At 35.6% G+C, this 502,500-nt stretch overlaps 2 protein-coding genes across 4 annotated transcripts in view; both read left to right on the forward strand.

The window, feature by feature from the left end:
- The first annotated feature begins 87,854 nt into the window (after positions 1-87,854).
- Positions 87,855-346,635, forward strand: LOC145688544 (uncharacterized). The gene is made up of 3 exons (XM_081762929.1): positions 87,855-88,328; positions 322,418-322,942; positions 340,391-346,635. Exons 1-3 carry the CDS (start codon positions 88,259-88,261, stop codon positions 340,567-340,569), a joined length of 774 nt encoding a protein of 257 aa, XP_081619055.1. The 5' UTR covers positions 87,855-88,258; the 3' UTR covers positions 340,570-346,635.
- A 124,807-nt stretch (positions 346,636-471,442) lies between these two features.
- Positions 471,443-502,500, forward strand: part of Su(H) (recombining binding protein suppressor of hairless) — a 697,852-nt gene continuing 666,794 nt past the window's right edge. The window contains exons 1-2 of one of the 3 annotated variants that reach the window (XM_081762936.1): positions 471,443-471,753; positions 500,280-500,334. The gene's annotated coding sequence lies outside the window, so the exon portion shown is untranslated. Of the gene's footprint in view, positions 471,754-471,834; positions 472,058-489,326; positions 489,397-500,279; positions 500,335-502,500 lie in introns of those variants that run through there. The other 2 variants (XM_081762937.1, XM_081762938.1) reach the window with 2 other exon arrangements.

The following is a 502,500-nucleotide window of genomic DNA, read 5'->3' on the forward strand; positions in this document are numbered from 1 at the left end:
AAGTAAAATTGTGATTAGATGACACACGAAATATTTATCCATTCTGAGATCAATCTCTCTGGTTCAGAGCGTGTTGTCCAATGAACATCATAAGTTAATTTCAATATTGTTGTGTATGTAGTGTATTTTTCATTATATACTGTATATTCAAAGATCTAAAAACACTGATCATAAATGAATCAGAAAATGCTTGAAAGTAGCTGAAAATATCAAATCTAGGACAACTATTGGAAATAACTTTGTAAATGATTGCCTCCATTGAGAGACGTTCTCCAATTCTCCTCATTCCAACATCTTCATCTTTCTAGAGGAGAGATCTTGCATGTCACACTGAGTATGTATTTTTAAAATTGAATTTGAAACAGAAACACTTGAAAAAAGTTTCAGTCTAGAGCTTCAATGCGCTATCCACTCACCCACCGCGCCATTTAAACTTCCACCCAGACTAATACGTAGTTAAAGTCGTTTCATGGTAAAATATAAACTAGATACTCAAATATAACAGAAAGAAACAAACATAAACAAAATATAAATAAAAATATAAACAAAAAAATATAAGCAATTTGTGTGTCTTAATGACTCACTCGAGATTTCCTTGTTTAACTCAAAAACAAGTTATATAGACGTTCCTCAATGAGGAAAATATCACGAAACGTTCTTCAAGTTGAGGCTACTCCATCGGGAGAGTCATAACTTATGAGGTACAGGGGGCACCCGCCCTCCTGCAGAGAGAACCTCACCGCGGTTCGAGGGGCCTCATTTTCAGACAAAATTTTCTTACTCCATATACGATAGGAACATGAAATTAGAAATGAAGCATCAAATAGGGTCGCCACATTACATAAACAAAACTGCACACAAAAAGTAAGTAGAACAAAAATGAGTCGTGGATCCATTTCAGTAAAAAATTCCTAATATTAGCGGCTCTAGAAATAATATTTATTCGTATGGCATTGAGATTTATCAATATTGCCTCCTTAATAATTTTGTCATGTACGGAATGGGCCCAGGTAGTAATTAATGGAACCACAGACCTTCTCGTGCGGGAGGGCCCACAGGCTCTGGACCCCCATAAAGATTAAGAGAAAATTGGAAAGAGGGGGCCCAAGAATTAGAAGAACAACTTTTCCTAGGGGGCCCAAATAAGCTTATTAATGCTTACACTCCCAGAAAGAAATCTAAGTAACGGCGCTGGTCATCGGTTGCAGTGATTACCCCGATTTATTTACATTTCGTCTTTACCACAACTTCTAATTTCCAAAGAAGAAAAGACGACAAAATTATTTTCACATTCTTTAAATTGTATCAACACGTGTAGAAATAGACAGTTCTATGTTTATGTTCCATAACTACTAGTTTATTTACTTATGTTCATATGAGGAATTTATGGGGAATTGAGACCACATGATCAAGAGGCTGCTGATCATCAGGCGCAATCCACTAGGGATTCGAATTCCTCTGAAGATCAAGGTCAGCATTTTAATTGTCCTCAGTATTTCTGTGTTCGTGTTCCTGTAGCGTCTGGAATACGTCGAAAGAACATGAGGTGCGAGTGGCGAACAATACTCAGGTTGGGGCGATTTATTTAAAAAAAATTGTGAAAGCAGGAAACTCTTATAGCAGCTACCTGGGTTCAAATCCCGTCGTAGCAGTTATTAATTTTTCTGAATGGGAAGATAATGTTTATGTAATTGCTGTTGTAATTATGTCATTCCTTATTATTATTATTATTATTATTATTATTATTATTATTATTATTATTATTATTATTATTATTATTATTATTACCACAGAAGGAAAGAAACAGTAACATAGTCGATGGTATTCATAGGAACAAAAGATATAGAGTATGTCAGATGTTTCTTAGGTTTACACATGAACGCAATAATATTGTTACGTTTATGGATTTACAGATAGAATTATCATTTTATGACAACAAGAAATGGAATATGAAGATTTGTTAGGTGATAACAGTAATGCATTTTGATTCGCCCTTCTTCTAAAGTAAAAAGGTGAATTGACTTCTTAAATAGGATCATTCCCGTGACTAGCATTGTAAGTTCGATCACAATTTACAGTTTGTGCACAGCTACGAGCAATTCCTTGCAACTCATTTTTGGCCCATACTACAGCAGTAAGAACGTGTTTAGCCCTTATGTAGTCATCAATTCTTGTCCAAACACGTTACTTGCCAGACGGTTACGAATGAAGTTGATACGGATGACGTAATTTTGTGTTGATGGCATTTCAACTGTGAAGGAAGTCATCTCAATTCTTAGACGCAGAGAAATTGAATATTTTTCATGTTACTATACGTCACAAGTATCATTTTTGTAGATTTTAAAAATTTACTGAACAGTCACCACCGGAATCGAACTCGCGTCCCCAACATTATGAAACTAACGTTTAAGCCACTACTCTAAAACATCACTGCTCTGCAAGAAGGGAAAAATGAAGCTGTAGTGAATTCAGTAATTACACACTTTTACGATTTCAGTGTAATAATGCTAAAACTTTCTGATTTGAGACATGATAAAATAGTAAAGTATTATGCAGAAAGAATAGCCCAGAGAAGTCAACTTTAAATTGACAACTCATATGTACGGAGACGCTGCCATATGTTCTCGCCTCGGACCCTGATTTTTCACGGCACGGCATTGAACAGATACTTATATTGATTGGAATCTGGTGTTTCAGGGCACTGGCTTATTTTTTTAAAGTTAATTAATTTAACGAAACCTACTCTCTTATGATCATCAAAATCTTTAGGGTACTTCCCGTAGATATAGAAAGGTGAAATGTAGTATCCAGGCTTCGTGTTGCATGCAATTAAACAAATAAAAAGCAACAGGATGATATTTCCCTTTGCCAAGTCCCCTTCAATTTAGTGTGTTGTTTATTCAACAAAAACACGTGAAATCCAATCAGAAAATTCATAAAATATAAAATATGTAGCCAAGTCTCGACTTTGCAATAATAATAATAATAATAATAATAATAATAATAATAATAATAATAATAATAATAATAATAATATTAATAATAAAGGAATAACAGAATTACAATATCAATTACCTAAACAATACCTTCAAATCAAGAAAAAATAATAAATGCCACAATCTTGATTGAAACCCAAGTGACTGTAATGGCAGTTCTCTGCTCTCACACTTTGCCATCAATTCCTCAGAGAAAGACAAGAAAAAAAATAGTAATTATGTTAGATAACTATAGCACACACTATTTCTAGACGTGTTGATATAGTTCAAAGACTGTGAAAACAATTTATATGGTCTTTTTTTTCTTTGGAAACTAGAAGGTAAAGAAGAATTGTAGGGATGGGCTCGAGCGAGTTCGAGCGAGTTTTTACTCAAACTCTACTCGACTCAAGAAAGACATCTTTGCGCTCGACTCGAGAACTCAACTCCAAAAATTTCCTCCAACCTGACTCGAATTTGACTCGAGTTTCGATTCGTGTCGAGTCAAAACGAAGAAAATCGAGCCAGATGCTGTGTGTAGTTTTAACTACTTTCTTCAAGTATCCTACATAAACAATATAATTATTATCAATTATGCTACTACTACCACCACTTACTCCTTCTTCTTCTTCTTCTTCTTCTTCTTCTTATTATTATTATTATTATTATTATTATTATTATTATTATTACTTTTACTATGGATCCGTATAATAAAACTGCAAGCTTATTTTAATGAAAAATGTGTTATGAAAATTTAAAACATTCTTGGGCAAGGTTTGAACTCACGCCAAAAAGTATTTTCATTACTAGAACGTTGTCCTAGAACATTCAGCCACGAGGGCCGACAGTAGTTTGCCTTAATTTCAACTATATGTAGGTCATGACTCTTGATATCGTATCTGTATCGGCCAATAAGATGAGAAGATACATGAAATTCTTGAAATCTCCCGCACACCAAGGTCTGCGGGGTCGTTAGTTACACCTCTGGGCCCGTTCCACGCACGAAAACTTAAATAAGGAGACCATATTGACAAATCTGACAATAATATACTAATATATATTTCTAGTGCCCCTAATAGTAGACATTTTTTTTTTACTGAAATGGGCCCACGACTCTTTATTCTTTTATTTACCTTTAGTGTGCTGTTCTTTTTATGTAATGTAGTGACCGTGTTTGATGCATCACTTATAATTTCATTTTTGTATCGTATATGGAGTAACACAATTATGTCTTAAAATGGGAACCCCTTGAACGGCGGGAGATTCCCTGGAGATGGGGGCAGTAGCACCCCTGCCCCTACAAGTTACGGCCCGTCGTCGTGCCAATCATTTTTTCTTAATTGGAAGTAGGGATGCGCACGAGTCGAGTCGAGTCGAGATTTAAGCCTGTCTTGACTCGTCTCGAGAAAATGGTGTCTCGACTCGACATGTTCTGTCTCGACTCGACTCGAATTCGAGACAAGACGTCTCGAAATTCGAGTCGAGACAAAATATACGACTTAAAATATACGCACACATCAGTCAGAACATTATGACTATCTACTTAATTGTCAGTATGCCCACCTTTGGCACGGATAACAACGACGACTGTCTTGGCATGCACGCAATGATCTTTGGTAGGTCGCTGGAGAGAGTTGGACCAGATGTGCACACACAGATCACCTAATTCCCGTAAATTCCGGAGATGGGATGATGCGCTCTAACGTCACGTTCAATCACATCCCAGATGCGTTCGATTGGGTTCAGATTCGGCGAGTTGGGGGCCAGCACATCACTATGTTCCTCGAATCACTCCATTACACTCCTGGCCTTGTGACACGGTGCATTGTCTTGTCAAAAAATTCCACTACCATTGAGAAACATGGTCGTCATGAAGGGCTGTATGTAGTCTGCAAGCAGTGTGCGATACACCCCGGCGTCATGGTGCCTTGCTCAAGCTCCACTAGACACATGGATGCTCACGTGAATGTTCCCCAGAGATTAATTAAGCCTCCGCCATCTTGTCTCCGTCCCGCAGTACAGGTGTCAAGGAGTTATTTCCTTGCAACACGACGGATTCGCACCCTTCCATCGTCATGATGAAGAAGGTATCGGGATTCATCAGACAACGCAACGTTCTGCCACTGCGCCAAGGTCCAGTGGCGATGATCGCGTGTTCATTTCAGTCGTAGTTGCCGATGTCGTTTTGTGAACATTCGCACATGGATGGGTCGTCGGTTGCGGAGGCTCATCGTTGCGAGTGTTCGGTGCACTGTGTAATCAGACACACTTGTACTTTGTCCAGCAGTAAAGTCTGATGTTTGTTCCGCCACAGTTCGCTGCCTGTCCTGTTTTACCAGTCTACCCAGCCTACAACGTCCAACTGCTGTAATAAGGTGGGGGGTGCCCAATGATATTTGATACTACTTATTTACCTGTAAAAATTTGAACGGCCCGGTAAGTTTGTGTAGGGTAATTAACAAGCACAGAGCAGTACACACCACGCGTTTAAGGGAACTTTGATAAATAAAGCATTTCTACAGTCCACACAGGATATTTTGGTGTTTAAGAATGGTACTTTGAGTTGAGAAGAGTTTCTTTAGGTTAACTGTCATGAAATAACAGACCAACTTTTCAGTCCGGAGTGAAGTCGCCTACTTAAGCCTTCATAAAACCATAACTTCAAACCAATTTTCTTTAACGCAGCTAAGTTGTGCTTTAATCATGAGAGAGCAGAACATGTGTCTTCTTACATCATACTCCCTTAACATCTTAAAGACAATTTCATTAATCAGAAAGCTGTCTGACCTAAAGTCCTAAACATGGATGGTCTATTTACAGACTCTCCATCAAAAAGGCTAATTCTGTTACTTATAGGATTGAGTTGGTTGAATATAAGAAAATTCCTCTCACCAGAGAAGTGCCTTCAGCAGAGAAATGCCTTCAGAAGCGCCTTCAGCATAATCTTTGTTTGAGGTTAAGTTTCCACAAAAACAGTCGTCAAGTTCTCGCACCGAAAACTGAGTCCAGTATTCTTTAAGTTCGCACTCAGTTGAATGCAGTCAGACTGCAATTAAAAAAGTATGTGAACCTCGTAAACAAGTTCACTCCTTGCTCACGTTTCAAATAAGGCTCTTACTCTAAAATCCCTACGACTTGCTCCATTACTATGGAAACCAGGTATTGCTAGCAATCTTAAATAAACGTGGAAATGTCAATATCCATAAACAGACACTGTCTCCCGTGAAAATGTTAGATGTTCCCTGCTAAGAAATAGCATAAGAGTAATCTATTTATCTATGTGGGGATTGATTTACCTATCCTTAACTACAAACAAGTCGAACTGACTCAAAATAGTTCTTAATTCAAGTCATACACTCAGAAATAACTTATTTCTACAAATGTACTGCCTGCTTAAAAGCTTGTCAAAAACAATACTGCTCCAACTTGAGACTATATATCTGATATATAACAAAGAATCCATCTTTCTCTAAACAAAGCCTTTAAGTCAGGGTTGCTACACTTGAGAGAGGCAATGATGCCATACACGGGTCTGAATTACGATAGATTTTTTTCTAAATTATGCTAGATTCTTTACTTATCTTTCCACACTAAGTTTAAAGATCAGCCATCACTTACTTTCATTAAGAGGGGCTAACTGTATTCATGTACTTGTATTAAAGAACTAACATGTCTCTTACACAAACGATAAAAATGAATTAGTAAATTTCACATCATATGTATGCATTCAATTTTATTTCAAGATATTTGAATGTGACTTAAATTTATATTTGTAAGTTTTTAGTTTATATCTGTATCAAACACCGAGTTTATGATGGATCTCCTGCATAAAGTAGGATCCCAAAAAAGGTCATTGGAATTTGTACCATCCTTCAGTCGAACCAGGAACTGAAGCATAAAAGTGATATTTTCTTTTTAAAGATACTTTAATACGCCGAGCATTGTGAAAATTTATTTTAGTACCTAGGTAGAACTACTAACATTATACAAGCGCAATTCCACAACTTTATGTACACATTACCAAATATTGAACTCCCTTGTGTCCATATGGTTAGCGTACGCGTCTTTGTTGCGGGAGACCCAGGGTTGATTTCCGGTGGGAACTCCTGTGGTTCTGATCCCACGTTAATTTGTAAGTTCGCGTCTCATATAGCTTCGATGCTAAAACGAATACTAAACTCTAATCGAATACTAAATACAAGTATTTAAAGAAAAATGATGACGCACCAAGATGACGTAAATTTGGCTATCAAATCCATCTTGTGTTTTCAGTTATTTTCCAGTAGTATTTTTTCTAGACATCCTTTCAGAAGACAGTGATGCAAATTTTGTAACTGCGAATTCCTGTCCGAAGTCTTGAAATTTTCCGATTAGACGCAAAATTTCCCACCCACTAAGATAGATACCGTAAATTTACAATATCTAGCAATTAATAAATTTGAAAAATATCGCTTTAGAGGGGCTATGACGTACAGTTGAATTCATTCTCGGTGTATGAAAGGCATTATATGTAATTATACATAATAAGATCACAAACAAAATTTAAAAATGTTAGGTGCACTTTCTTTTAACAAACATTATATTTTCTTTTATGATGTAGAAGGGGATATTAAGTTCGGCAAAAATAAAAAATAAAAATATTGGCATTAACACGAATATTGTGTTGGTGTGCACCGCATGTTCCTTACCACAGAAAAGATGCAGTACATTTTGCAATTCATTTACATTAGCCCGGCGGGAGCTCATGTAGTTCGGATTCCACGTTAATCAGTAGGTCCACGTCTCATATAGCCTCGCTGCTGAAAGGGACGCTAAACTACAATCAACTCAATCGAACTCATTTACATTAGCTTAATGTTTCAAGTTTTTGTGTGCTTCTGAAGTTCACTTTTACCACAAAAGAGCTCAATGTTAACAGATCTTACATAGATTTGGTTCGATTCTCTACACGGACTGCAACTACACGCTAAATTGTAGATCCGAAAGCCACCCTGTGTTAAACCTCGCTTATTATCGCTCATCTTAATAATATATATAAGTTCACCGAGAAGCAAATGTTGCATTTCTACCTTTCATCCTAGCACGAAACAAAACTAAACACAGCTGTGACACGAAGGAGCTATTTCGAAAAGAAGTAAGCTATACTTATGTGGAAAACAACTTCATAGAGATGTGCACCAAATGATACAAGTATGAAGTATTGTTACTACGTGGTACCACGCCCAAAACTTGGTCTATTATAATCTTTGCCTCCATCTGTTCGCTCTTTCGTGTCATGTGTATCGGATGGTTTTGATATTTCTTCTGATCATTAAAACATAGCAATGATACCTGTGTGCGGGGAAATACCCAAAAGCACCAGATAACTGTCTTTCCATTTGTTTTGGAAACAACAAACCCATTTCAGAAAAAATGAGCAGAGCGAGAAAATGAGCAGAGCGAGATTCAGGTGTTTAGTCACGGTCAGTTCGCAGCAGGAGTTCATGGTTAAACATTTGGCTCGCTATCTTTTCATATTGATGTGAAAACATACTCGCAAAACCTTACAAATACAAAAGACTGCACTTCAAAGAAAGTTTTAAGACAGAGATGAGTCGGTTCACTGTATTCGAATAAGGGAAAGGGAGAAAGGGTGAATTTATATTTTATAGGGAAGTAACATTGTAAGTAACATAAACAATAAATACCGCTTCCGACACCGTACTGAAGCATTCCTTTCACTAGATCTATCCTGACCCTCATCCCACCTTAAGTTGTAAAGTAAAAAGGGACAGAAGTTTCCAAGATAACTGCGCACTTGAGATTCAGTTCACAATAATAAAACTAGTGGGCAAGTAAACAATCTTTCGTAAGCTAAAGAAAAAGGTGATGTTGAGAATGAATGAAATGGTGGAATGAAGTAAGTGGAAGGAAACTAAAGAACCACAAGGAAGTCTACACACACGTGTTTCTATGCCACAAATCCCACTTGGCACCAACTGGGATCAAATCAGAGTCTTCACACACCAAAGGTGAAAGCTGTGCCACTGAGTCACAGCGGCCCCGGGGCTAGGTCGAGTCCACTTTACCTTTATAGTTTCTTAGTACATACAACTTACGATTATGAAATAGATTTTCCTTAATGGGCTGCATAAAAACAAAAGCCTTCGAAATGCATTAAATAATTAGCGCGATTTGATTGTGAACTTAATAGTTTCTGATTACAAAATGAACCCGTATTTTATTAGGTGAATATAAAATATACTCCCAGCACCAGACAAAACTATTCGGAATTGTCATAAAAAGAAAGAAAGAAAAGCAAATATTGTTGCAAAAAAAAAATAGTAAGTAAGTGAAATACATTTCAGACGTGAATTTCGGAAAAAAAAATACTAAACCCATTTCTCCTTCAGCAGTGCGCAGAATCAATGTCTAGCGAATGAACACCTCCATGATAACAGAGAGAAGTCGGTGTTAAGTCAATAACAAAAGAAAGCTAAATAAATTCATATTAAAAGTTATATCAGTGTGTAAATACGGAGACGCACCAAAGCTCGAAAACTTAATATACCATTACTCTTATGTATCAAGCAATCGTTCATCTGTCATTTGAGAGGATGGAAATCCCAAGCTGCTGAACAACTACGTTACTAGAGTAAAATGAGGAGTGTATTTATCTTACAGTGAACTGCTTTGATGCCAAGTGGCCTAACTCCAAAATTGAAATTTCCCAGGAGTGAAAGTTGAAGTTCAATATCTCATGGACAATCCATGTTTCTTTTATGTTGGGAACCAAAACCGTAACTACTGTATGTAGTTTATTGTTTTATGATTTAGTGTTTGCAAAAATCCTTTTAAATAATAGCTATCTATAGAAGTGAAAGGTACTTATTTCTACTAGTTCTTGGCATCCAAGCAGTCAATTTATTGTAATATACCATGTAAAATGGTCTCGTATCATAATATGTGATGTATACACGACTCCAAAAGTGCATCACCACCTGCAATTCTCCCTTTCCTGCAATAGCAGGCAACCCGAAAAGCTCGGCGGTTGGGTTGGTTCCGAATTCGAAAGGCGGTGGACCAAACCTCAATTTTGTAATAAATATATCAGTGTGGTAAACTGCAAATAAGGGAATAAAACAAATTGTTAAAAACGACAATAATATTATCGTGACGGAAATGGATGGCATCAAAAGTTACAAAATGATCTTACTTAAGCAGTTCAAACAAGATGAATGGCAAGAAACATATATCAGAGGAAAGCATTTCTCTCCTCACCTCCCAAGAAAAGAATCTCATAAAAAAGAAAAACTTACATAAAGTTACGTAAGTTTTAATATAAAAGCCCCACTCTATATTGTGAAAGTTGACACCCGAAACGCAAGAACAAATGAACCAAAGTCAATGAAATTGTGCACAGATATTATAGACGTAAAAGGAGGGAATACGAGTTTCGTATTTTCCTGGAAAAAACGGCTGGGTGGGGCACGGACCCCTCCAAACCTTTGATCACGAAAATATCATAATGCTAATAACAGTATGTCAGAAGTGTGTAAAAGACATGAAGAATTGCAACGGAACTTTTTGTATTGAAAATACGCAAAAACTAAAGGAGTACGGGCTTTTTAAATTTTCTGCGGAAAAACGGATTTAGGGGCAAAAGGTCCCACACAAAATTTTGAAACTTAACGTCCGAAAGGCAACAAGAAGTGAACCGAAGTGAACGAAATTAAGCGCAGATGTTGCAAACGTAACATGAGGATACGAATTTTTGTATTTTCCTCGAAAAAACGGTTGGGTGGGACACGGATCCCTCCAAATATTTGATCACGTAAAATGAAAAGTGATAGTAACAGTATATCAGTCAGATGTGTGTAAAGAACATGAAATATTGAAACGAAACTTCTTGTATGGATAATACACAAAAAATAAAGGAACACAGGATTTTCTCTGTTCTTCGCAAAAGCGGTTTTAGGGAGCAACCTCAAAATTTTGAAATTTGACGCCCGAAAGGTAAGAAGAAGTGAACCGAAGTGTAAGAAATTTTTCACAGGTATTGTAGATATAAAATGTGGGAATATGAGTTTAGTATTTTTCTGGAAGAAACGATTCGGTGGGGCACTAATTCCTTCAAACCTTTGATCACGAAATATCAAAAGTGCTAGTAACCGTAAAGGACATGAAGAATTGCAACGAAACTTTATGTATGGACAGAAAAATAAATGAATATTGTTTTTTTTATTTCCCGCGGAAAAACGGTTTTAGAGGGAAAAAGCTCCCACCCAAAATTTTTGAAGTTGACGCCCGAAAGGCAGAAGAAAAAATGAAATCTTTGAGTTTTACGTCCCACGGTTATGCCGGTTAGACTAAAGGAGACGGTGATGATGAGTAATGAAAGAAATGGTGGAATGAAGAAAGTGGGAGGAAACGGAGAACCCCAAGAAAACACACGCACACGGTGTTTGTTCACCACAAGGTTCACTTGGCGGGGACTGGGATCGAACCCGGGACACCAAGCACCAGAGGTGAACTCTACCACTGAGCCACCGCGGCCCCTGAAAGGCAGAAATAAACCGAAGTGAATAAAAATTTTCACAGATATTGCATACGTAAAATGAGGATACGAGTTACGTATTTCCTTGGAAAAAACGGCCGTGTGGGGCACGGACCCCTCCAAACATTTGACCACGAAAAATAAAAAGTTCTAGTAGCAATATGTCAAATGTGTGTAAAGGACATGAAGAATTGCAACGAAACTTTGTGTATGAACAATACGCAAAAAATAAAAGAATACGTTTTTTAATGTTCTGCAGGAAAACGGTTTTAGGGGGCAAAAGAACCCACCCCAAAAGTTTGAAATTTGACGCCGGAAAAGCAAGAAGAAATGAACCGAAGTGAATGAAATTTTTCACACATATTGTGAAAATAAAATGTGGGAATACTAGTTCCGTATTTCCTAAAAAAAAAAAAAAAAAACTGTTAGGTGGGCACGGACCCTTCCAAACATTTGGTCAGGAAATATCAAAAGTGCTAGTAACAGTATATCAGATTTGTGTAAAGGACATGAAGAATTCCAATGAAACTTTATGTATGGGCAATACGCAAAAAAATGTAGAAGGGTTTTTTTCTGCGGCAAAACGGTTTTAGGGGCAAAAGCTCTCTCACAAAATTATGAAGGTTGGCGCCGAAAAGGCAAAAAGAAGTGAACCGAAGTGAATCAAATTGTGCACGGACATTGTAGACATAAAATGAGGGAATATGAATTTGCTATTTTCCTGGAGAAAAGGGGTGGGTGGGGCACGGCCCCTCCCTAACGTTTGATCACAAAATATCAAAAGTGCTAGTATGTCAGATGTGTGTCAAGGACATGAAGAATTGCAACATAACTTTGTGTATGGACAATACGCAAAAAGTAAACGAATACAGGTTTTTCTAAGTTCTGCGGAAAAACGGTTTTAGGGGCAAAAGCTCACACCCTAAAGCTTGAAACTTGAGCTCGAAAAGCAAAAAGAAGTGAATCGAAGTGAGTGCAAATGTGCACATATATTGTAGGCATAAAATGAGGATACGGGTTTCATATTTTCCTGGAGAAAATGGTCGTGTGGGGCACGGACCCCTCCAAACCTTTGATAACAAAAAAAAATAAAATGCTAATAACAGTATGTAGAAAGTGTATAAAGGACATGAAGAATTGCAATGAAATTTGTGTATGGATAATATGCCAGAAATAAAGCAATACGGGTTCTTTTATGTTCTGCTGAAAAATGGTATTAGGGGGCAAATGCTCCCACACAAAATTTTGAAAATTGACGCCCGAAAGGCAAAAAGAAATGAACCGAAGTGAATGAATTTCTACACAGATATTGTAGACGTAAAATGAGGGAATACGGTTTCCTACTTTCCTGGAAAAAAGGGTTGGGTGCTGCATGGACACCTCAAAACCTGTGATCACGAAATATTAAAAGTGCTACCAACAGTATGTCAGATGTGTGCAAACAACATGAAGAATTCCAACATAACTTTGTGTATTAACAATACGCAAAAAAAAAAAAAAATGTTCTGCGGAAAAGCGGTTTCAGAGGCAAAAGCCACCACCCGAAATTTTGAAAGTTGACGTCCGAAAGGCAAGAAGAAGTGAGCCGAAGTGAATGAAATTGTGCACAGATATTGCAGACGTGAAATGAGAATACGAGTTTTGTACTTTCCTGGAAAAAACAGTAGGGTGGTGCACAGACTCCTCCAAACCTTTTATCACGAAAAATCAAAAATAATAGTAACAGTATGTCAGATGTGTGTAAAGGAAATGAAGAATTGCAACATAACTTTTTGTATGGACAAAAAATAAAGGAATATGTTTTTTTATGTTCTACGGGAAAACGGTTTTTGGGGGGCAAAACCTCCCAAACAAAATTTTGAATGTTGACTCCCGAAAGGCAAAAAGAAGCGAACCGAAGGGAGTGAAATTGTGCACAAATATTGTAGACATAAAGTGAGTGAATACGGGTTTCGTATTTTCCTGGAGAAATCGGTTGGGTGGGGCACCTACCCCTCCAAACCTATGATCACAAAAAATGAAAAATGCTAGTAACAATATGTCAGATGTGTGTAAAAGACATGAAGAATTGCAACAAAACTTTTTGTATGGACAAAAAATAAAGGAATATGTTTTTTCTATTTTGCGGAAAGACGGTTTTAGGGGCAAAAGAACCCAAAACCAAAATTTTGAAAGTTGATCCGCGAAAAGTAAGAAGAAGTTAACTGAAGTGAATGAAATTTGGACAGATATTGTAGACACAAAATTAGGGAATATGGTTTTCGTATTTTCCTGAAAAAAAAAAACTTGTGAGTGAACCGAGGCGTTGAGTTGCGGGAGAAGTGGACCGAAGCGAAAGCAATTGTATGTAGATATTGGATATGTAAAATATGGCCTTCCGTGTTTCACAAGTGTCGTGTCTCCATCCGATTTCTTCAAATTTGGCAGATCAAGTAACAGCAAACACAAACAGTATAGCGTATTTTACAGTATTTCAGGAGGCATCTTTAATCCTTGCAATGTTTTTTCAGCATAAAGAAAAACACGTATCGATTTATTTCCAGTTTGCTATTGATATGCCAAATTTGAAGCAAGACGGATAGGAACACTTGAGAAACACAAGAACCCTTATTTTACATATAATATCTACACACAATTTGATTTGCTTAGGTCCTCTCCTTTCTGAGCTATTACGGTAATATTTTCTTTTTTTCGGATGGGACCTAGGCCGCAACACTCTTTTTCCGCAAAAATTAAAACATGTTTCATATACTGTTTTGCAAATAGTCCCTTTACGAAGTTTTGTTGCAATTCTCCATATTCTTTAGGAACTTTTGCGTATGCTTATTTGCACTTTTGATATTCTGTAATCAACGGTTAGAAGGTCCGTGCCTCACTCAAAGGCTTTTCCCAAGAAAATACGAAACCCAATTATCTCATTTTTTGTCTACAATATCTGCGCACAATTTCATTTAATTCCGTGCACTTCTTCTTGCATTTTGGGCCTCAAATTTCAAAATTTGGGGTGGGGGCTTTTGCCCCCTAAAACCGTTTTTTCCGCAGAAAATAAAAGAAAAACCGTATTCGTTTATTTTTTGCGTATTGTCCCTACACAATCTGTCGTTCCAATTCGTCATGTCCTTCAAACACTTCTGTTATTAGCAGTTTTGATATTTCACGATCAAAGATCTGGAGGTGTGCGTGTGCCACCTAAACGGTTTTCTTTTTTTCTGGAAAATAAGAAAAACGTATTCCCTCATTTTATGTCTACAATATCTGCGCACAATTTCATTCACTGCTGTTCACTTCCTCTGGCCTTCGGGCCTTAACTTTCAAAATTTTGGGAGATAGCTTTTGCGCCCTGAAACCGTTTTTCACCACAAAATAAAAAAACGTGTTCCTTTATTTTTTGGTATGTTGTTCATACACAAAGTTTCGTTGCAATTCTTTGTGTCCTTTACACACATTTGTCATATTGTTATTATCACTTTCAATATTTCGCGATTAAAGTTTTGGAGGGGTCCGATCCCCACCTAACCGTTTTTTCCAGGAAAATACGAAACACGTGTTCCCTCATTTTATGTCTGCAATATGTGTGTAAAATTTCGTTTACTTCGGTTTCCTTGGTTTTTGCCTTTGGGGCGTCAACTTTCAAACTTGTGGGTGGGGTCTTTTGCCCCTTAAAACCGTTTTTCCGCAGAAAATAAGAAACACGTATTCGTTTATTTCATGTGTAGTATCTACCTTCCAAAAGTAGTATCTACCTCCTTTATCAAAATCGGAGTGTTACATTTCAGAAGTGTTGCTTGTTAATAATAATATTTCTTTAAAATTGTATGAACAATTAGAGGGAATTAAAGCGAAAAATTGGGATCAATTGGAACTTTCGGCTCCTACCAACATTGAAAGAAATGACAGCACAAGTATTTGGATGCAAGGTAGACATGCAATTTAAAACAGAGATTTAACTATATTTCTGTCATGATTTTAATGCCCACTGCGATGTTTTTAAATGCTAATTAAGTCAGGATTTCACATCCAAATTAAGTTGGAACATAATAATTCTTGTTAGAAAACCCGAGTCGGCAATGCAGATTTAAGATTAGCCAGTACTTTAGATAGCATGGGAAAAAGGTGAAGACTGTAACCTAAGTGTGCGGCCAAGTGGGTTGCGAGGCGATTTAATAAATTGGATGTCTTCTGCTCGGCAGAGTCCACCTCAACCGTTTCATTTTGTTTTAAAACGAAACATTTTTGTCATGAGTTACATTTAGGGATGCGCACGAGACGAATCGAGACTAGGATTTTCCTGACAAAATTCGAGTCGAGACACGGCACTTCCAATAGAGAAATATACATTTTTCGAGTCGAGACATCACTTTTACAGCACATTTTCGAGACGAGACAGCCACAAATCTTGTCTCGTGCGCATCCCTAGTTACATTAGCACACACTACATGAGTGACAATTTATATTATGATAGAATATACTATGAGCTTTAATAGAAAAAGTGTAGACACTCGATAATTATTTTACATAGTAAGATTTCAATAGATTCAGTGCTTGATCGTGCCGTGTATGAAATTATGAAATATGAATTGGTTTCAACAGGCGCGGATCCAAGAGGAATTTTATAGGGGATAGGGATACAGCCCCCCCCATGACGCTCAGGTACACACTGGATAGAGTGGGTTTCAATCCTACTTTATTTACACTTGGTAAAATTGGAAACTATGGTTTAGTCCATCCCTTGATCATATCCTGGTTCTGCGGTGTTAATATTTGGTCAGAACTTGCTGTTCTAGAAGCCTCAAGTTTATACGCGATAAAATAGTATTTCTGCTTTATGCACCATTTTAAACTATTTTCAATATTTGTATGTATCTTCAGATAAACCCTCCTCGAAAAGTTTAATTTATTGGATACTGTATTTCTGACAATGCTTCCATTATCAAATAGTGTATGTAGTTTTATTTAACATAGAATTGCATATGCCAAAACAGTAGAAAACATTCTCATTGTTATAACTTTTCTTGAGTTGATTTTGAGCTTAACGTCCCTTTCAGCAGCGAAGCTATATGAAACGTGGACCTACTAATTAACGTCAAATCCGAATCACATGAACTCCCACCGGGAATCGAACCTGGGTCTTCCATGTGTTAACTTTACTTGAATTTGGACTCGAGCGCTCTCAAGCGGATTTGAAAAAAAATGAAAAAATGAAATGAAATCTTCGAGTTTTACGTCCCGCGGGTATGTCGGTTAGGCTAAAGGAGACGGTGATGATGAGTGATGAATGAAATGGTGGAATGAAGAAAGTGGGAGGAAACGTAAGAACCCCGAGAAAACCCACGCACACAGTGTTTATCCACCACAAAGTTCATTTGGCGGGGGCTGGGATCGAACCCGGGACCCCAAGCACCAGAGGCGAACGCTCTACCACTGAGCCACCGCGGCCCCTCAAGCGGATTTAAGACGGTTGACTTGCCACCTCTGAGTTTTTCAATGAATGTATTTCTTAGTAATTATTTTAATTTTACTTTTGAAAAGTTGTAAGCATTTTGCTTTTTTTTTAAAAAAAATCCTTGAATTATACGTAGTCAGTGTTGAATACAGGTTTCATTTTTGTATGTGGCAATAGTAACTTCCATGGTCCCCTCTCTTCTACCTCTAGACACAGAAATATTGTTTTTAATAACCTCCAAATTACGATTTTTATCAATAAAGAGGAGCTGTCCTACTAACTCTTGTATCGATTTCCTGCTAAGCAAAGATAAAGTGAATCTGAAAAGGTAGGGGAACGGTAGGTAGTGGCATGACGTCACGCCGTCCCCCATGCCTATCTTTGCCCATTGTAATTTCTTAGGAACTGAGGGGACGCCGTACACATTTTTTGAAGGTGGGGGACGGCGTCCCCTGCATTCCCAAGCACTTTTACCTCTGCTGCTAAGTATTAATTGCTGTAAGGACTAACGAAAAATATTATGTGGTACTACTACTATTACTATTACTACTACTACTACTACTACTAGTAATAATAATAATAATAATAATAATAATAATAATAATAAAGGATCTGAATTATAAATATATTTTTTTAACTTTCTAATACAATCCCTGTGGGCTTTCGCGATTCTGGATGTATTGTTTTTATGAGGAATAAAGAGGCTTCAAACAACAACGATTTGTATAAAAGTGTTATTAGGTGTTTCACACCTAAGGAACTCACAACTGACCTTGTGTCTGTTTTTTTAGCACAATGTTACAAGGCACAGAAGCCTGCGGGCATTTGCTTTTTTCCCCTTTTTTGCCTGAGTGTAGCTTTAGTACTAAAATCAAGACTTTCGTTCTGTCGTTGGCACGTGTCGAATCAGCTTGCTTGCTGTACGATGTTTTGCCTTCAGGCGATCGACTATTTAGCTAGCTAGAAGTCAAGAAAGAAAAATAAACAAAACGATATGCTTGTTTCATGGAGATATGCTTGCTTCTTGGCATTAAGTGTTTGAAAACCAAAACTGTTCTGAGTATCCATTTTGTTATTTCCATAATAAGTATAAAGGGAAATGTTAATTCTCATATATAGGGGGGTAAAACTGAGGGGGAACGCGATGGGAACGTTATATATATATATATATATATATATATATATATATATATATATATATATATATATATATATAATAACATAGCATATTTCTTTCCAAAATTTTATAAAATCTACTTATTTTATAGAGTTCAAAATTCGGCCAAATGTTTATTAGTATTAATATTGCATGATAACTTTTACTTTTCCTTGCTAAGGTAATATTAGAGCGCGCTAATTAAAAAAAATTAACTTTCTTCCATTTAAAAGCTGTTTAAGATATTGGCCGCATTTTGCAACAGTGCAGAACAGCAGATAGGAAGCTAACCAGGTAGATTTCTTTCTTTCTCTGCCCTCGCTAGGTCACGTGCGTGAACTTAGGGTTGTCCGCGGAGAAAAAGAAACCGATGGAATGCACATTGACAGCAGATAAGAGCAAAGTGTGTTTTGTCTCTCTTCATAGATCGTAAAGATTTCCTTGATTCTACGTAAACATCTCCGCGAATAATTACCTGTACATGAACATTGCAGCTAACAAGGTACGACAGTTTCAGAAAATCTGTCTATGTTGTTTTCAAGTGAGGGAAGTCTATTCATCTTATAAAATGAGTTTCGACCTGTAGAGCGTAGAGCAAACTCGCTTATTTGTTGAATCAACTGACAAAAGTTTATATACAGATCAAAGAGAATTCTTAGGAAAAGCGGACGACATACTAAATGCTGGTACTTACTGTCTGTTAGGTATATTTATATCAAAATTGTCTAATAAATCTAGAAATGAGTAAAATAAAGAACGGTCCGTACGATTCTTTTACTATATATATTTCATTTACATATCTGCGTTTTGAATGACATCGAGAACCTTTTTAAAAAATCAAACTTGAGACTACAGGGGCCTACGTTTCAAAACTACTAGCCTTGTAATGCTAGTGAAACTTCTCAAAATCAAATATTTTACACTTGTATATACTGTAAAAAAGCGGCAAATTAAAATTGTCAGCAATAGTACTTAGAAATGAAGTTTACTATTATTCTAGTATTTCTGCGTCATGATATTTGATGGATTCTCAAAAAAACATTACAAGACGAGTAGTTTTGAGAAATAGACCGTTGCTGTGTTAGACACACACACAACTGGCGAGTAAATTTAAATGCATTAATTAATATTTATTTTAGAAAACGAAATGTCAAATGGAGCCGAAAGGCCATTTTATATCGAAACATTAATAACAAAGGCAAAGAAATGTGAAAATCAGGCAGAGCATATGTGGGGAGTACATCATCCTGGGGGCCGCGGTGGCTCAGTGGTAGAGCGTTCACCTCTGGTGCTTCGGGTCCCGGGTTCGATGCCAGCCCCCGCCAAGTGAACTTTGTGGTGGGCAAACACCGTGTGCGTGGGTTTTCTCGGGGTTCTCCCGTTTCCTCCCACTTTCTTCATTCCACCATTTCATTCATTACTCATCATCACCGTCTCCTTTAGCCTAATCGGCATAACCGTGGGACGTAAAACTCAAAGATTTCATTTACATCATCCTGGTGATATTCGCCTGGTGGGACAGAAGAAAATTGTGGGTGAACTTTAATAATAATAAAAAATTGCTTCTTGATATCACTTATTGATTTTGCTCTATGGATCTATGGATTTGATTTTAGTTTGATTTCAGCTTCGAGTACCGTTCAGCAGGGAGGCTATATGAAACATGGACCTACAGCGAGGGAATACGAACCCACCGGAAATCGAACCCGGGTTTCCCGCACCAAAGACGCGTATGCTATCCACATAGGCCTGAGGGAGCTCTATGGAGCTATAGGGATCAATATTGAAACTGGAAGAGTAAAATTGTTATACCATTTCCGGTTTCAGTAGAGAGAAATAGGTGAAGATGGTATTTCTCTTGAGATGCTCAATCGATTTTCGAAAACTGTCGCTATCTACTACCAATTTATTTTTATGGCGATCAATGTTAAAAACGAAAACGGTTTATTCCTACCTTTTCTGATTTCAATGCAGGATTAACGGAAGAAAGAAAACTTATTCTTGAGACGTTGTTTGAATTCTTGAACACTTCTCGACCTCTCTGACAGTTTTTACTCTATGAAACTGAATATTGAAACCGGAAATAGTAGTAAATTTCTACCACTTCCGGTTTTAATAACGAGATAGGGTATAGGTGGTAAATTTTCTTGACGTTTGATCGATTTCCGAAATCCTCTCTCCCTAGTTATTTCCGTCTTTGATTTATGGCCATTAATGTTGAAACTGGTTGTAGTCGATTTTTACCACATACGGTTTAAATATAATGTTGTTGGAGGAGACGGACACGGAATCTATTCTTGGGGTGCTGAATGGATTCCAGAAAACCGCTTCTCGATATATCTTATCGTCTTTGCTCTATGAAAATCAATATTGAAACTGGAAGTAGTAGTAAATTTCTATCAGTTCCGGTTTTGATAGAAAGATAGGGGTAGAAATGGCACATTTTTGAGGGACATTGAATCAATTCCCTAAACTTGCTTGTCGCTAGCTATTATGACCCGCAAATAGTCGATCTCTATCACTTCCGATTTATATAGAAGTATACGGAGGAGATGGAACCTATTCTTATGACGCTAAATCTATTCCGGAAAATCCTTCTCAATATTTTTTTACCGCTTTTGGTCTGATACCTGTCAACAGGCAGAGCCGTTCTATTAGACTTCCAATACTTATGCATAACATCGTTTGGAAGTATAATAAACACAGAAAGAAGAAATATTATTTATTAAATCTATTTTCGTGCAGATTAAGTATATGGGAATTTCAAGAATTCTTTTTGCATCAGTTATTGTGTCGTGAATAATAACGGGGACCATAGTGGCTCAGTGGTAGAGTGCTCACCTCTGGTGTATGAGGCTCCAGGTTCGATTTCAGCTCGCGCCAAGTAAGCTTTGTGGTGGACAAACGCCATGTGTGGGGTTTTCCTGGGGTTCTCACGTTTCTCTCACTTTCTTCATTACAACATTTCGTGTTCATTCTCATCATCAGAGTCTCCTTTAGTGTATCCGGTATAAGAGTGGGATGTAAATCTAAAAGACTTCATTTCATTTCTAAATAAAAACCTAATGCATTCTACAGCATTCTATTCTTGGCTAATAACCAATAATAGCGTACAGATTGATGATATGCTTGGAAATTGATATGCCATAAAATCGACTATTTATGCAAAAAATGCACCAACATCTCCCAGCTAGTCACTACAATCAAGAATGATATCTGCTTCGTTCAGATAATGTTCCTCATGAGACGAGACGAGCAGTAAGATTTTCTCGTCTCGTCTCCTAAGTTTAATAGGTCTAGTCTAGTCTCGATCACTGAAAACATTTTTCGCTCTTGTCTCGAAATTTTATTGCTGAGTTTTGTTAATTTATGTTTAAAAAATGTATGTCTTATTTTTTCTTAATTTCAATTAGGAGTTTTCACAACCGTTCCGCGTCACGATTGTTCCACGAATAGTGTGATATAAGAACATTTAAACCGCATTTATTATTGGAGTAAATTGGGTAATGAATAGGATATTTTAAACGTAGATAAATGCTCTTCATATTGCTTTTATATCATCATTTGTGTTGTACGTATGATGCGAAAACGTAATAATGAAATTATTTCTGTGGGTACTAGCCCGATAGCCCCTAAATACGCCACTGATCAAAAGATTTTTTCATAATTTTTAGTTCATAAATACAAGTTCACTTCATAATTTTATTAAATACGTATGTTCATTGCATTGTTCATATAGAAAAATATCATGGTGATGGAACAAACTTTCTAGTGCTGTATCTCAGTTACATGAGTTACAAGTTATCCGCCTACATAAACAAGTTCTTCGTTTTTGAGTTGACGGGTTTTATCCGTAAATTTTCCAAAACAAGTGGCCACCTAATTCTTGTTCTGTCTCTCTATTTAATTAAATTATTTGGTGAGCGTGAAATGTCAAGATCTATTTTCGACGCAAGTGTTAATAAGCCGGGAAGTAACTACTTATCTATCTTTCTTTTCCTCTTTTAAAAATTAATAAAATCACTTATGTTCTGTCTTGTAGTTTATTTATGATAATTATTATTATTTTCAAAGTGTACAGTGAATATGTTAAATATATATTTTAAACATTCTATACAAAAGAAATCGCCACTGCAAGGTTTGGTCCCGCGAGAGTTTAGATGGCTAAGTTTTATCCCTCGAGGATCTAGCCAGGCTAGATTTCGTCTGGCAAGATTTTCTTTATGTGAGATTTTCGCCAGGCGAGATTCTGGGCCGTGAGATGTTGCTTGCGATGTTTCATTCGCAAATCATCAACAAATTTGGGTGGATATACGGACCAATATAGCTTTAGCTGTATCCAATCCAATATCCAATTTCTGTGGATATATTTTTATTGATTTCATGCAATTTGTGATCATTCCTCTGCGACAAGGCCATTACTTTTCATGTGTCGGCCAAATGTGATTGAGAGTTTGATAAGATTCCTCAGCGGAAAATAATAATTCCAGTTTGCGACCAACCGATAATTGGTTCTTTATGTAAATCAGCAGAGTAGAAGTGATACACATAACAGGTATGTTTCTCTAAAATTACGAAGTGTTATGAACTACATAGGGAAAACAAGAATAAACGTCTCTTTGTTCAAAAGTGACGCAATTGTAGATTCCTAAGAAGTAACGTAACGTTGGTCAGAAAACTGAGTCAAAATACTATAACACACACACACACACACACACACACACACACAAACACACACATATGGGGCCGCGGTGGCTCAGTGGTAGAGCGTTCACCTCTGGTGCTTGGGGTCCCGAGTTCAAACCCTGCTCCCACCAAGTGAACTTTATGGTGGACAAACACCGTGTGCGTGGGTTTTCTCGGGGTTCTCCAGTTTCCTCCCACTTTCTTCATTCCACCATTTCATTCATTTCTCATCATCACCGTCTCCTTTAGCCTAACCGGCATAACCGTGGGACGTAAAACTCAAAGATTTCATTTTACAAACACACACACACACACACACACACATATATATATATATATATATATATATATATATATATACTGTTCCATAATTCGTGTAATTTTCTACAGCACTGGGAGAGGATGAAATTTTCACACCATTAATATAAAATTTGGCACTCTTATTGAGAAATATCTGAATTTTTCGAATTTCTAAAAGAAATAGGAGAAAATTGCTGTTTACCCCCCCCCCCCTTTTGGGGATGTAAACACAAAAGTTCATTTTTCCTTATGGGAGATTCAATATTAAATTTTGGAAGCAGTTTTCTCCAATAATTATTCGTAAAGATTTTGGGGCAAATGAGTTGTATTTGTTACTAAATGCAAAAACACTCATTCACAAAGCTAGTAAAGCCGTCTCAAACATTATTTTTGGAAGCCCCCCTCTTGGGGGGGGCAAGGGGCGTAAAAAGATGGTGGGTAACGTGTTATCAAAATCCCAAAATTTATTTTCGGAGTGTCAGTAAACGTCAGATTAATCACGAATGTTACAGAATCAATGTTCCTTACATGTAAGAGTGACTGGTAATAAGGCTACAGCCTCCTTTCAAAAGTAAGAAAATCACCATAAATATCCTTAGTAGGGACATACGAGAAGAAGTTATTTTTTGTTAACTAATGTGAAATTTGGCGTCATTGTAGCAAAAGGGTATGCATTTTTGAAATCTGGAATGCTATTTTGGTAACGCACCGCCTTAGGGGGCACAGGGGACGAAGGATTAGATGATGTATCTTTATAAAAATTCAAAATTTTGTTCCGGAAATGCCAGTGAGCGTCAGATTTTTCACAAATGTCACAGAATTAATATTCTAATGCTCCTTGCATGTGCCAGTAACTTATGTGGGGCTATAGCCCCCTTTCAAAAATAAAAAAAAATCACCATTTATATCCCTAGTAGAGACATACGAGAAGAATGATTTTTCTCAATTAATGCGAAACTCGGCGTCGGGTTAGCAAAGAGTTATGTATTTATCAAATCTGTAATATTTGTTTTGGTAATGTACCGCCTTAGGGGGCACAGGAGGTGAAGCATAAGTTATTGGATCTTTTTAAAGTTTCAAATTTTATTTTGGAAAATCCAATGTGTGTCAGATTGATCACAAATAATACAAAATTAATATTCCGATGCTCCTTGCATGTGCCAGTGACTGATATTGGGCTACAGCCACCCTTCCAAAAATCACATAATTTACGGTAAATATCCTTAGTAGGAACGTACGGGAAGGAGGTAAATATGCTTTACAATTAATGTGCAATTTATCATTATTGTAGAAAAATGTTTTAATTTCTTTTTAAATTTCGAATCTAGTGTTAATGAATATCGTCTGTCAGTGTAACAGATTGAGGATATAGCTTCGTTTTTTTTTGGCATCACTGGAATATAATCAAAGAATTTTGCGTTTTTAAAAACTAAATTTACCAGCACATTTTTTGCACACTTAAGCAAACCAGCTCGAAATAGAACACAAAATGACAATGGAAAATGCCGCAGGTACCACGAACGAAAAGAGAAGTAATATTTTAAAAATTAAAATATTGTTTTTTTATTCATAGAAAAAGCGTATCTTTTCCCTACTTCTTCCACAATAACTTTATGATCCCACTTTACACGTACTAGCCTACTCGTATACTGCACATGTAAGCACGTCAGGAAATCGTATACTATGGACACATGGTTATAGTAAAAACAAATGTCTCGCGAGGGATAAGGATTAGGTTGAGTCAGGCTATACCTTAAATCCAAGAAAACATATTATCCCTTTCTAAACACAATACTTTTCTTTGGCTCCGTTGTCAACTAAATTGCTTAAATATTTCATTAATCTAAGTGTAAAACAGATAAAATGAACTTACTTTATTCGGCATGCTCTCGTAAACGAGCAAGACATGAATGAATTAATGCGATTTACTAGAGCCACTGTGAACACTTTCTCCAACATATCTGGATGACTACGCTTTGGACAATTCTTTGTTTTATGCTGCCCAATAAGGAGGAATGGAAGTAATAAAATTCCAGACACATGCACCAGACAAAATTCCAGACACAAGCGAAAGAGTGTTATTGTATTTTCTAATTAAAAATGCAAATTTACCTATGTCACACTCCCATTAGGCAAAAGAAATTCTGAGTCCACGCCCCTAAAAGAAATCCACATATGAGTATTATCTTATTGTCACAAACATTTATTTTCTAAAAAATAATGCCAAATTTCACATTGCAAAAAAATGCTTCTGCCAGTAGGTCTTTGCGTAAGAATAATCATATTGAATTTATGATGCTTTTCAAAGATAGCTGTAGTAACATATTAGTCACTGGCACATAAAAGCACTACGGAGTATTAATTCTGCGCATCTTGCAACTAATTTGACACTCATGAGCACTCCCAAAATAAAATTTGGAATTTCTTTCAGCCCCCTTCCTATGATCCCCAAAAGTACCAAATTACCCTCCGTGCCCTGTGCCTCCTATTCCCAAAATAATATCCCAGATTTTTACTAGCACAACGCCTAATTTCACGTTAATTGACAAAATATAGCTTCTTTCGTATGTTCCTGCTAAGGATATTTATTATAAATTTTTAATGTAATTGTTGAAACGGAGGCTGTAGCTCAATATCAGTCACTGGCACATGCAAAGAGCATCGGAATATTAATTTTGCATTATTTACGATCAATCTGACACACGCTGGATTTTCCAAAATAAAATTTGAAACTTTAAAAGATCCAATAGCTTATGCTTTACCCCTGTGCCCCCTAAGCCGGTACATTACCAAAATAATATTCCAGATTTGGTAAACGCATAACTTTTTGCTAATTCGACGCCGAGTTGCACATTAATTGAGAAAAAATCATTCTTCCCGTATGTCAATACTAAGGATATTTATGATTTTTTTTATTTTTGAAAGAGGCTATAGCCCCATATAAGTCACTGGCACATGCAAGGAGCATTAGAATATTAATTCTGTGACATTTGTGAATAATCTGACGCTCACTGGCATTTCCGGAACAAAATTTTGAATTTTTATAAAGATCAATCATCGGATGCTTCGTCCCCTGTGCCCAATAAGGTGGTGGTTACCAAAATAACATTTCAGATATGAAAAATGCACACCTTTTTGCTACAACGACGCCAAATTTCACATTAATTGACTAAAAATACCTTCTTCTCGTATCTCTACTAGGGATATAAATGGTGATATTTTTATTTTTGAAAGGGGGCTATAGCCCCACATAAGTTACTGGCACATGCAAGGAACATTAGAATATTAATTCTGTGACATTTGTGAAAATCTGACGCTCACTGGCATTTCCGGAACAAAATTTTGAATTTTTATAAAGATACATAATCTAATCCTTCGTCCCCTGTGCCCCCCTAAGGCGGTGCGTTACCAAAATAGCATTCCAAATTTCAAAAATGCATACCCTTTTGCTACAATGACGCCAAATTTCACATTAATTAACAAAAAATAACTTCTTCTCGTATGTCCCTACTAAGGATATTTATGGTGATTTTCTTACTTTTGAAAGGGGGCTGTAGCCCCATTATCAGTCACTCTTACATGTAAGGAACATTGATTCTGTAACATTCGTGATTAATCTGACGTTTACTGACACTCCGAAAATAAATTTTGGGATTTTGATAACACGTTACCCACCATCTTTTTACGCCCCTTGCCCCCCGAAAGGGGGACTTCCCAAAATAATGTTTGAGACGGCTTTACTAGCTTTGTGAATGAGTGTTTTTGCATTTCGTAACAAATACAACTCATTTGCCCCAAAATCTTTACGAATAGTTATTGGAGAAAACTGCTTCCAAAATTTAACATTGAATCTCCCATAAGGAAAATGAACTTCTGTGTTTAAACTCCCAAAAGGGGGGCTAAACAGCAATTTTCTCCTATTTTCCTTAAAAATTCGAAAAATTCAGATATTTCTCAATAAGAGTGCCAAATTTTATATTAATGGTGTGAAAACTTCATCTTCACCCAGTGCTGTAGAAAATTACACGAATTATGGAACAGTCTGTATATATATATATATATATATATATATATATATATATATATATATATATATATATATATATATATATATATAATTCAAAATCACGTATTCAGTCAAAAGAAAAAAAAACATTTCATTTGTTTACCGATATATAATCTAAATGATCTAGACCCTCAAAAGTATTGTAATATTTATTTATTTATTTTGTATATTACTGTTACGCACACGCCTAAAATGCCATGATTTGTTCTTTCATTTTAGAAGATATTTCTTTTAAAGTTATGTCTTTTTAAGAAACATTTCGTATTTTAGAATGCAAAATATTGATTATAATGCTTTTACAATAATTTTGTTTTCCTTCTGTCGTATCTTCCTTTCTCACCTCGCAAAAGTCGACGTATGTTCAAAAATGGTTGGAAAATGAAAATAGGGATATTTCACCCTGTTTGAAACGTCTTGTTATAACATACTGAACTTAGGAGGTAAATTCTGTACCACCAGACATGTCAACTCTGACGCGAAATCGTAGCAGTTATAGTAGTATTAACTGTGGTCGTAGTAGTAATAATAGAAGTAGTAGTAATAGAAGTAGTAATATTAGTAGTATTAAAGTACTTTGCAGTCTTGAATAAAGACTCAGTTTCCCAAGCACACTACGATTAACATAGACTGACAGTAAGACCGTACGAACACGGCAAAGGCAGGGGTAGTGGAGGACATTTAAGGAAAAAAATAACAACATTAGTTTCCAACCCGTCTTTGTGTGTACGGGCTGAGCCAGGCCTGCGTGGCTCGGCCCGGAAATACATGCACCCGGTTCGGCCCTATAGCATTTGTGTCCGGGCCGAACAGGACACGCCCAGCCCCTGCAGGGCTCTGATTCATATCCACTGCAAACGCTGTTTTTGTTCTATTTTGACTTTTATTGTAGTACTCAGGCGAGAATTGTGTTCTATGTCTTAATTTTCTGCATTCTTTCGCATATGGAAAGATTTGTTTACGTATCTAAATGTTTCATTACGTATGGAGAGCTAAATGACAAACAAGCATGTGCTGATATTAATATACAAAGTTTCGAAATATTGTATTATTAAGTATTTCAATCAATGTTGCTTTTTTATACAATTATTAACAAGTCTTATTATATTTAAAACAAGAAAAACACATCTGCAAAATTTCTCCCGATTGCAAAGATTGGCTTCGAGGTTCGAACCTGGTTTACTTTTCCCCGAAGATACCCGAAGCTGGACTTAGAAATTTTTTGCCTCAAAATAGCAATAAAGAGTGCCCTCGACCTTTGAGACAACATGGAACTTTCGGGAGTCAACTTTCAAAAGTTTGGGGTGGGTTATTTTGCCCCATAAAACCGCCTTTCCGCACATACTGTTACCTTACATACTGTTACCAGCATTTTTTATATTTCGTGATCAAAGGTTTGGAGGGGTCCCTGCTCCCTAACCGTTTTTCTCAGGAAAATACGAAACCCGTATGCCCTCAATTTAAATCTACAATATCTGTGCAATATTTGATTCACTTCGGTTCACTTCTTCTTACCTTTCGGGCGCCAACTTTCAAACCTTTGGTGTGGGTTCTTTCGCCCCCTAAAACTGGTTTCTGCAGAAAATAAAAAAGTATTCCTTTATTTTTTTGCGTATTTGTCTATACAAAAAGTTTCATTGGAATTCTTCGTGGTCTTTACACACATATGACATACTCTTACCAGCATTTTTTATATTTCGTGATCAAAGGTTTGCAGGGGTCCCTGCCCCCTAACCGTTTTTCTCAGGAAAATACGAAACCCGTATGCCCTCAATTTAAACCTACAATATCTGTGCAATATTTGATTCAATTTGGTTCACTTCTTGCCGTCTTTCGGGCGTCAACTTTCAAAATTTTGGGTGGGTCTCTTGCCGCCTAAAACCGTTTTACCCGCAGACCATAAAAACCCGTATTCCTTTATTTTTTGCATATTGTCCATACAAAAAGTTGTGTTGCAATTCTTCATGTCCTTTACACACATCTGACATACTAGCACTTTTCATATTTCGTGATCAAAGGTTTGGAGGGGTCTGAGCCCCACGCTTCCGTTATCCCCAGGAAAATACGAAACTCGTATTCCCTCATTTTATGTCTACAATATCTGTGCACAATTTAATTCACTTCGGCTCACTTCTTCTTGCCTTTCGGGCATCAACTTTCAAAACTTTGGGTGGGTTCTTTTGCCCCCTACAACTGTTTCTCCGCAGAAAATAAAAAACGTATTCCTTTATTTTTTTGTGTATTGTCCATACAGAAAGTTTCTTTGGAATTCTTGGTGGGCTTCACACACACCTGACAATCTGTTAATAGCACTCTTGATATTTCGTGATCAAAAGTTCAGAAGAGTCCTGGCCCCAACTAACCGATTTTTTTTAGGTAAATACGAAACTCGTATTCCCTTGTTTTATGTCTACAATATTTGTGCAAAATTTCATTCACTTCCGTTTACTTTTTCTTTGTTTTTGGCGTCAAATTTCAAAACTTTGGGATGGGTTCTTTTGCCCCATAAAAACGTTTTTCCGCAAAAAAAAAAAAAAAAAAAAACGTCTTCCTTTGTTTTCAACACATTATTCATACAAAAGTTTCGGTGCAGTTCTTCATGCCCTATACACACATCTGACATACTGTTAGTAGTACTTTTGATTTTTCGTTATCAAACGTTTGGAGGGGTAGGCGCCCCACCCGTCTGTTTTCTCTAGGAAAATACGAAACCCGTATCCTCATTTTACGTCTGCAATATCTGTGCAAATTTCATTCACTTCGGCCCATTTCTTCTTTTCTTTCGGGTGTCAACTTCAAAATTTTGGGTGGGAGATTTTGACCCCTAAAACAGTTTTCCGCAGAAAATAAGAAACCAGTATTCGTTTATTTTTTGGTTATTTTCCATACACAATGTTTCGTTGCAATTCTTCATGTTCTTTACACACATCTGACATACTGTTACTAGCGCATTTGATATTTCGTGATCAAAGGTTTGGAGGGGTCGGCGCCTCACCCAACCTTTTTCTTCAGGAAAATACGAAACTCATATCCTCATTTTACGTCTGTAATATCTGTGCAGAATTTCATTCACTTCGGCTAATGTCTTTTTACCTTTCGGGCGTCAACTTTCAAAATTTTGGATAGGGTCTTTTGTCCCATAAAACCGTTTTTCGCAGAACATTAGAAAGTCATATTTCTTTAATTTTTGCGTATTGTCCATACAAAAAGTTATATTGCAATTCTTCGTGTCCTTTACATACATCTCAAATACTGTTACTAGTACTTTTGATATTTTGTGATCAAAATGTTTGAAGGAGTCCGTGCCTCACCCAAGCCATTTTTCCAGGAAAATACGAAACCCGTATTCCCTCGTTTTAAGCCTTCAATATCTGTGCAATATTTCACTCACTTCGGTTCACTTGTTCTGACCTTTCCAGCTTCAAATTTAAAATTTTGGGGTGGGTTCTTTTGCCACATAAAACAGTCTTTACGCAGAAAAAAACCGTATTCCTTTATTTTTTGCGTATTCTCCATGCAAAAAGATATGTTACAATTCTTCATGTCCTTTACACACATCTCAGATACTGTTACTTGCACTTTTGATATTTGGTGATCAAAGGTTTGGAGGGGTCGGCGCCCCACGCTTCCGTTTTCTCAAGGAAAATACGAAACCCGTATTCCCTCATACAATATATGTGCACAATTTCGTTCACTTCGGCTCAATTCTTCTTACCTTTCGGGCGTGAACTTTCAAAATTTTGGGGTGGGTTCTTTTGCCCGCAAAATAATTTTTCCGCATAAAATGAGAAACAAGTATTCATTTTCTTTTTGCGTATTCTCCATACACAATGTTTCGTTGCAATTCTTCATGTCCTTTACAGACATCTGACATACTGTTACTAGCGCTTATGAAATTTCGTGATCAAAGATTCGGAGGAGTCCGTGCCCCACTTAACCGTTTTTTTTTTTTTTAGGTAAATGCGAAATCCGTATACGCTCATTTTATGTCTACAATATTTGCGCAAAATTTTATTCACTTCGGTTCACTTTTTCTTCCCTTTTGGCGCCAAATTTCAAAATTTTGGGATGGGGTCTTTTGCCCCATAAAACCGTTTTTCAGTAAAAATGAAAAACCCGTATTCCTTTGTTTTCAGCGCATTTCCCATACAAAAAATTTCGTTGAAAGTCTTCATTTCCTTTACACACATCTCACATACTATTAATAGTATTTTTGATTTTTCGTTATCAAACGTTTGCGGGGGTCGGCGCCCCACCCAACTGTTTTCTCTAGGAAAATACGAAACCCGTATCCTCATTTTACGTCTGCAGTACTTATGCAAATTTCATTCACTTCGGCTCATTTCTTCTTGTCTTTCGGGTGTAAACTTTCAAAATTTTGAACAGGAGCTTTTGACCCCTAAAACAGTTTTTCCGCAGGAAATAAGAAACTCGTATTGATTTATTTTATGGTTATTTTCCATACAAAATGTTTCGTTGCAATTCTTCATTTCCTTTACACACACTTCACATACTGTTACTAGTACTTTTGATATTTCGTGATCAAAAGTTTGGAGGGGTCCGTGCCCTTTCCAACAGTTTTTTTCAGGAAAATACGAAACCCGTATTCACTCATTTTACGCCTACAATATGTGTGCACAAGTTCATTCATTTCGATTCACTTGACTTTGCTTTTCGTTCGTCAACTTTCAAAATTTTGGGTGGGTGCTTTTCCCCGTAAAACCATTTTTACGCAGAAAATTAAAAAAAACAGTATTCGTATGTTTTTTGTATATTATCCATACACTAAGTTTCGTTGCAATTCTTCATGTTCTTTAGACAGATCTCACATACTGTTACTAGCACTTTTGGTATTTCGTGATCAAATGTTTGGAGGGGTCCGTGCCCTACCCCGCCGTTTTTTAAAGGAAAATAAGAAACCCGTATTCCCTCATTTTTTGTTTATAACATCTGTGCAGAATTTCATTCAGTTCGGTTCACTTCTTCTTACCTTTCGGGCGTCAAATTTCAAAATTTTTCGTAGGGGCTTTTCCCCCCTAAAACTGTTTTCCGCAGAACAGTAAAAACTCTTATTTCTTTATTTTTTGCGAGTTGTCCATAGAAAAAGTTTCGTTACAATTCTTCATGTCCTTTACACACATCTGACATACTGTTACTAGCATTTTTTATATCTCGTGATCAAGGGTTTGGAGGGGGTGCGTGCCCCACTCTGCCGTTTTTTTTAGGAAAATATGAAGCCTGTATTCCCACATTTTACGTCTGCAATATCTGTGCACAATTTTATTCACTTCGGTTCAGTTATTCTTGCCTTTCGCGTGTCAGTTTTCAAAATTTTGGGTGAGGCTTTTATATTAAACCTTTCCTTTATGTAACTTTTTCTTTTTTTAAATTCTTTTTTTTTTGGGGGGGAGAAGGAGAGAAATGTTTTTTTCTGATATGTGTCTTTTTGCAATTCATTTTTTTTGAAGTGCTTAAGTACGATCATTTTGTAACTTTTGATGTCATCCAACTCCGTCACGATAATAAAATTGTCATTCTTAACAATTTGTTTTATTTCCTTATTTTTCAGTTTGCCACACTGATATATTTTTAACAGAATTGAGGTTTGGTCCAACGCCTTACGAATTCGGAACGAACCCAACCGCCGAGCTTTTTGGGTTGCCTGCTATTGCAGGAAAACGAGAATTGCAGGTGGTAATGCACTTTTGGAGTTGTGTATACAACAAATGTTACATTATATATTATGGACATTACGGAAATTAGAGAAGAAATATTTGGAGAGCTTCGAAATGTGGTGTTGGAGGAAGATGGAGAAGATAAAATGGACAGAGAGAGCAACAAACGGAGATGTTTTAAAACGGATAGGAGAGAAGAGGACACTTCTAGCCACCATTCTTCGTAGAAAGGCCAATTGGATTGGACACATCTTGCGAAGAACTTGTCTTTTAACACGGCCCTAGAAGGAAATATGGAAAGGAAGTGAGGAGTAGGAAGAAGAAGAAGAACACAACTGATCCAAGATTTGAAAGATAGGAGAAAATATTGAGAGTTAAAAGAGGAAGCTGAAGATCGACAAAGGTGGAAGAAACTTTTCCAGGCCAAAATCTAAAATTGAATAAAAAAAATCCTCATTAGTCCTAGGACCTGCCGAAAGCCAGAATACCTAATAATAATAATAATAATAATAATAATAATAATAATAATAATAATAATAATAATAATAATAATAATAATAATAATAATAATATATTATTCGTAACTCGTGATATGCTGCAACTCATTAAAGCCTCAAAATAGTTGGGAAAACAAATAATCCGGAAGTTATGTAGTTCTATTGCGTTCATGGGAACGAAAACAATAATTATAACTATGTTTAATTACTATAGACTGCCAATTGTTCATTCAGAGAATTTTTGAAGTTCACTTTATCGCAATAGTTTATACAAACTACATATAGGCTACGGATAATAATTTTATACAAAGTAGATAATCAATTATTATTATTATATTTGAAGTACAATCAATATCACGACATTAGTTTTAATTAGCTGAATTGAGCTGAAAATTAAATCTTGATCTCGAAAGATTAACTATTAAGTTCATGCGTTCTATAATTTTCTAAAGCAATAAATGTTGCAATTGGTTTCAAGGCTGTTTCTGAGTGAATACATTCTTCAAAATAATATTCAAAAATATAGAATGATTTTCAAGACATTCGAGTCGAGTCGATATTTTACGAGCAGTCTCGACTCGACTCGTGTCTCGACTCGAAAAATCGAGTCGAGAAATACGTTTGTCTCGACTCGTCTCGAACTTTACAAAGTGTGTCTCGACTCGAATTCGAGTCGAGTCGAGTCGAGTTTCGAGACATGTCTCGACTCGAGAGCATCCCTAGTTGGAAGGTATTGTTTACGTAATTTATTTTGTAATTCTGTTATTTCTTTATTATTATTATTATTATTATTATTATTATTATTATTATTATTATTATTATTATTATTATTATTATTATTATTATTATTATTATTGCGAAGTCGAGACTTGGCTACATATTTTATATCTTATGAATTTTCTGATTGGATTTCAAGTCTTTTTGTTGAATAATCAACAGATTAAACTTCAGGGGGTTTGGAGAAGGGAAATTTCATCCTGTTGCTTTTCATTGGTTTACTTGGTTTACATTTCACCTTTTTATATCTACGGAAAGTTCCCTAAAGGTTGTGATGATCTTAAGAGAATAAGTGTGTAAGTGATGAGATTAATGAACTTTGCGTATTAAGAATATTTCAAATATCAGGTTGTCAGAAAAGTCATGACGTATTTCTGTAAAATATGACAAATGATGGTTCGTGGATACACTAGGGTTATTCGGATCATACAATAGTTTGTCATGAATAGCTAAAATGTAGAGCGTTTTGTGTAGTAGTATTGCTCTTTGTTTGGTTTGGCTTTACAGATTTGATCAGAGATGGCGTGGGTCAATGAAAACTTGACCCACCACCCATCGCGACCCACTCTGATCCATGATCCACCACCCAACTTGGCCCTCTCTGACCCACTACCCACCATGGCACACTCCGACCTACCACCCACAATGAAACACTGGCCGACCAAAACACATCGTCATCAACTCTGACACATGATCCACATCCTCTTTTCTACCAACTAAAGAGTTTATACTTGTAATAGAACCAGGTTGTCAAATTCTAACTAATTGGAGTGTGAATTGATACGGTCAATCCCTCAAGCACCGCTCTGTTACAATAATGATGGATCTGACCTTTACGATATAAAATCGTAAAGTGTTTGTCATGGGCACACTTGCAATGAATTTCAATTAAATTATCATGGTCTAATTATTTCCTTGTTGAATTATCGATACTTCTCAGTTTAAAAGCGGGTGAAATTTTAAACTCCCAAATCAAGGTACGTAGACCAACATACAGAAGCTTACATTACAAATTTTATGTCTATTTTTCTCACAATTTTATGGGTTGATTGCCCTCTGCTCTAAGCGCTCCATATAATAAACAAGCTTTTAGCAATTATTATTAAGCGCATGGTAAGCATATATGGATATATGATGCGAAGCACTATACAGGGTGTGATTGAAAAGACCGGACCTTTTTTTAGAACAACAGGTTTATTGAACTTTTTTACAAAAACTGTTAAAATTCTTCAAAATACATTCCATTTGCGTCAATACAACGCCGGTAGCGGTCTTTCCAGTGTTCAAAACAATTTTTGTAGTCGTTTTCCGGAATGGCTGTAAACTCCGCGGTTACACTCTTTTGTATCGCATCAACCGACGCGAAACGCTTTTCCTTCATCTTCCCTTTGATGCGAAGGAACAAAAAAAGTCTGGGGGACACTGATCACACTGTCTAATAACTTCTCGTCGGCTTCCACACAATCCAGCACTTCACGACTCATTTTCACTCGCAGTTCTTTCTGCTCCTCGGTCAACACCTTGGGGACCAGTTTGGCGCACACCTTCCGCATGTTCAATTCTTCAGTCACAATTTTTTGCAATGCATAGTATGTCAAATTAAGTTCTTCGCTGATCTCCCGGAGGGTTGTCCGACGGTCCAGGTTCAGGTATTCGCGAACTCGGTCGACGTTTTCATCGGTTTTCGACGGCCTTCCAGAGCGTGGTTCGTCATCGGCGTCCTCCCGGCCTTCCCTGAAGGCCTTGTGCCACTCAAAGATCCGAGTACGGGACATCACATCTTCCCCAAAGGCTTCCTTGAGCAGGTCCTGGGTCTCGGTGAACGTCTTTTTTAGTTTGACACAAAACTTGATGGCGTAGCGTTGGTCAATCTTTGACTCCATTTTTGGCGTTCAAAAAACGTGACCGACGACCAAAACGACGTACGCGCGGACAGCGATGCTTTCCCAACCGCTACTCGCAGCGCACTGGGCCAAGTTCGGCTTGAAAGAGGAAGATCCCGCGCATATTTCCCCCCACCCCTCACATTTTTCGAACGCCAGGGAGCCGCGCGGCGGGAAAAGTTCCGGTACTTTTCAATCACACCCTGTATTTTTTGTTGAGTTGATTTTGAGTTTAACGTCCCTTTCAGCAGCAAGGCTTTATGAAAATGGACCTACCCTATGCCGTAAACGTCGCCAACACTTAGGGCCCACTTGCGGGTAAACGTCGATCGTCAATATAGAGACGAGAAAGTATCCCATTGCCGGCAGGGTTTCGTCGAGTCGGAACAGATATCTCGCGTCGGCGTGTTGAAGTTACCACCGCGTCGCATCGAGGACTTCGTATTGGTCCGCGCTCCTTCGATTCGTCGCGCAGAATCGCGAAGGGACCAACACGAACTATCGCCAGTCATGTGCATGCGGTTATTATTATATATTATTTTTTCCTGACGAATTGTTCCTAAAGTGAGCTCCGGGGGTCAAGAATAACCACTGCTTCAACATCATGAAGTGAAAAGTCTTGAGTGCGATAATTGTATGAATTTAGACGGCAACTGTCGTCGATCATTAGAAATTGAATATGGGAGAAATAGGAAATAAAGTAAATAGACACGCGTCATTTTGTTATAAAATTAGATGCCGAACACATTTTATCTTATCCCAAACAGTTATCGTCTCATATATACGGTTAAAAGAGCACCCTGATTGACTAGATTAAAACGATCTCAACGATTTATCCCTGTACTAGCAATGTCTCCTTCATCGTCTCCGTGGCGAAGGAGGACAAACACCCGCCCATTAATCATAAGGTTGGTGCTTCGAACATCCTCCGGGGTAATTTTCTGGTACTTTTTTAGTGTTTTTAGACTAACCTTAATGTATTCAAATTACACGTATAGGTGATTTAACATATTTTGGGGGAGTAATTTTGTGGTTCATTGGCGTTTTGTCGCTTCAGAAGATCCTGTCTACAATGCAATGAGCAGAGAGGTTCGTTAAATGAATTAACTTAAAAAATGATCCAGTGCCCTGAAACACCAGATTTCAATCAATATAAGTACATGTCCAATGCCGTGCCGTGAAAAATCAGGGCCCGAGGCGAGAGCATATGGCAGCGCCGCCGTACATATGAGTTGTCAATTTAAAGATGACTTCTCTGAACTATTCTTTCTGCATAATACTTTACTATTTTATCAAGACTGAAATGAGAAAGTTTCAGTATTATTACACTGGAATCGTAAGAGTGTGTAATTACTGAATTCACTACAGCTCCATTTTTTCCTTATCACAGAACAGTGTTCTCTTAGAGTAGTGGTTTGAACGTTAGTTTCATAATGTTGGGGACGCGAGATCGATTGCGGGTGTGACTGTTCAGTAAATTTTTACAATCTACAAAACTGATACTTCTGACGTATACTAACATGGAAAATATTCAATTTCTCTGAGTCTAAGAGTTGAGATAACTTCCTTTACAGGTTAAACGCCAGTAACACAAAATTACGTCATCTGTATCAACTTCATTCGTAACCGTCTGGCAAGTAACGTGTTTTAACAAGAATTGATGAACACATAAGGGCTAAACGCGTCCTTGCTGCTGTAGTATGGGCCAAAAATGAGTTGCAAGGAATTGTTCGTAGCTGTGCACAAACTGCAAATTGTGATCGAACTTACAATGCTAGTCACGGGAATGATCCTATTTAAGAAGTTAATTCACCTTTCTACTTAGAAGAAGGGCGAAACAAAATGCATGACTATCATCAGCTAACAAATCTTTATATTCCATTTGTTGTTATCATAAAATGATAATTCTATCTGTAAATCCGTAAACGTAATAATATTATTGCGTTCATGTATAAACCTAAGAAGCATCTGACATACTCTATATCTTTTTTGTTCCTATGAACACATTCGACTATGTTACTTTTTCTTTCCTTCTGTGGTAATAATAATAATAATAATAATAATAATAATAATAATAATAATAATAATAATAATAATAATAATGATAAAGGAATAACATAATTACAATACCAATTACATAAATATTATCTTCCCATTCAGAAAAAAAAATAATTACCACGACGGGATTTGAACCCAAGGAGCTGCAATGGGAGGTTTCTGCTTTAACAATTTATTTTAAACAAATCGCCCCAACCTGAATGTTCGCCACTGGTACCTCATCTCCTTTCGACGTATCCCAAACACTACAGAAACACGAACACAGAAATACTGAGAACAATTAAAATTCTGACCTTGGTCTTCAGAGGAATTCGAATCCCTAGTGTATTGCGCCTGATGATTAGCAGCCTCATGATCATGTGGCCTCAATTCCCCATAAATTCCTCATATGAATGTAAGAAAATAAACTAGTAGTTATGGAACATACACATAGAACTGTCTATTTCTACACGTGTTGATACAACTTAAAGAATGTGAAAATAATTTTGTCGTCTTTTCTTCTTTGGAAATTAGAAGTTATATTAAAGAAGAAATGTAACGTAAGTCGGGACCACACCTGCAACTGATTACCAGCGCCGTAACTTAGATTATTTTCTGGGGGGGGGCTTTGGCGTGGGAGACCCGGGTTCAATTTCCGGCGGGAGCTCATGTAGTTAGGATTTCACGTTAATCAGTAGGTCCACGTATCATATATCCTCGCTGCTGAACGGGACGTTAAACTCAAAATCAACTCAACTCTTTTCTGGGGGAGCAAGCATTAATAAGCTTATTTGGGCCCTTAGAAAAAGTTGATTTCTAATTATTTGGCCCCTCTCTCCAACTTTCTCTTAATCTTTATGGGCCCACTGAAGTGTGTGGGCCTTCCCGCATGGCAAGGTCTGGGGTTCCGTTAATTACTCCCTGGGCGCATTACATGCATGGCAAAATTATTAAGGGGACAATATTGATAAATCTCAAAGCCATACGAATAAATACTACTCAAATGAGTCCACGACTCATTTTTGTTCTATTTACCTTTTGTGTGCTGTTTCGTTTATGTAATGTAGTGACCCGATTTGATTCTTTTTCTAATTTCATGTTCCTATCGTATATGGAGTAAGTAAATTTTGTCTGAAAATGGGCCCCCTCGAACGGTGGGAGCTTCTCTGGGGGCAGTTGCCCCCCACAAGTTATGGCTCTGCCAATGACGTAGGCTCAACTGAAGAACATTTCGTGATGCTTTCTTCGTTTAGCAACGTGTATATAACTTGTTTATGAGTTAAACAAGGAAATCATTAAGACACTCACGCAAGTTGCTCATATTTTATTTATATTTTTATTTATATTTTGTTTATATATTTTTGTTATATTTGAGTATTTTGTTTATATTTTTCCATGAAACGATTTTAACTAGGTGTCAGTTGGGGTGTAAAATTAAGTGGCGCGGTGGGTGAGTGGTTTGGATTCGCTGACTGGCTGTTGCCGGGAGTAGACGTTGACAGTTAAGCTCCGGGAATGGTGATTTGTATTTGCGAGCTTCGCCTTTCTTTCGACATTACTATAACTGAACAGGGTTTGCAAGTTTTGGTAGTGTTTTGTGTCTCCAGTGTTAGTGATACCATGCAAGAAATTCGTAAGAATAGTGTAAAATTTGGTTTAGACAAAACCACACGCACGATACGCCCTAGCCCGGCTGAATTACATTCCTGGTTATGTGTACATTTTCCCAACATATTTGAGGATATCCAAGCTTTACAGCTCCATAACGAAGAGTATTTCATGTTTGTTCAATTCAAAAATAGTGATAGTTACGAAAAGTTTATGTCTAAGGCTCCAGACAAATTATCTTTTACCCATTTTGATCAATCTGTCAGCGATGTGTATATTATGGACGCACAAGTTAATCTCACGAGAGTTAAAATTATGGACTTGCCATTCGATTTTCCTAATGAACAAGTGTCTCAGGTATTATGTAATTATGGTGAAATTAAAAGTGTGGAGTATGAAGTCTGGAAAACTGTGTTTCCTACACGCCTTTATAATGGTAACAGGATTTTTTCGATGACGTTAAAAAAACATATCCCTACTCGATTACATTTTGACCCTATTAAAGGCAATGTCTCCTATCCAGGATAGTTACAAACTTACCACGCTTGTGGATCACTCGATCACCTGATTTCCACGTGTAAACAGCGGCGACGTCCTGCCTGGTCCACGCGGCTGGACGGGGACACCCCTGTAATGACAGATCTACGTCATGTTACGAAAACTACACGTCATGTACCCGAATGACCTATGCCCTTGACATCCTCTGTTAGTGCTGCAAATTCCGACGCTACGACCCAACAAGTGTCAACACCGCTGTCTACTTCAGAAACTGATTTTCCCCAATTGCCATCAAATGACTCCTCCGCTACCATATTACCAGCTAAGCAACCTTCAGTTCTCACTGATTTAGATGACGGGGTTCCATGCCTCCCCGAGGTTCCCCCAGGTACACCACCATCATCTCTCGCTTCATATGCGACAGTAGTACTTCATGATCCAGCGACAGGTCTTCCTTCTGCTAAGCATGGCACGACCCAGGATATAGTGCTTCGTCCAGCTGTACCTTTGCCCGCTGACGTCTTTAATGATGATACAATCTGTTTTTCGCCTATATTATCAGTAGAACACGTGAAAAACGTAAACCGAATATACGAGAAAGTGTGAGTGACCTCCAAACGCCTGACCTTGTGGAATAGCAACTGTGGTAAGACTTCACTGTTTTTTGTGTTTCGTCTCGTCATCACGAGTTGTATGCTGTTCTGGTGTTTTGCTTCCTGCTTGTGTTACTTGCGTTATGTGGGAAAGCTATGTCAATTTGGATTTTTCCTGCTTGTGTATAGCAAAGCTAATACCCTATTTTCGAGAAGTTCATGGTTTTGTGTTTACAATCCAGTGCTTATTTTTGTGTGTGTGTGGTCAACAATATGTATGGTGTTTCGCAGATTTACCCAGTGTGTGTGCTGTTCTGCGGGCGAGGTACACTTACAGGTATGTGTCCTGGAGATTTTTACGGCCTTGTAAGGTACACATTTATCTTGTGGGTACGCTTTTTGTGTTTTACCTCATGAACGCTGGGGTGAACTCCCGTTCGTATTTAACTTTAAACATTTATTCTATAAGCAGCATATCGAATAAACAGCTATTAGCGCACTTCATAGCGCTTCACGATGCTGATATTTATTGTTTGCAGGAGATAAAGGATCCCGACCTATCCTTTGTGTCTAATTATACTGCTATTGTCAATATTGCGCACCCATAATTGGGCACTGCTTTACTTGTGAAACGAGGCCTCCACGCTACGCATATCCAACTATCCTCGTCAGGGCGGGCATTCGATGTGTTATTGATGGTATATGTATTTTGGCTGTCTACGGCACTCAGGGACAAATCAGCGTATGGCCCGCGAACGTTTTTATCACGAAGTTGTTGACATGCTACCTATTACACGATATCCAATTTTGTTTCTTGGAGACATGAATTGTCACATGTTTCCTCAAGATACGAGCGGTGAATATCACCCATCTCCAGCTTTTCATCGTTTTATTACACAGTTGGGCTTAAAAGACATTTGGCTTCATTTTCATAAGAATCACACTTTTACTTTCAAATCAGCCCAAGTGGGCTCACGCTTGGACCGCTGCTATCTCCCGGCAAGCCTCCTAAGCAGAGTATTTGATATATAGCAATATGCGGCTTGCTTTACAGACCATACAGGTATTAAGCTGGTCTTACGCTTTCCGACGCAACTTCCCAAATTGTACGGTCGTGGTTATTGGAAATTAAACAATCAACTTTTAACCATCGACCACGTCCGGTGTTTATTTCATGCTGGTTGGACACGATGGCTAAGAGCTCGTACGATCTATCCTAATATTAACATGTGGTGGTGTCGCTACATTAAACCCCAAATTCGAACTTTCTTTCAAGGCATGGGGAAATTACATGGCCAAAACTATCGCGAGATGCACGAATTCTTATACAGTGTCCTATGCGAACTGTGGAACCAACCAAATAGCGTTTCCAATATGGCGGCGATCATGCGTGTTAAGCATCAATTGAAACAGCTGCAACATACTCAATCGCTGAGCGTTCACATTGACGACGGAACGGCAGATGGACTTGTTTCTGAACCTTCGTCTTTTGTATCATTATGTTAAACACCTCAATCGCCAACAACATCAGTTTATCTCTCATGTGTCCACTTCGGATGGGCAACAGCTCACTATCAAAGACGCCTTGTACGAGCATTTTCAGGAATATTACACGTCATTGTACGCATTACCCGACGTTAATACAGTACCTCCCCCTTTCCTTAACAAGATCCCATCGTGCCTATCCGAACAAGACTGCGCTTCTTTACTTGCGCCCATCACTCTTTCCGAAATCGAGACAACCCTCTCCCAAGTTAAACGGAGTACATCTCCGGGCAGAGACGGGATCGGGTACCGCTTTTACTTATTTTTTTTTACACTAGTCGGTCCAATACTCTGTGAATTGTTTAATTTTCTGTTGCAAGGTGGACCGGTCTATCAACATGCAGGCGTTATCATTCTACTACCCAAAGGCGACAATCCGACAAGCGTGGCGGACTATCGCCCGATCACACTTCTAAACACTGATTACAAACTTTTTACTAAGTTTTTAGCCACTCGTATTAAGCAAGTTATCCTTCCGTACATCTGCCCCGCTCAAACGGCTTTACACCCCTCCCACAATGTTCATACCGCACTTGCGACCATTCGCGACTTCCTTGCTTATGCCCAATTTCAATCTCTTCCCGTAGGAGTTCTTCCATGCGATTTTCGGAAAGCCTTTGACATCCTAAACCACTCTTATTTGTTTGAAGTCTTACAACAGTATCACTTCCCTCCTCAGATACTTACCGTTCTGCACCAGCTTTATCATAATGCTACTTCCCAGTTACAACTTAATGGCCATCTTATTTCCCCTTTTGGGACTCATAAAGGTGTCAGACAAGGTTGTGCTCTCTCGGGAATATTGTTCTGCCTTGCACTAGATCCTCTCCTTCATCATTTCCAGCACCCCACTACATCGGCTCTTCACATCTTCAAGCAATTGACAGCCATTTCGTATATGGATGATCTAACGTTCCTCTGTGCTACCACTGCTCAACTTGTCTCAGCGTTACGTAAAGTCGAAGACTTTTCCCTAACGAGCGGTTTGCAACTTAACCTACACAAAACAACTCTTCTGACGGTCAATAACTTTCAGACCTTGCTACCCAGGGAAGTCTTATCCTCTCTGACCTGCACGACAGAATCCCTCATTTTAGGCGTCCGATTTCAAGCCGTATGCCACTCGTCTTACGACCATGTTTGGCAGCCATTACTCCAGGTGCTGCGTATGAATTTAGCATTGTGCCGCTCAAGAACTTTCACTCTAGCTCAACGCATTCACTATCTGAATATTTACATTAGTTCCAAACTCTGGTTCCTAGCGCGTCTTTTTCCACTGCTCGATAAATATGCGCGCCAAATTGAGTCATTATTTGGTTGGTTCATATGGAAAGGCTACATGTTCCGCGTGCAACGACGCGTTTTATATCTTCCGACTGCGCGTGGCGGTTTAAATCTCATCAGTGTGCGTCACAAATGTCGAGCTCTTTACATGCTCACCGCCCTACATCATTTGGAACATGCCTCCTCTCACACTGCGCAATGGTTCCAATGCTGGGTAGATCGCCTTTGGCCAGGAAACAATCCTGCCCATGTTCGTCTTCCTGAATCATGTCCAACATACATCTTACAGGTCATCCTGGCCTGGTCGATGGTTCCGACTGACAATCCTTCCAAGTCTTGGACTCCTAAATCTCTCTACATCACACTGTTGCAATGTGAATTGATAAATGTCACCCCCCTATGTAAAGTCAGAGAATCGCACCACAATTGGCCTGCTATTTGGCGTACCATTCAAGCGCCGTATCTTACATCCCCAATGAGAGAAGCCTGGTATCGTTTAGTAAATAACTTGACTGTCACAAAAACCAGACTGTTACAGGTTGGTAGGAGTGCGTCCGACATATGTGACTTTTGTCCGCAGGTGGACACTTTAGAACACCGATATACACAATGCACGGCTACGCGACCTGCGTGGCAAACTCTGTGTTCCTTTCTTGGAATGATTTGTCGCGGTTCAGGGAGATATTTCACCTTTGATCTCCTTTTATTTCCGGAATTTCAGTGGTTCCCGCCCACCAAACAACGAGCAGTTACCTGGCTCATCTGCTCTACTATTTTATTTATAGACAACTACCGACCCTTCTGTGACCGACATCTATACCTGACATACTTGAACCGAGTTCGGAAAAAACAGTTTACTCACCTAGACGAGCAAAGAGTGTTCGCTTGATTTCTCCAGGTGACTCTCGATGTTTAGTCTTAAGCTGTAATGTTGTTTGTTTTGTATATTCTCCTTGCACATATATTTTAGGTGTTCATATTAGTCTTTAGATTTAAGCCTATCCATATAAATATGTCTCTATATATGTCTCTCACGCAACTGTAGCACAGAATGTATTCTATATTGCTCTATATAACTAAAATTAAAAAAAAAGTGGTTAGCGTATTGTACTTCTATTTGGTGGGCCCGAGTTCGAGTCCTGGCCCGGCTGAAGCTTTTTAAAGTTTTCTTGTTTCAATTTCAATTTCAGTGCATACTCAGTGTGATAAGCAATATCTTCTCCCCTCCAAAAAGAAGATGTTAGAATGAGGAGAATTGGAGAACATCTTTCAATGGAGGCAATCATTTACAAAGTTATTTCCAGCAGTTGTTCTAGATGTGATATTTTCAGCTACTTTCAAGCATTTTCTGATTCATATGTGATCAAAATTTCTATTTCTTTGGTTATACAGTATATAATGAAAAAATACATTACATACAGAGCAATGTTGAGATTAATATATGATGTTCACTGGACAGCACACTCTGAACCAGAGAGATTGATCTTAGAATGGAGAACTGTTTGTTAGTCACCTACTTTACAATTTTACCTGCATGAACACCTGGATCAGGGCTACCAACTGCTGTCAGTTCCGAGAGTTACGTGTAAATTGGATTACATCTGTCTAGGCGTTCTAACAACTGCAAATTACCTGGACCACAAGTAATGGAATTAGAGCGCTTAGAGGGGGGAATTAGTTTTGTGGCTGGGTGTACTAAAACCAGAATCGAAAGACAACTATTTGCGATTTCAGTATTGATGCGCATAGAGCAAATTCAAAAATGGAAACCGAGAAATATGTTTTGGTGTTTATAAAATGTTTTAACATTAGGTTCCGTCTTTGTCTCTATCTCTGTATTGAAACCGCATGTAGTAGGAATTGTTTCTCATAATATAGAAGGGTAAGAAATATTGAAAATATATATTTTTTAATGTTTATTCAGAGTGGGGAAAAATGTTTCACTCCATATCATTTGACTGAAATCTGACGTGTTAGAAATCTATTGCCTTTTCCGATTTCGATATTAATCCCCTAGAGCAAGAACGCAACTTGCAAGAAATGGATTAAACGCTCGGAGGAGATATTCCATTTCCTTTTTAATATCACATTTAAACCGGAAGTGGTAGAAATGTACTATCACTTCCAGTTTCAATCTTTCTCCCCAAGGAAAGAAAACGACGAGAGAAATTTTTGGTATGGATTGAGTTCTGCAAAAACATTGTAAATATTTTCCCTTATATCTCTATTGAGATCAAAAGTGACTGAAATCTACCAGAACTTCTGGTTTTAATATTTTTCCCTATAGTAAAAAATGACTATAGATAGCAAGAATCTTTTTATATACATTTAATGTCCTAAGAATATGCTCAATTTCCGCTCTTAACTCCCTTGAAACTTCGTATTTTTCCACATGTTCAAAATTATTTCACATACAGCTAAGATAGTTATGAATAGGAAAAATCGGATTCTTGCTATAGATGCAAAATGAAAACTGATTTTCTCCGGGCTTGTCCGTCTGTTGAAGGTGGAAGTATATATCTGTCATCCCCGATTTCAATATTGGATTGAATATCTATAGCGTCCATTTCAGCAACGAGGCTATATAAGATGTGGATCTACAGCTTATCATGGGCTCCGTTCTACATAAGCTCCCACTGGAAATACAATTGGGACCAAAGACGTGTACATTAACGATATAGCCATGAAAAAACTTTGAATTCGTATAGCTCTCACAGTATAATATAAAACTGCATCCACCACTTTTTTTCACATAAAATCGAATTGCATATGGAATGAATAGGTTTTGCCATACACCTTACTCCAATTCAACCTCAAATTGTTAATTTTTCTCAACCTTGTATCTCTCATGTCTCACAACATTGCTCAACTTAAACCTCACAGCCCCTCAGCACCGTTTAGCATCAAGTCGACTCCACTCTGAAATGTTACGGATCCTGACAATCTCGTACCTGCATCTCATTTTACGTTCTTCAGTCTCAGAATCTGAGTAAAATTGCCCCTGATTACCTCTTAATTGTACTCATTCTGAACTCTGTCGCACTTCACAGGTTGTTATCCTGCTTCACTTACACCCCGGCTATTTGAAGCGATCGCAAAGCGTATTTATTGTTCATGCGTATGCTTGGAATACGCTGACCATGTATTTAAATCTGGGTGGCTAAACATAAACGCGAAAGCAATAAAATCCCTGAGAAAACGTCGGCTCGAGCGTATTTGGTGCGGGTCGGAACAATAGACCGCCTGCTGTTTAAAAGATTTCAAAAGGAAGGACAAAAAGGAAAGACGTGTTGCCAGGCAAGGGGATTGTAGCAAGAAACAGCTGCTTGGAAGACGCTTTGTGCAGAGATTGGAACTCTGCTATTATAAAGTATGTGTGTGTATAACAAAAGAAAATTCACAAAAATAGAAGGAAATTCCGAAAAATTAGCTAATCACAGAAAAATCTATGTAACACGGTGATTTCTCGTGATACACTTGATTGACAGTTAGCTAGTGCCATGGTAATCTATAAGCAAAATATTTGGCTTTAGGCAAAAGATGAAACAACAAAATAACTTGAATTTGAGCCCCTATCTCCGAAGCTCGAACTCCACCCCCAAACAGATAACCACAAGTGTAATCACAAAGAGAAATTTTCAGTTGTGTTTGAAAACGTGTCCTATGTACATCTCCAATCACGGTTAGTGTGTTTAACACAGAGGCGTTTATAATAGAAATACAAAATAGGCCATGCCTATATGATTTAAGAGATCCGAACTACATGAATCGTGACTTAAAAATAAAAATGTGGAGAAAAGTGGCTGCGATATTTGTTCCAGATTGGGAGGGAATGGAACGGAATTCTCAGAATGAAGAAGGTAAGAATATTCTTAGTTTATGATTTCATTTAATACTGTTAAGTAGAGCGACATCGAGCCAAATCGTATGTTCACTATGAATAATAATAATAATAATAATAATAATAATAATAATAATAATAATAATAATAATAATAATAATAATAATAATAATAATAATAATAATAATAATAATAAATACTTTGTTACAGTTGTGCCAACTTCCAATATATCTAATATATACCAAACCTTAAGGCGCAACAGCCCGAAAGGGCCAGGGCCGGCTATGCGGCATTTTATGGGGTGGCTATGTTAGATGATGGAACAATTGCCCTTAGATGGTCTAAGCCATAGATGTGTGCACAAGAGAAAGGCGGAAAATGCCACCTCTAATAGTTTGGTACTTAGGTATATCGAAAATGTTTTAAACAGCAAAGACCATAATTTTAAATTGGGATTCAATACATCTTATTCTCTTTCCAGTCTTTGAAATGACCGAAAACTACGTTGCCAAATTATTTCAAAACTTAGTTTTGTAAAACAAACACATAATGTTTCAGTTTTGAGACATTTCTTTCCATGCAGCTTAGAAATATTCCTGGGAAAGATATGTTTATTTTATTGTATTTATTTAACTGCAACTGCTCGTGTTTTATCAACTTTGTTCTGAAACTGAAAATAAGGTGCTAAAATTGGTAGAGAGTAGGAATTTCAGAGTTAGCCAAAATCATGAGAAGAAAAAAATTAAACCAGAGAATTGGTTAAAAATATCATGATGTAAATTTTATACTTGGTGGCTTGGAATTTAGCGGTCCTTTCAGCACCGAAGCTATACAAGATGTGAACCTACAGTTTAAGGTGGAATTTTAACAACCTTTATGCGCTGAAACTTTTCAATGATCTCCCACAGGATTCGAATCCGGAACCGCATTCTCCAAAGGCACGTGCATAGCTAGTAAAGTATAAAGTAGTGTAAATGTTGGAATTTATTGATTGGGGTCTAATATTTGTTTTCGATACAGAGGATATCTTTCTAAAAAATGCCTCTTGCTCCGTCTCTTTCGACAATTCCAGCGAGGCTACATCAGACGTGAACTACAGCTTAACGTAGGACCCTAACCACATAACATCCTGCCTAGAATCGAATCCAGGTCTACCACGCCAAAGACACGTACGCTTACCGCTTAGTCACGAAGGAGCTCCATATATTGATGGAAACAAGACCGAGACTAATACGATGTTTTTCGACTCGAGACGAGACAGAGAGGGTATTGAGTTTCATCTCGTCTTTCTACCATTCCTAACATACATACACATCCTTTTTATACAGGTACACAGATTAATATGGATGTAGGAACAAATTGAAAAAGCAACAATCTAACATCAACTGAATTGGTTTCTAAGTTTGATTAAGATAAAGTAAGCTGTTTTGGTCGTTTACTTTGTCTGTACTTAGTTTCCTCTGCGCCTTTTTTCCTTTACATAAGAAGAAACTGCAGCTAACACCAATACTTCTTCGATAACCTTCATATCTTCTCACAAGAAACCAACTGAAGCAGGTCATTCTCATTCTACACTTCTGGCGCGGGAAATGAAAAGAAAAGACCTGGAAACCCTGACTGGCTCATAGTATGATTTACAACTCTGATGAAACTAAAATTACCGTATAGCCACCTAGGCCGCGTTCGCTGTGGGGGGTAACGCTTTCTCGACTAGCCTAGTACTTAATATCACGACTCACGGTAAGCCCTGAATTAATGCCAGTTCAGGAATTACTTCTGTATATTAGTCTCACTCTCAACCTCACTCCCCAATTCTTCCATCATCATTCACTTGCCTTAATATCAGTCTCCCTTAGCCTAACGGGCATAATCGTGGGGCGTTAAAGATTTACTTTCATTTTTCCAACCTCACTTTTCCTCATACACACATTTTGCTCCTTAGTTTCATGTACTCTCATGGGTGTTAACCATGACAAAAATCTACGAAATTAATGTCTACGATCCAATCTCAAATGATTTCAGAGGTGGTTCCTGAGGAAAGTCACAGCGGTAAAAAAAATCACTTGAACTAAGAGAAGAACGCATTCGTAATGTACTAATTGTTATATACAACAGTTAATGCAATAAGTAGCCTTTATTCCCTTAGCTTTAAGCGATAAAACTCAGTGTTGGGTAAGTTACTTGTTAAAATGTAACGCGTTACAAGTTACTTTACTTTCTCTTAAAATGTAACGCGTTACTTTTAGGTGCGAAACTTTGAATATGTAAAAAAAATATATTAATTCAGTTTTCCGTACGACTATTACTACCGCTATTATTATTATTATTATTATTATTATTATTATTATTATTATTATTATTATTATTATTATTATTATTATTATTATTATTATTATTGCACGTTCTGAATCGATTTATGTAAATGCAAGGACAAATTTTTACTTGACAACTATATGAACATTTTAATGTAATGGAACATTGACTAAAATGCCAAACTGCGTTACTCGTAGGGATGGGCACGAGTGAGTTCGAGCAAGTTTTCTTTGAAACTCGATTCAACTAGAAACAGACATCTTTGAGTTCGACCCGAGAACTCAACTTGAAAAATTTCCTCCAACTCGACTCGAATTCGGCTTGAGTTTCGAGTCGAGTCGAGCCAAATCTGGTGTATATATAGTTTCGAGTACTTTCTTCAAGTATCTTACATAGACAATATAATTATTATCAATGGTACTACTACTACTACAAATTATTATTATTATTATTATTATTATTATTATTATTATTATTATTATTATTATTATTATTATTATTATTATTATTATTATTATTATAGCAACACTGTGTATAAACATGAAAGATAGGCGGTTTATATCTGAATACTAAAAAAGTAGTTGCTTGCCAATCTCGGTAGTCGTGAAGTCTAGGAGTCAAGGACATTGTTCACGAGCTTCTGAATTTGGATTGAGAGTCTAGGTTGAGTATTCGGGTTCGAGCCTAACATTGTTGAGAGTTATAGGCACTGGCCAAATATCTTCAAAACTGCTCGGCCCGGGTTTAGAATTGTCAAGGACTCGAGCAGCTCGGCTCACATACACTATCGACCCAAACCGAGAAGCGAGCCGAGCCAACAGCTCACCCAACCGAGTCGGCTAGAGCCCTTCGCTCAGTTGTTTCGAACCGAGTAGATGGCTCATCCCTACCAAGCCAGCTCGAGCCGATAGTTCACACCAAGCGAGCCGGTTCGAGCCATTGGCTCAGTTATGCCGAGCTGAGCTAATCTTGTTATAAAAAAAAGTCTCTTGTAGTCTCGCCTTTGAGACGAGATGAGATGGGAGCAGTGTCCCCTCTCATGAGCGACACTAAAATTATTCCATATTACTGCTTAGCTTACATTTATCATTTCTTTAGCTTTCCAGTGTAATCAGGCCATGATTTCAAAACGAGTTAAAACGAGCGAGCCATTTATCAAACTCGACTCGACTCGAAACTCAACGCCAAAAACAGTGAATCGGCTCGGAACTCGACTCGAGAATATTACTTTTGACTCGACTAGAAACTCGACTTGGATTCGAGTCGAGTTTTAGCTTGACTCGTGCCCATCCCTATGCGTTAGAAAAATGATTGCTTATTATTATTCTGCTAAACTAATTATATAATAATAACAATGTTGCTATTAAAATTAAAAATAAGAACATAGAGAAACATTACACTACAACTGACAAAATGAGAACGCATGAACTGGGGGTGAATCAGAACTTGCCACTAACTCTAAAATCGATACATGCTTTTTATTGCTAATTGTTCCAAACTCTTTAATCAACGGGACTTTAGGATACGCAAACTGATCTAAAATAACTCTAATATTACATGTCATCAACATTACATCAATAAAGTAGACCTACTCATCAGAACACAGTTTATTCATATTAACCCCTTACTGTATATCGTTAATTATGTCACCCTAGTTGTTGATAAATATTTCCCGCCGGGGCACCACTTTACTTTTAAATTCTGTTCATCATCATCTTCAGCTTTTAAGAAAAAGTATTCTTTCAAATGTTCGAACGATAAAATATTTTCGTTCTCCATCTTTATAAAAACAACATCAATCAAAGTAAAATAGACTTCCAGTACCATTGCACTCGTAGTTCACTCACTGAATGTATTGATTTGGAGCTGTCAAAATCTAAGACAAAATCTTCTAGGTACTTGCAATCAGTACAAGTGATTTTCCTGAGGCTATCCGTCCTCATATTCCAAAAACAGCGAGTGGCACTATATTTTGTTATATAAATAAACAAATCAAATTGTATCTATGAATGTGTTTGCAAGCCTACCAACATGAAGTTCGTAAGGCGAAACGGGAAAATGCACATCGAGGTTTCCCGTTCCGCTTTACAATAAGATGAAAAGTGATAACAGGTTTTACATGTAAATTTCATTGCTATAGGTCATAAGGCGAAACGGGAAAAGGCGAACAGTGCAGTAATCGTCGGTCACTGAAATCGTTCATGCTCCATTGTTCCATTCTGATAAATTCACTTACAGGAAACGAACATTTGTTTCCGAAAAAAAATATACATATATTGTAGTTACTCATCGGAAATGTAACGCGAAAAAAGTAACGCAAACTAGGTACGTTACTTAAAAATTTGTAACGCGTTACCGTTACAGTTACTTTGGAAAAAATATAACGTTACTAGGAAACGTTACTTAAAAGTAACGCGTTACTTGCGTTACGTTATTTCCCAAGACTGATAAAACTTTAAATTCTACCAGTGTGACTTCCCTCACGAGGCGCCTCTGAATGATTTACTAACAAAATATATACCACAGTAATTCGATAGTGTATATTTGTATAACATTTCTCAAAATTTGATCTACTTTTTGAAGTCACATATGACAAATAGAATTGGATAGATTTTTGTATTTCATAAGTTTGATTTAAAATCTGTCTATCGACCGTTGCAAATTGAATCGCCCTTATGCAGAGTCGTTCTGACGGGTGATTAGTGCCACACTAAAGAGTTCGACTAACATATGTTTCCTGCAGTAGTCAGGCCTTTAGTATGACTCTAATCATACCTCAAAGCGACTCTGCATAAGGCCCAATATGTCTAAATTGAAATCTGTTACATGTTAATAATAGCTTAAAGTATATGGAGTTATTTCTAAGCGATATATGTTATTTTTTTCACTATTAACAAAATACATATTTACTGCATAAGCAGTCAGAATTAGAATTAGCATAATTAACTTCCTTTAGAGAATATTGAATATTAAAATTCCATTAATAAACCAAATACGGTATTAACCTAATTCTAGCAAATCACTTTCAGGTCGTGTAACTAATATTTTGTTAACAATTTGAAATTATTCATTTTCAAAGTATTTTATAATAAGTAATTGTGTACGTTGGTCTATAAGAACGCTAGGGTTAAACGTTTGTGAAAGTGCTCAGTGTCACAAACATTTATGTAGCGCAACTTACAAAGCAGTTGAAGGGCCCTCTGCAATAACAAGGTAAGTGAAAAATGCCAGTTTTGAGTTACAAAGCTTATAAAGTGCAACATGCAAATTAATAGGTGTGAATCTGTGTAGGTATATATGCCTACGGAGAAAAGTAGTGTAGCACCTGGTCTATGCTTTGGAGCATGAAATGGCGAATACCAAAAATGCGAAATAAAAAAAAAGAAAAAACAAATGTGGAAAAAATGATCATTTACCTTGTTATTGCATAACCTCAACTAATGGTGTAAAGAAAAAGGACAGCAGGAAAATATAACGGTGTGTATGACAACGTTTATGTATTGTAGCATACGAAGCTACAATATATCAATAATCTGAGCATTGTAGGCAATAAATTCCGAAAACTGCAGTGTCCTGAGCCCATTTCAGATTCAGAATTCGGGAACACAGATAAAAAAAAAAAATCAGCAATGTTCCGCACGTTCTTATAAAACTGCTGCTTGGCAAGAGTAACAAATCATAGCAGAGCTTCCACATCCTTCTTTGAATTCTTGATTCTCGGTTTGGCTGTTTTCTTGAGGAAGAACAGAATGGTGTCCAGTGGTGGCGACTGCACGGAATAAACTTTTTCTCCTACATCATTAAACGTTTCCGAAACTGACACAGATCCATGTGTGAGGTTATCATCCCTCCCCCTTGCCCGATTTACTTGTAAATCGGATGATAACCTCACACATGGATCTGTGTCAGTTTCCGGAAACGTTTAATGATGTAGGAGAAAAAGTTTATTCCGTGCAGTCGCCACCACTGGAAACCGATTTGTTCTTCCTCAAGAAAACAGCCAATCCGAGAATCAAGAATTCAAAGACAGGATGTGGAAGCTCTGCTATGATTTGTTACTCTTGCAAGCAGCAGTTTTATAAGAACGTGCGGAACATTGCTGATTTTTTCTTTTTTTAACAAGAGTTTCATTCCCATCCATTGGATGGGCGGGCCGTAGAGAGCAACACCTTCTCTGTGGCCAGAGATATTTTCAACCTTTTTGATTTATAGGACATGGAGAATGATTTCAGGCTATATAATAATGTGGATTGAAGTAGGGAACCAATAGCAAAATCAAGTTGACGAGAATGTGTCAGAGTTGGCTATTGTATTAAAATGTTTCTTGAGCACATGTACGGAGGTTATGGGCAATATATATGTGGATTTTCGTGGTAGATACGGCGGTCAGGATTATACTGATCTATGGCTTCGGTACTTTCGTATATTGCTAAGAGATGATCCAGTGGTGGGTAGGCATAGCGTGGTACAGCAGGAACTTGGTCTAAGAGCTCATGGACGATGGGATGTGCCAATTGGATTCGTGTCGCTATGTAGCGTTGGCGTAGATGGTGGAGGTGTGGCAAAATGGTTGGAAATTGCGCACGACGATATATTTCAGCAGTGGGAGTATCGAAAGCGAGAGAGTAGGCCAGACGTAAGGCATGTCTTTCGAGAACTTTCAGACGCTCATAGTAAGTTGGTGCTGCTGATAACCAGGCAAGATGTCCATACGTGAGTGCTGGGCGTACAAATACTTTATATGTTAACAGTAGTAGTTTTGTATTAACACCCCACGTGGTGCCTTTAAGGTTTCGTAAAAGGTTCAAACGGCGCCGGATATTAGTTTCTAATTGTTTCAGATGAGGCTTCCAAGTAAGATGTTTGTCGAATATTACACCCAGATATTTGAGACTGTTTTGAATTGGAATTGGAGAGTCAAAAAGGGTTAAATGTAGACGTTCCGGGTTGCGACTGTATTGCGTTTGAGTATTTATTGCGTTTGAGCCCAAAGAGAGTCATTTGAGTCTTAGTTGAATTCAGCTTGAGCTTCCATTTCAGGCACCATGTAACTAGTTTGTCCAAAGCTGGTTGTAGGAGTTGATTAATGCGATCCACAGAAGATCCCAATGCTACATAAGCGGTATCATCAGCAAATTGTAAGGCATATAGTGGGGGCTGAGGTTGAGGCATGTCGGCTACATAAATAATATATAATAGAGGAGATAAAACAGATCCTTGTGGCACACCGGCGCGGAATTGAAAGGTGTGTGACTTGGCCCTGTTGATCTGAACGAAAGCCTGGCGGTGATGCAGAAAATTGGCTATTAATCGGACATAGCTATGAGGAAGCAGACGTTTGAGTTTATAAATTAACCCTTCATGCCAAACAGTATCGAACGCCCGTTCAATATCAAAGGAGATCAAAACAGATGGTAAACGCTTATTGAAATGGTTGACTAGTAGTGTAGAAAGTTTGAGTAATTGGTCAGCAGTGCTATAGAGTGGACGGAATCCAGCTTGAATAGTTGGTAGTTTGTTCGTGAGTTGTAGATAGTGATGTAGCCGTTTTACCATAATGCGTTCTAGTGTCTTGCTAAACACGTTTGTAAGGCTAATGGGTCTGTAGGATGACACAGCAGTTGGATCTTTGCGAGGTTTTTGAAAGACCACAATTTTAGCAAGTTTCCATTTAGTTGGAAAATAGCCTGTAGATAAAATAGTTGTATACAAAGAAGCAAGTAAGATTAGAAACGCCACAGGTGCCTTAAGCAGTTGACGATATGTAATTGAGTCTGCCCCCGGAGCTGTGTTGCGACGGCATTTAAGAACAGCTGTAATATCATCTGATGTTATTGGAGCAGTGAGCTGATTTGTGGGATCAAGGTGGTAGTGGAAATCAGGTTGAAATGATGGCTGCACGAGAGAACCAGCGTGTGAGATATGGGTATCTGTAGGACAAGTGAACAAAGGTGTAGTGTGTGGAGTGAAGACTCCCTCAAGATATGTTGCGAAAGCAGTTGCCTTTTCTGCATCCGTCGTTGGTACTTGGCCATCACAAATGATGGGGTATTGTAGGCCCTGTTTCTGAAATGTTAGACGTTTAAAAGTATTCCAGAATTTAGTAGGATTTGTTTCTTAGCGCAAAGCATTACAGGAGGCACGCCAGTCTAGTCGTTTGCGGGCTATTATGTAGCTCTGTACCGTTCGTTGGAATTGACGATGCAGAAGAAGAAATCGGCGGTCATGTGTGCGACGAAACTCTGTTAAACACTCGTGTGAGCGCCGGAGAAGATCGAGGGCGCGTGCTGGTAAACGAGGTCTAGAGAATTTGTTGGCACATTTAGGAACTGCGGAATCCGTAGCGTGAGAGACTATGTCAGTCAGAGTATGTGAGAGTGTTTCAATAGATGCAACTGTTGTGAGAGTAGGTGCAGGAGCCGGCAGATTTTCAGTAATATAAGTGCTGTACTGATCCCACCGAGCTTTGCTAAAGTTATACCTGGGTGTGCGTGGTGATGCAGATGCAGTGGATTTCAGACGTGGAGTTATAGAGAGAAGTATTGGGAGATGATCACTACCTATGGAACCAAGGACATCTATAGTAGTAAGTGGTAACAGATTATTGGAGATGATTGCCACGTCGGGACTAGTGTCGCTTTCCGGACGAGTAGGATGCGGAAGCTGCAGTAAAGAACTATGAGTAGTTTGGAGGAAATCATGAAAGCGTTGTTTCTGAGCTGCAGTACGAGAATGGTAGTTGATGTCTGCTAAGAAGATGTATGTTTTAAAGTTGAGGTCTAAGTACGTCAGAAAACGATACGGAAGTGGCTGGGTAGATCGAACATAGAGGGTGGCGATGGTAATAGTAGTAGCTGGAAAATAGAGCGTCTGTATGACGTGTTCGGGATATTGCCCGGGAGAAGGTGGTATGATATGGCGCCGTGGAATAGAATGCTTAACGGCTATTGCTGCACCACCACGTGCGATGTTTTGTGGCAGATCAGAGCGTATGAGAATATATTTCTTAAGCACAGTTCACGATTTATCTTTCTCTTTCATCCCTTCCGCTTCTGTCATTCTGATTCGACTGCTTCGATTTTGTCCATTTCGTAACAAAATGGTAAAATATGTCTCCATACCAGAGCTTTCATTTGAGTCGACCTTTGAAAACAAAAGTTACAGACACGTCGCGTCGCCTCCTTGCATCTACCAGTGCTGCTTTACTAGCCCCAGACAGTGACGCCCTCTGTTATCCGCATCGGGAAACGGCGACTTGGTGCAGATGAATTGTGTTTTCCTCACAACAGACGCTTCGAATATGCACTAGAGGTGACAGAAAAGGAAAGTAGATCCACACGCCTTCTTTACCTATGTTTTACCTGGAATCGAGGTAACTCGACTTACCTTTTATTGCAGAGGACCCTTCAATTTTACTCGATGCGGTAACCAAGAATGTAACTGCTTTCTGCAGCTGAAAATAGTCGTCGTGTTACCTCCTTTACCATGTTATTAAATTGATCTAGAAGCTGTCTCGAAGCAAATACAAAGTGTGTGCTTAAGTTTTTTTTTATGCAACTAAAAGTGCGGGATCTCTCCCATTTTCTTGCTAAAGTTTAAGATAGTCATTTCCTCTTTGGTGAAGGTAAATAGAGATTCAAATAAAGGAAACCACTTTCGAAATTTGATCTTGGCACAAGTTGGACTTTGAACATCAGAAGTGGCATATACTGTAGACAGATTTGTCAATACTGTACAAATACTAATAAGTGGGCACGATATTAGTATTATTTACAAAGGGACTTCGGATAATAATGTAATTGGAAGACTGAGCGTTAGTGTTTGCGTCTGAATAGGTCAACATTGCACAAGTCAACATGCAATTCATTGACTGTATGCCCGATTCACTTAAAGTTTTGAATAAAGTGAAAAGTGATAAATTCAAATGTTAATGTCCATAAATTACTCATATCAAGAATGGAATTCAGTTAAATATCTAAGTTTATGTCCAGCTTCTAGGTTCTTTGACTAAATGAGACGGATGAGAAATATACTATAGGTTAATGAAGATATAGAAGTTAGTGGAAAGAAAGTAGGAAACTCGAAAACATTGGTAAGATGTTGACTAGAACAAGCCAATATAGTATTTGATCAAACTCTGGGTCCTTTGATGACTATCGTGATCCTACTAAATCATATCTGTATCCAGTAACTGATTGATTGGATTAGTGGACAGCAATGTTAACTTAGGAAATTAACATTCCATTTTATGTTTTCATCCTATTTTTCATTAAATATTTTACACCCCACACAGCATTTTACGTATAGGGGAGGCCCGGGGCTGGTTGGCGAACTTTTCGTTCTTTATTATTTTATTAGCAGATCGTACACATCCATTACATTGCAATACAGTGCTCTGACAGATCAATGTTTCCTCTAATAAATTCAATTTTTGTTTTCGTTTTGTTTCCTACAGTATTCTAGAAATAATTTTTTTCTTTCTTTTAAAATGGAGTAGGCCAACCGACCCCTAGTAAGGGGCTGGTTGGCTGATATTGCAGGGCTAGTTGGCATACTTTTTAAATATAGCAAAACACAAACAAAAATTGGATTTATTAGTAATAAACGTGATTTTTCTAAATTCTATTATATATATTGCAATGCAGTAGGCTATTTGAAGTTTGAGATGACTTTTATTCACAACATTTAAAAGAATTAGCATTCTTTCTTTCTTTCTTTCATTCTAGCTTGGTTGTCACATTAAAAGCTAAAGATTATCACACCACATCAGTTTTAATAGGATTTGGTGTAGGTTAATTCTTCATATTATTTCAAAATGTAATTAAATTAACTGAACTATCAAGAAACGCAGTTTATTTCCTGCTGTCCACAAAGTAGCTAAGAGAAACTAAGATATGTTTTAGCTCAATTATCGAGAAACGCAGATTACTTCCTACTTTTCATAAAGAAAGGAAAAGCAATCGATAGGTTTATATTTTTATAACAAAAGAGTACATACACAATACGAGTATTCTTGATCTTGAGAATTAGGTCTATTCAGAAAATTCAGAGTCCGACATCCAGTCTTATCTCCATTTCTAAATTTTGACAGAAATTCAATACGTGCATGCTATTCTATAACATTGAAGTAAAAAATTGATAGAACAGTAAACAATATAACAATAAAACAAACAATAAAAGTAAAATAAAAAATATCCACACGGGGTTGGTTAGCGCACTTGCCAACCTACCCCAAATGCTATACGCCAACTAACCCCAAGCCCATGTTGTGCAACAAAGTGGTAATTACTCAGCAATTGTTTGGCATTTACGTTTTATTGTTTGAATATCCATAAAAACAGTGTCCAGATCTAACTAATGCTATATTACTTACCTCTGTACTCCAAGTAGTGACGATTCTGTGATGTTGTAACGGAGAACTGAAAAGAAATACTTCAGACTGGCAAAAACACTCTTTATCTAATAGACGTCACAATCCACAAGTTACAAATTCCATATGAAGGTGGCAGCTGCATCCATAGGTTGCTCTTTTATGACAGCAACAACAGCTCATTATGTTAAGTAATGGAGTTATATGCAGTTCGTCAACCAGCCCCGGTCTCCCGTTCTATACGTAAATATTAGGTAGATAGAGCTACTTTACAGATACGTAGCTTTGTTACGTATAATATATATATATATATATATATATATATATATATATATATATATATTAAATCGCTTTTAGCCGTTTTTCAAGGCGTAGACAGTCATACATAAAATATACGGATATTATCCCTAGCGAATATACAAAAAACTAGATGGTGTGCATGGCAATAGTTTGTACATGCGTCAAAGTTCAGACGCCATTGCTTGTAATAGTCTGTTACTTGTTGCATTGTTGCACTAAGTTCTTATTGCATACGAACAGGGTTGTAAATGAGAGCGCTCATTTGAGCTAGCTCACTAGAGCGCGCTCCTTTTTCGTAAGTTTTATCATGAGCTAACTCGTTTTCAAAATGTGAGCGTTGAGTTAACTCGAAATATAGATGAGTTTGAGCGTAAAACAATCCCAACACCGGATATTGCTATTTTCACAAACTAATGTAATCGTCCATTTGTATGTTTGCTGTTGTCTGATCTCTGAGAAGAGATTAAAAATATTAATTTGTCGATTTCCGGCGGTGATGCAGGTTGTGGAAGACCCGGGTTCGATTCCCGGCGGGAGTTCCTGTGGTTCGTATTCCACGTTAATCAGTAGGTCCACGTCTCAAATAGCCTTGCTGCTGAAAGGGACACTAAACTGAAAATAAATAAAATGATGCAGGTTAGGGAGATTAGCGCTAGAAATAGCTCTAGGCGACCGAAAGTGGATCTATTTCAAAAATATATTTGTTTAGTTGACGGAATTCATTATATTATTCTAAATATCGTACTTTAAAATATATTTTATTTATTATTTTTTGAATTTCTCCATGTAATACATGTAAGTAGTAGGACAAGATGTTTGGCATTTTTCCTTTTCTTTTGTTTGCATTGTAATTTGAACTTGTAGCGTCTTCTGGATTATATTATTATTATTATTATTATTATTATTATTATTATTATTATTATTATTATTATTATTATTATTATTATTATTATTATCGCTTCTCGGCCTTTGGCCCCGTGGTCACTCATTTTCTTCAAGGTTTTCCTTTTCTTTCTGGCCAATTTCCATCTATGAGTGACTGTCCCTGCCTCCTCGTGGTTGGGCTGGTAACACTGGGGGCAGTAAATCGGCCTTCCAACCTTTATGGTGGGAAGTGTGTCGCAGAAGAGCTCCCAGTGGCTAAAAGGGAACTACTATCTTTTCTCTATATTTACCTCACTTGGTAGGCTGGGTCGTGTGGTCTTCTTTTTAGATCCTAATGCAGGTTGAGAAGCGATTTTTTGTGAATATTGTGTAACGTTGTGCAATTTTGTTTATTTTTTTTAATTTGTTTAATTTTAGTTCTCACATTTGGGCCAGGAATGTGTAGAATTGTCTTGTATATTTGTTTGTAACTATTTAATCTATTCAATAGACAATATATTATGGTTCCTACTGGCGAGAATTGTCTTTTTTGTAGTCAGCCCATTTATGGTAGACAAAAGTCCATCAAATGTAACACTTGTTTAATAAAGTGCCATTTTGCATGTGTTGAATCATATTCGAAAATGGACAGTAGTTCCATTCAGCTGTCTGAATTTTTGTGTAATAATTGTATACAGGGCGAAAGTGTATCTGAAATATCTCATAATGAGGGTAATTTTGGAGATTCTGGAAAGTCAAATTTGGAAGATTCTTTGGTAAAAATTTTTGAAAACAAACTGAATGACTTGAAGAAAATATTTTTAAGGGAATTTGAAAGTTTGAAAGAGGAAATAGTGCAATTAAGGTCTCAAAATGAAAAACTTAATGAATTACTTGTGAACAAATCCTGTAACTGTTTGAGGAAGGTATCAGTTGAACCTTCTCGAAAGAATCCTAAGGTTGTAGATATAAGCGATCCTGATCATTTTCCTGAATTAACTAGAAATGAGAATATACAATTTGTAGATTCTAATCAGGAAGAAGTTGAGTTTGATGCGAACAAAGATCAATGGGTTCAAGTTATTTAACGTAATAAAAGGAGATTAGGGAATAAAAGACCAAGAGAGACAGATAATAGAGGGAATTTGAGTACTGGCTTACATAAAAATCAACGTAAGTTGACTTCTGGTAGTGGTACTGATAAAATTGATTTGGTTGCTAAAAGTAGAAAAAGGGCATTATTTGTTACTAGATTTGATCCATCAGTAAAAGAAAGTGATGTTGAGTCTATTGTGAGTGATAGAAATGTAACCTATGTCAAATGTACTAGATTAAAAACTAAGTACGATACTTATGCTTCTTTTCATGTTGAAGTGTTTGAATCTGACTTTGGGATTATTAATGATCCCATGATTTGGCCCAGTGGCATATTAATTGGTCCATTTTATGACAAACTTTTAACAACTAATTCTGAAAATCCAATTAATAATGTTAATAACAATAACTAGTTCAATATGGAAGTCCATATTTTGTATCAAAATGTTCGAGGGCTTAGAACTAAAAGTAATATATTTTTTCTTCTGTTGCTGATTGTTCTTTTGATATTATTGCTGTAACTGAGTCATGGTTTAATTATAAACAACATACTGATGATTATTTCCCTGAAACTTACAAATGTTTTCACTCTGATAGGAATTATACTATCGATCAGTGTAGTAGAGGTGGTGGTGTTTTGCTAGCTGTTAAAACAAATATAAATTGTCAAAGGAGATTTGACTTGGAATCTGAAATTGAGTGTGTTTGGATTGAGATTGACACGTCCAATGGGAAAAAATTATTAGTTGCATGCTGTTATTTTCATCCAACTTATCCTGTCACAAGTTTTACGAATTATCTTAATTATATTGTTTCCAAAGTGAACTTTTTGAACTATGAAGTAGTGATTATTGGTGACTTTAATATATCTAAAGTGGACTGGACGAATAGAAATCTATCAAACGATATAAACTATTATTCTAAAACCAAGGCGAAAATCATATTTAATTTTTTAGATGATATGAATTTGAACATTGTTTCAGGAACATCTGGTCTTGATTTAATTTTGTACAACACTTATGTTCAATCTAATAATTCAGTAGTATCTCTGGTTCCGCCCGATCAGTATCATGATCCGATTGAGATTACTGTTAAATTATTATCTCTTATACGTGAGATACCTAGAGATAGCTTTTTGTTATATCAAAAGGGTGATTATCTTTCTTTATATAAAGAAATTGAAGGGTTCCCCTGGGCCAATATTTTGTTGAATACAGATATTGATCTTGTTGCTCAAAATATTAATGATGTTATATTGAATGCAATCAGAAACAATGTTCCTGTAGTAACCAAATCAATTTCTAAGTATCCGAGATGGTATTCTCGTAATTTAATTTATTTGCTTAAAAAAAAGAATAATGCTCATAAAAAGTATAAAAGAACCCAATCTCTTCAAGATTATAATATTTACTCTAAACTTCGTTCTGATTTTAAGAAGCAACTTATTATTGATAAAACTAAATATTATAATAAGATTGAGAATAGTTTAAAAAATAATCCCAAAAGATTTTGGAAGTATACAAGTAATAAAATAAATGGTAAAGATGGACATAAGGCAATATTAGTCGATGACGAATTTCTTTCCGACCCTCAATTGATATCTGAAGCCATGGCTAAACATTTTGCAGCTGTTTATCATAAAGATGATATTAATGTGAATGATAATAATGTTACTTTTATGTCCAGTCAATTTTGTAGTGATCAAATATTTTTTTCTACTAAACAGGTAATAGATGTTATTAAATCTTTAAATGCTAAAGCTTCTGTAGGTCTTGATCTAATTCCGATTTTTATAATAAAAGGTATATCCGATATAATTGTACCAATTTTGACATCATTGTTTAATTGGAGTTTAGCATCTTGTTTCTATCCTAGTGTATGGAAAACTGTTGTTGTTACTCCAATTCCAAAAACTGATGGTAGGTCTGTAACTGATTATAGACCTATTTCTATTCTTGATGTAATACCAAAAATTTTTGATCAGCTTATTTACAATTATCTTTATAGTTCTGTTGAACATTCTATTATACCTGAACAGTATGGCTTTTTAAAGGGTAAATCAACTGAACTAAATTTGAATAAATTTCTGACCTTGGTTTCTCCTGTTGTATATAAACGTGGTCAAGTTGATACTATTTATTTTGATTTTGCTAAAGCCTTCGATAAAAGTATCCCATCATAAGCTTCTTAATAAACTTCATTTCTTTGAAATTTCCAAATACTTGATTCACTGGTTCGCTTCTTACTTGTTTGATCGTAAATTCGTAGTTAGATATATGGGTTCTAAGTCATCTGTTTTCAAGATTTCTTCGGGTGTTCCTCAAGGATCCAATTTGGGTCCATTATTATTTTTAATATATGTGAATGATATTGGTAATTATTTGAAATGTCCTTTTTTACTGTACGCTGATGATCTTAAGATATTTTCTGAAATAACTTGTAATCAGGATCACCTTAGATTACAAGCTGATATTACCTCAGTTTACCAATGGTCTGTACAAAATTTACTTCCATTAAACATGAATAAAACAAAAAGTATAGCGTTCTCCAGGAAAACGAATATATCGTATTTTTCTTATTCAATAAATCAGTATAGAATACAACCTGTTTCAATTAACAAAGATTTAGGTGTTATGATTGATTCTAAATTACTTTTTGACCATCATGTTTCAACCATGGTTTCCAAGGCTAGAAGGAATCTGGGACTCATCAAATGGGCTGCTAGAGATTTTAAGGATATTACAACTTGCAAAATTTTATATTGTGCATATGTACGTTCCCACTTGGAATTTGCTAGCTTGATTTGGAACCGTAACCTCATTAGTATTACTCAAGTTTTGGAGTCAGTCCAGATTTCCTTCCTGGCCTGGTTAAAATATAAATTTAAACTATATGATCTGCCCAATAGGGTGATTCTCGCTAGATTGGATTTACTTGCTCTCGAAGTTCGTCGTAATTTAAGGCAAATTAAATTTATTCATGATATAATACATGGGAAACTGAACTTAATTGAATATTTGTTTATTAAAGTTCCCTTGTATAAATCTAGGCTTTACCGTCCTATATTGTGTAATAGTAATTTAGTTGGTTCGCCATTATTTATTTGTGTTGACAACATAAACAAAAAGTCACTCAAAATTGATTTTTTTGATTCGAATCTTTAGAAAACAGTTTTTGGATTGTTATATTTAATTAAAATACCTAATTTAACCCTTTTTTGTATATTGTCTATTGAATTTTCTTTTTTTTTTACCCATATGGTGTATATTTGTTCATGTGTTTTAATTTTTTTTTAAAAATTTGTTTATTTCATAATCTACTTATGTAAATTTTTAGTAATACATCTTACTTGATTGAATCTTTATTGAAATGAGGATATGTTTGTAATTTTATTTTGTAATTTAGTTTGAATTAAACTTGTGTCAATGTTTTTTCTTTGCTTTTCTTGATTGTCATGATTTCATGTATTTTAATTTTTTTTTGTTTTGTTGTATTTTTTCCTGTAATATTCCATTGTATATAATTGTATATATGACCATTATGGCTTCGGCTGTGGTCGCAATTTCTCATAATAAATAAATAAATAAATAAATTATTATTATTATTTATATTATTATTATTATTATTATTATTATTATTATTATTATTATTATTATTATTATTATTATTATTATACGAGGACATTAAAAATGAGATGAAAGTAGATAGGTTTTCAGGAAATGTAAATAACAGTACGGTATTATTGCAAGATTGTTTGGAAAATATATTGAAAGCAAATGTACCGAAAAAGCATATTATACAAAAGAAGAAGTACAAAGCTCCTTGGATTACTAAGGGGTAAATCCATATCAAGTGGTCCAATGCATGTTGCTCGACAATTTTTAAAAATTCTGATATTTTGTGTGCTGTTACCTTAACATGTCGTTAGTTCAAAATTAACATTATTTTAATTTTATTGGCTTTTGGTTTCGAGTGGCAGCCATATTTGTTTTCGAAGATGTGCCATTTTGTAGTGTTGTAAGGGGTTACAGAATCTGAAATATCTCAACCTCTAATTACCCTATCGATGTGAAACCAAAACAAAAATCTTCAGTAAGTTCTACACTTTAAGAGTAGATATTAGTTATTGTCATTCATAAATTATAAATGGGTAAAATTAAAATTTGAAAAAGTAGGCGATTGACGTTAAAAATCCTAACTTCGGTACCTATTTCCTTTAAGAAGGGAAGGGGTCAGGAAGTTGAGCTTTACAGAATAAAGAGGTCTGATATGGTTCTTATCACTCACCAAGTTTCAACCCTTAGACGTGTCCCCTATTTTGTCTAGAAATTATCAAAAATTAAGAAAAGTGGAAAAAGTGCATATTTCACAGGTATATATCTCTGGTGGGGGACCTGATAAAAATATACAATTCCTCTCCATAACAAGTCTACATGATATTATTATATACCGAAAATTAATAGTTTCAGATTAGACTATAAGTACCTTTATTATGAACACAAAATTATACCTATAGATAAGCATAGGCAGAAGTACGGATAAACGATAGTTTACTGTATATCCATCATAAATCGGATGGCAATGGATGAATAATGCATAGAGTGGTTAAGCACAACACACAAGAACAAGTGTTACCCTGTTAACAAGCAAACAGAACAAATGTACTGAAAACACAATTCAGCAGAGTGCTTGATTCAATATGCACAATTGTGTTCAGACATGCATCAGATAGGAATTCACTACTGGTGGTTTACTCAGATGCTTACAGCGCAAGAAGACGGTTGTGTTTCTGCAGATCTGTGTATCAATACTGCATCAAATTAGTGAAGAAAATGGAATGCGATTTAGGCAAATGTATTGGTGAAGAATGTCATAAATGTGTGTATGGGCCGGTAGCAAGATGCATTACGTCCCTTAGTGACTTCAGTGAAGAGAAGAGGAATCTTCTGCTAATCCGAACAAGCAGGGCATTGCAAACATATGCAACTACCATGGAGTAAAGTTTTCTCGAAAGTACCATCATTTTTTGGTAATTCGTGTTACGACCCTCTAAAAATCCATAAAAAAAACTATAACCAAACGACTTTCAGAAATTTCGAGTGCACATTTACTAAAGAACAAGAATTATGCAGTAGATCTGATTCCTGGAAAATAATCATGTGCTACATGCTACACAAAAGTCTTTATTGTACAAGAAAAAAGCAAAATCGAAATCAATAGTGTTGAATCCGGAAATGAACCTGATTTTGTCCTTCCATCAGACAATATTGAAGTTTTGAATGCAACGTGTTCAAAATTAAGCGTGTCACCTGCTTCGAAAATAAGGAAGTTAAGTGTTGAACAGAGACCAAAAGCAATGCGCAAAAAGTTAGAACAATTGAGTACAGGATTGAAAAGAAGTCTTTAAGTTTCTTTTGACAGTTCAGTTGCTGATGAATCACCGACAGAAAATATGCATTCAGTGTCGCTGGCCGAAGAATATGGAGTGCTCATCAAAAAATTGAAACAGAAATGCACTGTTGCTGAGAAAGAAGAACAAGTGAAAATAAGCTTAACCCTACCCGAATTTTGGTCAAGAAAAATGGTGTGCTGAATTTAATGTTTCAGAACGTTTAGTTAAACTGGCTAGGGAACTTACGAAAACTCAAGGAATACTGCCTGATGTATGTAAAAGAAGTAGTAGTAAAACTATTGATGAAAGTACTGTGAAGAAAGTTGTTGATTTTTATACAAGTGAAAACAACAGTAGGATCCTTCCTGGCAAAAAGAGTATGTATCTGTCCGAGTTAATGGCGTTAAAGTTCATAAGCAGAAGCAGTTACTACTTGGTACCTTGAACGAGTTGTACTTATACTTTGAGGAGACAAACCCAGATTGTAAAATTAAACGATCAAAATTCTGTGAACTGAGACCCAAGTGGTGTGTATTTGCTGGTACCTCACGAACACATTCTGTATGTGTAGGCGTACATCATCAGAATGTGAAGTTAATGATCGACGGTGCTAAATTAAATGTGGACTATAAAGATTTGCTTGAAATGTTGACCTGCAATCTCAACAATGAACAATGTATGATGGATAACTGCATCCAGTGCCCAGATCCTGAAAATCTACTTCAACAATTATTTCAAGACGAGTTAACATACAACCTTCCTGATAATATTATTTAAAAGCAGTGGATAACAACAGGTCTTGAGATGATCACCATAGTTAAACCAAGAGAAGACTTTCTTGAGGACCTTGCAGCAAAACTCAGAAATCTCAAGTCACACCACTGTGTCCAAAGTACAATCTAGTTTTCTTGCAGACAAAAAAAAAAGATGTCTTTCACACTTTGAATGCATTGTTTTAGCTGACGTTTCAGAGAACTTCTCATTCGTTATTCAAGACGAGATTCAAAGTTTTCATTGGGTGAACAAACAGGCAATGGCTTCACCCATTTGTTTACTATTATTAACCAAGTGATGAAGGTGATTTAAAATCTAGAAGTCTTTGTATTATCAGTGGTTATTTAGAACATACCACCACAGCAGTCCACACCTTCCAAAGTCATGTGATTGCAGATGTTAAGTCACATGTTCCGTTGCGTGACACATATCATATACTTCACGGATGGGGATGCAAGTTACTATAAGAACAGGAAAAATTTCAATTTGTGTAAGCACAAAGATGATTTTGGTTTTGAAGCGGAGTGGCACTTCTTTGCTTCCTGTCATGGAAAAAAATGCTTGTGATTAAATAGGAGGGACAACAAAGCAAATAGTAACCAAAAGGAGTTTACAGATGATACGTAATGATCAAATTTTATCTCCACAGGACAAGTATGATTATTGTGTAAAAGACATTTCTGGTATAAAGTACATTTATGTCAGGAGTGAGGAAGTAGTCAACCGTGAAGCTGAACTGCGAGGGAGATTTGCTACTTGTTTGCCTGTTCCTAAAACACGTTCATACCAAAAACTTGTACCTCTCAGTAACGCCAAAGTTAGATGCTTTCGCACTTCAGTTTCTACTGACTTTCAGGACGTAAATGTGAGAAAAGCGTCCTTGCACTGCCTCCAAACAGGTGACACAGTTGCATGTATTTATGAAGAAAAGTGGTATTGGAATTGTTGAAGATGTGAGTATCGAACATGATGACTTGAAAGTGCATTTTTACGAACCCCCAGGACCACGAACTTCATTCAAAATTTCAAGAGACAACAAGACATGGGTACCTTTCTAGCACTAGCGGATCCAGAAGGTTCGTTTGGGGGGGGGGGGCGGTCCGCTTCTTGGAAGATGAGCATAGCCTCAAGGTGAAAAGAATTTTACTTTGCAAGAATCTGACGCATATGAATGCGGAACTGGAGGGGGGGGGGTAAACCTGATTAACAGATTCCATTTTGGGACTCGAATTTGTATATTTTTTAATGAAAGTATATTCCGTCTGTAGATTTAAATTAAATGCACATTTTCGTTTCAGAGACATGGTGGTGTCATGATTCACTAGTCACTGCAATGTATCAGATGCACTGTCTTGCACAGTACTTGCACAAAAGAAAATACTGTATTGACGATGGCATTCATTTTAACGAAAGAGTGTACAATTTGCACTAATCATTTATATTTTGAATAACAATTGAGGGACATCAATTGAAAAAAGACACATTCGGTCTTCGCAAAAATATATAACAAAAGTATACGTGCATAAAGAATAATACAAAGTGTCAACAAATAACAAAAGACATTATGATATTTCTATGTACACTCATGTTCACAATGATTGTCGCATATCTATAACTGTCTTCTTGTACGAATATAATTTGATAATGATTTTGCAGGGTACTTTTGATACTGATACTATGTGTATAATCGGGAAATGTATATTTGTGGTAATTTTTACAGGAAAAGAATTATAAATACGAAAATTAGAATGAGTAAAACAAAATGTTGCTAAATGGACAAGGAAGTTTTATTTTCGTTTTATTGTTCTTATTTACTGTTCGTTTGACATGAAATTTGCCCCATACATGTCTTTGCCGATTATACACATACTAACATTATAAGAAATACCGGATGAATTCGTTATGAAATTATATTCCTACAACAACATATTTATAGATATGAGACAATAATTTTGGACATGATTGTACATTTCTTGGTAGTAAAAGTAATACAATAATTAATTATAAAGTAATGTTCAATAGTATATGACATACAGTTCCAAATTGTCCAGAATATGGGAGAGCAATCTTTACAGATTGCTTTCATTTCTGCTTTATCAGATTTCAAAAACTGAAAATTGAAAATAAAAAAGTATAATATTCAAACTGAACTCCAAGGATGTTTAGTGGCTCTGTGATTATTCCCAGTGATAGTGATTGCCCGAACATGAATTTCGTGGCTTTCCCCCCAAAAAAGAATGTTATGGTTTTTGCCTTAAAAATACGACACAGATCAAGTACAGGAGAATGAAATAGATACACTTCCTAATACATAATACTAATCCTCACTGTATTTAAACCTTGTACTGTACTACTAAGAGTAACCCAGAGCGACGGTTTGAAGTTGAACTACATCAGTAACATGTAAGGAAATGATTTATGAATATAAATCCTATATAAATATAATATATTGCAGTACTCCTTAAACCATATAAATCACTACGAAGGTAAATGCACAATTTATTCAATAAAATACTGCAAATAATGTAATAACAAAAATATCAATAATAAACTTTCTCTTACCCGAAACTCAACAGAAATTTTGTCAGATCTAGCACGAAATGTTTATAAATTTTACATGAATTAAAATATGAATTAAAATTATGTAGAATCACAATATAAGCCATTATAATGTATAAATAGAAAAAACTGAAAGATTAACAAAGCCTACAACAAAATGAACGAAAGATCACAAATGTAAAACCAAAGTGAGGTTTCCGTTCATCACAGCACACAAACTATATTTCCTAAAACATACCGACTGGCATATTATTTGACAATATCAATATCAGTTATTTGAAAAAAAAAATGAAAATTTAATTTTGAAAAATTCTCACCTTTAAACGAAATTACCAAGAGAGAATAAAGTACATAAAACTTGTTGGTTTCCTTTCATCTCAGATATAATATGGACCCCGTTTGGTCTAATGGCTAATACGCTTGCCTTTGGTGCGCGTGACCCCGGGTTTGATTCCCGATGAGGGTGCAGTTGAACGAAAATAGTGGTTCGGATTCCACTATAATCAGTAGGCCCACGTCTTATTTAGCCGTCCTGGAACAACCGTGGAACGTTAAACAAACAAATGTCACATGTATAATATATAACTGTTCATTAAAAATATAATATAGCCTATATACCGGTACACATTTTTTTTAAGATCGTAGTTGTGCCCTTTTGTTAGTTAAAGATTTTTGAAAAAAGCAATTTCAAAAGCTTTCGAGTTTGTTCATCTTTCTTGATTTTGTTTGCGATTCAGATACGTCCAAGCAGTTCAACTTTATACTCAGACTCAGTAGCGTACCCAGGAATTTATTTCGGGGGGGGGGGTTCAAACTAAATATGAAGCTATTTTATATTAAAATTGCTAAAATTGCCCCTAAAATTAGGCTAAATTTTTAAAAAGTCGAAATTTCGGGGGGGTCCGGACCCCCGTGTCCCCCCCTTCCGTACGTCCCTGCTCAGACTGATGACTTTTGGGGAATACCCACGAGTTGAAAATAATTACGGCAGAAACCACGACGGGCGGAAACCACACAACGGCCTTAGTCACTTTGCAGTCCATCTCTGTGAAAGTTACAGCACAAACTCAAATCTACGTCCTTTCTTGTTACTGGCAAATCTGTTGATGACACAATCGTAATCTACGTTTGTCTCGGTGCGTATACAGTAGTGCCAGGCCGCTAAGTCAATCTGCACTCATCCGAGATCGTAGCCTGCCTTCAACTTTTTAGTGTTGAAAATGTTCTTTCGGCTGATGCTCTGTATAGAGTATTTTGTGCGACTACACCGCTTTTGCTGTGGTATAATTCAATATGTAAAGAGAAAAAGCATTAGACCAGACTAGGAACACTGAGTTGGAAATTAGCTCTATTAGGTAATTTCTTAAATGCAGTTTTTACAAACATAATATAATTATAGCTATGCTTACAACAAGTAATTGTGTTTTACTAGCCTTCGCCTAGGTAGGGCTTCACCCCCAAACCCACAATTTGCTCTACATACGGCCTCGCACGAAATAGCAAATGCTCCTACGTGCTACTGTGGCAGAATATTTCGCGTTCTTCCTTCTGTCTTTCATATAGAACTGGATTGAGCTAAAACTCTGTCATGAAATTAAACACCTCGAAAGGCATTTTAGTGAACCACCCCAAATCTTTTCCTTCCCTTCTATGTTAAGTAACAAAAACGCTCAAATAATGTTTATTTTAAATGAAAAAATAAACTATCAACATTCATGTCTCTAACCTTAAGGAATCCCGACATATGGGCATCCTTAAGGGATTCGGAGAGATGACCACCCCTTTCTTTCTTCGAATTCCAAGAAATTCTTCCCTAGTGACACACTACGTCAAAAACTCTTATCTGCTGCCCGAATTTAAGTTTTTAGCTTCAGCGGTTTGGCCTGTGCGATCAGTTATTCACTCAGGACTTCGTCTTTTATATAACAGCTTGTAGCTTGTGTTATTTCCCAAGAAAAGATTTAGTGCCATTAAAAGTCACAATGAATCCCTGGTTCCTTCCTAATGTTTCCGTGTTGAACCCCAAAAGTCACGGCTCTCTCTGTTGATGTAGTAGCTAGCGAACGTATCTTTGATACATGAGGTTATATAGTTTGATTCCCGGTGAGTGAGCATCGAACGCACTACAGTAGTTCAGATCTAACTTTAAACTCTAGTTCTCGTTCTGTAAAGCATCGCATTTGACAATCGACGTAACCAACCGAAAAGTCTCAGATTCAGAGAGTTTTTCGGTAAGGAGTGCTGAAGATTCTATATTTCTCTTTATTCAAGGTAAAAGCACTTGAAGTTTCGGGACCCGATTTCCATTTCCATATCCTTTTTCTAGAACACAATTTTAAAATATACCTTTTTAGTTTAGGAGTGAACCGTCTCACCCTCCTTCCTACAACTGTTCACCCAACGAATAAATCACATTCTTGCTCCTTTGGGGCTTATGTGACCGCCTCAAGGAACTAGGGACAGAAGTATTAACACTTCAAATGTGTCTGCATTAAGTACCACACATTTTGATTAGACTCTCCTAGGCTTGTCACACAGATTGAATCGGTCGGGAAAAGACCATATTTGTATTTTCCAACGATAAATACAGGAAGAAAAAAACAGACCTTTTGGGGGGGGGCGGTCGCCCCCTCTGCCCCCCCCCCCCTGGATCCGCCAGTGCTTTCTAGAACATTTTACGAAAGCTTACTCCCAGTCCCAATGAGCTTACAACAGCAACGGGTCGGTGTCAAACTATCACTCCGCAGTTGTGTGATCAAATATCCAAACTTTTTGTGGAACAAACTGTTTAAGAGCCAGTATTGTTCTTGTATGGTGTGCTTAACCACTCTATGCATTATTCATCCATTGCCAACCGATTTATGATGGATATACAGTAAACTATCGTTTATCCGTACTTCTGCCTATGCTTATTTATAGGTATAACTTTGTGTTCATAATAAAAGGTACTTATAGTCTAATCTGAAACTCCTAATTTTCGGTATAGAATAATATCATGTAGACTTGTTATGGGGAGGAATTGTATATTTTTATCAGGTCCCCCACCAGAGATATATACCTGTGAAATATGCACTTTTTCCATTTTTCTGAATTTTTGATAATTTCTAGACAAAATAGGGAACACGTCTAAGGGTTGAAACTTGGTGAGTGATAAGAACCATATCAGACCTCTTTATTCTGTAAAGCTCAACTTCCTGACCCTTTCCCTTCTTAAAGGAAAAAGGTGCCAAAGTTAGAATTTTTAACGTCAATCATCTACTTTTTCAAATTTTAATTTTACCCATTCATAATTTATGAATGACAATAACTAATATCTACTCTTAAAGTGTAGAACTTACTGAACATTTTTGTTTTGGTTTCACATCGATAGGGTAATTAGGGGCTGAGATATTTCAGATTCTGTAACCCCTTACAACACTACAAAATGGCACATCTTCGAAAACAAATATGGCTGCCACTCGAAACCAAAAGCCAATAAAATTAAAATAATGCTTATTTTGAACTAACTGCATGATAAGTTACCTGTACATAAAAAATCAGATTTTTAAAAAATTGTCGAGCAATGATTTATTCCTTTTCTGGACCACTTTACATGGATTTACCCTAAGGGGATAAAAGCATTAATTAATAAAAAAACAAAATATTTTGTAAATTTAAGAAAACTGGTAATCTAGTCATTTATGAAAAATTTTCGGTTTTAAGAAAAATGTTAAAAGAATGTACAATAAACTTTAAAAAAAATGTTATTTTGAGCAGTTGGAAAATAGTATTTGTACAGCGGGGGACACTTCTAAATGGTACACCTTAGCCGTAAATCTCCATATGGCTGTACCATTTAGAAGTGTCCCCCGCTGTACCAACAAAGTGTATTTTTGGAATAACTTTAAAAAGTCTCAAGACAAAAGTGTACCAAATAGAATTTTGTTCAATGGCACCACCATTACAGGGGTAAAGCAAATTGCTGAAGTTTTTAAAGATGTATTTTACAATAATTTTAATTTAAAAGTTAATACCCTAGATTGTGCTGTAGTTAGTAATCTGAACAGCAATAATATAAGGATTCCAGTAATATGTGAAAATGATGTTACTGAAGTAATAGGTAAACTTCGGCCATTAGCATCTTCAGGACCTGGGAGCTATCCAAATTATATCCTTAAAGCATGTTCGAAAGAAATAGCTCCAGTCTTGTCAAAAATATACAATACCTCATTAAGAACAGGGTCATTCCCATCTAAATGGAAACATGTACATGTGGTACCGGTTTACAAGAATAATGACAAGTTAAATCCGAACAACTACAGGCCGATAACATTATTGAATATATTTTCTAAAATTTTTGAAACCATAATTCACAAACACTTGTTCTTTAATATAAAAAATATATTGCATAAATCACAGCATGGCTTTTATAAAGGGAAATTAGTTGTAACCAATCTCCGTGAAATAACGGATTTTATCTACTATGCAATGAAAAATAGATCACAAACTGATGTCATATACATTGACATGAGTAAAGCTTTTGATTCAGTTGACCATAGATTACTATTAAGAAAACTGTCAAATACAGGTGTAACACTCTTGTACCTAAAATTTTTTGAAAGTTATTTGACTGGTAGAACATACCAAATTAAAATTGGAAATGTCATGTCAGATTCAGCCAGTATTAGTAATGGTGTTCCTCAAGGTTCTCCTCTGGGCCCATTACTTTTCTCTATTTTTATTAATGACTTACCAACAGTCTTAAATCATTCAAATGTTTTACTTTATGCTGATGACATTAAGCTTTTTAGTGTAGTAAATAATATTGAGGACAACGATAGGTTACAAGATGACTTAAATAGAATCATTATGTGGTGCAAGGATAACGGTATGAGTATCAATTGTCTGAAAACTAAGTGCATGACCTACAGTAACAAATCGCAATACTATGTAAGTCAATACGAAATACAAGGTACTGCAATACAGAAAGTTGACACAATAAAGGATTTAGGTGTAACATTTGACAGGTCACTACGCTTTGGTGATCGTATACAAAATGTATGTAATGAAGCAAGAAAAATAATCGGTTACCTGTTTAATCAATGGCCTGCTTATGTCAATCAAATACATATGAACTCTTATATAAATTACTGGTAAGGTTGAAACTATAATATGCATCAGTGACTTGGAACAGCCTAACAAAAACTCTCGTAAACAAACTCGAGATGGTGCAAAAGTGTTTTATTAGAATACTTTATTTTAAGTTAGGACTTGACTATTATTCTAGCACGTATGAATATTGGATAACGTATTTTAATTTGGAACGACTGGCTGACAGGAGAAAATTGATTGAATCTGTATTTGTAGAAAAGTTACTTGACAACCAATATATCTCAGACTATAGTTTTAAAAATGTTGATTTTAAAGTTCCAACATATGGTACAAGGGTAAAAATTTTATTGCAACCGCATAATAGAAAACATTTTAATCTGTAGGATTTTAGAGAGCTATAATGAATGCATATCTTAAATATGACTTTATTTTAGAATTTTAAATGTAACTTAGTAGTTTTTATTTTTTAATTTTAATTTTTGACACTTCTTTGTTTTAATAATTGACGTACACTACACTGTCAGTGTTTTTATTATTAATAATTTATGTTATAGATGTAATCATAATTTTATCACTAGTACTATATATTCATTGCTAAAATAATGTAGAATAAGACAAAGTGCTGTATTTTTGTTGTATTTTAGCTGTTCTCAGCACGTAAAAAAAAGTTTATTATTATTATTATTATTATTATTATTATTATTATTATTATTATTATTATTATTATTATTATTATTATTATTATTATTATTATTGCAAAAAATAAATTATACATTAGTAGGATTTTCGCTTTTAACTTTTGAGGGACGATATAAGAGAAAAATCTATGATGATCATGGAAAAATCTATGGAGATCGACATTTTAACGGATTTAATCGCTTCACGGTCCCTACATTCCGAAAAATTTCTTTTTAAAATGCCCATCTATCCGTTTGTTCATTTCAAAGTATGTACATTTGCATGGATGCCTTATTGTTTAATACTTCAGCACGAAATTTGAAACATATGCTTTTTATATGACTGTCCAGACGAGTCTTTATAATTTTCTTCCCACCCCCAAAATAATGGTAGTTTACTGAATGATGTATATTTTTAAAAAATGAGGTTTTCAAACAAAACGGCTATAACGATTTTTTTTAATATAATTCATACATTAATATTTCGCTATGCTGTGGTATAAATGTAAGAAGTAATAGTTACTTTCGGGCGTGATTTATTTTCGTACTATTTTCTCAAATATCGTTGAAGCAATTTTGTTCATATTTCATAAAGTCTATAATATTATTAGAATTAAACGAAAACAAAATGTACAAAGACGAGACACCACCATTTTTTTAAAAATTAAACAAAATAATATATATGAGTGGAAAACTCATGCGTAGTTTCCGAAAAATGGAGAAAACTAATTAGTTTATAAACCTAAGGATTGTCACTGTACGAGAACCATTCCATTTATTGAAATGAAACTGATCCTGAATTACATTCTCATTAATCTCTTCATTATGATACTAGGGGGACAACTGCACAGTATGATTAATGAGATATAGCTTTAAATTATCACATCTGAAATTTTAATCTCTGTTGAACTTAAATATTGTTCAAATACAGGGTGGCTACATAAGCGCCGCTATTCGAGGCGGTCTAGCGCGAGCTGTAATTAACGTGTTACATTGAAATTTGGTAAATATGTTAATAAGATCATGTGGAAACGAGTTACGTTAGAAAAAGTGCTAGTTCCCCTTTCCGCAACCAGGGAAAGTGTGACGCTGCACAGGTAATACGCACGTGGAAATGGTCCTGAATGTATAGATAAAACGATTGTCTAGGTCGAAGAGGTCAAACATGTGAGATAAATGTAAGTAATGTTAACTGAAGGGTAGGTGATTGTAATACATGATGCAAAGGAATAACATGAGGATGAGAAGCGAAACTTTATTTCCTTTTAATGGTAACAATAGTTGTAATGGGAATATCTTTATTAACATTTGCGGTTACAGTGACCAATTTACGTAACATGCTCCATATGTTCACCAGATATGTCGACGACATGTTGCATCCGCAAAATGGCGTACGCAACAGCTGCTCGCAGAAGTTCCGGCGGAATTTTTGCGACGTGTCGCTTTATGCTGTCCCTAAAATCCACCAGCGACTGGATATTACCATGGTAGACTCGAGCTTTCACATATTCCCACAGCCAGAAGACATACGGATTTAGATCGAGGGATCTTCCTGGCCAAGCATCTGGAAAACCTCGAGAGATGATGTGATCAGCAGTGAAGGTTTCACGAAGTAGATCTTTTGGTGACCGATGTGCAATGTTGCCCCGTATTGCACGAAAACAGTCGTCTTCAAGCTGTCGTGCCTGTAACGCAGGAATCACACGTCGAACTAAAAGCTCCATATAACGTGCTGATGATGTCACTGTACAGGTGACAACTCCTTGGGGTGTCATCTTCTGAAAGAAAAATGGGCCAATAATGAAATTTCCTGTAAATCCAAATCACACGGTCACGTACGCAAAGTGAAATGCCTTTTCCTGCACAACATGCGGATTATCTGAGCCGCATATTCAACAGTTTTGCGTGTTCACTGCCGTTTCTAGTGTAAAATGCGCCTTATCAGTTCACAGGATACCCCTCGGCCACATGCCATCCATGGGATAGCCAATTGTCCTAACACAGTCCGAGCACTGGTAGTGGAATATGGTGCACGTGTTATGTGATCCATAACAGCCACAGCAACCCCGTCAACAACCTCCGTTGGAATGTGTCGTCTTCCTCTTCCTGGAGACACACGCAACTCAAAACGAATCAGGCGATTTTGTTCATATTTCGCAAATAAATATTTCACAAACAAATAACCCTATAAAAATGCATAAATCGCTTATCATGAAAATATTCACAAGGGGTAGTTTACTCTTTGAGATTTATTAAACACTTCCTTAAATACGATTCGTGTAATTTCGTTGGTAGTTCACGAACAAATATTTCATTAATAATTCTAATACATAGCATAAATACTACCTCGAAAAAATCGAGGAGTGAATTTTCTTCTAAGTAAGTTTTCCGAAAACGTCTTGTAATTTTATTCCTGTTTCATAAATAAATATCTCAGTAATAACTGCACCATAAATTGATTTAGTTTAAGAAACTGGAGCGAGAAAGTTTAGTGCGTTATCCATATCTTTTACTTTTTAAAGTTTTTTTTTCCTGATTTCTAATGCATTTGCTTACTGGTCATTTACAAGCCGATGAGTGTAGATTATTTAAATGTTCTTTTAACTCTACACACTGGATCAATTTGCGTAAATTAACACCACTGGCGGATCCACGGGGAGGGCGGAGGGGGCGACAAGAAATTTGCATTGTGATTTGTATTAGCAATGACAGTAAAGTGGATTTTTCTGTTTCTACTGTGCATCATCGGCATCATTATATCAGAAGTATTCCACCATAACCAGCGGGTCACTTACCGCGACTGAGAAACTGCCATGCTCCACGATCTTCTATTAACCTTTCTATCTTCACATACAATTTTTCTGTTTTGATATCGCCAATAGCCTAATTCTGTTTCTATATAGTCTAATTAATCCCCTCCCCCTCTTTCCTGCCACCATACCCACTAGCACATCCCTCATGATACAGTTCCTTCTTAACCAATATCCCAACCAGTTTTTCTTCCTCTTCTTAATTTCCATTTCTAATACTCTCTCATTCGTTTTCCTCTCGGCCCAGTTATTTCTCTCCATTCTTCTCCACGCACATATTTCGAAAGTCTTCAATTGTTTCTCATCATTTTTGCATAATGTTCATGATTCTGCCTTATAAATACAGTAAAATACAGTACACGAAACATTTTATGAGTCTTTTTTCAACTCTATTCAAGGTCTCACAAAATAGTATTTTCTTCATCCTAAAGGCTTCTTTCGCCATTTCTATCCTTGCTTTTATTTCACGTTCGCATATCATATCATTACTAATAATACTACTCAGATATCGAAAACTAGTCATTTGTTCTTTTCTCCCGCTCCTACTTCTATATTTGACACCGATCGCTTCGTTTCAATCACCATGGATTTTGTCTTTCTAACATTTATTTTCATCCCATATTCTTCAGAAGCCTTTCTCAAGTTTTATACATCTTATTAATTATCTTTTTAGATTCTGCAAAAATAAGTATATCAACTCCAAACCGTATACACCTCATCATTTCATCTCCTACCGAAATTCCATCTTCATTAGGTAGACTCGTTTTCGCTATCTATTCTATATAGCTATTAAATAATGTCGACGAAATACATAATCTCTGTTGAACTCACTTTCCAATTACACTGTCCGTCTACTGTATATGCACCAGCGAATTTCCGTGAAAGATCATGAATAATTCTGATAATTTATATAGTATTTATGGACGAATACGTAATAGAACCTATATAAATAACATATATCGTTCCTCAAAGTACTGAATACGGCAAACATAAAAACACCAATAGACATGTTACATCAGGGCGAAATAGGCATAAATTTCAGACACTTCAAAACAAAACTCATTCGTTCTTACCGCTGGTCTAGTGGCTAGCACGCGTGCCTTTGGTTTACGGGTTTCCCGGTGGGGGAATTTTAATTGCCCTAAATGTTTTTGCATTCGTGTTCCTGTCGTTCAAGCTTAAAGTAAATGATTGTAAAACGTGTATATAAAGTAGAAAATAAAGACAACTTACTCAGATACGTTCAGTGAATCAGTTAACTTAAAGAGAAGAAACAAAGTGTCTAAGGCATTTGTAACTTGAAAGGAACTCCTAAAGGTTAGTTCCAGTCCCACCAAAGTAACATTTTTATTTTACCTGTTCTCGAAGTTTATCTTTGTATTTCTATCGGATTCGAATAAATAGAACTTCGAATAGAGACCACGTTGAATTCATTTATTGAGTAAGCCTGAAATTCTTATAAGATATGGCTATGAGTTTATTATTATTATTATTATTATTATTATTATTATTATTATTATTATTATTATTATTATTAGTTAAAGTACGAAGTTTCAAATCAGGCGATGCAGTATTTACGTAAACTAAATGATCATTTATTTGATAATATTCTCTAGCACAATATACATTTGCGAGGTTTTGCTTTGGGAAATGAAGCGTATACGACATTGAATAGTAAAAATATTACAATAAAAATATATTATTAAAAATATTGATTAAGTAATTGGAGTTAAACATGCTTTCCCGTAAGAATTATATATAGAGAGGATTTATTTTATAAAGTGCGAGTCAAACGAATATTCTAGTTTTAATCCGATTAGAAACCGATAACTTACACAATACTATTTATTTTAATAGTTTTATAAACCTTTATGATTATCGTATTATAATTATCTTTGGAATTATGATTTTGTCATTTCAAAACGTAGAACGAGAAATAAATGTAATATTCTACCTAGGTATTTGTTAAGGAAACCTTTGAAACAGTGATGATTTCAGGACATGACCTGTGGGAGAATTTGAGACCCTGTCGACATACATTCGTGGCCATATCTTCGATCATGCTCAAAGTGGACTAATGATATTCTATCAATTTGCTCTCATTCATATACTGACCATTACCCGGGGAGAATCTCCTGAAATCATCAATGCTTATAATTAGTTGTTCATTACAAATCAAAGGATAATAATGAAATATTGAACATACTTAATATTTTGTTTTCAGTTTTGGATTTTAGATTTGCAATTCATATAATGTTCCCTTCTAATAGAATTTGAGAGAAAAGTAGTTGCCAAAGATTTATTCAAAGAAATGTTTTCAGTCCTCTGATGAAAATAAGGAACACGCTTTTAAGGGAAAAAAAAAACGAAACGAATACTTTCTTCAGGGTTTGAACACATAAACTTATGATTGACAGACTATTGACCTAAACCGCTCGACCAATTTTTTTTTTTTTAAATCTTTATTAACAGTTCTATCACATGTACATTAGACAGTTATAAAAGCAATACAAGAGCTAGTTGATTAAAAAAAAAAAAAAAAAACTGGTTATAAATCTGAAAAGTTTACAGAATTGTTATGGAGCTAAGACAACAAAATAATTTGCGAAGTGTTGTTTATACTGCACATTCATTTGCTGCAAATGGTACCTTAAATAAGACAAATACACATCGACATGATATGGTCGATGTGTGGTAAGCACATAAAGAAGCGTATATGCAGCGAGCCAGATTACGCTGTTATTTTTTGCTTTAGGAAAATAGTTAAAATCTGGATATATCAGAACATCAGTAGCAGTAATATGAGATGGTGAAGAATGACAAATCTTACTTATGAGTGTACTAAATTTGGTCCATATATGTTGAATCTCTGTACAGTATTGGAAGCGATGCTCAAGAGTATCTATATTATGACAGTAGTCGCACAGATTACAAGACACTATACCGAGCTGATATAGTCTGTCTCGCGTTTCGTATTTATTATTAACGATAAAATACCAAAGAGATCGTTGCTGGGTAGTTAAAAAGGGAGCATTAATATTTTGCCAAATATAATTCCAATGAAGTTGTGGTTCTTTCAATTGAATGTGGGGCGTGACGATATGTTGCGTTCTGAGATAATGTCGGTAGAGTGCTTTGACAGGCATTAACTCAATTTGTGCTCGTTCAATTAATGCATAAGCGATATCTAAGACGGGTTCACACAAGTGTGGGAATTTAATTCCCCAAGGAAAAATATGAATCGGAGCTTCGAGGTCGATGCAACCTAAACATGCGGAGAGAACAGATGACGACACACTGACCCTATCGTTCGTAAACAATTCAATGCTTCTTTTCAGCAGTAGTGATTTTGCCTGGAGGGCTATGTTTATATAAGCTACGCCACCCTGAGCTGGTAAAAGCTCAAGCTGATCACGTGCAATTCTCAACAGCTTGTGTTTCCACAGAAAGAACAAAGCGTGACTGTTGAGGAAGTTGTATGTTTTTGTGGGAAGAGGGAAAATCTGACAGAAATACCACAAAAGACTCAATGCTTTTTGTTTGAGAAATGAATTCCTACTGATCATGTTCATATTGCGAGGCTTATGCTGTATTAAAAGACCACGTATTTTGTTTGCAATTATGTCAGAATTGTAGTGAATTGTTTGTTTGGTGTTATTGAACCATTCAATACCTAGGATTTTAACTGAGTCAGCAATCGTATAGTGCGAACTGTATGTAGTCCGGTATTCGGGGTGTATACATAGTAGTTTTGTTTTGTCTTTATTTAAAATCGCTCCAGAAATTTGTTGATACCTGTGTAAAAGGCTCTGAATATCTTCTAAGGTAGAAATACTGTTAACATAGAAATGAACGTCATCAAGATAACTTGCGACAGAAATGGAAGCTTGATAAACTTGTATGCCAGTGAGTCTGGTTTGTGCCGCGTATATGAGAGGTGCAACCGAGAAACTGAATAAAAGGCTCGACATGCTATCACCTTGAAGAATACCATTGCAGAAAGGAATGACACAACTGAGACTACCATTGAGTTTTAATTTAGTTGTCCTGTTATGATATACTCCTTGGAGCATGGACAAAAAGGCGCCATTGAAACCAAATTTTTGTAGAACTTTAAAAAGATACTCGTGTGATACCCTATCAAAAGCTTTCGAGAAATCGGTAGATAAAATAGCAACGGGCGTAGGAGAGGCAGTCTCATGATAGGCTATAAAATCTCTTATGTTAGCTAAGGCTTCATGAATTAAAGCTTGTTGCCCATGTCCATATTGACAGGAACTTAATAACTCTCCCACATATTGTTTCATACGAAGCGCGAGACATCGTGTTAAAATTTTTAAGTCTGCACTTAAAAGGCTGATAGGACGATAATTGTCTATGAAGTTAGAGTTAGGCAGTTTAGGGATTAATACAGTAATACCCGTGGATAGAGATTCCCCTAAGATACAGGTATCTCGATATTCATTGAAGAGATCCGTAAGAAACGGGGCAAGAATATCAATGAAAGTAATATAAAATTCTAATGGTAAAGAGTCAATACCAGTAGATTTACCACGTTTCCCTAATTGAATTGATCTCTTGACTTCATCAAGTGTGAAGGGACTGTTGAGATACTCTTGAGCATTTACATCTAAGTTTAGAGGAATAAAGTCCAAAAGAGATTCATCTTCATTATGTACATTAGGTTTTGTATACAATTGTTTATAATACTGAACAAATTGGGGAAGGACCTGCGAACCTTCATAAAGTTGGCCATCCTTGCCCTTAATAGAAGAAATTAGCTTTTGTTTGCCTCTGAGTCGTTCTTTGTGAATTTGCACGATGTTAGCTTGTTCCGTGTCATCGGCCTGGACAAGTTTGCTTCTAACAAAAAAACCGCGCATGCGTTGTTTATGCAACGACAATAAATGCGCTTTGATTTCTTGAATTTGAGGCCTGACCGGACGGCCTCGTAATTGTTCTTGCATGTATTCTTTGAGAAGACTAGAGTAATAGTTGTATTGAGTATTGTATGCCTGGGTCCGTTGAATACAATATTGTTTACTTATGGATCGAAATCTAGGTTTAATTCTCTTGTCCCAAAAATACATAAGTTTGCCCTGATAGCGTGATATTAACGGAAACAAGATCCGCCATTCCTCTCGAATTAAATGCTGATACTCAGGGTCCATAAGGATAGAGGTGTTAAAATACCAAAGGGGACTACTTCTCAAAAATTTGGATACTGGTAGGGTTATTCTCATAATTAGAGCATAGTGATCACTGAAACAAACAGGTTCGAGCTTAATATTGCGCACTTGTGCAACAAGTGAGCGGCTTATGTAAAAACGGTCCAAGCGACTAGATGATTGTGAAGTATGAAATGAGTGACCCGGGTCAGCGGGTCGAAAATGACGCCACACATCCACTAAATCATACGTATTTACTATGCGCTGGAGTTCGGGAGAAAAGTTAAAGTTCGGAGTCTGGTCAATGGGTTGTAAAACGGAATTAAAATCTCCACCTAATATACAAGGGTGAGTACCATTAAATAGAGCCTGAGCAAGGTCAGTATTGAAGAAATCTTGGCGCTCTCTCTTGTTATGAGAACCAGAGGGGACATAAATATTGCATAATTTGATGCTTTCAAGCATACCAAGGGAGATTCGTTCATTTGGGTAATCATTAATTGTCTTAAAAGCTAGATCACTACGATAGATAATTGCTGTACCTAGCCCATTCTCTGTAAAACGAGAATAGCATGTGTGATTGGAAAGAGAACCATATTCTGGAAGGGCCACTTCTTGAGCGAACAACACATCAATATCTGCTTTGTAAATAAAATCTCTTAACGCTTCTTGTTTAACAGGAGAAGTAAATCCATTTAGGTTAATGGTGGCAAAACTAAAACTATACATAAACAAAAATAAAGTGAAACGAAGTGGTAAACACTGCATAAAGGGCTGAAAATGAGACCACAATAATACAAAGAAAATAATTATAAATCTTCCCCAACAGGGGTACCAGCTTTCAACTTTTTCAAGGTGGCCCGTGTTCGTGCACCTGAAACAGGTGTAACATCTGAAGAACGACCTCCTTTAGAAGTTTTTGAAACTCCAGTAACAGTTGCCTTTAATTTGGAAAGTTTACGTTTTTCATATACAGGGGCACTAAGATCGGATTCACTGGCGGAATCACTTGTGAGTGATTGCACATTCCGGTCACGGGTGGTATTCGATTCGGCTACCAATGGCACAACAGACTGATTATCGTGGTCCAAGGGAGCACTAGAATCCATTTGTAAGTCCTTTACTGACTGTTGGTCACCTACCTGAGCTAGTTGTCCTTCCTTGAGAATTTCTTGGGCCTTACATTCAGGAGTAGACTGAGGTACTGCAGTAGATTCCAGAGGGGCAATAACTTCCGGGTCAGTAGTACGATCTTCTTCCATTTGTAGGTCGGGGCGAATGACGGGATCGTGGGATGTTTCAGGTGCTGGAACGTCAGGACTTGAAGAAATACCAGGGTGAGCAGAAGTGAGCAGAGGAAATTCCGTATAGTTATCAGTATGCAGAGACACCTTTTCATGTGGGAGATTATAAGGGGTACGAAGCGGTGGCAGTGGAGAGCTGCGAACTGGAGGGTGAACTTTGAAGGGCGGACCTTTTTTTCGGGGGCACTCTTGAACAAAATGGTCCTGTGAATTGCACAACGCGCAAGTTTGGATTTGACCGGAATAACTACAGAAGAGGCGCAAACCACACACAGTAATAAATGAAGGAATATTTTGTTTAACCTTCATTTTAATTAATTTACGTCCAGTACGGGTGACATAGACATGATCCGCAGAATACTGTTCGTCTAGGATTGACTGTATTTCACCATACTGAGAAAACACTCGTGTTAACTGTTGATTACTAAGTTCCATGGGGCACAAAGACACCTTAACGACGGTAATACTGTTGTCAGCGAGATCAATAGGAAGTAAATATTCCTTGTCACTATCGGTAAATTTGACTTCACCATGAGTAGAAGATAGAATTCGTTCACACAGAACCTTGTTGACTAACTTAATATACAGTTGTTTCTTGATATAGTCCAGTTCAATGCTGTGGATTTGATCTATGGTTAATTTAAACGTGTTTCGGATCCATTCATGGACAAAAATTGTAGAAGGCTTTTGACTTACTTGACCAAAATTTATGCGTAAGGTATTTTCACGTAAACAACTCATGTCGAAATTTCGTCGTAGAACGACCACAAAATCACTCGAAGAAATTAAGATATGAAGAGCTAGAAGACACTAATAAATTCAATATCCCACTAAGATAATTGCACAGTACACAAACTTAAATCGACTCGTCGTGTGTTACAACACTAACAGCGAGCGAGAGACGATGTGAATAGCACGAAGTCTCACGAACGTATCAATTGGTACGTCTTCACCGAGCTTCTTTAGACTTCGTGTAGAGTAGTTTCCTGCTCCACACTTTTTTTTTTTGCTTATGTAGATACCACTATAAGTTTGTGGTGAATATTTGGGCGTTACAGGTCTTGCAATGCATAAAGGTCTTTTTGGTATAAACTACATTCAATTTTACGTCCTAATAACTTATATGCAACAGGTTGAATCTGTGAAATGATTGAAGTTGGAGTGATCGTAAATGTTTTCATAGTTAGGAACCTGGATATGCAAACCCGCTTAACATGGGGATTTACTATTGTGAAATTTGGTACACGTTAAGCTGTAAGTGCACGTCTTATGCAGCCTCTGGCGGATCGTTAAAACTTAAAATCAACTAGCAAACAATCGCTCCAACGGTATTATAGCTCTTAATGTTCTAATTCTTGTATATAGCTTTCTGAAGCTCTATGAATCTTTCTTTCCTTAGCTGGTAGTGATATTTGTTTATTTATTTTTGTTTCTTTCTTTATTTATTTATCGATCTGACTTCTCTTCAGAGCCCTAAAGAGCCGTCACTGATTCGCACATTATTACTGTAGTCCTTATTCAAATATTAACATTACTTCCTAGACGAGTCCTAGAACAGGTATTACTCTGTACGCGTATATTATTATTAAGTATTCTGCCTTTTCGCAGGTCCTGGGACTAATGAGTTATTATTATTATTATTATTATTATTATTATTATTATTATTATTATTATTATTATTATTATTATTATTATTATTACTATTATTATTATAGATTTGGGCCTGGAAATATTTCTTCCACCTTTCTCGATCTTCAGCTTCCTCTTTTAAGTCTCAATATTTTCTTCTATTTTTCAAATCATCGATCAGTTGTGTTCTTCTTCCTTTTCATCTCCTTCCATCTTTCCTTCTATGGCAGTATGAAGAAGACAATTTCTTTGCAAGATATGTCCAATCCAATTGGTCTTCCTACTACGAAGGATGCTGGCTAGAAGCATTCTCTTCTCTCCTATCCGTTTCAATACATCTCTATTTGTTACTCCCTCTGTCCATTTTACTTTCTCTATTTTCCTCCAACACCACATTTCGAAACTCTAAATATTTCTTCTTTAACTTTCGAAATGTTCAAGTTTTTGAACCATTAACTCCAATACTCCATATATATGAATTAATTGATCATAATAAGGGTACATACATGATAGTACCGAAACATATATTCGTCGTATGAGAACCGGATAAACGTAACTCCATTTTCGTAGGTTTTCAGGAGAGAGGGGATTTTTTTCAAACAAATGTTGCTTTAATAAGATAGTAAACACATTATTGCATAGCAGACAAGTCAATGATAGTCAACTTCAATAACATTCAAATAACACCAAATAGTGGGGCTTTCAGAATTGTGTTCATAATCCAAGCAAACAAAAATTCCATTCTTGAATTTACCTTCCTTTGGTTCTCATATGACGATATGTTGTTATATTGTAGCACCTGCATTTTTCTGCATCCTTCCTATACAACGATGATGAAATCCAATTTGGTGTAGAAGTCCGTAAAAATATCTTTCAGAAAATAAGATGAATGGGAGTGAGTGTGTAATGAGAACCTTACGAAATTCAGTGCTGTGTATTATTTTGTGATGGTATATCTGTAACGAGTTAATAATTCTTCAATTGCGTAATTTCTTCATAAAAGAATACTATGTATTTGCGATGTTGTGTTGCAATGTTTTTTACGCATGTATACTCACAATGAAATGAGATATTGCCCTTTAGCAAGCTGGATCAAGGACAGAAAAAGGGTTTCCAAACTCTTTGTGAAGGCAATTGGTACAGTACAAGCAGATTGCTGGTATGAACAGTGTTCTTTATTTAGTACTAACAATAATTGTACATATGTTTTGATGTTGTTTATGAAGAGGTCACATTTCGATTTTGACAACGCAGAAGTTCGTTGTTCCCTACGTTCATGACAGATGGAGAAAAAGAAGTGAGTAAAATGAGCAAAGACGGGGCGGCTTGTTCTCTTCCACTGACCTAGTGTAGCAAGAGGAGTTGTTCATTCAGTTGTCTTTCAACAGTCAAAGGAAACAGTCGTGTGCAGAAATCTGTGACGCGCGAAGCAAGAAAGTGTTCCATCGTAAAGTTTGAGAAGTGTGACTCATGTTGTTTATATAGTAATCAGTTGTGTACAAAACAGAAACAAATATGGCAACAATAGAACCTATTAAAATACTGTGTGTTGCATTGGTGTTGACATCTCCGATTCACATTGTAGGTAAGTGAATGTCTTCAACAATAACAATTTGGCTGTCAAAATATCCCATGTCAATGCTGTTCGCATCCTAAATGGTTTGCAGTTATCGCCTATATCAGAAATAGTGCATGGTAATTTATTTTCTACGGCACTTGTACTCAGAAAATAGTTTTATAAAACAACGCAACCTGTAATAAAGTTCAGGTGGAATGTTGGTTACTGCATGCATCCACAATAATACGTCGTGTCTGGAGTCGAGCTCAGTACTCTTTGGATTATTGTTATTATTTGACAACAATGAACTTACGTTGGATATTCTTCTATTAATATAAATTTCACGATATTTTCTGTAATTAGTATTTAGGACTGAAATCTTTAACATATATGGATATTTACACACTTACCGGCTGCTTGTTCAAAGTCCATTTGTATTGATTTGGTTTTCCTTTTTTAGTTATTTATGTTGTCCATTAAAGAATAGTTTCTACGTTTATTTATTTTCTCCTTTTCTTCTGGATAAATACATTATTGCTAACGAACTTGCTTGCACTTTATGCTGGTATAGTAGCTAGCGCGTGAGCCCTTGTTGCATCTGATCATGGATTCGATTTCCGGATGGAGAGCGATGAAGGCATTATAACAATTCAACTTAAACTGCAGGTCATCGTCTCATATACTCTCGGTGCTGAAGAGAGATACTAAATTTTTTAACTAGCTTTGGGTGCTTGCCACTATTTTGTGTAGTCCTTTTAAATCAGTTGCTCCCATTTTTTTTCTTTTCTTTTTACATAGCTCCCTTTTCATAAACGCTGCATACTTCATATCCTTTTGCGTACACGTCTTTTGCACGGAATATCTGGTTCGATTCTCGGCGGACGCTCATGTGGTTTTCATTACACGTTAAGCTGTAGGTCCACGTCTCAAACAGCCAGCCTTCCTGCTTGAAAGGGCGGTAAACTTAAATTAAATTCACATCCTCCTTATTCCTATGACGAAATCAAAATGGCAAGCATGTATCGTCTGTAAAGCCTGCTAATGCTAAATTGTAAACGTTCATTACAAATATGTGCTTTATTCATAATATGACAGCTTATTTGTCAGTAGCCTGCGACCTCTTGCTTGCTCTTCACGCGCACCCAGGTTTGTAATCACTGCTTTAAACACATTCAGTAATTTCCAATAGCATCCACTTCCTGAAGCTTATAACCGGGCAATTATGCTCAGGTATACGTAAAAGCACTCAGCATATACATTGTGTCCAGGCGGTATCTTCAAGGTTGTTCCAATTTCCATAAATTCCCCAAGCAGTGATTATTTCAGGGGGAGGCCCGGGAGAAATTTTTCCATGGGGCATATCTCTGATTGTGCTAGACGTGGGTTTTAGTACTACTTTAACCCCCTGTGTATTAAAGTCCTCCGAGGAAAATTTGAAATCATCATTGTTCTCTGGAGTTAGATATTGTACGGATATGATCATAAGGGACAGAAAAGAAATCATTCATTGTTTCTAGGGTTATGCTGTAACATCACATTACAAGAAGAAAACGTCGTTGAAATCGAGTAACAAATAAACAAAGATGATACTAAAGTTAGAAAATAATTTAAAACGCGCTCTCAAGCGTTCTTACGCATATATTTCCTATTTGAGGTAATTATTTATAACAAATCGATGATTAAAATTGGCAAAATAATACGGCATATAAGGAAATGTTTAAGCTATTGATACTCCTCATTGTTGAAGCGAGTGATCCTCCCTTTCATTAATTTCAACTCAAACTATAGTAGTAAGTCTCTAATTTCCGACAAAACACACACAATGATCTATAAAAATCTGTGTAATCAATTAATATTCAGGAAAAAAGTCTTACATAAAACTTAGGAAAAAACGCTCCCTCATTATTGGTTCGTCTAAACTGCAAACAACTGAGACGATTGGAAATTCTCAGAAAAAAATTAGACTGCATTCGACAGAATTATATATGTTACGAAAGTTATCATAGAATTTTTATTTAAATTTTCAGGGAGTAGGATTTAACTAAGTCCTGATATTTGATTAATTTCAACTGCAAGAGTGGAGATTATGTGAAAACCTAAATCAACATACACATCATATTGTGATAAAATTGCATAATATTTACGAAAGTCATTATAGAACTTTTTTTTAACCTGGGGGGGGTGCGAGAAGTTCACTCTCTAGTTCTCGTTTGATTTTAAATTTAAGTAGTGGAAGTAATTGAGAAAAGCCTTAAAAATGAATGCTCCATATTCAATAAAAATCTAATATTTTTACGAAGGATATCTTGGATATATATATATATATATATATATATATATATAAGGGAGTGGAGAAGTAATCCATCCGGCTTTAAGGGATTAAAATCACTGCTCACTCTTAGTGATGAGCAAATGCAAGACCAAGACCAAGGCCACCCCGGTCTTGGTCTTGCACATCCAGTCTTGGTCTTGGTCTTGGTCTTGCATGCAAGAGTCTTGCAAGTCTTGCATTTAAGAAATCTCAAGCTTTTCATAGGTAAATTTTACTATGGATATAATTGATACTAAACTCTACAATGCGCCAATAGTAACGGAAATACAATGCATGTTTCTAAATGTAATATAGTTTAACATTGAGTAAGTATCATGATAGTGTACAACATAGGTGATGACCTTTCCTTTTTTAATGGGTGCCCACGCTTCACTACTTGTAAGATATGCCTAAATCACAACGTTTCGTAAGCTGTTTATATTTTTTTAACAGATCCAACACTCCATTGGTTCCCAAACTGGAGAGGCTACCCCTGAGACGCATGAAAGAAAATCAAGACGGCACAGATTATTGAAATACCATGAATTGCAAAATTATTTTTACACTCTAAAGGCGTCAGATTTTTCTTTTCAACCACGATTAGATAATCCTTGTATAATCAAACTTCCAGTTAAATATTGAGATTTTGTTTTACTGATTCCAATAGGTACTCTATGGGGCAGAAATATCCACATTATGCAAAAGTGATTAAAAAATTACAGGCTTTCGATACATGAGCATGGAGAAAAAAGGGGAGAATTAGCTGTGTTGAACGGACAACGAATGAGGTGTTAAAAAATTAGCAGTAGGGAAAAAAGGAAGAATTTTACATATTGTTAAGAGGAGGAAGAGGAACTGGTTAGGATATTGGCTGAGGAGGAACTGTATTATGACGGACGTGCTGGAAGGTATGGCGAAAGGAAAGAGAGGGAGGGAGCGAAGGAGACTAGTTGAAGGAAGGTATTAAAACAGAAAATTGCTACGTCAAGACGAAGAGACTAGCTGGGGCCACCGAACGTCGAAGCTTCTCAGTTGCAGCAAGTGACCTGCCAATAATATCAAAATAACTATGATGATGATAATATGTTTAGCAACATTGGGCAAAAGAAAGAGAGAGAAAAAATTCAAATAATTATTATAATCAAACCTCTTAAGAGTTTAGAATAATTTGAGTGAAAACTGAAAACGATTCAACTGTCTATGTCTTTTGTGTAAACTCAATCTATATAAATACTTTTGACATGTATGGGAAATACAAAATAACCAAGTTGTGGGGATAAATTTGAATTTAAACGGCATCAGAAGTGTCACTGTTCGTCTCAGAGACCCCCAAAAGTACGAATTCGGCACTAGGTCATTTTCAATAAACTTATATATCTCCTTCACCCCATGTTGCGAGGTACGGCATCGGAAGTGGCATTGTTCATCTCAATGACCTCGAAAGCCATGAGTTCGACATTGATAATGGTAATTTTTGATAATTTTATATACCTTGTTCCTCCTCCAAATTGCGGTGCTGAATTTGCATTTAAACGGGATCGGAAGTATCAATGTTCACCTTAATGACGCCGAAAACTATGGATTCGACACTAATATTTGGTCATTTTTGATCATTATTATTATTATGAATTTGGTCGTAAACGGCATCGGAAGTGTCAGTATTTAACTCAGCGGACTGGAAAACTATGGATTCGACAATAATATTTGTCATTTTCGATCGCTTTTATATATCTTCTCTTCCCTCTGCCAAGATACGGGGCTGAACTTGGATTTTAAATAGCATCGGAAGTGTCACTGTTTATCTCAGCGACCCCTTAAACTATAGACTCCATTTTAATATCGGTCACTTTCGATCATTTTTAAATATCTTTCATTCCCCCTCCCCTAAACTGCACCGTCAAATTAATACGACAGAAGCCACCTCAGGTCCGATCCTCATCTATGTCGAAAATGGGATCGAGTTCGGTCGGGTTTTTTAAGAGTTATTAAATTTTATTTCTTTTTGTACACTTTCCGTCCCCACCTCCTACCCTAAGTTCAACCGTCAAAGTGATTTGATAAAAAAAAAGTCAGAACCTCATCTACGTTGAAAATTTGATTGAGATCGATTGGTTGGTTCAAGAGTGATAAAGTCACGAAGACAGCACTTATATTATTAATTTTTTACCCCTCCTCCCCTCCCCTACGTTGCTCCGTCAAAGTAAAATGACAAAAATCGCTCCAGGCCTGAACTTCATCTATGTTGAAAATTTGATCAAGATCGGTTGGATGTTTCAAAAGTTATTAAATTAAATTTATTATATATATATCCTCCCTTTCTCCTCCTCTAGGTTCTAGCATCAAAGTGAAAGAAACTCTAAAAAGCTTTCCAGGACCGAGCCTTATACATGTTAAAAATTTGATTGAGATCGGTTCAAGAGTTATTATCACAAATTTAGTAATTTTTATTTTTATTGATTTTTGTACATATCCCCTTCCTCCTCCTCCCCTACATTGCTCCGTCAAAGTGAACTGACAGATAACATTCCAGGCTTGAACCTCATCTATGTTAAAATTTGATCGAGATTGGTTGTTTGGTTCAAGAGTTATTAAGTTTTATGTATTATATTATAACTCCCCCTTTCCCCTCCCCTAAGTTTTACCGTCAAAGAGAAATGATGAAAACACTCCCAGGCACAAACCTCATCTATGGTGAAAATTTGATCAAGATCGGTCGGCTGGTTCAAGAGATTAGGAGTCACAAGAATAGTTATTTTCAATTTTATAATATAAATGTATTATTGTAGTATAATGTTATATCGTTCAATCCTCGATGTGCCGCATACCTAAGGAGGCTAAAAGTTATATTATAATAAACAATTATTCAATGTATAAGCATCCGCCCATGAAATCAAACTGGCGGTTACATGCACTAAGTTTTTGTCAATGTCTTGAAAATATTATTTCGATATTAGTTTTAAGAGCACACATTGAAAATTTCCAACGGATGCTTGAGTCTCGGAGCCAGGGCCATACCCATGTAATCGACACCTATGATGTACAGTATTTCCGATGTTCAATACTACATTTCTCTTTAGTTTTGGAAGAAGAACACCACTAATATGCTTTGAAATGAAATGAAGTATCTAGTTTAACGTCCCACACATATGCACCATGGCTAAGGGAGACAATGATGATGAGAAATGACTGAAATGGTGGAATGAAGAAAGTAGGAGGAAACGAAAAAATACCGAGAAAACCCACGCACACGGTGTTTGTCCACCAAAAATGCTCACATGGTGCAAGATGACACCTGTGTGGCTTGAAAACGAGTAATATCTACAGAAAACGCGACCAACCAATTCAGAAAACGACATACTGTTGCTATCAACTACAGGGGCAGATCTACTCACACGGATTGCATAAACTACTGGGAACACATTCACTCCAGCAGCATTTCTACTGAAGCCAAGAAATCCATCTCCTTATTTTTTACATTATATAAAAAATCAAGTAGTGCCGGTACTTGTTCAAGTCTCTTGCGCAAGAGTCTTGGTCTTGCAGGTATGGTCTTGGTCTTGGTCTTGGTCTTGCACCCCTTGGTCTTGGTCTTGGTCTTGCACCCCTTGGTCTTGGTCTTGGTCTTGCATCGGGATTCCTGGTCTTGGTCTTGGTCTTGGTCTTGCATGCAAGACTCTTGCAAAAACTGCAAGACCAAGACTCTTGCCCTCATCATTACTCACTCTTGACTGACAAGGGACATCACCTATGTGTCCGGCTCCGATTTCAATGACATTTTTGTTTCTGAAAATGTAATCTTTTAAGTTTTACGTCCCACGATTATGCCGGTTAGGCTAAAGGAGACGGTGATGATGAGAGAAATGTGGAGGGAAGAAAGTGGGAGGAAACGGGAGAACCTCGTGAAAACCCACGAGCACGGTTTTTGTCCACCACAAATTTTTGTTTCTGATAGAGGGCATGTATGCATTATTTGTGATGACAGAAATTTTTGCCATGGTGTATGTTTTCTATTTTTTTATGTATAATTTTTAAGAGTTGTGGTTATCAGAGATTACTCCAGAAGTCCCTTACTACCCTTCGTAAACGGAGTGTTAATGAAAAAAAGTTAAGAACAACCATATTGTTACATATAAAGCCTGGGGCGAAGTCGTATGGTAGGTATGACCTTGATGGCAGTCGTCTTGAAATCCGCCATTTTGAATTAAGGTCAAGTTTTTTAATGGGAATAGGGTAATATGATACTTAATTTCAGACTATAATTTAATGAGAAAAACAATGGTGAAGTTAGTTTTAAGATATGTACTCCCATGCGCAAAAAATATTGCGCGTATACTGTAACTCACGTTTTTTCGCAATTTTTCCATTTTCCTTATGTTTATGGGTAAAATTCAGTTATTAGTATGTGGAGATAATAGAAAGCAATCCATCTAAGGAGACATTTCCAAAAAATATAATAAAATAATAAAAATATAAGCAAAAAACAAAATTATGTTCGGTTTTGTGTATACTGGCAATAATGTTTTCGAGGGATTTTTTGCAGTAGCACAGTACGATTGCAGAGGGAATAACTGGAGTTGAATCAAGGAACTTGAAAGTGGACTAATATATTGCATTTATTGGCTTAAATCTAGGGTGTAAATTGTCTACCAAATATAAATTAGCTTCTGTAACCAAGATGTTATACGGAAGTATAGAAACAAAGAGAAAAACTGTTGTCTTAAGTTTGGAAGTGACATGCTCTATAGCCATGACCATTTATTTGTTAAGAAAAAGACAGGCATCAAAAGGTAGTCTGTGTGGTCAAGTGGGTAGAGTGGCGGACTAGTAATTCTTATATTGTTTTGACACCAGATCGAATCCCATGCGATCCCATCCAATTTTTTTCTTTAAAAAACATTGTAGAAAGTGTATAATTTTTATGTTAATAAGAACCGACACAATATAATAATGAAATAACTTTTTGTTTTTTCTGATGACGTATTTATTTAGAATTAGTGTATTATTACTAATAGCGATTGTTTTCAGTTTATGGTATGATATGCTTAATCATTCCCTCTCCGTCAGCAGAAGTAACTTCAACTCACTGCGAGTGTCTGTGAGTCAGGAACAGTAAAAAAAAAAACATGCGCGACCTGCTGCTTTACACACAGCGTGGCGAACACAGTCACAGCGATAGCTCGTTGTCATGAAGAAAAAAAAAGCTGATGTTAAATTACTGTTCTAGTGTTTCAGTGTGTGTGTTTCTTTTTAGAGTATTGACTCTCTCTCTCTCTCTCCTTTTGTTTCATATCCACATGTGCAACAAATGCAATCATAAGTCTGTGTAGGGAAATAAAGGATGCTTTCTTTAAACAAAACTAAATTAACAGCTCTATTTGTGAGGAACACGAATGCTTCCAAAAGATGCCATGGATATTAATTATAATCATACCGAATTATACAGTAGCGTGAAAAACTGATAATAAAATGATGTAACATGCATAAGCTTTTTTTTCTAGCGTGACAACACATTAAACATAACAAATTAAATTTTTGGGATTACAAATTATCACCTTACGTGTCGGTATAGGCCTATTCGTTTTCACAGTCGAGCGACGAAAGAAGAAAGTGTAGTGATAGTTATAAAAACCGAATACCAGATTTCAATGAATTCAAGCTACAATGCTCCTACATATCGAAAAAATTATTTTTCGATGTCTGTCCATCTATTCGTCTCTCGGTTCGTCACGCTTTTACATGCACTCAAATAGAGGCCATACTGTTCAACGTATCTGGACCGAATTCTAGACATAACGTTTTAATAACATACTATCTTTCGAATTTTATATCCTTCGACACCTAAAAGTAAGGGTAATTTACTGAAGGATTAAAATTTAAAATAATTCAATTTTCTCAAGAAAAAAAAAAGCTGTGACGATTTTATTTACTTTTTATAAATATATATTTTATTAACAAATATCCACCGTATATGAATATTTTTTCTGAGAAAATATATATGGTGTAATTTACTGTATGGTATGCGTTCTTTTTCCACAATTTTCTCAACCACATTTCATAAATAAACGTATTATTAATAACCTAACAATATGACAACTCGTTCGAAGGAGTAGTTTACTCTTAGGGTGAGCTTTCCCCCGATGGTTTTCCCATTAATGCCTCAGGCAATTTTGTTCATATTTCGTAAAGAAATGTTTCATTAATAAACTAAGATACAGCATAAATCGTTTATTCCGTTAACATACAGAAGAAGTGGTTTTCTCAAGGGTTGAATTTTTTTTTTTTTTTTTGACAATTTTCTCAGTAATAACTGAGACAAATTTGTTCTAATTTCAGTAAAAATATTGTCTGTAACACTCTTACAATATGCATAACTTGCTTGTTCCGAAAAGAAAAATCCAAAAGAGAGAGTTTACTTTGACAGTGAAATTTTTCCCGACGATTTGCTTAAAAATTATTCGATATACTGTCAAAATTACAGATAGAAGAGTTTACCTTTGGGGGTAAGCTTTTCCCGATGACCTTCCTAAAAACAACTCAGGAGATGTTTGTTGTTCATATTTTATAAATACATGTTACATAAATAACCTAGCTATATGGTATAATTCCCTCATCCGGAAAATCTAGAAGTGGTATATTACTTTTGATAGTAAGTTTTACCCTGCGATTTTCTCAAGAACGACTCAGGCGATTGTGTTCGTATTTCATAAATAAATGTTTTATGAAAACACTAACAATATAGCATAGCTTGTTTGTCCTGAAAAGATCCACAAAGGATAATTTATTCTTGGGGTGACTTTTTTCATGATTTTCTCAGAAATTACTCAGACTCTTTTGCTTATAGTTCGCATACAATTATATCCTTAATAATTCTAATATATGGATCAAGTTATTTCTAACCAAAATATGACCAATGGGTACTTTACTTTTGGGCCTGAAGTTTCTTCTAGCAAAGTTTTCCAAAATATTATTTTATTCGCAATTTCCCAAATAAATGTTTCAATAATAGTTGCAGCCTAACACGAGTCAGTGAAAGAAATTCAAGCGAGAAAGTACAGTGCGTTTGCTCCGTACCCTTTCTTAAATGTATTTTTAATGTTACTCCTAATCACAATTTTCCGAACAAAATCGAAACCTCTTTTTAAATGTGCCTTGTTGTGGTCAAATGGTTCAAGTGCATTGGTTCTGGATTTGATTTCCAGTGAGAGCTAGTGTATTTTCGTCCAAGAGATGTTACACGTCGGTGCAAAGAAAAAAAGTGTTTAAATAAGCCTAACCAAGCTAATCAACAAAGAAATAATACAATGTAACGAAATTATCGTAGAAACATTGTTAATATTAGGTAGGTGCGACTGAAATGTCCAAACGATGATTGTCAATTCCAAAGGTAAAAAAGTGAAAAATACAATGCCAGGTTAATCAGTGGCCTCTAGGTAAAGCTATCCTACTAACATAAGAAGTGATTGAGATGCCAAAAAATGTTGTAATCGCTGGGAGACATGTTAGGAGAATACAGAGGTGAGAGAGAGTTTAATACTGCGAATCATGGATAGTCTTCACTTTCGTTTGAGGGCGAATATTGAAGTCCGTAGGCCTACATAGGTTTGCATTGAAATGAACATTCTTTGTTTTCGGCCGGCGGGAGCTCAGGTGGTTCAGATTCCACTTTAATCAGTAGGTCCACGTCTCATATAGCCTCGCTGCTGAAAGGGACGATAAACTCAAAATCACATCACACATCTTTGTTTTCGCCTTTGTTTTAGCCCATAAATGTCTCTGTTCATGAGCTCCTTAGTGGATATGCAGTTAGCGTATGCGCCTTTGGCGTGGAAGACACGGCTTCGATTCCCGGCGAGAGCTCACGTGGTTTAGAGTCCACGTTAATCAGTAGACCGAAGTCTCATATAGCTTCGTTGCTGAACGAGACGTTAAACTGAAACTCAATGTCTTTGTTCATAAATTTCTTTGTGTATGGTTTTGCATATACGTGGCATGGATATTAAATTTTGATTTCTACGCCATATGTATCTAATTATATACACACCTATAAAACGAACACAACAAACTTGGAATATCTACATTGTTTGCGTATGGAAAATCATCACGTTCTGCTGCACAGGAGAGCCGTGTGTATGGAATTCCATACACGTGGCAATCAACCTATTAAGAAATGTATAATAATAATAATAATAATAATAATAATAATAATAATAATAATAATAATAATAAACAGAAAACGATACGATCATTTACATAATTTATAAACATAAGTTAACATTTAATAAGCATATAACTGCAATGGAATTAAGTTGTTTCTCTCTCTCCCTTAACGCAACAGCCCTTATTGTGCTAAGGCGTAGAAGAGAACTTGTAGCACTCACGATTTGGGGCGGTGTGCGGTCAGAACATCGGATCCCTTTGTTGTTAGTCCTAGCTTTCTAGACGGATGCAGTTATTCCCGATAGAATATACAAGCAAATAGACTTTTGCATTATCCCTCAATGTGATACTTGTGGTTGCTTAACCGTATACAGACAGCTGTCCATGGAAGAATCGTTGATAATAATAATAATAATAATAATAATAATAATAATAATAATAATAATAATAAATAACAGAAACTCGACAAATATTCTTGCAAATAATAGGAAACAGTTTGCGTCACACTTTTCACTTTGCTAGACACACCAGTGTGCCGCGTTATACCAATTGTGCCACACTGGAATATAGGGAATGGCTTTTTAATTTTTTCCAACTATTCCAACTGCTTCAATTGAAATGGATCTATAACAATAAGAGAGTGAATTTAGTCTTCTTACCCTTCGATTTAGAAATAAGGTTCGCGAGAATATCATAAAAGAATAATATACTCAGAATTGTATATAGTAGTTTGTTTTATTCGAAATTACATACTTCCTACAACTGTTTTTTGATTGAAATGATTTGAAATGAAACCTTTAAGTTTTACATCCCACGTAATGCCGGCTAGGCTAAAGGAGACAGTGATGATAAGAAATGAATGAAATGGTCGAATGAAGAAAGTGGGATAAAACGGGAGAACCCTGAGAAAACTCACGCACACAGTGTCCAGCACAAGGTTCACTTGGCGCGAGCATAGATCGAACCAAGGACTCCATGCACAAGAGGAGAACGCTCTACCACTGAAACACCGTGGCCTCTGAAATTGCTTAAAGGAGAAAGGGACTACTTTATGAAAACTTGATGACAAACACATTTGTTAAAAAATACATGCTTTTCGTGAAATATTGCTTATAGACATGGGCGGATTAAGGCTTTTGGGGACCTAGAGCCGACTATTTTAAGGGGGCCCTATGTTAAGAATAGTTCCAGTGCATAAATTTTCTTTGCTGCCTTCCACAGCCTCATAGGTTTATGGAACTACCGAGAACTATGCTGTAATATTTGAATGTGCTCCAAGTTTACAATAATTAGTTTAGTTAAATCCATTATTAACAATTAAATAATTGCATTCATTATTAACAGTTAAATGCTGCTGATGGAAAGACTTAAATCTAGCGATACCGCGAGCGTAACGAGCGGAAAAAAATTAGCATCGGTCTGGAGCCTATAATATAAGTTGATTACTATATTTTTACTGTTATACAGAGGGATTTTAAAGTGCTCCCTGAGCTTGGGGTCCCGAAGCCTGGGCTCCATTGGCTCCGCCTTTAATCCGCTAATGCCTATAGATTATAAATTAAAGGGGACGGGCAGGGTCCGTTCTAAAAATTCCGGCCCGTGCAGACCGCTAGCCCCTGTGTATATGCTATCTTTGGAAATACAGTAGAGTTTCGTTTATCCGACATAAAACAGACAGGCAGAATGCCGGATAATATGGGTGTGTTAAGGAAAGACCTATTAAAAGTCAAACTATGATATAATTTTACATATTACTCATCTAATAATCATGTTTTGCAAGAAACAAATATAATGCATTGACTCAGGGACGTATCCAGCGTGAGGTCCTGGAAGCTGTCCCTTTCCAAACCTCAAACACTTTTTAATAAACCTACTTTTTTCCTTTTGAGGTTCTTTTATATCAGATTACTTTGAGTCAGTGTTCAAAATGTGGGCAATGCGTTGTTGTTATAATTCTAACGAGTAACATTTCCCCAGTGTAACACTCCAATTTTGATAAAATTTGGCAGGTAGATACTACACATAAAGTAAACAAATAAGTGCTTTTTTTATTTTTTGCGGAAAAACGGTTTTAGGGGTTAGCCTCACCCAAAATTTTGAAAGTTGACGCCCGAAAGGCAAAAACAAGTGGACCAAAGTGAACGAAATTGTGCACAGATATTGCAGACGTAAAATTAGGGAATACGTATTTTGTATTTTCCTGGAAAAAACGGTTAGGTGGGGCACAGACACCTCCAAACCTTTGATCATGAAATAATAAAAATTGCTAGTAACATGTAAGATGTGTGTAAAGGACATGAAGAATTGCAACGACACTTTGTGTATGAACAATACGCAAAAAATAAACGAATACGGTTTTTGTTTATTTTCTGCGGAAAAACGGTTCTAGGGGAAAAAGCCCCCACCCAAAATTTTGAAAGTTGACACCTGAAAGGTAAGAAAAAGTGAACCGAAGTGAATGAAATTGTGCATAGATATTTTAGACGAAAAATGAGGGAATACGGGTTTCGTATTTTCCTGGAAAAAACGGTTAGGTGGGGCACAGACTCCTCCAAACCTTTGATCATGAAATAACAAAAGTGCTAATAACAGTATGTCAGAAGTGCCCAAATTTACATGAAGAATTGGAACAAAACTTTGTGTTAGGACAATAAGCAAAAAATAAACAAATACGGCTTTTTTATTTCCTGTGAAAAAAACGGTCTTAGGGGACAAAAGGTCCTACCCAGAATTTTGAAATTTGACGCCCGAAAGGGAAGAAGAAATCGACCGAACTGAATGAAATTGTTCACAAATGTTGTAGAGGTAAGATGAGGGAATACGTGTTTCGTATTTTCCTGAAAAGAAAAATACTGTTGAGTGGACCGTGGTGTTGAGTGTCGGAAGGAGTGGACCGAAGCCAATGAAATTGTCTATAGATATTGGATATGATAAATAAAGCCTCTCCTGTTTCACAAGTGTCTCCATCAGATTTATTCAAATTTGGCAGATCAGCAACAATCACAAACAGTATAGCGTATTTTATAGTATTTCACGAGGTAACTTTAACCCTTACAATGATTTTCCGCATAAACAAAAACACGTGCCGATTAATTTCCTGTTTGCTGTTGATGTGCCAAAATTGATAGGGACATCTTAAAAACACGAAAGTCCTTATTTTACATACAGTCTATACAATATCTACACACAATTTCATTTGCTTCGGTCCACTCCTTCCTGCACTTTTACGGTAATATTTTTTTTTCGGAGTGGCTCTAGGCTCCAACACTGTTTTTCCGTACAAATTAAAACACATTTCATTTATTGTTTTGCAAATTGTCCCTATACGAAGTTTCGTTGCAATTCTCCATACTCTTTAGGAACTTCTGACGTATACTTATTTGCACTTTTGATATTTCGTAATAACCAGCTAAGAAGATCCGTGTCCCACTCAACCGTTTTTGTTTTGTTTTGTTTTTTTTTTTTCAGGAAAATACGAAACACAATTACCTAAATTTACGTCTAGAATATGTGTGCACGATTTCATCCAATTCGGTGCACTTCTTGTTGCTTTTTTGGCCTCAAATTTCAAAATTTTGGGTGGGGAATTCTTCCCCCTAAAACCATTTTTTCGCAGAAAAAAAACCGTATTCGTTTGTTTTTTGTGTATTGTCCCTACACAATGTGTCGTTCCAATTCTTCATGTCCTTTAAGCACTTCTGACATACTGTTATTAGCACTTTTGATATTTCACGATCAAAGTTTTGGAGGGGTCTGTGTCCCACCCAAACGTTTTTCTTTTCTTTTTTCCAGGAAAATACAAAACCCGTATTCCCTCATTTTACGTCTACAATATTTGGGCACAATTTCTTTCATTTAGATTCACTTCTTCTTGCCTTTCGGGCATCAACATTCAAAATTTTGGATGGGGGCTTTTGCCCCAAAAAGCCATTTTTTCGCCAGAAAATAAAAAAAACAGGTATTCGTTTAGTTTTTGCGTATCGTATATACACAAAGTGTCGTTGGAATTCTTCGTCCTTTACACACATCTGACATATTGTTACTAGCACTTTTGATATTTCATGATCAAAGGTTTGGAGGAGTCTGTGCCCCACCTAACCGTTTTTTCCAGGAAAATACAAAACACAACCTTCATTCCTTCATTTTACGTCTGCCATATCTGTGCACAATTTCGTTCACTTTGGTCCACTTGTTTTTGCCTTTCGGGCGTCAATTTTCAAAATTTTGGGTGGGGGCTTTTGCCCCCTAAAATCGTTTTTCCGCAGAAAAAGAGAAACATGTATTCGTTTATTTTATGTGTAGTATCTACCTGCCAAATTTTATCAAAATCGGAGTGTTACTTGTAAGAATATACCGTAATGCCATTGAACCAGGTGGAATTAAAGCACACTTTTAAATGGGATTATAATTTCGTTTCCGTTTTGTTTATAACATTACTGTATTAGAACGATACACTCATAGCCATTTGCTATTTTTTTATGTGATATACGTAGCAGACAGTTTTCCTTACATGTCTCTAGAAAATATTTTTTGATTTCGTTTGTGTTACAATGCAGTTTGACCGGTTCATAAATGAAAAGTAAGAAACGTTTAAGAGAAATACAGAACTGTTGCATTGTTATTATTATTATTATTATTATTATTATTATTATTATTATTATTATTGATATTTTTGAAACATTAGAATTACATGCTTACGAAAATTCGTGTTGGGCCCCCCTCCGAAAAGAAAAGTTGGATACGTGCCTGCACTGAATGATAGACGTATGAGTCATGGTATAGACGGGCGTGCTAGGCGATCGAGTCCGGAGCATCGAAAACAGACCACAACTTGCAGTTCTTCTTGCCAATTGATGCTGCTTTTTACCTGCTATGATATGTCGGATAATAATGTGGAATAAACGAAGGTCGAGACCATGGCGTATTGGTGTTTCATGCACCTAAACCTGTAAAATATTTGTGCCGAAAACATCTTTCACTCACTAGCTAAATTTGTGGGTATGATCGCACATCTTCCCTTATAAAGTATAGTCTTATAAAGAATATATATAGCATGCTAAAAACCTAAAGACCAAATTCAATAATTTTCTATAGTTTTCTTTTTTAACAACGGGAAACTTGTTTAATTCATCACGATTAATCACGTTTGATACTAAGATGTCTGTTTCTGTCTATATATATTTTTCATACTTTATTGGAGACAATTTTTTTTTCAAGAAAAGAGGATGATAAAAGAAGCTATACAACAGCATAAACTGAAAACAATCGCTATTAGTAATAATACACTAATTCTAAATAAATACGTCATCAGAAAAAACAAAAAGTTATTTCATTATTATATTGTGTCGGTTCTTATTAACATAAAAATTATACACTTTCTACAATGTTTTTTAAAGAAAAAATTGGATGGGATCGCATGGGATTCGATCTGGTGTCAAAACAATATAAGAATTACTAGTCCGCCACTCTACCCACTTGACCACACAGACTACCTTTTGTTGCCTGTCTTTTTCTTAACAAATAAATGCTCATGGCTATAGAGCATGTCACTTCCAAACTTAAGACAACAGTTTTTCTCTTTGTTTCTATACTTCCGTATAACATCTTGGTTACAGAAGCTAATTTATATTTGGTAGACAATTTACACCCTAGATTTAAGCCAATAAATGCAATATATTAGTCCACTTTCAAGTTCCTTGATTCAACTCCAGTTATTCCCTCTGCAATCGTACTGTGCTACTGCAAAAAATCCCTCGAAAACATTATTGCCAGTATACACAAAACCGAAAATAATTTTGTTTTTTGCTTATATTTTTATTATTTTATTATATTTTTTGGAAATATCTCCTTAGATGGATTGCTTTCTATTATCTCCACATACTAATAACTGAATTTTACCCATAAACATAAGGAAAATATAATAATTGCGAAAAATCGTGAGTTACAGTATACGCGCAATATTTTTTGCGCATGGGAGTACATTTGGGGAAAAGTTAAGACAAGCATATTAATTGTTTATACTTACTATGAGTGTAAGTTTCTTACCTCCGCTTCTAACCCGCGTATTAACGATAATAAGTAAATAAAAGCTTTGGTAATACATATTATGCCTAGAGAGAAGTGGTACGGTAAGGGTAACCTTGACGGCAGCCATCTTGAAAACCGCCATTTTGCATTAAAGTGAAGTTTTGAAAAATAAAAGCCATAGCATGTGACACCTCATTTTGATAGCACATTTTCCCAAAAAAGCCAATGGTATGTTTATTTTTGTTCTATAGTTAATCAGTATAAATTTAGGACTGCTTATAATGTGCACCAAACGTCCATTACTTCATCTTTCAAATTGGCAACACTCCTAATTTTCACCGCATATTTTAAGATTCCAACTGGCACTTTGAAATTGTTGCCATGGCTCATGTTTTCTAAATTTATTATATTTTTTAAGAGTTGTGATTTGTCAGTTCATGAATAGTGTTGTGATAAGCATCCAGCAATCTTTCTGAATTTTGAAGACTTGCAATGTAATTATTTATTTCAAACCATTATACATGAGAAGTCTTATGAGACGTGAACAATGAGAAGGCTTGAGAGACATGGACAAACAAAAATAAAATTGTAATTGATTTTCGGAACATGAACACAAAATATTAGGGAACTTAGCGTACAATGTTGCGCGAACGACAAATAATCTAATATAAATAGAATAAAGAGTTTGTATGTTTGTCTGTCTGTCTGTCTGACTGTGCGCGGCCTGGGGACCAGACGAGTGGACCGAGGATTACCAAATTTTGGTCAAGGGTACCTTGGCCCAGGCCCCAGATCAAGACGAAGCCTTTTTACAAATTTGTAACCAGGGGAGTCTCAGGGGGCGTTTACCGGAACCGGTTTGGGAACCGGACAAATTGACCGAGAGTTACCAAATTTTAGTCACGAATACCTTGGTCCAGGCTCCAGACCAGAGTTAAACGTTTTTGTCAAAATTCGAGCCAGGGGGCTCTCAGGGGGGGCAATTTAGCGGGACATGTAAAAGTAGTAGAAAATGATCGATATTAGTCTCGAATTCATAGTTTTCGCGGTCGCTGAAATCAATGGTGAAACTCCGATCGCATTAACTTCCAAATTCACGCTATTCGGTTCCGGACCGGGGGTCACGGGAAGGGGGATGAGATACCGAGACACATAAAGGTAATCGAAAATGATCGATATTAGTGTCGCGGTCGCTGAAATCAATGGTGACACTTCCATTAGCGATTATTTGCAAATTTAGTTACAATTGTATGAGAGCCGGGAATCAGTGGGGGGATACCGAGACATGGAAAAAATAGCCCAAAATGACCGATATTAGTATCAAATCCATAGTTTTCGCGGTCGCTGAGATCAATGGTGATACTCCCACATGCTTTGACTTCCACCGTGCAAAACATGGATATTTTCAAATAATAATAATAATAATAATAATAATAATAATAATAATAATCTTCTAAGGAACACCAGCAATTAATAGACTAGTAGATCCAACGATCAGGTGCCTCACGTAAATTCCAATATAAACGCCACACAATATCTGTCTATGAAAACGCTTGCTGCCATTTATTACCATTTTCCTTCTATGGCTATTAACGTGAAACCGGAAGTGGTTAAGTTCTTCAATTTCCGCTTTAAATATAGTTTCAAGGGATAAGATACTTCATATTGTTCCAATGCTAAATCAATTGTAAACAATCGCTTCTCGGCATATATAACCGCTCTTGGTCTTTGAAGATCAATATTCAAACCGGAAATATTAAATTTCTAAAATTTCCGTTTATAGTTGAGAGATATGAGTAAGGATATTATATTGTCTTAAGAGATTGAATCGATTCAAAAAAAAAAAAAAAACGCTTCTCGCTATCTGTTACCGATTATGATCTACGAAGGTCAATATTGAAACTGGATGTTGTTAATTTCTACTACTTCCGATTTTAATATAGGGTTACCGAAGAATATAGAAACTATCCCTGAAAGTCGTAATCGATTGGAGAAAACAGTTTCTTTCTATCATTTACAGTTTTTAGTCTATACAGATCAATATTGAAACCGGAAGTAGTAAATTTCTACCACTTCCAGTTATAGTGAAGAGGTATGGGTAATGCTGGTATATCGTCTTGAGGCGTCGAATCGACTACGAAAAACCGCTTCTAGCTACGTGCTTCTCGTTTGTGTTCTATGAAAATGAATATTGAAACCGAAAGTTAAATTTAACCACTTTCGTTTTTAATAGATGATTACCGAAGGCGATAAAAACTATTCCTGAGAAGCTTAATTGATTGCAGAAAACCGCTTTCTTTCTATCTTTTACCGTTTTAGATCTATTAAATCTACATTGAAACTGGAAGTTGTAGCCGAGTTTAACCACTTCTGGTCGTCAGGTCGCAATCAAAAACTATACAGCAAATTCTTGGTGCCCACAAGTCTAGCCTCCAAATTTCAGGTCAAAAGATCCAAAATTGCGACTTGCAGTATGGTACAAACAGACAGACAGACAAACCGACAAATGCACATTGAGTTCCATCAGGAGCCTCACTGACGTTCGTCAAAACTATCAAAGAGGCATAATAAAGCTATTCCCAACACCCTTTACAAATACATTTACATTTCATTTACAGAGATTTAATTGACGTAACTATTACAATAGTGATAATTAACGGAAAAAATGTTGGAAACAAAGATACCTTACGCACCATGAACATAATATAAAAACAGTTGTCGAAGAACACACTTCGAAATGAGTGACAACTAGACTGAAACAAAATTCGACCAGATGTTGGAAATTTGTAGGACGATCTTCAACGTATCCAGATTTGAACCAAGAACAAGCTATGAAGTTGTGGAATTTTGGAGATGAGAATTGGTTATGCACAAGTGATTGGAGTTTTAAGACGTTGTGTCGTTAGTGAAGATTGATGTCCAGGTTATCGAGAAAAACTCGAACAAAGTTCTTCTGAAGAAATAAACATCCGCAAGTTGGATTATCCTGTCGCCTTCGGAGGTATAGGCCTACGTAAGATTCTGACTTTGCAATTGAACGGTTTTATTGCTGTCATTGCGGCTTCATCGTTAAAAGTTGTCCAAAAATCGACTAAAGTACAGAATCTTCTGAAACATTAGGAAACTAAACCTTTTCAAACCACTCTAACAAATTCTATTTTTCCATCTTTTCACTGCTCGAAGCTGCAATGTACAGATTGTCGGCTGTAAGCAAGGATTCTAAAACTCCTGGACCAAAGTTTTCTCCTGTTTCCGGTAACACGATGTAAAGCGGACTTATTAGTTGCCCAGCAGCTGAAATAGTGGGCATAGTTGTATATGAATGAGATGTGAATGATTTTGATTGAAAAATTGCTTCTATTCTTTTGATACCTTTAACATCCAATGTACGTTCGGAATGAAGTTCGAGATTAAAACCACTTTGATCACTGTTATAAATTTGTTTTCGCTGGTATTTATCAAAATACTGTTTTCTCGCTGCCAGAAAGTCACAGGCAATTTTATTGACGTCATTACTTTCTGCAAAATAACCATGAGTTATTTATCTGGTTACTTTTCGTAACACAATTCTACGTTTAATTCTGAATTTCCAAATCCAGTTAGGTGATGCCGATTTTTTTTTTTTTTTTATATTGACTTCTGTTTGCTTCAAAAGTGCCCATCGCTTCAAATCAGAATCATGTACAACTAGTTTTTTTTAAATTATTTTGCTGTAACAAACTCATTAAGGGTATATTGATCGATCTTGTCTAGTTTGTCAAATCAATTTCAGCCTCTGTAACTTCATTTTTAAATCGTCTCAATTGTCGGTCGTTAGTGACAACGCGATAATGTTTTGCAACAGTTCTCCAACGTAAACGTCCCTTTTTCCCACTTTCCCAATATTCAACAATTTGCGTTTTTAGTTTCTAAAGATATATATTGCGTACCTTTCTTAGGGGACTTGAATAGGACGATTCTGCTTCGTCCTCTGGTTGCGAATCATTGCTAATACTATCGTAACAAATTTATCCACCGTCTTCAGGTTCAGGTTCCATATCACTAAAATCCAAATCCGTAGTCCTCTCGATGCACAGTGTACTTGGAAATACGCACTCGTCGATAATTTGCACTAATTGAGACTTTAATTCAATCTCATGCGCATTGATTGTGGTCTCATGAGCCGTAATCTTGTACTCTTTTACAACATTGAAGCGGTTAAGTTTTGCCATTTTTCAGTACGGCAAACTTGATCAAAGCAAAAGTAACAGATTATTAAAACACAATTCAAGTTTTATTAACATTAACAATACGAGAACGTCCATTTCAACTTGAATCATTGCCACATGCAAACGCAAACCAACAGACCTACACCTGCCCTTCAAAAACTTGTTTAACTAACTAACTAACTCTATGGCCTATGGAACCCGGAGGTTCAATGCCGCGTTCACAAAAGCTCTCCACTGACTTCTATCCTTAGCTAACTGCATCCAGTTTCTACTTTGTATCAAAAACTTGTTTACTGACATGAATCATCGCACAACGAAAAAACTCCAAGTTTGCATTCAGGTAATACCGAAGACGTAGCTTGCAATGGATAACAGAGGAGACAAGAAATCAAATGAAAATTCATTTCAAAAAGGAAAACCAAATATGATTGTTGTGTAAATCAATTGTCTTTTGTTTTGTTTTATATGTATTTCTTTACTGTTTATTTATTTTCTATGGCATTTTTTAGCTAGTCAGACAAAAAATGTCATTTGTTTTCTAGCGATTGTTGTTGAAGGTTCATATTTGTAAGATTTATAATTTAGAGATGCAAAAAACCCGGCTTTTTTGAATCGATGGTTTTTTCACATAAAAAGGCTTTTTTGAGAAAAAAGCGAGAATTTTGGAAATTTTGGCTTTTTTCATTTTCATGATTTTTCTATCTAAATAGCTTTCTTATAGTATATTCCATAGTTAGATAAGAATTCCATGACCTAAATGCGATATTTCGCTCTGAAATTCACCATCAAGATGGATGGAGCACATGTTTTACGAATTAAAGCTAACATGAAGAATGTAGTATTTGAGGGGAATTTTAGAGGCTATTTAACTTTATTTTAACTTTTGAGTTATCGACATCTTTTTTCTTCTCTAGATCATTTTAGTTTGTCATCCGTGTTTCATTTCTAAAAACTTTTAATAATCTAGCTCCTAGCGCAAAAATTAAACTTACGTTTTTCTATTTATCCGTCAAAGCGTACGTTTTTCAATATATCCGTCAAACCGTACTTCCACATTTCTGTTATACTGTAGCTGTGAAGTGATTTAGCAATAATTTTCCGGACACAATCTTGAATACCAATTTATACAAATAATCAGTAGCGGATTTAGAAAAGTACTTTAGGAGGGTTTTTTTCTGATTGTTTCGTTTCCTAAAAAGTCCTAATTTTATTTGGGAGGTGCTTGAAGTTTATGAGTACAGGCATAACTAATATTTCGTTTCGTTTATATGTTTAGCAATAATCTTCCGGATACAACCTTAAAAATCATTTTATACTGAGAATCAGTGGCGGATTTAGAAAAGTATTTTGGGAAGGGATTTTCTTACTAATGTTTAGTTTTTCTAAACATTCGTATTTTTTTGACGGGAGCTTAAAGTTTATGAGTAAAGGCATAACTAATAGATATTTCGTTTGTTACAGACATTCCGTAACTTTGGGGAACGGGCTTCAGCCCGAAAGACCGCCCCTCTAACCTTCGCAAAACCGTCACTGCTGGTGATTAGTAATAATAACGATTTAAAAACAATAAGAAAGGAAGTCGACCAACTCACAGTACACGCAGTATTTCTACTTCACAGATGGAATGAAGAAAAGCTTTGTCAGAATGGTCGAATGCTGGTTGAAGCCCGGACTTCCCGATAGAAGCGCAAAAGCTAATCACTCAGTCATGTTTGTTGTGCAGTTGTATTTAGCTTAACTTAAATATATTCCGTAGTCCTTTTTTGGGGGGGAGGGGGGAGTTTCGTAATGATATGTTGAATCACTCTTGTTAAAAATTCAGAAAACTTGAAGATTGGGTAAACCGTGATGGTGGTTATATAAAACTTAACTGTAGAATTTCAAGAATATACAGAACCAAAAGCTCTAGATGTGCAGCCTTTAAGTGTATCATATAAATCTAAGTATTTCTCTTATGTTTTATTTTAATTTTATTTTGTTTCAAAAAGAGGGTATGGCATATTTTGAAGTAAAAATACTACACACTATTTTGCTAGTTATTTGTGTATTTTTTTAAAAAAAGAAGTGTTTACTTTTAGGGTTGGCTGGTTTACACCAACTTTTTTTTTAATAACTGGTTTAAACCAAAAAAATAAAAAGAATGAAAATTGCGAATCGTGTGAACTTCATGGTGACGTTTCCAGATATCAAACCACCTGAAATAGTTTTATTTCCCTTTCACCTTTTAATCAAGGTGTCCCATGTTCAATTCTCGGTCGAACCACAACCCTTATTTCATGTATAAACCAAGTAGCGGTTCGGATGTCAGTTTAAGCGAAAGTCTTTTCTTGATAACCTCGGTATTTCGTAAGGATGTTAAGCCTAAACATACGAAACAAACCAAATTGTATATTTCTGCATGCCTAAATGTCTGTTGTATTATAAAGAAGCCAAGATTGCTTAAATATATTGATAGAAATTGGCAAAATTTATCGATTGCCTACGTAGCTTCCAACATTAGCTTGGATTGGACTTTCAATGATATCTACGTACTATATTTGTAATTTAATACCTCAGTTTTAGCGTACTGATTATGATACGTTGACCTTTAAATTTTACATGTAAAGCAATAACAGGATTTTCCCGTTATTGTCTTACATTTCAAGTAATGACGGGATTTTCCCGATGGCTAGGGCGGGAGATTCTCAATTTAAGAAATTTACTGACCGCACTTCTTTAAGCTTATGGGAGTTCTTCCGGCATAACCCCGCTGTTGTATAATAACACCAAGGCGACACAAACTTATTTCTGTGAATATAAAATATAAATACATAAAGCAAAAAATCTAAATCAAAAAAGCCTGGGTTGAACATCCCCCCAAAACGAGTTTTTGGCAGTTTCAAAAACAACCATGGTTCTTGCCAACTCTGCTTACTTTTGTATATAGGAGGTTAAAAAAATTCTTATTATATACATTGGTTAATCCTGTGGAATTCATAATGTAAATATGTTGAAGAAAAATTGTTTGAATCTTTTCGAAATTCATAGTTTATTTTCGAGGTTTTATATTATTATCAGCATCAACCACTAATTAAATGATTTTTTGTGTTATAAAGAAGCGAAACAAAGTCTGCTTTATTAATTTAAAGCAGAATTTTGAAAAAAGCCCAAAATTTCCCGAGCAAAAAAGCGAAGCAGAAAAAACTTTTTTTTTTCAAAAAAGCCGTTTTTTCCGAGCCCTTGCATCTCTATTTATAATCAGTTTTGATCAGGAACTCGATCAAGTTACACTTCTTTATAAACAAGTTACCTGTTTTCATATTATGGTCATGGTACAAACAGCGTGTTGGGAACAGCCATATTATGCTTCTTTGATATTTTCTATCATAGCTGCTGATCCTTTAAAGTTGCATTTATTTAAAATATATATATATATATATATATATTTTATTGTTTGTCGTTTGCGCAACATGTCCGCTACATATCCTGATAATTTTGTGTTCGTATTAACAACAATTTGTTATAATTCCATTTGTATTTCTTTACATCACATAGGTCCATAAGCTTCTCATGTATTCTGGTTTGAAATAAATAATTACATTGCAAGTCTTCAAAATTCAGAAAGATTGCTGGATGCTTATCACAACACTATTCATGAACTGGCAAATCACTACTCTTAAAATATATATATATATATATATATATATATATATATATATATATAATGAAAATGAAATGAAATCTTTCAGTTTTACGTCCCACGGTTATGCCGGTTAGGCTAAAGGAGACGGTGATTATGAGAAATGAATGAAATTGTGGAATGAAGAAAGTGGGAGGAAACGGGAGAACCCCGAGAAAACCCACGCACACGGTGTTTGTCCACCACAAAGTTCACTTGGCGGGAGCAGGGTTTGAACCCGAGACCCCAAACACCAGAGGTGAACGCTCTACCACTGAGCCACGGCCCCCCCAAAAATATAATAAATTTAGAAAACATGAGCCATGGCAACAATTTCAAAGTGCCAGTTGGAATCTTAAAACATGTGGTGAAAATTAGGAGTGTTGCCAATTTGAAAGATGAAGTAATGGACGTTTGGTGCACATTATAAGCAGTCCTAAATTTATACTGATTAACTATAGAACAAAATAAACATACCATTGGCTTTTTTTGGGAAAATGTGCTACTAAAATGAGATGTCACATGCTATGGCTTTCATTTTTCAAAACTTCACTTTAATGCAAAATGGCGGTTTTCAAGATGGCTGCCGTCAAGGTTACCCTTACCGTACCACTTCTCTCTAGGCATAATATGTATTACCGAAGCTTTTACCTGCTTATTATCATTAATACGCGGGTTAGAAGCGGAGGTAAGGGACTTACACACATAGTAAGTATAAACAATTAATATGCTTGTAACTTTTCCCCAAATGTACATATCTTAAAACTAACTTCACCATTGTTTTTCTGATTAAATTCTAGCCTGAAATTATGTATCATATTACCCTATTCGCATTAAAAAACTTGACCTTAATTCAAAATGGCGGATTTCAAGATGACTACCATCAAGATTATACCTATCATACGACTTCCTCTTAGGACTTATATGTATCCACATGGTTGTTCTTCACTTTTTTCATTAACACTCCGTTTGCAAAGAGTAGTAAGGTACTTCTGGAGTAATCTCTGATAACCACAACTCTTAAAAATTATTTTTAAAAAAATAGAAAACATACACCATAGCAAAAATTTCTGTCACCAGAAATAATGCATGTATGCCCTTTATCAGAAACAAAAATGTCATTGAAATCGGAGCCGGACACTTGGATGATGTCCCTTGTGGGTTGAATTCCAAGCACAGTTATTACGGAAAAGAGTCCAAGAAAATATAGAAAATATTGTGTCAAAACTGAATGAGTTACAGTATTTATAAATTATCGTGGAGCTCTAAAAAATCGAGGGAAGGGAGTAATACCGCTGTGTTATTCTTCCCTATTTCTTTTAGATGTAAAGTGAATGATCGGGGAACCTCAAAGAAGTTGCACGATAATTTACGCCCAAATCAAACTCTTTTTAACAAAAATTATTGTTGAATATGTTTTTTTGAAATTGAGGGGCTTGAATTCACACTTTCATATTTTGCAGATTTTAATCCGAAATTGTGGGGACATTCACAATGCAATAAAGAAAATATACATTAAGCTTTTTCAAAATCAAAGAGTGTTTATATGGTTTATATTGGAAAATGGTTGATTTTACCCGCTGTACTTGATACATTGCAATTGCAAACAATAGGATTTTATCTTCAGCAAGTGGAAGACAGGCACATACCAAGTTTAATCAAAACCGTACAAGTTTTGCGAAGGTTATCGTGGAACAAACGGATGGACTGACATACAAATACCAACCGACTCGAAATACTCGCATCAATAGTATGAGAAACGGAAAATAATTGGATAATGCAGTTTAGTGCAACATTTTAGCACTGATTTTTTATGAGACAGGACCTACTACTTCTAGTGATTTCCGAACCACCACTCGGTCTTATTCGATGCAAACACATACAAGCATCGGGAATCGAACCCGAACCTACACACAGAAACTGCCAAAACAGCAGAAATATTATATGTGTCAAACGAAAGAAAAGATTAGGTTAGGTAAGTGGTGATACTAGCTTTAATTTTTTGGGGAGCAGAGAAACTTTTGAGATGACAGTTTTGTTTTATTTCCAAAGTGGTAGTTTTATATTACTTGACATACATTTCTTGCCTGTCAGGGAGCAGGCGTAGGCACAGGGGGACGCTCGTCTCCCTCTGTCGTTATTAGCAGATGACATCAATAATCAGACAAGATAGAACTTTCATTAAAGGATAATGCAATGAAAGTACAGCCGTGTTTGAGAATATCATATTTTTTAAATCGTTTCTTCTCAAAATGTTTCAAATGCTTTACTATTAGTCGCAAATATAATTTGAATTAGGAATCTGAATTATGTTCTAAGTGGACCTTGTGGTGGACAAACACCGTGTGCTTGGGTTTTCTCAGGGTTCTTCCATTTCCTCACACTCTCTTCATTCTACCATTTTATTAATTTTGTCATTATAGTCGTCTCCTTTAGCCTAGCCTGTTTAAGTGCGGGACGTAAAACTGAAATATTTCATTTCATTTCCCCTTATGAATTATGTTCTTACGTAAACTTAGGTTATGGAAAATAAATTGCAGTCATATTGAAATAATATTCATAGCACCAATATTCCAGAAGTCAAATGTAAATATTGCAAACTAAGTTAGTTATGAGCAAGCACAGTCTTCCTATTTTGCGACAATCATACATTCGCAAATGTTTGCGTAGAAGGTAATTGAGTTTACAGTGTATCCTGTCTTGTGTATCCTGCTTATCCCGTTAACATTGTACGAAATTATTGGCAAGGTTGCAGGCAATTTAGTTACACGCAACTTCTTTCGAGTGAATTCCTGGTAGTAATTGAAACCGAAAGTTCTTAGTGCATGACGGCTATAGCAGAACATAGCCAACCACGTTATAAGAGAGTAACAAATTTTCAGAATTCACGACGCAGCACAACACTGTTTTTATATGTTAATTTTGCAAGTTTAATAAACGCCTCTGTTCACTAAATGAGACTATAACAGATGTGAACCTATAATTTAGTTTTCTTACGAAATACATACGTACCACCAGCGAAAATTGAAACTTGGTCTCTCGCTTCAAAAGGCAAAGACGTCAACTATTTACCAATGAAGAAATTGTAGAACATTCAAGATTAATTTTTTCTTATCCCTTCTTGAACATGAATTTCTACTTACCAGTTTCTGTTCGCGAGATCCCTTTATAATCAAAATGTCCGTGAGTAAGTTCTGATTCCATTCTTTGCTACGTTTTGGGGGCACGGTGCCTCAGTAGTAGAGCACTTACCTCTGCCGTGTGGTGTCCCTGGTTCGATCACCAGTCAAGTAAACTTGTGGTGGACAACATCGTGTCCGTGGGTTTTCTTGGATCCTCTCGTTTCCTCCCACATTGTCATTCACCAATTCTTCTATCATCATTCCTTAATCATCCGTCTCCCTTAGCCCGAAGGTCATAATCGTGGGACGTTAAACTGAGAGATTTACTTGCTACTTTCCAGTTTAATTGTGCTGCTTTCCGAGAAGCAATAACCCTTCTGTATTTTGAATGAATTATTTCTGTATGTTTCTTCGCATTACTTTCAGCAAAGTAATATTTTTTCCCTCTATCACTCTGTATGTTTTTTTTTTTTTTTTTTTTTTTACACAAACTGAAAATAATTTTTAAGACATGTTTGTTTGTTGGTTAAACGTTATTTTTCCGAGGCTATGTGAGACGTAGGCTTCAGTTTAAGATAGAATACAAATTCTATATTATTTCTCCCCCCCCCCAAAAAAAAGAAAACAATCTCATTTTATCGTTTTTCGTGAGAATATAGTTGTCAACACCTAAAAACTTACTTACCTTTTTTTGTCGTAAAATAACACCGTTTGATGCTACGTTAACATAGTGCCTTGCGTTATTACACCTTCCGCCAATCCTTGGACCCCTTCCAACAAAACTTTCTGGGTGCACGCCCGATTTGGTGTACATTGCTACATTGGGGCTGGAAGTCGTCTGATGATTGAGAGACAGGCATACTATCATACCCAAGTTACCCTCTCTCCCACCCACCCCAAAAGAAAAAAATCCAACTTATTATCTTATCAAATTATCTTTAAGAGAAAATTAAAACTGCTAGAAGTCTACAAATTAAATATTAGCTCTCTTATGAGAAAATGTATGGAGAAGTTCCGTTTCCTCTATTTAAGACACAAATATTTATTTTGCTTGGAAGTAAATCATGTTTACAGACCAATATACAGCTCATTATGTCCTTGCATTTAAATGCATATTTTGAATGATACTGGAAAGGTAGAAACTCCAATATACGTCTTGCTACTGCGTCAAAACACAAATAAATCTACCTATATATTAAAATGCTAGGTTTATATGTTTGTCTCCAAAGAAAAGTGTATATGTTTGTCTCCAATCCTTTCGACAATGAGATCTCGGAAACAACAAGTACTAGAAACGTGCAGTTTTCACTGGTAGATTCCAACTTTTATGTAGATTGTACAGCTCTATTTGAATATTTAAAAACATGGCCGCTATTTATTTATTACATTTTTAGGGGCCCACTGGAAATATTGAAATCTATAAAAGCATTATATCCTATAAGTTACACATTCAAAAATCACATAGTTGTATCCAGGGGTTACATATCCCTCAGGCGTTTCTTTCATGGTCAAATGATAATGAAAAACGAAGCATAATGAAAAATGAAACAAACGGTATGAGATATTGAAAAAAATAATCGAAAAATTCTCGTTATTGAGAGAGAGGGAGGGATTCAAGTATTGAGACAGAGAGGGATGATTTATATACACAGATTTAGAAATGGGGGGAAATGATCGGACAGCATTCGTATTATGACAAAAATTGTGATTTTGTGAAACAGAAGGGAAAGTTTCGAACTGTGAGGATGACATTAGATAGTTGTCAAATAAGGTGGAGAACTCTTTTTAGAGCATCAGATGATTACGAAGGCAGAGTAAGATCTTGAGAACTGAGGAATTAAGAATTTAAAGAATCTAAAACTTCCGAGACGGGTTTCGAACCACAAACCTAGTACTTATCGAATCATGACTTTATCCATTCTGCTACGGAGAACTCTATCTACTTCTTTACACATGTTTTATTTACTTACGTTGAAAGCTAACTTAATGGGAAATTCCAAAGGTTGACTCGGTGGATGCGCCGTTCAGATAGGACGTAAACCTCTTGTAACTTAGTTACAATGTATCGTGGCGGATATAAATAATTGATCAGGTAATGGCAACTGCTTTGAAACAAATGCAGAGTATGAGAATTAAATCAGTCATATCTGTGGTTTCGTATAGAGAAGAAACAAACTTGTGAACCAAAGGTTTGAGAATAACTCAAGTTATTAATATAAACTTTGCCGAAGATTATTCACATATATCATCATAAAAGTAATACGAAAGACGTTCTGAAACGAAGAAATACAATTTTACAAGCGGAGGAAAGAAACCTAAAGTAACGAGACTAAAGACGAATTATTTACGGCGTAGTGATCGTGGTTCAGTGGTGAAGGCGCTGGATCTGTAATCTGGAGATTTGTGGTTCGAATCCACGTCGGGCATTTGTTTTTTACTTTAGGTTTTCTGATGGCGATTGAAAGACAATGACACACGTTTTATTATATTCAGATATTTAAATACTCGGATGTTTCAATACTTGAACTATCAATTCTTCACGAATAATAATAGTAATAATAATAAACTAATAATAAATATTATTATCTCGTAGATTAAAAGCTAGGAGCTAATTATCGCTCAGTTCATACCATTACAAGCAGAAACGTGACATTTGGCAAGAATATTTTGGTTTTGTTTAATGTTGCCCAGGAGAAGAGGAATTTTTCATATCGTTTCTAAAACAAACAAACAAAAAATTAGAATTAACATTTTACCTTTGGGACGGGAAAAGGCTAACTCAAATTATCGTCTCACTTTGGACATTTGGACAAGTATCGTAAACATTTTTCGTCTTGTCTCGATTCTCGAAATAGTGTATGACCATTCCTTAAGTAACAGTTGCTCTCAGTTCAGTTCAACAATTGATATTCAGTTATTTTTATTACAGTTATTTTAATTAAAGCATGCAGTAGAATACTTTCTACATGAAACTTTTGTGGAAAGCTTTTGTTTACAATGTGGGTAGTTGCAGAGGTGTGTCTTGAAGGTACGGAACCCACTCTCCAAAATCCCTACGTTTAAGGAAGTTTTGCCAAATTTTAGGGCAACCTTAAAACTTTTAATACCATTTATTATTATTATTATTATTATTATTATTATTATTATTATTATTATTATTATTATTACTGAAGTGTTGTTAATTTAATGGTTCACCCTCTGCCATCCAGCTCCCGCTTAGTGGGAATATGCTGAACAAACACCCTGTGTATAGGTTTTTTCCGGGTTCCGCTTCCTCCCACTTTCTTTATTCCAATATTTCTTTCATTCTCATCATCGACGTCTTCTGCAGCTTAGACGGCATAACCATTACTTAAAATTAAATTTTCTTATGACTCTTGTGAGTTCTGTACCCTACTTCCTACATGAAATTTACCTCGAACTTTCCGTTATAATATTTAGCTAGTTGTAGGGACGTATGCAGAGGGTATGTCTTGATGATCCTGACACTTCTCTCCGATCCCGGCTATTTTGTAACTTCTGCCTAACGCTACGGGCGATTTTACAGATTTTAATACAATGTGTCTTCATACAGAATTTGTCTTCTATATTATTATTATTATTATTATTATTATTATTATTATTATTATTATTATTCTGAGAAAAATATACATAAAATTTATATATAAGCTTCTATACGTTGGTTTACTGACCTTGAATTGGGACTTAAAAATTCCATCCGTTTTCTCACTTAAAAATATCGAAAATTCAACAAGGAAATATTTAGACCATGATAATTTAATTGAAATTCTTCGTAATTTTACCCATGACAAACACTTTACCATTTTATATCGTAAAGGTCAGATCCATCGTTATTGTAGGAGCGGTGCTTGAGCGATTGACGGTAGGAATCCAAACTCCAATTAGTTAGAATTTCACAACCTGATTGTAGTACAAGTGTAAACTGTTTAGTCGGTGAAGAGGCTGTGGATCATGTCAGAGCTGATGACGATGTGTTTTGGTGAGTCAGTGGTTCATGGTGGATGGTGGGTCGGAGTTGGTCATAGTGGGTCACGGTGTGTGGTGGGTCTGGCTGGGTCACGGTGGGTGGTCGGTCGTGGGTCATGGTGTGTGCTGGGTCAGTGGGTTGTGGGTCAAGGTTTCTTTGATCCACGCCATCTCTGGGTTAACTGGTTTGGGTTCGGTTTAAACTTGAAACAGAATGTGTCCTTTTATTTCAGAAAACGAACCGTAATTTGGTTCAGTTTTGTTTGAAAATAGGCACTATATTGCCACTTTTCAGAATATCCGTATATATTTTGGAAAAGTTCCAAACGAAATGTAATGGTTTCGTTTTAGGTAAAGGTTATGAGTCTGCTGTTTCACTTTTGAATGGAATTACGATTCCCCATGTTTTTTTCCTACAATTTTTTTGTAAAAAAAAAACCTTAATGAGCAATAGAAAATACAACTGTTTTTCGATTCGGATTGGTTTGGGTTAACAAGTTGGAAATGAAATCTTTACGTCAACGATTATGCCTGCTAATTTGAGGAAGACTATTATTGAAGCAAGTGAATTATGATGGACAAATAGGTAGAATGAGAAAGTGGGAGTGTCCCGAGAAAACCCACGAACACGATGTTGTCCGTCTCAAGCTTACTTTCCTTGGGAATGAACAAGGCATCCCACTCATCAGATAGTTCAGTAGGCGGGGTCTCAGTTTCGATTCCCGGTGGGAGAGCCTTTGAAATATTAAATGTCCTCGATGTATCTGTGTTCGTGTCCCTGTCGTTCAAGGTTACTCGAAATACCTGTAAAACGAGAATAACCGAATATAATAGGGATAAGTTACGGAGATACTTTCGGTCTTCTTTAAAAAAAATAAACTTGAATTCTCTGGGCTATAGTATTTTATCATGACCGAAATCAGTTTTTCATCGTTAACAAAATATTGGAATCGTAAACGTTTGCAATTTCCTACATAGACGAGTGTTTCTTAACACTTACTTAAATGAGCGATCTTAGGGTAGTGGCTTGAGCATTCGTTTCTTGAGTTAGGGGTCCGCGGTTTGCGTCCCTCCGATATTCGGAAAATTTTTATAATTTAGAATGTAGATACTTCTGAAGTATAATAATATGAAAAATAGTCAATTTCTCTCGTTCTTCAAGTTAGAGTTGAAAAGACTTCCTCCACAGGGGAAAAACTAAAAACAGACGTCACAGTCTACAATCTTGATTCCTACTGTCTGAAAACTTCGTGTTTGGCAAACAGTTCATGAATACAAACGGGCCATCCTTCAGGCCTAGTATGACTCATAAATTTGTCTGAAACGTCATTGTGGAATTTTTATTAAGTTCTTCCACTCTAACTAGAAATAATAATAATATTTTCGTTCGCCATTTTCAACACGTTCCATATATTCATTCAACCACAATTGGTAAATGGGAACTATTCTTTTTTATATATGTTTCTATATTTTGTTAAAATATCAATACAACGCATACTAATCCAATGTCTTTTACCCAAAGAAAGGGTGTTACTATGTATCGTGATGAAGACAAATCCTACTTAGTTTCTGTTAAGGTATCTGAAGGTTCGATTTTCATATTGTCCAGTAGCTGTCACGTTCTTTCACCCCTCGTTTCTTTCCAAAGTATCTCTTATAAGGCAATTTATCCTTATAGAGGATCCAAAACATTTCTTTTTGTTTTTCTTAACTCGAGTATGTTAATTTGCATTGGAATAGGAGGTAATATTGAGGTCTCAAAAATACATTAACAACAACAACAACAACAATAATAATAATAATAATAATAATAATAATAATAATAATAATAATAATAATAATAATAATAATAATAATAATAATAACAATAATAATAATAATAATAACAATAATAATAAATAATGGTATTAAAAGTTTTAAGGTTGCCCTAAATTTTGGCAAAACTTACTTAAACGTAGGGATTTCGGAGAGAGGGTTCCGTACCTTCAAGACACACCTCTACAACTACCCACATTTTAAACAAAAGCTTTTCACTAAAGTTTCATATAGAAAGTATTCTACTGCATGTTTCAAGGTAAATAACTGTAATAAAAATAACTGAATATCACTCAACAGTAAGGCATATAATAAACTAATTTTTAGGATATGCAGATGTAATTATAAAAGCTTTGCAACAAAAATACCTACACAGATAATAATTCAATGGGCTCTGAAATACAAAGTAACAAAAAGCCTATACGATTCAGTCTACAGAGCAATTGTTACTTAAAGAATAGACATACACTATTTCGAGAATCGAGACAAGACGAAAAATGTTTACGATACTTTTCGTCTCGTCTCGATTTTCATCTCCAAAGTGAGACGATAATTTGAGTTAGCCTTGTCATGTCCCGAATGTAAAATGTTAATTTTCATTTTTTTTTGTTTGTTTTATAAACGAGATGAAAAATTCCTCTTCTCGTGGACAACATTAAACAAAACCAAAATATTCTTGCCAAATGTCACGTTTCTGCTTGTAATGGTATGAACTGAGCGATAATTAGCTCCTAGTTTTTAATATTCTACGTGATAATAATAATTATTATTAGTTTATTATTATTACTAGTATTATTCGTGAAGAATTGATAGTTCAAGTATTGAAACATCCGAGTATTCAAATATCTGAATATAATAAAACGTGTGTCATTGTCGATCAATCGCCATCAAAAATCCTAAAATTAAAAATGAAATGCCCGACGTTGATTCAAACCACGAATCTCAAGATTACTGATCCAGCGCCTTCACCACTGAACCACGATCACTACGCGGTAAATGATTCGTCTTAATCTTGTTACTTTAAGTTTCTTTGCCTCCGCTTGCAAAGTTGTATTTCTTCGTTTCAGAACGCCTTTCGTATTCCTTTTATGATGATATATGTGAATAATCTTCGGCAAAGTTTATATTAATAACTTGAGTTGTTCTCAAACCTTTGGTTTACAAGTTTGTTTCTTCTCTACACGAAACCACAAATATGACTGATTTAATTCTCATACTCTGCAATTGTTTCAAAGCAGTCGCCATTACCTGATCAATGATTTATATCCGCCACATGACATTGTAACTATGTTACAAGAGGTTTACGTCCTATCTGAACGGCGCATCCACCGAGTCAACCTTTGGAATTTCCCATTAAGTTAGCTTTCAACATAGCTAAAGGAAACGTATATACCGAGTACATAGAGTTCTCCGTAGGAGAATGGATAAAGTCATGGTTCCATAACTACAAGGTTCGTGGTTTGAAACCCGTCTCGAAGATTCACATTTTTTTAAATTCTTAATTCCTCAGTTCTCAAGATTTTTATCTGCCTTCGTAATCATCTGATGATCTTAAAATAGTCCTCCACCTTAATTCGACAACTGCCTAATGTGATCCTCGCAGTTCAAAACTTTCCCTTCTTCTGTTTCACAAAATCACGATTTTCGCCATAATACGAATGCTGTCCGATCATTTTTCCCCAGTTCTAAATCTGTGTATGTAAATCATCGCTCTCTGTCTCCATACCTGAATCTCTCGTTTTCACTTTTTTTTCTGTAAAGAGACATGTACAGATGTTGTGCGGAATGACAAGGAGATTCATTCTCATACGTGAATGATGCGCAGTGTAGAGAGTGGAGGTTCAGCTAGTCTATATACGAAATTCTAGGTTTATATGTTTGTCTCCAATACTTTCGACAATGAGATCTCAAAAATCACAAGTGCTAGAAACGTGTCGATTTCACTAAGTCGGTTCAAAATTTTGTGTAGATTGTCCAGTTATCACTCATTTTTTTTAAATTGTGTCGTTATTGTTTTATTCAACATTTTAGGAGACGTTTTGAGCGTATAAGATTAACATTGTTGCATGCCGAAACTACGGTGTTCGGCAACCAGTAGAGAAGTTACGTATGGCGGGTTGACGGACATTGAAGGCGCTTTGTTTAAATCTGAATGGCAAAACCTATTGCATGCTGACAACTTCGAAGGCCTCAAGAGATGCAATGAGGTGTACTAGGACGGATATGGATTTATATATATATATATATATATATATATATATATATATATATATATATATATATATATATATATACGAGGATCATTCAATAAGTAAAGAGACAGTCTATATTTTTAACACTAATCAATTTTTTGTTTTTGTTTCAGGGAGGTTAGCTGGCAACCTTGGGATATGCTCTGATCTGCTGTTTCGTAATTTTATGTCAACATAACTTCAAAAATATCAATTCATCATGGCAAATCCTCTAGAAGATTGCACCTTAGAAGAACAGCGCTCAGTCATTAGGTTTTTAGTCGCACAAGGTGTAAAACCAAGTGAATTTTTTTCTCGAATGTTACGGTAACAGTTGTATGAACCATGCGAATGTGTACAAGTGGGTTGATCGGTTTAAAAGTGGCCGAACAAGTGTAGGTGATGAATCCCGATGTGGACGCCCAGTGGAAGTTTCTGGTTCTTCGTTGGAATCGAGGATTGGCGGAATTATTTGTGATAACAAGAGAATTACTGTTGAAATGATAGCTGAGGAAGTTCAAGTAAGTGTTGGAACTGTTCACAATGTCATTAGGAACATTTTAAAGTGCAGAAAAACGTGTGCCAGATGGGTTCCCAGACAGCTTACTGCGCTCATAAAGAATCAAGGCTTTCCATTTGTCAAGCCTTAATGCAACGAAGTTTGATTGAAGGAGACGCTTTTTTTTGAAAGAATAGTGACTTGCGACGAGGCCTGGATCCATCACTACGACCCCGAGACCAAAAGGCAGAGTATGGAGTGGAAACACACTAGCTCTCCAGTTCGCAAAAAATTCAAGGTTCAACCTTCCGCTGGTAAAGTGCTGCTGACCATCTTTTGGGACTCACAGGGTCCAATCTATTGCGATTTCCTTGAAGATCAGCGAACTATCAATAGCCTATACTATTCTGAGATGCTAGCACACAAAGTTAAACCAGCTATCAGGAGCAAACGCCGTGGACTCTTGTCAAAAGGAGTCATTCTTCAGCACGATAACGCCCGCCCTCATACAGCCCAGCTGACCTGAGATAAGCTTCAAGAATTGGGTTGGGAGGTCTTACTTCATCCTGCCTACAGCCCAGACCTCGCCCCATCTGATTTTTACCTGTTTGGACCACTGAAAGACGCCCTACCTGGAAAAAGATTTGCTAACAATGAGGAAGTTAAGGCAGCGGTGCAAAGGTGGCTTCGGGATAAATCGAAAGATTTCTTCGCCAAGGGAATTAGGAAGCTGCAAGAAAGATGGGGCAAATGCATAACTGTAAAGGGTGATTATATTGAAAAATAGCCTTAGTTTTGAAAGATTGAAATAAATCTTTATTGAGCTATAGCAATTTGTCTCTTTACTTATTGAATGCCCCTTATATATATATATATATATATATATATATATATATATATATATATATATATATATATATATATATATATATATATATATATATATATATATATATATATAATATTTCTGCTTGATATCGTGTTACTCTTGCAAATTTGCTACAAACTGACTCCAACATCTATACCAGTAGTGTAGCAATTTTCAGAGTTTCGATTTCTTTGGGAGTGGGGAGAACAGTTCTTATCGTATTCTTTTTTTATGTAAAAAGAAGCAAAAGGATGATGTTACTTGTTTCATAAATACAATATATTCAGAGGTCAAACTAACGTGTATGCTCAGCTACTTTAATCACTGGTAACAGTTGGATGATTCTGTATTTCCACTTAATCACATAAAGTGCTCCTCGTAATGTAGTCGCTAACGCTGTCTTGGAGTGTGTCTTTGGTGCGAGCGGTCCCGGGTTCGATTCTCAGTCGGGACACAAAGTCGAAAATATGTAAAAGCTTTTTTCAGGCCAGTCATCCTGATTGAGGTTTTCCTGGGTTTTCTTCATTCATACCAGGCAAATGCCGGGATAGTACCTAACATAGGTCCCAGGCCGCTTCCTTTCTTCCTTCCCTTTTCTCGAATAATGTGATCCACGAGGGACGTCATTCCTTATACATGACGGCCATGGCCATCACGTCGGCTAAGATGGCCATGAGTGCCGAAAGCTCAGAAATCTAATTCCTAAATCCTTAATTACGTAAATATTATGTTCATTGTTTTATCTACTTACCCCTAGACTGATTCGATTTTTTTCACTCGTATTTACAACGATATTGTATATCTATGCGATAAATTACTTCCATTTTCGTATCTTGATTTTGGGCAACGGTGCGTAAAAGTACACAATCTGTTTAATAGAAGAAAAAGAAGAAAAGAGATAATATGTCGTTGATTCTAAATATAAAGAAATAAGGTTAAATCGTAGTAGCTGAAAATCTATGTTGGTTTTAAATGTATAAAACTGTACTCTTAGTTACCGTAATAGCAAATAGTTATTTAATGGTTGCTATGACGACCGGAAAAGATTATTATTAATGAAGCTGAGGAAGAATAATAAAAGGTACAAGAGATATAAGTGACGTGTCTGATTTAAAGTAAATTGATCGTGTTGACATATAATTAAAATTATACGAACTGTGGGCTAAATGGTGGTTCAAATCAGATGGTGGTTCTTATATACGTTACATATTCACGTTAATGAAAATGTAGTGATTAGCCTTAACTGTAAAAATGACATATTTAAACAAAATTCTAAGAAATAATTTCTACTTTCAATAACGATAAGGTTTTAAATTATTTTATCCTTTATATATATCTTCCAAGTTGTTGAATATGGGTTTTCAGTGAAGAGGAAGAAAAAAATGTTGCTTCACGGACTACGTTTTAATTTGAACATTCCGAGCGGACTCTGGACATCAAGTTTAACCATCTTGTCCTTGGTCACTTCCGAGGCCATCTTCCTCCTACATCCAAATGTAGGAACTAGGTTCATACTTGTTCTCTCGATGTTCTCCATACATTTCCTTATTAGCAAACGACAGATTTTCCGTGCTACTGGCTTACAAATTACTCAGTAACACCTTTAAATTCTAGTAACAACAGCAATATTTTCAGCTGTTGATGCTTCTACGGAAAGTAAATACCTCTGTTTAGTTTTGGATTAGACAACAAGGAGCAAATAATGCAAATAAACTCAATGTATATACTGTATGCATAGTATATCCAAGATGTTGATAATAATCAATGTCATTTCCATTAGGAGATGTCACTATAGCAGAAAGAAACATGGATCAGAAAACGTTCCATCTAGAAGCAAGAGAAAAGCGATATTGATATTTCCCTTTAAAAGGATGTTACCGAGGAAAAGATATACCTTAGTTAAAACGTAAATAACTATTTCTATTTCGAAAAATGGATCAGAAAGAGTAAATTGTTACATGTCTTGAACAGCTTTTCTCTCCCTATAACGTGGGACCCATATAGCGCGAGGTCTGGGCAATCGCTTCACTTGTTCCACCCACGAGACGGCCCTGCTTATTCATATTATTATACAACCTTTCAAGACCTGTAAAACATTATTAACAGATGTAAGTAATTCAATATTTGACACGAACTCTTTCAGAAAAAGATGAACAAGGGCCGAAAATGATTCCGTTTGATCGCGATCTCTCGTTATTAGTTTTTTTTTTTTTTTTTTGAATCCCCTAGCCATGTATGAAGATTCTATCAGCATCCTTGGACAATGGGCTAAGATTTTGTCATTGCGAAAAAAAAAAACAAAAGATCGATCTTCCTAGTGTAAGGTATGGGTTGGTTTGGCTTAAATTTTAAAAATAAATGAACAATAATTAGAACTCACAAATATTTTGTGTCAAAAATATCAATTATAAGTTTACATAATCAAATAATTTACAGTGGGTATTTAACTTTGTCACCGGAGCATCTGGGAATAACGGCACGAAGTTCACGAACTATTGATTTAAACTGAACTTGGGCAGCATTAATGACTACGGAACTGAAACGTAAAAAGGAACGAGAGAAAGATGAAGCACTCATTGGCATAATGTCTGACTACCAAAAGAATGAAGAAAAGTCAGTGTGTGAATTGCATATTTCCACAGCGGGGATGAATTCGCCCATATAGATACCCAGGTATAACACATTATATATACAGATCAAAGAAGTAATTGAATGCTTGACAACTCAGCGCAATCACAGGAGACACGATGGCTTAGTGGTAGAGCGCTTACCTCTGGTGCGCAGGGTCCGTGGTTCGATTCCCGGCCGAGTAAGTTTGTGATGGACAACATCATACCCGTGGGTTTTCTTGGGTACTCTTGTTTCCTCCCACTTTCTCATTCCACGAATTCTACCATCATTGTTTACTTGCTTTAATCATCGTCTCCCTTACCTAAAGGACATAATTGTGGGACGTTAAACGGAAATATAACATTTCATTTCACTTCAGTATAACCATACATTATAAAACAAGTAGCAGTGAAGCAGTTTAGTTTATATGCCGTGATAGAGTATAAATTAATATTGAATGTGAAAGTGGTAGTGCATTTCTGCCACTTCAGGTTTTTGTTAAGAGATTACAATAAAAACTAAAATGTATTTTTGGGATACATAATTGATTGCAGAAAACCACTTCTCGCTATCTATTGTCGTTTATTTATTTTATATCGATCACAATTAAAACTGGTACTAATTTATTTTCTGCGACTTCCGGTTTTAATTAAGAAATTATATTGGAGATGGAGAATATATTCATGAGGCGCTCAATCGATTACAGAAATCCACTTATCGCTATATGTTATCGTTTTTACTCTATAACGATCAACGTTAAAACTAGAAATGATTGATTTCTGCCACTTTCGATTTTAGTAGAAAGATTACAGTGGCGATGGAAGATATTCTCGAGACGCTTAACTCATTACGGGAAACCACTTCCTGCTATCTATTATGGCTCTTATTATATGGCGATCAACGTGAGAGACGGAAGTGGTTGATATCTGAAACTTTCGGTTTGAATAGGAGGTTGAGAAAGAAGATGATACTCTTAGAACGCTAAATCGATTTTAAAAAGAACTCTTGTCGCTATCTTTTATCATGTTTGTTCTATGTAGATCAATATTGAAACCAGAAGTTGTAATGGATTTTTACCGGTTCTGCTTTTAGTAGAGAGTTAAGAATACAGATGAAATGTATTCTTTAGACGCTCAATTGATTGCAGAAAATTACTTCTTGCTGTCTGTTATCACTTTTGCTCTATGGTCATCAACGTAAAAGTCTGTTATCATTTCTATCACTTTTGTTTTGAACATCGCCCCCGTAAACGAACTCGATTTCTAACTTTTGAAACACGAACGAAATTGCCTCAATCGTTTTTGACGAAATTATATATATAAAAAAATCTCCTCAAGAGTAAACTACCTCACAATAAATGATTCCTCACGTATTGCCAGGTTACTAACGAAATATTTATTTATCAAATATGAACAAAATTGCTTCAGTCACTTTTGAGAGAATCGTTCTACAGGAACTAAATCCTAACACTAAACTACCTCTTCTGGAATTTTTCCCACATAAATGACTTACACCACAGTATAAGGTTCTTAATGAAATGTTGATGTAAGGAATTTTAAACCAAATCGTTAGTGCCACTTTTGAAAAAATAACAATTCTCCATTTTGACCCTTCAGTAAACTACCCTTAATTTTGAGGGTAGGAAGAAAGTTCAGAAACTGCTCCTACGCAGTCTTGTAAAAATCTTAGATATAAAATTTAGTGCAGACTTGTTGAACAGTATGGCTTCTAGGCGGGTGAACACGTATACATCGAGAGGACATCGAAAATTTACTTTTTCGGGTTGTAGGGACCATGACAGGTCTAAATCGTTGAAATTTTGATTTTTTTTTCCACGATCACCATAATTTCTTCTCTCCTTTCGTCGCTGAAAACTAAATAAAACGTACAGGACACTGCACTAAACTTTCTCGTTCCAATTTCTTAAACCAAATCACGTTATGCTACAGTTATAAGCGAAAAATTTATTAATGAAATTAAATATATATATATATATATATATATATATATATATATATATATATATATATATATATATATATATATATATATATATATATATATACTTTTCCGAAGGAAACTTCGATCGATGAATAGTCATCCCCAAAGTAAACTGCCCCTTGTAGATATTTCCATAAGAAATAATTTACTCAACATTAATGAAATATTGATTTATAAAATATGAAGAAAATCGTGTGAGTCATCTTTGAAGAAAGAAGAAAAATCCGAAAGGGAACTGAACCCCAAGAGTATCCCTTGAACTTCCACATTTTATTTTGAATTATATTTATTTAAAATGTGTAGTTTGTCATCTGTAATTAGAAGTGTAAAAATGAAATGAAATGAAATCTTTAAGTTTTACGTCCCACGATTATGCCGGCTAGGCTAAAGGAGATGGTGATTATGAAAAATAAATGAAATGGTGGAATGAAGAAAGTGGAAGGAAACGGAGAATAACGAGAAAACCCATCCACACGGTGTTTTCCCACCACAACGTTTACTTGGCGCGAGCTGGGTTCAAACCAAGAACGCCATGCACCAGAGGTGAATGCTCTACCACTGAAGTTAGAACTGTAGTTGAAATTAGTGGTTTGTATAAAGTGTTTCAGTTGTCGAGGTAACTATATGGTTTTATCTTGAAAAATATTGTTCTGGTGAAGCTACAAATAAAGGTGTCCCAGTATGCATGCGTAAGCGAAAATAGAAAATATTTACACGTACGTAACTTTCTAAACTAATGAATTTTAGAATGGGTGAACAATAGTTATGTCAAGAAACAAATTAAGCTGAGATAGAAAACCTGTATGGAAAGTTGTACTTTAGGAGGAATTCTTTGTGGATGAAGTGGGCGATCGGACGTATAGCGTGGCTTGGTGCCTTCAGGTTCTATTTAGATGTTACACCACCATCGTCTCTTCAAAGGAAACAAGGATGTCATGATGTCAACTTCTCTTTCATTCGTTTTGTTTCTAATGCCGCGTATTTACGTACTCTGTGCTTGAATAGCTAAGCAAAAGTGACAGTGACCTATAGGAGTAGGCCTACATTTCTTTCTTCCTTTCCAATACCTGGCCTCATAACCCAGTCTTTCTCTGGCTCTGTAAAAAAGAGACGACGACGCGAGGAAGCCAAAAGGAAAACTCAAATCATACAATACCAACAAGTTCAACAAGTCATGTAGTTTACGGATGATACACTCATTGCAGGATCCAGAAATGCACGAGCAGCTCTTGTTCTAAGAACGATATATAAAGTTGCGCGAACGTTCAGGTGTAATTGTTTGGAGGGAAAGTGGGTTTATATCGAAGCTGCGCCGCCGGTTTTCATGAGCTGAGGATGAGAATGGAATACTTACAAAGGTAATTTGATTTCGCAAGAAAAAGAGGAAGTTTGTTATAAACCTCTATAATAAAGAAACTCTTTAAAATACGAAGATGAAATAAAATGTTTAGTTTAATGCCTCGAGATTATGCTATATAGGCTACAAGAATATATATGATAGTATAAATGAATGATACAGTTGGTAGAAGGAGCGGGAGTGAGCAGGAGAAAATATTGAGATAAATCAGGAACACAATATGCTACATCACAAGGTCATTTAGAGTTGAAACTCCTCTCGATGGTCTAGTGGCTAGCAACGTTTCTTTTAGGTATACTCCGAACGGGAAACGAAGCACTACAGAGTTCCCACGCCCCCTCTCGGACTAAAATAAAGCACGATTAAATCTCCTCTCGTGCAGGGCATCTCTTTCAGCAAATGCAGTCCCAGTGCAGCACTCTCATATTTTGATTTTGCCCTGCCGAAAACAATAAAAGAAGGTCTGTTACTAGCTCGAGCATCCTTGACGCACGTGGGTCTGATTCGATTCCTGATTGAAGAGCATTGAACCACATGCTGAAAAGAAACGCTAAATTTCAACTAACACCAACAACATGTCAAGTTGAGTATAGAGCCTGAGATAGATTTGGAGAGCTACACCAGAAGTTAAAGTTTTACCTTTAAGCTCATCTTCCTCCCTTTAAATATATTTTTCTTTTGAAAATTGCATGCCATTAAGGTTCCGTCTCACTATAAGATGCTAGAGAACCGTTTATCAAAGAAAATAAACTGAATGTCTATGTAATGTAACAATCAGCAATTAATTTTTGTGTAGTAGGACCCCTAATCCCAGATGTCAACATACCCCTTCATTCCATCTCCCCATTTTTCAGTTTTCATGTATTCTTGAACCATAGTTGTTATATATTCTCTTTTCTAAAAGAAAACTTTGTAACCAACGCCTGTTTTATTGACTTAGTAACTCCAGCTACCTCTGCTAACCAAATGAGTCAGAACCTGCCTTTGAGCAAACATTCTCTCCCTCTCACATAAAAACATACTGTGATTATGCTTTCAATATTTTTTATAAACTCGAAGTTTTATAGTAGTGTAATATAAAAGCAAATGTTGTTTTCGTTTTCGATTCACTGGTTTGAGATTCTAATGTTCATTTCAGCACCGGGACTATATGAAACGTGGACCTACAAATTAATTGGGATCCGAATCATATGTCCTCCCATCGGAAATCGAACTCTTGTGTCCCGTGTCGATGCCGCCTAAGCTAACCATGTAGCCACAACAGGACTCCAAATTATAATTTATTTGCCAAAATATGGTCAAGTTCTTGAAAGCTTGTTTAAATTGATTTGAAAAGAAATGACTCTTTTTTTGGTACGTACCACGGACCTGTACCACGGACCTGTTTTTTATGTTCACGATGTCGTGACTAATTTTCACTAAACTACTGATGCAGAGAAGATACAAAGTTAGACGGAGGTTAAGCTGGGCTCTACTTTTGCCATCATTCTAACTGTTTCCATTCTTTGTACAATTGGTGACCAACAAATTATTTAAAATAAAGCACGATTGCTCTGCCAGAAGTGTTAAATGTTGATTTGGTCTCAATGAAGTGGCCAGAGTTCTGGAAGTCTTTCACTAATCAAGATGGTGGAAATCTTAATCATACGTACGTTACAATGTGGCATCAATTACAAATACATTTTGAGTGACTAGCTATGATGTGATAAGCCGATGTGGAAGAACAGATAGTTGTCTAAGTAGAATTTAACCACATAATTTTTACGAGCACATGATTTTTCACTATGACCATAATAATATTATTATAAATTTTTGAAAACACTAACGTCCAAATAACTATCGAAGTAGCACTATTATTTCTAAAAGAAACTACGTAATACATACTGTAGTAAATATCTTTGCGGCTTTTGTATTTGTTGTGCCATCTGTCAGTTTAAAAGGTAGTATTCGGGGAAGTATTGCATTAGTATTGTTGAAAATATAAAACTGTAGTTAGTCTTAGGGATTTTTCTTCATTCATTCATTATTTTAAGGTAATTTCTAAGAGATTTTTCTTCATTCATTCATTATTTTAAGGTAATTAACATATATACAGTAAAAATAAACTGACTCAACTGACGTATATAAATCTAGCAAAAAATAATAACATAAAGATAATATGTGCATGGAGACGATTAAAATTTCCATTGTTAAAAATCCTTAATACATTTTTAAAATTCAATAACGGAAATCAATATTATCATTTTGCAGAAACAGATAAAGTATGGTCATTGGATTGATCAGTCCATTTGTTTGCTGAACAGTGTCCTACGACTTCTGGTACATGTAACAAAATCATTTTTCAGAATATGTTACTTTTCCTCGAACCTCAAATATCACAGCATCTGACCATTTATTCTATAAAGGCAATGCACTATTTTGTAGGTATTTTGGATTATTTTCCTCTCTTGAGCTTGCAATATGTTCAAATTTTAAATTTTTGTATTATGTTTTAGAACTTCAGTCTTGTTTAAAAGTATTGCTACCTTAAAGAAGGATCCGATTAGATTGTGTCTTCACTTCACAACTTACTTTTCCGAATTCCTCACAATATTGTAAATAAAATGCGATTTTGCTTTGTCTCTTATTCTTTTTAATGTATTATGCCATTACAGGTTAGGATTTTTAGGTGTGAACCTTTTTCTTAATGAAAACAAAGGCTTTCAGAAAATATCCAATGTGTCAAACGTTGCCTAAAGATAGGTCTACAGATCGTCATTTTCAGCACATTCTTTTCTCCGTTTTGGGATCTTTTTTCTCTTTATTCCTTTAATCTGTGCCTTAACTTCTTTTTCTATTATCTCCACTGCAACTTCCTGAAGTTTTTTCAGTGATTTTAGTCAAAACTTCTATTTCGTTTTAATTATTTTATTTTGTTAATCTATCTGTGCAATACTATAATAGAAGCAAGAAGCCTTTTATGCAGGGTGTTGTTATTTTGATTGTATTTAATTTGAGTTGAGCGTCCCGTTCAGCAGCAAAGCTATATGAGACGTGGACATACAGCTTAATGTGGGATCCAAATCACACGATAATTGAATCCGTGTCTCTCACGCCGAAGACACGTACACTATTCGCATAGCTGCAAGGGAGGGAGGTTGTTATTTTGAGTTTCAATTTGATTATATTACGTGTTATTTTCGTTGGTTCAAAGCGAATTTGTTGTTTTTTGTTTTTTGTTTTTTTTAATTGTAATCTAGTTTGTAATCATCTCTAGTCACTGTTCATAAGGTCTGTAGTTTTATTTTGAGACATTTTATCTTAACACAGAAACAGGCTCACATTTAACAGAACAGCTTAAAATTAACTCAAGTACAATAAATTTCTATTGATTTTAATCCCTGTAGTGACAACTAATATATGTGTGTACTATTCAATGTATAGATCATAGAGATATATACTGTGTTATAGAGATATATGTATTTTCTATTAAGTTGTTTTAGTGAGGCGGAACAGTAGTTGTCAAAATAATTTAGGAAAACAGCACATCATGGGCGCCTGCAGGATTTTTTCCAAGGAGAGACAACACACACACACACACACACACACACACATATATATATATATATATATATATATCCCACTCTCACACAATTACATCAAAAGACTATGTACGTAATCCTTCATGTCGAACTGATCAATTATTTTAGCACATAGCATGTCTTCATTAACTATACAGTAAATATATATATAAAAATCAACATATTAGATATTAGGATAGATTTGACAGGAAAAAGACACAACACAAAAGCCTACATTTCATTCACTGGTGTTCGTTGAACACAAATTCTAGCCGACGAGGAATCTCCGCAGGGAATCTTGTAATTGCTTGCTCTATGATCACATTCTTGTTTACAAGCACATGTTTTCCGTGCACACAATACACACAGTCCACTGAGTCTCTCCTCCTCCATTCTTGAGCGTAACCAAGTTTTTACTTTCATTAAAGCACTAAATGAACGTTCTACTGTGCAAGTAGTCGTTGGAACCGAAAGATATATTTCTGTTACACTCCCAACTGCGACAGCGGAGGATTCGGTAGCTGTGTATAGTTGGTGAAATCAAATGAAATGAAATCTTTAAATTTTATGTCCCACGATTATGCCGGCTAGGCTAAAGGAGACGGTGATGATGAGAAATGAATGACATAGTGGAATGAAGAAAGTGGGAGAAAACGGAAGAGCCCCGATAAAACCCCACGTACACGGTGTTTATCCAAAACAAAGTTCACTTGGCGCGAGCTGTGATCGAACCGAGGACCCCATGTACCAGACTTGAAAATTGGTGAAAGCAGTTGGTGACATCTCAGCGATGATTTTCAAACATGTCCAAAATAACTTCAATCTGGTCTTGTACAGCGGGGGACACTTCTAAATGGTACACCTTAGCCGTAAATCTCCATATGGCTGTACCATTTAGAAGTGTCCCCCGCTGTACCTTGGAAAGATCTATTTCCTCTCCCTGTAGAGCATTCGTAGTTGGCTCTAAAATAGCACTGTATTTGGCCATGCTCTGCATTGATATCATAAACGTACCAGGTGACGCTGAAGAATGTAAATACATAATGAGCACTTTGTTGCGCGCTTCTGTTTCCACCAGGAGACAGCTGTTTTAGGCAATTCACTATTTCTGAGATTTTTCCAAAAATATTCGGATGCTTTTTTTCTTTGCAGATCACCATGTTTCACAGAAGAGAGGCATATTAGGAACAAGATTTTTTTCTGACAGACATTTCACGAAAAAAGTATATGTTGCAAATTTGCAACTGAATTTCGAATGTGTTTAACTTCATTAGTGTCATTAATAACCAAATTTAATTTTTGACTAGTACAATAAAGAAATAATGCCTTAAGATATTGTTTTTGTTTTATTCTGTTCACACCACCATCCGCTCCTACCATTGTGGCGCATCCGTCATAACCCTGTCCAAATAATTTCGACATACCAAGTCACATTTTGTCAAAAAGGATAAAACTTCAGTTACAATTGCCTTTCCATTAAGTTCTGCAGAGCCTCAAAACCAAGGAATTCTTCTATTTTGGGTTGATTTAGAGTTGAGTCTAAATATCTAATTTCTACTGACAACTGCTCTACACCAGAAATGTCCACACTTTCATCAGCAATTACTCAGAATGATTTTCTTTATTTGCTTCCTTAAATAAAACATTTTAAAATTCCTTTTCACAAACTGAAATCAATTCATTTTGAATTCATTGTGAAGTGTATTTTGCATTGCCGATCGTCCTTCAATGTGTTCTTTGAACACAGTGGGCCTTATACAGAGTCTTTCTGACGAATGATTAGTGCCATACTAAAGAGTTCGACTAACATATGTTTCCTGCAATAGTCAGGCCTTTAGTGTGACGCTAATCATACGTCGAAACGACTCTCCATAAGGTGGAGTGTCTCCAGCCTCGACACGAAAGTCTAACAGATCAAGGAACACGCCTGAGTTCGCTTTATCACCTCGAAGAGATATATCATGTGTTGTGCAGAAAAAGATGGAAGATAACACAGCCTGACGTTTTTAAACTTTTGAAAAGTTACAGAAACAAAACTCACTGATTCTGACTAATTTTAGGTCCCTGAATATGAATATGATATCCATTTTACTTCATTAGCTCGCATTTTTGTGTAACGCATAGTTGCCAGATTTACCACAATAGGGAAAATGAGCTATCATGACGTGTACCGGCCAATGAGCTGTTTGCGTGCCGAAATGAAATCAACTTCATTTCGACAGTTGGTCAAGAACGACATTCCGTTTTTAAAATTCTTAAAATTAATTTATTGAATCAAACCAGTTAAAAATATATATTCTGTTTGTGTATTAGCACTAAAAGCTATATGTATTCTGTTAGTGTAGGCCTATTAGCATTTACATAAACAGAGTAATTTATAAAGTATAATGTTTAGAGCTGCAAATAACACCATCTGCTTTACTTTTTTCTTTTATGAAATATTGGATCCTCTCTCTTCACCTACCAGCAATAGTCATCCATCATTGCAGGGTCCCAACGTCCTTGATATTGAGTTTCCATCGTTCTTATATCCTGGTGAAACCGTTCTCCCATTTAGTCGCTTACATCTGCAAGATTTTCTGGAAAGAATTTGAGGTGGGAGTGCAGAAAGTGGATTTTCAAAGACATGCGACATCCCAAAGCTTCATATGCGACCAGAAGTTGCTGCACCAGAGCCTCGAACCAAAAAACCTTTTTCAACTTGAACAAAAGCACGGTAGACATTTAACTCTTTATTGTTTAAACTCTGTTCAAACAATTCGTCATGGATAAATTTGCGAATATCAGGTCCTGTGAAAACTCCTTCTTTTAATTTACCATAACTTAGTTTTAGAGAACACTGTCTAAGATACTTAAATCCTTCACCTTCTTTCTCCATAGCTTTTACGAAATTCTTCATGAGGCCCAACTTAATATGAAGAGGTGGAAGCAGCACCTTGGCTGGATCGATCAGACGCTCGTACCTGACATTGTTGATACCGATCTTAAATGTCTCTTTGGGGGACCACTCTTTTTGTGAAATTTTTTTTTCCTGTGGCTCTTGAGTCCCAAAGACACACAAAAAAAGCAACAGTACTTTGTAAATCCACCTTGCAGACCAAGTAATATTGCAATGACTTTAAAATCTCCGCAAATTTGCCAACCATATTCGTTGTAGTAAATACGATTTTAAATGAGTGCGAGATTCTCGTAAGTCTCTTTCATCGAAACAGAGTGTGCCACAGGAATAGACGGCAACTTATTTCCATTATGAAGTAAAACTGCTTTCAGACTGTACTTAGACGAATCTATGAAAATACGTCAATCGGATGGATCATGTTGAATTTCTAATTCATTCATCAGACCATTGATGTCTGTGCATATGCAAAAGGAACCTTCCATTCAGTAGTATTCTGAAAAGGGCTCGTTCCTTTTCCTGTAGTGAGTGTAAGTAGTTCCAGAAGCCAGTAAATCCCACTCCTTGAGTCTAGTACCCAAAAGTTGAGCTTTCGCTTTCGAAAGTTATAACTCTCTCACTAAATAATTCAACTCATGTTGTAGGATGAAGTGAGGTTCATCTTTTACGTGGAAGGAACTGTCTCTTGGATCTTCATCTGCAGATATTGAGTTGGTGTCCTCAACGCTTCCTATAGGCTCTGTAATATCGATAGTTTCCCAATCTTTCGGAGAAGTAGGTACAGGTAAATTTTCTCCATGGGGCACTGGTCTGATCGCGTATTGCAAATTTGGGTATTCGCTGGCACGTTGTTTCTTCCTGTTACTTCCAGCTATATTCGTCATACAGAAATAGCAATCATCATAATGATTCCGGGGTTATCTCCATATCATTGGAACAGCAAATGGCATCCTTCGTTTGGTTCCTTTAAGCCAGGCAGTCAGAGTCGCATAACACATCAAACAACACACATGAGGGGCCCAGCTTTTATCTTGATCACCGATCTTCCAGCCAAAATAAAAATAATATGCTTTCCTAATGTCATCATTTATCGATCTAATCTGCGACTTAACCATAGATACGCCACATATATAACAAAATCTGTCCGGTGAGTTTTTACATCCCCTGCGGGAAGAACTTGACATTTTGCACAGGAAAGCGAAACTTAGAGCAACAGCACAACCACTTATTCCATAAAATCACTAAAAGATACTAAAAACACAGGCAAACAGTTCTAAATTACGGTAAAATAAAACTGAAGTTACTGACGTAAACATTCCAAGTCAATTCTCCCGACAAAATACTTATACACTTGAGAGATTACTTACTGCAATGCATAAGAGCAAGACTGAGCCACGCAATAACGGCACAGTCGGCGCTTTTTTCGCCCGCGTCATCGTGCCGCTCATTGTTGCCAGATAGACCCTATTTTTTAAACCGGTTTCAGTGGTCTAAAAAGAAACAAACAAATGAGGGGAGGAACACAAGTGTCAAGCATTTCAATCATCCCCGTTCTCCCGGTATTCATTGTTATATGCCAACAACAAGGGGGTCCTATCTGTCGCCAACTGTGTGAAATCTAATTAATTTCTTACTCAAATAGCATTGTCAGACCGGTTACTTCAACGACAACTGAAGCCGTCCCAACAAAATGGCAAAATTAAATTGGCAACAATGCATAACGCCAAAATACGAGCTAATGTAATAAAACAGCTATCAATTTCGGATTCAGCACTCTGAAATTAGTCAGAATCAGAGGTTTTCCCTTCTGTAAGTAAACTGACATCGGAGAGTGCAATATAGGAACTAGCTTTTTTCTGTTACTTTCAACTTGCTTAATTCCGGAATTCGGACAACGCTGTTCTCATTTTTTTGTCTCTTAGAAAAAAGTCTTATATCCATTCTGAACACTACACCATTAACAGAGATTTTTAAAAAAATCAAGCATTTTTCGTGGTCCGAAAACAATTAAATTTGTGTCACCAGAAGAGTCTATAAAAGTTAACCTTTTTCGAAAATCCAAGGGGGAAATTGCCCCCTCTTACCCCCTCTCTGGACGCCCATGCAGCACATTTTTGCCCTTTTAAAAAGTTATTTTTAGTAGTATTTTCCATCCCATATTTTCTATGAAACTGTTCCTTAAAATGCCAACCTTGTCATTAGAACCACTTTAACGTACAGTTATTAAATCTGCAACTGTTTAAAATAATTTGTCCAGCAATAAATGTATTTATCAATTTCCGCAAAACCTGCATCAATGAAATCCATTATTGAACACATACTGATTCTTTGCATCTAAAAGAATGTAGGCAATTTTTTGAATTCAATACAAGAACAAATTACCATTTTTTTTTTGTGTACATGAGGTTAGGTTCTCCCGTATCCTCTAGAACTCCTTCTTCAATTTCTCCTGATGAACCATCCACGTGATAGCCGCTGGCGGAAAGCAAGAAAACGTATGGTTCAGTATTCAACGCTTAAACCCGGTCATCAATTGTTCCGCGTGACCTACTCGAGAAGACATTTCATACAGATGTTTCGCCGCAACATTCAAGAAAATTTCTTTTTTTTCTATCTTTTTATCTTCCTTTCTTTCATTGTTTCTTAGACGATACAAAATGACATGATGATAACTTTGAAAATCTTCCGAATAATTTAGTCATTTCGCAGGTGATTGGCCGTAGCGCCTACCATGAATCTCTAATAATGTTAAACAAAGTTTGATGGATTCTTTATAAAGTTCTAGTATATCATACCATTGGTTGCGTCGGAGGAAAAGAAAAGGCAGATGAGGTAACCCAGTAACTTTGACCGATAGGAAACAACATGAAAAGCTTCGTAATTCTAACGTAACTACCAGCTGCTTCCAGAAAATAAAAATGTGTGTCTGCATTTGTTTCCTTTGAAAATGACATGAAATGAAATCTTTCAGTTTAACATCCCACGATTATGCACTTCAAGCTAAGAGAGACGATGATTAAGGCAAGTGAATGATGATGGAAGAATAGGTGGAATGAGAAAGTGGGAGGAAACGGGAGTACCCTGAGAAAACCCACAGACACGATCTTGTCCACGGTTAGCGTACGAGTTTTCGACGCGGGGTCCAGGATCCAGGGGGGCAATCGGGGCGATCATCCCCCCGAAGAGGAAACTTTCTTATTTTTTTATATAAATAAAACCCATCCCAAAGTTTGGAGCCGTTAAAAGTAGCAGTATGACAACCTTCCCCCCCAGAAGTCGATCCTGGATCCGCCCCTGGGTTCGGGTTCGATTTCCTGCGGAGCTCATGTCGTTTGGATCCAAATTTAAGCTGTATGTCCATGTCTCATATAGGTTCACTACTAAAAGGAACTCTAAAAGTCTATCCAATCAACCAAACCAACTATACTGCCTGATTAAAAACACAGTTTACTATTAGACAATTGCCACACACTATTTTATAACAGATAATTAACAGAATATATACGATATTCTAAATAGTTTTTTCCATTATACATATATAGTGAAACCTCCCTTAGGAACACCTCTCAATACCGGCCACCACGATAATACGGATAAACTTTTTTGTTTTCACAAAATTATATTTTATAGGAGAGAACCCTAGCTCCATCAACTTGGACCGCCACCATTCCAAAGTTCATTGTTTCATATCTAATCGTTTTGCACTCATTTCACACCCTTTCCGCCTTCATTAACTAATTTTGTTTCCTCACCATTACTGAGAAATTCAAAACTCAAAATGGTGTTCCAATTTAATGGTATTTCAGCCACTAACTCATTTTCAAGATTTAACAGTACCATTACCATCTCGTAGTTTTGCCCCGTTTTGCAGCTTCTTTCAGAAATTTTGTACCATCACCCAAACCGAGGAAACAACATTTCAAAATTCAAAATTGAAAATTCGAAATTTGACACAGAAGTGAAATTTAAGTTTCAACTTCCCATAAGGTAAAGTACGTTTTGCACCCTCAGAAAATACCAATATTTCATTTTTGTACTCTCACAGTTACCGAGAAATTTCAAATTCAAAATGACCAATTACCATTAACTTGGAACGCCACTAATTCGTATTGAAGAAATAAGAACACCAGCGTCTTCTGCAAGTTTTGCACCCTCAGAAGATGTCGATATTTCATTTTGTACCCTCACAGTTAGTGAGAAATTTTAAATTCAAAATGCCGAATTACCATTTTGCACCCTCACAGTTAATGAGAAATTTTAAATTAAAATGCCGAATTACCATTAACTTGGAACTCCACTAATTTGTGCTTAAGAAATAAGAATATCAGCGTCTTCTACGAGTTTTGCACCCTCAGAAAATGTCGATGTTTCATTTGGTACCGTCGCTGTTAATTAGAAATTCCAAATTCCAAATGCTGAATTACCATTAACTTGGAACGCCACTAATTCGCATTGAAGAATTAAGAACACTAGTGTCGTCTTTTCCATTTTTTCACCCTCAGAAAATGTCGAAATTTCATTTTGTATCCTCGCAGTTAATGAGAAATTTTAAATTCGAAACGCCAAATTACCATTAACTTGGAACGGCACTAATTCATATTGAAGAATTAAGAACACCAGCGTCTTCTACGAGTTTTGCATCCTCAGAAAATGTCGATATTTGATTTTGTACCCTCGCAATTAATGAGAAATTCCAAATTCATAATGTTTAATATCTTTTCCTTGTCTCGTGGTCGCCTACGTGATTTCTACAATGCGCCTTCGTTATTGCTATTATTTTAGGACTAGGTATATTTATAGAATAACAATTTCTCTTACCTTCAATTTAAACTGATGCTCAGTCTGAAGAGAATCTGGCATTGACTTCTGGCGGTGTCTTCTATACAATCATTCAACGTATGTGGAACTTCATCTTAAAAATTAATTCTCAATGTTGTGCATGCTTTGTTTGAATACACCGAATTTGGTGTTATAAAAAAATAAAATTTCCGTTTTCATCACATCATCATCTTGTCTCAACTCGTTTATAATATAGTAACCAGATTTGGGAATAACATATTTACATGGTGACAGCTCATATTTCGCACAGCGTTACCTTGGACGAAAGTTTACACTGTTCTTTCTTTCTCTTTCTCTAGTAATGCTTAAAAGCGGTAACAAACAAAATAGCGGGAAAAAGTAATGGACATAAATAAAGTTGTTTTAAGGACAACAATTAGGCTGTAAGGACAAACAAATAATTACGGTAAATGCAACAATGCGTGGCTTTGAACAAAAGTTTATTTATCTTTATTTTTTCGGTTATAAAAAATCGCTTTTAGAAACATATTTATTACACAATAGTCACCTTCACCTCTCTTTGATGTGTATTAAGGGCGCTAAGAGCGTTGAGTGGAATTTTGATTTTGTCAGTGTTGTGATAGGCTATGGTTTCCATACACCCATGCAATAAAAAGGGGTTAGTGTATCAATAAAAATACTAACACAAAGTGATAAGAGTTATTTTAAGATGCAAATCTTCTCAAACGATATACATATTTCCATTGCAAGAGTTCAAGGTATGCATTTGGTGTCTGAAAGTGAAGCAAGACATAGTATTGCACTTTTGTATACTTTTTAGTCAGGTTAACACATTTGCTCCCTTTTTCAATAATTTTTATTTTAAGCATCATTTCCTTTTTTTTAATCCTCCAGCAATTTTCTCCTCACCTTCTTTATCTTATTTTACAAAGGAAGTGGGAACACGATTAAACTGTTTTCACTCTTGAACAGAGGCTAAAATTCCTTGTTTTACTTTCTGCAACAGATCAAGAGGTATTAAATGTTGTTCGCAATTTGTTCAAATGTTACCCAAAATAAAGTTGTTGTGTGTTATTTTATTCACAATTGTTGAATATAGAATGTTAATGTAATGTATTTGCAAAAAAAAAAAAAAAATAATAATAATAATAATAATAATAATAAATAAATAAATAAATAAATAAATAAATAAATAAATAAATAATAATAATAATAATAATAATAATAATAATAATAATAATATATTATCAGCAATTTGATTATGTTTTCCTATATCGTTTCATTACTTTACCCCTCCCATTTCTGACTATACATTTTCACATTAATAATGAACTACTAATAATGAAATAATGTATATACATCATCAGTATACTTAGTCACACTTTAACAGATTATATTGAACTATCCTATTATTAAATATTTCCGGAGGTGTCTACGATTACCTATTAGCACAGTTTAATTTATTATTCATTACTAAACTATCCTATTGCTGTAATATATTACTTTACTGTAGACTCACCGTTAGTTTTGGCATGTTGAATTATGACTAGTTGTTAACTGTGAGGATACCAAACAAAATGTCAGCATTTTCTTACAGAGCAGAAATCATTGGAAACGCCGCTATTATTATTTCGACAAAACGTTTTCGAGGCGTTCCAAGTTAATGATAATTCGGCATTTTGAATTAAAAATTTCTCATTAACTGTGAGAGTACAAAATGAAATATTGACACTTTCTGAGAGAGCAAAGCTCGTATAAGACGCTGGTGTTCTTAATTCTTCAATACAAATTAGTGGTGTTCCAAGTTAATGGCAATTTGGTGTTTTGAATTTAAAATTTCTCATTAACTGTGAGAGTACAAAACGAAATATCGATATTTTCTGAGGGTGTTTTCAGTATTTCGATATTTAGCCTATATTTACATTTAAAATTAATATATTTACGATATATAATACATACAGTTACCTGAGCAGCGTGCAGGGGCGTCATTTAGGGGGGCAGGGAGGGGCATTTGCCCTCCTGATTTTGAGATGTATATAGATTTTATCAATATAATAATAGTAAATCAGTGAAAAACGGGAAATTTTACATATATCAAGTGGTCTTGCCCCCCCCCCCCCCCAAGCAAAATCTGAAATGACGCTCCTGGCAGCGTGGTTAACATTTTTCTTATTTGATGTGTAGTTCGCGATATATTGGCTTGTAACACTTATTTTGACCCACCCTATATATATATATATATATATATATATATATATATATATATATATATATATAGGTTTTCCCCTATTTTGGATAATTTCGTGTTGCGATACGCACACACCCCAAATGTATTCTATGTGACCATAAACATACATTAGTGAAATAACAGCTCTCTACGAGAACGTTAACCCGTGCCGACTTGACGACAAAATCATGAAACAACGTTTCCACATTTTAATATAATTTAGAATTTCCAACCGTGATAACGAAGAAACTAAAGGAGACAGAGAGTCAAAACTTTTCACGAAGCAAGTAGAGAAAGGGCGACATCTACTCGTGTATTGACACACAGCGCCGGATGAACAGTGTTACCAACCCAAGAGAGAGTTTTTTTTTTTTTGTAAATAAGATGACCTAAATTGGATATCTTTATTGGAAGGAACAATGAAAATAAAGACAAAAGAGATTGTAAACACAGATCAGTGTTGCAAACTTTTCAAGAAATAACGTGAAACATGGTTGGCGCACACAGGGTGTGAGGTACTAACGTCCTGTACACCTTAAATCACATATTGACATGAACTTTTTGCGTTGACTCTAAGTCTAGAAGGATCCGCTGAACAGTGTTGCCATCAACAGAAGAGAAAAATTGAGTTTGGGAAACAAGCAATATCTCGGAAAATATCACTAGTGCTGTATGCTTTAAAACCTATAATGCAAGGCGGCAGAGCATGGGGAGTAGAACTGTGGTCATGTGTGATCGATAACTGACCGAGATATACGATATCTTGTAAAAGCCGACAAGTAAGGTTTGTGAAAAGTGGCAACGCTGCACAGCGGGTTGGAATCCCTACAACCTGGTTAAAATACGAAAAAAGCGTTCAATTTGCATGGGTTTATGTACTCGTGGGCTTTTGAGGACGCTGATAATCATGGGCAGCGATTAGGAGGGTCAAAGGGGGGCAGTTGCCCCCACCCACTTTTTTGAAGTAGCCCATTAATGTATATAGTTTTATTTGGAAATGTGAAGTTTTTGTATGTATTACTGTTTCATAGAAAAAAATGGTACTATATAATATTTGCCGTTGTATGAGTACATACTGGTTGTCTTCCCATGGAGTTAAGGAAGCTACAGGAATTGTGTTTTAATTGCCACGGAAAATAACCCAAAAATTAACCTATTGGAGCATAACAATTCCAGCATACTTTCACTTATTCTTACAAGGGGTTGATATGTAAGTCAGTCGCTTTGAAACTAATTGAGAGAACGTTTCGAAGAAAGAAAAAAAAAGCATTTCACAAGTTATTCTTTAATTGTACAAAAATTGACAGTTCCTAAAATATCTTTTCTTCTATCTAGTAATAAAGAATATTGATTAAAAAGACAGTAATAAGAAACAACTACCTTTTTCATTGTTTTGCATTGTAATATACGTTGAAGTGGTGTGTTTAGGGGTGTGCGAGCTCGGGCGTCTCTGGTGGGGGGACGAGGGGGATGCGTCCCCCCAAATATTTTGAAGTACAAAATATTCAATATTTTATTCTAATTTAATTTATTTACTAACGACAGAATATCACATAAATAATAATATTTATATTTATTTGGAATATTCAGGCTGTGAAACGATTGTATTCGAGTTCTTGATATACCTTAGGGGGTCCGTGAAGGTAAGCAGAAGGGTAACAAATAGAATCGAAGTTAATAAACAGGTTGAGCTAAGTAGTACCATTTAAATCACTTTCTTTGATGTCCCCCTCAAATTTTACATGCCAGAGACGCCAGTGTGTGCGAATGTATATACAATTAAATTTAGTGAACTCAATATAACTCTACGTAGGTTTTGGGTTTATTTTGTATAACTGGAATGTGGAGTGATTCTAAGTATTGTTGTGTTTTGTTGTGTTCCAAAAAAAAGGGAAAACTGCGCCTAATGGCAACGAACATGTTTCGGAAAGCTGCAAAAGCAAATATTGCTTTAAAGTCGTAGCATATGTTTGTCGTATTTACTGTCTTTCATTCTCTATAAAATAGCATGTACGGAATTAAAAATATGAGTTGTTCATTAATCCCTAGTTTCAATATAACTTCTACAAAACAAGCCTCATTATTCATTAGTATGATTAATAATATTCTTTCTATTTATTTGTTTTGCAAATTTGTTATTAAATAATCTGATCACACAATTTTCCAGACAGAATTTTAAGATGATCAAGAGCAAGGAATCAGATCTTTCTTACATCTTCGTTATTTAAGAGTACAAAGGGCTTACTTAAGTTTCTCTTGTCAATTTACTTAATAGAATATGAAACACGATATACGGTATTTTAACAGAAAAAGATAGTATCCTATTGGTTATACAACCTTTCGTCAAACAAAGTGTTAGAAACAACCAGAGAAACTAAGATTAAAATACAAATTCTCAGATCATGTCTTGCCCCCTCCCCACTTTTAACGTCCAATCGGCGCCATTGCTGATAGCCATGATGACATCAAGAGTAAAAAAGCTGCCGCTGTGCAGCGTTATCATCTTTTACAAACCTTAGTTCTCTGCTTTAACAAGATACCGAATATATCTGTCAGTACGTGGGTTATCAATCTCACATAACCACGGCACTACTCCTCATGCTCTTCTGCCTTGCATTATAGGTTTTTTCAAACCATACAACACTAGTGACCTTTTCCGAGTTATTGTATCCCTTCCAAACTCAATTTCTCCTTTCTGTTGATGGCAACACTGTTCAGCGGATGCTTCTAGACTTAGAGTAAGTGTAAACAGTTCTTGTCAATATCTGCTTTAAGGTGTACAAAACGTTAGTACCTCACTCCCTGTGTGCGCCAACATGTTTCACGTTATTTCTCGAAAAGTTTGCAACACTAATCTGCATTTGCAATCTCTTTTGTCTTTTTTCATCGTTGCATCCAATGAAGATGTACAATTTAAATCATCCTATTTACAAAAAAAAAAACTTTCTCTTGGGTTGGTAACACTGCTCATCCGGTGCTGTTTGTCAATACACGAGCAGATGTTGCCCTTTCTCTAGTTGCTTCGTGAAAAGTTTCGATTCTCTGTTTCTTTTAGTTTCTCCGTTATCACGGTTGGACATTCTAAATTATATTATAATGTGAAAACGTTATTTCATGACTTTGTCGTCAAGTCGGCACGGGTTAACGTTCTCGTAGAGAACTGTTATTTCACTAATGTGTGTTTATGGTCACATAGAATACATTTGGGGGGGTGCGTATCGCAACACGAAATTACCCAAAATAAGGGACGCCCTAATATATATACAGGGGTGGACAAAAATCTAAAAACACTACATACAGCACACGTAAGTTTGGCGCTCCACTGTACAACGCGTGTTGCGGTTGCCGATCGTTTTTTGTTTTCGTTGTGTCATGTGGACCTTCCTCTTCCGTCAGCAGTAACCCGTTCACCTGTGAGTGTCGTGGTGTGAAAGTGGTGCAGTAAAATGGGCGACCTGACAGACTTCCATAGAGGCACGATCGTTGGTGCCCGTCTGGTTGGAGCTTCAGTGGCAACACTGGCGAACATTGTGGGGGTATTGAAAGGCACTGTATCCAATGTCACGAGGGCATACACAATTCATGGGCAAACGACGTCTGCAAAGCACAACACTGGTCGAAAGACAATCCTGTCAGATAGGGACCGGAGGGCAATAAAACGGATTGTAGCAGCTAAAAAGAAAACCGTTGCAATGAAAATTACGTCTGAACTCAATTCCGCCCTATAGAACCCGGTTTTATCGAAAAAGTACAACGGGAACGTCATCAAATGAAAATTCATGACAGGGCCGCTATCGCCAAACCCCTGGTCACAGCAGTAAATGCCAAGAGGCGTATCCGGTGGTGCAAGGACCACAAGGCGTGGACTCATGAGCAGTGGAAACACGCAATGTGGTCCGATGAATCGACTTTCACCTTGTTTCCAACAACCGGCCGTGTTTACATATGAAGAACACCGTCGGAGGCCTATGATACAGACTGTCTGCACCTAACTGTAAAGCATGAAGGTGGTTCTGTTACAGTATGGGCAGTAATATCGTGGTTTACTGCAGGTCCCATCATAGCCCTGCACGGAATGCTGAACGCTAAGGTGTATGAGGCCATTTTGGGGGACCAGGTTCTACCCATGGACCAAATATTGTTCCTTGATGGTGATGGCATCTACCAAGATGATTTGGCACACTGTCACCTGCGAAAACGGTGAAATCATGGTTTGAGGAGCATGAACAGGAGCTATCACACCTCTCTCGGGTTCCACAATCACCAGATCTGAACATCATTGAGCCATTGTGGTCTGAGTTAGAAAGACGTGTTTGGTCTCATTACCCTCCACCAACATCCCTGAAGGAACTGGAGCATGTTTTGGAGGAACAATGATATAAAATTCCACACCCCACGATTAAGGAGCTGTATACGTCCATTCCACGTCGGATCCAAGCTGTTTTGGACCCAAAAGGAGGCCTCACACCATACTAGGTATGATTTTTACACTTTTGCAAACGTTTTAGATTTTTTTGTCCAACCCATATATATATGTAATCAACTACTAGTCAGGGTTGGGACACTGTACCAAGATTAAGGATTAGTGTACTGATTGTGAAAGAAATTCGGAGTGATGAGAGTTGGAAAATTGGAAGTTCAGTTCATTTCTGGTGCGAGAAGTCCTTGGATCGATATTAGGGCATATGAGATTGTAGTAGACAATATTGTGTCTGTTTTGACCTTCTCAAACTTCTTTATTTAACTTTTTTCGTTATTGCTCACGCAATCTTTCAACCAGCAACTCTATTAAAGATTTAATTAATTTTTCATATACTATTGTCAGAAATACTGTATGTACATGTGACCCACATTTTTCAAACCCTTCAATTCACAAACCATCGTTTTACGAACAAGTTTTCTAAAAGAAAAAATCCTTTGGATCACGAACAATATTTCGTGGTACGAATAGTGTTGTAAAATTTCGGGAAATTTTGAACCAACTGTTAAAAAACCGTTTCTTCCGGTTTCTTTCCGAAAAATTTGAAAACAATTGGGAATGTATTAGGTTAGTTTTACTAGTAATGGAACCGTTTTTTTCGAACGTGTGAAATTTCAATATTGTGAATATTTTAAAAAAAGAAGCATTCGAAAATAAAACTGTTGTAATTATTCATGAAAATTAATAGTCTGCACTCATTTCCTTTATGCGGTTTTTAGTCGTTTACTCATGGTTGTGCATTAATTACAGAAATTTTACAATTGCATGCACATCTACAATCATGAATCGTTTCTGGTGCAACAAATAGGGCTCTTGAATGAAACTGAGTTCTTAATGTGGTTTTTGATCTGGTGAAATTTTGTTAATTTTAACCAAATTAATTCTTAAAAGAAAGAGCAGTTGGCAAATTTCACTAATACTTATGCACTAAGACACATAATTACTATTATTTAATATTCAAATACAGACGTTAATATAAACTTTATGTACAAAATTTTGTATGTAAACAAATACCTATTTTCTAGTACGACAAATTATCTATAAATATAAAAATCAAACTGACTATACTTGTAACTTAACAACTCTTGATATACCAGACTGATCTCGATAAAAATTTTCAACATAGGGAGGATTCGACCTGGGATGGATTTTGCCATTTCACCTTGAAGGTGTAACTTGGAGAAAGGAAGTGCGGATATATATTGAAAATTACCCATATTAGTGTCGAACCCATAGTTTTCGGGGTTGCTGAGAAGAACAGTGAAACTTCCGATGCTGTTAAATAAAATTTCAGGCCCGCAACTTAGGGGAGGGGTAAGGGGATATCTCTCTCTCTCTCTCTCTCTCTCTCTCTCTCTCTCTCTCTCTATATATATATATATATATATATATATATATATATATATATATATAATGATCGAACTGTCCGATATTAGTGTCAAATCCATAGTTTTCGGAATCGCTGAGGTGAAGAGTAACACTCGTTTAAATCCGTTGCCGTTTAAATCCCAATTCATCCCCGTAAATTTGGGGAGGGGGAAGATGTATAAAAATGATGCAAAATAATTGATATTAATGTGAATCCCTAGTTTTCAGGACCACTGAGATGAACAGTGACATTTCCAATGCAGTGTAAATCTAAATTCAACGCTGAAACTTTAGGGAGGGGGAAGGGGATGATATAAAAAAAATGATCGAAAATGACTGACATTATTGTCGAATCCATAGCTTTTGCGGTCGCTGAAATGAACAGTAACACTTCCGATGCCGTTTAAATCACATTTCATCCTCGTAACTTGGGGACGGGGGAGAGGGTATATATATATATATATATATATATATATATATATATATATATATATATATATATACAGTGAAACCTCTGTAAAACGGACAGCCGTGGGGAATCAAAAATTGTCCGCTATAGAGAGGTGTCCGCCTTAAAGAGGTTTCAATATTTTCTTATGTAAATTAGTAATCAAGGTGATATGTAATTAGAAAATAAAATATTTTTGTATGAATCGTGTATTTACGAACATTACTAAAATGTTACGATACCTGCATTATCTTCCGCCATCCAATGTTCGAGGTACAACATTGAAATAAGATGCTATAGTTCTCTGCACTTTACACTTATCACTACTTACTACGTTTTCAGTATGTCGCTTTAATTTGTGGGTTAATTGCAGTCCAGAAGTGTCTTTTTTGAAACAATATGCCTACCCGCGGGCAAAAAATACCAAACTTGTCTTCTGCTTGGTCAGAGATTCCAGAGGGACAGTAGCATAACATGTCATCCCAAACGTCGGACAACTGTCAATCACTTTTGTGTCTAAAATAGCTTGGGTGGGAGTGGGATGCATGCAAATACATGAAACTGTTACTAAACAGAGACACTTCATTTGGGTTGCTGAGCAGACAGTTGGGGAAGCTAAATGTCACATTGCTTCCTTGGTGACACATATATGAAAACATGAATTTCTACTATACTTTTAAACTTGTTTCTAGAGAAAGTGTCCGTAATACGGAGGTAAATAATACCTATAAAAGACAGAAAAGACTGTCCGTGTCCGTACTAGAGAGTGTCCGCTTTAGAGAGGTTTGCCAATATGTTGTTTCCTATTGCAGTGTTTGGGGATTACAAAATATGTCCGTTACGGGAGGTGTCCGCTTTATAGAGGTTTCCGTTAGTAGAGGTTTCACTGTATATATATATAATCGAAATTAATCCATATTCGTGTCGAATCCATGGTTTCTGGGGTCCTGAGATGAACATTAACATTTCCGATGCTGTTTAAATCCAAATTCAGTGCCGCAACTTGGGAGAGGGAGAAAGGGTGAATATATAAATATGATCGAAAATGGTTGATATTCGTGTTGAATCCATAGTTTTCGGGGTGACTGAGATCAACAGTGATACTTCCGATGTGATTTGAATCCAAATTCATCCCCTATTAGTACTCCTAAAGGGGAAGGGTGACATGTAAATGTATTTTGAAATGACTGATACTAGTGCCGAATTCATAGTTTTTGATGTCCCTAAGTTCATTAGTGACAGTTTTGATGCCCTTTTTACCCAAAATGAAACGTATTCTCCCTGTGCAAACAACGGGTATTCTGCTAGTCTTTAATAATAAGGAACGGAAGTTTCATATGTTAAATTCTTTGATATATTTGTCGCTGCTCAAATTTACGCACTTGTGCGGTGTATGTGTGTATTATGTAAATAAGATCATCTCTCTTTTTGAGTTGTTCGAAAAGTATACAAATAATAAAGAGGGAATTTTATCAGATATCAGAAAACTAAATATTAAAATTAAAAGCTGTTGCTTTAAGTATTTTTCCTGCTAGCGAAATATGTTGTATATATGCTACAGACACGTTACAGAAAATAAGATTAGCATCAGGCGAAGAAATAGTTTTTAAACTATATTTTCCGGGTTTTACCAATATTTCCGAACAAAAGGTTTTATAATGGCTTCAAAATTTCCGGAAATTTTACACAGCACAAAGAAGATACATATCTCCATAAAATATATATTTGATTTTAACATGCTGGTATTAACTAAAATGATTCTGGCCCTGCCTTTTTAACACTTCCCTGCCATAAAATGGTAACTTTGTAAGATTACTTAAGACAATTTAAATGCGTCTATGTTAATTAATCTAACTAGAATTATATTTTAGTATATTTTGTAGCCATAATTCCATTCTATCACGGTGCTAACTTTAAAGGAGTGGTACAAGTATATTTGTTGCCACAAAATTTCCCTATTCTGGTACAAGAAACATAACTACTCAATCATCTTAACTGAAAACTATTAACTATAAAATAGTTTTCATTTTGAAAGCATAATGTAGTAAAATATTCGAAAATTTCAATTTTTCCCAATTATTTCGTTTTTTCCAAGCTCGGGAAAAACGGTAAAAAACTGTTTTTTTAAACCCAAAATTTCCGGTTTTTTCGAGGCTTTTACAACACTAGATCGAACGCCCGCACACACTTGTACCGACAATTTCAGGCAATCAATAATGATTTTGCGCGTTTACCGTAAACATTATCTGTACATGTTTTGATTCAAAACCTTAATTTTTGTGTGATTGTGTTTTCTAGACCTCCTACTGGCTTGTTAAATTAGTGTTACTTCAGGGGTAGAACCATGTTGGAGATCCACCAGGTCTGAACCTTCCGCCCAAAATAACTCGTAATTCGACATACATTTTTACACTTTCTTAATAAAATTATACTTGTTTAGCAGAGAAATTACTTCTATTCACTAAGCGTTTGACTTTACTTATCATCGGTATTATTTCTCTTCTGATAAAACACTCAATTTTATCATTTCTCGTGAGAATATAGGTAGCAGTACATAAAAATTATCGCTTTTTCTTCTGAAGAATAACACCCGTTCGATACTATATAAGTGTAGTGTCTTGTATTATTAGACCCCTTCCAACAAAAATTTCTGGGTGCGCGCCTGTGTTACTTATTGTCTTAAATGAAATAGACAATGCTATTTTCATTCTATATTCTCCATCACGAAAACACACTCAAACATGTAAAAATAAATAATGCATACAGTCCCTGTTTCTATGGCTAGAACGGATTAATTGCATTTACAGTAGTTACAATAGGAGAAGATAACTTCGGTTTACGAACAGCGTTACGGAACGGATTGAGTTCGCAACCTTAGATCAATCGTATTTTATAATATCCATGTGGTAAAAACAAAAGAACCACGTTAAATTACATCATATGCAAAAATCAATACAGTAAGGATTAGTGTGACTATTTTTCACTCACCAAAATAAACTACCATCATGAAGACACTCAAACCATAGGATGCCCAAGCAATTTTATTATTAATTCTTAAGTTATCAGGATTTACTGTGAAATTTTCATATTAACATACCGTGACATCCGCATTACACTACGAATATTTGGTATACATCAGCAACCACGATAAAATATAAGCTTATTACTTAAATCCTAGAGGGATCATGATCCAGGGGGATTTAGGGATTTAGATTTATGGGCTTTCAGCATTTAAGGCCATTTAGCGCGTCACGTTTGAGTGATGGCGTCCCTCGCCAAACACACTATCCGAGGAAAGGGAAGGAAGTGGCCTGGGACCTATAAGTTAGATACCACCCCGGCATTTTCCTGGTGTGAATGAGGAAAACCCAGGAAAACCTCATTCAGGGTGGCTGGCCTGAAGAAGATGCTTTATACCTTTTCCCACCGGGATTTGAACCAGGGACCGCTCGCACCGAAGGCAAGAGCGTTAGCGACTGTGCTAAGCGGAGCCACTGGGATCATGATCCAAGAGTGTATACCTTATATTCATATTGTGAATTGAAGACGATTGTTCTGAGTCAGAAATATGTCATTTATTGTTTAGTTTTTTCATTATATAAGTGTTATGTAACAAGTGCCATCCCAATTTTTTTTAAAGTAGACTCTGTGGATGAAAGGTTAAATATTTAATCCATCATTAAACTCTCTTCCCTAGCCCAAGTGGCGCGCCAAGCATGACAATTATATTAGAACCTAAATAAGCAAAATAAAAACAAAGTACCAGTTCTGTGTTGCGTAACTGAATCAGTTTCTCCTCTGCACAAGAAATTCAGCCAGAAGTAGCAGTAGTTTCCCAAGGTAGCTAAGATTGAATACATTTTATATTATCGTGTTGTTTCCCTTGACATATTTGGTTTCTTTTTATTTCTTATATGTCTGTAGTAGTCTTTCTTTTTGGATTAATCATGTAAGTTTACTTGTGTTTTCATCATTAAAATTCAATATTAGTCACTAAATTAAAAATGTATGCATGCTTGATAATGTGGTATCTGGATGTATTTCTTTATGATCGGCCTAAATATAAAATCCAAATTATTCTTCCTTCTACGAAAAATTATCAAATATCACGATATTTCCAAACTTTACAAGTTGCATTCATTTGTTTGACAGTAGACAAACCTACTCAGAATGTTAGTTTCTGCAACACAATAAATTGGTTTTATAGTAAGCTCCTGCACTCTAATTAATCTGAATAGGAATTTATTTATTCTTTTCCTGAGAAGTAGGCCAACCACACAAGAATCCAACCTTGGCCTTCTCAAGCATCACTACAATGTTTTTAATGCCACTTTGAAGTTGATAGTCCTCAGATCAGAATCCCTAGGATGACGTGCTCAGTCATTTAAAATATAATGCGAGAAGATTACTATTTAGAGAACAGTTGGAATGTTTTATTAGTAGTTACTCCCTTTCTTTTCCTACACTATAAAATGAAAAGTTGAGGTCATCAAGGTAAAGAATGCATCACATTAAAAAAAATCAGAACATTTGTTTACTATATAAATTATAGTTTCGTGGTATACTTAGCTTTCCATTTGCATTGTCGTCAAAGAAGGTGAAAATAAATAAAAGAAAGTAACCATAACATAACGCCAGTACTATCCTAACACTGGCGGAAGAAACTATGATGTAGCCTTAGTAAGAGAAAATCGATCTCCAGAAGCTTCCTGTAAGTATTGTGTTAGCCCTTGTGCTGGTCCAGTGATTACTAGGCGTGTGAGTCTCTGATGCACGGGACATTGGGTTACATTACCGATGTGAACACACTGAAATTTGAATACATCACAGTGGTTCGGATTCCACCTTAAGCTGCAGATCTACACTTACATAGTATATAGCGTTGGTGCTGAAAGGGGACGCTAAATTTGAACAAGCAATGGCAAGTATTTCATTAGTTGTAAAGTGACTTATACAATTGTTTTACTGCTGAAGTTTCCACCGAGAAACATCAGTTCCATTTATTTATTTATACAAATTTCTGGGCACAACCAGCATCTGTGGTCCCAAGCCCGTCAAGTGTAAGGAATAACGCTCCTTGGTAAGCATACTCTGCGAGGAAGGGGAAGGAAGGAAGTGACCTGGGACCTGTTAGATACCATCTCGTCATTTGCCCGGTGTGAATGAGGAAAAGTCATGAAAAGTCTCATTCAGAATGACTGGCCTGGAAAAGGTGTTACAACTTTTCGACGAATGTCCATACCGGATATCAATCCCTGGACCGCTTACAACAAAGGTAAGAGTGTTAGCTACTAATGGTCACAAACAACATCAATTACAAATACTCGTATGTGAGAGGATGAAGTGAAATTAAAATGAAACATACACTTTGTAGTGATTATTGCAGTTTCCTTTTTCATATTAATATTTTTACAATATTGTATGATGTAAAAGTCATGAACAAATTGTTTGTTATAAATATTATTATTGAGATGGACATTCCGAAAGTTATTGGAGAATCTTTCTACATTTCTTTACACATTGAATATCGTATTATGCATAGGAAGAACTTACGGTAGTTTCAATGTTTTTAAAACTTGTGGAATAATGAGTAAGAGTGCTTTTTAACGCCCCTACAAGCTACAAGTACTAGTCACCTGGTTGCGTAATTCAAACATGAATTCTCGCGATGTTGTCATGCATTGCTCTGCCCATATCGAGACGTACTGTATTTGTTGCTTCTGAGTTGGTGGATGACGTTTCAGCTTATATATATAGTAAAATTGGCCAAGACACCACAGTAAAGTCGAAAAAAATCAGAAGATTACACATATAAATTAATAATTTATTTCAAACCTTGGTGTTCCACATAATTGACCACAGAATTTTAACGACCCCACCCAAAATGAAGGTTCTGTAGTTGTAGACATTCCTTTTAAACTTAATTGTTTGAATTAAGCCATTAATTCTGATCTTATTTATTTTGTATTTTAACAGTACTGATTTAGAAGTGTGTGATGTAGCGTAGTTAAGTAGCTAGCTCGCTTGATTTTCCGCGTGCATGGCCTTAGGTTTGATATTATGTAGGGCACAGAGTTTTGGATCTTCATCCAACATAATGAGGCAGACGGAAACTACTTTAATCAAGACATTGCGGCTTTTAACCAAGAAAACCAACAGTGAGTGCTATGGAACTCCAGATATGTTAACCACACACATAATTCACTTACATAAAATCACCGACTAGTCGGCTTAAGCCCTTCGAATCTTCGTGCCAGGAAGTTAGTTCTAATTTACTAATCTTTTGTACAGTAAACAAACAGTGTTTACTCCTAACACAAAAGATATTTGAATGATTTAAAATATTACAGTACAGTAATCCCCGACTTACGTAGTACGCAATTCACGTCAATTCGCTGTTACGTTATTAAATTTGAAAATTAGAATATAGCTGCATGTCAAACATTACGAAGTGATTGCCATTTTGCTCTTCACACACGTGGACACGACGAACCACGTTGTTGAAAACCCTTTTCAATGTTATCTGTGAGATATTACCAACACAGCAACGAATATTATTTTTGAATTCCGAAACACGGTGCGGATGTGGAAGTCCGTAAGTATTTCTATTACTAGACGAAGTCCGTAAGATAATCTCAGAAGAAGAAACTTGCAGGTGATAAATCTGGAGATCAGTCATCCTAAATAACACTTTTACAAGTACGTATTTTGTTCGTAGCTGTATGAGCTATGTCATGCCCTGTTGAAACAATGTTTGTTCTAACTTCTTAGTCGACAACGTCGTAACAAATTATATAACCATGGTCATATATCGGTTTTAAAATGTAATGAACACGCGACAACGTAACATGGCATATCAAATTTATATTTTGTGTTGATGTAGAGGCAACTCGTTCAGCACATGCGGGATGTCACAGGTCCATATCAGAGAATTTTAGGTGTTAATATGCATCCAGTTGGAACCATGCCTCATCAGTCCACCATCAATCATAGAGTTATTTCCGTTCTAATATTGCACATTCCATGAACCAACGACAATAATCTTTTCGGGCATCCATGCCTTGAAATTTCAGGACTGCTCTAACTTTATAGGGGTACAACTTCAAATACTTGAGAAAGGCCTATGTGCACTGCCAATGGAAACCCCGAATTGGCTCGAAAAACAATGCACTGATTTATTTATTTATTACTCACAACATATGCAGTTTGCACATCGATCAATCGTTCTTCTGCTAACAACCTTAGTCGAACACTTTTCGGTGCGTCCACTACACAACTTATCTTCTGGAACTTGCCATGCAACCACTTGATGGAGAAGTTGTTTGAAGCATTTGTTCCGTATTTCTCTGTGTACGCCCTCTGGATCAAATCATAAATGCTAATGCAGATGTAATCTGTCGGAATGAATGTTCAGCACCTATAACGAAACAAAAGCAATTAATGAAATTCCCAAAAAGGTTGCGTAATTTCTGAACATACTACTATACATATGTCAGTGTGTGTGTGTGTTTGTGTGTGTACGGTTATACTTCTATAGTTTACATCGAAGTAAATACTGCTGCGTGATTTTTCATTTATAAAACTTATAAAATAATATTGTGTACGCAATTACCTATATATTCACATACATATAGTAATAAATATTGCAATTTCTTAGGAAGTTACACTTAAGCAAATTACAAATTCGACTTACGTAAATTAAAGTTAAATAAAAGTTTACGGAACACATTACTTGCGGGCTTACTGTATTTCCTAAACATACCATAATGTTGTAGAAAACTGAACTCCAGTTTCTTTATACATGCAAGTCAAAGATATAGGCCTTTAACCTTTGCTAAGCGAATAGGTCTTGTGCACTGTTTGGCTATTGGGTAGTTCACTAATATTACACGATAATGCTAGTACTAAAGAAAGAATTTGGGGGGATCATTTGTGATAAAAACTGTTGTTGAATTGGATATTATTATAAAAGTGGATCTAAACAAAATCACCAGAGGTGCAAAAAGTGCAGCCAAGTTCGACAGCCTCAAAAAGTGTTGAGATGAGGATGGATGAGCCAAGTTCCTTGGCCACTGCATCTGAAGCGAACACTGGAACTTGGCGCCAGGTGACTAACGTATTCGAATATACTAAGATGTCTGTTCCTAGTTTCACAGCCGGGACATTCAACGTTAATGATGGCGGTGGTCCCCAAATCCATCACACTCATAAGTACCATTCCTAAGGCTCGTCAACATCATTTTCCTTGACACCTTGCGGAGGATTATAAGTTTTCCTTGTCTGGATTTCGATCCACCAACCTTACTGCAGTATACTGTATATGTGCCTTAGCGTCTTAGCGAAATTGATATTCCTAAGGTTGGTGGTGGCCCCAAACCTACCACGACTACCACAACTATCCATAAAACTCCTTAACATCATTTTCCTTGACACCTCGCGCCAAGTTCCAGTGTTTGTTTCAGATGCAGTGGCCAAGGAACTTGGCTCATCCATCCTCATCTCAACAATTTTTGAGGCTGACGAACTTGGCTGCACTTTTTGCACCTTTGGCATTTTTGTTCAGATATCAATTTCTTTTGTAGTTCACCATACTCAATATCGCATATTGAGATTCTCAATTGTGGTATATTGTTGGACTTAAATTTAGAATTGTACATTTTTAAAGGAGTCATAATGTGTCAAATGCAAAATTAGTTCCAAGGGCTCTCCCACCGGAAATCGAACACAGAACCTGTGCAACAAAGGCGCATATGCTAGCCACTAGACCATCTTTTTTAAGTCAACTGACTCACCGAACGTGTTCCAGAAACTTACTTAAACTACTTATATCTAATTTTACTTGCTTTACTCATTTTTAACTTGGTTTCTCCAATTACCTAGAGCGACGGGGACACGAACACAGAAATATCGAGGACAGTTAAAATCACAAAGGTTCTCCCACCGGGAATAGAACCCGGGATCCCGTACCCCAAAGACGCACGTGCTAGCCACTAGACCAGCAGAGAGGGCTAACCATCGGGGAGGATTTCTTTTATTAAATATCTGTCAGAGAGTTATGTCCAAACGAGTTTCCAATTCATTTACCAGAGCTACAAAATCACAATCGCTAACATCTCATTTTTCTTTACTTCAATACAAAGAACATGAACAGGGCCCCAAAACCCTCGATGCTGAATCATCGATGCTACATCACTAGACGTGGCTGGTATTTCAATATATTTAGTTGTTCTTTACTCTTTCACATTGCGAAATTACGGAGTTCATTACATGACGCGCATGTTGCGCAGTTTCATACTGCCTTGGGTTTTCCTTCCAATGATAGCTTGTAAGCTTAATTATATTTGCCACCAACATATCTCATATAAAAGTCGAACAATTGGATTTCTAATTTCTTAGAAAACTTCATTAATTCTAAATATCCCCACCTCTACATTCTCTTATTTATCAATTTAATTTCAATATCTATTTAATAACAACGATTGCAATAAAGAAATAAATATACACCGAAAAAAGAAAAACATATTAGCTTTCCTTATCTGGGTTTCCAACCACAAAATTTACGGCAGTATGTATGCTACTTAGTCCATTAAAAAAATGTTAACTGATTCACATAACGTGCTTCATTATCTTGCTAATCTAACTATTACTAATTTTCACTTGTTGTACTCGCACATTGAGAAAAAAGAGTATGTGGCGTACGTAAAAACGTAGGTTACATGCGTAAATCCTGTAGTTTTAGGACCTAACGTACACTAAATGTATAACTGAAAAAGTGTATTTTATACGTATTTTCCGTATGCGTTCCGAATAAACGTACTTTACGTACGAACGAAAGAACTGTATATAGGCAGTCAGGATCTCACATACAGATGTACGTATGTAACTTATAGCTGAAGTACGCAACATACGTATACATATCTCATGTACGGAAGACTGTTAGATGTCAGACATCCTGCAACGATATGGTGTAACATCTAAGCGTGAAAGAGGGCAGTACGTATGTAGCATTTGGATAGCGTATGCTAAGTATTGATTTCTATAGTATACATAAGGATCCAGTATACCTGTACAATATAACGCTGTCCGGATAACAGTTTTTTCTCAGTGAGCTTAACCCGTTTTTCTATTAACCTAGGAGCTCCTTCGTGGCTAAGCAGTTAGCGTACGCACCTTTGGTGTGGGAGATTCGGGTTCGATTCCCGGTGGGAGCTCATGCGGTTCGGATTCCACATTAATCAGTAGATCCACGTCTCATACAGCCTCGTTGCTGAACGGGACGATAAACCCCAAAAATCAAATCAAATCTTTTAACCTAGGACCACAGGGACACGAACACAGAAACATCGAGAACAGTTAAAACTCCAAAGGCTCTTCCACAGGGAATCGAACCCGTGACCCCGTACACCAAAGGCGCACGGGATAGAGCAGCGGGGAGGGCACCCACTCGACCATTCGGATGATTGACTACATTATCACTATGCATATGATTTGTTGAATAACGGAATCGTTCCCGATTTCTGATTGTAAGGACAGTTTTTTTTTAATGAAAAATTTCCCATAGCAAATTCCTCAAGTTTCATACTCAAGTCGTTATAAGGTACCTTTATGGAGAGTTTCACATCTTTATCTCATTAAGAAGTTCCTAATGGCTACGGACGGTTTAACGCATATAAAGTTTTCCAATAGTACATTTCTTAAAGAACGTTTTCACAATCAAGTTCGTAGGTACTATTATGTAGAGTTTTACATCTCTATCTCAGTAGGAAGCACCTAATCAATGATGAGTGAGTGAATGAGCCTATCTCTGCTTCGGTGAGGACAGCTTTTCGCCCATAAAATTTCCCATAGCACATTCCTTAAATTTCGGACATTTTTCATATTCAAGCCATTATAAGGTACCTTTATGTAGACATTTACTTTTTTATCTCATTGGGAAGTACCTGATGGCTACGGACAATTTTTCGCCTATAAAAAAAAATCATAGCATATTCCTTAAATTTCGGAATTTCTCCATACTCAGGTCATTTTAAGGTATCTTTGTGCAGAGTTTCACATCTCGATCTCATTGGGAAGTACCAAATCAACTTGAATGAGTGAGTGAACCGGTCTCTGCTTGGCTAAGTTTTCACCCTCAAAGGAAATTCCATAGCACATTCCTTAAATTTCGGACAATTCCCACATTTAATTCGTTATAAGATGCCTTTATGCTGAGTTTCACCTCTCTATCTCATTGGAAAGTAGCTAATCAATTTGATGAGTGAAAGAGTGAAACAATTTCTTGCTTGGCTAAGGGCAGTTTTTCTGCCATAAAAAATCCCATAACACATTCCTCATATTTCGGACTTTTTTTCACACTCAAGTCATTATAGGGTATGTTTATGCAAAGTTTCACGTCTCTGTCTCATTGGGAAGTACTTAATCAATTTGACGAATGAGTCAGTAAATCAGTGAGCCTGAAAACTGCATACTTTAGGGGTCCAGTACACGAATATGGTTGAAAGTAGAAATGTGAGATTTGGTATATGAGCGCATCCCTCGGATGTCTCCTTAAATTCTAAACCTCACATTTCTACCCTTAATAGAATCGTTTCTACAGAGCCTCGAATTCGGTTATTTTACCCAAAACTCTTGTTCGTGTATAACATGCTTACGGTAGTGCAGGCCAGTTTTCATTTTCTTCGCGGAACTTGGCTGCCATGCACTGCGTGCATGTTGATTTGGCTATACTGGTATGTAATGATTAGGCCAAAACTTCAGGGGTTTCTTGATCATGGGTTCCGGCATTGGGCCATAGCTTGGTAATAAATACTAAACTCTGTGAATCACCATCAGTATAGTAGATAATATAATGTGCGCAATTTCATTGTGTACTCGTATTTAATTGAGATCCGGGTTCGTTCGCTTTCCGGCGGGAGATTATAGAGTTTAGTTCTCACATTAAGCTGTAAGTCCGATTCATTTCCGTTCTGCCTAAAAACCTCCAACACTTTGTAGAAAATATTTTGAATGATCTTATCTTTAGGCAGGACTGGAATTCCCGTTCTGCCTAATCTTTGGAGACAGGGAATTTTATGTGGGGAGGGATCTCTTAGGGAAATGCAGCACGGAAATACTTGACTCCTAGCTCATTTTATGCAGATTGGAACTCATGTATATAATAGCTGTAATAACGAAGGCGGAGACAAAATCCAAGGAAAATTCTAACGAGATGGAAAAAAAAATACAATGAACAGAATCATAGGAGTATATATTGGATGTACCAGTGCCCCCCCTGTATGATTATTTTTCCCTTCAACTGTCATATATTCTAAAATGTTATCTGTAATTTTTCAATTTGCTGAAATAACTTTTTTTAAATAATGAAAACCCAATAAAACCAATATAATAAAAGGGTAGATTGGCTTTAATTACTTCCACACACACCCATATGAAAAGTTCTGGACACTTCTATTTATTATACATATATTACATTTGAAATACGTTCAGCATATTACTGTACGACCATTCATTTTCATTACGAAAAGTAACTGTGATGTTATTTAATTTTTTGAAGACTTTCAACCTTATACTGGCATATAGCAGTTTTTTGAGTGTTGTATAAATATTTACTTATTTTAAGTCTGAAATATTGATCAACATTTTTTTAGTAAAGATCAAAATGTGAAATATATAGGTACTTACTAAAACAGTGTTACGTGTTTTATTGGATTTTCAGTATTTTAAGAAAATGTTATTTCACTAAAGTGAAGAATTACACAACCTTTTACATCAATGAAAGATGAGGAAAACAATAATCATCCTTTTATTAGGTTGCGTCTATGATTCTGTCCCTTAAATGTTGTTCGTTCTGTCAGAGTTTTCCTTGGTTTTGTCCTTTTAGATGTTTTCCTGCATTCGTAATAATCTGTTTAGGAATTCTAACAGATTCTGTAAGAAGAATAGCCACATCATCTACTTTCATCACAAATTTATATGTTATTCTACCTATTCTTCTGGAAAAAATGACTAAGATACAATTATGTTATTAGCAGTGTTATTTGCATCTACTTTACAAAAGATCCGTTTCTTTTTTTTAATACCTGCAAGGAAATGGAAAATTGACTATTTGCAAGAAAACGGTTTGACATTGTAACTGAAACGAACACAACAATAACTTACCTTGGTCTAGTGTCAAATCATTTCACAACAAAAATTTATTCTGATTTCCACTAACTGATTTCCAGCATGCTAAGGCTCGCAGTATTTAAAATATACTACAGTTTATATCCTCAAGATATGTTTGGTCATATTTAAGCAAACAATGTAAGAGGATCCATAAGGTGGCCCTTAAGAAAGTCTTAGTCCCCTACATCACAACTCCTTTTCCGGCATCACTTTATCAGCTGATTTGTATTCGTATATAGCAGCAATACAAAACATCAATATCACGTATTGAAATACTTGTATGTTTTTGTATACTTTCAATCAAATCAAAAGGTCAGATAATCGGGAAGTGAAAGGAATTTGTAAGATTTTGTTTCAGTTTGCAACTTTTGAAGTCGATTGTCTACTGGGTTCAAGTTTTTATGTTAATGATGGGGGGTAGGAAAGAAGCCGAAGGAAGCGAAGCTTAAATATAGGCGAGATGAACAGAAAATCAAATTATTCAGAAGAAAGCTGGAATCACGTGTAATAGGCTTGGTGGCTTACATACATGTAGTTGCATACTGTTTACATTTAGTACAGCGATGATGAGATCTTTATTTAAATTGTATTTGCAATTATATTAACGATATGTGGTATTTAGTATTGTTAGTATTTACATTGACAGTATAAATGAAATGAAATGAAATCTTTAAGTTTTACGTCCCACGGTAATGCCGGCTATGCTAAAGGAGACAGTGATGATGAGGAATGAATGAAATAGTGGAAAGTGGGAGGAAACGAGAGAACACCGAGAACACCCATGCACACGGTGTTTGTCCACCAGAAAGCTCACCTGGCTCGAGCTGGGATCGAACCATGGACCCCATGCACCAGAGGTGAATGCTCTACCGCTGAGCCAACACGAGCCCGGTTTATATATATATATATATATAAGTACGACATATTGTGTGTAGTACAGAATCATGTATATACAGAGGACAAAGCACCTGATCATGCATAGAGGTGATGCCGGAAAACGAGCTGTGATGTAGAAGACAAAGGCTCTTTTTAGAAAAAGAAAACAGACCGAATTATGCATCCTCTTGCATTGTTTGTTTAATATATGGCCAAACATATCTTGAGGATGTGAACTGTAGCACCTTTTACGTACTGCGAGCCTTCGGATAGTGGAGATGAACTACTGGAAAACTGAATAAAATTTTGTTGTAAAATGATTTCATATTAGACCGAAATAAGTTTATTTTATGTTCGTTTCAGTTACAATGTAAAACGACTTTCTTGTAGCTGAGTCAATTAATTTTCCATTTCTTTGTAAGTATTAAAAGATCACATCTTTACTAAAGTAGATGTGAATAACGCTGTTAATAACGGAACTGTACCTAGTCATTTTTCCGAGAAGAACAAGTAGAATAACATCTAAAATATATGATGAGACTTGAAGAAATAGTTATTCTTCTTACAGAATCTATTAGAATTACTAAAGAAAAAAATTCCTAAAAAAGATCCCTCACTGCACATTATTCCCCGTCTCGATAGATTAGCCAGAACGGGAAGTAGGTAGAACGGGAATTCCCGTTCTGCCTAAAGATAAGACCATTCAAAATATTTTCTACAAAGTGCTGGAGGGCCTTTAGGCAGAATGGGAATTAGGCAGAACGGGAAGACACCGTAGGTCCATGTGTCATATAGCTTCGCTGCTTAAAGGGATGATAAATCAAACAAATCGTACTTAATTCAAGAGGCCCAATTATTAGTTTCTATTAGAGAACCACGAAAAAAAGGCAATGCATTTTTTTTACTTAAATGTTGGTTATGAATAAAGTGCCTCTCAAATTTAAACGCATTCTTTCTCTTTTTTTTTAAGTTCCTTTATTGTTAAATTTTGGTGTTTAAGCTTATACATATCTTTCTTAATAATGCTCATTATTAAAAGCTAATTATTTCTTATTTCTTGTTACTCAGATAGTGGAAAATGCGATTACATGGCGTATGTCCTACATGCTTTATTTTTTAATGTATTATTATCATTGTTCTAAAAGCAGTAAAATAACTGTTCTTTTAAGTGAAGAAAATAAGATTTTGAACTGAAATGTAATATTGTCATGTTATCTTCCTTTGATTGAGGCGTGAAAAAAGCGTTTGCGAGCATGCTGTACTCTGCATGAAAATTATTTTTGTGTTTGGTCCAAAGTACTTAATAGTGTTAAGTATCATAAATAGTATGACTGGTATTCAGTATTATGTAATGAATTTTAGTTTGCTAGCACAGTACATTTATATTTATTGTATTGAAGAGACACAAAATGCAGGAATAATCTAGTTCCCTTTATCACCTGCCTCATTTAGCTTGTATAAAATAATCAATTTATCAAGGGAAGCGCGAACTGTTACTTTATAATTAAGCGCCCTAAGCGAGTAGTTCCTGTGAACTGGCTGGTGAAGTCAAACGGAAGAAGTGAGAGAATAAACGAATGAATCATCAAACTACTCATCCACCCACTGCTGAATGAGCAAGCCGATTAAAAAAAAAAAAAAAAAATCACCTGCACGCGAGAACAGTCTGTCGTATCTCACACTATTCAGATCGACTTCAGTGTGCCTAATATTTGCCTCTTTACCATAAAATGAGAAAGGAAGAAATAGTATAGAGGTAACCAAGAAAGTTCTGTCGCTTTTTGTGGAGGTCTATGTTCAATTGGCCTTCGCACCATGTGTTGGATGCGAATGGAGATAAGGCTGTCAGTTGTTGCTGTTGATAGATATATCCAACATATTACCTGGTTGTGGCAGTTCCGTTACACCGTGAACTTGCGTAAGAACAGAGTGAAAACGGGAGCGTCATAAGGGCGTATATGCTGTACGAGTTCAAACTGTGGTCAAACGCCGCTACACCGAGGGGAAGGCCTTTCGTGAGGGTGTCGTGACTAGTGATGGGCACTGGGAATATTCCCGGTAGGAAGGAAAATAAAAAATGGGAATATTCCCGGGTTTTTCCTTGGCATATAAATTCCCGGGAAGGAATTTATTTTCATTTCTTTATTTTATCTTCCAAATTATAAGAGCCGTATGACTAATTACTTTACTTCCATTTGTTATGATTTACTTCTTGGCTTTAAATAATTTGGAGGTTTAAAAAAATAAAATTCGTTGACTGTACTTTATATACCGGTAACTAATCATATGTTGAGAGAGGTATATGGGAACATCTCTCTCTCTCATTAGTTCCATTTCCATTTGCACTAAAAAGTACCAAATTACTAATTTACAAATAATGAAAAGGAACCAGTTTGTAAAGTAATGTAGAAATTATGTAGAAATAGAGATGAAGTACAATTAATACACCACGAACCATCATTAGTAATAGACATCGGTCTGTCTTCTGTCTCTATGACTGAATTTCTGAAGAGGTACTCGGACTTCTCTTCCATGTGAATTAACGCATGAAATTTCGAGAAATAGGTAGTTAGAAAGCTCGTGTGTGGCATGTTACGTGGTAAATTATAAAGATAAGTCAGTATCTTGCAAATTTTGTGAACATGAATATGTATGCGCAAATGTTGATAAAATGGTGAGACATGTATCTTCTGGCAGTTACCTAATCTAATTTGTTTATAACATGTAAAAATTTAATATGTTTAAAATATCAGTAGTAGAGTGACGTTTAGAAAATCCACTTACTTACAAATTTAAACTGTTTAACGGTGTAAAAATATGTGGACTTACCATACCATTTTTTCCACATATTTAATTTCATGGAACAAATTGTAACTAAATACGGTACACATTTATGCGTACTCTCTAAATATAATAAAATATTAGTAAAGTAACATAGTACCGTTCAGAATATACATTTTAAAGAATCCTCTGTAGACAACTGTATAATAATATACTGTGATAAAAACCGAATTTAACTTTCAAATAATAATATAGTAGTAGAATGCAATTTTCTTTGTAATTGTTCATAAATTCCCGGAAAAATCCCATTTTGGGAATCTTCCCGGGAATTTACCCATCACTAGTCGTGACTAGTGATGGGCAGTGGGAATATTTTCGGTAGGAAGGAAAATTTTTAAAAAATGGGAATATTCTCGTTTTTTCCCTGGCACACAAATTTCCGGGAAGGAATTTATTTCCATTTCTTTACTTTATCTTCCAAATTATAAGAGCCATGTGACTAATTACTTTATTTTCATTTATTATGGTTTACTTCTAGGTTTTAAATAATTTGGAGGTTAAAAAAACTAAAATTCGTTGACTACTTTATATAACTAATAATATGATTTTTAAAGTTCCATTTCCATTTGCACTAAAAAGTAGCAAAGTACTAATTTACAAATGAAAAAGAACCGCTTTGTAAAGTAATGTAGACATTATGTAGAAATGGAGATGAAGCACTATTAACACACCCCGAACCACCGTTAGTAATAGACGTCGGTCTGTCTTCTGTCCCTGAGTCGAATTCTGAAGAGGTACTCGCACTTCTTTTACATGTGAGAAATTTCGAGAAATAGGTAGGAAGAAAGGTCGTTTGTGGCAACTTTACGTGCAAAATTATAAAGAGCGCAAATGATAAAAAGGTGAGACATGTGTCTTCTGGCCGATACCCAATCTAATTTGTTTGTAACATTTAAAAATTTAAAATGTTCATAATATCAGCAGTAGAGTCAAGTTGAGAAAATTCACTTACATATAAATTTAAACTGTTTAGTGGTGTAAAAATATATGAACTTACTATACCATTTTTACCACATATTTACTTGCATAGAACGTATTGAAAGTAAATGTACATTTATACGTACTCTCTAAATATAATAACATATTGATATAATAGCATAGTACAATACAGAATATTCATTTTAAAGAATCCTCTGGAGAAAACTGTAATAATATATTGTGGTAAAAAACGAATATAAGTTTGAAATCATAAAATAGTAATAGAATGCAATTTTCTTGGTGATTGTACATACATTCCCGGAATATTCTCACTCTGGGGAAACTTCCCGGGAATATCCCCAAAACATATCTTCCCGGGAATTTACCCATCACTAGTCGTGACCACGTGGACAGTGTAGCAGTGGTTTATCAAGTTTAAGGAAATGGAAATCTAATTATCATTTCAAATTTGGTAAAGTTTTATTTATTTTATTTTTATTTTCAGCGAACTTTAAAAAGTTCGTTACTGAATTCTGTGTGTTTGTATGTCTGTCCGTCTCTCTGTTATTTGCGATTTTTCCAATTGTGAGCCCTCCATTCGATAGAGCATCAAAAACTATCAGAGAAAGTGATGGAACTTTTTGCGTCACTCTTACCGTTCTCGAGATATTGGCCAAAAAAGAAAAAAAGACCGGTTTCCGGGAATTTAAAGAGAGATATCTTGGGAACCATAAGTTATAGAGAGATCATATTAGTGTTGATCAATATCTAAGAGGATGGTGAACATTTTCATACCAAATAGCTACTTATGACCACTGGCTAACTGGCTAATGGCCAACTGGCCACCGTTCCCTAGATTATTGGTCAAAAAAATTCGAATTTCTGGAGATTTAAAGAGCCATATCTCGGGAACTGTAAGCCATAGGAAGATTATATTTTGCAAATTTTTGCGAGAAACAGAAAGTGCGGATAGAAAGATTTACTTTTACATGTAGAAATAATCACAGTTATCCTTCCCGTTCAATCTCTTCATTCTTTTTTAAGTTCGTTCTGTCAATGCTCTTGAAGCATTCTCAACTGGTTTTGTTCTGAATTACGTAGTTAGGATCAATATTAACAGACGAAAACCATATGCACGAAGAAATTAAATGTCGACTAAAAGCTGCGAATTCGTGTTATTATTCAGTTTAAAATCTAAAGTCGTTCCAAATTCTGTCGAGTAATTTGAAGCTTATAAAACGATAATCATACCTGTTGTTCTATATGGTTGCGAAACATTATCGCTTACTTTGATGGAAGAACGTAGACTGAAAGTATTTGAGAACAAGATCCTGAGACGAATTTTCAGACCCAAGAGGAATGGGAATTGGCTGGCAATGGTGGAAACTTCATACGAACAACTAAATAATTTATGCAGTTTACTAAACATTGATAGGATCATCAAGTCTCTTAGAGGACTTAGATGGGGATGTGCTGTAGTCAGAATGGAAGAAAGTAGGAACGTTTTGAAAGTTTTAACTGAAAATACAATCGGTAAACGTCCATTGTTAAGACCCTAGGCGCAGATGGGAGGACAATATTAAAATGGATATCACAGAAATAAGAATACAAAGTAGAAATTGGATCCAGTTGGCTAAGGAGAGAAGTCGGTAGAGAGTTTTTGTGAATGTGACATTGAACCTCCGAGTTCCATAGGCCATAGAGTTAGTTATGAATTTCTAAGTTAGGTTTTGTTGATATTTTAAGAGCATCGCTACCATCATTAATTACGTTGATCATCTTGGAATATTCTTAAATACAACATACAATCTATAATGTTGGTTAAAGGGCACATTAATAAATATGACAATTTGACAGCTACTATTAAGTGTAGAATGTGTCATTTTACACTAGATTTAACACAAACAAGTAAATTCTAAATATAATAGAGGATAAAACACCTCCGTCATTGTATGATTGTTGCATACAAATCAACTGTAACTTCCAAATGAAGAATGTCTTTATTGCTACTTGGCGTAATCAGGAAGCTATTCTTCATCGAATAAATTCTATTAAGTGAAAGTGTGACGAAAGATTATGCATTAGTTCTTTCTTTCTTCCTTCATTTCAAATTATTTCCAATTTATTGGAAAGTGTAACAGTTTTGGGTGCTACGTGAGGAAACCGCTGAAAATCAAGTTGAGCAACCAAAACTGAATTTAAGAAAAATGTACTTATATCTTGATTAACTAAAAAAGTGAAAGTTCAGTAATTTTGGAATCAGAATAGTACGACAACTGTCGTAATAGGCATGAAGAAGCAACATGCAGAGTAAGATAAGGAAGTTGTACTTGTTTTTTCCAATCATTGAACACATTAGTACGGCTTACTGGAGCATTTATTTTGTCGCACAAACGGGACATGCTGAAAACAAAAAGCGAAACCAGCAGAATAATATAGTTTCAATATTGTGATCAACACTGCAAACGATTTATTATTATTATTATTATTATTGTTATTATTATTATTATTATTATTATTATTATTATTAGTAGTAGTAGTAGTAGTAGTAGTAGTAGTAGTAGTAGTGGTGGTGGTGGTAGTTAGTAGTACCATCAGCGCTGATCTGTCGCTAGCATTTGGATGGGTGAATATTGGGGAAAATATGCTGCGACATGTGTCCCAACTTAAAATTGCCAGCTGGGCAGTTTAAACCCTTCGAGGCTTCGTGCTAGAGATAGTTTTAGTTTATAATAATAGTAATAATGTTTCTGAGTGTCTGGGTCGTTTGATCCGATTTTGGCATTTTGAGAGTTAACCTTGTATTTTAAGAAAATTAATTGTTTTTTTTTTTTTTTTTTTTACGTAACGTAATAATTAGATTGAGGCTATATATTCGGAAAATACGTAACATGATTAAAAGATGTGAATTTTTGCATGATAAATATTGCTGCAAATAACATTTAGAAGTTGAGATATGGATAACCATTTGTGAAGATAATTTAATAAGTTCAGGTAGTTGAATATTTAGTTTCCCAACTTTTGTACACATCTTCGGTCGTAATTTCACATTCAGCTAATGTCTTCTCTTTTCTACCCTTAAAAAGTGTCTACTATTACATTTCCTGAAGTCATGGTATGAACAATAACATGGTACTTTATACTATCTTCACTTTCAAAACATGAAATAAAAAATATTCTGCTTTTTTAGTTTTGGGGATGCAATCCTATTTGTAAAACAAAAACATCTCAGTCTGTGAGAAACGATAATATACAAACTTCAAGACATTTAACAGTTACGGGTTGCATGAACAACTTCAATTAGGAAAAAAAATATATATTCTTAATCCTTGTTATAAATTCAACATACCTCAGACTGGCAGTCACGATAATTCTAACAGTTTACTGTCAGGCTAATAGTTGTCACTTGCTGCCTACTTCCTGCCTAACGCCAACAGATGGCGTTAGTTTGCAGGCGATTTGCAGAGAAGCCAAGGGTATGGAAGGAACAATAAGTAGACAGTACTTGAAATCTTCAAATTTAAGACTTTAAGACATATTTAACTAAAGTTAACTGCATGAAACTAACCTAAACAGAGAACATGAAGTAATTAACAAGCAGAGGTGAAGTAAACTCCCGACGTGTAAAGCTGTGGAATACAACTTCTGTTGTCGAGCCGAGCCTAACTTGGCCAAGCATGGTAACCAAATATAGGGTGCGGCAGAAATAGTTAGACGATGTTTTTTTGCAAATTAAATAATTTAATGACCTTATATGAGCAAAAGTTTTACATATCCAGAATGTACATACAAAAGCATTAAATATGGTAACTACGTCTCGAAAATAATGTCAGTGAGGTGTGCACCATGGTTATTCAAGCACTCGGCTCCTTGAACCATGTCCAGCGGGGTTTGGTGGATTGCATGTTGAATGGATTCACTCAAATCCTGTAATGTTGCAGGTTTTCTTGCATACACTAGTTGCTTCTAGTAACCCCATACGAAGAAGTCACATGTCGATATGTCGGGCGAGTGCGCAGGCCAGGGAACATTGTCGCGACGAGAGCCAACCCTTCCTGGAAACATCGTCCGAAGAATGTTGATCGATGCAATTGCTGTGTGTGACGTGGCCCCGTCTAAGGCGACGCCGTCGCAGTTCTGGGAGTAAAAAGCTTTCGAGCATGTCCACATATCTAGCACACGTGACAGTTACAGTGTTATCATCCTCGTCGTTGAAAAAGTTTGGTCCAATAATACCATCAAAATAAACAACACACCAACTGTTACTTTAGGGCTATGAGGGGGCACTTCATGCAACAACCTTGGACTTCTGGGTGCCCAGTAAGGGAAATTCTGCTTATTTACACACCCATAAATGTGAAAATGAGCTTCGTCGGACATGATTAACCTCTGTAAACAGTTTGGGTTTTCATTAATCATTTGCAACAGCGTAGCAGAATTGTACGCGAGCATTAAAATCTTCAGAGAGCAAATTGTAAATCATCTGAATTTTGAATGGGTGGAAGTGAAGGTCCTGGTGTAATATTCGACGCACACTCCTATCTGACATGCCAAGTGACACATCATGCCGACGAGCTGAACGCTTTGGACTTCTAATTAATACTTCTCGAACCGTCTGTATGTTGCCTGTTGTTCTCACTGAAGGTCGACGACCTGGGGATTTCTTTGACCTTGTAGAAGCCGAAGCTCGAAGCTTTTTCACCCAATTAAGAATAGTTTGTCGTGTCGGTACTTGTCCATTTTTCCCAAAGTTAAAATGACTCCGAAACTTACGCTGCGTAATTGTTGCACAGTCTTTGTTCTTGAAGAAACACTCCACTGCGAAAGCGCAATGTTCGTCCGAGCAACGCTCCATGGTTACTGATGGAAGGCTTACGTAATTCTTCCATTACTGCGCATGCGCACCGAACAATCGAGCAAACCTACATGCATGCGAAATGCTTTGAACCACTTCACAAAATAAAACAACAATGAGCACGTTATCTATCGGATTACCTTTTCTATGTCCATTTTACATCGTCTAACTATTTCTGCCGCACCCTTTATAACGAGATTTAGTTCTTTAGGAGATGGGCTCGAATTTCGTTCAGATCCGGCCAGTAATCACCGAGAAATAAAGTACCATGTACAAGGCAAGCCGAACCGAGCCTCTGCTTGAGTCCGTTCACCAAATGTAGCATTTGTATTTACTTAGCAATGGGCTATTTGCACATAAAATATTATTCAAATCCGGTCAGTGGATACCGAGAAATAAAGTACCGCATACAGTATAAGCAGATATAAATCTGTAGTGAAACTATAAGCTCACATATGCTTACGTCGGAAGCACAAAATGACAATATACTGTTGGTTTTGCGGACTACCATTTACTATCCACAACTCTTACGTGCTATGAGTGATTATATCGTACAACAAAACATTTCTGTTCACCATCCATTCATCTTGATTATTTTTGCATGCAAAGTACAACAGCGTTTTCTTTTCTTCTTCTTCTATCATATGATTTCTGTTCTTCCTAGTCTAATTAAATACAACTTGTAGTAGATAGTCATGCCGGAGCAAATGACTATGCCTATAAATCTTCTAAAATTCATTCAACAATTTATAGTAATTGCTCATTTACTTGTAGATACCTCTCTGTATGATAGTATGAAATCATGATTCTACAATTTTATTTATATTTTGTTAATAGTAATCTTACTTCACATTGATAATAAGTGATTATCCGAAAATCAATGTTGAAATCACCAAGCAAATTAGAATATTCAAATGGGAAAATATTCGAATTGTCTCATCTCTAGTTCAAGGCACTTAAGATTTTGAGTTTCTTCTTTACACGCATCCTTCGATCTTGGATGCCCAATCTTATCGACAAAGTATACCAGGTCAACTTACTGTGAAACAAAATGCAGCATTTCGTGAGAGTACTTTCTGTATAATTGAAATGGTTCCGAAAGAATTCTAGATATGAAGTTTCCAATTACATTCTCTCTTACGATAACCTTGCTTAGGTTGTCGAACTACATCGGCGCGAGCAGCTAGAAACCATCCTCCCGTGAAGAAGACCCCGCCACTATTTTGTGTAGTTCGGCCTCCGAACTCCGAAAATCTCCACACCACACACTGCATGCGATAGCCCGCAAATGCTGCACATCGCAGTTGACATCCAACCATGCGATTTACAGGAATTTACACCTCACGCCCGTTCGCAGGAACAATATCCACGCCCTAAAACTGTCAATTAGTTGAGCGATATGGAACTGTAGAATACCTGTGGATATCATATCGCGGGTGATCAGTGGAAGTTCATTGCTACCCTTCATGAGACGTGGATTTACTTCGCAGGCTCTGGTAAAGTTTGTGCCATTACATACAGAGAAGAGATCTTATTAAACGTTTGCAGAGACATGGGTTTAGAAGTAAATGCAGAGAAAACTAAATACACGGAAATGCGTCGGGACAGTAATACAGCAAATTATGGATGCGTTAAAATATTAAATAATACTTTATGATAAAGTGGATAGTTTCTAATATCTAGGATCAGTATTAACAGAGGAAAATCATATTCACGAAGAAATTAAATGTCGACTAAAAGCAGGGAATTCGTGTTACTATTCGGTTCAAAATCTCTTGTCGTCGCGTATTCTGTCGAGGAATCTGAAGCTTAAAATATACAAAACGATAATCATGCATGTTGTTCTGTATGGTTGCGAAACATGGTCGCTTACTCTGAGGGAAGAACATAGACTGAAAGTATTTGAGAACAAGATCCTGAGACGAATATTCGGATCCGAGAGGAACGGGAATGGGGAATGGCGGAAATTTCATAACGAGTAACTACATAGTTTATACGGTTTACCCAACATTGTAAGGGTCGTCAAGTCTAGGAGGCTTAGATGGGCAGGTCATGTAGCTAGAATGGAAGAAAGTAGAAACGCTTTCAAAGTCTTGACTGGAAGACCAGTCGGAAAACGACCATGATGATGACCTAGGCGCAGATGGGAGGGCAATATTAAGATGGATCTCGCAGAGATTGGAAGTAGAAACTGAATGCAGTTAGCTAAGGATAGAAGTCAGTGGACAGCTTTTGTGAATGCGGCATTGAACCTCCGCGTTCCATAGGCCATAGAGTTAGTTAATTAGTTACATACAGAGAGAGAATCTTCCCAAAGGGTTCATGATTGTGGTCGGTTTCTCGTATAGGTGCAAACTACGTCTCCGAAAGATGGAGCGAAACCTCAAAATCAATGTTGAGTACTAACAAACTAATATCCTGAGTGAAATATACCAGCATAAAATCCTAGCATTGTATTTACAAGAAGTGAACCAAGTTGAAATGCATCAAGACAATACATCCAATCACACGGCAAAACATTGCTGGAATTCTATCGCCGTGTGGAACAGAAAAAAGAAATTTCGACGGTTCTCTTCTCTGACATCTCAGTCAAGAGTCCAGACACCAGCCCAATGGACTATTGTGCTTTCGGACTCCTCAAGCGGCGCCTTTCCCATCGTCGAGTTTGCACTACCATCGGCCTGTAGAAAACCTGTAAAGAAGAGTGGAAAGCAATACCAATGGTCCAGCTAGAATGCAGTATCCTGCAACAGAAACTTCGATGCCGGGCAATAGTCTATAGTGGTGGTCCGCAGATCGAAGATAACTGGTGGTGAAAATATGGCATTTACTAGGTAAGAGGCACATTTAAATTCGGCTGAATATAAGTGAATAATCCTCTGTAAAGAACATGTTTTTTTTTTTAATTTCAAACAGATTAACATGTTCCTGCATGTTTGAATATTTAACAATGTTAAATCCTGAAATTATTCCTTACATACAGACGCTACGGTTACTTACGTATACTATGTCCTGATGACCAGTTAACTTCTTTTAATATTTGCAATCAGTTATTTTGTAAAAATAAATAAATAATTAATTAATTAAAATACAGCACCAACAGTTACTTTCTGTTTTTGACATCTACTGTTGCAAGCACAAAACTCTAGATTTAAGTGTATTCAAATATCTTTCAAACATTTAAAAGCTTCTGAAAAATAGTTGCAATGAGAAACAATTGTTTACAAGTTGATATCTGTACCAAGTCTTTTGTTTGTGTCAGGTTTTGTACAACTTCCTGATGTTAAATTGCCGTAATTCTGTTCTTAATGAACCATTTAAACAAGTTTTTCTTCGAGGAAAAAAACAAACTAATATGTATTGACTTTAATTAGAGCGAAACGTTTCCTTTAGCAGTTATTAAAGAATTTGATGTCATATTCCAACCCATCTTTCGTTTCTTTTTGTTTTAAAGTTATCAGCAAAAGTAACACTCGCTTAATATTATTTAATAACAAAATAAATGCAAGAGGAAGATGTGTTTGGTTATATATTTTTTTGTGATTTAGACCAGTTGTTCTCAACTTAGTTGTTAACGTCCCCACGGAGTGAATCTCGTTCCCAAAGAGGGCGCTGGAACAGAAAGGGGCTATTGGGGACGATATACTATGCATTTTAGAAATTAATAAAAGTTTAGACATTTATACAAATTATTATTTTTCCAATCAGCAGCTAAAGATTTAATGATTCTGAGGAATTGAAAAAATTCAGTTAACACCTTTTTATAATAATGTTTTTAGACTGCTTCGTCCAAGTCTTACGTTCAGCCTTGTGCATGAGTGGATTGGGTTAAGATGGCGGGATTAATCCAAGGGGGATTTAGGCTCGAGAACGTTGAGAACCACTGATTAAGACGATATATATATTCCCCGACCTACTTCAAACCGTACTCTGTCAACTTGTTCCACGCTTTTTTGAGAAAAATTACGTGAATGGGTTCCAATGTTTGCTGGCGATTTTACTGTAGATGTTATCCCATTTCATGAATACTATATTTAATTATTTTTCTCTGTACTTGCTCAAATTATTACTGTACATATACAATAATTAATGAGATCTACTGTATTATATGTAACATATCAGGTACATGTTCCCCCCCTTAATTTGTAACATTCGCCACAGCATCCCATGTAGTGTGTGAAAATGATTCATTTAAGAACTACCTCCTGGCTGTATAACTAAAGTAAAAACTTTGTACAAAATTAAAAAAAAAAAAAAAAAAAACTGGTTTTATCACCGGTGGAGTAGGTTAAATTGAACTGTATGTTCAGGTCTCCTATACTTTCAATACTGAAAAAAAGAACGTTAAACATCAACTGACATTAATTTGAATAGACATCACGGAAGTTTAGCAATACCTTGGAGTGAACAGACAACCACTAGATATTACAATGTTCATAAAAGTTTTTGTTAAAATAATTATTAGACTTATCTTTTAGTCTTTTGGTTCTGTACATTTCTTTCAAAACGTTTTCTTTTCGAGTGCTTCAGTAGATGTGTTCATGGAGAACAATAAATTTTATAATATTGTACTTGGTCGTAGTTTACACTTGCCACAGTCGACTTCCACCACTAAGCTATCGGCAACAGTATAAAATATCACTTGATTACCTCCTTTCTCAAAAGCTAATTAACTGCTATTGCGATTTATCCAACAATTGTCCTGAGTATAAAACGATAAAATAAAATGGAATGAATTGCCTGAGAGAAAGTATTCGATATTTTTTAAGAAGTTTGGTTTACCGATACACCATTATGCATATGTATATATGTATATTCCCTGTCCGTCTGTTCGGTAGACAAAAATTCTCCATAACTACTTAAAGAATAGCTGTTAATTTTGAACAAAATGTAGCGAGCCAAAAGATAGGAACGGAGTTCGCTAGTGGAGGTGGTATTCAAATGAAGAGTAGTAGATATCAACCTTCTTTGTTTTTACGTTGATCACTATAGAGGTAAAACTATAATGCATAGCAATAAGCGGCTTCCTGCTATCGATTAATCGTCCCGAGTGTACGTTTCATTTTCATCCTTAATTCTTTATTAAAACCGGAACCGTTTCAATATTGATCTGCATAGAACAAAAACGATAAGAAATAGCGAGAAGCGTTTTCTTGGAATTGATTGATTTAGCGTTCTGAGAATAAGTGCCATTTTCTATATTAATCGTCTATTCAGACCGAAAGTGGCAGAAATCAACCATTTCCGGCTTTAATGTTGGTCGATCAAGATTGAAAACGGTAATAGATGCGAGAAACAGTTTTCTGCTATAAATTAAGAGTCCAAAGTATATATTCCACTACCACTCTACTATCTCCACTAAAACCGACAGTGGTAGAAATCTATCAGTTCCGGTTTCAATATTAATTGACAAAATATTATTCCATAGAAACTAGATTCCTCCACGTGATGTACACCTGATATTGCTACTTTTTGAGCATTGTACACGATATTCAGTTGGCTTAGCACAGTGACATGATTCTCAGAATTATTTTAGTAGTATTTCTCTCAATTAAAGATACCCTTCTGAAATTAGCTTTGCTTCCTGGTCTAGTAGCTGAAGTGCATGCCTTCGCTGCACGAGGTTTCGGATTTGATTCGCGATGGAAGAACATCAAACGTATTACAGTGATTCAGATTCCACTTTAAACTGAAGATTTTGTTCTATATAGCCTCACTGTTGACAAAGGAAGTAAATAGAATGCCAACTAACTAATCTTTCTGAATCTAATTTTAATTTTGCCTTGTTCCCTAGTCTAGTGACTAGAGTCTTTGGTAGACATGGTTCCGGGTTCGTTTCACAGTGGAGAAGTACTAACATTTGAGCGCATTATAGTGAATGGGATTCAATCTTAAACTGTAGACCTTCGTCTTATATAGCCTCGGTGCCGATACGGAACACTAAACTTCAATAAACAGCAACTAACCTAGTGTACGTACATGGCGCAGGATATCATACAGAAAGCACGACATTTTTTTTTTTTTTTTTTTTTTTTGAGAAACGCGTTGTCCATAGAGTTCTAACTGCGGAATAATGTGAAAAAAGACCTTTGGGTACACCAAGAGGGTATGGAGAGAACACGAAAGAGCTGAAGGTAGCAGTACTCCTTATTTCTGAAAAGATCAGCTTGATGCACACTACAATTTAGTAGAAGCTCTTTATTTCTGTGGGATAAATCTCGTGGTTTGCTAATAAACGCTACATTGAACGAGTTTTTAAATCGTCGTATCTGATAACGTGGAAAGGGAAGTTATAGAAACTGGAGAAACTGGACTTAGCAACAAACCACAGTTGAATCAGAAGGTCAGTATTCTTCTGTTAAATAAGGTTAAGCGGTTTGATTTCTTCCTTTAGAAACCACTTAGTAATTGATCTCCCTCCGTAAACTTCTGGAAACTACGTCTATACGTACATAGTCAAACAAAATGTCAAACAATGCTATCCTATTATGTAGTTGAAAAATATATTCATTGATTTCAATTTTATGGTTGGTACGATCACAAGTTTGTACAAGAAGTATCAAATAAGTAAATTTGAAAATTACCATTGAATCTGCTATTTCTTTTCTTCTACGGACTAATAATTCTCTCTCGTCACCAAATTACCCATCGCCATTGTGTTCGAATACCAAACTTTAAAGGGAATCGCTTTAGATAAAATCACGGTGTTTGTGATAGCCTACTTGTGTGAATCTTTTATCATATTCTAGCTTACTTATTGATTTTGTTTTTCATGTTATTTGAGGTATAATTTTCAACATACATTGTTTGAAATCAACATGAAATAGAAGAAGTTTATCCGGAAACTAAGCACAATCTTATACTAGGTAGCTATTTTGATAGAACATAACATCAACGTGGATTACAATAAATGCCTTCTTTCACGAAAGTAATGCTGAGCGTACAGCCTGCTATCATGATTACTTCGGTACGTGTGTTTTTGCTTTGTAAAAGAGAAGTGCATTTAAAGACGATTATTTCTTTCCTTGTCACAGGAGTTGAGAAATTACAGTCTACGTGTTTTTTACTGCAGCAAAATTTATAGGCTCTTGTAAATTCTGCGATGTCTCTTGGATTTTAAACACTATGTTTTTACCAATGAAAACGAGTCCAAGCAGCACAAGAATAATCTACTATAACTAATCTTTTGTCTTAAGCTGGAAGTGTATACGCGTGAAGCAAAAATTGCTGTTAAAACTCATGTTTTTTGTTTTCCTTCTAGAACAAATTAGGCAGCGGAGAAAGCAGCGAAGGTTGAGTAAGTTGGTGAAATACAAAACAAGGTGAAATTTTGAAAGTTGATTGTCCATTTTTGAAATGAAAAGACTTTCTGTCACTTGGCATATATGGAAACTTGAGGATGAAGCTTGTCGTGATCCAGAATACGAGAAAGTGGAACTGTTATTATTTGTGTTGACATCAATTATTGTTTCTTTTTGCTTCAATCGTTTGATGTGATTTTTGTTCATGTCATTTTTATATACAAATAAATGGGTGAGAACCTGTTAACTCTGAAAACAACTTCTTTAGAATGATCTTGTTGGACGAAAGCAGTTTAGAAAGGCTTCATTCGACGAAATGTTAAAAGTAAATATGTATTTTATAGATTTCTGCTTAAACAATCTGCTGAATAAATTGTAGAAATGGTTACAATTTAAGAAGATTTTTAATTTAATAATTAGAATCCAGTGGTACTGTGAAGGATCTAAGGGAAGTCACATCGGTAAAAATTACATCTCTGTCGCTTCATATTGAGCACAAAAAAAAGAAAGAAAGAAAGAAAAAGAAAACGTGTAATGTTCTAATTCTTGTACACAAGACGCAGCACATTAAATAAGTATTTTCTTCCCTTAGGTTGAAGTGATAAAATATTTTTTTACGGATGTGACTTCCCACACGAGCCACCACTTATAGAATAATGAATGATTATTTAAGAAATAAGTTATTAGATCCCAATGAAGAGAAATACTTTTTGATAGCATAATCATTCGACAGATGACTGCAACTGCCATCAAATGGAAGATGATAATGCCTTCCTCTAATCTAGTAGCTAGAGTGCTTGTCTTTGATGCAACAGGTTCCAGTTCCCGATGAAAGACCATCGAAAGCAATTCAGTGGTTCAGATCCCACTTTAAAGTGTTGATCTCGTCCTATATAGCATAACTACAGGCAAAAAGGGGCAAAAACAAATCAATCAATTAACCTAGTTAGATTTCGGCCTAGCTCGACTCCAGTCTTCTGATGATAGTAGGCATCATACACCCACTAGCCAAAACGGTCAACTTATCGACATTGTCATAATAAGATGTCTGAATCATCATATTTCGTACACATTCTCAAGCATTACTCATATAAACTTAGTCCTGCCGCTAGTCTAATGGCTAGCGCATGCCCCTTTAGTGTAAAGAGTCCCGGTTCGATTCCTCGTGGCAGAGCATTGAAAATTGAACACATTACGGTGATTCGGGTTCTCCTCAAACTGTAGATCCATGTCTCATGCAGCTTCTGTGCTGAAAAGGGACATAAAATATTGTATGGATTTAGAATTCAGCTCTTTAAAAAATGTGCATTTATATAATAACTGTAAGACTATTGCTTGAAGATACGCGTCTAGAATTGGCAACCACTTACTAGCATCAATTCTAGTCTAATGGCTCAAAGCTATGATTCCGGTGACACTGTTGTTCAGTACTTTCTTTCAAACACAAGAATCGCAAATATTTGCGACGTATCTTTAAGATGAAGTGTGTTCAAGAGCTAATTTTAAACTTTCTGTTTCCCTCTTTGATTTGCCTTCGGAATAAAGAGCTGCGCATCATCTCAGATCAAAGAACCATGAAGCTTGTCCGAAATACTTCACGGTGAAGAGAGAAGAACTTATTCGCATGAAGGAAATTAAAAAAGTTAACAACAAGCAACCAACACAAATTCATTGTTTGGGAATGAACTGATATGAAAAAGAAATTTTCATGAATTTGCATTCAATTGAGTTACTTTGCACCATATACTTCTAGTTGTTAAGTTTAGATGTTATGTCTTGCATCAACGTATCAGAGTGAGAGAAGATGAACTCGATGTTCAAATTAGAGATTCTTAAGGAAGTAAAACCGTTTCCGCACAAATAGAATTCAACACCGTAGCTTTTCTTTCATCCTGTAAGTTTTTGAAGTGCAAAGAACACACTGAAAACAGGACTTGTAAGCGGAAAATCTGTTCTCAGGTTTGAAGAGTATGTTCAGTTGCATATGCAATCATTTACGTCCATAGAGCACAATTTGTGTATATTTTTTTTTTTTAGTTGCTCCTTCGATATAGTCTTTCTTTACATAGCTAATGAAACATTTTAAAAGGAAGCATGTTTCAATGAAGATAATACACACTATTTAAAACGGAAATACGAGATTCAGTAAAGAATTACTTATATTCTTAAACATACTACGCGATTTTCTTTTTCTTCAGACGTAGAATATTGGAAGAACTAGTTTCAACAAATTGTATGTTATTCCTTACAACTTAAGGGTAATTTCAACGTAAGATACAGTATAATTTATGTCTCTTTTTTAATACGTTGAACTTCTTGTAGAGTACAATTTAGAAATTTCAACAATTGATTTGAACGTTATTTATCTTAAAAATCAAGCAGTAACCCTAGTAATATTTTAATATTTAATCGTTTGGAACTTTCCATAAACTGTGAAATTCTGATTGTCAGCTCCTCGATCTCCCAGAAGTCAGAAGGATATATATATATATATATATATATATATATATATATATATATATATATATATCACATAGCCCTGCTCAGTGTGTCGTTGTGTTTAGTTTAACAAAATATGGAAACAAGGCCTGATAAATATTTATTTAAAGATGTTTCATAATTGTTTGTGAATAGCTTATTGCAAAAGGGATCTGAATCATTTTAGTGCACTAAGTTCGTACTTCGATTGCTATTTACAAGAAAAACAGTAAAAAATAATGAGTTACACTACTCTTTAGGAAAAGTAAAAGATAGAAACAAAAACAAAACGATTATGTACACCCAGTGTAGAGTAGAAATATAAATTACCAGCTACAGCTATTTTTCTCGTTTCAAATATTGGAAAGTGATTTGTGTTTTTTTCTGCTGTAACCCGTTAATGTGTTTTGATAGTTCCCAATCGTTTAAACATGATTTATAGGTGACTATTTCAATTATCAATAGACTTTGGCAAGCAGCTGTCCAATTTTACATTTCTTTCTTATAGACAAGTGTTAAGTGGACACAAATAGACTTATCTTCCGTAGTTTCATTAATCATTCAATGAAGCAAAAACTCTCTATTACATTTACTCTTTTTTACCCACAGCCTTTCAACAATATATAAACTTTTTTCAAAGGTTTAAAATATACAAAAAATACACTTTTACTTGTGTGGGATTTTTTTGAAGGAATATTGACATTTTAAGCAAATTTAATCGGATATAGACAAACAAAAAGTTTTCTTTTACTTCTGTTTAATATTGACACTGTAGTCATGATTTTTCTTTCGTAATTGACACCAATTACAGAGAAAGGATACGAAAGAAGCGATAAGTAGGCTGAGAAATGAAAACGGTAACATTAAGAAACTTTAGTTTGGAAATTGAAAGTATGTGAAATTTTCGCATAAATACAATCTTAATTTTTTGTTTCTTTATGGTACCTCATAACTCAAGAAAAAGAAAAATGAACAATAGCAGGAGTTTTCGTGATAACATGACTTCTTAACAGATGCTTGATACACCTATAATGATTACATAACGCTAGCTCACACATGGAAGTTTGCTCGTTATCCATTGTCTTCATTGGTTTCCATTTCTAGCAACTACTACAACTAGAAGTCCTGGAGACCTTATAATTCTATTCGTGTATAAGAGGAGAAAGGTATATAGCAAAAGGAGTTTTGTAGAAAATTGGGAAACATAAGAAAAAAATAATTGAAACTTTAAAGCCAGTTACCAGTTTAAAATGTGCATAAATAGAATTTAGCCTAATTGACACAATAGCAACGCAAAATCTAGACCCTTTTCTTCTGTCTTTTAAGCAGTATTTTTATTGTGAAATATAGTAGGACAATTTTAGGGAGAATCGGCACGGAGCGGATAACCATCCCATGTGTGGGGGATGATTAAATATGGATATAACAGAAGCATTTTAAATGAAATTTCGAAAGATGCATCTTCATGATTTTCATACTGTAACTTCAACATAGAGTAGTTTCGCTGGTGCGAATATTCTTTATTTTTTACGAGTTAAAGAGTGTTATAACAGAAAAATACAAATCAATCCATATTCTGTAGAATGTATTTTCTATGTGAAGAATGTATTTTCTATGTTGATAAATGCTTTAATTGCACGTAAATCACGTTAGACACACTCGCATGCTTTAAGTTCCCCCTATAGCTTTCAATTGAATATTTGCTTTATATACTAGCATGGTAACTAATATATTAGTTTTAATGGGGTTTCTCGGTTATATGGCTGCAACTTAGCATCAATATTTTGTTTTAGTATCTCCCAATTTTGATTTAGAAACTCATATAAATGTTTAATATTAAAACTGAATACATTTGAAGAACGTCACATTATCAAACTTACATAATAATAGTGCTATCGGTACTAACAAAGCTTTCATCTCACATTCTTTGCTGGAAGATTGATTTGAAATTAGGGACGACGCGACGTTGTGTTACCGAGGTGTTTTTAAGTACCTCTTGTTCCTCGCTTCCCATCATTCGTTTAACTACAGTTCATAAGTGTGCGACACTAAGGTAAAGATTTGTTTCTTCTTATTTATTTATTTTAACATTTTCTTGTAGATACATGCATCAAAACGTACAGCTGCGAGCAGATAGCTTACAAAAGTTGCACAACTGTTCATCGCAATATGACTGAGGTAAATAGTTTACGAAAAGCATATAAACATCTACAATTTGAAGCTAATTTGAAAAAGAAAAAAAAAAGCTTTTCGATATTAATTTTATATCTGACCATGCAACTTTGAAAATAATAACGTTCTACATAAGCAAGAATAGCCGAATGAAGAAAAATTAAGGAGTAAATATGGCGAAGTAGAATTTATTATTTTTTAAAAAATACTTTCACAAACGTTTAAACAGTAGTTTCTATTTGTTTGGTAGATTATATGAGATTATCTTTGTTACACCTGGAAAACAAAGTTTTAGACTATATTAAGTTACGATATTTTACATTTAAAATTTTCATATTTAACGTAATTACAGGAGTACTCTACATTTTTGTGAAAACAACGTGTTAACGACTATATAGTTTATGTTTCGTAGGAAAGCCTCACTATAAAGTAGGAGACATCTGTATTAGGGAGCATTCTGCTTTATCTTTAAATCATGAAGAAGAACTTTCTGCTTTGTAGTGCATGTATATTATGTAGTTAGTAACACATTCCTGATATTACGTATGTATATATGAGCAAGTACTGTATTCTTGAATATATTGTGCTTGAATATATTGTTCTAAGAAGAGTGGTAGTTTTCCGTTATCTGGCCAAATTGCAGCGTTGTTTGTCATCTACATACTCCAGATGCTAGATCGGGTGAGGTGGACCATGTATAAAGCAGAAGGTACGCAGCGTTGCGTTCTTACATTAGTGTTACCCTTAGTTACTACACATTTACGCACGACCTCCCATGATAAATCACAAGTTTTCAGTTTCAAATTGCTCTTCCAACAGTGTTTAATTTTCCTTCACACAATAGTAAGCGATGACACAGTAGTTTACATCAACAAGCTCTGTGCGTAACTCTCATCACATGTAGTCAGCACAGCTGTCATCTTCCGAATATATTTCTTTTTTGATATTGTACACTGTGATTTCTTACTCTTGATACATTTGGTTCATTTTTGCTCGTGAAGTACGGATTAAAACTGAGCTAATTATTAAGAATTTAAGTCATATTTTATATTTTTTAAAAATAAACATTACAATATTTCTCATAGAATCAAAATTTATATTCTTCTTTTAGCCTAATTTTTAAACCCTCAACTTTATTTCTACATTTCACGAGACTTCTAAAAATATACTTCCTAAAGACTGATGCTTAGGAAAAATTTTCGTACTTCATTCCCGTGGGTTTTTTATTCAACCTTAAATTTTAGTTCTATATGTCGTATAAATTCGGTGGTGGAAAAAGACTTCAAAGCTCCAAACAATTAAATGTATGGTTTAATAGAAGTGCCACACTCGTGACTAAACGGTTGTTGATTCTACCTTTGGAGCAAGAGTTATGATTCTGATTCCGTTTACGAGTTTGTGCCTTTGATCTCACATTAAGCTGTAGGTCTAAAACTCACCAAGCTATCTGTCTCACTAGTGAAGGAGAAATAATTTCATTTTCTCCTTATTTTAAGTTATTCTGGAGAAATAATTTTATTTTCAATGTACGGATCATTTTGCAAACTGTCACTTTCCCTCGTTACTTAGTGTCTGGCAATAAACTGGTTAATAGCATTGCCTAAATGTATCCATGTACTTAGATTTTATTGTACTACTGCAGTAAAAATTATAATTTGGAACTGTAGAAGTGCAATACATAGAAATTCCATTTTGTCCTACAAAATGTTAGGTGAAGCTATTCGTTATAAACTGCAGTACTAATTTGATACTTAACATGAACATGTTTTTCCTAGATCAAAATCGGTCAAAAGAAATGTCAGTATTGAAACCAAAGTAATGATGAATTTGAACCATTTTTGGTTTTGAAACAGTGTTGTAGATAGTCATGATATGTTGTCTTGAGATACTGAATCGTTTTGCAAATAAATAAATAAATAACTAAATAAAATAAAATAAAATAAATAAATAAATAAAAAAAACTTATCGCTCTTACCATTTTCGTTCTATGGTGATAATCGTTGAAAACGGTATTCAAACTGGAAGTAATAGTAAATTTGAACGTTGTTGATAATCATGATATGTTGTGTTAAGACGCTGAATCGTTTAAAAAAAACGCTTCTCGTTATCTATTACCATTTTCGTCCTATGGTGATAAACGTTAAAACCAGAAATGGCTAATTTTAACCACTTCAGATTTGAATAAAGAATTAACAAAGGAAATGAAATATACTCTTGGGACCCTGAATCGATTGCAGAAACCGCATCTCGATATCGGTTACCACTTTTGCTCTGTTACCTGTCGACAGACAGACGAACAGATGGACGGATAAACTTGTTCTATAAGACTTTCGACACTTATGCATAGCACAGTTTGGAAGTATAATAATAATAATAATAATAATAATAATAATAATAATAATAATAATAATAATAATAATAATAATAATAATAGTATTAAACACAACAATTAGTTTCATACAATATGAAAAAGTTCGAGTCACACCGGTAGCGAAACACTTCAGTAGATTATGCGAACACTTTAGTCACAGTTTAATGTGTTTTTGTGTTCTATGAGAAAGAAAAAAAAAACTTCTGCTGACAACTGTCTTGGCTACCTAATTCACAATTTGTTAATATGTGGTTACAGTAGTGATTTAATGTAAGATTATAAAGTTAATTTACAATATCTGGTAAGGATTATTTAAATATGTGTTCTCTTTGTTTTAGTTGTATGGCAAATCATTAATGAAAAAATAACGTTACGTGTATAGCATGTGATTCGTAATTTCGCTAATTGCGTCTAGATTTTAAATAATTTTATGAAATTCCTTTGCTACAACACGCACTACAAAAAGGAATGCAGTAAGCTTACAAGAGTGAATAAAATGTTCGTAATAACTGTGTGCACATTATTGTTTCACATAATAGATAGTGATAGCGTATGTGAAGAAAAGCATTGCATTCTAATATTAACTTTTCTTGTCTACCCCTCATAAGGGAATTATGATACTCTGTTTTATGTCAGAAATTGTTTGTATTTTGCTATGTTGACAAGAAGAAAAATATGTATCTTAATAAGATTTATTTGTGAATAGTTGTAAAAGTGTTGAATAAACTGTAAATACACTACAACAGCGCTGAGTGCGAGCATTTATATAAAACTGAATTTTAAAAACATGGAAATTTCCGTTTCTGCTTTTTATGAACTTGTTATTTAACTACCATTTTTGTTTTCCTGTAGTTCATCCTATAGATAAGAAAGCACATTTACAGCATGCAGTCCAGTTTGTATCCTGTTTTCGGTTCGATGCTGGTTTTCTTGATTGCCTTTCGAACTGATATTGTGATATTTCCCTGCAAGGATAAGTTGTGCAACACGACGTACCACGGATGTCATATTGGCTGCCTAATCAACTTATCAACACCTGAAAGTAATACATCTTGTCATCTAAAAAAAAGAAGACGAAGAAGAAGAAGAAGTTGTCTAGATTCAAAATGATGGGCGAGAAAGTCCGTCATGAACAAAGAAAGATACAATACCATTTTCGTTCTGTTATAAAATTAAGCTTACATCTCGTTTTCCTCAACAAGAGACATTCTCTTCATCGCTTCCGTGGCCAAGTCGGAAGAGCACGCGGTTAGTAATCCAAAGGTTGGTGGTTTGCGCGCACCCTGGGGTGTTTTTTAAATTGTTTAAAGTGTTTTTTTAAACTCACCTTAATGGAAACACATTATGCATATAGGCAATTTAGCATATTTTGGGGAGTAATTTTGTGGTTCATTGACGCTTACGGCATGGGGAACATACCCAGAACATACTAGACACGTTCCCCAGGTACATGTCAGACATGTGCTTAGGGGCGGACATAGAGTGTAAGTATCACTTACCATCCATGTTATTTCTCTCTCAGAAGTACATAAGGCACATACTGGACACATTCCCATGTACCTGAGAGAACATGATAGGCGTATACCTGCTATGTAATTGTGCTGTTAGGGTTAGTTTAACGAAGTAGTAAAAGTTTAACATTTACAGAATTCTTTGTTTCTTTACTGTTGTGTCAATATGTTCAGACATCAAACTTAAGGATAACGTTTTCACTTCTCGAATTCAAATGCGATATATACTTGTTTAGCCAATATTTCCACATAAAATGTATCTCAAGTTTTTTTTTTTTAAAAATAACTTGTAAATAATAATTCCACGAAACAAGTTCTAATAATTACATTTTCAGTATTATTGATAACTATATATTTTTTACTGAAACACATTTGTTGTTGAAAATTACCACCTTCCCCCAAAACTTCGTTGGAAGTAGAAATCTTACTGCTCTCACTGATGTGTCATTTTTCTTTCCTATTTAATATCCAATTTTGCTTTATTCTTAATATTTTCTTGTTTATTTTCTCCCTAACATAGCAATTAAATATTTCTTTTTCGTGTTATAATGAGAAAAGAATAATGGAATATGTTGTTTTTCATTAAATTTGAAATTCTTTTAAAGTGCTCAAAATTTCTCAGCAAAAAAGGCTATGGAAAAATGTTTTTAAGCATTTTTGTCTTTAATTCATCTTTTTCCTATTCCTGGCATCTGTAATAATAATGAAGGCTTTATTGGAATATTTTCAGTTTGATTAGACGACCATTTTCCGGTGCTAGGACATCGTTTATTTCTGAATGCTGACTGTTGTTTTGAAGATGGATTAAAACACAATCAAAGTCAAAGTGGCATGATTATCAGCCTGATTTTCTAATTTGTTTTACAATTATGTCGAAAGCCTCATAGGGGCTTAGTGGTAGAATCGCTCACTTCTGGTTCGTGGGGACCAAGGTTTGACCTCAGCTCGCGCCAAGTAGGCCTTGTGATAGGCAAAAATGGTATGCTTGGTTTTTCTCAGGTTTCTCTTGTTTCTTCCACTTTCTTCATCCCACCATTTCATCATTATTATTAGTGTTATAAAAAAGCGGTTTTTTTCTGTGAAGTTTTTTTTTAATAAAAAACATCGTTCTCTTTCATGTTTTTTCAAATGTCTCTTTTTTTTCTGGCAACTATTATTTATTGATTTACGTCGCAGATTATTGAAATAATCAACAGAACTTGAGTCGAAGCCCTCGTAACTTACAAATCTTTTGTTTCTTTGCATCTATATACTAGCAAAATTGTGTGATTATTCCTTTCGGCCCCAGGTCATTTTTGGCGTTTTCCTACATTTCCAGTTAGTGACTTATTGCTCAAAAACTGTTCATTAGATTGATATGGTTAAGGCCTTGTTTTTTAGAAAATAGATGTGGCTATCTTTTGGTGTGTTGCATTGCAATATTGCCAATGGGTGGGAAATTATTGAGGGAAATGTAGGGGTAAAAATTTACAAAAAATTCCCTAACCGAATTTCAAAATTTTTTGTATCTAGTACCACTGCTGCTATATGGGTTCAAGTCGCCTAAAAAAAATCTTTGGTGTGTTGACAAGGTACAGTGAAATCCTGAAGTCGCTTGCTTCCATCCAAAAAGGGAAAGAAAAAATTCTGTCATACACATGAAATTTTGACACTTCTTACACCTCACAAGCAAAAATCAAATATGCCGGGGCTACAGCTTCTCTAATTATCCTATTGAAACTTTTTATGGTGCGTTCTGTAGGGCAAAGAGAAAGCTTTCAGGTAGTGGTACGTTTGTTTCAATGTAGCCAGTAAGAGGGTAATAATAGATGGGAAAAGGGAAATTTTCCGAATTTTTCATCTAAAATTGGGAATTAATTGTTTTGGCTGGAAACACTGCCATCAGACAGACAAAAACTATCTGAAAATAGTTCTTAGTACTCCAAGAATATATCCTACAAGTATCATGGCGATATATAACAAAGTAAGCATGATTTTTTAAAAAACAATCTCATTCTACCTCAGAAATTCACCATTTTCTTACCACTTACATGACATGGTTTATTATAAACCTCAGCTGTACTTTCCCTAATTATTCTAGTGAAACTTTTTAGGGTGCGCTGTGTAGGCTAAGGATGACGCTGTTAGACACTGGTACGTTTGTTTTAATGTAGCCAACAAGAAGGACATAATAGAAATAAAAAATGGATTTTTTTTTCCAAAATTTGTCCTAAAATCTGGAATTAAAATTTTCTGTAGCTGGCAACACTACTATCAGACACACACAAACTATCTTAAAATAAGCTTTGGTATCCCTCTAATATATCCTACAAGTATTGTGACGATATCTAATAAAGTAAGCATGTCAATAAAAAAATATCTCATTCTACCTTTAAAAAAATCACAGTTATCTTCCCAATTAGAGAACAAGGTATAGTGTACTTCCCCTAATTATCCTATTGAAACTTTCTATAATGCGTTGTGTAGAGCAAAGACGAGACTTCCAGATACTGGTACGTTTGGTCCGATATAGCCAACAAGAGGGAATAATAGAGACAAAACAGATAATTTTCGCAAAATTTCCCCCTAAAATCTGGAATTAAAATTTTATGTAGCTGGTAACACTGCTACCAGACAGACGCAAACTATCTAAAATTAATCATTGGTACACGACGATATTTAAGGAACCAAACTTCTAATTACCAAAAATATATTACTGTAAACAGAAAAGTAGGGAAAAACTAGAAAAATCAAGGGTTAGAACCTAAATACGAATTTTTCGCGCGTTCCCTAATTACCCCATTGTAACGGTCTGTACTTGCGTTTGTTAAGTAAGGACAACTGTTCGATTGGCGTAAGTTGACTTGCATTCAGACGTATAGGTACGGATTTATAAACAAAAATTTCTATTTTTCCCCAAATTTAGGAAAATTTTAATTTCCCTAATTGGCAACACTGCGCGCAGGCCCGTTCAATTGATGTCAACAGTTAGATATCCATCCGAGGTATCTACCTGGCAAGTATAAGGAGGTCTTTCTACAACGAAGGAAGCTGCAGGGAAAAGAGAAGTAAAGGAAATTAGAAATTAGAAAATTCTCGAATTTTTGACTGGGATGAAATTTGAGAAGGAAATTTGACAGCAGAAGAAAACAATAATATGATAAACTATAGACCAACCATATATTGCAAGAATAATATCCCGATATCTTAATTAGTGTCCACACAGGAGCGGATTAAACAAATGACACCCGTGTGTGCCACTTTGGCTACCTGGGCCACCGAGTATACATTTGATTACATTTTTTTTACTACTAACTCGTGTTGTTGTTGTAGTTATAGTCTCGACTAACAATAATATACTTGTTGTAAACAATAACTTTATAAGGAAAATTTTCTCTCCTTTTTACGTCTTAGTTCCAACACTGTTGGTGAGAAATGCAGGGTGTTTTAAAATGAATTTGGGGTTTTAAGTCTTCGTAGTACTTATTACATTTTACGTACAATTATAAGCAATGCATCAAGTAAAAGAGCACCTCAAACAGTATTTGCTACAAGTGTTCAACGTGAGATTCATTTGTCACAGGGCACACATCTAGTCGATAGGCGAGAAAGGCCCATAAACTTTCCGCCATATGGCACAAAACACGTTCAATTTAGGAAAGTCTCGTTTCAAGTGTACCATCTCCTGAGGATTTGCTGACGGCCAGATACAAACATTATGAGTGTTCACATTAGCTCTTAGGTGAAATGTCGATTTATCACTGAAGACGACACGATCCAGAAAATCTTCATTGTAATGCAGCAATATTTCACTTGCGAAATTGGCACGTAAACCGTAGTCTGTAGGCTTTAGACCTGTAGCAACTGCAAACGATAAGGACGTAGTTGCAAGCGTCTCCTTAATATTCTTCACACAGACCGTTGCACTGTACAGATTCAGTCTTTATTAAAACACAAAAAAAACTTTCTGCTCTCTAATCTACATCTTTGCTGCTTGCTCTTTCTAACGGCAGACAGAAGAAACAATGCATGTATATGTGTGCGTACAAAACTGTTTGAGTTGCTCTTTCATTTGATATAATATTTATAATTGTAAGTTAATTGTAATAGATACTACAGAGTTTCAAAACCCAAATGTTAATTTTGAAACACCCTGCATTACTTCAAATTGTGTCATCCTATATTCATGTCTTTTTTATACATGTCATCAGGGCCGGTCCTAGTCAATTTGTCGCCCCATGCAATGGCATAATTTGCCGCCTCCCCCTTTCTCCAGAAAGAACAAATCTTAAAAGTCATGATTTTAAGTATGCTACTCCAGCATGAACAACAAAGGTGAGGGTAAGTGCAGTTGCACTCAGATACTTACTAAAAATGCAATCCCGTCATGTCTTTTTTAATATATATATATATATATATATATATATATATATATATATATATATATATATATATATATATATATATATATATATAATTGATTACGTTAGTGAAAGATAAAGCAAACACACCTGCAGAGGAAAAATGGTAATCCTTTTTATAGAATTCACCATCGAGCTTTAATCTCAATGTATCAGTTTGCAATTCCAGTGCAACTAGCTCTTTTATCTTTATTTTTTGATTTCCCTTCAATATCTGTTAACATTTTTTAAAAAAACTTGTTTGTATCTTCAATGATAAGGAACTTGTTTCTGACAAAAACAAGACTACTTTCATATCAAAACTGTGATAACTTACTAAATGGAACAGATATTCACTACTATTCGAGAACTGAATTCTTGCACTTGGCAACAATCAAGCAATTTGTGCTCGGATTTATTCGACCATTTGCTTTAGCATTGTCCATGTGGCCTTAAACTAATGCAACCTAAACGTAATTTATAAATGTAGTATTCAAATAGAAGGTCAGCTTAGTAAATGTAACTACCATCATCATGAAGTCTGTTTCCAACAAGAAATATTTAATTTAAATAATAGGCCTATACTTATGACAGATTTTACCGGATCATCCAAACTTGCCGCTCCACGCAAATGCACGTGTTGCATATATGGTAGAGCCGGCATATCATATATATCTAGTCGACATATTATTTATATATGACATTTAGAAAAATACTATTAGGCAAATTAGTATTAGTTTTTACCTTTAGACAAGTTATTTGAATTTTATACTGTTCGTGACATTATTTTCGTACTTATTAAAGGCCTGCTTTCACGAAAAAACAAAATTTCATTTCTACTTTTATTTCTTAGTTGATATTGATGAAAACTGCTGAAACCCGAATTGTTAATAGGTATGGCATTCTTGTAAATTGTAAAATATTTGTAGCGTATCAGTATCTAGCGTTTATGTTGTATTTTACGGTGATTATACCTACATAAAAATATTTAATACTTAAATAGACGTAAGATGCATTAGAAATGACTATTTGAAAAAAAAAAACGAAATTTAGAAAAAAACGAGAGGCAATGTTTTTTTTTCTAAAAAAAAACGTACATTTCTGAAAAAATACGAACGTTTTTTTTTTATTTACAACACTAATTATTATCATAACCGTCTCCCTTAGCCTCGGAGCATAATTGCGGGATGTTAAAGTGTGTCAACAGAGGCTACAGTCATGGCTGGCTAATTAATCCTCTAAAAGCACATCTGCTCCCAAGTTCAGAGCTGCCTGTTTATCAACAACATACAAAGTTAGGTAAGTGTAGCGAGAGAGGTGAAATTACATCAGTGTTGCCATGGCATAAAATAGCATGACTGCACAATAACTTTTTTTGTTTCACTTTCAAAGATTGCTTTCTAGGGCTGAAGCAGTTGAGAAATAGAAAGGTAACGGTAATGAATGAAATTTTGGAATAAAAGTACTGATGCACAAAGCGAGGTAGAACTCGAACCCTAACAAAAGTAGTGTTGACGTCGTGACGAGACGAGAAAAAGTGTTGAACTTACTATCTAACGATTTGTCGCTGATTTATAGTGTTACCCAACAGAGAAATATTGTCAACCAAACCAAACACATTTAAGAGAGTCAATCACATGAAACAATTCATATACTTCCAGTGCAATTAAAGTAATGCTCGACGTAAAAAGTTCTCTTTTAATATTTCTCAAACTCTCGTGTCTGTCAGGAATTAATGACAAAAGCAATTTAAACAACGGGTTAAAATTACTTTTAACAATTTCCTTTTTCTTGCCCACTTTTAACGGTTGCTGAATCAGTTTCGAAAGTAACATTTTTCCTTCGTCAACCGTACTGCTTTTATTATCCATGAACAGTTATTTGCTGTTTTTCGGAAGAAGTGACACCTCAGTTTCCATAATTTGCGTGCAGACTTTAATGTCAAATCCCTCTTGTTTCTCCATCATTTTTAACACGCTGGTGGAGTCCATGCAAACCATGAAACAAGTTTATACAGAACTCGTTGTATGTGCATGTAAGCCTACTCTGCAATTTAGTTGTTAACGTATTACTTAAAGGAGTGTCATCCTGAGCATTTATAAGTGGAGAAATTATCCAGTTTCACCGCTTATTACAGTGTTGTTTTCACCTACGAATGAAAACCTAAATAAACATGAAAATGTATTTCGTTCCCATTTTTATGTAGGATAATATACAACAGTAGTAGTACAATCTACATTCTAAAAGCACAAAATCACACGTGTCTTTTGTATTCAGAGGCCCTGTGATCGTTTACAGTCACTAGTATCTGAAGGTCGCCTTAATCAGATGATGCATATCAAGCTCTCAGTGATTGAGTAAATCAAACAAAAGATTACGTTGTTATTGCCAATATTTAAAATGAAATCTTTCAATTTAACGTCACACGATTAAGTCCTTTAGGATAAGGGAAAAGGATGATAAAGACAAGAAATGATAATGAAAGAATTGGTGGAATGAGAAAGTGAGAGCAAACCGATAGGGTGGGGTGCTGACTGCCACGGGTGCTGACTGCCACAGCCAATTATTGGTGCTGATTGCCATGACTGGCGCTGAGTGCCAATATCAAGGTGCTGACTGCCACGATGGCGTGCTGACTGCCACGAGCCTGAGAGAAAGTTGCTAGACGTAACATTACCGGACGCCAAGAAGCATGAAAGAAACTAGATGATGCTTAGGATCGTGTTGTTCAGACCAACACCTAACAAAGGTAAACAGGTCTCTGTATGTACACTCATGTCCAAAATTATTGTCACATGATTATAAATATGTGGTTCTAGTAATATAATTTGATAACAAATTCGCCCGATATTTCTTATAATGTTAGTATGTGTATAATCGGCAAAGACAAGTATGTGGTAAATGTCATGTCAAAAGAGCAGTAAATAAGAACAATAAAACGAAAATAAAATTTTCTTGTCCGTTTAGTTACATTTCATTTTACTCATTATGATTTTCGTATTTATAATTCTTTTCCTATGAAATTTATCACAAATATAAATTCCCTGATTATACACGTAATATAAGTATTAAAAGTACTCTGCAAAATTATCAAATTATATTCTTACAAGAAGACAGTTATAGATATGCGACAATAATTTTGCATGAGTGTACTTTCAGTTTTGTCAGGGAACGGTGCGTACAAAATTGGTACGGTTTATGTGTTCTCACTTGAACTCTCTATGTCAGCATGAACTGTGTACAGCTGTGCAAATTGTTTCGAGCAGCTCTTAAAAGTTCCATCAAAAAAGCACTGCTGGCTGTACCTCACAAGGGAAGTTCAGGAGAAAGCACTCGACTGCAGAGAAACTAAGTATTCCATTTGAAGCCCCAATTCATGCTGATTATAACAAGCTAATAAAATTCCTGTACGGTTGAGAACGTTTCGAGATATTCAACTTGGAAATTTATATGAGAAAATGAGGATATAAGCATTTATTATAACATAACATAATTAGTTAAGTATAACATAATTAGTAACGAATATTGACATACGAATTGAAAGCTATCGGAAGTAAAAGAAAAAGAAGTGTTTCGCAATAACTAACGGGTCTGTTAGATACAATTAGTCATTACATTGTTCATAATAATCATAGGTTAGAGATGAAAATTGATCACTGTTGTTCTTCTGTTTTATGAAGAAATGACGCAGGCAAAAGACTTCCTTGCACCATGAACATTTTATATGTGCAATTGTGTTGCATCCGTCAAGAGAACAGTTCGCAGAACCAAAGCAAAAAGCAAATTCGACAAGTGATTCAAAAGTTATAGGCCTATAATTTGTTCGTAACCTGCCTTGCAGAACGCAAACTGAAACAATCCAATGTATCGCGATCGGATGTGATTCGTATGGACACGAACTTTATTTGATTGTTTCGTTGGTACATTATAACGTCCAGATGAAGAAGATTCATACTATGTACAAATCTCCTGCCATAATCTTTGATTGATCGGAATCAAAACACATCAAATGGTTGCACAAATCGTGTGCAATTCTTTGGTATCTTCTCAACCATTAGGTCTTTGCCATCCGTCATGCAACGTGTAATGGACAATTTGTCTGTGAATGTACCCCAGTGATCAAGCAATAGCAATTTCAAACCATCAGGTTTCGCCATGGATGAGAATACTTAACGCATTGAAACGTACATCCACTCATTTTCTCATATAAATTTCCAAGCTCAATATCTCGAACAGTTCTCAAAGTACAGGAGTTTTATTACCTGTTGTAATCAGCATGAATTGGTCCTTCAAATGACATGCTTAGTTGTCTGCAGGCGAATGCTTCTCCCAAACTTCCCTTGTCAGCTGGCTTCAGACCATCATATCCATTAAATAATACAATAAAACAATTAATATAAACAATGGGATGTGCAAATTGTACATATAACAGAAAAGACAATCCCTTTATAAACATCTAAGTGTATGTCGTTCCACTTAGTGAGCAACTTTGTAACTTATAGGATGCCACATAGATTTGCTGTGATGATTACTAAATTAATCCCTACTAAATGAATTAATAATCATAAATTTAGTATGAGGGATTAATTCCTCTCTTTCCAAATACAGTTTCTCCCAGGCTCGTGGCAGTCAGCACGCCGTCGTGGCAGTCAGCACCTTCATATTTGCAATCAGCGACAGTCGTGGCAGTCAGCACCAATAATTGGCTGTGGCAGTCAGCACCCGTGGCAATCAGCACCTATCCACCGATAGTACCCCGAGAAACCCGCGGGCACAATGTTGTCCACCACAAACTTACTTGGGAATTCAACCACGTACCCAACGCACCACAGTTAAGCGCTCTGCCACTGAGAGACGTGGCTCCTGCCAATATTTAAGACTGATGTTGATGATAAAAGGTTATAACCAGTATTTGTTAACCTTCCTATAAAATCTATATACTTATCCTATTACAGTTCTCAACAGCTGTAATAGCCTTATAAGATTATTGAGTGAAGTCACAAAGAATTATTGGCAAAAGTATTGTCATCATCTGAACAGTGGCGTAACTACGGACCGGTTTAAGTTTCAAAGATTAAGTTTATGATGTTAGGATATTAAAATCCACTTTTCAAGTTTCCTATTATGTCATACCGTTATTTCAACATTATTTTTCAGTCTTTAGTATTCTCAGCTTTCTGCCTAAGAAAAGCCATTTAATTTACCATGAACACTGTGTATAGAGACTGAAATAATAAAGAGGAAAGATTTGATAATATTCAATAATTTTTCAGCTGAAATTAAGTGAATTTTATTCCTTCCTTGGTAATAACAAGAACAAAATCAAGCAGAAAATAATAATAATAATAATAATAATAATAATAATAATAATAATAATAATAATAATAATAATAATAATAATAGCAATTTTTGTATAATTGCAAAAGTAGTTACTTACTAGGTGGAACATCCAAAATCAGGGAAGGGTTTTTTATTGCTGTGCAAATTTTTCCTGTCTCTATGAACCTGAGAAGAGGAGGGCTCTTTTGACACATTCGTGGGGGCATGCATCTTTAGTTAAGCTACAGTATTAGAGAAAAGGGACCCTCATGCCGTCATGAGAACCGCCCTTGCCATCGTTTAATAAAGCGAAAGCAAATGAGGGCAAGGACAAGTAAGAGTGAGGGCCAGAACTGCTTATGAGGGCGAGGACCTGAATACATTCTGAGAGTGAGTGGGGGTGACGATATACTTTATTTTGAAGGCAAATGAGGGTGGGGAGAGGGCCAGAATGTATTTTAAGGCCGAATGAGGGTAAGGGCGACAGAATATTTTTATAGCGAGCGTAAGGACGAGTAAGAGTGGGAGCGAAAATACTCTTTGAAAGCGAGGGCAAGTAGTGAGTGGTGTGATATTTTGACGGCGAGAGTCAGTAGGGTTAGAACAATGCACACCTGTGGTCAGTTATAATGATATTTAACACAGTAAAAACAGTTGATATGAAGACAACAATTATCGATCTGTTCGATCATTATTTTCACAGTAAACATTATTTACTTTAAATCTTATTTCCTGGGTTGCACTTCGTTGTAACTTAACAATGTGATGATACCATATTTCCAGTTATTATTGTAATTTTAGTGAAACATCTTAACATTGACGAATCAGTCACTTCGAATTGACTTAATTCATACCGAAAATACTTTCTTTTTAGTTCATTTCTGGTTGTCTTTGAATCATTGTAATGTCGCCTTGAAACAAGGCTAGGGTTACTTCTCTACTTCCATTCCTGATCTTGAACAAAATTACAGAGTGCAGAAAAAGTAACAATGGATATGAAACACTTAATATCATAGCGCTATGCACTAATTGGTTGTCGGTTGTATTGCAAGTGAGAACTACTTCATGGCTAAGCGGTTAGCGTAAGTGCTTTTGGCTTGGGTGACCCATGTTCGGTTCCCGGCAGAAGTTCATGTGGTTCGGATCCCACATCAGGCTGTGGGTTCACGTTTCAAATAGCCTCGCTGTTGAAAGGGACGCTAAATCAAAATCAAATCAAAATATATTTTGCAAATGAGGAAGGCTAATGAAATGACTTGGACATGTATCATGTTCTTGGAACGCAGTTGTTTAGTTTTGTGTGAAGTGTTCTTGCATGATGGTTGAGTCGTCAAGCTTCAATTGCGCCAATTTCAGGTTTGACGTGATCTGGAAAAAATGTAAATGGTAACGTCTTGGCCTTCATAATCTCGGTGTTGCATTAAGGATGTAAATCAAAAAGAGATCAATCAAGTATATGAATATAATACACTTCCGGAGGGAAGAGAGAAAAATTCGAGTTATCGAGTTTTTCGAGTATTTAAGGTTCGTGTTATCAAGATGGCCATAACGAAAAAAATCAAGATACCCAGTTTCCGCGTTCCTCATGAAAAGTGACTACATAACTTCTATAACTCGAAGTTGTGAAAGTTCCTTAAATTAAGATGACTAGTAAAAATAAAATATTAAACATGAGTAAAACACAATTACAGTACACATTACCAACAACGACAGGGCTAGCAACAATAACAATTACGTTAAAACATAGAGCTATGGCTGCGAGTTGTCGAGGTCGCATCAAGATAAATTCGACTTATAAACTGCGACTCGTAGAGGTTCGAGTTACCAAGGGTTTTAAATATGATTATGAAACCCTTAAAACTCTACTTATCGATATTGTAACTTTTAAATATTCGAGTTACAGAGGTTATTTTAACATTGTATGTTGTGGAGAGTTCAAGGGAATGTTAAAAAATTCAAATTATTAAGAAATTTGCCTTATCGAGGTTCGAGTTATCGAGGTCCAACTGGATTTATTTTATCTGTTAGATATAAATGATGTTTCTAAAATGTCTGTTATTACTTTTGGAAGATGATTCTCTGTAGATATATTGGATTTCTCTCATATTTTATTTATTAACTAGTAACGGAAACAAGCCAAATAGATGTATGATCAAAGTAGGCGAAGCTGGCTTCCTTTCTGTACTTTGGAGGTATGTAGCAGCCGAGTCTCGCAGCATGAGGGAAAGCAAATATTGAAATCTCATTAAAAAATACACACGGCTTCTAAAGAACTGGTGATTTGTTTTTATTTAGACAAAATCGTATATCAAATAAAATAAGTACTATTCTCTGTAGAACTATTAATCACCGTTTGTACTTTACATTGATTGATTTATTGGAGTTAACATCCCTTTTTTGTATCAAAGCTATATGAGGCAGAACCTACTGCTTGAAATAGAATCTAAACCAGTGCTCGAGTTTTTATTTGAGATAAGTATCTTTAACGATGGTAAACCAGAGACCACACGAACAGAAACACTTGAGTTAGGCACTTGACTGTGTACCTAATTTAGAACCATGATGACACTGTGGAAAGAGGTTCTTACATAAGAAGAATCTCGAATTACCACTGAACCAAAGATATAAAATTATGTTTAAAAAAGAAGAAAGAAAAAGAAAAAAGAAAGAAAGAGAAAAGATTCGTTGCATTTTTAACGTCCTGACTTACGTTAGATATATATACTACAGACCATGTATCACTTTCTCTAAGGTTATTGAGAGCTATGCAGTTCGAAAAGGTTGTTGCACATATTGCAGGGCTTATAACACCTTAACGAAGTTCATTTCTAATTTATTCACATACGCTTTCTCGCATTATGCTTTTTTTTTTTTTTTTCAAAGAATAAGGATATGAAATACGATCGTGGGAATATTGTACACAAACACTGGACAAATTTGCTAGTAGAGTGCTCTTCCATGAGAGAGATTTTTTCTTGAATGCAAAATTTTTATCCTGTCAGATTCTGTGCCCTTCTACCAAAAAAAAAAAAAAAAAAACTCACAAGGTGCAATGTGTGGTAGAGGATGCACAAGCGTTTGTTGTTTCCTGCAAACACAGATCAACCGTGTTGAGATGAGAAATTATGCTGGCGCCTGGGCAGTCAACCGAATTCACTACTGTCGCCGAAAACTCGGTAAGAATGATTAACCAAGCAGTTCATTCCGTCTAAATCAAAAAAGTGGTCTCACTCAAAAAGGAAATACATTTTTAATACGTAAATGCATGATATTCTTTTATTTTTCTTTTATTTATACATATTTCTGGGAATTTTTTGCATCTCTGGCCTTAAGTCCGGATATGAGGGATGACATTCAACGGCAAGCACACTATCTGAAGAAGGGAGAAGGAGAAAAAGAATGAAGAAGCACCATCCTGGCTTTAGCCTAGTGTGAATGGGAAAAATCATCGCAAAAGTAGTCACGATGGCTGGAGTAAAATGCTGTGACACCTTTTCTACTGATTCTTCCCACTGGGATTCAAAGTCTTCAAAAATCCCCACTGGATCGCTTGGAAATTCTTTAAAAATCATGTTTGTAAAGTGTGTTCCAAGTGTCTCTTATCAAGCCTCATTTTGCTGAGAAATTATTTGTATGCTATATCATAAAACGTTTACTTTTACACCAAAGATTCGCACTCACAGATTAAAGATATGGGACTACTAAGTTACACAGCCAATGAGTCCAAGCTATTAATTGATGTAGACACTAACAAACCATATACCTGTATTTGTGAATTGACATGATTGTATGAATTGACATGGTGTTTTGTAAGTAACTACGGAACATATGGATCAATTTAATTTTTTTTTCATAGAGAAAATATAATCTGCGTAAGTTCTGAATACTGTGTTCTAATTGACTTATTCTCAAGATATTTAAAGAAAAAAGGTTCGGAGTGTTCCCGCACGTTACTGATGATAACGTGATTCCTTGCTCTGATGCGGTGGGGAGGAGACCGAACTCGATAAGTGCGTGGAAAGGCGTTACTCTCGTTATGTTCAGTACTGTATCTGCTGTCTAGAATATGGGCAGTGGTACGTTAGATAAGAACCTACTGGGGAATGAACGATTCGGACGGATCTCCAAATGGCATCCATCGTACCTGGAAGGGTACGTGGCACCTCACCACGGCCTCATCGAGGTAGGTGACACTTTCAAGTGAACTGCCGTCAGAGGTGAGATCTCAAAACCATTTTCCGAAATAGGGTACAAGGTCGCGCCCTTGGACCCTGGAGAAAGACTACGTGGTTCCCCAAGACGTATAAGAAAAGTAGTTGGCGTTCCTATTGGGAGAGGATCCAACTCCCTACTGGGACGAATGATCCCTCAGAGTGAGTGATGCGTTCTCTAGGGACCGGGATGGCATATTTGTATCCTAACACATTCTTGGTACGTCAGAAAGAGTTGTGAGATAGTAAGGGTCTATCGTCCAAAATTTGGTCTCTTTTGCTGAGTGCCAGATTTCCTGATTCTACCAGGTGAGCCGACGCTCCCAAATGACCACGTCTTTAAAAGTAGACAGTCTACATCAGTCATTTTGTCCGGTAATGTATGAAGTATCTCTACCGTAACTAGAGGGTGCTTCGTATTGCTTGGACGTTCCTACCGATAGAACGCGTCCTTCCCAAATTTTGTCCTACACGTGCCATGGGTTCGGAAGGTAGCTGAGCTACAACGTGTACGTAGTACCTCTACACGTGAAAGAAGCAAATTCCCGTATTGCTCAGACGGACCTACCGCATGATGAAGCCTTGTCAGTCTTCCAAATGATCAAGTATGTGAATACAGATAGCCTACATCAGTCATTGACTCCGCGGTAATTTACGAGTACCTCTGCCGTAACTAGAGGTAGTCCCGTATTGCTTGGACGATCCTATCGGAGGGAGGCTAGTCTGCTACTTGAAAGTTGCACGAACGCCGACTGGAAAATGTAAATCCCATGATTAAGAGTAACGGTTTCTGATCCCAGTGGAAGGAACCAGAAAAAGAGATAGTCTCAAACTCAAATGGTGACTTACACACGTACCATTGTATCCAGGATGTGATGCAGAAGTATCTGGACGTCTTTGTGTTACCTCTACGCCGAAGGCAGTGGTTGTTGAACGATGGAGGTAGGCAGGACAGGAAATGATCAAGCCTGGGGCTCCAGGATTTGGGTTGGAGTCTGCCGGGCTGTTGTCAAACTATGAAATTTGTACTGTCGGGAGGTGTCCTTATCTTATAATGTTCAGGCGTCATGCTTGGAGAGCATGCTACGCCCTGACCAATAGGTCGTCAATCAGTAGTCGCATAGTAGGATAAACTGGTAGGCACTCAAGTCTTCAGACTGGCCGACCACTGGACATATCCCACTCCCTCGATGTGCGAACAAAGTCGAGAAGCAAACCTTGAAGTTGCATTTCGTGAACAAGGACATTCAGTCCAGTGAAAAGCAAACACAGGGCGAGGGTTTACTGGTACCAGCCTAATAAATTAGGGCGACAGGCGGCATATCGCCCTTCGAGGGGTTGACGTAGCAGTAGACCACTCTCCATCATATGTAACTAAACTCTTGGGATAATAAAAGGCGTTGAACTAGTGACTCTCATGTAGCAGCACTTATTCCTCAAACTAGTAAGTCAAGTGTAGCGTCATTTATTCCTAGACACATTTGTCCGTAAAAATATTTATAAAGGTGGGAAGATTTACCATAACTCTGTACATGTTGTGTAGAAAGATTTATCACAATTATCTACGAGAAGATACTCATTTTTGCCCTGCAATAAGGAGTTTGGAAATAAAGCGGGACGAGTATTAACAACATTAACAATCACTAATCTGGTAGAAATCCATAAGGGCTTGTTGAGCACTACAAGAATAATCGATAGAAAAAAGCGATACTGGAAAAACTTGTACATGTCCAAGAAAAAGTAGTTGCGAAATTTGAGGGGAGATAGGGTAGACAGTATCTACCGATCAGAATGTTATACGCCTAATTTAACTAATTCAATGTTCCGTAACTTCGTGTCCACATATTTTCCACTTTTAAACGATGAAACTAGATACTTTTCTAGACCTGCTTCCATGTAAGTAGACAGATCGCATAACGTCTAGTGGAACCTTTAACATTATCCCTGTGTTGGATCTATCTTTCTGCATCAACCTATAGAAGCGTAGAATACCAACCTCGCGCAAAGTTTAAAATCACTCGCTGCGTAGAACCCCTCAAAAGACGTAAGACTCTCTTTCTATCATATTACAGGGTTTACAATGTAGTTTCAACTAGATTTAAAAGTGCCAAAAATAGGCTTCCACTTTGTTCTTGTTTGAATCACTTTTTTAGCTCCTATAAAGTATTAAATTGTTGAGAACAGGTCTTCTCGGGCTAGAAGGGCGAGCCGAGCAATACGTCGCCAGGAAAGCTTCAATATATACTATTAAATTGTTATTTTGAAGTTTTTTTTTAACATATTCTGTCATTATGTGTCTCAAACATCCGGATAAAAAAGACTTCTCTAGCGAGAAGTGCAGATTTTGCATTGGCAACTCTACCATCTTGTGTATTTTGCGAGAGTGACAAGTAGAATCGAGGTGATAATGACTAGTTTATCTCTCTTCGTGGTGTTTATCTCTCTTAGATTTACGGTGCTATTTCGTTAAGAGGAATGGAATAGCATCTGGTCATGCAATCGGATTTTAAGAAACTCGATTTCGAGTCTGCAACTTAATTAGTGGATAATCATTTCTGAACTGTCGTTTGAAAAAAAAAATAAAAATAAAGAAACCACATTTGAGTTAAATCCAATTCGATGGAAAGTAAATTTCAAAATTTATGGCATAATAAATATGAATGGCATACTAAACTAGTAAGGGTATAATAGGAATTAAAACTTTCTTTATTACTTATATTTGATGTTAATAAAAATGAACCATTGTGTAAAACTGGGGGAGACTATAGTAGAAAACATCGAAAACAAAGTAAATATGCATGAGGCGTCTCAATTTCATGTAAGGTTTGTTGCGCCGGATTCACATAGAGTATGTGTTATCAGAGGGTTTTTAGACTGCAAGCAATTAAACAGAATGAAATCGTTGAAAAAGAGAGAGAGAGAGAAGAGAAAAGAAGAGAAGAGAAGAGAAGAGAAGAGAAGAAAACAAAACAGAAAAAATGTGATCAGATTAGTTGATGTTGTGTACTATTTGAACGTCCAAGAATTTCCATTTAGAGGTTAGAAGTAGAGGTAGATAGGAAAGTTATTTAGCAACTTTGAAGTTGTTAACCGCTGAGGAATCTTTTATGAGAGATCAATTAGAACCGTTAGGGTAACCAATCTTCGACTTAGAGTAGGTGCACATCCAGAAATTTATATTTGGGTAGTCCGATGTTTGGGGGGTCCAATACTGTGAGTCATATGTCTCATAGTATTAGACCGGTGTTATTCTACACCCAAAGAGACGATAAGTAATTGTTAACTACTTCCATTTTATCAAATAAAATGATAGAACTAAATTGTTTTACAAGACATGAGCACCTGCTAAGCAAGTATAGTTTTATAAAGAAAGTGTAAAAGTGCATGCCGAGTTACGAAGTTTTCTGGAGGTCTGACTCTCCGTTAGGATGCGCCCCTGATTTAGTCTGGAAACTTTAAAAAAAAAACGGTGAAATTCAGAATGATTTAGTCCAAGCAGAAACTATTGCGATTCAGGAACACGTAAGAAATGAAATGGAAATAGTCCAGCAATCTATTCAGAAAGACGAAATAACAGACCTATCATCTAAGTCTCAAATGAGCACAATTTCTTCCTATTATCTAAATGTCAAAATTGAAGAAACATTTTTAGGATTTTATTATGTTTCTGCAAATAAAACAGCTGATTCTTTAGCTTCTGTAATTATTATTGTTTCGGAAGATTGCGACATTATGATGGCACTAGTGTAATATCAGGTCACGCAAATGGTGGTACAAGCAATTAATTATGATATTCTGATATCCATTTTTAATCCTTATCCGGGCAAGCGGGGCCTTCCAGGCCCAATAGCTTCATATTCTCTTTTTCGAATTTCTCAATAACCATAAATATTTCCATGACATAAAATTATGAATTATTCTATCTTTAGTCGAAGTTAAAGTCATGAACATATCGAGTTGGTAATGCTAATAGAGTTGGTAAGGCCCCAGTTGCAGTCTACGTTACAAAAATAGCTTGCCCGGACAAGGGTTAATTATGATATTTCTTACTATATAAAGAGTGCTGATATACTGTACATTAATCACTGCTCTAAGTATTTTTTTGAAAGGAGAATAGGAAAATTGACTTCTATCAATGTAATGTTTCTGGAAAATTATAGACTTCCCCTGCCTCTCAGAGGGTTACGCCTTCTCTGTGGCATGTGATTTTCTATACAAATGTAGTTATGAAAAGAATGGGATGGGCTAAGTGAAGTTTGATTAGTTACATCGGTATTTGTGCATCAGTTTTGAAAAGGGTTATAGCATAATTTTTTTACACTTTATTTATTTTAATTCATATTTTATGATAAGGTCACAAAAGAAGTTAGTACAATGAAAATACCACATGTGAATATACAATGAAGGATTAAATTAAATAAGACAAAAATGATAAATACAGGTTATCACGTGAAAGGCGAGATATAATTGAGGAGAAAATAGGTGCAAATGTGCAAGAATACCAATATAATGTGAGATAGTGCTTGTGTGAAAATGTACGATAATGAAAATGAAAGGTGAGATGAAGTGCTGTCATATCACAAACAGATAGAAATTAGTCAGACAGATGCAGGTTAAATCTTCTGTCCCGGGGCGACTCGAGACTAATGATCACAAGGGGAAGCCCTTGTTAGTTGTGAGGATCTCTGTTTTAAGATGGAAAAACATGAGGAATATGAGCATGAATGATATAAATGGCATAAGTGTCGCGTTCTGCTACTGTGAGGTGTGCATGGCGGACATATAAGGAAATGAGTATATTCAATGGGGTATGCTTGTAACGATATGCGGCATCAGTGAGAGCATCAGTTCCAAGAATATCCAAGAATAGTGGATGGCCCGTTTCAATGCGAGATGTAATGTACCGATTACGAAGTTGTGCAATATGGTCTGTGATCTTCGGAAAGTCGATATATTCATACGTGAGATACGTAGGATACGGAAGTTTAATTCGATGAGCTAGTCGAGTAGCATGACGCTCCAATATGAAAGTTTTTCGTAGAAGGAAGTAGAAGCCTTGTACCAGGCTGTATGTCCGAAAGTGAGAATAGATCGGAGAAACATCTTATAAGTATGGAGTAGGACATCGGGTTTGAGGCCCCAAGATGTGCCTGTAAGACGACATAAAAGATTTAATCGAAGCTTTAGTTCTCAGTTTTTGCAAGTGTGCATTCCAAGTCAGTTTTGAATCGAAGACGACACCCAAGTACGTAGCAGTGTTGGTAGGGCGTACAAGATACCCATCGACAGTTACTCGCAAGAGTGTCGGATTTCGGTAGACTCTGGAACGTCTGTTAGGTGGTAGGAAGACCAGTGCTTGCGTTTTGTCATTGTTGATAGTTAAATGCCATCTCTGGCACCACTTGATGAAGTTATCAAGAGTTGTTTGTAGAGCACGGCTAATATGCTGGACAGTGCTCCTAAGTGCAAGAAAAGCTGTATCGTCTGCATATTGGAATGTAAAAATCATTACGTGGTACTGAAGGAATGTCAGAAGCGTAAGGGCTGAGTGCAGATCCTTGTGGAACTCCAGTAAGTGGAAATATAGGCCAACAGAGTGTATTACCAACTGCGACATACGCAATCCGATTTGTAATGAAAGAGTACATTAACCTTAAATAGCAGATGGGAAGTTTAAATGACTGCAGTTTTTGAATTAGACCATAGTGCCAAACTTTATCGAAAGTCTTCTCCAAGTCCATTAGAATGAGGCAGGAAGGAAAACCTTTGTTGATCTGATTTGCAATTAAGGTGCTGAGACGTAGGGGTTGATCATGGATGGAGAATTAAGGCCGAAATTCCGCTTGATGAATAGGTAGGAGACTAGTAGTTTCAAGGTATTTATGAAGTCGGCAGACAAGAATTTTTTTCCAAGAGCTTGCTGAATACAGACGTGAGTTGAATTGGTCTGTATGAAGAAACAGAATGTACAGGCTTATTTGGTTTATGAAACATGCAAATTTTAAAACTTTCTAGTCAGGGGGATAGAAACCAGTTTGAAGTATGAAAGTATATATTGTTGCCAGGATGAGCAGAAATGAGTATGGGGCTTCTCTTATGTGTCGATAAGAGATATTGTCAATCCCAGGTGCTCTGTTCTTCTTCCTCTTTAATGCAGTATGGAGTTCATCTGTAGTAATGGGTGCAGTGAGTGGGTGCTCAGGATCAATGACATGATTTGTTGAAGGTTGTAAAGCAGGAATGCAAGAGAGGTATTTTCGTTCAGAGGTTTAGAGGCCGTTGTTGGTGTAAAAACAGTCTGGAACTGAGAAGCAAAAGCATTTGCTTTTTCTTCGTCGGAGAACAGAGGAATGCCATCTGCAACTAACGGGTAGGTTATTGTGGTGTTCATGCCAGTCAGTTGATTAAATCGCTTCCAGTAGCGAGATGGATGCGCTTCCTCGGATAAGGAGTTACATGTTTTGATCCAATTGCGGCGTTTATATGCAACAAGGTAGCTATGAACAGCTCGTTGCCATTGACGATGCTACCTAAGACATGCCTCATTCCCGGTTCGATAATATTCCCGGAGATGTTGTCGGGCTTTCTGGATGAGCGTAAGATATGATGGTGGTAGGGCCGGTTTATGAGTTTGTACTTGCTGAGTCGGAATGTGCTGATGGGCACTGGTTTCAATTGCTGTAGTAATAGTAGAAAGACAGGAAACGAGTTCAGTTTCTGTAGTTGGAGACTTTATACTAGACATAGAGTGCTCTAGGTCTTCCCGGAAATGAGGCCAATTCGCTTTATCATACCTCGGAACTAGACGAGGTGCATGTACAGAGCGTGGGGGTTGTCCCCGAGTGAATGTTAATTTAACTGGATGGTGATCACTGCCAATAGAATCTAGTACTGCAAGCTGACAATCGTCAAGGAGATTCATAGAGGTAATGACGAAATCCGGTGTAGTTTGACTGATAGGTCTGGTGTGTGTAGGCAAAACATGAAGATGGAGCTGAAGATCGTTACTTAAGTACTCCTGAAAGTCTGACTTTTCGCGATTAGTTCGACTATGGATATTAATGTCCGCAATGATTATAATATTTCGAAAATTGTTGGCTATGTATCGGAAATATTCTAATGGTATAGGTTGACGTGTTCTAACAATTTGTACTAAAATTGATAATGATTGATGGAAAGTATATGCTGAATAGTAGGTACTCCGGGAGATTAGCTAAAACATGTGGAGTATATGCTCGAACTGGATACTCAGGAAAATATCCTATTACTACTTCTCCTTGGGCCCGTTGAGCTTCATCTTGGAAGTCGCAGCGCTTTAGTTCATATCCAGGAATACGAGCAAACATACTAGGTTTTAAGGCGGTTTCGTTTAAAGCAAAAACATTAATTTGTTCTTCTAGTAATAAAGTTTCTAGTAATAGTTTATGTTGACAAAAGGATCGAATATTGATAAAAAGAAAGGAAATCCCCATTATGAAGAAGACTCTGCAGATGGTTTTAAACAGCGGTTTCCAGGGTTCCAATGTGAAAATGCACATAATTATTAAAATAAGTTGCATGAAGATTAATGTTAAAAATTGATTTAGCAGCAGAAATGATATGTTGAATAATAATAGCTCGCTGGAAAGGAAAGATGTTTTGTAGCACCAGACTAACGTAGCGTATGAGGTCTTCGACTGTTAGCGGAGGTAATATTGATTGTGTAGGTGGCGTGGTTTTGTCGATTATTTTTAATGGGACAGTTAGTTCCGGATGCTCAGGTGTGGGTGCTGGTTTACCCTTATACCGATAGCTATATGTAGGGGTGAAGCCCACTGCCACATGTATTGTATTTTGGTGGTCCTTTTAAGTTGGGGCAGGTTTTAGTGTCATGAAGCCCGGAGCAGTAACCACATTTAGGTTGATTACGACAATTGGCCATAGTGTGGTCATTATATAACTGACACTTTTCGCAACGAACTGGTAGTGGACCCTGCGTTCTAGATGGTTCAACGCGATGAATTTTCTTATATATAGGTGCACCAAATCTCAGAAGATAGTCGATAGAATCTTGCCGTTGCAATAGAATTCGTACCATATATGTTGGTCCATTATTATTGCGAATACGAATACATTTATCAACTGAAATCCCCTCTTGTGCTAATTCCTCTTTAATTTCTTCATCAGTTAAATCGGGGGAAACACCCCTAATGACAACCGACAGGAATGGTTGCTTTCTAGGACGTGGTTGCTGTTTTGGTCGCTTATCGGTGAGTTTGGTAAGCTTAGCGTTCTTGCCAAAAATTTCGTAAGAAGCTTTATTTCGCACTGTGATACCAAAATTCGGATCTTTAGACTTCAAGATATAGCCATTTTTTGTTTTGACGATTTGAACTAGGGTGTCCCGTACTCGAGGAACATACTTAACGATTTGCAGAAAAATCATTTCAGGGTTTGTGTACTTAGCATCAAAATCAGTAAGAATGTAATGAAAGAGAGTGGCGTGAGATGAAATAGTCGGAGATACAGCAGACGATGCACCTGTATGCTGTAGTTGATCGACTTCAATGTCCATTGATGATACTGGTGATCGAGACCTGATGCGTTTCGCGGATTGCGTAGATTCGTTAGATGGATGCCTACCTCGCGATACACTAATTGATTCATGACCCCAAGAAAAGTGTCGGGTGCGAGTGCGACTGGATTGACTGATGTGTGCAGGTTGTGATAATGAAGTACTGGGAATAGGAGATATAGCTTTTAAGCCCGAGTGTCTGCCAAGATTCGTTTGTCCATTGATATTGCCAGAGTCTGCCATCGTGATGATACAACCTGGAGCCGTAGCCCAAATAAAGATGAGAATGAAAAAGATGATGAAATGAGGTTCAAAAGACAAAGTGCCCTCCGAAAGTGAAAACTTCCGTCAACTCTCTGAGTGCCGTATGTGTGCTGTGCTCACAAATGCGTATTTCAGCACTTGGTCCTCGCTAGCACATTAACTAACACAGGAGAGGTTAGACTTCTTGATTCAGCATGTGCTCTAAGTATGGTGATCCCTGATAAAAATCTGTAACCATACTTAGACATGTATGAGTAATAACCATATTGTATATTTTGAGTTTTCAATATTGTTTTATATATATATTTACTCTGTTTCTTTGTTTATAAAATCTTATATTTGTGGAACTTGCTGCATATAGTGTGTTACTTCTTCTAAGTTTATATCTATCTATCTATCTATCTATCTATCTATCTATCTATCTATCTATCTATCTATCTAGATAGATAGATAGATAGATAGATAGATAGATAGATAGATAGATAGATAGATAGATAGATAGATAGATAGATAGATAGATAGATAGATACATAGATACATAGATATAGATATAATGTATGTGTACTGCTGCGTCTATCCTATTTTTCGCGGAAGGTTTCGCCACTGAGAAAAAGGCATCTGTAATTGTTTGTTCCTGAGTGTGGAGGTAAATTTATAATAATCTTGAGACTACACTAAACCCGGAACAAATTTAGTCATTTCCTTACTTGTGATAACACATTAGATATTTGCTCGAACGGCTATGAATTTCACGGAGAAATCGGATAATAAAAAGTGGGGACATACTGAGACAGTTAAGTAAGTGTGCATTTTGGATTTACATTTGGAGAAACCTACATTTGTTGCAAGCAGGTGAAAATTCTTGCATATATAATCGCTATGTAACGAAGAAACATAATCGACGAAACTAGCTTTTCCAAAGATCAGAATGGACTTAAGAACATAATATTTTATCCTGTATGAGTCTATGATTTTGATTGGAGGAAACTTCTAGTTTCAGAAAGGGAAACTTAAAAGAGATGCATTGTCAAGTATTTATGAGGAGACATCTATATTTATTTGACTGACGCTTACGCCTCTTTGTCATGTACGTGACAGAATTTAATATCAAACATAAGTATAGATAAAGCCTTTCAATGTAGTAGCTGGATTGATTTGATTGTCAAATGATTAACTGGTCACAAACTATTGAAATTGTTAGTAATTAAATTTCATTTTTAATTTACAGTCTGGTGACACCGTAATTGAAATTTTACTGTGACAGAGAAAGTTATTATATTTACATAATAAACGATGTAAAGACACTCATTATATTTTGCATTAAAATTAACTAGAGAATGGTATTGTTGTCGTTATAAATTATATGAGCTATCTAGTAAAATAGTTGGTAATTCAATTACATGACCATCTTCATTGATCTTGAACATAAACATGTGAAAGTCTATAACAGATGCGTAAAAGCTGTGTTTTATGCAAAAATTCTCACTTAAAATGGAGCTACATACATTCCTATATAAAGTAAAGATACTTGTCATATTAAGGTAACAGACAGTAATGGAAATTTAATATTACACAGTGGTTAGTAACGGATTAAAATTTACATAATATCGTGGTAGTGCTTGTCATTGACAGTTACATAAATTCAACTGTTAAAAGATGAATAAGATAAGCATCATCACTCTTATTATTTGCAAATGAGAAGAAAAGTGGGCAAATCTTGTAGGAATTCATTTTTCTCATTTTTGTAACAAAAATATGCATTCTTTTGTGAGAAAATATGTCACATATATTGTGATTTTATTTTAAATTCACAAGTTTTCAACAAACTGCAAGGAGCTAATTAAGATTAACTTCAGTAAGCCAACAACCTTCTCCAGTTGTAATGAGAGTCATGGAAACACAGTGATAATGTTTACGTTTGATTCAGAGAATCCGTAGTTCGATCCCATCTCATATATGAGCAACGTTGTATCCATGAATTCTCTCATTTTTCTCCCACTAACATCTTTATTCCATCAATTCCTTCATAAGCATTCATTTTAGTCATCAATCTCCCTTATAACGTAAAACTGATGATTTAATTCATTTTTTTAAACTTTGCTTAAAATAGTTGCATCTTGAAAGTATACAGGTAAAACAATCACTGAAGAAAGTCAGATCTATCGATGAAGATTTAACATCCCTTGTCAGTACTGAAACTATGAAACAAGGCTACTGTTTCTGCTAATGTTTGCATACGAGAGCAGTACTGTTACTGGGATTGAAACATGAATCAACTCGTAAATTACTTGGTTATGAAGGAACATTGTCAACAAAGGACATCACAAATTTTAATAATTTAATTTTTTGTCTCAAGGTACAATTGTATTGTCTTTCAGCTTCCGCGTATGTATTCTATAATAGAGTAGCTATCATTAATAATATCTAAATAAAAGCATTTCTAAATCACGATACTTTTACTAAGGAAAATATCTTCGTTTCTGTTCCTATGATTTTTCCCACTGAATTTCGTTAAACGGATATATTCAGGATCAGCAATTTCTTGAAAATTAATTATAAAAAATGTTTGAGCTTAATATTTTACAAAAACCTATACAATCTAGATAATCTAGAATCAAAATGTTTCATGGGTTCGAGACATTTTGCTTAATAAATATGACTATGTTTTATGCATATATTGTAAGCCGGATAAGACAATTTTCAGTGCTGTCCAAAGATTTTTTTTTAGATGTAAGGCAGTGCACAAATATCTCCATGAGGTAATTCTGTTTATTCTTTGGGATTCACTTCTTGTTTACTTCTAGACGTCTCAGTGAGGACTTTTAAAGTAGCCATAACTTTTACCACAAGTTCTTTATTTTGTAAAGTTATTTTTCCTAAAACAAAAAGCCAAAAATAACTCACCTAATGCATAAGTTACTTAGTTTCTAAATGTCAATAATTAGTAATTAACAAATTGTAAGAATAAATCAAGATATAGTCTATGCAATCTGCTAATTTAAACGAATGCTGTGCACATGGTTTCCTCTGGTTTTCAGATTCTTCTTACGTTAAATCTTCATCACTAGTCTCTTATCATTTTTTAAAAGATACAGCTCTAAAGTATTTCTACATTGGAAACCGTTAATAAAACATCGGAATCAAAAAATGGAAAGAAGCCAGTCAAGGCCCATATGTTAAAATTTTATCGAAGTGCATGTCTGAAGGTACTGAGGAAAATAGGGGAGAACTGACAGGTTATATGAAATTCAAATTTGAAAACTCTTGATTGCGAAGTGTAAATGCTAACCGTACGTTTCGTGCGAGGGTGTCGAATTCGATCCCCAACCATGCGAGTTTATGGTGGACAACATCATGTGTGTTGGTTTTTTGGAGTTTTCTCCTTTCTCCCACATTCTCATTCCATCGTTTTTCATAATCATTCACTTTCATTAACCATATGTCTCCTTTTCTCTAAAGTGTATAACGTAGGACGTAAAACTAGAAACTTCATTTAATTCCATTTGCTAACAACTCGTCTACGCTTGCTACGTTATCTTATGCATTTATATTTAACGTTGCTTCATTTAATCTAAATACAACAATAACCAAAAAAAAAAAAAACAGGTAGAATTAATTACCAGAAAGTGCTTAGCAAGGATAATATGGTAGTTTAGATATTTTCATCACTGACAAGTAATTGTGCGCAATATCCATCAAGTTCAAAATTATTACAGTCTTATAACATTTTAAAAGTTAGTTTCATACAAGATTAGCTCCATTAAGTAAAATTGTAATTAAGTAACTTGGCGTATGAGACCCGGGTTCGATTCCCGGCGGGTGCTCATGTGGTTCAGATTCCGCGTTAATCAGTAGGTCCCGTCTCATATAGCCCCGCTGCTGAAAGAGACGTTAAGCTCGCAATCCACTCAATTCAACGTAATTATGTGATTTAGCCACTCTTAGTTTCAGGTTAAGACGTTGATGAAGATTTTATTGATATAAATCCAGTAGTTTCTGATTCATTGACGCCCAGATTGCATACATGCATGCATATATACTTCATCCATGAGTCTTTTTTATATATTAATAGGAACATAGATTAATATACGAGAGCCAATATTAATACATTATCAACATTACGGTATTACATTCTCGTTGTGTTCTCTACCAAGAGTAAACTTCATAATTCTTATTGCCTATCTGAAGCTTTGAAAACATCTATAAAACATTGATTCTGAGTCTCACGAAGGCAACACAACACGCATATATCTCCTTCAACTTTCACCTTGAACATATGAGCATTTCAGAAATATTAACCTAGATTCGGAACGGAACAGAACAACAACAATGGGGAATGGATTTGATGGCAATAAAAATGCTAATGAGGTGCGATTAATGATGAGACGTAGGTAGTGTATCGTTCAGTCCCTTTGTTTTATTACTTGAGATTGTTACTAAGCTTTGGTTCTTCATTATCATTCTGTATTGGACAATAAAAGTGGGACGTGTAGGGATTGTATGGAATGCTTTTAGAAAAGAAATCAAATCATGTTGCAATGTGTGGTACTTAAGAACTAAATAATACAATAAGTGCTTGTGAATATGTATAGATACACTTGATTTGTTGGTAAGACTGTGGCCATGTTGATTAGCCGCAAAACCACTTGTGTTATAAATAAACAATAAACTACAATTTTTGTATATACCGGGTGAGTCAAAATGATGTTGACGGTTTCAATGATTATTTACTTATATTTATATTTATTTATTTATTGCTTTTAATAACAAGTACGGTATGTAAACAAATATTACACACACTGTTTGATCAACTCAAATTTTTTTTCAAACGTATTATAAATGTTCAATATGCGATCCACGAGTTATACGACACACATCTAGTTTATAATCAAGTCCCTTCCAAACTCTTCCTAGCATGTCAGGGTTGATATCGGTCACAACTGCAGTGATGCGCTTACCACAGTTGTAGTAAGTGGCACAACAAATACCCTAAATTGTTCACAGAAATGTCACTGAACTTACACAACGGGCTTAGTTGTATGGATATCAAGCACATAAGGTGCTCTGTGGTCTGAAGAAGCTATATTGCTCACTTCGACTAAATTGTCTCCTGGTGAACATCTACGTAACTACGCCTCTGCAATAGAAAAAGAAAGAAAACTTTTTCAGATTATATTTAAGGAAAAACTATATTGGCAAGAAAAGATCATTACTGTTCGAATAATAAATTGACAAAATTGGGAACATCATTTTGACTCACCTGGTATTTATGTTTGAATATATGAGCACCAATCCTGTGAAATCCTCGTAGTTATATAGTTCTTGTATTGGTTAAGGATATTGAATTCCTCCAGCACATTTATTTCTTACCTCGTTAATTTATATGGGGAAGTCTTTCATTTTATGGATTTCTTTTTCACGTCCATGTAAATGTATTCCTTACTTCGTGAAATCAAGTTATTTGGTCTGTAATTCTAATCAATATTGCCCACAAAACGAGAAATGTCTCGTCTCGAAAACAAGACGAGAGTCGAGAAGAGAAGTACTTTTCAAAATTCGAAACGAGACGACAAATTTCTCGAGTCACGTGGGCAACACTAGGTCACCCAAATCTTAGATCTAAAAACACTGTTATAGTGTTAGATAGTTCCTATTATAAAATATATAAATTGATAAAATGATTGTACGAACACAATCATCAGTATTTATCAATGTTTAAGGAAGCACAAGTCATTACAGAATATACTCGAATAATAAATATGGATTAAATGTTGTTATATCACATCTTTCGCTGACTTCTCGTCACACTGGATGATTCCAATAACATCTAGACGAAATTAACAACAGGATATGTATTTTGTACATAAATTTAAAAAATTATAAGAGGATAAAAAATCGAGATGAAACTAAAAACGCTTTTTGAGAATCTAGACGAGTCGAGAAAGAATTCTTCGAAAATCAAGACGAAAATAGATTTCTACAAAACTTACGAGAAGAGACGAGAAATAAGATTTTCTCATTTCGTTTCGTCTCATGAGCAATACTAATTCTAATAATTATAAATTCAACTTAGTGGGTCAAGTAGTATTGTTTTCATATATAATACAAATTCATTTTTTAGAAAAAAGAGAAAGAACGGTGTATTTGAATAGACTGGAAGAAGAAATCATCAATATCAGCACACTATCCCCGTTCATTTTAAAGAAAGAAAAAAATAAATTCCCTCATATATATCAAAGAATTAAGAAAGCTAGATAGCACAGGTATTCAACGACAAGAAACAGTATGCTAACTTTCAGGCATTTTCGCACTGGTAAACCAGCCAGGATTGACTCGAGTCAGCACACTTTCATTAGTACGAAATTACCATCCCTGGGTCGTGCCGAATCAGGCCGATGCATGCTAAGTCGAACCATGTCTGACCTAGATGTGTGACTTCACTAACCCATACCGTAACTATCGCAGCAATGCCACGTTGAATTTTGTCTGAATTCTATGTTCGACAATCGATTTTTTTTACCCCTGTCATGACTTGTCTCGTTAGTTTCATTATTTATTAAATAATCACCAGATACAGCTCAGAGACCATTTTATGATGGACATTTAACAACAATAACAATGGAAAGGATTTGGGAAGATATCGGCCAGGTCATGTTTAGTAAATACAATCACGACATTTGCCTGGTAGGACAGAGGAAAATTCTGAAAAAACCCGGTCAAGATAGTCGGAAGCGGAAATATACGGATAAAGCGCTCACCTAAGTGGTTTGTTTGCTAAGTAACAAATATATCATGCCATGTCCATTGCATTATAGTGAAGTGATTGCTTCATTAGGAGTTTGGGTGAGGAAAACTTCAAGATATGTTGAAAAATTGCGCCAGAAAAAAGCAAATATTTACTGAATATTTATGACATCTTGCAGGCACAAAACATTGAGATGACGGCGCTTCAATGCCAAGTTAAGATAAAGAAATTACAAGGATAAAGGAAAGTAAAAGATGTTAATAGGAAGTCCGGAAACCATAAACACTTCTCCAAATTTAATATGTAGATGGATTGCATTTTGAGCGATTTTTGTGCCCCCTGGTGGATTTTTGTTTAAGCTGAGAAACTAGTGCGAAATATATTTTTAAATATCCACGCTAAGTCTTGTGGGGGGAATCTGGTGAGACCCGAGCATTGCTATTCAGTGTGAGAATACTAATGCAAGAGATTTATTTTGTCTCGTCCTTCATACATCTTTAATTGTTTATTTCTGATTACTCCTTTCATTAAACAATTTATAGACTACTATTTAAAGTGCACTGACATCTCTGAGTGATAATTTGATATTAACACAAAGTAATAAATTACATACTTCATATGGAGAAATCAGGGAGGGAGAAATGCACAAGTATGTGGTTAGAACATACGTAGGACTGTGTTAAAACTAGTTGACATTATTCACTTTTCTGTGAAATTTTTCATAAAGGATCTGATTTTAAATTGTAAATGAAAATATTAACTTGACGACTAATGTTACAGTTTTACATTTGACAAATAATGTATTGAATTGTCTCTTAAACGCATAATTTAATAGCAGTTGCTTTTCTAATGTTAGGGTAATAAGCTACCGGTGCACCTATTTAAAACACTTGACTGTTCTTTTTACGCCGGATAATGAAACAAAAAAATATAGCAAGAGAACGAATAATAGTTTGTATTGATGAATAACAAACTATAAAGAAAGACGCGCATCAGAAAATTACAGTTCTAACCAGTTATTTTAGTTACTGTATATGAGATAATTTTTAATTAAAAATGGCATAAACCTTTAATTAACATTTTCCGCATCGAACATTTTTTTAAGCATAGTGATTAAAAAAAGAACTTTCCATTTTCATAAAAGATGAGAAAGAAAAGAAGTGAGTTTGGAATGTGGTTGATCATAATGGTTTTAACTTAAGAAAGAAAGAGAACAAAACCCGTGGGAGATTGAAGTTACAGTATCACACCAGAAGAAACCGTTGGTAAGAGCGCAAGGCCGATCTAATACAGGGAAGGACAAGTGAAAGTGCCCGTAGCAAAGACAATCCAGAAAACAGGTTGAGACCTTTCTTTCGTACCTCGTGTCTCGTATTATGTTGTTGAGTGCATTAGTGTAATTAAGCGCTTACTTTTATGTTAATACCGTTATATTATATCTTCACACAATACCAAAGTAATTGCAGTTCCAAAGTTTTTTTTTTTTTTCGTTTATACTGATTACCTAAACAAGATTCGTGAAGCACCACTTGTTTAGTCCTGTATTAACCATTTAATCAATTTACTCATTTCCTGATTGTATTCATTAAGTTACAAGGCAGAAGTGTGGGTATCTCACACAAAAGGCATTTATCTTATCAGTGTATTAGAAATGAAAATTTTCAGAGACAAAGAACTAACGATCACGTCACTAGCAAAAAGTGCCCACGTATGGATACATTTCCGATTACACTTTGTTACACTAATTTGAAAATGCTGAATAAAAGTTGAACTATTTTTAAGCCTATTCGTCCATGGGGCTATGTAAAACATTCTCAAAATTGAAAAATTTACATGTATTTATATTGCACATGATCTGGAGGGAGAAAATTGTGGAACAAGATACACAAACCCATTCTCCTTATCTGAAACAAGGAGGCATTGCCACAAGAGTGGAAAGAATCAATCATTGTTCCAATTCACAAGAAAGGAGACAAAACTGGTATCGCTCTTCTGTCAGCACAATATAAATGGTGAATAACGACCCATTTCCATACACACAGAGAAGGTTCTAAACGTCATCGTAGCACGGACGTGCGCAAAGATCGACGTATTGTGAGGGCAGCATTGGCAGACCGCACAGCTACCACTTCCTCTGAAACATTCTGTTAGCATGATTGACCCATACACAGATGAATTATTGGAAATTATCAGTGCGGATATAGGCGAAATCGATCAACTATTGGCCAGATATTTACCATTCAACAAATACTCGAAAAGAAATGGTTCACAATACAATACATTGTACATCAATTATCTATTGATTTTAGGAAGGAGAGATAAACATTGTACAAGATTCTTACAGAATTTGGAATAACAGAAAAAGCTAATTAGGTAAAGATCATTCTAAAATAATCCATAAGTTAAGTCCGAGTAGGAAAATTCTTGTTCACTGGCTTTCACGTCGAGAATGGCCTGAAACGAGGAGATGCGTTGTCGCCATTATTATTTATCTTTGTCCTGAAATACACTGTAACGAAAATCAAAGATAGCAACTAGGGTCTAAACCTGAATGGTCTTCACCAGGTTGTGGATTATGCTGATGATGTAAATCTGATAGATGATAGGAAAGCATTAGAAAGAAATTGCAGAGGTTTTATTAAAAGTTTACTGGTACATGGGTTTGGAGTAAATGCAAAGAAAAAATAAATACACGGAAATTCGCTGGTATCGTAATACTATGAACTTTGATACGTCAAAATATCAAATAATACTTTTAATAAAGTAGATACTTTCAAATATCTAGGATCAATATTAACAGACGAAAACCATATTCCGAAGAAATTAAGTGTCGACTAAAAACAAGGAATTCATGTTATTGTTCAGTTAAATATATTTTGCCTTCTAAAATTCTGTCGAGGAATTTGAAGCTCAAAATATAAGGGGTGATCCACCGAAACATGTTCAATGGTCATAATTCATGAAATAAATTTTATTTCGAGCGGAAACTTGTATTTATTAGAGGCGCCTACGGTTAACGTACAGTAAAAATATTGTTCAGAGGAAGTCACCATGAGCGTTGAGACACTTCTCCCACTGTGTCACTAACTTACAAATGCCATTCATATAAAATTTGAACGGCTGACTATCAAACCAATCACGCACAGCGTCTTGAACCTTAGCGTCAGACTGAAATCTCTGACCTTTCAATGCCTTCTTTAGAGGCCCAAAGATGTGAAAGTCACATGCTATGGATTGAATACTAATGCGTTTATCCGCAGCTATAGCCGCATTCACCTTTTCACGCGTGTCTTCTGTGGCAACAACATGGGCTTGACCAGGACGGGGATAACCAGCGGTTTGTTCACGCCCCTTCCGAAACATTCTGGCCCAGTCCGCCACTGTTGTTTTGGAAACGCATGCATCACCATATACGTCTTTCATACGCTGGAACACTTCAGCTGGTTGACAACCTTCGGCACTCAGAAACTGGATGACGGCACGCTGGTCCTGTTTGGACGGATTGGGGATCTTGAACGCCATCTTTCAGTCGTTATACCTGCAAAACGGAAACACGTATCAACAACATTCCTACACCCAACACATAGGGACATTAGCCATTACACACTATTAGACAAACAATATTCTCCTACACACTATACCAATAATACATGGAACGAACGGGTTTCAGTTGATCGCCCCCTATATATAAAACGATAATCGTGCCTGTTGTGCTGTATGGTTGGAAAACATGGTTGCTTACTCTAAAGGAAGAACACAGACTGAAAGTATTTGAGAATAAAATCCTGAGGAAAATATTCGGATCCAAAAGGAACGGGAATGGGAAATGACTGAAACTTTATAATGAGAAACTGCATAATTTATACCGTTTAACAAACATTGCTAGGGTCTAGGAGGCTCCGATGGGCAGGTTATGTAGCCAGAATGGAAGAAAGTAGGAAAACCTTCAAAGTTTCAACTGGATATCCAATCGGAAAAAAGACATTTGGAAAATCTAGGTGCACATGGGAGAATAATATTAAAATGGATCTCACAGAGATTGAAATGCAAAGTGGAAACTAGATCCAGTTGGCTAAGGACAGAAATCAATGGATAACTTTCACGAACGCGGCATCGAACCTCCTGGTCTCATAAGCCATAGAGTTTGTCTTTAGGAATCCTATAGACACGTATGTTTAAAACTAATTCCATTGGATTCAGCGTCTTCAAATTAATATGAAAAGTGCAATTTAAAATATATCTCAGCGTGAGCACTTTTACCATTGGCATAAACAGTACTTCAATTATCCCAACTCTGGGATCATTTTTCTCTTGATGTTATGGCCGAAGGTTATCACCGCACACTGCACCTAATTGCACTGACACATTTGAATTATCTAAATTTATGCCGAATACAGAATAATCTTCCACGGCACCTATCATGAGTCGAAAAATGTTTAAGACAAAAGATTGGTATTGTTTATCTTTGATTTAGTCTGGAGTGAAACGTAGCAGCTCCCAATTGAAGAAACACTACTGAAACTAGTTTCTGATAATTACAGTGCACTCCATAAGAAATCGAAAAAAAAGTTTTGAATATAATTTTCTTATTTTTTTCCCGTAGAATCTGAATCTACAATAATAAAAAATGGGGGACCCTATTTAAGTTTTCGAAGTTCCCTCATCCCGCCCCGATTGTGGCTAGGGCGGACTAATTTTATCACAGTTGAATTCCCCCCTCCAAAATAATAACTTTTTGTTTCGAACATTTTTTCCGGCCGTTGCTTATTTCTCCAGATATTTTGAAGCCTCATATTAAGAACCTCACCCTGTGTAATATGTAGTTACAAACTTGTGCTTGAATCTTTATATTTGTCATTGTACAGCTCCGGAATAAGTACAGTAAATCTTATTTATATTAATTAGACAGACCTAAAATAAATATCACTTATAAATTTACCAAATGCGCTATACAGTAGTTTTCTTGTTCGATAACGATGACTTATAAAACACAACTCAAGATTTGTCCAAACGCAGATTTAATTTATTGTGTAGATACTATTATCGTCAAATTATTTGGGAAATGTATATCATATATTGAGGATGTAGAGGGTGGGTAATCCGTCTTCACTTTTGTGAGAACTGAGAAATCAAAAGGCTGAATTCAGTCTTTATACTATTGCGAACATAGGTGTTTCGCTTGATATGTTCGGATCTGCAGAAAATGTTTTTGGATATATATATATATATATATATATATATATATATATATATATATGCGCGGATCCAAGGGGGGCTATAACTCCCCTTGAAGCTCAGATAAACACTGGATAAAATGGGCTTCAATCTGGTTTAGATCCTCCCTTGATCATATCCTGGATCCGACACTATTTATATATATATATATATATATATATATATATATATATATATATATATATATATAGATAGATAGATAGATAGATAGATAGATATATAGATATATATATAGATAGATAGATAGATAGATAGATATGACTTTCCATCTGATTTGATTTTGTGTTTAGCGTCCCTTTCGGTAGGGACATATAAGACTTTTGCATATAGAATACGTGACAACGCACTGTCATTATAATAATATAAGCAATATGCCAATTTCAGTCGCAGGAGGAAATGTCCCACTCTATTCCTCAACCATTCATATATAAAAGGAGAGGAAATACCCAGAAACATACGTAGGTAAAGAATAAAAAGGATAGAAAAGAAAATAGAAAGAATTTCATTTTATACAATAACCTTATGTGAGCAACTATATCTGAATGCTTTAATCAATATTGTTGTTAACATACTTGTAGGTTGCATTTCTTTTATAAAGAATGACTTTAAATATGTATATTTCAACTTTTTTCAGAATCTGATCCATCTTCGAATACACTGTTTTAAAATTTAAGATGATTGAAATGTTAATCAGTAAATATTAAATACAGAGTACCTTAACATTTTTTCAGAAACATACAAGAAAGACTGTTTTATTTTCAATCTGATGCGACTATGCATTGAAAGTGAAAATTTATTGATTCATATATTACCATCACACAAAAAGTATAGAGAACGCAGTGACTCGTTATTATTTTAATACTATTACTGAAGAAAACTGTAGTACATTTCTTTCTAATAAATTCAGTTTCCACTGCAATATCACAGATGAAAAGTAATTAGAAAAATTTAAGACCCAAAGAGAAATCTTTAATTTGATCTGAAGAATTTTATGTTATTTAATAAATGGTTTGTGTTTCCCGAACTATCTGAATTTCCTTTTACGTTCTTGTTGTAAAACAACATCGAACATGATGATGATAATAATCGTTACACATTAATATTTTTTTTTCTACAGCATATAATACTAATTATCAAGAAGCAGACTTTCGTGACTAACTTCCGTCAATAAGTCTACTGCTGAAGCTACTTTGATACGGCTTATTGGCTGGCGCAACTAATGTTTATCCAGTGAAGTTTCACGACTCAAACTGAGCCTGGAATCTCCGACAAGGATATATTCTGAAGACTGACTTTCTAAAAGATAAAGGATTTAACGGATGAATCGAATTTTTATAATTGGAAGCACAGATTGGTAGTTACTCGATGGCTATGAGAGTAATTAGCAAAAAAGAAAAAAAAGTAAGTTTCATTCCACAGAGTGAAACTATAGTAGGCTTCCAAACTTCGCGAATTCAGTGCTGAAACTGGAAGCAGTACATCTACTAGCACAGTCAGCGACACAAATTTCATTCCGGTTGGTAAAATTTATTTTCGGAATAACGATGATATAGCTGGAATGTACAGAAAATTACATTATTTTTAATTTACTGAAGACTGTACTAAAAAATGTCCTTTCCCTCGCAAGTTATTTACGAAACTAATTTCATCAAAGGGAAAGAACTTTCGTCGCTGACTGTACATCTGCCTGCAATGGAGAGGTAAGATTAAAGGTATAACTTCTTTGGTTCCTTGGATGATGAATCCACGAGGATAAGTGTAGAAATGGAATTTACTCTTGGGACACAGTATCGATATTTAAGTACTACTTCCCCCTACCTATTACCATCTATGTTCTACGACGAATAACGCTGAAACTGGAAATGGTTTACTTCTACCACTTCCGGTTTGAACACAAGGTTAATAGAGGAAATAATGCCTATTCCTCGGACGGTGAATCAATTCCAAATGACCATTTTCGCTACACCGGACCATTTTTGTGCTATAACAATCAACGTTGAAATCGGATATGATTAATTTCTACAACTTTCGATTTAAATTTAGGGTTAACGGATGAGGTGGAACCTATTCTTGGAACTCTGAATCGATTAAAGGAAACTACTTCTCAATATCTCTTACTGCTTTTGCTCTGATGCTTGTCGATGGACAGACGGACAAAGCCGTTCTATAAGACTTACGATACTTAAGCACAACATAGTTTGGAAGTCTAAAGATCATAAAATTAAATTTAAAATATTTCCGACAAATGCATTCTTCTATATGAAAGTCTTTACAGAGTAATCTTTCCGACAAAAGCATAAAATAATATATTAACTTGTTTGACGATCTACGCAAGCCTAAAACTTGGATTTTACAAATTTAGTTTGAATATTTAAAATATAACATAACTATTGAAACATTGAATTCAAACTGAGACAACATTACGAAACAAGGAATGGACATTACATTTTTGACCCTATGATGAAAAAGCGTCGGTTGCAGCCAACTTACTCAAAGCACGTCAAGCATGTCGCGTCTAAAATACTGTTGGCGGTAGATGGAAACTAATTGAAGAACTGTTGTTATTCTTGTTCAGACTCTTAATAATAAATTGCAATAATTTTCACTTCTACACTGAAGTAAATTTAATTCAATAAACATAATGAATATTTTGAATGATTTACCTATTTTACAGCATCCCGCTTAGTATGGAACGGGCTAAAACTAGCGTCCATTTGTCAACATTATATGAAACATATTTATAGGCTCATGTGTTGTAGCTGTGCGTTCTTGTTGTTCGTCGACTGGAAAAGTGGTTCAGACCTGCAGAATCTTTGTTATGCGGAAGCTCAGGACAAATTAAGAAGAGATACAACCTGATCCAAAATATTGTTGGGAAACTGAAACGTATAGCTTCCCAATAGAGAAGCAACTATGTCACATTAATAGTTTACCACTTATTCTATTAGTGATGTTAACACTCACTTGGATGTATTCTTTGCTCAAGAGTTGGTAAATAATGTAAGCCTGAAAGTAGAGATGTAGAGAGTTTGTTGACTCTTCTCAAACTACTTTCCTTAGATAAATTAAGTGTATAGCTGAAATTAATTTTAAAGACTGTACGTGAACATTGAATTATGACTACCTATTAATAACGTATTAGAACCTTCTTTCGCCTTCGCACAGTATGCCAGTTGCTTGTATGGCCAATAAAAATCGCTCCCATGTAGACCTGAATGGTGAAATGGAGTTCGAGGGTGTCTCGAGAAGTAGTTGTGTTGTTTCATGAAGATCATTCATTGGGTTGAGATCCACGGAGTTGGAGGGCTATAGATGATGCCAATGTGGAGATGTGCCATTTTGTTGGCAAAGGAGGTTATTTGTTTCATCTTACAGTTGTGGAAAGAACCATTCTTGGAGTATATCCAAATAAGTCATTCCAGTCACGATATTTTCACCGGAAAAGAACGATCCATAAGCTTTTCGTCGGGAAACAGCACAGAACACACTAACTTTTGGGGAGTCTCATTCACATTGTAAGAGTTTATGGGGAATTTTCAGATTCCCAGACTCTGACATTGTGCATGTTGATCTTACCACTAAGAAGAAATGTTAATTCGTCACTTCACACAACATAATCAAGAAAATATTCATTTTCCATTTTCCTCCTGCAACATTTTAATTGCGAAGTTGGAGCGCACAACGTAGTCAGTAGGATTTAAAGCCTATAACATTTGTAAGCGATAGAATGCATATATAAGCCTCTTCTTACGACCTCCACTGTCATCACTGCAAGCTTACAACTGGCCTTCCTAACAGACTTTTTAGGATTTTATAAGAAAGACTCCCTAACGCGCTCAACATTCTCCACAGATAATCTTGGTGTTCCGTACTTTAACCCTTACACAGACAGCCGGTCGTCTGGTTATCCCATCGACAAATGTTTTGGCATTTGAGGAACCACGATTGAACCCCACACGGAAAGCACGTTGAACTGTAATAACTGGTCTATAACTAGCAAACTGCAAAACACAAAATGCCTTCTGTTAAAGTGTAGCCATCGTTGTTACTGTCACTGCAAGCGGAAACAAAGAAAAGCCATCTGTGTGCGTATGTACAACTAAAGCTGTCTTTCTTGTTCTTTAATTTGAGCCTACAAACAACTTTGTACACCTCATCCAGATGATAATATAAATAAATCAAACTGCTATATTCATTTATGTACACCCGTTGTGGATATAAAGTATGTTCCAAATTATAACGTCCTCAGTAGATTAGACATTCGTAACACTGGCTCCACTAGAATTTATGGCAATATTCTTCAGTTATCTTACCAATGAGAGTATAGCTCCCTTGAGACGAAAATATGCGACAAGGACTTTGTTTTGAAATGAACTATATATATATATATATATATATATATATATATATATATATATATAGAGAGAGAGAGAGAGAGAGAGAGAGAGAGATTATTGTCAAAACGACAGAAACACCTCATGAAAGTACTACTAACCTGTTTTAATACGGCGTAGACCACCGTTAACCTGCAGAACAGCTCTGATTCGTCCTAGAATGAAGGCACATAAATGGTGTTCAGAGAAATATTGTACTGTTTATAATGCTGTCAACACTTTCGGTCAGCGAGAATGAATGATGATATGTATTCTAGATTTTGAGTTCCAGAGTTGACCACAGGCGTTCAATAATATTGAGATCTGTGGATTTGGCCAGCCAAGAGATCTATTGTAGTTCATCTTGATGTTCATCAAACCACACTGCAATAGCTCCAGTAATGTTAGTTGACGCAGTATTATCTTGGAAACTTAGGTCGTTGGTCATATGTGGTTACAACGTCTGGACCATTTTATACACATGGTCACTTAAAATGTCCACGTAATTACTGGTAGTAATGTGCTATTTGAGCATTATCACGAATTCCAGCAAATTTTAGTCCACAGCATCATATTAGAACCGGCCCCAAGTTTCACGATAGGAAGAAGGTTGTTCGGAGCCTGTTTTTGGCAGTCCGTCATGCATAAGCTCGGCCTGTTGATGAGACGTCTACAACTCTTGGCCGTTGTTAGTGGTGTGATAAGTGATCATCTATAGATCGTCTATATAGTTAACATACAGAGAAAATATCGGAAGATGTTTCAGTCCGATTTTAAATTATTGGAGAAAATTTGATACGTTGTATTTGACACGCTTGTTATTACAAGCTGTTTTAGTCCGGATACATAAATGAAAGTATTCTGGAGATGAGAATCAAGAAGAATGATCTGTGTTTTGAGTAGAAAATAAAAATATTTCCATGACATTTAGGAGTTTAAACACATCTTTTCTTGTAGAGAGGAAATATGAAAAGAGCCGTTCTTACTTCTAGATAGTCTTAGCAAACTCTCTCTGTGTGTCTCAATAACAAGGAAGAGTAAAATATCTCTTAAAATAAAAGACAGTATAAATAAACTCAGTATTTTTCATTGCTAGCGGACTACATTCTGAATCTCCAGCTTAATTAAAAATTGCTTTCGTTAATACAATAGCGATCGGAGAGTATATGATTCGTATTATCCAATCATAAAATAGACAGAATTTATATCCATAAAAAATCAGTAATGATATTATGTAGTAAAAAATAATAATAAAAGTGTGTTCCAAACGACATTGAAAAAAAGCACTTTTTTCTATGCTTATACGTACTGGAATTTCACGGTCATTACAAATAGTGAAAGGCGAACAGGGGAACGTTCAAAGATTAACGTCTACTCCCTTATAAGGTGATGTAAAGAATGTTGCATTTCAAATAAGGCAAAACAAAACAAAACAAAAAAAAACTCTTGGAAGAAATATTAGTTTGGAAGTCTTGTACAGAATTTGAGTGAATAGTTATTTTTTTATCACAAGAAGTATGAATGTCGAACATTCTATGAAAATCAAATATTTGTCATTAAATGTGTGAAGTGGTGATTGAATATATATTTTTTTAATTTATTGTCTTCTTACATTCGACTTAAAAATTCCAAGTAAAATATGTTATATTTTCGTTGATAAATGTAATTTTGCTTTCTGCAAAATAAACATATTTAATATTTTTGGAATTCGTATATCATTTGTTTATACAATGCGTGTCCAAATAAATATGTTCGGACAACACTGCGCACTCTCCTGAGCATCGAGTGTGTGTTGGGCAAGTGACACAAGAGGTAATAATAAATATGCATGCACACGAGACCAGTTGTTAATGCGTGGCCTTTGACTATGGTGGTACGCGAAATGATGGCGGCGATTACAAACCCGTCCGGCGTTAATCAACACGCTGTTATTAAGTTTTTTATCAGCAGAGAGATGTGAGTTCACTGAAATTCACGGGAGAATGAGAGTCATTTATGGAGATATATATATAGAAAATAATTGTAAAGATTTGGGCAGGAATATTTCGGGAAGGCAGGAACACACGACAGACTCTGCGCGCCCAGGCTAGAAACGAATGTTCCCAGCATTTCTTGGACATTCATGTTCAGTTTTCTTACAGTTGTTTTCGATATACACGTCTCCCTATAAATTATCCTTATTCTCCTGCGAATTTCACTGGACTGACATTTCTCTGCTGGAAACGGTTAAATAACAGTGAGTTGATCAACGCTAGCTGCCATACATTTTCCGTGTCACCACAGTCTAACGTTACACACATTTATTACTACCTGCTGTGCCACTTGCCCAACACACACTTCCCTCGATGCTCAGAAGGGTGCGCAGTGTTGCCCGGACAGGTTTCATTTGGGCACCTTTAGTAATGCTATTACGGTAATAAAATGAGTCACAATTGGTTTTCTTTCTCTCTCCCATTTTCAAAAAGAAAAGTAATTTCCACTAGGCTATGTAATGTCAGAACTCTGATTGATTGTAATGATACACGTATTTTGTGGGTACATTGTATATTGAGAGTTTGATATTGATGCAGCTCTGTATGAATTTGAGATATAGGCACTTCAGAAAACAGAAAAAAAAATGTGTTTCAGATGTGATGTTCGAGAAGAATGTTGGCTGTATCCTGACAGAAAAAAATATTAGACATACAAAGGAAACTATAATACAATTTGGTACAGAAAGTAAGAAGGATCGCACAAAACTTATATTATCCATGTATGGGATCTGGTTACCCAACATTAACCCCTTGCTTTCCAGGTTTATTTTCCTATGTACTTGCTGTAACCTTATGTTTTCATTTAGTGTTAAAAGGCTGTCTAGACTGTTATATAGGGCAAAGGCGGATCCAGAACGAATTTCTGGGGAGGGGGGGGCGGTGGGTTGTAATACTTAGTGCTAGTATTAGGAGTTCCAAACTCTGGGATGGGTTTTATTTATATATAAAACTAAGAAAAGCTTCCTCTTCTGGGGGCGATTGCTCCGATCGCCCCCCTGGATCCGCCACTGATATAGGGCAGAGTTATTGCATAAAGATCAATGAATATCATTTTTTGTACAATCCACTCGATCGCACACACACACACACACACTATATATATATATATATATATATATATATATATATATATATATATATATATATATATATATATATATAATATACTCACAAACACATGCATGCCCGAGGAGAGCATTTACATTACTGATTTAAAAAATCTTTTGTTGAACATTTGCGCTGAAAAAAGGAAATTCTGTTCTGAAGGGATTTTATACTGCTTCATGTTGGCAAGACTGACCGCAGATGAATAAGGTGCTGACACATGAAGAGAGACAGTAAAATAACTCGTTTCTTGCGTTTGCTAAGAAATTTCATGACCTCTAGAATTAATATGACCCATAATAAAGGATATGTTTTCATGACATTCCCATGGATGTCACTGGTATATTGAACGGAGTATTTTATGAAACCCACATGGATATCACTGGAACAACAGGAATTAAAGCCACTGTTACCCGTAAAGGTGTCAACAGATTGACTCCATTAACAAACTCGGTCCAGACAACCGTTCCAGCCGTCTATTGTAATAATAATAATGTATTATTATTATTATTATTATTATTATTATTATTATTATTATTATTATTATTATTATTATTATTATTATTATTATTATTATTATTATTCAAAAATTCCCTTACGTTCAAGATATATCGCGTGGAGTAACGGACGGACGTGCTAACAATATTACAAGGTCTACTGCGTAATCCTAATAAAAATAATACGTTTTAGTCTCGATACAAAAGAAAAAGAAAAATATCGAGTTTGAAAGTGCAAAACCTCGTAACTCATCAAAACCAAACTTTCCAGGAGGGCACAAAAACCATTTTGGTTGCAATGTTTCTATTTGGGAACACTGTTATAATTTATGATAATACTTATTAACCATTTAAAGTATTATCTCGAGTTATAACAGTCTTTTCAATTAGAAAAAATTGAGAGCAAAACAGTTTTATTGTTTTCTTGAAAAGTTTGATTTTGATGAGTTACGAGGTTTTACACTTTCGCCGTCGATATGTTTTATTTAATTTAATTGAATCCACCACTCGAAATGGATCAATTACTGTTTGAAGAAGTAGTTCAAGAAAGAACCGGATTTTGGAGGATCAAAATAAAAGATATAAGTGAAGAACAATATCACGATATATCATGGAAGAATCTTATCATCTTACGTTAGTGAATAACTAAAAGTATATAATTTAATTAATTTCGTGTGACCCTTCAGCCATTGGTTTAAACAATTGATTAAAAATCAATACCTTGGTCCTTCAATTTTGATACACATACGATCACTGGAAAAGAATATATTTTGTATATTTTGACATTCTCAAGTTTGACTACAGTTTATATAAATGTACAGCATGTCATATACAATACGGTAATTTTGTTACAATGATCAAGGTTGGAAAAGATTTTGTGGTGTCATATTATTTTGATATTAAGAGGGCCTACGTATTCAAAATTCTGAAGTTGCACTCTTAAATTGTGCTTATCCGGGATATATATTATATATAATCGTTTAGGATCATTATATAATAGAAAATATTCATTAAACTTTAAAAAATATTCTTAATTATGGTTTAAAATTCTACATGTATCCTTCATTCACAGGAAGCATGTTTAAATTAAAGTTCTAATGAGTAGATGTGCAGTCGTGCGGAAGAATAGCCAATAAAATCTTGATGAATTTCCTTATTATAAACAGTTTATTGGGTCAACAGACTTAACACCTTTCTCGAACTGTATCTCATGTATCAGGTACTGCTTGCAATCAAATATCTTTTATAGATATTAATACTCATTCTTCTATCTGTACACGTGTAAAATGTAGTATTATTAATGATGATATGAAGTGCGAACGTGAAATTAAGCAAGGATAGGAATGGCTAAAGAAGCATTTAGAAGGAAAATGAAAAATATATTTTGTGGGTCCTTGAATAAAGAGTTAAGAAAAAGAATCACAGTAAAACCTCTGAATAACGGACACCAATGGGACATGAATTTTTGTTCGTTATTGAGAGGTGTCCGTTACAGAGAGGTTACAGAAATTTAATTTCTCACAACGGTAATTGTATGTAGTAATATACAGTAAATACATATGTATAAGCGTAAATACGTAAAATTCAATATGAAAATACTATTTAGTACGTATTTGAAATACTGGTAGGAATGAAGGAGAAATTCATTTCTGTTAAATAATATTATTACTCAGAGATGTGTTAATATATTCATATACTGCAAAAGATAATGTGTGTATGGTAATTTCTTTACGCACATGTCATCACCCTGTAAAAAATCCATTAATTTACTTGCTATCTATGAAATTACCGGGAAAAGGTGGAGGGAGCAGAGGAAAAAGAACTAAATTTGTTAGGGAAGGGAAGATCTTTCGCATAGAATTCTTGACCATCCAACTGTCTCTGTATGAGTGTTATTGAAGGTTTTCTAGGATTTTCAGAGAGCAGTTTATTGCTGACAGAAAACAAATTCAAGTTCAGCTTGAAGCTGCTCTGTTCGATGGTTCACCATGTCTAGACTCATGATATATACATTTGCGGGGGAAAAAATCCTGTCTACTGTAATATATAGCAGAACCGAGAATAATTCCTGTCTGTTATGAAGAGGTTATTGAAATGTTTGGGGGAGAAAAGACTGTCCGCGTCCGTATCTAAGAGTGTCCGTAAAAGGGAGGGTTTTGTTCCGTAAGAGAACATATATTTTTCCCGGGACAAAAAAATCGGTCCGTATTATAGAGGTGTCCGTTATTGAGAGGTGTCCGTTAAGGGAGGTTTCACTGTATAACGTATTTTGCGTAGAGTATTGTATTTTATTGGTGAAAACATGAAAATTACGCAAAAGCAATGGCAATAGACTAAAAGCTTTTAAAATTTGGGCCTGGACATGAACGGAAATATGAGAAATGAAATATTTCAGTTTACGACCCATGATTATGCTCTTTATTCTAAGGAAGTCAACGATTAAGGCAAATGAGTGATGTTAGAAGAATCGGTTGAGTGGGAAGATGGGAGGAAACGGGAATACCCCGAGAAAACCCACGGACACGATGTTGTCCACTATCACAAATTTACTTGGCCGGGGATCTAACCGAAGACCCCACGCACCAAAGGCAAGCGCTCTACCACTGGGCCACAGTTCTTTCCTGGAGAAGAATTGAGAGAATTGGCTGGGTGGAACGGAAATAAAAGAGAGAGAGCTGAAAATTGTGGGAGAGAAAAGAACAATGTTAGATGTAATTGAAAAAAGGAAGAGAAATTGGCTGAGAAGGAACTGTATCATGAGAGACGTGCTAGAGATTATGGTGACAGAAATAAGAGTGAAGGGGCGAAGGAAGCTGTAGTTGATGGACGGTATCAAAATTACAAAATTGTACATAAAGGCGAAGAGGTTAGCTGAAGAGGTTAGGTAGGGCATGGAAAGTTTTCAGTGGAAGTGACCTGCGAAAAATGGTAGAATATCTATGGTGATAATGATGTAAAATGTGACAGACTAGCCAATTTTAACATATAAACGTACGGACAAAAATACTATATAAACCGTTATATAATTAGTTATCTCACCTGTGATTTATGCAAAAGAGATCAATAAACGTTCAGTAAATGATTCTTTTCAAGTTGAAATTTTTTAAAAAGTTACATTAAGCAAATATCTGGAAACATTTCGTTTTAGACCTAACAATGGAGATAGCACAAATTCATCTACTGGACTCCTTCCAAACTAAGTAGCTAGCACGCTTTCGTTTTGTGTGCGAAGTTCTGGGTTTCTTATCCAATAGAAATGTGAATCCTCAGATAATAAACCGAATAGGATTCGGATACTACTGTAAGCAGAATGTTCCGCAGAATATGGCTCTGCTGCTAAAAAAGAGCATTAAATTTTCATCAATCAGTGGATTTACTGATGACAGTTATTAGCAATTACAAGGGCATCGATGGCGCACCGTATTATGAGGATTTGAGGCCGGATCTACACTTTTGAATACCGAATAGTTAATTTGCTTTATGTTAATCAGAGATTTCTTATGAATTTAAATCGATACATAAAATACTGAACTCACCGACGACCAGTTGCATCAACCGAAAATAAATCTCAGATATAAAAAATAAAAGAAAATAGCGATTAATTTTATCTAGAAATAAAAGTTAGAACGTTACACCAACAGTTTTGAAAAAGAGGTTAACTCGTCTGAGAAAAATCGGAACCGTAATTGAAATATGATTCTTACGATTTGACATCATACACTATCAGGAATTAAATCATAAAAAAAGTTTCGTGTGACAGAATTGATTTACACATCTAACAATAGAGATACGAATTGGTTCCAGTTTTTTTTTTTTTTGTTTTGTTTTGTTTTCAGCCTAATATATATTACATAGAGGAAAAAAAGAATAGTGATTGCACTCTACTGATAGTGGATGAAATAAATATAAATGAATCTTATTGTCTTACCTAACTTCTCTCTCTCTTTTTTTTTTTCTTGTAAAACCAGCCTACACTGGTTCCATTACGACCGATCAACACTGATACTAATGAGTAGGGTTAGGATCTTGTTGATTTTGCATCTTTTTTCTGGATTGGTATAAACATTGCTCGTTGTGTTATAAATCCTGTTTTATTAAGAAGAAGTAATTTAAGACAAACTTGTTTGTGCATTTTTTTGCATTTTTTGCCCATTTCTGTGTATAAGTGCATTTTTTAAAGTTTTTGGGCATTTTACGTGCATATTTAGTATTTATTCTTACTTTTAACTGCATAATTCTCATTTTCTTATAAAAACAATAAATTGAAGTAGAATGCTTCCACCTACATGATTCTAGTTCGAAATATTCATTGGAGCGAGGTGTGTGATACGGCAAGAAAATTTGTACTGCCTTGCCGAAAGAAAATTTACCGTTGAACAGCATGTTTCAAGGGATACACGGGGACTTAAGTTACGTGCAAACGAGAGGCAAACACCGCGCAACAACTTCTCCCGCAGTGTGGTACATCCAAAAATCATTCTGTTTTTTTTTTTTTTTTTTCGAAGATTTTTGTGAAGCATTTATTTGTGCTGACATTCCGTTGAACAAAGTGGACAACGTGAAATTGCGTGCCTTTTTGGAAAAATACACTTGTAAACCCCTCCCCGATTCTTCGACATTAAGGAAGAATTACGTGAACAAACTTTACGAGAAAACAATGCAGTGTATTAGACAAGAAGTCGACGGAAAGAAAATATGGGTGTCCATGGATGAAACTTGTGATTCGGAGGGACGAAATGTAGTGAATGTTGTTGGAATGATGCATGAGGGTGGGCCGGGTAAAACATTTCTTTTGAATTGCGAAGTTCTGGAAAAGGTCAATTATTCCACGATCAGTAAGTTATTTGATAAATCAATGCATCTCTTATGGCCTAATGGCGTCCTTTACGAAAACATGCTGCTCTTTGTAACCGATTCTGCACCGTATATGGTAAAAGCAGCGAACTCACTGCAGGCGCTATATTCGAAAATGATTCACATTACGTGCCTCGCGCATGGTTGCCACAGAGTGGCTGAAGAGATACGTGTGCAGTTTCCTGATGTTGATAAACTCATAGGAAGTGTTCAGTAAGGACCGACCACGTGTAGCTGCTTTTAAGTCGGAGCATCCTGAACTCCCTCTACCACCTAGCCCCGTTCTTACCAGGTGGAGAACGTGGCTAGAAGCCTGTAAATACTATTGTCAAAACTTCGAAGCTGTGAAGAAAACGATAGACTCTTTCGACTCCTCCGAAGCTTCCGCGATACGAACTGCACAAGAGATACTGGTCAATCCTGAAATTCAAGGTAACCTTATGCACATTCAATCTAATTTTGGATTTCTACCAGGTGTGATTACTTCTTTAGAGAAATCTGAAGAAAAGTTGACTTCAATTGACGCAATCAAAAATGCAGCAAGTGCATTAGAAAGTGTTCCTGGGGAAGTAGGACTTGTACTGTCAAGAAAAATGACAGATATATCGAAAAAACTCAGGTTACCATGTTTTGCGTGCGATAGTGGACATTCTTTCAGGCAGAAAATTTGTACTGCCCAAATTAGAAAGTGATCTAGGAATTAGTGATATGGTCTATTTCGAATATGCTACGGTGGTTTCTGTAGAAACTGAAAGAACCTTTTCAATGTACAAATCGTTATTTGCAGACAACCGACATGCATTCCAGTTCGAAAACCAACCTTCACATTTGTTGTTGTTGTTGTTGTTGTTGTTTATTGCAACTCAGTGTTAGGTGCAACTTTTGAGAAAAACACAATAGAGTAGAGCCACGTATATATATATATATATATATACAGGGTGTGCCATTTTAATTAATCCACGGAAATATCTGAAAAATGATAAAACACAGAAGAAATGTTTGAAGTAAACGTTATATATTGCTAAGGGGGAAAACCATTTTCGCCAAAAGTACCCCTCCCCACCCCCCGGAAACGGGGGTAACGGGGGGTAACTTTGAAATGTCAAATGGGAACATGGGTCGAGTAATACCTCGTTCGAAAGGTCTTGGAAAACTAAGTAACGCTGTACCAAAATTTGTTTCATATGGAGCACCAGTTTCAAAATGGCCGCCATGATATAGTTCGGAAACTCCAGTAGCCGTAGTATGAAAACCATGGGAGGTAAATGAATGGAACAAAATTGAAATACGTAAATATCATAGGGCATATCGAATGATGAGACCCCTGCGATCCCAGCGGCTTCCCTGAAGGGATCTTATGAGCTAAATTCAAAATTTCAATGTCCGACCGGACAACGGTTCGGGCGTACGCTTGACCTACCCAATGCTGTTTGGAAGGCAGACTTCAGGGATAGAGAATTAGTGCACTCAGTTAATGCGGATTGCCACAGTCAAGGGCGCCCATAAGGGGGGCAAGGGGGGCTCTCGCCCCCCTAGAGGAAATTGTGCTTCGGAATATCGAAAACTCAATAGAATTTTTAGAATAGCTACAGCAAAATTTGAAACTATATTTGAAATGTCGCTTTTCTTGCCTCCCTTGGAAACCACAACATGGGCGCCCTTGGCCACAGTTACATTTTGATTAACTATTAGCACTCATGTCATATTGTGAGCTTGAGGGACGAAACAGTGTGTGCGTATATCCCCGAAATGCTTTCCGAATAACCAGCACGCATTGCATAAAAGTTTCTGTGGCGACGGAGATTAGCAAATTCACACGTTTGTAAGTTCCAGCAACTGCATTATTCGACAACTTCTTTCGTACAACGTTCCTTCTGTTTTCGCATCAAATCATACTTAGCCATACAGATATGCGTTACCATTCAAATAAAATTTCACCTTTTTTTAGTCACTACATCGTCATCCTTACAAACAAATGTTTCAACCATACCATACCTATTTGTAAGGTAGCCTTAATTTGCGAATTAAAGTAGAGTTCTCATTTGAACTTTCACTGTTACTTTCCACCCCACTCACATACAGAGCACAGGAAAATATTATTTTGCAAGACTTGGATATCTCTCTATGCATTATGGCAATTTTACTCTAACATTTTTATCTCTGCTGTATCATTCTCGAGCCTTGGAACGCCTCCGTGGTTTTCCTATTTATTTTTTGTTATTTTTATTTATCTCTACCCGTATTCATACTATGGGCACTAGACGTTTTCTTAGACACATTCACCATGTCTTGGCGATCATTTTGAAAACGGTGTCTCATGTCGAAAATATTCTTACAGAAGCTGTTTGATTCATTTGTCTATGTAACATGATGTTACTCGCTTCAAGTTGGTATTTGAAATTTTCAAGTTGGCCCCGGATACCTTTCAGTGGAGTCACCCCGACAACACCTCTTGATGTGCCTTACGTCAGTTACCTACTCCAGTTTTTCTTCTGTTGATTTATCTCCAATCGCTTTCATACTACGGATACTAAACCTTTTCTCTGACACTGATAGGCCTACTATATTTCGGCGGCCTTTTGGGAACACTGCCATTTCACCTCAATCGTTGTCTCCTGCAAGATGTTTGATTTTGCAAGATCTATCGAACGAGGTACCACTCGACTCATGTTACTATTTGAAATCTTGAAGTTAGCCCCCAATACCCCTTCAGGGAGGCCACTGGGATCACAGGGACCACACCATTCGATATGCCCTATGATATTTACGTATTTCAATTTTGTTCCATTCATTTACCTCCCATGGTTTTCATACTACGGCTACTGGAGTTTCCGAACTATATCATGGCGGCCATTTTGAAACTGGTGCTCCATATGAAACAAATTTTGGTACAGCGTTACTTAGTTTTCCAAGACCTTTCGAACGAGGTATTACTCGACCCATGTTCCCATTTGACATTTCAAAGTTACCCCCCATTACCCCCATTTCCGGGGGGTAAGGAGGGGTACTTTTGGCGAAAATGGTTTTCCCCCTTAGCAATATATAACGTTTACTTCAAACATTTCTTCTATGTTTTATCATTTTTCAGATATTTCCGTGGATTAATTAAAATGGCCCACCCTGTATATATATATATATATATATATATATATATATATATATATATATATATATATATATATATATATATATATATATAGGTAATGCACTAATAAATAGTAACAGATGATTCTCTGTGAAAGCATTTTTTTCAAATTATAGTGCATTTTTTTAAGATTTTTAGTGCATAATTGCATTTTTTATTTTGCATTTTTCCCGCACTTATAGTGCAATAAAATCCTAACCCTACTAATGAGTATTTTGTCTAGCCATTTTTGACGGGGAATTCTGTGCAAATTACATCCATGGAATGCCTGCCAATGATGTTTGGAGGAGTCAATAAAAATGAATAAAATATTTCTACAATTTAGGTCTCTGGTTCCTTCAAAAGTGTCACAATTCGATTACACTACACTATAGCTGTATTGATGGCAATAAAGAAAGTACTGTCGAACGAAAAAAAGAAACCAGATCATTCCTAACATTGGTGTTGCATAATGAAAAGATTTAGCTCGTTAGAAATTTTGGTGCCTACCTGCTAATGTGAATGGTCTGGGGTTCGATCCAGTGGTAGTACTAAGCTTTGAATAAAAGTAAATATAGTAATATGAGTTTTACTTTATACAGAATACCCATTTTTATGTAGTGTGCTCAGGAAAAAAACAACGTTATGTGCTAATTATGAGAAGTTCTGGTCTTCTTCAAACATATTTATATAAATCAAAGCAAACTGTAGACACAAGAGCGTCTGCCATTAATCATAAATTTCTCCTTCGTTCTTGATTTTTCCGTATATTCTTTGGGTTTGGTCAAATAATAGTCATGCATATTATTCCGTTCTTGCTTTCGAGAATTAATCTTGGATTTAATCATATCCGTGGATTTATTCATGCTGGTGCAGTAGACATAGTGTAAAACATTGGGTGGCGCCACTTTCGGAGACCCATTTGAGTGAACTTCTCTAATTTCTTGAGAAACAAGAGGCTGTGTTATTTCTGTAGTGAAATAAAACTCATTAGAGTATAAGATAATTATTTAAAGAAGATAATTATTTAAATATCTGCAGGATCGCCTCCAACCTAGTGTTCTCCAGGGCTTCAAGCTAACGAAGTGTTGTGCACACCTACTAAAATTGTCTTATGTAATAACTGGCAGAAAATTTAGTGGATTAAATTTAACTGCAGAAGAGTGTATTTTTCAATTTATCACTATGAAACTTCTTAGATGTCTTAGTGGTGCGAGCGGTCATGGGTTCGATTCCCGGTGAGGACAATCGATCGAAAAAGTTCAGACCAGCCATCCTGAGTCAGGTTTTCCTCATTCACACCAAGCAAATGCCGGGGTGGTATCTAACTTCTAGGTCCCAGGCCGCTTCTCACCTCCCCCAATCCTTTCTTCTTTCCCTTTCCTCGGATAGTGTGATCGTCGATGCACGTCATCCCTCATACGTGACGGGCTAACATGGCTATAGATGCAGAAAGCTTAGAAATATGAATCCTAATCCTAATTCTAGATCTCTTAGAACATATCTAAAGTAGCTGCATGATTAGCACAGGCTGCACTTGAGTTTCATTTTCCTTGGGGGAATTTTTTCTAATAGCATTTAGAAACTGATTTTTAATCTTTACTATAAGAACAAAATACATTACAGATTACATATAAGTTCAGTTGTTTATCCAATAGAACGCTTACTTTGCTTTCATAGTTAATTGTCTTGTTTTCAAATAAGTTATACTGAAATATTACAAAATGTTGACTATTACTATTTTCGCTTCAACTAGTAGTCTGTGTAAGATAGCTCTAAAAATAACGTTTGACTTCTTAAATAAATATGCTGTTTTACTAGCTTTTCAAAGCTTATCCTGCTTTCGGAATTACGTTTTGCCATTAGAAATCATATACTTAAAATTAGCGACAAAACTTTAATAAATTGTATTATATGCTCTTCAATCGATTTGTTATTATGTGACAATGACTGTACAGTATCTTAGACAGACATCAATAGATCTTAATTTACCAATATTTATTTTCCATGGAAATTTCAGGGCAATAAGATTCCCATATTGTGATTGAAGGAACAATATTTTCTAAATTTCTTTCTGCTCAACAACGTTAGGAGTTTGGGAGGTATAATAAGTTACAGAAAATATATCGATATATAACTATATCTGAATGTATATTCATGAACTATATACTGATTTTTTTATTCCTATTGTGTTAACTATATTTCAGAAAAAAATGTATTATGTTGTAACAAGCACGTCGAGAAACCAACGCCATGTGCTGTTAAGTCAAGCGTGATTATGAGAACAATGCTTCGTTTTCCTCCTTTTTTTCCTAAGTTAACTATATCAACTTCATGACCTAAGCTCACAAATTTCACGTATTTGCTTTGTTGTTTAGAAGGCAAAAAATAACGGGCACTCCTTGTTTCATAGCAAACACAGCTCATTTTTCAAACCGTAAACCATTAATTTAACTTTTCGTGTTTATGAACTTGTCAGATAAGAACGGATAGCGAGAGCGTACTTACGCGGATCTCGCTTCATTTATTCTTTATGAAAGTATATTTTTAACCTTCAAGGAAGTGTGAAATTAGTTTTTGCCTTCCGAAAATTGTATTATATAAAATTGCCTTCGAAAGAACAAATCTCAAGAACTTCTGTTCTACCATAGGAGGGCAATTTTATACTTTAACAGTATACACGTATCTTGAATAGGATATCAGCCTCGACTTAAGTATATCAACTCTTGAACTACCGAAAATTCCAAACCTCCGCCACTTTCTTTCATAAAAAGAAAAATAAACTTTCCATTTCATTTTTTATCTGTATAATATTTTTCTTTCTTATCTGTATAGTATTTTTTCTTTCTTATCTGTAGAATCAACACATATTTTTGACTCCACTAACCAGTTAGTATGCATAAAATCATACCAACAATTCTTCACAAGATGCATGATAATGCGCTGAAATTTGTAAAATAAATGAAGAGGCGTCAGAAGTTACTACTCTTTTCTTAGTGTGTCAAGAACCCGATTTATGAAGTAAGTATCTTAAGAAGGAATGAAATGTAATATTAAACTTAACTTCCAATAATTATTCCCTGGAGGCAAAATGAGATGGATGATTAATGAAAATGAAAGAATTTTTAGGATGAGAATGTGGAATGAAACTGACGAACCACTAACTCCCATGTCTTGTAATGGAACCAATAACTTCTTCCACCAGAGATGAGTACTGAGCCAGAGTAAAACACGTTCAATGTGGTGGTTATGCATGGTCAGTGCATCAGGTCTCAGGTGTCATTGTTTGTGACTTCCTGGACTTGAGTTCATTACTTCTCAATTCATTTAGTTTCCAAATTGTCTCATGATGAAAAAATGAAATAAAATGTTTGTTTTATGACTCATGATTATCGATGGAGGCCAAGGAGGTGATGATAATGAACGAAATGGCAGAATGAAGAAAGTAGGAGGAAACGGGAGAATACGAGAAAACCAATGTAATGGTAGTTATCCACTTCGCGCGAGTTGGGATCAAGCCAACTATCTCACGCGCTCTAGCACTAAGCTACTGTCAGGGTTGAAAAAAACGTTTTGTTTTTTAAAAAAAAGTTTTATGTTTAAAACATGTTTTTTTTTGTTTAAAACGTTTTTAACGTTTAAAACAAAGTACTTTGTTTAGAACAAAAATACATGTTTAAATGTTTATTTTGTTTAAAACAATAATCTAAATAGGCATATATATTACATTTTTACACTCTTAGGTACTGCTTGCCATCTATATTCAACCGCTAGATCAAATTTCTGGAACTTCCCTAAACTTGATCCGCCCAAATTATTCAATTCCGGAGAAAGAAATCGTTATTTTCCCGATCTCCGTTTACAGAATATGTAGTTTTGTTTCTTTGTGTTACGTTCTACTGGTCGTCTGCAGTCTTAATCTTTAAACGCCCATTGACGCAACTACTGTGTCAGGTCTTTAAACCTCAATGGCTCAGTCTTAAACCTCAAATTAAGGCTGGAAGATGGTTTTCGTACCAATTTATTCCTGAAAGATGCAGCTTTGCTGGTGTGCATTTTATGTATGTGGGAGGAGGGTAAATATCCTTTTTTTTTGTTTTGTTTTGTTTTTTCAACAGATTTTTGGGGGCCATTCCCCCTCTTGGGGGATAGATTCATAAAAATTGTTACGTGAAGCAATGAAGTAGGTTACTACATGGTAATATCGCGTATTTGTACTTCTTGCTTATATGGGGGAGCAGGGAGGAGGCAAAGTTAGCCAATTTTTGGAGTTTATAAGTTTTTTGATGTAAATTACATTTATTTTCACAACAAACATCAATAGCTCAGTCTTTAATTACTCAGTCTTTAATTAAGCTAGAAAGATGATTTGGTACCAAGTATTTTCGAGGGATAAATCTTTCCGTCAGTTTCATTTTATGTAAATAGGGGTACGTATGTACGGTCGAGAGAGGGAGGATGAAGTTTTTTTTTCATCATTTTTTTTTTCATCAGGTTTTGGCGGGTAATCCTCCTCCCTTTGTGGTACATACATCCATAAAAATTGGTATGTGAAGCAATGAAGTAGTCCCCTACATGATAGTAACCTGTAAGTGTACTTGTTGTTTATAGAGGAAGAGGGGGTCAAATTTGGTTAATTTACATTTATTTTCGGGACGGTCCCATATAACACAAGATATATTTCACTGAAGTGGTCTAGAAGCATAATTCTTGTTCGTATACATGATGTGTGCAGCAAAAATGATTTGCATATGGACATGGTACTATAGTGGGGGAGGGGAGAGAATGTCTAATTCATGAATGTTTTTTCTGCGCATATATTTTTTTTAAATATTTTCTACATAAAAGAATTCATTACGCAATTGCAGCAATGGCTATCATTTCTTATATTATTGTCACAAGTATGTGGCCTACACATTAGCATCATTTTGTCAGCGTAGGGTCGCTACAAGGGTTGCCAGGGCCCCGCAAAGTCAATATTTTCATATTTTTAATTATTTTTTATGTCTGTCTTTTTCTACGAATACGGCGGGAATTTCACGAATGTTACCTCGTTGGAATTTGTGGTCTATAAGTTTTTCAATGGTGTATAACTCATGACTCTGTGATAATTAGGGGGGTCACCAGAGCCCCGAACGTGAGAGTCTACCATTTTGTTACAATCTCTGGCGGGTGTCTAGAGTTAATTGTGTTGTTATGCCGTAAACACTAATCATTATTAGCTACCTATGTTGCAGATAGAGATGTATTTTAAAAACTGTTTAGTTAAAATATGTCATTTGCTTCTTGTAGGCTACTCACTGCTCTTTTCTATGAGTTGTATTGTATTTGTCAGAGCATTTCTTCTAGCTTATGATGTGAGAACTGTCATTATTATGGAAATGATAGTAATCAAAAAATTCCCAAGTTTTGAATTTGTGAATTTGGATCTTAGAATAGTGTATACTGTGTTTAACCTCCGTTGTTCTTGGAAATTAAGAAATGTTCAAACACTTCACTTGAATTTCTGTTGGTTTAGTTATACAGACACTGATGTGCAGAATTTCGTTCAGTAATTGCTGTTATAGTAAGAATATAACATTGCTTGTACTTTACTCCATGCAGAAATCCTGCGGAGGATGGTTTGTTTGTTAGAAAATTAAATTAGCTTCTTCAATCTGATATTTTAGTTGTTTTAAACATGCCCAACCAGCATCGAAAAAAAACACGTTTAAAACAAGTTGTTTAAAACGTTTAAAACAAACTGAATAAAACAACAGCCCTCGTTTTAAACATGTTTTAAACATATTAACCCTGGATACTGTTGCCCTTCATGATGATTAATCAACACCAGAAAATATTAGTGTTCGAATTAGAACCAGGGATTACGCACTACGAAGTCGCGTGTGTTAACAATTCAGCTAAGCAGGCTATATATAATATATAAACTTGAGCAACCTTTTTCTTTTATGATATTCTTACTTGCACCCGCAGATAGTATATTTTGATGCTTATGTTGACGAGAAGGATCAACCCTCCAAAAAAGAGGAAGAGAATTCAGTACATAAACTACTTTTTAAAATCTTATGTAAGGTTAAAGGGAGCTTCTGGAAAACTGTTTTGTTTTTAACATGACTATACAATACTTGTGATAAATTACACAAGTGTATCATCGGAGACCACAACTACAATATACTGCAAATTAGCGGAATCAATTTTTGAGAGCATTATACTAAGAGTGGGTCCCGTCAGCACCTTCCCTAAACCTACAGTATGGATTTATGCATACACTTTGAATAGTATGATTGATTAAATTGAATTTTAATAACAGTTCTGACAGTTCCGTTTATCGCACAGGCTGTCTGTTGTTTTATTAAATGCAATATGAGTCAACAATTTTCTTTCTCTTCACAGCTCTAACACTTTATACGTAGTCCTAATATCGGAACACATTATTTTGTATGGTGATTTTCTTCTTTTTCCACTTCATATCACAACAATCACGTTAACAATATTATTACACAACAAACCAAGAAATGGATTGTGTGTATTAACATTCAGTGCTCGTATGTTCTGGCCACCCTGTAAAGTAATGCAGAAAAGCGCTCATACCTCCCCTTCTGACAACTCCTTCAACCAATAACAGCTTATAAATACACAGCAGCGACTTCACCAAACAAACGCATGAACTCTTCAGATAGGTAATAATAATGTTACTTCAGAAACCAAACTTAGAGGAAAAATTCCATAGTTAAATGCACTGAAATTGAAAACTGGTGCATACTGTTGTTCCTTATGTAGAAGAAGAGTTTCGCGTTTGATTGATCAATGGATTTATGTATTTCTTTTGTACACAATAAGTGCATATACATTTTAGCTAATTATAAAGTGTTTCGTACGAATATTGTATTGTATAGAGCAGAAATGTGAACATTACGAAAGTGTAGCAAATAAGAGGTATGGGCCACCGGACTATTTTTTCTTGCCTCAATTTCTTAACTAAATCACATTATGCTGCAATTTTTACTGAAACATTCATTTGTGAAATACGAATTAAATTATAAGCATTTTCGGGAAATTCTGAGCAAAGAAGTAAACTACTCCTTATGGATATTTTCATAAGAAATAAGTTACGCAACACTATACGATATTAATGAAGTATTTAGTTATGAAATACGAAAAACAAATACCTCATCTTTCCTTTTTTTGGAGAGAGAAACGCCCGAAAGAAGCTCACCCTCAAGAGTAAACTACCGCTTGTTCATTTTATCAGGACGAACGAATTGTGTTATATTGTCAGGTTATTAATATACTGTATATATATATATATATGAGGTATGAACAAAATCTCTTTGAGACAATCACCCGAAAAAGTTCACTCCGAAGAATAATCTATCCTTTGTAGCTTTTTCAGGACAAATTAGTTACGCTGTGTTGTTAGATTACTAATGAAGTATTTATTAATGAAATAGGAACAAAATCGCCCTGGGGCGGATCCAAGGTGAGCTATAGAGGCTATAGCCCCCTCCGACGCTCAGGAATACACTGGATAAAATGAAATTCAATCCTGCTTTACACTGGATAAAGCTGCAAACTAGCCCCTCCCTTGATCATATTCTGGATCCGCCATTGAAATCGACTAAATAGTTTCCAGAAAGTAGCTTGATATCTCACCCTCAAAAATAATCTACCATTTGTGGACTCTTTTAGAACAAATGAGTTATAGCATATTATTATGTTATTAAGGAAATATTTATTTTTGAAATATTAACAGAGTCGCATGAGTCATTTTTGAGAAAATCGCCCAAAAACTCATCCTTAAGAATAAAGTACTCATTTTGAATTTTTGACAGAGAAAAAGTACTTCTACTACACTATGGTGATGCTAATAATTACTGATGTTTGAAATATAAACAAGATCGTTAGAGCCGTTTTCGAGAAAATCGTGTTTTTTTTTTTTTTTTTTTTCTTATTTTCATGCTTCAGTAAACTACCTTTAATTTTGGGAGTAGAACGAAAATTCGAAAAGAAACTTGAAGTTTTGTATAAGAAGTTTAAAATTTGGTAGGGATACGTTGAACGGTATGATCTGTAGAGGAGTGAACACATTTATGTCAGAACGAACGGACAGACGGCTATCCAAAAACCGCTTTTTCTGTTTGTAGGGGTCATGAAACGTGTATATCCGTTCGGATCTCAAACCAAACATTTTCACAATGATCATCACTTTTTTTCCTCCTATCGCTGCTCCCAAGTAAAAATGACTGGAAGCATCTGAAATGCCATTATGGAGAGGAATAGAGAATATTTTGCAAAGTAAATATGCAGTAAGTTGACTTCCTTATTCGGAATAGACCAGTGTAACCTACGAGCCTGATGTGGAAGAAAAGCTCCATTTTTTTATTACGAAATAACGTAATCAGCACCACGGTGGGCGTGCCTTTACTACTGAGGTTGCTCCAAGTGTCCACCTTACGGAGATTAGGTGACCCCTGAGCCGATTTGGAACAAGAGAAACATCTCGTTCTCAAGGAGAATCAGTTCCAACACGCTATTGCTTAACGTATTTATGTGTTATGTATTTCTTTAATTTACCTAAGATTTTTTTCGTGGCTAAGTATTGGTATTTCTACATGTGGTGCAAAAGACATGTGTTCGATTCTCGGTGAACGCGCATGTAATTTAGGTCCACTGTTAATCTGTATAGGAAATAAAATGTACTTCCGTTGGTTTGTGATGAGTTTTATAAAATGGTTTGTTTCTGTGTTGTGTTTTCATAACATATTATTGCCGAGTACTTGTTAAGACAATTGAAAATTGTGTAACATACATAACTGAATGATTCTCGAGAACTTTCCAGGGGGGGAGCACGGTGGCTCAGTGGTAGAGCATTTACCTCTGGGGCGTTGGATCCGTGGTTCGACCCCCGACCAAGTAAGTTTGTGGTGGACAACGTTGTGTCCATGTGTTTTTTCGAGGTATTCTAATTTCATCCCACATTGTCATTCCACCAATTCTTCCATCATCATTCACTTTCCTTAATCATTCGTCTCCCTTAGCTTATAGGACATAATAGTAGGGTGTTGAACTGAAAGATTTAAGATCTCGAAAACTTTCCTTTAAATACTGATGTACGCTAGTGATCACTCATTCTTTATAGTAATTATAACTGTACTAGTGAGATATTAAAATTGAAAATTTATCTCCCTCAAATAGATTGAAAGGCAGTATTGAAGATATTTCTTATGACGGTCAAATAGCTATACGGTAGAATATTCGAAGATATCAGTGACAGAGTTAATGAAAACTTTGTTTGAAACGCATGACAATGAAAAAATGGTCTATTATGAGTGCCATTCATACCAGCACACATGTTATAAATACCTGTTGAAGGAAGCAAAGTTTTGCCTTGTTTCAATCTCTCATTGCTCCTTTTAAATAAGGAACACAAAAAATAGCCTGTATAATGTAGGAACATACTACATTTACATTCCTAACGAGAAGTAGGTGCCTGGAGGCGAAAGTATGCGGCAAGGACGTTTCTTTGGAAATGAACTATAATTACGCAGTTGGATTGAAAATGCTGAATGTCGTATATATATATATATATATATATATATATATATATATATATATATATATATATATATATATATATATATATATATATATATATATATATATATATATATATATATATATATATATAGGAAGCGTGAAAGGAAATTACTCACCACTGCTGCCAATTAAGATTTTTTTCCTTTTAATTTAATATTTCTTGTTTAATTCTAGTATTTAAGTTATATGGACATAGAGGATATTTAAATGAAGTTTATGTGTTTTAATATTTCATTCTCAAAAAATAAATAAATAAATAGATTGTTTTTATTAGGGTTAGCTATGAAACAAGAGACGAGATTGTCTCGTCATAAAAGGTACCGTAGAAGTGATGTCTCATCTAGAAAAATGTATCCGTTTCTATTGAAAGAATTCCGTTTGTCTTGTATGTCGTCACGAAAATTACGTTTCGTCTCGTCTCGTCTTGTGTTGTAAGGGTCCGTGTTTACATTTTTTTTGTTACTCGTTGCATGTAAAGAAGTAGCATATCGAGGAAAGGAAGTTCAAAGTTGATCCGAAAGTTACTGACCCTAGACTGAAATATCACTAATAAAGCCATTCATGCCATATAGTATAAGGTATGGAACAAATAATGTATCAGTTTCAAATGTCTAGCTGTATCGGTACGTTGAAGGCAATGATCTGAATTGGTCGCATCCAGTTCACTGGCTGTTATTGCCAAGGTTTCAGTGCTAAATCTGGACGGTGGAGTGAGTGCTGACCCCTTCCTGAAGCCACACTCTTTCTTTCAGTGCAGCCTTCGAAATAACACTCATGTGAACTGAAATATTGGCATACAGTATGTAAGCTCAAATTCACAGCCCACTGGTTCAAATGACTGCCTCCAACGAACTGACGCAGTTAGACTGTTGAAAGTGATACTTATTTATTCCATATTGCACTATATACTATCAATGGCTTATTATCAGCGGTGCTAAATTTTTAATGTCAGGCAGGAAACTTTCGGAGTTACCCAAATATGGAAAATGTCAATCTTACTCTTATAAAACATAGCAAATGTCCCCACGTATTACTGTGGACAATATTTTGCTTCCTTCTTCTGCACCTTTTGCATATAATTTCTTTGAACTCGGATTTCCCACTCGAAATTTGAACACCTCATGTAGGTATCTTATTAAACTACTCCCATCCTTTTTACTTCTCATGTAGGTTAAACATTTAATAGAAAAACGCTGAAATGCGTGTTCACTTATCCAAAAATCCAAATATCAAATTTTATGTGTCTAGCCTCAAGGAATTCCGAGATATGAAAATTTCATGACTAATGAAAATTATTTCCCATTTTACCACATTACCTATTTAATGGCACAGTAACTTAAAGAATTGTTAATGAAATTGATATTATAACTTAAGTTTCTTTCTTTACGTTAGCAACTGACGAAGCTTTTTGTAATTTACCGTTTCTATTTTTAAGAATATATAGTATGAGGATTCAATACTTCCACAACCCAAATAGCAGATACATGTACTAGCTGTGATCGAGACACGGTCAAGAGGTAGTATGGCAAAGCAGATTATTCAACACCGAGGCTGCCATTTCGTCAGTATCTTCAGTCAGCTTTTAGTGCCAGTGATGATGAGTGATCAACATCTGATACATGAACTGTTACTGTATGAGTTCAAACTCGGGCAAAACCCCAAACATACATACGTATGTCATGCGGGAGGGGAAGATACAGTGAACAACAGCACACCGACTCGTTGGTTCCAGAAATGTCGTGCAGGTTGTAAAATTGTCGAAGAATAGCAGTAGCATTGGCATCAGTTGAGAAAACTTTTGTGTCTCTGGATCCCTGGCTCAGGAGTCATGGTCCACGGGACCTCAGTTCAGGGGTGCATAGGACCACTCTCAAGTCAATGGATACCTTAGTTCATTCGGAAGTGTGTATAAGACCGGGATATGCACTTCTAGAAATTTGGAGGTCGACCTATTTCCCTTCCATGTGTACAAAATTATTTTAAAAAATCAAAATTAGGATGTTTTGGACCTAATGTATCCCGTTTAATGAAGACTTATCACGTCATGGATGAGTATAAGGGTTCAGGACAGGGATACATTAACGCATCTCTGAGGGAATGTATAGGCCCACCCTTAAATTTTGGAAATTGCCAAATTTTAAAATTTGATATGGTAGTATAGGACTATCGTATATACCTCCATAAGTTTGATTGATTCATTGCGTTCCCTTTATGGTTAAAAAATCACACACACACACACACACACACACACACACACATATATATATATATATATATATATATATATATATATATATATATATATATATATATATATATATATATATATATATATATATATATATATATAATTTGGAATGTTATTGACCTCATGTATTCTTCTCTTCAATGACGGTTTCTTGTGTTATGGATGAGTATAGGGCACCCATTGTCTTTCATAGGACATGATTACATCATTGCACCTCTCTAAAATTTCAGGAGGAGTGTCTAGCCCTATCCCCATAAAAAATTCGAAATTGTCATGGTAAGGAAGTATAGGATCACGGTAAAGTTTGGTCGATTCATCTTGTTCCCTTTTATGGGTGCAATATTGTAAAAAAAATAATTTTGGGAGATTTTTGGACCTCTTTAGTAAGGTCAAGATCATTTGGCATTTTAATAGATATGTATATGACCATAGATTACTGTTAAATAAAAATAATAATTCGTTATTTGGTTACTGTACAATGTCAATCCCCGGGTTTTGTCAATGAAAAATTAACAAGAAAACTCGTAGGCTGGATTGGGGTTTAGCGTCTGTTTCAGCGTCGGCATGAAGTGTGACGTGGATTAACAGCTTAACGTGGATTCAAACCACATGAGCTCCTATCAAACCCGGGTCCCCCGCGCCGAAGATGCGTAGCATACACTAACCACGTGAAGAGAATTCGTGATGGTAGCTACAAAATTTAGGGTGTTTCTGTAAAAGGTTATACTGATTGAAATTTTCACAAAATAGTAACTCCTTCCATGTTAACAGTTTCATTTGTAATAGGTTATCTACAGTTTTCTGCAATGAGAGGCTATTTATTATTTTGGCGTACATAGTATCAACTAATTTCCATGTTAAAAATTTGGATCAATAGCATTGGGAATGGCTGTCACATTCTATCTGTTAAGCAAAATAATAAAATGCCTAACAATCTTTGGATTTTGAGACTGAGTTAACAAACATAAAAGGAACTCAAAATTCTTACTTTTCTGCGAGATGTGTATAATGTTTGTGATTTATTCATCACAATAAAACAAGAAGAACCGTAAGAAATTCATCATATGAGAAACCTTGATGTCACGTTCCTCATGATAATGAAGAAATAGCAGCTAGGTAATCCAATTAGATGGTGGCTTCCTCTGGGTGACCTTGCTAGTGACATTACTTCAAGTCACCTGATACACGTCGAGGGTACAATCATACTTTCAGTGAAGAATACTCATAATAGGAATAAACAAACGAGAAAGATTTCATCTTCATAGTATTAGCATTAAAAGAAATACACCCTGAAGTTCTGCATATGCCATGAATTCTTGAGCAGGAGGCTTGAGTGACTGCAAGTCATACAAACGAATTGCGTGACTGAAGTTATCGCTTGCTTTCAGGTTTTCTTTATCATCCGGAACCAACGAACAAAAAGAAAAATAGCAAAATTAAACCAAAGGTCACAAGTAGTACAACTTACACCAACATAAACATAAAGCAAAAGGTTGCTTTCATTGTGTGAGAACGTCCGAAATCGTGTGTTATTACCACTTACTAGTGAAAGTTCGGGAAATATTTAGACTCTTTTTACGCCTGACAAAACAAGTGTCCATGGTCCATGCATTTCTTTTCTTTCTCAGGAAGAGAAAGTCCGTGGTTTGATTGTGGTGAAGATCAACTTAGGAATCAAATAGCATTAGCTAGCACAGTTAATTGTTATCAGTATATTCTGCTTGAAAGACAAGAAAGTAGATGACAAACTAGAATTTTAATATCAATTGGTCCCATTTAACATTGTGTAAAGCCTGAACATTTCCGCTAAATGTCCAGGAAAGTTCTTAAATCATTAACGGTCATTGTTATTTATTTTTCCATGAAATTGGTTTCAAGAATTACATCACTTTAGTCTATTTCAGATATACTATTAAAAAATATGACACTTCATAACATGCTCAGAAATTAAAGTTTGTATTGATAGATGCATATATATATATATATATAATTTGTCTTATATATTATATATGCGTGATTATCTTACTGCTCTAATAGATTGAATAGACAAAATACAGAAATATGCTCTTGCAAAATAAGGTTTTCAACAAGACAGGTTTTACTTTAGTGTGTTTTTCTTACATGCTTTTCCTTTAACTCTCACTGGTTCGTACGTGTCCTGATTCTGTTCTCGAATCTTGCATCCTTACTTTGCTCATTTCCCGACGTCACAAAATGATGAAATTTTGCACAGCTACATGACTTGGATAACAATAAAATGTTACATTATTACTTTTACACGTTTTTTTTATATGTTTATGTTTTTATTGGGTTATTAATATTGTTCTCTGCTAACTATATATTCTATTCCATTATGGAACCAAAAATGATCCGAAGTTGGATGTGAAATATAACATGCAGGATATATTCGTAAATTACGTTTCAGATTGGAACAATACGATAGATTTCAAGAATGGATTTCATGTGATACCATCTTATAACAAAATGTTTAAAAAACAAAACAAAAAAAAAGCAGTGTCACGTGTAGGAGTTTGGTTTGTATGGTGTTATATTTTCTCAATTATTATTTAAACCGAAAGTGGTAGTATATTTACACCATTTCGGTTTTAGAAGAGAGATTAAAGTGGACATAACATATATTCTTGGGGCACTTAATTGATTACAGAAAACCGCTTCTCGCTATCTGTTACCGTTTTCACTCTATAAAAAATCAACGTGAAAACCATAAATGGTTTATTTCAACCACTTGTAGTTTGAATAGGAGGTTAAGAGAGAAGATAATACCTACTCTTAGAAGTCTAAATCGATTCCATAAAACAACTTCTTCCTATCTCTTAGCGTTTTTGCTCCATGTAGATCAATATTAGAACGAAATCATAGTTGATTTGTATTATTTCCAATTTGAATTGAGAAATAAGGTCGAGATGCTTAATGGATTGCACGAAACTGCTTCTCTTTATCTATTAATGTTTCTACTTCATCGCAATCAACCCGTTAAAACCAGTTCCGGTTTCAACAGTAAGATTAGAGTAAAGGTGGAATACATTGTTGGTACGCTTAATCAACTGCAGAAAACTGCTTCTCCTCTATCTATTACAATTTTTATTCTAAAGCAATCAACGTTAAAACCGAAAGTGCTTGATTTCTGCCACTTTCGGTTTGAATACAATGTTGATGGAGAAGGTGGTATTCATTCTTCGAACGCTAAATCGATTCCAAGAAACCACTTCTCGCAACCTGTTATTGTTTCTTCTTGATGTAAATCAATATTGAAAGCGGAAGTTATAGTGAGCTTCTACTACTTCTGATTTTGGTACAAAGTTAAGTATGAAGATGTAATGTATTCTCTGGACTTTTATCCGATTGCAGAAAACCACATCTGCTTGTCTATTATGTTCCTGCTCTATAACAATCAAGGTTAAAACCGGAAATTGTTAATTTCTACTCATTCCGGTTTGAGTATCGGCTCCAGAATGAAGTCGTTTCCCAATTTTCGAACTTCTACTCTTTCATTAAAGTTAGTATTGATTGGTCAAGTAGTTCTTGACATGGACGGACGGCGGACAGGGTGAATACAGTATATCCAGGAGTTTTGGTAAACCATAATGCTTAAAAAGTATTTTCAAAATTCACGCTCTTTTCAAATACATGGCATTAAAAAATGAGAAGTATGGTAAAACCTTGGAGTATCTCACCATAACAATCCGTTATATTTGGTGGAAAAGCTATGTTTTTATCCTGAAGAATATGTTACTACATAATTACTACTAGCCAAATCAAGCTTAAGATGAATAACTTCATAAAAAACGTATGACGCTGTAAGCAAGCACGACATCACCGAAAGTTTGAAAGAACGGAATTGAATCAATAATGGGGCACTTCTTACAAAGGTGATGAAAGCTGTTCAAAAAAGCAATTACATGTATATGGTTTTCAAAATAACTTAATGACGTTACGAGTAGAGTGACTAATATTTTCAATGGGATGTGACCAGAGCCGAATCAATCTACTCTTGGACACCGGAAGAAAGAGAAAGATAAGATCCTATTGTATTTTATAATGGTTAATAATAATAATAATAATAATAATAATAATAATAATAATAATAATAATAATAATAATAATAATAATAAACTTCCCGATTTTGAAATCCTAAATTCTAATGGTTGATATGAAGACGATATTCAAAACAAATACAAATACAAACTTTCATCCACACGCTTTCCCATTACAAAACTAACATTATAAAGTTACTTTTTTTCTACATTCTGATGTGGCAAAATCCTGTATTAGATCATCAAAGTTAACATTTTGCAATACATCTTGCTAGGTACTCATTAAAATTAGTAGGTGTGCAATTAATCGTGATTGTATCATGTTCTTATTATTTTTTTTTTGAATTTCAATTTAAAGAATGAACATTGACTGCCATCCGTGATCGCCGACTACGTGGGTTCTCCGGGGCCCCATCACCCACACAAATAATCTTGTGGGTGTGGCGCACCACAAGATTTTAGTTTGATAGAAACAAAAAAATATTTCTCACTTAGCATTATCAAAAATAACAAGCAATTCAAATACTAAGATGGAAGTTAAAATTTCTAACCTCTAAAACATAATTGTTTGTTTCAAATATGTTGGTGCAAGGGAAACTAAGGACACACTTAAGTTAGCAATTTTGTAGTTTATGTTCACAGCCAAATCTTTGCACAGTTCTTTCTACAATACAATTAAAATTATTTGCTATTATGAAGATTTTTCATTTTAATTTGTATGAATGTGGTATTTTCTTTAAGTAACGTGTTGATAATATCATTGCCTCTTGCAATCATTGTGCATCATGTACACTTAGTGTTACGATTATATATTTTGAGAATATTCATTACAGTAACTTAACCTTAACCTTGCATTCGAGTTTGAACCCGTTGCTTTTGCGTTTAAGTCAGCCGTGTTACCGACTGAGCTTGAGCAAACCCAACCTATCCTTATAGTACCTGTATAATTTACTTGATCACAGCACAGACCTTTATGACAGAGTTCATAAAAGATTTTAGCTCAATGGAACTCAATCAGCAAATATCGAGACCCGCCTGAATAACGTTTCGCGAGCTCTTCGTGGTTAAGTGGATAGCGTATGCGGCTTTGGTGCAGAACAGCCGGGTTCGATTCCCGGTGGGAGCTCATGTGGTTCGGATTCCACGTTAATTAGTAGATCCCGTCTTATATAGTCTCGCTGCTGAAAGGAACATTAAACTCAAAATCAACTCAACTCAACGTCCTGCCATTCATATGGACCCACATAAATTTTGGAAAGTCGGCGCCGTTGCTGCCATCATTGAAAAAATAACACCCGGGAGTTTGAAAACAACAATTGACAAAAATTAATTGTTAACGTAATTCTAATTTCTTTTCGAATAGTATTTCATAAGATCGTTTTCGTCAAGTAATATTAAGTTATTTTAATACTTTAAATGGTTCATGTCGAGCACTGAAACTTTGTTTCGTTTCTGTATAAAGTAGAGAGTCGGACCTGCAAAAAAAAAAAAAAAAAGTTCTCATGTTCGCCGTTTCCTTAAAATGTTCTGGAAGTAATATTTAGGAAACGTTTTGTAAAATTTGAAATGAAATGAAAAAAATGAAATTAAAAAAAATGAAATGAAATCTTGAAGTTTTACGTCCCACGGTTATGCCGGTTAGGCTAAAGGAGACGGTGATGATGAGAGATGAGTGAAATGGTGGAATGGAGAAAGTAGGAGGAAACGGGAGAACCCCGATAAAACCCACGAGCACGGTGTTTGTCCACCACAAAGTCCACACTGCGCGAGCTGGGATCGAACCAGGGACCCCAAGCACCGGAGGTGAACGCTCTACCACTTTTTTTTCTTAAGAAAATTTATTGTAACTCAAGAATAAATTACATTGAAGTGGTTATGCTTTTGTCACAAAAAAAGGAAGTTACGAGAACAATGAGTTGGCTATAAAATTTGCAAATAGCTTATTACGTACATCCTTTGCTAATTTGGAGTATTCTTTTTGTAAATACTATACATAGAAGGCTCCCCCTGCTTTTAAGTTGGAATTAAAAATATATTTGACTGTCGTTCCTATATACCAATTGACACTATGTTGTTTACTAACGGGATAAAAACGATAATCAGGTCTTAAAACTATGCTAATATTTATATTGCGTTCCGAACTACGAGTAAGAATGGCTAAAAAGTGACGTAACTGAGACCAGATTTTTGTGGATTCCAGACATGTCGTGATTCTATGAATCAAAGTATCTATATTGTTACATCTATTGCAAAGAGCATCAGGACTAAAACCATATTTGTTTCTCTTTTCTTTAGTATCAATAACATTATGAACAATCATAAACCAGATAGATTTGCTGGCAACACACAAGGTCGAGTCATTGATGTTGGCCCAAATATTAGACCAATTACACAAGCACTCATCTAACACAATTTTAGGTGGGACATATAATCTAGTCATTTTAAAAACATACAGCTTTTTAGTACTTAAAGTTTTAAAATCAAAAAGCTGCGACAGATATATATAATCACACAAAACAGTTTCCAAGTACTTACAGCTTTGAGGGAGGTTAGCCATACACAGGGGTAGACTCCTGTCTGTTCGTGCTAATACGTAAGTGAGCAGTTGTTGTGTTACACTATTAGCTTCGTCTGTGTACAAGGTCATTGAGCGAGTAACATACAAACTTGCAGCTTTTTCTTGCACATTGAACAGACCGATGCCACCTTGTGAATGTAAACAACACATTACATCATATTTAACACGAAAGACCTGATGTTTCCATAGAAACCAACCACATAAACTTTGAATTTGTTTTCCTATGAGTTGAGGCATAGGTAATACATTTGCCAAATACCAGATTTTGCTTAAGAGATAAACATTTATAAATTTAGCTCTAGAATATAAACATAGATTTCTGGATTGATTTACATAACCTGAATGACGCAGTGTGTTTACAATATTCGTATAGTTATGATCAATAGTGTGCATTATGTTTGAATAAAAGGTAATTCCTAAAATTTTGATACTGTCGGCCTGAGGGACGGTATCTATATCATTAAAATCAATACTATTGTTTATGTTTAACATATGTGATTTACAAACATTTAATCTAGCCCCAGATGCTACCTCATATTCACGAACACATTCCATCATGAGAGAATAATCTAGTTTAGAAGAGACTAAAACTGTTACATCATCTGCATAACTAGCCACCTTTATAGCAGGGGTAATAATATTTAGACCAGTTAGGCGGTCATTCATAGCATATAACAGGGGAGCAAGGCTAATAGCAAAACTCAACATTGAAAGGGGATCACCTTGTCTTATTGAACGTTTGATGGGAATGTTGTTGGATAGGTGACCGTTAACATTTAACTTCGTATGAGCGTCTTTATAAAAATATTTCATCCATGTAACAAATTGTTCATTAAAACCAAATTTTCTGAAAACAGACCATAAGTACGAGTGGGACTTGTCCTCCCACTCAAAGGCATTTTGTCCTCCCACGCAATATTATCAAAGGCATTTGTAAAATCTAAATTTATCAAAGCCGCTTTAAGAGCGCAATCATTACAAATAGTAATACTATCTCGAATAGTTAATAAAAGGTGATAGATGGTTTTCTGTTTAATAGCCACATATTGCAAATTTTGTAATAACTTATCCATGTAGTCCTGTAGTCTGTTTTTAATACATCTACTAAAAATTTTGATATCCGTATTAAGAAGGGATATAGGTCTATAATGGCTAACATTAGATGGTTGAACAGTTTTAGGGATAAAGACCGTGACGGCTGTATTAGGGCGCTTGATAGTCTCTGAAGCAAAGAACCATTCATTTACAATCAATGTTAGTGTATCGCCCATTATATCCCAAAATTTAACATATAAACGGCCAGAGATAGAGTCGGGCCCAGGAGATTTTCCTTTTTTTGCAGCATTTACAGCTCTTTGTACTTCATTTTTAGTAAACGGAGCACATAAAATTTGATTGTCTTCATCATTTAGCACTGCAGGCACACTGTCAAGTAATTTATTTTCGCAGCCGGTAGCAGCAGCGACCCCAAATAACTGGTAGTAATAATCATACAGGGTGTTACGAATATTATCCTGAGTAGTTTGAATGGAGCCTTGAGCATCTGTGAGTGACGTGATAAGTTTCCTCCGTCCACGTTTGGCTTCTGTTAACACATGTGTAAGAGAGCATTGTTCTTCTTCCGGAAACCCTGGAACTTTACTACGTAACCTAATTCCTTCCATTTTCTGTTTATGGAATTGTAATAATTTGGCTTTGTATTTACGTACAGAGATAAGGGCCGATCGATTTGTCATCGCTTCAGTTTGTGCCTCTAATAGACATCTATAATAGAAATTATAAAGTTTTCGCTTATCAGCATAAATTTCAGAGGAATACCACCTACAAAAGCTTCGGATTTTGTCCTTACAGTATTGATTCCACCACTCAATATATGCTTTAAACCACTTCTTTTGTTTAAGCCAATAAGCCCACTTTTTAGAAAAGAGCTGACAAAATGACTCATCATTGAGCAGACTTTCATTCATGTGATAATATCCCCGTCCCCGAGCAATCTTCTGGTCATTAATTTTAATTTCCATTATTAAACAGAGATGATCAGTGAAACACGTGGGATATCGGTATACAGAAACAACCTGGGATTTGAAGTTATCATTTACATAAATCCTGTCTATCCTTGAGCTCGAAGTTTTTGTAATAAATGTGTCCCCCCTTAAATCTGGGTGTTTGAAGTCCCACACATCTACCAAAGACAAATTCTTTACCAATTCATTTAAGGTAGGGCAATAATGATAAGTTGGTTCTGTTGTGTGAGTTATACTTGAATTATGATCTCCGCCAAAGATAACATTATTTGGGCCACTAAAAAAAGGCGCTACCTCATTTGCATAAAAATTATTCCGTTCTTTTCTATTATGGCTTCCACTGGGCGCATAAACATTGATTAGAGTTATATCATTAACCTGACCTTTGATAATTCGACCATTAGGATGTAATTCTACATTTGTAAGCGGGATGCCTTCTTTAACCAAAATTGCAGTACCAAGGCTATTATATGTACAATTATTATATACATTATATGATGGATGTACGTTTACAATCTTTGGACCAACTTCTTGGAGAAAAGCTACATCTATTTCAGATTTAAGAAGAAAGTCATTGAGAGCTTCAAGTTTGACTGGCGATTGTATTCCGTTGATATTTATAGTTGCTAGTTTTAAGATAGTACACATAAATATTGTTATAGGAAGTTGTCTAATGTTAGCAACACACTTCATAATACCACACCACTATTTGGCTGCAAGCACTGTGTTTCTGAATGTTTAGGTAGGAGTAGAAACTGTTGGTGACTCACCTGAAGAAGGAACTGCGGTATCAGGTAGATATTCCGTACTCACTAATTTAGCTACAGACGACCGGGTGATCCTAGGTGATACTTCTAAGGGTCACTGATCCGTCTTCTTAGGTTGTTTTACTTGAGCTATAGCCGTTCCTGCTTTCTTCCGTTTCTTGTCTTGGGAGGCTTCCTGGGAATTTCGGGCATCAGATCCTTTTTTCCCACTAGAACAACTCACAGGGGAGAAAGGATGGTCTTTTTCCTTGGACTGAACTGGAAAAATGGGACTTACAGAGGAAACTTCCGATACACTATAGATGCACTCTAGCTTCTGATCACCATCAACAACACTAGTGGAGGAGGAATCACTGTCTATCAAAAGCTTCTTTGTATCTTGTTCAATGACAACTTGATGTTCCTGTGGAAAATCTGACTCAGCCAGTGAAGAAGTACCATGTAAAGCTGGAGGGGCTGCAGAGGAGGTCCTGTCCTGACTATCACTAATATCCTTGGGAGAGACGTTTTCCTTAATTGCTCCGGAACATGGTCGGCTAGGAACACTTTCTTTTGGCACTATCGGAGTAGTGTTTAGAGAACGGCCCTGTATCACAGGGGTAGTAAGCTCAGTCATTAACTTTGGAAAGTCAACATCTGACGTTAAAGTAGGCAAATTAGCAGGTTTAACCACATTAATTTCTTGGGTTGGCGAAAACCGAGAGCGTTCCTTATCACTTTCAGTATGTTCTATGGTTGTTGTTGAAACTAAGGCCCGTTTTTGACGCTGAAAACATTGATCTTGTAAATGATCTCTAGATTGGCAGTAATAACAAGTACGGTCCTGACCGAAATAAGTTACTAGGAACTTCTGGTTACGAATATCCAGGAAGGACGGTATAGGTTTAAACAAATACATAGTCACGATCTTTCGTCCAGATCTAACTTTATAAATATGAGTATCGTCATAAATTTCGTCTTTTATACTTTTACACTCTCCATAGATAGACAAGGCACGCGTGACATCATTATCACTATATTCCGTGGGAATAGCATGTATTCGCACATAGGTTAAAGGTCGATCAGCTAATTCTAAAGTCACTGGGTATGTTCCACTATCATCTTGAAATTTAACACTATCACCATGATCTCTTAACAATTTGTCACACAACAAGTCAGACAATAACTTAATATACACACATTTACGATAAATATCCAACTCAATACTTAGTATTTGTTCTTCCTTTAACTTAAACGTAGTTTGAATAAACTCATGGATTTTTATTGTGGACGGACGGTTAGGAATCGCACGAAATCCTAATTTTAATGTATTGACACGTTTGATAGACATTTTATAATTCTAAATAAACTCACTAGTCACCACTAAACTGAAATATATTAGAATCAAGTCAGCGTAAATTCCAAGCAAACACAAAGTACACTGGGCGCATTCAATGCCTCTCGCACGATACGACACTGGACGAACGACCAGCGAAAGACGTGTTACCTCTTGGGCAACTAACACCACTGAGCCACCGTGCCCCCTTGTGAAATTTGAATGTGATTTGTTACCTTCTGTAGTTGGTTGGTTGGATGGGACTTTAGCGTCCCTTGCAACACCGAATACAGTTGAAAGTGGAATCCTAACCACTATAATGCATTCAAAGTTTTCAAGATTTTCCCACTGGAATCGTACTCGAGACGCGGAATCCTGTGCGCCATAGGCAGTAGACAAGCGAAGAGGTCATCTTCATTGGTGTTGATGAACGAACTGTTATTTGCCACTTCAAATAGAATTATTTATTTGTAGTTTGGAGATCTCCGATGAGACTTCGGCCGCGGTGGCTCAGTGGTACATGGTTCACCTCTGGTGCATGGGATCCTTGGTTCGATCCCAGCTCGCACCAAGTGAGCTTTGTGGTGGGTGTTCTTGGGGTTCTCTCGTTTCCTTCCACTTTCTTTATTCCACATTTCATTCATTTCTCATCATCACCATCTCCTTTAACATACCCAGCATAACCGTAGGACGTTAAACTTAAAGATTTCATTTAATTTATTCGATGAGACTATTAAATTATATACAGAACTAATTTTCTAAAGAAAGCACCTAGTGATTCTGTTTCTTCCAGGTATATTCGTAGGGGGCGTTGCCTTTCCGCAGTTGGCCATCCGTCCCCTTCCCCTGGAGTTAATAAATTAAATTGCAATTACATGTCACTTTTGTGCAGAGCACGTCCTTGGAGAAATAGTGTTTCAAATAGTTGTCACAGTTTGATTCCCCACCCCACCCAGGGACAAAGGTTTCTGGAAGAAAATCTGTTTATAAAATGAACTTTCTCAAGTTCTTTAGAAAATATATAATATTGAATTTCTTATAGCGGTTATCAAGTTATAGACCTATGAAGAATTTCGGGACAACTCCGACCTTTTCTCAGCTCTGTTACAACAGTCTAAGTTGTAAAATAATATGCTCTCACTGTCAAATTCCATATTGTGGACATATCAACAAATTTACTGCACTGCTTGCTAAACAGGTTGATCATTAACAAAGAAGTCTTTGTATTTTTACTCTTAATGCACGTAAGATTTAACAGTCTTCTTCTGTCCTTTTTCATGTCGTTGACCTGTTTCGCTGCACATGCGTAACTTGCCAAATCGTGTCCAGCTCGAGGTCTCTTCTTTGGATATACAACTAGGCCTCCGTGAAGTGGAACTTTTAACAATTCAGTTTCCTTATATTCTTTCCAAGCATTTGGCAACTAACTGTGAGAGCGGAGAAAGTTATTTACAGTTTTCATGCTGGTCAATAATAATAGGGAACTTGATCATGCTTACAAGGTACATTCGCGAAGTGTCCCCTCGGGATTCGTGTAAAACAGATTCAAATGCAAAGTTCTTCGTGGCTCAATGTATATCGTACTAATTTTAGCGGCTCATATTGGTAATTTACATACTAATAGGCCTTTAATATATCCTAAATTCAATCATACACTACTATAACGCTCGGACACAAAATTGCTTTTAGTTTCTTTAGATGGAACTGGACATGGATGTGGGTATATGCTTCTCTGATACATGTTACTCATCCCGGACGCTATCTTGGATCCCCCATATTTGATTCAACTTTGTCTTTTAAATGAGAATAGGTGCAAGAAATACATCAAATTTATGTACAATTTTCTCGGAAATTCATTTATGTAGTAAGTTTTACCATAGATTGTACCTTTTGAAAGGTATTGCGTACTAAATGTCAGGCATTTCACGAATATTCAACCAAATAAAAAACTTTTGCAGGGCCCCGTGTGTACATATAATCTTTTACGTGATTTATCGTTGACAAAATATTCTCTGGACGTACATACAGACACACAGACGTCAATACGAAAATAGTAGGACTTCACTTAAATCTGGTCGTATCTGGATTAGCATTAGGCATTTTGGTAAAGATTTGTTTATACCTACAGTATTTATTCCAGTTAGAAATTGTTTTGATTTGTTAACTTCATAAACTTAAGAGTACGGTAACTGATATTCTGCACTGTCTATTCGCCAAGTGCCTGGAGGGATTTAACATGCAATAACTTCAAAACGGTACAAGTTACGATAAAATTCACTACACCAGCGAATTTCTGAGAAAATTGTACATAAATTTAATGTATCACTTGCAGCTATTCCCGTTTGAAAAACTGAAACTTGAATCCAATATGACGAATCCGAGATGGCGGCCGGGATGAGTAACATGTGTCAGAGAAGCAGTACTTCATCCAATTTGTTCTGCATATGCCCACATTCATGTCCAGTTCCATCTAAACAAACTAAAAGCAATTTTGTGTCCGAGCGTTATACGTAGTTGTGTATGATTGAATTCCGAATATATGAAGGCCCATAAATATGCAAATTACCAATATGAACCGCTAAAATTAGTACAATACACATAGAGCCGCGGAGAATTTTCCATTTGAATCACGAATCCCGAGGGGACTGGGGGGAGGGGAATATTTATATAAACTCTTCTTAATCAAAATTCAATGGAGTTTAACGTCCCGTTCAGCAGCAAGGCTATATGAATTAATCAAAATTGAATTACATCACACACAATTAAGCGAATTACTGATTGCAATTATTGCTATTTCAAGAATCATTTTGGAATAAGATTATTTCTCTTTCAAAGTATTTAAATTGTATATATTGCATACACTCAGCAACTTACAACATAGTTGAGGTCAACAATTTTACTTAAGAACAATCCGTTCAAGAAGTATGATTTCTTACGAAGTGCACATCATTCAAGTGCTTTTCACTACCATCAGCAATGAAATATAAGTAATTACTTCACACTCCCGTTCGCTTTATCACAGAACTATAAGGCGTTAAAAGGGTGTCTTCTGCAAAGATAATAGAACAGAGACCAAACTTATAGTATCAATCAGGGATGTACGCAGGGGGTGGGTCAAGAGTCTAAACCCTGGAAATCCCGATTTTTCTTTAAATTTAGTGTAATTTTAGTGGTGATTTTTTTTTACAAATTTGAATGTAACTTATCCTTATATTAAATTTGGGCACCCCCGAAATAAATTCCTTCATACATTCCTGTAGCAACTAATGTTATATTTTAGACGATTATGTAAAATTGAATATAATCTTTCGTAAATCTGCTAAGAATATAGAATACATTCAGCATGTAAATTTCTATTCCTTTGTGAAAATAATTCTGAGAATTATTTTTACAGCATTCAGGCAGATATACTTTACATAATGTGTGTAAGCGTAAATCCTTTCTTATTAGAGATTCATAATATCTGAATCCTTTCTTATTAAAACATTCTCAGGCCAATGGTTGAATTGGAAATAAGTAACTGTTAATATGCTCGAATCTTGTCTTAGGTGTATTTCAGTATAGTAGATCTTATTTTAATTTTTACAGCTGATAATATTTATGACATCTTAATATACTACCGGTATATTATAGTCTCGACCTGGTCCCGACCGGATATATATTCCACCCGGTATAAGTTGTCATAAAATGTTGATATGAAATACCTAAAGATACTCTATGTTGTGGAAAACGGATTTCATTTAGTGCATACATAACAAGCGTGTTGTATTTTTCGGTGGTCTGAAGAGGAAGTGGTTCTACGAATAAAGTTTTAAAGTTAATTCAAGACAGTTATTGGAATTTTCTGGATCTATCCAAATTTGTGGGAATTTTCACTGTTGGTTTCAGAGAGTTAATGCCGTAATTAAAGGAATGTTCTTTATAATCATACATTTGTGTATTGATGAGCGTAACAGACTTGTGATTCCACGAAAACATATATTTATGGGTTTGTGCGATGTCAAAAGGAACAGTTGCAGACAAAAAGAAAAAGTAAAAATGAAGTTAATTAAAAGAAGATAACATAGGACGGCATTTGTCAGTTGATTTGAGTTTTAACATAACTTTCAACAGCAAAGCTATATGATACAGGGTGTACTGTTAAAAGTGCAATCCTAACCACTAGCTATTAGCGTTGAAATTAAAATTTTACTTATCTAACTTCCCTCCAGAGCCGCCACTGCTTTTAACGTAGAAGTCTGGAACTATTTCGATCACAAAATAATGGAAATATGTTCAATCTGCTATTTTTGTACATTGAAACGTAACCTATAAGATCCTTTTATAAGATTATAACAAAAACAATTATGTATACAATGAGCAAGTTATCAAATATGCAATATGCCTTTACAGTATTGTGGAATTTCCAACCGTTACTCCTCAAGAACATGGTCCATCGGTAAACAGTTGCTTAAAAAATCATGTGTATCTTTATCCCTCACCGTGGAAAGTCTGCTGAGTAAGGGTAGTTATGTTACAAATGATTTTGAAGCGAGTTAGTTACCAATTGGCCATGTTCTACTTGTTATTATAACATAACTGATTGCTTGGACTACCTGGCTTGGAGGAAACTAAATAGGCGGCTGCAGATATGAAAAAAACCTACCTAACCCTCAAAAAATTCCTACAAAAGGTTTCTCAACGGCTTTTTGTAGTATCAAATGTGCTGAATAACATATTAAAAGTTTACCAAAATTTGACCACGGGAAAGGCCCAATTTTCAAGATGGCGTCCAAAATGGTTATTAACTCTTTTACAATTTTAGGCTTTCATTCAAGTAGATACAGAATCATCACTATTTATCCTAGGATTATGGTTCGTACATCATTCTCTTCAGAATAAAACAAGCTTTCAAGTGGTGCCATCCAAATGTGTGCATGGCCTACGTGGAAAGGGAAATTGAGAATAATTTTAGAAATTTCCCTCTTAAAAATCCCTTTTCTAAAGTTTTGCACCCTCTGAAGCGGCTCCAGGTAAGAATACATGGCCCAAACCTTCCTAGGGAAGTACTATGAGATATAGACTATGTACGTGCCAAATTACATTGTGAAATCTTTAGTAGTTACGACAGAATAAAATATTTTCCAATATCCTACTCTGTGAATATATCTAACCAAATATATAAGTAGACAATAAATAGGACAGAACATAAAAGTTTGTAACACAGTACTATTAATTTGGGTATTATCATTCGTGACTTATTGTTTTTAGAATGAAGCAAGTTTTCCTATGGTATCATTCCCATGCGTCCATGATGCACATGGAAAGGGAAATTGTGGATAATTCGGAAAAATTCCCCCTAAAATTCCCTTTTCTAAAGTTTCACGCCCTTTGAAGCGCCCCTGGATAAGATTACACTACCTTAATGTTTCTAGAAAATTACTATGCGGTATATGCTATGTGTGTGCTAAATTTCATTTCGATATCTCATTATTTTACTATGTTATTTGTTATTACTTTACTGGGTTAATTGACATAGTATGACAATGCAATAATGTTTTATTTTGTTCCTTTCAACCTTCAGTATGAATGCTAACCTTGCAACCCGAGAGATCTGTCCTATTGGCCATGAAAACTTAAGTTGTGGCTCAGACATTGTACGACTTCGTCAGAAGGGAGCTGAAGGAGTCAGCAAAGCAAGTTCAGAAAGAAGAGATAAGTTGTTAATTTCAACAGGAGAAAAAATACACTCAAAATGCAAACAGCGCTACAGCAACACAAAAGACATTAAAAGTAAACAACGAAAAAGACTTAAACCACCAAAGAGAAGTGCTAGGATATCTTAAGGTCCTTCTAACAGCCAAATAAATTGTCTCTTCTGCGGTATTACAGTCACACCAGGAAGTGCTGGTGTTAGTTATGTGAAAACAGAAGTAATTGTGAACAGTATTATTGAGTGTTGTAATAGTCGTTTAGATGAACGGGTGAGTATCGTGAAAGGAAGAATAGAATATTATGGACATTACCTGCACGCCACTGGCTGTGTATACCATCACTCTTGTAGCAGTAATTTTCGTTCTGAGCTTTGCATACTGCTACAGTTCCATAAATACTAAGAGGCGAAACGCAGTAGATCTGGCCGACCCAAAAACAAAGATTAAGAGCAAGCATTCTTCAAAGTTCGATCTTATCTAGAAAATAATGACGATGAACCCTTTCTTTCATACCTGATTTCCTGTAAAGATTGTTAAATGGTATTTTGTAGGTAAAATATAAAGTATGATGACCGGGAAACCAGTACAGAGAGCTTTACGTGAATGAAGCAGAAACGCTATATTCATCAATGATATTGAAACAGATTACAATCGAAAGTGACATAAAGTCGGATACGCTGATCGAAATAAAGAAAATTATTGACACAAGAAAGACAGAATTTGGCCACAGGTCAGAAACAAGTTTACTTTGGGCAAACTATCAGAAAATGTTGCAGGTTGCCCGATCACTCGTCAAAGCAGATCGCACAGGGTCCTGGATGATGCACCTACAAGCGGTGTTAGACTGTCTGTCAATATTTGCTGCTGCTGGACACTATAACTACCTAAAATCTGCATATATCTATGTGCAAGAAATGAGTCAACTGCAGAGCCGCATCCTGATGTATATACCGCATTTGCCAAGGGATTCCATGTGATTCGCCGCAGTAACCAGTTCTGGGCAGGCCTTAGTCCAGATCTAGTAATCGAGCAGACATTAATGAGATCCTTAAAGAGCGGTGGCAGGTTGATCTACGGAAGTGGCATGACTGAAGAAATGCGTGCTTTGTGGACAATGTCCACACCTATCTCATCTCAATATCACGATGTCTTACATACACAACCAGTCATCAGAATCGAGAAACAACATTGTCAAGGATGAAAAGAGATCACTGAGACTTGGAGAAGATTAAAGAAAAACTTGTAACCTTTATGCCATTCTCACCAGAATCTTCTTTGAGAAATATTGTTATGGGTGTAATTGCCAAAGAGGATGTCAATATGCATAATTCACAGATGATCAGGAAAAATATTGTGCAAAATACAATTGGAAAACCAATTTTAATGTATCATTTAAAAGAAAAGACCAACCAAAAACCCTTGCCAACGAGTCCAGCATTAAAATTGACAAAGACAGAACCATTGATCCTGCTCTTCTCTATCAACGATTTTTGATTGTCAAAAACTTGAGAACTTTCTTTAGAACGTGTATTGAGCTATGAGCTCAGTCCATTTGCAGTAGCCATGTTTGACGCCAAATAAATTTCGTAAAAGTGACAAAGCTCAACTGGCTCATACGATTGAGGTGTATATTACTAAGCAATCTAAACAAGTTATTATGGATTCGGTTTCAGCAACTGAACATTGTGTGTTAGGTGGTAGTTCACTTTTCCATCGGCTGCCTTGGATAGAGAGCAAGAGTTATGGTGGCATTGCACGTTCATACGTAGAATTTACCATAAAACATAATGGTAAAGAAAATGTTATTTTTGACTTTTACGAAGCTGGTCCTTCCATCAAGGATAATACACATCATCGAGGAGGCCAAATCACCCATTTCACTATCAGCTTCAATGAAGCAACAGAGTTTCTAGGGGGGGGGGAAGATAATTTTCCTGCCACAACTAGCAACAAACAGGAACTTTTCTCATGGTGGCAGAAGAACTGCAGAAAAGTGGCTGCAGTGTTATCAATGCATCAGAAGATGCAGACGTAGACATCGTCAAAGCATCTGTCAAGTCATCAGAGTAACATTCAACAACATTGATTGGGGAGGATACAGATTTACTCATCCTCCTTCTTTATTGTGCTCAGTTTGATAATAAAGGCCTATAGTTTCAATCGGACGAGTCTACACTTCATAAGATATATGACATCAATGAAATGAAACGTGTTCTGGGTGGTAATGTATATTCGCAACTGTTGTTCATTATGGTTAAACAGGATGTGATTCAACTTCGCACATATTTGGTGTAGGCAAGAAGTGAGTATTCCAAAGATTCATAAGCAGTGAAAAAAAATCAGAACTGTGAAAATGTGTTCCTGCTGCCACATCAAACAAAATCTTTTGTAGCATCGTTAGGAGTAAAGGTAATGGCTATGTTGTTTATACGCAGAAGTACTGACCTCTTTGCGCTACCAACTCTTCAGTAAAAGAAAAACTGTTTCTTCCATGTCACTCATCACTCCAGAGTGCCTTCCTCCTACTGAGTCCTCTACAAAATACCACAGCTTTAAAGTTTATTACCAAATCAAGGTTTGGATCAGAAATGACAGTGGTATGAATTCAGTTGTTTGGAGGTGGAAACTATGGCACAATCAGTATATACCTGTTATGACAGATACATCTGTTGCACCAGAGAGTCTTCTTCATATGCTTCACTGTAATTGTTCAACTGCCTGCCTAAAAGAACGGTGCAGTTGCAAGAGATATGGACTACCATGCACATCTGTTTGCAGACCTTGCCAAACAGAAAACTGTGAAAATATTTTCAATGAATCTGTTTGGGATGAAGAATGTAACAAGGACTATTCGTAAATACGTTAATGTTTAATAAAACGTATATTAATTTTGTGTAAACTAAGGACAATTACCATTTAGATGTAACAAATGTATTTTAAGACTATAAAAAATGCACTTCAAAAACAATAGAATGAAAACTGAGGAAACAAAATATTTTGAATGAAATAGTATGGGAAGAAAAAAAAACTTACAATGATTGTTTTTGTAAATAAAAATTCTGTTAATTTTTGCTAAAAATAAGAATAAAGAAAGTACTGTTTAGAATTTCGGTGTAGCAGATGTGTGTTAAGTCCATAAAATTATGAGTAGACACTAGAATAACTTTTGTACGATGAAAACTGTAGGATGTGCTATTTATTGCCTCCTTTTGGTTCGGTTAGGTATATTCACAGAGTAGGATATTGGTAAATGCTTTGTTTTCTCGTAACTATTGAAGACTTCAGAATTTAATTTCTCACACATATAGTCTATTCATCATAGTAATTTTCTAGAAACATTAAGGTAGTGTACTTTTATCTGGGGCCGCTACAGAAGACGCAAAACTTCTGAAAAGGGAATTTTTAGGGGAATTTTTTCGAATTATCCACAATTTCCCTTTTCACGTGTATCATGGACGCATGGTGATGATACCATAGGAAAGCTTGCTTCATTCTAAAAATAATGAGTTACGAATGATAATACCCGGTTTAATTGTACTGTGTTACAAACTTTTATGTTCTGTCCTATTTATTGTCTACTTATATATTTGGTTAGATACATTCAAAGAGTAGGCTATTGGTAAATTTTTTATTCTGTCGTAACTACTAAAGATTTCACAATGTAATTTGGCACGTACATAGCCTATATCTCATAGTACTTCTCTAGGAAGGTTTGGGTCGGGTATTCTTACCCGGGGCCGCTTCAGAGGGCGCAAAACTTTTGAAAAGGGATTTTTAAGAGGGAAATTTCTCAAATTATTCTCAATTTCCCTTTCCACGTTGGTCGTGCACACATTTGGATGGCACCACCCGAAAGCTTGTTTTATTCCGAAGAGAATGGTGCACGAACCATAATCCTAGGATAAATAGTGATGACCCAGTAGCTACTTGAATGAAAGTCTAAGATTGTAAAAGAGTTAACAATCATTTTGGACGCCATTTTGAAAATTGGGTCTTTCCGGTGGTCAAATTTTGGTAAACTTTTAATATGTTATTCAGCAAATTTGATACTACAGAAAATCGTTGAGAAACCTTTTGTAGGAATTTTTTGAGGGTTAAACCGTATTTTCAGCCGCCTAAAATACGTTGAATCTGCTGATGCTAATGCATATCTACTTTTTAAACCAACTATCATTCAGCCATCACTCCTCAAGAACGTAATAAATTTTAACTATCTTACATGAAAACAACCTACAAAATAATCCCTGTCGCGGTGTGAAGGTGTATCTACATCAAAAGGTTTTGGAAGAAACGCAAACTGTACGTATAAGAGCTTCTCTTCACTTAGCTAAAGAAATTCTGTCAAATTGTGACTGTGCTGAAAATGCTGTGTTTAATGTGATTTTCTATTAACATCTTTTTCTTTTAAAAAAAAGATACTTAGTAATGTATCATATATTTTTGTTTCTAATTTACTTAACAGAAGATTACTTTTGTTCGTAGCAATTTTCCTTCAGATACTGCAAGCAGAGAGAGACATGACAAGGGAGGCGACTATTTCCCGTAGCACTCCTTTAATGGTTCCAGACAGTGAAATCTGACCTCTAAGAAATTAACCTATGAAGTTTTCTTACTCTTCGAAGTTTATGTTAAGATGTAAAACACAAAACAACGAGAGAAGCAGTAAACAGCTTAGAGCTGCTTCACGCTATGTATCATTTACACTATTTAGAAAGCTAAACATCAGATGGGTTACAAGGTAACACTGCTGCAACTTATCTTCCCAAGATGTTACCATTTTTTATGCAACACCAAAAGATCTGGTTGAATCGCAAACAATGTTGAGAAGCTTCTTTCCATGGCTCAGAAGTCACATCTACCTGTAATTCAGACTCCACCCAAATGTCGCATGATACAACAACTATCAACTCTGAAGGTCAACTTCATATTCAGACCGGAAATATCACTGTCAGTAAATTATTATTCAATCTATAGATTTACAAGTTGTCTTGCTTTCGTAAGTTAAATACACAATATGGATGATAATTAGGTAACGTTTCCTTGCATTTTTAAACTTAAAACATTGAATACTTGCTCAATAGAGAAAATATGTGTTTGTTCGCTCATACAAAAAATTGTCTTGTAGGAGTGAAAGAGTATTGTCACATTCACGTAGTAGAATAAACTTTGTTTCTAACACGACTGAAGCCTTACCAACTAGTCAGCTCCATTGCTAAATTTGTTTTAACAATATTTACTTTTTGTTTTTATGTATGCTTCTAATTTCTTCATATTCCTTTTCGATTTGATTGGATAATGCAAGAGTGATTAAGCCCTGTCTCCAAGAGAAATAGAAGTTGACAGATAATTTATTTATTTAAGATATTATCATACAATACCTTATATCAACCTCAACAGGAAATCTTATCAAAATTATTAACTTTATCATCCCTTGTCAATAAAATTGACCATGACTAACCATAGATAAATGACCCTGCCTGTCATTATAATCCAGTGTTTTTTTAAATCAATTTTTGATTTCGTAGTCATGAGTAAACAACCTTGCCCCTGATTTATCTTAAACTACCAGGAAAATATAAACAATGATATGTTATTCAAATGTTATTCAAATTAAAACTAGAATTAGTTTCACAATACACGCCAAAAAAAGGTTTTCAGAAAAAAAAAGATGAGGCATGCAAGAATTATTAAAGTATTAATCTATTCAGAAGTTATTTTTTCTTCCCCTCATAGCTATATACCTAGGTAGATAGAAATTGAAGGTGATGTGATTACTTGCGGTAAAATAGCATTATAGCTCTGCAAAACTTTAAGGCCTGGAACTTTGAAAGGATGCAACGAAGTTATCAACTCCAAAGAAATGGGAAAGTTGAAAATCATCATGGTGCAGTACATTGACCAATGTAAAATCTTGCGTGTTGTTCATCAGCGCCAATAAAGTAATCATTGCGGCGTTCCTCTACGGACAACAATGGTTCCCAACCTGTATATCTGGTGCCCGCTTTGTAAGCCCTGTATACTTCACGCCTCTCCTTTTTCCCTTCATTGTTCATACGTGCTTTTTATCTGACCCCTTCTGCGATATCAGATGCAGCGTTGCATTCTGTAATATTCAATAATAATAGTAATAATAGTAATAATAATAATAATAATAATAATAATAATAATAATAATAATAATAATAATAATAATAATAATAATAATAATAATAATAATAAACGTATTCTCACCAACTTATATTTATTCCCAGCAGAACTTCTGCATACCACTAATGCAGTATTTTTACCAGTTCTTTATTGCACTGTAATGGAGTTTTTTTTTTTTTTTTTTGGTTCTAAACCACAGTTCCTACTCAATAGTTACTTTGTGTTTATACAGTATCTAATGCAACTCTTCTTTGTTATAACATCCGTAATGTATGTAAATAAATATATCCAGGTAGTTTTCAGTAGCCTACGCTTCACTTGCTCACTCCTTACGCTCTCCTCCCTTGGGCTACGCCCTCCATGTTGGGGACCACTGTTCGGCACCTTGTGGTGCTTCATCTTTTGTTGTTGAACACCACTTTCTTTTTCGCAATGTGAATGATTATACACAGTTCAGTGTTGCGCATTTAGTTCTGCATTGTGGACCTTTCAATTCCTATATGCTTTGCAAATCCAGTATTTAAGAAGACATGTTCATTTGAAGTGAAATGAAATCTTTAGGTTTTACGTCACGTGGTTATATCGGCTGGGCCAAAGAATACTGTGATGAGAAATGAATGAAATGGTGTAATGAAGTAAGGGGAGAAAACGGGAGAACCCCGAGAAAACCCACGCACACGGTGTTTGTCCACTCCAAAGTTCACTTGGCGCGAGCTGGGATCGAACGAAAAACCCCATACACGACACGTTCATTTAATTCAGCATATTAATTATAATATAAATTCCATTTTTTAAAGTAAAATTACAATAAAAAAACAAAAGCTTAAACATTTAACTGTAGCTAATTCATCATTTTCTGTCCTCATTCTCTCCTTTTAAAATCTTCTGTAAATCATATTTTGTTTGTGTTTGTGCTTGTCCTTTGGGTACGGAAAGCTACAACAGTGTAGCCATGCGTATCGGGTCTTCGAAAGAATACAATCCGTTACTTGCTTGCCAAGATTTGTTTTCCACTTCTCCAGGAATGTTTGTTTCCTGCTTCCGTATATATTACAAGTGTATTCAACTTTCTATTTGGGTGTTCTGTAAAAGGACACATCTTCACACCTTTCTTTTTTTAATGAGTTCATGAAATTCTAAACCTCACATTAAGAAAATCGTAAAAATAAGTGAAGTGGAGTCATTTAAACAAGTCTAGATTATTTTCCTAATTGTAGAAGTTTTAATATCAAACAAAGGTTTCAATACTTTCAGTGCTAGTCCAGATCACCCTGTTCTTTCTAGTATATTGTTATTCACTTCAAAAGGGTTGAGATGTTGTTATTCTGGGACGCACGGTGGCTCAGTGGTAGAGCGCTTACCTCTGGTGCGTAGGTCGCTGGCTCGATCCCTGGTCAAGTAAGTTTGTGGTGGATATCATTGTGTTCTTGGATTTTCTTGGGGTACTTCCGTTTCTACCCACTTCCTCATTCAATCAATTCCTCCATTATCACTCACTTGCGTTATTCATCCTCTCCCTTAACCTGAAGGGCATAATCGTGGGACGTTAAACTGAAAGATTTCATTTCATTATTCATTTTTGTTGCCATTCTTTACACATGGACCTAGATCAGCGTTTCCCAACCGGTGTGCCGCGGCACACTGGTGTGCCGTGAATGGGCCGCTGGTGTGCCGCGAGGAATTGAAACAAAAATATTAATTTTATAGCAATCAAATTGCAAAAGGTAAGGAAAAATTGTATATTTGAATTTCACATTACTATGAACCTCTACTATGAATTTACAATTTTAAGTTTGCGCGTTACTGTTCTGCACATTTCTAAAGTTGAAAAAAGTATTTGTTATCATTGTTATGACCATTATTGCTCTTTTATTGTTGCAGACTATTTCGTAACTTGAAAATTTAAAATATCATTCAATGTTTTCGTCAAATTACCTACATTTGTGTTTTAAAAGTAAAAGAGATTTGTTTGTTCGTTTGTTATTTAGTGATCTTCCTTCTTAGTAAATGGTTGTATAAAGTTTTTAAAAAGAAAGCGTATTTTTGAAAACCTGAGTGCAATATTACATTGATATTGTTTTCTATTTTTAAATTATAATGAAAAATAACCATAATGATTTACCACGGGAAAACCCAGTGATAGAGCTTTCTTCTCTGTAAGAAGGAGATCAATAATCACAGAAAAAATACCACTTGTTTTATATTTACAAATAATAATATCTATAAGTGTTTCGCGAGAATCCAAGTAACACCCATAGTGTGCCGCAAGTTGAAAGAGGTTGGAAAACGCTGACCTAGATTAATGAACCAAACGTTCTTGTTGCAGACTTGCGTAGTGCAATGGGTAACATTGCTGCAAGGAACCCCAAAGTTGGGAAGATCGGCAGGATTCCAATGTAGGGCCGTCAAATTTTCTTAACATTTTCCCACGCTTTTGTTTTAATATCTCACAAAATTTGTATCATAATGTGAACAAAATTTCATTTTGTAAATTCATTTTTTATTTTTATTATTTATTTATTTATTTTAGGAAGAGGGGACACTGAGAAGTTTAATCTGAAACACAACGAAGAATGAATTCCTCGAGCTATTTTCTACATTGTACTCCTTTAGTAGAATTTATTAATATGATGATTACAAAACAGTTACTTAACCATCTTTATAAATGATTCAGGGAGAGGCCGAGTTTCTGCTGCTTATGGTTCTCCTTTTCAGAGATTATCTTTACGTATTAAATGTATAATATATATAGCTAACATGAAATTATATGATATAAATACTTAAAAATTAATAATAATAATAATAATAATAATAATAATAATAATAATAATAATAATAATAATAATATCAAGAATAACAATAAAATACTTACATGCTAGTGTCTCAATTTTCAAATACTTCTTCTTGTCTTCTTTAAATTTGCTAAAAGTTTATAGTTCTCCGACACTTACACTTAGTGGTAGGGCGTTCCAAGCCTTAACCTCCTGACACCCCCTCGTAGAGCCGGCTGTACAAAAAATGATGACATTTTTCCGTTCGTTCCTGTGGATATGTCGAGCTATGCTGAGTTGAGACCTTTTCTAGGATAATTTCTACACTTCAAATTTTACTTCGGCAGACAGACGATAGCAGAAACGCTTTACGTTTTGCAATTTTACAGCCGTTAAAATGGCGCAGTGCAGCAGTCACGGCCGCGACTCGCAGCACGCACGTTATTGAGTTATTTTAGTACTTAAAAAAATGACAAAATGTTTCGAATCCTCACTTGTATGTCTATTAGGTAACCTAAAATCTGTATAGCATAAAAGTTTTGGAAAACTTTGTGTTTGATAGTGTGCAGAGCAGTTTCTTTGTTTTGTAGAAGTAGAGATGTAAGGGCTTGAAAAAAAAACTCGGTTTTTTCAGCTTTGCTTTTTTGCTTGGGAAATTTTGTGCTTTTTTTCAAAATTCTGCTTTAAATTGATAAAGCAGAATTTCTTTCGCTTCTCTATAACAAAAAATTCATTTAATTAGTGGTTGATGCCGATGTTAATATAAAAACTCGAAAATAAACCATGAATTTCGAGAAGATATTTCAAACAATTTTTCTTCAATATATTTACATTATGAATTCCAAAGGATTAACCAATGCATGAAATAAGAATTTTTTAACCTCCTATTTACAAAAGTAAGCAGGGTTGGCAAAAACCATGGTTGTTTTTGAAAATGCCAAAAAACCGTTTTTTTGGGGGGGAGTGTAAAACAGTTTTTTTTTTTAATTTAAATCAGGTTTTTTGATCTAGATATTTTGCTTTATGTGTTTATATTACATATTCACAGAAATAAGTTTGTTTCGCCTTGGTGTTGTTATGCAACGACGGGGTTATGCCGGAAGAGGTCCCATAAGCTTAAAGAAGTTCGGTCAGTAAAATTCTTAAATTGAGAAACTCCCGCCCTAGCCATCGGGAAAATCCCGTCATTACTGTAAAACAATTACTGTACAAGAAAATCCTGTTATTGCTTTGCATCTAAAATTTAAAGGTCAACGTATCATAATCAGTACGCTAAAACTGAAGTATTAAATTATAAATTTAGTATGTAGATATCATTCAATAAAATTAAAACAAAGTCCAATCCAAGCTAATGTTGGAAGCTACGTAGGCAATCGATAAATTTTGCCAATTTCTATCAATATATTTAAGCAACCTTAGCTTCTTTATAAAACAACAGGCATTCAGGCATACAGAAATATACAATTTGGTTTCGTTTCGTATGTTTAGGCTTAACATCCTTACGTAATACCGAGGTTATCAAGGAGAGACATCCGAACCGCAACTTGGTTTACGCATGAAAGAAGGGTTGTGGTTCGACCGAGAATGGAACATGGGACACCTTGATTAAAAGGTGAAAAGGAAATAAAACTAATGCAGATGGTTTGATATGTGGAAACGTCCAATGAAGTTCACACGATTTGCATTTTTCGTCCATTTTATTTTATTATTATTATTATTATTTTTTTGGTTTAAACCAGTTATTTTTTTTTAAAAAAAAAAGCTGCTGTAAACCTGCCAACCCTAAAAGTAAACACTTCTTTAAAAAAATACACAAATAACTAGCAAAATTGTATGCAGTATTTTTACTTCAAAATATTCCAAACCCTCTTTTTGAAACAAAATAAAATTACAATAAATCATAAGAGAAATACTTAGATTTATATGATACTCTTAAAGGCTGCACATCTAGAGCTTTTGGTTCTGTATATTCTTGATATTCTACAGTTAAATTTTATATAACCACCATCACGGTTTACCCAATCCTCAAGTTTTCTGAATTTTTAACAAGAGGGATTCAACATATCATTACGGAACTTCCCCCTCCCCCCAAAAAAAGAGTACGGAATATATTTAAGTTAAGCTAAATACAACTGTACAACGATCATGACTGAGTGTTTAGCTTTTGCGCTTCTATCGGGAAGTCCGGGATTCAACCCAGCATTCGACCATTCTGGCAAAGCTTTTCTTCATTCCATCTATGAAGTAGAAATAGTGCGTGTACTGTGAGTTGGCCGACTTCCTTTCTTATTATTTTTAAATCGTTATTATCACTAATTACCAGCAGTGACGGTTTTGATAAGGTAAGGGGGGCGGCCTTTCGGACTGAAGCCCGTTCCCCAAAGTTACGGAATGTCTAAAACAAACGAAATATCTATTAGTTATGCCTTTACTCATAAACTTTAAGCTCCCGTCAAATTACGAATGTTTAGAAAAACTAAACATTAGTAAGAAAATCCCTTCCCAAAATACTTTTCTAAATCCGCCACTGATTCTCAGTATAAAATGTTCTTCAAGGTTGTATCGGGAAGATTATTGCTAAACATATAAACGAAACGAAATATTAGTTATGCCTGTACTCACAAACTTCAAGCACCTCCCAAATAAAATTAGGACTTTTTAGAAAACAAAACATTCAAAGAAACCCCTCCCAAAGTACTTTTCTAAATTCGCTACTGATTATTTGTATAAATGGGTAATGAAGGTTGTATCCGGAAAATTATTGCTAAATCATTGCACAGCTACAGTATAACAGAAATGTGGAAGTACGGTTTGACCAATATATTGAAAAACGTACGCTTTGACGGGTATATAGAAAAACGTCAGTTTAACTTTTATGCTAGAAGCTAGAGTACTAAGCTCTTATAAATGAAACACAGATGACAAACTAAAATGATCTAGAGAAGAAAAAAAGTTGTCGATAACTCAAAAGTTAAAATAAAGTTAAATAGCGTCTAAAATTGCCCTCAAATACTACATGCTACATGTTAGCTTTAATTTGTAAAACATGTGTTCCATCCATCTTGATGGTGAATTTCAGAGTGAAATATGGGATTTAGGTTATGTAATTCTTATCTAACTATAGACTATACTATAAGAAAGCTATTTAAATAGAAAAATCATGAAAATGAAAAAAGCCAAAATTTCCAAAATTCTCGTTTTTTTTCAAAAAATCCAGCTTTTTATGTGAAAAAAACCATCGATTCAAAAAAGCCGGCTTTTTTGCATCTCTATGTAGAGGTCTCTCTACTTGTGATGAGCAAATAGAAGACCAAGACCAAGACCGGGGTGGTCTTGATCTTGGTCTTGGTCTTGCACTGGAAAAATTGGTCTTGGTCTTGGTCTTGCACTGCAAAACTTGGTCTTGGTCTTGGTCTCGGTCATGCACACCCAGTCTTGGTCCTGGGCTTGATCTTGGTCTTGTTTGCAAGAGTCTTGCAAGTCTTGCTTTTAAGAAATCTTAAGCTTTTCATAGGAAAATTTTACTATGGATATAAGGGATAATAAATTCTACAATGCGCCAATAGTAACAGAAATACAATGTAGGCCCTATGTTTCTAAATGTAATATACTTTCCTTTCCTTGTAAACATGGTGATAGTGTACAATATAGGTGATGACCTTTATTTTTTTTAATGGGTGCCCACGCTTCACTGCTTACAAGATAAATTACAACGTTTCGTAATCTTTTTATTTTTTTAACAGATCCAACACTCCACTGGTTCTCAAACTGGGGAAGCTACCCCTGAGACGCATGAAAGAAAATCAAGACGGTGCAGATTAATGCCATGAATTACAAAAAAATTTTAAGCTCTAAAGGCGTCAGATTTTTCTTTTCAACCATGATTATCTAATCCTTGTATTAAACAAACTTCCAATTAAATATTGAGATTTTGTTTTTCTAACTCCAGTATGTACTCTGTGGGGCAGAAACATGGATATTACGCAAAAGCGATGAAAAAATTGCAGGCTTTTGAAACGTGGGCATGGAGAAGAAAGGAGAGCATTAGCTGTGTTGAATGGAAAATGAATAAGAAGGTGTTAGAAATATTAGCAGTAAGGGAAAGAGAATTTTAGATATTGTTAAGAGAAAGAAGAGGAACTGGTTGGCACATTGGCTGAGGAGAAACTGTGTTATGAGGGACGTGCTAGAGTGTATGGTAGAAGGAAAGAGAGGGAGGGAGCGAAGGAGACTGTAGTTGAAAGAAGGTATTAAAAGTGAAAATTGCTACGTCAAGACGAAGAGACTAGCTGAGGACCACCGTACATCGAAGCTTCTCAGGTGCAGCAAGTTAATAATGGCAATAATGGTAGAATAGCTGTGATGATGATGATGATGATATGTTTAACAATATTGGCCAAAAAAAGAGAGAAAAAGAAATTAAAATAATAATTATTATAATCAAACCTCTTAATATTTTAGAATAATTTGAGTGAAAACTGAAAATGACTCAACTGTGACGATTGACCTATATTATAAATACAAAGTAACGGCATCAAACTCCAAGTTATTTGAAATAACTGTACAAAATCATTCTCACTTGTGAATATGGATTGCTAGCAACAATTACCCACTTCGTTGGGTTAAATTTAAATAATAATAATAATAATAATAATAATATGTTTCGTTAGTCAGTCAGTTTTTACTATTACTAAAGCGCTCTCTGATATCGGTCATTTTCGATTATTTTTATATTTCCCTCCCTTCTCCTCTGCAAGTTGCGGAGCTAAATTTGGATTTAAACGGCATCAGAAGTGTCACTGCTCATCTCAGAGACCCCAAAAACTATGGATTTGGAACTAATATCGGTCATTTTCAATATATTTATAAATCTCCTCCTCCCCTGTGTTCCGAGGCACGGCATCGGAAGGGTAACTGTTCACTTCAATGACCTTGAAAACCATGGATTCGAGATGATAATGGTCATTTTCGATAATTTTTATATATATTCTTTCTCTCCTCCCCCAAGTTGCGGTGCTGTATTTGCATTTAAATGGGATCGGAAGTATCACTGTTCACCTTAGCGACCCCGAAAACTATGGATTCGACACTAAAATTTGGTCATTTTTGACCATTTTTATGTATCTTCCCCTCCCTCACGTTACGGGGCTGAATTTGATAGTAAATGGTATCGGAAGTGTCAGTATTCAGCTCAGCGACCTCGAAAACTATGGATTCGACACTAATGTTCGTCATTTTTGATCATTTTTATATATTTTCCCTCCCTTGCGCCAAGCTACGAGGCTGAATTTGGATTTAAACAGCATCGGAAGTGTCACTGTTTATTTCAGCAACCCCCAAAACTATAGATTCCAGTCTAACATCGGTCATTTTCGATCATTTTAAAATATCTCTCTCCTCCACTCTCCCTAAGCTGCACCATCAAAGCGATATGACAGAAACCATCTCAAGCCTGAACCTCATCTATGTTAAAAATGTTACCGAGATCGGTCTGATGGTTCAAGAGTTATTAAGTTTTATTTATTTTTGCACATTTTCCCTCCCTTTACCCTCCCATAAGTTATACTGTCAAAGTGATATGATAAAAACCACCCCAAGTCCGAACCTCATCTGTGTTGAAAATTTGATTGAGATGAAACGGCTGGTTCGAGAGTGATGAAGTTACAAAGACAGTCACTTATATTTTTATTTTTTTCTACATATATCTCCCTCCTCTCCCTCCCTTACGTGGCACCGTCAAAGTAAAATTATAAAAATCGTTCCCGGCCTGAACTTCATCTATGTTGAAAATTTGATCGAGATCGATCGGATGGTTCAAGAAATTAGGATTCACGAACATAGTCACTTTCAATTTTATAATATAGATTTATTGTTGTAGTGTAATGCTATATCGCTCAATCCTCGATGTTCCGTATACCTAAGGAGGATAAAAGTTAGGCCTATATTGATAAACAATTATTCAACGTATAAGCATCCATGAAATAAAACTTACGGTCACATGCACTAAGTTTTTGTCTATGTCAAGAAAATGTTATTTCGATATTAATTTTATGAGTACACATTAAAAATTTCCAACGGATGCTTGAGTCTCGGAGCCAAGACAAGTAGTAGTATACATGCAGTCGACACCTATGGTGTACAGAATTACCGATGTTCAATAATACATTTCTCTTTAGTTTTAGAAGAAGAACACCACTAATATGCTTTGAAATGAATCTAGTTTAATGTTCCACGATTATGCACCAAGGCTAAGGGAGACGTTGATGATAAGACATGACTTAAATGGTGGAATGAAGAATGTAGGAGGAAACGGGAAAAACGCAAGAAAACCCACGCACACGGTGTTTGTCCACCCAAAAGACTCACATTGCGCAAGATAACTCCTGTGTGGCTTGGAAAGGAGAAACATCCACAGAAAACGCGAACAACCAATTCAGAAAACGACGTACTGTAGTTATATGCTACAGGGGCAGATTGACTCACACGGATTGCACAAACTAATGAGAACACATCCACTTCAGCGGCATTTTTACTGAAGCCAAGAAATTCAAGTAAAAGATGTAATGATCCCCCCCTTTTTTTACATTCTATGAACATATTCAAGTAGTACCGGTATTCGTGCAAGACTCTTGCGCAAAAGTCTTGGTCTTAGTCTTGGTCTTGCACTCCTTGGTCTTGGTCTTGCATCGGGATTCCTGGTCTTGGTCTTGGTCTTGCATGCAAGACTCTTGCAAAAACTGCAAGACCAAGACTCTTGCGCTCATCACTACTCTGTACATAGATATCAATGAGTAAATTTTTGTGGAAGGATGAAATTATGTAGTATTATTTTTGCGCATTGTTGAATGTTTTACAGATTTTGTTTCAATCGTTAGATTTAACACTGTTTTCAGTAGGGTACGTGATATTTAGTTGTGGGGGTACACACACCCTCAAAATATTTCAATATTGCAGGAAAAAGTAGAATTAAGCAATCGATACCAGCCGTTTGATCTCGATCAATGAAAATAAGCAAAAAATTAAATCAATCATAAAATAATAATAATATAGTCAATAATCGAGTTTCTATTTTTTAAACCTCTACTTTTCTAATCTGTGACTTCTGCTCATAGTATGATAACTATAAAGTTGTTAGTTGTAAGGAAAGTGTTTCTCGTTGTAGATCTTAATGTGACTGAAAATCTGATGTATTATAAATCTAATCCTGTTTGCGTGGATTTCTGAACAATGCAGGAATTGACCTTGAATGGCACTTTCTCATAATACAAAGTTCTAGCTTTTTTCAGAATGTAACTTTTTAATTTACAATACATGGTTTGGGTACAATACAGTAAATACATGGTTTGGGTACAGACAAGAATGTAAACTAAAAAACCTTCCATCGAAAAATATCCTCAAATTTCGTGAATTCGAAATGTCTCTGGCTGAGGATTTATTTTTCCTAAGCGGGACCAACATTAGGATAGCGATCTCGAAGATGACGATACAGCAGGCCACGGGCAAAAAAGAACGCCACTTCAATATACAGCATCCAGATAGGCAAGTGCACAGCATTTTCCCAAAGCGCTAAAGATGCAAAAGTATCCAAGGTGCAGAAATCCTGTGTGTAAGCAATTCCTCAGAGTACGATGTATCTGGTGCAAGGTATTTCAGTGTGTTCAACCTGAACGTAATTGTTTCCTAAAATTCCATACTAAAACGGGAACAAACAAGTCATAAAAGGTTCAGTGTGCAGACATTGTCAATTATAAACACTACGGTATCATTTTACATCTGAAACTGTATTTATACTGATTTTTCAAAATAATGTTCGTTTATTGTACACGATCAAAGTAATATTAGTAATATGTTAATCACTATGAGTATTGTTAGAAAAAATGCATGCACGTAAAAGACCAAATTTACATGTCTAACATTAAATAGTTTTCATAATGCTGAAGATCCTATATACATTCCAATTTCTATTATTATCTCCTAAATACCCAGTGTAGAGATGGCTCTAAAATCGATTTTGCGCATGCGCACAACCAGAAATCTTCAAAGTTTACAAATTATTAATCTTGGGACCCAAACATTCAACCATTAAAAAAATGAACCAAAAATTCCCCCTCCTTCATGTAGGTGATTTCCTCTGGGCGTCAGGAGGTTACAACTTTGATACCGGATATTTCTGATATAATTTAATCCTGATCTTAAGTTTTCAAGTTCTTCGCTGTGTACGTGTACTAACTGAGTGTTTTATTTCAACAAATTGTGATAAATATATAACTCCATTTTCCTTGAGGGTTCAGGACATTAGGCAATTTATTCTACAAAATTAAAGTTTATTTAATTCTAGTATATTCAATTCATGGAATAGCAGTTATGTATGCGCCAGGAACTGTTTATTTTTCTTTATTTTTCCTTATTACCTTCTTCTGAAATACGAGGAGCTTGTATTTAAGTTCCATACAAACACAAGTTTCCATACCAGGCTTAGCTTCCGTATGAAAGGTATGGGTGGATGAATGCATAGTAACATATTTTTGTGATCGATTCCGGAAACATTTTTGATATTTTAAATATTAAACCAGTGAGTAACGAAAGTTTTAGGCTTATTTTCGAACAATGTTTCTCCCATGTGAAATGTTCATCAAACCATACACCTTAAGTATTTTATGTTTTCAATAAGTGTTACCTTATGAGATCTAGGATAGTCATTAATGTGTTGCATTTTATGTCTGTTTAAGGTTAATTTGTTAATTCAAAAAGACTGTGATAATCTAACTCAAAATTAATCGACATCTGTATTGTTTTAAGCTATGATCCTTTCATGAATATGACTGTATCGTCCGGAAACAAAACATCACCGGGAATCTTGGATTTTCTCGGGGTGCTCCCGTTTCCACCCACTTTCTCATTCCACTAATTCTATTCTTTCAATACATGTGGCAAGTCGTCAATATATAACAGGAATAGCAATGGCCCTAAAATGGAAACCTGAGGAATTCCACAGTTTAGTAATGATGTGATTGACTATGTAAATTTACACTAGTGTATTGCAACCAGTTTTAAGTGACTTTTTATTAGATTGCAGGCCATATTCTTATTGTATTCTATAAAATTGTAGTTTCTGAAGTTTGAAGACTTTGTAATTTACGGTATCGAATGCTTGTTTAAGGTCAATGAACACACCTCTCATGTAACAACTCTCATCAAGAGCATCTCAGATGTAATTTGATGTACTCCATTATATGACTTCTATACATGGGATGTAGTGTACACATATTTTGTAAAAAAAAAAAAAAAATATCTTTTGGAAAAGTATGTTAAAAACTCAGTTGGATAAGACTTTGAAGGGAAAAGCGAGAGAAGCGCAATGCGAGTGACCACTCACAGTCAGAAAGAAAGAAGCATTAAATCTGTTTCCTTCTTTATTGTCTGGACTAAACGATTCCAATAAACTGGACGAGAACAAATATATTGTTTATGTACAGGTACTAACAAGAACGGTATCTATACGAGAACATATTAGAGAATTACAGAATTAAGCGACATTTTCCAATCAAAGGTAAAATAGATATGTTTATTTGATTACCGTCGCGAAAGCCGTCAAAAATGTATTTTAACTATTTTTGTAAAGATACATTAATTCAAAAAGTGAAACGTAATCAGACACTAATCCAGACAAATATATATATATATATATATATATATATATATATATATATATATATATATATATATATATATATATATATAGATCTATACAGTGTACTCCATCTCGCAAGAAGCAATTTAAGAATACTAAAATTAACAAAACCAAGGACCATAGATGTTTTGCATATAGACTATGTTTTATTCTCAAAATAACCACTTTTCTCATCGCGATGCAAGTTTTGGTAATATTGCCTAGATAGAATTTATGTTACTAGAATTGAAAAGAAAGTTCTGTTCTGTTTTCTAAGAATAGTGTGGATGGCAGTGTGTCTTCCTTTATATTCGTAATTATCAGAAACTACAGAATTTACAGAATAGAAACTGCACCGAAAAGTTTGATGCACTAGTACGCACAGACATTCATTTTGCTGGATGAAACGAAATAATCTTACTTTTTAGGTGAATTCCAGTTAGACTTCTTGTTGTGGATTAGAGAACAGGTCAAAACTCCCACAGCCAAAACTCCCACACTCAAGAAATGTCAAAACGCCTACACAATCGGTCATAACTCCCACACAAAGGGACAAATCTCCCAAATGCACGAACGGTCATAACTCCCACAGCCAAAACCCCCCACACTGGTAATCGGTCTTAACCTCCAACGGTCGTAACTCCCAAACAAATGGACAAAACTCCCACACATAGCAACGGTCACAATCCCTACATAAATGGACAAAACCCCCACACAAATGAACAAAACTCCCACATGCAGAAATTGTCACAACTGCCACACAAATGGACAAAACTCCCACAAAATCGGACAAATCTCCCACACTCTGAAATGATCCTGGTTGCATGTCTTGCCCTTGTACTTTTTAATAACATTTTTATTCCACTTAAACTGATGTTGCAACTAGTCTTCTTGCACTGTTTTCTAATGACAGAAGCACTAAAGTGGGCGTCATAAAGAGCCGCAACAAAGACGTGCAATCACGATCATTTCAGAGTGTGGGGGATTTGTCCGATTGTGTGGGGGTTTTGTCCATTTGTGTGGCAGTTCTAACAATTTGTGCATGTGGGAGTTTTGACCATTTGTGTGGGAGTTTTGTCCATTTATGTGGGGATTATGACCATTGCTATGTGTGGCTGTTTGTCCATTTGTGTGGGAGTTATGACCGATTATGTTTGCGTTTTGACATTTCTTGAGTGTGGGAGTTTTGGCTGTGGGGATTTTGACCGTTCGTGCGTTTGGGAGATTTGTCCATTTGTGTGGGAGTTATGACCGATCGTGTGGGCGTTTTGACATTTCTTGAGTGTGGGAGTTTTGGCTGTGGGGGTTTTGACCGTTCGTGCGTTTTGAGATTTGTCCATTTGTGTGGGAGTTATGACCGATCGTGTGGACGTTTTGACATTTCTTGAGTGTGGGAGTTTTGGCTGTGGGGGTTTTGACCGTTCGTGCGTTTTGAGATTTGTCCATTTGTATGGGAGTTATGACCGATCGTGTGGGCGTTTTGACATTTCTTGAATGTGGGGGTTTTGGCTGTGGGGGTTTTGACCTAGACCCGTGGATTAGTTATGTCTAACTACAGTCTCTATGAGCGTTCTTTGATGTCTGAGTTTACTTCTCTTCTTCTCAATGAGAGGGGAAGGAACAGGCAGGAGATGTCTCATTGAGAAAGGACTGTGGTGAGATCCTCGATCCATGACACACTCGACGATCTTGCAGGAATACAATTGTACCTGGATGTATGACTACTCATACACTGCCAACACTTGTTATTCCATTCCTATATAACATGTCTGTCCGCTCCTTTGTTTTGGCTGTACGCTCTGTCCTTCCTCCGATCGCAAACGAATGCTCCTACATCATATATCAGTCGATTGGAAATGATGATTTTAAATTAAACCAATAAAAAACACCTTAAAATAAATCTTTATATGTATAGGGTCTGATAGAAAACCTAACACTTTTCAAATTGAAATTATTACTAGAATTATAATTTTGTATCTGATATTTTATTCCAACTGAAATATAGCTCAGTGTTTTGTTTATGACAATTAATCATGAAACATGCCACTCCTACTTTTTTGAAAATTACTTTTTCTTTTTTTTTTTAACTTTCGAGCAACGATAAATGAGAAGAAAGTATGGTGATCGTGAAAAAATGAAATTCGAGATTTCAGCGGATTTACATGTTTCATGGCCCCTACACATCGAAAAAGTAATTTTTCAATGGGGGGTCAGTTCGTCTGTTCGTACGTTCGTCCGTCCTGATATAAATGTGTTCCTTAGTAGAGGCAGCACCGTTTAACATACCTGCACGAAATTTTAAACTTAAGTTTTTTTATAAGATTCCCTTGTGCCATTTTTCGAATTTTCTTCCAAAATTATATTTAAGGATAGTTTATTGAAGGGTGAAAATTGGGATTTTCTCAAAAACGACTCTGGCGATTTTGCTCATATTTTGTAAATAAATATTCCAGTGCTAACCTGACAATGTGACAAACATATATATATATATATATATATATATATATATATATATATATATATATATATATATATATATATATATATATATATATATGTATGTATGTATGTATGTATGTATGTATGTAAGGGGTAGGGGTATATAACATGCAAGGGGTAGTTTATACTTTAGTGTTAAGTTTTACCGGGTGATTTTCTCCAAAATGATCAAGCGATTTTGTTCACATAAATACGTATTTCATTAGAAAACGGATAATATGGCAAAATTAATTTGTCCTGAAAATATACCCAAATGTTAGTTTATTCTTTAAAAGCTTTCAAAATGTGGATTTGAAGAATGGAGAGAATTAGTTGGGTCGAGCAGAAAACGAATGAGAGGGTATTAGAAATTGTGAGTGAGAAAAGAAGTTTCAAATATTATTGAAAAGACGAAGAGAAACGGATTGAGACTAGCTAAGAAGAAAGTGTATCATGAGGGACGTGCTAGAGGGGATGGTGGCACAAAAGAGAGGGAGGGGGCGAAGGAGGCTGCAATTGATGGACGATGTCAAAACAGAAAATTCGCATGTGAAGACGAAGAGGTTAGCTTAAAGCCGTGGAGCATGGAAGCTTCTTAGTTGCAGCAAATGACCTGGCAATAATGGCAGAATATCTATGATGATGATGGTTGCTGAAACTATATTATTATTATTATTATTATTATTATTATTATTATTATTATTATTATAGTAATAATAAATTTGTTAAATGGAAACAACCAAAGTTTTTAAAATGAAGTAAAATCTTTGAGTTTTACGTCCCACGTTATGCCGGGTAGGCTAAAGGAGACGGTGATGATGAGTAATGAATGAAATGGTGGTATGAAGAAAGTGGGAAGAAACGGGAGAATAACGAGGAAACCTACGCACACGGTTTTTGTCCACCACAAAGTTCACTTGGTGGGAGCTGGGATCGAACCCAGGACCCCAAGCACCAGAGGTGGACGCTCTATTACTAAGCCACCGCAGCCCCATCGAAGTTTTTAATTAAGCACGAATATAGTATACATCGAGCCAAAATATCGGGCTTAGCCACTAGTAATCTTTAATTTGGACATATCCTGCTTGAGTTTCTATGCTATTGGTTAGATTTCTGGATTCCAGTGGTGAGGACATTTGATAAGATTTCATCGGAAGTGGTCCAGTAGTGTTTAAGTTAAACATGCATACCTGTCCCACTTGTTAGAGTTTTATACGCACAATAATGTAGATAGATTTAATTTGTATGTTTGAATCTTATTACGAATTTATTTTTTTTTTTATTTCATAGTTGGAAGGGGTGGATCCGTGTTCAATTATATGTTCAAGAACATAATGTTTGTTGTCTACAGTATGAATATTTGCGTTACAGCAAAATCTCATTTATTTTTTATGGCGCATGACCCATAAAACTCATGTGGATCAGGCAAACAAGAATTAACGAGGATATAAATTGTGGACGATATAAATGATTGTTGAGCGATGCTGATTGAAAATATAAAATAGCCGTGGAGAACAAGATTTGTTTGCGTTGTTCGTACGTGTGAAAAACAGAATTACAAGAAGTGGTTCTTGTGTGGTTAAGAAAACAAATTAATGGGATGAAGGCTACTGGCTTATTCAATCGAAATTCAATTGACAACGTTACTTCTCAGCGAGACATCGAGTAATGTAGGATGAAAAAAAGATCAGAAAGGGCTGAACACTACTTCGATGAAGGTACACAATGGACGCAGAGGCTTACTGGTGTTGGTACGTGAGATAGAAACATACTAAGTCTGACCGCAAACATGATGAGTGATCTCAAATCGCAGGTATTAAACCAAAATACTTTTTATCTACACTACATATTGTAGCTACGTCTATGTAAGTTCTATGTTGTATGTACAATTGTGTTTTTGGTTAAAATATTACTTTACGGATATTCTTATGAACCTCCATTTTTGGACAAAATATTTCCAGTTCTCATAGCTATTCATAGCACAGAAAGAGAAGAAGTATTCGTAACACGATGAAGTCAACTAAAAGAAATTTGTCCAATGTACCTTAATATTGTATGTAATTATTCTAGTTACTTGTATGTTTATTATAGAACAGGGACCCCACACTTGTTATAAATTTATCTTCGCAATTATCAATGTGTGTTCAATACTAAAGAGAGAAATTAACATTAACTTATGTAGGTATAAAAACTTCGCTTTTTCGATGTTTCTCTTCGAGAACACTATACAATGGCAAAAGAAAAGATCATTATCGCGTATCTTCCGTCTATATAATTTTCTTCAATTAACATGACTTATACATTGAAAATCTCGGGGAGAAATTTTGTCTTAAATATTTAGTCCCCAGTTAAGGATAGTGTAAAAAGATTCATAATTTAATTTAGAAGTAGCGATTACTGGCAAATAGAACAGAACCTGACGTGGCCGAGCCAAATGAACATTACCAAACAGAAACATTAAAGTCCCAAGAAAACAGCAGACTATACTATCTCATATATCAAGGGAACATCCTGTCTACTTTCTATCTACTTTTATTTATTTTGTTTGACTATATTTTTTTGCAACAAAATTGTATGAAGCTGTGTCTAGAGTTTAACGTAAGTCTCGAATGAGTCTAATCTCCTCTTTATTTGATTAGCTTATATCACAACACAAACATTTGATTGATATCTGTATTGAATGTCTTAAAATCCTAGGGAATAGAAATTATCTAGATAGAATATTATTTGAAGTGTTGTTGTCTAAAGTCGAGTGTGTGTAATACTGCGTTCGGTTCTCGATGGATATTCAGAATTTGGTTGACGCCAATTTGGGGTTGTCATATTTCAAAAATGAAAAATCGGGACGCTACTAAATTACGAGAATCTTTGAAATGCTTAAAATGAAAAGAAGTGTTATATACTAATTTACTTTCTTCCATTAGATAGGGTTGTTTAAGTATTACATAATTGCATTTTTAGTCATTTTTGTAGACCTTCCTAGTTAAGCAAACGTAAGCAGATGATTTACCTCTTCCCAAGGAAAGCACTTTTTTCATTTATCAGGATCAGTTATATTATATAGCTAATCCTGTGAAAAAAAACTATAATATTCCATTCTTTCCTTCTTCGCTGAAATTCGGGACATTTAAGCGTCCCGGGAAATATTTAAGGGACGCCGGGACAAAGATCTCAATTCCTTGATGGTCCCGAATTTTCCGGGGCAAGTGGCAACCCTACGCTAATTCGGAGTTTCTTGAAATAAGACACAGGAAACTGTGGTGTAGAAGACCAAAACCAGTGTCTGTAGGAATTAGCATATAAACATTATCCAACTCCTGAGTTATTTGGCTGGGCAGAGCTCTTTACATATTGTAACGCTCAGGAACTTAGCTCCAGGTGCAGGAGTCTTACACTGTTTCGATGTTATGTGGCGTATGTAAAAACATAGGTTACATGTGTTAAATCCTGTATTTTTTAGACTTAACGTACAGCAAACGTATAACTGAAAAAAGTATATTTCCTACGTACTTTCCGTATAAGTATTCCGAATAAGCATACTTTTCGTACGAATGAAAATATTTATACACACAGAGCCCGAAGACATTGATATGGCATAAACATATATGTCAAACCTGTCCGTAATAGGGCACTCACACAAGTCGTAATGATACTAAACACACTGCCAACAATGTGAATGATATTGTCACTAAACACACTGCAAGAAGACGTAGAAATATTAATTTTAGTGGAAATAATGCTAGTTTAGTCACTAGACATTTAAAAGGTGCTAAATTTCTATTCTAACAATGATAAATGAACCAATTGTTTTTGATAAAAATATCTTTAAAAATTTCTAGAACAAGCGACAAAGTGCTACATTGGTAACACTGATAACAAGAGACAAACGACAACCGCCTCACATTTCCGCGCATGTGTATAAATTTTTGACGTACAATAATATCATCTCAAACAATGATATAATTACCCCAATGATCAAAACATAACATACTAATCCGTCAAAACTAATAAAAACAATAATCATTTTGACATACTATAGTTGCTCAAATTCTTTATGTCCATGGCGGACACATCAGTAATGTCAAAAAATCGACATATTTCCTTATGTCCACCATTAGAAGACAATTCAACTGTACACACTAAAGTATCTCCAATTTTGAAGAAATGCATTTTTGTATCGTTTAGAGTAGTTTCGGGCTCTGTGTGTAGGCGATCAAGATCTCGCATACAGATGGACGTATGTAACATACGTATACGTATGCGATATCCGAAAGACTGTTAGATGTAAGACATCTTGAAACTGTATGGTGTAACATCTAATGGCAGTACATATGTAGGATATGGATAAAGTATGCTACGTACTGATTTATGTAGTAAACATAAAGGTGCTGCACATTTGTACACTCCGCATCAAAAAATTGAGACAGCTAACGCCGTGCAGTTAGACCACCCAATATACACCTTCTTATCCCATAATCGTGTCATGTAAAGAGACTCCCTCTCTCTCTCCTCCTTTCTTCTCTCCCATACTAAAATTAGCTAACAACATGAGCGCAATTCTTATTTCAAACTACACAAGTATTAGTTTCGATAAAATAAAAAAAAAAAAAACGAGACGAAACAAGATTCATAAGTTTATGTAGGGAGAAACTGAAACACACAATGAAAACTTGAAGCCAATGGATGTCTATTGAACAGAGATTCACAAATGAGACACAGAGAGAGAGAGAGAGAGAGAGAGAGAGAGAGAGAGAGAGAGAGGAGAGGTGATAAGAAGGAAAAGGAAAGGGAGAACAGATAAAACTGAGGAATTCAAAAGTAGTAAGAAAAGAACCTAACATTATAAAGTTCCGTTTCCAGAAATCTAACAGTAATATAGAAATAACGTTTGTTTTTACACATTTTTTAGGACTATTCGAATATATAGAGGATGCTTTAAACATTCATTATGTCCCTTTCATAATGGGTAGCATATTCAATTTCAAGTAGAACTGTAGATCTCCGAGAAACATATAGGATAATGTCAAAAGTTTAACACACATGCTTTGTTTCCGCGTTGTTCGATTGCAAATTCAGAAGTGTTCATTGACCGCACGGATCCAAAATACATTCTAATACACCCAGTAGTCATATCCTCCATTTCAGACTACTAATGCAAACTGAACAAAAAAAAAGAAAAAGAAAAAAGAAAAGAAAAAGGAAGAAAGAAAAAGAAAATTGAAAAGTGCTATTTTACTGCTAAATTTCTATCAGAAATGCCGTATATTAAAAGTCTAAGCTGTACCGTAATGAAAAGTTCCAAATGTTGGAAAGGAAAAGTTTATATTCCTCATAGATGTAGCATGTTTCAAATTTCAACGTGAATAAAACACATTGAATTATAGGATGGAAACAAATTTTGCGTCGAACTAGTATAAATAAAATTTTGTTTTCAAACAATCAAACAGATTACCATTTTCTAGTCTTTTCCGAAGATTTATCTGTTCCGAATATCCAGCATTGATTTCATCTCTCCCGGATATAATTTGATATGCACAGATAGAATGGACACGCTTTGAGCTCAAATGGATCATCGTGTCAGTCGGATGATGTTGGTTAGGTTATAGACCACCACTGGATCAATGATTCAAATACCTACTGACCCGGTAATTCGACTGAGACTCGGTAACCCAGAGGATAAAAATAAGATTTTACTTATTCCCATGCGTTTAAACGGTATTTCTGTCAGAGATGACCAGGACTGGAGTTGTTAATTCCAGAGCACGGAAAACACGACGCCGAAGTTCTCAGTTAATTAGATTCTCCAGACCATTTATCGGGCTCTTGCTCCGTTTTAACTTTGCAACATGAAGTGGGTGTGTGTGAGAAGGAGAGAGAAGAGAAATGCAAGATGCAAAGACAGGATAGGGAAACGTCAGGAAAGAGAGGGTGGATGAATATAAATATGAAACATACATACCATTCAGTGTATGATGTACCAAGTTTCACAGAAGTAAATCCCTAGGTTAAGCGGGTTTGCATATCCAATCTCCTAACTATGAAAACATTTACGATCACTCCAATCCCAATCATTTCACAGATTCAACCTGTTGTACATAAGTTATTAGGACGTAAAATTGAATGTAGTTTTTACGAAAAAGACGTTTATGCATTGCAAGACCTGTAACGCCCAAATATTCACCACAAACTTATAGTCGTATCGATAAACAAAAAAGTGTGGAGCACGAAACCACTTTACACAAAAGTCTAAAGAAGCTCAGTGAAGGCGTACAAACTGGTCGAGCGGTTTGGGTCAATAGTCTATCAATCAGAAGTTTATGTGTTCAAACTTTGTAGGAAGCATTCGTTTTTTCTTCTATCTTAAAAGTGTGTTGATATTTTCATTGGAGGACTGAAAACATTTCTTTGAATAAATCTTTGGCAAGAAGTTTTCTCTCAAATTCGATTATAAGCGAACATTATATGAATTGCAAATCTAAAATTCACAGCTGAAAAGAAAATATTAAGTATGTTCAATATTTCATTATTATCCTTTGATTTGTAATGAAAAACTAATTATAAGCATTAATGATTTCAGTAGATTCTCCCCCGGGTAATGGTCAATGTATGAATGAGAGAAAACTGGAAAAACATTATTAGTGCACCTTGAGCATGATCGAAGATATGACCACGAAGAGGGAAATTTATGTTGACAGGGTCTCAAATTCTCCCACAGGTCATGCCCTGAAATCATCTCTGTTTGAAAGGTTTCCTTAACAAATGCCTAGGTAGAATATTACATTAATTTCTCGTTCTACGTTTTGAAATGGCAAAATCATAATTTTAAAGATAATTATAATACGATAAGCATAAAGATTTATAGAACTAATGAAGTAAATATTATTGTGTAAGTTATCGATTTCAAATCGGATTAAAATTAGAATATTCGTTTCCATCGCACTTTAAAGTAAATCCTCTCTCTATATAATTCTTACTGGAAAGCATGTTTAACCCCAATTACATAATCAATATTTTTAATAATATATTTTTATTGTAATATTTTTACTATTCAATGTCGTACACACTTCATTTCCCAAAGCAAATCCTCGCAAATATATAGTGGGCTAGTGAATATTATCAAATAAATTATCATTTAGTTTAAGTAAATAGTGCATCGCCTGATTTGAAACTTCGTACTTTAACTAATAATAATAATAATAATAATAATAATAATAATAATAATAATAATAATAATAATAATAATAATAATAATAATAATAATAAATCATAGCCATATCTTTATCACAATTTGAGGCTTACTCAATAAATGAATTCAACGTGGTCTCTATTCGAAGTTCTATTTATTCGAATCCGATAGAAATACAAAGAAAAACTTCGAGAACAGGTAAAAGAAAAAAATTACTTTGGTGGGACTGGAACTAACCGTTAAGAGTTCTTTACAATTTACAGAAAAATGCCTTGGACACTTTGTTTCTTTTCTTTAAGTTAACTGATTCACCGAAAGTATCTGAGTAACTTGTTTTTATTTTCTACTCGGTTATACGCGTTTTGCAACCATTTCCTTTAATCTTGAACGACAGAAACACGAATATAAAAACGTCTAGAACAGTTAAAGTTCCAGAGTTCCCCCACTGGGAATCGAACCCGGGACCCCGTACACCAAAGGCACCAGTGCTAGCCACTAAACCAACCGTAAGAGCGAATGAAATGTTTCACAATCATTTTGTAACTTTGGCGTGAACAGGATTTGAACCTGTGTTAGATAGCTATATTGTGCGTAAAGCCATTACGTTACCCCTACATTATCATGCCATCTAAAGTTTTAAGCCAAATATTACTTACTTTAGTTATGATCTTTGGAAGGAACCTGCTTCTTCCTGTAACGTTATTTGTACCAAAGTGCACAACGAAATTGATTTATTCGATGGCCAAGAGAGAAATTAGTGCCTACTAATAAAGGAAAAACATACAATCGAGGAAAAAATAGAGAAATAAAACATATTTTCTAGTAATTTCTCCGTGCACGTTCAAAAGTACGCAAATAATAATAATAATAATAATAATAATAATAATAATAATAATAATAATAATAATAACCTATATTATAAAATTGGAAATAACTATGTTTGTGGCTCCTAATCTCATGAAGCACCCGACAGATCTCGATCAACTTTCAACATTGATAAGGTTCTGGCCTGGGAAGCTTTTTTGTCATTTTATTGTAGCGGTAAAACTTAGGGCAGGAGGAGGGGAGGAGGGTTGATAAACGAAAATGAATAAAACTTAATAAATCGTGAACCATCAGACTGATCTCTATCAAAATTTCTACGTAGATAAGGTTCGTATCTGGGACGACTTTTGTCATTTCAGTTTGACGGTGGAACTTAGGGGCCGGAGAGAGGGAGATGTATATGTAAAAAGAAATGAAAATGAAAGTGATTGTCTTTGTGACTTCATCACTCTTGTACCACCTGACCGATCTCGATTATATTTTTAAATTAGATCAGGATCGGGCTTAATGTAGTATTTATCTATTTACTTTGACGATATAACTTAGTGTTGAAGGGAGGGAGGAGTTAAAAGAATAAATAAAACTTGATATCTCGTAAAAAAAAAAAAGGATCACTATCAAATTTTAACATAGGTGAGGTTCGGGCCTGAGATGATTTTTAGCATTTTACTTTCATGGGAGAACTTGGGGAGGGGAATGGGATATATATATATATATATATATATAAAGCTTCATGACTCTTGAACCACCTAACCAATATCGATCAAATTTTCAACCGAGATGAAGTTACAACCTGAGATGGTTTCTGTCATATCACTTCGACGGTGTAACTTAAGAAACTTAAGAGATGGGTAAGATGGAGCGACATTTTAAAAAGAACGAAAAATGACCGGTATTAGCGGCTAATCTATAATTTTTGGAGTCGCTGAGATTAACAGTGACACATCTGATGCTGTTTAAATCCAAAATCGGCTTCTCAACTTGGGAGAGGGGAGACATATTAAAATGATCCAAATAACCAATATCAGTGTCGAATTCATAGTTTACCGGCTCGCTGAGAAAACAATGGCACTGTAGATAACATGCCCCACAACATAGGATGGGGAGGGGATATATAAAAATCATCGAAAATGACCGATATCAAAGAGCGCTTTAGTAATACTAAACAGTGACTGAATAACTATTTTTTCTCAATTTAACCCAACGAAGCGGGTAATTGAAACTAATAATAATAATAATAATAATAATAATAATAATAATAATAATAATAATAATAATAATAATAATAAATAATAATAATAATAATAATAGACTACTATCCTCTGAATGTGAACGTTTATTATTATTATTATTATTATTATTCACGTACTTTTGAACTTGCACGTGAAAATTACCGCAAAATATGTTTTATTTCTCTATTTTTTCCTGGGTTGTATGTTTTTCTTTTAGTAATGGGTATTGATTTCTCTCTGGACCGTCGAATAAATTAATTTCGTTGTGCACTTTGGTTCGTTCCAAATATCAGGGCTAAAGTAAGTAATATTTGGCTTCTAATTTCAGATGGCATGATAGTGTATGGGTAACGTAATGGCCATACGAATAATACAGCTATCTAACATAGGTTCAAAGCCTGTTTACGCTAAAGTTAATTTTTTCACAAAGTGATTGTGAAGAATCCACTTATCATACTGGACAAGCAATAAATCAGAATGTGGAAGCAGACACCTCTATCATGATAGAAACAATTTACGAGTGTTAGTTGGGAAAGGGAAAGGGAATTACCAGGACATTCAAAAGACATCCTTGATCTGCAGTATACACTTTTCGTATTATCGTTCTCAGAAAGAAGTACTACAAATTTGTTAAACAAAGTTTGCTTAAAGCAATCGGTGGTGTAGTAGTAACGTGCCAGACTTCCAAATAGAAAATCTGGTTCGATTCCCCATGAGGTAGTGCGATTTTTTTCGCATAAAATAATGGAAACAGAGATTCATCTTCTGATGGAGAACTTACAAGGCAACACTGGTGAAAGTTCGAGTAAACAGTGTGTTCATTGTACATCATACACTGCAATGATAAGTAAGTTTCATATTTATATTCATCCCCCTTCTCTTTCCTGACGTTTCCCTATCCTGTCTGTGCATCTTTCGCTTCTCCCTCACTCACATACACGCACCTCATGTTACAAAGTTACAGCGAAGCAAGAGCTCGATATACCTGGTCTGGAGAATCTAATTAACTCGAAACTTCGGCGTCGTGTTTTTCGTGCTCTGGTGATAACATCCCCAGTCCTGGTCATCTCTGACAGAAATACCGTTTAAACGCATGGGAATAAGTAAAAACTCTTTTTTATCTTCGAGGTTGCCAAGTCTCAGTCGAATTACGGGGTCACTACGGATTTGAATCCTCGACCCAGTGGTGGTCTATAACCTAACCAACATCATCCGACTGACACGATGATCCGTTTGAGCTCTTAGCGTGTTCGTTATATCTTTGCAAATTACCTTATATCCAGAAGAGATTAAATCAATGCTGGATGTTCGGAACAGATAAATCTTAGGAAGAGACTAGAAAATGGTAACCTGTTTGATTGTTTGAAAACAAAATTTTATTTATACTAGTTCGACGCAAAATTTGTTTCCATCCTATAATTCAATGTGTTTTATTCACGTTGAAATTTGAAACATGCTACATCTATGAGGAATATAAACTTTTCCTTTCCAACATTTGTAACTTTTCATTACGGTACAGCTTAGACTTTTAATATATGGCATTTCTGATAGAAATTTAGCAGTAAAATAGCACTCTTTAATTTTCTCTTTTTTTTTTTTTTTTTGTTCAGTTTGCATTAGTAGTCTGAAATGGAGGATATGACTACTGGGTGTATTAGAATGTATTTTGGATCCGTGCGGTCAATGAACACTTCCGAATTTGCAATCGAACAACGCGGAAACAAAGCATGTGTGTTAAACTTTTGACAATATCCTATATGTTTCTCGGAGATCTACAGTTCTACTTGAAATTGAATATGCTACCCATTATGAAAGGGACATAATGAATGTTTAAAGCATCCTCTATATATTCGAATAGTCCTAAAAAATGTGTAAAAACAAACGTTATTTCTATATTACTGTCAGATTTCTGGAAACGGAACTTTATAATGTTACGTTCTTTTCTTACTACTTTTGAATTCCTCAGTTTTATCTGTTTTTCCTTTTCTTTTCTTCTTCTCTCCTCTCCTCTCTCTCTCTCTCTCTCTTTCTTTCTCTCACTCTCTCTCTGCCTCATTTCTTAATCTTTTTGTAATAGAGATCATTGGTTTTCATTTTTCATTGTGCGTGTTTCAGGTTCTCCCTACATAAACTTACGAATCTTGTTTCGTCTCGGTTTTGTCATTTCATTTTATCGAAACTAATACTTGTGTAGTTTGAAATAAGAATTGCGCTCATGTTGTTAGATAATTTTAGTATGGGAGAGAATAAAGGAGGAGAGAGAGGGAGTCTCTTTACCTGACACGATTATGGGATAAGAAGGTGTATATTGGGTGGCCTAACTGCACGGCGTTAGCTGTCACAATTTTTGATGCGGAATGTACAATATACCGCTGTCCGGATAACAGATTTTTCTCAGTGTGCTTAGCAGGAAACGTGGTGAAGATATGAACGAAAATATTTAATAAGTAAGAATAAATTACGAAGAAAAATAAGTTCGGGTGAAAAATCTTGTTCCCCTGATGCGGAGAAAAATTACCGATTGCTTTACTCGTATATATTACGTAACTTTTGTTTACTTAGTTTTAAGTTTATCATTAATGTCGAGAAAAACGTAAAGTATGAAAAAGTGAAGTAAATGTTGCAATGTTGATGAGGAAAAGTATGTTCGGAAATTTACTAAAACTTTTAGCTCGCGTACGAGTCTACGTGGCACAATCAGAGATGAGCGTAATCCAGAAGTAAGCGTTCTGCCGACACTTCTGACGTTATCTTCCTTAAAACAAAATTATAAGCTGGAATAACGTGATGGCACAGCATACTCGTTGTCATGCCTAGACAACAGTGACACAGTAGATGTGTCTGAAAATTGCTCTTATTCCTATTCAAGTAGAGTAAGAAGTAAAATGTAACTTTTTAATTATAGCTTTGAATATATTAAAGTATAAATGAAACAAACCAGACCAAAGCACCAAATGTATACTTAAGTAAAATGTAAGAAGAAATAATCTAAAATATTGCAAGAACGGCTGTAAGTGGATAGTCTATGGATATGCCGACCAGGAAAGCACCAAAATAGTCATTGTGAATGTAAATCAAGTTTTTAGCCACATGATGGAATTGGCCGCCATCTTGAATCCAGGTCCAGTTTTTTCTAATGAGATGGGAGCATGCAGTATATTGGTTTAGATTAGCAAAAGCTCTTAAAAGCGATGGTATTAGAGCTTACCTGAAAGCAATGGTGCGGTTTATAATAGATATTCTGCGGAAACATTTGGAGATAACGATTCTTACATAACGTGCGGAAAATCACCTATTATGCGCTTTCTCCAATCCGCATATATCCGGAGAAGAAAATCAGGCTAAATGTTGTCCCGAGTCTTGTGAATGCGCCGCCGTAGGTGATGAATGTCCTGGATTTTCATAACATAAACCTTTACCTTCATGTAACCTTGCAGGTAAATACCAGTCGTATAACTATTCTATCAGGCCTTGTTTCCATTTTATACTAAAACAAAACAATACACTGAGCAAGGCAATGTGATAATATGTAACAAAACACACAATCACGTAACAGTTTCGACACAATAACTGTGTCTTCATCAGACTTCGACATCTCCATGGAGAGGGAGTGGAAGTGGAAGGAGTGGAAGTCTGATGAAGACACAGTTATTGTGTCGAAACTGTTACGTGATTGTGTGTTTTGTTACATATAATCACATAGCCTTGCTCAGTGTATTCTTTGTTTTAATACCAATCGTGTGAGGTCGGGTGAATATGGTGGCCACTCAATTGATTCGCGAAGACATGTCTACATTCAAGGGATCTGCACATCCAGATATTCTTGCATCTCGTTGCTGAAGTGAAGTGGATGCCATTTAGACTATTTTTCTCAGCGATAAAACTTCTTTATTTAGCTTAAAAATTACCATACTGATTTCAGTAAAAGCTTTACTAATAGAATTGGTGAGTGAAGGAAAATATTCCAGAAATAAGAGAAAACGTTGAAATAGACAATTTTTGTATAACCAAATATCCAACCTGATTGCGTTTCTGATATTTTGCGAAACGAAAGGTTTTAACATACGATACATATCCAATACAAATATTATTTGTATAACCAATGTTATTTCTGGCATTTTTTTGTTTGTTTTCCGAAAGTAAGATTTTCTGGAATGTTCTTCTTTTCCCACTTACTGCTTTAATTATTTTTTTTTTTGGAATACTTAGTATGGCTGTAGACTTCCTTTAAGTATGCTTTTGTTCCGTAGAGTTGCCCAATATAATAAAGGATGGAATAAGGTATGTGAAAAATCAAATAATTATCCTCTTCGTTTAATTATTTATAATGCTAACAATTATTAACATTTAATGGGTATACACTTTCCGAAGATTGATTTATCTAGATCTAGACTTTGTAAAAGGTCATTGACGGTGACTTGTAAAACTCATTCTAGGAAAGGAGAAAACTAGAGACGAAACTTTTTCGCAACAATTTTGATATTTTGTAGCATTAACGTCACAATTTTCGCATTTATGTTGCATTTATTTTTTTAAATGTAGCACAAGTCTTTTTTTAAAATAAGGAATTTGTATATCTTTGGTAGTAAGGTGCATACCTAATACAAAAATGAGGACATATCTTGATTAGATGCACATTCTAATTAATGTATTCACTGAAATGTAGAAATTAATGCAAAAATTTAAACACTTTCTCTAACGCCATTCTTAGTGAAAGGATAACGTGCAGGAAGACATTACCAATTCTTTTAAATTTGTTCTTCTGTCAGTAACAATCATATTATTCTAGGAAAAGAATCTTTTGGCATTAACACTCGAGACTGGTAATCATGCTGAAAATAACGAGTTGACAGCAAAAGACTTTTAAACTCTTTAACAATGATGCAATGTCAACTTCTTTATCACCTCTGTTGAGAATATCAGTTACCTTACTTTTAAATTCACAGTAAGCAACCAACAGATCATGAACATTTTCACCAAAAAACACAGTCAACATTTAAACAACAGTTCAGTTTTGTTGATGTCTACATATTTATGAAGTGAAATAGTATCTGGACTAAATAGCTCGCAGAGCTTTTTCGTAAATACAACTCTTTGTCTAAGTTAAACAATCTTGGGAATACGCTTTTCAGTTATTATTAGCAGCAATTAACAATAATTCCACTTTTTCGTTTTCATTCACATTTACCGCAAGTAATGCCGAATTTCACAAAAATTCGCGATAATATAAACGTGCTTTCGTGCGAAACGAAAAGTTTGAGGTTTCCTGAAACATATAATCATTTTTTTTAACGTTTCACACATATCACATTAACGAACATGTTTCTTCTCTAGAGATAACAATTATGGCCGAGGACTGTGAACTGAAAAGCGATTTAGCTAGTTTTTGATTTTTGAAAATAATTATTTCAAGAGCAACTTCGGAATAAATTCAAAATGTTATCAATGAGTTTCAAAAATCATACTATTTTCAAAAATCATACTATTTTCAAAAATCATATTATTCAAAGTATTTCAAATATGTCTCCTTAGTCTTCTCTTCCCCGGTAAAGAACGGAAACGGGTAGTAAATAATAAGATTATCACTTGCGGAATAAGTGTTCCAGACAAGGCTAGAGTACCCTATACACGAGTATTGCCATAAACTTTAAGTTATTTTATATTCATCCTTGCTTTTCTGTTTAATATAAAATCATTTCGATGAGAATTTTATTTGACTTTAATTTATATGGGTTGACACGACTTCGAAAAAGTTTTATCGACAGTACTTATTTTTCTTCTGCTTTAAAATGATTTATTTTTATTATTTTCTGCTCTTATCGCTTTTATTATTTTCTGCTTTTAGTACTCTTTTTAAAAGTCGGTTCATGTTTTCTGAATATATATATATATATATATATATATATATATATATATATATATATATATATATATATATATATATATATATATATATATATTCTGTTTTCAGTGCTTTTTTGAAATCTGTTATTTTTCGTTTAAGTTTGTTTAATTTTTCCACTTTCTATGTCCAAGATGCTTCTTTCAGTGGGAGACCGAACACAGAAAAAGTAGATTATATCAGGCAAAAGAAACTAGGAAAACTGGCATGTAAGCAGTAAATCGCCAATGACCTAAACATACACCACTGGTATTAAACCATTTGGAGAAAATTATCAACCAAAATGTAATTAACCCCTTGGTTATATGTAACCCACTCTACTTTGTTGATTACCTGGTTGCCTTATATCTTAAGATAAGCTTTCTTCATCAGGCGTTGCAGGAATTGTTTGTTTTATTTATAAAAAGAATAATTAATTAATTATAAAAACGTTTCAAATGTTTTATATGAAGAAACTTTCTTAGGAATTGCTTATTCGATTAGTGAAAACAGCATCGAAATATCACAAATGGCTCTTGATATGATCGCGAACATACCTACACACAAATATAAAACATGCATATGGGTTAAACAGAACACATCATTTTTTAAGTCAGTTAAAATAAAACAGATCGTACTAAAAGTAAAAAAGAAATTGTTCTGTTTGAAGAAAATTGCTTCTTTTTTTTAAAAAAAATCTATTTATGAATGACGAAAGATAAAAACATAGAGAGCGCTCTCATAAATAACCAATTCATAATATATGTCAGCGTTCCTCATTCTTTTGTCTTTAGTCATACATATAATAAATATATTTTTTGAAGTGATTTATCATAGAACCAAATGTTCTTTTTTGTTACATTTTAGTACAGATTATTTTGTTGATTTTTAAAAATTAAACACATTTTTTGAATTTTTATTTTATTTTATTTTATTTTGTTCTTTCTAGAACCATTTATGCCATATTCCTTGCAACTTTCCTTCACATTTAACAACATCATGTTAATTTTCGGTTCATATTTGCAACAATGTAAAATTTACTCTAACAATTCTTCTAATGAAATACCGACGTCATTCTTCAGTGTTTCTTCTAAATAGATATTAACGTTAGTAAACAGCAATAATTCTTATAAAATTCCATTTGCAATTTCACTTTCTTTTGTCATTCCACCATGTTTATTGGATCAAAAGATCCAATATATTTCAGGCAAAAATTTTCTTTTAGGCCTTATATCTCGAGAACTACATATAGTATAGTCAAACAAAACTAACAATTTACTCAGAATGATTTGTTTATTCCGTAAGAAAATACAAAACTTGGTTCAGGAACGGTTCAAAAATTTTGTGGCCCGTGATCCACAAAATTCAATACATTTCATATAATCAAACATTTTATTGTACGCCCTATATTTTGAGAACCGCGTATAGTGTAGCTAAACCAAAACTAACGATTTACTCAGTATGATGAGCTTATTCCGTAAAAAAAAAAAACAAAAAAAAAAGAAAACTTGATTAGGGACCGTTCAAAACTTTTGAGGCTCCTGATACTCGAAATTTAATATATTTCATACAATGAAACACTTTCTTGTACGCCCCATACTTTCAGAACCACGTATAGTTTAGACAAACCAAAAGTAACAATTTAATCAGTATGATGAGCTTATTCCGCAAAAATACGAAAACTCGATTTAGGGACAGTTCAAAGATTTTGTGTCCCCTAATCCACAAAATTCAATAGATTTCACACAATCGAACATTTTCTTGTACCGCGAACATTTTCTTCTTGAGAACCGCGTATGGTGTAGACAAACCAAAACTATCCAAAACTAACAATTTACTCAGTATGATAGAACTAGAAACAGTATGAAAAATGATAGAAGTAGATTGTTTTTATAAGAGAAATATTACAGATGAAGTGTAAGATCAAATTTTTATGATACATCAATCATTTCCCTGTTAAACAAGTTGAGTATTATTGAGAAAGTGTACAAATGCGTGTTCAGCTAGGAAGTTTTTGAGGGAGGGTCCGGATCCATTAGAGACCCCGTGGGTGCGCCCCTGTTAAGGACATAGTAAGATGGCTGCCTTCAGTAAAATTAATAGATTATAACAACAAATCATGATTGAATGTATCTGAAAAATGTAGGAAGTTTTTTAAAACAATTTCCTCAAATAGGCCTACGTCCGGTGCAATTTTTCTTTAATATTTCATAAACAAATAGTTCATTAATAACCTTAAAATATGGCATAAGCAATTCTAATATAAATACATGTGGTCCCGCGTAGTGTAGTGGGTAACGTTCCCCCCTTTGGTGTAAGCGGTCACGAGTTCGATTCCCGTTGGGTAGATTCGGTCGGAAAGGTGTAAAATCCTTCAAAGGACAGTCATCCTGAGTTAGGGTTTTCCTGGATTTTCCTCATTCATACCAGACAAACACCGAGATGATACTTCATATACAGGTCTCAAGCAGCTCCCACCCTTCCGCATTCTTTTCTCCTTCTACATTTTGCCGGGTAGTAAGTTCGCCGAGGGACGTCATCCGTCATATATAATCCCATATGCTCAGAAACATATTTCCTAATATAAATATCATCAAAGGGTATTTTATTTTTGGAAGTGAGTTTCCTTCGGAAGGAGTTTTTCAAAAACACCTTAAATTTTATTAGTATTTCACAAATAAATGTTTCAGTAATAACTGCAACCTAACATGATTTAGTTTAAGAAATTGACGCAAGAAAGTTCAGCGCGATGGCCTGTATCTTTTATTTAAACTAAAATACTGTCCAAAAATAAAATAAGGTACATCAATCGGTAGACCATATTGAGATGAGAAAAATAATATACATGAAAGTAAGTTATCATATGAAGTTCTCAAGAAAATCGAGAAAATTTACTGAGAAAAAATGTATGTGGCGTACGTAAAATTGTATGTTACATTTGTAATTCCTGTAGTTTTGAACTTCACGTACAGCAAACGTATAACTGAAATCGAATGTCTTATAGTACTTTCTGTAAAAGTGTTCCATCTATACGTATTTTCCGTATGAAACAATATAGGCGGTCAGAATCTCACATACAAATGGACGTATATAACATATAGCTGACGAAGGTAACATACATATATGTATGTAATATAAGGAAGACTGTTAGATATCAGACACCCTGCAACGGCATGATGTAACATCTAAGGGCAATGCGTATGTAGCATACGGATAACGTATGCTCCGTACTGATTTATGTAGTAAGCAAGAGGATTCCGTATATTTGTCCAATATACCGCTGTCCGGAGAACGTATTTTTCTCAGTGAGCATTGGTGTTAAAAGAAATAATTGTTCGTTGATATTCTGATGGCGTATTTACTTTTTATTATGCTACCATAGATTTTAATTTATTTATGCACTGTATATAAAAGTACAGTATTTAATAGCATATTGTACCTATAGTTCTTTGATTTCTCCAAACGGTGACACATATACGACTTGTTCTAACTATTTTTTTAACGGAAAACGAGAATAAATAATGCTTAACGAGAAAAAAATAAAGATGACATATTCACCAACGGATGAAAAAAATATTAGCGTTTTAGTCCAGGATCTGACTATGGTTCTGTAGGAAGGTTTGAGTATGGAGATTTTTTCTTCAGAAATCGTTAGTAGGTGTCTTGCTAATTATTTTTTACTTGGGTGGACATCCGACATCTGGTACGTTTTCCGGGTATGACGTCATCAAATATGGCGGCTACTTAATCACAAAAATGTTCAGATCTAGGCTAAGATTGGAGTGATTAACACGTAATTTCGTTCTTTTCTTTCAGGATTGCTTCGCAGGGGTCCTAGTACGTAACTTTTTACTAAGTTGAACACTTGATATTTCTCTGGGATGAAGTCATCCAAGATGGCGGCTGCTTAATCACAAAAATATTCATATTTCAACTAATATTAGACTGATTGACATGCAATTTCGTTCCTTTCTCAAGATTTGCATAACAGAGGTCCTAGTAAGTATTTTTCTTACTAAAGTGAACACCTGACACATTTATCTGAGATGGCGGCATCCAAGATGACGGCTGCTCAATTACAAAAATATTCATACTTCTGGTAATATTTTACTAAAATTAACACAGAATTTCGTTATAATTCGTGTTAAACAAATGTTCTTGTAACTAGTTTTAATTTAGGTGATCATACGACAAATTCTCCACATATGATATTATCCAAGATGGCGTCTATTCAGTCACAGAATTATTTATATCGTTGGTAATATTTGACAAATCAACATGAAATTTCGTTAATATGTAGTAATTACTATTGGCAAAGCGAATATCTCTAAAGTCGCAATTCACTTTAATTCTAACATAGCTCCAGATGAGCTAAATATACATTATTAAAATAGTACTTTAAATATATTAAACCATTTATATCAACAGTGACATTCACAGCAACGCATATATTCGTTCCTCTTATTAGTATCGGGACCTAAAAATCTATCTAATTTTCTAATCCAGTAAACTATGCGCTCTATCAAATCATTTTAATTGAAATACGTTGTAACACAATAACTAATTACTAAGATAATAAATTTACAACCTGCGGGGTTCATTCTGATTTTATAAATATTATTAACAACATGATGCCAATACCCTTCCCTAAAAACTAATCTGTTTACAAATATGAGGTGAATCAGAAGTTTTAAATTATGGTATATGAAAAGCGGAATGTAATATACTACAATAAATATCACCACCAGCTTTTTAAGATCTTATCTTAAAAGGATTTTTGCAAATTGAATGTGACTCCTTTACACTTGCAAAAAGGAACATGTTTCCTTATTTTTCTTACAAATGCATGGGGATTTTGTATATGTCAAACAAGTACTTGCCCCAATAAACTCACTGCTGTAAGTTTTGTTCTGACATCAAACGATCTTCTGTTACTTCGAAACCAAAATCACAGGTCTAACGAGAGAACCTATCCAAGTGTAACTCTGACTTCGAGTCGAGACTATGGCCATTGGATACCTTGTCCCAAAAGAACATAACACGAAAAGGGATACATCCTCGATCGCAACCGTTGCGGAGATATAAGCGTGAAAATTTAGAAATTGAGCTCCATACTATACATTACAAAGTCAGATTCCGGGTCATTTTTCTCGGAAACGGTCAGGTAAGGAAACTCAGCGAATACATATCAAATTAATGTGGGGAGCACAGCACCTTTTGAATGAAAAATGTATGTTCCCGGGGCACTCGCAGGGTCCCAGGCGGGGTCCAACTCAAAATTTGCAAATGGAACCGGGGGTCAAGTAGCATATTGTATAAAAGCTATTGTTAAATAAAAGAAGATAGAACAAATCTCAATTCTCTACGAAAACCCTGTGCAAACGGGCAACTGGTCAAAATCTCAATACAACCTACATCAGAAAATCTATGTCCACGTTTCTAAATCCGTCAAGTTGAGACAATAACAAAACAGAAAAACACGTTTAAAAGTGCAAGGTATTGAAGTAAAGCAAATTGGTGCAGAATCTCTCTCTCAAAAGCACTCTCCGATATATTTTATTTCTGCACCATTATTTCAGTTTTCTGCAACCCCACTCCTCTCCAAGTTACCTCACAGTTTCAGGGTCACTCCTTTTTGTCTTTACCATCATGTTTCTCGTTCAGCAAATCCTCCGATAGAAATTTCACAGTGCAATCTGAGAATTTGGGGTTCCGATGCGCGAAGCATGTATCGTTGCCTTTTGACCTTATCACCCTCCACGACGATTGCGATTGACAATGTATCCTTTCTCTTCTAGGACACAAAATCCAATGGTCATGGTCATTCTATGGTCCATTGGTCATTCGAAGTCACACTTATACTTGGATAAGGTCCGTTGTGCGACTCTGTGAGAGAGACTGCAGCAATTTGCTTTACTTTAATACCTTGCACTTTCAAACATGTTTTTCTGTTTTGTTATTGTTGCAACTTAACGAATTTAGAAGCGAGGTCATAGATTTTCTGATGTAGGTTGTATTGAGATTTTGACCAGTTGCCCGTTTGCACAGGGTTATCGTAGATAGTTGAGATTTGTTCTATGTTCTTTTATTTAACAAAAGCTTTCATACAATATGCTACTTGACCCACGGTTCCATTTGCAAATTTTGAGTTGAACCCCACCTGGGACCCTGCGAGTGCCCCGGGGACATACATTTTTCATTCAAAAGGTGTTGTGCTCTCCACACTAATTTGATAAGTATTCGCTAAGTTTCCTTACCTGACAGTTTCCGAAAAATCTGACCCTCGTAAGTGAACAATTGTGTCATCAATACAGTGTCGCTAAAGGTACGTATAAAAGAGCTTAATAAGTGCCCCTTAATACTCCTGCTTGTAGGTGGGAAGCCGTCAATGTCTATTTTTTCCATGATGATACTGACAAACCCTGAATTCATTTATAGATTGCAATGGGTTTATTTCTTCGTTACCTGTACTAAGTATTCTTCTGCTGCAACTTTAAGGCCTTTTCTACATCATCCCAGCCAGACATCACTACAAAATTTTCCAAATATATGTTCGATGCAGAATAAACAGCAGCTTTCTTCATACCGAACTTACTAGTGTAAGACCCTGACAGAGTATGGATAGCTGAAAGCAATTTGCACAGGTCTTCTCCCATTTTTCAGTAAAAGGTATGAACAGGCAATAGTCGTATAGAATCAACAAATCTATTGCGTAACCACATTTCTTGTAAACCAATTCGATGTAGAGTAGGCCAATGAAACAGTTCTAAAACCATTACGTCAATGTCATCACTAATGGGAACAATTTTGGTGAACCCATACTGGGATATATGTTTAGAATGAATCATCATTCTAAAGTCAGCTTCCTCTACTAATAATCAATTTATTTGTGGATGGTTAACTTGCATTCCATTTTTCAAAGATGTACAGTTGAATGTTATCTCATCATCACCGAAGGCACTAAAGTGTAGTCGGTAGCACATGGCACTTCAATCAAAAACGCCATCCATATTTTTCAATTAAGTCTAAAATAGCAGTTTGTTCCTTGAAGATCCTCAGAAACTAGTAAGTTAAACGGCCAATGGAATGTCTTCGGAGATGGAAAATATATGCATAACAGAAGCACTATTTTGCCTTCGCATTCTCTCGTGTTCTTTTAGTGATAGTTTGTGGTGCTATCAAACACATAATCGACCCTTCGCAGTTCTTCGTGATGCTAGGAATATACGTAAAGTAAAAAGAAGCTACTTAACCAAAAATTTTCTTGTCAGTTTTCATCATTTTCCAAGTAGAATTCATAACATCTACAGAGTATCAAGTTTTCCGATCCATTTGGAACAGGTGATCGTTATTGGTGATAGTTATAGATGTTTCTAGTTCTTCCAATAACGCTTTTTGTGTGTGGTTTCCTCGTAAGCCGTTCTTCATCGAGGAGTAGAGAATTATTTAAATGTAAAACCACGTGTAAGAGTAAAATCATTATCTTGTAATTAAAAAGTGGCTTTTAGAAACTCCTCAGCTCTTGGACACTCATTCGTAGACACGATTATGTGATTTTTTGATTCCAAATAACACTCAAATGCTGTCGCTTAGATGTATCTCCTTGAGGACTGTGGTGACGTGCTCGTTTCCTTGAATATTTCCAAACATTTTCCTTAAAATTTGATTAAGAAGTAGTTTCCATAGTCTCACTTGTTAATGTTTTCTTCTCCCTTTCAGCCTGCAAAGGTGTCTTTTTATAAGTATACTGTTTATAACATGCGTTATTCAGATTATGGTCAAATATTGTTTCCACATTTATAGAGCACAAACGTTTAGCAACAATGTCATTTCGCATTTGGGCAGCTGCCCTTAAATTTTCTCTGACATTTTCAGTAGTAAATACACAATGGTCAATTACATTGCATATGATGCATGAATTTTTACTATGTAGGAACTCTCTACAGTTTTGTGGCATCCATATTTTCAAATCAGAAGCCTGAGGGGAAAGGAAAACGAAACTTATAAACTAAATTAGGACACTTGAAGTAGTTTCTAGATTATACTTAAAATTGTCATAGATATGAAAAAAATTACTGTAGTGTAGCAGGCGTCATATTTGATGAGGAATGCCTGTAAAATGTGTTGAATATCCAGGTAAATTAAAAGTACTTATTACGCCACTTGCTAAGTTTTCCTTAAAACAGTCAAACAAGCTTTCATGTTGATTAGTTAAATATTACCAGCGATATAAAGATTTGTGTGATTGAATATACGCCATCTTGGATGATGTTACATGTGGAAAATCTGTCGGATGACCACCTAAATTCAAAATAGTTACAAGAACATTTGTTTAACAGGAATTAAAACTTATAACGAAATTTTGTATTAATTTTAGTAAAATATTACCAGAAGTGTGAATATTTTTGGAATTGAGAAGCCGTCATCTTGGATGACGTCATCCCAGATAAATGTGTCGGATGTTCACTTTAGTAAGAAAAATACTTACCAGGACCCCTGTTAAGTAAATCTTGAGAAAAGAACGAAATTGCATGTCAATCAGTCTAATATTAGTCGAAATATGAATATTTTTGTGATTAAGCAGCCGCCATCTTGGATGACGTCATCCCAGAGAAATATCGGGTGTTCACCTTAGTAAAAAGATACAAACTAAGACCCCTGCTAAGCAATCCTCAAAGAAAAAACACAAAATTACATGTTAATCAGTCCAATATTAGGCTAGATCTGAACATTTTTGTGATTAAGTAGCCGCCATATTTGATGACGTCATATCCGGAAAACATACCAGATGACGGATGTCCATCCAAGTAAAAAATAATTAGCAAGACACCTACTAACGATTTCTAAAGAAAAATTCTCCATACTCATACTTTCCTACAGAACCATAGCTAGATCCAAGACTATTTAACGAGAAAATATTCAAAGATGAGACATCCACCAATTGAATGATCTCACAAGGTTAATTCAAATGTTACGGATGAGTGTAAATAAAAAACAAATGAAATCATTAAGCGTAACGTTCCATGTTTTTGGCCATTAGGCTAAGAGAGACGAATGATTAGCTTAATGATGATCGAAGAATCGGTAGAATGAGAATGTGGGAGGGAACGTGAGTACCCAAGAAAACCCACAACAACAATGTTGTCCACACCACAAACTTACTTGGTTCGAATGAGTATATATATATCCATGCATAGTTTCCGAGGAAATTGAGGAAAGCTATTTGTTCTGTAAACTTGAAAATTGATGATGTACACTGATCACCAGTTGAATTAGAGACAACTATCTAATACCGTGCACCTTCGGCTCTGATAACGGCAGCTACCCGCCGCGGCATGGACTCCACGAGACACCTAAAGTATTGTTGTGCATCTCAATCCATATCTACTGCAAAGTCTCTCACAAAGAGCGCAGGTTGATCGGAAGAGGGTCTACAGCCCGAAGGCGTCGTTACATAGCGTCCCAGATGAGTTCGATGGGATTGAGGTCCAGTGACCGTGATGACCAGGAAAATGTTGTCAGATCAGAAAAGTGCACATCAAAGCAGTTTGCTATCATCCTAGAAAGGTGGGACGCATGGTCCTGCTGAAAGTTAAGGCCACCATCCGGATGTTGCAGCCGATGACTTGGTCGTCCAGAAGATTGTGGAAGTGGTCACCTGTGAGGGATCGTGTCACACATGTTAGAGGACCCATTTCAGTCCACATAAACATGCGCCATATGAGAATACCACCACCACCGGCCTGAACAGTTTCCTCTTGCGCGATGGATAAATTGTTTTGTGCGGTTGGCGACGCACCCGTATCTGTCCATCGGCATGTACCAATGCGAAACATGACTTATCTGTCCAGGCAAACTTTTTCACATTTCCACGGTCCAGTGGCGGTGTTCCTTTACCCATCCTAGACGTTGTTTCCTCTGTTGTGATGTTAGAAGGGGTACTCGCGTGGGCCGGTGGCTTCTTACTGTACCCCGTGGCGAGTAGGTAGTTGTGGATTGTGTGGCTGCTAGCGCGGAGTTGTTGTCTGCATTAAACCTATACGTGATTTGACGGACTGTGGCCCGTCTATCGACTATTACGATGCGGGCCAATCGGTGCCTATCCCTGTCGTCGACACGCCCCTGACCGCCGTAGGTTGCCTGTGCGGGTGCGATTTTACAGGCAGCCAAGTACTCACGATACACCTTTGATACAGTTCCCTTTGAAAATCCGAGTGCCGCAGCTGCTTCCGAAATCGTCCCACCCAGTCGTCTGGTCCCTAAGATTAAACCACTGTCAAATGTACTCAGGTCCTTCGTCTTGCCCATCACACACTGCAGATACACAGATACCGAGAGAGGAAGCACACGGCAGCAGTACACATGCGATGCGTTTCATTCGCAAGCACTGGTGGAACCTCTGTAGGGCGGGTTCTGCAACTGTCCTGTTGTCTCTAATTCAACTGATGATCAGTGTATAATAACAGCGCCATCTATTACTGAATATAAGACAAACTGCTGCAAACTGTACGAAAGAGACTTGACGAGTTCGAAGTGGAAATCATTGTCGTGAATTCTACGTGTATTTATCTCACGCATATGGCATCATTCGAGCTATTGTGTACCGTGACATCTTCGCGAACTCTCACCATGAACAAAACATCCAGCTATACCACGAAATCATCTCTCCGGTTTTATCATGAGGTAGTCCATCTGTGTTATTCTATTCCATGTCATTACTGTAAAATGTTTTGATGCCAGTCCAATGAATTTTTACACATTTTAACTGTTAAAACAAAGTTTGCATCATACCCCACTGAGCTATGGAAAACCTACAGGAAGGATTGGGATGGAATTCCTGTATTCTTGCTCCAACGTAGTTTGTGACAGTAGAAATTGTGATCTCGGGCAATAGTCCTTAATGCTGGTGGTCCCATAGCATAAAATCGGAGGTAGTGGCACGCTTGCCACAGGAAAGTTATACTTTCAAAATAAGTTGAATATAACCTGATCAACCTTCTGCAATTATCTTTAAAAGGCTACATGAATACAAGCCATAATCGATACGGAATTTTGCACGTGCATCCTCCTCAGAAACTGCTTCGTCGTACCACCTACGGGTAGAGAAATGTTTGAAAATTTACTCCGAGAAATATTAGAGAACAAATTACAGAAATGAAATTCGTTCTATGACATAATCAAGTAGCATTCAGTATATAGTGTTTCTAGCGTTTTTCTTTGAATAGCAAAATAATAATTTGAAATAGTAGCAGATACAACAGAAAATGTTTAAAAGTAAAACAAATTAGAATTTCTATATTTCAGATGAATATTCAAACTATTTCTTAAACTAGGCCAGGCTCTTTAGGTTTTAAAACTAAAACCAATGCTTTCGATTGTGCAACACACTCGTGGTGACGTATTTACCTTTCTGACAGTTGATGTGGGAAGTTAGGGTTCGACCCTCAATCAAAGACTATCTCGTTTGTATTCCATGTTAGTTCTACGTTACGCTTTCTCCCCTGTTTAAAAGCGACTTCAATCTCCAAAAATACGTTAGTTTTCGTTATTATCTAGGAAGATTGCGTCTTGATAAATATATACAGTATATTCAGAATTGACATTATTGACAAAAGGTTATCTGGAACTTTTATAAAACGAGGGATTTAAATTTTAACAAGTAAATAGATATCGTCAAAGACACTAAGGAAGTATTTATACTTCAATGGTATGAATTAGATATTCAAAAAGTGTAAGAATTCAAGTTGGATACGAATTCTAAATGATGATGATAGAAAAGTCAGCACACGGAACGGCTTAATTAAGTTCATAACTCGGCGTGTTACAACGTTTCAGACAGCAGGTCTGAATACTTCTGTACTTGACTTTTCTAACAGATATATGTACATCCGTTTTCAACTCACCTTTCGTGTGTTGTTCGACACTCATGATTACATGAACCATGTGTTAATTATACGTGTAAAATAACGCGCCTCCGACTACAAAGAGGCGCCCGATGGAGCATGACGGTAGTGGAAATGTGTTGACCAAAACGTGAATTGTTACCGAAAGTAATGGTTGAGATTGACCTTGTATCACCTGAATGGCCCGATATTTAGTTAATATCCAAACATACTAAGAAAGCATCCATCGAGATTTGATGCCATTTAAAAGAAAAAAGAAAAAAAAACATTCTTCCAGTCCAGACGCAAGAATATTTACAGAGTATAGTATTTTATTCAAAGAACAAACAAATATTCTGCATTTAAGACATTGAATTCCTTTGAGTAGAGCCGGAAATTTCACTATCGGAAAAGATTGTTGTTATTGTGTTTGAGTTTAAATGTCCCTTTCAGCAGCGAGGCTACATGAGACGTGAACCTATTGATTAACGTGGAATCCGAACCACCTGAGCCCCCGCCCGAAATCAAACCCGGGTCTCCCACTCAAAAAGCGCGTATGCTAACAACCGCTTAGCCACGGATGAGCTTCACTATCCGAAAAGAGTCTGGTCCTCTATACTACCATATAGTTTACTACAAAAGCAATTTATTGGCCAAGTACAAAAGCACCACCTTATAATAAGTTTCAGTTACAGCGATATTTGGCATACGTAACTAGTATTTATCGTATGTTAAATTTGAGTAAAAGCTGTTTGGCAGGTTTGGTGTAAAAATGGAAAATATGTTCGTGTACTTAGCGTTCAGTCTCAAGCTATAACATGAAATTACATAGATGAATCATAATTCTTAATCACTTCACACAAATAACTTGATACTTAAACACAAACCATATTTCACACAAAACTGCACTCTATGAAAGGATTTGCATAAAGGTTTTTGTTTTAGTCAATACTGTGCAGATGCACACCTAGAAATTTTGTTTGGATAGCTCAAATTTTGGAGGGGATCCAATATTACAAGGCGTAACGTCTATTTAGAATTAAATCGGTCTTATTCTACACTCGAATAGAGTTAAGTAAAGTACTGTGACGTATATTCTCAGAAAAAAATGTAGAATTAGATTTTTTGTAGTGGGAGAAAAAAATCTTTACTTCTCATCAATCATTTTTCTAATACACATGCATAGTTTATCATGAAAGTGTAAAAAATGATGTCTAGTTACGACATTCTGGGAAGGGTCTGCACCCTGTGGACCTCCCGCGTGGATACACCCCTGATATCTTGTATAAAATACAGTAGTAAACGTGACTCATCCACCAATGCCCAGGCCATACTACTGTAAGTAGAAACTTGACATTTGGAAAGGAAACTCCTTTTGACACGAAAACGATTGATAATAAAGGATTTAAAAAAATATTTATCCTCGGACGGGGATGGGGGATAAAAAGTAGGTACCTTTTTCAAGGAATAGAGTATGGATCTTACATATCCTGAAGTTGTGAAGATGAAACTTGATAAGAAACTTCCCATTAAAAACAGCAATAATTTACTTTTACTTTTGGTAACAAACTTAGCAAATTTTACGTTATTGATTTGTCTAAAATTTTATGTACAAATATCTCTCTCTCTCTCTCTCTCTCTCTCTCTCTCTCTCTCTCTCTCACACACACACACACACACACACACACACATATATATATATATATATATATATATATATATATATATATATATCACAGGAGTCCAATTTTTGCATGAGGAGAATAATGTTAATATGTTAATGCAAAAGAATTCAAAGGTCTGAAAACTATACAACCTTTCCACTATTCCCCCTTCCACCATTCCCATAAAAAAAACAGACAAAAACGGCTTCATATGTAATTACATGTGGTAAAGAGGCTAGTTGATTTATAGAACCACAATTACCATTATTATATAATTGTTTATTGGTGCTAAACATAATAAGAATGATTGAAAGAATGCAGAGTATATTATCTGTTTATTTATAAAATTAAAGAAGACACTTTTCTATGGTATATTATTGTTTACTACTGTTTCACTTTAACGGAACCAAGATATGTAATCTCTTTTGTAATTAGTAACACAGCCATCAAATCTATAGTTAAACTGATAATTGCGTTGCTGACCATCCTCTGGGCCTCCCATTAGTATTCCAATCGCTAAATCTAGGAGCGGCTTTAGGAATTTAATTTTCGGTAGGCCCGCTCCCTCGTTTACCGATACATATATACATTTGATTGATTAATGACAGTACGAAATTACTTTTACACTATTGGTTAATGTTATTTGTTAAATAATTATGTACCTTTGATATAATTATCGGAAAATATATTTACTCTTTATTTTGTCATTTTTAGCGTTCATATATATATATATTTTTTTTAAATTTTTGGGTAGGACTCTGCCAACCCGCTAAAGCCGCCACTGTCTACATCTTCACTTTCGCTGTTGCTGTTTTATCATTGACCATCAGAAGTTAGTGACAGGCCTCCTCCCTGAGAGTTGTAAATTCATAATTAGAATTAAAGTTGTGTTTACGCCCTTTTTGCATCTAACACATTTGTGGCTTTTGCCATGATTGTTTAACCTCCTGGTAACATTTCAATTCAATATCGGAATAAAATTCTGCATATTACATTGTTTTATGTAAGAAAAACAAACTACTTAAATTTTCAACATCGTTTTTCTCCAACTGCATGTTTCAGACTTACGCCCTTATTGCATCAAACTCCTCAATTAATGTATGGGTTGAAGTTGTTTCGTGCCCTCCAATTCACCGTCCAAAGTAAATTTAAACGACAGTTAACTGATGAAACCAATATGTGGATTAAATTATTATATCTCCCTTGTTATATTTCAATCTACTGCCCAAAGAAACTTGGACGACTTAAATGTAAAAATGAATATATATATATATATATATATATATATATATATATATATATATATATATATATATATATATATATATATATATGTATGTATGTATGTGTGTGTGTGTGTGTGTGTGCGTTTAAATTAACACCTATACATGCGATTGGATAGCCAGAAATATGAATCCGATTACGGCAGATGAAATATTTGACCAAGTCTGGACAGATTTAATGGCAGTTATACGAGAATTACAACTTATTTTCCAGTCGAGAATGAAATGGCCAATGATAAACATTGAAATAGACTGTTAATCAATCAACATGTCCAGAACAATTCCCATATACCCTTAATATGGCTGCTGTCACTACTCATATTGCTTCCATTTACTGCTAACCCGGCATTTCCATCGCGATTTCACTGAATACAAATTTTCTGAACATAATTATAGAAATAACCAGAAGATGGCAGTGGAAGTTCTACTGCTGGTCACGTCCTCTATTGAAAATACTTTTACTTACATGAGTAGGTTCACTGTCCACCAATCAAATCCCTTCGAGGAATTATTATAGTTCCATACGCACATTTTTAAACTTTAATGCTAAAATTTATTTTAAGTTTCTTATAGGCCTATATTGTTTTGACAGTAATATTAAGATTATAAATAGAAGTAAGCAGTGATGTAATGGAGGATATACGGAAGTGTACGACGTGTACCCACCCAATATTTAAAACGTATATTCACTTTAAATTAGGAATGTAATTGATAGTATAAGGGTGCGTATACCCTATATTTTTGAAAACGGTTCAGCGTGTACCTCCCATAAATTCTAACGATACAGGAGTAAGATTGTTTAATTGTCTCTTTCTCGTAGTATGTAAATATGTAAGTTGGAAAATGAAATGAAATCTTTAAGTTTTACGTCCCACGGTTATGCCGGTTAGGCTAAAGGAGACGGTGATTATGAGAGATGAGTGAAATGGTGGAATGAAGAAAGTGGGAGGAAACGGGAGAACCCCGAGAAAACCCACGAGCACGGTGTTTGTCCACCACAAAGTTCACTTGGCGGAGGCTGGGATCGAAACCGGGACCCCAAGCACCAGAGGTGAACGCTCTACCACTGAGCCACCGCGCCCCCATAATATGTAAGTTGGATAAAAAGGAGTTGCAACATTGCTTTCACGTCAAAGGGCTCTGTCTCTACACTAGAAGACGTCCGTACCTGACAAGGGAATGCGAGGGAATGATCGCTACATATTCATCCGTTCACTTACATTACTACACTATGTTATGACATTTTCATACTTGTCACAAATGCCAAAACTACAACAGCATTTCCAGAACTTTTTGACTGCTGTAATGATACCATTACTACTAACTAACTGTAACCCTATAGCCTACGTCCTTCATTCACTTTACAATCATCATATACATGTATCATCGTATCATTTAATTGACTAGCATGCACGTCTTTGGTGCATGATGTTCCGGGCTCGATTCACAGTAGGAGAACATTAAGAGTGAAGAGAATACGGTGGCTGAGTAAACTGTGGAATAGGCCATGTCTGATATAAGCTTGGTAATGAAAGGGGCGCTAAATTCCAATACAACCTTAATTTACAGGATACAATCATGAAATGTAATACAGTGAAACCTCTACTAAAGGACACCTCTATAAAGCGGACACCTCCCTTAACGGACATATTTTGTAATCCCCAAACACTGTAATAGGAAAAAACATATTGGCAAACCTCTCTAAAGCGGACACTCTCTAGTACGGACACGGACAGTCTTTTCTGTCTTTTATAAGTATTATTTACCTCCGTATTACGGACACTTTCTCTAGAAATAAGTTGAAAAGTGTAGTCAAAATACATTTTTAGTTAGTAATTCATACATGTGTCACCAAGAATGCATTGTGACAACATTTTGCCTCCTCAACTGTCTGCTCAGCAATCCAGATGAAGTGTCTCTGTTTAACAACACTCTTATGTCCTTTGCTTGCATCCAACTCCCACCCAAGCTGTTTTAGACACAAAAGTGATTGACAGTTGCCCGCCGTTAGGGATGACACGTTATGCTACTGTCCCGTTGGAGTCTCTAACCAACCAGAAGACAAATTTAATATTTTTTGCCCTCACGTATATATATTGTCTCAAAAAAGACACTTCAGGACTGCAATTACCCCACAAATTATAGCACCATACTGAAAACGAAGGAAGTACTGATAAGTGTAAAGTGCAGAGAACTATAACATGTTATTTCCATGTGTGCCCCGAACATAGACTATTGGATGCCAGGGGATAATGCATGTATTATTCGTAAATACGTGATTCATGCAAAAAAAAATCTAATTGTATATTACCTTACTCACTAATTTACATAACAAAATACTGAAACCTCTTGAAGGCGGACACCTCTCTATAGCGGAGAATTTTTGATTCCCCACGGCTGTCCGCTTTAGAGAGGTTTCACTGTATATACATAGCCCTTGTCGCTATCTAATGGTTAGTGCGTATACCTCTGGTACACGAGATCTTGGCTTTGATTCTGGGTAGAAGAGAATGAAACGCATTACAATGGTTCAAATAAACTGAAGGTCTCGTTCTACATAAACTGAAGGATCGTTTGCTGACAGCGGATATAAATACAAATCAGCCAATCTATACACATTTTTTATTTACACTTCAATTAGGAAATCTTTCAGTTTAACGTCTCATGATTACACCCTTTTGATTAAGGGAGACGAATAATTAAGGCAAATGAATCATGATGTAAGAATTGGTGGAATGACAATATGGGAGGAAACGGGAGTATCCCGAGGAAAACCCACGGGCTTACTTGGCCGGAGCTTGAACTAGGGACCCAATGCACCAGAAGTAAGCTCTCTACCACTGAGCCACCGTGCCCCCACTTTTCAATTAGAAAGTGATGTGTAATTACCATTTCCTCGAAATAATCATACTGGAATTATTCATTATAAATGAACTTTACTGTAGCATATTGCAGTATATTTTAGGAATTAACTGATTAAATTAATATATATTTTTTTATTTATATTTTCAGAATCAGTCCCTACCACAACCATCAGTGTTGGTGAGAAGGAGGAGGTAAACAATAGTCCAGAATACACATCGGTGGACAGTGAAAGCACCATCACGACACCTATGAAGCCAGAAATGAACATGACCTTTGTACAGATGGTGCCAAAAACGTCTACAATGAAAGAAAAAGATGACGATGAAGACACCAATACTCCTTCATTAGATGTGGTTGCTAAAAACGACTCTTTGTCCATAGTTTACCTGGAGAACAACTTGTCGGAACAAGTGACAAACATTTCAACAGAAAAATCTAAACCCGATAACTCTTATACCATTATTAATACGGACTCTTCTGATAAACCTTTGGCGTCTATGTTAACTTCCGCTACGCCAATGACCAGTAGCACCTTGTCCACTACACCCAAGACACCGTCAGGGCGCAGTTTGACTGATAGCAGTGGTATTTTGTCACGTCGAATCTCCGACAACACGGAATCAACTACCATGAGGGAAGTCAAATATGAAATGAATCCTACTGGAAAAGGAGGTATGACATACATTTCTATTTCACTTCCATACAGTATAATAGGGGTATATTTTTAAAAAGTTATCAGTTCTTTCGTAGCTAATCGCTCTTTTTTCAAGCGGCAGATCGAGGTTCAATTTATGGTAGAGCATTTGGTTCGGATCCGGTGATTCAGCAAAATCTTACTTCGTTGAGGTGTTGCTCCCCGAATCTAATTAGCATATCTTCAGTCTGCATTATCTTTGGTGGGGCCCTCATAAGGAAAATAGCGGAATATTTTAATAAATATTTTCTCTGTTACTTTCTCTACTGAAAACAGCGTTTTGTATCGCTGTCTAAAACGAGCAAGAGCAAAAAAATGACCATCTATTCTTATTCAAAACTTTATGTTCTTATGCATTTAAATATTTCTTTTTTTTTAAGTGTGAATATTCTTTAACGAAACCAGATCATTTCTAGTAGATGTGTTTGATCAAATTATTTTGAACAAGATCGTATAATGTATTGCGATTTTCAAGTGCTGAGTACTTTTTTAAATAAAAGAACATTTGCTATTGGATATCTTGATTGAGCATTTTAAAAGCAATTCTTCCGCTTACTTTGATAATGGCATCTCTTTCTGAAAAGCGAGGTAATTCTTTGTCTTTCTTTCTTTTTGTTCATTACAATCGTTTTATTAGCTTATCTTGTGTGTTTTTTTTTATTTAATTTAAGTTTCACGCACTTCCATACTAACTAAAGCTCTTAAACATTGTAGAGATATGTAAAACCAATATCAATATAATATTTTCACATGATTTTTGCTCTGGTTTATCGTTTTATTGTAAAATTAATAAATTATTTAGTAATAATTATCTACCGCCTCATGCTTATACAACGCAAACACTCAGAAAGTTTAGCCGGTTGCTGACGTTTAGGTGTTCAGTTGACTTCATATCAACTTGTAGCACTTTTCTTTCCGTAATAATGGGGAAAAAACTCTTGCCTTCTACAGTGCAACTAAAATTATTGAATAAAGACTATAAAGTAAAAAATAATAACTGAAAAAATTAAAACCAATGTTTTTTTTTTATATAAAATTCATTGTAAAAGAGAAGAAGAATTTTGTGAAGACAAGGTTCTAAGAATAAAAGTAGTGGTATATTTCCTGAGACTGAGGCTATTATGGATATTACGGAGGTGGTTCATTCACGCCCAATACTTTTGGTTTTGTGGCTTGAGTGGTGAGAACAGGTTACGCCGGCCAGATGTTTTGTCTGTTCTCTGATTAAGGTCAGTAGTTCGATTCAAGCGCTTGTATTAGTGGCTACGCGTAGGCAGTCACTAACGCCCTCGTCTTTTATTGCCAGCGGTACCAGGTTCGATTCCCGTTGGGTACATTCGATCGGAAAAGAGTAAAATCTTTTTCAGGCCATCCATCTTGAGTGGCCTTCCCTCACTCACAGGCTGCTAGGATTATGCCTAACATAATGGTTTGAGGTCGCTTCCCCCATTGCCCATTTGTTCCAACTCTCCGGGTAACGTGATCACCAAGGGCGTCATCCCTTATTTGTAACGGGCTAGCATGACTATAAGTGCCGAAAGCCCAAAAATTCTAATTTCTAATTCTAATCAAGCGCTATTATTTCTCGCTTTCTAATTTAGACTTCAAGTAATTCAAGTAGTTTCCTGCCGTTTTATGTAGTTTTTTTACTGATTAATTCAAGTAGTTTTTCTACAAGTTCCTTACGTTTCTGCATTGGTAACACAAATGTGAATAGATGAATTGAAGGTGACGCGAGGAGCATGGATTTCCATGAAGACACTGAAAACAATCTCAAGAATTGTTTGATAGATCACCACTAATTTTGACCAAAAATTACGAATCGAGTTCTTCGATGGAGATATTCAAATCGAAAGTGGTAGAAATCAGACATTTCCTTTTTCAGTATTAATCACTATAGAGCAAAACCGATAATAGATAGCAAGAAGAGGTTTCCTGCAGTCGATTAAGCGTCGCAAGAATACATTTCACTTCCATCCTTAATTCTTTACTAAAAACCGAAACTGATATAAATTTACAACAACTTCCATTTCAATGTTGATCTACATACAGTAGAACAAAAAGAAGAAGAGATATCGCAAAGCGTTTTTTAAATTGATTTAATGTTCCAAAAATAGGTACCATCTCCCCTCTTAACCCTCTATTCAAACCGTAAATGGTTGATGAATTAGAAAATAAACATTTATCTTTTTGTGGTGGCTTAGTGGTAAAGCGCTTACATCTGGTGTGTGGGGTACCTGTTTCGATTCCTGGCCAAGTAAGTTTGTAGTGGACGACATCGTGTCCGTGGGTTTTCTTGAGGTGCTCCCGTTTCCTCCCATTGTCTCATTCCACCAATTTTTCCATCGTCATTCACATACCTTAATCATTGTCTCCGTTAGTCTTAAGGGGGTAATCATGGGACGTTAAACTGAAATATTTCATTTCAGTTCATTTAGTTTCGTTCTTTTCACCAATTATTTCATAATCATTCACTTCCATTAATCATCCGTCTCTAGTCTACCGAGTGTAATCGTAAAATGTAACACTAAATATATATATATATATATTTCAGTAATTAGCTTTAAAATATATGAATAAAAAGGTAACTGACAATATAATCTGCATTAATTCACAAAGCATTGAGAAGTCAAAAATAAATAGTAAGTGGTTATATTTACAGTTGTAAATAATAATAATAATAATAATAATAATAATAATAATAATAATGGAGAAGAAATCATCAGATGGTGCCCGCACGTTCATAGGCGTGGAAGAACGTTTGACAGCACTGCTCTATAGAGTAATAGAAACGGGAATCTAACAAGAACGAACACGATAGCATATGATCAACAAAATAGTATATGCAGGTCTTCTCTGAATTCATCCATTTACTAACACTTTCCCAAAATTTGCCATTATCATTCACGTACATTTATCATCTACATCTTTTATTTTACAGATCATAATTGAGGGTTGCTATCGCTACACTCACACACACTAAATATATATGCTTCACAGAATCTATAAATGTTTGAGATAATATTGAAATATTTATTTTACGTAGTCTAATACATTTATTGTTCACACTTCCAACAGTGCTAGAACAGTGCTAGCGCGATAAATACTGACTAGAGAGTTCTGACGTGAGATTGATATATTATACAGGGTTTGGGCAGAATGTGAACAGCAGTCGGAAAACGCATACATGTAAGTTTCGAGCGTTGTATTACAGCATATTTTGCTGTTGGTAATCTTATCAGTATTCAGTTCATCTGTGAATATGGTGAAATAACGTTGGTGTGTTCAAATGGCAGACTTCATAGACCCTTAACAAGGGGAGATTGTTGGTGCCCGGTTGATCTGTGTCGAAAACGTCTGTGACGAAAGTGGCAGCTGTCGTGGGAGTACAAAGAGAGCAGGTCTCAAAACTCATGCGAACATACACAGTTAGTGGGGAAACCACCTCAGTTAAACTTAACAGTGTTCGAAAGATGATAATATCAGACCGAAGCGAAAGCACATTAAAACAAATTGTGGTAAGAAATAAAAAGACAGCTGCAATTAAAATGACTATGAAATTCAATTGCCACCGAGAGATCCCATTTCCATGAAAACAACTCCCAAGAAACCTCATAAAATGGATATTCATGACAAGACTGCTATAGCCAGGCCCTTGATGAAACCCATGGGCATTTCTAGCATGTAAAAATTGAGGGGGATGACTAGCATAAAAAGTGGTGTAGACCCCAACTAAATTTACTCGAAAATCGATTGGTACATAAGAAGTTACTTGAGCTAGCGGGATCCAGTTTCTACCTCTTATTAGTATGATTAATCATAATTTTCTTCTATTACTGTTAGGTCACTTGCTATATATTTAGAAGTCTCTATATACTATGATCTTTATGAACCTTTATCTTAATGTAGGATTTGTACCATTTATTTTGTATTAATCTAATTTTCTTTTTTCCTTCCATTGTACCTTCTACCACGTTACGCAAAGTGCAATTTAGGAGCTCCCTAGTAGCTAAGCGGTTAGCGTACGCACCTTTGGCGTGGGAGACCCCGGTTCGATTCCCGGCGGGAGCTCATGTGGTTCGGATTCCACGTTAATCAGTAGGTCCACGCCTCATATAGCCTCGCTGCTGAAAGGGACGCTAAACTAAAATCAACTCAACTCAAAGTGCAATTTTTTTCAACAATCTCTTAACATAATTTTATTATTTTACACTATACTCTTTCGCCCCTACTATTACTAATGCCCTCTATTGTTTTATCATTCCAACCAATTAAGTTTTTCCATTCTCCTTAACATACAAATTTCGGAGAACTCTAGTTCAATATAGTCGGGGGAGAAGCTAATGAACCCATGAGTTTTATATGTAAGATTTTTTAGCTGATTTTAAATGATTTTGGGGTTCTGATTTCTAATCCGATGAGTTCTCTGTAAACCTTGGGGGGAAACTTCGCAAACGGAGGGTAAAGGGTGGTGTTCTCTTACTTTCCATGTCTTAAATTACTGGATTATCTCAGAATAATTTCATTTTTTTCATGTCCTATTGACGGTAAAATTCTAATTCATACATATGTTATAACTAACCGTACTAGTAACCAATTAAAAGAATTTGATAATTTGCTGACAAATGTCAGGGTTGCCAGCTATCAATAAAATTTACAGAAATATTTTTTACACAGAATATTTTATTTTACATATTTTTCACGTAGAAAATATTAAGAACAAGAGAAGTATCATATATACCCCAAAGATACAGTGCTTGAACTCTCATATGTGCTATGAATAAAAGCCAGACAATCACTGGAAGGGAATTGAGGAAGTACATTTTTTGACTTGTAAATATGGTTAGTATAAAAATAACACATTCGGAACAATTCAGATATATATATATATATATATATATATATATATATATATATATATATATATATATATATCTTTTGAACTATTTCCAATTTGTCTCTTAATCATTTCAGAATAGCCTTAAACGTGTTCGTTGCGTAGAAATTCTACTTCCTCTCCTGAACGTCATAGTTACCAACTATCACGGAATTATGTTTTTTTTTTTTTCTATTTTGAGTCAAATTTTTAGTTATAAAAACGTTAAAGGAAAGAGATCTATGCAAGTATATGCAATATTTTTATTTACTCTTCATATCAGTTTGAATACGCTATAATTGTAGGAAAACTGGTTATTCGGGAAAGCTATAATTGTTACAGCGAAAGGAGAAATTTTTCTTTTGTAAAATGGAGTCATATTTTTTTTACTGTCTAATTCTAATTTTTCACGCAGTACAACAAACGAAAACCAAACCAACTATATTTTTGCATCAGTATCTGCATACTTACTTGTTGTTAAAAGCATTAACGTGTATTGTTTGGAGAAAAGAGAAGCATAGTACAAAACTTTATCAGCATCAACGCACAGAGAAAGCAGTGGACTCCTCTTCATCACTCTCTTCTGTTTGTTCCAGTTCATTCATATACTCAATTTGGCAGGTACAAAACGATGTGCATTGCGGTGACCTACCAAGGCAACCACAACCACGATAGCATCCGTTGTGCATGAGCAGCTAGTTGGGTTCACTACTACATCAAGCGCTATTGGTATATTTGTGGGCTACCTACGAAGTACATAATCTTCTGCAATATATGGCAAAAATTTCCATCTGAAACCTCTTGGATCTAGATCAGGAGGATTAGTTTGTTCAACTGATTTCAATATGGCTGTCTGAAGATCAGCTTGCTTATAATACTCCTATAGTGCACCAACAGTTGGAGAAAGCTTAGAAAGAGATGGCAGACTTGTGATTGTTTTGATAGTAATCTTTTTCTTCCATATTCCAGCTAATAATCCTTTCCTAAGATAATAAGAAATGTATCACACTGCTCTGCTGTTAGACTTTCTTCAGTTTTCGGATTGCCAACTGCTTGAAGTGTGCCTCGAAACTTCGACACAATATTCAGCATTCGGCCTTTACCAATCCCAGCTGGAGATGAAGTAGTAGCACAGCCAGAATATTCACCATAGACGGACTGTGCACTCTTGCAACTTCATTTATGTCAATTGCTTCTCTGGATCCAGTACATTTTTCCATTAAGATTGGTGTAGTTAGCATTTAAACATCTACACGATATGCAAGCAGTACTAGTACATCCATATCATCATACTTTACCCGTATAGTTTGGTCAGGATCATATTTAGCCTCCCTAAGAACTATGTATACCACATTTACGTCAGCTTCTTCTTGTATTGTTGGTTCACCCCATAGTCCTCCTCTCACTTCAATGGGGGATGGTTGTGATCCAGTGATAAGCATTATTTGAGATTAATCTATGCTAATGTCCATGAGTGATTCTGTGATTAATGAAACAAGTTGCCTTTTCGTATTCATTAACGTCAATACGAACGCTCTTTTTTTGTAAAGGAGTTGATAATGTAAGTTTATATTGTCGTGAATTTCCTTGTTCTTGCTTCCTTATTGTTGCTGCTTTGATGCTATTCTCACAGTATCTGTCGAATACTACATGCAGAATATGGACTTGTTTGAGCTTACTTTCCACCATTGCTGTGAAATGTCTTTACAGTAGCCGGATGTTCTGGCCATGATACGTGCCAGAGCATTAAATAACCGTCAAGAATGACAGTTTGATGGGTGCTTACTAGCAATCTTGCTGATTTCATTACTGCAAGTGTGTGTTGAAGCACACATTTTGGGGTTTCTCGCATTTCTCCTTTCTCATTAAACAGAGCAGTTGGAACTGGAGCAAATTCATGGTAAAACACATCATCCACATTAACCCATTCGTGCATAACGTCCACTGGAGTGGACACTACTGATTGGTTACGATTGTGTTCTGTCGGAACTCTCTACCCGCAACCCAAGTGCATTCTTTTTCAATAGAATTTACCTGGGTTTCCTGATGATCTGAAAGTTTCTTCCACCTAGCGTGAAACTCTGAAAGCACGGGTGTGACGTTATCGGTGCATACTTGAAACAAGCAAGAAAGAGGCGCGGTGAGTTCTTCTGAAATATATGCTGATATCTTCTACGGAAGGTGTGCCAAGCAAGTGATATTTTTTTCCTTTTCTTTGTTACAATGTCTGACATCATGATATTATCAGGCTTTCTTCTTGTATCTACAGACATCATCCAAACAGACATGTCCCATGTAGTGGACAGCATGCACTTGAAGCACATTTGTCTGCAATAATCTGTCCACTGTAATGGACTTCATTCATCTATTGAAGATATGATTGGTTTTACGACAAATGGTGCTTGCCACTTACAAAAATATAATTGGAACCTCTGTGGCAACCAATAAACCTCTTCAAGACTTCTTACTAATATATGTCAGAAATCTGCATTCAATTTCCAGTTGATGTCACTACACTTGACTTCAATACGTTATGGCAGACAAAATTGGTATGTTCATAACACCTCCAAAAAAGACCGTCTTTCCTGAAATCAGGAACATGTAGACCTGTACACACAAACTGCCATGAACATATGTTACTCAGTATATTGAGGATGACGGAAGGGAATCAGCATAAGCAAATGAACAAAAAGAAATTGAATATCTTTCTCTGACTAGAAGCAACCAATACGACAACAAGCAAACTTGAGGTGATCAAAATGTGACAATAAGTTTTATCAAAGTTTTTCTCCATTTCTTAAAAATAACAATGTAAATATTACAGGAAATGGACAAATTGATTTGTTTTGACAGTTGTTTACAGATGACGTTGTAAATGACATTGTTTCAGACCCATATGTATGCGAATCAAAATGGCAAGGAACACGACAGCGTTGGTCTTACGATGAAGTTTTACATTTTAAAGTTTTAGCTGACGTAATGTCAGTAAACCGGTATGGAGGTATCTTCATTTCTATGATAATTCACAGCCTCGAGATCTGAACGACAGACTTTATAAATTACAATATGTACTGAATAAACTGAAGGAGAGATTTGAATTTGCTGTGAATGATGAAGAGTATGAATGCATTGACGGGCAAATCATGCCATTCAAGGGTAGACGTAAAATAAAGCAATATATACCCACGAAGCCGAAAGCTTGGGGGTGACATTTTGGGTAAGGGCACAGAGTAGAGGTTACATGTACGATTTTGATGAACATGTTGATTTTTAACTCATTACTTGTACCAAAATCACTTTGGCAAGTTTTCTACAATATAACGTTCATTCCATTTATTTTTAGTGTAATTTTGCAAACTTTGTGTTACAATTCAGAAATGATTATCTTACCCAAAATGCATGAAGTCCATTCAAGTGGACAGATAAAGATAATGATTAAATTCTGCTAATAAAATATCAAATTTCAAAATTTTCGATTTTACATGTCATCGTACATAAGAACAATTTGTAAGGAAAAAATCATAATCATATATCAACGAGAACATAGTTCATGCATGAAAGTGTTAATATCACGAGATGATACGAGCAGGCCTATTGTACGAACATAAATAACACTGTGGTCAATTATAATTATCAGTTGGGAATAACTTCACTGATTTCGTAACGTCTAACATCTGGTCCTCTTGGAAATACTTTGAAAACTTCCAGACCATTTACACACAAAATCAGTCAGGTTCTGTGTTCCCACATTAACAGCGTCTTTGTACGTTTAGTGCACTCTCACGCAAACTTGGACCACCTTTTGCAGCCAAGGGGGTCGGCACATTTTCTCAAAAATTCACGAATCTTCTCGCGATCTGCACAGTCAGCTTGATACGGGGACCTGTCTCCTCCTTGTGATGGAAAACAGTCCTCATTGTCCAATTTCTTCATATCGCCTACGTCTTTCTGAATTTGACCAAACACGTTCAAGGAAAGAGTCCATACAGCTAACGTTTTTGGTTGCGGGATAAATCCAATTACACCAGTAAGTCCATGACCATATCTCATGTATGTACTTTCGATAAACTAATTAGTCCATATTCCATTCCAGACAATCTTTTTGTGCTTACTACGTGTTCACCAGCAATGAATTTTGAACCAGTCTGATTCTTCTCAGATATAAATTGGTTTATGATCTCGCCTAAACAACACATACGTTTGCATGTTTGTAATTTGCAAATTTTTCGTTTGCATTAATGTGTGAAAAGTTACTATTGTACTGTTACTGCATCAGAAGAAATATGTAGTAACAGCACTACATTGATGAAAACAAAATTTCTGATAGAATTTTGCTCCCAATTCTTGTCTCCCTTGCTCGTCTGAAATTATATGAAGAGTAAATAAAAATATTGTATATACTTTGCCTAGATATCGTTTCCCTTTACGATTTATCACTAAAAATTCGACTCAAAATTCGAATAAAAAACATAATTCCGACATAGTTTGCAACTATGACGTTCAAGAGAGGAAGTAGAATCACTACACCTCGAATACGTTTAAGACTATTCAGAAATGATTAAGAGACAAATTGGAAATAGTTTACAAGAAATATATATATATTAGAATGTGTTACTTTTGTACTAACCATATTTAGAAGTCAAAAATTGTACTTCCCCATTTTCCTTCCAGTGATTGTCTGGCTTTTATTCATAGCTGATATGAGAGTTCAAGCACTGTATATTTGGGATATACATGATTATTCTCTTATTCTTAATATTTCCTACGTGAAGAGTTCGTAAAATAAAATATTCTGTATAAAAAAATATTTCTGTAAATTTTATTGATAGCTGGCAACCGTGACATCTGTGAGAAAACTATCAAATTCTTTTAATTGGTTACTAGTATGGTTATTTATAACATATGTATGAATTAGCATTCTACTGTCAATAGGACATGAGAAAAATGAAATTATTCTGAGATAATCCAATAATTTAAGACATGGAAAGTAAAGAACCCATCTTTACACCCCGTTTGCGAAGGTTCCCCAAAGTATAGAGGGTGGCACTCATCGGATTCGAAATCAGCACCCCAAAATCATATAAGATCAGCTGAAACTATATATAAAAAATCATGGTACGGCTAAAAATTGTGTCTTCTCCCCTGGACTCATATTTTCTGTCGTCTTTTCGTAATGTCCACATTTCTGCTCCACATACTGTAATACTTATAATTTGACTTTTTTTTATCTCTCTTCATTCGGTGACTCACATAGTGTGCTTCTGATAATTATCAGTGCAATCACATTTCGCACGTTGATTTTTATTTATCGTTTACATGTCATGACTTCGTTAATAATATTACTTTAAAAAACTAGCCACTTTTTTTTTGTTCGAGTTCCAAAACTGTCACAACCTCAATCATTCAAGCCACCATTGCTTTAAGATTTTTCATATTTACTTTAATATCAAATTATTGAGTTTTTCTTTATCTTCCTTGACAACATCATAATTTTCAATTCAGGTTCCGCAACAGCAGCTGTACCATCTGGAAAGAAAGTGAACTAATCCTTCTAGTTCACATCAAATTAACCTATTCTCTAATCAAACTCTTCTTCGTTACTTTCTTAGAAAGCAAATAATGCCGTTGAAAGCCTTTTCTTTTTTTTACGAACACCTCTTCCAACTTCACTATCCTATATAATTTCCTTGTATTCCAATTTTAAATGGTTGCTTCTATAAGTTTCTTCCGAACCTTGTCTTTCATTTCATCCCAAACATCTTTCATATTGCTCAGTTCAAGCAGTGAAAGCCTTTTCTAAATCCACGAATGCTACTCTGTATACTTTCTTCTCTCTGATTTGAAAGCTTTCGTTACTTTATTCTATGGAAACTAGTTGCATCTTTCTGCTTCGTCTGCTTCCAAATCACAACTGTTCAACTTCCTTATTTCTTCATCCATATAATCTCTTTCATACATCCCTCCTGGGTTTTACAATCTCCGGATCTCAACATCATCGAGACATTGTGGTCTGTTTTAGAAAATCATGTTTGTCCCCTTTTCCTTCACGACTATCTCTGCTGAAAATTGAATGTGTAGTGCAGGAAAAGTGATGCAATATTCCATTAAGCACGATCCATCCCTCGTCTGATTCAGGGTGTTTTGGTGGTAAAAGGTAGTTCTATACCGTACTTTTCACTCTTTTTTGGCTTGCACACATTATTTTCCAGAATTCCTGTAGTTTTTGAGGTGAATTCTTTCCCGTTTTCTCCCACTTTCTTCACTTCACCATTTTATTCATTTCCACTTGATAGCCGAGACAAGTAAAACTTATTTATTTATTTATTTGAGCTGAAGTAGAACACGTTATTACTCAGTTTCTGTAAATGTGCTGTAGGTCTACTGTAATACATATAAACTGTTAGAAATATAAAGAACGATCGCTGCTACTTTAAAGATTTGGCAGTCAGCGATTCTGAGTATGTGTTTAAGAATATATTTACACATGGCGTGCATATTAACGTATTTGGCAAATGCACGAACAAAAGCTACTTTGTAAACTGTCTAAATCACATTTTATTTGTCTAGTTTTCATTTATAGATATCATTAGTATGTGGTATACTCAGTCTGGTAATTAAGTAAAAAAAAATCTCTCTCTGAGTTTTAATTCCCACGGTAATACCGGCTAGGCTAAAGGAGACGGTGATGATGAAAAATGAATGAAATATTGGAATGAAGAAAGTAGGAGGAAACGGGGGAACACCGAGAAAATACACACGGTGTTTGTCCACCACAAAGCTCACTCGGCGAGAGCTAGAATCGAACCAGGGATCCCATGCACCAGAGGTGAACGCTCTACCACTAAGCCACCGTGGCCCCAGGAAATTAAGTAATGAAACACATTTTAGAAACAATCACCATCTAGCGAACTGCTTATGTATTACGTAGAGCTAATTTTGATCTTCAAATTGGTAATAATGCATGATCCAGTATAAACCGTATTGTAAGTAGCCGGAAGCCATTATCATGTCAGCTCAATGGAACAAAGAACAAATACGTTTAAACTGAGGAAATGCGCATCTGGGATTATGGAGTTGAATGAGCTATGGGTATGGAAATGCATATTTATCTTGTATACAAATATTCATATAGTATGCGAAGTTCAAACTTCAGGAAACTCTGTTAGATAAGAAAAGGCATGGTCGTTAAATTGCTGCTCATAAAGAGATACTCATTGGAAAATTGAATTACCGAAAATCGTTGTGGGATTGTCAGTTTCAGTAAAGAGTATTATTTAAATGAGTGGAACTCTTCTTTCTTACTTACGTTCTTTATTTTTATATTCTTAAGCATGATCATCCGGAATCTAAAAACAGGCAGTTAGATTATTCTTCACGACAAAGCATCGATCACTATTTACTAATAAATTTTGGTTCTAATACAGTCAGTGTGAAGGGAATAGGGAGTTTTTAAAATATTTTTGAAGAATTATATCCTGCTATCTAGTAAATGTATTATGAACATTTATTTTTTTTCCTATTAAACAATTGCTAGTAGTATAAAAGATAAGTGAATCATCCAGTTCCATAACGGCTCTTGTCCATTTACATAAAATCTTACGAAACTTAGAAAAATGTAGGATCTGCATGTTTTGTAGAACAGCGAACACTTCAGTGTGTTCATGAGAAAAACTTGAGCATCCTCAAATATTTCTAGTTCTACAAAACGTATTAATTCTACAGTTTTTCTCGGTTTTCTGGAACTTTCTGTAAATGGACAAGAGCTGTTATGGAAGTAGACGACTCAAGTGTACTGTGATTTTCGTTCAATTGAGACATTTTCAAGGAGCTAGTAAAAGTTAAGCGGATGCTTTGACTTCTCAATTTTCACAGTATAGATCGTATAGTTCATGAAAATATTAATGCACCACAAAAATCAATACGAGAATTGTACATTATTAAAAATAATAAACAGAAATTTTTATTATCATCTCTATAGTATTTTCTTATCACATTTACCAGAAATTGAGAAGTTTCTATCACGATAGAACACTATGGCTTTGAGTTGACTACTTCGTTTTAACATAGGAGTTATCTATTCTAATGCTCACAAACAATTGTAGTCTTTTTCTTCTTCTATTGTCTTCGTTCTATACAATTTATTCCCAAATAATGCTTCAACCAGCTTTATCCACTTATTCATTATGCTTAAAAATGAAATTTTAATATCTATTACTCGTAAGTGGGAAACCCAAGTTCGACTGCTGACGGGAGCTCATGTGGTTAGAATCCCACGTTAAGCTGAAGGTTCATGTTTCATATAGTCTTGCTGCTGGAAGGGAACTCAAATCTATCCATCCGTCTACTATTGCTAATACTTCTCCTTTATCTATGGATGATTTAAAATTTACCACCTTCCTATCAGCATTATTAACAATGACGGAACCAGCAGTAACGGATTCTGCTGGATATTGGTTTCGGTGACTTCCTCAAAAGAAAGAGAAAAGAAGACCCCGGACGCGGAACATAAGATATTTTTCAATTTTCCTTTCCTCAATGTTTCAGACTCTGTGCCGAAACCAATTTTCCGAAAAGGTTGGTTCCGGGCTTGGAACTAAAATTGATTTGCTGAGCAAATCGATTCTGATTCTAGAATCGAAACCGATATTGAAGTGGAAACGTAAGTGTATAAATAACAAGTTAGCAGCTTAAAAACTGGCTATATTGAATAAACAACTGTAATTTATAAACTATGTTCATGTTCCTTACTAAAATATATTCTACTTGACACAGACTTGTGGATTTTATATATGTAATTACAACTTTATTTCCATTTAATAGTGCCTGTTAATGGTAGAACGGTTCATGTATGTTGACAATAAAGCTTCTTAAATATTTCACTGTCGTAGTGAACGTAGCGGAGCGGCGGTTGTTAACTATTAGGAATTAGCATTACTCACAGATGAAGTATTGCTGTTATAATAAGACATACAGAATGGATCATTTATCTTTATACGCCCTTGTAACATTTAACAAATTGATACAAAAACCTGAAATTTTGTACCATCAAATATTAGCAGGAGGACATTATTCGACATACACTACAGTACAACCAGATTAACAATGTTGCCAAACCAACACAAAGTTGTAGTTTCTTTTAAATGACACTATGTCAGATTATCACATATTAAAACAAAAATTATAATGAACTTGTTATACAGTGTTCCAAATTAAGGATGCTACAGTACCACATACAACGGAAACAACCAAATTTTGGAGGGTTGAGTTGAGTTGATTTTGAGTTTAACGTCCCGTTCAGCAGCGAGGCTATATGAGACGTGGGCCTACTGATTAATGTGGAATCCGAACCACATGAGCTCCCGCCAGGAATCGAACGCGGGTCTCCCACGCCATAGGCGCGTACGCTAACCGCTTAGTCACGGAGGAGCTCGATTTTGGAGGTTTCTACAACAGTAACAACACAAGTAAAGCAGACGGGAAAATGCATATCGAACGCACCTTAGTGTCAAATGCTGCGTTAATCATATGAGTATTTCGAACAATTAGAAACACAGTTTCAATAAATTGACAATTTGACTTTGTTCAAAAAACTTTATTTCAAAAAAGTGTTTAAAGAAGTATCATATTCAAAAAATGAAATGAAATGAAATCTTTCAGTTTTACGTCCCACAATTATGCCGGCTAGGCCAAAGGAAACGGTGGTGTTGAGAAATGAAGGAAATGATGGAACGAATAAAGTGGGAGGAAACGGGAGAACCGCGAGCAAACCCACGCAGAACGGTGTTTGACAACCACAAGGACCCTTGATGCGAGCTGGGATAGAACCAGGGACTCCACGCACCAGACCAGACGTGACTCCACGCACCAGACTGCTCTACCACTGAGCCACTGTGGCCACATTACCACATTAAATTATGTAGATGGTTTTGAGTAGACATACAGAACATAATACCGTTTACTTCAATTTGAAATCTCAAACCACTTCGGAGATACGAAAAATTGTTTTATTGCTTAAAACGGCATATTTGTGGGAAATTTTTGTAACCGTTGTTGCTTTCCTTTGCTCCTATTACATCTCAATAATAGTTTCGGTAGGAGTAATTACAACAATTTCTCGAAATTACATGATTTTGTGCAATGTTTCAAATTTTACAATTGTTTGTTTTATCTCCAGAATGGTTTGAGATATCAAATTGGTGTAAACGGCATTATGATTTTCAGATCTATTAAAACTCATCTCTGTGATTGAGTGAGGTACTTATCTAAGCATTTTTTGCAATTAAGGCTTTTGAAAAAATCAACTTTCAATCCTTTGTAACTTTGCTGCTATTCATTCGAAATACATCACTTCATGATTATAGTATGAGACTATTACTCATACTTTAGATGTGATTTGATCTGTCCATCTCGCGTGCATCATCATTACTGCCGTGGAGGTTACAAAATTTGGATGTTTGTGATACTGTGACGTCTCTAGTTTCCAACACTGAATAACAAATGTGATATAAGTTTTACTGTCATTTGTATATTTGAAATATGCTGCCGTTTCAAGAAACGTAACTTTATTTGGGGTTGACTCCCGACGGTCCGGATCCCATATTAAGCTGTGGGTTCCTGTCTCATATAGCGTCACTTCTGAAAGGGACTCAAAAATCAAATCAAGTGTTTGGTTGGCAATACTGTTAACCTGGTGTTACCACACAGTAAGACAAACAATGTTACCCTGCCGATATTTGCATGGTAAAAAATTCAATATCTTCTCTCTCTCTCTCTCTCTCTCTTTCTCTTTCTCTCTCTCACACACACTCTTAGGTTAATAGTTACAAGAGAGTATCAAGATAAATGGACAACAAAAGATGTACACACGGAAAAGAAAGAATTTTACAGCTGACAAATTTTGTTTTGCCAATAACTCATGAATAAATTAATTAATTTGAATCTTTTCGCTGTTATCCTTAGAATAGTTATAATTTGATATCTTGCCAATATCGGCATCCTAATAGATTAATTTATTGTTCAGTTATTAGGAAAATAAATTTTGTCAACTGAAGAATACTTTCTTTCGTAACATCCTTTGTATCAAAAGTCCGAGGCTATAGGCCAACTCTCATCGTGAGTCAAGATTTAAAAAAAAAAAAAAGTTACGGAAAATATGTGGTTTTAAACCAAAAATGGTATTTTTTTCAATAGCACCAGCCGTTTTGGCTCCACACTGATAAAGGGTCCCATGTTAAATGAGAACGTAAGTTTTTAGTTCAGCAGGGTGTTCGAACGGAACATAAGGCCAGAAAAAATGACATGATAGACGAACACATTCTTGTATGAGGGAGCCTAGAACGTCTCAAATTCGTTTCTCAATAATGCTATATTATTGTTATGATGAGGGCCCAAGGGAACAGCCTGTTGAACTAGCAACTTTGCTTTATCATTTTACAGAGAGCAACTTACCAGTATCAAGTTTAAACTGCTGATGTGATTGGAAAAATCCCAGCATTTTAGATTGAAAACCATTTATTTCCCACAACTCTCTTTCTATTTATTCGTATTTTTATTCATAAGGAACTTAGTCATATGTATGTATGTATGTGTGTGTATGTGTGTGTAGGTGTGCGTGTGGGTGTGGATAGTGTATGTAGGTACGGGTAACGCTGTTGACGTTACTCCTGTAAATTTCTGGACGGGGTACTATGCCCATTCTTCCCTAAACTTGGGCTTAACTGTCAATGAGACTGTTACCAATCAAGTTAGCGACCCCGAAAACTGGATTGTACATTAATGTCGGTAATTTTCGACATTTTATTTTCCACTTCTTCTCATCCCCATACGAATGGGGGTGAACTTAACGGTTATCACTATTTACTCGGTTTATATCATCGTGCTCCAAAGTATTCTTGCAGCTTAGGCACAAGAAATGAACTCTTATGGAGCATAAGTGCTTTATTTACTTTCGATAGGTTCATTGTTCTAGTACTTAGCTGAAGTTCAACTTTATCAAAGTGCGATTTTAGGGAACTGTGCTTTGCACCTTTTGATTTGTCCTCGTAAATGTAACGTATTCACACCGCCCTCATCAATTACTAATTAGAGGATACTTGTCTTAATTCCTAGGCAATAATATATCATTGCCAGCATTGTATTTTCTACGACGCCTTGCCTACTAAACTTATATATCCCTATGCCTACACAAATACAGTAAAAAAAAAACTTATAATTTTCTTATTTTGAAGAAGCTTTCTAGTAATATATCGGAAGTTATAACTAATCCGTATTTTTTTTAAAAAAAAAGAAAGAAAAAGAAAAGAAGAAAGCTGTAGAGACAAACAAGTAAAATATGACATAAACCGTTAATGATCAGTCCAGTGGCCAATAATCTATAACGCTGAAATGAACAGTATTTTGTGTTAACGCAATGAACTTACTTTCTGATAATTTCCGTCAATCTTTTTGTAAGTTTGGCCATAAAGGGTGGAGTCACACAGAATAACTTCAAAAGAAAATCGATCTGAAAATATTATAGAATACTTACGTGTGTTTCTTTTATCAATTTCAGTCGGCACTTGGAAGGAGATCAGCTTGGTTGGAAACAATTTCAGACGTACTGATAGAGATGGAAGAAGTTACGTTGATCAGAATTCATCAGCACATAGAGCACTGTTTGTCTCCAAATACTACTACTACTACTCTCTTATTTCCATGATGCTATTCTGGAAAATTTTCAGCGCTGTGTGAAGGGTGAAAAAGGACTAAAGTTATGTTGTTGATGTAATCTAGTATGTGAGTAAACAGTATGAACATACAATTTATGAAATGTTTAACGGTTGTTGTAATGTCTGCTTTGGTAGGCAAAAGAGTGAAATGTACCTGGAAATATGAATATGTACTTGTGTTGAAACTCGAGTTGTCCTTAATTGCTTGTTAACTTTTGTTAAGTTGTTGTATTCAGCATTGATGTGTTGCAATCTTGTTTAACTCTCACGTATGTAAAGAGTTGAATTACCTTAATGTGTTCTTAAAATATTGAAGGTGCAGTATGAAGAAATGCACCTTTATATATTATCAGATAATGAATATTATTATTATTATTGTACAGAATTTTCGATTATTATTAGGTTTTTCTCTCATAATGAAACGAAAAGACAACCTAAATTGTTTTGAAGTGTCTTTATTACATATTGCTTTTTCTTCTCTATTGTGTATTCAAAATACACTTGCAAAGTAATATTCACATAGTTAAACGTAAAATGTGTTAAATGTTCGTAGAAATTGATGTATGCCCATAATTGTACTTCTGATTGTACTATTTAAATTTATACTAAAGTCTAATAGAGTTTGTTGAAGGAAAACAAACTAAATCTCTTGCGGTTAGGTCTGAAGGTGTTCTAGAAAAACTCATTCTACGTGTTGAAAACTTAAAGACATTTTTAGGTTTATTTATTTACAAGTAACTTTAAGAGAGAAGAATGAAGAGCCCTTAATGTACAATTCTGTGTATATTATGCCGATAATAGCACAATGTCGTTGTATTTTTGTATCACAACAGAAATATGTTTTTATGTCAATTGTTGTAGTGTATTATCTGAACATTTGTGTGTGTATGATAATTACTTCTACTATACAAGCAATTACTTTTTAACATTTTCGTTAAGTGAGCTATCTAACTCCAGCAACTTACCTTGTAGGAAACAAATTGCTGCATTTTTTTTCGAAAAGATTTAGTGCCTATTAAGTATATTGCTGACTTGAGACATCAGATCATCAGTCATAAGTATTGTGTTGGATGTAATAAAGCCAACTAATTCCTGATTATTTCCATATTTTTAATATCGTTATCGTATTAAAATGAAAGGATAGTTTTAACTGATTTAAATGCAGACAAGTACCGAGATATTGTTGTACACAAAACTATTTCAAAATGAACGAAAAAACACACAAATTGGGTAAAATACTTAAATTATTGTTCATAGTGCACATGAGGTTTGAGTCTTATTGCTCCAAAGCTAATGTGTATTGGATACAAGAAGTTTAACTCATCAGAAAGTAGCAAAGCGTACATATCTAAAGTTTTATTAATAGTAGGTTTAAAATAGCTTTGCAACAAATTAGTTACCTTCAAATCTTTTATTACTGTTTGTTTAACCTGTATTTGATGGGTATATGTTGCTATATAAGTTACTAACTACGCACTTGTATGTTATAATTTCGATTTGCACTATACTTCATAGGAAATGGTTGTACTAAGAAAATGTTTGGGTAATATTTTCTGTCTCGTTGGTATTTACGTGAACACAAATGTAGATTTGGATGTTGTTAAGATATAAATTTGCCTTTACTTCTGGAAAACATAAGCAGAAAATCTGTAAGAGTAGGTGGAGTTTCAAGACCAGACAACTGTGACAATTCAGAAGAATCGTTGTTTGGCATGTACATGAGAAATCTGATATTTCTGTACCGTCAAAAATGTGTGTGTCATAGACAGTGTCAAATTTGTTTATCAGTGAAATGAAGATCAGCTGGTGTTTGGCAGTAACATTTGTATATTAGTTGTGTGTGTTAATTTTTCTGTCAGAATGAGTAGACCTTGTTCTTACTTCTACTGGAAGGATGTATCTGTGATAACTACTGGATTATTTAAATATTAAGTAATTAAGAGGAATTTGTTGCCAAATTTAGTTGTCCGTCTTCTCTATTAATACAATTAACCATAACTTAATCAGCTTTAATGACTTTTTAACCAAATGGAAGATATTAAACCATATACTGTCTATGAAATGTAAACATCAGTGTCATTTTGCAAATTAAATTTCATTGAGCAAAATTGGATGAAAATCAAATTAATGTCTAATTGACCAAAACCTGCAAGAACAAGGATAATGTTCAATCTAAAATGTAAAGATTATTATTAGAATGTTGTTTATTAAGTTGTTTAATATTCGATTATTTCATGATTAATTTCTTATCAGATCCAGTAAGAATTTCGCGAGTAAATCAAGTTTTTTTTTAATTAATTTTATGTCTTTCACAATATAAGTCAATTTCTCTAACTGGTAGTAATCAATTAATTAATTGTTTATATTTTTCGACTATGAGTTTGCAGTTTTATTTGATCGAATTGTAAAGAAACAAAACTAATCGTAGAACTCCACAATCAGGTGTGCACTTAGGTAAATTTCTGATTGCCAGGTGAAAACATGCAATTAGAAGATAACTTATCACAATCCTATGATCACACAACCGCACAATAAGGATTGTGTCCACGACAGTTTAAAACTCTTGAGGTCTCTAAATAATTTTATAAGCCTTGAATTTCTTACTTTCATTGATCGATGGTAGTTGCATTTATTCTTAACTGTTGATTATTAACGTAGGGTCCAGCAGATTCCAGCTTATACATAGGGTTGCCATAATTTTTTGATCCAAAATACGGACAAGTCTTAAAATGGTCTTAGAATGACGACCCATAATAGATACGGTGCCCAAACTCAGAACAAATGTTTTGAAATTTCTTACCTAAATTACGGGCATTTTTGCATTTCATGCTTTGTACGATACGGACACGAACATGGAGCCAAAAATACATACAGTCCGTACAAAATACGGACATATGACAACCCTACTTATATATTTTACTAGATATATCTTTTTATTAAAAGCTTCAGTGTTAACATATACATAGTGTTGATTGTTGGCAGTTATTTTGCGGCTTAGGGCGCATAGATTCCCACGTAAATGAATTTGTTATAAAATTACCACAAACCAAAGGAATTATTATATTATTATTTTTTATTCCAACTATCATGCTGTAAACATTTTATTGGTTGCGTTTGTGAAGTTCGACATCAGGGATGAACAAAATCTCTAAGGAAATTAGTTGCTGATGTTTTAGACGAACAAATCAATGCTAATTTCGATAATTTCTTATTTGGGCCTGATCATAAGGAACAAGAGTACAGTCATCTGCTAAGAGAAAATGCATAATCTATCCTAAAATAAATATGTGAAAGTTCACTGTACTATCCTCACTGTGGAAAGTATATGTGTTTGGAATTTTTGTGTACAATATGTGAACAGCGTCTGAATAAGCATGGGTCATTAGAGAAATGAGAAGACTTCTCAATGTTTTTATACTATCAAGAGAAATTTAATATGGTTTGAGAATGTTTATTTTGTAATTTCATGTTCATCATGAATATTACAGTATATCTGAATAGAAACGTTACTCATATTGGTTCTAATTAGTGATTGCCGAATACCTATGCATATCGTCATTATAACTTCATTAGTTCTGTTGTATTACAGTTTCAATGTGCGAGAAATTCCTAAACTCTAAAGAATTTCTATGACTATGTGTCCTTCTACAAAGTATTCTTGAATTCAAATCGAACGTGTAATTTTTTACCCGTTCATTTTATATCGAATAAATAAAATTTAGTTAATTTTAAGTGCTTGCAAGATTACATAACGCATATGGTTCTGTTGGACCCCACGTTAATAAAGAATGGTTAAGGAATCAAATAATCTTCTTTTTATGGAAACCGAGAACATTACTTCGTTTGTCCTTAGGACTGACGTCTGTTTGTGTGTAACTGTTCAGTGTTTGACTTAATACAGCTATTTTTGATATTGCATTAGTTATACTTTCATGCGTGCACTTTGTGTGAGAGTTTGGTGCTAAGTCAAGCAACTCAATCTAAAAGTTGCGTGTTAGTGTCTAGTTCAGATGCTAATTTTAAGCCAGACAGACGACATAAAATAAATTTTGAATATTGAAGAGAAGGTTTTACATCTCCTTCCCTAAGTAAACTTAAATGTAGCGAGTTAATTGCAAATAATAATGTGATTATTGTAAATAGCCTGATTTTTAAAACTGAATATGTGGCTATTACTATTTTTGGTTGACCAAATTAATATTAAAATAATTCGCTTCAGCAAAGAGTAGATAAGTATCAATTAATTTACAAACAGAAATCTTTGTCTATGAATAATTTGATGCTCAAAGTCGGCACTCAGACATTTTGGGAGTTTAACTCAATTTATTTATTTTCCGGAACAATTTCCACAATATAACCAACATATTCACATAATCCAGTAAGGACCCTTCTGCTCTGATTTCAACTCATAGAAATAATTACTACCTCAATAAATCTAAATCTCTATTAATTTAACTATCCACAATCATTAACTATAAACGAATTACAATATACGTGTATACCAGCATTCAATTTCTATTTCACATTGTCATTGGCCGATTCAATTACTCGTACTCTCACTCCAAACATTCTTTAACTTAAAGACCTCCAATAATTATTTAAAAGCAAGGATTTCTCTTATACTGAAAATGTAAACTATATTTTAAAAGACAAAAGAAATAACCCTGGACTGCATCCCAGTTATTGTTTGTATAGTATCGTACGTGGAATGACGAGATGACTAATAATATCAGGTTATTCCGTGTCAATTCAATCGATTTTTGATACCCACCATCTCCGATATTCTTCAAAATAGGAGAATATGTTTGCTTACTTAAACTGTGAACATCACATAAATACAGGATGTCCGGAATTGGACTGATGGTTTTTAAAAGTGTATAGTTTTAATATGGTCAGAGATACAGAAGAAAAAAAAACATGAATTTTAAAGGAGTACTCAAAAAGTTTATTTGGTCTTTCTTACAAGTCATTCTAACTCAGTGTAACTCCACGTGAGCTCCATTAGTAACTCTTACAATATCTAAACTGAACTCAATCTCTCTCCACGTATTCTGTAACATCTGATGTGTTACTGAAGCAATCGCATTCCTAATACGGTTCTTCAGTTCGTGAAGGTTACGCACCTTTTCACCAGAATACACAAGGTATTTCACATACCTCCACAGGAAGATGTCCAGGGGGGGTTACATCAGGAGAGCGTGGAGGCCACCTTATTGGCCTATCATGGCATATCCAACGGCCAGGAAATTCAGTATCAAGGTACTCCCTCACTTGTAGGCTCCAATGTGGCGGGGTACTATCTAATTGGAATATCACTTGAAGTTGCAAATGTAACTGGGGAACAGCAAAGTGTTGAAGCATGTCTAAGAACACATTTCCTGTTATGGTTTGCTCTATGAAAAATAAAGGGTTTTTAACTGCAAAGCACACCAAACATTCAATTTGGGACTGTCTCTAGAATGTTCTATGTACGCATGTGGACTCTCAGATCCCCATATCCTAACATTGTGTCTGTTAACACAGCCAGACGGGTGAAAAGTTGCCTCATCAGAGAAAACAGTGTTCAATAGGAAATTATGGTCATAATCAATCCTGTCCAGAATTTCAGTAGAAAATGATACTCTCTGTGGTTTATCGTTGGGCTTAATTTCTTGCAACAATTTCACTTTATGCGCGCGCAAAAGTAATCGTTTGTGTACCACATCGTACACTGTTGACTTTGGAATTGCCAATTGCATGCTCGCTGCGCGAATTGACTTCCTCGGGCTACGTGAGAAACACTCTCTTATTGCTTCCACATTTTCTTCTGACACACGTGATTTACCAGCGCTGAATTGTTTCACTACACTCCCCGTTGATAAAAATTCATTCTCCCACACCTGGATATTGTTTCGTGATAAAGCATCCTTGGGGTAAACACGTCGAAAGTTACGTTGAACTTGAACAACACTTTTTGTCTCTGCAAACCACCACACACATTGCGTCTTTTCGACTGCCGACGCCATTTCTGTTTATCTGCAATACTAGCGCCGTCACCGATAGTTGTTGAAGTATGAAAATTTCTCAAAAAAAAAATTTTTTTTTTGAGTTTTCCTTCAATATGAATGTTTTTTTTTCTTCTGTGTCTCTGACCACATTAAAACTATACACTTTTAAAAACCGTCAGTCCTATTCCGGACACCCTGTATATCTTGTGTATGTTGTGCTGCTTCTATGTAACAGCCATTACAAAATACGAAAGTGACATGTCACAATCACAGTTTTCAGCAACTCCTTGAACAAATATCATTGCACCACTCGAACTACTACACTTGGAAACATGATTCTTGTGCCAAAATAAGCGTTGATTATTAAAGTGTTTAGATTTTCTATTACTGTGAGATATAATTTTATAGTTTGTTTTGACAAGCACATATAGATACGATGAATTTTCATTATAAATATTTTCCTCAGTTTAAGGAGTTGCTCTATCTTGAAAATTTTTAATGTTTGCTCATTAAATACCTAATACTATAGGGAAAAAAGCACTGTAGGGAAAGAATATTTCCCTAATACTATAGGGAAAGAAATATTATTTTGCAGAAATGACAGGTGTTTAAAAAACTTTGGTTCCATATTACTTATTAGTATTTTCTTGTAATGCAAATGTTGTTTTAATTCTCCATAGCACTTAAAATTTAGTTTATGACACATGTTACTGCGAGCAATATTTTTCATTCCTCCTTCCTATGCGGAACGAAAAAGAATTCATCTGAACGCAAAGTCTTACAAGAAATTTGAACACCTCGAATGGGCATCTTAGTGAATCATCACCACACCTTTTTCTCCCATTCTGTCAGGCATTAAGAAACGCAGAAATATGCGTTTAATTGTTTTAAATCAGAAAGCCAAATACCAAATTTCGATGTATCTAACCTTATGGGAACCTAAGGAATGGTCATCTTACATACAAGTTCGAAGTTTCAAATGGGAAGAGGACCATTTCGAATACCAAATAACACCTGCGTGAACTCAGAAATCGAAAGCTGTATTTTTTTTTTTTTTCGTATCCTATATGGCCTGTGCATTTTGAACACTGGAAGTTTGGAAAGCCTCATCGTCAGTGACAATTTCTTATCCATAGGTGACAAAAGAACATAGGTGACAAAAGACTTGATACAAATCATCCTGATATCAGGGAATTTGTAGTTTCAAAGAAATTGCAGAGGACTACAACAGACGGTGCCCAGACTGACGTCTAGTATTGCACAGTAGTGGTCGCCAAATTCCGAGAAAGTGGCGCTGTGGAAGATAAGTCACATAGTGCGGAACCAGAAACTGCCACTAATGAGGAGACGGCAACGACGATTGTAGCATCATTTGTGAATAATCCTCAACACAGTGCTCGTCGTCTCTTACTAAAAAGTGGTATCTGCAAGTCTTCCATTATCTGGATATTACACTCCAATTGCTGGCATCCTTATTAAGCTGCACATGCAACATAAACTTAATAAGGGTGACTCAGATCGACGGGTCGATTTTTGTACTTGGACTACAAACCAACACGAACTGGATACATCGTTCACAAGTGGCATATGTTCAGCGACGATGACTATTTATGTTTGAATGTGGAAGTCAATCAGCATAATTACCAGTACTTATGTGATAGTAATCTGAACTGGATTGATCCTAGTCATGGGAAGGTAATGATGGGGTAGCATATAGGACATCCGCATCATGAGTGCATTTTCTATTGCCACTATCTTAAAGACGTAACAGTGAATGACGGTCCTGTAGAAATATGTCTCCTTCCCATCTGAACCAAGAAGGTAGCTTTTCTTATTTTCAATAAGATGGGACCCCTCCCCACTGTGGCGTTGGAAAAAATGAAATGAAATCTTTGAGTTTTACGTCCCACGGTTATGCCGGTTAGGCTAAAGGAGACGGTGATTATGAGAAATGAGTGAAATGGTGGAATGAAGAAAGTGGGAGGAAACGGGAGAACCCCGAGAAAACCCACGCACACGGTGTTTGTCCACCACAAAGTTCACTTGGCGGGGGCTGGGAACTGTGGCGTTGGAGTACGTTAAAGACTCGGTGCACAATTCTCAGGGAAGTAGAGAGATCGCCATAGTCCCGTGAAATGACAGCCCAGATGACCTGACCTAACACCTCTTGTTTTTTGTATGGGGCTATCTAGAGCAAATAGTGTGTGCTGATTAATCCCGCGATATAGCCCTAAGGCACCTACAGGAATGCATTCAGCACGCGTGTGACCATATTTCACTGGATATTCTCCTGCATATGGAGTCGGAATGGATAGAGTGACTACGACTGTAGGACAAATGGTTTGCCACCACATAGAACATGTGCTCCAGCGTGAATTTGGTAGGTGATTTTAAACATTTAAGTGTCCATAAAGTGCAAACCGTACAACATATAAAATAAATAAATACATATTTGGATTTCTAAGTTCACTCCAGTATTACTTGATATGCAACATGCTCTCCTTCCTATTTAAAATTTCGAACCTGTACTCAAGATTGCGAATTTCAGTGTGCCATCCATTGTAGCCATGTATCATATAAGTTGTAACTCTCGCTCTACTACCGTCTCGCAGTAAGATAATTCATATTTTCCTCTCAGGTTTCACAATAAAGGATCTCCAAAGATTTTCTATTCACCCAGAATTATAAAATACAATTTTTCGGAGAAACCTCTCATTTTTTCATTGTATGTTTTCTCTAATTAAGATTATTTTAAATAAAAAATAACTATCTACAATAAAATATAGCTGTTCTGGAGATAAAGCAATTTATTTATTTATTTACCTTATATATTCGCTAGTTTTTCAACTAATTTAAATCTTTTATTATTTACATTTCGATAAAGAAATTAGCTAATTCCCCAAATAGCAGTTAATACTGTGTCACAAAGTATACTGCAAAGCTATGGAATATCTTCTGTTATCGAGTCGAGCCTGTCTCTGACCAAGCCTGGCCACCAAATATAGCGATATTTAGTTTGTAGGCGATGGGGTACTTGGCCAGTGAATTTAATTTAGGTTCGACCAGTAGTTACTGAGAAACAAAGTACCACATACAAGATGAGTCCAGTTGAGCCGAGCGTATCCTTGACAGAGCCCGGCTCCCAAATATAGAGATCTCTATTCCTTAGATGATGAGTTTCTTTCCCACCGAATTTTGTTTAGATCTGGCCATAGTTACTGAAGAACAAAGTACTACATACGAGCGAGGCGAGCTTGTTTCTGGCCGAGCCGGGCCACCAAATATAGCATTTTTTATTCATTTCTTCATGGGCTATTTGCCCATCAAATTTGGTTCAGATCTGGCTAGTAGTTTCAGAAAAATAAAGTATCACATACAAGGCAAGTCGAGCGACCCGAGTCTGTCCCTGGCCGAGATCGTCCATTAACCCTTTTTTTTTTTTTTTTTTTTTACCATGGTGTAGTATCGTCCTTGACCGCTTATTTAGGTTTTAGATTCTATAACAGGTATTTAAGCCGAGTTTTTTATTTTTCAATTCAAGGATTGACCAAAGAATACCCCAGATGCGTTTTGGAATCGGATAGTGAATTTGGCGGCGCCAAGTGGGGGAGGAGGGGCGTGACTTTTTTCCTTTTTCTTAAGGCAAATTTCATAACTTTTTAACGCCTTTAGTTTTCAAGATATCAAATTGAAATTTTGTATACTAATTGTGTGTTCCTTTTGTATACTAATTGTGTATTTCTCAAAATTTTTTGAGGTCCCCACATGAAACCGGGTCCGGGTCCTATGTACACAAGTGTTCCGAAGAGGTGATTTTTTAAATAAAAAATCCGGCTTTTGTCGATTTTTGCGGTTCAGGTGTGGGATACGGACAATGTGATTGGTAATGTTGGAAAGGGCTTGTTATACTAAAGAAAATGGTGTTCGAACCACGACTCTAGGGCAAATAGTAATGACGCAGTAATTTTTTATAATATGTACATGTATGTATATTAGGGTGGGCCGAAAACATTTTTTTTAATTTCAATGGGCCGGGTTGCGGAAAAGTTGCCTCGTGTTAGTGGTAGTTAACACAGAAAATTTGGAGTTTTTGGTCAACCCCTTCGTTTGCCTCACGGGACTTAAATATTTTTATAATTGCGGCTATGCAACCCGCACGACACTACGAAGAAAATTGTGCTACACAGCAGAGTTGGCGTGGGTCAATGAAAACTTGACCCATGACCCACTGACCCACCACCCACCGTGACCCACGACCCACTGACCCACCACTCATCATGACCCACTCTGACCCACGACCCACCATGACCCACCACCCACCGTGACCCACTCTGACCTACCACCCACGGTGACCCACTCTGACCCACCACCCACCATGAACCACTCTCATCCACTTTGACCTACTCTGACTCACCAAAATCCATCGTCATCAACTCTGAACACGATCCACGGCCTCTTCTGTACTGACTAAAGAGTTTACACTTGTAATAAAACAAGACTGTGAAATTGTCAGTAATCGGAGTTTGACTTTCTAGTCAATCGCTCAAGCACCACTTTGTTACAATAACGGTGGATCTGACCTTTACGATATAAAATGGTAAAGTGTTTGTCGGTGAGGAAATTGAAACAGTTCGAGGTGGGGAGAAATTAGTGTGTGCCTAAAATATACTTTTACTAAGAGAGTATTCCTGCAAGTGTTAATTTCTGAACGCATTCCACAAGAAACTTCTATTCGCAGGAAAATACCCCTGTACAACATGGAAAAGATTATGGTTTCTCAGTTCACAGTATTTTTCTCACAAAAGACTTGAAAAATCAGTTATTCATAGGGTACTCGGGTAGAGTGCTCGGGTACCCTATGTGAGAGCATTTCCATAAAGTATGATCATAATTGTAATTTGTGTAATCACTAAAACACCACGTTAAATTTAAGTTACAAATATGCATAATTGCAATTATTATGAATATTTATTCAAAGTAGTTTGCCTAAAGCAAAGAAGAGACTTACTAAAAATTAGGTACAAAGTTGAATAACACAAATAAGCCATTAGTAATACAAGTATACATTTTCCGTAACTCGTAATTTTCCACCTTAAATCTGAAATCGGATTTATCTCCTGTTGGTAAGTTAATTTTTTGGCGGTAAATCATTCGCAGTGGAATGATGTCCATCCTTCAGCCAAGAAATAACTACCTCGTCTACTTTGAGCATGACTAGCGGTGGGCCATTAACATTGATGAGCAACAAGTTAGACAATGTTTGAGCACTTAGTCTATTTCTAATATCAGTCATCTGTAAATTCATAAGGGGAAATCCCCGTTCGCACTCTGTCGTGGAAATTGATAATACTTCTACCCGATTTCTGCAACTTCTCATCGACAATCTACTTGTTAGACTTAAGTCTGATAACGATTTTTCTTGGTCAGGTTTGAAATACTCACTGTCAGCAAGAAGTATCATCTCTCTATCACCATACATCTTTCCCATATCGACCATGTCAGTTGGCAATGTCGACCCATGTAGAACAGAAACTTCATCTACCACGCCTTTGATAAGGAATCTTGTGAATAAATTACCAATTAAAGCCTGATAAACTGATGATTTCTTATTTGTTTATAAATTTAATTTTTGTAATTGCATATGAAGGTTTGATACCATTACCAAGTTCACTCCCTTGTCTAGAAAGCGAAAAGGAACGTGACGTGGTTCCTGGAAAGTGTTCAGAGGTGAATGGGAATTTCCCTCCTTCTTCAACTTCAATTACCAGACTGCTTTTTGCCATGAGCCAAATTACGATGAATTTCAATTAAATTATCATAGTATAATTATTTCCTTGTTGAATTATCAATACTTTTCAGTGAAAAAAGGATGAAATTTCAAAGTTCCAAATCAAATTCAGCTCCGTAAGTTTAAATGCTTGCGAGATACTCCTTTTTTTCGCAAAAATTCTGATCCTCGCTACCTCCTTAGGATATTATACATTATAATAAAAGCAATATAACATCCCAATTTCCATTAAGGCCTAACTATATACCAAAAGTAATTTCATTTGACTTTGCAATTTCACCGTGGTGATCAGGCACACTCAGTTACATTCAATTTTTATATAATAATTAATATATTACAGTGATTCAAAAATGTATTTTTCACAGTAGTTAGCTCTAAAAACTCACAGGTCTCGAAAGCCAAGTTGTAGTGTAAGTCCTGTTGCTATTATTACTATTAAAAATATCAATATCCAAAAGTGCCTGAAGTTCTTTTTTCACTTGGTTAGATATACTCACCTCAAGTAAGTAGACAGAAACAAGTGGAAAAGGAAGGGAAGATCTTGAAAGTAAAACGGAGACAAATTTACAAGTCTTCAAAAGATACTGTCTACAATGCAGTGAGCAGAGAGGGTCGGTAGATCATACTGAGTCGGTGGGTCACAGTGGGTCACGGTGGGTATTGGGTCACAGTGGGTCACATGCTGTTGACCCACGACCCACTGACCCACCGGCCCACTGACCCACTCCATCTCTGCTACACAGATATAACATTTAGTTCTTTTTCACACTGAAGCATTCTGAAGGTGAAAATAGAAAGTAAGAGAAAAGTTAGATGCGATATTGTTCCTACGTGGTTAAAGATTATAATCAATTAGCCGAGTAAATTGTATTTTGAAAACACATTATGAATATACAATAGGTTTGGGGCGCCGCGGTGGCTCAGTGGTAGAGCGTTCACCTCTGGTGCTTGGGGTCTCGGGTTCGATCCCAGCCTCCGCCAAGTGAACCTTGTCGTGGACAAATACCGTGTGCGTGGGTTTTCTCGGAGCTCTCCCGTTTCCTCCCACTTTCTTGATTCCACCATTTCATTCATTACTCATCATCACCGTCTCCTTTAGCCTAACCGGCATAAACGTGGGACGTAAAACTCAAATATTTCATTTCATTTCATATACAATAGGTCATGAAAAATTATTTATAAACCTTCCCTTGCAGCTCTTAGCTCTTTTTGGCACATACACTCCGAAACTCCCCAGATACCACCACGAGGAGGTTGCTGAAAATCGAGTTCCACCCACCAAGTTACTTTTTTTTTTTTTAGCTCATTTACGTTTCATAGTCCTGCTTGGAGTCAAACTTTTGCATTTTTTCTCGGGACTAAATTTTCCCTGATAAAGTTCTCTTCGATCTGCTCCACCGCTTGCGTATGGCACGGAAAACATCGAAATTCCTCAGAACCTATAGCCGCCGTTCTAACATTTTCTGCTATCTAACCCGAAGAAAGTTCTATTGTTAATGGTGGCTCGGTGACGTACCTTAAGAACCAATCGATCATCTCATGATGTTTACTTGCGTTTAGGTTTATTTTCGGAACATCGAATTCACGTTGATTTGATCTCTTTCCCTGCCGACACGCTTTTATTCTTCTTCCTTCTAAAACTTGGATGTCCTGGCTCCCATCAGTGATCATTGCCAACAAGAAGTTTTCCAGATGGGCAGAGTAAGCATTGGAACTAATCACAGTATACATGATTCTTCTTAATTCATCTGGAAGAAAGGATGCAGATTGAGCGAATAGCCACAAGTGTCACATTCCGTTGGTAAGAGAAGAATTTTGCTTTATTTCAAACCAAACTCAAGCATATACTTTGCTGAAGTACTGTGCAAGCCAATGAAGTGCTTCTTCGGGATTTTGTTGCTAATATATAATCGGAGAATGAAAGAACCTGTCGACTGCCATCGTGACATGACAATTGGTCCAGGCTTTTTCTCCAGGTGTGTCGAACAGCAGGGACGTAGCTAGGGAGGGGCAAGGGGAGCACCGGCCCCCTCAAATCTTGGCTTGCCCCCCGAAATATTTATTTAAAATTGTATGTTACAAATTGTTTTTATTTGACAATAAATGAAAAAGTTATCCATAGTAAACTGAGATAATTCATGCTTCTAAGAAAAGGTTATTTTTAAAAATCCATTTATAGACTATTTCTTAAATGAGTGGTAACAAAAGTATAAGATCAGTAACTTTGGGGGCCAAGCGTCATCTTTCTTAACATTGCGAGGTTCTTCCAGCTCTGAGTGATTCCAGCCTTATAGTCGCCTTGAGGTACTAAGGGCTAAAAATGTATGCGAATGTACTTTTTGCAACCGACTAAGACACAACTGAAAGGTCGATTCGACTCAGAGGCCAGGTGGATGCCTCCTCCCTCATTGCTGGGTTTTGCAATATAGTGCCTTATATTTTAATTGTTTTACGAGAAGATATTGAGTGTAGACTTACTTTCTTATTTGTATTATAATTAACAACGATTCTGTCAAAACAGAGGAGGATGGAATATGTAAACTACTTAGACCCTTATCTGTGCTGGCGCTGGCAACACTGTAGCTAAGCGGGAAAGAGTCTATTTTATTCCTGAACGTGGAGTGTGCTGTGTTAAGTTTACTATGTATGTGTTCCTAAAATTGAGTATGAGAGATTTACAAAATCTGGATATTTTATTTCACATGGAAAAAGTGATGAGCAATTGTAGAGTACCTACAACGAAACTGATAAGGTTCATATTGTTGCTGAGGAAAATATTCATTTGGACACTGTCGAAAGAAACAAACTAAGAAAGTTGCTAGTACCTCACAGGAAAACCTTGGAAAACCTCTGTATATACCCAAGCAGATACCCAGTTACTTATTTGTTCGGTTGTTGAAGAAATTAAAGCAGATGAAAATACATCGCGTCTCTACACTAAAGCATTGAAGTTTGCCAAACAAAATGGCATAGAGTGCTTTAATCAACCAAAGAACAGAGAAAATCGAGATAGTAATATAAAAGATTTGCTGGTTTCGGGTAGTATTCCGAAGAAAAATCACAGAGTTACATGGAAGCTATCTTTCGTACAGAAGTCCTATATCCAATAGTTGACAATATTGTGAACGAGTTTGACGGACGATTCTGCAAGGAAAATGTAGGCCTATCTGTGATTCGTAGCATTCAAGCATGCCATCCTAAATCAAAACTGTTCTTGATGGAGAGGTAATGAAAGAGTTTCCTGCGCAATTCAAAATAGACTTTCCTAAACATGCATTCGTTTTTTTTTTTTTTTTTTTTTTTTTTTTTTTTTTTTTTTTTTACGTAGAATCTCTTGGAGCTGCATGCTGCTCTACCCAAGGCCATTTTTTCACAGACTACGAATTTGCTCAAAATAGCCTGCACGCTACCTGTCATCAGCTTCTTTTAAGCGTTCTTTCAGCGTGCATAAGAGGCTCAAATAATATCTTCGTCGTAAGTCAGGCCAGGACAGAACATCAATGTTAGTCGCACTTGAACATGAGATAGCTTCTAAGCTTGAAGAAGAAAAAAATATTGACATATTCGCAAAGTCGTCGCATAGGCATCACAGTTTGTATCCAGCAAGTAATTTGTAAATGCAGTGTGGCAGAATCTTGTCAGATGATGCAAGAACAGCATAAAAAAATGGTGCTGCAATATTAGGACAATATTTTACCAATTATTATTTTATTGTATATGTACTTCGTTGATTAGAGTTTTTTATGTTTACGAAAGTTCAAATAATTGTAGGCCTCTTTGATATTCATGTTATTTTTGAGACGCACGGAAGACGCAGTTGAAATTATATTGAAGTTTATTAGTCTAGCATATAATGTTTCTTCAACTATGTAGAATATTACATTTTAGTTTTGATATCCTGTGTGTTCAGTTTAGGTAGTTTCTTGGAAGTCATGTTACCCTTTTACGGTAGTGAACGTCTGTCACTATATTGTTTGTAACTATTTTCTCAAGCTACATAGAATATAAAGGTACAAGGCAAAAAGTTATATATAAATGTATCAAAAAGTACCTAGGTTTACATGAAGTACTAGTTTACATGAAGTACTGCGTTTTTTAATGTTCTAGTTGAAATTTACTGCATAAGTAAACACTATTAATACATAGTTGAAATCATTGTTTCATTATCACATTTCGTAGGAGAGAGATTCTCTTTTCTCTTCTAACCCCCGAAAGAGTAGTTAAAGTTTAATTTGGGACAATTTATTGGTAAACTCTCCAAACGATACTTACGTGTTGATTATCCGCAGTTGTCACGACACTCGATTCTGCAAATTATGGTGAATACACTATATATATATATATAATATGGGCTATTCCATTTGCAAATATGCCTCTCCAACTCAGAACTCTGGCTACGTCCCTGTAAGGACACAAACCTCCTGAAACGGCTCGGCAAATGTCCAAAAGGTATTGCTGATCGTTTCTAGAAGGTGTATAAAATTACAATGTTTCTGACTTCTTATAAGACAATGTTTTAGATATTGTTACTGTCATCTACGATGTTGTAAATATATATTTTCTATTATTGCACAGCTGATTTTAAAATTACTTGGTATTGGATTACTTGATTACAATTTTTTTATAATATATCAGGTCTAAAAGAAATTGTTCACGATATACAAGAAAAAGGCTGAAATGTAAGGTTAATAACATATTTTTCACGCTATAAATAAAGAACACGAACTGAAACATAAAAATACAGTTTTTAGTATAATTTATTACAATTTCTAACCTATAGGAACAATTTCGCATCTCACTTTTCTTTTGTGTTTTATTTTCATCCGGAGAATGCTACAGTGTGAAAAAGAACCAAAGCTTATAGCTGTGCACTGTGCAGCACAATTTTCTTCGTTTTTTGTGCGGATTGCATAGCTGCTGCTATAAAAATTTTCAAATCACATGAGACAAAGGAAGGGGTTGACCAAAAAACTGCAAATTTTCTGTGTTTACTACCACTAAACGAAGCAACTTTTCCGCAACCCGGCCAATCGAAATTCAAAACCAAACAGCTGTGCAGCACAAATTTCTTCGTAGTGTCGTGCGGGTTGCATAGGCAGAGCTATAAAAATATTCAAGTCCCATGAGGCAAAGCAATGACTTGACCAAAAAAATCCAAATTTTCTATTAACACGAGGAAACTTTTTCGCAACCCGGACAATCGAAATTCAAAAATGATCGGTCCACCCTAGTGTATATATATGTATATACAGTGGCGGATCCGGGATATGATCAAGGAAGGGGATAAACCATAACAACTTGTTTTTCTTAAAAAAACTTCAGATTCCTAAGTGAACCCAGGCACGGACTCAAGGGGCAATGTGATTTGGAATATATTTAAAAAAAAAGTTTCGGGTTTATCCCCAAATTTTCCAATTTATGTGTATGACACGGACATGCGAGTAGTACCGTTGGAAAGGGCTAGTTATACTGAAGAAAATGGCATTTGAACCATGGTTCTAGGTCAAATGGTAATGACGCAGTACATTTTTGAACTATTTTTATACATATATGTACATACCTAAGTATATGTATGAAAAATGGATCATGTTCAGGGTTTAAAAAAATTCTACCAATCTTAGTTCTTAAGATACAAGATTGAAATTTTGCACACGTATTACGAACATAACCACGGTTTAAAAAAGAAACATTCAGATCCCAACGTGAAACAAGGCCCGGGTCAGAGAGGCACAAAAAAATTTGCTTTTGTTTTCGAAAAATCTCCAGTTTTTTTTTTTTTTTTTTTTTTTTTTGATTTTCCCGTTTCTGGCGTATAATACGGGCAAGCGAGTAATACCGTTGGAAATAATGCTCCATCTTGAATAAAACGAGGTATAGATCATGATCATACGTTAAATAGTAAGGAAGAAGTAGCTTTTTGAGTGAAAGTCTAAAATTTAACTCAAAAAGTGGAAATCCTAAAAGCGTTAAATAATTTCCTGGATAATGGACTACTTCCCCACTGAATTCCGTTTAGATCTGTCACGTAGGTACCTGGAAATAAAGTACCACATGCAAGCTGATTCGAGCCGGGCCGAGCCTATCTCTGGATGTGCTGGGCTACTAAATATAGTGTTTTTAAATTTATTTGGCCATTAACTATTTGCCCACCAAATTTAGTTCAGATCTGGCCCAGCCGAGAAATAAAGTACTAAATACAAGGCAAGCAGAACCTGTTTGTGGCCGAACCGGCCACCAAATGTAACAATATTTATTTCTTCGAGAATGAGCTACTTGTCCGCCGAATTTCGTTCAGATTTGGATAATACGTACATGGGACATGACCCAGGCCAGCAAGTTTCGGGTAACGGATTTTTTTTTTCGGAACAGTTTTTTTTTCATACTGTTGTTCAAGAAATTTATTATACATGCGCATATGAATATAAAACAGGATGTTAACATTTGTAAATATCCTAGTAACAAGAACATATTTGGCTAGAAAGTGGGATTTAACATTTAGTTATGAATTAATATTCGTCATTTCTTTTTTTGTCCATTGTTTACATCGTCTTTTATCGTAATTTCAGAACATATCCATTGTTAATTAACTTCCAGAAGACCTAGGGTTTTCAAAGTATATCACGCAGCCGCCAGTGCAAGCAATTTATGACTATTTCGTTGTTGTGAAAAACTTGCGTTATTATTGTTTAGGTTGGGTGAAACACTTTTTTTTTTTTTTTTTTTTTTTTCAATTTCATTTGAACAATTTGCAGAAAAGTTGTTACTGGGTTAGAGTAGTTTCCATGACATATTTCAGATTTTTGGCCAACACCTTTCTCTGCCTCATGACGGTCAAAGTTTTCAGCGGGCAAAGGTAGGTAACAAATACGTCACGTGCCGCAGTTTTGCATTTTTCGAGCTTGTAATGTAACGGCTGGTAAGTGTTAATGTTTTTAATGTGAAAAATTGTATCTTTTCTTACTCATTTTTACGTTTCGAAGCTACGGAGACTCAATCGTGTGTAAAAATGTAGTTTTGTATATTTTTCTTGTTTCTTTTTTTTCGTTCGTCACTTTAAGCAGCTTTTTTTAAAATTAAAAATACAATTATCATTTCTTCATACCTCTCTAAAGTCATAAAACAGAAATAGTTTAGTTATTCTTATTCGGATCGTTTTGCACCTTTTATCTGATTTCGGATTCACCCTGTAATACTCCGAAATCACCCAAAAAACACCTACCCTAACCCATTGTTTTTTATTCTTCTAAAGCAAGCGTGTTCGTCTTCACATGCCATAATCATGCTTCGTTTCAAATATTGACATATGCTCAAGAGAGGCCAGTTTTGCCGGATGTGACTGTCTCTTCTCTCGAGTCCAGCTTCCGTTAATAAACGAGCTTGCACTACGGTCTTCGCAATGGTTTGAATATGGTACGGAGATGACGTAATTTTATAATTAATCAGCCTTGACTGTGCTCTTGATGTTTTCCTTAAGTGCCCTTCATTATTTACTTTGTCAATAGTAGTTTCGTTATCTGGTGGAAAAATCGATCATGTCGGAGTAATCTACTTATACAAAGTTGATTTTTTTCTGTTGTCGGCATTTCTTGATATTTCTCAATTCTAATGTCCTAACGTTGCACTTTTGTCCGTCATCGTGGATGAAAGGCGGTTTTCAGGATGAGAGAAATATACATTAACACATACGGGAGAGTGGAAAACTTCTTTCATGTCTAGTGGAAGAAATTGGGTCAATTCAACTATTTTCCATAAGTGTCGGGATACGTCACAGCAAGAATTGTGTAACTTAATTTCGAAGCACACAGCGGGGTAGACTCGAACCACAACCAATCAACGTAACGCTCCTACAAGGGCAAAGGTATCACGCAAAGGAACAGTTATCTTAACGAACTTATTCATCAACGAGATTGCACAATTGGTCCAGGGGTTTTCTTTTATAAGTGGCGAGCATATGCCACTCGAGACAGCTCGACAAATGTCTGTAGGTATAGTTGGTCGGTACTCAAATCGTTAAAATTAGTCATTGTTTCGACCCATTGAGCTTCAACTGGTTGGGAAGAAGCCACAGATAATTCTTCATAGAAAGTCAGTCATCTTCCGATCGGGCCAGATAGTGTCTTCGAGTCGATAGAAGCCCCATCGAAGTGTTCAGCTAGATGGCGAGAAGTTCGTTCACATGAAATAGACACACAGTCCCCTGCAACTCCTTCTCAACATTTTCTCCACACATGTCATTGCTCCACTAAATCTATCTGTAATCACATTAGTTCCATCGCATCCAAGTGCAAGTGGTTGTGAAGTATGTTTTTATTTTGTTCAAGAAACTGAGAAATTGCTTTCGCTACCTTGTCTTCGTGGTCTGAAAGTGGAATATGTACGAGATATTTTGAGCAGGTTCTTCCACAAACATATATTGCTCTCCTTTATCTCTCTTCCGTAGAATTTGTTTCCAATTTTCTATTTTCCATTCATCAAAATAATGTTCACGAAATCCATATTTCGTACCACTTTCATCAAATCACACATTAGTTTTTTTTTCTTTTATCGACGAATTTTCCATTTATCTATTATATAAACGGCGCCTTAAGAAGTGGCAACGCCGGGATCATGAGGAGCTACATTCACTTTCATAGCTGCTGACCTGTCTGAGATTTCTGTAAGAAAAGCAGCACCAGATGCGTAAGGTAGTGACAGTTGAACTTGTAACGTATTCTTCTCTCTGTGTCCAGGTCCAGCTTTGAATTTGGATCCAGTAGTACTGCTTGATTTACTCATTTTGCTTCACCCACTCGTGTGGACAACAATATTGGATTTGTTAGTGTTGTGTTACGAGTATGCTCGCTCTTTGCTTAACACTCTTGGAAATTCTCAAACGCAATGAAAATCAACAAAGGGCGGAAAATAAATTGACTTCAGATAGATTCGATAAACATAAAATGATTTGTGCTTGTAATTATGACTTTTTGTTAAAATATTGACTCATTAACAACACTAATATTTTTTAAAAAGACCCTTTTTACTTAAATTATAAACAACGCGTTCTACCTTAAAATGAAGTCATTTCCGATGCTCAACCGAGAAAAAGCAGAAATGTGGCTTGTGACGTGTTTGTTGCCTTTCATCGACCGCAGAAAACTTTGACCTTCTTGAGAGAGGGTAGGAGTTGGCCAAAAATGTGCAATTTTGTATGAAAACTACTCTAAACCAAAGAAAACTTTCAGCAACTTGCTCAAATGAAATTCGAAAAAAGAAAATTCTACCCACCATCTTACCCCTGTGATTCACAGATCTTATCAGTTTAGTGTCATGAACAGCCCATATCTCAATTTTTACACTAGTATTCGTTGATTTCGTGGTGGCGGTATTTTTATAATGGTCAGGAACGGCAAACAGGTCAACTTAGATACGACCATGGTGGTGAACTTACATTTAAGAATAAAAATGCAGTATTACACCTTTAGTTAAAAATGCTTATTAACAATACTTGACTGTGGGCTTGTATCCAGGATAATTCCTGAGCACCACACATGTAGTACATTACACGTTCCACAAATTTTTTAACTGGCTACAAGGAAAACATAGTGCAATGGAAATCGCTATTCATAAGATTTGGTAAGAACAAATAGATCACATAAAGAATGGTCACTTTTGCTTGTAATATGTGAAGGCCTTTTTCTCTAAATCTAACCATCAGATTATTCAGTTCCCTAATTTGAAGTCAGTTATTCGACCAGATCCTGATAATGAAGATCTTCCTGTACCTAAAGCTCCAGAACTCTTATTGATCCAGAAGACAACTTAAACGTACCACGCAAGAGGAAAGATGCAGATTTTAGTGATCGAAATCCCAGTCAATGGCATCTCACTCGATCACACAAGAAGTGGCTAATGATATTGTACGGGACTTACGTCTTTCTAAAACTCAAACGAAATTGTTGAGTTCCAGATTTCAAGGATGTTATTTTAGTTATAGATGTTAAAATAAGTTTATTCAGGAAAAGTGTCACTATAAGAGCTATTTTGTAGAAAATGAAGGAAAATCCAAATGAATTATTTCAGGTTATGAGTAGACATCGGATTTTTATGCACTTCAAATTCATGAAATATCGAAGCAACTACGAGCTGTTAAATGTGTTAAAGTATGCACTTAATATGCACTAATAATACAATAAAAAAGACCATTTTAAAACCTGTACCAAATTGTGACAAAGTTTTGTAGGTGAAATATAACATCGAAAGTGTACTTTACCTTTCAGGGACTTCTCTTCAGAAATTATTTTTGTAAGAGTTACAGTTACTCTTAACTTTTTAAAACATACACAAATTATGGGATCGAAATAAGCACAGTGATTTGGGAAAACGATCTTCAGTTTTTCTTCCCATTTGTATTGTAGAGTGGATTTACTTTACACGAAATAATACGAGCCTCACTTTTCTACATGTTTCAACTGTCCAAAAATGTTTTAATTTTTGTGAATTTAGTACCTCCCGTAATTAGCCTTACAGTATATCACAAAATGTTTCTCTTCATTTATTTTGTGACAGTTTGTGACATTTGTGGCTAGAAAATGACATGTTAAACATCAATAGATATTATTGGCAATGTTTATAGCAAGCAGAGAAAACTAAATACATGGAAGTGCGTCGGGACCGTAATACGGCAAATTGTGGGGGCGTTAAAATATTAAATAATACTTTTGATAAAGTGGATACTTTCAAATATTTAGGATCAATATTAACAGATGAAAATCATATTCACGAAGAAATTAAATGTCGACTAAAAGCAGGGAATTCGTGTTACTATTCGGTTCAAAATCTCTTGTCGTCGCGAATTCTGTCGAAAAATTTGAAGCTTAAAATATATAAAACGATAATCATGCCTGTTGTTCTGTATGGTTGCGAAACATGGTCACTTACTCTGAGGGAAGAACGTAGACTGAAAGTATTTGAGAACAGGATCCTGAGAAGAATATTCGGACCCAAGAGGAACGAGAATGGGGAATGGCGGAAGCTTCATAACGAGGAACTACATAGTTTATACGGTTTACCCAACATTGTTAGGGTCGTCAAGTCTAGGAGGCTTAGGTGGGCAGGTCATGTAGCTAGAATGGAAGAAAGTAGAAACGCTTTCAAAGCCTTGACTGGAAGACCCATAGGAAAACGACCATTAGGAAGACCTAGGCGCAGATGGGAGGATAATATTAAGATGGATCTCGCAGAGATAGGAATACAAAGTAGAAACTGGATGCAATTAGCTAAGGATAGAAGTCAGTGGAGAGCTTTTGTGAATGCGGCACTGAACCTGCGGGTTCCATAGGCCATAGTTAGTTAGTAGTTATAGCAAAGAGCAAGTTTAGTATCTATATTTTTTGGCAAGTTGAAATTTAACCCTTGAATATTTTCCCAAAACTTCAATTGTTTCGTAGACAGAATTTCTGGCAATAACACCCGTCAATTTCGTTTCCACAGAGGGCCCGAATTTACCAGGAACCGATTTATCACGTGCTGCCAACTAGGCTGAAGGAGACAGTGATGATGAGAAATGAATGAAATGGTGGATTGAAGAAAGTGGAAGGGAACGGGAGGACCCCTAGAAAACCCACGCACACGGTGCTTGTTCACGAGCGCGAGCCCATACACTAGAGGTGAACATTACACCACTGAACCACCTCGGCCCCAATGACCTCATGCTGAACTTCATCAGCTATACTACAGCCAAGCATTCGCTGAGCAGCATTCCTCTTATCTCTTCTTTCTAAACTGATGTCGACAAGATTTTACAACATCTTTCCCATTATCGGATTTCTCTTAACGTCTTGCCAATTCTAAGCGTGTTTGCTCTGCTGAGTGTTTGCTAATATTATTGACCCTCCATAAATTAGGCATTCTTCCATCCTCCCATGCGAAAAGCCGTTCTTTGAATAGACATGTAAACGCATTGAAAATACAATCTAAAACTGGATTTATTCTATGCTATAAGTATACATCTGAAATAAAACCTTACAAAAAATGCTGAATATGCTCTTAAACACTAAAATATGCTCTAACCTTTGAAATATGCATTTATATGTCCTATAAAACTTCAAATTCGAGCTGAGTTATTGTTGTTAGAAACCCCTACCAAGTTTAACAAAGAGGCATATAAGCAAACAAAATACTCATTTGCATAAAAATCCGATGTCTACTTATGACATGAACATAATATGCCCACTTACACTTGTTTAGTGATATTTCAAAACTAAGTTTAAAGGCAGCAGTGCTTCTCCATATTAGGATGTTCATCGATTTGTCCCTAGAGCATATGCTGCTCGTACAAAAAAAAAAAAAAAAAAAAAAAAAAGCCATGAAGCTAGTAGTATCAACGGAGTACATCGAACACAAAAATGTAAAATGGTCATGTGAAGGGAGTTGAAAGTTGATTGGTATTTTCACAGGAATGCAACAAGGATATATCAAGTACTTGGTGTTCTTTTATGTCCTTGAGCTGTTTCAAAATAATCCATTACATTCATAAATACCGGCCCCGACGACGATATTTCATTTCTGACATCATGTCTTTTTGCTTTCTTTTTGCCATCATTGCTTTGATTGCAACTTGCTTTGAACATTTTAATAAACTGGGTATACTAAACAAATAAGGTATATCTTTTACGTACCACAAGCAGAACTTCCCCTACCTAAATGAGGCAAAAAACAGAGAAGGAGTATTTTTTGGTACACAGATTAAAGCAGTCGTGCAGGGCTTTTGAAACTAAATTCTCTGGAATTGGGAAATTACCTTGGCTGACAATGAAATCGATATGTTCACGTTTTCTTGCATATGTAAAAGCTGAAAATTATGAATCCATTGTATGTTGTGAAATGAAGCAAAGTTTTCAACTCATAGGACGCAACATGTCACTAAAATTACACTTTCTGCACTCATATTTGGACTTCTTTTTTCAAAACCTCGGTGCACAAATGAAGATCACGGAGAACGGTTTCATTAGGAATTGTCACATTTGAGAGGTGCTACAGTGAAAATGAAGTGAAAATATGCTTGCTGAGTACCGCCGGTCTATCAGCAGAGAGACTTCAGAGAATATCTAAAGACAACGAAAGTATTTTAAAGTTTATTTCTACAAAATTGAATGTTATTAACATACGCTTTGCAAACCTACATAGATAGAAAATATATGTAAATATGTACAGTGAGACACGTAAAATCTTGAGGTACAAAATCCGTGAGTTGGCAACCCAACTAACACTAGCTCCAAGGTTAATTGCGCCGGGTAGAGTAGCTAGAATAGCAGCATGAAGTTGCCCCCACATGTTAAAAGAACAAATCGTAAACTGTGTTTTTGTACAGGCGTGAGGAGAAACGCTGGCTGACGAAATGACAGAAGGGAGTCTTTGGATACTTGTACTCACAGTACACAGCACAGTACTAGAAAAAATATACGTACACCAGAGACGCCGATGACAAGATAATAGTCGGGGGACTTAAATAATCTTATAATTAACTCAAATGAGAGATTAAATAAACAAGCTAACTTACTTCAGATGACTATACATATGTGCCTCTCAAATAATATATCGTTAGATTATGCGGTATATATAGTAGGTTATTTTTTAAGTAAACACAAAGCCCTGTTCTGAGATTTGAAACTATTGACAGTAGTCCTATCTGCAAATTAAATAAAGTATGGATGAATCATTCTGGGGAAGAACCCAGCCCCCAATGAAAATTTTGGGAGTCTAACAGGGCCTGAGCTAATAGATTCCGGCGCCACTGATTGATACGTAATACAGTGAAACCTCCCTTAACGGACACCTCTCAATAACGGACACCTCTATAATACGGACACAATTTTTTGTCCCGGCAAAATTATATGTTCCCTTATGGAACAAAACCCTCTCATTTACGGACACTCTCAGGTACGGACGCGGACAGTCCTATTTTCCCCCAGACGTTTCAATAACCTCTTCATAACGGACAGGAATTATTCTCAGTTCTGCCATATATTATTCCTCACAAGTATATCTATCATGAAGTCTAGACCTGGTGAACCATCAAACAGAACAGCTTCAAGCTGAATTTGAAATTATTCTTTTTTCTGCCCGCAATGAACTGCTTTCTTGCGGAAATCCTAGAAAACCTTCAATACGCGATAACACTCATGCAGGGTCAGTCGTATGACCAAGAATTCTATGTGAACAATCTTCCCTTCTCTAACAGATTTAATCCTTTTGCCTTTGGGCCTTCCATCCTTCCCGACAATTTCATAGATAACAAAACAAACATTGTTTTACAATAACTTTTTTTTCAACGAGCAATGTTTCCTCTCGTACTTTTTTTTTTTCGAAAAGCAATTTTTTTTTTTTTTTTTTTTTTTACTTATGATACTGGAACAAGTCTGGGTTGGAGTTTTCCGGGCTTCCTTTTTCACTTTCTCTAAGAAAGTATTCTTTGTGATTGGAGCTGGATCAATAAAAATATGCACTCCCATATGCCTTTTCATTCATTCCGCCAACGAAGATACCGCACCAGTACAAACACACACACACACACACACACGTTTCTTCCGCAACCGTACTGAGGATTCTCAGAGGACACTTGCTAATGACTTTTATACCCTTGTAGAGGAAAAAATATGCATTTTTCACTAAACAAAAGAGTTTAGCCGATTACTTGGTTCCTAACGCATCTATTGAGAAGGTTCTGAGATGTTGAAATAAATGAGAAACGCTTACAGGGTAATGACATGTATTTAAGAAAGTTAACATAAACGCATTATCTTTTGCAGTACCGGTACACGAATATATTAACACATCCCCCAGCAATAATATTATTTAACAGAAATGAATTTCTCCTTCATCCCTTCCAGTAATTCAAGTACATACTAAATAGAGTATTTTCATATTGAATTTTACGTACTTACGTTCATACACAATGTATTTACTACATATTATAGCACACAATTACCGTTATGAGATTAAATTTCTATAACCTCTCTGTAACGGACACCTCTCAATAACGGACAAAAATTCATGTCCCATTGGTGTCCGTTATTCAGAGGTTTCACTGTACTACTTCGAAAGAAGACCTTGTATGATTTCATTATTTGTTAAATGACTTGAAAATGCTAAATATTGGTATACAGTGATTTATTTGTAAATATTAAAAACGCAAAATTCGATAACACTTAAACGAGTTGGAGACATCCGTACTAAGCGTATTTCCACTTAGGTTGCAAATATAACAGGGTTCCGGATTTGTATAATACTTGCGAAAATTTATACAATAAGATACAAGAAAAAGAATATACCGTCAATAAACAACAATTTAAAAATGCACGAAATTAAATGATAATATCAAATATAGAACCATTAACATAATTAATTCTGTAACTCGTTTTCTCCATTCAGTTTTCTTCCTTTATTTTCAGGATTACATCATCATTAAATTTCTCCACTGGAGATTATCTTTCGTTTAGCAGCATCCTACCGGAGCTCAACCTTGTAAATGAATCTTTAAAAAGCATAAAGGTCGAGGACGAGAATCGATCCCAGACCTCAAGATTAGAAAAAACACAACGCTAGCCACTCATCTAAAGCGTTACTTATCCTGCTCTGCCTAAATAAAGAACTTTTTCTGCTCGCTCAAAACAGTCAAATTGATTGGCAAAACACAGGAATATGTAATTGAGGACTTGGAGGACATTATATCATGGTATTTACTAAATTATCAACATTATAGATTTTTTAGAAACAAAATACAAAACTCCTTTAATTTGAATCAAATACGGCGCTCATTTATACTCGTAAACAAACTAAAGACGAATCAATTACCCCATACTAGAGGCACCTAAGAAGGTTGCAAGGCTACGGAATTCGGTCTTAGCGAACCTTCCTGCTGAGTTTCCTCACCTACTCCTGGCTGTGAAGAGTTTTTACAGGGTCTCCAGTCTTATATTTAAACTAGCCTTTGGCTAGCTGGGGGCTCCGCCCCCAGACCCCCAAGTCTGCTCGGCATACGGCCTCGCATTTCTTATCTATCGGCCCTTGCACCAACAGTGAATTTCGTGAACTTACTCTTCATATTTCCTGAATCTGCCCATCCGGGACTTTCCCCCCACACACTGTCTTTGCTCGGCCTACGGGCTCGCATCCATTGAACCCACAATTCTATCGTTTCTTTTCCTATTCCAACTATCTAAAAGATAGAATTTTGTATCCCAAACAACCGCCCATTTAAATAGCATAGGGATTTCTTCATTCCCCTTTAGACCCCTAAAAAATTAAAAATATTCAGTTTTGGGAATTTTCCTGTCGGTTAGTCCTGGAAGGCTACAATGATGCTAAATTTCATCATTCTAATCCTGCCGCAAGTGCCTAAACATTTTGGGGTATAGAAGACGTCCCATATAAATAACATTGGAAAGATTTTTCAGTTCCCCATAAAACCACTTTACGTTTAGAAATTTTCATTTCTGATGATTCACTTAGGTAAAGCTAACGAAAACGTACAAGCATACCGAATCTGAAGTTTTTATTCAAATTCTAAGTACCTAAAACATGAGATTAAAGGACCACAAAAAGTCTCATTTAAATAACATGGGGAAATTCTTCATCCCCTCTTTAGACCCCCTAAAAATTAAAAATATTCACTTTTGATAATTTTCCTGTGGGTTTGTTCCGAAAAGCTATAATCATGTCAAATTTAATCATTGTAGCCCTGCAGGAAGTGCTCAATAATTTGAGGGTGTAATAGGTGTCCCATATAAATAACATGGGAAAGATTTTTCAGCTCCCTATAAAACCACTCTAAAGTTGAAATTATTTACTTTTGGCAATTTTTCTGTCGGTTAGTCCTGGAAGGCTACAATCCTGCCAAATTTCATCATTCTAATCTTGCCGGAAGTGCCTAAACATTTTGGAGTATAGAAGACGTCCCATATAAATAACATTGGATAGATTTTTTTAGTTCCCCATGAAACCACTTTACGTTTAGAAATTTTCATTTCTGATGAATCACTTAGGTAAAGCTAACAAAAACGTACAAGCATACCGAATTTGAAGTTTTTATTCCAATTCTAAGTACCTAAACCATGAGATTATAGGTCCACAAAAAGTCTCATTTAAATAACATGGGGAAAATTTTCATCCCCTCTTTAGACCTCCTAAAAATTAAAAATATTCACTTTTGATAATTTTTCTGTGGGTTTGTTCCGGAAAGCTACACTCATGCCAAATTTAATCATTGTAGCCCTACAGGAAGTGCTCAATAATTTGAGGTTGTAATAGGTGTCCCATATAAATAACATGGAAAAGATTTTTCAGTTCAGTATAAAACCAATCTAAATTTGGAATTTTTTATTTTTGGCAATTTTTCTGCGGGTTAGTTCTGGAAGGCTACAATCCTGCCAAATTTCATCATTCTAATCTTGCCGGAAGTGCCTAAGCATTTTGGGGTATAGAAGACGTCCCATATAAATAACATTGGAAAGATTTTTCAGTTCCCCATGAAACCACTTTACGTTTAGAAATTTTCATTTCTAATGATTCACTTAGGTAAAGCTAACGAAAACGTACAAGCATACCGAATTTGGAGGTCTTATTCCAATTCTAAGTACCTAAAACATGAGATTATAGGTCCACAAAAAGTCTCATTTAAATAACATGGGGAAATTCTTCATCCCCTCTTTAGACCCCCTAAAAATTAAAAATATTCACTTTTAGCAATTTTCCTGTGGGTTTGTCCCGAAAAGCTATAATCATGTCAAATTTAATCATTGTAACCCTGCAGGAAGTGCTCAATAATTTGAGGGTGTAAAAGGTGTCCCATATAAATAACATGGGAAAGATTTTTCAGTTCCCTATAAAACCACTCTAAAGTTGGAATTTTTTTACTTTTGGCAATTTTTCTGTAGGTTAGTCCTAGAAGGCTACAATCCTGCCAAATTTCATCATTCTAATCTTGCCGGAAGTGCCTAAACATTTTGGGGTATAGAAGACGTCCCATATAAATAACATTGGAAAGATTTTTCAGTTCCCCATGAAACCACTTTACGTTTAGAAATTTTAATTTCTAATGATTCGCTTAGGTAAAGCTAACGAAAACGTACAAGCATACCGAATTTGGAGTTCTTATTCCAATTCTAAGTACCTAAAACATGAGATTATAGGTCCACAAAAAGTCTCATTTAAATAACATGGGGAAATTCTTCATCCCCTCTTTAGACCCCCTAAAAATTAAAAATATTCACTTTTGGCAATTTTTCCTGTGGGTTTGTTCCGAAAAGCTATAATCATGTCAAATTTAATCATTGTAACCCTGCAGGAAGTGCTCAATAATTTTAGGGTGTAAAAGCTGTCCCATATAAATAACATGGGAAAGATTTTTCAGTTCCCTATAAAACCAGTCTAAAGTTGGAATTTTTTTACTTTTGGCAATTTTTCTGTAGGTTCGTCCTAGAAGGCTACAATCATGCCAAATTTCATCATTCTAATCTTGCCGGAAGTGCCTAAACATTTTGGGGTATAGAAGACGTCCCATATAAATAACATTGGAAAGATTTTTCAGTTCCCCATAAAACCACTTTACGTTTAGAAATTTTCATTTCTAATGATTCACTTAGGTAAAGCTAACGAAAACGTACAAGCATACCGAATTTGGAGTTCTTATTCCAATTATAAGTACCTAAAACATGAGATTATAGGTCCACAAAAGTCTCATTTAGATAACATGGGGAAATTCTTCATCCTCTCTTTAGACCCCCTAAAAATTAAAAATATTCACTTTTGGCAATTTTCCTGTGGGTTAGTTTCGGAAAGCTACAATCATGCCAAATTTAATCATTGTAGCCCTACAGGAAGTGCTCAATAATTTATGTCAGCTCATGTAGTTTTATATATAGTTAGGATTAGGATTTCATTCTAGGAATCACAATTCAAGGAAATGGATGCAAGTGATAAAAAAATATTAAACGGTTAGAATGTAATGACGTAATTAAATAATTTAATAAAGGTAAAAAAATACTTTCAATTATACCAGAAACTGAATCCATTATATGAACTAGCTAATCCTTAATAGTCTATAGTTTTTAACCTCGATAAGCTAATTTCGTTCAAATGTAGTAAATTTCTTTTTGTACAAAACTGGAGATAACCCCTTTCAAAATTATTTTTCTCGTTAGCTGAATTTACTTTCTTAAGGAAAATTCGTTGACGTGATTAATGCTTATTACAAATAAAAAGTTAAAGTCTCAGCCTGTGAGTAACGCTAATTCTTAATAGTTCATAGTCATGCTTAGATACTAATACAAATCGCTAACGTACAGTCAACTTGTATATAAAAATAGTGTGACGATTTAGTTGCAACTTAAAAAACTGTATTGTTACAATTTAATCATTTGAAAATAGGACAAAGTCTGTGATCATAATTAGATTTCGGCATTAATACTCCTTTTTGTGAATTTCTACGGCAATATATTGTGAGGATGAATATGCAACTCATAACTGTATTCTCTCTCCTTAAGTATTGAAACTGTATAATAATGATGAACTGTATGCTTTAGTGTTTATTATTAAGATAAGAGCCGTAGCGATATTTAGATTTGAACATTAATTTTCGTGTAACCGCAAGTTAGTGGACGAACTTAAAATGTTAAATGTAAACAATTGGAACGAACAGTTAAGCTATTTTAACCTATAGCATACAGTAAGTAGAAGTCTTCGGAGGAGGGCAACTGGTAATAGAAAATCTCTTTTAGCCTTCCCCGCTGGTCTAATAGCTAGCGCGGATCTGAGGTGAGCGTGGTCCTGAGCTCGATTTCCGGAGGGAGAGCATTGAAATTTAAACGCACTTCACTTGTTTGTATTCCAGTTTAAACTGTTGGTTCATGTCTTAAATGATCCCGGTACTGAAAAGAAGATATTTCAGTTTAATGTCCCACGATTATGCCCATTATGCTAAGGGAGACGGATGATTAAGGCAAATGAATGATTGGATAATTGGTGTAATGAGAGTGTGGGATGAAACGGGAGTAGCTCGTGAAAATACACAGACACGATGTTGTCCACCATAAGCTTACTTGTTCGGGGATGAAACCAGGGACTCCATGAACCAGATGTAAATGCTTTGCCACTGAGCCACCATGTTCCCTTCCGCTACTAAAAGGGGACACTAAAAACCAATAAATAAACAAAATGCTATTAACAAGTCTTATTGGTGCTACGCGATGTGTCAAAACTCTTAAAAAATATGAGTTCTAACTTCTCGCTCAGGTAAGATTCAGTAGACCCTACAAGATTCAACTGCTAAATGAGTAATTCGATGATGATGATAATATTCTAGAATAAAAAATTTCATTCTTTTGCAAATATATTGATATATTTACTTACTATTTACTAATAAAGCTCAAGCTATAGCTGCGAAGATATTTACACTGTAAAAAATTAATGAAACATGAAAACCTGTTTTAGAATTAAGTATGTTATGATTTTATATCAAGGTACTACTTCCAGTATTCAGCTGATTTTTTGTTAAAGCTGGTCTAGACCAAAATATTATAATAATAATAATAATAATAATAATAATAATAATAATAATAATAATAATAATAATAATAATAATAATAATAATAATAATAATAATAAGAAGAAGAAGAAGAAGAAGAAGAAGAAGAAGAAGAAAGAAGAAGAAGAAGAAGAAGAGGAAGAAGAAGAAGAAAATCATAGCCATATCTTTATCACAATTTCAGACTTAGTCAATAAATGAATCCAACGTCGTCTCTATTCGAAGTTCTGTTTAATCAAATCCGATAGAAATACAAAGAGAAACTTCAAGAACAGATAAAAGAAAAACGTTACTTTGTTGGGACTGGAACTAGCATTTAAGAGTTCTTTACAATACACAGACAAACACTTTATCACTTTTTTTCCTATTCTTTAAGTTATCTAATTCACCGAACGTATCTGAGTAACTTATATCTATTTTCTACTCGGTTATACACATTTTACAGTCATTTCCAGGAACCTTGAACAACAGGAACACGAACACAAAAAACATCTCTGACAGTTAAAATTCCAAACTTCCCCATCTTGAATCGAACCTTGGACCCCGTACACTAAAGGAACACGCGCTGACCACTAGACTAGCGGGGAGAGTGGATGAAATGTATTTTGTAGTGTCTGAAGTTTATACCTATTTCACCCTGATGTAATATGTGTATTGATTTTTTAATGTTTACCGTTTTCGTTACTTTGAGGAATGATATATGGTATTGATATATGCTCTATTACATATTTGTCCATAAATATTATATAAATTATCAGAATTATTAATGATCTTCCATGGAAATTCACTGGTGCATGCGCAGTAGAAACAGAAGAATGCAGTATACAGATATTAATCAGAATGCAAATTTCTAACAGGTTTCAGAACGTCTTAATGGAAAGCAGTGGTTCCCAATTCATTCATTCATTCATTCATTCATTGTTTATTCGTCCATGTCGTACATTATTGGTCATAGACCAGTACATAGGATTTGTCAAATAATAAGAAGGCATTTCAATATAATTAATATTACATTATTTTACAAAGTATCACCCAAGTATTCATTAATATGATAATACATTTTGTTACACAAAAAATTAAATAGTTCATTTTTGAAATTTCGTATGTTTTTAATATCCTTCAAATAACTTGGGAGCTTATTAAACAACTTAGCGGACATAGGAAGAACACTTCTTTTGGTGCACGCATAGTTTTGGTATGCTGTGAATATGTTATTCTTTTGTCGTGTGTTGTATGAATGTACATCGTCAACATGAAGAAAACTACTTTCATTTCTCTTTACATATATGATACTTTTGTATATGTACAGACAAGGCACAGTTAAAATTTTATTTGACTGAAAGACCCTTTTGCATGAGGACCTTGGTGATAGATTAAAAATAGATCTTATTGCCTTTTTCTGTAAACGAAAAGTAGTAACACTGGAATAGGAGGCTCCCCAGAAAATTATTCCGTAATTTAACAAGGATTGAAACTTACCATAGTACAATAACAGTAAAGTTTCTTTTGACACTGAACCACGTAGCCTATAAATGACAAAACAGATAATGCAGCTTAATTTGCTGTTTAGCTCAGTAATATGTGCATCCCATGTAAGCCTATTGCTTATTGTTACACCTAAAAATTTAGTGGATTTTGAATAGTCTACATCAGTTGAATTTATCACAATGGGAGGTATTGTTCGAGATGTACATGAGTAATGAAAATTTAGTGCTTTTGTTTTCTTTGCATTTATCAGCAGTTGATTCTGAGATGTCCATTTTATCAAATGCTCCACAGTTTGTTTTAATTTACTTTCTAGTTCAACTGTATTGTCCGCTGTTACAAGGACATTTACATCGTCAGCATATAGTACAATATGTTGGGGATACATATATTGAACAAGATCATTTATGTAAAATAAAAAAAAAAGAATTGGCCCAAGAATTGAGCCTTGAGGAAAACCAGCAGAGATAGTAGCAGTTTTGGATGAGAATGTGACTTGCTTATTGTTAATTATTTTTTGTATTTTTACTACTTGTTTCCTGTTTGTCAGGTACGAGCGAAACCATTCATGTACTACACCCCTAATACCATATTTCTGGAGTTTTGCCAGTAGAAAAGAATGTTGAACACTGTCGAATGCCTTGGAGAAATCAACAAATAAACCTACTGCATATTTTCCCTTATCAAGTACTGTAGAAACCTCCTTAATAAAGTTAAACAACGCTGTATCAATTGATTTGTTTTTTTGGAAACCATGTTGAGAAGATGAGATTAGGTTATGACAGGATATAAAATTTCTCAAGCGCGATAACATTAGTGATTCAAAAATCTTCGAGAAAACAGACAAAATAGAAACAGGTCTATAGTTTTGAATATCATAAGTATTTCCTTTTTTGTGCAAAGGTATAACTTTTGCAGTCTTCAATCTGTCGGGGAAAACGCCTGATTCAAATGATACATTTAGAAGAAAGCATAGTTGTTTCACTATTAAATGCGCACTCTTTTTTATAATTAGAGATGGGACTTCATCTATACCTGCAGAACGGGTACTAGAAAGCCTTTTGATATAGTCCAACAATTCTTCTTCAGTTACCGGAGTTACATACATACTATGTTTGTTGCATGGAATATTTGGCTCTACAGCGAGATCCGACTTTCCAGGTGGTAAATTCGTATTAACCCTTAAGTACTATGGACGAAAATAATCACGTAACTACTATGGAACGGTCTGTCAGACCGCATTGTTGTTTCGCATTTTCTGAATAGTTGTTTTATTGCATATTTTGTAAAATGCTATCCTACATATCTTAGTTGCTTATAGAAAAATAAAACATAGTAATTTCACGATGTAAAAAAAGCTTTATATTTTTAAAACAATAAGAAATACAACATAGTCAAAATTTGCAACAATGCTTTCATTGTTATTCTAAAATTGTAATTGTTGATATATTCATTTTTTTCTCCGTTTCTATATTGTCAAAATAACTAATTTAAAATACAGTGTTCTTGTAGATCCACTGAGAATAAAGTATACACTAAAATCGGAAATAAAAATTTAGAATTTTAACTTTTTTAAAAATACAAGAAGGTACTGTTATAGTTGTACTGTTGCATTTTTTGTAGTGAAAAGGTAATGAATAAAACTTATTTTAGTTCTTATATGATGGCGAAAGTAAAGAAAATACGTTTTGCCGGTAAAAAAAGTACCGCACTAACTTTTCTGACAGCATGTACTTTCTTCAGGTAGGAACTTATATCTTTTTTTCTGCACTGCAAGGAAATCGGTACCACACACTGCTGACACGAATATCTTTGCTTTTCGCTTAGATATTCGTGAACAGAAGACTATGTTTTCCTCTTCAACTCCTCGTGCGCGATGGTGGGAAACTTGCTTTCAAGCTGTAGTATGCTCTTGATTGAAAAACTCAGTTCTCGTGGCAGATGTCTAGTGAACAATCTACGTTCTATGTGAGGCCTAAGAATTCCTTTTGCTAACGGTTTCATGACATCGAGTCTTGTCATCACTGCGGACTTAGCGTATACTTGATGCAAGACTTAGGCATTGACACCACACGCAACATCCACCAGCATAAAGAAAATTGTCAATGGCTATCGTCTTGTTCGACGACTTAATGTGTAATCTGTACATTTTTTTGTCTAGAGTATTCACTCCGCCTTTACTCGTTATAAAATATGATTGTTTCAGGGTTTCCAGTCTCTGGATCATTATTTGATGTGTGGTGCCACAAGGTGACACACAAAACTGCTAATAATCAGTAGACAACGAAAGACAACTGAACAGCAAAATACTCACGTAACTACTATAGTACGTCTGTGAGACCGCTCGACCCCTCCAGCGCCGCGCACAGGGGATCAATTATAACACGAACTTCACAATACGTAACCATTTGCTAGACAGGAAGGTAGACGAAAAGATCCACTTGTAGTAGTGAGACTGTGGAAAATATAATGATACGAAAAGTAGCAGCGGTCTGAGAGACGGTCCATAGTACTTACGGGTTAAGAAAAGTTTGGGAGCCAGCACATCACTTGGAATTCGCTTCTGTGTTCCTCGAACCACTCCATCACACTCCTGGCCTTGTGACATGGTGCATTATCTTATCGAAAAATACCATTACCGATGGGAAACATGGCCGTATACTGATCAAAAAAAAAAAAAAATAGGGAATCAGATGAAACTCATGTAAAACTTCTTACGAACAGTGTATCTTGTCCAGTTCAGATAAAATCATGAAGGCCCAACGTGAAAACGAACCGTTTGGAACATCTGTGCACGTGATCAGTGACGTGGCGCTACCAGATATCACTTTATAGTTTGGCGTTGCCAACACATTCCAGCTCCAAGATACCTTTGTTCTCATTGTGTTTAGTGCGTCACAAATCCACGTAGTGAAATTGCGCAACAACGTCATTTGCCAGAGTCGTTGGCATGGCGAGCTGTCGGCAGATTGGAATCTGGTCACTCACAGCAGGAGGTGCACATGCCATAGGAGTGGCACAAAGTGTGATTTCCCGATTGTGGAATATATTTCAAACAATGGAAGTGTTCGAAGAAGACATGGACAGGGCCGTCCACTAGCAACCAAAGCCAGAGACGATCGTTATCTCTTGTTAACAGCCCGTCGAAACCGGCATCAGAATACAACTCTGATCCCGCGAGCCTTCCGAACAACAACAGGATGCACAATATCCACTCAAACGGTCCGCAATCGCCTTCGAGAAGGTGATCTGCACGCACGTAGGCCTATGGTGTGTGTCCCATTAACTCCACGACACCGTGTTGATCGAAGATCGTAGGTGGAGGAACATCGTGGGTGGGGACGCAATGAATGAGGCAATGTTTTGTTCTCTGACGAGTCTCGATTCAGTGTGGAGCCTGATAATCGACGTGTTTTCATCTGGAGTGTGGAAGACGACACAATCCCATGTTTGTGCTAGAAAGATCCCAGTATCATGCTGGTGGACTGATGGTGTGGGCAGGAATCAGCATTGGTGGGCGTACTGAGCTCCACATCATCCGAAATGGCTCTTTGACGGCTCTCAGATATAGGGATGAGATCTTGAAAACTTGTTCTTCCTTATGCTGGTGCCATTGGTGATTCGTTCCTTTTCACGGATGACAATGCTCGTCCTCACACAGCTCGGTTAGTGTATGAGATGCTGGATGCTGAGGGTATCGCTCGGAGGAAGTGGCCAGCATGCTCTCCGGATCTCATTCCAATTGAGCATGTCTGGGATATGCTTTGCAGACGAATTGCCGCTAGGCCAGTAAATCCAACAACCATTCCAGAGCTGGAAGTCGCTCTTCTGGATGAGTGGCACAACATCCCCCAAGAACTCATCGATAATCTGATTGAATCCATGCCACGCAGGTGCGAGGCTCTGTTGGCTATTCGAAGTGATCATATGAAATATTAAGGAACAATCAGTGTTTTTGCCTTGCCTGTTTGTGAGCAGTTCGAGAGGTGCACACATAACCGTCTTGTGTCATGAGTCATGTGAACAAGGTTTTCCGTACCCCAACACCAGAATGTGCCCCATTTTTCTAGTGTATCTTAAAGCATTCCTTCTTGTATGATATATATGAGTCAAAGACAAGCTTATTCATACCTTATCTTAAGGTCTTGTGTGATATTTAAGCTCAACCCCTAATTTTTTGAGCATTATATATATATATCTATTATATAAAAGAGAACGCACAAATCCTTTGTTAGCTCATCACGCTAATACGGCTGAACCAATTTCTTTCATTTTTGGGGGGTTATTAGGATTTGGACCCTAGATGTTTTTTATCATATCACTTTAATTTTTAATTACCAGTGTCTTGAGATAATTGACCATTCAAGTGTCCATAACGTACAAATCACTTTCTTAGTTCATCATAGGTATAAAAATAAACGTATTTATATGCAACCCGCATGACCGTGTCACTCGGCGGGTTAACAAAATGACAGGCGATATAATGTTAACATTTACTGCAAGCATATTTCACGGGTATTAAACACATGAGATATGGAGTTGTGCATTTAAATTTTCATTTCAACCCAGCGAAGCGGGTAATATATGCTAGTATATATATATATATATAGTGGCGGATCCAGGATATGATCAAAGGAGGGGCTAAACCATAGTTTGCAGTTTTATCCAGTGTAAAGCAGCAGGATTGAAGCCCATTTTATGCAGTGTATACTTGAGTGTGAAGGGGGAGGCTATAGCCTCCTTGGATCCGCCTCTGTATATATATATATATATATAGGTAGATAGATAGATAGATAGATATAGATATATACATGATCGAAAATGACCTCGAATCCATACTCGCTGAGATGAACGGAAGATATCATTTAAATCCACAAATTCACCCCCATTAGTATTGTAAGGGGGATGGTGACATGTAAAGGTAATTGAAAATTATCAATATTAATGTCAAATTCATAGTTTTGGGGCTCCACAAGTTCATTGGTGACAGTTTTGTTGCCCTTTGTTTCCAAAATGAAACTTATTCTCCCCGTGCGAAGAACGGGTATTCTGCTAGTCTGTAATAATAACTAACGGAAGTTTCACTTAATATATTTCTCGCTGCTCAAATTTACTCACTTGTGCGGTATATGTGTGTAAAGTAGAATTAAAACCTGTTGCTTTAAGAATTTTTCGTTAGCGAAATACATAGTATATACAGTAGGACGTCGATAATCTTAACGTAAAAAATCCGAACGCGGTCCCTAGAAGCTTTTTACATTTTGTCTTAACGCTAGCGATAAACAAAGAATAGCGTGTCCGTCGACGTTATGTGAAGTCAGTGTTTTTACAAAAGTTCATTTATATGTAATTGTTTGTCATGTATTTTTATTTTTTCTTAGGCCTATAAGTTCTAAGTGTGACATGCAACAACAGTGTTATTTTGAGTGCAAGCAGGTTCTTCAGAAACATTAAATGTAAGTAGCCTTACGTACCTGTATTGTAATTACTGTATGTTCTGAATAACCACTGTATCGATAGAAGAACATACCGTATAGTATATGTAAGCCTAAATGACATTTTCTTGGTCATTTTCGGAAATCCGAACAATTTGAAAATCCGTACTACCTGGGGTCCCAATTAGTTCGGATTCTCGACTTCCCATTGTGTATGTTGCAGACATATTACAGCAAGTAAGATTACTAGCATCAGGCCAATAAATAGTTTTTAAACTATATTTTCCTGTTTTTGTCAATATTTCCGAACAAATTATTTTTTTTCTAATGGTTTCAAAATTTCTGGAATTTTACATAGAACAATGAAGATATCTCTACGAAATATGTGTTTGATTTAACATATTAACTAAAATGATTTTGTGATTAACTAAAATGGTGATTCTGATAATACCAAAATTTTCCGTTTTTTCCCCAGGCCTTCACAACACTAGTCTGAACACACAGAGCACCGAACACTCCTAACGATGGCGAATGTTAACACCACGACATCGGCAACTACAACTGAAATGAACACGTGATCATCGCCACTGGACCTTGGCACAATGGCAGAGCGTTGCGTTGTCTGATGAATCCCGATATCTTCTTCATCATGACGATGTGAGGGTGGGAATCCGTCGTGTTCCAAGGGAACAGCTCCTTGACATCTGTACTGCGGGACGGAGACAAACTGGCTGTGGCTTAATTATTATCTGGAGAACATTCAGGAGAGCATCCATGTGTCTAGTGGAGCTCGAGCAAGGCGCCATGACGGCCGGGGCGTCACACGCTGCTTGCAGACTTCGTACACCCCTTCATGACGGCCATGTTTCCCATCGGTAATGGTATTTTTCGACAAGATAATGCACCATGTCACAAGGCCAGGAGTGTGATGGAGTGGTTCGAGGAACACAGAAGCGAATTCCAAGTGATGTGCTGGCCCCCAAACTCTCCGTATCTGAACCCAATCGATCCCATCTGGGATGTGATTGAACGTAACGTGAAGACGCATCACCCCCTCCCCGGAATTTAAAGGAATTAGATGACCTGTGTGTGCATGTGTGGTGCCAACTCTCTCCAGCGACCCACCGAGGAACATTGCGACCATGCCAAGACGCGTTGCCGTTGTTATTCGTGCCAAAAGGTGGTCATACTAACAATTAGGTAGGTAGTCATAATGGCCTGGCTGATGTGTGTGTATATTTTAACTCATATATTTTGTCTCGACTCGAATTTCAAGACGTCTCGACTCGAATTCGAGTCGAGTCGAACAGCAACATATTTTCGAGTCGAGACACGAGTCGAGGCAACATTTTTTCGAGACGAGTCGAGACAGGGTTAAATCTCGACTCGACTCGACTCGTGCGCATACCTTGTCGCGTTCCTCTTATTTATTTGATGTCACAATTATGTTGCTTAAAGCCTTCAGAATTTCTCCATACCGAAAACGGACAGCTAATAACGCGTCGTAAGCTGAACTCCAACTTGATGGACATAGTCTTTTAAGAATCGTGGCTTTATTATTAGTTTCTAGAAGTTGTCATGTTTTAATACTGGAACTAAAAAATACATAAAGTTTTTCAAGAATATTATAAAAGGACGTTATCTGCGGAATTTTAGCTGCGTCTCTTAGCAATAGATTCAAGTTGTGAGCAATAAAATGTACATAACTAGCTAAAGTCTCAAGTCTCTTGATGCGTTCTTGCACTCCCGAATACACTCCGCTCATCAGTTTCGCCCCGTCGTAGCCCTGTCCTCTGCACTGTCTTGTTGAAATTCAGTTTTTTTTTTTAATGAATTGTAAAATTGTATTTACTAATCCTTGTGCACTTCCGTCCAATACTCTCAAAAATCCCAAGAAACTTTCATGTATAATGAGTTCTACAGGGCTGTCGTTTACATCCTTCTTTATTAGGACGTATCGAAAAATGAAGCTTAATTGGTCGTGTTTGAGTAGTATCCAAATATCTTGAGTAGTATAAAAGAACAAAGAAAAGAAACAAGTGTCCTGTATTTCTGCGATTATTTGTTTCTCTATTTGCGTTGACAACATTTGAATAATTTCATTTTGTATTTCGGGACTTAAGTATGCATTTTTGCTCTTTGTTTTATCATTTATTAATCGAGACAAAATGGGGTCGTATTTACTCAAAAGTTCAAATACCGCAAGAAAATTATGTGACCGTCTGCCCGGCCACAAAACTATGTTTTTGGACGACCAGTGTATTTCTTTTTAACTTTTATTCATGGAACGAAATTATTATTTTACTCATAGAAATGAACAGCTATTTCTCTTTTGGTGAGAACTTCAATTCTTTCTGTGTATGCAGGTATTCTTCAGTCGTTCTTATCGTTTCTAAAGGTGGAACAAAGAACTTGTTGTTTTTCAATGCAACGCTTATCGTCTAGCCGGAGTGTTTCGTCGCAGCAAACTTATTGTTTCTTTCTCTAAAATAGTTTCCAACTTATAGTCTTCGTCACCATGACTGTTCCGCATATACGTTTTTCATAACCACATTTATTAAGATTGGGAATATTTTTAGGTACGAAGTTGATATTGTGTGTGAATGATATTGTGTTTGTCGTGTTCTCACGCACTCTTATTACGTCATACTTCCTGCCGTGGGAACGAGTGTTCATGTCCTGCAGGAGTCGTAGGTGAAATGACTCATACACACAATTACCATCGTTCGCTCCTTTCCACTGAACTGTTTCACGTATAACAGTAGTGCACCAAAATCCAATAACCATGGAAAGAATTTATTAGTTTAGACCGTTACACTTTTTTTAACTATTCTTTCCAAGCTTCTTTCTCACGGGACCAAATCAAATGTTGCCAGTGTTCTCTATTATAACATCGACCCATTGGCACTGTCTATGAATGCAGAAAACTTTAATATTTTCTTTATTATTTCATATAGTGCATTGTCAACCCTAAGTGCAGAAAACGGGTTGTTCCCAAGAGTCAGTAGAAGCGGGGAGTTAGCAAGAAGAGTTCGTCGTAAGAAGAAGCGATAGCAAGTCATAGTATGAAGAACTTTGTGGTGCTACATTAATATATAGGATGTGAAGCTAAAGAGCAAACGGATACCTTCTGGATATGTAGCGTCCTTTTGGAGTCAAGATACTTCGTTGACCAGCGTTTTCCCAGTATTTTCCCATTCCCCTTGTCATGATTACGCAGTGAAAGCCTCGACTCAGTGCGAATAGTCAATTAATAGTGCAAGTGATATTTAAACAAGGGCTATGTTTCTAGTGTTCGTATATAGTGTGCGCATATCTACATTTACCATGCAGTGTTAAGAGTTTTATTCTTCATTTCGCTTATTCGATTGCCGCAGCGCAATTTCTTCTGTTTGAGCATTTAGCTCTGTCAAGTGAGAATTTTGTGTGTTTTAATGTATATATATATATATATATATATATATATATATATATATATATATATATATATATATATTATCCCGTTCCATACCCACATATATTCATACTCAATAAATAGGAATTTGCCTAAGTAAATATCATCGTCGTCATTCATGTGTGTGTGAATTCCTGCGAGCAGACGACTTGTCAGTTGCGTATATGTATGCGTGTGCATACGCAAAAGTAAGTATAATACAACCTGAGTCTCAAAAGCACCAACGTGGTTCATGTCAAATCACTTGTCATATCTCAATATTATCAATCTGCGCCCTAACAGAGTATGAGCCTGGACCAGAATTGTTATCAGCTGTTTTCTTAAGGAGTTCTTCAGGAGCCAGCACCCAAGGGAAACGGTAGGTAGCAATTTTAATGACGCCCGAACTAGCGACACGAGTCAAGACCGTCAGTGATTTGTGCATGGACTCAGTAGTTACATATGAATAAGTACTAATAATATTGGAATAGGAAATCTTATTAATCATATTTTCTTTTTATAGGTTGTCCCAATACAAACAATAATAGTAAAACTTATCATTTTCGCACCCATACAGTGTTCCGTAGTATATGTATTTTATTTGAATTTTATTTACATTTATTATTTGCGATTTGTAATTGTATTTTCACTATGGCTCACCAACAGGTTGACATACTTAAAATACTTGAACAAATGCAAGCTGAAAATAGAGAACATTTTAAGAAAAATGAACAGTCACAGATAGAAAATAAGGAAAATTTTGCAGAAGTAAGAGAAAAATTAGATAGACAAGAACAGGCACTGAATGAGAATAAGGAAAATCTTGCTAAGCTACAGGTACAAATAGAAGCAGTTGAAATTAAATGCGATGAGGGAACTACGAAAATAGCTGATAGAATACAAGCGTTAGAGAACAAAGTAGATCAAAATATTGAAAGAGTTCAGAGGGGAATCGAACATAATACAGTAGCTATTCAGCAAAACAGAGATAACATAGAACTTATAGTCCGCGATGTACATTCAATGGGAATGAAAGTAACCAAAAACAGAAATCATTTAATGGGTATATCCGAAAGATTAGAATTAACACAAGGACAGGTAGAGGCTAATCACACCATCTATAACGCTAATAAAGAACGTTGTCTCATAGCGCACAGAGAAACGGAAAGTCACTTAGACGAAATGCACGACGAAGTCGTAGATTTAAAAGAACAGGTTCGAAAGAACGAAGGGTCACTTCAGATGTGTTACCAAGAGATCAGACAGTTAGATTATCACGTCAAAGTTAAAAATGAACAAGCTTTCGAGAACAACGCTGAAATTAAAGTAGCACAGCGTGAAATAGGAGAAATTAGGCACGATTTGGCGTTACCAAAAAGTAGAAAGAATCGTAAACAAATCACGGGAATCGGAACCTAATATCGATAGTGACATTCATGTTAGAACTGGATACCAATCTAACAGTGATTCAGCTTATACTGAGCATAGTGAAGTTAGCAGTAGCGACGAAACTCATGTTAATCTCATTACCAATAGAAATTTTAGACGTAATATTCGTGAAACTAGACATAGAAAGGTAGAAACAGCTAAATTACAAGACCACCTTACACCGAAAATTATTGCGTATTTACCTAAGTTTAAAGGTGATCCCGCTACTGAGTCAGTACACACATATCTGCGCAAGTTAGCATTAGCCGCGGAAGTTGCTAAATTGTCAGGAAAAGCCTTAGTACAAATCATACCTCATGTATTGGAGGGTGTAGCCTTAAGCTGGTATTACACACGTAATGAGGAATTTAAAACTTTAGAAGAGGTTTAAAAAGCGTTAGTTGAATCTTTGGCTGGACACGCGACGATACAGCACAGGCTGTCAGCTTGTAAAGCAACTCGATTCAATCCTAAGACTCATGATGCAGTACATGCTTTTGCTTTAGATCAGTTTAACAAACTTAGAGAACTGACACCGCAATTACCCGAAAATTTGATATTAACAAACATTATACATATGTTACCTCCGAGATTTCGTACAGAACTTTATTTACATTCTTGCACTAATATTAGGAAATTTTTGGCATCTATTCAGAAATTAGAAACACTGTATTTTCAAAAAACTAGAGAGAAAAAACATCCGCAGGGTAACAATTCGAACAATAGGCAGAATCAAACTTCTCAAAACTATCAGAGATCTTTCGGTTATGGTAATGATAATCCGAATGGGTTTTACATTCAGAAAGGTAATCATACCAAGGCTCAAAGAGACGGTAATTGGAACAGGAGAAATGCAAATGATCGTGACAACAACGATCGACAACCACGTTCTCGTAATCAGAACACTAACCCTGAGCAAAATTGAAATCGTAACCCCCATAATTACAATAAACGAATAAAAACCACGTAATGGTAATTCTAAAGATCGAAGAAATGACAACCGAAATAAGCAAGGTAGATGTAATAAACCATTCTATGCTCGCAATAATGACAACCAGAATAGGAATAACGAACATGATTATAAAAGGTCAAATCATCGTAACAAACGAGACTCTGATTCTCAGGGAAACCGCTAAAAGGCTGTACTAGGGGTCGAGTATCAGCCAATGTTAATCATTTTACGGAAGGCCCAAATAAATATTTTTATATAACACATACGCACATATGTAACTGTAAAGACCCAAATTTAGCAAGAAGTTATTGTGAATCGGACACCGATAGTATAGACCACTATGTTAATTCTAAGCCAACTCAGATTTCTTCAAAAATTAAAGTAAAAGTTTGTAATACAGATGTAGAATGCTTATGCGATACAGGTTCGGATCTCTCTGTTTTATCTTTGGCTCTTTGGAAACGTACACGTGCTGACGTCACGGCACCAAAGCTAACTCCAGCCGATGACATTTTCCTAGTTGATTTTAGTGGGTCTGTTAAAAGAAAAGTAAGAGGCTATACGTTAATCACAGTGAAAATTGATAACATTTCCATTTATTTGAAAGTCTATGTTACCGAATCACTTAACCAAGACCTTATTTTAGGATTAGATGCTCTCACAGCTCTAAGTAGTAGAATAGATTTGTCTCAGGGTACTATTTCTATGGAGTACAACAATTTAAAAACTCTTGTCGGTCTTTTACCTGACCAGCATGAATTAGGGGAAATTTTAGACGACGAAGAAGGTGGTATTACCCATAAAAACTTTTCGATCTCTGCGTCCACATTCGTCAGGCAACATGCTACGGATGAACAAATTCAAGATGCTGTGAATCGAACCCACAACTTTACACCACAGCAAAAGAAACCTTATTTGAATATAGGGATATTTTTACCAACTATCCTGGACTTTGTAAGGATTTTGTTTATGAAATGGAAGTCAAGACTTCCAAACCAGTGGTTCGAAAACAGTACGCTATCCCACATAAGTATTTACCTGATGTTCGGGAAGAGATTAATAAATTATTAGAGCTAGGGTTAATTTGCCACTCCAAGTCTATCCACAGTAACCCCATCTTAGTTGTACCCAAGAAAAATGGCAAACCGAGAGTATGTGTTGACCTGCGTTTGCCGAATAAGTATATTGAATTACGACAAACTAAATCAGAAGGTATACAGGACCTGTTGCTGAAGGTGAGGTGTAAACCATTCTTAAGCTCTCTTGATTTAGTGAGCAGTTATAATCAAGCGTTACTCACTCCCAAATCACAGGAATACATCGCATTCAATTTTGAAGGCCAACATTATCAGTATCGTGTTACTTGTTTTGGTTATAAAAATGGTAGTAGTGTATTGAATAGTATGTTACAGAGAATATTAGACCCGAACTACACGCTAAAATATTAAGGTACATCGACGACCTTGCGTGTTTTACTGACACTTTCGAAGAACATCTTCAGCTGTTAAAACAAATTTTTCAGAAATTTAGAGAATTTAATCTTACTCTCAACATTGAGAAATGTATATTTTGTACGGACTCTATTCCTTTCTTAGGTCTTCTCATCACCTCTGAGGGCATTAAAAAGTATCCCAAAAGTGTGGAAGCTGTACGCAACTTACCCCGACCTACTAACATAAAATCTTTACAATCTGTTATAGGACTTTTCAATTGGTCTCGTTCTTTTGTTCCTCATTTTTTAGAGAAAATGAAACCACTCTTCGAACTTCTTAAAAAAGGAAAGAAATGGCGTTGGGACGATGCCCACGAAAACGCTTTTCAGCAAATTAAATCCGATATATGTAAAGATGTTCTTTTGTCACATCCAGATCTTGACCTACCCTACTATATTGAATCAGATGCCTCTCGGCTCGGAATCAGCACAGTCCTCTATCAATATGTAGGAGATAAGAAAAAAGTAATCCAATTTATTAGTAGGACTCTGACGTCACCAGAATCCCGGTACAGCGTGAGCGAGTTAGAATGTTTGGCGATCATCTTTGCCGTTCGAAAATGGCGTCAACTGTTAATTGGTCATCATGTCATTTTCATTACAGACCACAAAAACCTCAGCTGGCTGGACAAAGCCAAACCTTGGAACACCCGTCTTCTACGGTGGAGTATTGAATTACAGCAGCTGGATTATGAGATTCGTTACCAGAAAGGCTCAGACAATTTGTGTGCAAATGCACTTTCACGTTTATTTCCTTCTACAGACTAACCCACTAAACGTGTTCATTCTTTATAGGTCATTCAAGATGAAATCCTTAAGGTATCACCTGAAGAACTTCGCCGTTTACAACGCGAAGATTTTGAATATTTACCTATTATTTCTTTTCTAGAAGGTGAAGTAATGTAGGAGTTACCTCGAAATTCCAGAAACTGGTCAAAATTCTTTAAGTTAGATAAACATTTTATTGTACAGAGATTTTCATTTCCCTGATTCATGGAAAATTTGTATCCCTAAATCTTTAGTGGAGAAAGTAATAGTTGCTTATCATGATCAATTTCACCACTCAGGTACTGACAAAACAGTGAGAATTATTTCGAAGTCATTTTACTGTAGAAAGATGAGGTCTGATGTGAAGAAGCACGTCAGGGATTGCATCAAGTGCATGCAATTCAAACCGGATCAACATCCATCCGCACGTTTATTGTCTACTAATGCTTATTTACATCCTAGGCATTGTTAGCTTTAGATTACCTTGGGCCTTACCCCACAGGAAAAGGTGGCGTTCGTTTTGCATTGGTTACAGTAGACGTATTCACTAAATACTGTACAGCTTATCCTTTGAAATCTGCTACAGCTACTGCAGTTCTCAAATTATTATTTGATATCTATATGCATCACTTAGGTCTAGTGGAAGCTGTCCTCACTGACAATGCTCCAGTATTTCACAGTAAGAAATTTTTATCGAAGATGCAGGAATACAATATTAAAGTACATCACACCACACCTTATCACGCTCATGCCAATATTACAGAACGGTCTAATAAAGAAATTCTTTGTACTCTTAGGTTGTTGTGCAGTCAGTTACATCAGCAATGGGCTGAGAACTTAACCCAGGCAGTTTTGTTACATAATTACTCTATTACAGAGAGCCTCGGAGTTTCTCTTGCGAGTATACATCTTAATATTCATTTTTCTCGCCCTATTTTCAAAACATTTCAGCCTAGAGATTTCTGAAGACTTTGACGTGGAAGATGGTATTGATTGGTCAAACAAACTCCTCATGGCAGATCACCGCAGAAAGCCGACTATCGAGAAGAGGAACAAGCAATGGAATCAAACCCAACAACGACGTCGTCTAGTGGTACAAGGTGACTTAGTCTTTTTAAGACAACGGAATATTAGTAACCTACTAAGAAAGGAAATCTCCAAGTTTTTCGACATTTACAGGGGACCCTTTCTTTGTGTAAAAGCCATTGATAATCGTGTTGTCGAACTTATCGATCCCACGACAGGTGAATATATAGGTTTGCATTCCATGGACAGGACAAAACTTTGGAATCCGACGCCTGAAACCCGCAAAATCTGGTTAACTTTGGCACAAAGGCAACTCCCAGAACACATTTTACGAGATTTAAATTTAGTAACACCTGACACTAAGAATAATCTTACTTCTCTTACTCCTAGCGGGAAATTTCATTTATCGAAACCCAATGGGGAAGCAGAAGAGGAAAGTGTGAATGGTAATCCGAAAGATGATTCCCAGGTAAAGCAAGTTCCAACCAATAATTTGACATCTACCCGTTTGTTATCTTTATATCTAGGAGATACTTTGTTGAAATATTATTTCAACACTTCTTACTGGCAACCTTCATTTGTCAAACTAATCGTTCCGAACTTGACTGGAGGACTTCTATTGAGAAGAGGCCTATTTTGAAAAAAAAAAAAAAAGAGGAGCCAGATTCAGCAGATTTTTATTAAAGTTTTGACTTTTAATATGATTAAGTGTGTATGTAGAATATGGTACATTGATATTTTATATCAAACAGTGTAGACTGTTAAGCTTTAAGATGTTTTACATTAAGATTTTACGTAGTTTTTTCCTTGTCATAGGAAACACAAGAAGATATGTATTCAAGACGTACGGTCGTATCCTTCGGTTGCGGTAGTCACCGTAACTAAACATTTCTTTTGGAATCTACCCAAACTATTTGGGTTTCTTATTAACATTTCTTTTTGCTTCTTTAGCATCTTGATACGACCGATTCTTCGGGAAGGAACTTTAGGGTATATTAATAAGGGAAGATTAAATTTATTTTCCAAGCTACATTCTAGGTAGACATGGCGTGGTGAACCATGAAATACTTGGACACCCCAGTAATTAACCCATCATTCGGTAATTATTAGAAATTTTCCCCTTCTTTATGCACACATTGAAATTTCGTTGTAACTTGTGTATTCATATCCAGTATTTTAGACATATGCCTCTGTGTATATTGTATATTAAAATTTAATGATGTTTCATTGTATTACCATTATAATGTGTTTTATGCTTCATGAATATTTTAACATTTGTGAATTTATGATATGTATTAATGCCATTTGCATATTTCAACAGATTTTCACGAAGAATCTGAAGTATTTCTGCATAACTGATATTTTGATCTTGTGAAATATTTGTGTATTAATATTTTGCCTCATGTATTTTAAGACTATGTTAGTATGTATTGTGATACATTTCAAATATTTCTTTTATTGTATTTCAGTAATCGTAACTTTTATCTATTTAGTGGAACAAGAACGCAAACAATTTGAAGAACTAATTACTCATACCATGCCAACTAATGTCCATTAATTTTTGTCGATACCAAAATTTAAAATCTATCCAGGTGAAATAATATTCACGTTAATATTCTTGTTGTTAACCATTTGTCTGGATTTACACCTGAAAAGTTAAAAAGTTTATTAGAGAAATATTATTAAAGTCTTTATATTATTTCAATGTTACGACTTATGGCGTCCTATTTTCATCGATAATGAATATTTCAGGAATGTTTACATCATGTGTCTTTATCTTGACATCCTAAGGAATTACTTGTTATTATGCTTCTATACATGGGCATCGCAATGAATTTCTAATAGGATTTTATTTTAGGCATACGTTAGTTAAATCACAGTTCAAAATATCGAATGTGTGAATGTTACGATAAATATACATGTGTCGTTAATGAACATGTTGATGTATACTACTGCAGACTTTGTGGACATTATGGAAGTGCCGATGAGCATCCATTACGCCAAAGCCAGGCGTTTGTTTACGATGGAATTTTGCATCATGAGAGATGGTTACATTTATAAACATGCCTACACATTGTTGTCATCCATTGTTGATATTGTGTTAACAAAATTTTATTATCCTATTATAAGCATTAGGAGTTGGACTTCAAGAATTTCTTTGGAAGTACTCAAGATCAGTATTCCTTTACATTCTTACGTTTTGTTTTGAACATGATTATGTTCTATAGACGTCTTATGTAACATCTTACTACCACATGTAGACTAATGACTATTCTTTTACATGCATTTTTCGATAATGGTTAACTAACTTTACTTTAAGAGAACCAAAGAATTGTTTAGATGGAACCTGGCATCTTCATCAGTTAATGGATGAGATTATTTAAAATGATTCAACAAGATATATATGTACTGGCATGCGAATTCGTAGAGTGTTTTGGATACACTTGGATGAAGAAACAACTCGTAAATGTTTTTTCAAAAGGAATTCTTCTTTGTTGAAAGTATATATGTATGTCTTACCCATATTTGGGAATTTAAATTTTTTGTTTATTAGTATGCAAGATTTTGCGTTCTCACAGTTCACACAAAATTATCTCATGAATGTTTATTCGTCTAAACCTTCAGGATTGTTACGATTTAACATCCGTTTACAGGTGTATTAACCTATATTTTTACAATTATCCATAATCAGATTAATAAATCTATTTTTTTTTTTCTTTGAAGTTAACATATTCACTCGATATACTCCAGTATTTTGAAAATATTTAGCGTTTTGTATTATTACATTTTATCTATACTTGTCAATTTTCATTTAAATATTTTAACCATTCGAGCATGAATACTTTTGAAAAAACCGAAGAACTAAGTATATAAATAGAAAAGAAACTATATAGCCCAATGAACGTTTTCACACATACAGGTGAAACCACGTATTCGTTTTCACGTAATCAGTTTAGCCCAAAGTGTTATACACATCACAAACAAATAGTGAATATATTAAAGCTTATTTTAAAGTGAATGTTCACAGTGAAGCGAGAATATTTATTCTCAGTGTTGAAAAAAATAATAATAGAGGCTTTCACTTATGTGCTACAATTGTCTTCGCACCCCATAACCCCAATTGTCAAGAAGACTGGATTTCACCAACTGGAACTTTCATCGCAGAGGAAAGAAGAAAGAAGACATCTGGATATGGAATTTTCAGGAACATCTCATGGAATCTGGAATCAGCTGATAGTCATCCATCTGGATCAACAGTGTTCTAAACAAAATAAATAGCCCTAGTGATTCATAGTAAGAAATTTATATTATTCTAATTATTCACTAAGAATAGTGTTCACCGAAAACAGTGTTGCTAGTGTTTTCACCCATAATCCTCCATACCCAGTGAAACAAGAACAGTGTTGCCAACTCCGTATTTTGGAAAAGAAGCCATAAACATCCAAACTTGTTTTCCCATGTGTGTTTACCCAGGAATCTCAACGCATTACTTCGCTAACTCGCAATGTGTTGGTCCCTTGCGGCTCGCCAAGTTGTGACCGTCTGCCCGGCCACAAAACTATGTTTTTGGACGACCAGTGTATTTCTTTTTAACTTTTATTCATGGAACGAAATTATTATTTTACTCATAGAAATGAACAGCTATTTCTCTTTTGGTGAGAACTTCAATTCTTTCTGTGTATGCAGGTATTCTTCAGTCGTTCTTATCGTTTCTAAAGGTGGAACAAAGAACTTGTTGTTTTTCAATGCAACGCTTATCGTCTAGCCGGAGTGTTTCGTCGCAGCAAACTTATTGTTTCTTTCTCTAAAATAGTTTCCAACTTATAGTCTTCGTCACCATGACTGTTCCGCATATACGTTTTTCATAACCACATTTATTAAGATTGGGAATATTTTTAGGTACGAAGTTGATATTGTGTGTGAATGATATTGTGTTTGTCGTGTTCTCACGCACTCTTATTACGTCATACTTCCTGCCGTGGGAACGAGTGTTCATGTCCTGCAGGAGTCGTAGGTGAAATGACTCATACACACAATTACCATCGTTCGCTCCTTTCCACTGAACTGTTTCACGTATAACAGTAGTGCACCAAAATCCAATAACCATGGAAAGAATTTATTAGTTTAGACTGTTACACTTTTTTAAACTATTCTTTCCAAGCTTCTTTCTCACGGGACCAAATCAAATGTTGCCAGTGTTCTCTATTATAACATCGACCCATTGGCATTGTCTATGTATGCAGAAAACTTTAATATTTTCTTTATTATTTCATATAGTGCATTGTCAACCCTAAGTGCAGAAAACGGGTTGTTCCCAAGAGTCAGTAGAAGCGGGGAGTTAGCAAGAAGAGTTCGTCGTAAGAAGAAGCGATAGCAAGTCATAGTATGAAGAACTTTGTGGTGCTACATTAATATATAGGATGTGAAGCTAAAGAGCAAACGGATACCTTCTGGATATGTAGCGTCCTTTTGGAGTCAAGATACTTCGTTGACCAGCGTTTTCCCAGTATTTTCCCATTCCCCTTGTCATGATTACGCAGTGAAAGCCTCGACTCAGTGCGAATAGTCAATTAATAGTGCAAGTGATATTTAAACAAGGGCTATGTTTCTAGTGTTCGTATATAGTGTGCGCATATCTACATTTACCATGCAGTGTTAAGAGTTTTATTCTTCATTTCGCTTATTCGATTGCCACAGCGCAATTTCTTCTGTTTGAGCATTTAGCTCTGTCAAGTGAGAATCTTGTGTGTTGTTAATGTATATATATATATATATATATATATATATATATATATATATATATTATCCCGTTCCATACCCACATATATTCATACTCAATAAATAGGAATTTGCCTAAGTAAATATCATCGTCATCATTCATGTGTGTGTGAATTCCTGCGAGCAGACGGCTCGCCAGTTGCGTATATGTATGCGTGTGCATACGCAAAAGTAAGTATAATACAACCTGAGTCTCAAAAGCACCAACGTGGTTCATGTCAAATCACTTGTCATATCTCAATATTATCAATCTGCGCCCAAACAGAGTATGAGCCTGGACCAGAATTGTTATCAGCTGCTCTCTTAAGGAGTTCTTCGGGAGCCAGCACCCAAGGGAAACGGTAGGTAGCAATAACGGTGTTAGGTTCACCCAGTTTTTCGCGATGTCCCCTAAAGGCAATATTACACATTGCCAAAGTGAGTGTGACGTCGATTTTTCTCCTCAAAATTTCTCGAAAATAATTTATCTCGTCTTCCGTTTCAGATACTAAACTGTCTCTCATAGTACTATTATTTTTCCATGTCGTGTAAGTAATACCAGCTTGCAAATGATATTGAGCTCGTTCGTGCTCTTTAATTTTTTTCCGTAGTCCTTGCCAGTCACTTATTCCTTCAATCCATGCTGGATGAAAGTGAGGTGCTTTCCTGTCAGCAAAGAGCCAACACGGCTCACAATATGCGCAGTTCAGTTTTTCCGAATAACATAACCATTGTCGTGGGATTTTGCTGTGTTGCGTACTTTCAAAATAATAATCGGAAGAGAAAATCTATTTTTCTCGTGTCTAATAAAAGGACCGGATGGTTTGCAGGGGCATAACTCAAAATGCACTTTTTTAAGTTTGCTGGGATTTCGAAATTAAAATTTCCTCGATCGGTTGGATATTTATGAGACAAATCTAATGCTTCAGCAGTATGGTCAACATTAGTTTGAGAAGTGGAGGGGAAGGGGAAACTAGTGTTGATTTCGGTATGTTTGTTATCCGAAGGGCAAGAAACACTATGCTCACTTTCCATGGGTTCACATTGCATATTTGCAGACACCTCGAATTCACAAACACTCTCAGATTTTTCATCTTGCAAAGTTTCTGGTGAAATACGTTGTTTACTTTCTTTGATCACTGAAAAATGTGAAGAAATTTTCGGGATGCTTTAAGAAAACATCCCTTTGTTTCGTTTTTTCCCCTTTTTGTCGCTCCGCTGGGATACACACGTTTACTGGACATAGTAATTGGGCGGGGAGAGGCACTACACAAGGGAAAATCACAGCCTATGATTCAAAAAAGTCACACATAAGATATCACACTCACCACTAGAAGGAATACTGTTAATCTATAATGCAATTCACTTCAACACAATATCACACAGAACTACCACTTTGCTGCTTGTATTTGCTTGACGTCCTACCAACAAGCAAGGCTTCTCGTTATGAAATGCAATTCATGTCACATGGCCAACATATTATTACTCTTTATCCTTTTCATTCCATTTTCAAACTCTCTGACCCATCCTAGGTATTGTTCGCTAGTTTTAGCTGAGGAGGCGGGACACGGAAGAATGTTTTTAATTTTCTTCTGCCTGTCACTGGTGACCCTCCTCTAGGGATACGCACGAGACAAGTCGAGACAGGATTTTCCTGACAAAATTCGAGTCGAGACACGGCTCTTCCAATAGAGAAATATACATTTTTCGAGTTGAGACATCACTTTTTCAGCACATTTTCGAGACGAGGCAGCCATAAATCTTGACTCGTGCGCATGCCTACCCTCCTCAAAATAACTTAGCGACTCGCGAATGACAACCATTAAGTTGAAGGGGTAGGGCCACTTACTGCTCATCTCTGAATTCTCAGCCTAGCAACCTGCTAGCAATACATGTGTACATAAAGCGAACCGACAGTCAGTTGGGGGCCCCAATAGCCAAAATCTTGAAGAGGGATGAACAAAAGAACAATCTTCTGCTGCTAAACTGAACTAAAGTTCAACGTGCTTGTTGATTATTTTTTTCCGAAACCGAGAAGTCTTTGTGGCTTGGAAATCACGATATACACACAAATACACACAAATGTTTGCAAGTGGAATTATTTAGTGGAAATAAGGTTGAAGTTCTAATTCTTTAAATCTTTACTCATCGCAAGACTTCGGGGCCCTCTATACTTCGGGCCCCCCGCACTGCGGGGGTTGCGGGGGCAGCTGCTACGCCACTGAGAGCGGCTCAAATGTATTTTGTAGTGTCTGAAGCTTATGCTTATTTCGCTCTGGTGTAATACGTCTATTGATGTTTTTATGTTTACCGTATTCGTTAATTTGAGGAATTATATATGTTATTGATATAGGTTGTTTAACTATTCGTCCATAAATATTATATACCGAGAATTATTCATGAACTTCCATGGAAATTCGCTGGTGCATGCACAATGGACAGACAATGTAATTGGAAGGGGAGTTCAGCAGAGATGTTGTGTTTCGCCGACATTATTTAATACCTATGTGGAAGAGATAGCGAAATCGAGTCTACATAATGAAGATGGAATTTCGATAGGAGATAGAATGATTAGTTGTATACGGTTTGGGGACGATATGTTGTTGTTTCAGAATCTAAGAAGAAAATTAAAATGATGTAGAAAACTTGAGAAAGTCTTGTGAAGAATATGGGATGAAAATAAATGTTAGAAAGACAAAATCCATGGTGATTGAAACGAAGCGATCGGTGTCAAATATAGAAGTAGTAGGGGAAAAACAACAGGTGGCTAGTTTTCGATATCTGAGTAGTGTTATTAGTGAGGATATGACATGCGAACTTGAAATAAAAGCAAGAATAGAAATGGCGAAAAAATCCTTTAGGATGAAGGAAATACTATTTTGTGGGACCTTGAATAGAGTAGAAAAAAGACTCACAAAAGCTTCGTGTACTGTATTTTACTGTATTTGTAGGGCAGAAATATGGACATTACGCAAAAATTATGAGAAACAATTTTAATGCTTTCGAAATATGGGTCTATAGAAGAATGGATAGAAATTGGTGGGTGGAGAGGAAAACGAATGAGAGGTTGTTAGCAATGGTAGAAGAAAAATATTATTAAGAAGAGGAAGAGAAACTGGTTGGGATATTAGTTAAGAAAGAACTGTATCATCAGCGATGTGACAGAGGGTATGGTGGCAGGAAAGAGAGGGAGGGGACGAATTAGACTATATCGAAACAGAATTATGTTATTGGTGATATCGAAACAAAAAATCGTTTGTGAAGATGGAGAGGTTAACAGAAGGACATGGAGCATGGCAGCTTCTCAGCTGCGGCAAGTGACCCGCTGGTAATGGCGGAATACTTCTGATATTACGATGCTGATGATGCACAGTAGAAACAGAATGATCCATTTTACTATCATTGATAATACGAGTCACAATGCAAAATTTCTACAGGCTGTCGAAATGCCTCGCTCTAAAGGCTGTAGAAAATTAACTGTTACTATGCGAGGGGAAATCATAGGTCGAGTAACAATGGGACAAACTGCCATTCAGATAGCTAGGGATATGAGCTGTGAAGAGAAAACAGTAAAGATATTGATTTAACGGTATGAAGAAGGTGGTGAATCAAGAAGTGAGTGACCAACTACAATAATAATAATAATAATAATAATAATAATAATAATAATAATAATAATAATAATAATAATAATAATAATAATAATAATAATAATAATAATAATAATCTCAGAAATTTATATTTATTTCCAGCAAGACCTTTGCATGGCCTCCTAGTGCGGTATTATTTTCTAACGGTCATTATAAAATTGTCAAGCTAAATTTTCAAGACTCATTATAAGTGGTGCTTTATTAATTAATTTATTTATTTCACAATTCATTTCTGCTAATAGCTTTCGCCCCCTTACTCGTTTTTATGCTTACCTAGGAGGAAGCCGTGCGTCCGCAGATTGGGAACCGCTAGAGCTCAAACGGATCATAGTGTCCATCGGATGATGTTGGTTAGCTTATGGAACACCACTGGGTCGAGGATTCAAACCCCTAGTGACACAGTAATTTGACTGAGACTCGGTAATCCAGATGATAAAGAAGATATTTTGCTTATTCCGTTGCGTTTAAACAGTATTCTTTCAGAGATGACCAGGACTGGACATGTTATTCCCAGAGCACGAAAAACTCGACGATGAAGTTGCTAGTTAATTACATTCTCCAGACGAGGTCTATCGGTCTCTTGCTCCGTTTTAACTTTGGAACACGCACACGCACATGAAGTGCGTTTGCACGTGACAGACAAGGAAGAGAAGTGAAAGATGCAACGACAGGTTAGGGAAACGTCAAGAAAGAAAGAGAGAGTGAGAAAGAGACGAATATAAATATAAAACATACTTATCATTGCAGTGTATGATGAAGAACGCGCACACTGTTTATTCGAATTCTCGCTAGTGATGCTTTGTAAGTTCTGCAACAGAAGATAAATCTCTGTTTGCAGCCATTATTTTATGCGAAAAATGTATACTACCTGACGGGGAATCGAACCCAGATTTTTCGCTTGGAAATCTGGTACTTTACCACTATACCACCTTTTTTTAATAACATTATTTCCATCGAAATACAGAGAAAGTTACAAGGATATTTACTATTCACAGCCTCACTGAAAGTGTAAAATATTACTCAAGATAAAACATTATTCAAAAAAAAAACTTACTGATTCAGTTCATTTTTGTTTGTGGGTTACATCATAAGAAAGTGTGGGAGCTATTGCAGATAAGTAGTTTGCAAAATACTTTCGTTTACATACAGGAGAGAGCTTCATAGCCTGGTATGTTAAATACATTTCATACATTTCAAGACACAATGGTCGTGCTGTTACAAGAATAAACATGATAGTTTGTACAGTAAACCAGATCACAGCATTATGTTTATAGCTAGGAAAGTAATGAAAATCTGGAAATAATATTACATTATGTACGCTAAAAACAGTTTGTGAGGTACGACATATTCTACTAAGTATTGTGCTAAAAGCCTGCCAAATGGGTGGTATGTCAAAACAGTTATGGAATCGATGTTCAAGAGTGTCTATCTGATTACAATAATAGCATACATTTGTAGAGGTGATTCCTAGATTAAAGAGCCTATCAGACGTTTCATATACATTATTAACAATAAAATACCACATTTCTTTCTGTTTGTGAGTTAAAAACTTGGCAGTTATGTTTTTCCAGATGTTACTCCAGTTTTTGCATGGCACGTGAAGCATGACGTGTGGCTTAACAGATACGCACGTGCTCTGATAGTGCCAGTATAATTCTTTGACTGACCTAATTTCGATCTGCTGTCGTGCGACTATTGCATACAGTATATCAAGTACTACATCGCGAAGGTGAGGGAATTTAATCGCCCAAGGAAAGATAGGAATCGGAAGCGCAAGGTCAATACACTGAAAACAGACATTGAAAACCGTAGCAGTAATCGAATCGGGGTGGGAACAAACCATACGACAACTTCTATGCACAAGCAGAGCACGTGACTGAATGCCAATATCCATAAACTCTATTCCTCCTTTTGCTGCAGGCAAAAGTAGTTGTGTTTGACCTACTCTTAAAGCTTTATTATGCCAGAGAAAAAACAACGCCTGACTGTTTAAAGACTTATAGATAGGCTTTGGTAACGGGAAAATCTGTGCAGAATGCCATAGTAAGCTAAACACAGTAGTTTTAAGAAACAAATTTCTACTGAAAAGACTAAGATTACGTGATTTATGCGTTATTAAAAGACTTCGGATCTTAGAGGCTATGACTTCATATGTTTTCGTGATAGTCTGTTGTAAAGTAGGATACCATACAATACCAAGTATTTTGGTTGATGGAACAGTTTCAAACGTTCTACTATACAGAGACTGATATTGTTCATGTAAACACAATATTTTTGTTTTTGCTTTATTAAGTTGCGCGCCTGAGGCGTGTTGATAAAGGCTTAGTAACTTCTGTATACATTCCAGATCTGCGTCATTGCGTAATATATAGTGTGTGTCATCGATGTATGATTGCACTGCTAGACTGTTGTTATACACAGAAACACCAGGGAGTAAGCGGTGTGCTACAAGAGGCGCTAAAGATAAACTAAATAAAATACTAGACATTGTGTCCCCTTGTAGAATACCATTACAAACAGAGATTCGAGCACTTAAACCTCCATTTAGCTTTAACCTGGTAATTCGTTTCGTATATATTCCTTTGATAAGAGAAATGAAAAGGTCACCAAATCCATATTTAGCTAAAACTTGGAAGAGATAATTGTGGTTAATTCTGTCAAAAGCCTTGGAGTAATCGGTGGATAAAATTGCTACCGAAGAAGGATCGGCGGACTCATGAAAGGAAATAAAATCTCTGAGATTGGATAAGGCCTTATAAATAGGGTTATTGTGGCCAAGACCATATTGGCAAGGACTTAACAGCTTCTCAAGGTATGTTTTCATTCTGATCGTCAGACAACGAGTTAATAGTTTTAGGTCCGTGCACAAGAGACTTAGTGGCCTGAAATTTGTAACACTAGATGCTAATGAATGTTTGGGGACCAAAACAGTAATGCCCGTTCTGAGAGTGGCCTAAAACAAAATGTGTGCGGTATTCATTAAAAAGATCGGTGAGAAAAGGAGCTAAAATATCTATAAATGTAACATAGAATTCTAGTGGTAGAGAATCAATACCTGTGGACTTTCCTAGTTTGCCTAATCGGATGGACTGTTTGACCTCGTCTAGTGTGAACGGACCCGATAGACACTCTCGATCATCATCCGTTAAAACAGAGGGAATATACTCTAGTATAGAAGAATCAGTACAACAAGTAGGAGGTTGAGCATATAATTGTTTATAATAATCAATAAAACAAGTCATGACGTTTACGCCCTCATACACACGGCCATCGTCACCCTTAATTTTAGAAATCAATTTTTGTCTGCCCCGTGTGCGCTCCTTGCGTATTTGGTGGATACTTGCCTGTTCAGTGTCATCATATTGACGTGTTTTGCTACGAATCATAAAACCTTGCATACGTCGTTTATGCAGCGTTAATAAATGAGCTTTGATCTGCTGAATTTGAGGTCGTACTTGACCCCCGCGTTGTTGTTCTATCATGTAATCTCGTAATAGACCAGTATAGTAGTGATATTGCTGATAATGATCGGCGTTTCTAGTTCGACAATATTGTTTGGTCACAGAGCAAAAAGTTCGTTTAACACGATTTTCCCAAAATTGCATGAGAGAACCTTTGAAGCGTTGTTTCACATGAAGGAGGCCTTTCCATTCAGCATGTATCAGAGCTTCATATTCGGGCTCACGTAAAATTGACGTATTAAAGTACCACAATGGGCTACGTTTGAGAAATTTGTGGGCTGGTAGTTTGATGGTCATGAGTACAGCATGATGATCACTAAAACAGACTGGGACCACAGCCATGTGTTGAACCTGATGTATAAGAGTGCGATTGATATAGAATTTATCCAATCTTGAGGAACTCGTCCCTGTAAAGAAGGTATGGCCAGGCGTTGTTGGAAATAAGTGTCGCCACACGTCGACTAGATCATAGGTGGCAATTAAATTGGACAGACTGGCTGAGAAGGTATAATTTGGGGTCATATCTATTGGTGCCAAAACAACATTAAAGTCTCCGGCTAATATACAAGGAGAAGAACCATTATGTAACGCTTGAGCAAGCTCAGTATTAAAGAAACTATTGCGCTCTCGTGCATGATTCGAACCGCTTGGAGCATATGCTGTACACAGGCGTATATTTTCTAGTGTTCCTAAGGTGATACGTTCAGTAGGCATTTGGAGAAGCGCTTGAAAGTCAATATCACTGCGGAATGAATAGCAGTTCCTAAACCATTTTCAGTGAAGCGTGAAACACATGAATAATTAGGGATGTCTGGAAAATCGGGTACTGCCACCTCTTGTGCAAACAGAATATCAACTTCTTCTGATATATAAAATCTCGTAGTGCGTGTAATTTGACCGGAGAAGTAAGACGATTTAAATTGACTGTGGCAAAACGAAAACTAAACATTACAAAAAATATATAAAGTAAATACATGAAAGTAAAGCAATGCGGGAACAAGAACATATGTAAAGTAGAAACAAGGAAGAAATATATAAACAATATAAATTATTGATACAAAGATGGGCAATGCACTATTCGCCGTCTGATTGAACAACAGATTTCAACTTTTTGGTCGAAGCTCGTGTTTTCCTAACATTGTGACCACTTGTTGTTTCATCACTGCGGTTACCTTTAGAATTTTTAGACACTGCACTACTGTTAAACTGAAGTTGAGTTAACTTGCGCTTTTCACAGGATGCTACACTCAGATCGGAATCACTTATGGTATCACTAGTAGCATCTTCAAAACCAGTTGTGTCAATGGAACCAACTGCGAGAGGAACGCTTGAAGGGGTAGCACTGTGCCCCTCTATTGTATTTCTATCACCTACCTCAGAGTTTAGTAGAAGTGGCTGGTCAGTCACAGGAACTGGAGATGGAACACCTGTCTCGTCAGCATTGGGAGTAGGTGTCACTTCCATACTATGTGAGCTGTCAGCAATGGAAGGGTGGACGGGATGAAAGTCGGGAACACTAGATGCAGCACTTGCAAGTGGCAAAATCGGGGACGACGCGGGTATGTGGGTATCCTTCTGTAGAACAGGAAATGCACTGTAACAACCGGTATCGGGAGCTGATGTTTCCACTGGAAGATTGCACGGCATGCGGACACCTGGAGACACAGAAGTAGACCTGGGTAAAGGTGGAGTTCTCTTCTTAGGACAATCCTGTACAAAATGGTCCTGAGAGTTGCAGACCGCGCAGGTCTGGATTTGACCGGCGTAACTGACAAAAAGACGTAAACCACAAACAGTAACAAAGGATGGAATGTTACGTTTAACAGTCATTTTGACTAGTTTGCGACCCGTGCGGGTAAGATAAATATGATCAGTAGAGTACTGTTCATCAGCAATATTCTGAATATCCCCATACTGGGAGAGTACACGACTTAACTGGGTATCACTAAGTTCCATTGGACATAAAGAGACTTTTACAACAACAACAGAGTTGTCTGCCAAATCAATGGGTAACACATGATCTCCATCAGTATTGGTATAAGTCACGGTGCCGTTGGTACCACATAGCACTTTACTGACTAGTTTGATATATAAAAGTTTACGAATAAAGTCCAGTTCTATACTTAACACTTGGTCAATAGTTAACTTGAAAACACTTCGAATCCATTCATGAATATGGATAGACGTGGGCTTTTGACGCACAGTTACGAAATTAATTCTGAGCGTATTAGACCTCATACAACTCATATTGCTTACACTCGACGTTACACGTCAACTACAGAATATATATATATATATAAATGGTGTTGCTCACAAGTGAAACAAAGGACTTGTAGTACACACTTCACCAAATCACTAAGTCACAGAAATAATTAAAAAAAATCAAACGGCACTATTCGACAAACAAAGCAGATACAATAGTACAGCACGGACAGAGAGGTGATGTTATGCGCCCCGTGTCTCAACGCGAACTGTTTAAAATGAAGTTCACTTGGCTGGAGCAGGGTTTGAACCCGGAACCCCAAGCACCAGAGGTGAACTCTCTACCACTGAGCCACCGCGCCCCCCATCACCGATTGCTTTACCTAAACTTTGTTCAACAAATGCTCTAATATTTCTTTCTGAGAACGATAACACGAAAAGTGTTTAGTGCAGGTCAATGAAGTGTTTCGAATATCCTGGTAAATCCCTTGCCCTTTCCCAACCAACATTCGGAAATCGTTTCTATCATGATAAAGGTGTTTGCTTCCACATTCGATTTTTCACTATCAATTTTTTACAATCACTTTGTAAAAAATGCAACTTTGGGGTGAACAGGATCTGAACCTATGCCGGACAGCTTTATTAATTGTAACTCCGTTACGTTAGCGCTACACTATCATGCCACATGAAACTAGAAGCCAAATATTACTTACTTTAGCCTTGGTCTTTGGAACGATCAAGCTTCTTCCTGTAAGGTTATTTGCACCTAAGTGCACAACGAAATTCATTTAATTCGACGATCTAGACAGAAATTAGCTCCCACTAATAAAGGAAACAACATACAATCCAGGAAAAATTACAGAAATAAAAGCATATTATGAATTGATTTCGCCCTGCAAGTCCAAAAGTACGCGAATAATAATAATAATAATAATAATAATAATAATAATAATAATAATAATAATAATAATAATAATAATATTTATTATTATTATTATTATTATTATTATTATTGTTGTTGTTGTTATTAGCATCAATTGGCAGCTTTACTGATCTAATATGCTCCGTTATTCAGTCACGTTTTACTATTACTAAAGCGCTCTTTGACATCCATCATTTTCGATGAGTTTTATATATCCCCTCCCTTTCCCATGTTGCGGAGCACGGCATCTTCAGTGTCATTGTTCATCTCAGCCAGCCGGAAAAAACTATGAATTCGACAATGATATTGGTTGTTTTGACCATTTTTACATGTCTCCCCCTCCTCCATGTTGTGGACTGAATTTGGATTTAAACGGCATCAGGTGCGTCACTGTTCATCTCAACGACTCCAAAAATGGTAGATTCGATACTAATATCGGTCATTATTCGTTCTCTTTTAAATGTTGCTCTCCTCCCTCCTTCCTTTAGTTACACCATCAAAATGATATGAGGAAAACCATCTCGGGTTCTTACTTCATCTAGGTTGAAAATTTTATCGAAATTGGTACGGTGGTTCAAGACATTAAATTTTATTTATGTTTATATATATATATATATATATATATATATATATATATATATATATATATATCCCTTTCACATTCCCCTTCTCTAAGTTCTAGCGTCAAACTGAAATAATAAAAACAATATCAGGCCCGAACCTCATCTATGTTCAAAATTTGATCGAGATAGGTCGTGTGGTTCAAGAGTTATTAAGTTTTGTTTATTTTTATATATTTTTCCCCTCCCCTCCACTCCGCTAAGTTTTACCGTCAAAGTAATGAAAACCACTCCAGTCTCGAATTTCATCCATGTTGAAAATTTGATGTAGATCTGGAAGGTAGTTCAAGACTTATTAACTCATTAACATAGTCACTTTTATTTTTATTTACATTGATTTGTGTATATCTCCCCGTCCTCTCCCTTCCCTACATTCCACCATCAAAGTGAAATGATTAAAAGCATTCCATGCACAAACGTAATCTATGTTGAAAATTTCATCCAGATTGGGCGTTTGATTCAAGACTTATTCAATTTTCTTTACTTCATATTTTCCATCCTCCCCCTTCCCTAAGTAACACCATCAAAACGAATAGATAAAAATACTCCCAGGTCCGAACATTATTAGTGTTGAATATTTGATCGAGAGCGGTCTGGTAGTTCAAGAGACTATAAGTTACAGCCACTTTCAATTTTATAATATAGGTTATTATTATTATTATTATTATTATTCGCGTACTTTTGAATTTGCACGGCGAAACTACTGCATAATATGTTTATATTTCTGTATTTTTTCCTGGATTGAATGTAGTTTCCTTTATTAGTGGCACTAATTTCTCTCTAGTTCGTCGAATAAATGAATTTCGTTGTGCACTTAGATGCAAATAACCTTACAGGAAGAAGCTTGATCGTTCCAATCATCAAGGCTAAAGTAAGTATTATTTGGGTTCTAGTTTCAGGTGGCATGATAGTGTCAGTTTGCCGTGAGCGGCGGTGTAGTGAACATCGCTGTGGTGTGCCTCCGATCTCAACGAGCTTCTTACGTTCGTTTGAAATTGTTTGAGTGATTAGTTTGCTGTACTTCAGTTGTGTGTTTTCAGTAGTAGGAAATACAGTGTACCAGTGTAAACTAACAGGAAATCTTAAAAGGCAATGTTCCACTGACAAGTGCACAGAAGGCAAGCTTAAAGCATTACCAGAACTCGCTCCGCTATCTCGTGGACAATACAAAATCATTGGATAAAAAGAAGAAACATTTAGCCGTACAAGGAGGATTCTTACCTGCATTACTTGCACCTATTGTAGGAAGTTTGTTATCCAGTATTTTGTTTAAACAATAAACATCATGGATCATAGCAAGAAGATGGTTTTAGTGCCACCAGAAATGCTTCAACGAATGCATGCATAATCATCCCGTGTGAGTGAAAATCGAGAATCTAATCTCGATCGTGAAATGCAATCTATATTGAATACATCGTATCCAAGTGATGAAGAAAAATGGAATCAGTACAATAGAATATTACAAGAATATCTTTACGTTATACGTAAACAAGAAGAACCAATACCACTTACAATTACATCAATGAAACCTGATGGTGACGTTCCGAATGTTGACGATAGCACGAAGCAAGACATTTTAGCCGCTACCACAAATGTATCGTAAGAAAGCCGAACAACTATTCCGTCGTTTAAAACAAGATGACGCAACTACGTGGGATCATAAAGGAACAGTATACATCAACGATAATAAACTACATGGATCCAATATTGTAGATTTTATGTGTGACGTGACTCGACCGAGGAAACATTCTAATTCTCAAGGCTGGGAATTGTTTTGCAACTACCTTGCATCGTCAAACACAACTCAAGAATTAATTGGTAATTCACGAAGATTAAACTATATTGTCAAGCATAATAGTACAACAGCATCTGAAGGATCTGTACCACCAAAACCTGCACCTGAGTTATTTTCTTCCGGAAAAGAAGAAGAAGAAGATGATGATGATGTTTTAGAAGTCCGCCAAAAAGAAAACGTATCATTCAACAATGGTCAACGTACAAACCATGAACAGAAAGTTGAAATCCATTTATAACAATCCAGAACATCCTGCATCATTTTCTGCAGCAAAGAAATTATGGCAAGCCACAGGAAAATCTATACCTCTAGCCAAAATAAAACTTTGGTTAAACAAACAATCTACCTACACGTTACATCGTCCTGTACGTCATCGTTTCCGTAGAGATTTTTATCTTGTCAACAATATTGATGATCAATGGGAATGTGATTTAAATGATTTACAATCACTTCAAAACTATAATGACAATTACCGTTATATTCTTACAGTAATTGATGTGTTTAGTCGTTACGGGTGGGCTGTACCACTAAAATCAAAAAGTATCGAGGATATAGTGAATGCATTTGAAATGATTTTCCAGGACAGGAAACCAATTGTGCTACGTAGTGATCAAGAAACTGAATTTACCAACAAGACAGTACAAAAGTTTCTCAGGAAACACAACGTGCAACATGTTACAACAAAGGATCCAGATATTAAAACCAGCATCGTAGAAAGATTTAATCAGACATTGAAAGATCGTATGTGGAAATACTTTACCAAATATCAAACGTACAATTACATCAAAGTATTGCCTTTACTTGTAAAAGTATACAATGAAAGTCGACAATCCAGTATTAAAATGGCACCTGCAAACGTTTTTCAAGACAATTTACTGAAGGTGTGGCATAACCTATACGACAAAAAACTACAACGTTCAAAACAAGATACGGATTTATCTGTTGGTGATACTGTTCGTATTAGTAAAACAAAACGTATCTTTGACAAGGGTTACCTCGAGAACTGGACTTGGGAAATATTTAGAGCAGGGTGCGAATTGGCGGGGGGGATGCCAGGGATTTCCCCCCCTGACAAAAATATTTCCCACCCTGGAGGAGGAAAATTTTATCCCTGGCAGGGATAACTTTTTCCCCCTCTGGAGTATTTTTAAGTGGACATAAAGTAGATCTACTTTGCGTAGCTAACCTAAATATTACTTGAGTGAAAATTTATGAAAGATCTCACATCTCAACTGTTTTGTACTTGTTAGTGTATATATATATATATATATATATATATATATATATATATATGGGGGGAGGACTGGGTGCGCATATGGGTGAAATTCATCCCCCCCTGGGAAAATTTTTCAATTCGCACACTGATTTAGAGTAAAAGCCATTGTACCAAGAATCTCACCAGTATATCGACTAGAGGATTTAAATCATCAACTCATCGATGGTGTTTTCTACAGAGAAGAATTACAACCAGTGCCACTCCCTTCGACTTTCCTCATCGATAAAATATTACGTACAAGAACAAAAGGTCGCAGAAAGGAGTATCTCGTCCAGTGGAAAGGATATCCTTCCTCATTCAATTCGTGGATCCCTGCAACTTCATTAAAGAAGAAGAAGAAGAAGAAGAATGGAACCTGATCAAGATTTTTACGTTACACTTCCCAGTAATAGTTCCATGGATTATTTTCCAGAAAATACATTGACTTCATATATTACGAAATTACAACGACGTGTAGAGTTTCGCCAGAAATAGGATGTGGCAATTGTAGAGATTCATTATCCACATTCTTTACTGAACATTAACAGTGAAAACAATAAAATATATTACAAATCATCAAGTAGTATTGATCAGGAAGCGTGGAAGGTTGTAACGATCCCTGTACGCTATTATAACAATATAAGGGATCTTATTCATGCAATTAATACACATCATAAATAAACCAATTTATTTATATCTCATAATGCAACTAATAATATATGTCTCATAAGACATCCCAATAAGGAAATCCATACTTCTGTACAATTCTCAACCAGTGTTAGTTTAATGCTTGGATTTGAATCGAAAAGTGATTTAAAAGGTATGCAAAAGGGACAATATACACCGGATGTACGATTAGGCTTACCATCACAAATGTACGTCTACTGTGACATTATTGAATCTGTCATTGTTGGAGATACAATGGTACTCTTGCTACGAATTGTGAACATGGATCCTGTGAATCATACTTTTGGAAGTCATGCAGTACAAATCTTTAATCCTGCACATTATGTTCCGGTGGGAAAAAATGAATTTTGAGAAAATACAAATCGATATAAGGGATAGCACAGGTCATCGGATGCCATTCACCTTTGGAACGGTGTGTACAAAACTACATTTCCGTCGTCGTCGTCATGACTGATCAGTATTTTCAATACTTCCGAAAACAAGCGTTATCCGGTATCGGCAACGTCTATGTGGGAAGTCCCTATCAAGCAGGACATGGCATTGGAAATTTCCTTGTTGGCTTATTTCATTCAGTGTTACCACTTGTGAAGCAAGGAGCTAAAACTGTGGGAAAGGAATTATTAAAATCAGGTGTCAATATGATTAATGATGTTGTGATCTCGAATCAACCACTGGAAGAATCTTTTCATCAACGTATGCAAGAGGCAAAAACAAATTTACAAGAAAAAGCTAAAAATAAGTTGAAAACTATGCTGGGAAGTGGATATCATAAACGAAAATGGGACAACTGCTCTCAGTTTGAGGTTGACCTTCCAACGATCAACAACACCATCAATCCTACGAAGAGACGTAAATTATCACATAAGAAGAAGAAGAGATCATTGGCATCGTCACCAGATATTTTTGATTAATTCAGCTATGGCTTTCTTGCATCATCAATCCTGTGAATGTGTAAAAAGTGAATTGGACATTTTTCCAACGTTACCCACGCAAACCAGTGTTCTGGACAATCGTATTATTGGCTACAAACCAATTAGTTCAATAGCTGAAAATTCACCAATAGAATTTGCAGTGAGTGGTAGCAGTGATGAATATATTGATTTGCCACAAACCTTACTGTACATCCAAGAACAAATTGTGAAATCAGATGGTTCCTCCTTCACCGAAACGGATAAAGCAATTGCACCTGTCAATGATTTTCTAAATGCTATGTTTAGTGAAGTACAAATCTACTTGAACAATAAACTGATTTCATTTCCGTCACATAATCATCCATATCCTTCGTACCTGGAAAAACTGCTCAATTATAGTGATGGAGCTAAAATAACTTTTACAAACAGCAATGTGGTTTCAAGATACGGCTGGTCATATGAACGCAACCACCAGTGAGAACAAAGGTTTTCACCAACGCTATGAACTGACAAAACAAAGTATGAAATTCGATATGATTGGACATCTTCATTGTAACATTTTCATCAAGATAATTTTTTAATTCATGGAGCGGAATTACGTGTGAAACTTATTCCTGCAAAACCAAACTTTTGTGTCATGGCCAGTGAAAGTGGTGTCAATGCAAAAATCAATGTTCTAGATGCATCGTTGCAGGTGAAAAAAGTCAGCATTAGCCCTAGTGTCAAATTGGCACACAATAAAATTTTACAATCTACACATGCAAAGTATCCTTTGACAAGGGTTCAAATGAAATCATTTACCATTTCGAAGGATATACAATCCAAAACTATTGATAACCTGTTTATGGGAACGTTGCCAAATCGTATTATTGTAGGATTTACATCGAATGAAGCATCCAGTGGAACTATTACCAGCAATCCATTTGAATTTCAACATCTAAACATTAATTTCTTTACATTGTACGTGGATGGAAAAGCTGTACCTTCAAAACCATTGCAACCCAACTTTGAAGAGAATCTCTACATTTCATCGTACCACACATTGTTCTCAGGCTCTGGATAAATTTTACCAATACTGGAAATACAATTTCAAGAGCCGACTACAAAAATGTTATGTATTTGACCTAATTCCCGATTCTTCTGCTGGAGATTGTCACTATTGGAATTTACAACGGCATGGAGCCATCCGGTTGGAAGTTCATTTCCAAGAGAAATTAGCAGCACCTGTAAACTGTACTGTGTATAGTGAGTTTTTTCACTCCTAGAGATCCACAACCAGCGCAACATTATCCCGGACTTTTAAATTACAAGGTACGTATCCGTTATGTATCATTTCCATTCACGATGTTGAATACATTACAATTAACTAGTGCTTTAAGTGGTAGTCCATTATTCAGAAATTATTTTACCGGGGTATTTGCAAGCGATGAGTTGCCCTCACGGATTTCTCTTCCTCTGGCAATCATTGTGAATACAGATCCATCCACAAAATTAGGAAGCCATTGGATTGCAATTTATATTGATAATCGCGGTTTTGGAGAATATTTTGATAGCTATGGCCTTCCTCCTTATGTACCACAACATGTTGCATTCTTAAAACTTCATTGTATGTACTATAAATATAATAATAGCCAAATGCAAAGTCTTGGTTCATCCGTATGTGGCTATTATGCTTATTTTTATTTGTGCTGTAAAGCCCAAGGAAAATCTCTGCGTGAAATTCAATACTTGTTCACAACAGTACCCTCAGTTAATGATCGTAGACTACTACAATATACCTTCCAGGTAATTTTATCATATTTATCATTGTAAGTGTATTTGTTTTATCATCATCTATTTCTATACTAATCATCTTTTTCTCCTCGTTCTTTTTACAGAATTCACAATACGAAGCTTTGCAAACCGGTGCTATGCTGCAAAACATGGAAACAAAGCATCACAATCAAGAAGAGGAGGAGTAATGAAGAAACAGAGCTCAATATAAAAAAAATATCAATACATTAGTGTAAAAACAAAGAAAAAAGAAGAAACCAGAAAAATGAATAAAATACAATTTATGCTTATCTATGTGTTTTTATTGTTCATTCCATCAATATGATACATACAACGTTATCAGATTCAAAGTAATGTTCTCTGCCATATAAGACGAGAACCCTGGTCATAAATCTTGTTCAAAGTTTCCACCTAATTCCTAGAAAACATTGACCAGCGACCCGTTGCGCATCAAAACCAAATCATCGATCACGTGACCGTACTAGCATTTGACACCCTAAGGGTCCTACCAAATTGAAAGGGGATACCCGTCCATACCTTCTAACCTTATCAAATAGGATAAATTAAGTCAATAACCGAACACGTGGTTGTACTAAAAAAAATTGGCAACTTTGTACACACGAAAGGACCACCGAAATTTGTCATGATACATATTTAGGTCCTTTACTATGCTTAAATTGGACAATTTCCAAAATTGAAGGGGTGGGTCAATGTACCCCTGACAAATTTTAAGAAGGGTGCATCAATATACCCATGTCTTATGATAGGAAATGGACCCCTATACATGACCATATAAGGTAATAGGACCTCAAAAAAGGGGATAACTTAGGTCAAAACCAAACACGTGGTACTACGTATTGCTTACGTTTATATTTTGGCAATTTTGTACCCCTAAAAGGGAATGAGATGGACCACCCAAATTTATAGTGATATACGAGGGTCACTACGAAAGTTTTGAGATGTGAAATAAGTTACATACTTAAAATCAATTTAACACTTACTTTTTCTCAAAGTATTCACCATTACACTGTACACAATTTTGCATTCTCGAAAACCACTTTTGGAAGCAGTGTTGCCAGTCTTTTTCTTCAAGTGTTGAAAGTTCATTCTCGTAAGCCACTACTGTTTCTTCAGGGCAGCAAAATCACTTCCCACGCATGCGGTCTTTGATCCTGGAAAACAGAAAAAGTCACACGGGGCCAGGTCAGGGCTATACAGCGGATAAGTCATAAGTTTGACCTCCGTAGATTCTAAAAGCTGAATTGTGATGTTCGCCGTGTGTGCGGACGCGTTGTCATGATGAAGCAGAATCCCACGCAATCCAGTTCTTGGACGCCGTTCCCGAAGCTTCAGGAACACTTTTGTTAGGCAAACAGTGGTGTACCACTGAGCAGTAACAATCCTTTGTTCTTCAAGTGGAACAGTTGCAACATGGCCAGATTTGGAGAAGAAAATTGCGACCATCTTTTTCCCCACACTTCGCGGTCGCTTCACTTTCGTGGGTGGATTTTCGTCTGGAAAGATCCAAACTGGAGACAGGCGTTTATTTTCAGGGTCAATTTGATAGATTTAAGTCTCATTACCAGTAACAATGTCAGAGACGCGTCGAGGATTTTCTTCATCAAATCTTGCAAAGTATTTCTTCACACCATTCCACACGCGTGCGCTTCTGCTGTTCGATCAAAGTGTAAAGCACCCAACGAGATGAAACCTTCCTGAGCCGAAGATGATCATGAAGAATTTTTGTTACTGCTGGCGATCCAATGTTCATTGTAGAGTCAATGTCCTTGAAACTTGTTCGAGGATTTTCTCGAATCATTTGTTCCACAGCGGCAATGTTTTCATCTGACACAGCTGTTGCCGGACGTTCAGCTCTCTCTTCATCTTTAAGCGATGTCCGATCTCTTCTGAATTCACCAAACCACCGAAAAATTGTAGCACGGGAAGGAGCAAGATCCCCAAATGCCTCTGAAAACGGTCAAGGCTTAGTGCCTCGTTCAAACCACTTTTGAAATCGTAAAAGATGATTGCCTGAAAATGTCCCTTTCGAGCTCCATTCTAGACAGGCGACTACTGCTCACATTAACAAACAAGTGAAGGCGATACAGCCACGCCGATAAGCACGGCGAGTTGAAACTTGCTTCGCTTCTTCGCTCTGGATACCACTACCGAACGCAACTGTTGGAATTCAAATACTGTGCCACAACAATGCGTATCTCAAAACTTTCGTATTGACCCTCGTATATTAGGGTCCAGTACTATGATACCAAATGTTTAACTTTGGCAATTTCTAAAATTGAAGGGGTGGGCCAAGGTACCCCTCCCAAAAATTTCAAGGAGTGCACAAATGTGCCTACGTCTTATGAAAGGGAATGGACCTCTATACATGACCATATAACCATATAGGGTAATAACAACTCATCCAAGGGGATAAATTAGGTCAAAAACCTCCGAAATTTAACTTTTTGGCAATTTTTTATCCATGAAAGGGAACGACATAGACCCCCAATACTACTAGAGGTACTACCATGAGCAAAATAAATGACGCGTCTCTTTATTCTGAAGTTTTTTGAAAATATCTCTGTTTTCTTTATATGTTCGAAATTTCGGAAGGTTTCCCCAGCAGGACAGGTTAATAATAAACCCGTTTTTAATATTTGTGTTAGATATTAGCTTAAAATAAATAAATTAGAAGCAAAAAACATTAAATCGACAGAAATCTCGATAATTACCAACTCTGCTAAAGTGGGAAATTTTCAAGAACGCGAGGGAATTCTGCAGTTCAACACGAAGCAGCGACATCTATGTCATTGAGAGAGACGAGGATTAGATCTACAAACGAAACTTTTAACGAAACATTTCTAATGTGTCTTATTACATGCATTATCAGCGAACTCCAAATATATGAATCTATGCTAAGTATTAACGTATAGATAGAGCAAATAGTGGAAATTACCTATGGAAAAAGACGAATTCTTAGCACAATCTTAATGAAAAATCGTCTTTACCGTAGAACAGGTTCAGTTCACGTAAGAAAACAAGTAGCTCAGTTAGTTAAAGCAACTAGTCTGTATGCCGAAGGTATTGGGTTCGAACCCCATGGAAGTGCAGTTGTAGTTTTTTTTTTACTGTGGTTATTTTATTTATTTTTATGTGGGAAAAAATCAAATTGTAACATATGTGTAAAACTCATGACGATACCAAAAAAAATGCCGTTCTCGCACTTGCATTAGTGTCTCTAATTTTTGTTTGCAAACAGTTTCATAATAATTTCCCCTGTGCTCACTACTCACTACATGCTCACTGGTGCATAACGAATGTTTCCCAGTAAATGTTAATTCTAATTTGGAGAATTTTATAAAGTTTCACAATGTTTCTCGCTTGATAGTCTTCTATCTACTTTTTTGGGCACTTTGATAACAGATTTCCCTATTAAATGTTTAATTTCCCCTAGATATATTTAATTACAGAAAAGTTTTACATGTATTTGTCTTAAATTGAAATTGTTTTGAATTTACCACATGAGGTAAGTAGCCCGAAGGAGGAGAACTGAAGTAACTGCTATTCTACGTAAAAGCAACCTATTGTAGAATGATTATGCTTCTTAACTTCAGCACATAATCTTTACGTTGGTCAGACAGAGACAAACCCTGTTTTTCCCTCTCCTATGACCACTCATCTTAAAGCTCTACTTGTAATGATTCGTGTCACATAATTTCGGCTCTCCAAAGACATTTATTATTATTATTATTATTATTATTATTATTATTATTATTATTATTATTATTATTATTCCTGAATATGCCACCCTTACATAATGTAACTTTAGATATCTTGGTTTAAAGTGCTTTCTTTAGTAATAATTTGAGCAACCATGTAACAAAATTTAAAATGTATGAGGGGGCACGAAGTTTTATTCCCCCCCCCTCTCTCTTTTCAGCACCGTCCCAACAGAAAGTATATAATTTCTGACAAGCAGAGTAGACGAAATGAATAAGAAATATATATTTAAAGTAACCATTCCTCCTTCGTGAATGGAATATCACGTAACATTTTTTATTCTACTGAAGACGACCCTAGGCCGTTATGGTTAGGTAACAAAAGAAATACCTAATATATTTATTGCGCCCCTTGACTGTAATATTACCTCTTCTTTATTTGATCGAGGCCACCCTACATAACCAAAGGTGACAAAAAGAATAGGAAAAGTGTCTAAAGATTACAAAACACTTTATATTTTGTCAGAAACAAGGCAGTGTATACACAGCATTCCTTTCGTTAACAAGTGTTTCACCGTTGAGTCGCTTATAAAATTAGGCAGAATAAAGTTTTCTAGAGGGATTTGTCCAGGATGGTTTTGTGTCGGGCTAATAACGATGAGTATAATTATTTACATCACCGTTAAAGAAATAGCAAACTTTCTGAAAGGAACTTACTTAGGAAACATCAGATCCTCCTTCTACTTAATTGCATCTGGCGTTCTGAATGAAAGTTCTGTGGGACTATTAGAAAAATATATATTCCCGTTTCCACGCTAATGGTAGAATTTCTTAAGCAGTTATTGAATTACGTTCGAAGCATACGCGTAAATAGCGCCCCCGCAACCCTGTGGCGTGGGGACCGCACAAGCTGCAAGGCCAAAAATATACAGAAAGTACGGAGGGGCGGACCAGGCCAAATTTTCACCCGGGCAAAGTGACTTTTTGGCGCCCTCTCCCTAGTACTAGCCTATATTTTACATTTTATCATAGTGTTATTAATATTTTAAACCTATTTTTCAAAAAGACATTCATTACCTAGGAAAACTTCACAAAGAATATGGCCCGCTATAAACAATACGAACTCCCCGCCCCCCGCTTGGTCTTGTGGCTAGCACGCCTGCCTTCTGTGGTACCGGATCCAATTCCCGGTGGATTACTGTTGAACGATAAAAGTGGTTAGGATTCCACTATAATTAGTATCCACATCTCCTTTGGCCGACGGAACGCTAAACTCAAGCAAACAAACAAACAATACTTACACCCCCGCCAGTGTTTATTCTGCATGCCATCTCTCCATTTTTCGATACAGCCCCCTTATTACTATGAAACTCTCTTCTTCCATGGTTATGTAATTGCCACTACTTTACAAGAATATAAACCAAAAACGTCAGTAGAAAACACGTTTTAAAATTTACTTTTTGAGGCTCGTTTTGGCGCCCTTCTTTCTCTGGCGCCCCGGGCAGTCGCCCGGCCCTTGGAAAGCACCTGAAAGTACGGACGCATAACTAAGGACTGCGGAGGAGAGGTTAACCTTCATATTATGCCACTGGTTTGACGTGTTTGAAATGTTCAGTGACTGATCGGTTAGTGAAATAATTTCGACGGTTACTGATGTTTAAAGTTTAGCTGATACAAAGTTACCTAACCAAATACATTTGATATCGCGATGTCACAATTTGATTTTTCCTCACCTAAAAAAGATAAAAACAATCAATAGTAATAAAAACCCTTACTCGTACTGGGCTCTAACAAACAACCTAATTCGTACAGACTAGTTGCTCTGACCAACTGAGTTTCGATTTCTTACGCGAAAGAAGTCTGTTATATTACGAGTAGTGTTGTAAATAGAAAAAAACCGTTCGTTTTTTTTCTAAATTTCATTTTTTTTCAAATAGTCACTTCTAATGCATCTTACGTCTATTTAAGTATTAAATATTTTTATGTAGGTATAATCACCGTAAAATGCAACATAAATTAAACGCTAGATACTGATACGCTACAAATATTTTACAATTTACATGAATACCATACCTATTAACAATTCGGGTTTCAGCAGTTTTCATCAATATCAACTAAGAAATAAAAGTAGAAATGAAATTTTGTTTTTTCGTGAAAGCAGGTCTTTAATAAGTACGAAAATAATGTCACGAACAGTATAAAATTCATATAACTTGTCTAAAGATAAAAACTAATACTAATTTGCCTAATAGTATTTTTCTAAATGTCATATATAAATAATTTGTCGACTAGATACATATGATATGCAGAGCCGGATCTACCATATATGCAAAACGTGCATTTGCACGGAGTGGCAAGTTTGGATGGTCCGGTAAAATCTGTCATAAGTATATTATTTAAATTAAATATTTCTTGTTGGAAACAGACTTTATGATGATGGTAGTTACATTTACTAAGCTGACCTTCTATTTGAATACTACATTCATAAATTATGTTTAGGATGCATTAGTTTAAGGCCACATGGACAATGCTAAAGCAAATAGTCGAATAAATCCGAGCACAAATTGCTTGATTGTTGCCAAATGCAAGAATTCAATTCTCGAATAGTAGTGAATATCTGTTCCATTTAGTAAGTTATCACACTTTTGATATGACAACTAGTCTTGTTTTTGTCAGAAACAAGTTCCCTATCATTGAAGATAGAAATAAGTTTTTTAGAAAATGTTAACAGATATAGAAGAGAAATCAAGAAATAAAGATAAAAGAACTAGTTGCACTGGAATTGCAAACTGATACATTGAGATTGAAGCTCGATAGTGAATTCTATAAAAAGGATTACCATCTATCCTCTGCAGGTGTGTTTGCTTTATGTTTCACTAACATAATAGATTAATATTTAAAAAACACACACACACAACGGGATTGCATTTTTAGTGAGTATTTAACCCTTATCCGGGCAACCGGGGCCTCCCAGGCCCAGTAGCTTCATTTTTCTAAAATTTCTCAATAACCATACATATTTAGAAGACATAGAATACTGAATTCTTCTATCTTTCGTCGAAGTTAAAATCATGAACATATCGAGTTGGTAAAGCTTTTTTTTAAAAAACATTGAAAATCTTTTCCTGACGTAACCGGGCAACCGGCGCCTAGGAGGCCCCGTATAACTTTAGTAAAATTCCTGTCAAATATTAGATCAAATTGTCACATAATTATATATTGAACACGTGACTATTGCAACCTTTAGTCGGAACAGTATGCGGCAACAGACATTGAATTTTGAGTGTTCTGCACTTAAAATATATACTGGGCCTGACAGGCCCCGGTTGCCCGTTTACGTTACAAAAATGTCTGGACCGGATTTGCTATTCTGCTTGGTCGGCTTACAAAAGCGTGACACGAAGTTTCGCTACTTGACAAAAATATATACCGGTACATTCTAGACTAGTCTGAACAGTAAGTGACAATAGGCATTGATTTTGTGTATTCTGCACTTAAAATATATACTGGGCCTCACAGGCCCCGGTTGCCCGTTTACGTTACAAAAATGTCTTGCCCGGATAAGGGTTAAGTCTTTCTGAGTGCAACTGCACTTACCCTCACCTTTGTTGTTCATGCTGGAGTAGATACTTAAAATCATGACTGATTTCATACACTCACACTGCATTTTCGTCTTTTTTCTTACTATTAATATTCACACATGGTAAAATTTACAATACCATATTACGTCTACGAAAATGTAATTTTACACATACACTGCCATATTGAAAGGAAGTGGATTACCTGTACTATCTCTTAAATCATTAATAATTTGATCAAATTGTTTACGTTGCACGGGGACATCATGAGGATTGTCAAAAATATGTACATTATTAATACCATGCTCTGTACTATTTGTATTTATAATACGTAACAATGGAGCTATGGTGTCACCTACCATTTGTGGTTCTACAATATCACTGTAAATATACATAAGCGTAGGTAGCGATTTTTGTAAATCAGGTGGATAACGAGCATGATGAACAACTGCAATATATTCCTGTTGTATATGATCAAACCCTAGTATTCTGGCTAGTTCAGGAGATAGACGTACTTCTATATGCTTCTCTTGATCTTTTATTACTCTATTAACCTCAATTCGTTTTACTGATGCTTTAACTTTTAATTGTAAATTTAATATATCACTTTTATGATTAATTTGAGATAGAATATCATCAACATGATAATAGTGGCCTGGTAAGATTTGAGTTATGTTCCAGCTTTTCGTATCCATGATACGGAAATAAATATTATTTGTATATTTGGAAACATTCTGAAACGAACTTGTATAATGTACTTCAACAACAGCTGTTTCCCATACTCCCTTCTCCAGTACAATAGGATGATATAATTTAGTAGTATAACAAACAATAGTATTTTGAGGAAAATATTCCATAGAACTATTGCCAGGAAGTGTGAGATAAAAACTATCACTTTGCTCCATAATCAATCAATCAAAAATATCTTTGGATATTTTTATCCGCTTCACACCACAACGAGTTGATGTAAAATGAAATTTCTTTCTTTTTCTTCCAGATCCTACCAACACCTGATTTAATTTATTTTGAGCTTTGCTTTTTAAATTTGTTTTAGCTTCTTCAATAGGTTATTATTATCTAGTACATCTCCTGCTACATTAATTCCTGTACGTATCAACTCTTTACCAACAGTTTTTGCACCTTGTTTTAATAAAGGAAGTACAGTGCTGAATAAACCTCCTAGAAAACTACCAATGCCATAACCTTCTAGATATGCTGTACCTTTATATACATTGTAACCACCTCCTGCTTGATTAGTGTAATAATGAGTGTACGGATTATTCATTTTTCTTTCTATATACTCAAAAATATCAATAGATTACAATATTATATTAGTATTATTGCTTATAGGAACGCCATTTGCGTTTACGGGGTGGAAGACCATCCTCTTCCTTCTCATCATCATCATCGTCCTCTGTGAGTTTTCTAATATATTCTATTCGTTGAGGATTACCAATGTACTTTAAGGGTATATTGGCTTTTGCTAATAATGTAGCAAAAGGTTTCCAACCGGCAACTGAAATATTTTTCTTACGACATCTAACAAAATCGAATACCAAATCCACTATATTTGCACCTGGAATTAATTTATTATTAATATTCACATTTCCATTATCATCCCATTGAATATTAGGATTTTGTTTCAATTTACGTAATAAAGGTCTTGCTTTACGTTTACAAATTTCAGGGAGAGTAGATATTATTTCACCATCATCCTCCTCCTCCTCCTCTTCTTCTTCCTCCTCCTCTTTATCAATGGTAGTAGTAGTAGTTGCTGTTAACTGCTGCCGGTTTTTGAATTATATTTAAATATTTTTGTAGGACCTCTCTATATGGTACCCATTTTTCTTCTGCATTTAAACTTTTATTATTTAAAATTTCTTTCATTTCATCATCAAGATTAGATATCGTTTGATAATGATGTAATTTTTCTGGTGAGATTAAAATAAGTTTTTGTGCGTTTTTCATAATTACTTAATTAAACTTGATAATATACCTCCTAAAATAGGTGCAAACAATGCAGTAAGAAAACCACCTTTTTGTATAATTATTCGTTTTTTCTTTTGTTTTAATGACGGGCCATTTTTCACCAAATATCTCAGTTCCTTTTTATATTTTTTTTTAAATTTATTTATCTCTGTTTTATTTAACGGAACATTTCCCTGTAATACGTTATAGGAACATTCGCAAATAGAGCGAATTAAATCAGGATCTGCATTTTGTAAAATTCCCTTACGTGCTTTCGGTTTTGACTTTGCTAAAAGTTTTAACAAATGTTCATTTTCTTTACTAATCATTTTTTACGGCTATTATAGCACAAATAGTTGTTAGAATATAAACCATATTGCAATTATTTTTTACAGGCACATAAACATAATTTAAAGAATCTGTTGGAAAGATATTTGTTAGAACTCGCTGCTCATCAGGAATATTTTGTTTTAAATCAAAAAGTAAACAACCATGTGCAATTCGAGTTGCATCTTGATATGCTTCTTGAATAAATTTTGTATTACCTGGATACAATTGTCGTGCCAGATAATTAATTTGAGCTTGGTCTCTAGGATTTTTAAAACAAACAATATAATGACAATTTAACGAAATATCCCGCATTCGCTTTTGTTGATGAAAAATATTCTGTGTTATAAATATTACACTTATATTTCTATGATGGCTACCCTTAGTAAAAAATGTCTACAATCCGATGGTCACACTCACGTATTAAATCATCAATAATTACAAGATGTGGACCCTCGTGTGCTTGAAATTCATTATTTTGAGGTAAACCTTCTTTAAACGTGCAGCCTGAAAGAGTATCATACAACGGCTGGCATTCACCATAACACCATACGATATTCTTAAATAACTTACTATAATGGTCAAGAAATGTTTTAACAAAATATGAAGAGCTCCTTTCCAAATACCACTTAAGTCAGTTTTTCTCAATTTTAAACTTTTTATGTTTATTATGATATTGTGGGTGAGATGCAATATTAATGTTGAATAAACTGCAAAACTCACTCAAGTCTCACTGGTGTAATGGCTCAAAAACTACGTTTTTTTTTGCAAAGTAAACCTTAGTCATTGGTGTTTCCTGGTTTTTGGTGTTTGCTGTAAATTTTAAACATATGACTTAAGTGGTATTTGGAAAGGAGCTCTTCATATGATTTTCCACAGCCTGTAGTACCTGCTACCATACATTGTAAAAGGAATTTTCCACTCAATATTACACATATATCACATTTATTTTAAATAACGTTTTTAACAATTTGGCTTTATTTTCTCCTTTACATAAAGACACAGCGTTTGTTGAAGAAGAAATTTGATTTAGTATACCTTTTACTTGTGATACTGATAGACCTCGTGATGATGATGATGACAATTTAACTAAGCAACGAAAATTTACAGTGTTGCTAGAATTTAAAATATAAAATTCACTTTTTGAAATTATAAAATCTACAAAAAATACTTGTGACGACATGCTTTACCTATAAAGGCTTTGAATTTTCTTTTTTTTACAATAGAGTGTTTTAAATCAATCCAAGAATTTTCGCTTTTTGCAAAATCTAATCATTTCACATAGGCTTTATTATTTTTCTTCCGCAAAACTTTTTCAATCAAATACGTATGAGGATATTTGGTTTTCATTAATTCCTGTTCATAAAAACGTCCCTGTATAGGTTGTTGCTTGCTATCTTTTAAGTGGTAGGTCGGTGGATTTGTCAGGAATACTTTAGCTATTTGAAAGATTTCAGTCGTCCAATTACGAGTAAATCCTCTTTGAAATTGCTTCTTTGCCTTATTTATTCTAACATAATCATTCACTTTAAATTTTGGTTTTCCTTTAAAGGAACCAAATTTTTTACAATGCACGGTTGATAATAAAACCTGTTCATGTGTTTTGGTTACATCTGCAGGTCTCATTTTGATAGTGCTATGTTTAGTATGATTATATTGTTTTAGTAATTCTGGTAATATATCAACCCATTTATAATTACCTTGTAAAGTAAAGTGTTTCCACATTAAATTACGCAATGTTTTGTTAAATCTTTCGACAGTACTAGCTTTTATTTCAGTATATGTAGAATAATGCTTAATATTATATTTTTCCATTAATTGAGTAAAGTACGTGTTGTAGAATTGTTTGCCTCTATCCGTCTGAAGATAATTAGGACTTACCTGATTTTGCTTTAAAATCGACTCAAAACCTTTGGCAACATGTTCATCAGTTTTTTGTTTCACAGGCACCGCCCATGCTTTTTTTACTAAATGTATTTATGTCAGTTAATAAATATTTATAATTTTTATTAATTTTTGCTAGACCTTTTAATTTCCCACTATTCATTTCTACAAGATCTGCTTGCCATAAATCGTGAATACTTTTGGTAATAACAGGAATTCTAGCATAGTGTTTTCTAGCAGATTTATGTAATTAATTTACAATATTTTTTCTTTCATTCTGATAAGACATCACTTCTGTATATTTCTCCTAAAATATTATTTACATATTTTACATTGATTATCATTATGCTGTTTCGAATGAAAAGATTTGATTTTTTACCCTTTATACGTTTTATATTCAGAAAAAAAAGATTATTTTACATTTTACACTTATCACAATACTTCAATGGTAACTGATAATGACCCCATGGCAATGTATGAATGTTACAATTAAGAATACATCGCTTGTCATCATGAGGATCTAAAGCAATTTTATTAACAGATACTGTAAAGATTTCATGTTCTTTAGATTGAAACTGTGCTTGTTTCTTTCTAGTAGTTCGATTATTGTTTAAGCAATCCTTAAAATCTTCGATAGAAATCATACGTGTTACATTTTTTCTTATACCCTGATTTTTTTTATTTCTTTATCATATTTAGTGCGAATTGCATATACTTTAGCACGTAACCCAACATATTCTATAATGAAGAGTCCCCCTACTTCATCTTTCATTTTACCTAAATCTTGGTTATTTTTTGTGCTATATAATGCATGATTTTCCGGATAATTAGAAGTATCAAAATAATCAGACATTTCTTTCATATCATTGTATAAATTATCTGTAAATATCTGGTAAATGAAACTGTCTGTATCTGTGAACATAATTTTGATGTTATCGCCATATTTTGCTTTCATTACATTATAATGAAAGTTATACATTGCAAGTTTCGATAATTCTAAAATTGCAACACCAATATAAATAGGTTTGTTTTATTTAATTTTCGAACGCTCCATGTTAAACATTGCCAAATCCTCGTTATAAATAACTCTAGATTTTAAACGAGGTGATGCTAAAAGTTTCTGAGCTTTCAGTCGATCGGATACCAATTGAATGTCAACCCTATTTCTTACATTTTCCATTGTTTTACCATGGGATGAGTTATTCATAAGTTTATAAAAATCTTTACCAAGGGATGTAGTGCCTTGTGCTCGTAATTTTGTGTTATGTTCAATATATGATTTAACCATTGAGCCTGTTTAAACCATAAAATTTTATGAATTTTTGTAAGTTTAAGACCTTGTAAAATGTAAAATTGTAGAAGTCGGCAGTGAACCACATAATGGGATTTATTATCTAGGGTTAACATTAACTTTTTATTTTTCTTTTCGGGCGCCATCGGAAAATCACTATGTATCTCATGTAAATGTTTTGGATATATCAAATCTACTTGAAGAAAACACCCTTCTTCCTTATCTATACACCAACTTAGGATATCTCCTACAGTATATTGTTCAGGATACGTATCCCAATGAAATCCTCCAAATGGTAAATAGTCCGCCATTGCAAATCCATACAAATTATTTACGTGAAAATACGCAATTCAAGAATCATTTTCAATACTATTTGCATATCTTTGGCAACACTGTGTGATTCCCCCACGAATATTCAAATCTAAAAACATATACATATCTATGTCTGAAAGCAATTCAAGTTCAATATTAGTACATTTTAACATAGCATTTCATGCTAATCCAGGTGTTGTAAACATGTGTGCTGGATCGATCTGATACGTTAGCATACACTAATCTCGAAAATTATTGAAAATATCAGCAGTAAGAAATACATTTCTTAATAAATAGTGGGCATGATAATCACCCAGTGTTTTGCAATCAAATCTATACCATACTGCGAGAGCGTACGAATAATCTTCATTAATTATTACACCAGTTAAAGTATTATGAAACGCTTCCTTCGGGGGTAATTCCTCTTCTTCAAATTTAGTAAGTGATGTAATATATTCGTAAGGAAATACCCCCTTACGAGTGATTAAATCAATTTTATCAACCCCAAAGAAAGATGTAGTAAATTTCATTTGATCTGCTAGCAATTTTGATGACAGAGCCTCCAGACTATACGGCAGAAATCGATACATATCTAAAAAGCGAAGCTCTACAGTTTGATTGCCAAAAGTGAAATATTTTGAAAATGATATATATCGTTCTTCAGTTTGTGGTATTACATTAATCTTTCCAGGCATACACCCTAATTTTTTTTACAAATAAATGACTGTCATATCCTGATAAATTATGAAAGAATATAGGCACGAAATTATGTTACCGTTTTACTTGTAAGTTGCAATTATTACATAAGGGACTCATATATTTACCTGTCAGGTGGCTGTGGTGTTTAACTTTGTAATTTTCATATGTAAATTCCTTACAACATAGAGGACATTCAATGGTTTTCTTATAATTTTCTCTTCTTCAAATGTCAATATATCCATTTGTTTTTTATCGTGAATCCGTTGAATAATAATGTATAATTCATTTTCTATGCGAAACAAAAATTCATCGGATGCAGATCGATCATCGTCTTTATTTCGTCTGTAAAGTACAGGTTTCGTTGGTGTATTATCACTCCAGCACACTTTGTAAGCAAAACTGCAAGGCTCATGATGCTGAATAGGACGGCTATACGATATATCAGGATTATTATCAAAACCGCTAATTGGTTTCAAAATGCTTTCAAAATCTGCTATAATTATTGCATCCAATTTTAAAGTGGTCACATGTTTATTAAATTTAAGTATTTCACCAAAATTAGGCATTTCGATTCGTGATACTTTATGCTTTGTACATAGCTCCAAATGATTATCTAATTTAATTTGTGTATTGAAGAATTGAAAACATCGTCGACAGATATATGGTTTATGCATATGACGCGTTAATTGACTATTAACTAAACGTGAATAATCTCGAATTAAACAATAATGTTTTCGACCATCTTCGTGAGTCAAGTATAACAGATCAACATGTAAATCACATTGTTCGCTAACATTACTTACACGTAATGGATAAATATTATTGTCATATCCATATACGTTTACGTTTATCCGAAATAGTCTTTTGAGTATGCTCATAATATTGTTTCTCAAACTTATCAATATCTTTTAATGCAATAGGAAACTCTATACCTTCAAATATACCTTTGAGTTCATTTTGATATTGAACATAGCAAGACACACGATCAGGATGATTTTGTCGTGAAATTGAATGTAACGCTGCCAATACACACTATACAAAACAATGATTATCATTATTTTTTATATTAAGTACGCATTTTTTTAGCTTTAATCCAATCTGGCAAATCTATATAACTTGATGCTCTCAATGGAATATATTTATCAACATCAATTTTTAATTTATGTTCCGGCTCAGAACATAGACTCCAGCCTGATTTCTGAATACATCTTTCCTCTTGAAAGTGACATAAGTCCTGGAATATTTCATCCAGTTATTTGCTGATATCATCAACCGGTTGGATTACTTGTTATCCGGATACAACAGGAAACCTTGTTATAACATCTGATGATGAAGGTTGTAAAAATCTTGTGGTTAAACTGCAATTGACTTTAACTAAATGATCAATACTCAAAGCTTCTTTTATAATTGACTCACATTGCGGCTTATTACGCTTTAAAAACGTTGGTGTGTTACATAAATATTATTCAGTATTTTCATCTGGTAAAATATAAGTTCTAAGGGTACGCTCGAATGCAGTCTTTACCCGCTGATTAGCTTTTTTTGTCTTTTCACAATATTACTTGATGATGATAATGAATGAATACGTTTCATATGTCTGCCATAATGTTTTTTTGTAATCCAATTGTTACACATACCACATTGTTGCTTTGAATCCATATTTTATCGTTAATGGTAACTCTTCCAACTATAGATTACCAAATAGTGTTTTTTTTTTCTAATAACGTATTATTCTTAACGCTGTAGATCACCAAGTAATGTTTGCTGTTTTTTTTATCTTAATTGGGGCTTCCAACTATAGAATACAAAGTGGTGTTTTTTCTAATAAGCTATTATTCTTAACGCTCACTGTTTATAGCATTTCTACTGAATCAAAGCCGCTCTCTCTGTCCCTTATTTTTCTAACTATACTATAATAAAATGTCTTTTTTCCTAATAACTTATAATAATAATTAATTATTGTAAATTTTTGCAGAACTCCTCTCGGAGAAACGTTATCTCTCTCATAACTGGGAGATGATTGCCTGGGGGCCAGGTTGCAACTATGGCACTGAAACCCCTTGCCATAGCACGGCATTGGAGCTCTTCATCTCCCAATTGAGAGATAGAGTTTTTTTATTCAACAATCTATGGAGATGTAATCCTTTATAACCCGGCCAAAGTTATAAATTATTACGGCTCCGAACAGGATTCGGACCTACATTATCGACCGAATCTCTGTTCTTTAGATTGCTGCCTTTACCAATTGCGCTACAATTGAAAAGACAAAAAAAAACTCTGAATAAAAAGATATTTAGCAGAATTATTAATCAATCATTCTTTTCTCCTATCTGCCGGCAATGCCATCTATTAGCAAAACTATCAACCATTTACTGTCATCTGTTGGGCTGATTTATAATTACCAACAGCGCTAGTCCCAACATAAGAATATATCACTCCTGGATTTCCACGTCGCCAAATTTAACATTGCCACGACAGGGGTGGACCAAAATTTCAAATAATCGACAATTGTTCGCTCACTGGTACAGCTAGGGGTATACGGTTTTCAAAACCCAAAAGTACTGACCATCGAAGTCAAAGGTCAAAGCTAAAAAAAACCTTTTAACTCCGCCATTGCCGGTTACACCCCTTTCTGCTATGTTAGTAAGGGTTGGAACAAATACACCCCCCTTTGCTATGTATCTCTGTGGGAAATAGGGGTGTCCACAGTCTGCTAAGCCAAATGTTAAATAGGGGTCGGAAACGATGCTCATAAAAGAGAATGAATACACCCCTTAAATGGACTATGTTCAAATAGGGTGGAAAAATAGGCCAACTGCTATGTATTCAAAATATACTCATAAAAGAGAACGAATACACCCCCTTATTATGTTACGTAGTCTTATGTTATGTTCAATTAGGGGTGGAACGCTCTGCTATGTTAAAATAGGGGTTGGAAAAATATGCTCATAAAAGAGAACGAGTCCACCCCTAAAATGGACTATGTTCAAATAGTAGTGGAAAAAATAGGCTCATAAAAGGGCACTAAGTGTTATATAATTTCTGATATGTTAAAATAGGGGTTGGAAAATATGCTCATACTCTACTATGTTTAAATAGCGGTGGAACGAATACACCCCTGCTATGTTTCGTGGTCTTATGGTCTGCTATGTGTTCGTAGTCTCTGCTAAGGGGTTGAAAAAGTAATCATAAAAGGGAATGAATCTTATGTATTCTCTGCTTTGCTGTGTTCGTAGTCTCAGTGTAATTTCTGCTATGTTAAAATAGGGGTTGAAAAAGTACGTAGTCTTATGTATTATCTGCTATGTTCAAATAGGGGTTGAAAACGAGTACACCCTTGCTATGTTTCGTAGTCTTATGTATTCTCTGCTATCCTATGTGTTCGTAGTCTTATGTAATTTCTGCTATGTTAAAATAGGGGTTGGAAAATATGCTCATAAAAGAGTACGAGGACACCCCCTAAAAAGTGCTCATAAAAGGGAACAAATACACCCCTAAAATGGAGGTCGTAAAGACCGTCTGCTATGTGTTCGTAGTCTCTGCTATGTTCAAATAGGGGTTGGAAAATATGCTCATAAAGGGAACGAGTTGGCCCCTTAAAATGTGCTCATAAAAGAGAACGAGTACACCCCCTAAAAAGTGCGCATAAAAGGGAACAAATACACCCCTAAAATGGAGGTTGTAAAAGACCGTGGGTGGACGGTTCAAGGTGCTCGATTTCCCATATCCCCCTGTGTCCCCCGGCATAGTGTGTCAGGTGGCACTGGGAAATTCATTGTCTGCTTCAAGCGGAACTGAGAAAGTGGGTAGAGGGTAATTGGCATAGAACTGGCATTTTTCTACTTTTGAATTTTCCCATAATTCATATTGCCAACAGTTGCAATACGTAGTAAAAGAGCTTGCGTATCTTCCAATAATTGATATTTTATAAGATCAGTATACACAAAAATTTGAAAAGGATATCCAATATCTAAGTACGGTTGTTTAAATCCCTGTTTTTGAATAACGAGATCATTTTTTCATGAAATTCTAGTTGTATAACCAAAGTAGGTGAAAGTGTTATGAATTCAACGTTCGGTTCAGAAGTAACATGAATAATATTGGAAGCGTTAAATCGTATAAATTCTGAAACTTTTTTAATTCTTTCAGTATGTGTTCAATGTTTGCATAATATCCAGGAGTAAGTTTACTCTTCATAATTTCATGACCTTCTAATTTGTACCAAACAATATTTTCATATTCGGTGGCATTATGACACGTTAAAGGAATATGTATTTCACTTAATCCGACACACCAATCCGTATCTGTTAAACGTACGGTATTTTTCAAGTTATTAATGAAATGGGTTGGACTACGTATTTTTAAGTTAAACGTCTGTACTTGTATTTGAAACCAGTGTAATGTAGAAGCTGTCTTCAATGCTTTCAGAAATCATTTTCGTTTAACCCTTTCACTGTGGAAGGCGACGGAAAACAATTTCCCTAACCTGCGAAAGTCGATTATATTCGACGTGTTAAAATTTGTCTGTATCTTGAGTTTGTCGATTGTAGTCGCCAAAGGTTTTCTGTGTGATTTCTATTGTTTATCGAAAACAATAGAACACAAGCAAAAATGAACGTTACAACTTTGGCGACTACTCTCAACAAAGCCAAGATACGGACAAACAAATTGTAACACGGCGACTATAGTCGACATTCGCATGTTAAGGAAATTTGGTTCTGTCGACAAAAGTCGACTTCCTCTGTGAAAGGGTTAAAGTGAAGTGTCAACTTCAAAGTTCCAAAACGAAATGGTAAGTTTATACCGTGTTCATCTTTTAAGTTTACTTCTATCGTATCAAAATATTTGTTTTCGATTTTCACATACTGCGGGTTATGAAATATTTTCATACGTCCATACTGCTCATAAAATATACTAATTTTACGAAATAAAGGAACAACTTCTTTTTGTTGTTGTACAATATCCACACATACGTTAACTTATGTTGGAATATTATAATCAAGGTTACAGTCATATTTTCCCTGAGGTATCAGGAATTGTTCCCTATTTTGATTTTTTATATACACCACTGAATTATAAAAATTTGAATTTTCATTTATAAACCCGAGTATATGCTGTAAACCTTTTGTTATGTCTAGAATACACCGATCACGTGACCGGAAGGAATGTTGAATATACACTTGATTCTTAAAATAATTATATTTTATTATACGTACCTTCTCGGGAATTAGATTTAAGATGGCTTTAGTGGATGCATAATATCCCTCCGTTACTTTAACAGTATATCGAATATACTCACCATCAACAAATGTATCGATTGTAATTTGTTGACCCGGACCGACATTATAAAAACTCCACGATATATTAATTTGTGTTAAACCCACAAGCCACTCACCGTCTGTTAAATCTATGGCTCGTGCAAGTTTTACTCGAAATGAGGATGTTGTATTATCAAAAAGAGTAGTACTTGCATTGGAGGGTAACTTCATGTAAAATCCGTGTTTCAATGACGAATTTATTATGCAGACTGAATACTAGATACTCGAATCCACGAATTCATACTCTCTGGGTAGCCTAACCATTTCACGAAAACCCACCCCTTCTTACGTTAAAGAACTTTTTCAATTAAATAGGTCTTGTTAGAGCTTAGAAATATTTTTTGTAATTATTCAGCATAAAATATTCCTTTAATTTCATCACGATTCCAGTCTTTTAATTTATAAGTTACAGGATTTGATGTCATACACTTAGCAACGAGAAATATCTCTCGAGATCAATTCGGCAAATAACCTTTTTGAAGTTTATGTTTATATTTAGTAATGTGAACATAATCTCCTGCTTCAAATTTACACGTTAATTTCCTTTATTTACAGTCTTTCCGTACAGCGTATTCCACACTTGATTGATATTTGAATCATTTACTTCTGCGGGTGCCATTTTAATAGTTGAATGATAACTATGATTATGATTGTGTACAATTTGATCTAACACATCAATGTACCGATACGTATTTTCTGCAGTAAAATAACGATATATTTTACTTTAAATGGTATGAATCACTCTTTCTACTAACGCACATTTCATTTCCGAATGTACACTATAATGACTAATTCCAAAATCTTTAAACAATTTCTTTACATGGCGATTATAAAATTCTGACCCTAAATCAGTTTAAACGTGAACCAGTGATAGCAGTTAGTTTAAAATTGAAGTTATTGCATTAGCCATTTCAGTCTTTTTCTTTGTTTTCACAGGAATGCAATACAAGTACCGCAAAAAATGCCAATTGCACATAAAATATAGCGATATCCGTCTTTACACTTTGCAATATTATGCATGTCCGCCAAATCGCATTGTAATATTTCATTAGGACCACTAATATAATATTCCTTCCGTAGAAGTGTTTTTCGTACTGGGGCGCGCAGTGTATATGCATTTTGTGATGCTAACCATTCTCGGGATAATTTTGTTTTACGTTCTAATATACTAGCACTGGATAAAGATGCAGGATCTGAACACCTGTAATAGATTTTTTGATAAGTTTGTTATCTTTATTTACATTTAATATTATTTCCAATTCCGAAATACGTTAGCTGCAATTGTGAGAGATACTGCAGTTGAAGAAGAATGCCGTTTTCGAATTTTACTGCCAGTCACTTTCGGGGCTGCAAAAGCAGGTGAAGACGGTCCTGGTGTACGTGAATTCATAAATTCCTGAGGAACATTAATATCATCCAATAACGTTTTAAACGACTATAATCCTACTGGTTGTGTTGAATATTTCCGCGTACGAACAACATCATTCACTAAATGGATAATATTGGAACTGGGAATGATATTTCCATCGATAGCCACTGTACCTGTTTGATCCCACGAGATTTTCTGTGAATTAATGAGTTCTTTAATAATAAATCCCTTTTCGTTCGAATCGTTTTCTGTACTGATTATAATATACCAGGTACAGGAGTTATAATACAACTATCTGTACGACTACTTGCATTTTCTGAGTCAACAATTGATAAGGCAATAAGATTTTCCGGTGTGACGCCCTATTTATAATGTAAATATTGATGTAATACTTGCTGATACAATTTCCATTTTTGTTCTCTACTCAAATCTGTACGTTGTAAAATTTCGCTCATATCTTTATCTAGTCTTGATTGATGTGCTTCATGCGTCTTTAAATTAGATTGTATTCTATAAATTGCATTTTCCGGAACTAATAGCATATTACGTAATTCCGACGTGTTATCTTATAAAAAATTGTTGAGGCTTAAGCACCAACGAGTGGCCCGAGAATTAATGAAAGTAATGCACCTCCTTTCTGTAGTAATAGTTTCTTTTTGTTTATAAGAGAAAGTTTTGACGAGAGAGCACGTAAGATCATCTTATGTCTACGGAGTCTTTGCTTCTGAATTAATGATATATTGATATTTCCTTTTATAGTATTTTTCGTTACTTGTGATATGGTACGAATCAAATCACCAGTGTGTTTTGAAGACTAACTTTCCGATCGGATGGTTTGCATTTCGCAAGCGTGCAGAGCATATTATAATGACATCTAGGTGCCGACTAAACATAAAATGGTGTACCGCCGTTTTTAACACTACTGTAAAAATGCATTATTTCTCCGGGAAATATATTCGTTCTTAGTCGTAGGGCATCATGTGTTTGTTGTGTAAGATCAAACAGTAAATAACTGTGCGGTTTCCGTGTAATTTCCTCGATGACACGAACGAGTCGTTTGCTTTCACGAGGTATAATTTGTCTCCCTAAATATTCGATTTGTAACTTATCACGTGGATTCTTAAATACCACTATACAATGTGCATATAAACTATCTCGAGCGTGCCGGCTTTTTGGAAATAAATTTTGAACAATAAATATTATGGTTAATTTCTTATGGTGAGTGTTCTTTGTAAATGATTTGGCCACATCATCATTTGTTTCTGACATTAAATCATCTAATATGAGTAACGAATTTTCACTTATATCAAAAGTATTTGTTTCGGGAATTACTTCCAGAAAACGTATTTTTGCATGAACGTCCAAGTTTGGAATTACTGAATCATAACACCAGACGCATTCTTTAAAGGAAACATTAGATATATCATTTCTTTCTTTGATTACTAGATTGACAAGGTGAGTTTTAGCAGCGCGTGACGGACCTCCGACGAGAATAGTGCAGGGATGTTGAAAACGTAATATCTTCGTCACAAATGACACAATGTGATAGAAACTCTGCTTTTTATTCCCAAAAAAAACGAGTATGTGGACAATCAATTATGAGATCCATAGCCATACGGAACAGTAACACTTTGGTATGTCAGTCACTATGTCAGCGTCTATTCGTCTGTGTTTACTGGTCACCATTCGATGTGTCTTTAGTTCTCTTCGAGAAAAGGTGTGAAAATCTGGTTTTCGAACAATTTTAAATGGCATTTCAATTACAGTTTCCTCCCGATTCCCCGTCACTAAATCATAAAAAACTATCAAAATTAATTTTATCACTCGTTCTGTGATTTAATGTTATTCCACAACTTTTATATACATATTTTATTTCCCCACTAGCATTGCATAAAGCGTAGGCGTAATTTTTTGCACCTAATGCTATTACTTTACGTATTTCCCAACCCTCGGGAACTTCATTTGTTACCCATGCAAATAAGAAATTAATTTTAATGGAAGTTGCTCATCTTTTCTTTGTATAAACATGATACTGTCCGTATCGCAATAGATTACATTCTGCTGTCCAACACTTGTTAGTAGTTCATACATACACGGTCGTTCCCATGATGTTATGAGTGTCGCTAGAGCAACATTTGAAAATGCCAATGGGATGTTTTCACTCTCACAGTTTTATATTGAATAATTAGATGTTTTCACCAACTGGTGTTACAGCTTGAATTTCATATTTGGGATCTGTTAAAATTTTCAAAAAATCCTCTGCTGTATCAAAAATTTTGCACTGAGACATGTCTGCTCTTTGACCCCACTTCCCATACAACGAATTCAAAAACAGCTTCGCTGTACTGCGTACATCGTTATTCGAGGTCATCCTGTATATGTTTATCACGCTTCACCATTACATGCCATTTACTTTCTCAAATTTCTATTAAATTATAACCTAGTTTTTTCAGATAGTTGCGGCAGTGCACTGTTCGTTCGTATCTTTTCTCAAAAGAGTTGTGCGCACCATTTTCTTTGCATAAAATGCTATTTCTATTATCTTTCTAGCAAAATTTGCAAGCATGCCTGTAACTTCCCATAAATTGGTATATAATGTTTGTTTTTGGGTCAAAACCATCGGCTTAATGTCTCCTAAACCGTTCCTCCAACGCATTATTCGAAGTAACAATAGATATCTTTGTTACGTGTTCCATATACTTCATCCACTTTAATGCTTTAATACTCTGTTGTTGAGTAAGTTGGAACCCGTTTGGAGGAATAACTGGAATTGTGTTTTCAATCAAATGAAAATGAAATGAAATCTTTAGTTTTACGTCCCATGGTTATGCCGGTTAGGCTAAAGGAGACGGTGATGATGAGAAATGAATGAAATGGTGGAATGAAGAAAGTGGGAGGAAACGGAAGAACCCCGGGAAAACCCACGAGCACGGTGTTTGTCCAACACAAAGTTCACACGCCGCGAGCTGGGATCGAACCAGGGACCCCAAACACCGGAGGTGAACGCTCTACCATTGAGCCACCGCGCCCCCGTTTCAATCAAATGATGACACCGGTATGTCAACATTGCTAGACTGGCAATCGTTGTGCAGGAAATAAAACATTGAATGCCATCCGTTTTCTCTTCAATCATGGAGGTAAGTTTAATCACTGCTTCCGCCAAAATACGCACATCGTTCCGGCAGTACTCCAACAATTCTTTCTGAAAATCAAAAATATCACTATTCCGTACTCGCTCTTCATGCCACAGCAAAAATTCTACCCGGTCTGCCGTACTAGGCGAGTCAGGATCATAGTAATGCAATGCCAGCCATTCTCCGACCCGCCAAAGTACGCACATCGTTCCGGCAGTACTCCAACAATTCTTTCTGAAAATCAAAAACATCACCATTCCGTACTCGCTCTTCATGCCACAGCATAAATTCTACCCGGTCTGCCGTACTAGGCGAGTCAGGATCATAGTAATGCAATGCCAGCCATTCTCCGACATAATCTGATCTTATTCTGTATTAAAGACGTATGGAAAATTGCCCTTTTTCAGTTCAACATTGAGTCCTAATGTATTCGGTAATTTGGATAATGTTACACCAAGATAAAGAAATGTATCCTGAAAATAAAATCGATTACTGATACTGATTTGAAATATCTTTTGCCCATGCATAAGAGCATAATGACTTATTTTTTGCTTCTCAATAAGTGTCCGAACACAAAATAGACCATCATATCGAGCCAATGCGAGTAATTGTGAGCAGGTGCCACAATGATCTGATACTCTGGCCTATCCATAAGTACATATTCAATAAACGCCTCCATGGTTGTAAAAGGAAACGTACTTTTCCGGGTTATTTTACTCCGCACTGAAAACACAAACTATCTACTCCAGTATTTATGCAGTGGAAGCATACATTCAAACAACACAAATTTACAGCATGCTCCCGTTCAACTTTCTTATTTGGTGCTAAAAGCATTGTTTCCACATCAAATATAATGTACAAAATCCGTTCAGTGCGTTTTAGCTTACACTTTTCAACGAAACATTGATGGCCAACAGTCACGTGCACCTTACAAAGACTACAATAGTAGTCGCCGCATACATGAGGTGATTTTCTTTTTCGCATATCGTAAATTACACCACATGGCTTACATATGTTCCCGTAATCACTTTTAGATTTCTTTACTTTACTTAGAGCTAAATGATTATTAAAACAAGTGTCTTCAGCAAAGTTTCTACTACATTGTGTGCAATGTAACATTTTCGCGTTATTTTCTTTGATATGAAAATGTTCGTAGTACGAACATCTCATCTGACATCGATGAGCTGCACGTGTTTCATAGAATCCTTAGAAGCACGAAAAGCAAAAACTGGTCTTACCCATAAATGAAGTAATATTCTTAATGGGTTGGAAATGGCCCACAGTATCCCCTCTTTGATACAAAATAAATATCTTCTCCGCATTTATTCCTGGGTAGCGTACAACAGGTGTTCTTGAATCTTCCAGTAGTTAATATACTACAATTTGGTAATTCTTTTTCAATAAATAATTTTAAAAAGCAACTACATCTTCCAAATCAAATCCTTGTTTCCGTTCACCGTACTTTTTTACGTCCTCACACAATTTCTCTATTCTGTTCTGCCATGTTTTCTTAGTAGGCAGGGTCATATTGTATAGTGCATCCTTACTTTGTTCTCGTTTTGTAATCCAATATACTATGGAATTTGGCAGGCAGAAGAAATCGCTAACATTTGTGGCTACCACATGATCCTTCAAAAAATACTCATGTCTGCATACTTTCTTAGCGCTGCGCGCTTAGGTACAGCCTGTCCGTGTAATCCATCAACTATTTCAAACCGAAATTCTATTTGATTCCATAAAAATAAATGATTCGTTGCCATTTAGTACGTTCTCCATCGTTCTAAGAACACCGGTATTCAAATTTTCACGTTTTCGCCAAGAAACAAGCACTTCCTTATTCAGAAGATCTATGTCGGAATTTATTCATAAACCAACAAACCCGTGGGGTCATGTATCCCTCAGAACGGTAGAGAGCGCATAATCCATGGGATTTGTTATTACATGTTGCGCTTTTGGTTTTACAATAATTTCCACCCATTTCATATAGAAACACGGGTCCTCTTTCACATTCCCCCCAAACTTTCAAACATATTACAGTCTGTTTCATTCCCTCCATGCCCTAGCAGTGGCGGTGCTGAGAAGTTGTGGGTCGCATATCTTCTGAATAATGTGCATTATTTAAACGATCCATACGCGCATTCTCTTAATCAATTTCTTGCAATTCTTGCTACAACATCTATGTAAAATCGGTTTCGTTATTTGTTTCGGAATTTTAAATTTCTAATGGTTCATCCAAATTAATTTCATCTAATAGTGCCCAATCAATATGCAATGAGTCATTATCATTATGTTCTGATGGAGCATTTTCACGATTTCCCGTAAATGAAAAAAACTCAGATACACTTTTATCACTAACTCGCTCTAACTGTCCCTTCTCAGAGGCCGTATAATTTAAATATGACATAGATGCAGCATCATACAATCGTTCTTACCGGAAGAAACCCTGGTGAAAGAGATATATAATGTCCGCTGCTGAGCGCACATTATTCAATACGGTATGTTTATTCTTAAAATATAAGTACAATAGCGATAGTAGATCACTTACAATTTCGAAAGACCCAATGCACCCTGCTGCTTGTAGATCAACTACCTGCTGCGTAGTATATAAGACACGATCAGTACTATCTAATCCTCTCAGTCTTTCCTGGAAAATTGCTTCGTCAACAACGTTAACCTCTTCAAGGTAAAACTCCATTTCTGTAAAATACAAGACGAAAAGTGCAATCAATCTAGGTATACAATGAATAAAAACCTGAAAACGAACAAAATTTTGATAATAATAATAATAATAATAATAATAATAATAATAATAATAATAATAATAATAATAATACTTACCGAATATTAGTTTATCTCTTGTTTAATTAATGATCCAATTCAAATCCACGTCTTTTGTCGCTCCCTGCTTTTTCCTCGTTTGTATCAGTTTCAATTTGCTTCAGCACCTAGAACAGAAAAAACTGCAATTAGTTATCATATTACGACTTTTCAAATTACAAAAATATAAATTATAATATTCAATATAGCACTAACGTTCTCAACCATATTGGCTTTGCATGTGAGAGACACAAATTCGATTCCTGGTGCGGATTGTGCTAAATACCTTTCCAATGCAAGTTTGTTCTTACACAGTAAATTTATAACATTTATAAGTGAAACCTCCGCAGTGCAAACAAAAGGTTTAGCGTACAGTTTTGCACGTGAAACATCCCAGCTTCAAACCCGGCAGTGTCATGGCTCCCTATCCAGCATAAGTTTGTTCTTAACATATAATTTATATACACCTGTTATAAGTCTTACACAATTCATAGCTACATATGAGTAACAAGTTCGCACTGCAAGCAAAAGCTTTATCCTACGGTTTTCCATGTGAGAAAATCCTAGTTCGAGTCCCGGCGCAATGAACAATATACAGTAGATTCCCTGTAGACTCCATATTACATTATACTATATCTTAGTTAATTTATAATTACATATAAGTACACCGAGTCATATGGTTTTCAATGCCAGAAAATCCGGAATCAATTCCCGGTAAAAGACAAATACTTCCGTCCCCTTATACTCCCAACAATTACAATGTGTTTTACATGTATTTCATTTACAATGACCCTTCCCATATAAAACTGAACAAGTTTACAACAAGAAAACTACAAAGTTAATGCTGACTAATCTTCCAGTCTCTGCTAGTAGTAAACTATTCTCTTCTTCGTAAACTTAACACATGTTCTTCACACGATCTTCTTCGTAAGATCATGCAAATTAATCGGCATTAATATGACTCTAATAACGTTGATAGCAATCTCGAAACTTCCAGAATCTTCTTTCCCCCTTTCCAGCGACCAAAATTCCAGAATATACTTTCCCCTTTCCAACGACCAACAAACATCCGCAGCCATGCTGAGAAAGCGATGCGAGATGTCATGCATATAAATGAAACAAAACATATATTACCTTCTTATACGTGTGTGATCTGCATATTTCATTTCTAAAGGCATTTTATATCCTGCTTGTCAAATTAGCATTTCTTAAACATTCTAAAAACCGGAAATCATTCATTCTACGTCAAACACATTATTCATTCTTCACAAAGCAATATCCACCCTTCTTAATATATGCTAAGAATCTACACAGAAAAATAATTATGAACTGTCAACATAATTCAGTATCTAACAGAGTCGCTTCTTTTGTTTTCATTCTAATATAATTCAATGTGTTGAACAACCCAATGTGGCATATCTAAAGAACACATGCAACGGATGTATAACTCATTCATAAGCAACAGAAATGTAAATATATCATACAATATCAAAAATATCAAGACTTATGAATATTCATGTGGGCGATAATTGTATTACATACTACTTCTCTGCCAATATATAGCCAATTTAGTTAATGCTGCTAAGTTGATTGAATTAATAAATTTCATGTTTATTATTGAGGGCCGCAGTGATTCAGTGGTAGAGCGTTCACCCGGGGGAGCGTTCGATCCCAACCCCCGCCAAGTGAACCTTTTGGTGGAAAAACACCGTGTGCGTAGGTTTCCTCGGGGTTCTCCCGTTTCCTCCCACTTTCTTCATTCAACCATTTCATTCATTACTCATCATCACCGTCTCCTTTAGCATAACCGGCATAACTGTGGGACATAAAACTCAAAGATTTTATTTTATTTCGTGTTTATTATTGTTGTTATGTTTATTATTGTTGTTATACATAGGTTGTTCAGCCTACGTTTGGCCGATTTCGTTTCTTCCCCTCCCGTGCAGAATGGACTCACCCGACCTGCCGCGTGGCGTTTAGCAGTGGCTTCCTGGGAACGGAGTTGTTTTTCCGCGCGGACGACAATAACGCACAAAACAATACCATTGTTGTGAGTGTTGTGTTAAATTTGTTTCCAAGTGTGTGGGTTTCCGCTCTGTGACCAAAATGCCACCCAAAAAAAGCCGGTTTTGTGAAGGCTATGTTGCGGCTCTTTATGATACTCACTTTAGTGTTTGTGTCATTAGAAAACATTGCAAGAAGAATGGTTGCAACATCAGTTTAAATGGAATAAAAATATTATTAAAAAGTACAAGGGCAAAGAAGCTCCACCATTTGGATCACCAACGAAGTTGCCTAGGAAGCGGGAATGCACCAAGGTCACCCCCACCATGCAGAGGAAATTTCGCAAAATGGGAATGCAAGAAAATTCGCCAACACAAAGCGTATGGCTAATTGTCTTGACGTGTCTTTGGGGACTGTGAGCCGGACTTTACACCATCAACTCAAGCTGGAAAAAGTCACGAAAGCTCGCAGCCATCTTCTCGTGGATGCCCACCGAAAGGAACGAAAGTGTAACGCCCGGAAGCTGTACGAACGGCATCTGGCAAAACAAAGATGGATGTACGATGTAACGCTGGATGTAGCATGGATTTACTTTTCCGACTGCGGCAAACCGAGAGCCATCGTGTACCGAGAGAAAGGCGCCAAGAACTTCAGAAGGTGGGTTCGTGTCTTTAAAGAATCCTTCCACCATCCCCCCCTCTCTCTCTCTCTCTTTATATATATATATACAGGATTTGTCCAGAAAGTAATGAGACTGGCCGTCGCACGGCGCTCTATTCGTCAGCAGCGCGCTCCCGGGCAAGGGAATTTCTAGCCTAAGCTAAACAACGCACTGGACATCAGTTGCATCCGAATTTTGATGCAGTAAGAATCAAACGTGGCGCAAAAGCTGTTTTTGAGGTTTTGTCACGACAGAAAACGTAAAAAATGGAGCATTGGCATTAAAGTTTGCTTTCACCTGGGCAAAAATGCTTTCGGGGTGTTTGCTTTGGCCAAGAAGGCTTACAAAGAAACGCCCTGTCAAGGGTCAAGGTTCTCCGGTGCTTGAGTAAGTTCAAGAACGGACGGGAGACCATTGAAGACATGAGACAATCTGGACGCCCTCCAACGAATGGTTTGGACAAAAATGTGGCCAAAGAGAAACATTTCCTGAACTCCCACCATGGTTTGAGTGTAAGGTTAATCGCCAAAAACTCAACATGTGCTAAACGACGGTTTACAAAATTATTTCCGAAAATCTGCCATGACAAAAACTCAAAAATTGCTTTTGTGCTACGTGTCATCCTTATTGTATCAAAGCTCGGACGCGACTGATGTCCAGTGCGTTGCTTAGCTTAGACCCTCCCACTACAAATTCCCTTGCGCTACTGGCGACTGGAGCGCCGCTCGGTGGCCAGTCTCATTACTTTCTGTACAGACCCTGTATATATATAAAGAGAGAGAGGGAGAGAGAGATGTTGGAAGGTAAGAGATATGTAACTCTCTTAGGAAACAAAATATAGAAGGCAGACAAAAGCATTTTTTTATTGGATACCACAAGTGACAAGTAAGGACCATCAAAAAGTGTTGAAAAACCTTAATACAACAATGGATCGACAATTGTTGATAATAGTGTGTATCCGTTTCAAATATAAATAACCCTCACCACTACCCTCTTAGTTCTCATTCTTAATATCTGAACATTTGGGATTAAAAAATAAAGGCTTATACCTTTTCTGAGAGATTGTATGTTTAACCTGCAGCTGTAAGAATTTCTAAAAGGAAAGATAGTTAAACTAAAGTTTACTGTTTCTGTGTATAACTGGATAAAATTTGCTGTTATGTCTGGGTATAACAAACGGTTCTGCGAACTCGAAATATTTTAACAACCAGTTCTAGCGAACCGGATAAATAGCACCACTGGCTATAGTGTATTTCACCTCTATTTTGTAACTGAAAACAGGAAAAAAAACATAAAATGAAAATAGAAGGATGTGTGATAGCATGGTTAGGGAAGAATGGTGATTTCAGATTTTCTCCGGAAAAGGACTTTCAATAGGCACACGATAAAAAGCAGTAATGTGATGTGATAACCCACGACCAGGATCAATGACACTATGAAAAGGTCGAAGAAAAGAAAAGGAAAAAGAAAGAAAGAATCTCTGTAACAAAAGAAAAAACAAGGGTGGGAAACCCTGTATCATGCATGGAATAAGTCGTGAGTGGGAACCCTTCACCCCTGGTGGGGGAATATTCATGAAGCTATCAGCTTATGTCTAATTATATATATAATTCATTTCTTACTTTCGAACCTACAAGGCTCAACCAAAATGAAAATACTTTTATATCAGACTTCCGAAGAAAAATAAACTAAAATAAATAAATGACCGTGTTTATTATATATGGAATTCCCAGTCACGACCCCCTTTTCAGTTTTATAAAAATAGAAGAAGAAGTAAAGAAGAGAAGAGGAAGTTGGGATAGGAAGAGAGGAAAAAGAGGGGAAGTAAGAAGATGAGAAAAGAGGGAAACAGTTACTGGATATTTTCGAGAATTATGGTAAAGGAAAGTGAATAATTATCGAATTGGGATCATTTCCAATAGCTATTGGGTGAATATTTTGTATTAAGGTGATCAAAGGTAGACACATGTTAACCCATATCTCCCAGACCTAGATCCATTTAACCCCAACTACCCAATTATCCCAATCTAGTTCTGAGATAGATGAGAAAGTTTAATTTAACAGTTTATTTAATATTTCCGAAAGTTCTCGACTAGTATCCAATACTTGAAGGATAAATGATGAAGTTGATGGCATGTTAGAATCGACCACAGAAAAAAAATCAGAGTAACACATATTTGTCGAAGATTTTGACTCTTGAAGTTCTCCCATGATGATCGTTCGTTCAGGTTACTTCGGTCTTTTTTGTTTCCTTTATAGAGACAACTTAAATTAAGTTAGTATTGACTTTCAACGACTTTAATTGCCAACTACCATTAATTATAGTAAGTCACACATATATGTCAATAAAATTGGTGCATTTAATATTAAACCTACATTTCACTCACACTCACATTCATACAGGACAATGTATACTTCAGGTTGCATTTAGTTGAATTAAACTAACCTAACTACATTTCTATAGACATTTATTACAATTCAAGAAAACTTAATTCGACAGCACAGGAGAAATTTCGATACATGAAAAGAAAATAATACTAGTAATAACAATATGGTTTATAGACATGCATAGAAATTTGTTACTTTTCAATATCTAATAATACATTTCTCTTTATAGATATATTAAAAGTTGGATTACGTAAAAAAAAGTCGACAAAACGAAAGAAAAAGAAAAAAAAATCAAAGGTCAACATTGAACATATTTAAAATTCAGTACAAAGAATACATATCAATGTGAAAGAGGAAAGAAAAAAATATAATTGGTTAATCATTTTTCTTTAAAAAAAGCACTAGGGTAGCATTCTTATTGAGTCTCTGTCTCAAGAGGAGAAATTTCGACAACTTTATGAGTCCTTTTCTCACGTCGATAATAACTCCTTTACTAACTCTCTCTATGCACTATGATTTGCGTCCATGAGAGTAGTTAGTCGTTTTATCTTAACTACAGACAAAAATAGTTTCTTCATATTATATATATTTTCCATTTCGTCACTTGACGCACTTGGTATAAAAATTTCCAAATTTCATGAGATTTAAAAATAGTGAATTTAGTTCCATACATTGGGACATATTTCTATTATACGATAGTTCAATGGAGCTAGATTTCCAGACCTATCCTAGGTCCTGTATTTACACTACGACATTATTAATCACATTTCAGTTCAATTTAAGATCACTAAATTTCATTTCTGGCTTATATCGTGGAGTCAAGAGATTTGAGTCACTGAACTGACGAATGACACATAATTATGTTTCCGGTCGTAGGGGAAGGATTTGGGGCGCACTGTTTCATAGTTTACTGATTTCACTATTGTTTTACAAAATAACTTTAGATACGGATTAGGGTTTTTTACGACCTGCTACTTGTTCTATTTACATGCAACATTTAACATAGTATTAAACTTTAATAGTCACGAACATTAATAACAAATCAGTAAGGTGTTATTTATCACAAATTACGCGGTAATACTTTACAACACAAATAGTTGGTCATATCGGGTGTCAAAATCTATGGCAACCTAAAACAACCAGGGTAAATATCGAGCCCTTTGCATACATATTCGCTCATATATATAAATATATATATATATATATATATATATTCCTCAATATAATAAATTTTATTCTAATATCAATCTTAGTATTTCATCGACACTTAATTTTCTACATGACCTTTTCATATTTAATAAGTATTCACATTTTCTTGGCTCAAAACAAACAGAAAAAAACCCTGACAAACAAAAATTCCTTTCATTTAATAAGGTTTCATGTATATATAAACCCGATAATCGATAATAATTCAATTTACTAAGATCCGCGTATAGAGAAATAGAGATATTATTTAATAAGTCGACACAAAAGTGGAAATACAGCAAATATAGCAGGCACGTAAGTTTCTAAACTATGTAAGCACGCATATATAAATGTATATACAGAGAAAGAAAGAAAAAAATCAAGATTTTTTAAAATTAGTGGGCCCAAACAAATACATACACACCATATAACCAATCAATAGGAAAAAAAAACAGAAATTAGTAATCAATGGGTATAGTTTGTACGATCGATGAACAACAATCAAGTTTTGGGAATCTGAAATCGTAGTGTACCCTCTCGTCAGTCCCGTCCATGGTGGATTGAGTATCGTGAAAAATGGTCCTGAGTTGTTCTGAAATACCGAAAATACCTCCACGAATTGTATCCCCGATGTCTCAGTTAGTACATACGATCGAAATAATTTATATGAACATTGTATACTTTCATGAGTTTCAGAAACCGGGGGAAGTTTAAAATTTAAAAAAAAACTTTAGAGAAGAAGTAGAAGAAATAATAGGTAAAAAAAGAGGAGACAGAACACTACAACTACGAAAGATAAGTGGTCGAATTTATGTATACAACATACTATAACCAAATACATTCTTTTATGCCAAAAGGGGTTCGACTTACCAAATAAATAGCCGAAAAACAAATATCTTCAACGACGAGACGAGTCTGTGCCCTCGATGGGATTTTCGGAAAGACAAAGGCTTTAGGGAAATCCCACCACTCACCTTATCCGGTCAACGCCATTGAAGACCCCGGGAATCCACCGGAAGGTTAGAGACGGCTCTAATTTAGAATTTCAAAAAGGAAAAAAATCATCCGACCTCTCAGAAACTAAGAAAGTCCAGAATAGTAATGAAACTAGAGTAAAATAATGGCTAAGATATCCCTAACTAGTAATTTGCCAAAATAAAAAAAAAATTAAATAAACTAAATTTTGGATCAGTGATCAAACATCACCGATGGCTACCCTGCGCAGACATGCCAAAGTCTGGGACGTCGTTAATTTCCATCATCTAATTGAACTAAGAAAAGAAAAGAAAATACTTAAGAGGACCAGGGGTCGACATCCGGGTACGCAATGGACATAAATATTAACTTAGTAGCGATTGATTTAATCGGATAGCCCGATCTGAGCTGTTAGCTATATGAACACTGCACAGTAAATAAAGTAAGCAACGAAAAAAAATCTCGGAGAGTCAATGAATGTTAAAGGTACAAATGACCAAACCTGTACTTTTCGATGATCACAGGATATAGCAGTTATTTTTATTAATTACCATTTCTGTCAACCTTTAAAAGTAATTCCGAAATGACGCTACCCTATCTGATGAAAGGCTTAAGATCCGGGGCTGTTAATATGAGGTACTTAAATGCAAAGTAACATACAATTCCCAATTACAATTCCCATCCAATAGCAAACTCGGTTGGATGAATGTATTGGTGTAGAAGTCAAAACGCGAGGGATTTTCAGTAAAACATATTCATATTCTCAATATATAATATACACTGGGCCTATTCACTTAAGTATAGGTGTCCTATCATCTTATTCATTCTTTATATCACAATTGTATTATTATTATATCATTACATTTATTCATTATTTGCCCATTTTCACGCGAAGTAATCTTTTACGGACACCCTATTACATAAATTTACACGCAGGCCATATACATATTACATCATGCACTAATAAAACTATAATTTTCACAATTCGTCACGCTTAGACTGCTACACGATAACATTCATCGAACCACGGACTCTTTGTTCCGAAGCACCCAAATTATATTTACTTCGCAGTTTTTTTAAAAAAATTCCATATGTGTATTCACTGAAAGTTAAATTGTCAACGATTATTTTATTTCTGATTTGCTGATAAAACTAAAGCAACAATGGAATTTTTCTACAGCCACGGGAAAAGAGAATTTAATAGTACATTTTGAAACAAACAGTAACATCATGTGGGCTTCACTTCTATTAAGAAAATAGGCATTCTTGATTTCAATGGATATTTCGGTTTCTAATTGAGGTAACGAGCTGTAATTTTCTACTAGATTACTACGAGATCTCATGCTATGTCAGTAAAACGTACACTCATACGAACCGAAAACCATGTCTACTGGATGTAATTTAGAAATAAGGGGCCGAAATCAAACAACCTAGATTGCTAAATCATGCAATGACGTAATGACAACAAACAATTGATTACCGAAAACGAACACGATGGCGCTGTAGTAAGGAATAATCTACTGTGTACTAAAATATACCCCTTACACTTACTAATCAAATCTATAATATTTATTCTGGTTCAGTTATTTTTAGTTAGAAAAATGGTACTAAATTAACGCATATTTATACACTGTCCTAACCGAAAATTCACGCACTCACACAAAACTACTAAGTACATACAATACTATAAATATTACACATAAAAACTACTAACTAAACAAACACCCTTTATTATATGCATATTAAAGGCAAGTACATGATATATTAGATTTAAAACACATTACTCCCTTGTCAGTATATAAAGCTGGCTCTATTGAATTTTAGGGGGACAAAATGAGAAGAATAAACCCTAGGTCCAATTGACCTAACCAATTACTTAAAACATGTTTACTAGAATTTGAAGCCCTGGGGGCACATTAACAAAATTTATTGAGGGACCTTTCCCCTGAGAGGGGAGAAGGCCCTAATACAAACAATAACTAGCCCATTCCCCCGCTAGAAATGGTTCAATTCGGAAATGAATAGGAGCCCTTTTAGTTAAATTAAGCTGCCATTCCGATGATTAATATCACACTACGAAACCTACCATGTACATGCACTTACTGAATAATAATAAAAAAATCACATCTACCAGATACACGAACAAAATGCACAAAACCAGGTCGTATTTTACCTAATCCCTAACTGAATTTAAAAGGATCAAAACTCACTCTCCCATTTCGTCTATTCTAGCTTGATTGGAATGACGAACAATATGGCGTCTGATGAACTGGTTCCTATTTCCCCTTGGTTTTACTGAATTATTAACTATCCTTTAAAAAGCAGATTCTTGAGCTCCTAAATAATCATACGGCGTTTATTATATGATTAGATTAACTTTTACCTTGTTTCTCCTCGAATTTCCAGCATAAAAATGGTAATCAATTTTTGCAGGTTGTACTCACAAATCGTCCTAGCTAAGAATGGTAACATTGCGCCTAAAACGACAGGGATAGGAGGATTCCTCCAATCAGGGCGAAATCTTTCAGCCGCGGAAATTACAAAACAAATAGAAATGGGTGAAATCCAGATATAACCGGATCTGAAAGTGACTATGGACTAGTGAGAGGGGGTGAGGGAAGATTTAGTTACCTGGCCAAATTCTACATTGGTCTGAAATTAAGAAAATTTATATCCAATGGCGGAACTATATTTTGGTATGACGTCAGTATGGTAAACCTTGTAACTATTCAACTTGTATATGCGAAAATGACATTTACAATTAATCAAGATATAAATAAATATATTATTCCGTGAAAATATGATTCCTAATGAGATCTTTCAATCCATTACGTTTAATTTGAAGTAAAGAGGATAAATAAATCGTGTAATTAAACCGAAATCGAATTAAAAAATTTACTAGGTACAGGGTGAGTAAAAAAAGTTGCCATTACTCTCAACTGTAATGGTACATTACAACTATACGTCTGTGAAATTGTCCTGCCCAGCTAATGAATTTTTCTTTTTCTTATCTACATCGTTAGTTTACGTTAGTTTTGCTTAAATTATCGTTAGTTTCGAAAAAATAACATTTTTATTTAAAAAAATAAATGGGCAGGCTAACTTCACGGTTTCCCACCCACAAACAAATTTCAAAATTTTTTCACATCACATCGTTAGTTTATCGTTAGTTTTGCTAAAACTATCGTTAGTTTCGCAAAAAATAACTATTTTGTTCTAGAAATAGTTTTCCTTCAACTGTGAATTAGCCCGCCGCGCCGTATTGAATTCTCATAAAATTCCAGCTCATATCGTTAGTTTTGATAAAATTAACGTTTGTTTTGCAAAAATAACGATTTTATTCGAGAAATAAAGGTTCCTGCCAAATGTAAAGTTAACCCGCTCATAAAGAATTAGCTGGAAACTTTATTTCTAGAATAAAATAGTTATTTTTGCGAAACTAACTATAGTTTTAGCAAAACTAACGTAAACTAACGATAAAGTAACGACGTCATGTTAAAAAATTTTGAAATTCGTTTGTGGGTGGGGAACCGTCAAGTTCGTCTGTCCATTTATTTTTTGAATAAAAATTTTATTTTTTTGAAACTAACTATAATTTAAGCAAAACTAACGTAAACTTATGATGTAGATAAGAAAAAGAAAAATTCGTTAGGTGGGCGGGACAACTTGACAGACGTAGACATGCTGGAGGTGGGGTAATTCCGAAACTTCGAAGGAATTTTACCTGCGTTACTACCTGTAATAATATCTAGTACTGATTATGTACGTATGAAAAGTATTCTGTATAGAATATGGAAATTGTTATAGAAAGCTTAATATTTATTTATATTTATAAATATTGGAAATAAAATCTCCATTGTTTGAGTTTCGCATACTATGGCCATTGTTGAATTTATTGGCGGTCTCACCAAATAGCAAGGCTGGATTAAGGGGATCTGTAGCCCCGGACCTCTAGGTGGATGGGGGCCTCCACTCTGATTAAAGAATCACAAAGATACAATCATCATCATAAAATAAAATATGACCAAAAATATGAAACATATTCCCTTAACTTTCGTACTGTACTTTCACAGAAATGTATTAGGTGAATCAGGAGAGGACACAATTTTCTCTAGCCCCGGGCCTCTAGTCGGGTTAATCCGGCCCTGCCAAATACTTGAACATATTGTAAGATACCATTTACGTGTTCTAAAGAAAATTTACATATTTATCAACTCTTTTAAACTTTTATTAGTTAAGCAAATTATTAAGTGCAAGTTGTTGAGTGAGAATCTTGTCATGGGTAAATGGCTAACGTTCTTCTTTCTGATGTGAAACTTGAATAATATTCCTGGTTAAGCTCTGCTTATGCTAACCTAGGACCATGTTTTTGTAGTTTCGGGACTGAGAAAAAATCGTTTAACTCCAAACAAACGAAGTTCCTAAAACTAGGGACAAGTCTGATTGTACTTTGGAAGGCCGCTTGTAAACAACGGAGCCAAGAGTTTGAAAAATCTACTGTAATAATATTTAAATTTCACGCTGAAATAACAATCAGGGTTGCCAAAAAAAATAGTCAAAATAAGGGACTGGTTGACGAGTTTCAATAAGTATTATGGGTAGGGTTTTGATAAATATGATATAGTGGTAAAAAATGATGCAGGCATCAAATAAAAAGGGTAATCATTTTATACTGAAATAAATATAAAAGTATGAACTAATACAAAGAGTTATTGTAAGAAAAATTAGGTAAATCATAAAACATTTGATTTAGGTTACTTAAACTTCCTTCAAAAAGTCGTGTTTCACTCTTGACTTAACTGCACTTATAATCTTTTTCAAGTTTGCATTTTTCTTTGGACTGTCGAAAAACTCATTGCAGTTTAAATCCGAAGAGTTGATTGCTATTATAAGTTCAGCTTTCATCAACTGGGCAGAACACCTATTTCTTGTGTCAGTCCCAGTGCTCGAGGTGAAAAAAAAAAAGAAAAGAAAACACAGAGGTGGCATGTTTTATTACGATTTTGACTCGACAAACCGACTATCTAAATGTTGAAATACAGTGCGGGTACGTTGCCTAAAATAATTGCATTTCTACTTACACAGTGATTCAAAACCATGGACGAACTTCATTGTAGACACAAAAGAAGTCTCGGCAAATTAACAACAATACTTTCCAATTACTTAACAACAATCGTTTAAACAAGTTGCCTCAAATACACTAGATTTTGTTTGGATTGGGCCCATGACTCATTCCTTTCTGTCGTGTGACCCTTATCTACAACCAATACGAGTTCTTGCATAGGAGGAAGGTGTGAACTACTTTGCAAATACCTTGTTTTAAAAACAAAAGGTACAAAAAAATATGATTTTGGGGGGGCTTGCCAAATTAGAAATTATTTCTACATAATAAATAAAATCTTTGACGTGCAAAGCTTTTCATCAACTACTGTGTGTAAAAATGGATTTATCAAAGACACATTACCATCCACTTTCCAGTGATGGTATCATTCAAAAAGCAGAGGCGGTATGTCTTCATCAATTAAAAACCAGAGGCGGTATTCCATACCACCGCATACCGTTTCACTTCTACCACTGGTCAGTCCATTTCAAACTCATATGTGAGAAAACTCTTTCCACAAATGAATTTCACAGGGGATGCTTAGGAAAAAGGAGACAACCTTAAATCAATTTGACAACTCAAAATTTTTCTCAAATAGCATTTGCCATTTACTGCTCACAATCATGACGACGCATTAAAAATTGAGAGCTTTAACATCGTTGTCTGAAGTAAATTTGTCATTTGAAAAAATTACGGGACTTATGCCGTCCCGTAACGAAGCTTCCCGGACGCGGGACAAAATCATGAAATAAGGAACTGTCCCTTAAAATCCGGGACATTTGGGAACCCTGATAACAACCCATCCTAAAAATTAATTTTTAATTTTCTCAAGGGAGGCACAAGGTAAGCTCAATGCCTTTTGTTCTTCTCTACCCCTTGAGACATCCCTGAACCCAGTACAGTGAAACCTCTGAATAACGGACACCAATGGGACATTAATTTTTGTCCGTTATTGAGAGGTGTCCGCTACAGAGAGGTTCAGAAATTTAATTTCTCCCAACGGTAATTGTATGCAGTAATATACAGTAAAAACATTATATATGAGCGTAAATACGTAAAATTCAATACGAAAATACTGTATTTAGTACGTACAGTATTTGAATTACGGGGAGGGATGAAGGAGAAATTCAATTGTTAAATAATAATATTGCTGGGGATGTGTTAATATATTTGTATATTGCAAAAGATAATGCGTGTATGGTAATTTTCTTAAGTACATGTCATCACCCTGTAAAAAATCCATTAATTCACATACCGCCTATACTAAAAGTAAAAATAGCTTAATAAGTGCATACAGTATTTTTAAATATTGAAAATGTTGAGAACGAACTCACCAACTATGAATTTCTTGGGAAAAAGTCTGCAATAGTTGTCTGCCGTGTACATCCTACGGACACTAGTTTCTGTTCGAAATTTGCTTGTAACTGTTGGATCAATTGGAGAGCTTCTGTGTCACCGCGATTAATGGCAAATTTCTTTAACTGTTCAACTGTTTGACACGCCAATTTGTAGTTTGGTATCTCGAGTTGATCCAACGAATTTGCTTCTGCTGTTTCCTCTTCACTTTCACTGCACTCATTGTCTTTCACATTGTTTACGATTTTAGCGATTTCTGTACCGTTGTTTTCAATTGACAAATCTTTATCAATAGACGTGTAATCGGACGCCTCAACATTTCCATGTCCAGCTTGTACGAGAAGTGTCTGGATAGAACTTTTGATTTCATCACCCTCTACGTCTTCCACGTTTGGCTCGCACGGGGCAGAAAACCCAGCTTTCGAAAAACAGTTCCGAATGGTTTCTTTTTTCACTGCTTTCCACGACAAATTTACCCAACCAATGGCATCGAGTACATTGATCGATTTACTAAGTGCTGTAGAAGAAACGGGGATGCGGCACAGGATCGACACGGCACAGGATCGACACGGCATACGACCGACAATTCAGCTCAGAAACCTGTTTCGGTCCTGTGCCGTGTCGATCCTGTGCCGTTTCGGTCCTATGCCGTGTCGATCCTATGCCGTGTCGATCCTGTGCCGTTTTGCTCTCACGCCGCTGCTCTGAAATAATTTAACTTTTAATCATGTGCCTAAAAAAATAATATTTTTATTATCTGTTTAATCTTTGCTCTTACAAATTATAAACTCCTGTCGATTCTATGCCTGTGCAAGTTATATGCATAGAATACGTACGATCGAAACGGCATAGAGCCGACACGGCACAGGATCGACACGGCACAGGATCGACACGGCATAGGAACGAAACGGCACAGGATCGACACGGCACAGGATCGACACGGCACAGGATCGACACGGCGCAGGACCGAAACGGCATAGGACCGAAACGACGCACGATCATCCCCACTGCGTAGTATCTATAAAACCAAATATTTATTTCTCATAAAAGCAATCAGAGACCTGTCAATTGATTTTAAAATATAAGAATTATAAGATATTTACTATATGAATATTAATAATTGTGAGTGACAAAAGAATGATAGTGCTAAATGGACAAAATATAATTTCTTGTGTGCTTGGTCAAAAGCATTTCTATATGTATGGAATACTTATATTTATTATTATTATTATTATTATTATTATTATTATTATTATTATTATTATTATTATTATTATTATTATTATTATTATTACGTTTTAACTCGTTTTGAAATCATGGCCTGATTCCACTAAAAAGCGAAAGCCATGAGAAATGTAAGCTAAGTAGTAATATGGAATACTTTTAATGTTGCTCACTAGAGGAAACATGCTCGCATGTCTTCTCGTCTCGATATCGAGACCACAAGAGGCTTTTTTAATAAGAAGCTCAGTTGGGAAGTAATAACTGAGCCGATGGCTCGAGCCGGTTCGCTTGGGGTGAACCATCGGCTCGAGCTGGCTTGGTTGGATGAACCATCTGCTCGGTTCGGCTCATCTGGGCCGAAGGCTCTTGCTGACACGGTTCGGTGAGCTGTTGGCTCGGCTCACTTCTCGGTTCGGGTCCATAGTGAGTGAGCTGTGAGCCCAGCTGCTCAAGTTGTTTACAATTGTAAACCCGGGCCGAACAGTTTTGAAGATATTTGGCCAGTGCCCTATAACTTTTAACAATGTTTGGCTCGAGCCCGAATACTCAACCTAAACCCTCAACCCAAATTCACAAGCTCGTGAACAATATCCTTGACTCCTAGAATTCACGACTACCGAGGTTAGCAATCAACTAGTTTTTTAGTATTCAAACACAGACCGCGTTTCTTTCATGTTTAAACACAGTGTTGTTATAATTATAATTATAATTATTATTTATTATTATTATTAATAATAATAATAAAAGTTGTACTACTAGTAGTACTAGTATCATTGATAACCTATATTGTCTATGCAAGATACTTGAAGAGAATACTCGAAACTACAAACCAGATTTGGTTCGACTCGACCCGAATTCGAGTCGAGTTGGAGGAAATTTTTCGAATTGCGTTCAAAGATGTCTGTTTTTAGTCGAATCGAGTTTCAAAGAATACTCGCTCGTACTCACTCGTGCCCATCGTAGGATGACCACATTCTAACAATCGAAAAGTAGGACACAAGTATAATAGTACTGTATATGATATCTTACTGCGTCGGCAATACGCATATCATTATTTCAATTAATGTTAACCTTAAGTTAATGAACATTTTTGTTAAGAAGAAGCACTGAACAAAATTATTAAAGGAATTAAACACAACTCCAAATGCTTTGATGAATAACAAATTGGTTTATTTTATGAACGTACAGTCAAAGTTCGTGTTGGACTAAATAATAATAATAATAATAATAATAAATTTCGAAGCGTGGTATTATTTTAAGAAATGAAAGAAAATTTAGACCGGCACAAAGGAACTTCTATTTAACTTGGTTAGCATCACTGTCATAAGTTCAATAAGAAACCTTTCCTACTTTACCGATATCTCAACAAGGCCTTCTCAGTAAAAGCGATGTATTGTAAAAAATGGTTTGTTGATTGTTCTCCATCTCTAGTCTTCTGAGGAGTGTTAAAAAACACAGCGGTTCATCATTCAGGAAAAGAGTGTGTTTGATTCAAAATATTGTGAATAAAGAATGAAACATTAAGATATTGCAAATAAATTAACTCTGGACATTTCGCAGGACATTTTAAAGAAGAAGGATATTTCTCGATTTCCTAGACATCTTCGCAACACGCAGGACAGCTCTTTGAAAAACAGTATTGTACTGCGAAAATCAGTACGTCTGGTTACCCTAGCCCATCCGTACGAGTAACGCAGTATGGCATTTTAGCCAATGTTACCTTATATGAAAATATTCATAACTTATAGCTGTCAAGTAAAAATGTGTCCTTGCATTTACATAAAGCAATTCAGAAAGGGCAATAATAATAATAATAATAATAATAATAATAATAATAATAATAATAATAATAATAATAATAATAATAATAATAAAAGCGATAGTAATAGTAGTACGGAAAATTGAAGTGATAACATTTGTTCACATATTCTAAGTTTCAGACCTAAAAGTAACGCGTTACTTTCGAAGTAAAGTAACAGTTACTTTTTGGGGGCAAGTAACGCGTTACATTTTAGGAAAAAGTAAAGTAACTTGTAACGCGTTACATTTTTACATGTAACTTACCCAAAACTGTCCATGGGAAAATTGTTCACTGCTCGGGCCAAGATTGTTTCTGACTGTCGACAGATGGATGCCGTTTATGGCAGACCTTTGCCTGAAGTACTGCCCAAAGTTTGTAGTCCAACGGGTTAAGATCCGGGCTGCTAGAAGGCCAATCAATGGTAGCAATGAAGTGAGGGACGTTCCGCGCCAGCCAGTCCTAAGTTGGTTTCGCTGTGTGGCCTGGAGCGGAATCCTGTTGGAAGGTCCACCTTTCTCCAGGGAACATGGTAGCAGATAGTGGTTACACTATAGGTGTTAGCACTGTGTTCTGGTATACCTTGGCAGATGTTTTAACACCTTGTTCGCAAAAATACAGCTGGGTTGTGCTTGAGTAGCTCACTCCCCACCAAACCATCACTGAGGCAGCATGATGTGTTGGGTGTCATCCAGAAGTCCTAAACGGCAGAACTCCTAAAAATATAGGCACTAGACCTGAAATTTAGTACTTCTGCAGTTTAGGACTTGTGGCACGGTATGATTTTTAGGATTTCTGCCGTTTAGGACTTGTGCCGCGATATGATTTTTAGGACTTCTGGCGTTTAGGACTTCTGCCTTTTAGGACTTGTGCCGTTTAGGTCTTGTGCCTTTTTCATTCACTTGCTTTAGTTCTGAAATTCGCCACCACCCCACGAAATTGAGACGATGCAGCAACTAGTTGGCAATAATGTCACGAACGTAGCTAATTCCAACAATAACAACTATATTTGTACTACTAAGATTATTATTATCACTATCTGTTCTGCACTTATACGTGAATTACATAATACAACTTATTTCATTCTAAGAATTAATTACATAATTAGTTAAGAAATTCGTTTCTTTCGAATGGAGATACGAGAATCCCAAGACAAATTCCTAAAACAAAAATAAATAAATAAAAAATTGAAAAAATGTTTAAAAAGCATATTTTACCAGACTTCTGAAAGCAAGAAAACATTCAGAATTTCAATATATACTGTGTGGAGCGAATTTTATTAAGAGTAAGACAAAAATCCACCAAAGTTTACTTAATTAAGACAAAAGCTCACTAGACATTTCACGAGTGAACATTAAATACCAACGGTATACATAAAGAACGCAGTAGATTTAAAATTGAACAAAGAACATTTACTATGCAATACATTGGGTGACATTCATAAGTTCTAAACGGCACAAGTCCTAAAAATATAGGCACTAGACCTAAATTTTAGGTCCTGTGCCATTTTTGCAGAAATTACTACATAGTCATTTAGGGGTGTAGCCTGCAATTTTTTCTAGGGGAGCTTGATTTTTATATATTAAAAGCAAATCAAAAGTTTATTTTCAGATTACAAAAGCTTCAATAAGACAATAAATTTATACATATTACACATGTACATAAATACATAATATTATTGTATTTCCAGTTACTTCCTTTTTGAAACCTGGACCTTGACAGAGCGTAAATTTAAAACCACAGCTTGTGGGAAATGTACGAATAAGTTAGTTATAAGAAATCGGAAACTGTTCATGGAAGTCCATTTGTTTGACTGTATTTATCTTCTGTACTCTTATATAAAAGAGTAAAGATGAGTGATTTTTGGGCATACTACTACAAGTAGAGTCGATAAATTTTAGTTATAAAATATAATTTTCTTATGAAAGCAGTACATAAGAAAGAATTTTTGGAAATAAGTATCGTAAAAAGGGTGGGGTAAGATTTTTTTAAAGGGTAGTGTATCTCGCAAGTATCTAAAGCTAGTAAAATAAAACTTGGCATATAAGCTTTCCTATTAAAAAAAAAAAAACTGAAAATTGAAAATTGAACACATAAAAGGGAAAGAGCAAAGGGAGCACATTTTTTTATGTTCGATTTCCCCATTACTTACTCAGAAAATATGTAAATAAATTAAGGAAGGATTTGTTTAAGCTAGATGCGTGAAACTCGGCATTTGAACTTTTAACTAAAAGTAATAAAATACTATATGTTTCAGCGTCTTGAAAATTACACTTCTAAGCGAAAGGAGGGTCAGTTTCTATAATATTAAAATATCCCACTGCTTATGAGATTTGGGCAGAAAACTCTTTTTCCTTTAGGCCTCGGTTCATCCAGTTAAGCAAACGAGAGTACAAAGTGGCTGATTAATTAGGTTCTTTTAATTATTTTAACATGTTGACGTAGTTTAATTCTTTTAAAACTGTATTCTTTCACATTCTATTATAAACATATTTTATTTGCTGTAATTATTAAACACGTTTAATAAACATAAAACAGACTAACCTCCGGTCCCGGCCAGAATATGTTTTTGGTGTTAAGCCATCATTTGCCGTCCGTAACATAACCTTTGATTTAAACTTCACGTACTATCAAGACTCAAGTCTCAGAAATGTAGCATATATGAAATATACTACTTCTACTACTACTACTACTATACTACTACTACTACTAAATATTAATAACAATAATAATAATAATATAATAATAATAATAATAATAATAATAATAATAATAATAATAATAATAATAATAATAATAATAATAATAATAATAATAATAATATGTACTTCTGAAATATATATGTATCTATGTGTTATTAATTCTTTCATAATCTTGAAAGAAACTTTTGATTTGTTTTTAGTTTGTAAAAATGAAGGCCCTCTAGAAAAACTTGCTGGCTATACCCTGAATGACTATGTATTGGTTTCTGTACACGTATTGTGTTATCACTTACTAGTCTAGTGTTATTTTTAGAACAAGACAATGGTTCTTGTCTTGGAATATTACTAGTTTGGTTTGGTAGTACAGTGATAGAGTGTGACCTATGATTTTATTTCCCTGTAGGGTATGCTATCTGCAATGCAATAAACTGTATATGCTTCTTCTTCCTAACAAGGCTGGGCGATAAGCCCCTGTAATTCCATTACAAATAAGGACGATATTATTTTATAAACTACTTGGTGAACCTTTGTTAATATAACGCTATTAGTTCTTACAACCTTTTGTTAATCTTATTTAACAATTGCAAAATGGAATAAGAGAGAAAATATATAATGATGATGATAGTTTATTTACATAAGGTATACATACAACAAAAGGGAATCTGTTGGTCACTACTGTGTATCTGCTAAACCAGGGTCAAACTCTGTGTGTCACAAAGGTTAGTTTAACAGAGTTTAAAATAATAATAGATATTTTGTTTGACTTACAAAGATTATCATATTAGCAAAATGATTTGAAATAACACGCCAGACATAGGATAAGCCTTGGGCTATATCGCTTAGAATTGTTTTAAGAGTAAATATATCATTTATGCATTAAATTTCATTACTGGCTACTTACACGTTTCGGCCTCGTATTGGAAGTCAGCTTCTCGTGTTCTTTTCATATTCCACGATAACTGTTTTAATTGCACACTCCGCCAAATTACCTTTCCGACCTTACAATACTTTCTTGGAAAACTTCGGCTAACATATATCACCAGACGTTTGGAAAACCGACATCCTTTACTTCAGGATACAATGCGTTATTTAGCATTTCACCCAACACCTCACCGTTACTATCATTCTCCACTTTCGCTCCTATAATCTACCACCGTTAGATCCCTCTTTACTTATCATCGCCGATTACGTCATTCATGAACATCTTCCTCTCATTCACCCATCATTTCCAGCACAGTGATTACCATTATTTACTAACATGGGACTCATTCATTTTCATCATTGAATAGAGCAGCCTCTAGGCTAAAGATAAGCTCATTTGTCTAACTAATATCACCCACGTGTTGTCCTGTGTATGCATCTCGCCACATCATTCACGCCCATTACTATATCATACGTATCGTGCATTCTATACCTAATCCTTCGTTATGATCATTAATGTTCTTTCCTTATAATATACTGCCTGATTATTTTCTTATTTATCTTCTTACTAATAACAATCATATATATGTAAAGTAACTTGGCTTCAGTTATCGCATCCTTATTGGTATGCAACCGTGCACATCACATTGCATCAGTTTGAGGGAATATTATTGATGAATTGGCAATGGCTTTCATGTTCTTGACGCTAATCCTTACATTTCCGACGATTTGAACTCACGTTTACTGAGTATGAGTGCATTCTGGGGATTTTTCGTAAAGTGTTTCCACACATTTGAATCACCCTGCTTCACTGTTATGCTCTACCGACATTGCAGATGTCTTTCTAGAGCATTTGAGTACAAATTCGCTATACTTAATACTCAGAACATCAGTGTTGTCCGGCATCCATACCTGGCGATTATGCAACCACACACAACGGGCATGGTGTCCGCCATTTTATATTTGTTCCAGATATCGACTTAATACAAACGAATTATTGTTACCTGGTACAAGCTTATCAATTCATATCCATTTAGACCAAGTTTCACTTGGAAGATTATCCGGGACTCCCTACGTTCCTTTGGGGAACCCTTGCGCGTGCATGGTAGGATTGTGAAACATGCAAAATTCAATGGAGCAGGTATGACTTCTTCAGTGAATTTTTTACCCGCCCTCTTTATGTTGGTTAGTTTCCGAACTATTGGCGTCCGAAACTCATTTTTCCACGCTTTGTAGATCCGAAACTATGTCCGATAGCCGAAAGTTCAAGAAAACTTTTTTTCTTGTCTCAGTGGCAGGAGTCACCTCTCAAGAGTTGTAACACTTATTTTGCAACACTCGATATCTATCTATCTATCTATCTATCTATCTATCTATCTATATATATATATATATATATATATATATATATATATATATATATATATATATATATATATATATATATATATATATATATAGTAAGTAAAGATCTAAGGGTTTACTTGTCCCTACCATAAATCCTTCATTGTAACCAGATTCCGGCGTTGCCGCTCTAACTCAGGTAGAACTGTATAAAGCTCTCAGTATGGCTAGCCCCATTACGGTTATCATAGTAGCCCGAGCCCGTGCAGACCTATAAACACATTACCCCACAGAAATGAGTGCCATAAGTCCATGCCTTCTAAAGGTTGTTGCGCCATGAATTTAGTTATCATTATTATTATTGCTAATATTAATATGTAATATTAGTAATAGGCTTAATAAAGATTCTCTGTATCTCTCTCACCCTATCAATTGAGTCAAGCGCTGCTAAGCGGAGGAATTCGTAACTATTACAGAAGCTGACCAGTTGCGGGAGAAAATGCAATCGCAAGAGAGCAATACGGGAAGATAGGAGCGATGCAAGAATAAATCCACTTCTCCATGTTAAGAAATAGGAGCTCGCTGCCATATGCTCAATGTTACTGCTTCCAGTGACAACGTTGGCTGCCACTGGAAATGTAAATCATCTCTTTCTTTCCGTTTTTTAATTGACTTTTTTCAGAAATGCATCAATACTGTTTTGCGCTCAAGATCAAAGGTTTATTTTTCACTGATACACTACTTTAATACTTAAAAATATTTTAAGTATTAAAAAAATGTCCGGTTGCACAACCATGCAACATTAGTACCAGCCGCCGCTGCTATTTGGTATTCTATCTTACATGTTATATGCTTAATACTTATATAGAATGGGTCTGCGTCATTTATATGTATATTGAGAGATCGGATTTTGTCTGCACGTGCACGAAAAGAAAAGCCAATTTCTACATTTTGTGACTGAATTTTTTTTGAATTTCTCCGGGGGGGATGAATTTTCTTCGGGGGGAGATTCCCCCGGACCACCCCCTGAATTCACCCCTGCCTGGCTATATGTCCTGCCCACCTAAGCCTCCTAGAGTTAATGATCCTAACAATGTTTGGTAAGCCGTATAATTTATGTAGTTCCTCGTTATGAAGTTTCCGCCATTCCTCTTGGGTCCGAATATTCGTCTGAGCATCTTGTTCTCAAATACTTTCAGTCTATGTTCTTCCCTCAGAGTAAGCGACCATGTTTCGAAACCATACAGAACAACAGGTATGATTACTGTTTTATATATTTTAAGCCTCAAACTCCTCGACTGAATTCGCGACGACAAGAGATTTTGAACTGAATAATAACACTAATTCCCTGTTTTAGTTGACATTTAATTTCTTCGTGAAAATGATTTTCGTTATCCTAGATATTTGAAAGTATCCACTTTATCAGAAGTATTATTTAATATTTTAACGCATTCATAATTGGCCGTATTACGTTCCCAACCCACTTCCATGTATTTAGTTTTCTCTGCATTTATTTCTAAACCCTTGTCCTGCAAGCGTTTAATAAGACCTTTGCATTTCTTTCTATTGTTCTCCCATCATCCCCTATTAAATTTACATCATCAGCGTACGCATAACCTGGTACCATTTCTTTCTTTACTATACCTAGTGCTCTCAACGGGTCGGGTCGGGTTCAAGACCGACCCGACCCGACCCGTGACTAGAATTGACTGACCCGACCCGACCCGAGTGACCCGACCAGTGATCCGATCCGATTGACCTGACCCGACAACCCGACCCGAGCTGACCCGATTGACCCGACTCTACAACTCGACCCGACTAACCCGACCCGACAACCCGACCCGAGCTGACCCTATTGACCAGACCCGATAACCCGACCCGATTGGCCTGACCCGACAACCCGACCCGAGCTGACACGATTGACCCGACCCGACAAACCGACCCGAGCTGACCCGATTGACCCCGATCCGACAACCCGACCCGAGCTGACCCGACACGACAACCCGACTTGAGCTGACCCGACTGACCCGACACGACAACCCGACGCGAGTTGACCCGACCCGACCTGACCCATTTGAGAGCACTAACTACTCCTTACATATATGTAATAACAATAAGTAAGATGTAGTACCCAAATAGTATAACAGTTGAAGTACAATGACATTATATTTCTGTTCCCATGTTACCTGCTATTTAGTGGGGAGGAAAGCTTTTATATATAAATATTTCGATGGGGTAACTTGCAACATCTGTTGCAACATGCCGCATGCCATTGAAATAGAAATTTTTGCGGTTAAGCATTGTTATATGAACAATTGTTGTTGGTAATAAAACTAAGAGTATTATTATTATTCCATTATTATTATTATTATTATTATTATTATAGGACAACAGTGATGGCTTATTGCTTGCAGTGCCTAGTAGTAGTTGTTTCCTTTCATCTTTTCAGTTAGAACTTCAGACTGCAGGTCAAAGTGAGCTTCATGGATCACCTGCAAATGCATCTAAGAAGTAGTGTAGAATCCTTCAGATGATCTCCTGAACATGTATGGTTCTATCCAAAATCTGGAACTAGAAAACTGACAGCTCGGAAAAGGAAGAGATGTGCTATTCTTACAGACACTCTAGAAAAAAGTACTTTCGAAATGAAAAAGAAGCATCTAAAAGCAACCGAAAACGTAAAATCATCAGCTGAGAAGAATTTATTCTCAAGTCGTCTGTTTGGTTTCTGAAGAACCGTACGAAGAACAGGATACAGAAGAAGACTGGGTACAGTGTTTATGTTGTGAGAAGTGGTCTCATTGGTCGTGTTCCGAGAGAAATCCGTACTACATCTGTATAGATTATAGACATTGACTGCCACAGTGAAAATGAGTGAAGCGATGTTCAAGCTGTAGATTTGATAGCATTAAATTTCTGAATCAAGTCCGATTGTTGCAACTTACCCCAGATGATGTTGCAATTTACCCCATGGGTGGGGCAAGTGTCAACAGTCGGACTTAGTTCAAAAAGTGGATGCTATCAAAACTGCCGTTCGATGTTTTGCACTTCTCTTTTTTTGGTATGTAGTTAAGGCATGTACCTTTTAGTACACTCAATATAGTTTTTATATCTATAATAATTTTCGAGTAAAAAAACAGACCTGAAAATTGTTGCAACTAGCCCCATCTTCCCCTACAATCACTTTTTCAAAAAAAAAAAAAATGTATAAAGCCAGTAAAGCAATTAACATGTAGGTCTATTTTCGAAGATAATATAGGAATTTTTCGTGCTGCTAATTATTTATTTTTAAAAAATCAGATGCTGAAACCAATCGATATAGCGCAGTTTAAGCAATTCAGTTTGTTTTATTTAAAAAGAAAACTCTCTATTTACAAATTTGATTGTTCCTATGTATTAGAGCAGTCTTCGAAAAATCAGTGCCTATTGTATTTCTAAAATATAGCTGGAGCCGCGGTGGGTCAGTGGTAGAGCGTTCACCCCTGGTGCATGGGGTCTCGGGTTCAAACCCTGCTCCCGCCAAGTGAACTTTGTGGTCGATAAACGCCGTGTGCGTGGATATTCTCGGGGTTCTCCCGTTTCCTCCCACTTTCTTCATTCCACCATTTCATTCCTTTCTCATAATCACCGTCTCCTTCAGCCTAACCGGCATAAGCGTGGGACGTAAAACTCAAAGATTTCATTTCATTTTCTAAAATATAGCTGTATTGATTTATTGGTATATATTTACCTTCAGTTTGTTTGAGAGAAAATTATTACAAGAACTAAAAAGTGTTTCTCTAGTAAATACGTTTTCATAGTTTAGCAATTTACGTTACTAAACAAATTTGGTTTTTTTAATACATAAAATGGCGCCCGTATATATATAGGGTGTAACTTAATTAATATAACAAACGTCGTTAGGTGATTCCTGACACCGAAATAAAACAAAAACTATACAACAACCTGGGTGTAACACCCGAAAATTTGTCGGAAAAATGTATAAACCGCCATAACTCATGAACAAAACGTCGGATTGAAGTCGGGCAAAAGAATGTCCATTGTTTTTAGTCGTAGATTCGATTAGTTTACAGTGACGATGCAAGGATGACTTCCAAAGAAACTGGAGTATTCCTTTGAGTATTTTATCAAACGTTGAATGAAGAAATGATCAATCAAGTACAAGATTTAACATTAAAAAATAATAGTGCATCGTTCAAGTTAGAAGAACACTCAGAATTCGAAAGAAAGAGAGATACACATGTGTGATTCATCTATTTTGTCTCAGTACATAATGACGTCTCGGAAGAAGATTTTAAATGGAACGAAGTCTTTAACGTATCACACTTATATCTTCTAGGCTAATGGTAACGGATGATAAATGAACGGCTTCCTGTCCAAGAGTGTGTGAAAAAGGAAAAATAACTTTGATCCAGATTAGGTTTAAAACGACTGTGCATAGGACAGTCAGGCGGCATGTAAATAAATATAACATCGAAAAATGCAAAGATCATATGTGATGAACGAGTGTACAAGGAATTCTCCACATGACCCAGGGATTCAAAATATTGTGTGAATAGATATGGGGCAAAAGTAAGCTGCATTAAACGGTTTCTTCCTCGTAATATGTAATTCCGTGGAATATGGTACTTCTGTGCACAGAAGCAACAAAAGTGGGGAAACAAGGGATGTTGTACACGTTGCATAACGATACCAAGAAGTGCGCTGGAATAGTATACTTGATTTATCCGTTAGATGAATCTTCTCCCAGGAATACTTTTGATGGCGTTTTCCCCTTCCTTCGAGTTGGCAAACCTCAACTTTTCCCTGAGCTATGAAAAACTTCATTGCTATTGTGAATATACCAAAATACTATCCTAGTGTAGACCACTTACATTTTGATTTTATCATTGCCGGAGAAATTTTCTCAAAGGAAGCTCGTTGAAAGTACATTTTAAAAAAAGGATAGTCTTTTTTCGACATTCTAATGTACATACCTTAGAGCTGTATGGAATACCTACACGGAGGAATACCTACGGAACTATCGTCCCTTGTGTGCCAATTGCGAGTGGCTTACAGAAGGCTGTCTTGAAGTTTTATTGTGGAATGGCTTCAGTTAGCATGGCTGAGTTGTAATAAGCATCTACGCAACTTGTGAGTGATATACATAGTCAGATGCTCTACTGTTACACGTGTAATTGCTGTATAACAGGATGGGAAATGTTGTGTTCAACGGTAGAGGGTTGTGTCCAGGTATTTAAGGTCGTGTAAAAGTGTAGACGTTGGTGTTTAAGTAAAATTGATTGTGTTAACCTGTACACGCCTGCGCGATGGAAGATTACCCTGTCCACGAGCTGGCAGATATGCAACTCATTTATGGAGTAGCAAAGGGCAATAGCCCAGAAGTGAGGCGTTTACATCGTGACCGTCGCCCTCAAAAGAGAGTAACTTTCCTTGTATTTTTCCACGCCTCCATATTCGACTTCGAGAGAGGGGTCCCTTCGGTTTCTCGTACGTGAAATCGGAGGAAATAGCCCCATATGGACAGCTGAACTTGAAGACAGCGTACGTCGAATGATCAAAACCGTCTTGAAACTATCATGTGTATGGCGTAAAAACCCACATGCAACTCTAGTAAACGATCAGCAGCAGAAATTTGGTGTGGTGTGGTGGATAATTTTGTGGTAGGATCTTATTTATTATCGGTCTGCCTGTGTGGGAGTACGTATCTTTTATTTTTACGTAATTGTCTCCCAAAATTGATAGAACATGTGCCCTTGAACATAAGACAGCAGATGTGATTTCAGTATGATAGTACACCTGCACATTTTGACAGGAATATGCAGACTTACCTAAATGAAACATTCCCAGATTGGGAGAGAAAAACGTGTTATGACAACCTCGTTCATTCTACCTCACGCTGCTTGATTTTTTATTTCGGGGATACGTATGAAACTCCGGCCACGACAGTCGAAGAACTTGTAGCTCGATGTAATATAGCTGCGGCAATCATCTACGAAATTTCAGATGTGCTTGATCACAGGCGGAAAAATTTGCTTCGCCGATGTCATCTTTGCAATGCGGTCAACGGTCGACAATATCAGACTGTGAACTGTTATTCTTCATAGCTGTCTCGTGTACACATACTGCATTGCGCAAATACTGTACAAGGTACCTCTGAGTATTTCACAGTTATCCTACCTTGTACGAAACAGAATAAATCGATAATTTGAAATTGTATTTCTTTCTTTCCTTGTGCAACACGCGCAACACCTTGAGTATCGTCGAATTTCATTCCTTCTGTACTCGTAGTTATTATCTTCCACGGATTTACGCATTACGGGGAGGAAATCTTTTAATCTAGCTTACTTTGGCTCAAATTATATTCACATAATTTGTGGGAATCACTGTTGTTATGTGAAGAATCCCTTATACTCTAGTTCATCGTACATGATCTTTTGCCCCTGACTGTCTTATGCACAGTCGTTATAAACCTACTCTGGATCAAAGTTATTTTTTTCTCATTTTTACACACTCTTAAGTTGAACAGGAAGCCGTTGATTGATCATCCGTTACCATTGGCATAGAAGTTATAATTATGATAAGCTAAAGACTTCGTTTCATTTAAATTCTTCTTCCGAGTCCAGGAATCACCTCCAGACGTTCATTACATTAATGAAGTTACACACTATATATATAATGATAAAAAATAATACCGATATTAGTGTCGATGAAATAGTATTTGGAGTCACTCAGACGAACAGTAACACTCCCGATGCAGTTTAAATCCATACTCAGATTCCATTGCCCTTTATGCTCAAAATGAAACTATTCTCCCCGTGCGAAGAACGGGTATTCTGTTAATAATTTATTATTAAACATCACACCATAAAATACAAAGTGTATCACGTAATGTACACGTTATACTGTTACTTGCTTAATGTATAAATGGAGGATGAAGGACTATTATTGGATCAAAAGATCCAATATATTTCAGACAATAAATTTCTTGTAGGCTTTATATCTGGAGAACAACTTATAGTGTACCCAAACCTAAACTATGACTGAACTCAGTATGATGTGCTTAGTGCCTGAATAAAACGAAAGCTCGATTTAGGGGCCATTCAAAAATTCTGTTGCCCTTGATCCAAAAAATCTAATATATTTCATTCAATAAAAAAAAAATCTTGTACGTCTTATATCTGAAGAACTACATATAGTGCAGCCAAACCAAAACTATCACTTAACTCAGCATGATGTGCTTATTCCGAAAGTAATACGAAACCTTGATTTAGGGACCGTCCAAACGTTTGTAGCCCCTGATCCAAAAAGTCCAATATATTTCATTCAATCAATAATTTTATTGTATGTCTTATATATGGAGAACTACATATAGTGTAACCCAACCCAAGATATCACTTAACTCAGTGTGATATGCTTATTGCGTAAAAAATATGAAAAGTCGATTTAGGGACCGTCCAAAAATTTTGTGGCCCGTTATAAAAAAAAATCCAAAATATTTAATTAATCGAAATTTTTCTTGTACTCCTTATACCTGGAGAACTACATATCTGGAGAAAACTCGATTTAGAGACCGTTCGAATATTTTATGGTAACTGATCCAAAAATTAATATTAGCCAAGATCATAATACTTTGATCCATTTTTTAGATCATTCCTAAAATTCTTGTTTTTATCCAATCTTTCTTTTAAACAGTATCACTCTCTTTGTTCTCAATTTGAAATTTATCAAGCAATTATAAAGCATTGCTTATTATCCAATTTATATTCGGTGTAGAGCTTCAATTTTCTCAAAGTTTCAAATAAGATAATAAAATATTATTTACTATCGGAATTCGTGTCAGGTATTATTATTACTTTTATTGGTGTTTTCCTTTCTTTCAATTGTTAAAACAAGAAACTACCTTGCACTGTCATAAAATATGTGCTCTTTTCCAATAGCATAATAAGTGCTCATATAATTTTGAACTTTAAAATTAAGGATTGAATCAGTACAAGAAGTACAATTTGGATAACGAATGACTTATAATTGATGTTTAGTGGCGTACTGAAGTAAAGGGATTAAGGACTTTGAAACCCCCCTTGAGCAAGGTATTATGCAAAATTAAGCACGTTTATCATATTAGCACGTTTATATATATATATAAACACTTGATATTATATAAACTTGTGTTCCTAAAGCCCCTGAACCCCCTAAACATTTGCGTAGAGTACTGATTGTGTTTCTCTTATTATTTTAACCGTTTTGTGCTTTGAACGAAATTTGAAGTGCAGGAACCCTGTGAAGGTGACCACCTTTACTATAAAAATTTCTTTAATGGTTCTTAGTTTTTCTTCAAAACAATCAATAACGAACGAAAAATAAATGATTGAGTTTGATTTTAAATCGAAATTTGAAATACCACCAAAAAGTTGGCCCACCCAACCTTATTTTGTAAATGACTCTTAATAATTTTCAAAACAAACTATTTCCTCTTCAAACCAATCAATAAGAAAGGAAAACATGTTATTAGCTTGAGTATTGAATCGATATTTAAAAGCAGAAAAAAACAGTATGAAGTTGACCACCAAATGTATCCTGGAAATAGATATATTTTACTGGTTGTTTTGAAACAAGTGATTTTTTCTTCAAAATAAGCAAACCGCCCCGAAACAAATCACCTTCATCAACATTATTTCTTAATTATATTCTTATGTTTTTCGAATCAAATTACTTTTCTTCCAAACAAGCAACAACAAATCCATATCAAACGATTGATTTTGGTCTTGAATCGAAATTTGTAAGTAAAGGAATCAGATTGAATTTGATCACATTCTAAATTTATTTTGTAAATCTCTTTCTCTATTTTTTCGAAACAAGCGATTTGCTCTTAAAAACAACCAATAAGAAACGCTTGGCTTCGGTTTTGATTCGAGACTTTAAAGTGGAGCCAATATGAAATTCCATCACCCATTTCTCTTGAAAAGACTCTTTATGTCTTTCGAAACAGACTATTCTTTTTCAAAATAATTAGTAGCATACGCATATCAAACAATTGATTTTGATTTTCAATCAAAATTTTAAGTGGAGGAACAAGGGTAAATTTGGCCATATACCAACTTTATTTTGTAAACATCTCTTTATGTTTTAAGAAAGATACGATTTTTACTATTTTTCTTCAAAAAAGTCAATAACAAACGAAAAACAAACGATTGGCTTCCGATTTCAATTCGAAATTTGAAAGGAGGCAACTTAACATAGGTGCATTGCTTCGCTTAAAAAAAAAATCCAAACGCAATTTCTAAGCCTACAGTTTTAAAATTGCAGTTACATGTACATACTTCAACTTAGTATACATAAAAAATTACAGCATTATAAAAATATCAGACAAATAATATTATTTATTCGGTATTGAAAACCTCGAATCAACTATTGGAGTTATTTAGCGTATTTTTTTAATATCACAAAATTTAAGGTGTATTTATTACGGCATGGATATATTACGCACAATATTTTTATACAATTTGTATATATATATATAATTTTTTTTAAAAATAGACCATTTAGAATTATTTATCCTTACAATTTTTTATATCCACAAATTCAAGGTGAGGGATATGCGATATTGATATTTTCAGAAAGTGTTGACCACCCTACAGAATGTCGATCCTGTGCCGTGTCGATCCTGTGCCGTGTCGATCCTATGCCGTGTCGATCCTGTGCCGTGTCGATCCTGTGCCGTTTCGGTCCTATGCCGTGTCGGCCCTATGCCGTGTCGATCCTACGCCGTTTCGTTCCTATGCCGTTTCGATCGTATGACGGTTCTCTCCTATATATCCTTGAGAAAATAATTGTTACTTAATATTGCGTAATTATAAAATAATGTATTTTTTATTATTTCGATCGTATGAAAGTTCTGCTGTCGATCCTATGCCGTGTCGATCCTACGCCGTGTCGATCCTATGCCGTGTCGATCCTACGCCGTGTCGATCCTATGCCGTGTCGATCCTACGCCGTGTCGGTCCTGTGCATGTAACCCGAAGAAACTGAATGGTCCATTTTTGCAATAAGACGTCTGAGTATCATCTGCCTATAATGACTTTTGAATACTCGAATGATACCTTGATCCAGTGGTTGACAGACTGATGTGGTGTTCGGAGGTAAAAAAATTAACTCTACATTTTTTAATTTTAGTTGTGGGTGGGAAGAAGCGTTGTCGAGGAAAAGTAGAACTTTTCTTTTTTGTTTTGCCATTTTCTTGTCAAAATTTGTAACCCATTCTGTCATGATATCCCTTGTCATCCATGATCTTTTGTTCGCTGTCCATTCTACAGGTAGTTTTCTAACGTCAATGCCTTTAAAACAGCGAGGTTTTGCTGCTTTCCCAATAACTAATGGTTTTTCTTTGTCCCCTGCCATATTTGCACACAAAAGCACAGTTAATCGTTCCTTTGATATTTTCCCACCCGAACATTTCTCACCGCGAAAACTTAATGTCTTTTCAGGTAAAGCACGAAAGAGAAGACCCGTTTCATCTGCGTTATAAATGTTTTCTTCACTATAGCCTGAAATAATGGACTCAAGTTTATCCTTCCAGTCTTCAACCTGCTTTACTGGAACGTCGATTGATTCCCCACAAATGGTTTTAAAAGTTATGTTGTGCCTGGTACGAAATTTTTCCAGCCAGCCATTCGACGCTTTAAAATTTTCGAACCCTAGCTCTTTTGCTGCTTCCCTAGCTTTCTCCTGAACTAAAGGACCGGAAATTGGTATGTTCTTACTTCTTGCTACTGAAAACCATTCGAAGACAACACTATCGACAGCTAGACCTTCACTTTTTGGAAATTTATTTTTCCTACTATCACTGCCGTTTTCACGCCACTGCTTTAAAATATTGTCCTTTTGTTGTAGAATGGAACTAATTTGAGTCTTACCAACATTAAACTTCTCGGCAGTTACCCGGGCACTGCTTTTCGTTTTTTCAACCCACTCGATCACTTCAACTTTTTCGCGAATTGTTAAAGTCTTCCGCTTCGCGGCCATCGTACTTAACTAAATGTAACCAATCCACAAATTATACGCACAACACGGCACTCTCTTTTGCACTGCATCAACTGATGAAGAATAATATGCCGAAGATGTTTGGATATTTTCCTACATGAGAGGGGAAAGCGGGAGGCAAAGCGTTTTTCATTTATTTCATATTTTCAGAACCTTCTCAAAAGATGCGTTAGGAACCAACTAACTGGCTAAACTCTTTTGTTTAGCGAAAAAGGCATGCTTTTTCCTCTACAAGGGCAATAAAACTCATTAGCAAGTGTCCTCTGAGAATCCTCAGTGCGGTTGCGGAAGAAACATGTGTGTTTGGTACTGACGCGGTATCTTCGTTGGCGGAATGGATGAAAAGGCAAGTTATTGAGAGTGCATTTGTTTATTGGTCCCAATCACAAAGACTAGAGAAAGTAAAAAAAAAAAATAATAATAATAATAATAAAAAATAAAAAAAAGAGGAAGCCGGGAGAACTCCAACCCAGGCTTGTTACAGCACCATAAGTAAAATAAAAATGTTGCTTCCCCCCCCCAAAAAAAAAGTAAGAGAGGAAACATTGCTCGTTGAAAATGTTGTAAAACAAACAATGTTTTGTTATCTATGAAATTGTCGGGAAAGATGCAAGGCCCAGAGGCAAAAGGGCTAAATTTGTTAGGGAAGGGAAGATCTTTCGCATAGAATTCTTGGCCACACGACTGACCCTGCATGAGTGTTATTGCTTATTGAAGGTTTCCTAGGATTTCCACCAGAAAGCAATTTATTGCAGACAGAAAAAAGAAGAATTTCAAGTTCAGCTTGAAGCTGTTCTATATGATGGCTCACCAGGTCAGATAGATACACTTGTGGGGAAAAGACTTTTCTGTCTACGGTAATGTATCGCAGAACCGAGAATAATTCCTGTCCGTTATGAAGAGGTTATTGAAACGTTTGGGGGGGAAAAGGACTGTCCGCGTCCGTATCTGAGAGTGTCCGCTAAAGGGAGGGTTTTGTTCCATAAGAGGACATATATTTTTGCCGGGACAAAAAATAATGTCCGCATTATAGAGGTGTCCGTTAAGGGAGGTTTCACTGTATTCACCACGATTTCCAAACAGAATACAAAGATATCCATTACTGACTTTCAACCTCAGATCATAGTTATGTATTTATCACAAAAAATCATTTGTCGGGTAACTACTCGATCTTCTGTCAAAAAATATTAAAATGTATCTAGGTATCCCTCCTTAGTGTTTTTCTATTTTAACAATGATCTAATAACGTAAGAATGAGGTTTGAAAATAGATTACTTCCCTAATTCTTCGCAAAGATGTGTATAGTTATTTATGCTGTTTTTAAATACGAAGTTCCATTAAGGTACAACGAAATACACAGAACATTCTATTCTGGGCAGGAGATTAAACTACTCAGCCATCTTCCAAACTTCCTCACGCAAACTTTTTGAACCTGTTGAAAGTTTATAAACTTTCGGAATGAAAACGTGGAAGACTACTTGGTAGTATGGAGAAGCATATATTGATTATAAATGGTTACATATATTATTAAGTTGTAATAAAACGAGATACACACGAACATAAACATTTTTAAATTTATGTACAGATTTTAAACATAAACAATTATTGACGTAATTCATCTGTCGGATGCTACACAGGAAATGAACACAGATGACAAGTGAAGATCACGATCTGATACGACGCTTATCAAGTTTTGTTTTTAGGTAAAATAAGTGTTCGTTTGAAATAAAACCTTGAGTTAAGTGATTGAAAAGGCCTGTAAGATGATAGAATTTATTTGTCCATAGTGTAATTAGTGCAAAAAGGAAGCAAGTTTATAAGTGTAATTTTGTGACTAGTGCGTGCGTGTGTGTGTGTGTGTTTTCGTGCATGTGGGACTCGACGGTGTTCGTGTCCATTCATAAATAAGTTTGAATGCTAATAAAGTGATATTCCACAAAATTAAATATAGCAACCATATCCAAAGTGAAACACACATATATGTGCCCATGCGAGGCAATTCTTAAGGTTTAACAACTTTTTATGTTCTACCAAGTGTGAGAAATCTAATTATGTAATAATATTATGATTATTTGTTTACTATGTAAGGGATGCAAACTGAGGTCATAGATGTCATTGATACAGCATTTTCTTTTATAAATTAGCGATTTATTATATTTATATATTTCACATTATTCTTGATAATCCCAGTAAATTGTCCTACTAGCACTACATCCATGAAAATTTGAACTGCTTTTCTTTTTCTTTTTTGAAAACAAAAATCGTAGCTTAGATGTCATCGAACTCATTATTAATAATACAGCTTAGCAATACAATATTATTTCCTTGGACGATTCCGAGGCATGTAAAACCGTACTTCCCTAAAGTTTAACTGAAAACATATTTTCTCAGAAAGAGTAGAAGGTTGTGGTCTTTCTAGTTCACGATACAATTTTCGAAAAAAAAAAAAAAAAAAAAAAACTTTGATGTCTAAATAATTTTATTTTTGAAAAATTATTGCAGTTATTGAAGGCATAATTCAAGAATTGAAGGCCAATTTCCGATCAATGTATTATTATTATACTTTTTATAATAATCCATAGTTTCATGTCTGGTAGCCTGGATACGTAAACGATGTTCTTAAACTTTTAAATATTTGTCTCTTGTATTTGAAATCACTAGGAAAATTTACAACAAAATTATAAACGAAGACCTTACTTGTAGTACTGGTAAATAAAAACACATCTTTCACGTAATATTTTAACGTATATTCATCAATGAAGCTTATAACGTAAATTGAATCGATTCAGTTAAAATATAACTGTCCATTCTGAATTTATAATCTATGCTTTAAAACGTCAGTGATAGGGTCATCGCTTTTCATTACACTTTACTCGTTCCATCAAGTCTTCCATCATTAAATTGTAATTTTGATCATTATTTCGCCTATAGGACATAATCATCAATTACTTTTTTTGTATTCCGTTTATTTTTTCAAACTTCAAGTGCAAAGAAATATAGGCTTACTTATTTCACACGTAATTGGTGTGTACAAGTGTTAATTAAAGAGTAGGGAAACCTAATTTTCGGAACTACACACTCGAATCATTCATACGTTTTATTTACAGTTTTCACAATAATCTTTAAATGCAGAGATATCTAAATACACCAAACAATGTACGTTTGTTAAGAGTACACACAATTAAATAACCTTGTATATTTTACCTGTAATCTGCATAAATGCAAAATATAGTGCAAAGGGTAATTTTGAAGGCGACAATCACATTCAGTTAAATAAAAACGTGAAATCCTGTAAGAAAAACAACGCAATCAACATAGACAAGAAGTAAAGTTGAACAACTCTTCATAATAGTGGAATAACTTTTGTTAAATTAGTAAATATAATTGGCCTTCTTATAGTTAATTGACCGGTATACTAATTTCTGAAAATGATAATTTGCACTGGAGCTACGAGCACGTATTTTAAGATATTCAATACCTTCTACAAACGATATCTACTCATACTTGTAGCTAGTAGGGTGTTTATTAGGGTATAATCAAAGAATTCAAGAACACAATAAGTCTTTCCTTGATACTGTTGAACCAAATTTAGTTTCCTGTTTCACATAGTAGGATTATATCCGAAAGTATATTTCGGCAACACATTGGGTCAACGTACAGTCACGCTGAAAAGAATGAACACGAATTCCTCTTTGAACTGGTTTACACCTTAATCCGAGATTACCAAAGAACTGTGAAAAGCATATATTTTTCGTCTCTTTCTGAGCTTGCTTTCAAGTCCATGCATAAAAATATCCCACCTGTGAGTAAGAGCAGATGATATGTGTTTTCCCATATGTATAATTTCAAATCAATTGCGCATTCAAAACTGTATATAATGTAAAATTTTTATCCCTTGTTGAATGGTCGAATATATTCATGTTCATGAAAAACCAGGCCTTTTTCTTCCTCATTTCTTTTCACCAATACACCAACGGTATTATGTATTTAAAAGTGGTATAGTCACAGATCACACTAACAAACTAAAAGTAAAATTCAGAGCTTCTTGAAATTATTCTCTTTGGCGTTTGATTCTTTTATTTGGTCTGGTATCTGTTCCATATGCTCTAATATATATATATATATTTTCTAATGAGTCCTAAGAAGTAATATGTCTATACAATAATTTTCGATGCTATACTAGTATATACCATTATTAATTTTGGGTTGAAGAAGCCCGGTTTCGAAGTGCTCAGTTTTAGCGCACGGTCCCTTAACTTCGAATCTTGAATGTGACAGACGATGTGTGCAAGCATTTCTGATGATTGTCGTTTCGTTTTTCATCGTCTATCATATTTCATCACTCTGAGCATGATCTCGTTTGTGTCAATCCTCATGTTGATGTATACTGACAGATGTTGAGGTATATGCTTTCAGTTGTCAATCCTCAATAATATTCCATGTTATTCATGATAGTTTAAAAGTATCTTACTGCTTTCCTTATCATAGTTCAGCTAATACAAAAATTTTAAAACAACTGCTGTGTTGTTACGATTTTCAATTCTTTGGTTCAGTTAGATTAGGTAATTATATAACACCACAGTTCGAATTATTAGTAGTGTAATCCATATACAATTATTTGCTACTTACTACGAAGATTATTTAAGGATTACACACTAGTTTCAATCATATAAACACACACACACTATATTTCGCAATAATTATCAGTTGCTTTACAGTACGCATCTCAATTACGACGTCTTGTTGAATTATATCTCGATATATATCTATAAACAAGTACATAGTAACGAAAACTATTACCTCAGTAACCGGATCACTGTCATGACAACGAGTAAACAAACGTTTCTACCTAGCGACGGAAAAATAAACACTCACAAATCAACACTCTTCATGACATTTATTACATCTTTTTTTTTTATTTATTTTTTTTTTTTTTTAAATATGTAGGTAGTACCAGATAAAACAGCACTTTTGCCCAAAATCTTAACTATATATAAAACTACATGAGCTGACAAGTTATTGAGCACTTCCTGTCGTGCTACAATGATTAAATTTGGCATGATTGTAGCTTTTCGGGACAAACCCACAGGTAAGTTGCTAAAAGTGAATATTTTTAATTTCTAGGAGGTCTGAAGGAAAGATGAAGATTTTATCAATACTTTGATTGATATACGTATCCTAAGGAGGAGAGAAGGTTCAAATATTTTCCATAAACCAATTCCTCCCATGCGAAGATCCGGACATTTCAACTGGTTACATATTAATATACGATATAGTTACTTATCTTTATTTTCTTCTCTTTGTTCGTGGCTTGTCACTACAGGATTCCAGGATAATTTCAGGCGACGTTACATTTAAATTCTTTTAAATGTATTTTTATGCTTTGAATGATAGTATAATTACACCCAGATTTTCGCGTACACCAAAACGTAGAAGCACTACATCAAAGTATTTTAAGCACTTAAAGACACTAACACTGACACTGATGTCCAGATATGAATCTCCAGTTGGATTTTCAAATTGATTCAGACCACATTTAAGTTATCTTAGTTTTCTCTTCTTCTCTTAAAATAGTACAGGAAGCGTTTCTCATAATTTTAATTTAGAGTGCTTTGCACGTGCAATTTAAATTTAGACTGGGGTGAATGTTGGTAAAGGAACTACGGTATCGCTCTCATTTTGAAAAAGGAGGTATCTCTCTCATCTTCTCATTTTGAAGCAGGTTGAATTGGATATCTTCTAGTGGAGAATGTTGACGAGAGGATCTTGAAGTAATTGTTATGGGGACGATGTTGTAAACAATGTTGTGTTCTCCAATCCAAAGGACAGGGTTAGGGTAGGAAATGTTGAAATTGGTGTTTAATGTGTAGTTCAGTGTTTAGTTCAGTGTTGAGGTCCATTGTCAAATTCGGTTTCCAAATGAAGGAAAATTGCTATGGTTGGTTAGCAGGGTTGGCAAAAACCATGGTTTTTATTTAAAAAAAAAAAAACAAATAAACCGTTTTTTTTTTTTTGTTTAAACCAGGTTTTTTTGGTTTAAACCAGGTTTTTATGGTTTAAATAATTTGCTCTATATATTCATATCATATATGGAGAGAAATAAGTTTGTTTCGCCTTGATGTTATTATGCAACAACCGGGTTATGCTGGAAGGGGTCACATAAGCTTAAAGTGGAATAAAAACCGCTTCTCGAGTTACGTCCGAGAGAAATTGTCCTCCATTTGAACTCGGAACCAGGACTAATTGGCTACAAATGCGATACGTCTGCCGACTCACTCACGAAGGAATCCTGATTAAAAAAAAAAAAAAAAAAAAAAAAAAAAAAAAAAAAAAAAACGATGTACTGATCTTTACATGCTTCTTAATATAACTGTCAAGAGTCATTTCAGAAGGACAAAAAGATAAACAGTTGCACAAGTAAAACCATTACACAGAATTACATATGAACAATTTTAAAGTACTACGGAGTACAGAAGAACTAATTTAGTTCAAGTTAGTTAACAACGACTTTTATTGGTCCAAATTAAAGAAACACACCGACTTAATCTGCATATCAATAGAAAAATGAATAAAGATACGAATTATTTGAGTCCACTTTGGCTCAGACTCATTTATACATAAATAGATACCAAAGATACTTATTTCACTAAATGCCTCTCGTGGGGTCTGTACGACCTCCCCCCCACACACACGCACAAAAAGTACGGCATTTTCGATGTATTTCATCAATAGTAAACATTGAAACGAAACAATATTTAGAATTTTTCTTCGATTGCAATTATATAACAATAATAACAACTACAAAAAATCACAAAATAAACATTTATAAACTTACAAAAAAAAGTTGCTTTTGTAGTATAATCTTTTTGAGTAATGAATGGAGAATTTAGGTCTGAATATAATACGAATAATATACGGGAGTGAAACGTGATAACCCACAAATGTGTGTTCATCAAGATTTCACAAACACTTACACTTTTACGAACATTTTTTTTTTTGTTTTTTTTGTTTTTTGGTTTAAACCAGTTGGTTTTTTTGAAAAAAACAGCTGGTTTAAACCAGCCAACCCTGTTGGTTAAGCACTTGCTTAGAGACTGTAGGAATAGTTCTAATGCTTATTGACCGTGGATCCATATTAGGAAGCTGTTATCTATAAATCGAAGCGAGAAAAAAATATTAATGGAGTGGTGAGCGGCGGAGTTGATTGTTCCAGATGTTCCGTGAATTGCTTGGCGTATGAAAGAGTTATTCGAGTGCCAAGGGCACTATCTGTTATTTGAAAATATTGATAACTTTAAAAGGTGAAGTAATTAATGTCTAGAATAAAACCAGGCAAGTTGCATTAGGAATTGCGTTTTTTTAATGTTAAGAGCGTGTGTATATGAATTTTTTAAAGGAGACGAGTCCGTAGGTAAGTGGGATAGTGCATGTGTAATAAAGGTACGTCTATGAATGCGTCGGTATTTGGGGGCAGATTTTATATATATATATATATAGAATGATCGGAGATTGTATCAAGGAAAGAAAATATGCATTCTGTGGAGCTGCTAATACTGTAAACAATGGGTTTCTTGGGTTGCCCTATTTATGGACTTTAATTAGAAGATAGAACCTAACAGCTTTGTCGACTTTTGGAATAAGGGGAAAGAAGTTTGAGATAGGCTCTTGAGTGGCAAATTGTGCGGAGCCATTCTTCAAAGGTCTGTAATAAATGTTGTTGGAAAGTTGCTGTAGTGCTTCGGAACTGTAGTCTTGAGTAGTTCTTGATCACCGTTGTGAAGCCCTTATTTGCAGGACTGATGGTAGTAATGGAGTCAAAATGCAGCGCGGAGATTGCTCTGTATTTAGTAGGTGTAATATTGATGTGTGCTTGAAATGTATATGATAAATGAGAGTTAGAAATTTGTTTCGAAATAAAGGTTGTGTATAATTTCTAGCACTTAGGAAGGGGAGGAAGATGAGAGAAGTCTATTGATACTGGGATGAATTTGTGAGGAGCATCGTTAGTTATCAGGTTAGGTTGATCAGTAATGCTGCCAGAGCAGATTGTAGGTCAAGGAAAGAGAAGGTTAGATCATACGATAAAAACTTCTCTTCAGTCGGGATGAGCGGCCGTAAAGCTAGATTGAGAACTTGTCGAAGTTATTCCTCTTGTGTAGATAAAAGCATTGAGCTGTCACAAGCTATCGCTTGGGTATTTTATTGGTTACTTTCGGTTAGAATGTTAGGTTTTCGTCGGTTTAATAATGCTGTAAGCCGAGGGAAAAGGTGAAAATAGATACTGTTTACTGGAGAGGAAAAAATGTAGTTGAAGAATATGACCGTGAGAAAGGGTGATGAGACAGTCATAAGAATTTGCAGAGATGTTTATAGGGAAGCTGTACTAAAGGATGGTAAGCTTCCGCGCACGAAAGTTCTAAATTAAAGAAGAAAAAATTAAATTAAGAAAGGGGGGATAATGAAAGGGATAGGATAATTTTCTAGAGGGATTGAACTTCGCTAAATGTAAACTTGAACAGCAGTGATTGGCAAAAAAAAAGTAGGATATATTCCTGAGAGAAAAAACAGAAACTGGGATTCTATTGGTTTATGCCTTTTGGAGCGAGTTTCAATCTGTATCTCTTTTAGTCAGGCCCGTATTTATATATTGTGCGACCCTGTGCTCTAAATAATTTGCCGCCCCCTTCCGCACAAACTTATGTCTCAAACAAGGAAACAAGCCGTGATTTTGCAAATACAGAGGGTGTTTCCGGTTCTATGGTGACGATTTCAAACTGCATTTAGCTTAAGGGAAACCATGTCTACACCATTGAGAGTGCTCTATTTGGTAGCCCTCCATCTGGGCAGTTACCCGATAGCGAAGTTTCCACTGTAGGAAACTAGCACGCAATGTAGTAATGTCAAGCCTCAACCACTTCTTCTCACAGGCTTTCCGTAGTCCTTCAATGGTGTGGAGTCTTCTGTGAAACAAGGCTCGACACGGGTTGAGCGAGATGTGTGACTTAACGCCTTGTCTTGATGCACCCACACAGGATTATTGTCCCTCCCGCAGAGATTGGAAATGTCATGGAGATAAACGGATGTCAGGACGTTAGTCTAATAATATTCCGAATTCACCTTTGTATTTTTGGCTACACGATGTATGGCCAGCTTGCTCTGATACAAGTATCCAGCAGTGATCATAAAGTCTGTGCCAAAACTTTCCTTGCATTCACTAAACCATCTTTGAAAGTTCCTCGCACCTGTCAATCGATAAAAAAATGCACGTGGCTTGTGACAGTCATCCAGATAAATATATGCCTCGTCCAGTGTTACAACAAACTTCCATTTTTCACAGGTCTAGTGCCGCTTATACAGATTTCGACAATTGGTGCGACTTTCCTGGATGTGTTTTAGCAAGAGCTTATGAACACGCCCCTTCCGTTGCTTTACCAACCTCAGATCACAGTGAATCATGGTGTGCACTATCTTCAGTTATGTCTGTAGCCAGTTCGCAATACTTTTTTGTGTAGGTGGTGTTAGGTCCCAAAAATCAATTAATTCAAAATTATACTTAGCACACTTATATCTCTACATGTAATATTCTAAGTGTGATCTCGAAATCCTTAAATCACTGTAACCACATATCCATTAACATCCCTTTATTTTTAATCTATACTCATTCATATACTCATTAAATCATATATCATCTGTATCTTAATATCTTACTCTTAATAATCAAAATTTGTATCGTGTTAATTCTCTTCCTAGTATTTCAATAATCTTCATAAAACTAACTCAATATGTATCTCAATCTAACACTTAAATCTTATATCATATCCTATAATATCTGCACATACAAATTCCTGTTTTTCCTAACGGATAGTGTCAATTAATGAACACTTTGTGCCCTCTTATATTCCAACGGGTGGCTTTTCCCTGGTGACCACAGCCCTGACTTCCCGAATTTTAGCTCGTATGCGGTTAGTGGCAGGTCAAGGGTTGGCCTGTTTCTGCCACACAGGAATCATCCCACGCCTCGTCTTACTTGCCCCTTTCAACGCCTGTGATATACAATTTTTGGACACAGTGAATCCATGCTTCTTGCACAGTTTGACAATGGCACTGTAACTGTAGTTCACGTCGGAAAGGGCAGTTATGTAGCCTTCCCAATAGGCACTTATTTTGGGCGGCATTTGTCCTGATATGCGCTTACCATACCTGTCACGCAGAGTCAATGGTCCAAGGAAGTCACACGATTTTCAGCTTTCTTCTCTTCTCGCTTGGTGGTGCTGTATAAGGTGTGTAATTTCGTCACCATAGATTGGAAACAACTTCTGTATACCAGCTCTTGTTGAGTAGCAGTTGAGGTATTACAAGTTAAAACGTAATTTTGAATGCCCTAATTCTCTCAATGACGATTATGATATGTTCTGTCCGAAGGTAGGCGTTTGATCCGGACTCTGGACAAGGTAAACCCATGGTAGTCTGCCATTGCCTTCCGTGGGATGATGATGACGTACTATGGACGGGACGTACAGCTTAACTTGGGATCCGAACAACTTATGTCTCCATCTGGAATCAAACCCGAGACCTCTTGATTACAAGACAACGGGCTTAACCACTCATCCATTGAGAAAAAAAGTTTTTTTGTAGCGCTTTTCAACTCGAGAACCGTAATAGATATAAACATTAAATTTTAATGTATTTTAAAGCTCTCAGAGAAATGATCCAAATGACCGTTCCAGCTCCCTAGGTCACAACTGATCTGAGATATGGGGGTGCAAAGTCCCCATAAGAATAACATGAGGGCATTTTAAAAATAATCGAAAACGAATAATACTAGAGTTGAATTCATAGTTTTTAGGGTCGCTGAGATGAATAGTGACTGTTTTAACACAATTCAACTTCAAGTTCATATTCCACTTCCCAGAGAGAGGGCGATATTTTAAAAAGAATTGAAAACGACAGATATTAATGTTGAATTCATAGTTTTGAAGGTTACTGAGTTTAACAATATCCGTTTTCATGATGTTCAAGTTCACTCTCATCCCTTGGAGTTGGGGTGGGAGAGGATGGCTCTTTTTTAAAAAAATACTCAGATAAGCTAGCAAATTAACTACTGTAATTAGAGCAAATTAAACACATTAACATAGTTTCTCGCGTTTGCGCGGAACTCTGCAGGTTGTTACTTTAAATATTACTTTATTGCGAATAATGTTTAAAAAATCCAAAATTTTGCCGCCCCCTAAATTCCTCCGCCTTGTGCTCGAGCACAAAATAGCACTTATCTAAACACGGGGCTGCTTTTAGTGTATGTGATTATATATGAAATCTTTAGTTTACTCCCACAGTTATGCCGTGTAGGCTAAAGGAGACACTGGTGATGCGAATGAATGAAATAGTGGAATGAAGAAGTGGGAGAAAACAAGAACCACGAGAAAACACACACACGGTGTTTGTCCACCACAAAGTCTACTTGGCGTGACCTGGGATCGAACCAGGGCTCTCAGGCACCGAAGTTCAATTCTATCACTGAATCACCGCTTTCCCCTGTATGTGATTATGTTTCCGCTGTTTCTGGTAAGTAATTCACTTTCCGTTCCCGTTTCGGAGTTCCTTTGTTCGAACGCTATAATGAATTACTTGCCAGAAAATACTGAAAACAATTCCACACACTAATAAAATACATTATAAGATCTGTCGCTAAAGCATTAAAGCTCTGTCGTAGATAGGAGGGGAAGAAGTAGGAAGAAAACAAAACGAAAACTAAAGAACAGAGAAATAGCTGTGAAACGTCCAAGTTGGCCCCATGTTGATATGTATGGACACGTTTTAGTATTACAAGGCTGAAAATAGAGTCTAATGGAGAAAAATAAAGCTAATGAAATGGATGGGTCAGTAAGAGTGCAGAGAAGCTAAAGAATAATAAATGGACAGAAAAATAGATCCTTTCGATATATAAAACCACATGAACTGACATAAAATAAAGGGGTACTTCCGTTTGATGTGGAAAATTGAAATATGGCATGATTGTAGTTTTCCGGAACTAACCCAAAGAAAAATTGCCAAAAGTGAATATTTTTAATTTTTAGGGGGTCTAAAGGGGGGGGGGTGAAAAAATTCACCACGTTATTTAAATGGGCTTTTTTTTTTGGACATAGTCTCACATTTTAGGTACTTGGAATTGAAATAATAACTTGAAATTTGGTATGCTTGTATATACGTTTTTGTTATCGTTATCTAAGTAAATAACCAAAAATAAAAATTTCCAACTTTAGAATGGTTTTGTGGAAAACTGAAAAATCTTTCCCATGTTATTTATATGAGATCTCTTCTACACCCCAAAATATTCGGCAGGATTTAAATGGTGAAATTTGGCATGAATGTAGCCTTTGGGGAGTACCCCATAGGAAAATTGCCGAAAGTAAATATTTTTAGTTTGTAAGGTGTCTAATGGGAGGATGAAGAAATTGCCATTTTATTGAAATGGGCATTTTTTTTGGGATACGAGATCTTATTTTTTAGATAGTTAAAATAGGAAAAGAAACTTGAAAATCTGTAGAATTGTGGATTTAGGAAGTGCAAGGCCGTAGGCTAAGCAAAAGTGGGGCTTAGGGGCAAAGTCCCCATCTGACCAAATTCAAGACATATTAAGAGCAAATGCAGGAAATTCACTCTTGATGCAAAGACAGATATATAAGAGATGCGAGGTTATAGGGCGAGAAAACATGGGGGTCCGGGGGCGGAGCCCCCAGCTATCAAAAGCTAGTGTGTATATATATATATATATATATATATATATATATATATATATATATATAATACAAATAAAAAAAAGAATTAAAAATTGAAAGTAAGAGTTAGTAAAGAAGTTAACAAGTAATAAATAAGCAACAATAATTTTAAAAAAACTATATATAATATAATGCAGAATTAAATGTAGAAAAATGTAACATTTTTAGTGTATGTCAAATTAAGTAGGGCAGAATTTGAGTGTCCCAGGAATGTCTGTGTAGTTGTTGATACGAATCGAAAGAGGTGTAGAGTTTTCCAAACATACTAGATTACACAATAGATGTACGTTTATGGATGTAAATGAGGTTGAAATAATCTCAGCTACTGGAGTGATGAGAGTATATTTTATCTTTGTGATGGAGTGTTGGAAGATCAAACTAATTCTACTATAGCATAAATTTTACGTCAATGTTCCTGTTATTTCTTTAGTGAAATGCGGGATATTTTAATGTACCTGTGTACGTAATGAGGGCGAGCGTCTTCGGTAAACGATTTTAGTTGGGGCCAAATTCTTTCGTTTTCAGATGAGGTGATGAGTATGGAGTAAGCAAGAGTCATTATTTTCTGTAGAGAATGAAGTCTGAGATAGCATTAGGTAAGGAAGTTTGGAGTAGAGAATTTTACAGTAACTTTTTTGTTTGTTTGTTCTTGGTGATGTTTCTTGATTGACTTAATTATTTGCTGGTAAGGCTGAGGGTGTACTCCCGCTTGAAGAGTACTGAAGAGAGGCTCTTGAGGTACTTATTGAGGGACTATATGGAGAAAGCAGATACAGGTTCCTCGAATGCCAGTTGCGCTTGAAGTAGAGAACTTTTTTGTGAGGGTAATGTGTGTGATTATTGTTTCACTATCTCCTAGGAACAATTTAATTTCCATTTCCTTTTCAGGATTCCTTTGTATCAAACATATATATTTAAAACTCCTTGAATCGTTTTATAGTTATTCACCTCTTCTTATATACAAACCTCTTCTTTGTCAGTTTTAGCCTACACGGCTGAAATGTGGGACGTCAAATTAAAGATCTCTGTATTGTTAGAATAATTATTAATATTTCTTGTAATGAAGGAGTCAAAGACACAATGTGTTCTGTGTCTTTGGTTCTTGAACTGTCATCATTCTACATAATTCTAATATAATCAAATTCCAAGTTTATTGTTAACTAAGTAACGTCAGTTACAAATTTACTTCCAGTTATGAGTCTTCTATCACCTGGGATATTTTAAATGTTACTTTTCCTAAGTTTGCACCATTTCGTACTCTTGGCTAACCGGTTGCACTATATCAACTTCCTATATTATTGTTATGAGGGTATGGTGTTAAATACGTAATTTTTAGGGATCTAGGGATAAGTTTTTTGAGGATAGGTTTGGATTGAAATATTGGCTGTCGTCTTGAGAGTTGTGTTTGTGCAGCACATGCTTCAGCAAGAAAATCCAAACAATTTTTCTAGCTAAGAATTCGAGTTCCAGAATCATTGTGGAACGTATTTCCGGAGAATGTTTGTATAATAATTAAGTACAGTATTTGGCGATTGAAATTCATAAAACCTTTATTAGAACTCTTTCCGTAAATTACTTTAATTATGTGCCTAATATAGTAATATTTTACATTATATTCCTCTGGCTTAGAGGGAAAAACGTAGATTCTTAAATTATGTATATCTTTACAGTCAATGTATTTTTCTTTGTATCCTTAGTATCAAATGCAAATTTACTAGAAAATTTTGAACGTGTACGTTCTCTTGAGTTTAAGCCTTATAAAGCGTTGCATTTTGAGTGTTTACTGTAACATGTGAATTCAATACAAACATTTTACAAAGGGCCACATGAAAGTTTTACGTTCTATCGTATGCATATTGAGTTTTAATATTTTGTTCATTTCAAACTTTATCACATTAAAGAAAGAAAATAAAACATTTTACAATCTCTTTATTAACAATCTTGTAAATCACGATTAATTTGTATTCCCTATCAACACTCTGATTTTCTGGAGAAATTTCTAAAATATGAAGTAAAAAGAGTTCAAAAATACTTTTTTCTTCCTTTGTTATTCTATCTACTGTTATGATTAGCATCAAAGAGGATTGAGAAATTGAGTTTCCTAAACTGTTTTCTTTACCACCAAAGTCTTATCTAATTCCATACGTGATATTTTTCTGCGTTAATGTGCTATTATAAATTTTTGAGATGAAAGTTCTTTTTCATTTTTGTACTCAGTAAGAACAGTAACAATTATGTAGCATGTTTTTAACTTCAAAACATAGTTTCCTTCACTCGCTTAAAGCTGTAATGCTTTCTGTGATTTTAGCCTTATTTTCAGCTGTTTGCCTCATTCTAAGTTTGTCTGTGATCACGAGGAATAAACGAAAATCATTCTGTTACTGGGTGAAAGAACATCACTTGCCACAAGATCATTATGAGGGTATGCTGCTTTTCACAAAGCTAAACAACACTGTCAGTTTTTTTTTTTTTTTTTTTTTTACTATTTTTATTTTTATTATGTATTCTATTATAGATAAGATTTTAATTCCTCATTCTTTTGAAAATATTACACATTTCTTTGCACATAAGTTTTCTTACTAACGCGGGCATGGAGGAAAGTTCAACTGCGGCAAAGAAAGGATTATTAAGTCCCTTACTCCTGCATGAAAACATGTAAAAATTTTATTGCAAGTTCACGAAAGCTATATATAATTTTGTAGATCTAGTAAGTGACAATAGTCATTATGGCCTTTACGTTATGCTCTTATGTAACACTGAGACTATGAAAAAGAACGGGACCTGCTATTAAAGTGGTATTCGAATCACTACTCAGACAAAAAACAAAAAAAAAAGTAGTTTAACGTCCCACGGTTATGCTCTTTAGGCTAAAGCAGGCGAGTGATTAAAGAAAGTGAAACATTGTGAAATTAATTTTTTCTGCTCTCCCACCGGGAATCGAACCCGGGACCACGTGATCAAAGGTACATGCGCTAGTCACTAAACTAGAGGGAAAGCTAAATCACCACTTCTTTCTTTTTTCTTTTTCTTTTTTTTTAAATCCGAGACATTAGCGCGCCTGTCGTGAGACTGAAGGAACTTTATTACAGAAAGCCACGCGTGAAACTTGAGTAAATTACAGTTTTCTGTGTAGTATAATAATGACATACACGTCATGTAAGACATTCAACTGATGCACAACAGCATTGACAACCAAAGAGGAATACTGGCTCACTTCATGTGTATTGCCACTAACCTGACAGCTTTCAGAAATCTGGAGGAGCAAGCTAAATTTGAATGCACCATGCAAAATACCCAAGCTAATTCACGGTTGAATAATAGAGATAAGTCTGGCTGCTGGCTGGTCTGAAACAAGGACCACGATATCTCACATTCATGCTGGTAATTAGTGCGTACTGGTTAATACTGATAATTCCGTACCAGCACACAATTCATTCATTCAGTGAAAAACCTACTGAAACCCGTCACTGTAAAATCCTCTAGTCCAAACTTTCTTACACCATACTACCCCAACTTCCGTTCCCTACAGAAATTAATGAATATTTTTTACGCACACTCACCTCCTCAACTAAAATTGTAAAGGCTTTTCTGACCCTCTACATAGTCGTTTACCGAACCTCCCTGCTTGTGAAAAACTCAAATGTAAAACTTTTCCTATATTCGATACCAGTTCGATCTCATTTTAATTTTCTCCATCCAGTTAAGTACAATGCTTCCGGAGGAGACAATATTGTCGAAACTCTTAACTCCTCTCTCGGATCTCAACAATCACGGCTATTCCTAATTCATGTATGATCAGTTTTTATTTCTTCTTGCATGCAGTATGTGATAAGCAAATATATTATACACACAATTAATTATATCAGTGATATATGGTGTTCATTGAGCAAAACACTCCAAACAATAAAGATTCATCTTAGACTGGAGAAATGGTTATCCATCGTTTTTCATTATAAATTGGAGCTCCTCCGTGGCTAAGCGGTTAGCGTACGCGCCTTTGGCGTCGGAGACCCGGGTTCGATTCCCGGCGGGAGCTCATGTGGTTCGGATTCCACGTTAATCAGTAGGTCCACGTCTCATATAGCGTCGCTACTGAACGGGACGTTAAACTCAAAATCAACTCAACTCATTATAATTATGGCCATGACACTAACGCCTGAGAGATATGTAACTCCTGTGTACATCGAGGTGGTGTTGGAATGTATAGCTCGTAGGATATGATGCTTTACTTTTTTAAAACTGCAACACTTCCAGTGTATCCATAAAAATATAATAACGGCCATGTTTTTAAAATTTTCAATTTGAACTGGACAACCTACACAAAATTTGGAATCGACCAGTGAAAATGCCATTTTCTAGCGCTTGTGGTTTTCGAGATCTCACTGTCGAAAGGATTGGGGACAAACATATAAACCTAGCATTGTAATATATAGACTAGCTGAACCTGCGCTCTCTACACAGCGCATCATTCGCATATGAGCATGAATCTCGTTGTTCCTCACATCTGTACATGTTCCTTTACAGACACAAGTGAAAGATGTCTTGATAAAAATCGACAAGAGATACCGTAAATTGGAGATTTTTTCGATTACTTTTTCAATATCTCGCACCGTTTGCAAGATTTGAGCCTACTTCCGGTTGGAGTTCTTAATTCGTGTATGATCAGTGTTTTATTTCGTTTTGCATGCAGTATGTAATAAGCAAATACATTAAGTATAATGTCAATGATATATGATGTTCATTGGGTAAAACACTCCAAACAATGAAGATTCATCTTAGCCTGGAGTAATGGTTATCCTTCATTTTTCATTATCATTTAGCCATGAAACAAATGCTTGAGAGATATGCAACCCCTGTATATAATTTTGTGGTGTTGGAATGTATAATGCATAGGATATGATGCTTTATTTATTTATTTTTCAATTTCAACACTTCCAGTATAGCCGTAAAAATGTAATAAAAAATAATGGCCATGTTTTTTCTAAATATTCAATTAGAACTGGACAATCTACATAAAATTTGCAATCGATCAGTGAAAACGTCATCTTTCTAGAGCCTGTAGTTTCCGAGATCTCGTTGTCGAAAGGATTGGCCACAAACATAAACGTCCAGAAACATATAGTCTAAAAGAACTCCAAAGATGACAGCACAATTCATTTGCATTGATTTTGGAGAAGGCTTATTAAAATACAAAGCCTTTGAACAATAATTTAAAAAAAATTAAAAAAAAAAGATCTATTTAAATAATGTATTTAAAGTACAAATATTTTAAAATATTTGTTTATGTTAAACGTGAGATCACAAATAACCGTAAATGAAACGTTTGAAATCAAAAGTTAGAGGTTGGAGCTCAAGCGCTTTTATAGCATTTTAATAGATAGATAATTAAAAGTCAAGGGAAAGTCCCCTGTGAAAACTTTCACGGAGATAAATATAATAAGCAGAGGCCAGCCAGATTTTCCTATTTTCCTTGAAAAGAATTAGGGAAGAATTGTGTGTTTATTCTTATTTATTGACAATGAGTGACAAAAACCTTCATTTTACACATGCCAGTAAAGTTTTAATGTTATAATAATGAACAGAACTTAATTATTATAATGGACTCTGATCCCTTCTTTCTGTCTTACTCTATTTTGATAGTTATTTTTCAAGCTCTGGTAAGGAGTTCATAAATGACATGTCTAGTTGTTTCATAGCATTGGTCCACAAACATTCGTTTCTATACGCCTTCTTGTTTTTTATTGAGATGGTAAGAAGAAATACTGTCCGATGTAGGAGGTTTAGAAATGTAAAAAAGTGGATGCATTGGATTTGGCTACAGTGTGAGTTACAGTGTAGCACGAGTTTTCGTTGAATTCGCACCTGTAAAATGGTTAAAGAAAAATTGGTTGATTCTTTTAGTTGTCATATAATAACGATATTGGAATTGCAATTAGTAATACAGTGGAGTTTTCCTTTGTTCCATTCGTGTCGCTGTTCCACTGGATAAACGAGTTTCGTGAATTGTAGTTATTGTTATACTTTGTATGTTGTGCAGTATGTCTGCTCATACTATTTTCTTTTACATAGTAATGTTTGTTGCACGAGGAAACTATTTGTAATAATCCAGAAGTTTTCTGTTTCCCTTCCTTTTTACACGTGACAGCTTGCGAGTAGTATTGTGCACAAGGTAGCAACGATATATCCTATATCTTATTCTTTTTTTGGAAAAACATTTTCAGGGAAAGGAGAACAAAGGCAACTGATAGGTAATAAAAGATGAAGAAAATCTTCTAACGTCAAACGGCTTGTATTCAAACAGTGTGTCGTAACTAACAGCTTTTTTTTTTTTTTTTTTTTAATTTATTTATTTGTTATTCAGTGCGTGAAAGCAAGCTGTTAGATTTTTGCTTTATTTTATTATATTTCATTTTATTTATTTTTAATTAACCAGCTTGTCGCCTACCTTTGTAACTGCTTTCCCTTGATAATATTCCAGCAACGAAACGAAGTATTGAATTTCACGTTACTACTTTGTGCCTGATACTGACCCCTAGTTGTTACAACTCGTTGCCTGAGGAAGCAACTCAGGTATGTAGTTCTGAAATATTATTTTGTTTCTTTGTGTTGCTGTTTTTTAACATCTTGCCCGGTTGGTAAACATGTAATATGTTTTGTTTCCTTTACAGTTAAATAGTTGTGATTATGTTAGTACACAACATTTTACGGTCGTATTTAATTTATATATATAATATTATTTGAATCAAAATTATAAGTTATTGTTCCCTTCGCTTTGTTTATGAATTCCTATGTGGTAATGTATGTTTTACTTTTATGGGGTAAATTTTCATTTTATTTATCTTTTATTGTAAATGTTAATATATATTTGTAGTTCTATAATTTTCCTTAACCGAAGTTGTACAAAAAGTTTGTTTCCTTGTATCTAATTAGATCGTTGGTCAGGTTCATTTTCAACATATGACGTATGAGTCGTGTCTTGTAGTCAACTATAAAAAAAAAAAATATCCTTGTACTTACCAGTATTATTTTCTTTGTATAAACAACTACATTTTGAACCTACACTTGGTCATCATCAGATATTTGAAGAAATAAAAGGGAAAAGAGAATAAAATTTTCATAAATCTGTTCGTGGTAATAGATACTTTCGTAAAGACAAGGTTCGTATGGAGACCTCGCTATCCTAAGCTGCCTGACTTCAGAATTGCCGTATTAAACTGATAGATGCCTCATAAAATCTGAAAACACCTTCCGAAATTATGGGCTAGTTGACCTCTCTCCAACTTAAAAAAGTAAATAAAAAAAAATATACTCCATAACTAATCCATCTATATATCGTTCAACTTAGGGATAGTTGGGGTAAGTGCGGATACGTTCTTCAACTTTCAACTACTGTACCAGTAATAGCTTTTCGGATTATCAAACTGAAAGTAGGATCATATTAACTTTGGTTTGTACACTTGATAACCATAGGGTCCATTTGGAAGCAATGTAAATACTTGTTCCACAATAAAATGTTCATTAAAAATGAGTTACTGTGCCCATTAACCCTGCTTTTTGGGGTAAGTGGGGACAATACCTGTTGTCTACTGCTGATTAGTTCCAAGTTTCATATTTCTGCTGCAGTTCTAGCCAGAGATACATTTTGAAAATGGTACTGTGGCAAATGTAGGAAAAACAAGTAATGCCAATATTTCAAAAATATGTTTTATTTTGTTGAGGAAACTCTGATATTAGAAATATGTGCTGGACATCATTTACTTATCCCAGAAGCATTGGAATAATGAAAAATATGTGATTACCCTTTGCCCTGCGGCTTGATATTTGGTATGGGAAAAGTGAAGACAACAAAATAAGCTTTAGTGTAGTACATAAAAAAGAGCTCCTGATGATGTACGTCTCTGGACTATGATAACCAAATACTGAATAGTACAGTTCTAAACAGTTTTAACAGTTCTGCCTAACAGTTCTAAAAATGGACAAACAAGAATAAATTAGGTACACCCTGAAGCCTGTGTAGACTCATAGGCCGTTGCCTTAAAAAGTGATGACTATTAGTGAGCATTGTAAGGCATCTAATACAAATCTACTTATTCTTTATAGGATACAAATAGGGTCTACACAAGACATTGACTGCATGAACTAGATTTGTAGTCTATAGTTTTGCCTTAAAGAACGATAGTGTTTATCAGTATCAGCTACAATAGAAGACTTAATTGCGAAAGACATCACACTGCCAAACTTAACAGGGCCATAGAAAATAACCCTTTTGTGTACATCTTCTCGAAATGGAAAACGAAATTGTATGCCAATTCATTCACGGAACTTCATTTCATACACATTTTTGCTAACTGACTTTATGACTCTGCCAATGTACCAATTTTTCACGTAATCAGCTGCATAATACTCATTTTCTTCCACTTGCTCTAAGCCAGGCATTCCACTCTCTTCATCATTTTCGATGTATTACCGGAAATACCTGCATCTGTATCCGTGTCCCCACTTACCCTACAGGTATGAAATTTGTGTCCCCACTTACCCCACTGTACAAAAGTGTGGGGTAAGTGGGGACACCTCAATTGTAATATACTGACGAACATAACACAGGACATTCAATTTTCATAAGTACCTTATCATCTCTTCTTAGCCGTACAATGTACAATGTTTTCTCCTGGTGCTTCTGTGACAATTATCTCAGGATAGCCAAACGCTTCAAGATCCACGCAAGTTGATCGCATGCTAAAACATGGACCCATTTTTGGCATACGGATATTCTTTTGTACTCTTCATATTAGTTAAAACCGCTCTACCAGACGAATGGCATTGTATTCACACTCTTAAAATTTCAGGAACTGTTTTCATATATATATATATATATATATATATATATATATATATATATACCAGATTTTAGAAAACGCGTCTGTCCCCACTTACCCCAACTACCTACAGATTTCTGTAATTCCTGAATTTTCTTTAAGCTTCCAAGCTTTAGACTCTCCCTTGGAGTCTTGGTCACGAAGGTTAAAAACAGGAAGAAAAAGAATAGAAACATCAAGGAATAAAAATGGAATGGACTTACCAGGGGAACAACTGTGTTGTACGGAAACACGTTGTCAAGTACGTCAGAAAGGCGCGCAAATTGACTACACCGGATTTTATTTTGCATCATCTTCATCTGTTGATCACTGTTAGGGAGAGTCGAAAGTTGGAAGCTTAAAGAAAATTCAGGAATTACAGAAATCTGTGAGTAGAATGATAGAATTCCTGAGCACGTTTTTGCATTGTCTAATCTCCCTGCATTGTTATTAGATTTGAAGAAATTTGAGTTTTGCTAATGTTACACAATCTGTTATACATTTAATGTTGTAACACACAAGTTGGATGTTCTCTTTTCATCCTGTATTCTCTAATATTAGATGATAAATATATATATATATATTGAGTGATCCCTATACATGTTTTCTCACAGGAAGAATAAACTTAATAATACCACTCTTTCTAAATAGCTTGTAAAATAACTTTCATATTCAGTTAAATGTTTCTCTGCATTTTCGCTGTTTCAACGGTCGTATTTAAACCAAATCATTTGAACATCTTTCTGTTATGTTGTTTACTAGTTGAAAACTCGGGAAACCAATCCATGGTAAGTTTTAGTCGTCCTGTTTCTTATTTTGCAGAGGATTACAGTCACTAGTCTCCCTCAAACATTTATCAAGATATTTTATAACTTTTTTTTTCCTGAGCCCCTTCCTGGCTAAACGGTTAGCGTACACGCCTTTGGCGTAGGAGACCTGGGTTCGATTCCTGGCAGCAGCTCATGTGGTTCGGATTCCACGTTAATCAGTAGATCCCGTCTCATATAACCTCGCTGCTGGATAAGACGTTAACCTCAAAATCAACTCAACGCTTTCCTTTCCTATTGTTTAGGATAATGGGAAAAGGCCTTCGAAAGAAATTTTAGCAGATATTCACCTTAACTTTTTAAAGTTGGTTTGTTGAATTCGAGTTTAACTTCCTTTTTCAGCACTGAGGCGATACGAGACGTGAACTTGCAGTTTAAGGTGGAATCCAGGCCTCGTACTGCGTTGAAATTTCGTTTTCTAATTGGGATCTCATGTATCAAATGCACTTATACTAGCTACTAGACCAGCGGGAAGGGCTTTTATTTTAAAGTACTATATAGGCTTATACTGTACAAAACTGTGAAAGCCGATCATTTTCTATAGAATTTGTGTAGAATTTGTTCTTTTCTTTTTTTATATTAATAAGTAAAAAAAAAAAAAAATGAACTATAGTAATTTTCTTTCTCTCTACTGTAACCCTAATCACATACTTCATTAAAAAAAAAATAGTATCATTTTAAAGAAACAAAAGTCATCCTTGAACCTTTTAACACTTATTATGGAAGATCGCGAGGAGTTACTCTGACTTCATGCTGATACTATGCTCAATCGACTCGTTTTTACATATGAAACAATTACGCAAACGAAGAAACCCTCGATCGCAGGCTTGTTTGAATTACGAACGTTAGTAGTTCAAAATTAAACAGATTTTGAAGAAAGTTTGAAGTAACTATTTCTTGAAATAAACCCTTTGTTTTTGGTATTGAGGGTTTTCTTAGGTGTCCAGCACAGTGATGAGGTCAAAACGTATGCAATTAGCACGATAAAGACACTTATTGGAGAAGGGTGGGGGAATAATGGCGTCTTACAACTTGCAAATTGCCTCCTATTTCGCACACCGGCTCGATAAACTAGTAAAATGTATTTGCTACCCCTATTCGACTGTATTGTCATTCACATATACCTCTCCTCTGTGGCCACCTTCAAATTGAACAATCACATTTGTCTCCGAAACGCTTTGCCAGGCGTGCGAAATTGAATGAAGAATGTCGTGTTATTCCTAATTAATCTTATAATAACCTATATTGTGATGTTCTTGCCTTCTGTAGGTAGGACTGAGACCCTATTTTCTCTAAAGGATCTGTCACCAATGTGTTGTTTTGCCCAGATCAGATGTCCAGAAACATTTTGCACTTTGTGCACTACAATATAGTATCATATGTGGAAAACAAAATTCAGTTTATTTTTGAAATGAAGTTAAACCAAATAAATTATCCACCACAGACTCGCACTGACAGTGAATACGAATATCAGTTTACACCACCTGCATTTCATTTGTAGTTCATCGCGCGGAATTGGCGCTTCAAACAGATTACTCAGCGCCAAAGCGGCTGCCTGCGGAACTATCGTGAGTGGTACTCCGAACCGTGTTGGCCTATGCTTATGCATTGCGGAAGACGGTGTTTCAAATACATCGCTTGCCATGTTTTTTCAGCGAATGGAAATGTTGATTATGGGAAAATATTGGTCAAACCCGAGTAAACATTTGAAGATATTGAGCGACAAAATAGGCGAAAAATTAAGAAAGAAAAAAATAGCAGGAATGTGGGTTCCAAGCTGTGAAAAAGGTGGCTTTTATTCTGGAGAAAACCGATGTTTGCATACATTGTCGCTAGCTGATTGTTTGCTTTTTGACCACATTTATCGCCGAATATCGTAAAATATTCCCTGAAGTTCGGCCACTATTTTCCCACAATCGCCATTAAAATCCGTTGAAAATTTGAAAAAGACGCTAGCGATGAGATATTGAAACACCGTCTTCCACAATGTATAAGCAGAGGCCGACTGGGTTCAGAGTTCCTTTCACGTTAGTTCAGCGGCCAAGCGTTTCGGAGACAAATGCCATTGTTCAATTTAAAGGTGACCCCACAGGGAAGTGACATTTGAATGACAATAGGGATGGCAAATACATTTTATCAGGCTATCGACCCAGTGTGCCAAACAGAAGGCAATCTGCAAGTTGTAGGATGCTATTACCCTTCACCTCCTCCCTAACAAGTACTTTTACCTTGCAAAATGCGTACGTTTTGACATCATCACTGTGCTGGGTGCCCAAGAAAATCATCGATACCAAAAATGAAACGTGTATCTCAAAAATAGTTACTTCATACTTTTTGCAAAATCTGTTGAATTTTAAAATTTTAACGCCCGTAATTCAAACAGGCTTGCGATCGAGGATTTCTCCATTTGCGTAATTGTTTCACATGTAAAAATGAGTCGATTGAGCATAGTATCGATATGAAGTTAGAGTAACACTTCGCTGTCTTCCCTAGTTAGTTTCAAACCTTAAGATGGAATCATTCGAAAACTCTCATTCAAACAGTGGTGGTATTCAGGTCGCTCGAACCGGTTGTTAAATTGCCTGTTCACCTATAGATCCAGAACGAAAGAAAATTAATTAACTAGTACTATTTTTTAAAATTAATATTCAAAATATCAACTTAAGCTATATACTATGTGACTTAATCCTACTTACTAGTATTAGTATCATTGAAATAAATAACAATAATAATGTAATTATATAGAATAATTTTAACACTAATTCAACTTACTATAGTGATCACCAGGATCTTGTTGACCTAAAATTTTCTAAAAAGTGGCCTATAAAATGACACTAAAATTGCTGAAAAATGACCCTAAAATTCACAAAAATTGACCTTAAAACTTGCGTTTTTTAAAACGTTTATTTTGTTAAACATTGCCATTTTTTGAATGTCTATTAAATTTTAATTACCATTTCTCACTCAAAAGTTTTGTTTCAGTTAGTTGCATGCAGTCTATTGATCAGTCCATTGTACGGTATTGTACGTACTGAAAGGCCAATTCACTCTCGAATTGAAACTAGGAAGCACACTTAAAGAATAGAAGTTCGCAAGTGTAGACTGTATACATGAGAATAATATATAAAAACCCTTTAAAATCTTTGTACGTCTTCTAATCCATTTTTAGTTAAAACGTGATCACATCATTGACGTGGTCAATAATCTAAAGCCATCTGTTTGGCCACTTATTAAACCCTACCCCTAACCAACCAGCTACAGCTTAGTGTTCATTAACTTTTTAAGAATGCAGTTTTTCACCCCAATAGTCAGTAAGCAGGAAAAAAGAGATGACTTAGTATTTTTCAAATCTGTAAACAGTGTTCATTTTAAGATTTCCTTATGCAGAAGAAAAAGACTAAAAAGACCGCAAGTGACCTGAAAGTTACCTTAAAATATTTAAAAAATGACCTGAAACTTCAAAACGGCAAAAAGTGACCAAAAGTTGACCCTAAAACAAAATACTTTTAGAACCTTGAGTTGATGGATAACGTTTTTATTTGAAGTTGCCTTGTTCTATGCGTAACAGAAAAAAGTTGACTTGTCAACAAGATCCGGGCCCTGGTGATCACAAAACCGGTTAATAAATTATTTAAATGACACAGAGTACTGACAAGAAAAGGAACTAGATAATTTTTCATCTGAGAAATAACTACTACTTTGAATTAGAAAATAAACTGTACTTTCATCAGGATGATTTGGCTAACATAATGTCATCCATTGGTTTGAATCGTAGTAAACTTAGTATTTTGAATTATTTCTGTAATATTATTCGCCGTAAGTTTGGGATTGCAGTGGAAAAAGTAATTAATGTAGTTTTACGGATTTGTTAGTATACGGAAGAGATAACAAATTCCATACAAAAATCTATAGAAAACCGTTTACTGGCTTCTTATTTGTACATTTCAAATCGGTGTATCCACTGAAAATGAAGACGAATGTCTGGATTTTTTCTCATTTTTCGTATCGGCTCTGAGAACGAAATGCAAATTGAAGAAATGATTGAGAAGACAAATTGTAATCCCTCTCGAAACAAGGAAGTTAACAAAAATGAGAAGTGAACTCCGTTACCAAATTTTCGACCCGTAAGCAATAAACTAGAAGACATTCAAACGATTCGATTTAAATACGGCCGTAAAAGCAGCCAAAATTTTGATAAAACATTTAACTAAATGTAACAGTTATTTTACGCACAATTTACAAAACTGGTTATCAAGTTTCTTATTTCGGAGCAAGGTATAAAAAAAGAAAAGAAAAAAAGGAGGTCAACATTAAACTTCTAGAGCGTAACAACATTAAGTAACTATTTCTTAAAAATCCTGAGGTTCATCGTCAAAAAGCGAATCCACTAGATTCTATCCTGTGCCAAACCAATCCAGTCGAAATTGGTTTAACACAAGCCACCCTACTTGCCCAATATTCTGTTTTATTTTAGCCTTTCCATCTTATTGACTTACGTAGGGGTCTTTTATTCAAACGGCTTCTCTTACGAGTGACGGTTTCGTCATCTTAGGTCTTGATTTAAGAACTTGTACAATGTCCGGTGACAGGAAATATGGAGTTTCGCGTTATATAGTACGTTGAGAAATTCGGTGACCAAACTCCGAGAGATGACTGCTTGTATCAAATAAAAGAAAAAAAAGTTCTACTAAAGATGGGTCGAAAAACACCACCTTTCAGAATTATAAATCGCCAAAAATGCGAAATATCACGTTTTGAAATGTCCTGGCCTGAAACACTGCGTAGCGGGTATTCAATTAGAACATAAAAGTGTCCTCGTACCCGAACTTATTTTATGCAGCTTGGTACGCCGGTACCGTGGGATTGTGAAACATGGATATTTAGTTAGTTCCTGTGTAATACATTCAACCGCTTGCGAGAGGTCCCATAATTTTAAAGCCATAACGTTTTAAAACGTGATATTTCGCATTTCTGACAATGTATAAATCTGAAAGGTACTTTACTACCCATGTTTAGTAGAACTATTTTTCTTTCATTTGAGTGCGTGGGTTTTGTCTGGGTTCTCCCGTTTCTCCCCACTTTCTTCATTCCACCATTTCATTCATTTCTCATCATCACCGTCTCCTTTAGCCTTGCCGGCATAACCGCGGGACGTAAAACTCAAAAGATTTCATTTCATTTTTCTTTCATTTGATATAAGGAATCATCTCTGATCTTGATAATCGAATTTCTAAATGTACTGTATAACTTTCTCCATTCACCAGTTTCGTTTGTCCCTTCTGACTCCAAAATTTTTCTCAACATTTTGTTCTCGAATACCGTCGTTTTAGTGAGCAACTTTTGCATCTATAAAGCGTTAGAAGCAATACTATACCCTAACATTTTCAATTTTCACTTCCTTGATACCAGGTGGGACGGTAGGAAATTTTGTACCGAGTAAGTAGCACCCATTTCCTGCCATTAACTTTCATTTCCTTTGCTAACTTCGTTCTTGTTTTTCACCATCTCACTGAGGTACTTAGATCTGTTCACTTCCTCTACCTTACTACCATCTATTATAATGCTTCCGTCATCTCAATTAAAGTGGTCTCTACTTGTTACTAGATGCTTTTTCTTTTCTTATTTTGCTTCCAACCCGATTTGTTTATATGCAGCTAATAGGATATTGGTATTTTCCTGAATCTCTTTACTGCGTCACATAACTCTTTAAGCTATTTGTTTGGTTTTACTTTTTTTCCCTTGATTTCTACAATTCTGCTGTTCATGTACTATTTCTTCTTGAGTCTAAAAAATACTGTTAGCTCCACGTTTACAATTTAGGTACAAGTGTGTTTCAGTGTTCAAAACAGTAGGATTCCGAAGCTTCTGTAATGTAACCAGTTCCCTAACCTTTTTACACTCTTAATCAAAACATGGTTTTGTTTTCTCTTCTCTAACCTGTCCTACATTTTCTTCACTATATAGTGGATACCTCCTTATGTATCATCGACATTGGCTTTCACTTCATTATTGCTTTCACTCTTCTCCTTGAGTGTAATTTGAACAACTTCGACTATGTTACAAATCTAAACCTGAAATCCTTACTTGATGTCTGGCTTCTTTCGCTGTTTACAACTTCCAGATTACTACTAGTTACCAAAGCTTTTATTATATGTTCGTGATCATGAGATTGTAGTCTGTCCCTCAGTGTGTAACGGACGTCTATGATGCTCTTATCCCTCCGTTGGTCAATCAACACACGTGTGATTTCTCGTGCAACTATCTAGACAAGTTCAAATGTACTTTTGTTGGCTGATTGGTTGAAATTGAGTTTAGCCCGTTTCAGCACCAAGGCTATATGAGACGTGGAGCTAGTTTAGGATAAAATCTGTATTACCGTAATGCGTTCAAATTTGAATGCTCTTCCACTACAACTCAAACCTGGGGCCCAGGCATACGTACTAGCATCTAAGCTAGCAGGAAGAGTGAAGTGTACCTTTGTATATTATTATATTGGAAGTATGAATTTGACAATTGAAACCTTAATGCTGAAGAAACGGTCAGCTTTACCCCATTGCCATTACTGTTCTCGTACAGGGTTTCATTTTCTATTGTTGGACGAAATATTTATTCCTTTCCTATCTTAGCGTTGAAATCGCCTAATACTTTCATATCGTATTTGCAAATGTCATTGAATGTTCATTCTAATTACTCGTAGAAAATGTCTTCTGTTTTTCCATTCGTGCGTGTACATTTATGACTATTATATTAAACCATGTTCCGTCAGTACAATGTATGACACTCTATCATTCAAGAATTTGACCCTGTTAAGCGTTGATAATATCATACTGCCAATCAAGAATACAGTTCCTATGAAGTCTTCATATATATAATCTAATTAAGAGTCCGGGATTACATTTCAACAAGGGTCAACTACACCATAAATGCCCCTAATATGAAAATTCCAAAGTCTGGTAGCATAAAAATAGACAGAATCAGAAGGACGAAGACTGCATGTGAATCTTACTTTTTTGAAAATGTCTGCATGTGAGATGAATCCTTTATTTCCTTTCCCCCTTTAGATATGTCATGATGAAGCACGTGTAGGTTAAAAACCTAGTTGTTTACACAAAGAAGAGACAGCGGTAAGTATAATGATATTTCTTTGAGTTGTTTGACATTTTTAATTAATATTACTTATTAATATTATAGATTCAGATGATACTTGAGTTTAAGTTTGTTTTTCGTTTTTATAATTGTATTTGTAAACGGAAATTGTGCGTCATCAAAGTTGCCTTCATTGTAATCCATAACGTATTACACATTCCGTGTACGCAAAGTAAAATGGTGAAATTTGTAGCAAGAAGTTATCATTTATCGATCTGTTGTGGTTTAACTTGCGTCAGCTATGCCTTGTATAGGCTGATATAACCAATGAGAATGATGTTGGAATACCCTGAGAAAAGTCACTGCGATTTTCTCTTCCCAAACTCACATGTCATTAATTGTGGATGAGTACATAAATCTTTGCTCTAGAAATGAATCCTTTATCGCTCAACAACTACTACTTATTATAATGTTTGGCAACAATCTATCCCCGTGGATTTTAAATACAGTTGGCGGCTGCCATATTTCATTTGAATGTTTATTCTATCTGTGGTAGTTCATGTTAATCTTTCCTTTACTAGGATGTAAGTGCAAATGGTGTAGGCAAGAAAATTGTTTCATGATATTTTTTTCTCGTGTTAAACTTTATAATTTTTGTAACATTCTTTATCATTTCTTCTTTCAGTGCAATACCTACTCTACACTACTCAGATGTTGTACGGCTAAAAAATTATTTACTGGTGAGTTTATTTACGTTGTTTATATATTTGTAATTAGAAAAGGTTGTTGTGTTTCTGCCTAAGTAAGTCAGTGTAGTCCAATTGTTCTGATTTGTGTTGTTTAACATTGCTTATGTAATATTATTAAAACTTGGTCAGGGAGAAACATACAGAAGTACAGAGCATGCTCTGTTAGAGAACGAATCGAATTAACTTGGTCAATGTTTTAATAACTTTTAGGTGTTTAATAGTCAGCATCCGCCACACTTTGTCTTGTTAATTAGAATGAAAGAATCTATCATTAAAGCTCGGATTTCTATGCCATTCCATATTTTTATCCTGGCGTATTTGTACATGTCTAATTAAATATAAACATATTTCGGGCGGTCGAAAGGACTGTACGTGCACCATTGAACAACGGTAAACGTTCAAGAACCCTGCACTGTGATCTTACTTAAGTAGTAATCCCTGTTCCAATGTCAATCGGAACGCAAGTTCACTGGGAATTCTATAATAATTTTCGCTGGGCGATCATTTCATCAGATGGAAATGTCTCATTTTAACGCAGAAAAATAACGAACTCGTGGGGCATTTATACATATACATAAAAATTCATGGGACTTTTGTATGTATTTTTTTTTTCACTGTTACTAAATTAAACAATTACATGTGCATGACATTTTGACATACAAATGAATCTCATGATATGCTTTTAATATTTTACTTACAATATTGCTATATGCGCTCTATCAATAATGACACAAACATTATGCAGAAATATGACATTATTTAAGCATAATGTATTAACATTACTTATTTTACAATATCACAACTTTTATTTTTATTTATTTATTTTTATTTTATTTTATTTTTTTACACAAGAAAATTTTCAATTTCCTTCATTAAATTTAAATTGAACTAATTATCTATTTTACTATTATGAAATACACAATTTACAGAAATAAAATATAATGATGATAATTTTCCAACAATAAATGCAAAAACTAGGAAACGTGAACACAAACAAATAGACATTATGAATTATTGGGTTCATCAGACAAATAGATAAAACACACGTTAATCAGAACTATACATTTCAATATTCCACAAGAGGAAATAAACGAACTTACTCCACACATATTATACTTAAAGTTGCATATAGATGACGAAACATTCTTGAATTTCTTACGTCATGCTAACAAAATTACATAAAACAAAATTGTTACATACAAATACAAGGATTACCCATTATTTAAATACAATAACTACGTGAAATAGGTTTATTACCACTCTTTCATATTGTTATGATAAAAGTGAGGCCGGATAAAAGTAAGTCTGCCACACTTTTACGCTAATCAGCGCCTATCCAGTTAAATTTATAAGTCTCCCTTCCCCATCATACATTCAAAGTTTCTACACACCCCTTTGGAATGACAACAAGACCTTCTAGTGAGGTAGGAGTATAAAATAACACAGAAAATTAAATATAAACATATTTCTGACTCTGAACACAAAAATAGAGTTTTTATTTGTTACATAAATGCATATTTAAATCATATTTTAGCATTAGGTCATAGTTGGGCCCGAAGTGATATAATAGCATATTTTTAGTCATATTTTAGTCGAGTTTTGCTTACTGTTCAGAAATATTGTTGCCAGTATTGGCAACGAGGAGAAAGCAATTAACCTTTTCTATGTATGGTGTAATGCTGTGATTGATGCTTCAGATCTGGAAAATATTTGTTTATTAAGAACAAAATAACTGAATGTATCTTAATAAATTACTGTTGTTAAGAATTTTTTTAAAAATTTAAATTTTGTGAATGCTTTTTGTCATATTTTAGGTTATATTTTTTGCCAGTTTAGAGCACAAATACACGCATTTTCAAAGTTTAGAGACCATAGAAACCGAAGTCTTAATTATTGTTAATTGTGTCATTCAGTTTGTAAATCGACTGTACCGAAATCCGATGATGGTATACATTAACCCGTCGTCTCCCATACCCAGTATTACGGTACATCTTCGCGCAGTCCGGCATGTCCAATCATTAGACGGTTCCCGCAGAGTACGCACAATTCTTTACCTCCAAGTAATACAGCTTTGCACTATAATACTAGTAGGTTCAGAAGGCTCGTCTCTCCGTCAATCGTCCAACAATCCAGGCAAACGCGGTTTACTTTACCGTA

This window comes from Thermobia domestica, chromosome 6 (assembly GCF_964235325.1).
Source record: "Thermobia domestica chromosome 6, izTheDome1.hap1.1, whole genome shotgun sequence".
In the NCBI taxonomy this organism is placed as follows: Eukaryota; Metazoa; Arthropoda; class Insecta; order Zygentoma; family Lepismatidae; genus Thermobia; species Thermobia domestica.

Excerpts from the sequence above, each read along its gene's own strand:
- LOC145688544 (XM_081762929.1), top strand. The coding sequence starts at position 88,259 with ATGGCAACAATAGAACCTATTAAAATACTGTGTGTTGCATTGGTGTTG. Across the intron at positions 88,329-322,417 it reads ATCTCCGATTCACATTGTAG|AATCAGTCCCTACCACAACC; the intron begins GTAAGTGAATGT and ends TTATATTTTCAG. Across the intron at positions 322,943-340,390 it reads GAATCCTACTGGAAAAGGAG|TCGGCACTTGGAAGGAGATC; the intron begins GTATGACATACA and ends TATCAATTTCAG.